This window comes from Sphaeramia orbicularis, chromosome 4, assembly GCF_902148855.1.
Source record: "Sphaeramia orbicularis chromosome 4, fSphaOr1.1, whole genome shotgun sequence".
Classification (NCBI taxonomy): Eukaryota; Metazoa; Chordata; class Actinopteri; order Kurtiformes; family Apogonidae; genus Sphaeramia; species Sphaeramia orbicularis.
In genome coordinates, this window is record NC_043960.1 from 36824804 (window position 1) to 37401519 (window position 576716).

At 40.0% G+C, this 576716-nt stretch overlaps 17 protein-coding genes and 1 long non-coding RNA gene across 42 annotated transcripts; 7 read left to right on the forward strand and 11 right to left on the reverse strand.

Annotated features, from left to right (window-relative positions):
- Positions 1 to 32243: 32243 nt before the first annotated feature.
- plpp3 (phospholipid phosphatase 3) lies at positions 32244 to 60373 on the reverse strand. Of its 2 annotated transcripts, none has more exons than XM_030132388.1 (7): positions 59723 to 60368; positions 44945 to 45102; positions 42491 to 42583; positions 42016 to 42203; positions 41860 to 41917; positions 38141 to 38317; positions 32244 to 33103 (listed from the first exon to the last, which is right to left on the reverse strand). In XM_030132388.1, the coding sequence occupies exons 1-7, from the start codon at positions 59859 to 59861 to the stop codon at positions 32975 to 32977; spliced, it is 942 nt and encodes a 313-aa protein (XP_029988248.1). In that variant the 5' UTR covers positions 59862 to 60368; the 3' UTR covers positions 32244 to 32974. The 2 variants fall into 2 exon arrangements, with proteins under 2 accessions (XP_029988248.1, XP_029988249.1); XM_030132389.1 differs by lacking the exon at positions 44945 to 45102 and adding an exon at positions 45581 to 45735 and having other exon boundaries at positions 32965 to 33103; positions 59723 to 60373.
- A 1835-nt stretch (positions 60374 to 62208) lies between these two features.
- prkaa2 (protein kinase, AMP-activated, alpha 2 catalytic subunit) lies at positions 62209 to 82544 on the forward strand. The gene is made up of 10 exons (XM_030132450.1): positions 62209 to 62308; positions 63764 to 63905; positions 65010 to 65103; positions 66720 to 66864; positions 69453 to 69540; positions 71935 to 72159; positions 72384 to 72546; positions 74374 to 74712; positions 74827 to 74953; positions 78885 to 82544. The coding sequence occupies exons 1-10, from the start codon at positions 62209 to 62211 to the stop codon at positions 79133 to 79135; spliced, it is 1674 nt and encodes a 557-aa protein (XP_029988310.1). The 3' UTR covers positions 79136 to 82544.
- LOC115418114 (fibrous sheath CABYR-binding protein) lies at positions 81580 to 94642 on the reverse strand. Of its 3 annotated transcripts, none has more exons than XM_030132449.1 (20): positions 94425 to 94642; positions 92899 to 94070; positions 92598 to 92758; positions 91173 to 91361; positions 90241 to 90556; positions 90011 to 90138; positions 89690 to 89715; positions 89536 to 89570; positions 89203 to 89371; positions 88526 to 88685; positions 86926 to 87058; positions 85602 to 85636; positions 85435 to 85510; positions 85248 to 85282; positions 84458 to 84527; positions 84304 to 84375; positions 84105 to 84124; positions 83881 to 83914; positions 83342 to 83453; positions 81580 to 83260 (listed from the first exon to the last, which is right to left on the reverse strand). In XM_030132449.1, the coding sequence occupies exons 1-19, from the start codon at positions 94431 to 94433 to the stop codon at positions 83357 to 83359; spliced, it is 2937 nt and encodes a 978-aa protein (XP_029988309.1). In that variant the 5' UTR covers positions 94434 to 94642; the 3' UTR covers positions 81580 to 83260; positions 83342 to 83356. The 3 variants fall into 3 exon arrangements, with proteins under 3 accessions (XP_029988309.1, XP_029988307.1, XP_029988306.1); XM_030132447.1 differs by having other exon boundaries at positions 81580 to 83257; positions 85435 to 85516; XM_030132446.1 differs by having other exon boundaries at positions 85435 to 85516.
- Positions 94643 to 100228: 5586 nt separating this feature from the next.
- On the reverse strand, positions 100229 to 310439 carry dab1a (DAB adaptor protein 1a). 7 transcript variants are annotated; one of them, XM_030132440.1, is made up of 19 exons: positions 310098 to 310439; positions 237725 to 237733; positions 201923 to 201979; positions 158910 to 159183; positions 138224 to 138363; positions 134010 to 134108; positions 126049 to 126180; positions 119756 to 119875; positions 119255 to 119293; positions 118718 to 118780; positions 117270 to 117323; positions 113217 to 113375; positions 111388 to 111450; positions 110042 to 110138; positions 108778 to 109184; positions 107489 to 107684; positions 107250 to 107398; positions 105740 to 105836; positions 100229 to 102405 (listed from the first exon to the last, which is right to left on the reverse strand). In XM_030132440.1, exons 4-18 carry the CDS (start codon positions 158977 to 158979, stop codon positions 105756 to 105758), a joined length of 1869 nt encoding a protein of 622 aa, XP_029988300.1. In that variant the 5' UTR covers positions 158980 to 159183; positions 201923 to 201979; positions 237725 to 237733; positions 310098 to 310439; the 3' UTR covers positions 100229 to 102405; positions 105740 to 105755. The 7 variants fall into 7 exon arrangements, with proteins under 7 accessions (XP_029988300.1, XP_029988301.1, XP_029988299.1 ...); XM_030132441.1 differs by having other exon boundaries at positions 310057 to 310439; XM_030132439.1 differs by lacking the exons at positions 201923 to 201979; positions 237725 to 237733; positions 310098 to 310439 and adding an exon at positions 183775 to 184035.
- Positions 310440 to 366896: 56457 nt separating this feature from the next.
- oma1 (OMA1 zinc metallopeptidase) lies at positions 366897 to 379766 on the reverse strand. The gene is made up of 8 exons (XM_030132140.1): positions 379073 to 379766; positions 378147 to 378375; positions 377347 to 377520; positions 377080 to 377187; positions 373552 to 373680; positions 372412 to 372486; positions 371706 to 371855; positions 366897 to 368989 (listed from the first exon to the last, which is right to left on the reverse strand). The coding sequence occupies exons 1-8, from the start codon at positions 379417 to 379419 to the stop codon at positions 368657 to 368659; spliced, it is 1545 nt and encodes a 514-aa protein (XP_029988000.1). The 5' UTR covers positions 379420 to 379766; the 3' UTR covers positions 366897 to 368656.
- Positions 379767 to 381694: 1928 nt separating this feature from the next.
- Positions 381695 to 395358, reverse strand: mysm1 (Myb-like, SWIRM and MPN domains 1). Its single transcript, XM_030132141.1, is given in 21 exon segments — positions 381695 to 382147; positions 383439 to 383496; positions 384827 to 384932; positions 385090 to 385222; positions 385319 to 385507; positions 388499 to 388573; positions 388666 to 388716; positions 389530 to 389584; positions 389667 to 389749; positions 389857 to 389934; positions 390765 to 390868; positions 390965 to 391095; positions 391179 to 391395; positions 392027 to 392453; positions 392456 to 392497; positions 393644 to 393742; positions 393823 to 393907; positions 393995 to 394069; positions 394776 to 394846; positions 394950 to 395022; positions 395234 to 395358. Coding segments are annotated over 21 exon segments (2508 nt in total). The 5' UTR covers positions 395290 to 395358; the 3' UTR covers positions 381695 to 381847.
- A 5574-nt stretch (positions 395359 to 400932) lies between these two features.
- suco (SUN domain containing ossification factor) lies at positions 400933 to 437698 on the reverse strand. Of its 5 annotated transcripts, XM_030132151.1 has the most exons (25): positions 437419 to 437698; positions 421804 to 421924; positions 419641 to 419742; positions 419049 to 419383; positions 418119 to 418259; positions 417591 to 417774; positions 416856 to 416858; positions 416089 to 416200; positions 415469 to 415596; positions 415204 to 415271; positions 414995 to 415102; positions 414095 to 414200; positions 412972 to 412992; positions 412608 to 412663; positions 411872 to 411963; positions 411394 to 411459; positions 410495 to 410578; positions 409159 to 409249; positions 407073 to 408443; positions 406856 to 406943; positions 406622 to 406726; positions 406168 to 406322; positions 405796 to 405887; positions 404920 to 404975; positions 400933 to 404035 (listed from the first exon to the last, which is right to left on the reverse strand). In XM_030132151.1, exons 1-25 carry the CDS (start codon positions 437469 to 437471, stop codon positions 403451 to 403453), a joined length of 4323 nt encoding a protein of 1440 aa, XP_029988011.1. In that variant the 5' UTR covers positions 437472 to 437698; the 3' UTR covers positions 400933 to 403450. The 5 variants fall into 5 exon arrangements, with proteins under 5 accessions (XP_029988011.1, XP_029988014.1, XP_029988012.1 ...); XM_030132154.1 differs by lacking the exon at positions 418119 to 418259 and having other exon boundaries at positions 403451 to 404035; XM_030132152.1 differs by lacking the exon at positions 416856 to 416858 and having other exon boundaries at positions 403451 to 404035.
- A 1160-nt stretch (positions 437699 to 438858) lies between these two features.
- tmed5 (transmembrane p24 trafficking protein 5) lies at positions 438859 to 463030 on the forward strand. 3 transcript variants are annotated; one of them, XM_030132163.1, is made up of 6 exons: positions 438859 to 439194; positions 440591 to 440688; positions 440773 to 440953; positions 442433 to 442677; positions 458383 to 458396; positions 463002 to 463018. In XM_030132163.1, the coding sequence occupies exons 1-4, from the start codon at positions 439006 to 439008 to the stop codon at positions 442649 to 442651; spliced, it is 687 nt and encodes a 228-aa protein (XP_029988023.1). In that variant the 5' UTR covers positions 438859 to 439005; the 3' UTR covers positions 442652 to 442677; positions 458383 to 458396; positions 463002 to 463018. The 3 variants fall into 3 exon arrangements, with proteins under 3 accessions (XP_029988023.1, XP_029988024.1, XP_029988022.1); XM_030132164.1 differs by lacking the exon at positions 458383 to 458396 and having other exon boundaries at positions 442433 to 442679; positions 463002 to 463030; XM_030132162.1 differs by lacking the exons at positions 458383 to 458396; positions 463002 to 463018 and having other exon boundaries at positions 442433 to 445215.
- Positions 446011 to 451074, forward strand: pigc (phosphatidylinositol glycan anchor biosynthesis, class C). Of its 2 annotated transcripts, none has more exons than XM_030132160.1 (3): positions 446011 to 446100; positions 448998 to 449229; positions 449345 to 451074. In XM_030132160.1, exons 2-3 carry the CDS (start codon positions 449002 to 449004, stop codon positions 449999 to 450001), a joined length of 885 nt encoding a protein of 294 aa, XP_029988020.1. In that variant the 5' UTR covers positions 446011 to 446100; positions 448998 to 449001; the 3' UTR covers positions 450002 to 451074. The 2 variants fall into 2 exon arrangements, with proteins under 2 accessions (XP_029988020.1, XP_029988021.1); XM_030132161.1 differs by having other exon boundaries at positions 446031 to 446104.
- On the reverse strand, positions 456564 to 480735 carry dnm3a (dynamin 3a). Of its 2 annotated transcripts, XM_030132157.1 has the most exons (22): positions 480646 to 480735; positions 476649 to 478103; positions 474873 to 474946; positions 474493 to 474642; positions 474187 to 474390; positions 473954 to 474052; positions 472655 to 472815; positions 472421 to 472563; positions 472197 to 472332; positions 472034 to 472101; positions 471795 to 471933; positions 471613 to 471699; positions 471445 to 471515; positions 471282 to 471342; positions 469781 to 469807; positions 469024 to 469137; positions 464318 to 464427; positions 460617 to 460728; positions 459847 to 460008; positions 458931 to 459154; positions 458691 to 458858; positions 456564 to 457734 (listed from the first exon to the last, which is right to left on the reverse strand). In XM_030132157.1, the coding sequence occupies exons 2-22, from the start codon at positions 476807 to 476809 to the stop codon at positions 457701 to 457703; spliced, it is 2505 nt and encodes an 834-aa protein (XP_029988017.1). In that variant the 5' UTR covers positions 476810 to 478103; positions 480646 to 480735; the 3' UTR covers positions 456564 to 457700. The 2 variants fall into 2 exon arrangements, with proteins under 2 accessions (XP_029988017.1, XP_029988018.1); XM_030132158.1 differs by lacking the exons at positions 474873 to 474946; positions 476649 to 478103; positions 480646 to 480735 and having other exon boundaries at positions 474482 to 474603.
- Positions 480736 to 480972: 237 nt separating this feature from the next.
- Positions 480973 to 487476, reverse strand: mettl13 (methyltransferase 13, eEF1A lysine and N-terminal methyltransferase). Its single transcript, XM_030132159.1, has 9 exons — positions 487324 to 487476; positions 486803 to 487075; positions 486260 to 486728; positions 485940 to 486139; positions 485655 to 485844; positions 485022 to 485186; positions 484716 to 484922; positions 484498 to 484629; positions 480973 to 481298 (listed from the first exon to the last, which is right to left on the reverse strand). Exons 1-9 carry the CDS (start codon positions 487474 to 487476, stop codon positions 481009 to 481011), a joined length of 2079 nt encoding a protein of 692 aa, XP_029988019.1. The 3' UTR covers positions 480973 to 481008.
- Positions 487477 to 487863: 387 nt separating this feature from the next.
- Positions 487864 to 490987, forward strand: itpa (inosine triphosphatase (nucleoside triphosphate pyrophosphatase)). The gene is made up of 8 exons (XM_030132165.1): positions 487864 to 487981; positions 488186 to 488243; positions 488327 to 488391; positions 489416 to 489489; positions 489597 to 489628; positions 489721 to 489833; positions 490340 to 490416; positions 490642 to 490987. The coding sequence occupies exons 1-8, from the start codon at positions 487919 to 487921 to the stop codon at positions 490772 to 490774; spliced, it is 615 nt and encodes a 204-aa protein (XP_029988025.1). The 5' UTR covers positions 487864 to 487918; the 3' UTR covers positions 490775 to 490987.
- A 6152-nt stretch (positions 490988 to 497139) lies between these two features.
- rangrf (RAN guanine nucleotide release factor) lies at positions 497140 to 500128 on the reverse strand. 5 transcript variants are annotated; one of them, XM_030132424.1, is made up of 3 exons: positions 499995 to 500128; positions 498107 to 498233; positions 497140 to 498001 (listed from the first exon to the last, which is right to left on the reverse strand). In XM_030132424.1, the coding sequence occupies exon 3, from the start codon at positions 497932 to 497934 to the stop codon at positions 497356 to 497358; it is 579 nt and encodes a 192-aa protein (XP_029988284.1). In that variant the 5' UTR covers positions 497935 to 498001; positions 498107 to 498233; positions 499995 to 500128; the 3' UTR covers positions 497140 to 497355. The 5 variants fall into 5 exon arrangements, with proteins under 5 accessions (XP_029988284.1, XP_029988286.1, XP_029988282.1 ...); XM_030132426.1 differs by having other exon boundaries at positions 498125 to 498273; positions 499995 to 500108; XM_030132422.1 differs by having other exon boundaries at positions 498107 to 498273; positions 499995 to 500108.
- Positions 499301 to 510885, forward strand: vamp4 (vesicle-associated membrane protein 4). Of its 2 annotated transcripts, none has more exons than XM_030132429.1 (8): positions 499301 to 499511; positions 501865 to 501966; positions 504497 to 504543; positions 505043 to 505093; positions 505853 to 505953; positions 507471 to 507550; positions 509426 to 509477; positions 509556 to 510885. In XM_030132429.1, the coding sequence occupies exons 2-8, from the start codon at positions 501901 to 501903 to the stop codon at positions 509579 to 509581; spliced, it is 423 nt and encodes a 140-aa protein (XP_029988289.1). In that variant the 5' UTR covers positions 499301 to 499511; positions 501865 to 501900; the 3' UTR covers positions 509582 to 510885. The 2 variants fall into 2 exon arrangements, with proteins under 2 accessions (XP_029988289.1, XP_029988288.1); XM_030132428.1 differs by lacking the exon at positions 499301 to 499511 and adding an exon at positions 500135 to 500251.
- A 7336-nt stretch (positions 510886 to 518221) lies between these two features.
- myoc (myocilin) lies at positions 518222 to 525919 on the forward strand. 2 transcript variants are annotated; one of them, XM_030132997.1, is made up of 6 exons: positions 518222 to 518899; positions 518933 to 518939; positions 522304 to 522369; positions 522448 to 522540; positions 524467 to 524678; positions 524769 to 525919. In XM_030132997.1, exons 1-6 carry the CDS (start codon positions 518450 to 518452, stop codon positions 525348 to 525350), a joined length of 1410 nt encoding a protein of 469 aa, XP_029988857.1. In that variant the 5' UTR covers positions 518222 to 518449; the 3' UTR covers positions 525351 to 525919. The 2 variants fall into 2 exon arrangements, with proteins under 2 accessions (XP_029988857.1, XP_029988856.1); XM_030132996.1 differs by having other exon boundaries at positions 518222 to 518939.
- A 3488-nt stretch (positions 525920 to 529407) lies between these two features.
- On the reverse strand, positions 529408 to 559753 carry prrc2c (proline-rich coiled-coil 2C). Of its 2 annotated transcripts, XM_030131373.1 has the most exons (34): positions 559375 to 559753; positions 551557 to 551726; positions 551037 to 551211; positions 550748 to 550857; positions 550315 to 550440; positions 549904 to 550202; positions 549721 to 549800; positions 549259 to 549395; positions 549081 to 549168; positions 547519 to 547702; positions 545501 to 546128; positions 545201 to 545373; positions 544752 to 545022; positions 544441 to 544651; positions 541826 to 544288; positions 541162 to 541325; positions 540879 to 541033; positions 540389 to 540779; positions 540191 to 540276; positions 539913 to 540107; positions 539556 to 539813; positions 538992 to 539084; positions 538788 to 538889; positions 538523 to 538694; positions 538120 to 538341; positions 537613 to 537734; positions 537363 to 537517; positions 536998 to 537229; positions 536782 to 536892; positions 536373 to 536567; positions 536182 to 536282; positions 531777 to 531903; positions 531444 to 531686; positions 531081 to 531341 (listed from the first exon to the last, which is right to left on the reverse strand). In XM_030131373.1, exons 2-34 carry the CDS (start codon positions 551669 to 551671, stop codon positions 531081 to 531083), a joined length of 8445 nt encoding a protein of 2814 aa, XP_029987233.1. In that variant the 5' UTR covers positions 551672 to 551726; positions 559375 to 559753. The 2 variants fall into 2 exon arrangements, with proteins under 2 accessions (XP_029987234.1, XP_029987233.1); XM_030131374.1 differs by lacking the exon at positions 559375 to 559753 and having other exon boundaries at positions 529408 to 531341; positions 551557 to 551671.
- Positions 559754 to 573451: 13698 nt separating this feature from the next.
- LOC115418640 (uncharacterized) lies at positions 573452 to 574227 on the forward strand. Its single transcript, XR_003935338.1, has 2 exons — positions 573452 to 573635; positions 573728 to 574227. It is a non-coding gene; the product is annotated as an uncharacterized LOC115418640 (long non-coding RNA).
- On the reverse strand, positions 574174 to 576489 carry LOC115418639 (putative nuclease HARBI1). The gene is made up of 4 exons (XM_030133171.1): positions 575359 to 576489; positions 575106 to 575218; positions 574914 to 575025; positions 574174 to 574830 (listed from the first exon to the last, which is right to left on the reverse strand). Exons 1-4 carry the CDS (start codon positions 575795 to 575797, stop codon positions 574454 to 574456), a joined length of 1041 nt encoding a protein of 346 aa, XP_029989031.1. The 5' UTR covers positions 575798 to 576489; the 3' UTR covers positions 574174 to 574453.
- Between the last annotated feature and the right edge of the window lie 227 nt (positions 576490 to 576716).

Sequence of the window (576716 nt, forward strand, 5' to 3'; positions counted from 1 at the left end):
CACTAGACAAAAGTCCTTCAAGGTGAATCTTGGAAGTCCTTTTTTATACTTTTTTAATACTTTTTCTGGTCAGCCTCTCCAAATCACCTCACATCATTTACAGATTTGTGCAAATCCATGTTTGGAGACCAGAAGTTGCAGACAGATACGACCATATCAGGTGTTGTCCAAATGGTCTTTGCTCTGGGGTGCAGAAATATTACCCAAACACATGAGGAGGCCTGGTTACACAGACACAGGAAGAAAACAACCTGCATGTGCACTGGGAACAAACCACAGCACAGAAAGTACAGAGAGTGATCAGGACATCTGTAAAGGACAGAGAAACTTACAACATCCCTTGAAAGGGGAGTGATTTGTGGTCGAACTGGAATCCTGTTGTACAATAGTAGTGTCAACAGCATTAAGATGTAGACATGCATCATATTAAAATGTATTCTGGAGTATACACTCACACACCCACATACGGACATTTGCATAAATACGCTGAAACAGTAACAGTAGATCAGCTGGGATGTGGTTTGAATAGTCTGAGTCAGTGTGGTTGGACTCAGATTGTGGTTTATCCACAGTGGAGTTATGTTCTTGATAGTAAACACAGCAAACACCCACACAGTGACCACCCAGCTCTGTGTCCTCTGTGAGGACAATGGACATCCTGGCAGGATATGAATGTATGTACCTGTGTTTCTTACCTTAGACCAAGCTGAAGCGGCTTCTGCTCATGCCCTCATGTTTCTAGGACAGACTCTAAACTACTGTCAGAAGGTGAGTGCTGAGTGAAATACAGCAGGTGACTGTTGGATAAGCCAGTGGACTTTCTTTCTCCTGGAGGCCCGTAGACAGAAATCATAAAACTCGCTCTCCAAAAAGTATTTAGTCCCAGTTCTGGCAGGCCATGAAGAAACCTGACACAGTGGTAATAAATATTATTTTCCAAGATTCACCATTTTGAAACTGCTAAGCCATTCTTACTAGTCTCAGAAGATGAATTCTATGCTGCCCTTGTGTGCTTCTTTACTTTTAAATGTTTTCATTGGGGCTCATTTACTTTTTTACTTTTTCTTTTTCTAATTAATGCAATGAATGAATTGTTTTTGTCTTTCTTTTATCCTTCCTGTTGTTATGCATATTAAGATAATAAGATTTCTATGGATGTTTATAATTCTAAAGCAGATCCAACAGCCTCTGTAGCACACTGTGAGTGGAAAAAGAGTGACAGTATCCAAGTATATTCTCAAGTAAAAACACATAATTAAAAATTTTTTGTAAAATGTCTGAAATATGACACAGTGGATTCTGGTCCTGTGGATGCCATTACCATGTGCTGCACTTAATCTGAATGCTCTGCTAGAAAGAATAACAGGAAATGACAGAGACCAGCTGAAAATATTCAGTACTGCAGCAAAAATGAAATCACTTAGAAATGGCTGCAGGCTGACCATCCTTTAATGGAAAACATGGCCAAAATGACTAAAGATGGCATGAAGACAATCTTTTCTTCTAAGATTAAACAAAGGATTTATATATTGCAAAATGGACAAAAAATATGGAAAATACATTTTCTTCATCTTTTCCCTCCTTTTAGCTCCATATTATGAATAAAGATTTACTCATGACTAAAAGAAAATTTGTAATACACTGGCAGCTCTTCTGTGATATTTGTTATTCTTTTTTTTTTTTTTTTTTTTTAAAGATTAAGAAAATCAAACCATTAAAAACCTCTGTCCTCCAGCTGATCCTTCTTGCTTCATGTGGATCACACTTAGGTCACACAAATGAATAAATTGACTTTGATTTGAGCTCAGCAGGACTTGGAAGACTTGAAACTTGACTTCCCAAACAATCACCTTCACTTGAAAAGCACCAGTAGATTCAATTCAGTAAACCCAGAACCATGACTTTCCAAAATATCATGTAACTTTTGAGAAATGTAGTTCAGTCTGCTTTAGTCAGTGCGATGGGGAATGTCAGGGGATAAGCAAAATCATTAGTGTTCATCAGTGTTTTTGGCAAATCCATTCAGTCGCTGCCAGGAAAAGAGTTTCCTAAAATGACCCACAGACTGTCAATGCCATGTAACCAATAAGAAAAACACAAAGGAACCCCTGCAAATTCAAAGCAGCTGTTAAAATTTTCTGACAGTGAATTGATTTGTCGTTTGCATAAAAAAAAAAAAAAATACTGCTTCATTTGTTCTGAGAGACGCTCCAGCCACTGAAAACAGGATTTCAGGAGAGACAAAGTATATCCCCACACACACAGTAAGCCAAAGAGATGTATCCTAGACAACAAAATGATTTATGTGGCAGCTACAGATGTCTCCGAACCGCAAATCATATGATTCAAACAGAACTTCAACAGGAAAAACTAAAGGAGACAGAAGAAGGAAACTGTCGCCTGTGAAGGAAGTGAGGAGGAAGAGGATGTTGCCAGCAGCCACTCATCTGGCACCGCCATCAAACCTGCTCCCGGTGCCAGGAACCTGTGATAGCCTTTATTGGTCATCTCATCGCCATATCCTCTTTCTCTATAAATAACCCTCTCTATGAGTCTGTTGTTCCTGGAAGGCCCTTCCCATGCCCCCCCACAATGACATGAAGGGAAGCCCACACTTTCACCTCATTGACTGTGTGTCTGTGCCACAGGTGGGAAACTGGAAGTGAGTTTGAGATGTGGCCAAGTTCATGTTATCTGTCTGTAGTGGGAGACAGGAGAGGGGACCATCATGTTGCTCTGTCTGCTTTACAGGATGCTTCCTGCAGACGTCAGGTGGATGATGTTACACTGTGCTGTGTCGAGTACAAGTGACTGCTGTCATAACAAAGCACTTCTCTGCCTCTTACAGCATCCAGCGCCCTCCTCTCTGTCTCTTTCTGTGTTTACGATTGTTAATGTACGCAGCCTCTGTGTGTGTGTGTATGTGTGTGTGTGCGTGTGTGTGTGCACATGTGTGTGTGCGCACGTGTGTGACTGAAATGTGCTGAATATACAGACTTTCTTTTTCCATTAGTTCTAATGGCAGCCTGGAATAACAGGCCTTCCATTAGGTTTGTTTAGAGTTCCGTAGTAAAGTAGATGAGAACATTGTAATGGCTGTATACTACATCTTATTGAACAACTGGGTTTCCCTCTGCGCTAATTAGTTTCCTTCATCCATAGAGAGCCAAATGTGGGCGAAAAGTACATGTTGTTTATTGCAGTTACAGAGATATCCACTAGATGGGGTGTTGTGGTACCTTAGTGTTCCTGCTTTGTGCCCAGTCCTTTAAAAAAGCCATGAAACTGCCATGTAGTGGTTTACCATAGACCTATTTTAAAGCTGTCACTGTGACACTCTATTAATGATTAATAGTGGTAAAGAGAACCTGCTTTTTCTGATTCTCACCAAGCAGATCATGATAATAAGTGACTTTTATAAAGAGCATTTTCTCTGAAGCTGGAAGTGTTTTGTGGTGGATCTGACAACATTATGAGGAATCTAAATTACTACCACATTTATTATAATTTCCCTAACCCACCCACCCACCCACTCCTCCTCCCTCTGCCCCTCTGTCTCTGTGTGAAACTCCGAGAACTGTGATTGAACCCTGTCTCATAAGCCAACACTGATTTGTTTAGATCCAGTGCTGTTTTTGTTGTTTTGTGAGGGGAAGAAGCTCCAGCCCCAAAAAGAGTCAGAGGTCTTGGAGGTTCTTAAACACTTTTAAGAGCTCCAGTCTGTCTCCTCTTGACTCCTCAGATGGACGCCGAGGATGAGGCTGGATCGGGCGGTGGAGTTTGTGGGAACCAGAGGCCTGCCAACAACTGTGAGATGTTATTCTGTCAAAAGATGCAGTGGAACATGTTTATCCAGCACATGTATGTGTGGGAGTGCAGGCCTGGACACTGAAGAGAGTGACAGATTGATTTCTCTTGATAGCATTTGAGTGCATGTAATGTTCTACAGTATATGTGTGTAATTTCAGTCCTGCATAGACACATGTGTGTGTGTGCATGTGTGTGTTAGCAGGATCTTGGTTTGGGGTTTGTTGTGTTTTTAACATATGGTTCCCCCTTCTCTATCAATCAGGGGTTGTTATACTGACAGTTTTGGAGTCATGATGCTATTAGCAGCTACAATCAGACTGTGGATCCTTACTCATCTTTAACACAGTGATTTGTAATGACTTTAATCTGGGTCCATCCCTCAAACCCTGCTGGGGCTTCAATTTGGGGTCTTAAAACATGGTGTACCCTAAATCTGTGATGATGTCATGGGAACAGTTACATCAAATAAGTCAAATGAAGCATGCGTCAGACATGTTTTACACTACTTTGACATGTTAAACTGACTGCTTATGTACATATGTTTTTGAGATTTAACACTGTTTTTATCAAACATACCTTAACTTGGACATTCTTACTTTATCAAAGTTGATACTAGTGACGTTTATTTATATATGTGAAGGAAACTCAAGGCTGGAATGAGAACGAGTGTTCATGGTTTAACAGCCTGTTATCAATTTGACCATGTCACGCTTCAGATTGAGAGCACTGTATGAAGGTGCAAGTCTGTGCTAGATCATCTATTCTGAATAAAACAATATTGGTATCAAAGTGAAAGCAGTGACTTATTAAAGAAATACTACCATTTGTCATATTGCACAGTCAAAACAGCAGCATGTTCAGTCTGGAGGAGTCATTGTCCAAGTACATTGCAATGACTTTTACTGATCAGTGAGTCAGTGGTGGATTCATATCCTGTCTGATGCCAGTTGATGAATGAATGCAGAGGCCTGTTCAGCTATTAGCCTGAAGGACGACACAGATCACAGTTTTATATTCAAACCATATTTAATTTGTACCAATAATAGTTTCTGATGGATAAATATAACGCATGTGGGTTTCATTTTGTAGAACACAGGAAACAGGAAGTTCCAGACAGAACGGGATGGTCTTCATTCTGCTTTGAACCCCTGATCCAAAAAGTAAAACTATTTGGTTGTTCTGATCAGACCCAAAAATAACCTTATTTTGCTTTTCTTTATCTGTTAATTTTTCAATATGTACGTGACTTGAAATTTTAAATCCACCGGGTTTTTTTCTTGTTCCTGCTGTAATCCAGTCACTCTGTTAACTATCCATTGTCTTTTCTTTTTTAACCAGAATCAGATTGAAAACTGAGTAAACAGGAAACATTAATATGGATGCCCCCTTCAGGATGAGATTATCATTCGTTTTGTGAATCCTTTGTCATTCCACCTCCATCCACCTACACATCCTTGTGATCCTGAACTCTATAACACATATGGCATATCTCCATCCTACTGTACGCAGATGTACAGCATGTAAATGACACTCTTATAATCTGCTTAAATCCCACTCATGTTCTTATTTAACCAAATTGAAATTCTCCTCTCCTCTCCTCTCCTCTCCTCTCCTCTCCTCTCCTCTCCTCTCCTCTCCTCTCCTCTCCTCTCCTCTCCTCTCCTCTCCTCTCTCCGTATTCCCTATTCCTTCCGTTTATCTATTATTTATCACCCATCTTGAAACAGACCACAGCTCTCAAATGTTTGGGTTTGAAGTTTTGTTAGTTCAGGTTTTGTTAGTCTACGCCCCATATTCCCCGCTTTCTGTCCGTCTTTCTTCCTGTGGAAATGGGATCATTTAGTAAGAGGGTAGATAAGCTGAGTGGACGGGGTGAGTGAAGGTTTTTTTTCTAAGGTCTGACGCACAGAACACTCCTTTCCTGACAGCGCCTTTTCACTCAGCTTAGACACAGGGTCACAGATCAAACTGAGCCATTCTTTTCATTTATCGTCCTGTCTGTGTGTGTTGTCTTTCTCCTTGCCTCTGATAACCAACAGTATCTCAAAACTCACGATGTAATTTCTCAATGATTGTTGGCCAACAGATAGGCAGCACTCGCACTATCTCCCCCAATGGTGCCCTTTTGATCTTTGTCACTTATTGAACTCATGGTTCCCTCCTCCTCATCCTCACTTCATCACTCATCTCACCTTTTTTCCCTCCCTTTGTCTATATCGTCTCTTTAATTTCCAGGAAACGCATTGAAAATTTCATAGGTAATTTTCCTCTATGACCAAAGAGCAATTTCTTCATAAATAATAATAACTGGATTGGAATTTTCCATCTCGCTCAGTGGTCACGGGTGTGTAACCAAAGGTGGGGGTTGCACACTAAACTTCCCCCAACTAATTAAAAAAGATAATAAGATGGAGTGTTGACAACATAATAGGATTTCATAAATTCATGAGATTTTGAAAGGTTGAAGGAGCCAAACCAACTTGACTATTCAAGTGATTTCTTGTGCACTTAGAGATCTTTTTTTCATTCATGTTTTTCAGCAGGATCCTAATTAAAGCTACGGAAGGCTCTGGCAAGGAAGAATATGATGAAACTGCACTGTGCACTTTAATCAATCTGCCTGCATGGTGAGCAGTATGAACATGACCTTATGTATGTGTTATGTTTCAGCTCATATATTTATCAGTGACCTTTGGGGAAATGGGGGTTACCAGGGCTCATTTCCCCAAAGTGGTGGGCCCACAGGGAACGCTGCAACTAAAATATACACACAGACCAAGATGCAAGTAGCACACACAAGTTGTGTTACATGTACAGCACTAAATATGGGCTCGGTAAGTATGTGCTGTAAGTAGTTATTCATACAGACTTGGACTAACGGATCGCATCGCTTGTTTATCAGTAATCATGTCAGTTAGGAGTGTGATTTGTAGTTCTTCTGGTTGAATTATGTGTGTGTGCTCAGCATGGCATGCCAACCCCATTCTTTCTCCACCACCGATGCCCACCCGTCTGTATCAAATCTCTGTCTCCTTCTTCTTGTCTTTGCTTCCCTTTTCCATCTCCCCTCTCTCTATGCACACAGGAATGTGTGATATGTGGACCAGCAGACAGGGTGTGTAATATTCCTGCTGAGCTCCAGACGCAGGAGAGGTGGTAAAAAACAACCCGCCTGCCACCTCCACTCACGCATCCTTCATCACCTCTCACTCCCCCTGACCCGGCAGTCATCCTCATCCTACCTCTATGTTCTCTTACCTCCCATTCCGGTGCTTATATGATACTATATATCTGTCAGGAAATGTAAAAATAAAAGTGACCACATTGTACTCAATGCTAAAAATCCCTCATTCAAATTATTTTGCCACAGATAAGCCTGTTGAGGCCATGTTGATCTCAGGAATGTGTTCATAATTTATCCCTGAAATCAGTTTAAAATTGAGAAATTATGTGTGTTTGATTTATAAGAAGATAACTAAAGACAGAGATTGGGGAAAAGAGGGATTTTGAGTCAGATAGAGAGTAGTGCAGAGGGTAGGAAGGAGGATAATGCTAAGGAGGGGTGTGTGTGTGTTGCATAATGGTCTGGCTCAGGGGTTACTTGTGGTAAGAATCCAAAAGAAACTGCATAGTTGATCCTTTTAGGATCTAACCCATGGACAGAGGGATGAGCTCTGAGAGAAGTCAGATGAGGAGCAGCCCCATGTACGCCTTGCAGTCCCACACTGTAAGAAGTGAAGTAAAAACAGGGAGTGACAGATGAGATTAAAAAAAAGAATAACTACAGTCTTGCAAATAAAAAAGCGGGAGGCCAAACGAGCAAAACAGGTCAAACAAATTTCATCCAAACATATATGCGTAAGAGTATTTAGTGTGGGATGGTGTTTGATATTTGTGCTGCACATGTGTGTACGTAAAAAAATGTGGTTGCAGTTTTTCTATGCTCTTCATTTGTTATATACAGACAGTTTGTTTTTAGAGGCGTGCCACAGTCTCTCCACTTCCCTTTTCACTTCAGCTGTCAGAGGTCCTGCTGAAAACACACAAAGACACTCCAACATAGTGATTACATGCACATTTAATTACACAACCATTTCTGTAGACACTCCTTTAAGTATAAATAAATTAAGCGAGAAAACAAGATGCTTGCATAATTCCTTTAACCCTTCAGCTGTGACCTTTGACCCAAAAGAGGTGAGAGGTCGCACAGATAAAGGATAAACAGAGTAGGAGGGTGTATTTGTATAGTAGATGACTGAGCTGACAAAACAAGCCTTGACAGTCAGCTGACCACAACATTTATCTCAATTCCAACCATATCTATGACCAAAAACCTCAAAAATGATTTAGAAATGATGCTTCGGGTGCACAAATCATGACTGAGGTTTACTCTGAATCAGATAAGAATTTAAACAAACTAAACTCAGAGACCCTGTTCATGAGTGACAGTAACATGTGCCCTGAATGATCTGACCATAAGTGGACACTGCATCACTTTACATAATTTTATTCTTTTAGAATATGTCTCACCTGTCAAAGTGACCTCTTGTGATCTAATCCCACTTTGTTACTCTGTATGCATGTACATCACCTTCATGCAAAGATCAATTGCATTTTTAGTTAGGAAAGCTATTATAGTAAATAACATCTCATTCTGGCATTTAATGCAGCTCAGGTAACAGGTTATTCCATTTTGTCTAATAAGAGCATGAAAAGTTAAAGTGACTTTTTTTTCTGTTGCTTTCTCAGCTCAAATAGTTTGTGATGTGCACAACCTAAAATATGGGTTGTGGATTGCATTTAAAGGTTTGTTTCACTTAGATTTCTTTTCAAAAAATATGTAAGAATGGGGAGTTCTTTGTCCATGGTCAGAATATTACCTGTTAGAGGTGATGTTTGGTGCATCCCTGGTTTGGAGAAGCAGACAGTAGGACTTGCTCTCAACAGGGGAAGCAGCAAAATATATTTCAGCCGCCAAAATAAAGGCCCAACAAAAAAGCGGTCTGAGGGCATGATATACATATGTAGAGTAGTTTCATGCTTTATTTTGCCGTCAGACTGCCCTTTGCAATGGAGCAGTGAAGCTGGTGCTTTCTTCAGAGCCTCCAGACTCCTTTGACAGTAACTTTAATTTCACCCTACAGAGCATGTGAACCGCTGATCTATCACCGCCTCGATAGTGTGATTACATAACCTCCTTCACAGAGGTACTGAATGATGAACTGTTACATTTAGTTCAACTACAGTTGAAGTCATACAGTTAAACTCACTTGGGTGAAGTTGTTGCCACAGATGCAAGAAACCTCAGGCATTAGCAGACTCTCAGCAAAGACAGGAAACATACAGGTGGAAATCCAAGATAGAGAAATAACTGAGCCCAAGCAAACTTAGCAGATGGTATTAACAGTCTGCATTTTAAAAATGTAACCACGAAATGATACAGTAGCTCTGTGCAAGTACTACAGGACTTAGATGACTATAGCACACCACCGCAAAGCAGTTGAGCAAATATGCATTTTAAATGATTCCACAGAGTTTTCCTGGTAGTGTGATACTGTTCACCAGTGACAAGGTCAAAAAAGGGCCAGTGCTCTTTCACCACAATACTTAAAACGTATAATACACAAGGGGGTGATTAAATATAATGTTGCTCAGGCTCTAAAACAGTACATGAAAAAAACATTTAGCTGAGGTAAAATTTATATGGAAGAGTGAATTCACGAAGTAGCCTTACTGTTGTCTTTACAAGACAGAGATGATTAAATGGATTTTGTGTGTGTCTGTGCGTGCGTGCATGTGCACATGCATGCTTGTGTGTGTGTGTTTGTGTGTGTGTGTGCGCATATGTGTGTGTGTGTGTGTGTGTGTGTATTTGGGGGAGACAGAATGAAATGTAATGACTTAATTGAAAGCTGATAAAGTGAGTTAAAAAAAAAAAAAAAGAAGTTTTTCTGCAAAGATTGACTTCACCCAAAATTTACGTGTCATGCAACAGGAATTCTACGAGCTCCTCTAATAAATGAATGTCTGCTCCTCTCCTCTTAGTATCTGCTTATTTTCTCAGCTCATACCCTGAGCTTGATTATGAATATTTCTTAGACTCCAAAGGTGACAGCTTCATGATGTTTTCCTGTAAAGCATGCTCTGTAAATAGACATGGCCAGTAGAGTAAATGCTAGATACTTACGTAACTGTTTCTGTTTCTTTTTCTCCTGTAGACCCCTATCTGGAAGGCTTCTAGGTCTAGACAGTGACTAAAACTGAATCTAACTTTTTGTGGATTTACACCTTTGCATGTTTATAGTGTTCAGAAGCGTACAGTCATAACCTACGCAGAGGCTCTTCCAATAACTGCAGAAAAAACAACAATTCCCAAGGGATGTCTGACCTTTATTCACCTCCCAGTTTAAACCCATGTTCATAAGACGACCGGGGACAGTACTGCTGTTGTTGCAGTTCTAAGTTCATTCCAGGGTATTCATTTGCCTGTCTGCTCTTCATTAGGATGCACCCGCTTTGGCCTCCACTTTTCATTTTATTGTTGTGTTCTCGTCAAATCTTGAGTGGCTTTAAGTAAATTAGGAATAGATGACATCTGTATGACTGTGTGTATGTTGGACTGCAACCAAAAACCCCTGACCCCCGTCATCTCTCTGAGGAACCCATCTTTTCTTCATCATTAATGACAGCAGACACTTCTCCGAAACTGGAGAACCGCATTTCTCTCCTTCCCGCTCCCTCTCCCATCTCATTTATTCTCCTTTTCACTTTAACTGTATGAGAGGGCGCCTGGGTTAGAGTGAGTTTAAGCCTTACATGTTCACATAAGGAGCAGTGGGAGGGGTGAGGGTACGTGAAAACTACAGGGAAAACTTCAAATAATGTAAAAAGACATACAGTAAGTAAGTGAAGCCCTTGAAAAACAGAGGGCTGAACATGAACATGATTTTCCCAGGCTCTGAATCTCAGAAGAAACATCAGACAAATGTTCTGGCCTCTGTCACACACAATGGCACGCATGCACACAAATACACTCTGCACAGTAGATACAACCAAGAATATGACATGAATTATAAATGTGTGTCCATATCTAAAATATCTTTTATATGCATTACATTCTGCAGAGGATAAGGGTGAAAATGCTTCCTTATATGGAGCAGCTTTGGTCGCTGAGGTGTTGAAGTCATGGGGTCTGGACACTGGGACTAGTTTGATCTAAATGACCTGAGTGATTTGGCGTCCTGTTGAGTGTAAGATAAGAAATGCTTGTGTGTGTCTTCTTGTTCTTTAGTGTGCTCATCAACAGACACCATTGAGCAACCTCTTGTTGGACTAATTACAAGAACATACTGATTAAGCATTTGGAAAGTTTGATAATAAACACATACACACAATGCAGCAGACTCAAGCACAATTGAGAGGAATGTGCACTCACAGCCCCTTCTCCCATAATAAGGCTATAAACAGAAGGATTACCAGACCCAATTAAAAGTAAACCTCAGTCTCTGTCCACACATTCTCCAGCTGCTCTGTGGCAACCCGCGATTCAGACAGGAAACACTTAGCGTTTGAATACTGAGTGGTTTCATGTGTCAGTTACAGATGGGCACACAAACGAGGAGTTCATTTTCCAAACACCATGTTCTGCATTAAAAACAGGCTTATTTTTCTCATACAAATGTATTGGATTGACTGGATCTATTGTGGTCTTTTTGGTCGATTTATTCACTTTTTTTTGGAACCATGATTTGATTATCAACATTATCAATCACGTCCTCAAACGCAACATGATGTTTCTTAATTCAGTTGTGTGAAACAGCACAGTGCATGTACCTTGGACCTTCAGGCATAGTAAACGCTAAATCCACTGTGTTAGAACACTAGTGTGAACATAATTTGAAGAGGAAAGAAGCTCTGCATTTAACCCATCACTAGAACATATAGGAACACACAACACACTAGGAGTGGGCTAGGAGTAGAGGGCTGCCTTGCCAGGTGCCCTGGGAGCAAATGGGGGGGTTGAATGCCATGCTCAAGGGCACATCAGCCAACAATTTCTCTGCTGGCCCAGGGAATTGAATCAGTCATATGCCATTTCTCCATAGTGCTGCATTTGCCATTTGCTGGGTGATCATCAAGATGTTGGCAAAAAAAAACAAAAAAATAACTTTTCATCTCCCACCATTAACTTTTATACATAAAGATCAGCTCTAGAAAATGTACATGCTGCAAACAACTTAAAGATGGAACCATGGAGTAAAACTCTTTCACCAATTTTGAGTAAAACAAAATAATCTGCACGTCAGCTTCTAAATGAGCAAGTGAGAAAAGGTGAATATTACTACTTTATATCACAACTGTCATCAATTTATATATACACTTGCCAACTCTGCTCTTGAATACTTCCACGAATCATTTTTTGTGTGGAACAAATGATTCATACTATGTATATGCCGGTGGCAGACCGTGCATTTCACACCTAGGCCTTCAGTAGTGCTCTGTCTGAATCACCCCTCAATAACTATTTTATGGTGATAAAAACCATCTTATTATGCAGAAATACAGCCACTGCATCGCAGTTAGATAACTCATGTAGCCACAATAAATGCCTTTACTGAATAAACAAACCTGGGGTGCACAAGTCTCCTTCTACTGCAGCTACAGCTGTGACACACATAAAAAAGCATCAATAATAACCTCGTAAACTTGCAATATCATTTAGGAAAATAGCAACATTTTACTCACGAAAAATTATGATTATTTGTGCACAAAATCCATCCTCCTTTCTTTCCTCAAAAGCAGTTCAACTACTCTGTTGTACAGATTATCCGTACGGGTACCAGGGGTACCGGTCGTAGTTAGTGGACTGAAAGTGACGGACAAATGCTTTTCCTGGTTGTGACTGGCTTGCTAGCTTCAGAATTGTCCGACCTCTCTTAACGATGTCCAGCTTTTCTTGAAAACTCAGTCTTGAAAATGGCTTTGACAATAAATCTGCTACCAAATCTATTTCGTCTCCTCCTTCAGCCATTGTGTTTTGACAAAACAGCTTTTAAACCAACACAACTATAATTCTGTTTGTGCAGCTTGCTACAGATGCAGTTTGCTAGCTTTGGCTAGTACGCTCTCTGACAATCCAATCAAAGGGTGTGAATACGCTGACGTTACCGTACGCCTGCTAGAGAGCCTTGGTGTCGCCAACTCAAAATCTGATTGGTTGAAGCAACAGTTTCATCGAGACTTACGTTTTGCTAGAGGGCCTGCAGAACTGATTGTGAAGGCCTCCAGTCTTTGACTTTGACCCTGCCTGGTAACAAATGATGGCTGAAATGTGATTGGTTAAATGCTTTAATATGAAAATACATGTCTGGAAGCAGCACAACCAGGGGAAAAGCTATGAAAGGAAGTGGACAGACCATTTGGGATTATTTAATATGTATTCATGGACAAAATATAACTAACATCAGTCTGTGATTCAGATTTTTTTTAAGCCAGCAGAAAAGGCCTTGCAGGCCCTGACGGCCCACCACTGCTAAAATATACATATACTATATGTATATTTTAGCACTTGGAGATATTATTGCAACTAGAAAAATATCCATAATTCAATTCATCTGGGCACCTGGACTTTTTCTTTAGAGAGGATGTATAAACATTAATAAAGGTATTGACAGTAATAGAGCTACTGTTGGAGGTCTAACAATAACAATATAACAACTGTTACAAATTTTTCTGGCACTGCAACAGTCTGTAATTTTATTAATACATTAGATCATTTGCACAGTTTGCAGCATATATAGCTACAACTACAAAGTTTACCTATAAAAATAAGTTCAAAAGTACCTTTACAACCACTGGAGACAGTAAAGAAAAGCTGACAGTTTTGTGTGGAAAATTCATGTGGACAGCAGCCCCGTTGCTTTACTGTAACCCATGTGTTGGCCTGAGTGTTCGGACGGAGCTAACAGGAACTCATAACACTAAAGAATGCAATTATAAAACACAATTTTAGGTGAAATCTTACAATTGCCTACACGCAGCCACACATAGTACTCTCAGGAATATGCACGCAGACAGATTTATACCATAATTTAAGCATTTACATAAGCTCGGTGGAACTGTCTGGGGAGGTATTTTGCTCTGACAGTCTGTTGCTATCTTGTTTTATGACAGCTCAGGCAAAAAGGCAGTGACACTGAGATGTGTGTAAATCACTCTGAGCCGTGCGACTCAACAGGCTTACTGCAGATCGCATACATATTTCACATCCCGTCACAGTCTTGCTGTGTAAATGGCGCTTCTGTAAATGTTAAATAAAAAAAATTTAAACTCACACACTCTCTCCTGGGAACTTGGCCTGTATTCTACCTAGGTTGAAGGCCTCTTCAACTCAGTGGCATATTTCCCAGCTCCAAGGTCCTGTGTCGGCCTCTCCAGTCTATCTCTCTGCTTATCCTCCTCCCACCAGGGGAGACATGGGAGCTCTGACGAAGTTCTGCATATAGAAACTGCATGTTTGTGTGTGAATGAAGGATTGTGGGTTTGTGACCACAGCTGCTGCCAGCGGGGAGAGAAACAGGACGTTACCCAGCTGGACCTGAGCCCTAACCTGGACACACACTCTGAAGTTGTCCTCTGTCAGCGTCAATATAAACCCTGGGACCTCTGGAAATGGATTCATGTCCTCTCGTGTCTTCTCTTACACAAATGCCAATTTGTACCAATGTCTCCTCAAATTATTCAGAACCTCATTTTTAATGCATCAGTGTATTCATAGACCAGGTGAGAAAGCCTCTAGTATTAACCCATAAAGACCCAGTGCTACTTTTGTGTCATATCCCAAATGAATTTTTCTCTGTATTTAACCTTCCTTGAGTGATTTATCACCATTTATTATAACATTTATCCTCTGTATTTTGCATTTTTCAGTCAAAATCAGGTATTTTCCTATATTTAATTTACTGATCATGTAAATGTTCACTAAAGCTCAGTTTAAAGTTAAGGGTTATTATATCAAAAACAGAGAAAAGTGAAGAAAAGTGACTTTTTCAGTAAATTATATTATTAATTGAACATAAACCTAGTGTGTCCATCCACTGTCATTGATCCAACTCCATGGGTTTAACTGACGAATCAATGTTGTAGAAGATGACGGTGTTTCCACGGTAACTATGGAGCCTCTGAACGTCCAAATAGGTCATATCTGATGATCATGAAAAGATGACAAACTGCATTTTAGGTGAATTATTTACATGTATTGATAGGATTAGTGGGTCAACAGGTATTAATCATTTAAGATCAGTGGATGGTTTTGGTCAACTTTGGCTCTTTGGGTCTTTATGGGTTAAACACTGACTGAAAGACAGTGGAGGAAGAAGTATACAGATGCTTTACTTAAAGCTGCCATGCTTAATAGTTTTTAGCATTGTTGGGAAAAAATTCCATAATTCCATTTCAGCATGCTGGATCTTGCATCTACTCTTTGTTTGTGTTTTCAGGATGCCAAAAATCTACCCTGTGATGCAGGATTCTGGCCAGTTACAGGTGTTTTCAAACAGATACAGAGGATGAGTCAGATGTAAACTGGATGTGACACTGGCTCATCTAGTTTTATTATACAGGGTGGGGAAGCAAAATTTACAATATTTTGAGGCAGGGATTGAAAGACAGTGTATGACCAATTAGTTTATTGAAAGTCATGAGAATTTATTTGCCACAAGAAAATTTACATAATAGAAAATATTTTTATTCTATGTGTCCTCCTTCTTTCTCAATAACTGCCTTCACACGCTTCCTGAAACTTGCGCAAGTGTTCCTCAAATATTCGGGTGACAACTTCTCCCATTCTTCTTTAATAGTATCTTCCAGACCTTCTTGAAATAGTTTTGCTCGTAGTCATTCTCTTCTTTACATTATAAACAGTCTTTATGGACACTCCAACTATTTTTGAAATCTCCTTTGATGTGACGAGTGCATTCAGCAAATCACACACTCTTTGATGTTTGCTTTCCTGATTACTCATATGGGCAAAAGTTTCTGAAAAGGTATGGATAATAGTGTTGGTATGATTATGACATCAATATATGTTTGGTTTCAAAACAACTGATGTAGTGCCTGCTGAGAAAAAACAACTAAATGTTCATTGTAAATTTTGCTTCCCCACCCTGTACACAGTTCTCTGATATATACTCCACTGCTAGTTCTACATTCAATACCTCATTTCAACAACAACAAAAAACAGCAAAATGTATATAGAATCAAAAATAAAAGCTGTCATTGTGCTGTTAAATGGTCCCAGTTGCATTCATGTTTATGCAGTATTTTACGGTTGTACTGACCTCATTTTAACTGTTTTATATGCAGTTGTCTGCTGTGGTTACTTTGATCCACAGCAAAGCATCATATTTTATGAAATCATCATATGTTTTTAGCATCATTTAAAAAAAGTCGAGTTTATTTCATTAAAGAACGACCAGGATTTTCACTTTATTCTTACTTACTTCATTTAATTCCTATTTAATTCTTTAGGGTCCTGGAAATGCCAGACCCTATTCTGGCTACCCAAGGAAAAACTCTAATGTGAAAAATTACTACAATGGGGTGATGAATGTAGAAGAGTAAAATGTGCAATGTTTGCCTCTGTGATGTAGTTAAAAAAGATGTACAAAACTATACTTGTGACCAGAAGTTTTGGGAATGACACAAATGGATCCTTTGCTTAAATGTGATTTATTTGCCATTAAATTTCTTTGAATCAGAATCAGTTTATTTGCCATTTGCAGAAAAACTGCATTGGAAAATGAGTTGCAAGAGCTCAGCATAAAAATACATAAAAGACAGTAGAAGGTAAAAAAAAAAAAAATAATGAAAAATTACATGAATAAGAATAATAAAAAAAGACAGGTGCCCCCCTAGATCAACCGACACTCACTCGGACAAAGTGCATGAATATGAAATGCATTATTTATACACAAATACAAAAATAAAACATACACCATACATTGTTATGTACGTGATATGGAGTTGTTAAAGCTACGCACAGCACTGGGAAAGAAACTGTTGGCAGCCCAAGAGGTAGAACATTTGATAGAATGATAACGTCAATATAATGCTTCTAATTGTTCTTAAAAGTACCTCAAAAATATGGGGAAAGTTTTTAAGGAAAACTTGGAAGCAAAATTTACAAAAACAAAACTTGTGTCATTCACAAATATTTCAACGTGGGATTACATGAAGTAGCTAAAAACAATCAAGTACAAGTACCTCACATTTGCTATCAAGTACAGATCATAAGTGAAAATATTTAGTGACACTCAAACACTGCTTTGAGGGATAAATGGACACACATTCAGAAAATCTGTCCTCAAAGCCATTCATAATGTCATGTGTATTTCTACACACAGGTATTGATGGATGTAGTTTCTAAAGATAGCTTTAACCTCCTAAGACCCAGGAAATGTCAGCAAAGCACAAGCTTTTTTTTTTTTTTTTTTTAATTTTTTATTAAATAAGTACCTATATTGGAAACATCATCATGCAACAGTTTTTTCAGATGCAGTTTTTAAAATTTTTATTGGATGTCCTTTGTGGTGGACAGTTTTCTTTTCTTTTTTTTGTATAAAGTTTTGAAACTCTTGTCCTCAAATGTGGACAGAAAACCCTTAGCAGGGTCTAAGGAGGTTAAAGACAGGATTTAGGCCTGTGTACTTTGTTGTGGTATATAAAGCCTGTGTGAAGTGAGCATGACTGACAGACTGTTGGTTTGTTGAAGTAGAAAATAATATCAACACAGTCCCATCATAGTTCTGGTGCCAGAAGCTCGTAGGATGAGAGGAGTTTAGATGTTCATCTTACTGACCTCATAATTCTTACTTTTCAGACCGAGCATGACAAAGAAGCCCGTTCCAGATCCCGGGCATAAATAAAATGAAGCTACAAACAGACAGACAAACTGACCGACAGCAGATATTAGACAGAGACCAGAGAGGAGTAACCAGGTCACAGCAGGAGGCCGAGACACACCATCATCCCTGAAAGAGAAGCACTGGCCTTTCTCTGTCCTCCTCTGCTGAAACCATAAACAACCCTTTACCTTTCATCCCCCAGCTCTCTGTGCTACCTGTTAACCCCTCGACCTCTACCACATAACCCTTTATATCCTGACCTCTGACCTTTCACCTCTGGAGGTCATGGTCAGTGCCCTGCTGTTTATTACCTACTATCTTTGCTCTATTCCAACACCTTGTTATACTTTGTTTTGTCTCTCAGTGGGGAAATCCACAAGAAAGTTTAAGTTTCTTGGTAACTGCACATCCCAAGTCCCCCGTGTTGCTAAACCAGACTACTCATCCGCAATTGCCTGGAAATGAACAACACAACGTCGTAACACAAACGCAGAGGGCAGGGAGAGGGGATTGTTGTCGATGCTGCGCTTACGTCTGTAATCTCAGCTGAGATTGAAACCAGATGTTGGAATGACGAGGAGTGGGGTGGTAGGAGGAAGAGGAGTTAAAGGAGCTGTGCTGAAGGTAGATGAAGGGGATATGGGGGAATTACAATGTTTAACCCCTGAGTGCCTGAAAGAGAGAGAGAGAGAGATCTGCAACACGTCGTAAAATCTGCACATTTTCCAAGCTTAATAATGTTGAAGTTTCATAAAGTGAAACTCTAAATCCTTTGAAGATTCTATTGTACACCTTTAGTACCAGTTTATTTCAGCCTCCTTTTTTCCTGTCTTTCCCTCTCAGGCATATAAGAGTCCTAATATCTTTGTAGCAGTGAGTCCTGCAGCTCAGTGTGATAGAACAGACAAACTGCAAATACGACGCCTGGTTTTATGAGCTGGAAGTGCCTTCATCTCTGGAGACATGCAAGAACTTTTCCATGGAATAAAAACAAGCAATGAGTGAGTTTTCCTGTTAATACATTGCATAGAATTGTTGGTTGATGCATGATTACCATTAAAAAACAATAAGGTATGAGCCATGGGATCATAGCGCAATTTATGAGGAAAAGCGTTTACTGATTTTCTGTAACACATTTTTCGGAGGCTTTTCTGGTCAGAGTCATTGAACTTCTTCTAGCTTCAAATGTCAATGGTGCAACACAAGCAGCTGACAACTACTGTCTGGATTATTACCATCCATACTGTGAAAAAGGGTTTTGGGGGTTGGTAACTACAACCTATGGAAATCAGTTACATTTTAATCAACAGTAATAGTTAGCCAGTGAAATCCGTTCTGACTGGTTAAAGTCTACCTATTTGTTAACAGTAACAATTGCTACTTAAAATAATATAATAAAATCTACTATTGTGACGTGAGGAGCAGCTGGGGGGAGTTTCCCAGCATGCATTGGGACAAACTAATTGGGACAGTTTTTATATGTTTTACAGTGTTCTGAGTTGATAAGAAGTGTTGTTTTTTTGCTTTTTATATGTAGCACAGTTACGGTGTGTTTGACTGTTTTTATTATTTTTTTGTTGAATGAATAGTTCTGTAGAGTTGCATATTCTTGCGCCATGAGCTAAATTGCGTCTTTGTTTCATTATTCTCTATATGTGGTATTCTGTGAGTGAGTGAGTGAGTGAGTGAGTGAGAGAGAGAGAGAGAGAGAGAGTGTGTCAGTCAGTCAGTACGATCAATGTTTAGATTAATACTTCCTGCCCTAAATTAAGTAGATGAACATATTCATATTAACAACTGAGAGTTAATATTACTCACTTTTTATGAGTAATTTGTTGTGTAATCTATTGGGATATGTTAGGTGGATTTTATCTCATTTCTTTTAGTGTGTTATAGCTGTTAAATTAAGTCACATTTTACTCAAGATATGGGGTAAGATCTACTCAACCAAAATGAGTGCAAATTGTTACCTCACTTTTATTGAATAGATTCTAAAGGTTTGTTTTTACAGTGCATCACTAAAACAAATCTATTTGTACTGAAGGATCTAATTTATTTATTTATTTAACTTCATTTATTTTAAGCCAAGTTCCCATCCCTGCTTGACTTGTGATCCCTCAGTTGATTTATTTTCTATTAAAATTTTATTTGACGATATACATGAATAATCTAGTAAATCTAGTCATTATTATCTAATAATAAATCAATAAAGTTCATCTATATCTGTATATCTAAGCACAATTACATTTCAAAATATGCACCAGATGCAATGTAAGTAGGACTTGTAGCCATAGATAATTTGTATACTGTGTCCCTTAGGTTTTTAAGAAACAACTCTAAAACTAAACAAAACAAAAGACTACAACAGAACAACATTAAAATCAACAAACCATAAGCATTTGACAAAATACTTGCATGTTGACAAAGAGCCAAAAATACCAGGTAGTAACCTAAATAATAGGTTAACAACTGAACAACAAGAGGTTTAACTCATAAAGACCCAAACATCCACCACTGAACAAAAGCATCTACTGATCCAAACTGTTTAATACCTGTGGATCAATTAATCCTATCAATACATGTCAATAACTGGTGTAAAATGCAGTTAGTCATCTTTTCATGGTCATCAGATATGACCCATTTGGATGTTCAGAGGCTCTGTAGTTACCGTGGAAACACAGTCATCTCCCACAACATTGATTCACCAGTAAAACCCATGGAGTTTAATAAATGACAGTGGATGGAAATGCTTGGTTTATGTTCAGATACTGACATATTTGACTGCAAAAGTCACTTTTTCTGCAGTTTTCTCTGCTTTTGATATAATAATCTTCAACTTTAATCTGACCTTTTATGAACGTCTTCATGGTCAATAAATTAAATATGGGAAAATACCTGAATTATACTGATAAAATACAAAATACAGAGGATAATATTGTAAATAAATGGTGATAAATCACTTAAGAAAGGTTAGATACAGAGAAAATTTCATTTGGGAATTGAAGTAGTGCTGGGTCTTTATGGGTTAAAGGTGCAGGAGACTTTCGTGACCAATTTTTCATCAAATCTGTAAAACCTCAGTCATAGCCTTATCACGAATCTGTAAGTCTTTCTGTGAATACTCACCTGAATCTCTTGCATTATGGTGAACAATTTCGAAGTGCCATCCACCATAAACAAAATGTGTGTTTACAAACAGAGCCGGGAGGTAACTCGGGCATCTTCGGAATTTTGTTGCGACGTGCATTGTGGGAAACAGAGGCTCACGCAGCCACCTGACAGTGGCAGCACGACCATATGGTATTATATGAATGAAACAAACATGCGGAAACGTCTGAAACGTGGAAATGGCTGGAGGAATATGCACAGAAGAAAGGGAGCTCCTGCCGTTTCCGTGTCATGTCTTTAGCAGCTGCTGCTGTCAGGCGGCTGCGTGAGCCTCCGTTTCCCACAATGCACGTTGCAACAAAATTCCGAAGATGCCTGAGTTACCTCCCGGCTCTGAATGTAAACACACGGTTTGTTTATGGTGGATGGCACTTCGAAACTGTTCACCGTAATGCAAGAGATTCAGATGAGTAATCACAGAGAGACTTACAGAGTCGTGATACTTAAAGGCTATGACTGAGGTTTTACAGATTTGATGAAAAATTGGTCACGAAAGTCTCCCGCATCTTTAAGGCAGCTCAGATCAATACTGGATATGATTCATTGTTCACAGATTTATTATTGTTTGAGCCACAGTTCAGTCTTACAGTTGAAAACTTCTAAATAAGTTGATATTTCTATTTCAGGTGGTAAAGTATTCCAGATGTGAGGACATTTAACCATGAAAGAGGACGGACCCAATGCTGCTGGTTACAGTCTCCCCTTGCTGTGGCTCCTTTACTGTTATATTTTAAGATCATTCAGAAAAGCAAATTGTAGTACAAGACCATTCACACACTTTCAATAAAAGTTTCCAAAATTCTTCTATTTTATTGGCTTTTAGTTCAACATTTTTATCGTTTGTTTGTATGAGGACATTCTCATTCATTGTGGTTTGGGTTGCCAGACCCCAAATGGTTACACAATGAGAAAGATATGATAGAATTATGGCACATATGCTGTATATAATTCAGCTACTTTCATAGGTTAACAAGATATTTGCAGTTGAAAGTAATTAAGGCTGGTTCTGATGTTTTTAGACACTATTCTAATATGTGCCTACATATTGGAACTCATCTACTTTTTCTATGTGTTTCTGATCGATATCAGTAAAGCACTCGCATAGATTACATCTCACATGCAGGACAGATATACTGATTATCTGGAAAATGGATGTCAGCTACTCTGTAAACCCTAATGGGAGCAGCTCTAAAGGTGAGCTAAGGTTATGGCCATCCCAGTGAAGATGATAAGTGGGCTTAAGAGGTATAAAAAGGATTGAAAAAGGATGCAACAGCCACAGAGGGAGAGAGGCTGTATCTGAGAGAAATGGAAACCTATTATTGTTCCAGGATAAACAAAGTAATTAACAACATCCTGTTTGTGACAAAGAGAAACAGGCCTGGTCTTATTTTTTGTAACAGTTAAACAAATTATGACATTGCAGCAAGTGTGGTTTCATTTGTTTACAGCAGTAGGCCATATAATAGGATGAATGGATTTTATGATGCTTAAAAGTAAACACAGCATCTTAAAAATGCAGTTTCTTTAATTAGCAGTTGACAAACTAGTAGTTTGTAAGAATGTTTCCACATAATTGTCTGTAGAAAATGGCAGCCTGTCAGCAGATGTGAGTAAGTCATTTAGTGAAGGCTCTTCAACATGAGAACACAATGAAGACATCAGTGTCATTGTTTTTCAGAGAGGCCATAAACATCCATTGACAGTTATTGTTCAAGTCCTCAAAGGAGACATTATCTTGTTGCTCTGCAGGCCTCAGAAAGACAACAAACATGCATCTAGCTGTGAGGAGCTCTGTGTTACCCCTCAGCATCTCTTAACTATGTTCAGTGAAAGTCCTCTGTGCCGTGTAAATACTGGTGATCAGGGTCTGAGCCTCTTCTCTCAGTAGTTGACTCACTTCCTTTACTCGATGCTTAACATGTGCAGGCAACAGGGGGGAATGAAAGTGTGAGGAGTCAGATTGTAAAGAGCAGTTGTGGGACCCTGGAGGAAGTTCCTGTAAGTCAAATGTGTGACTTGTGGTTAGATAGTTTTGTCACTGGGTCATAGATTGTAGAGGGAAACACACACACACACACACACACACATACTGAGGGTGGGAATTCACTCAGCTTTCCTGGGAGAACCAATAGGCAGAACATGGGGTTAACTATGGGCCAAACAGAGACAAGCGTGAAATCTACCATGAAGGCTTTCACTACCTCCATGTCACCCCATCCCCCGTCTGTGTCTGTCACTGCCCATCATCCCCTGCTCTCTTTGTCTACTCCTTTCTTTTATTTGCCCAAAAAAAGAATATTATGTCAATTTGGACGAACTGCAGTGTCACAGCAACCTCTTACATTCCATTAGTTTTTTTTTCAGTCCTTCTTATTGCATTGAGTGCATGCACATGTATATACATAAAATATTTGCAGCCAGAGAAATTTTTCTTTGGGGGGCTCCCCTTTGAGAATACTGTGGTGTAGATAAGACTGTTTGAGAAACATTCATCACAAAACTATTTCAATATCCTCCTGACAAAACTGAGGCCAACTTTTTAGTTAGTGGAAGCACACACATGCAAACACACACATACCTACATACAGTTCACATAATGCAAATACAGCACATAATACATTAAACTGGATCACACTGTTGCAAGTAATGTATGGCCTTTGGGAGTTTTTCTAAATGCTAAATCATATTTTTAGTTTTTCCTTTCCCTAGTCCTATGCCTTAACTTATCAATGTTTGCACAAAGCTTCTTCATTTCTCTCTATCTGCTACAGACTAAGACAAATTGACCTCTGTGCATTTCACAATCAATAATTCCTGTTTTACTGGATATGGTCAAATTACAGCTTTCAATCTGAAAATGCTTATATTCCAGTAAATTCCTCTGAGTGAACATCACAGCTTTACGAGTGTGAGTGATGAGCCAAGAGTCTGGAGCAGGTATTCAACTTGTTGTCATCGAGGCAGATGCATAGTCCCTGAGAGCTGAGCTCAATGTTGGCTCCCTGTAGGATGATATAACAGATACGCAAAAATTCCATATATACACACACACGCTCACATTGATAACCAGTAAATCAAGCAGCAGCTCATGGATCATGGCCAAATGGACTGAGCTGGATCCTGACTCCTAATAATCACCCTGTGGTTCTGGGCTGTTTCTGTGTGTGTATTTCTTAGTGTGTATGTGATAGCACTTGTTTATGGCTTTCAGGGCAGTGTTGCGTGAGCAGGTGAACCATGGGGGGGTTTAAGCAACTTGGCTGTGTGAGAGTGCCCCCCGACAACCCCAAAAAGAAAAAAAAAAAGATGGAGAGAAAAGAGAAAACAGGGAGATATACCTGCCGTCCTACATTTTGTACACACAGATGATCACAGAGGCCTTTCCCTTCACCATTTTCTGTGCTCTCTTCATCTCCTCTAACAGAAACAGGCAGGTGAAAGCTGATATCCCAGAAGGAGCCTCTCACTCTGCCTCTATTTAACCTGTCTAACTGCATCAGTGGTGAAGATGAGTGTGTTTGTACATGTTTGTTCTCCTCAACTTCACCATGTTATAAGAAATTCCTCCATTAACTCTGATGATTTGTACAATAATCTTTGCCTCAATGAAAAAAGAAGAAAATAACAGCTAAGAAAATGTACATGTTTAAATGAAATGTCAAGAAAAACAATCCCAGCAGTCTTTCTCTGACCTGCTCACCTCATCTTATTGGCCACAAAGGAACCGGTAAATGGTTAAACACGTCTTTTCCATTAAGAGTGTCACGCAAAGAGGTGCGATTCCTAAGTAATTCTGAGGAAAATGAATGAATGAAGCCAAATTCTCCAGTATGAACCCAAAGGAAGATTCAGAGTTTGTGAACGGAGAACTTGGGAAGTAGTGTTCGGTATGTTAGCGGAAATTTTGGATGGGAGAGAAAAAGAGAGTAAGAGAGTCTGTGGACACAGAGGCCATTTATGTGAAGATGACATAATCACCTGTTGCCCCCACGTAAAGCCAACATCTGTGAAATTTATTAACTTTCTGTCCTTCCTTCTTGCTTTCCCTGTTTTTCCATCCTGCTCACCAGCTCTGCACAGACACTATGTCACACAAGGATAATGCTGTTATGTGTGAAGTGGGCAATTAGTTTTTATATTCATGCAGTAGTTACTCTGCATGAATTTCAAGACCCTACAACATCAGATCCTAAATCTCTGCAGAATGTTGAATGACCTATGGATGTAAAGACATGCTATCTGACGTTATTGAATGTTTCTCTTGTTACGCTCGGAACTACATCCTACTGAACCCATAAAGACCCAGGGCTACTTCTGTGGCAGTTCCCAAACAAACTTTTCTCTCTATTTGATCTTTCAACTTTGCAATTTATCACCATTTATCATAATATTATCTTCTATATTTTGCATTTTTCACTGTAAATCATGTATTTTCCTATATTTAAATTCCCATATTTAATTTAGATGTTCATAAAAACTTAGACTAAATTCAAAAGTCCTTATATGAAAACTGAAGAAAAAAATATTTGTTTCTGCAAATATATCATTAACTAACATAAACCAAATATCTCCATCCACTGTCATTGATCCTACTCCATGGGTTTTACTGGTGAATCAATGTTGTAGAACAGGGGTGTCAAACTCATTTTCTTCCGGGGGCCACATTCAGCCGAATTTAATCTGAAGTGGGCTGGACCAGTAAAATAATAGCATGATAACCAATAAATAATGACAACTGCAAATTGTTTTAGTGCAAAAAATAACGTTCAATTACACCAATATTTACATTTACAAACTATCCAAACAAAAAGGATATGAATAAGCTGAAAAAAATGAAATTTGTCAAGAAATGTAAGTATAATTTTATCAGTAGTATGCCACGACTTATCATTTGTACATATGCACAAAACATTTAGTAACAGGCAGAAAATTGTTAAAATTGCACTTAATTTTCTTCATTTCTTCATTTTGTTCAAGTTATTCACGTTATTGTTAAAGGATAGTTTGTTAATGTAAACATTTTCACAATTTAATGTTTTTTGCGCTAAATCAAAGAGAAAAAAAATTGGTGTTGTCATTATTTATAGGTTATTATGATATTATTTTTCAGTTTGATCCCCTAACTTGCACTTTGCAAATTCCTGCACGGGCCGGATTGGAACCTTTGGAGGGCCAGGTTTGGTCCCCCGGGCCACATGTTTGACACCTGTGTTGTAGAAGATGACGGTGTTTTCACTTTCACTACATCTGAGCATCTGAACGTCCAAATGGGTCATATCTGATGACTATGAAAAGATGACAAACTGTATATTACACCAATTATTTATATTTATTGATAGGATTAGTGGATGAACGGGTATTAAATATTTTAGATCAGTGGATGGTTTAGGTTGCAAGTGGAGGTTTGTGTCTTTATGGGTTAAAGAGAACATGCACATTTAATTCATAAGTTCATGCATAAGACACATGTAAAACAAATAACAGCACTAGAAATGAAACCAAGCATTCAAAACTTGTCTCTGCGCTCACTATTATTACACCTACTGTATTTTCCACGGAAATATGAAACCTTTAAATTGGAACACGGAAATAGGTTAATCCATAAAATGTCTGTCACATTTTACATTTTACAGGATTGAGGTTTCATTCATATCAAAAGGAGCCAAAATATCTGAGCTGAGACAAAGCTTCACTGTTCCCATGCAGGATCATCATCATAAAAACATGCTAGTAATCCCACACATTAATCCTTCTGCTGTCTACGCAAACACTTATTGACACATTACATTCAGTTTCCAAAATCCCACCATGTCTGTGTTTTAATCACTTACACTGGTATAATGCAGTAGATTTAAAGGAACTGGGTTAATGCTTCACAAAACCTGCCTTGTAGACGTTCATTTGAAGGCTGCAAATTGATCTGTTTTAATTTCATCTAAGCTCAGAAGGATGATGCAGTTATTCTATGTTCCACAGTCAGTTCAGTTATTTTTTGCTGTTTCAGTCTCAACACAGTGGAAAAAACAGCATGCTCATATTTGAACATTAAAATCTCAGCCTGAAGAGACCCACAACTATTTTTGTCACAACTCCCAAATTACTTTTTTTTTTTGTCTTTCCCAAGTGATTTATCACCATTTATATAATATTATTCTCTGCATTTTGCATTTTTTTGTGAAAATGTAATATTTAATTTACTGATGTAGATGTTTCCTAAAAGCTCAGAATAAATTCAGTGGTTATTAGATCATATCAGACAAAAATGAGGGAAAAGTGACTCTCAAGAAAATACAGGGTGGGGAAGCAAAATTTACAATATTTTGAGGCAGGGGTTGAAAGACAGTGTATGACCAATTAGTTTATTGAAAGTCATGAGAATTTATTTGCCACATGAAAACTGACATAATAGAAAATGTTTTTATTCTATGTGTCCTCCTTCTTTCTCAATAACTGCCTTCACACGCTTCCTGAAACTTGCGCAAGTGTTCCTCAAATATTCGGGTGACAACTTCTCCCATTCTTCTTTAATAGTATCTTCCAGACTTTCTCGTAATAGTTTTGCTCATAGTCATTCTCTTCTTTCCATTATAAACAGTCTTTATGGACACTCCCAACTATTTTTGAAATCTCCTTTGGTGTGACGAGTGCTTTCAGCAAATCACACACTCTTTGACGTTTGCTTTCCTGATTACTCATATGGGCAAAAGTTTCTGAAACGGTATGGATAATAGTGTTAGGTATGATTATGACATCAATATATGTTTGGTTTCAAAACAATTGACGTAGTGCCTGCTGAGAAAAAACAACTAAATGTTCATTGTAAATTTTGTTTCCCCACCCTGTATATCATTAACTGAACTTTTTAAAAAAGTGTCTTCAACCCCTGTCATTTATCAAACTTAATGGGTTTTACTGGTGAATCAATGTTGTCGAAGTTGACGGTGTTTTCATGTTCACTACCGAGCCTCTGAATATCTAAATGGGTCATATCCACAGAGCTGAGAAACTGCATTTTACCTGAATTATTTACCTGCATTGATAGTTTTAGTGGATCAACAGATATTAAACATTTTAGATCAGTAGATGCTTTTGGTCAGCAGTGGATGTTTGGGTCTTTATGGGTTAAACAATCCAAAAATAATTCATATTTTTTCTGCACACTGGTGTTCCTTTCCAGTCGTGTCTGTGTCCGGTGGGTGGAGTTATATTATGTCTACACACCTAATGTGTGTTAAACCCCTGGACAACAGACACTGACATACTGTGAGTGGTCTCTGCTCGGGGTCCCTGCTCTCATTTCCCTAAAGGAAGTGCACAGCCCTGCCCAGGTCGTTCTCCTCTGACTCTCCTCTGGCCGGTCTGTGTGTTTCCCCAAACCCAGCAGCCCCTCTGTTCCCTGGGCTTTGCCTCAGAGAAAAGGCCCTCTCAGCCTCTGGCCACCAGACAGCTCTCCTGGAGGTGCCACCCTCACCACAGCACTGCTCCGTCTTCCTCTCTCTCTCTCTCTCTCTCTCTCTCTCTCTCTCTCTCTCTCTCTCTCTCTCTCTCTCTCTCTCTCTCTCTCTCTCTCTCTCACACACACACACATGTATGGGCAATGTTCAAGCCAAACCTAAGGCATCTACAGTAGCACTCTTGTTATGCAGCGATGCTTTTTATATCATATGTGCCTGTGGGACATTTCACTCCAGGCTTTTTGACTACAACCACTACATGGTGAGAGAAGTAGTCTGTTAGTGAGCCTTGTTTTGGATTGCCAGCTGAGAGCCACTGTAACCACATTTACACATGCTGACTCCGGGCTACTGTGTACAGTTAAATATGACTGTAATCCTGACTGCTGTGTTATATTTACTGTCTCTGCATTTTATATGTGACATAGTTTTGCAAAGGGATTCCTATAAGAATTTTACACTTTTGCCCAAATTTGCATAATACGTTTTTACCCCTACTCATGAAATTATTGAAACAATGTGATTTATTCTTCAAAAATAAGGTATACTTGGAAATCAGTATTTCATCATTGCGACAGGTCAAAGGTGATTATTATGTATTTAGGAATATGTAGCAGGAAGTAGGAAGTGACAGTGACATCACTGGTAAGGAGGGGGAATGTATCTGAAAACAGAATTATTACAGTGTATATCCACTCCTGCATTTGTTTAACCATTCAATACGTGACACAGGCTTGGAAGTAAAACTTTATGAATAAAATGCAGGTAGGTAGGTATGCATTAATAAATGAATGCATGTTACTTTTCTCAGTAACTAATTATTTAATATACAGCAGCTGATAAACTAATTCTATTTTTTTTTTTTTTTTTTTTTGAGAGAGAGAGAGAGAGAGAGAGAGAAGTATGTAGACATTGTAACTAATAACTATTTTTAGTATGATGGATATCCATATGTTATCAATTTGTCAGGCTCTTTTTCAGAAAGCATAGATTTCCACTGCAATTATACCGGAATTTCTAACAAAGTCCAGTGGAGCAGAACAGGGTTAACATGCTGCTGACACTCACCAGCTGTCTAATGAAACATTTTCAGTGCTCTAATTTTGGACTCCATAAATAAAACTAAACAGAAATGTATCAAAATCTTGTCTGATTTGCTGTATAATGTGATTATTTTACTTCGTCAGATTCTCACGTGTCTTTCTATCATTGCTGCATGATGAAAACTGTTTGCTCAAATGTGAACCTTTAAAAAAAACTAGGAAAAGCAGACTCATTTTAACATGGCCACCAAGCATTTTTGAGTTTATCCAAAGGGGTTTTGAAAAGCTTTTATAAGACCAAGGGTGGGGGAATTTCTCAGCCCACAGACGAGAACGTAATCCATCCAGTTTGTGTTAAAATGTCAACATCAAAAACATTAGCGTTACATATGCCAACTTTAAGACAGGAACTCACATCGGACATTTGACTTTTACACAAGTCTGGACACTAAAATGAATGACATCAGGGCAACATGTAAAATGAGTAATAATTGAGCGTAAACATCAGAGTGGATGCTGTGTGTATGACGGTGAGGGACACACAGCCAGCTCACTAAGAGAGGTAGAGTACTATGTAATGCCATGGCCTCCCTGTGACGGCCCAGTGCCAGCTTTACTCTGCTCTGCTTCTGCCAAACAAGACCACAACATGGGCCTCTCTCTGCCTCAGCGGCAGGCCCTCTATTACAGCCACGCATGGCTGACCCCAGGCCTACCAGCTGTTCACAGTCACCATAAATCTCAGTTTGGTGCTGTGTTTTTTCTACAACTGACCTCAGACCAGCTGTACTGTCACTGTCAATAAAAAAACTGCACTTTACAGGACACTAAGGGGAAACGTGCATGCCACTGTAATGATAACATCAGTTAAATGATCGCCTTTTACTCATTTCACTAACGTTGTAAGTGCCAGTCATTTACCGCTGGAGTCTGGTCAGGAATTTTCAGGGCCTGTCTTTCGTTCTTTTTCCTTCTTACTTTTTCATGTCCTCCCTCCATGCAGGATGACTACAACATGTAATGCATTGATCTTGGATAAGAAATGAAGCCTGTAAATAGCTGTGATGACAGACAGTGTCATTCAGGCTTTGCTCAGTCTGCCTGATGGAGCAAATGGCACTTCATGTTTAGGTCAGAAATGATGGCAGCTCTGGTCTGGTGTCTGCCAGAGTGTGAAATCACAGTTTTTCTGAGACCAAGTGTGTATAGTTACACCCAAATTACATGTTTTACATTAAAACGAACAAATTCATACTGACAGTGCAGCAAAAGAACAACTACAAACATTTTAAGACCCTTTTCTAGAGTTTTTTGCTGTTGTGTTATTTAGTCACTCATTGGTTAGTGTTCACTTATAAATGACCCATTCAGTGTTTAAAATAATCACCTTTAACACTTTCAGTCAAAATTAAATGAGGCAAACATAAACCAAATGTGTGTTCAAAATGAGCTTTTTATTTAAAAGCACATGAATTAGAGCTAAGTACATTTAGCAGAAAAAACAGCATTGCTACTATTTCTTTTGTACAAAAAAACAAGACAATACAAAAATACTAATATTGAATTTTAATACAATTGTGGGTGTATTTGTTTTTGAATGCATATTACAAACTAATACAATCTACAATAGTTTAGTTATCTAGATACAAAAATCTGTCAATCGATGCTTTTTAAGCAGCATTTTGTAAAGAACACAGGTCTGTAATCATAGTGGATATATCTAAACATGTTAAGAAACAATATCTTACAGAGTTAATTTTAGTGATCTATACATATTTATATATTTATAAAAAGAGTGAAACGGCTTCATGAAATAATAGGACGGACTATACGATGAGAAAAATGTGCAACATGGCGGAGTGTGTCATTGGATGAGAATATCTGAGTAGGCTGTAAACAAAAAGGGCTTGTGTATCTGGTACTGTACAACTGTTAGTGATTATACAGGACAGGCTATGAACATACAAGGTTAAAGATGCATCTGAGCAGAGAATAAAAATTATAGATCCACAGTTTTTATAACGTTCACCTGGCCTCTCGTTCCATGACACTCAGTGGCACACGCACATACACACTCAGACAAACAAATACACACATATACACACACATGGCACAGCTGACAGTGTGTGTGAGAGGCTTATATTTGAAACACACATAGTTTATCATTGGGGGATTTACTTCACAGGGAACGGCTCTCATACATATGTACACACACATTCACACAATGTACATGCACAAGCACAAATGTACCCACACAAGCACGAGTGACACACACACACACATATACACACACTGAGAGACAAACGTCCATTGCCAATGAGTGATTGGGTGGGTGAGGGCTCCGCCCTGCCAGCGGAAAGAGCCCAAATCATCCCAAAATAATGTGCCAGCTTAGCTGTAAAGCATCACCCTCTTTCCATGGCGACAGATCCCACCACTTCACTCTGCCCACCCGTCCTCTTCCTGCTTAGGAAGAGGAACAGACGGCTCCAACACCAGGAAGTGGCATGGCACAGCCACGCCCTCTTTTCAGGTGCTGGATGGCTGATTGATCTGTCTCCCTCCTTCCACAGAAAATATTTCCCCTTTACTAAAACTATCAAAAAAAAAGAAATGCAACGTCCCGGGTTTAGGCTGCACTGACAGTCCACTACAAAAAGCTTGATGTGCTAATCTGGTGACATTGTTCATGAAGTTCATGAGGTCGAAATGTTGTACTTAGTGAACACTAAAGACAATCTCCAGCTGAGAGCCCAGTGGGCTTTTACGTCTATGATCTGTTACAAAGGGTTAAAAAGAAAGGTTTAAGATCCTTACAGTGGCCTTTTGGGTAGGTACCATGTAGGCATGCTATTCTGCTATGAGTATGTCTTCTCACAAAAATCTCATACTAGACTCAGTCAGCTTCTGTCTAGTGCACATCAGCATCATCAGGTTTTGTCGTAGATGGACATCTCAGGCAGCAAGTGGTGATAATGGACAATGAACTTAAAAACAGTGCTATAAGTTATATGTTCTATACTGTTAATATTTCTATGCTGCTATTTATTGCAGTAAATCCTTCCCATAGGTAAGGAAGTTGTTGTCCTATGGCGTTCCAAGGCCACAGAAAGTTCAGAGAGGAAACATAAGTGGAAATCCTTCTCTCCTTAGGCAGGGGGTTTGTCTTTTTCTCTTTTTCTCTTTTTCTCTTTTTTCTTCATTTGTATTCCTTTACAAGTGTTTTCCCTTTGTGTGGTTTCACTTCCATTAAACCTCCAGACCAGCTCTGCCTGTCATGTCATTAATTACTTAATTCACTTTTGTTTTCTTTTCAGTGTCCAATTCTTGTGCTCAAAACAATGGGCTCAATTGTTGATTAGTAGTTAACATAATGATTATATAATAAGTCTGGATAGTGAGAGTGGACTCTGCTGTGCAAATCTCAAATCTGACACCCTTGTCCACAGAGTGCCTCGATGGGCCCTGCAAAAGGAAGGAGGATGCTATTTGAGAAGCAGCTACAGTCTCTCGTCGCTACATTCTACTGTCCGATGGGAGGTGAGCAGTGCTGTGATTGGCTCCTCAGTCACAGGAAGAAATGTGGCCTCTCTCACACCATGTTGTGGTGGTTGTTTCTCTCGATGATGTCGGCTGAAGGCAGCAGCTCCTTCTTGATGGGGGATGGAGGGGGTGTGGCTGGCTTCACCCTCGGCTTGAACAGGTCAGACACGTAGAACACCTGGCGGACACACAGACGAGTACGAGGTGAGAAAATGGGAAAAGATACAGGAATTTAATGGTATTTGAGCATCGAGTTGCAGTTTAAATGCAACTGTATCATGCTCCAGTAGAGACAAGTTACTCCTGTGACCTGAATTGAAGAAATTTAATCAATCACGATATATCTGCCTGCATCAAAAAATATGTTTTAAACACTATACGGTTCACTTTACCTATTTTAACTACAAATAATGACAAAGATACATTCACTCAGTCTGAATCCCCATGTTTTTCAGAGCTCAGACACCTTACACAATTTTTATGTATCTTAGTTTCTTAATTATGTCTAAGTATGTCCTAACAATTCACACATCCAAGATAATTTAGGGGCAGGATAAAACATGGCAGGTCTGAACAGGGCTAATGTGAATGTGCACTCACATGTTAATTTGTCTGCGGCAGAGCTGTCTGTTGGCAAGAAGTGTAAAAGCTGAATTACTTCACCATGCCATGCTGAGAAACTCCCTTTTACCTCCCTCTGACACACTTTATGCAACCCTAAACGAGCAACACTGAGTAATCTGGCTAAAGGAAGTGATCTTATTATAGCTCACTCTAAAACGACCATCATATTCAATGAACCACCTCTAATCCGCCAATAAATGATGCCATCCTTGGCGGTGACTGTAAATTCCCCTAAAAAAAAGGGAGTTCAGCCTCCCTGGCACTGTTTGTACATGACGGAGGAGGCTAAAAAGCACAGAAGAAATATCTTCCTGAGGTCTTGATGACATCATATGTCAAACAGGAAAATGGGCAGGGGTGGACAGGAAGTGGGACCATGGAAACTACTGTCCACTGTAAAACTGTATGGCCATTTCCTCATACAGGGGTCTGGGGTCAAAAGAAACAGTGGGTTCAGCTGTGAATAACACACAAAAACACACACACACTTGGTAGGCATATTAGCTTTTCCTTCAGTGCTGCCAGTAGTGGGTGAATTTAGGTTCTGTGCCAAAAGGTGAAATGACTGATGATGCTGACATGTCTGTTGAACAAGCTACAACACAGAAAGTTTTTAAGAAAATTAAAAATCCCCTGAGACTTAGCACTGGGCGGTAGTTTTCTATCAAGATTTGGTCTTAAGTCTGGTTTCAGGAACAAAGTTTAAAGGTCTAGTGCTGGTCTTGAGTAGATTTTCACTTTATCTTGTCTCAGTCTCAGAAAAAGATTAGTTAGGATTTTATTTTAAGACCAATTAAGACCAAAACCAAAGGGGTGTCACTAAATTTCTGGTGCTCCTTTAAATCTTTAAAACATTTTTTGCATAGGTGTAAAACATTTTGCAAGGGAATCATCAAACTCATCTTACAATACAGTATGTTATCCTATAATATTAGTTATGCAATGTCTTTCCTTTTCTATCTATCTAGTCTAGCCTTGGCCTTGACTCAGTCTCGCCCTGCTGTGATCTTGGTCTTGGTTTAGGTGGTCTTGACTACAAGAATAATGGGGAATTTCATTTAATTTTACTATAGTATTATTATTTTATTAGCATTATAACACTATACTATTATCTAGAGAGCAAGAGCCAATGCTAAGCCAATGACTGATATTTATCATATTATAAACAAAGTCTCATTCATGAGATTTACCACAAAGACGTTCTCTATTACAGCTTGACATTTCTTGACCATAAAATGACCTTTGCTGCTGACCTTTGGTGGGCAGATGACATCATATGTAGATATAGATACCTCTGAACACAACTGCTTTCACAGAGATAAAAGGCCTCTTTGTGTATATTGCTATTTATTTAAGCAGTGGATCACTATATGGTGTATGATACATAATGAAAATTGAGGGTTGGAGAAGGAGCTGATGTGTTACTGTATCTCCTGAGAATCACCCCGCATGTCATGGGAAACTTTCCAGCCGTATTTCTCATCAGTATCATTTGCATCCAGTCCCAGGAGGCCTTCCAGCTACATCAGCCAACCTCCAACCCATCACCCCTGAACCCGGCACAGTGGAAAGTTTATCTCAACCCCGATATTTCCTGTGCAACCTACACACTGGCACATACACGCAGTCTTTAAACCTATTGTGAGGAGTGTTGCAGACTCAGCAGTTGAAAAAAAACTTATACATAAATGTGTTTATGTGTTCAATTATGTTTCCTTAACCACTTCTGAAGTCATGCCTGACACATAAAGAAGCTGAGTCACACAGGAAGTGCACAAACTTGATGGAAGAATGAATTCTAAAACCGCCGCATGACTCAAAAGACCTCCATTATATGTCAAAGAATAAAACTGTGAATTTGTTTGCACACATTCACAATCAACTCTGAATATATTAGCAGACTAACCACATCCCCAAATGTGCTCACAGTTTAGAGAATGGTACTAACTATACACTTCCCAGAAGATACACACATTTTTTAACACTTACAGAGGCTAACATGTGAAAATATGGATGTATAACAGTATTTAAGTGTGAGTTTCACAGTATAGTGTTATTTATATGATGACACAGTACACATAAGTCCTAACTTTGACAGATTAAAGATGACTTTCTGCTGCTTACTGCTCCCACTGCTTCAAAAGTTGTGACAATGAGCATCCTGTCCTTGAGTGCTGAAATAGCATCGTTTAAGCCCGCCTACTTTTAATGCCAGATCCATCTCCTCTCCACTTTGACAATGAACTTTAAAAAAACAAATGTAGCTGAGGCTTTCTCCACAACAGCTGCTTCCTGTTGGTTTTGGCCCTTTTGACCTTTATTACGACGTTAGTTGAAAAGTAGGTCACTGTGTCTGATAGACAGAATCAGGTAGGACAGACAGACCACTTCCTGTTGTGGTTGATGATTCCTGCTGGCTCTTTGGATCACAAACCTCCAGCCGTAGTCTGGGGAGGTTTCAGTGCAGTTTCAAAGCAGACACTCATCTACATATTCTTCAAAAGTATCCAACTCAGACACTAACATCATTAAATGTGACGACAGAGTGTTTAAGACTGCAATTTACTTACAACAAAGCCCCAGTCTGATGCATCACTACAAATGAATGTGTCTATACTTGCTCCAGGTTTGTATTGTTAATTTACTGGCACTCAATAGGGGTTCACTGGGATTAAAGAGGTAACTGTAGCCTAGGGAAACCTGGAATCACAGAGACAATAAAGTCAAGGACCCACACAGTTCTCTACACGTAATTACTGAAATGTATTTGGAGGAGGCCATGTTTCCACAAGGCTATGATATTACTGTAAGAACAATTGTTCCATCACACACTTGGGACTGATGTGCAAATCTGCTAATTCACCCCATGTGTTCTTTGAATAATATTTTTTTAATTTGCACCAAGTGCAGTTTTTGAATAGTTTCCATATACTGGTCGTTCGTGTTTCCTTACATTTATAAGCTTATGCTTGATTGGTCATACATATAAAAGCAATCGCAGCAGATGTAAGGAGAGACATTTAACTCAGTGCTTTTGTGATCTGGACATCTCAGATTGGAGAAAATGAAATTCATAGGTTTTTTTTATTTGTATATTCTCACAATTCTAATTCACAGGACTTTTAAAATTCTGAAATCATTCACATTTTGATTTAATACTTTCTGATCGTTTTGGGGTTTGTGCATCACACAGCCTTTAAACCTCCTTTGTCCCATCTCCACTCAACCCCTGTCAGGTCTTTTCTGCTCCACTGCTTATTGAGAGGCTGAAACGGCCGAACTAAAGTAATCACAGATGTGCGTTTCTACCAAGACTGGGCAAATCAGAAGGGGCGTCAAGGATTGTAAAACTAAGCTCGCTGCCTCTATCGGCAGGGGTTTGACTGTGTGTCTGTGTATATACATGTGGTGTGTATGCATGTGACTGTGAATAGTGTGTCTGTGTGTGCATTAAACTGTCTCTCAGCGAGCAGGAGGGCTGTGGAATAGTTGAGTTGGATTGAACCCATGCTCTTCCTGAGCCAAGATGCAGACAAGGCTCCTCTCTCCTGTCACTTCCCTCCCTACACTCCCTCTGCCAGATCTGCCCATATAGAGGTCGACCTCATGAGCTGAGCATACTTTTGAAAATATTCTTTTTTTTTTACCTGTCAAAGCTGATGTCGTCCAGGAGCTACGCCCAGCTGCAGGAGCGTTGATGTTGCCAGAGCATTAAAGTCTATTGTTATGTGTTGATTTGTGCTCATGGTTCATTTTAGATCCTCCAATAACTCTGGCATTAAAGAAGTCGTCTGGGCTCTGTGAATGTGTGCGTACATTAGCTAGGTCTGTCTAGGCGCCACTACTAAGTTCTTGCAGAATTTTATGAATCTAATCCCTTCCACGTTCAGATTTGGACCATGTAAAAAGGTAAGGGCTGCTTGTGCGTGTGTGTGAGTGTGTCTTTCCATACTTTTCCCAGAGGCGGCAGAGTTTAGCTGCAGCCTGCTGTGCTGATAGAACCAGACCGGCCAAATAAAAAAACCCAAAATAATTAACAGCCTCATTCCTGTTTCAAAGGCTAATCCCCTCTCTTGCTCTCTCACTCTTACTCCCTCTCCTTTTACACTCCCTCTATTTTCCTCTCTACCCAAATTTAATTTTCCTTGGCTCCATCTAGCTCAGTGTAATGATGAGGGTTACGAAAATCATCTGGCAACTGCTGTTACGATATGTCACAAAAGTAGTCATGGAGGTTGCAGAATATGGATTTACACTAACACACAGGCGCACACAAAAACCCACAAACTCCTGAACTCAGGCCTTGCTCCAAGCAATGTGTTATTCATTAAAGGGAATAAGATTCTCCTCACTTCAGTGCCCACTCCAGTTCTTGTTTTCAACAGAAAGCAGAAAGGATTAAATGTGAAAAAGGGGAGCAATGAGTAAGGTCTCTGGTGGTCAGTAATAGAACAGGTTTATGTTGCAGAAAGGATTGATGGTTGGTTTGTGTGTCTTCATTCGAAATCACTCCTATTTTTATACCATTTGCATGTATGGATGTGCTTGGTAAAGTTACAGTGTGTGTTATGTATGACGTGTGAGTACTTACTATGCAGTAGGCCACCAGGGCTCCCTGCACAAAGCCTGCCAGGACATCAGTGGGGTGGTGCTTGTGGTCGGAGACACGTGATAAGCCAGTGTAAAAGGCCATCATCAACAGGGTGAACTGGAGCAATGGGCGGAGGAGACGAGCACCGCGCCATGTAAACCTGGACTGTAGATAAAACTGGAGACACACACAGGAGGACACAAATAAGTATGTTTTAATATACAAGGTACAACATGTTGAAAATAATATGCATATATGATATAATATATGATGTAAATATATGATGAAAAACATGTAATCCGCTCTAGTGTTGGCAGTATCACCGCCAAAGTCTGTTGCCAGCACTGACTTGTACCATCACACACACCTGGCTGGAAATTTTCATGAAAGTCATTAGGTTTACCATATGTTGTACTGCCTTTTTAACCCTGCACCTGCGCTGTGTGTGCATAATTTCAGTTTGAGAGGTCTAGACTGAATCAAAATGGGCAAGCTGGCCAGACCCACAGAGGAACTCTCTTCCACGACACACACACTCCACTGCCTGAGACCCGGACATGACTGATTCAATGTTCAACTTTCCAGCTGTAAAAACAGCACAACCACAGAGAGCCACTGGAATACACACACATACACACACTTATACATGCCCTGCCATGCACATTTCAACACTTTGTTGGGATGAACTCTCTACCCTCCATCAAAGTAAATCCATGACAAACAGATGCACCCCCTGCTCGCAGCCATAGACCATTTACTCGGTCATGATAAAGACTGAGAACCAAAACAGACATAACTATCTCTAAGACCGCTTTCATGCACGGCCTCCCCCTCATCTTTACCCACATACATGCACGGTGGTGAGGTCAGCCCAGGTTTCTCAGACATCCTGAGTTTCTGCACCACTCAGAGCCCTCACTTCCTGTCTCACACACCCAGATACACAGAGCCGACCTTCGCCAAGGCCTACCCAGCCCAAACCTCTGGACTTCTGTCTTATAATCAACTAGGCTAACAATACCTACAGACAGCCACAGCAGCGCCTCCCAACTACGCAACCTCATCCACTACGAGGCCCCATAGGTGTGGACGTAAAGCTCTTTTACATTTCCTTCATGACACTCTATCATTGTTCTTCCCTGTACGGAAGCAAGGAAGTGGAAGTGATCCCTCCCATCCCTTCCAGTCCCTCCTCCCTGGCAGGGATGTTTAGACTGCAGGCTTCCTCCACAGGTAGTGTGTAAGGACTGAGGATACATACTTTTGTCTGACGTCCCAGAGTCAAAAAAAGAAAAACCTTCACACAACATCCTAAACGTCACAGCAGACTGTCATGGTAGTGGTAGACTGAAAGGAAGCACTCCAGTTAAAGATTACAGTGACCTGCTAATCTGCTTAGTTCTATCTAACTAGAGGGCAGCATGTAAGCCCAAATATCCAATCCAGTACTGATTCAGCACTACAATATACACAAATAAACTCATGATAAGCAAGCAAGGTTAAAACCTTCTAAGCTGCGAAAAGTGTTCCCTCTTCCAACTATTTCTTGTTGAAGTCAGATACAGAAAACCACATCCAGCTGCACAATCTCAGGAACTTTGACCCTGCTTGTCCTCCCAGAAATTTGCTGTGTCCGAAATAGTTAGATCTGAGGAAAACAACAATAAAACACAACAACAAAAGGAGTCCCAGCAGATTCCCATGATGGAAAGAGACAAGAGCGACACAAAGTCTGGTGGTTTCTAAAGGAATCCAGCCCAGAGAAATCTTCTCACTCCATTCTCTCTCTGACTCAAAGTCATTGTTAAATGAAGGAAAACACTCACAAACAGAACAAAGTGAGAAAGAATGAGAATGAAGGCTTGTTTTACATGCCAGCCCCTTCTCCCTCCTCTCATGTTCACACCATTCACACCATGCTGTGAGACAGATGCATAACTGTGGTTAAAGCCAGATATAACACATACAAACACGGTGGTTTTCATTTAACCAACAACTGGCTTTCAGCCTCACTGATAGCAGGTTCCTTAGGAAGAAAAACTCTGACATAAATAACGACTTGAATCCTCAGCTGGTGGAGAGTATGTGCAAAGAGTACGTGCACATATTAGACAAAACAAAAGATAGCAGAGTAGGACACACGAATGCACACTGACGCTCAATGTCTGCGGCTGCAATGTAGCTGCACAACGTGTGGTTCGGTGCAGTGTGGTGCGTGCCAGTCATTTGGGTGCCATCTCTCAAGGCTTCAGTGCTGCAAATTCTCAACTCAAACCACATCAGTCGCTTATGCAGCACGCGAGGCACAATTAGCTGGAAATTAACTGTGTCGAAATCACAGAGTGCCAATTACCAGACGGCAGTGGCTGTGGGAGGGACAACCAGGTGTCAGCCGCAATATGGAAGTGACACTTTCATAGCAGACAACAAAAACACTTGACAGTTGGTTTGATCTGATTCTCCTTTCAAACTTGAGATGGCATTTCACTATTTTTCTGTCATTTAAAGAGTCCATTAAAGATCATCTTGATAAAAATGTAGAATTGACCACTAATGAATATCAGCATTCACCCTACATGTATTCACTTTCCGATTTTTTATACGTCCTCGGGTTAATCTGAATTCACAATGGGGTTGTCGGGAACATGTGCTCTTGTTGGAGACACACAAAAATACTTACACACACTTTAACATTGATGTGAGGTCACAAGACTGGCAAAAACAAAAGATGCCACAGATTTTTTCCACTAGGAATGCCTCTACTCTGAGCTGCCATATGCTGGTTTTATATTCCAAAACATCAACTACATCCTGTTCCTCCTCTCCACCACTCTTTTCGCTTTCTCTTTCTGTTTGCACCACTGTCCTCTGGCTGTAGTCCTGCACTTGCCGCAGCTGGAACACTGGTCTCTGACTAGTGTGTCACTCTGTGGTCTGGAAGCAACACTCCATCTCCTTTCTTTCTGTGTTTTTCCCAGCTTTTCATTCACTCTATCTCTGTTCTTTGGTATGACCAGAGCACAGCTGTAGGTTCAACCAGAGGCTGGGAAATACCCATAGCAGCTCCCTGTAACCAGTACACTACAGCTCCAAGGTCAGCGTGGGAACCAAGACCACCTTATAACGAAATCATTTACCCAAATTTTCCCTCTTTCCCTGAATGCATCATGCAAAGTGAGGTGGAAAATTGTGGTGCGTAAATAGAAGAAGAGGGGGAGGAGACCATTGTGAAGCTTTGAGCTGGCAATTGTCTGTGTGTGTGCAGTTAGACTGTTTGAAGCATGAAGTGCCTCTAGGGTGCTAAGCCTCAGCAGACACCCACAACAGGTGGAGTGAGAGGGAGGGATGTAGGGAAATGGGAGAGGACAGGAAGTGCACATGCAGCTGCTCTGAAGAAAACAGGTGGAGTGCATCCATTCTCTCCAAGGAATAAATAGGAGAATGAATCCTTTATAAACTCAATGAGTGGAGAGAGAAGAGGAGGAGAAGTGACTAAGAACAATGTTATCTTTTTTTGTGCAGCCAGATAATCCCCAGATAAGAGCCAAACCTCCTTTGCTTTACACCCTCATACAATGAGTAAACCTTTGTCTGTGATTCCCAGCATCCCTGTGTGTGTGTGTGTGTATGTGTGTATATGTGTGTGTGTGTGTGTGTGTGTGTGTGTGTGTGTGTGTGTGTGTGGGTGTGTATATGTGCAAAGTTTAATAACTACTTACAGCCAGGTAGAGCATGGTGAACATTGAAAAAGAGGCATGTCCTGAGAAGAAAGATTTTCTGTGGAGAGAAAGATTTTTCTCTGTAAAACAAATCAGTTCAAGGAGTATTTTTATACAGAATAAAATCATTATGAGTGTATTATTGTTCACACAAACCTGGCCTCCTGCACCTCGCTCTCTTTTCCAGTGCAGACGTACTGGGTGATGTATCCCAAGGAACAGTTGATGGTGGAGAAATCAGGTCTACACACATCTAAAAAGTGGGGTCTCATACGACCCACTGACACCTTGGCAATGTCTGTGAATGACTGGCTGATGGCACAGCCGAAAATAAACACACCCATCTGCAGAAAAATATGAAACAGTAATTAGTGACAGTAATAAATCAGGTGATGGTAAGTACTGTGTGTAAGTACTGACTGAAAAAGTATGAATGGAAAAGGTGCATAGGGGGCAGACAAACTTACTAATTTTACAGCTTTATCTACTTTCTTTTCATTATATACTTTGTTATGACTTACTGTCATGTACTGAAGAGCAACATGTATAACCCATTTTTTTTCTAATAAAAAGTTTAATAACAAAAAAAAAGAAAAAAAGAAAAAAAGAAAAAGTATAATGGAGAGTTAACCTGTTTGTAGAGGGCTGCGACGTAGGGATTCCCAACAAAGGATTTTGTTCCCTCGTGAAGCTGGTGAATCCTGTAACATTCTCCAATCACAATCTAAAAGAAAGGATTATTTTTAGATACAACAGACAAATATCATAACAAATGACATGCAAGGAAAAATATGTAACGCTAATGAATTCTTCACTATACAGTAGCTTTACATGTGGATAACCATGCATTACAATGGTTAGGTTTGAGTGTGTATCATGCAGGAGTGCTAATTTAAATCCAGGCACAAGTAGCAGATGAAGTAAAGAGAATATGTGAAGGACATACAGGAGAGACAGAGTTTAGATTTACACCAAGACAAACATAGAATGAGCATGGCCTGCCTTTCCCGAAGGCAGTTTTAATGTAATGTGAGTGAGGATGCTTTGATCCATGACATGATGGGGCGTTTAAAGGAAAAGAATGAAACACTGCAGGTGATGGAAAAAGGAAAACGTGAAAATTTAAAGAAAAAACTTCAGCCTCGTTTGATGTTTTGAATAAAACTGACCTGACCGTGAAACAAAGAGGATCTATGTCACAGTAATGGTCTGCTGTAAGGCTTAGGTCAGAGGCTAACTCTAACTTCTGTGGTATTTAAGACAGGTGGTTTTAAGTTGAGCTGGGCCCCATGGAAAGATCCTCATCCACACTGAGAGGGCTTACACGAATCTAACCCTCAAGGTATGGAGATGTCAATCATATCTGTACCACCTCGGGTATCCGACTGATGGACTGGCTGCTTTCCACCACTGACCACATCTCCCTTTCCTTCCTCTTTCTACACAAGGCTTCACTCTTCTACCTGCCTCCTCACAAAATGTCTCAGCAAAATATTTATGTGTCCATCTCTGAGCCAAAAGAACCACAATATTGTGATTTGACTGATATTACGACTCTAAATGCTCACATATATAAAGAGTCTTTCCCATCCATTCAACCAACTTAACTCCGAATCTTGCTGTTTTTATATTTACATGTATTGTGTGTATTGTTAGGCTTGATAAACACACCTATCCTGTCTATGGGGTGGTCAGCTGGCAGGCTCACAGCCAGGAGAAACAAACATAGTGCTGTATTAGTGTGTGTGTGTACTATTGTCAATGAGTATTTTTGATAGGAACTGGAGATTAGAGCCACAGGGGGCTGATATAGTGCTGAAAAGTTTATTTGGGTAGCCAACATTTGCATTTGGATCTCTCTTCTCCTTTTCTATCCATTGGTCTTGGGTGTCTGAGTGTAGACAGGACCTGCCATTGGTACAGCAGGCTTTTCAAGGCCGTTGGAGTTTATTTAGACCATCAGCGTGTATTAAAATCTATCTCACTATTAGTCATTCTGTCTGACAGTGGAAACATGTCTGTCAGACGTGGATATGTCTGAACCATCGGGAATTCCCTCACTGTGGAGATAAACAAGAGCCCCGACAAGAATCTGCTACCAGTGCATGTATGTGTGAGTGTGTGCAGGCTTGCGTGTGCATGTATGTGCATTAAAGGAATGGTTTCAGCATGGCAGTAGACGCCACTAATGGAACACAGCTGTGTCAGACACGCCAACGTTTGCCCACACGTGAACATGTGAGGGAACTATCTAACACATGCAGGGTCCTGGTTCTAATAAGCAGAAGAGCCGCAATGGTTCAGTGTGTGTGTTAATGTGTGTCTGTGCCCACCGAGGTGAAGGCTGTGAAGTGGCGTCTCAGTCTGAGAGCTTATGAGGGTGCTGCGAATATCATCTAGCCTGACCACGAGACACTAATTGACAAATACATACGCTCCACATGTCATTAGAACATGTTTCCACTACCCATGACCCCCCTCTAATCTCCTGGCACTACTCTAGGCCCGTTCTGTTTCTAAAGAAGGAGTCATGGGAACGAAGACTTAAGCTGCTGTTAACTGGTCAGACGCCTCAGGCCATCAGCGTGACACTGTCGGCATGGGAGAGTGCACTGACATTTTCACCTTAAGTAATGTGTGGGGCACAGGGGGCATCGAGTCAAGGTACAAGGGAAATGAGTGGGGGGCATGAGAATGGACCACTAGCTCATAAAATCTCTTTGGGCTTTGGCACGCTTGCGTCACTGCACACATTTCCTAGTGTCACTCCGGGGGTCTTTTATTACAACTGACTGAAGTAATAAAAATAGTGACTCAAAAATTACATGTAGGACAAAAGTATGACAAAAGAAACACTGTAAAATGGAGTTGGGAAGATATATAAAGCACATTTATAGCAAAAGACTGGAGTATTTTAGACAATACTGCATGATAGGAAATCACTCAAACATTTTGGTAAAGGAATGTGTGTAAAAAAAAAAAAGACGGGGATTGTTAGTGACACTAAGATACTGGACTATCCAATAGAGAGAGAACGATTTGGGAACAAAACAGCAAACAGAGGAATGTGTGGAGGTCGACTTACAGAGAAGATGGCAATTAGAATGCCAACAGCACAAAGCACGGCATCGCTTATGGTGTCTCCCTTTTTTTGAGGGTAGCGGATGGACTCGTCCGAACAGTAAAACCCGCGCCGGTACGGAGTTATGGTGCTAGTCTCAATGATCAGGAAAGGCAGGCTAGCTACAAAAGACAGACAGAGGGGTGCAGAGAGAGAGAGAGAGAGAGACAGAGAGAGAGAGAGAGAGAGGGAGGGAGGGAGGGAGGGAGAGGGACAGGAAGACAGAGGGAAGAAACAAAGCATAAAAGCACCAGGTCAGTGACACAGATATAAACAGGAGAGACCACAGCGAGCACAAGGAGCACATTGGCACTGAGGGGTCATGGGATATGGTAGAGGTGGGAGGGGCTTACGGATGGCATGCAAGGCCAGCTTAAAGCAAAGGAGTGAAATGTTTATAAAATCAGACGAAACCGACACCACAAATTATAAACAGCAACTCTGGACGAACACTGCACAAGCTTTTCTCTATTTGATGTATTAGTAGCAGTAATGTGGTGTTGTCATCACTCCTTCACAGCCACCGTGACCCCTTAAAACCTCCCCGTGTCTGGCTCAGGATTCCCCAAGGCCGAGTGCTCTTTGTTTAGAGGGACTTACAGACACCACGGGCAGTGTCAACCCAACAGAAGTAAGCACTGAGGAGGGGACGGTGCTCTTCTTGTAGGGGTAGTTCAAGCTGGAGTCACTGCAGTAGAAACCCCTCTGGTATGGATGAATAGTGCCATGGTGCAGAGCCAAGCTGGGCATCATAGCTACACACACACACACACACACACAAATGAATACATGAATCCACACACACATACTTACAAACATAACAGTGACTCACGCACGCCTTATTCTTTCTAATTTCACTTACCTGCGTGCTGAGAAAGAAAATCACATTAAAAATGCACATTAACACACAAAATCCTTCACAGGTGTGTGTCTGCTTATTCTCACATTAAACAGACTATTTACTCAGCAAACCCTCTCCTGCTGCTTGTGTTGACAGACTGACACCAAGCTATTGAGGAGGGAGGTTTATCCTTTGGCATTAGGAGATGCCCCCTCCTGACAGAGCAAAGATGCACTGACATTCAGAGGTAGGGGTCCATTATTACAGACAAAAGGAACACACCGACACTGGGACTATGTCAATACATTGTGAGTGTGGCGTTACGGATTACAGGGGAAGAGAGTGTCATTCCAGGTAGAGTGTTGATGGAAAGTATTCTCAAACAGGGCATTCTTAACAAACTTTTGACGACATCATCAACAACAAATGGATCGCAAATAGAGAACTAGCATAAAGCAGTAGGTTGGTCAAATTAATTCGGCAGTTTGTACCTTCAACCACACACGTCAGCACTCACATTCACAACCACATTCTGTTCTGATGAGGTTAATATAAATACACATCTCCAAATCAAAAGAATACAAATGCAGACGTGCAAACTCTGGCTAGGACTTCCAAGGTCTCCCTTGAGGGATTTTAAAATGTGTGACTACCAAGAAAAGCAAAAACTAAGCCCACCCAACTATGGAAAATTTTTGCATGACAGCATGTTTTGGTGTATGTGCATATAGTAGCTCATAAATAGAGGGAGCTCAAGACACGAAGGCGTCCCGAAGACCCACACGCAGACACACCAACATATACATTCAGTATCAGACTGCAAAGAAATTATTCCAACATGTGGTTCATGTGGTTCGCTAACATCACAGGGATTTTCTGACATTTGGGTCAACAGCAGAGATCTACTCATGAATGTTCCTAATTTGACTAAGAACCACAGCTGTCGTCTCACCAGCGATGAGAAAAGGAGACCATGTTATTGAAAAGTACAGCATTCACCAGTAACCACTAGTATGAACATGAACATTCCTCAAAACCTCCAAACTCACTTTGTTATGCATGTTTCTTAGACACAAACTCACAGCTCTCTGACTCTTTTAATCCCACTTGAAAGAAGAAAGTGTTGTCTCAGGTGTTGACCAAGATCACTGTAGCAATACTCACACTAAAATGGCTAGAGTGCAAAAATGATCTATTTATCTTCAATTTTACCTTCACTTTGCATTAAGGAGTAGGGGTGTGTATTGGCAAGAATCTGGTGACACGATGCAAATCACAATACTAGGATCATGATACGATATATTACGATATATCATGATACTGTTAAAAAGGCAATTTTTTTGTTTGTTTCTTTTTTTAAATGATTATTTCCTGGAAGGATTTAATTACACCAGAAATAAGCACAAATACTAAACACATTTTTATTTGATCAGAACAGGGTCTAATGCTACATCACAAAATGTTCCTGTGTTAAAACTTAAATTATGTTTTACATACATTACAGTTTAAGATCCTGCTCAAATGTTCATATTCTATTAGTTCATAACTAACATCATAACATTGTTTTTGTGCAATCCCAACAAAACACTACCATTATTTAATAAAAGGGTGTTAAATAATAATAAATAAAATATAAACAAAAAACAAAAATGAACCTCCACAATATATGGATTTGAATAAATACCTAAAAATATCGATACAGTACTTTTAAATATCGATACAGTATTGTGAACGAAATATCACGATATATTGCAGAACCAATATTTTCTTACACCCCTATTAAGGAGAGGCTGTTTTTTACATACAGAAGTTTTTGGAAATTGGAAAAATTTTGAGAATTTTAAAGTCCAGAGCAACCTTAATAACTGCTGGTGAAGTGTGTGTAAATGACAAAAGGCAGGTATTAGGTACAGAATGAAATAAATGAACTGAAACTGTTGATGAGACGCTCCTCATGCTTGTGCTGAATATGAAACAATAAATGCCACCAAAAAATCCTGCATAAATGAAAGTACTGTATTTCTCTACTATTTTGCTGTTTTAGTACAAACAAAGCAGACAGCCTTCGTCTCAGCTCTTTCTCCTTGTGTCTTTATCCAGTGGTTGCAGACGGCAGCAGATAGGAGGGTCACTGAGGCAGACACCTGCATAAACAAGGTGCAGTGCACAAGAGCCTGCTGGTGGGCCCACAAAGGGCCAGGTCGGGCTTTGGTGGTGACCGGGAACCACACTGTCCACACAACAGGAAAGGTTAGATTTGGCTGAGCCTGTTCGCACTGAATTATGTGGGATGTATTGTAGGTCAGTCAACATAGTTAAGCTGAGTTGATTGAACAAATTTGTTTTTCTTCAGCTTCAACAAATGTGTTGAATGAGTTCTGCTGGGTGGATTGTATGGAAAAAGGCTAGTTTTTCAGAAATTGGATAATGCTTTCTCACACGCCAATCTCATCTCTGCTTCTCCTTTCTTTCCACCTTCTCTTTCCCTCTCATTTTCCTTCTCTTCACTCTGCCCTACTTGTGGAGGGGGGATTCACATGCTAATGAGGAGACGTGAAAAGAGGTCATGGGCTTAACAGACATGGGAAACACACACACAGATAAACACACACATGCTAACTAGTGCTTAAAGGCTAAACCGATCAGAGAACACCATGGGAAACTTAGGAGTTGACTAGCTGAATGACTGAAAAAGGAAAGCGAGAGCGAGCAATTGAGGATCTCAACACTATCTATTGAGCATTTATGAAAGCCTCTCTGTCTGCACGCTGCCTTTCCCTCTCTGCTGCCCAGTCTGGTAGATGCCAAGCTGTTTTGTACAAACCCCCCCATGCCATCTCTCTGAAAACAACCTGGTATGTGGGCATACTCTTCATACCAGAGTTGGTCCATGAACCTCTTAGCGCAAACTAAAATACACTCCAACACTAACCCTTCAGCCCATCTGAGCCTCATCTGCAAACAGCGGTGAGAAGAAATATGACCTCTTTTATGTCAGTTGGATAAAGAGACAGTGACCTTCACAGGGCCCGCTGACCCACAGAGAGAGAAAGGGAGGTGGGGGAGTGGCAGCAGAGGGAGATAAAAACAGAAAGGGGAGAAAAAGAAAGAGGTGGGCTGGGCTGTTGGCAAAAGCCTGTGGTGCGTCAGTGAATTAAAAAACAACTATTTTACAAGTTCTGTCATGAGGTCAGTAACAGTCAATGATGCCAGAGATTCTCACATCCTCTCTAAAGACGAACAAAAGCAGTGTTATTGCTGCTTTACTTTCCAACACAGGAGCAAAATGTCATTTTCTCCATTTTTTTTTATATGCTTACGATAAGGAAGACGCTCTGTGTCAGTGTTTAAAGGGGAAATAAACCAAATGAGGACTCACTGAGCTGCTTTGAAAACTATAATGTAAAGCTAAATTAAAATATCTAAAAACAATTACGTACAATGTTATATGTTTTGTTGACTTGTGTACTTCTACAGATTGGTTCCACCCTACATTCAGAGACATTCATAGTTTTACTCAATGTAACGACCTGTTAGATTTGGTCACTCATCAGTGGCGTCATGCAAATATCTAACTTATGTCTATTTAATTAGTCTGAAATTACATGATGTGAAAATACGTAATGACTGAAAAGTCACAATCCATTAACTCAGCTGTAAACATGATTTCTGCCTGGGTCACATTAGATGGAGTTTCAGTGGTGATCACATGACATCATCTTTGTGTGTATTTTTTATTATTGCTGTTTTGGTTGAGACACTGAAATTATATACTATGCATTTAAACAGCACAGACAGACGTCAGAAAATAATAGTTGCCAAAAAAAAAAATCCTGGTCAGAGCAGGCCAAAAAGTATAACTAAAAGAAAAAACTCATTCTAAGTGGGTGGGTGGCTGGGGGAACAGTTCCATTAGCCTTATCAGATTGTCATGCATTTCTCTCTTACTGTTCTGCAGATCACTCACTCCAGGTTGGATAGAGAGACAGAGGCTGTGTAAAAGGAGGGAGGTGTTTCTTTGGCTGAATGGAGACATGTTTATATGTACAGGTCACGGCAGCGCCTGTGTTTATGTGTGCACTGTGGTTATTTTCCATTCTGTGCAATATCATGACTTAAATCAACTCACATGTTCATGCACCGCTGCCTGCTAGAAATCACAGCTCAACAATGGCGGTATGCCTGTGTATACTGTGTGTTTGTGAGCTGTAAGCTTATATATACAGCTTGGTGTGTTTTGTGTCAGAGAGATTATCCAGCCACGGTCAAGTTTGATTGGCTTTGGAGTTAAATTTGGTATAGACGATGAGTGGTTAGATTAAAAGGGCAATCTTAGCATATAAAGGCTCCTCTGGGTCTGACCTTCTAGTCCTACGCTATTACGATTTGTAGGATTTGCATTTCTGTCTATTTTAACAGTGTTTATTGCTATCACCTCTTTAGTACTGCAACAGTCTATTATTTTCTCATGTTAATCCCAACTGTACTTTCTCAAACAGGAAACAATACCTATTCTTATGGCCGCTAAAGTGCTTCACTGTTCCAAAGGTTAATTCCCCTTGACACTGCACTAATGTCCCAAAAGAGCGACACCTGTGCATCCGCTGAGAAGACGGAGGCGAGCCTCCCATCCTGTCGCTCTCATGACTTTCATCCTCCTAGCCCGCTATTGACATTTTAATGAGCTTTCATGGCTTTCAGGAGTAGAATTAGAATGATATCGTGATTATAGTGAGCGAGTTGGAGTGTCGGCGGATAGTGTGAGAGGTGAATGGGAGGCGGAGCAGGGCAGAGGAAGAAGTATTGTGGTGTGCTCTAATGGAGGATTTCCTCCTCCTGTCTCTCAAACGCACCATGTGACCCGTCCTGAGAAGGAACGGGACACACAGAAACGACAATTCATACAAAGGTTAAAGGGGTCTCGACAAGTCAGTCAATCAGAAAAACATTTAACATTTGTGAACTTTGTGCTCTTTTGTTTACGAATAAATAATGGCTCTTGTAGACAAATGTCTGTATTTCTAAAAGGTATCTAAAAATGTATAGGTAACAAAATACTGGTATTGATACAAGTAAAACCATTTTTGAATAACACTTAACACTAGGCTGACATGCAGGTATGTGTTATTTTAGAGACTCAATGATAAACAGTCATACATGCAAGGCTTTTAATCCCTTTACATAACCGTTCACCTCAAGAAACACACAGACCTTGAAACAGCCTGATGTGTAAACATGTGATAACATAACACAGAGACTGGGCTGATGCCTCTGGATCGATTACACTTTTTGTCTATTTAAGGCCAATCTCAATCTCTTGAGGAAACCTGTGACATACTTCTGTCATTTACGTCTCCGCCCTGCAACATATCCTATCTATAGATAGTCAAATAACATGTTAGAGTGGGCTACAAAGGATTATGTATGGCCATTGTGTTGCGGTTATTTAATATGTGTGTGACAGGATGACAGGTATTTTTCGTTTAAAAACAAAAATCAGCTGGACTTCTCTGGGCTTTTAAGTTATGACTAAATGTCTTCCTACAGTTACAGTTTTCTGTGCAGTTACAGTGTGTGTATGCAATCTTAAGCGGATGCAAGTGTACACTTGTGTGAGAGAGATTAGCTGGTGTCGTGTGTGGCAAACTATGAGAGTGTGTGTTTTGTTTGTGTGAATCTGATAAGAGCATGGGATCACACAGAATGAGTGGCTCAATGCCAAATCCACTTGTCGATGGTCATTGTTCTGTCAAAATGCAGACAGGTGAGCAGGAAGCTGCTTAGTGGCTATTTGGTTTCTGTGGGCATAATATATATATAGAATACAGTATATGTCTATGGCAATGTATGTCTTGTATGCATGTCTAGCTACTTCTAAACACCAGTACATGAATGTCAATGTAAAGGGCTGGGGATAAAATACTGATACAGGAGTGTATCACTGTATTATTCTAAACATATTTTCTATACACACAGATGCTACTTCATTAAAACACACAGAACATACAACACAGCACAAAGCTAAAACTTTATACATTGTTTTTGTATATTGCTTCATCTCAATTGGTGGTAAATTCATTATTCCTACTTCTGCCTTTCTTGGGATATACCTACTGACACTGGAATGTATCAGACGCCTTACAATGAATCATCTTTACAAACCACTGCTGTTGTGGTCATCATTGGTGACTCACTCCCCTGTTAATCAACTATATCAACAGTTATTTCTCCAAATTGGTTTGTGACTCTATCCTCAGCAAACCCTCTTGTATTAATAAACCTCTTAACATTTAGACAGGCCACACACACTCATTACCATTCAACTAAAAGACTGCTGCTACTTCTGGGGTTTTAAATACGGCCTGCCAAGCAAATGCCTTGGATGCTATGAAATTTGTCACACAGCCAACACTACAGAGTGCAGTATACCCACACAGTTAACTTTATCTTTAGGTCACTTAAGCCATGAGTATAAGTATGTGTGGCCTCTCAGACATTTGAGAATAGAGTGCAAAGGCTAGGTAAGGTTCATGACACACCCTGGATGCAGCTACAGGGCCAAGGGTCAGAGGTCAGAGATGCTATGTCAGGATCACACTGTACGAGATCAGGGCACAAATGTCACTGTGACTCTGCCTTTTACACGTGTGCTTTTGTGTGAGTGTGCCTGTGTCTATGCGGCTATGTGGGTGTTAAAGTGGATTACTGTGGTTCCACTGGCAACTTCAGCAAAGCCTTTCCCAAACATTTTTAAGTTGCCGACCACAAAGGGCTTTAAAAATGCTCTCGCAACCCAAATAAACAAGCTTGGCTCTGAAAAAACCACCCACACATAATCAGTGTTTGGGAAATATACATTCATAAACATATGCATCGACATGCACACATGTGCACTGATACAGATGTTTGGCTCTAGAAATCAGCTCTTTGTTCCCATAAGCTGCTGATGTGTCTCACACATGTACAAAGCTCACAAATACACACACATACACACAGACAGGAGCGGCTGAGGTCAGCAGAGTGGTGTACAGAGTGAATCCCTGTCCTTTTTCCCTCTCTGTGTGAAAGCAGCAGTGACCGGGGGGCCGCTGGCTGAAACATGTGCTTACTCAGAGAGATTTTATTCACAGGAATAAATGCCTTTTACACACAGGCACCTGTGGGGACACTTTCTAGGGTACTTTTACCAGCAGGCACCTGCAAGGGCAGCCCCTGAATGAAGTGCAGATTGCTACTGGGCCCGTGTTGCTGCTGGGCACAGGTGAAGAAATGCTGGATTTAATAATGTTTTTTGGGAAATCAGCTCTGGTCCACATTAGTAAGTGAGGCATGAGGATATTTATAATGTTTTAAAAAAGATCAGTTACAACTCATCAAGACATTCCTAATACTTGGCCGCACTGCCAGCTGAAACAGGAGGACGAACGCACAGCTGCTCGAATGAAGGGTAACTTGAGCAGTGCCCAGGGGCCGGATCAGGCTATTTGGCTGGTTGGTTGGATGGCTGACTGGGCGTTCCTCTGTTGTTGCCATAATGGCATTATTACCCCCTGGGACAAAAGCCTGGCTGAGGAGGAGAAGGTTGTATAGTCTTTGAAACCTGACGCCTCTGTCTGGATAATGCTCTCCTCAACATTCCTCACTTTCTTGCACTCCATCCTCTGAAATATTCCTCTAATTCCTGACCTGGATTGAGTTCATCTGGCAACAAAAGGTGTTTAATTGTAGCCACAGTGTGAATGTTGTTTCTAGTGATGCAGGGATCCTCTTCAGCCAGCCTCTTCTTTGTATGTAAACAGGATATGTCTCAATGGCTGCAATACAGATAAGGCCTCCTCCAATAAAGATGCTGAGGTGATTGTTGCACAGTGCTGGCCACAGCGGGGCAGATAAGAGCTGCAACCAACAATTCAGACAAAAATACAGCTAACAGTGCTAGTTAATACACCAACAGCCATAAAGCAGTGATAGATAATCAACTGGCCTTGAGAGCCCAGTGAGGAGGGTGCCTCACTCTCTCTATCGTCTCCAACTCATTCACTTTTTTCCTCCCTTCATTCTATCCTCCTTCTGTCTGCCGCTGCCTTATTGGTCCTCGTTAATGAAACAAAGAGTGCTGAGATGCATCAAAAGGGGTATTGTTCTCAGTGAAACAGTGAAATCTCCCTCAACCCCATCCCCCCATCTGTGGATGCAGGCAGCATGTGCACACACAAATACAGAGGATTGTAGTCGACAGTGTGTTGGGAAAGTGACAGAGAGGCCTGTGTAACAGCAGGGAGGAGGCCCAGGCGGGGACAGTGTGGTATAACAGAGAGATGCAATGAGGCCTGCAGCTCCTAGCCTGGTGGTGATGATGAAGAAATGCTGCCTCTGTGCTCATTTACATTAAAGCATTGGCAGCATTTACAAGATAAATGACATAGCCAGACCAGTGGGAATTCCAAAGTAAAACAACTGTACAAAAGTGAGAAAACCTTTCTTTTTTACATGTCTAATGGGTGATTAGATGTGTACGAAGGAGCTCATAGGCCACACACACAGTCTTTCCACTAAATATTCATTTACAACAGCTGGAATTCAGACACAAGCATACAACTAACAAAAGTTGATGGTAGGGACCTGCCCAGTAATCTTAGATTATCTAAATAAGCAGTAGGGGTGTTTAACTGAGAGGTATATAATCATAGATGAGAGAGTGGAAAGAGACGGGAAAGACAGAGGCCTGACTACACTATTGTTGTCAAAGTGTGAACTGTAAGTCATCTTTCACCTATTGTCAAAGTTTTGTCTTTGTTTCATTATGCAATTCAATGGTTTGCCAGGATGGAGACTGGAACAAAAGAACTACAACAGATGAATGTGTCTGGTTTGTACCGGCATAAAGGGACATAGTCACATCAGTTAACCGGATGCCTTTGGCTTGCCCACGGGACCCACATGGGACACATACACAAATTGAGCCACAGATGCCGCACACATGCTACCCACACACACTTTGCAGACATAAGCATAAGCATACTGTTTCACTGTTAGGCCTTAGAGTCTGTCTAATGACAGCTCTGGGTGCTCGCTATCCCTCATAAACCTCACGGGACACACATGCACACACGCTCACCCACACACCTCTAATCGCAGCCCTGTGCAGACACAAACCCCACGGGTTTGTCATTTAACTCCTGCACCAGCAGAAACTAACCACATGTCACAGTGATGTGCTGAATATGCTGCACACCACACACAAACACACACACAGGTCTGACCACACTGGCACTCTCCATCACGAAACACGCAAAAGTATATGTCTACAGTGAAATTACACACATTCTTTCGAGGCTTGCTGCCCCATGGCCATGGCTGTTGTCAGGAATATCTGCTGATCTTTATCTTATTACATAAAACAATGATGCTGTTCTGCCAGAGGACACTTCTTACCTTCTGAGGAGCACTGGCCTCGCCTTGTCCTGCAGTCATGAAATAAACACACACCATGGCATACTACAGGCAATTTTTTAGCTACAGATGACACAAGAACATGCATGTGGTGAGTGATGTAATCATATCATAAATACCATCCACATCATTATGCTCTACAGGCTCTGCTCAATCTTCAGTCTTGAAATTGATGGTACATATGTGTACATGTACTGAATGCCTCCATTCAGCCTGTGCCTTTGTGTGGGTGAAAGAAATGTTACACAAAGTGCATTACAAGCACTTGTACTATTAGAGTCTCTATTTTCTACCTGACCTTTGACCTTATCTGCTCACCAGAAAAATAGACTGACAAGGAGCATCAACAGTGGGATTGAAACACAGTAAATGCAAACAGCCTCAATTCTGTTCAATAGTGACACATCATCCCTCTGGGAATTTAAGAAGTACCACTTAATGGCTAGTACATGACAGGCATCATGAACATGTGAATGAACACAGTATCAAGTACAGAAGTGAGTGCATGTATATCTGATTGCATTCTTTGCATTTAGCCCGATATTTTTATTTTCTGTACATATCAGGCATGTAGACCACATCATTCCTCCTTTGGTCCTTTGATTTTTGCTTACATTTGAGGAAACGTAAGCAAAAATCCTGAGAATATTTTGCCTAAGATTTAGTTCAAGAACTTTGGATGGAGGCCTGTGTTTGGGTTTATGTGTAAGGACATCCCACTGGCTGCTTGATTATTGTTTTCCACAAGAGACATGGTAAACCCACTAATCTGTTATTTTCAGGAAAAGGCTGCTGAATGCTGCTGCTTTTAAACTATGGCTTTAAATGTGATTTTTTTTTTTTTTTCAGACATAATAGAGTAAAATTTCAGAATTTACGTAGGTAACCTTTCTTTAAGTGTGGCTTCTTTCAATGCATTTGTCTTCAGTTCTGCATTAGTGCAATATGAGCTAAAGAGGAGACTGGCTCAAGTAGAGAGGGAACCAGTAGGGAAGGAAGGGGGGGGTGGGGGTGGAAATGGGCTGTGAGGCAAAAAAATGGACAGGATTTCATTTCACAGCCACACCTACCTCCGACCAACACTACCTTTCCGTTTCCCACCCTTTCCTGAGCTCTACTATACACACACTCTGTGCCCCCTGGTTCACTCACTCACAAAATTGCACCAGATGTCACATCAAGAGTCTTTGGCCACAGCTCTGCAGCCAGATGAAGAATTTGAGAAATTCTGGAAAATATTTGTAGAGCGGCTCAGGATTGAAGTGGCTGAGGCTTGGAGAGGTAGAGGTTAAACCTCTCCAGCTTTAATGAGGGGCTGTGTGACTGACTGCTGTAATGGTATAGTGGCTAATAGGGAGGCAGGACTAGGCCAGGGCTATATAGGGTTAATGCTCCAGGACCGGTTATGAAGCTGATTCCCTCAGGCCAAAAGGTTACACTCCTCTCTGCTGCTAATGACAGTCTATCTATTGCTCGTGGAAAAATGTCATTATGGAACACCTGACCGTATCACAGATCAAAACAGATACCATGAAATAAGAGACACTGATGGAAAAAGGCTTTTGGTCAACTCAGATCACTTTGTAATCCTCTTGGTTTCTGAAGCAACACTTAAACAGGCCTTGCAGAGATTTCAAGTTAGTTTGTGGGACTGAAAACCATTCCAGAAAACCTCTATTTACATTCTTCAGGACAGGGCTATGCAGCAAAAACTCTGAAGTACTTCCAACCCTGGTCAATAAAGCCCATTCCTTGTGTCTTTATTTCATGCCAGTGTTGTGCCTTATCTCCTCTGTACTGTGTAAAACCCAATCAGAACATAGATTTATCTCCTTTTAGAGGTAGAGTTCAGCTGTGTCAATGAGGAAAAAGAGAAGAATGAAATGCCACAGTCTGTGGTGTAGTGTGTGTATTTATAGTGTATGGTGTTTGTGTGTGCTCCTTATAGAGTTGCTAAATCAACTCCGCTGCACAGTAACAGCAGAACCCGAGCCAAAGTGAAATCAGCAGATGATCCTTGTGCTCAGCTGCCAAAATCGTACTGTGGTTCCGCTCTGAACAGCTGACTGTATATTTTGTATTTCATCATTGTTCCAATAATGCTTTGTTTAGCCTTGAATATGGGAGGCAAAATACATTAACTGTGCTTTAGTTTGTATATGTGCTGTTGTGTGTGTGTGTCTCTGTGTGTGATTGTAGATGACCTGAGGTGTCTGACGTCTTCTATGCAAACAAGGACCATTAGTTTTGCCCGAGGGCGTGCGACTGTGAAGTGACACCCGTCTATAGGGTGTCAATCTGTCCAACAGATTGTGTGTGTGTGTAGCACCAGCTGGCAGACAGAAACTAATTAAAGTTAATGATATATGTATGCATTAACTAGCTCTATGATGTACATATCTCAACTCGGTCTGTCTGACACACACACACACACACACACACACGGGACAATGCCTCTTGAAGATGACGCATTCTCCTGAGTCCTCCACACGCCCGCATTCCTTTTTCCTTATTCAAGACCCCCTGATAACCCCCCTTTCTCCTTGTCTTTCTGTCTCCCTCTCTGCAACCCCCCCATCCCTCCACCCATTGAACCTCCCCCATGTGTACCTCCTCAACCCACTAAAGTGGGCCAACCAATCATCACAAGCAGACAGACTGTGTTTAGCATGACAAAGGCCAATCTGTGTGACCATTTGTGTTGGTGTGTGTCTGCATTCATGTGTGTGCTTACATGTATACTGTATGTGGTTGCCTGTGCGTTCCCCATACATGGTGACGACCTTCTGAGTGCTGAGCTTTAAACAGTTAAGGAAGTTGGTTTGTGCAGGAAATTCACTCCACATGTGCTTAAAGCTCATCTGCATTTATATGAGAGGAGATGAAACACTGTGTCTCTGACTGAGGTTCTTTAATAAGCAAACCAATATAAAACCACTGGAAAACTTAGTCTGTTGTGCAGATCTGCTTCCACTACACTGCACTTATGAAAATGTGGAGTTAATCTACACCATTTGTAACATCCTGAGCAATAAATTCTTGCTCCTGTGTGGCAGTATTACATATGTCGTTACGACTATTGATGCTTCATTTTCCCCTTTGAGCTGATGAAGTAGCCCCCACCTGCTCCTCTAAAGCCCGGTCAGCCGCAGGTCCCTCTTCCCCATCTCCCTCTGATAGATTTGAGAGGCATTCCCCTGCCACAACACATGCTTAAGCAATTATTCCACGCATTCCCCTGGACAGAGAGGGAGAAAGACGGCTAGATAGAGAGCTAGAAAGAAAAGGGGGAGAGAAAGCAGTATGAAGTGGAGGGATCAGGGGCAGCTGGCCAGGGATTTGCAAGGTTCTGGAGGAGAATGTGTAAAAGTTAAGCGCAACTCCCATAATCCTTTTCCAAAAGAGGGAGAGAAGAGAAAAGGAGGGACTGAAAACAAGAGAGAGGAGAAGAGAAAGGGGGGCCACTAGAGCTTTAAACTAAAGAACTGGGCTACAGTGACAACAGCCAAAAACAAACCAGCTATCAAAACAGCACAGACACACAAACACTGCACGCTGAATGTGGACAGGACGCCTACAGAATAACAAGTTAGGACCGAACACTACTGCAAACCAGACCAGTAAAGACCACCGGCACTGCATCTGTACTTATCAGTGACACATCAGCCAAACCCATTCACATTAAAGTTTTTTTGTCCTCTTTTTCATCATGTTTCTTTGCAGTATGAACAGCTCTAGCCAGAATGACACCTCTGGAGTCTTTGGGGTCAGATGAACAAGGTTAAGGGGGCACAGAAGAGTGTCCCTGACTATTTAAAGGGCAGTAAAAGGGCAGGTTTCAACACTTCAAAACATTTATGCCCCAGGCATGTTGGCAGGCACCAGAGGTTTCAGGGGACAGGTCCCAGGGGTATTCTGTGGACTTTGAGATGATCAGTATATTATGTGATGACATTTTCATCTTGCTATCCTTGCATGCATGTCAGTCAGGAGTGTGTGCCAATGTTTCCCTTGTACTGATTAGAAACTCTTTATAACAGACCTATAAAAGTGTCAAACCCACTGTCCTGTCGTTTCTTTGTTGTAAAGTTACATGCAACAGAAAACGTACATTTTAGAAATATATGCTGAAATATAATGTTTTCTTTTGTTTTCAGTGCGCTGTGTTGCGCGCTTCTCCTGCGTGGAGTGCAGTGTTGGGACTGGGAGATAAGGTGATGTTGCAGATTAAGTTGTCTTGTGGTAACAGATAACAGGCAATACTTTTAAAAAGATAAAGCTTTTATTGCGGGCTATTAGAAAGCGCGGGTCCAGTTAATGCATTTACTGTTTCTGCTTTTTTTTAGTGTGAATCCAATGATCACAGTATGTGTTTTGTATACAATTCAAATCAGCTGATATAAGACAAAAAGAAAACACAATTATACCACAGGTTTTTGTAAACTTACCAAGAAGCAGACAGAAGATGTCAAGTGCTATAAGCATTTTCTTCTTACTGTTGTCAACACCATTGTTGTTATTTAACGTAGAGGTTCCTCCGTTTCTTGTCTCTTGGGCCATTGCTTTCTCATACATGTACTTTTGCATTTGAAAACGTCCCCGTTTCGGCTCCAAATCCCACTCCACGCGGTAGGAGAGTGAAGTGTGACAGGATCTCAAGTCCTTAAAAGAAATGTCACACAAATCTAAGGGAAACAAACTTCCCACCTCGGAGCGCTCGTAGAAGTTTCTGATGCGTCTTGTTGTCTTGGTTCTCTTTTACGCAAAAAACAAAACAAAACAAACAAACAAAAAAAAAAAAAAAACAACTAATAATAATAAATGAATACTATGTGGTCAACGGACTACTCTGCAGCTGACCCGCGTCACGGACTCAAGAAAGAAAAGTTGCGTGTGAAATGAATGGAAAGCCCGCTCCCCTTTATCGGTCTTGGTTCAAAGACTTGGAGTGAGTGAGAATTGCGCTGCGCATCGACAGCGGCTCTTGTTATATCAATCCTTCTTCTCCTCCTCCCCCTGCTCTCTTCAAGTTCCCCCGGCAGCTTCAAGGCTCAGCCCTCTTCCCTCTGCTAGCGGTGGGTAATCACCTCCATCCCAGCATGGAAAACTTTCTCGGACTGGAAACAAGCACGGGGGGGGGGGGGGGCACAGCGCCCCCAGCGGATACGCACGGAATTGACAGGCACAGCGGAGCGGCTGTGGGTCGGCCGCGCGTTTCTGAGTGTCCACAGTGTCATTAGTGGTGGAGGAGACACTGGTCACACAAGTCATGTAAAAACTAAAGGAAAATGAAGCCAAATATGCTGATTGGGTGTAGTTTCCAAGAAGCAGTCTAGGGTCAAAACGTGAAATTTTGGAATTAATGAGAGAATGGGTTTGTCCCTCAGATGTAATGTATCGTAATGTCTCAAATTACAATGCATTTACTTTTCGGGTGCTTTGTACTGCTAAATGTATACATCCATTGCACAAATGTACATAAACCAGTATATGTGTGTAGCCTATATGTGCACTTTATCATATAGGCCTTACATTGAACACATCAGCTAACCAGCACATTAGTTTTCCAATTCCTTTTATTAAAACATATTGAGCATATTTCAGGTCTGAGGCAGATAGTTCCTTAAAAAAAAAAAAGAAAAAAGAAAAAAGTAAACCAGTGAGAGGTGTTTCAATGGCATGAATATTTAGTTGTTCATTTTTGAAACATGTGTGTCCATATAAATAAATATATATATATATATATATATATATATATATATATATATATATATATATATATATATATATATATATATATATAAGTTGAAGGGGAAAAAATATAGTTTATAATTTTGTGGAGAAATGCACAAATTTGTTTAGTACAATAAAGGTAGGCAGACATTTCATAAAGATAGGTTTTATTATTCAGTTACATTTTGTCTGAAAGTGTTTATTACCCTGAAAATTATAATGTGATTTTTTTTCTAGTACTCTATTCACATTATAACCATCAACATCCATTTCCATACTTCTCTCATTTCAACAGTTTGTCGTTTCTAAGAAGGCTCGAGAACAGAGCAGATAAAAAATAAACTGTACTCTTTCTGCCATCTAGTGTTCATATGTGAGAAGTTCACCTAACCTCTCATATCCACTTATTAATTTAACCTTTTACCCATTTAACTATAGCCCACGAAGTTCCACAAAGTCAAAGGAGGATTACATTAGAGGGTCTGCTCTTATACTAAAATATGACAGATTTATCAGAATTAAAAATTCAATTAAAGCTATTTCTCTGATGGCCTCAACTGTGTATGAAAAATCAAAGCAAGCATACAAAAATTCCATATTAATATTTAATATTCCATTTTAACAGTGTTAAAGCCTTACAACATATAATTTCACACATTTTGTTTTGTGATAAATCTTGTAGGCTATGGAATGGCACAAATATACAGGTGGTGTTTTGTGTTACAGTAAATCAAATAACTCGCGTTTTTTTTTCTTTTTTTCTTTTTTTTTTTTTTGGCGAATTAACATGAAGACACCACATATTTAATTAACACCGAAACAAAATAGGATCTGTCATGAGTGGGTGGGTGCACAGCCAGGGTGCAAAACTCGTCACAACACCTTGCCGGTGGCTGATGCCCGTGGGCTGTGGTGATGGGTGGATGACAGCAGCCGGGTTTCCTTCAGAGGGATCATCCGGGTACGGGACTCCTGCTGTGCTTTACGACAGATGATCAGTCTTGGAGAAAAGCTTTGGCGTTTTTCCCCTTCATCGTAAACCTGGCTGCGCACTGCGCGCATTTGCCGACATCACCTCGTCTGCGGTTCTCCTCTTCCCCAGGAGTGAGAGGAGTCTCCACCCCGCCCCTCCGTGCGCCCCACAGGCAGGCAGCACACCCACCACCAAACCCAGCGAACCCAGCCGTCGGTAACGGAGAAGATGGCAGAGAGGCAACAACAGAAACACGAAGGCAGGGTAAAGATCGGCCATTACATCCTCGGCGACACGCTCGGAGTGGGAACGTTCGGGAAAGTGAAGAGTTAAGTGATGTTTTTGAGTCATGCTGTGCAGAATGTGTGCGTTTGTTTGCGTCAGGTGGAGTAATATATGAAGTATTCACTGTGCCTCCCCCTTCTACGAACGGTGCTGAACTTACCGGTGGTCGGGGAGTATTGTACGTAGCGGTGCGCCTTAATGACGGCAGCACGACGGATTTAGTGCGTAAATGTGTTTCCAGAATCGGACTGCTTGAAAGTCAAATTCTTTCACCGAAGCCCCTGTCTGTATCTGCTGTCATCAGCCCTGGCAGGTGTATGTACCTGGAGGTCAAAGGCTAACATCACAGAGACTTGCACAGTCTCACCGACTTTATTATTTTCTACTCGTGTCTCTGTGTGCGTGGTTTATTTGACCTGTCTCGCGGCAGAGGACATCTGTGAAGCTTGTCCGAAACCCACTGTGGGAGCTTCCAGTCCACACAGGTTATGAACCGTGTAGATGAAGACAGTGTTTTTACTGCTGCTTTATTCCATATGTTAAGTCTGTGGTGACACCACCAGAGATTTTACAAATGTTAATTTTACCAAAAAAGGAGATGACAGATTTTTTTTCCTCCCAGTTTTCTCAGCTTGTTTTTAAGCACTCCGCGTGACCTTGTGAGGGCGTGAACTCCACACGCACCTGCGTAGTAGTGACACAGATGTTCTGTGGCTCATGTGGTGTCAGACCACCTGAAGATCAGACCAGAAACCTGTGCATCTGAGCAAATACATGGACCTGACTGTGGTTCAAATGCAGTATTTTAATGCCAAATTGAGGAATAAGGGTCATTTGTATTATTTTTTTATTTTTAAAATATTTTTATTATTTTAAACATATTCAACAGTAAACAAACATCAGCCAGATTATTACTACAATGGGAAATGAACCAAAGAAAAAACAAAGAAAAAAAAGTACAGAGAGATATAGAAAGGAAAGATGAGGTCAGAGATTAGGCTGTTTAATTATTCATCTAAAGAACTGACATTGAATACATCTTTGAAGTATTCTAAAAAAGGGCTGCCATATGTTGTGAAACTTTCTAGGCGAGTTATGGACTGAGCTTTGAATCTTTTCAAGCTGGAGATATGACACCGTGAATGTTTTTTTTGGGGGGGTCATTTGTATTAGAACAGGAAGTTTGCCCTTTATATTAATGCTGTATTTTCATAAGATTTGGATGTTGTAACTGTGAGTATAAGACTTTTGGTAGCAGTTAAAAGCCTCAGGCAAGAACACAGCTCCAACACCCTAAACAATGACACTGCCAGCAGCAAATAAGGGCCAACAGTTATTTTAAAAGCAAGTTCTGTTAAGCCTACCATGAAACAGGGCTTAGTAGTAGCCTATACTTTTCTCTGTATGCTATAGGTAGGCCTATCTTTATATCTTGTGTGCTCTTTTTTTGTAGTCTCTGTACCGTGTCTGCTTCATATCTATATTATTTTGCTTTCAGTCGGCGAGCATCAGCTGACGGGTCATAAAGTGGCTGTGAAGATCCTGAATAGACAGAAGATTCGCAGTCTAGATGTCGTGGGAAAAATCAAACGCGAGATTCAGAATCTCAAACTCTTCAGACACCCACACATCATCAAGCTGTAAGTGCACAGAGACAGCACATCTCGCTATCAGATCCTCACTGTTCGCAGCCTACGTGAACACATAGCTGAGCTCTGTTGAATTAAAAGCTGCTATAATGTGGGTCTGTACTACTTCTATGTTGTGTTCCCTGTGTGTTGTGGCATGCTTTGCTTGTTCCTGTTTGTTTACTACAGCTGAGCCACACTGGGCATGCCCACAGAGCTCCCTGGAGGTAGAGCACAAAACCAAAACACATGCACACACACGACAACTAGATAAACTAGATAAAGAAATCTCCACTGCTTTGTACAAAACCCCTGTAATAGTAGTTGCTGTAATTCCCATGTGACTAAATCCTTATCCAGGTGTTTCAGCTCAAGTTGTGTTTTTCCTTGACTTCCTTTGGCTCCCTTCTTTCTCTTTCCGTCTTTCTCCCTGGCGCCTTTTCTATGTCCTTTCATGACTATCTGTCTCTCTCAACAATCTCTGAGTTATTTTTAGGACAGGGTTAGGGTTAGTCCAGTCTCATATGTAAGCTATGGCAGATATGTGAGCTCTCAGGTCATGAACAGTTGCACGCACTGCTGTAGAAATATACATTCACTAACATATACACAGACGCATGTATTTTAGGCACGTGTTTGCATGCAGTGCGACAGACAGCTTCAGACTCCTACCCAGAAGTGAACATGGCAGCCTCTTTATTAGACTTTATAATATAAAGGCTGTGTGTATAATCCAGCACATACTGAGCTGAATTAAAATAAACACCTGCGCTCACAGTTTAGATTTCATATAAACTGTTGTCTGTAAAGCAGGAAAAGCTGGAGCTGGTGATATGTTCTGTCTTTATTGCTCCCTCAGGGCCAGCTGTGTTGTGCTGCACCCAAAGGAGTAAAGTAGTGATTTAGTTTAGAATCTCCCATGAGCATCCATTCATGAGATTGGACCCGCATTTCAATAAACCTGACCTTTATGAAAATGATACATGCACTCGCAGCCATATATCAAAGTCTTGCCTCATTTTTGCCTTTATAATCTGGGTTTGAAGCTGTAGGGATGATGTGTAACAGTAACCGTCCATGTACTCTGGGGTTAATAAATGCCTGTTTGTGTTTAAGGTACCAGGTGATCAGTACACCTACAGATTTCTTCATGGTTATGGAGTATGTGTCAGGAGGGGAACTGTTCGACTACATCTGCAAACATGGAAGGGTAAGAGGTCACATAACTATTAATTTAATGTTTTCATGTTGAGTGTCATGGTAAAGGAAATATCAGAATTTCTTTAAAATTTCCAGTGTCATGGTCAGTTCATATTAGAGCTGGAGTAAACTGAATAAACAGCACTGACAGGATGTTTTAAAGACTATTGTACTGGCTAAGGTGGTGCTGATTGTGGCCCATGGCTAATAATAATAATAATAATAATAAAAATAATAATAATAATGATAATAATGGATTAGATTTATATAGTACTTTTCTATGAACGCATACTCTTAGGTTTCAGAACTGAAATTATTGACTTTGAAGGAAAATAATAAATGAAAACATACAGTAAAATTACTTAGATCCAGATTTTTTTGGTTAATTTGTTCATGTCTACATTTATTGATCAGTTACTTACTCTTTGTCCCTTTAAGGCTGGGATCACTTTCACTACATTGTTATCTTATCTTATCTTATCTTATCTTATCTTATCTTATCTTATCTTATCTTATCTTATCTTATCTTATCCGGAGTTTGATGTTCAAGGACTCATTATTTATTCCCTTATGTGTACATTTCATTTCACCAGTCATCCAGTTATAGTGTCAACATTTTAGGGGAAGGGATGAAGGCGATCAATCAAATCTATCAACTATCACCTTTTTCCTGCTCCAACCTTTCATTATTACATTGGCTTTTAAATATCCACTACGGTCAACCTTGAGTTCACAGTTAAGCAAGTGTTTCCTTGTATATTTGCATAATAATGGTCTGTCATAAGTCATTCATAAGTCTTTAGTTAATGATGAATTGATCATTTATATTGTTAATGTACAGTTGTCATTACCAATGACCTACTGGTGAGACATAATATTTCAACTCTATCATTTAATTATAATTTATTTATGATAATTTCATCATTTAGCTTTTAGGGATGATTTACAACACATTTGTATTAACTTGTCATAGTGTTTATAAATCATATACAAATGTGTATCAAAGTATTGGGAAATATAACAGTACATACCATGTGACATTTAACACTGTTTCTACTCTGTTTCATGATAAATAGATGTTTCTTGAATTCATATCCTCTATATACAATACATACATATGTGCACACTGTTTTGTATTTTTCCTTTATGGTTCTAGTTTCCGTTTTGAAAGAATTATATTTTTACTGTTTTCAGTCAAATGTTGTCTCATGTGCGGATGTCATTAGTGTTTATTCCAAAGTCCTAAGCTCCAAAAAAAGAAGAAAAAATTCTGATACGATAATATGCATGATTCAATTTACAGAATAATTACGGTATCATTATACGTACCGTTACCAAGATAAAAGATGGCATATATCGTGATAGAATATTTTGGTCATTTCACCAACCCCCAATATAATGTTTTGTAAATAATCAGTTTGTCATTTAGTAAATGCTCATAAAAGAGCAACAACATTTTAACTTCAAGTCCATAACTATCAACCTTAGATGTGTAATTTTACAGACGAGCTCCATTCATTCACAGTAGTTTTGACACTTGCATACCTTTTTATGTTTAATTACATTCATGCAGTGATCAGAGAAACACCACAGAACAGTCATGTGTGCTTGTATTTTGTGTCTCAGGTGGAGGACACAGAAGCTCGCCGTCTTTTCCAGCAGATTATCTCCGCTGTCGACTACTGCCATCGGCACATGGTAGTCCACAGAGACCTCAAACCTGAGAATGTCCTGCTCGACGCCAGCAAGAATGCCAAGATAGCCGACTTTGGTGGGTTCTTCAAAGACTGCAGTTTTAACTAGATGTGGCCTGGCAAAGAAGGATCGCCTTGTCAGAGGAGTTGTTAGGGGAATAAAGAGACAAAGCATACAGTAACAGAATACGTTAAAGGGCACGAGAAGAAAGAAAAAGAGGTTGAGTATAATTGATGGTTTCACTGGTGGAATGGAATATTTTATATCAGGTTATATGGCACAGACTAATTTAATTATACACTAAATCATACACTTTTACAAACGCGTTAAATCGTAATGCTGCCGCTGTTAACCTCATTATTTAAGGAGAATACATTTCTCTCTGATTATGGTTTATTGGTGGTGAAATAATTATTCAATCTATTTGCTTTAGACACAGTGCCTGATGCAATATGACCTTGTTAGAGAGAAATATTTTGTAAAAACATGAAGGCCGTTGAGCTCAGCAGGGTGCGCTCAGAGGAGGGAGGTCCCTTAGCAACGGGCAGGTCTCATATCAACTCTGGCAGGAAGCCTTGAGGCCCAGTGTCATCTGATAGGGAAGGATCAACCGGGGGTGGGGGGGGCTGCAGTGGGGGCATACGGCGTGTTTTGGCTGAGAGCTGCAGACACTGGTGAGCAGTTAAAGGGAGTGTTAAGGGAACAGGGAGAATAGATAAAGGGAAGGTCAGCGCATTGAAGAGTGTCTGGTGTTTAGCGTTTGGCCGAGGCCATGACAGGCAGAGAGCGGCTCATCCAATTAGAAGAGCTTTGTGTTTAGGGCTTAGAGTCTTTACGGGTAAAGGAGGATGAAGATACCAGTGTGTCCACAGTGTATCAGTCTGAACCTCTCTGTACTCAGTGTACTCAGTATCTTTGGTAATGTATATACACTCCTGATCAAAATTTTAAGACCAGTTGAAAAATTGCAAGAATTTACATTTTGCCCTTTTGGATCTCAAAAGGATTCTAAGTGTTTCAAAATGCAAAAAGAAGAAATGGGAGTGAGACAAAAAAATTTGACTAAGCAATTTACTGAAAACAACAATTCAATTGAAATAGGCTGCCAAAGAGGTTATGTTTTCATTGGGATTTGTCTGTTTGTTTGCTTGTTTGTTTGTCTGTTAGCAAGATAGCTCAGAGAGTTAAGGACAGATTTTGATGAAATTTTCAGGAAATGTTGATACTGGCACAAGGAACAAATGGTTAAATTTTGGTGATGATCCGGGGGGGGGACGGGACTGATCTGCTTTGGCGGAGGTCTGCGCTCTCCGTGTGCTTTTCTAGTTATTATTATTATTATTATTATTATTATTATTATGGGAGTGTTTCCAGGAGGTTAGTGGGAGCGTTGCTCCAAGTGGTGACGATGGCTTCATGGAGGTCATCCACTGTCAGGAACTGATGTCCACTTTTGTTAACTTCCCTCGCCATCCATCCCCAAATATTCTCAATTGGATGTAGATCAGGGGAACACGCAGGAGGGTCCAACAGAGTGAGGTTCTTCCTCTGTTCTCAGTCCTTTGTCAGGTGGACATTGTGAACTGCAGCGTTGTCCTGTTTTTAAACCCAGTCATTACCGAGGGCCCTCAGTCATTAGGGGCGTCCCCTTAAACATTTCCACACAGCCATCCACCATTTGAGTGTTTGTTTCACTGAAGGAAAAATCACTCCAGATCATGGTGGTGCCCCCTCCACTGTGCCACTGCTTAGAAAACATCTCCAGTGGGATCTCTTTGGCATGCCAGTAATGTTGGAGGCAATCAGAACCACTAAGGTTACATTTGTTCTCATCAGAGAATAAAACTGTCTTCCACTTTTCACTGTCCCATGTTTGGTCCTCTCTGTCAAAGTCCAAACAGGCAATTTTATGGCATTAAAGGAGACAAGGCCTTTGAAGATGTTTTTTTGTTCTTAAAGTCCTTCTCTGGTAGATGCCGTCTGATAGTATTGGACTACACTGATAACAGCCTTAATTTGGGTCGAGGATCGTCCCGTGTCCTGATAGAGAGCGAATTGGATCCTCTGGCTCAGCACCAGTGAAATTTTTTTGGGTCTACCACTTGACTTTTTTGTTCCATAACGCTCAGGATCTTTTAAAGAATTCAAAATGACTGTCTTACTGCATCCAACCTCAGCAGCAATGGCGCGTTGCCAGAGGCCTTGCCTCTTATGCAGCTCAACAATCCAACCACGTTCAAACAGAGAAAGCTTTTTAACCTTTGCTATCAGGAGGTCATGGCAGTGTGAATACCTGACAGAAAATGACACTGAATCCACATTTTTGCGCAGATTTTGGTTTTTAGAGGCTGTGGTCTTAAACTCTGAGCGGCCGATGAACAGCCTGTTTCAGTTTAATTGTTGTTTTCAATAAATTGCTTACTCAGATTTTTTTTTTTTGTCTCACTCCCATTTTATGTTTTTGCATTTTGAAAGTCTACTTAGAACCTTCTTAAGATCCAACAGTGCAAAATGTAAATTCATGCAATTTTTCAACTAGTCTTCAAATTTTGATCAGGTGTGTATACTATAACAGCTGACTACAGTGTAATTGTATCATGTAAACTGTGTTGGTGTAAAAGTAAAGACAGAACGAAGCTAATACATGTTTTGATCGGCCAACAGGATTGTCAAACATGATGTCAGATGGAGAGTTCTTAAGGACGAGTTGTGGCTCACCCAACTACGCTGCTCCAGAGGTCATCTCAGGAAGGTGTGTGTCTTGGCTGCAGGAACAAGGCTTCAGTGATAATACCAGTTTTCCCCTGTTTTTAGACAACACTTCTTTTCTTAACATTGCAATAATAAGTTTTTCACAATAAAAAAATAACTGTACAGGTACTAATTGTAATGATATAATGCTATTTTTTTAATTGGATGAAATTAATTTTATTACATTAAAAGATTATTGAAAACCTATTAGGGTTGCAATGGATTTCAAAGTGAGACTGAAGCTGCACACAATAATATCCATGGTCTGAAGTCATGATCCTGCCTTTTAAAAGGTTTTCACTTGGTTAACCCTTTAGGCGCCAGAATTTTGTTTGTTTTTTAAATATTCAATTTTGATATCAAGATTTCAAAAAGCTGTCATTCAGTTATGTCGATTTTCACAATATTAGGACTTTGGTGCGTAAAGGGTTAGTGAGTAGATTGGTCCTCATCAAAGTTTGGTTTATGTATGTGGAGCTGATTTATGAAGACTGACCATGTTGTTCAGTGTTACATAGTGACGTTTAGGGCCACAGCCCTTCAGTCAGGTCTGAAACGTCACTACTTGTGGTGAATAAATATTTTTTGGAAGCTCATAGGTTGTGCAGACCTTATCTGACTCTTTCATCGACTGTTTTTTTGGGATCCTGCACACCTTTCAGTAACTGGATGTGCATGTCATTGCCTGTTTTCTGTGTTACAGGATGGGGAAGCAAAATTTACAATGAACATTTAGTTGTTTTTTCTCAGCAGGCACTACGTGAATTGTTTTGAAACCAAACATATATTGATGTCATAATCATACCTAACACTATTATCCATACCTTTTCAGAAACTTTTGCCCATATGAGTAATCAGGAAAGCAAACGTCAAAGAGTGTGTGATTTGCTGAATGCACTCGTCACACCAAAGGAGATTTCAAAAATAGTTGGAGTGTCCATAAAGACTGTTTATAATGGAAAGAAGAGAATGACTATGAGCAAAACTATTACGAGAAAGTCTGGAAGATACTATTAAAGTTGACTGGGAGAAGTTGTCACCCGAATATTTGAGGAACACTTGCGCAAGTTTCAGGAAGCGTGTGAAGGCAGTTATTGAGAAAGAAGGAGGACACATAGAATAAAAACATTTTCTATTATGTAAATTTTCTTGTGGCAAATAAATTCTCATGACTTTCAATAAACTAATTGGTCATACACTGTCTTTCAATCCCTGCCTCAAAATATTTTAAATTTTGCTTCCCCACCCTGTACATATTCAAAATAATCTGTTAATTGAATAAAACCCATAATTTTCCCCCCTTTTTTTCTTATTCACCCCACCCTTCTGCCCAAACTGAGCTCTAACCTGAGCAGAGCTGTGCATTTGAAGAAACAGTACACCTCTATTGTTTACCCATACATTGAAATTTGTGTGTGCATCTTGCTACTGGCGCCAACGGACAGGTGCAGTCGACGCCTTTACATGCACATAAACACACACACACTCAAACATGCATCCAGGCACACATTCACACTTGTCTGTTGTTACCTTTGGGCTATTCTGCCTTTGAGTAGTTTTGCTTTCAAATCACCAATGCTCTTCTGTTGCTGTTTTTTTTTTAACTTGTATGCTTCTGGTTATTCTGATTTTGGATCATTTTGGTTTTTAAATTACTAATGTTCTTCTGTTGTTGTTGTTGTTACTGTCCTGTTTTTGCTTATATGTGTTTCTGGTTCTGTGTCATTGTCTGTTTGTGTATATCCCCTGTCCTGTTCTCACACCAGGTAACCTACAGTCGCAGAAAAAATTATTAGACCATCAAAAGTCATCAAAAACAATGGTTATGCAATTAAGTACTAACTCCTGTGTGTATCATGTCACTAAAACAGACAGAAAACAAAACATGGAATGCCTAAAAGCACTGTTTTTGGCAGTACAATGCCATAGCTATTAATGTAAGAACTGAAGTGATTTTGGTTATTATCAAGAAAACATGGAAAATGGATAGATATCAGCTCTGAAATTAAACTCTTATGAGCTATTTTTGTTGTCATCATTATATTTGTTCAAACAAATGTACCTTTAGTTGTACCAGGCATTAAAATGAACAAGAAATTGAAAAAAACAAGGGTGGTCCAATAAATTTTTCCACAACTGTATATTCAGTAATAAATCCCACCCAAAAGGGGGGATTGTTCCAAGGTTCAAAACCCTCTTGCAGATTAAAATTGTCAAGCAACTCATGGCATCCAGTACACTCATACTGGAGGCCAAACTGGAGAACAGGACAGGTTAAAAGAAAAAAGACAGAAATTTGTGTGTGCGTGATCAGTACACACAATACTACGAGACAACTCAGATTTATTGTTACCAGACTTTGCACACTTAATCCTGTTTGTTATCCCTCCATCAGACTCTATGCAGGCCCAGAGGTGGACATCTGGAGCTGTGGGGTGATCCTCTACGCCCTGCTGTGTGGAACCCTGCCCTTTGACGACGAGCACGTCCCCACGCTGTTTAAGAAGATCAGAGGAGGTGTATTTTACATCCCCGAGTACCTGACCCGGTCTGTGGCCTCACTGCTGATGCTCATGCTGCAGGTGGACCCTCTGAAGAGAGCTACCATCAAAGACATCAGGTGCAGACCCCACTGTGTCAGGCCAAGTGGCACGAGCCCAAGTACACTTTATCTTTCATGGGTTTTAATATTTCATGTCTCTCATTCCCAGAACTCCCAAAATATTTTTTCTATTTTCGTCATCTACAGCTTTTTTCCCCTCTCATGTCATTGATATTTGCAGGAATGAAATAATAAAAGTGTTGATGTATTTTGCATTGACTGATTGCTCTGTGCTTTATCAGGGAACATGAGTGGTTTAAGCAGGACCTGCCAGGCTACCTGTTCCCTGAGGACCCCTCATATGATGCCACAGTCTTGGATGAGGAGGCCGTCCGAGAAGTGTGTGAGAAGTTTGAATGCACCGAGTCTGAGGTTGTGTCCAGTCTCTACAGCGGAGATCCCCAGGTACCAAAGGCACATTCCTTGTAATAATGGACATTTCAAGGCTCACTATGAAAGATTTGCACTTGCTTGTGTGCTTATATACACTTAATGTGTGTTTTGTGTGCGTTGGCATCAGTTAAATGCATTTCTAAACTACTGACCGTCTCAGCTGTGTTGTAATGGTTAGTATATCCACCTCACATATTTAAGGTTGTGGGTCCAAATTCTGAGTTTGTCAGAGTTTGATGTAGTTTGTACTGCTGAAGATCTGGAGCTCATTGATCACGTTAACTGCCAGCTCAATGCTCCTGATATGCCACATGCTAATGCTACATACTGTGTGTGTGTGTGTGTATTAGGATGAAAATAACAGAATGCAGAGAAATTTCCCTGTGGGGGTGATAAAATGAGTTATCCTTAACCACTTATTTCTGTATCAAGTCCTTGGGTTAGTTTATCTGTACAAATCATTCCCAGCCCTATTGATAAAACCACAATTTCACATTTATTGAAACCTAGCTTTGGAAGGTGTTTCCATGTGAAAACCATGTTACTTAATGTAATATCTTAGCCACGTTTCAAATGAGATCTCAGCTTGTACATCACAAGTGCCTTATACGGGGCTTCATAGCAATATAAATCACAAACATTTCAAAATCACACACAGGGTTCCTACACAAGTATGGAAAAGTATGGAATTTGATATTATAAATTTCCAGGTCTGGAAGAGTATGGAAAATGGAAACAAATGTATGGAAAAATATTCATGTTTCCCAGACTGTTACCACTGTTCTATTTTCTAAAACATAAAATTATGAATATCTAAAAAAAAGAAATGGATCAGCCTGTTTTTTAATTCGCTTGCTAGTGCAGCTAAAATGTTTGTGAGGGCACATACAGTAGGCTACACATCCTAGAAAACATTTGGGCAGATTGACAAGTTGAATGCCCAGCCTTCTGCTTTTATCCTCCTCCAACCCATTTTAAGGCCCAACCAGGTGTCGACAAGTTTCACTGCTGCTTCGACGGACACATGATGTCCACACACTGATCGTGAGCAAGTTATTCAATGTGCCTTGTATGATCGCTGCAGAACTCATAATGGGTAGATGTATATGCTCATAAATCCCAAATATAAAGACTGGTTGACTGGCTGGAATTATTTTACCAAGACATCTGGAAATTAGGGTCTGGAAAAAGTATGGGATTTTGAAATTTCAAATGTGTAGGAGCCCTGCACACAAATTCCCCCAAAATACATAGAAAACTTATTCATTGCCTCTCATCTGCTTCTCAACAGTGGAAACAGTGAGAAACAACAAGCAGTTGCACAGCTCCCAGTGCAACACAAACTCCAACACAAACTTCCCTAAATCAAAAATACTTCTGTTTAATAGCATTTAACAAAACTTATACCACTAAGCAATGTGCAGTAACCCTGAAAATACATATTGTCTCCTGTGAACCACAGATTTCCAATAAAATCATTCAGACCATCAAAGCGGCTGCAAGCATGAACAGAAATATAAACAAACCATTCGTGACAAAATTGAATGCACTAATTTTGAACAACACTAATTCCTAAAAACGTAAGGTACAGAATATCTAACAGTATGTACGTCAAAACAAGTTGATATATTTCTGTTTATTTAAGCAAACCACTCTTCCTGCTGCAGAAAAGTTAAACTGCATGACAGAGTTTATAATGGAAAAAGTCATTGTGTGTGGAATAGACTAATAGTTTTTGTAGGCTTCAATAACCTAAAGGTCTGTTCCAACCGTCAGTGAAATAGCTTTCCCATCTTCTTTGCCTTCTCTGTAGTTCTCCCCCTCTTTCTGTCCATCCAGGACCAGCTGGCCGTAGCCTACCACCTTATAATAGATAACCGGCGCATCATGACGCAGGCGAGTGAGTTCTACCTGGCCTCCAGTCCACCCCAGGGCTCCTTCATCGAGGAGGGGATGCCTCTGCCCCCGGGGGTTAAACCTCACCCAGAGAGGATGCCTCCACTTCTAGCCGACAGCCCCAAGTCTCGCTGTCCTCTGGATGCCCTTAACACCACCCGACCGAAACCCCTGGCGGTAAAGAAAGCCAAGTGGCACCTGGGTATTCGGAGCCAGAGCAGACCGTATGATATCATGGCTGAGGTGTACAGAGCCATGAAACAACTTAACTTTGACTGGAAGGTGAAAGACGATATCTTATCTATACACCTACTGTTTACCTGTTTGTACATAGGCCAAATACTGAGCTACATACAGTTCTGTATAAAGTAGACTGTGTGTTATTGTGTGTTGTAGGTAGTGAACCCATACCATCTGAGAGTGCGGAGGAAGAATCCAGTGACAGGTAACCTGGTGAAAATGAGTCTGCAGCTTTACCAGGTGGACAACAGATCCTACCTCCTCGACTTCAAGAGCATAGATGGTAAGTGACAGTCAAAACTGATTCAAGATGTCATCATAAAAGAACAATTGAAAATATGGAATGCGATTATTACAAAATATAATTTGGAAAATGATAGTAAGCTCCTGGTATGGCCTTCCCAGTCAGATAAATTCACCCCTGCCAAATCTGATAATAGATTTCTAGGTGGAGAGAAGAGGGAATAGTAGCCATTTGTACACTCATTGAGGGGAAAACCTTTTAATCATTTGAAAAAATAAAAAAACAATATAATTTGGAGGACAAGGATCAGTATGGATATTTACAGGTAAAACATTTTTTTGACAGGGAGATTAAGAGTAATTTATCAGAGGGCAGCAAACTGATTAAGGTCTTCACAGGAGTTTACAAACACCCACTAAGATTGTGTCTAAATTATATCAGGGTCTACAAAAATGCAATGGTGTGAATTCATTTTTCATTAAATCAAAATGGGAATTAGAATTGAACATTACTCTGTCTGAAAGTGAGTGGCTTTCTATGTGTAAAACGCAGCTAACATCCACCAGCTCTAAACGTTGGCGAGAATTTGGCTGGAAAAACCTCATTCGCTTTTTTATTACACCAAATATTAAAAGCAAACAACTGGGAAAATAGCAGCAATGCTGGAGAGGATGTGGTCACATGAATGCCAAGCACTCGAATCCCAAGCGCACATGCCCTTTTGGGCATGTGTAAAAATGCAAATGTTTTGGAACCATGTTGTTCAGACAATGGAGAACATTTTAAATTATGAAACTCCAATGGACCCCCAGACTATCTACCTTGGTCTAATACCTGACGACGTAATTAAAAGAGAAGACACTTACTTATATAAAATTATAATTCTTGCCTGCAAAAAGGTAGTCACAAGGAACTGGTTAAAAAGTGACCCTCTTCGACCACAGTGATGGCTGAACATTATAGAGGAAATATATACCATAGAAAAATTAACATTTCAACTGAGGATTAAGATAGGAACTTTTAAGTGAAGATGGGAGAAATGGATCATATTCAAAGACACTAATTCTTGATATCAGATCAAGTATGGAAAAGCAGTCGAATGCATAGGGAACACCATCCCCCCTTGTTTTTTTTTTTTGTTTTGTTTTGTGACTGCACTGTAAAAGTGATTTAAACATTCAAATAAAAAGTAAAAAAAAAAAAAAAACTGATTCAAGAACAGTTGTCCAGTTGTATGGAGTACATACTAGTGCTGCTGTCAAGACCACCTAAACTGAGACCGGGTCATGATCCGGACCAGAGTGTATCAAGACAGAGACTCGGAAGGGTTGAGAGTTTCAAACATTACAGATTGATATGGTATCAGGTGTGAGAGAAGTAGGCGGAGTTTTACACCATATTATAATACTGTACACAACATGGCCAAAAAAAGTCCCACATTCTGATATTTCACTGAATCATCTTTTATTCAGCTCTGATTACGTGTGGTCGGACACAACAAATGTTTATTACTGCCATTTTTTGGAGACATAAGCTGAATCCAGACCTGATCAACTGAATCAACCCCAGATCATAACAGTGTCCCTAAAGGTGTGCATTGGAGGCACTAGGCATGATGGGTAATCACCTCATGTGCCTCTCATCTCACTTCGGAGCAGTCAATAATCTGGACTCAGACTAATCTGAATGATGAGTCCCCAACAGAGAATCTACTCTGTTGAGGACTTCTTTTTGGTTGGGTAGTGTCTACAGAGTCATTGTATGACATTTTTATTCAGTTTCTCTCTAGTCTGAAAGTTTAAAATGTTAGTTTAAGAAGTCCAGAAGTAATTACATTTTTATTTTTAGTAAGGAGCCAACTAGCTCTAGTTTGGTTTTCTTTAGTTAAGGTATAGATTTAGATATAATGAGGAAAGTGATGGTATACAGAAGCTTTAAAGCAGTGTTTTTCAACCATGGGGTTGGGACCCCACATAGGGTCACCTGGAATTCAAATGGGGTCGCCTGAAATTTCTAGTAATTCATAAAGATAAAAAATAAAAACTTACTGATAAAAAATATATGGTGAGTTGAGAGAGACAATCACAATCCATAAAAGACATGGCAAACTGCGAAGCTGAAACTGAAGCTCTGTGGTACTGTTTATCTTTCAAATGTTCATTGTGGTCGGTTTCAGATGCTGCAGCTCTTTCATAATTCATAGTTTGAGTTCTTGTTTGTTCAGTATTAATTGTCAGCTTTGTAAATCCAAGCTGGACTGACTGTACATATCCTGACCAAGGAAAATAAAATTCTCACTATAGGTGCCATATGCTAAATTCGGTTCTGTTATTAATTACTGATTAGTAATTTTACAATTTCATTTCATTTAAAAAGGTGTTGAATGATTTTATTTTAAAATTTGCATCACTGTTATTTGTACAGTCATGGTGTTTTGGTTGTTGTGTGTCAATGGGCAGAGCTTGGGGTGTGCGACAGGCCTGGAGGGTAATACGGCATTAGGGCTGAGGGGAGCTGACGGTTTTTCTGACCGTGTTCGGACCGTGTTCTGATTGTTGTGGAAGTTTGTATGTATTTTTGCCGTGTTTTGGACAGAATAACGTATACAGTGGAATTTTGTATGTGTGTGATTTTTATTTTTTCGTATTTTTGTTCAATAAATCTAAGAAGACGAACTTTTGTGGAAGACACTTTTTTTTTAACACGAGTCAGCCATAAGCTCCGGTGGAAGGTTTTATTGGAAAACCTACACTCACTTTGTGCAGTAATCTACACCTGGCTTTTCTGCCTCCGCCCATAATAATATACATTATATAGACTAAAAGTCATCTAAAATTAACGTTTATTTGCAACATAGTATAGCAAACTATTACATGATCAAAAACTAATTAATTTTAACAAAAAAAAGAAGTCTCAGTTTGAATGTCTGGGGTCGCCAGAAATTTGGGATGTTAAAATGGGGTCACGAGCCAAAAAAGGTTGGGAACCACTGCTCTAAAGAGTAGAAGAATGCATAATGATGAATTAAACTTACATATCACTGACTATTAACCCTCAAAGCCATTAACAGCCACTGCTCACCAAAAGTATCTACTGATCTAAAATATTTAATAACTATTGAACCACTAATCCTATTAATACATGTAAATATTTCTGGTTAAATGCAGTTCCTCAGCTTTTCATGGTCATCAGATATGTCCCATTTGGACGTTCAGAGGCTCCGTAGTGAACACAGAAACACCATCATCTTCTGTAACATTGATAAACCAATAAAATCCATGTAGTTTGACAAATGACAGTTTATGATATATTTTGCTGAAAAACTCTTTTTCTGAAGTTGTCTCTGTTTTGATATAACCTTTTAATTTACTCTGAGGTTTTATGAACAGCTACATGATCAGTGAATTAAATACCAGAAAATACCCACTTCTCACTAAAATTTAAAATGCAGAGGATAGTGTTATAATAAATGATGATAAATCACTTTGGAAAGTCAGAAAAAAAATAGTTACTTGTCTTTAAGGGTTTAAAAGTAAACTTGTCTGTTATTGTCATCTTCATTATAGATCCTCTTTTTTAGGTATCAAGGTACAGAAACCAGAGTGCAAACTAAGTGGGAAAGTGAAAAATGATGACTCTGCAGTTCTGTTTTGGTTTGCTTTTGTTTTATTAAGGATTGTTTTTGCTTTTTTTCAGTCAGTGAATGGATGGATTCATTTATACTACTTTTACTTTAGTTTTCGGTTTCAGTTAACCTATTACATCAATAACCATAATAACACAGCTCCACAGACAATTACAAATAAACCCTATTAATCCCCAGGGAGAAACTCAATACTCAAATTGGAAGATATTTTATACTCATAACACAAAGTACATATTTTTCTTTGACTATTACTGATGAATTTAATTCAATGTCTTTTTTGAGGCTGTTTCTAGTGGTTAAATGGTGTGTTTATCTGACCCCCAGATGACATCATTGAGGCGGTGGGTTTTAAATCGGGTTCATCCACCCCTCAGAGGTCGGGCTCCACTGCCGGTCTCCACAGACCCCGGCTGAGCATCGACTCTTCCAGCCCCGCGGTGGATCTGCCCCAGCTCAGCTCCTCTCTTCCGGGGTCCCTGTCCGGTAGCTCCCCTCACCTCGCCCCTCGCCAGGGGTCTCACACCATGGATTTCTTTGAAATGTGTGCCAGTCTGATCACCACGCTGGCCCGTTGAGACTTGTCGACTCCTAACCTCACTGTAACCTGGATTTCAGTGGGGTTTTTAAGCCAGTTGCAAATCTGGGATGTTTGGAGTGACTTCCTCTGTCTGTCTCCTCATCATCTGTCATATCAGACTAGAAAAGGTGGAAAGCAATACCTGTCCAGTACTCAGAAAGACAGAGAGAGAGAGAGAGAGAGGAAGCCATTGCATAAAGGTGAATGAATAACTTTTTAATTTCTTGTTTTGACACAGTACTTGGGTCTCGGATCCTGTGGACTGGAATCTGTGAACTAGTTGAGGCCAGCAAGGTGAGAGGTCATAGCAGAGGTCAGGTTCACTGTCACTCCTCCTACAAATATCTTCAATCTGTATCAGCTGCTGAAATATCACCACCCACCGTTACACTGTATGGTGGGGAATCCTGCTGATTTGCCCCAGATACTTGACAGAGGTCAGTTTTGCATCTTGTCTTGTATTTTTATTAAGGCACTGTTTGTTAAAATTGACATTGTGTCTGAGGGAACACATGTAAAGTTTAATTTCAGGTTTTATATGGTTTGTAAAGAAAGAACTTTTGTTATCCATGTATATTATATTTATATTACTATCATTTTACTTAGCTGAGGTTGAAAAAGAAATACCAAATATCCAACTTTATACATCATAAAGATTATTATTTAGATATCAGATCCTTATTTATTTTCGAGAGATTGTTTTTTAGGCATTGTAGTTACATTATTTAAACACAGCATCAGAGTAGAGTTTTATCCTGATCTCAACTAGATTGTAGATGACTGATCTTATAGCAACGGTGGGATGGTGTGATTGTACTCAGCACGGTACTGACCGGGCTGTGTTTAGTGTTCAAGCACACATGCATTTTCACAACCAATATATTCTCAGCCATTATTTTATACATCCAATACCTTATATAAATATGCAACACTCACACAGACTCCTTTACACTTCAGTTGAGTCCTTAAAAAATGACAAGTTGAGCAACTGTTAATGCGCTGCTCATTGATGCATGTGCAGAATGTAATTAAAAGGAGCAAGCAGGCCTGTGACATCAAGAGGACAGACGTGTCATGTACGCAGCGAACTGAACAAAGACATAAGCCATGTGCAGTTTGTAGCAGGGAGGGCTGCAATTATCAGTTCTGCAGTTTTTTATTTTTTTTTGCTTAAGCTTTACAGAAATTAGGAAAAAGGACATGTCCACAAGAAAAGCCCAGCAAAATGATTAACTTGAGAATGGCTCCTTTAACATGTTTTTGCTAATTCTCATCATTATTCTATAGTAATTTACAGATAAATCTATGGAGTTACCTCAGCAGTACTGAACCTCACTAGCCCTCTGTAGAGAATGAGGTGATGATGGTGAGAGAGGAGGAAGAAGGTACTAAGGTACTAAGGTAATAAGCCACAGACACTTTTCTCCATTTGCCTTAAAAATGCAGCACATTAAGTCTGTGCATGTGTATGTGAAGAGTGTGTGCTTGAGGAAGACTCTGGCATATTAGGAGGCTCTGCAGTGGTTTACCGAAACACCTGCAGAGTTGGTGGAGAGAGAGAATCACAGTGTGACAGTGGTAAAAACATGATGCTTCGTATGTTGTAGCTGTTGGACCTGTTGTCTGTGTGCGTCTGTCGTTGTCTGTTCAGTCTGCAGAGTCGCTGTTTCATAACATCACACACATTGTGCGGACACAAATTTTAATGTATGTTTTTTAGTCTTTGAAGACTGCCACGGTGATAGTACTTCTATAGACGTTCTGCATATTCAGGTTGTGTATTGCTGTTGTTTTGCCATAATATGTTTTTCAGTCTATGTCTGAATGTGAAGTGAAAGTTGGAGAGTGTTAGACTGTTGCCTTTCTACTGTTTTCAGTAAAACATGGAGCAGAGAGGCATGCTCCATCTAATACTGCTGTCACAAAGAGAAATGAATGAAAATGTGTAAATAAGACTATGCTTGAAGCCTGAATATATATATATATATATATATATATAAATAGTACATTTACTGTATGAAATGAAGCATTTAGAAATGAGTGAACATCAGACTAGACTTGAACTCAGCATTATGGTGAAGGACACACTGACAGCATTATCATGACAGGTAATGAGGAAAAAATATTTCTTAGATCATTACTCATGATAGTGTTAGAATTATTAGTTAACATTTCATAATAAAAGTTAGAATTTTAATCTTTAGATGATTTCACTGGTTATATTTTATGAACATTTTTCATATTTGTCATAATGTCTCCAACTTTTCAACCAAACAACATAATGACCTGAGAACTCTGATGTACCTATAACAGTTAAATATGAACTGAGAGTCTAGTCTGTCTTTGTGCAGAGCTGTGACAATAATTTTTTGAGTGATTTTGCCTTATAAAAGCATTTAATGGGTTTTGGTTGAATCAGTGAAATCCACATTCTTTGTTTGTTCTCCTGAAACCCTTTATTACGTGTTCTGTTTTTATGTCCTGTGTCAGATTGGCTTTCTTCTGTTATGGTACATTGATCATTCAGTATACTCTGTCAGGGAGAAACTCCCTGCTGTAAGGCACATACAACTACATGCACACCTTTGTAAAAACAGTGTCCTTCTGTCAGTCTTCTGCTTTACACAACTATTACTGTGTCTTACACGACTTGTCCTTTGTGTAGTGAACTCCTTTGGTCAGATCAGGATCATATTTGGCTGATAATGCATTCATTTATTCCTGATACTGCTGCTTATAACTACAGAATAACATTGATCGAAGAAGTGCACTATACTGGAGAAGTCATGATTCACATTTAAAAACTCCTGTTTTAACCAGTATTTACTGTCACATGTAGTACTGTACAATTACAACTATATGCAACTACCAGTGGCATGTTAGTCATGTAAACTCTAATCTGTGTTTAGAGCTGGAAACACATGCCAGAGGGCCTAATCAGCTGCAGACTTTCCATGTTGTACCAAAGTGAATATTTTCCACAGCAAAGCTGTACTCTGTTTCTGTGTGGTGAGGTTCTTATGATTAGTGTAAATCTAAATTCACATGTGTACATGATGTGTGTATGTGCACACTGATTATTGTGAGGGTGTGTGTGTGTGTGTCTGAATGAGTGTGTTTGACATGTTTGTGTCTGATTGGGGTTTGGATTTCTCTTATTATGCACTGCATGATACTGTATTGCTGTTATGATTTGCACTTTAATGAGTATTTATTGAAAAACAATAAACAAAAATAAAAAAGGAACATGTCTTAATTCTTTGCAGAGTAGTCTGTACATACATGTGTACACACCCTGTGTTTTATAAAAACCAAAACTGCACCCATAGACGTCAACAACAGTATCTTACATGAACATGACCTCACTACTTTACTTCTTTTTGTTAATACTTAATCATCTGCTTGAGGAGGAATTCTTCTCAAGCCAGGAGACAAAAACAGTTTACACCTGCAAAAAAAAAAACAGTTAATGACATTTCCCTGGAAAATGTGCACCCACGACAAGACCAACTGGTAGGAGCAGAAAACATTTGTATATCTCAGATCACACTCCATGTTGATTAGTGGTGGGACACTTAAGATAATTATTATATATTATGTGTGAACCTAAAGTGTTTTAAATACTTTGACATGATTAATTACAACAAGCACTTCCATAATCCAGAATGAGTTGTAACTGCATATTGATGATACAGAAAAATACAAAGTACAAAAAATACAAAAAAAAAAAAAAAGCAAAACAATACAATCACAAACAAAAGTGGCTGATTTGGGGTTTCAATGTGTGAGGCGGTGTGGAAGTTTTCCTGCCTCAGTCACTGTAACTCTGCAGAGCCTCTGTGTTTGTCTACAATGTCTCCTTTCCCAGGTCCGAGGTTTAACGTCTCCAGTAAAAACTGTCCCCCACTGATTTCACACAAACAGTTCCAGTTGCTGAGATGGTGTACCGCTTGTCTCATTTCATTCTCCTCGTGTGAAACAAAATACTGGCTCCCAAATGGAGTCAGCAGGAAAAATAATGTCATAGTGAAGTGGGTAATGTCACTGTCACAGTATTAGGCGAGTGACATTGGTCACAGTGTGAGAAAAGCCAGTTTCTTCAGGTTCACCACTTTCTGTTCTGCTGTTACAGACAGAAAAAAACAAAACGTTAATGTCAGAAAATGATGCAAACAGCAATGACGAGCGAGTAGCTGAACTTTACCTCATTTAATAATGGTTACTCCACAGTCAAGTCAGCGTACAGGTCAGGAGGAGGTAATATGAGCAGATCAGGGTTTTCAAAGTCCATTTCCTGTGTTGAACTCGCCTCAGGCCTGTGGGAGAAAAAACAACCCTCAGACCTTACTGTACCTCTCTCTGTTCTTATGTTCCACACAAACCCATGTACTACACATTAGTGCTGCAGCGTGGATTAACGTCTCCATAGTGACAGAGAAGACTGAGCTTATTGTGGCCGTGAATATGAAACCATTGATAAAGCAACAACACATCATGGAGAAATGCCAGCTCATTCTCATGTCAGGACACTTCAGGAAACTTCACTTCCTGGTGGTTTGGGTGTTGATCCCTTCTCTGTCTGTCTTTCTTTGAGACTAAAAAATAAATTACTCATTCTTTTCAAGAGCACCTTAGTATTCAGGCAAAAAGGAAGACAACATTCACGCACAGTCTGTCCACATGTTGCTTAATATGTTCAACATGTTTCCTTGTGTCTTTGTGTATGTTGCAACTCGTACTTACAGGTGAATTTCTTCTTCCTTTTCAAGCACAGGACCTGACAGGAAGGCAGAGCAGGTTTTCACATTAAATCATTTGCTTAATAAATGAATAAATGGTGTTTGATTTCAGTTAGATCATATATGCATTCTTATATTTGTATTTTACTTATGTTGGATTATATTGGCAAATACTGTTGTGCATATATGGCATTTTTCTGCATGGAGGATTTTTCAGGCATTACTCACTTGTCTCTGGTTCACTGGTGCTGTAAGGAAGAACAAAAGGTAAAGAATTTAAGGCCATTTGGAGTAAGTGTGTATGTATGACGGTGTACTGTGTGTGTGTGTGTGTGTGTGTGTGTGTGTGTGTGTGTGCGTGCGTGCGTGCGTGCCTGTGTGTGTGTGTGTGTGTGTGTGTGTGTGTGTTTGTGCATGATGTGTCTACCTGGCTGTGGGTGCTGCAGGTTTGGGTACATGGAAGAATGTGGCCAACTTCTGGAGTGCTTCATGTCTTGCTCTGATGAAAAGACAAATGCGTGTTAATACCCAGCACACACTGTTATGTGTAATCTGAGTGACTGTGGGTAAAGGAAGCTCACTGGACGTGGGAGCTATCTGCACTGAGGTCACTGTGACTGTGCTGGTGGTTTATGGGAAGGTCTTTGGTACCTATAAAAGCAATAAAGACAACATACAGAAAAACCTTTCAGAAAGGTCAGAACACATCTTAGAGTATAAATTATTCCTGTGATCACATTGGCTAATTATTGCTAATACACCAACATTATAGACTGTCCATTTAGTACTTTAATAGTTACACCCTCCAGTTTACACAATTCTTAATAAAGAAGCTGGTGCAGTTTTGACATGGCAGAATATAAAAAGCAGAAATAGCTCAGGGTCACTAAGCTGAACAGCAGCAATAGAAAGTGACAGAAACTCCATTCTGTTCTCCAGCTAACATTGTACAGTGTATTGATGAGTTTTCACAGAAACAACATTTGGAAGGGTTAGCACATAGGGTTCATTTGTTAAACACATTAGAGGTAATAATTGTTCTTGTTGTGACAGATATCAGGATGTTCTGCACTAAAACAAGGCTCCTGATGTGGATTGCACTAAATGTTGCAACAGCTGCATGCTATTGTTTACCTGTGTGGTGATATTTTTCCACTTAAAAACCATGTCGATGCAAAATGAATATTGTGTTAACACTGAATTAAATAATCATCAATTCCTATTGGCTGTTCATTTTCTGTTTAGTTTACTAAAAGATTTTTGTAGTATCTTTTGTTTATTGTATCTGTATCTTTTTCCATCAAGATTACATACAGCACGGCAAGAGTTTTAACACTAGATTATTAACTGAAGGAAGTCGAGATTTCTTACCCATATCTGGCATGGAGAGTGTCCTGGTGTGGCTCCTGTAGAAGAACAGATAAAGTGTTGACATAGGAATTATACATAAAGACCGTCCATAGATAAAGGCAGGTGGTGCTGACAGGTCTGTGTGAACATGTAACAGATATGTGTAAAAGTAAAGCTGAAGGGTGTAAATGGACAGATCAAGACTCACAGTGGAGCCAGTGAATCTGTATTGTCAACAGGAGATATTGGTTCATCGTCATCACATGTCCATTCCTCGCTGTCATCTGTAACTGAACAGGTCAATATTAATATTATATTAAAGTTGAATGATTTGATTAACACTGGTATTGAATGTAAGAATGGGGACATACTTACAGCTCTCTGCTGATAGTGGGTAGTGATTTGAGGCTCTGGAAAAAAGAGACAAAAACAAATCCAAATCCTTCTTTTAGTGTAACTATGTATTTAACCCTTAAATACCCAGAACAGCTTTTGTGTCAACGTCCAAACAGATTTTTCTCTAAATCTAACCTTTCTTAAGTGATTTATCACTATTTATCATAATATCATCCTGTGTAAATTGTGTATTTTCCTTTTTCTTTTTTTTTTTTTTTTTAATTTTTTGATTATTGTCGATGTTCAAATGTATAACAAGAAATATACAACTTGAACATAAGACTGATATATCAAGTCCCTATTCAACTACCCCCCCCCCCCCCCCCCCCCCCCACACACACACACACACACACACACACTCCACCCATCCCAAGTACTGGACCTTTATTAAGTTTATATAACGCCAGACATAATATAATTACATACAAAAATATATAAACCCCCTTCAAATATATGTACAGACACTTACATAAATAAATAAATATATGTACACATACATACACACACGTGCATATTTGTAAGTCCACATAAATAAATAAATAAATAAATAAATAAGGAACCCAGACATTGGAGTTACATAGATATGTTGGTAGCTACTATGCCTTCTACAAAGCTAATATTTGGTTACCAAGTGGCATAGAACTTTTTGGAGGAACCTCCAATGGTATATCTAATTTTTTCTAGATGAATATGATACATAACCTCTCTGATCCACTGTGTATTTTCCTATATTTAATTTACTGATCATGTAGATGTTCATAAAAGATCAGAGTAAATTCAAAGGTTATTAGATCAAATCAGAAAAAAGGAAAAAAGTCACTTTTTCAACAAAATATATCATTAATTCAAACACAAAATGTGTCAAAACAAGTGTCATCCACTGTCGTTTATCAAACTCCACAGGTTTCACTGGTGAATCAGTGTCTTATGTTGTTTTGTTTCTGCAGCTTTCCTTCTTGCAAACAGGGTAGGCATAAATAAGCTGTTGCTTCAGCCTACGCCTTTTTGCCCATGTTTAATATAGAAATCCAAATTGTATGTATGTATATATCATGTTCTGTTAAATGGACGAATAAATTACTAAGTGACTACGTGTTGTTGAAAATGATGGTGTTTCCATGCTCACTAAGCTGAGAACCTGCATTTTATCTCAGTTATTTACATGTATTGATAGAATTAGTGGATCAACAGTTGCTAAACCTTTTATATAAGTAGATGTTTTTGGTCACCGGTGGATGTTTGGGTCTTTATGAGTTAATAATTTAAAGCTCCTATCTGTATACAGTACGCTTCCCTCACTCACCTGCTCCCAGTGCTCGTGACCTCTGGCTCAATAACATTGTTGCTGCTGCTCTTTCGGGAGACTGCAGCTTTCTTTCCCAGCTCCAACATCTCCTTAATATCCAGCTCCACGTGATCCACGGCAACATACCCATCTGAAACACACTCACGGAGTCAGTGATGGGATTCAGCCATCCAAAGGCCACAGTCCAATAACTTTTCCAACATTTTTTCTCATGGCTGAGTTTGTGTAAGATGACTGCGCCTCGGGGAGTTTCAAGATTCTGGCAGCGTCCACATGAGGCGTCTATGATTTCCATCAAGTTACAGTGCAGTGTGTACAAATGTCAACAATTCTCTTGTTAACAAGAGAGAGAGATGGTTGGTTATGAAAAAGCAACAGATCTTTTTCTTTGTATGACTTATTTTTCCAACCCTTTGTCCTTGAGCTGAACACTTCACTTCTCACAATATGAAGGTGTTTTTAAAGCTACATTCACACTGCCTTAGTTCTCTTGCTCAGATCTCATTTTTGAGTTGTAGTTATTTTCTAAATGTGTCCAGAATCCCATTTTAGTGTGAAATAGTCACAGTTCTGAACTGACTCACATGTACAATAACAGTGATGTTAAAAGTGTTGAGATTGTTTCCTTCAGTATAAATACATACATGTACTGTCAATATATTCCACTACAACAAGTAGAAGCTGTGTATTCCAAACATAAAACTAAGTATTCTAAAATAGTTTCTGTGCAGTGAAATGGTTCCTGTCAGTGTTTAACCCTTTATCAGGCAAGTGACTATTTTTGGTTATTTCCACATGCATTACAAGACAGTGACCGCAACAGTTACAGTGAGGACAGTGAGGTAATAATGTCAGGTCCAATGTGGTCTACAGGGTCTGTAAGGTCCACCTCTGCATGAACAGTGAGTGGACCTGCTTTGTTAGGTACCATGAAGTAATGGTACTAATGTAAGGAATGATGTTCAAAGGGATAATGTGGATGTGGACAGGCGTCTGAATCAGCACTTATGTTGGTCTACTGTTATAAAAGTGATGTTCTATTGTTCTAAAATACATGTTCCTTTCACCATACATGTGATTTTCTTGTATTTTTTTTAATATATATACCTCTTGTAAATATGGTAGCTTCATTGACCTTGATTTTCTACATTTTTTTTTTTTTTTAAAAACATCACAAAAATACCAAAGTTTGTTTTTATGTCCTCAAATAACATACTGAGGTTGAAATTTGGAATTTCAGTCTTTCAATGAGTGCCCTAGAAAGGGTTAACTATGTCAAGTGATGTGCATGTTGTATTTTCCTACTGTAGATGTGTAAGGTTGAACATGAACAGATAATAAATTCTGATCTGACATACAGAAAAATTATAATAAAATACACTAAATCTGTCTTTGCTTTACAATCACATACTCAGGTTAGTTGTACTTTGTGTAGGCAGTGGCCCGGATCAGAATCTTAAAAACCATATTCAATCTGATTTGATGCTGTTCACATGGTGATGAAAAACAGATATGAGTCACATATGAAGGAAAAGATCAGATGTGGGTCTCTTTCTCCTGTAGTGTGAACGTAGCCGGTGGTGTTTTTGTGACTCACAGTTGTTGCTGCCGTCCCTGGCCAGCCATTTCCCTTTGGGACAGTTGGTTGTTCGGATGATACTGATGACGTCTCCGCTCTTGACCGGCAGATCGTTCTTACGTCCCTTTGTTGTTACAGTTACTGTCGCCTGGTACATGGTGTCCTCCTGTCCTGTGATCTAATGAAGATATCACACTCTTATATATGTACATATGCAAACACATGATAACACATACTTGTGATATATGAGTGTGATTATGGTGAGAACTTCCACTTAACAGGCTCAGCAGTGTCTGGATTTCATTATATACATATATTTATACAGTAGATATGATTTGGCTGAACTAATGCACGTTATGCATGTATGGGGACTGAACTGGCCAGAGCAGATGGATAAAAAAACCCATACACAATCAGGACACTACTGATCTTGATCAATGTCATGCTCCTTTGTTGTAACAGGATTATCACAGAGTAAAACATAAGAATAAAGATCTTCTGTCAGGAATATCACAAACAATGAAAGTAATGTTTACACAGATTCTATTAGAGCCTGCATATGCTGCACCGCTTGACTCTTTAACTGGGAGGAATGAATCCAGACAGGTTTGTGAGCCAAAACATATACCCCACCCTCCCAATGCTGCGTGTTCACCTTCCTTACCTCCCACTCCTGTCAAAATAACATCACTCACTTTGAATTTCTTCTTCAGCTCATTTTCTTTCTTCTCCCTCTCTTTCTGCTCTTTCTTTTCCCTTTCCTGTTTCTCCTTCAGCTCCTTCTTCTCCTTTTCCAGACGTTGCTTCTCTTTCTTTTTCAGCTCCTTTTCATCTGGTCCTTCAGCAGCAGCTTTCTTGTCGCCCCTGCAACAAGAGAGATTCAATGATACCGTTTTGTTTGAAAAAGACTTTGCAGCATGTTTAAAAGAGATTATGAAGAAAACAAAGGAAAAACAAACTCTCTCGCTAACATTGTCTGGGGAATAAGCGAGATAAAAAGAGAAGTGGGTCAAAAAAGAAGGCCTTACCTGCTGAACCTGCCTGTCTTGGTTTTCTCTTCAGTCTATTAACACCAGCAAGAGATAAGAATTGATTCAATTTGCACAGATCATTAGTATCTCCAACATATTATGCAATACATTTAAGTGACAAATACATTTTATTCTTATGATCTAAACTTACCATCTCTGGTGCCTCAGCATATGGATCTGTTGTAAACACACAGCGGTACAAAAGAAAAGCAAGGTATTTTAGCAACTTGACATCTAAAGACATATAAAACACCTGTAATATCCAGCTTTTTTACTATTGTCAAAGCACGAGCATAAAAATATGACTTTCCTTCCAATATCAGATTTAAACAAGTATGAACTGAAGATGAGATGAAACAAGGATTAGAAGTGATTAGCATCAGTATGTACATATCTTATCAATATTCTTCTCGTAGTATCAGGTGTTTAGAAAGTGCCAGTGTGTTATGTGTTAACCAAACAGAGTCCTTACTCTTAGGCGGTCCTTTGCGTTTCTTGCCTCCATCATTCTTTCCTTTCTTTTTGGTTGCAGACATAGTTACATCCTCATATACATTTTCTGTACTCGCATAGGTGTTATTGATAGATACTACTTGGGCCCTAGAGGGGGTCGACAAACAGACATGAAAATAAAGTCAGTGTTTCAAATGTTAAAATAAATTCTGTAATGAAGAGTGTTAGGATTAAATTTGTGCATATTACCCTGCTGGTACTAAAGAGTCAGGAGAGGCAGGGACGGACGTGTCAGGGAGTGGATTATCTTGGTATTCCTCGTCAAAAACAGGGGCTGCTTGGACTTCTTCTACGGGGAGAGTTGTCCCATTACTATGAAGCTCTGGAAGGTTCTGTCCGTCTACAGTATCTGAACTGGCGTACTCCCCGTTGCCCCACTCCGACACCGGCAGCTCTGGAGAATGAGCATCTGAAGTCATATCGTCAAACTCAGGGACATCAGTTTGTCCCCCGACGTCAGTGTCTGTTTCTAAGAATTCAAGAGGAGGGGCTGGCATTTCTGCAGCTACGAGACAAAAAGGAAACTCATATTAACCCATAAATGCCCGGTGGTACTTCTGTACCAGTTCCCAAATTAATTTTTCCATATATTCAACTTTTCTTAAGTGATTTATCTCCATTTATAGTAATATTATCCTCTTTATTTGAAGGTCTTTCAGTGTAAATCATGCATTTTCCTATATTTAATTCACTGATCATGTAGATGCTCATTAAAGCTTAGAGTAAATTCAAAGGTTATTATATCAAAACAGAGGAAAATGAGGAAAAATGACTTTTTCAGCAAAAATATCATTAACTAAACAGAAAAATAAGTGTGTCCATCCACTGTCATCAACCAAACTCCATAGGTTTTACTGGTGAATCAATATTGTAGAAGATGACAGTGTTTCCATGGTAACTACAGAGCCTCTGAACGTCCAAATGGGTCATATCTGATGACCATGAAAAGACGGCAAACTGTATTTTACACCAATTATTTACATGTATTGATAAGATACGTGGATCAACAGGTATGTCAGTAGATGGTTTTGGTCACCAGTGGACGTTTGGGTCTTTAAGGGTTAAAGGGGCTGTTGATGGACTGGACACATGGGACACAGAGCATCCGATGAAGACCTCACCATTTTCTACTAGAGGAGGGGGGATGAAGGTACTCAGGTCGACTGACGGGGGTCTGGTAGCTTTTTCTGGAGCTGGACCCAGAGACTCGGGGTCAGGGAGGGGCTTCTTGGGTGGAGGAGGGGGAACAACCAGCAGCTCTGGGATGTCGTTGGACCCCTCCTCTGTGATGCCCTCCAACACTGGAGAGACTTGCCATGCAAAGAATGACATCACATTAATCCAGTGTCTGATTAACTCTTTATCTGTGTAATTACATGTAACAAATCACTAGTTACAATATGTTTATGCACTAAATTATTATGTTTTGAGGAGGAAAATATATCCTTATGAGACCCAGCAAGGCATTTTTGTATTTTAAGAGTTTCATAGCTTTACTTAAAAAAAAAAAAAAAAAAACTGTCCTCTGCAAAGGACATAAAGACAACAATAATAAATGTATCCGAAAAGGTTGTTGCATTATCCTGTGTCCAATCAAGAAAATTATTTAATGTAAAAAAGCCTAAACTTCTACTTTCTTGGGTCTCCAGAGGACATATATGAACACAGTGCTGTGAGTAAAGACATGGAGCCACAAAGGTCATCTAAAACGTCTGAAGGAAGTTTTAAAAAGAGAAAAGACACAAGACAAGAAGTGGAAGAATTTGATTTGTGAGGAAACCAAACCAGTCTAGCACACTGTGGAAGTTGTTATGTTATAACTCTGCAGAGTGGAGATAATGCAACAACTACACAAGTAAAACAACACAGCTTAACAGAGACGTGCAGCAGTCTGTTGAAGTCTGTACTCTTTCTATAATTATGTGTAGTTTTTATGTCAATTCTTTATCTCGTCATACTCAGTACTTGTAAAGCACTTTTCATTTAAAGAGGGGCAATATAATTAACATTTTGGCTTTAAAATGCAAATATGATTGAAGTTTCAATATGCAAATTAAATAGTTTAAGTGTGACGACAAGACAATACTTTGGACTCGTGTAGAAACATTCGAAATTATTTGACGTTCGAAGTAAAAACAACATATATCTGTGTAGAATCTGAGCAGTTATGTAAGAAGATAAGTGCACTACAACATGCACTCGCAGTGATAACACGATCGCTGATATGAGGTTGTTAAATACACAGATGTTCACATTCACACTACATAACCCGTGGTGATGGACATACTCCAATCGTTGCTCCTCCTCTTCGTCATTGCTGACATACCTGTGGAGCTCTGCCCTGCCTGCTGCTCAGTTGTTTCTGGCACAAAAGAGGAATGTCAAGACTGATCTCACAGTGTTTGTGTATGTGCGATCCCTACACCTATAAATGAGGCTGTCGCACCTGTCGCTCTAATGATGAGATATGTTCTTGGGTATTTCATGCTTAGGTTGTGTTAAATGTGTGTAAAATACACACATTTATGGGAGACACAGGAACTTACGAAGGTGGTCGAAGCCGTTGATTTGCTGTGGTTTTGGCGGGGGGGCGTTCCCAGCCCGATCCTCATAATCAATAGGTGGGAGTTCTGGGAGGGAGCGGGTCAGAGGAAGCTCTTCTGGAGGTGGGGTAACAGAGAAGGCTGTGCTGGTGTTTTTCGGTAGGCTGAGGACAAACAAGGCATTAAAAGATGTAAGTTGGTGTCAAAAATCCAATATTCTTCGCTTCACTTACTTTTTTAGAACTGAGAACATTAAAAAAAAGCTTCACGTGTTGTGGGATATGATGAGGTTTGTGTTGTTTACCTTGACTTCCTGCGTGCCTTCTCCAGAGCATTGAAGATCCTCTGGTCGCCTGGCGGGGTCCTCTTTCCTGGACTCATGTCTTCTGCTCTCTCCAGGGCGGACAGAGCCGAAATTGGGCGCTCAATTTTGGGAGATGGTGGAAGGGGCGGGGGGTCTATGACTAGAGGAGAGGGGATCTCCATTTCACCCATGTCTATTGCCGGTACATCTTCTACAGCTGGGATTTCAGGCTCAGGAGGCAGTGGAGATGGAGTGGAAGCCACTGGAGGGGTAGAAACAGCCTGGTCTGCACAAGGGGGAGGGGGCGTTGGGGTTAAAGTGGGTGGTGGGCCGGGAATGGTTTCATTCTGACTTGCTGGCCTGGAAACCTGTAAAGCAGGACTTTCACTCTCAGGGGTCAGGACTTGAGGAGATGGTATCTCAGGGATAACGACAGGAGGGGGGGTGAATTCAGGGGAGGCAGGGGTGGTGGAGGGTGGGGTCATCTCCTCTGCAGCACTGGAATCAGGCAAAGTGGGAATGTCCGGTGGGGGCACTTCTGGTACAGAGATTACCGGCTCTGGGGAGGTTTCACTAAACTCCGAAGGCACAGGGATGAGTGGGATGGGTCCAGACACCTCTGCGGTGGGGGTGTCCAGGATGGGCTCAGCTGGAATCTCCACTGACTCTCTCTTTGCTGACTTTTTGAAGCCCAGGAAGCCCTTCTTCTTTGATGTTGTGGCTTTAGGGGGAGGTGCGGCCGGCACCAGCTCTGCAGAGCTCTCCTTAGACGAATGCTTCTTTTCTTTACTCGTCTCTTTTTTCTGCTTCTGGTCCGATGACTCGTCATTTAGCTTTTCTTTGCTTGCTTTCGTCTTGTCTTTCCCAGCTTTTACCTTCCCATCACTCTTGTCTTTTGTCTTAGAGTTAGTCTGTGTCAGTGGCTTCTTGCTCTCCTTCTTCTCATCCTTAAAGATCACTCTGGGGGTGACCGGGGTCTTTCCTTCCAGTGTCTGGTTGATGGAGGTGAGTAAGGAGGGGCGTGCTCCTGCAGGAAGGTAATGAGGGGGGCTCTGTGGAGGGGGGACCACCTTGGGTTTCTCTGGGAGAGCGGGTTTGATTTTGGGCTGCTTCAGGAGAACTTCTTCATCCTGGAACTTGGCCCTCAGAGCTTTGAAATCTAATGTGTCGTCCTGGAGGAAGGATCACACAATGCAGTAGTCTAAAGTATAATTATCAGGTCAAGATGTGCATCATGTGGTCATCGAACTGGTTAAGAGTTACAAAAGTTTGACATCATATATATATATATATATATATATATATATATATATATATATATATATATATAATCTTTTATGCTTGGAAAAATCATCAGTGCTTTTCTAAAATGTGTTGTTTTGTTTCTGCAGTCTCAATCAGAGGTCTTGACAAGATAAAACAGTGTAATGTTTAAAAACTATATAAAACATCACTAAATCATTACTCTGATTCATGACATTTAGAGCAAACATAATATTTCCAGGATTTGAGGATGTCCAACATACCTGTTCCATTGTGTTTTGATATCCACCAAAACGACAAAAGCCTTTTAATTCCTTCACTCCGGTGTTTTGGTTTGTTTGTTTGTTGGTTTTTCTCAGCCTCTCATTCTGGAAGTGATGAAAATACACCACTAATAAATACTTGATCCTTTCGACCAACTAATCTAAGTCGACGCGTGTTTCCGACAGAGAGCAGGTTGTCCCACGCGCACCGGGGCTGGTTTCAGTGCAGGAATGAGGTTGTGCAGGAGGACGCACACTCATGCCGAAAAAACAACCAGTCTTGTCAAACGGGTCTGGCTCTGGTTGACTGTGAACACTGAAAACCACACAGGGACTCTCTCAACCGCTCTCGGATTTTTTTTTTTTTTTTTTAATGCGTCAGGAATGTCGCTCAGCTGGCACTGCGTGTACGCGCAAATGTGACTCAGTGTCATGGAGCGGCTCTGTACTGTTTAAAACTCTGTCTTCATCATTTATTTAACACGTGTTTAAGTAGGAAAGCAGGACATATTTTCCAGGAACATCTGAATATAGGTAGACTCATTCTTTCCGTGGAGGCCATTGTGTAACTATAATATAAATGGAATCACGGAGGTACACAGAGGAATGGGAAACACAAGAGGCTCGTCCACATTCCAGGATTGTTACTGAGGATACAAAAGAATTTAGGCAAGCATTCGTAATATGACACAAATACGTCACATGATCGATATACTGGCTTCCTAAGACCGTTTAAAAGCTGTTCATCTGTCATGGAGCAGACTACAGGTGTGTGTGGGCCTTACACACACTGTGATGTCTACTGCTTTCCACGGGTCTGTGTATGGTTCTGAGCTGCACGACAGGCTGGCACACTAAGAAAATTTGGCTTTATATGGATGATTAACCCTTTCATGCATGAATTATGAGAACCTTAATCAAATTTTTTTCCTGAGTGTTTTATTCCTCTTTAGGCATGAAAAAAACAATGCGACTGAAAATTTTCTTCTGAAAAATAAGTAAAAAATAATAAAAATAATAATAATGATAATAAAAATGAAAAAAAAATTCTTATGAGCATATTTTTCACGAAGTTGCAAAAATGTCCACCCAGCTGGACACCACACGTTTAATTTTTGACGCACAGAAACATGTATTTAATAATAATAATAATGGATTGGATTTATATAGCGCCTTTCTAGACACCCAAAGCGCTTTACATTATTGACCCATTATTCATTCACTCTCACATTCTCCCTCTGGTGGTGGTAAATTACATCTATAGCCACAGCTGCCCTGGGGCAGACTGACAGAAGCGTGGCTGCCATTTTGCGCCTGCGGCCCCTCTGACCACCACCAAACATTCATACACCAGTGTGGGTGGCACTGGAGGAAAAGAGGGTGAAGTGTCTTGCCCAAGGACACAACACACTATGACAGGGCGGGATTCAAACCGCCAACCCTTCGGTTATTGGACAACCCGCTCTACCAACTGAGCCACGACCGCCCGACTGATAAATTATGTGAAAACTATGGGGAGGGCTAGTGATTCTGGGGGTTTATGCTCAGGAGAGATCTACACAATGTTACCAATTCATGCCAGAAAAGATATGCAGTGTCTTAAAACTTTAATAAAGGTATGTGTAAAAAAATAAATAAATAAAAAACAAAACAAAACAAAGAAACAAAAAAGAACAACAAAATCCATGAATATATACGAGAGAACAGCTGTAGAATAGCTGTCCACTGGAGTGACCACTATGCATGAAAGGGTTAATCAAGATTTTTTTTCCTGAGTGTTTTTATTCATCTGTAGGCATGAAAAAAATAATGTGATTGAATTTTTTTTTTTTTTTATGAACCTATTTTTCATGGCACTACAAAAATGTCCACTCAGCTGAACACCATGCATTTAATTTTTGAAGCTCAGAAACATGTATTTACTGACATACTGCGTGAAAAGTATGAAATAAAAGCATTTTTAACCTCCTGAGACCCAGCAATGTATTTTTGTCCTTTGTAGGGGACAAAAGTTTAACACTTTTACTTAAAAAATGCTGTCCATTGCAACAGACTTTCCATTAAAAAAAAAAAAAAAAAAGATGAATAAAAATAATTTTTAAAAATGTACCTTAAAAAAAATTGTTGCATTATACAATTTCCAATCAAGACAATTTTTTAATGGAAAAAAGCTAAAAATGTCACTTTCCTGAGTCCGGAGGAGGTTAATGCTGCTAATCTGATGTTTTGTCACATTTGAACATACTATAATACTAGTTATTACTCTCTCAGATAATATGCAAAAAGAGAAAAAAAAAATGTGTTAAAAAAAACAAAAAAAACCCCAAAACTGTTAATTACAATCTAATAACAATTAACAATTGATTTAGATAAAAGAACAGGAAAGTTACAGTAATGGTATGAATGTCAATGTATTGGATGATGCATAAGTGTCCACTGTGTTGGCTGATATGGAACTAAAACAACAAAATCCATGAATATACAAGAGAACAGCTGTAGAATAATTGTCCACTGGAGTGACCACTATGCATGAAAGGGTTAATGAACATAGATTGGGGATGTCAAACATACGGCCCGCGGGCCAGAACAGAGCCGCCAAAATGTCCAATCGGGCCCATGAGATGAATCTGTCAAATACAAAAATGACACTGATAGACTGAAGAGTTTAACAGTCGAAGATGTCAAAATTGTTTAACCCTTTCATGCATGAATTATGAGAGCCTTAGTCAAGATATTTTTCCTGAGTGTTTTTATTCCTCTTCAGGCAAGAAAAAACAATGTGATCAAGTTTTTTTTTTTTTTTTTTTTTTAAGGAGTTACAAAAATGTCCACTCAGCCGGACACCATGCATTTAATTTTTGAAGCAAAGAAACATGTATTTAAAAGCTAATATCAGAAAGTGATCTGGAGTACTATGCAATAAAAAACATTTTTAATGCTGCTAATCAGATGTTTTCTCACATTTTAACATACTCTAATACTAGTTATTATTCACTTCATGGAGATAATATGCAAAAATAAACAAATAAATAAATAAAAAAAAACAAAAAAAAAAACCCTGTTAATTACAGTCTAATAACAATTAGCAATTGATTTACACTAAAACAGATCACTGCAGATCAGGTTTATCAAGAACAGCAAAGTTACAGTAATGCTATGAATTGCAGTGTATGATGCATAAGTGTCCACTGTGTTGGCTGATACGCAACAAAAACAACAAAACCCATGAATATACAAGAGAACAGCTGTAGAATGGCTGTCCACTGTAGTGACCACTATGCATGAAAGGGTTAAGTTCAGGAGCCACATACAGCCCAGTTAGATGTCAAGCAGGTCGGACCGGTGAAACCTATATTATAATAGCCAAGTGACCTCTGTGTGCGTGCGTGTATATGTCTGTTTTATAACTGAAAAACTGCACAGATCTAGCCTTTACCTCTTGCAGTACTTATGGATTTTGGGTCAAGGATCAGACTGGTGAAAACAGCTTATTGATACGACTAATACTTTTGGAGTTATTAGTTACCTCCGCCAAGGAGGTTATGTTTTTGCCAGGGTTTGTTTGTTTGTTTGTTTGTTTGTCCGTTAGCGTGCAACATAACTCAAAAAGTTATGGACAGATTTTGATGAAATTTTCAGGGTTTGTTGGAAATGGGATAAGGAAGAAATGATTAAATTTTGGTGGTGATCGGGGGTGGGGGGGCCCACGGGGGGGCCCATTTCCAACAAACCCTGAAAATTTCATCAAAATCTGTCCATAACTTTTTGAGTTATGTTGCACACTAACAGACAGACAAACAGACAGACAAACAAACAAACAAACAAACCCTGGCAAAAACATAACCTCCTTGGCGTGGGGGGGGCCCACAGGGGGGGCCACTGATCAGCCTTGGCGGAGGTCTGCGCTCTCCGAGTGCTTCTAGTTGTTTTTAAAATTACAATGGGCCTACAGGCGGCCAACAGACGAGTCCATTCACACCCACAAACGGGGGGAGCTGGATCCAGATCAACAGAACCACCGGGACGGGACATGAGAACCAGGTCTGGCTGTGATCACACGCTACAAGGTTGGCCTGGTTCTTACTGTGGCTCGGTTCCACTCCAACGGTCCCTGGTCAGACCCAGCCAGTTAACGTCCCCCTCTGGACTCCCCCCCCTCTGTAACACGGTGACAGATGGTTCTGTGCAGACTCAGATCAGGTGGACCAGAGTTCAGTGGATCCGGACACAGAATGACAGTGAGTTGCCGCAATAAACCGTCATGTTCAGTCCTGTGTAAATATCTATGGTCCAAATCGATGTCAATACAAAACACAATGAGGGCTATTCTATTTCTTCCTAATCTGTGTGTTACACCGGTAAACTTAGTCAACTCATCAAGTGATGTGACTGTGTTGAACTCATACAGTAATGATGTAAAGCCCTTTTTAGAGACATATATATATGTAAAGTAATTATGAATGCATTCTTTCCTCTTACTTTTGATGTCAATACAAAACACAGTGAGGACCATCTGTATTTTTCTTAATCTGTGTGTTACATCAGTAAACTTAGCTCTGCTCCCCATTTCATCAACTCTACTGCCTCTAGAACCCATGAATTCCCACAGGTCAACACGCTACTACTATCATATTCTAGAAATAACTCCAAAATGTTCTCTGTTTTAGAGTAAAAAAGTAATAAATGAAAATAGTTACATTTAGAAACAAACCTTTTACAAAAAATGCAAATGACCTGAACAAATATCAACAACCTGAAATGTCTTTAAAGAAAGAGGAATTTTTACTAAATGTTTAGTCCATTTGTAGATGTAAATATTTTCATAATGTAATTCTGTTTTCACTCTAAAGTATGATGAAGAGTTTGGAGTTGAAATTCTTAGTAGGTTATGATGTTATTATTTTACTGGTCTGGCCAGCTTCAGTTTAAATTGGGCTGTATGTGGCCTCTGATCTGGATGGTCTGAACACAAGAACGAAATAAAATAGTCTCAGTAACTCAGTTGTATCAGGCCATGCAAAGTGTTGTATCTGCTGAGATCTGGAGGTACATTTTACAGAAGAACATAGACGATGTGAAGGAAGTGAACTGAATATCACTGATGTTCACAGCTTTGAAAGAAAAAAAAAGCTGCATCTCATCTCTGCAGAGTCCCAGCTGTTCTGGACAATCCCTTACTTCAGCACTGACAGACTCCTGACAGGTTTCATAGTACCCAAAGAAAACTGCTGACAATGAGCAGTGAGGATTATACAGTAACTGGGACACGGATTTTGGAAAGTCACACTGCTGTCAAATACATTTTTTGAACAGTCGGAGCAGTACAAATAAACAGCTCCGTTTATCTTCATAATATGCTGGTTGCGTAAACCACACAGATCAAACCTGAGCATGTAAAACTGAAACTGCATATAAAGTATGTGTGAACTGACCCTACATGGTCACTAATTCTTCAGTTTGTCCAGTACAATATTGGATTTAACAACATGTGTTAACCTTGTTTTAAGGCATAGCCTATTGCTATGGAGGAGGGGTGGGGTGGGGTGGTAATACGAAGAAGGTTAAAGCCCCTTCTTTGTAGTTTGGTGCTAATAAAGCTTATGACAGCTTGCATTAGAGGCTGCCATTGTGACAGGCCATTAAAGTCATGTTAAATTACAACAAAATACTGTGGCACTCCTCGCCTTACACTAAAGACACACTGGGGGTCACCTCTGCAAGGCACACCCCATTACTCTCCAACAAACACGCACACGCACACACATACACGCAAGTTTACAACAAGACATGAAAAGACAAATTAGTCATTTGGGATGTGTTTATTTGTAACAGTAATACATGGTGGAATACTTAAATCAAGAGAACAAAAAAATCATCTAAAAACCCACTGTAGAATGTCATATTCATAAAGATAAAAATAATGTGTCAATTTACATTAAGAAACTGTTAGCTGAGGTAAAGTTAAAATAGGTCTAGAAATGTTATGTACTCAAACAGCAACTTTTCCCTTTTTATCCAGTTTCTTTGCTCATCTCCTGGTTGTCAATTTTTTTAGTTAATCAATGTCATAGTCCAAAAGAGCTCTCAAGGTGACATGGGGACTCTGGCCATAAAATAGGGAGTCATTGGCATCACAGTTGATGTAGTTGTAGCAGAGGATGCTGCAGTCCACACAGACACTGGGACTCAGCAGCAGTTTGGCACCGGACCAACAGACAGACAGATGGGCAGAGCATCACTGTATCTTAAAAACTATTTGGGGCTTATGGGATGGAGCTGAGGAGCAGACTGGGCTACAGTGACTGAAACCATGTTTACTGCCTGCAACGCATAGTTGTAAAACATGAATATAAATTTATGGCATAGAAAACAACAGCCTTCCAATAAACTGCAGAAGTTAATTTGGTTGGGACATAATAGAAAGTTTTAATGGCAGGACAAAAAAAGTGCAATGTTTGTAGCTGGAAGCAGAATTAGTCATGAGGCTAGAACAAAGATCTACAACATTTGAGCACAAAAAGAAAATATTCAGAGGAAAACAGGGCAAGAAAACAGTGTGAAATCTGGAAAAAGAAATCATATGTTGGTATTGCTTGGGTAACGTTAAGAGTTTGCATAACTGAAGCCTTCCTATTTTATGGCACAGAAGTCCAGTGGACAAAATGGTTGTTATTATTATTTACAAAATGAGTTTGGCAAACCAACTATCAGATGCCTTAAAGCCATGTAGACTCTATAACTCCTATAGAGCTGACCCCAGCGGCTTGATTGACTTATAAAATAAAAATTCAATTTTTCTTTTTTAATTGGTATTGTACAAAAGCTATAGAGAATGAACAGTTCAATCACAGAATCTGTTTGACTCGCAACACTTCCCTCTCAGAGTCCATTCCTCGGTATGTCTGGTCCTCTGGCCTCTGGATGAGTCTGTCTGCGAGGAGAGACATTTGGCAAATAACTCTGTGTGTGTGTGTGTGTGTGTTAGAGAAAGTGAGGGATGCCTGTTTTATGTTTGTGTGAGTGTGTGTCGGCTGACTGCTGTGTGTACAGTACGTGTGTATCGGGGTGTGTGTGCGTGTGTGTGTGTGTGTTTGTGTGTGAGTAGCTCCCAGAGAGTCTGTTTCTGCATAGTGATCCAGCAGACACTCACAAGAATGGGGAAAACACCCCAACCAACCAACCAACCAACCAACCAACTAACCAACCAACCAACTAACCCACCAATCAGAAGCAGTATTCTCGGTAACGGGCCATCCCTGATAGGCCCATTAGAGTCTGGCTCCTCGTGTGGGATCTCAATGCTACAGACGCAGATTCTGTCCATTGAAAACAAAAGATGATCGTTCTAATCCTGATAAGCGTGCATGTGTGTGGGCATGTTTGGAGACAGGGAGGCACTGCTTGATTCAGTCCCTCCTTGGCAGCACAGTCTCCGGCCAGAGGGACAAGTGGAGGCAGAGGGACGAGTGTGAGAGTGGACGGCAGAAGAAGTAGGGGAAGAGGGGCAGAGCAGGTTATATCTGTAAGGCTGGGTGTGATGAGTCGCCACAGGGAGAAGAGAGGAGAAGACAGCACAGTGCAGGGAGAACTGGATCTGTCTCAGTGATTGATATCCCTCCTGCCTGGAGTGAATGACCGAGAGGCCTCTGTCGTCTCAGGAGGAGAACAGACTGCAGAGAGGAGGTGGAGGAGCACAGGAGGAGGAGGACAGCAGAGGGAGTGTGGAGACTCCTCCTGGGAGGTTGTTAGCAGGAGGAGTGAAGGAGAAGGGCTTGGCCAGGCAGGAGCTGTGCCAGACAGAGGCACATGTAGACACACACACACACACACTCACGCACGTACGCACACACACTCACACATACACGCACATACAGAGGTGAAGGTTCTCTTCCTGTTCTCTCGGTGCTGGTCAGGTCTGTCTTCCTGTGGGTCTCTATTTCTTCCCTTTGTTGATCTGGGCGTAGAGAGGGTCCTTCCCCTTCTGTGTATGAAAGAGAAAAATATCAGCAATTTCACACAAGTCTCATCTGTTAAAAGCATGGGAATTCTCTTAAATGTCTGAGCTTGGCAGTTCTTCAGAGTAGTACACAAATAAAAGGGCGGACATTACGTTTTTGATCCTCTGTCCCAGCTGACAAACCTCTTTCACCATGTAACAAGCCCTGACACGTGAGATCAACTTGGCAGTTGAGCCAGTGTGATGTATCTGTGAACAGGACTGTGGGTAGAAATAGCCAGAGAGGCATTGTGACCTGTAAACTGCAAAATATAATCAGATACAGTAGGAGAATCCTGGGTGCTTATTATACTGTGTTTCACATACAATGCATTAGTATGTACTAAAAAGCAGGGGTTTATGGGTAGTAGAACACAGGACTACATCTGCACAGGCTTTCTCATTCCAATACCTCACATCAGCACCAGGTGGCAGTAGCACACAGCACTGACAGAGACAACCAATCATTTCTTCCCTCAACACATTCAGAGCTCTGACTGAAAAATTCAACCGTTGTACTTCTAATCTCTTTGTGTGTGTGTGTGAGTTATTGTGTGAGCGTGTCAATGTGCGTGCACAATGGGCACGGACTCTTCCACTCCAGGCTTCCTCCAGGACCAGTATGAATCAGAGGTATAAAGTAGCGCCTAGAAAGACCAGTTATGAGTCATCATGTCTGTATCTCTATCCATCGGAGCCAGGAGACAACAGTGGATGATGGAACACCCTGCAGTTAGAGCACCAAGCCTGCTGCAGTCACACACAATGGGCCTGTTATTATCGTACACATAATTAGAGCCAGCCACTCAATCTGCCATGCAGACAGCTTGATTGGAGCATACTGACTTGTCCTGTTATATTCGGGAAAACATCTCTTACTGGGTGTAGGAAGTGTGTTTTGAGTTTAAGGTCTATTAGCAGTTCCGACACTAGCTGCAGTACCTGATGCTCATTTCATCTGAAGGAACCTGACAGGAGTAAGTGAGCGGTGTTAAGTGACAAAAATGTTTGCTGACATGAGGAAAGGCATTGCATTATCCAAAGTCCAAAACTGAATATTTTGTGCTTTATTAAATTTTGTACATGAAGTTAAATTTAAAGGCAGTAAGAAACAATCCATGGTGATATACCCCAGAGTGGAGTGTAAACTTGATGGTTATCCTAGGATACTGTCTTACCGTGGTCTGTTTAGCTGCGTTCATCATCATATACATGGTACTGATGCATATTATTAAGAGTCAAACTGCACTCAGAATTACAATTCTTTACTCCCTCTCAGCACTGTTAATACGCCCTGCCTGAACTCATCTACACTAGCACTAACAGAGCAAAAACTGGGCTCATGTTTGAGAGGGGCCATTTAGCTGAGGTTTTGGGCTCTGGGATACAGAGCTGTAACTGTAGGGCCAGCCAAGGCCAGACAGTCAGCAGAAAGTAGCTGCCAGCAGCCCTGAGAGAGGTGACAAAGAGGCTGAGACAAGCAGTGACAGCAAGCACACACTGCTCAGACCCTGCACTGGAGCCACAGCCTGCTTGTGTCACCCTACATCATCCAACCAGTGCTGCCAAACGGGGGCATCAGCTCCATCAACCCCAGTGTGAACAAGGGAGGGACTGGGTGGAGGTATGAGCTGGTAAATCTCAAGTATTTGTGGACATTCATGTGCATGTGTGTGGTGAGCGGAGGGCCCTGGGCAGGGTGAGCAACGCGAGGTCGCTCAGTGAACCACGGAAGAGCATCACCGGGTACGAGGAGATTGCACCAGAATAAACAATTATGTTCCCACTAGCCTGAACACATGTCTGTCCACACCACACAGTGGGAGTGGGATGACGGGACAAGCAGACATGGTAGCAGCAAACACTCTGTCAAATACTCAGACACCCTTGGCTCTGGCATGAGCACAGGTGGCCACAGTATCGATCACAGGTGTGCTTGTCTAGGGAATAAATGGGCCTAATGAACAGTTGTTTGTGTGTGTGTGTGTGTGTGTGTGTGTGCGTGTGTGTGTGTGTGTGTGTGTGTGTGTGTGTGTGTGTATTTGGGAAGATGTCTAAAGTCGATGTGATTGAGCAAGTAAACACCATATGGGAGCAGCGCCACTGGACCGGGACCAAAGCAGTCCACCTACTACAGAGGAACAACTCTGAGCTTCTGGCCACAACACACAGTCAGTCTCCAGCCAGATTCAGCTCACAGTACTTTACAATCCGTCCTCCCACTCGAGGGCCGCATCCACCTGCTGCCCTGCAGCTTCAGACAGTCTGAATATGAGGACGCTGGCCAACAGGGGAGAGGGGCTGCTAAGCCAACCCTCCTCTTCTCCTGGAGTGGAGAAGGACTAGGAGGCTTCTTGGGTTTTAATTAATGCCAATTATGTAGGTGCACTCATTAATCTTGGCACCCCTGTATTAGCTGATGAAAACAAAACCATTCCATTTTTTCTGTGTGAGTGCCAGCAGCTATCATTAAGGAGCCACAGCCGGGAATTGTGTGGGTGAAGACACAGGGTAGTGAATGTGGGACCAAAATGGCTTTCTTTGTTGGTGTCTGTCTTCTTGTGAAGCCCATGGAGGTTGCATACATATTTTAATCATATTAATTAATATATATCAGAAGAGGAAAAACATACAGCATGCTATTATTCTGATGCTTGTCTTTATCGGGTTGATTCCTTACAATAATGCAAATGGTTATGATGCATGTTACATCACAAACATGCATAATGCATAAAATGACATGTTTATATTAAAAAAATCTGCATACTGCACACAACATTGGCCAATCCCTGAAGACATCCTGTTCACTGAAGTGCACAGTTTCTGATTGGCTGTCACACACAATTGGCTTCGGTAGTGAGATGTGGCTATTTAGGGAGCTGGGTGTGATTTAGGTAACACATCACAAAGACAGGACACAATGAGAGCACAGAGGACTATGACCAAAGTCAACATGCATGATGAAGATCATCACACACGGTGTCAAAAACTCACACATGTGATGGTATAGTAAGTAGATATTCGCAAAACCCCATTTCATGCTACAACAAGGAACAAAATAAAACACAAACTCACACTCATACATTACCACTCAAACAGGGTCAAAGACATGCCTTCCTTTGTGATAGAACACAAAGTAGAAATGAGGTACAGCCGTAAAAATGAGAGCACAGATGCAACAGAAAACCAGCAAAATACAGACACGATTAAAAAAGGATTCAGCACAGGCTGATGTAGGCGGAAGGTGAAACAGTCAACCAGAAGAACAGAGAGGAGGTGAGGGAGGAGGTGTAGTGGGTGGAGAGGAAATAATACCTACCCTGCCCTGCTGCTATCTAGCTCCCAGCCTCTGGACTGGCCTGGTCTGGGCTGGGCTCAGCTGTCTCACTGGGGCAGGGCGACCCAGAACCACACACCTAAAGATGGGGAAAAGGTGAAGAAAGGAGGAAAAGGTTCATGGAGGAGTGAAAGAGAAGGAAATAAGGGGGAGTGGAAAGTAGACAGTGAAGAATAAATCTGAAAGAAGTATTAGAGGATCAGTAAAGACTACAAGAGCAGACAAAACAGGAAGCAAAGAGAAAAAGTGTCAATATTCTGAAGGAGAAATAAGGACACCCTGAGCCCACACAGCCTGTCTTGTCTCACAAAAAACATTTGCAAAACCACACAAACATACTTAAACACACACACACATGCACGCACATACACACACACACACACACACACACACACACACACACGCACACACACAGACACACACAAGAGTACTCATTTACAGTGGTCTATTATGAAAGCCACAGTGGTGTTCGTTTTATCGATCGGCTGCTTTTTACCTAAAACACATTCGCTTTTTACACCTCACCCCACAGAGAGTAGGAGGCTTTTTTTTCCAGCTTTTGCCCCTTCTTTCTCTTTTTCTCTGTAACCTTTTCACCACACTCACTCACTCAGTGCCACCATCAGTGCGCATTTCTCTGGGTTGTGTAGAGCTTCTGTGTGTTATTCAGGCCTGGTGACATTTTCAGAAGTGTGAAAGTCCTCTATTTTTTTTCAATAATAGCTGGATTGGAGGCATAAAACTAATGTTTCACGCTTGGAGAGTGGAGGGCAAAAAGAAGAGGAGAAAGAGGCATGAAAAACACAAAAAACAAAGAGAAAAAGACAAATGATGGGGAAAGTACTAGAAAAGTCATGTTTCTTTGAAGGTCAGTCATTCTGCAAGGACTTTGGTCAAAGTCACAGGGAGTTTCTCCGTCCTTCCTAAGAAGCTCTCTTTGTCTTCACATCCTTCCTCAATTTCTGTCACTTTCTCTGTCAGACTGAGGTGCTGCATGTAAAATAAGTATTAATTGCCCCTGGAAGAAAAATTGGGGGACTATTTTCCCTTCATCTAACCACAGATGAGTCTGTCCATATAGAAGTAGTGATGTATGGAAGCTACCTTGCTGATATTAATAACAGCTTAATGATGACAATTCCACAAGCTAATTTAATGCTGTGTTGAGCACACACACACACACACACACACACACAAACACACACACACACAAAAAGAGCCACATACTTATGCAGGCGCACTCCAGCTCATGCTCACAAAGAAACACACACTGATGCACCGGCAAACACAAACTTGCACACCGAGGGACACAACAGCATCGGCCCCCTAATCAGCTAGAGTGATTACCTGGCCCGCCAACGCAGCTACAAAGGCTATTTATCAGCAGATCTCGACATGCTGCGCAGGTTATAGCAGCATAAGGAGTGAGTTATTAAAGACACACACTTGACTTCTTGCACATAGCTCTTCTACAATCACTACACACACTTACAGCATCCTCCTCTCCACTGCGACTAGGACTGCCCTCTGCTTCCCCAAACGAGTCGTCTGTGGGGGGATCTGTGGCGTCGGTGGGGGGGTCGCTGACATGGGAGGCTGATGACTTGGACGGAGAGCTCTGCCTGGGAGCTGGGGTGGGTGCTGCAGATAGAGGACATGTTGAGTCAAATGTTGCAACACACTGGAGGGTGATTTGAGAAAAATAAAGTCATGAACAGCATGAGGCCTTACGCGAGTTGGTGGATGGTGTTGTGGAGGTGACTGGTGTCAGATTCATTTGAGAAATGTCAAAGTCGTCACAGTCGTCCGTGTCCTGGGCAGTGCCCACACGGCTGAAGTAAGTGCTGAATGCCTCTGAGGTTCCTGCTAAGTTGGGCTGATCCACCTTCTTGGATGGCATGGCTGGAGGCTTTGCCAGCTGGAAATCCTAGAGAGACAGAGAAAATCTGGTCAGGTCGGTCCAGGTTAATACCAGAGACACCAACACATCGATACACTGAACTATATCTACATAAAAATGAAGATCATGTAACAGGTAAAAGGAAGAAAGTTTACTGAAAGATGTGCTGCACATGTCAGCTGAAGTTACCATTAGGGCTGTGACTACAGTGAAAGTTTAGTTGATGATTGTCATATAAATAGATAACTTTGTCTTTTCATGTCCGTTTCATGCCACTGTTACAGCATAAGTCTAACAACAGTTTCTTTAAACACCTAATGAATATCAAGGGCTATTTATTGGCTTTAAACAGTGGTACCCAAAGATGAAAATTCCTTTTAAGCTTTGTAAACAAAAATATCATAAGGCGCATTTGACATAAATATATCTCCATTTTCTCCATTCTCATATTCCTCGTATGGTTGCAGGGGTGGCAGAGCCTATCCCTAAGGGTACCTATGGGTGAAGACAGGGTAAACCCTGGAGATGTCACCAGTTCAACACAAGGATTTGATATAAATAACTTAAATATACAAAAAAATTACTGAGTAATGGCAGGCACGGATAAAAGTTAAGAGCCTTGAGATGAAGGGATGTCATTAAGTGACTGCAGTGGAAAATCATGTGGAAATAATGATGGATGTATGACATTTCTGTTTTATCCAGCCATTTTTATACAGTTGAATAGAGACAATTATCATGATTACACAAAATAACTGTAGTTAGTTCAAATAATTACAATTATATGAAAATGTAATGGGCCTTGCCACCCTGTTACATTCACCTCTGTCATGGAGGTATATAGACTTTGTTTTCAGTCCTGGACACCAGTCTAAAGGAAGTCCGCACCTGCTCCAGTTCTGCTATTTTGCTATAAACATGGATCTAGATTTAAATTAACTAGTAAAGATGCCAAGGTAAAGTTTTCCAAGAGAGAAAGTCTGTACCTCTGGCTGATATTTATCTTTCCACATTTTTTGTGCTACAGTCATCGTAGGATTTTTCTAAAAACAGCAGGGTTTTGAGGAACTCCCTGGAGATATCATAATTATGTACTGGTCAGAACTCATTAGCTCTCCACCTTGAACATCTCTTTGCCCATCTTCTTTGCTCGTTCCCCATGCTGCGGACTCGACGATGCCGAAGGGGAGGGAGCTGAGGCGCTGGCTCCTGCAGCTGAATGGCTTTCACCGGCTGGAGTCACAGTCGTGACAGGGGTGAGAGTCTGGAACATGGCAGCGGGCAGGGTGCCCACAGGTTGGGCAGGGAGGTAGGCTGTGGGTGGGAAAGCTCCGGCTGCCATGGCTGCCCACTGCTGCTGAGTGGCAGGGAAGATGTTGGCCTGGCCCCAGATGAGGGGCTGGCCACCTGGCAGCACCTGAGCCACCGGACCCAGAGGAGACTGGACACCAAAGGCCAGTGGTGTTTGGGCAGCAAACGCCTGCTGGGACCAGTGGCCTGGGGGTACTGCTCCCATCGTCACATAACCTGTGGTGAGACACAAAAGATGCTGATATTTCAAATAGGGCTGAAAACAACTCAACGAGTGATTAGAATATCCGCAGCATCACACAACAGTTTTTTCCGACACACATACACAATATAACCCATGAATCACCAGAGAGAGCTGCCCTACTTCTGCCTACAGTTAATGTGGTGTCTCTTAATGGTCATGGTGAACTATCATAATTACCTCCAGAATGAGGTAGAGTCATTATGTAAAGGCAGAGCTCGACAAACACTCATTAAAATCACTCAAATTCATCAGCACAAGCTTATTCTATTACACATTTGCAAGTCTCTGTTTTCCGGTCTCTAGTTGTTTTCAACAGCAGGGAAGACTGACATTTAACCTCTGCTGCCCTGCTACACTAACACATGCACACAGAGAGAGATGGAAACTACCTGATTATAGAGGAGGACGGGAAGGGGAAAGGAAAAGGTATACACAAATGTCTAATTCACGCAAGGCCTGTGCATACTAATGAGTCCTCACCATAATCTACACCTCAGTGTTTTATTACTTTGCTCTGACTCGGCCACAGGTAAATCAGCAACATCCAAGCTAACTATGCATTTCATATTCAACACACAACCAACACCACCTTTTCTCCTCCTTTCCCTCCCCTCATCTACATTTCAATTCTTTCCCGTCCCTCTATTTATTTCAGCTCCACCTTTTCTATTCCTCTCTTTCCACTCTTCTGGCTTCTCTGCCCTCTTGTTCTGTCTCTGAATCCTCTGACTCTCTCCTTCATCTCTTCTCTCGACTCTCTCCCCCGCTGTGTTTGTTTCCCTTCGCTTATAGCGGTGATGTATTTAAGCAGAAAATGAAAGGGTCCTACCTGAGGGCACAGACGCAGGATTGAAGGGAGCAAACAGTTCCGTGGGAGGCTGCAGGCCCTGTGTAGGGTCTAGGGTGTTGGCTGGAGAGGCGGGGGTCTACACAGGTTGTGAATGGAGGTTGAAACCAGAGGAGAGAATGATATGAGTGGAAATGCTGTCAGGTTTTAAAAATGGAAATCACAAACCATTTTTTAGGTGCAGTGTGTGATATTTAGAGGCATCAACCATCACCTCACTCTCTGGTGTAGTGGGTGATAACACTAAAGACCCTCCTTAGAACCAGTGTGTGGTTTGTTTGTTCTGTGCTTTTCGGTTAAGAGAAGAATTACTCGACTGATGTAGCTTCTTTCAGGGCTGATCATGTTTAGATGAGGCCAAAATTCAATATTTCATCAGTATTTATTACCAGTTTTCACACTGAGGTGAAGGGATTATAAATAGCATGTATTAATAAATTAATTAATGTACTTTTCTCATTTAAGTGTTGATATTACTTGATGTGGAAGTCGTCAGATAGTGCTGTGGACTTGAAACCACTGAGATGTGAATACAGACATCAGACATAAAATGTAAATTTTTAATGTATTAATCTTATCAGATATCAGGCAATACAGACAATCATAAAAATGTGAATTAATTGATCATCGTTGGAAATTAGTCAAACATGACAGACTACATGGAAGGAATCTGTTCATTCTACATTGTCCTTCCTCTTTTTAGAGATGTGTTAATGCTATCAAAATAAAATACAGTCGTGGAAAAAATTATTAGACCATCAAAGTCATCAAAAACATTGGTTACGCAATTTAGTACTAACTCCTGTGTGTATCATGTGACTAAAACAGACAGAAAACAAAACATGGAATGCCTAAAAGCACTGTTTTTGGCGGTACAATGCCATAGCTGTTGATGGAAGAACTAAAGTGATTTTGGTAATTATCAAGAAAACATGGAAAACGGATAGATATTAGCTCTGAAAATAAACTCTTATGAGCTATTTTTGTTGTTATCATTATATTTGTCCAAACAAATGTACCTTTAGTTGTACCAGGCATTAAAATGAACATGAAATTGAAGAAAACAAGGGTGGGCTAAACATTTTTTCAGTGACTGTATCTTTGTTTTCGTTTTTTTTCCTAAAATGGTTCATTTTCAATATTTTATTTTAACGATGAATAAAACATATGAATGAGATTTGCAAACCATTGAATTATGTTTCTATTTACATGCTACTTAACATCCCAACAGTTTTTGGTACTGGGGTTGTAGATCATCCCCTAAATCTTGCACACAGAAACTGTAACTGTATAAATATACTTACAAACATATGTATTCAGTTACTCACCGACGGAGAAGTGATGTCAGGAGGGGTGGACATGTCTCCAAAAATCTCTAACTGGTTGATATTCTGAGAATCATAGAGAGTACACACAAAGAGTCAGGTGCAGCTGAAACACCATTATACTGTATGCATGATCTAATTTGCTTCACATTCCAGTGCAACATGCATTTCACAGTGCATGCAACACAGCAGTAGTTTGGTATTTTCATGGTGCCTACCTGAGTACTGTGGCAGGAACACAGATGAGGAAACAGAGGGGTGAGGAGAGATGGGATAATGAGGTGAAATGATTGATTATGATGACATACCCACCAAGACTGATCACAATCTTTGTCATGTGTTCCATATAAAGATGCTTTTCACCAGCTGATCTAAAGACAGACTACCACACCCCCAGTATCATTATAGTACCAGTATCTTCCTCTGGACAAGTCATTAATGTTCCTCTCTTGTAGGAGATGTGCGATGTGCCTCAGAGGAAATAGCTATCAAAGACAGCAGCCCTTCTATTTGATCTGAATTTGTTCTGTATCATTCTGTTTCCTTTCAGACTCTCCCCATGATCCTTTTTCTCTTTAGTATCTCCCCTTTTTGCACATTAATACTATCTTAAAGCCAGTGGCAAGTGAAGGAAACTCTATTTTTAGTTGGTAAAGGAATTTAGGCCTTGAATACATGGTCAGAGATTTGCATAAATCATGGATGCAGATAATTTCTTTACAGATAATGAATGTTCTTAGAATATCTTCCCTCTCATAGGTCACCCGAAAGTTCTTTTTTTTCTCTATCAGAAAATGGATCTGTGCGCATGGTGTTTTACAGTAATAGGTCTGCATGGGTATGTGTAAGAGGGGATTGGAGACAGAAAGCTAAAATATGGACTATTGTTGCTGCAGAGTCTAGTGTTGCAGATAAAGATCAATATACCAGTGATAAGTTGGATATTCAAGATACGCAAAACGGTGCAGTTACCATCTACAAGGACTGATAGTGGGGTGTCTGTGGAATTAAATTCACATACTGAACAGAAAGAGCCACTTTTGTTAACTGAAAATACAATAAATTTTCTCAATGTGCTTACTGTGTTGTAGGGAGTACTTCGAGTCAATAATGCGGCGCTTTTGCAAATGCGCTTCAAACAGAAACCACCAGAAAAGGAAAATGCCACTGAAGCTTAAACAGTACAAGAAGTTGGACATTTATAGACTTTCTGTCCCCTTTCAGTTAAGTCACTCGACTCAATATTCTTTATGTGTTTAGTGGTCAGGTGCAGGTCAGGCTGCTGGGATTATCACAGTGTTATGAATGCTTTATTAATGTGCTGCGAGCACCTCATCTCTGCAGATGAGGTGACCGCTGCTGTCTGCTAACCTCGCCCCGTACCAGTTTTTTTGACAGACACCCTGACCTTTATGTCCACTACGTCCTTACAGGACCTCCGCTCAGTGCTACTGGAGTGTTTTTCTCTTGCCAAAACTACTCGTACTTTTTTTTCCTCATACACGTACACATGCAGGTGGAAACGCTGGGCTGGACTCACATTTATGGTGGTGGTACTTGGTTACTATGGCAACAGCAAGGTTGCATGTTTTATTCATAAATGATAGGGTCAGGAGTCTGGGTGACCCGCCGCTAAAGAAGTACAAAAATGGTGCAGTACAGATGAAGACAGGAGACAGGAAATCATCTGAGGATATGTCTAAAGAAGTAGTTTATAAGGGCTGATAGATAATCTTTAGGACAGCATGCTCCCTGTTCAGAAATAGTGAAAAATGTCTCAGCTATGAGTCAAAGAGTCCTGCGCTTTGCTGTATCCACATATATCACCTTACCTGAGTCACCATATCCAGGTCTAAGTCTATAAGATCTGCCACTGCCTGCTGTTGCTGTTGCTGCTGTTCAGTTTGTTCTTGTGGGAAGGCTTGTTCATGATAATGACGATGCTGATGTTGGTGGAGGTGGTGGTGATGGGGGGTGTTTGGATGTCCATTCTGCAATCATAACCCCAGTGTTAGATGGTAGATGGGATGAAAATGTACTCATGCAAACATATTAGTTTTTTCACAGTCAGAGAGGTTGTGAGGCGGTGAGACAGGAGGGAGCGAGGTGAAATGAAGCTTATTTAAGAGGGGTTTGTGATGATCTTCTTGGCGTATTACACACTCATACACACACACACACACATTCACAGAGCTATGCCCTTGTTGCCAGACTTGGAGACGAAGTGAAGCTTTTAAGAGGTTTAAAGTTCATCCCCACCTTTAGTCTAAACTTCAGCACTGAGCAGCGTTTAAACCTCCTTTGTGTTTCGGTAAAGCCTACCCCCTTATGACAGAACCCACAGTATAAGACAAACCATCAGGTATGCAGGAAGAGAAGCTGGATGTGGATTAACTAACATGCTGCATGTGAGAGCAACAGCATGGAGAACGGTAAATTACAACGAAACCTTGCTCATTGTCTGAGCTAGCTAGTTTTCAGCCCAAGTTACATTTGTGAATTACAATGAGGAACACGGTATAAATTCCCAGATAATACTGGCTATCAATAAATCCAATTATGCTGCTGAACTATGTAGTCCAGAAAACACATAAAAGAGTCATAACACTGTATTCTCTTGATATACTGTATGTTCCGCCAGCGCTTAACAAATCAGGCTGAACAAACAACATTGTTCAACACCAGCAGAATGATGATGATTTCTGCCAGACCTTTCTCCTGCACTGGCACTAAAACATTTAGTCACAACTGGACCTGCAAAGCAAGAGGAGTGTGTGCTTTACAACACGGCTGAGTGTATTCTTTTGTTTGGATGAAACAAATGAAATATGGTTATCATTAGCTAATATTGAAGAACTCTAATGTCTTGCCCGATATTATCAGATGTAGAAATATTCCTTGTTTTTCTACTGAGGCTTCTTTTCCCACAATTTTAGAAGAGGAATTCATTTGTCAGTATATATTTTACAAGCAACACACACTGAAATTGACCCTCTGCTTTTAACCCATCCCTAGCTGAACATACAGGAACACACCACACACTGCAGACTAGGAGTGTGTGGTGTTCAGCTAACAATTTCTTTGCCTGTCTGCGGAATTGAACCTGCAACCCTTCGATCACAAGCCACTTCTCCAGCCTCCTGAGCCACGGCCGCCCCCAGCTGATGGAACACACAGATCCGATCTGGATATTTTCTATATAGTTCAGAGAATATTATCTATATTCCTATACAGTTATACATATAATTACACTTCCATATTAAGTATAATTTTCCTGACAGTCAGATTAAGTATCAGAGGTTTCTTTCTAAATGTTGTGGTCTCCTGTTGCCCATTCCTGTCCTTTCTTCATTGTCTGTCCATCTTTTTCTCTTGCCCTGCCAATTATCCCTCTGTGCCCATTAGAGGCTCTCGCCCCTTCTTTGCCTGGTCCTTTATCTTTATCAGTGCAGCCGCCACCTATCTATTAGCCATCTCCAGGGAAACAGTAATTACCTGCGCACATGTGTTCTGCATACAATTAACGCGGCCCCTTTAATTAACACTACCTCACTGATCCCCTACCGTGTGACTGAGTCATTGGCACGCGACAAAATCAACACTGACATACAAACACACAAACACAGATATATAATTAAAATCAAAACTGCAAATGAACTTTTTCCTGTCATATTTTCTCATTCTTCCATATTTCTCACACATACTCAACACAACCCAAGCCATGGTACTAATCCAGTTTTTCAGCAGAGTTGGTGCGCTTGGTTGATCAGTGGTAATATGTTGACCTCTGCATGTGCACAAACAGGGGCGGCGAGGTGCCACTGTTGATTCAACAGACTTTTTCAGGCTTTACAGGGTCAAGGGCTTTTTAGATTGAAATGTGTGTGATGTTGTGTGTGCTTTATTGACCTACAGAGGTGACAGATAAGGTGACAGAGTAAACAAGAAGCGAGATTACTAGAGACGGGGGGTCACATTTCTGTCAGTCGTATCATTTCAGTTCAGGTGTAGTATGTACACACGGCAACGGTTTAGTCCAACGTTACTCTTCACTATCAATCCTTCTGATGAGAAATCAATGAACTTTGCTCGCCGGTGAAAGAAAAAGTAAATCCTCCACCGAATACAGTAACACTTGTCCAAGCTGTTGCTGCTTCTGTTCCCTCACAACAGGTGCTATTGCTTTAACAATATATCAAAATAAAGGAAAGTATGACAAAATATCCTAAATGACCTAATTTATTATATTTATTGCTTCGCATTTCTGTGCTAGTGTGTCACATTGTCTTTTAATTAGCTCTGCTAATTTGTCTTCATGTTACAATCTTGCCTTTGTAGCTATTAAAGGACTGGCTAATGCATGGTTCTTTTCATGAAATGCAAAATATTTTCTTGTTTGTGTAATTACAACTTAGAGGCTACGGTGAACCTCAGGAAGGTCCTTGAATTAACAGTGTTATCCATGGGTTGAATGAATCGTCCACTGGGTTAAAATACAGTCTTTAAAATGCAAGACATCTGTTGCATGAGAAAAATCTTACATGGTTACAATTCATTTATATGTCTGCGGTCCAGGGTTATTCATCTACTACTACTGACTAACTGGAAAGCAGACACGACTTGATCGCTGTTGTTAAACCAGAATGGACGACTATTCCAACTGGTTGCACAACAAGAGAGAAATATTGGATTTGTTCACATTGCGACACCTGCCAACACAAAGGCAATCCAAATAGCAGCATGTGTTGTGAGCTTGGTAAGGAGAGAACAGAAATACTACGGTGCCTGTAAGCTTCTTACCAAGCCAGGGATAATATGCAGTCAGAAAACTGCGAGACTGATTCCTAGCCAACCAAAATTCATAAAGTGGGAGTCAGACTGGCAGTAGTGACATGGAGGAGTCCAGTTTAGCCTTTTAAAGATTGAAAACCCTCTGCAGGGGAATACACACAGAGATGGAGGGTGGCGGATAGGCCTAGGGAATACTGGGTGTCCAAATAGTAACAAGAGATGCTGTAAATAGATGCACACACATATATACAGTATATTGGCTCATACAACAAACATCCACTCAAACAGAAATACACAGTGTAAAGATTTTAGCAGATTATATCAGGCAGCAATATAGCTAGCATCTTTATAGGCAGAAGAAGTACCCTGAATTATAGTGCTGCCTGACAGCGGTCAAGGTCATCTTTCATTATTAACACTGGCAGTGGGAGCAATAACAGCAGCTAAAAGATACACCACATACAAACATACATACATGCCAACTCACACACAGATTTTCACTGCAGATACTCATATATATGGATGAGAATGATGAAGAACATCCTCAGATACAGCCTCAAAAATAGGAGGCCATGCACATTAATAGTCAGACATCATTTATATATACTGAAAGACAAATACAACAATGACGCAATGTTTGCTCAACACAATCTGGCAGAGATCATGCAGGTTTACAGTAGATTCACCACTAGCAAGCCAGAGTCAGGCATGCTTCATCAAACAAAATAACACGACACACACAGTAACCATAAGGAGAAGGCACCACAGAACGCAAGGAAAAGGGCAACCAGCAACCACAGCCAGAGCGGATCGCAAGCAAAAAGTAGCACAGCACACTGCACAGAGCACTGGGTCTCAGCAACCTCTCAGGGAAAAAAAGAAAATCAGAAGCACACTGATCACTGTGTGGGAAAAAAGGGAGACAGAATCGCTGCAAAATTAGAGCTTCACAAGCTCTAAAAGGTGACGGTATTGAAGGAAAAAGCCTTTTACGACGGGGAGAATAGAAACTGGTTGATGATCTGAGAGGTTTGTCTGAGAGGGGGAGGCAGGCTGAGGGGTGGCAGGACATGGGCAAACACATGGTCACTCACTGGGTGTCTCTTTGGGACATCATAGACCCCCTCCTTCTGCTGACTGGTGGGAACCTACACAAACGGGCCAAGTATAGTCAGAGAACATCCAAGACAGCATGTTACCTCTGGATGGTTTCAACAGTCCAAACAGTCTTTACACGTCACTTCACAGCACTGCGACACACTGGATGCCAACACAAATCTTTGAAACCTGGCTCACGAGGAAGCAAATCAATCACTACGAGAGAGTGTGGGTGTGTGCAGAGTGATAATCAGAATTAAAATCTGGAGTGAGAACTCATCTACTAGGCTAATCAGTAGACTATCAGCTTGCGGTGATGCTCTTTCTCTCTGTCACTTTCTTTCTAATAAAGAATGGATAAGGCTGCTTATCACACCCACAGACGTGTAATAACTCAGACTGTCACACACATGAAGACATGTAATATCGCTATGTCACACAAGCTGATATATTTGACAGTGCAATGAGAAGAAACAATGGGCACTGATGGTAAAATGCTGTACGAATCCGAGAATTTCTATGGTTCCGTCCCTCCTACAGTTCCAAATAACAGTGTCACTATGTCTGAAATAAAGTTTTTTTTCTTCTCGTATAGCTGATGTGGCCTAATCAGACTGTGTGGTAAATGAAAAATAGCGCACTGATGAAGAATGTGGAAATCTATCTAGCACAGCCTGTCTCATTCTTTCTCCTCCTCTCTATGCCTTGTTTACTTCTTTCACATGTTTATTTCCAGAAGCTGCCATCTTTATTCATACATTAGTTCCTCTGTGGCTAGAGGCTGGCTGAGGCTCACGTTTCTAACGCCTGATGGGGATTTTTTTTTTTGTACGTGTATGTGTATGTGTATTTTTCTGTTTGTGTATGCCTGTGCACGAGCCAGCACCCCGTCTATTTTCAATCCATTTTATTTAAAGATCAAACGAGAGGCTGGTGATTAATCTTTTTTCCCCTCGCTTTCTTTCATCTCCTTGGGAAAAGAAGGAGGGGAGGAGGGAAAAAGAGGAGGGGTCTGCCTTCTACACAGGACAGGAATAACCTCCACATCCCCTCCATGTATACTGTACCCTCCCCCTCTTCATCCCTTGGAGGTCTACCCATTCCTCTGGGGAGTTCACCCATAGAAAAGACTTGCCTCCCTGGGGTAGCAAGCTTCACCAGTCACAGCTCGATTGGCTGGTTGTTTGCCTATGTTCTTACTGTCTGTAATTGCTTATGTCTACATTTTAGGAATGAAAAATATCAAAATTCTTGACCAGGACACAAAATATTATGCAACTCATGTGAAGACATGCATCTAGCACCTACTGATCAGTAAAGAGTTTCATTGTTTTCTGTTGAAATGCTTCTTGGAGCTCCTTGTTGGTAGCTAGTTACAATTTGCATTTGACAAGATGATGACAACAAACTGAAACCCAAGTGGAAAAGACAAGCTTGTAAGTACCTGATAAATGCTTTCTTCTGACTGGTCACGGATGGGCTCATGTCCCGCCTCAAACACAATGTACTACAACACCAGCAGTGGAGGGAGGAGAGGAAAACAAGAAGTAGGAGAGATATTCAAAGAGAAAGAAACCAAGAGAACAGCAGTGAAGTTGCAGAGGTGATTAGTAAGAACAGTTTTGTCATTAAAAAGCAGATGAAGAATAGATCCAACATCACAGGAGGGAGAGTAAAGCAGGGGAAATGTCCACAGCAGTGGAAAGAACTTCAGTCCTTTTACTAATCATGCACCCCAACCAACAGACATGCACAGACACAAACGGCTATAATCACATGATCACACAGATTCCAGCGTCTCCTTCGGTGCATGACTCTGCATTCACACCTGACCCCTAAAACTGCACATATTGTGCCATTACCCCACTGCCACACTGTGACCAAACAGGGGCTGTCTCCCCACAGTGCACACACAGATGATCAAGCTGACTGGCTAGAATGCAGCAGGTGACAGCAGCAGTGTGATTAGTCGGAAAGTTACCTGGTAAACCGGGTCCTCCAGATCCTCCTCCAGTATTGTCTGCGGATGAGCGGTGGCAGGCGAGAGAGGGAGAGATCAAGCGATGAGAAAAGGGGAGCAGGGGGGAGAAGACAGAGGAGAGGGGAGAGGTGGAGAGTTAAGCCGGTGGAGTAGAAAGAGTGGGCGGAAAGCAGAGCAAGACATAGCAGCTTCCCAGCATTCAGATAATCATTTGGCAATCATCAGAGAAATAGAGAGTGAGAGAGATAAAGAGAAATTAAACAGGAGATGTAGAGAAGACAGAACAAAGGAAGGAGAAATAAGCACAATGGGCAGATGGTGCCACTGATGAAACTTGAAAGTGGGTGCTCCGTATGTCATTCTCTACTTTGATGTTTTTTCGAGTCTTACTTGACTTTTCTGTCAACCGCCTCTCAGAAGAGGCTCATCAAACTTATGGCACATGATTAAGGTAAGGTTGAAAATGGGGAAAAATAAGTAACAGGGGGCTGGTAAGTGTACCTGGTAAACCGCCTGCTCACACTGCTTGTCTTTCTGGGCCTTCTTCTCCATCTCCTCTCTCTGCTTTATCTCATAGATGAGCTGGAACAAGTCCCGCAGGTCCAGAATGACAGGCTCAGCCTAAAACGACAAAGACGTGTCAATGACACAATAAACACACACACACACACAGCAGGGATTGGAACCTATGACTTGCAGCTTTGTCCCACCTAGAGATAGGTGATTTGTCAAGAGTGAAAGAATTAAATTTATCATATAATCAGCTTTTCAGAGGGATTGTAAAGCCAGTGAATAATGTCATCAACTTATTTATGTTAGTTTATTAAAACTGTTTACTATGTGTCTGCATTAAAGCTGCAGTATGTAGGATTGTGGCCAAAACTGGTACTGCAGTCACATTCAAAATACTGTAGAACATGGTATCCTCTCCTCCTCCCCCCAGGCTAGGGGTTGCCAGATCCCGCATGAGCATCTACTACTAGCGTTTCCTCTAATCCTTGCCACCACACCATAAATTTCATACAAAAAAATCATCACCAGACTTATTCTACATAAGTCTAATATATAACAGGCCAGGACAAACGTCCTGCACACTCAAATGAAAGTTTGCGAAGATTCAGGAGATAGGGAAAAGGGAAATGAGCATTAGGTTTCACTTTTACTACAAGCTGCACGATCGCTCTAAACCCCCCCACCACCGAACCACGGATGCCGAACTACCGCAAACCCCCCCCCCCCCACTGAACCACGGACACCGGACTACCTACAACCCCCAACCGAACCATGGACGCCGAGCTACCCACCACCACCACTGAACCACGGACAACCAACCCCCCCCCCCCCCCCCCAACCAAACCATGGACGCCGAACTACCAACCGAACCCCCCACCGAACCATGGACCGAACACCCCCCCCCCCCGGTTCAGATTACACACCGCTAAATGAACAGGTCACTTCCACAGAAAATACTGAACTACAAGGTGCTACCATGGCAAGAGACAAGTCCTACAGCGGTACCCGGTCTGTTCACCAGTCCCGGACCGGCAGTCTCTCCACCGGGGCCAGGAGAAGAGACTGCAGCCCGGGCCCGGAAGAAGGGACCAGGTGAAGAGGCCACGACCCCGGCTCTCAGTGGCTCTTACCGGTGGTCAGACTAAGGCGTGGGTCTTCAAATCCTTCTCCTCTTTCAGCCATCTCCATGTTTCTAAATCATCTCCTACATCTCCTTGTTTTATTTCTCATTTTGTCACGATGTATTTGGGAATAATAAGAGTCCTTTTAGGTTTAATAACATCAGACATTTGTGATCAGAAGTGTTCCAGCTGCAGCCCACTGGGAACTGGCAACCTGGATGCTGAAAGGCTTCTGACTCTGTGATTACCAGACAGGTGATGGGCGGGGCATCAGACCAAAACACACAATGTCAACATAAACATCATTTCGGGGCTGACACTGAGCTTTTCAACTGCACATATTCTGGCTGGACTACTACTGTCAGTGAGATCAGTATTTGAAATGAACATGATTCCTTAATGTCTGGTGACAGTCAAGGCAATTTTACAATTACTTAGAACATAATTCCTACATACTGCAGCTTTAAAGAAGTTTTCACACCTGCCTTGTTTGGTTTGGAATTTTGGACTTTCCAGCTTGATTTGAACCAGATTTGTATGTGTGAAGCCTTCTTCTGATTGCTGTGCAGACCAGATAACCAGTCTTGGCTTTGACTAAAAGAGGAGGCCTTGATCTGGATAAAACACTTTCTGGGTAGTTCAAACAATTAGACTAATTTTGGACTAAATATGAGGTGAATATGGAAAATGCCATCTGTACAGGGCGACAAAGAACACATAGAAGATTATGGTAGGACATATCAACCTTCTCCCAAAACTGTGGTGTGAAAGCAAAACTGTGTGGATAAAATCTATATGTTGGGACAACATTGTGAATCATGGTTCAACCTTTGAGATGTGAAAAAAAAAAATACTTAAGTATTAAGTTATTCCACTTTAGCATGTTGAGTTTGTGTAACAGGTCTTGCTGCTTCTGAAGAAATAATGACTGATGAAATGAGAACTTAAGACAGAAGCCAAAGATGTACATATAAGTACAAAAAGTGGAGTAGTGTTTATTTCATCAGTGAGTTGCATTGTTTCAGGTTTCTATTGTCAAAATATAGCTAAAACACTGGTCAAACATTGTGCAAAAAATAGATTTTTGGGATGAGAAGAACTGTGATTCAGATCACTGATCATAATATGATCATATGATCTTTTGGACAAATGGCCCAGCCCTAGATGCAACTATTTAATTCAGTAAGACCCCTGTACCCCCTCCTGTACTCTGACAAATCTTTAAAGTTAGACATGTACTAAATCCTGAATCATATTTTCCCCTCTTATGTGTGGCCCCATTTCCAAACAGAAGAGGTTCTTGTGCTTTGTTTAATTCAGAGGTATTCTCTTAACTTCTATTTAAGCAGGATGACTCAGAGACACCTGATTAGGTTGTTGACAACTGATAATGGATGATGCCATTAGGACGCGGCAGAACACAAAAGGAAACAAGAAAACAAAATGGCAGCACTGAAAGAATGGGTTTTGTCTAATGGCAAATATAATTTCCAAATACAGCAGGCTGTAACAGTTTTGACACACTGAAAATACACACTGTGATTAGTTTGTCTAATATCTTCCATTAAGGGCAAATGTTGGAATAAAATTTGACATGAACAAAAAAACCTGTCCATGATTAGGAACCAGGCTAAGGCACAGCTAGATAGGACATGAGGCTCTATATAGTAACCTGTACATGCAGTACATAGTCCATTCCCTCTCTAGCTCTGGTTCAGACAGTTGCGAAGCAGATACCGGCCTCTTGTCTTACCTTATACCATCTTTCTTGTCAGGAGAGCAAAACTACAGACAACGGACCAGTAAGATGACTCACCACTTGTAACTACTGTCACTACACAACAGCAAAGAGTCAAGAACAATGGTTTCTCCGACCTTATCAATTATTGACTGGTAAAATGCAAAGTGCACCCGGAGTTCACAGACTGAATGCTGCCTTGCATAAAGCAGTTCTATTTTAGTGTTGTCTTTCTGGAAGATGTTCTCGGCTGCATATTACTCATGACAGACACACTTCGGCAAACAGTGGCTCCTACTGAGCCAACATTGAAACATATTGTCACTCTGTCAGATTCAGAACCTCTTTGCATGTGACAATATATGCTCTAATCTCTAGTCTTTTCTAGCAGTCTCTCATATCTCACATCCGTATTCCCACCTTCTCTATCAAAACCTAGCTGTGTGAGCTGACACAACCTGTGAGTTTGAGACTTCTCCAGCAATAAGAATGACTTATGCAGACAAAAAAAGCAAGAATAAACCCCTTCACTGCACACACTGCCTTCCAATTAACCCTTAAAGACCTCCAACTATTTTTGTGGTGACTTCCAAATGATTTTTTTCTCTGTATTGAACCTTTCTTAAGGAAGGTGTTTATAGTATTATCTGCTGTATTTTTCATTTTTTGTGAAACTCAGATATTTTCCTATATTTAGACATGTAGATGTTCATAAAAGCTCAGAGTAAATTCAGAACAGGGAAAAACTGAAGCAAAAGTGACTTTTTCAATGAAATGTACCATTAACTGAATGCAAAAACAAGCTACAACCACTACATGGGTTTTATTGGTGAATCAGTGTTACAGAAAATGATGATGTTTCCACATTCACTTTGGAGCTTTTGAACGTCCAAATGGGTCATACCTGATGAAATGGAAAGCTGAGAAATTGCACTTTACCTGAATTATTTCAGTATATTAATAGGATTAGTGGCTCTAAACTTATTTAATTTTATAGATTAGTAGACGCTTTTGGTCACTGATAAGGATTTTTGAGTAAATGAACAGCCCTTGTTACTCCTCCTTGAATATAATGCCACAGATTCACACTTAAAAAGCAAAACAAAACAAAACATATTTTCAGGAATTTAACTGGCTTTTAGTACATTAAAGCATCATTAACATTCCTCATCTTAATCACATTGAGTTGATTATTTGTATATTTAAATATGCTAAACAGGTAAGAATTATTACAGTCAAGTCCAAAGTTTGACCACTACACTGTTCAGTTCTCTGTAGTCTTCATTCACACTAGTTGTCAAGCTGGCTCCATAAATAATAGACATATTCAGACTAGTTACAGAAGGAGCTTTACACACAGTTAGAACAAAACCCTGTGATGCACCAATATCAACTCATTTCTGTACAATTAGTGAACTTCCATCCCCACTAAAACTTACTAAATAAAACTTGACTCTCTTGTAATAAGACTTAGAGCTGAGTAGAAACCCAATTACTTTTGGATGTACCCCTAAATTGGCCTGGTCAGAGCCACCTTAAATCTTAGACTTCATGCCGACAGACATTTTGTTAATTCACATCAAAGTGGTTACGTTCCAATTACACCCTCAGCCTCTGCCATAAGCTCTACGAAGCTGTGCTGCCATCCTCCTCATTGTCTCGTCCACAGCTAATAGGCCGAGAGTCCTTGTGATTTGTGGTTCGAATCCTGAAAATGGGAGCGAAATATAATTGTGACCCTTCCTCAGGCACATGTCAGGTAAATGACAGCTTAGTCGACAGATGATTACTTAACCTCACGCTATGTTGTTTGCAGGAGTATCATTTGGTGAGCAACAATTTTTTGAGTGGCTGTTGTATGTGTTGAGCAGAGATTGTTGTGTGCGTACGTCTGTGACTGTGTGTATCTGTCTAAGTCAAAGAGCCACGGTTCATGGCCCTAGGAGGATGGATATGCCATTAGAGCTGGTGACACACACTCAAACCCTCATCGACTCACTATGGGAAATCAATATGGCTACAGCGTGAGCCAGCTGGATCCAGACTAAACAACAAAAGCTCATAAACACAACAACAAGAGTCCTAAGCGGTTCAAAAGGGCCATTCAGTATCATATAGAGAGTATGTTACCGCAGAGCTGAACATGAACCTTTAAAACAACACAGTCATGAGCAAAGAGACACACGGAAACCTAGAGCTCCACAGAGTAAACAGTCTATTTGATGAATAGCACAAAGGGACATGAGCTAGTGTTCAAGGGTCCTTATCTAAATGTCAAGAGGTTCGTGCTATTGAGAAAAGACCCTGATGAATCATACATTAACCTACACACAACAGGTGTAGGGCAAAGCCTGTACAAACAGTTACTAAGCACTCGTGCTCACAGACCCACACAGACTAGCACCAGGGTTTCCACTGAGGTTTTTCCATTACTGGTCCAGTGTCCAGAAAGTATTTATTTTACCAGGCAGATTCGTTTTTTTCAATAGTCTGTGTCACAAACGCTAATATTATTTACAACAGACAGAAAGACAACAAGCTCAAATGAGTTTGATTATTTAATGAGAAGAAACCATGAAGTATAAAGAACAACAATATGGTGTTTCAGTACAGCTCAATTCACTATGGAGCTGCTCTGTTTTCTATTTATATCATCAGAAAATTAGTAGAAAATAGTAATTTAATCACAGTGTATATAAAATGTGTTAACCAACAGCGCTTCTAAGCTATTTTCAAGGATCAGTAGCGATAACAGTCTTTATTTTATCATTTATGTTGTCTGACACTATAAACATACACAAACATTAAAGACAACGCCTGTGAAGGGATTTCACCTTCATGGAAATTACATAACTACAGTATATCTGCCATTCAGCCCTGACAGTGAACACCTTACAACAGCGGTAAAATAAATACTGTTGACAAAATCAAAGGGCACACAGAAAATAAGCAAACTGACACATCTAAAGTTTGGCTCAGCACAAGAATTTACAACTGAATGCAATTTTTTTTTTTTTTTTTACTTTCTAGGCACCATCTGCAAGGGTAAGACATGATGAAAAAGGTTAATAACAAGGAATGATTTATTTAAGACAGGACACTTAATTCTCTGATAAGAATAAAGAATCACCTCCTGATTTACTGAGGCAGCTGCCAAACAGTAGACTTACAAAAATATTTTATGTGCTGAAGGTAATACATGGTTTCAAACTATAACAACCGTCAGCCATTAGTCAACCTAGCACTTGGCATCTATGAGAAGTGCAGTTGACGTTGATTTAGTTATAATTCTATGCATAAATAGGCAGTGAGCATTATTAGGCAAGTGGACATCTGAATTCAGCAACTGGGTAACAAAAAATCCTGATACACACATCTGTACACACATCTGTACACACATGTGCCTGCACACAGATACTGACCGACTGCGCGGTCTTGATAGCCACAAAGCGGTGGTTCCCCTCCTTCCCACAGACATAGCCAAAGGCTCGGTGGTCCGTGATGTCCTTGGCAATGTAGGAGATTTCATGGACTGCATGGTGGTGCTGGAGGACCTGAAGAAGAAAGAAATGTTTTTCTTTACTTTAACGTGTAGAAATATACTACAGTTGCAAGTAGTCACCAATGTACTATTAATTAGACACTTTTTTTGTGAAATCTTTGTATAAGATTTTTTTTTATTAAGTATTTTTATTTCAATACTTAGTTCATAGCTTAAAACATAATAACTTCACTTGCTAAATCTTTGGTCTTTTTTTTGTTTGCTTTAACAAAAGTGGTACAGTACAGACAGCAAAACACAACACAATGTCCTTCTCAGCTTTGGTAATGATGGATATTTTCCTAGAACACTGAAACAGTACCTGTAACTGGTTTGTACCATTTAAAGTAATTACTGTCCATCCATCCATCCATCCATCCATCCATCCATCCATCTATCCATCCATCCATCCATCCATCCATTTATTTTCTACCACTTATCCAGGGCCGGGTCACAAAGGCAACAGTCTAAGCAGGGATGCTCAGACTTCCCTCTCCCCAGACACCACCTCCTTGTATCTGGGATCTTGTCCTTTCAGTCATGACCCAAAGCTCATGACCATAGGTGAGAGTAGGAATGTAAATTAAATGTATATTTCAGATGTGCAAAAACAAGCCTGAAACAAAAGTAAAGAAGATGAAAACATTCAACTGGACACACACAGACAGAACTCCACTGGTGTTTCTACACTTCTGCACACATACTGGCCTATGGAATGCTGAACACAATCACACGCCAACTTTCCCAAGTGTACACACAGAAACTGAGGCCTTGTATCCTGTATTAAACTGTTTCTTGCTCCCCTGCCCACTCTAGTTTAGCTTGGGTGGGGAGTGCCAAGCTGGCATTGCCCGTGGCAGATGGCACTGTTTTTCCCGAGGACGGGGGGGGGATCAGTGACAATCACAGCTCGGCAAGCTGTCGACTTGATCACTTCATCTGTGCCCTCACTCACAACAGACTCCAACAGTCGCACACAAACACAATTCACAACTTAATACGCAATGGCCCTCTGTAAAGTCACACTAAATGTCTGCTTTGTTGTTATTGTCTATGCCAGCTGCATGCTGGGAGCAGAGACACACAGTCAACATAATGACCCAGTAGCCCTTGAGTGCATGCTAGGGGTTGGAGCGCTATACATCAGAGGCTAAACACACACATCTGCTCTCTTTGAAGCTATTCCAGAAGTAAGCCCATGCAGAATAGTGTGACATCAATTTAACATGGGGGCACCGGCATAAACACACACTCCAACACACAGATTCAGACACACACACAAATGCATCACACCGAGAGCCCCAGCAGAAATAGATAATCATTGTATGAGTCATGTCTTCTAAATTTAATAATTAGAGTAATGATTACTATTATCACCTCTGATTGACCTGAAAACGACAGCTAAGACTGTGCATCTACACACACACACGCATGTACGCACATATACACAGATACACACACACACACACACATGCACGCACACACAGATACACACACACACACACACATGCACGCACACACAGATACACACACACACACACACACACAGATACACACACACACACACACACATGCACGCACACACAGATACACACACACACACACACACAGATACACACACACACACAGACACACACACAGCTCATTTGCAGAGGTTATTGAATTATCTCTGGGTGGGTGGTGAGGTGACAAAGAGGGACTCTGATTTGAAGAGAGCAGAGAATGAGAAGACTGCATAAATTCAATTCGTCTACCTCATCAAAAGTACTGCAGCTGGAGAAAAGGAATATTGTATGTAGACAGCCGTAACCTAGTTTGTAAGTGTTTGATGGAGGTTTAAGAAATTGCCAAAAATGTTCCACAGAGACCTTAGTTTAATTTGTTAACTCTTTGAAAGTCACAGCCTCACTGTAAGCCTGCCATGCCAATGAAAATGTTGTTCAGTTTAGTTGACATCTGGGAATACAGCCTGCCATAAGTCTGGAATGATTGTGTCACAACATACTTAGAAAGACAATATCGCACAATACAGTAGAAATCAGGTTGAAACGGGCAGACTTTTGCAAAGGAGAAATGCACATGCTATTAAAAATACTCTTGCACGCTGTCTGGAACAGTCAACTACAAGCCCTCCTACCAGCGGCTTACCCCAGTGTCTACTCAACTTAAAGGCTCTGCACACCCACACAGGTTCACACAAGTTTACTTACTGTGGAAAATGCCTGTGTTCCAGTAGGCTGATAACAAGGAGAGGTCACTAAACTTCAAACCAAATAAGAATGTGATACAGACGCCTGGGGGCATGCTGATGGACGAGTATATAAAATGAATGTCATTTTAGCATCTGTTGCTCCAGTTGTCCATCATACGCCTCTGTTTTTGACCCTTAAATCGAATGGCAAAACTAATTCTCTGATCTACTGTGGTTCTACTGTAGCTGTTGCTGCAGTGCTGAGGTTGTACATTAATAACTACAACACATTTCCTCAGATCTCTCATCTTTTTGCTTTCTCTCTGACTTGCTGTTCTTGTGTTAGGAAACAGTATAAACAATTTGGTAAAATTTGGATGGACTAGTGAGATTTAATCATTGAAGATTAGTTGTTACCAGAGCTGAAATGTCTGGCAGCATCAGCCGTCAGATGTTGCTCAAAGTTGCTTAAATAAAGGCATTCTGTGGAAAGTAGACGGTTTGCAAAACAGGTAGGTGTATCAAAAAAGTCAGTAGTGACTGTGTAGCTTCTGTTTTGCTCCAGTGTTGTTGATATGCACTGCTGGTCCCTCTTTCACCATCTCACACACACACAGCGTCAGTGTCTCAGAGGGACAGTGGGTTGCATGCCCTTCAGCAGTAGCTGGCCACTGAACCACGATATTCCCTGTTACATTAGGAGCTGGGAGGGAGAAGGAGAAGCAGCAGGATACTGTCCTGTTCTTGTTCAGATTTCCCTTGTATGGGGAGAGGGCCTGCAGAGGTTGTTCAGTCTCCAGCCACTAGGACACGACTGAGATTAACAGTGAGCTCTGAGTTTAGTTTGACTTTAGCGTCAACACTGTGGTTAGTCATGTAAACCTATACAAATGTTGGAATGTGCCAGTAAATTCTAATAAAAAATCAGCAATTTGACTTAGAGACAGCCTGTATATCAGACAGGCCTCCACGTTGCCTGTTTTTAAATCTCCTCTTAAAACCCACCTGTTCTCCTTGGCTTTTTAACACTCTTGCAATGTTGACATTTTGTTTCTGTTTTGCATTTTTATGTTGTTTTATTTATTTGATTTTATTATTTCTTAATGCTTTTATTACCGTACTTTCCAGACTATAAGCTGCACCCACCCCGTCTCCAACGTCTCACCATCGATTCATTGATGCCAAGCTTACGTGCAGCAGCTCTATTTCCTTCTTTGTCAGCCAGATTGATCGTTAGCCCAGAAAACATAAATTAGCCACATCATTTGAGAGCCTGCATGTGGAAAAAAGTAGCGGCTTATAAACCAGAATATACGGTAATTATCTTTATTGTGCTTTTAGTGTTCTGTACAGCACTTCGGTCCACCGTGGTTGTTTTAAAGTGTTTTATAAATAAAGTTGGATTGGATAGCAGTCAAGTTATCCAAATGGGTGAAAAAATTAAATGGACAATTGATCATTTCAATCATTTTTTTCTGTCTATATGAACTCAAAACATGAAAATAGTTTCTCTGGGGGCCTATTTAAGGTGGCTCACCTGGAAGACGATTTTCACATGGGCTGAGGTTTTGCTAACAGATGTGAATCTGGTCTCAGACTATTGGTTGTTTCCTGTCTATGTACCATATCTATATATATTTATTTATAGGCTCAAAATCCCTATTGTTTAATTTCAACAAGCAACACTTACAACAAAAAAATACAGCACTTGCAAGGGTGTCAATATCTATTATTTGTTTAAAAAATAAATCCTTTTTTTCATTACTTGGTTGTCTTCAAAGGCTGAGGCTACCATTATTTAAGCTTATGGCTTTGCTTCACTGACAAAGTTCACACAGAAACACCAACAGCATACATTATTGTTGCAACTACAGATAACTGCTGGCGCTGTTTTTTGAGAGCAGATGAAGCTCTAATCTTGATTTTGTGATTCAGGCATTTTTGTCCATTGATCAAAAACAAAAAAACTCAAATTAATTGAATTACTTCTAACCTTACATCGTCTGTGTTTGTAGTTAGCTTCAGGGTCTTGTCTAAATTTCCACCCTTTGTGCTTTTTGCATAGTCCTTTCTTTTGGATGAACTGGACTAATTTAATCTTTCTGATTTTATTCTCTGAGGGAGTTGGAGGCCAGTGAGTTCAGCCCTTCACTCTGGTGAGTTCTTGACCCGACGTGGTGAAGAAGCCCTGATGAGACTGACAAAAAGGCCGGAGGAGGGTTGCGTGCATGTGCTGCGTATAGGCTGTGTGTGTTGAGGCGCAGAGAAAGAAGCTGACAGAAAGAGAGAGACATGCTGGCCTGCACTCTGTTAGATTAATGTCTCCCCTCTTCTTCTCCTCCATCTCAAGCACCACCTCCCTCCATCCTGCACGACCTTCCCTCCTCCAAGAGAGAGGCCATCCATCCATTTGTTCACCCATACATCCATCCGCCCATCTGGCTGACTGATGCACAGGAGGGGAATGAGACTGTCAAGATCCCTGAACCTCAGCAGACTCATTCTCCCTCTCTCTCTCTCCCTCTCTCTCTCGCCCTCCCTAGCCATTAGAAGTAGTTGAAGGACTGATAGTAAGGACAGCATATCTCTATAGTTAATATTAATGTGTGGAGACAGAGGACAAGGTCTCCCTGTAGAGAGCTTTACTTTGACATATGCTCACTGATTTTCCACCTATCCTTCTAACTCTGTTTCAGTCTGTCTCTGTCCCTTCACTTCCCTCTCTATCTGTCTTTTTCACATCATTGTCTCTGAACCTTCTCGTTTTCTCTTGTCCTGTTTCTTTTCTTCTTCATCTCCCTCCCTCCACCTTTGACTCTCCATGCAGGACGGTACTGGTTACTTTGTCCTGTCTGCACTTTTAAATCATTGCTGGATTTACACTTACACACCTTGTCGGTTAGAGCCAGATCCTGTTGACGTGTAAATCTCAGGCTTTCCGTGTCAGACAGCAAAGCCAGGTGAATAGACCCAAGCTTTATGGTGTATCTACACCAGACTAATGGGCTGACAGTCAGACTAGCAGACTGAACCAGACCAGAAGTATTCATGTTAATACAGGATTACGTTTTAAAAATAAGGCTGCTTTTCTTCAGCTGCCAAAATAAACCAATGTGCACAGTGGTTTTCAGTATGTTTCAGACTATAAAATCAAACCAAATTTTATTCATATAGTGCCAAATCATAACAAAATTATCTCATGACACTTTACATTTAGAGGTAGTCAAGACCAGACTCTTGATAAGCCACGATAAACCATGTTAAGGATCTTCAAATTGATTTTTTTTGTACCATTTCCAGGTATTCAATGGGATTCTAAGTTTCCATTATTACCACTAAATGAAGCCTCAATGGCCTGTTAAGTGAGTTTGTCCTTCAACCAGAGCACCAAGTATCTTGGGATGGAGGCATCATATTTCTAGCTCAAGGATAATGTGACAGGTATGGCCAGTTGGGGATCGAACCTGGACAATACCTGTCAGAGGATCCTTGAGTAAGAAATTTAAAAGGAAATCACTACGCTCTACTGCCCACTGTCCCTCGAGATACAGGTAAACTGAAACTACAACAGCGGTTAATAACTGAACTCACAGAACTTCTATTGATACATTGTCTATGATAAATGTTTGCTCTAGATCTAAAGCTTATATTTTCAGTATCTTATGATAAAGTCAAAACCACCACCTGTACAGTTAATGGGTATTTGAGGAAACATAGAAGACTTTGACTCAGAAACCTCAGAGTCACAATGACAAAAAACTGGCGAAAAGGTAAATCGGTTAAACATTATAATCAGACCAGTGGCCTTGTCGACTGACATCACCAATAAGATGAAATTTCAGTGACGGCAGAGGCTGATGTTTCTATTAGGCCTGTAACGGTACACAAAATTTTCGGTTTGGTACGTTTTCGGTTTTGAAAGCCACGGTTCGTTTTTTTTTTGGTTCGGTACGGGAAGAAAGAAAACCCCTCAAAATGTCTTTAATACATTTATGAATTATTGAAAAATTTTCCCCCAATTTTTGGACACAATAGAATATAGAAAAACAGGAATGTAATTCTGCTGCTATAAATCAAATAGAAAATAAAATGAATTATTAATATTACTAAATGTATTTTAAACATTAGTATTGCACTTTTCTCTGACAGGTAGTTTTGAACAAACAACAAAAATCTAATCACAGTTCTGTTAGTTCACATTCTGCATAAAAATACCAAAAAAATTCCACATGAAGTACAACATTAACAAGAGGACAAACTGGTATTCTCTTTAAACAAACTGAAGAGCAACTTTGACAACAAAAAATTAACCAAATTATTTATTTTAGGACAGAGAACAAACTGTTTATGCCACTTTGTGTACGTGCACACACGCGTGCAGGGTGCAATTTGTCGGGGGGATTTTTTTTTTTTTTTTTGGTTGGAGCCGGGGGGTGTGGGGGTCCATAACTAATGTAACTAACACTGGCGTGAAACGAAAGTGAAACTTTATATTCTTTCAATGTCCAACTCCGGGTTCTATTCCTCTGTTATACAGCACGTATGTGTGTGTGTGTGTGTGTGTGTGTGTGTGTGTGTGTGTGTGAGAGAGAGAGAGAGAGAGAGAGACAGAGCTAGTGTAAGTGTTTTAGAACTACCGTAGTTCATAGGCGGCAAACAACGTCCGTCTTATTAACGTCTGTTTCCCCATTGTTGTCTTTCACCGGGACCTGAACTGATCCCAAACGGGACTGTAATGATGGTGGAGGGTCTCCAGTCTCTTCCTTCCAGGTTCACATCATATTTGTTGTTGTTGGGTTTTTTTTACCTTATATCAGCTGCTATTTGGTATTTCGGGTCAATGTGCGCGTCCTTCAATATGTCCGTGTGGAACTTGCGTGGATTAAAAGTTCCGCATCAAACGTCTTTCATTTCTTTTTCTTTTTCTCAACATACTGTGCCGTTTCGGTACAGCTGTGTACCGAACCGAAAAGGTGTGTACTGAAACGGTTCAGTTCGGTATGTGTACCATTACTGGCCTAGTTTCTATGTTATGTTATTTTAAAGGTTGTTTCATACATTTATATGAATTTATTTATCCATAGAACAGAATGACGGGCTGAATGTTTAAGCAGCTAATTTGTTTGAATGAAGATTTCTTCATTGCTTTGCCAGAAAAAGAGAAATAAATGACAATGAAAACAAATGAACAGAAAATAACATTGCACAATTATAAGGTATCGCACAAATTGTTACTGTTATCGGCCCAGAATTTGACAATAGTTTCATCCCCTATAAAAAAACTGAACACAGTGATAACAGACTGATAGCCAAGATGCATAGAGCCAGTTGTTCGACCAGGAAACCGGTCTTGCATGATGAAAAATGCCTAATCCAAAAGCATAATACTGAACTAGTGTTGTTTGTGTTTGCAAAGGTGCAGACAATAGGATGGCCATGTTCTCTCATCTACTGAGGCCTTGTTCTCAGGGTTTCAATTAGGGCCTCCTAATTTCCCCAGAGACCCCTCCCTCTCTTGGAGATGCCTCATTAACAGAGGAAACAGACACACAGATAGGCACACCTACACACACACACACACACACACACACACACACACACACACACTCACACATACACACACACACACACAAACACGTATATATACTTACCCCTGACTTCTCATCAAAGATTTTGATCCCTCCAAAGGAAACAGTCAGAAACACCTTCTGTTTGTGTTCTCCTTTAGACCGTGCTGCTGCAGCGATACCCTGTGGACAGACATAGACATGTACACATTATTGAAGACATTCTGCAATAGCATGAATTCAGAGTGCCTTTCACAAAATTTATTGCTATATCACCATATGTATATGGGTTAGTCAGCCTACACAGAGATAAGCTGTTGCAACACTCTGCACAGACAAAAAGACATTCAAGCAGAATTAAGCAAAAGCATTTACAAATTAGCCTCACCCACTTTAACACATCTATCACACACCGGCATTCAATCAGAATGCAGAAAACACAGTCACCCATGTCGAAGTACTGAAAACAAACAAAGAGTCTCTGTGAGGGAACTTCCTGAGAGCATATGCGAGTAAAGTAAGCACTCAAGTGAAATTCTATAATAACATGGATGGATTGATATACATAAATACTGTATATATCTTCCAGTAGATGACAAAGTAAAGGAAAAACCATAATCAAGTGCAAAGTCTTGGGCTTCCACAACAGCCACAGTCCTCCTTAGCACTGGTCCTCCAAGTCAGTGAACTGTAGTTAAGGAATGAACATATTTCTAACACGATTCCCTCATTTGGTGTTTTGATGATGGTGTTAGAGAGCACTGCCTAACACCTTGGTCAAACATGTCCCTTAGGTGTTCATTTAGTTGAGATCTGGTGACTGTGAAGGCCACAGGAGGTATCTTTGAATTTTCATACTCATCAAACCATTCAGGGAATCCTCATGCTCTGTGAATGGAGGCAATTTTCCCCTGGAAGAGACCACTGCCTTCAGTCTTTTCCTCAATTTTGACATTGCTCTTAACATTCAGGTCCTCTGACACTCCTTAAAGGTACAGTGTTCAACTCCCCTATCCTAAGTGGCAGCAAATACCTGAATCAACGCAAAGACAGTGCAATTTTTCTGTTCCGGTGTTGCGCTTACCTAACGGCTGGCACTTTGGCACAAAAAGCCTTGGCTGTATCTTTGGCGATTTTCGAATACTTCGTTTCCACAACCTGCCAAAATGGCAAGCACTCTTTCATCACTTCCATCAAGCAACGAGGCAAGTGTAGAAAAAAACATTCATGAACTGATCGTGAAAAGATTTAAGATATCATTTGTCATGTGGATGTCTTAAAAGAACAAAATTTTGGTTATTCTAGTTCTACCGTTTTTTGTGATAAGAGGATTCTAGTCATTTGCTTTGCTGTCATTAAACCGGTAGAAATAAAATCTCTAAAGTTACGTCCTTTTAGGGATTCAGTGTTTGTTCTTATGCCGAGTTTTTTTTTTTTAAAGAGTGAGTGGATTCGTACGACCAGAGGGAGAGGCAGAAGTAGGGGTAGGGGTAGAGGTAGGGGTCGAGGGAGAAGCAAGACTCACGACAGAGGAGGACAGAATCTCGGACTTTCAGAGACTTTGGCACGAAAGAGTGGCGGTTTGTAGAATAACGTCTTACTATTTCTGTTTGTATTTTTTCCACATGTGTATAGGTGATAGGCTATGCCAGTAGGCTTATGGACTACATCATTCATTGGTTTGTGCGACTAATTCATGTTGTCTATGTCTAAATTTATGTTATGTTGTGTATGTTTAAATGAAATTGTTACATATGATCTGCAATGCTGCTTAATTCCTGTAGCCTATATATGAAGTTACTGTCTCTACCACCAGCTGCCATTACAACCAGTGGAGAAGGCCGTCCCGTTCTGCAGGCGGCTACTTTGACTTTTGTCCTCTATATAGGGGAAAAAAATGGTGTCAATAATGGCAGTGCCCAGCAAGCAGTACCCACACTATGTATATTTAAACAGGCTTTTCTAGGTTAAATGTAATCAAACAAATTGGGTTTTTTTGACTGATTGCGCACTATTTTATTCGATTATAATCAATAATGAGATTGATTATTGGAAAGAGCACTATAAAAATCTTACACACTGTACCTTTAAAGTGCATTTTTCCTTATATGCTTTCTGTCAATTAAACAAAAGCAGTCAAACATAGGTTTAAATTTAAAAAAATATATAATATCTCTTTTCACAGTAATGCTTACTTCTGACTTTTTTACTTATGTGTGTATTTATGAATGAATGTTTAGAGATTTGCTTAATACTCTCCCAAGAATATTTGTGAAGTAAATAGCTCTCCTTCCTGCACAATCACACTGAAAATTTCCTGTTCTCTATGAAACCAAACACTGAATTTCCAGTATTTACACCTCTCTGTTTACATACAAGGTGTAATTTTACATCCTAAGTATGTTGTCAGTTTATAAAGTGACAACACACTTGCTTTGAAATGATTGGACGTGACATGTTTTATAACTTTATAAGAGAGTATCTAATTGTGGAATTTCCCTTCATATTCCCCCAAACACCATTTGCATAGGTGACTCACAAAAGGAGAAGAGAAAGGAGCAGTGAGATCAGAGAAAAAAGAGCGTTGGGATAGGAAAGGGTGAAACAGTATGAAAGAAGAGGTGGAGGAATCAGAGAAAAGGAGTTGATGGATTTCCTGTCTGAATAAATGAGGAGGAGGAAAGCTGTTTGATCAATGAGCTGTCTATCCTCTCCTCACCTTCTACGCCTCGGCTGGATAGAGTTTTCACTACCCATAAACAAAACATAAATGTAATTTCATCAATTTAAATGTCTCCGGCAGTATTTGCACCTTGTGTGTTTGAGGACAATTAATAATGAATATTAAAACAAGCATCCTAGTAACAACTCCTATTATCCGTGCTTGGATTTGTACTTATAAGCACCTTAGTGAATACTGTAATGTAATTAAACAATTCAATGTGTTTTTCATATTCCTGCTACCATAAAATACTTCACAAAACAAATAGTTAATTTACGGGACTACTTTTATGTGAATAAAAAACACATATTTCTATTCATCTGTATCTGCACTCACCTCTGTCACCTATCATCTAAATTATTTTCCTCCTACATGCCTTCTATCCTCTGGTAACTGCCCCATCTGTCTATCTCTTCCTCTAATTGTTCCTGTCCTCGCAAATGAGACATTCACCCCAATCCTCTTCTCATCCATATGGCTAAGCTCCTCACTTACTTTTACACTGATCATCTTCGTCCTTATAAATCATAACGTCCCCATTTTTTATCTTTTTTTTTCTTCCCTCCTTCTCTTCAGGCAATTAGTAACAAACTATATATGCATGCACATGTGCACAGGCGCAGATGTGCTGCGGTTTTACAAATCATGCATATTAAACAGTTGAATTTTTAGAATATGCATGAAGTTGAACTATTTGTGGTCTAACAACTGTGTTGACTATTGATGATTAATGATTTTTTGGGTCATAAAACTTGTGATGAGGATTTTCAGCTCATAAGAATTGTTGCTGAATGAAAAGAATGAAAAACGACAAAAAGGAAACAAAAAGAATAGACCAAGATAGTTATGATATAAGGCTGTTTTATGGCGACACTGAAAAGTGAAGCCAAAATATTGTTGTTCAGGGTTTCCTACAGGTCTCTACAAGATAAATTTAAGACTTTTTAAGACCTTTTTAAGACCATTTAGAACAGAATTGAATGCCTTTTTCCACAGCCATACTGGCTCCTAGACTCCTAGAATTTAGGAAAATGTATTTATTTACTCCAACAGTTGATTCCTACTGTTCTGAGTCATTTCTCATTGGGGGCTGCAAAGTTAGGGATAACTGGTTCCTGATTTTAAACATAAATTGTCAGGTTACAACGGGTGGAACTGCGAAGACTAACGTTACTTTCTTTGCAGCTTGGACATTTCCCAGACGCATTTAAACACAATACAGTGAACTAGTTTATGACAACATCATTTAAGACCTACAATATCAAATTTAAAACCTTTTAAAGACTTTTTTACGGTATTAAATGCAGATTTGTAAATTCAAGTCTTTTAAGAATTTTCAAGGCCCTGGTGGTTACTAAAGCTGCCATGTTGCTCCCGTGACAAAAATCTACCTATGATCTTCCGTCACAGGACAGATTTTTCCTTGAAGAAGTCTCATTTGTTCTCAGGTTGCTTCGATTACAATATGCTGAACAGTCATTAGCTGAAAATGTTAGCACAGTGATTCCACATTGAACATTTCACTTAAAACAGATTAACAGGGAGAAGATGGACAGCAGGTGGGGACTAGCCTTACCTTGAGCTTCATCATCGAGTCCTGGCAGAGTTTGTCTCCACGGGCGGCAGTGACCTCGTCCAGGCCGATGAGCTTGGCCTTGTAGCGGACGCCATCGCCCTTAAAACGCCTGATGAGAGTTGCCTCGCTGCGATCCTGCCCTGCAGACACACATACACACACTCACTGCAGGCCACAGTACATCTTTCAGCCAAGGACTTCCATCTACCTCAGACCAGTGCCATTACCTCGGGATCATCAATCAAAGAGACCACAAAAGTGTTCAACAATAATTTCAGAAAAAAAACATAGGTCAAAGCAACTGATGAGAGCAACATCTTGTTATGCGTCTGAATCGGGCATGTAAGCACTGAGCTGTGGCATCATATGAATGGCACGGTCAATATGCCCAGACAAGTGAATCAATGAAGTTTGTTGAGATTAGAGTTGAAACTGTGACTGCTCTCCTCTCTGGCCATTTCTCCTGAAAAATAATGCTGTGACATTTTGCTCTTATCTCCCCCGTCTCTCCAGTTCTCCCTCTCTACTCACCCTCCATTGTGTGTGAGATTGTCGGCATTGTGTGCATGCATTAGTGGATGTCAGCGATGGCGCCCGCATGTTGACCTTGCTCTCATCCAGGAAGTCTCTATGTTATCTTGTGGAGTGACTATAGTTCTCCCCTTCACACAACAATACTGAACACAGTGAGAGAATAGCCTCTCAAAAGGCTTTACTCACTTTCTCTTTGTGTCGTTGGCTTTCCATCTCTCTCCCCTTCTGTTTCTCTATCTCTGAACTGCAGTGCGCAAATGTTTCATCATCAAACCATGTATAGGGGGCACGCTCCTGCATCTGTGTGTGCCTCCAATTTGTGTTTGTGAGTGAGCATATGAGTGAAAGAGTACAAGAGCGATAGTGAGAGGGGGAAGCATAATGATAATGCAGCATATTCAGATAATATATTGAGGCATTAGTTCTGTACTCCATAACAGCGTGACTCTTGGAAGGTCATAGCCGGAGTGATGGAGAGGTCCCACTCCTCCTTTCCTCGTTCTTTCACATTCTCTCCATTCCGACAGAGCCCCTACAGTTGCAATATAGTAGAAACGAGTCCTGTAACCACAGGCGAGAGCATCATGTTATATGGCGCTACTGAATCATTCTGCCCAACACTAATCTCACACTTCCCTCCTTTCTGCCTGCTGGCCCACACACAAACATGTCCATTTTTAATCACTTCATGGGCATCAGCTACACCTGAATAAAATCATATTTACATGTGAGATAAAGGACATTTACAGCTACTAAAGGACAGATGGGTTGACACCTGCAGTCACAGCCCTCCAATATGAAAGCCTCAGACTCAAAAACTTTACAGGATACTGGACATTATGTCTGTTTCTGTCTGAATCTTTGCACCACGAGAAAGAAAAATAGGCCCTCTGTCTGAAAAAAAAGAACTTGTTCCCCATTGATAAAAAATAACACACCTACACACACACAAGTATGGTATGGATGAGCTCATTCCTCCGAACTGAGGCACTCAGTCACAGTCGTCCGTGGAGTAAATCGTAGCTGTCTGCTTCAAAGTCCTCTGAGACAAAAGAGCAGAAGAACATCTGTCCTTATTTTTGAAAGTAAGAGAACAGCGGTGCCGCTCTCTATTGTGTCATGTCTCAGTTGGGCTGAGATGAGACTAAATGATTAAACCACTGGAGGATTGGTTTATTCAATGGCAAAGATGTCTGAAGGCATTTAAATATTGCTTTCACTGAACTTGAAACAGTCCCGCGAAGAATGCATATTGACAAGAAGACACGTAAACAAGTGTGCTCGGAGAAACAATCACAACAATGACACCCCCCACACCCACCCCCACTATTCCCACAGTTTACAATCTCTCTCCATCTCACATCAATAACATGAAACATGCCACTGCTGCCATGTGAAGAGAAGTATTTCTTTCACACTTACACATGAGCAGACTGTCAGGAAACACAACAGCTGCCAATGATTTTATCTGATGGTGAAGAACAAACTAATGGGACTGAAATTTATCTTTTAGCTAAGCATGGTTACAATCGAAAACCAAGTGTCTTTATTGTTAATGTTTGGCACACTTTCAAAAGAAAATCTGCTTAGATGTTTGTATTTATCGGGATTTATGCACTCCTAAGAGATTCTGTTTCTTCATTTTTACAAATTTTACCCTTGACAAGACTTCATCTCCGCATCTATGTATTTATAGGTGGGTGTTAAGTAACACACTGCTTGTGTCCAGCTGCTCTGGTCTCACTGGAACAGCGGTTTTCATTTGAGTTTGACATTTAAGACCTACTCTCTCCATCTGCATCCATCACCATTACTGCTGCTATACTTAGCACGCTGAGAGAGAGAGAGACAAAAGAGAAACAGAAAGAGAGAGAGACAGAGGGAGAGAGATGAGAAAGGACAAGAAGGGAAGAACGAGAGAAAAAAGAAGCAGGGGTCCAGGGTTACTTCTCCCACTGAGTGGTTTATATTATTACCTTTTGGGAGCATGTTCCATGAAAGACCTCCCTGTGTGTGTGTGTGTATGTGTGTGTGTGTGTGTGTGTGTGTGTGTGTGTATGTCTGCGCATGCATGCGTATGTATGTGTGTGTGTGTGTGTGTGTGTGTGTGCGCAAGAGAGATGAAGTGCTTGTGCATTTTGTGTGTGTGTTTGTGTGTCTATGTGTCAGCAGGGGAAGCAAATTAAATGTCTGCTATTGGTGTGACCCTGCTGGGCTTCAAATGCAACTAATGAAAGAATCTTCTGTTTCATCTGTCATGACTGCGCCACACACACTAACACACACACAGTTCACCTCACTCTCTATCACACAGAAATGCCACCATGTACAAACATGTTCACATACATTGATTGTGCACTATTAAAACACTCATGAAAGCATCTTCCAGTCCATCTATCAATGACCACCCAGCAGGTGAGCGCGTGTAAACACATACACACTCTCTTTAGTGCTCTTTCATAAATACAAATATTTCTCAAATGTGTACTTCAAGGCACATTATGAAATATTTGACTTTTCATCTTTATAAACACACAATTCAATGTGTTGTTCAAGTAGACCAGGGGTCACCAACCCTGGTCCTCGAGATCTACTATCCTGCATGTTTTAGATGTATCCCTCTTCCAACACACCTGATTCAAATGATAAGCCTATCATCAAGCTCTGCAGAAGCCTGATAATGACCGTCAGGTGTAATGGGAGAGGGAAACATCTAAAACATGCAGGATAGTAGATCTCAAGGACCACGGTTGGTGACCCCTGAAGTAGACTGTACACAATTAATGAACAGAGGAAATGTGACGTCACCCATTGGTTTCTGAACTTCTGTTTTGTAGTCACCCATTTTGGGTTTTTGGAGCAGGAGGAAGTAATCATATTTGGACAAAATGGGCAGAGCTGTAGGAGCATGGGGGGCATAATAAACATGAAAAATATAAAAAATAGTAAACTTTGTGAAGTACTGTCCCATAAAGTCCTTTTATGGTCTTGTTAGCGTAACTTATCTAACTTAAATACCTCCAAAAGTCTGAGTCAGCAAGTTACCAAGCCGTCATATGGATCTGTCAATCAAAGTCCAACACAGCAGTCTGTTGTTTGTCCTGAGATCTTATTAATGGAGGAAAAATCTCATCTAAAATAGATGAGAATGAAATGAGTCCTGGGAAAAAAATATTGGCTCAGGATTTTGAGAGAAGTCAATGTTAGTCTATGGGACCCGAGGCATTTTTGGCGCCATCCCCAGTGGCAGTCGATGTATCACAACTTTGAGATACTTCTGCATTCATTTATTTTTTTGAGCCAAGGTCCTTGCCCCCTCATCCCTCTTCTAGAACTGAGGGAGACACTAATAGGATTTGAGCAACCTAGGGAAGGAAGTCATGGAACAGAGAAACAAAACAGTATTTTCTGATTTTCACAGCGGTTTCGTTCTAAACCGAACATTAACACACTCACACCTTCGCACACATTTGTCTACACTTTACAGCAAAAGAATGCTCCGTATTTCTTTTTGGCTCAGTCTCACACTTGGCCTTAGTGACACACAGACCTGCAGTGGATATAGAGCAGAATGGTGAGAGGAGAACCACATAGCTGGAGTTGCTAAACTTCTGTAGTATCCCACCCACACAACCTGCATGATAGTATTACTGGCTGTGGCTACACTCTCACTGCCTAAATGTTGATAAATGGGTAAGGCATGAACACAAGTAGAAGGTAAAGGGTGGAATCTGTAGGTAATTTCACAGCCACACACTTCTAGTGGGTCATAAGTGACGACTGAGAGGGACTTTTATTGTATGAGCCTATACATTGGGGTTTATTTTTAGGGAAAATCTTGCATATTATGTCTTTAAATGAATGACAAACATCATACAATACACTACAGTGCTACCCTCCTATTATAATATGTTAAATTCTATGCTTTCTCCGGCTACAGTAAAGCAGTTAATAGCATTCAGTATCTGTGTGTGCTTGTCTGTGTGTGAGTGAGTACTTGGCATGCAGAGCTGGTTAGTCTGCCTGTCTGAAGCAACAAGCAGAGAGGGAGGGAAGGACATAAAGCAGAGAGCAAAAGGATGGAAACGGGGAATAGAACGTGATGGATGGATGAATGAGCGAGGCCTCTATTGGATAAATGTCACTCAGGATTAGAGCATTATGACAGGCAGAACCCCGTGACTCATATACACACACACTTGCAGAAAACACACACACATACACACATCTACAGGTGATAGATGGCAGGTGACTGCTGGTACAGTATGTCTAGCCCTTCAGGGAAGCCCCCCAGCATCGCCCCTGGCAACAGTAACCTTCTGACTCCTCTGTGCCCCTCCATCATTCTCTCCCAACTGCCTCTAAATGTGCTTTTTTTTCTTTTTCCACCATTCTTTTCTCTTGCAAAATTGCCACACATTACATATAATGGAAAATGCCAGCTGATTGCAGCGTTAATCTTTCTGTCATAACTTTGGTTGTCACAATATCGGTAAAATGCAGTAAAATGCAGCGACGTGGGAACAAGGTGACATTGCTACAACAAGGAAAGATAAAGCAGGATGAAATAAAATGGACAGACTGACTAATTTGATTGTACATCTGGTCTTATGTGTTTTCTTTAAAGCTTGTACTGAATGATTGTCTTGTTGCTGAGTGGCCATGGTTCAGAAGGTAGAGCAGGTTGCTCAATAATCAAAGGGTTAGCAGCTCAAATCCTGCTCTGTCCTAGTCATGTGCTGTTGTGTCATTGGGCAAGACACTTCACCCACCTTGCCTCCAGTGTCACTTACACTGGTGTATGAATGCATGTGAATGTTTGGCAGTGGTCAGAGGGGCCGTTTGATGCGAACTGGCAGACACGCTTCCATCAGTCTGCCCCAGGGCAACTGTGGATACAAAGGTAGTTTACCACCACCAGAGTGTGAATGAGAGAGCTAATGAATGATGGATCACTAATGTAAAGCACTTTGGGTGCCTTGAAAGTGCGATAGAAATCTAATCCATAGCTAAAAGTGAAAATAATGCAAAACTTCCCATCCGCTCTCATGAACCTCCTGAGACCCAGGAGAATACAAATTTCAGATTTTTTTATGAAAAAATTGTCTAGCCTGAAAACAGCATCACACTGACACATTCTTTCAGATACATTTTCATATTTTTTTCTCTGAATATCCTTTGGAATGGCTTTTTTTTCCTGTTCTTTATTTTTTAAGATAAAACTGAGCTTGTCCACAAATGTGGACAAAAACAACAGCTGGGTCTTAAGAGGTATAATAGTTCCAGAAGAAAATGTCTCACTATGTAAGTTGCACTCCACTCATTCAGGTAAGTAAGGACCTGTAGTTTATAGTGTCTTAAAATATGATGCAAATGACCTGCAGGAGCTATATGAGGTGATGTTCAGTGGAATAGTATTGTCTGTTCAATGCATGCTTTCCATCTTAGGTGTAAGTCAAGGGTTTTAAGTTTATGGCCAACAGTGTATAACAGCCCGGTTCATTAATTTCATTAGACAGAAGAGACTTGGGTCATTAGTCTGAGGCCACTAGGTAAAACTGAAAGAGAAATGTTACAGCTGTATATGATAGGATGAGTTGTGGGTCTTGGCTTTGATTTTTTCTATGACACTGTGAAAAATCCTTAGAAATATTAGCTGATATTGATGGTTGTGTGTCTCTGATAGGGCTGTCAACAAGTATTATAAATTCAAATATATATTCAAATTGTAACTGAAAAAGGTCATCGGGTTATGAAAATTAATATTAGCTTGTACAGCACTGCTGCAGCTGTCGGCTTTGATCTTAAGCAGTGTTTCCCCTACAATCGTATTAGGGGGGTGCTCCACCCCCCCCAACAGCACCTCCTGCACCCCCAAGACCACAGACTGGCACTGCCCCTCGGACCTCAAATCCTGTTCCAAGTAAGGCTCCATCAGCTCCCAGTTACATGTCTGTATGTGTCTCTCTCTCTCATCTCTCTCTCCTCTCTCTCTCTCTCTCTCTCTCTCTCTCTCTCTCTCTCTCTCTCTCTCTCTCCTCTCTCTCTCTCTCTCTCTCTCTCTCTCTCTCTCTCTCTCTCTCTCTCTCTCTCTCTCTCTCTCTCTCTCTCTCTCTCTCTCTCTCTCTCTCTCTCTCTCTCTCTCTCTCTCTCTCTCTCTCTCTCTCTCTCTCTCTCTCTCTCTCTCTCTCTCTCTCTCTAATGTCACTCAGTACAGACGTACAGCTGCTGGTGCCAGTGACCTGGCGTGCATACCACATTGATATAAATAGTAAATTTCATACACTTTTTTGCTTCCATCTGCATGTAGATTTTCCCCCCAAAATGCATGTCTAAACATGGAATTAAAACTGAGCAGACGTCTGCGCATACTTGAGGCGGACTCGATGTGGACCCAAAAGGAGGTACATGCACAGTACACCTGACTCTGTGAGAGTTTTTACTGCCTAAACGTAGCCTCAGTCAAGTCACCACCGGATGACCGGTTTTGATCCAGCTTAGCTGACAGAGAGAATGTACTCTGGCTGTACAAGACTGATGAACAAATGAACAATGAACAATGTAACCCCCCCCCAGGCCACAACACACCATAACCAAGGAAATCCCTCCCAGACCCCCCACCCCCCCAAGGATGCAAGACTAGAGGGAACACTGTTAAGTGAGTCTGGACCTCTACACAGAAAGCAATGCATATGTCAGGAGTTACAAAACATTACTTACTGTAATTTAACACAAACTGTGATTCAGATTGAAGTGAGAGAATGAGTAAAAAACAGCTATGACCTAATGATGGAAAAGTGTTCACAGCACAGGTCAGAGAGGGACTGATCTACACTCTAAAAAGAAACCAAACACAACAAAAAAATGTGGAAATACTTCATACTTTGAACAATAGATTGGCAAAAATATGCAACAATGACATAAAGTTGTTTGCAGGCTGTATTAGGACAAACCATTGTTTCTGGCAGACTTTAAATTTCAAAAACCAGGGAATATTGGAGCGTAAGTGTATACTTTACATTATGCAGATTTTGCAACAACACTGTAAAACACAGCAATTGACTGCAGGAAGTAAACTGACTTATCCATCTACAGATACAATATACATGGTCCAACCAGTGAACACATCATCTATAGCTATCTGACCATATTTACGTGTAGATCTTACATATTTACAGTAAATAAACATACCTATTCCACTATTTATGACTGTTGTTGCCTTGGTTTGCAGTTCTGTGGACATAATGTGCAAAAATAAATATCAGAATAGTGTGAGTCTGTTTATTTACAAAGTATAGTTAAAAAGATATTTGCTCAGTTTGGATAGAACTAATCTAACCCTAGGCACTAACCCTCTGGGAAATATCAACACCACATCTTTTATTATTTATACTGTAGGTATCTGAGTAACTTGAACATTTTGGCTAATTATATTAACTACTGGGAGAATTTCACCCAATTTCCAAATAATACATAACAGTACTGTAGTATCTGTAGAAAATGATATCTGGTAGGCTAGTTTACACAGCGTACAGACATCAGTGCATAGTACAACTGTATTTTTGTTTGTCAGGTGATTTATGCCACCCCTGCAGCTTGGGTTTTTTTGATGGCTTGTGACCAATCCCTCTTCCTCTTCCTCTTCCTCTTCCTCACATTCCAGATGTTTCCAATGGGGTTCAGGTCTGGAAACCTAGAGTCGTCCCTTAGTTTTCCACACCATTTCTTTTCAGCAGGTTTGAATTGATTGCCTGGTAAAGTGTGTAGTTTGTTTTTTTATTTATTTATTTTTTACTCTTCTCTACAGGGGCTCTTAAGTACAGCTGGGATGGTTCCCAACAAATACTCAACAGCACATGAGGGAACCTACAGTAGCTGTTACTCTCCAATTAATCCTGCTTCTCCTGTCTCTAAATCTTGCTGCTGAACGTGAGTGCGAATGTGTTTTTTTTTTTTTTTTTTTGCCTTTCTTACATCAGAGACTTGTTCAGATGAAGCACTCAATCATACCAACTCTCACAGACTCTTTTAAACCCACAAACAGCGTGTGCCAAGAAAACAACAAGTTTCCCCTTCAGCGGCATGCTTAATTGTGGCAGATAGATTTGGCAAACAAAAGCTCACACTTGACTAAGTATACGCATAAGCACATGTTACAAAAACATAGCCGTGGTTGCTGAAGTGAAACGTCAGGTGTAAAATGAGATGATACTGCTGCCACTCATGAAATAAATGAATGCTGTGCCTGTGGTAGTATGACTGAGGTTGTATTTACTACAGGAGGCACCTTTTATGCTGCTATTTTGTTACTAGAATATATGAATTAAAATGTTTTTGCTCAGATGTGTGAATCTTAACATTACATATCTGTCAAACATTAAAAGTAACTCAGTATTTTTGCTATTAGAGTTGAACTAATTTTTCCAGCTAGCCCAGGGTTTTTCAACCTTGGGGTCGGGACCCAACATGGGGTCACCTGGAATTCAAATGGGGTTGCCTGAAATTTCTAGTAATTGATAAAAATAAAAACTTATTAATAAAAAATATATGGTGAGTTGAGAGAGACAATCACAATACACAAAACACATGACAAACTGTGAAGCTGAAACTGAAGCACTGTGGTACTGTTTATCTTTCAAATGTTCATTGTGGTCGGTTTCAGATGCTGCAGCTCTTTCATAATTCATAGTTTGAGTTGTTTGTTCAGTATTAATTGTCAGGCTTGTAAATCCAAGCTGGACTGACTGTAAATATCCTGACCAAGGAAAATCAAATTCTTACTTTGTGCAGTAATCTACACCTGGCTTTTCTATATAGACTAAATGTTGTCTAAAATTAACATTTGTTTGCAACATAGTATAGCAAACTATTACATGATGAAAAACAAATTAATTTTAGCAAAAAAAAAAGTCTCAGTTTTGAATGTCTGGGGTCGCCAGAAATTTGTGATGTTAAAATGGGATCACAAGCCAAAAAAGGTTGGGATCCACTGAGCTAGCCTATAGAGTTGTAATTTTCACTCTGCCCATTTTCTCATCTCTACATTCCTTCTCGTTCCATTTGTATTTCACCCAGCCTCCTTTTTGCAGTTCCTGCTCCCCATCATCCCCTGCTCTGACCTGGATGACAGGGGCACGACCACAAACCTGAGCTGTCTGTGCATAAAAGAGTGTGCACGCATGTGTAACCTGAGGCATTCAGCTATCCTCTCCGGAAGAAAACACAGAACAAATTAGAGCTGAAAAATACGTCAGGGACAAATGCCACACACTACCCATTAATGTTCTCCACAGACACACACACACCGACACACTTTCAAGGTCACTTTGACAAAGAAGGCAAAACTTTTGACTTGATTTGATCTAAAGGAGACACTAAGAAAAATAACTGAATAGATAAATAGGGATGCACCGATACCACTTTTTTCCAGATCAGGTACAAGTACAACTTACATTTGATTACTTGCTGATACCAAGTACCAATATGAGTACTTAATAATACCATTACAGTTCTTAGTTACTTGTGAAAATGTGCTTTATTGTCATTGTCATTAGTTTGACTACAACAAAGTGCTGCTACTGACATTTTATACATTGGAATGAGCATTTCTCAATCAATCCATCAGGGGGCGCTGCTCTCATTTAACCATAATTGCCAAATATCATGAAGAAGAGTAACATTTTTTTGAGACAAAGAAGAAGAAAGTCAATAATAATAAAAAACATGGCAACAACAGAGGAGGTAACACTTATGTAGATGCTAATGTTGATATTGATGAGGGTAGAGCTGTCATAAATATGTCAGTGGTTTTTCACTAACTCACACAGTCGCTCTTTGAAAAGATCCGCTACCTCCACAGTTCCCGGTGGTACTGCTCCAAATTCTCCATCTGGGTACACATCCATGAGCACCCAGAAAATGGGCAGATTTGTGTACAGAATGTAGGCAGAGGACGAACAGAACACTCCATCCGTATCCATCTGTGTGTTTAACGTAACTTTCAGTCACCGTTACTTTAGTCATCGCCATTTATTTAGAAAAATCTCCCCACTGCTGACATTATTCCTCCGTCACATACCTGCTGCACTTAACTGTGAACGTCACACTGCTGTGAAGTGGTATCGGTGCGTCTGTATCAGAGCACATTTATGAGTACGAGTAGAAGTACATGCGCTCAGTATCGGACCGATACCAATACTTGTATCGGCATAGGTGCATCCCTATTACTAAATTATTTTAAAGAAATTACAGTCTTATGGTACAGCATTATTTCCACAACCGACCTTCATTCATTTAGTTTCCGAACCTCTTCATCCTGGAGATACCTGTCCCAGCTACCAACGGGTAAAGAAAGGGTAAACCTCAGATGTGTCACCAGTTCATCGCAGCGCTGACATAAACGACAACCATTAACCACCAGAAAATGTCTGCTATTTCTACATATAGATGGAACAATAATGTGGTTTTCATCTATTTATCAATTTTATGTGATACCATCTGTAAAGCCACAAACCTTTCTGCCTTAAAATATCTAAAAACACCTAGGCTTACTTATATGTATTACGCTGGCTTTTGTCATACAAAGCCGTAACTGTATTAAAAGTTTTCAAAAAAAGGTTTTAAAGATTAACTCTTTAGTATCCCTATATTGAAATTTGATCACACACAGTACCTAGCATTAGCATTAGCGTTAGCACATAGCACACGTTAGGAGCAGTGAGCTGCCAATGAAAGCGCTCAGGGACCAACTCCAGATCTTCATCAGGACTGTGGTCAGGTTCGCCAACTGGAGAATTAACCTAATTAACCCATATGTACATGTTCGTTTGTTTTTTTATATATTACAAATATGTATATATCTGTATTAAATATTACTGCTAACTGGCTGCCTTGCAGTGGCATCTAAGAGCCTTTACAAACATTAATATTAAAATGTTACCTGCAGCTATTTCATTAAAATGAAATGACAATGTGAATAAACTTCATTAAACATAACGTGAACAAAACCTTATTACATTACCTTGTATTAACACCACTTCTGCCTGTGTCAAGTCAGATAGATTTTTATCTGTAATAGCTGTGAAAGCACTAAAACCAACACTGCATATTTCACTTTTGAGATCCCACAGCAGCAGAAATACTGAACGTTTTGACTTATTTTTTGGATTATCTTGTTGTGCATTTGAATATTGCTAATTTTTTACTTTTATTCCATAACCTCAGAGGGTTTGTAAACATGCAGTATCATCAACAGATCTTCAAATCTTTGAGACGCAGGAAAATAGAACAATGTTAATTCATTTTTATTCCTGACAACATATTACTGGTATAGAATGGATTTTGGAAAGTAGAAAATGACTTCAATACAGTACAAAAAGCAAACACCACATAACACCACAGCTCCATTCACATCTGCTTTTCACAGTTGCATTTCCAGTAGCAAATTTGTTTTCAAAGCATGTGTTTTTAAGGCTGTGGTTGTTATTTTCACCATACTGAGATGTACGATGACATCTGCACAAAGTACTGCAGACAATGAAACACAATTACCTGTAACTACAACACATTGTTGATTACAACAAAAGTCTAAATGGAAGTTTGATGAGGAGGTGGTCAGGGGTGGGCTGTTTCATGCGAGAATATGAGTTTACTTTAACCCAACTGCACTCTCACAATGCACATACAGCATGTTCTTTAGGGGAAGAAGCGATTTAATCATGTCCTTTACCCTTTCATTTCATTTCATTTCATCCTTTTCTATGGTCTCGCCACTTAATAAGATGCCAACAATAGCTCTGCTAGCATGAGGCCATTCAAAATCCTGTTGATGCTCTTTCTCTCTCTCTGTCCTGCCGCTTTCCCATGCAGCATCCCTTTCTCTCTAGGACTCTTGGTGGTAAAGCTTGTTTCTCGCCCTGGCTTTAATTACAAGGTAATTGGTCTCACTAACGAAGGGGAACATGGCCTGGGATTGTGCATGTATCTGTGTCTATGCGCATATGCACTGAGTGTGTGCATCTGTTTTGTTTGTGTGTACAGCTGTGCGTTTTCTGGGCTCTGACAGGGCATCAGAGAGCGGGCTGTGTAAACAAGCCGCTAGCATCCTGTCATGCAACGCTGAAGCAGTTCCCCCACGGACTGCACTGTCAGTCGCCCCTGAGCCGCCACTCACACACACATATGCACGCCCCACACAAGCTCAGTCCCACCTCTGCATAAATGTTCATACTGCAGCCGGAGAAGAACTAGTGTTAGTACTATGAGCTTCTGCCACATACTTCCTGCCAACAAAGGAAGTGGGAAAAAAAGAAACGCCTCACATTCTGTCCTTGTTATTCTTCTTTTCATCCCTGTTCTAAACACACACACATACACTATTTAGTCTGTTCAAACACTAGAGACAAACGAGTGAAAAGTGTCAAACTATTTGTTCTTCAGTAATGCCGTCTGTGTGAGCAGTAGGTGTGTATGTGTGTATGCCGGTGTGTGTGGCTGTCAAACACTAGGGGCCCATCTGTAAAAGCATTAGGAAACACAGGTAACTCCTCAAATCACACCGGTTGTCTTTTCATGCTAAGGCGAGTGTGTCAGAACAAAGCCTTTTCTCATCTCTGTCATCTTTGCCAAAATATGGAACCACCTGAAGTTGTCGTCCTCCGCTCACTCCATCTTTCTGTCTCATCTTGTGTAATGAACCTTTTTGCTTCATTCTCTCAGCCGGGGTCCTGGAAGTGAGGGATGGAGCTAAGGAGGACTGAAGAACATCATACAGCATGAAAAGGAAAAGGAAGCTCTGCCATCTGCCAGGTTGCCTCTGTCTACCTCCAACTCTCTCTCATCTCCTCTATGTCTATCATTTCTTCAGCATCTTTTATGTCCAGCTGAAATGAAACCCATCATCCTATAGCTCTGCTTTCTAAATATCTTGCAGTTTTAATTTACATTTTTGTCTCATCACAAGATCTCAGACTCCCACTGTTTCGCTATTCTCTATTTCTCTGTTTAATTTTAAGCAAAGCAGAAACTGTGCCACTGGCGAGACAAAATCCAGAGATCTACAATCTTTGAACTGTGGTACACATTAACTTTTCAGCTGATGTCTCTTTTTTTTATCAATGAGTATGAGGAGACTGTGCATCTTGAACTACATTTGCTGAATGAACTTCCAAAGAAACATCATCCAAAGGCTAAACAAATGCATCAATATACAGTTTCATATATTACCAAGACTGGTCAGTTTTGATGCTTAATAATGTTGTTCTATTAAGTCAGTAGGACTCTGACAACTGCAGTTTTCAACAGATTGATAAACAAACATATACACTGACCCACCCTCTCAGAGACTTGTGGATTTAGGAACGTTCCAGGTGAACTACTATAAACTATTTTCTCCTTTTTAGTGCATAAATATACAGTAAACATGCAAAATAATTACATTTGGTATGCTTTCTGAATGACATGTATTCATACTGAGTAGCTCTGTATAAAAAAACAACAGCATGATGGCATCTGTTGCCAAACCATTGATCTTGCTAAACTGAGTTTTGTGTCTTGGACAAGAATGTGCTATATTTACGTACAGTTTGTTGTGTTTGCTAGCAGAAAACTGAAATAGAAAACAGCAGCTTGTCAGCATCAATAAATAAGAAATGCCCTTTCAATGCTCAGTCCTTCAAGTAGCACAGCAGGGTGAGAGTATCGGCCTCTATTAGAGCTTGTGTGTGACATTGGGACATTTTCCTTTTGTGCAAATTATGAGCAGGGAGCAAACTGTTGCTATGGAGACTGTAGTTAGTGATGCGGTGGGCAAAGCCACATCAACTAGTGTGGAGGAGAGGACTAAGCTGAACATACTGAGAGGATCACAGAATACACAAGCAACCACAGCTGCGCGCGCACACGCACGCACGCACACACACACACACACACACACATTCCAAGACTCAGGAAAGCAAATAAAAGGCTTTCACTGATATATATTTTTCTCTCTGAGTCAGGCGTTTTGAATGCTAATTCACCATGGTCACATCTGAAAGCCTGGATGAAGCTTTCTGAACACTGAGGGAAAGGGGTAGAAGAGTGTGTCATTGGAGCTACTGCACAGAACGAGGAGGGGTGCTGAGTACAATGAGTTGCCTGGGAATAGCACTGATCACATCCCACTATGCTTAAAGGGGTCATATTTTGCTAAACCTACTTTTATTAATCTTTGGTACATTTATTTGTGTATTTGTAGACCCTAACAGTTCAAAAAGTTTTTGAAACCTCCAGGTGCTGCAAAGCTATCTTTATATTAATTTTGGCAAAAATCAAGTGGATTTCTACAACCTGTTTTAATTCCTGCTTAATGTGTTATGTCTATAAGTAGTTATGTCACAATATTTGCACATACAAGGTCAGGACTTCCCACGAACGTTTCTCAGAGTGTGCCATAATTGTTTGTCAGCAGCAGCGGTTATAGTATAAACTGGAAATATGTCCAAACTTTGAGCCGATTACCTAAAATGTTCAGTTGTTGGTTGAACGGGACAGAGCAGCACAGCCAACAACCTGAAGGGGGTGGAGTGTGAAGTGGCTCATGTGCATTTAAAGGGCCAGCACTCAAAACAACCTTTCTGGCGTCATTAGTCAGAAATAGGTGAAGATGGACCTGTGGAGTTGAATTAATGAAGAATTCAGACCCAAGCATAGCATTTACAGTTTATGTAGACCACAGGGAAATGTTTTAAAATGCATAATTCCATTCCATTTTTTTCCTTTAAAACCTCCTAACTTAGTATAGCACCAAAAAAAAAAAAAGCACATGGATAAATAGACGGGCCCTACAGAAGAACAGACCAGTGAAAGGGCAGACAGCAGGATGGACAGATCACTAATTTTCCAGAAATAAACTGATGGGTGAGAAGGGCAGCAGATAGCAAGAGAGGACAGAGGTGGCAGTTATCTCTAAATATAGTTTTAGTGCTGAAAAAGCCACGATTGGAAAGTGTGTCACTGTCTGTTAGTGAGGGTCGTTTTTGTCTTCTATCACCCCGTATCCACTATTGGCCTCCACCGACAACCACAACAGCAGACAGCCAATTCAATTCAATCTCTGTCTGATTGGAGGGAACAGATCTGATTACCTCTCATAGAAGGCGCACACACACACATACACACACACACACACACCCTACACACACATGCTCAAAAACCGTTGTTTGTGCTCTAAGAATCCCCAGGGAAAGATATCCGAGTAAATGGCTGCGGTGATTGTGCCAGATAGACTGGATGTGTGCATAATATCCACACGAAGAAGATAATGTGTTTGCTAATCGCACACCAGAGACAAGCAAACACACACCCACACAAATCCACACACACACACACGCACACACACACACACACACCCACACACACACACACACACACACACAAAGGCTAACAGCTGCACAGCTATAACCCTTAACCACTCTTTTCATGCCGCTGGCTGCCAGCTACACTGTAGCAACACCCTCCCACACATCCTCAGCCAAATCCCATTGTGGGAGAGTCGTGATTTTCAGAGCTGTGATGACAGTTGACTGCGTGTGTTGACGGCGGTGGAAGTTATTATAACTTGTAATCATATTCAAGGGTTCATCATAAAAGACAGACAGGCATCAGTGAATGTTTTATCTGAAGATTTAATGATGTTATGAATACATTACCATAAGAAACTTCCTCATCAGTTGAATGGAGCAGGCAATAAATCCAAAATTTACAAAGTTTTCAGACTTCAAGGTAGCGTTTTTAAAGTGTTTTAAAGATGGCTGCTTACCTTCCAAAATGGCTGGTTTGGTAGAAAAGGGTACTAGTCACATCCACAACTTAACAACATTGAGTAGAAGTCAACATCCATTCACAGCCCTGAAAATACCCAAACATGCTGTAAAAACAGAACAGACACTGTGCCAAATTGAGAGAACTGCCAAAATCACCACAGCTTATTCACAGAACTGCATCTATTCTGTCTTTTGTTTAGTTTTGTCAGGATGAATATGTTGTAAAAGAAAAAAAAAAACAGACTGCAGCTATTTTGAACAAATACTGCACAACAGATTTTTCCATTACACAACTGCACGAAATTAAAATTAAAGTAAAATACTACTGTCTCTCAGCCAGCTTGTTAACAGCCCCGTCTTTGTACCTTGTTTTGCTTGTTGAATATCAGATCTGGAAGGTGAAGCGAAGACGAGTGTATGTTCATTAAACATGCTGTAACAGCTTAAGTGTAGTCTGTAATCACATTAATTTCACTACATTTGTTTAAATAGGGTGTTGTTGAATTCCTGCGCTGTACTGCCAGAATGATTTGCTTCCAGGGTGAAAGTGAGAAAAGCCAGGGATTTCCAAAACTATGGTGTCCATGGTTCATCATTCCTCATTAGGAAGGTGGGCGCTGAGATGTAACAGTTTTAAGTGGAGACAAATACTGTCTACAGCTGTCAGGCTTTGCACAAATGTCAAGCAACTGCAGCCCAGTGTTTTAATTTAATATTCGAGGAAAAATGTTTGCACTGGCAGACTGCCAACATCATGTTTTTCATAATGATTAATATCCAAATGTGTCTCCCTCTACAAAATTAAGTTACACTAATTATTGAACATTTACTTCAGACATCAAATCTATGTGCGTTCATTAAGTCTAAAGAAGTGGTTGCCAATCTGAGGGTTGTAACCTCTTGAGATAGACTGACGGGGCTGCTGATTACAGAGAAAATATGACGTTATTTTTTTCTTATTTTTTCTTAAATCATTATTCCTCTCTTGTCAAATATTGGACAGTCTGCAATCTCTGCGGCCCTGAGGAAGAAACCACCAGTCTTTTTAACTTCTCAGAACTATGACATATGTAAGGAAGTAAAGAGCAAATAACTTGGCATTTAAATGTGTGAATTGTGATCATTATTATACTAATTGTTTCTTCATTAGTCTGTTTTCTATGGGTACCTCTGATTATCAGTAATTTCCTTCTATTTCTGTAACAGGCTTAGTATATTTTTTAAGTTATATATGTTGAATCGACAATGTGCAAATTCTGTTTACAGAGTCAAGAAAAACAGAAACCTTTTTTTTTTTAGTGTCCCAGTGTTCAATGTCAATAAATAGCTTTTCTTCTTCATTAGGTGTATTGTATGTGTATAAATAACCTTAGTTAGGCATATAGTGCCATAAAATGACAGCTTGTGACAGCTCTACATATAACTGGTCAAAACCCCAAAATATGTGGAGCTATTGGTCTAATTCACTGCCTGCATTAATGAGGGACGGTTATGACTCATGAGCACAGGCAGGGAAGAGAGGGGTAAGGCAGGTGGGGGTGGAGGAATAAAATTCCAGATATCAGGGGGGATAGAGAAGTGCCGAGATGTAATCTTCTGGATTTAATGTGGATTAATAAAGAGTATTATACCAATAAGACTGACTAACTCATTGGCAGAAAGCTGATGTTATTCAGTTCAAGTCATGTAAATGCAAAAGGTCAAAGGTTATCTCTACCTTGTCATGGTAATTCAATAAAAACCTTCTCTTACAGGAAAAAGGGGTCTTAGATGAATGACCCAGACACACAGATGAAACATAATTGTGTACAAAAAAAAAACACACACACACACACGAGCACGCAGACCTACACATGCATACTGACAAAGACTGACACACAGGCACACACCAACTGTGATTAATGTGTAACACATCACAGTGCCATAGTCTTTTTCATTATATTCTTCTCCACAGAGCTGTGAAACAAAGGCCTGAGATTAAACAGCTCTCCTTCACATTGACTCATTAGTCTTTTTCACTCTCTCTCTTCGTCATCAGTCTCTCGTCTGTGTCTCACTCATCCAGGGCAAGGTCATTTAGGAGTCAGAGCTTTGGGAGTAGCAGGAGGATGAGGAAGGATATTAGAAGAATGAGGGACTGTCCTGCAGGGAATCTTACAACACTGAGGCACCATTTACACTCTATGATCAGCTATTCATTTCAGCTATTTTCATTCAAATCGGGCAACTCAAAAGAGACAGAAAGTGTGTGTATGTACGTAGTGTGCATTGGGGTTTCAGGTCATACACACACACATACAGGAGGCAAAATAACAGGAACGTTATCAAAGTTTCCTGTTCCCAGAGCACACGAGTTGCTTGTGTGTGGTATATGATTGCATTTGACTTTCATCACCCTGCTGTGTATGTGTGTGTGTATATGTGTGTGTGTGTGTGTGTGTGTGTGTGTGTGTGTGTGTGTGTGTGAGTGTGTAATGGAAAAATGACCCAGATCAGAACAAAGATGAGTACTCAGTGTGAGCCATGTTCGATCAGCCTCATCTAAACAAATTCCACATCCCGTTTTAAGAAAGAGATGTAGCCAGAGACAAGGTTTAAGTGAAGAGGGAGCAAGACAGACAGGGGGGCAGACAGACAGACAGACAGACAGAGTCAGAGTGAGGAGACAGAGGCAAAGAGAGGAAAGCTTAAAACCCTCAAGTCTGAATGCTGAAGGCAAGCCATTCATCTTTCCTCTCATATGCTCTTCTGGGCTTCAATCCCAGTTCCAGTGTGTGTCTGCGTGCATGTGTGTGTGCACGTACATCCCCCCAAATATGGAGAGCAGTCTGAATGATGAACATGGTCTCCATTGCAGCAGAACAATGCTGTTTCTAAATAGGACATGAGAGGCATTCAGCCTTCCCCTCACATTCTGGGTATGGGGAACCAGTGCTTGTTTGGCGGGGCTGAAGCACACTGTGTGCAATGAGGCATCTGCTCCAGGTGATAGTGAGCGTGTGTGTGTTTCAGTTTGGTTGTGTACATCCATTAAGTGTCACTCCCAATGGTGTCCAGAGTTTTTGCTACATCAATCAGATGCTTATTCAGAGAATGCTAGGCGTCGCTCTCATAGTCGAGCAGGTGGCACCGAGCAGCTGCACGATGGCTGCCAGTCTGGCCCCTGGCATCACCTCTGCTCTGAGACCACCCGGGCCTGCTCTCATACACCTGCTAGGTACCTGCCTCTGGAGCTTTTCACACCTGGATCTGTGTGCTTCTCACTAACCACAATATCCCTGCACCTGTCTAGTGGCAACCTACTGTACCAAAGTACTCTGAACCAGTTAATTAGCTACAAACAACAGCAGCCCTGCATTCTGTCATCTAACCCAAATCAAACCAATAAATGTAAATCAAGACGCTGCTAATGACCGCAAAACAGTAGCTGACCAAATGGAGGCATGTTTGTGTGTAACAGCTGTCTCTAAGCAGCATTGAGGGCAGAGCTTTAAGCCATTTTCACATATGCCCTGTCACACATGTGGCACATAACAGGTCCTTGTCTGTGTCAGATGTGTTCTCACCTATTGGACATGCTAGACCCTGTAGGAGGAGGACTGAACGATCATGATAGCTGGTGTAGCGCTGTGAATTTGTATGTATCTGTAATCTCAAAGAAAGAATGGAAAGCAATATGCAAGCAGGTATAATAGAATAATAGAGGAGTAAAACTCTATGCAAAATCATGAACATGCCCACTCACTCCCTGTTTAGTATAGTTACACTTGGCGTCAATCAGACATTGCAGAGACTTTGCACCAGGAAGCTGATAAAATCTCTTGGTAATGCCCATACCAGCTGTCTCTGGCATTTGCATTCAAACATACAGCTCCTGCAGGGTGATGTCCAAAAAATTTCAGGGTATAACTTTATGTGTGAAAAGAGGATTTAGAAGGTAATGATTTTCTGTAATCTTGTTACTCCACCCACTGCATCATGAGGCATTTTACATTTAAAGATCAAGGACCTTATGGATGCAACATTACTGCATTACAAGCTCAGCAGATTTAAAGTATGGAGGATCAAAAACTGATTATCACTCAAGGCCAAGCCATAATGCATTGGCCGATTTCTCTAGAAGAAAGTAGAAGCTTTAATTTATTGAGTTACTGTCATTTGAAGAACATGTTAAAAGTAAAAGTATCCACATGTCTATTTTAGAGAATCTGATTGAGTAATATGATGATGCATTTGCATACTGACATGAGTTCTTTTCATCCGGAGTGATGAGTAACTTCATGACCTGATGCTGACGTCTTTTCTAAGTAACTTCCCAGACAGAACAACGGGTGTGATGCTATTCATACCTTTCCTTTTGGAGTCCCGTCTGACACTGCTGGGCCTGACCGCTGGCTGTAGCTCTGTCTCTGTTGACATCCTCAGGCTCCAACTGGGCTAGACTCCGCTCCGCTTGGCTCCGCTGGGCTCCGAGGGTCCAGTTCACAGCGTCAGTGCCGACAGTGTGTGTGTGGGCGCCGGGTGTGTGCGTGGAGGCGCCAGGTGTGTGCGTGGGCACACAGGCTCATGGGAGAGGGATGGGCTTTAGCCCTGACACAACATCCCACACACACCCACAGAGAGCTGGAAGAAAGAGAGGAAGAAAGGTGTTTGGTTCAGTTAGTCTGTATTTATGTTTGGCAGGCATACCTAGTACAAGTTTGAGCAGCTATGAAAATGAGCTTGTTTCTGATAGGAAGCCTTGAGTAGATGTTGCCCATGGTAACAGACTGAGAGACTTGTTCAACACTTTCTGTTTCTTATCACTACTGTGTCTCAGCAAGGACACTGCTTGTAGTACTGCATGCAGTACAGTACCACATTTCTGAGCTACTTTCTCCTTCAATACACTATTGAAACACCTTTCAAAACACTCTGCATCAAAAGCCATATGGTAACAGTTAATGAGAGACACCATTCAGACCCAGCAATGACATGCATCTCCTTCTAAGTTCTAAGTGCATCAGTTCACAGCTGGGATTTAAAAACATGTCTTCCTGGAAAACCAAGATGTTTAATGCAGCCATAAAGCATCTCTATGGTCTTTCTGGAAAAACTCAGATATAACTGACAAAAGCAAGGTACACATTAAGGTTGATTTATGAAGCTGTTGTCTGTTGATTGACTACGTAATTCCTCCAACATCGAGTAGGTCATTTGAAAGAAGGTCCTTCAATGTGGCCCAGGACACAGTAAATGGTAAAAGAATCTGACTGCCTTAGAACATCTACGGTCAGATTTCAGTGAATTGACATTAGGTCTGGATAACGTTGCCAACATAAATATTTTCATCATAAAAGGTATAGATCAATAATTATCACATCATATGTTAAAAAAAAAAAAAAAAGTTAATGGGCAGATTTTTGGTCCTTAGTGAAAACTGAAGAAACTTGATATTTATGTGTGGTTTTAAACATCTTTATGGACAGAACATGACAAACACATTAGAAAATTTCAGAAATCTAGAAAACTGGCAACAATTAGAATGATAAAATCTTTTGCAAGTTTCAGAATATGAAAAATAGAGAAAGGTAAAATTAAGCAAAGCAACAACACATTGAAACATTTTGTTTTACTTAACAATTACTAAAAAAAAAAGCAACCCAGATGCCACAGAAGAATATCACAAAAGTAGTATCACAAAAATAAAAGTCTATTATATCCCAGTACAGTCAATGATCTCCTTTTAAAATTATCATTGGAAAACTTAGTGATGTGACAGTATATTACAATAATTATCAATATCTTATTCGTGGCAATCCTAGTTCACAGCTGGCATTAGAGTCACTGTTGTTATTAAAAACTGTTACTAACAGAAAGATGAGAAACTTCAAAAATGAATCACAGCTGAATGAAGGAAAACTTTCATACTTGATATTGATAATTATATTGGAAAAAAAATGATTTTGTTCAACTTTAAAGACGGAATTTGTAAATCCTGAGGAAAAGTTGGAGATAAAGCATAAACAATTAACCCAATATTGCAATATAAAATATGCCCCCACAACGATAATGCTGGTTTATCATTCAGCCATCTGAAGTGTAAAATTAATTTCTTTTAAGACCACTACCACACTTGGGGTCCTGGGCCTTGTCCAGTGCCTGATGGGCCCCTCTGGCCACACACGCCGTCCCTTCTTTGCCCATCTGTTGCTACTTTATTCTGAAGTGTTGACTGGCAGAGACAACCATAACGTAGCAGCCAGAAACACTCAGGTCCACACTTGTATCCCGTTGCGTGAATGAAAACGCACACACATTTGCATGCACAAACAAATGCAGACAAGCTCCTTTCTTACACGAAGAGACTGAGGTACAAAGACAGCAGGAGACAGCTGCAAGTTGACATGCTGCATAATGAATCGGACTACCTTCAGAGTCGCTTTCACCTCTCTTTAGACTATTAGTCTTGACCTCTCTCCTTCTCTGGTTCCATCTAACACTGGCTGAGTGCAGACTTTAACAAAACGAAAAGACTAGTGCTTCTTGGGGTTGAAGGAAATCTCTCTTATTCTCTTCCTCCCCCTCTCCACGGTGTTTCTCTGTGAATAGGAGGCCCCTGTAAGCCTCGGGCGAGAACAGATGAATTGAGAGGCTTTTAATTTGCTGCAGACAGAACAGAACAGAGTCCATTTAATTCTGCCAGCAGAGGCCATGTCGGCAAAATGCTGACAATATTCTTTATCTGGTCCAAACACACTGGAAAAGTGTGAGTCACTCCAATTACAGGCATTATCAGCAGCACTGTTCCACCAAATGGATGGAGAGAGAGCGAGTATGAAGAGAGAGGGGTTAGAGGGAAAAGAAATGAACAGAGTGGAAAGAAAGTGAGGGGTGAGGAAACATAGAGTGAGCGAGTAAGATAATGAGCAAGGGGCAAAAGGGGAGAGAAAAAAGCCCAAGGAAGTAAAATCAGAAAAGAAAGGATGGAGTTTGAGCAGGCCTCAGCTCTAACCCTGAACATGTCCCCCTCTGTCCCTCTCTTCTGTCCTTTTTGTTCTCTGAATTACTTCTTCTCCTAGCTGTGAAGTCTTTCAAGCAGCATCTGGAGCTTGTGTTTAAGAAAAGCGGTCTTTTAATCCTCAACTTGGACCAGAAAAGAAGCAGCCTACAATCGCCCTCAAACGTCAGTTATTTATTCCACAACTACAAAAGCGTACGTGCTTCTTTGGTGTTACACTGAGTGGAGAATTACGAACAAACATAAAAATTCGTAAAATAAGATAAGTCGTCTGCTAAAGGGCTTCTGAGAAGAGTCACTACTCACCCTTCCCACCGCTGCACGAGAGCAAAAAAAATGAGCATGTGAGGCTGAAAATGAAAAATCTGCTGCAATACCTCTCTCCAGACAACTCAGAGGCTCCAGACATATGGTTGTTTCTCTGGAGACTCAGGGAAGAGTGCTACATCTAAGCTACAGTCCCTGGAGGGGAGAAAAAGCTAATTTCTCAAAAAAAAAATAGCCCATGTCTGACTTCAGCTGTACAAATTCCCCGCCTCGTACACACACAGATAACGCGAAGGAAGGAGCAGTAGCATCAAAAGCTGTCGTGAACACTGTAGTGGCGGTTTGACCTGGAATCAGCTCGCAAGCTAAAAGTAGCAGCAGAGGAGGATGTGAACATGGCTTAGTGTTTCTGGATTTAGACGGCAATCTGAAGCCATACCAGAGGAGACACGGACAGGAGGAAAGGAGGAGACGGGAGCGAGCAGTAAATTGGACGTCTGTAAATGGGGCGCTGCCAACAGGCGTGAGTGGGTGATGCGAGGATCTGCCTGTGTGTATGTATTTCCTTGTATGTGTGTGTGACTCAACATACAAGATGCTGCCAATAGGAGCTTAATGCCCAGAAATCATCTGCAGCTACAGTAAAGTCTGCCAGGCAGGTGGAAGGGAAAAAAGAAAGGCAGAGAGAAAAGGGGGGAAAGGGGAGGGCAGGCTGGCATTCTATCCCCTCCTTTCTCTCACCCACCTCCCACTCGCTCTGTGTAATTGTATTCTGTCCATCAGGCTCAGTGTTAGATTAGCAGCTCCACTCCTTCAGCTCTCCTGCCATCTAAATAATGACTAATCATAGAGACCACCTCTCCACTACATTTCTCACTACAGACACTCTGTCCATCACAGGCCTCCTCCCCTCCTCCTCCCTCACTGTAACACCTATCTGTTGCGTCAACTCCAGAGTCCTTAAAACTCTGCCTTCCAGGAATTACATTCATATATAACTTAACTGCAATACCAATTGCATGTTGTTAGAATCATAATCAGTGCCTCAATTTAGTTGCAATGAAATGTGATTCTGCGGAAAAAGAAATGTAATCGTGTTTATTTGTTGTAAGTGGACTTAGACAAGAGGCAGATGTACAAAATACAGGACTCTGACACCACAGGCTAGAGTTCACATAGTTAGCAGAAGATAATGGTTTGGTTTAAACGCTATCTTATCTTTAACTTTTTCTGTACTGAAACCAAACCCTGGTTTCTTTCTCTAACCTTAATCAGATGCTGCCAAAGTGTAATTGAAACAATAAGTTTAATAAAGCTGTTCATGTTCGATGTAAAACCAACAAAAAACTATTTGTATTCACATTCAGGAGCAACAATTTTACCACTTATAAATTAGGTCAATTAAAAACAAAAGGTAATGAAGGTATATCTAAAAACATGCAATTGGGAGTTTTATATGAATATACCTTCAGGGAGAGATAGTTGTACAAGTGACGTGTTTCTCCTCTGCACTCTACCTGTTGATGAATAACTAAACTACGTGTGCTAAAGGTTATCCCATGCCACACTTAACGTTTAAACAAAAATCTTTTACACCAAAAGCAAAAATCCGTGTCCCTAGTTTCAGATTCTCATGGTAACTGCACTTTGAAGTGACACCTGTTCACAACACACACAAGCAAACCAACGAGATAAATGTCAGTCGAGACTCAATTTATCTGGGAAAACAAACCTCACAAGCTGACAAGAGAGAGCTAAAGAGAGTGACAAATGTAAGATATTTAGACCTACCAGGTTTGATCTGTACAGCAGGAAAAAAAGATAATCGCCACTCACGTCCAACCTGACCAACTCAGGAAGAGACAAGCAAAGGTGAAGAAAAAGAACAGCAGGAAGTGTGACAGGTCATAAAAAGAGGTTAAAGATCAAGATGTACCAGTGCGTAAATGAAGTGTGTGCATGCTGTGAGTGTCCACGTATGTGTATGTGTACAAGAAAGATAAAAGAAAAAAAACTAAGAGCAAAGCTAAAGTTCACCTCAGACCTATATAATCTTCAGTGCCCTTTGTTCAACGTTCCATAATATATGAGGTATAATCACACAGTCACAGAGATAAGCATAGAAGTAAACAAAAAACACATCTAAATGAAAGATACTTCATACATGGCCACAATTAACTTCACAAATGAAAATTACACTGTCTTGGATGTTTTATAATACTCAACATGACTGTCTAACATTTTTAAATAATGTCTTTAATCAAATGATGGTTAGGTTATTGGTAATTGATGATGGATTAATTATTATAGCCTTGTCAAATAGAATCACACATCACTGGTACAAATTTAGCAACAGTCAATGGTATTAACACTTTTAAAATTCTCAAATTAGCTCAGCAGCAGCAGCAGCTTCTACTCTTGTGGCTCCTGTAATGAGGTTAAAAACAAGTATCTAATCACATTAGTTAAACAACAGGACTTGAGGGTGAAAGCTGTCAATGTTCTGGCACAACATCATGGTTCAATGTGGTTGACACCTGCTGAGCGACCACTGTCAAAAGTCATATATGTGTGTATATAAATATATATATATATATATATATATATATATATATATATATATATATATATATATATATATATATATATATATATATATACACACAGCTTAATGTTCCCAGGCACAGTGAAAGTATGAGGCATGGGTGTTCAGTAAAAAGGGCATTTCTGACACTGATCTAAATGGCCATTACACCTACACAGTGCATTAGCAGCGCTGGATTTCAGACAAGTGCTCTTGAGGTTGAAGATGGGAAAAAGCACAAAGGCGATAAAGACTGTGACTTCAACAGTAGTTACATCTATACCAGCAGCATACAACAGCTCAAAATTGTTGCTGCAGCTGTCTAGTGGATAAAGCACCAGCTATTGCAGCAGGCCTGGAGGCCTATAAGAACAGCAGTGCAGCTAGTTCAGCAGGCAGTCAGCCAGGCCACCAGCCAGCACAACATCAGACTGCAGGAGGGAAACATGGAAACAGGGCTCTGAGCTGCTCTAGGTACTCCACATGGCTCCCTGCCTGCGTGAATGACTAGAAGGAACATTCAGCAGAGGCCTCATCAGGAAAAAGGTAAACACACATGCACACACACTTTGCCACCCACATTCTCCTGCCAGAAATAGGATACCCCGCAAGATGACAGATTCACGTGCACGTGCAGATAGCAAATTACCACAAAACATACGCACCCACAGGCACCAACACAAAAACCTTACATCGTCTGCACCTAACCTATTTACAGACACAGGGCTGTAGATATCAAAGCGCTGCACTCTCTTTGGGGAATTCCTCCTTTCTCATGTTTTAAGGGGAAATAGATGAAAACGAATCTCGTTCTCCCTGCACCTCCCCTGTGTGCTCGTGTGTGCATCTCCGCTGCCTTGTTAATGTGCTAAAATGTAAATTGGTCCTGCTCAACATTGTGTGTAAGGCTGTCCTTTTCATGCAGAAAGGAAGCAGCGGATTTGCTGACAGACTGTGGATATGCCTTTATTAACAACCCTGTGGTCTGATTCCATCTATCTGTCTGCTCCTGTGTCTGTCAGTCTCATCCCCTCGCTGCTACTTCAGTCCCACTCTGCATTTCTCCTACAATAATTCACATCATTCTCATCTTCTCTGGCAACACCCGCGCTTTTGCCGGACTAAACCTATGCAGCCGATTGTTTAGCAATTTACGCTTTGATTCAGTTGTCCTGCAACCATATTACCTCTATTCCTCACTCAACACTCAGGAACATGTTGAAGTGGGAATGGAGCTCTAGTCTCACCAAGAATGACTCAGTGATTTATGGTTTCTTTGGGTGAACAGCAGAAATAAAATATCTGCAGCATGGCCATGGATTTTCAATACTGACCAAGTACAGAACAGACACACTATGCTGTCTAACCACCATCCCTCTGACACTCATGGTGCAATTTGTATTTATTCTTGTAGGTTCTTAGTCATTAATGACAGCGGTGGGTTAATTAATAAGTAAACTGGACTGGAAACGACAGCAGGTACAATAAAAAAGGATTTCACAACAGAAGTACAGAGATTACCAAGGCCAATACTCACAGCATCACAATGACATATTTTACGGTTTGGTGTGTTGCAAGTGAAGGCAGCAGCAGATGTAAAGCCAGGGGTCACTCTCTACTTTGGAAAATCATTATCACTGAGCCACAGACTGTTGTGTTGCTGGCCTGTTAAAAATGTCCACTCAACATGATATAGACCCCCCAACAACCCCTCTGGACCCCCATCAGCAGAGAGGCTTAAGTGAGTGATGGATTCGCTACATCTGTGGAGTGAAGGAGAGCAGAATTCTGGTGCATAAAAATAGAGCTGGAGCCTGCCAGAGCAGGAGACTGAGACTTAATGAGGGATGCAATCATCAATTATTCAAAACACTTAATCATGGTGTCGCACGATGCTGTTGCACAAACACACACGTGCACAGACACCCGCACAGAAACACACACACAGACTTCTTACAGGCTTCTCAAACAGGGCCTTTAAAGACAGAAACAGAGACAGATAGGTAGATGAAAAGAGAAATAAAGATTAAAAAGGGACTGGCGGTGCTTCAGTGTGCGTCTCTATTTAATAATCATACATACATACACAGCATAGTAGTAAATATTCATCTCGGATCAAGATACAGAAAAAAGTAACACATATGGACAGTGACATCTTCATCCATCCATCATGTATATGTGCTTTTCTCACAAAGACAGGGTACATCTTTGACAGGTCACCGGTCTGACAGACATAACATATATGGGCATATATAAAGACAGCCATTCGCACTCATGTTCACACCTACAGGCAGTTGAGTTTTCTATCTCTTCTAAGCTCTTGCTAACCTGAGGAGGACATGCAAACTCCTCACACAAAAACCCTACTTCAAGAAATGAAACTCTAAACACTTCTTTGTCTTGCAATTGTCTAACTATTACACATTTGCACATTATAATGTACTATGTCTCTACTGACATGTCAAAGTCATTGACATCAGATCAGGGAACTGTTAAAGGTTTTCTGGAGGTGAAACAGCACAGTTCTTTTTAGTCTTTCATGCAGGAAAAAAGCAAAAGAAGGAAGGACTGATAGGCAGCAAAGTGGAGTAGGTAACTAAGGATGCTTTAGGCTAAACTTTCAACAATAACAGCTCCAAACCTCTTCACTTCCAAGCCGCTGGCGAGCCCTGTCTGAGCAGCTCCCTCTCAGCAACTTGTACCAATACACACATCTAGGGAAGCCAAAGGGTGAGATTTATCGATGGCTTCCATGTGGCACTCAAACCCTGTCTGTCATGAGGGGGGGGGGGGGGGGTGATTCCTTACGCCTGTCCTCTCAGACGTGGATGCAAGTAAGAGCACAGAGGGAATGTCTAGGTTCAGTCTTCCCTTAAAACTCCTGGGAGCAATTCCCAAAGGGGTACAACATCTTCACCCTGGTCTTTCCTGTGCAGCCTGCTGCCACTAGCGGCCATCAGTCAGTCACAGTTCTTGCCTCCTGCTCGTGTGTCTAATCGCCCACGCACACTGTCACAGTCGCCTGCCCTTCCAGTTAAAAGACAGACAGCCAAACAAAATCAATCTTTACTGAGTGTCCGTGTTTAATAAGGCCCTGTTGTTTCTTATGGACTCTGACAACATGATCAGCCTCCACACCACTTCACATACACATATACGCACAGACGGGAGTAATGACATCACCGACGTGCAGCACAGTCAGCAGGATTATTTAACAATATCCAGCCTTGTTGTTGGACTACTTGTCATTCTTGCCCTCGAGCTGACACAAAAATGCACAAACCAAAACTGAGATCAAGACAGAATCATCGGATGTCATCAAGAGACTCGGAGTGAATCACCATGGGACTGTCAGACTCAGGACCAGATTTGCATAATTTCCATTTGTGAATTCCAAACTCTTTGAACTTTGCGCAAACATTTCCAGCAAAACACACACACTCACCATGGCAAAGTGCAAAAAAATCTTCTGCTGCATATGGAGTCTGTGAAAGTTCCTGGAGGTGAAACTTTCTGCCAGCTCTTGAAATAGACCCTTTTAGCACCCTATGGTCTATTGGACTGTCGGTCTGTCTGAACTCTCACAGAGAGTAGAGGGGCTATTGGCATTCACTTCCCTGTGGGGCTTCCAGTCGATACAAACCTCTTAGACTATGTGCGTTTCTGAGTGCAAGTGTGTGTATGTGAGAGAAAAAAGAAGAAAGAGGAGACACTGGGATTCTACAATCTAATACTCATTTTTCCACTTGAATACAAGCATCTGAATGACGTAGTTTGTATGCATAGTTGTACATACATAGTGTGGAATCCCAAGCACTAAGCTATGCTCTATGTAATGTGTGTGTGTTGGTATGTGTATGCGGAGTGTGTTGGTATGTATGTGTGCGTGGTGCAGGTAATGATGGTGTGCTAAAGCAGAGTCCCACCTCTCAGGGCCCAGCCTCTCAGTGTCATCCATCATAGTGCAGCTGCTAATGATACCAATACATACACCAGCAAAAGAGAGGGGGTGGAGGAGCTGGGGAGGGGAGCACAGAGACAAAAAAGGGACAGGAATAGAGAAAGAGGAAGGCAAAGAGAGCTGGAGAGGATATTTGGGCAAAAAGTGAAAAAGACAGAGGAGATTAAATGAGACAAAGAACAAGAACAACGCCACATTTAAGCGTCATTACTGTATTGTATGTTATGTTCTATAAAAATCCTTGTCATGCCAATAAAGCTGATCTGAATTTGCATTTGAGAGGATAGTGGGGGAAGCGGAGGGGGAAAGAGGGAGAAAGAGAGAGAGAGCGAGAGCTGGTGGGGAAGAGGCAGCCAGCATGAAGGGGGAAGGAAATGTGCTGTCACAGGCTGAGGAGTGAAAGACTATTTGTGTGACTGGAATAGGCAATCTGATGCTCTCATTCCTCCTCCTTTGCCACTGAAACACACAGACACAAAAACACACACACACACACACACACACAGAGTAGACGCAACACTGCCCACTGCCAAACACACACACACACACACACACAAGCTGAGACTGAGTGTGTGCGCTCTGCATGAACTCCATTGCATCTGTGTGGATTAATATTAAAAGCCATTGGATGCTGCTTGTTTGACATGACCTCTTTGCTTCTCATGAATAAGACACAAGCCTCACTTCTGAAAACTGAGTTTCACCTTTTATGATGGATTAACAGATTATTCTTAAATTCATCTTTGTCTCTGAATTAGATGGGATCAAATTTAGACAGAAACATCAGTAGAAAGTAGTCCTTGGAAACTCGTTTAACGGGGAAACACACAGGGGAAAAAAATTGGTTTATTAAACATCTCACAGATATAGCAAAGTGTTTAAACATGGAACAAGGTTGGTCTACACTCATAAATGTCTCATGAAATGTCATGTTCGCTTCATGTAGCAGCAGAGATACGAACCCAGACAGAAAATGTCTTTATGGTAGAAATGAAAGCTGGAGCACTATTTCAAAAAAAAGAAAGAAAGGTACAGCTGTTCAAGGTTGGGTGGATGAGTCTCACAAAAAATGGAGAATCTGAGAGAGAAAGCATGTGACTTAAATAATGAAGATTTTATATGCTTTATGAACATAATAAAAGAACTTTACAGTGACATTTGGACATTACTATAAAGGATACTTCTATATGTTCATTGTGCCCCAGGACAAGCTCAAAAATATTTGGGTATTACATCAAAAACTACCACTTCAGATTATAGTCAAATGAATGCCCAAAATATGAATTAGAATGAGACCAAGAAGAGCTTACAGAAGTTAGAGTTCACTTTTGCCAAATGCATATTCTGATGCAAACTTTGTATTTCCAGACTAACCAGTGGAAAATGGATTCAGAAGTTCAGTTGGCTCAGTTAAGGAAGTGACTGAGAGAGAAAAGGACCGGAGCACTTCTTTTCTTCTTCTCATCTTATTCCCAAGACACATCATCCTCTTCACTTCCCGAAGCAAGATGAAGGCCAGCGGGGCTGTGAAATTAGCCTATCAGATGCCTCCACTAGCTAAAGGAGAGCTCTGAATATGCTAATAGACCGGAGATTAAGATATGTAGCTGGGGGCACAACCACATGCACATACATTTACATTACGTGCACTCACACGTGCACACCTTTCAGTCTGATTGGGCACAGAATCATAATGGTAGATCTGAGGAGCAGAGGGAGCTTTGGAGAGTGTTATAGTGTCTTTGATGAGGATATAGGTAATGAAGAGGATTATTTCTAATGTGAGAATGAACAAGAAAATGAGATGAAACAGAATAAGAAAAAAAAGGTAAAGAGAGATGCAGACGAATGTGTGTGTGTGTGTGTGTGTGTGTGTGTGTGTGTGTGTGTGTGTGTGTGTGTGTGTGTGTGCATAATGATACAGTGAGAAGAACTCACTAAATTACACAGAACTCTACAGTATCTGCTCCAGGCTGAGGACACAGGTGAGGAAATCCCTCCCCCCTCCCTCCTCTCTCCTCCCTCCTCCTGTCTCTTCCCTCATCCCCACTCCCCTGTTACAATGGTGTTACACAAACAGGTGCAACCCCCTGACCCCACACACCAGCTCTCATATCTCTCCTTCCTCGATCTCCTCTAACAATCTACCATGAAAAATACCATTTCTCCCGCCTCTTTGTCTCTCCTCCTCTGTGTTTCTCTCTCTGTCTGATTGCTCATCTTTCTTCATTGCTCTGCCTGCCTCTCTCCCAGGGCTTGCCATCTGTACAGTAACAGGTGCGCTGTGTATGTGACTGATGTGTTTGTTACCTGTAGCGCTGCCTGCAGCCACAGCCCGCATGGAGAATAGCTGCCTCTACCTATCTTCCTTCTGACCCACTAGGTACAGTTCTGCTCCTGTTTTTCCACTCCTCTACTGTGTTTCCTTCAGGTTGCGACAGGGTGAGGAGAGGGGCAGTGTAATGGGTTGGGGAGGTGGCAGCAAGCTGTTGTATGTTTCAGCTTGCATTTAAATAAGCCTTTTAGCAGCCGTTCTGTGGAAGAGTTTGGGTAATTAGTCCCACCGGTTTTTTCGTCTGCAAGCATACATGGGTGTGTATGTGTGTGTGGGGTCTGCCGGCTCATCTCATTAGTCTCACAGGTGAGTGATTAAATGCACTGCAACACCTGGAAGTGTTCCCCCTACCCTCCATCCATTCCGTCTCTGCTAGTGTCTTAATTTACAGCTATACCCCTGAGAGCTCCCCTGGCCTAGTCTCAACATACTCCACAGGATGTCACACAGATACGCTAATCTCAGAACCCAAACTCAGAATCTGTAACATCCCCACCTTCTTCTTTTGGGCTTTTAGAAATGGTTTGTCTTAAAGCTGCAAGTAGACAAGTACAAATGAGCACAGGAAAATGAAAATACACATCCACCTCCTGCAGTTCTTTCCTCTTGGTCTTAAGCATAGACAGTACATAAAGACACACATCACAATGCCATTTCACGATGCTAGGGAAAATGAAGCTAAATTGTCACAAATAGGGGAGCTGCCATGTGCTTTTTTTCTGAGCCAAACAGTGCAGCAGACACACATTTAACAGATCACCTGACATCACCAATCCATTTTCAACACAAACTCTTTGAAAAGACCTGTAATTGGTCTTCTGTCATGGGTTAGACTTTCTAAAACCTGAAAATAAGAGGAGGTGCAGAAGTCTAATTTCCTCTCAGACCTCGGGTTACAGTGTCCTTAAATGTTACTGAGGAATTTTTGCTCATTGCGGACTAAAGCTACAGTTATGTAATTGCTCTGCGACAGCTTCGTACATACTTGAATAGAGTTGCATTTCTTGGTTAATGTTTTTGTTAAAGTGTAAGTTTTCACAATTCTCTATTTCTGTTTAGAACTTACTTTGCAACTGTAGCCTTAATCAATGACCATCACGCGCATGCATGAGGAAGGCTTACCCCTGACTGATGAATCTCCTAAAAATTCAATCATCAATGTCATCATCTGCTCTGCTGATCATCTGCTACATTACATATATAATTTATTCATTCAATTTAGATTTGAACTGTGTTTGAAATGTTATTAGAAGTCATCAAGGGGTTTATGTAGATATGAAATGAAGATGTAACATTAAACAGACTAATGATATTACAGATTAGTGTGGGGAATCATACACAATACCATCACGATACACTGCCCACGATAAAAATGGTATCATTAACCAACGGATCTGCAGAACCTAATATACTGCACAATGTCATCTACATCATCATATCTAGACAAGAAGATGAACGGCAGAAAGCTAGAATTATGTATTTATTCAATCTGTTTTGTCAGTTTCACAAAATTGACTGAGATACAATGTAAACAATGACTTTTAATATTCATAGTTTGCTCCAGTGCAAGAAAAAATAATAATACAAGACTAAGTAATATAATATATTGCCCTACTGATATGTTTCCCCCCCTCTACTATATAATCACATCTTCAAAGAGGAACAGATGAAGGCGAGAGATCAGTCCATTGGAGTGCTAAAGGGATTGAGTGACTGATAAATCCAAACACAGCCACAGCACCGGGACCTGATCATAAAAGGAATCATACACCCATAGTCGCAGTAGGAGGTAGAGGAAGCCACAGCAGCCAGTCATTTAATAAACCATACAGGCAGCCACAGCAGCAGGCATCCAGTCATATGGGACTGCTGCGATATTATTATTGCGTGTGAGTCCCTGAGGGCTGAGACATGATAGATGTCAGTGGTGTTGGTAATAAATTGTGGAGGTCAATCTACTTTGATGAAGAGGTCCACTCTCTGAGAAGGCCACCTGATAGACAATAGAGGCTTCAAATATTCCCCTCCGCACACATTTCCATTGACTTCTCCGGTGTCCGTTTATCAGACTAGGGATCATTAAGTTGTTCTCTCAAGAGAGCTCTGGTCATAGGCAGCGCAAGGGGATCATAGTAAGAACTCATTTGAGGGGCGATTTACAGCAGAGGCCAAGGTATGAGTCTGTTTTCTCCGGTCGAGCGGAAAGTCTCAAGAGAGGGGGAATAAGGGGAGAGAGAGAGGAAAAGGAGACAGTTTACTCATAGCCAGCTCTAAAACCCATTTGACACCCGAACAAATGCACACGGCCACATCCACACGCTGGGTGACGGAGTGCGAGGAAGGGCCGGGTGAGCTGATCTGAGGGGATCACAACAGCAGGTACTTTGACTAATAACACAGCAGAACTCAGCGAGGCACACCAGGCAATCAAAAGTATTTCTCACATCACTTCTCTCCGTCTCCCTCTTCCTGCTGCCCCTTCTTCATTTTCCTTCTGTCATTTACTTCTTTCCCTCCCTCCCTGCCTCCTCTCAAAACACCCCTTTTCTTCTTCCATCACTTTTCCTTATGTTTAACCACGCAGAATAATTTAATCGCTGCTGTAACATTTATGATGAACATATAGTCTTTACAGCACAAGAAAAAAACAACAAAAAACATGATGAGCCTACCTATTTACAAGTCCTGCAAGATCATAGGGGATTGTTCGGTATTGCAATGATGACATGATTTGCAACAAATAACCACATACTGTATTGTGCATATTAGCTACACATGCTATGTTTTTCTGGTTTAGAGATTCAGTGAACAATACTCTGTTTTGATTGGAAGAAAATTCAAAAATTACCTTTAGGGATATTATAATTCAGTTTTTTTGCACCTCCTCTTGACTCTGTTTGAAGGCTGAACATCTGATGCAAGATTTTGGCTAAATTCAGAGTTTGAGATTCCAACAAATGCAGCCCTACAATTCTACTCCATGGGTCATCACAGAAAACAGAGTAACATGGCAACTCTCATAACTAAGGCCCAGTTTACACAACAACACTCAGGTGAAAATACAAAATATTTTATCAGATGTGCCTTTCGGACAGATGGCGTTTTTGGGCGTTGAAAATGCAAAAAAGTGAAACCACCTTCCAGAGTGGAAATTTTAAAAACGCGTCACCGTCTAAAGGGTTGAAAACGCAAAACTGCATTTTCTTGTTGCGTAGAGTTTACATCACAAACACGGGCCAGTATAGGGAAAACAACAACATGTCGGACTATGTCCGTGCAACGGACCTTCAATTTGCCCTAGCCACTCTAATTTACATCCAAGAGTCGTTTCAGCCATTATCACAAATCTTTATAGAGAGTAGTGTTCTGTTTCCTGTTTTGTGATTGTATTTCGCACTAGGAGAGAACAGGAAGAGAAGTAGAAACGTTCTACGCAGGCGCTTGGTCTTGGTTGCCACCTGGTGTGCATGCTACATTGATAAATAGGAAATTTCACACACTTTTGCGTCTCTGTCTGCATGCAGATTTCACCCCCATAACATACATCTAAATGCGAGATTAAAAGCGAGAACACAAAGCCACTTTTGCGTTTTTGGTTCAGATCATTACCATCTAAACATAGCTTAAGATGTATCGGTTTCATTTTCCAGAGCAGCAAGAAATGGTTTCACATTGTCTATCCTTAGTGTTTCAATTTGGTACTTTCACCCCTGAGTTACCCTTCCTGCAAGTATGCTGCCAACAAAAACCCCAACTGAACAGCTAACTCACTAAATACAGAAAGGAAACAAATTATTTCCAAAATGCTTTTATTAGAAAAAAACTGCATTATGAAGACCCAGCCAACTAAACAGAAAAGTTAATAACTTAAAAATTAAAAGTTTCATTTCCCTTGATCCCTTTAAAATACTTTCCTCTCAACAGGATAAAAGTACCTATTAAATAATAAAGATATCTATAAAACAAGGAAGTTAAATGAATGTACACGACGATTAGTCATAAGTGTCACGTTTGTAAAACACATCTATTGGTGAACATTACATCCATGAACATGAAAAATATAACTGAAGAGCAGCCTAAAAGAACAATATTTAATACAAGACAGCTGCTGTTACACCACATAAGCCTGGATATAAAGTTACAGAATGTAGAAAAAGGGCATGTGTGCCATTTTAAATCACACTTCCACATACACACATGAGAACACAAAATATTGAGGTCCAGTCATCCACAACATATTATTAACTTCCAAGTAAGCCCCCGCCAAATACTTCTGTCAGCTCCAGCTATGGCTATAACTGGTGTGTGTGAGATTGAAACCATCAAATCAGTTCACAGTCATTTAATCTTGCAGCTCTTAGATCTTGCCTATTCCATTAATCCAGCTTTATGCCACATGCATGCGCGCGCACGCACACACATACACACACACACACACACACATACAGAGCAAGCGTGGCTGAATGGGTGGTCTTTTAACACTCTCGTTTCCAAAAACTACTTATCGTCCTCATCAGCCCTCAGCCTACTAGGGATAGAGTGGAGTCATTATCTAGAAGCTCAAGCAGCTAATTGAAGGCTGCATATCTTAATGCTCATATACAGAATGGGTGGGAGGTGTGTGTGTGTGTGTGTGTGTGTGTGTGTGTGTGTGTGTGTGTGTGTGTGTGAGAGAGACTGTATAAGAGTGATGAGAGGGAAGGGTCATGGCCTTCGGGTAAAGGGGATATCACAAGCACTAATGTACTGAAAACACACATTTACCCTTTAGTTATATGGCCTTTTTATCATTGGACTGTGAGCATACATGTATGTGGGCATGTGCATGAGTCCGGCAGTCTGGTATGATATGTTTTCGTGTTGGGACTCACACCCACAGTGCTCGATGTGCTGAGGGCTGCATTAGTATATTTATTTTAATACCTTTAAGTTAGACTTGGAATAGACTAAGACTGCTGCACAGTTTGTGCTTTACCCTCTATTAAGCAATACAGACTATGTTTTATGCTTGAAACTGGCACACTACACCAAGAAGAAAAACAAGTGAATGTACTGCAGGTCTTGTGTGACTGAGGCGCTAACAAGTCTGACCATAAATTGATAAGATCATACAGTGACACATTGTTTTCCTGCCTACTAGTGAAGTAAAATTGCTTAATGCACCTTTGAGCTACTTTCGGTCCATAAAATGAATAGTGCAGCTTTGTTTATTTCCTGTAAATGCTTGTCTAATAAATACATGCTTACTAGTGCTAATGCTCCACTTTTACAGCCCAGTGTGAAGCACAAAGCCGCACTAACTAGCTCTGGGCTGATTTGAGCTGAAAATTCCCAACAGTTAAGTGATTCATTTTATCTTTATTCCTAATGTGTATTTATGTGTCTGTGGGTCAAATCCTCTTACACGACTGCCAGTAAACAACATTTAGAGTGGAAAATTGAAAACACACCAGAGGGATATATGTTAGGCTATTAGAAAGGTGCTGATTGTGTGGATACAGTAAGAAGTTATAAACTACATTATCCATAAATATATTAGGAAATCTATGTCTCTTTTATCTCCTTTTTCTATGATATAATGTATAAAAAACCAAAACTCCCAAGAAGTCATTACATAGTACTACTAGAGAAAATACTATGAATAAGAGAGTCAATATTAAGACAGTGATACCTCCACGAAACACAGATGCACCTCAGTTAATGAAGAGCACATAGATGAAACCTTATTTTCATCCTGCTTAAAGATCAGATAATGTTGTAAACTGGAGAGAAAAAAAAGAGAGGAAAAAAACTAATTAATTACCACTACGTACCACCTAGTGTGTTCATAATTTATTTTCCAGTCATCATAAAATCATTCACATCAGCAAAACCTCTTTTTCTGATCCAGCCTGGAGATCCTTTCTACGCTTTAACCTGTTGAGCCCTGGGCTGTTAATTTCTAGTCTGAATCATTTCAATGTAACACAAAATAATGGATGAGCTGATAGCAGAGGCTTCATTCATTATAAAACAAAGTTATCATCAGAAAACAGCAGACAAAAGTTATAATCATCACATCATTATGATAATGTAACCTTCATTTTTGCTCTTCTTTGGCTCATTCAGTGAGTTTTACTGGTAGTGAAATAATACTTGTACTGTTGGATCTATTTAGTGTTAGTTTAGCACTGCAAAGTTTGTCACATTAGTCTTTTGCTTTATGAAATTATTCATGACATACACTGGTCTCAGACTGTTAGCTGGTTACATTTTCCATTTAAGTGCTTGCTCTTTGAGTTGTTTTCTGTTTGGTTGAGCTTTTAGTTGACGTTCTAGGGTAACACAAACAGAACTGTGGCTTCACAGGCTACATAATATTCTATACTCTACAAAACTTCACTAAATTTTGACAGCTGGAATGGCAATGGCAATGCCTTCTTAAATACTTAAGCAGACATTAATATAGACAGGTATTTCCCATTTCAAATTATGAAAACTAAATTATGTGACGTGTAATCAGCAAACAGTAATTAAAATTTGTCTCACATAAACACTGTTTTTTCACCATCATTACTGGCTTCATTTTACTGCAGTGTCACCAACTTTAAACACATTAGGTCTGTCCATTCATAATCAGGACCCCTCTCTTTTTCTCTGAGGTAGCTGTTGAGGTCAAAGTGAGTGACCTCAGCTCAGCAGGTCCAAAAACTGGCCTGCGGAGACACTGAGTGGGAAAATGACAGACTGCATTTAATATTCTCCTTTAACCTCGCTAAACGCATGGCACAGAGGGAAGGACAAACGTGTGAATGTGTTAAACAGAAAGAAGTGTGATCAGCAAACGCAGTGTGTCTGACTTTCTGTGAGTATACGACATGAGAGTGTTGATGTGTGATAACTTGAGGTGGAGGACACATGGCCAATGCTGAGCAATGACATTGAGAAGGTACAATTATTACTCAGCACAGCTTCAACCTCCTCTGAACTCCTTCTGTTTTTTGCTTTAGTTTATTTTCCTTTAATATGTTCAGACTTTCTTGTAAGTCTGGTTTTATAAGGCCTTTAGCAAAGGTACAAAAATAAATGAGAGCTTTATGTGTGGTGGAGTTTTCATGTTCTTTCTTTGCATACTCTAGGTTCCATAGACATGCACATTTGTAGGTTAACTGATGAGTCTGTTGCCGTTGGTGTGAATATCTGTCTCTATGTGGTAGTGTGTGATGAGCTGGCAGGTATAAATGAATGAATACATGAATAAATGTATAATTTGTTGCCGTGTTAGTATTTTTGGCAGTTTTACAAAATGTGTTCTATTGAAAAGCTTTGTAAGAGATTAGTCACAGGTAGAGAATAAGCAAAATATCAAATGTTCTCCGCTGCTGCTTCAATACTGCTTTGATTATTTTTATGTTCCACTTTAAGTGAAACTTAACTTGTTTTATGGGATGAGCAGGTTTCATGACCCATGAAACCATAAACTCTTGGGTGTGACAATGAAGTGCTGAATGCACACAAGTTTGTTAATGAGTGAAATTGAAATTGCATGTGGAGGTGTATGCGTGTCATGCGTGATGTGTGTATGTGTGACAGATATTACACATTTGAGAGTGTGAGTGCGCCCACTCATCTGAGTGGGTGAGTGCTGTTTGGGCTGAACACCAGATCCTCCAGGGAGGCGCTTTGTGATACGTTCATCTGCTCTGGACACAGATGCCAGACTTAGGTCCTTTTCATCTGCTTCAACAGATGTCTAGCACACAAGGCGGCTCCAAAACCACTTACAATGAGCTAAATTAGGTTACCAGTACGTCGTCTTTCAGAACTAGACTGGGTCAGACGCGCCAAGTCTGGAACACTGTAAGTTGTTACAGTACATTGTGAAATATCACTGGGAATTGCGTGCAGTGAGGAAAGCGGCTAATGATGGATAGTGAATTGTGGCTAATCTTTACCAACACAGAGTAAAGGAGAGACAAAGGACAGAATCAAGGGACTGTTAAAAATTCATTAGTGAGCAGCCACTGAAAAGCACAGAAAGAGAGAAAGCAAAAGAGAAACAAAGAGAGAAAGAAAGACAGGGAGAGAAATATAAAGAGAAAATTCTCTAAGGAAAACATCTTTCCATTCCCGTCTCCATCTATTTCTCTCTCTAACTCTGTTGCAGTCTCACAGCGAGTGTGGAAGTCAGTGGAGCCGTTCCACAGGGAAGTGTAGCTAACAAACCCCCCAGCAAAACTGCGAACCCACTGCCTGTTCTCTCTGTGCTGTACATGCATTCATTATATATTGTATTCCTCGAATAAAGGCTAAAAAAAAAAAAAAAAAGAGCAGAATCTTGGGTCTTTGTACATGACTGGATGAAAAGAAGAGAAAAAATCCACAAATTAAAATGTAATTTATGATGCTTTGTTTGCTGCTTTCTTCCAGCCACCTAAAATGTCACAAGGAGCTTGTAATGCGACTGGGGTCTGCTGAGCACAACACAAGGCTGCGTACATCAGCGTATGTCTGTGTGTGTGTGGTTTGAGGGGGTTGGTCAGGGATCTTGACTTCTGGGAAAATGAGAATGTAAAGCACTGAATTAATTGAAGTGTTAATGTGCTGTGACTCCAATGTGCGTGTGTGTCTTTACCTCCTGCAAAAGCCTACTCGAAAGTGCTTTTGTTTGTTGTAAAAACTCATTAACAAAGTGAACACCTTTGCGATTTCGAAGTGGAACTCACTGGAGAAAGAAAAGAGCAGCAAGACCAGACATGTACTGCAGGGCGGAAAAAAATGAAAGGAAATTCTGACAGTGATGTAAAATAATAATAGCTCTATGTGACAAGAAAAAATAAAGAAGTCGGGCATCTTAGTTCATAATAATCTCGTCTCATCTGAAACAAAAATCCACTCCAGACTTAAAGACAAAAACCTTGTGAAATGACCTCAGGTTTACATACCAGCCAGTATCAAGCAAACACCAAGAAGGTAGCTACAGTGAAAAGGTCCTCTGCAGATGTATTATGGACTGCACCCACAACATCAGACTGTTGTAGCTCATACCATTTCAGAGGTCCAGTCTTATCTAGAGCTGAAGTCAGGCAGCAAAAGCAGAACGCGCCAAACCCACACAGTCTTTTTGTGGTCAAAAGTAAATGTAGCGAAAAGTATGTGTGTATGCAATGTTGTGTCTGCAGATGTTAATCCCACTGCTGTGGACAGATTGTGAGTGTTTTAAGAAGATTAGAGATTACAGACCACAGAGGGAGATTAGCTGGCAGCTTGATCTACACCTCTGCATGGACTGGCTCGCTCGCTCGCTCTCTCGCCGCAGCTCTGTGAATGCATCCATGTGGTGTGCTTCAGTATCTTGCCTGGTTTTATTCACAAAGTAGTCATGGTTATTACTACTGGTATCACCAATGACTCGGGTTCATTTGTGGGTGGACAAGTGTGTTTGTGCGATAATTATTGATTTGCCAGGTACAAACGCTCCTTTCATTTCCCTTACAGTGAATAAAGGCCAAGGAATGGGGGGGACATACATACACATTCACTCCCAATGGGCTGTTGAGATATTCTCAGTGCCAATTATATCTAAAAGACTGTCACACACAAATGTACAGTCACTGAATGTGGATCAATGGGAAGGGCAGCCAGCCAAGAGCCAGTCAATTTTCCCTCTTTGGTTTCTCTGTAACAGTGGAACCCCCACTGAAAAAAGACCAATATTTAACATGTTACACCCTGTTACAAATACCTCAGCAGTGAGAGTATAAAACTCAGAGGAGTTTGTTTTCTTCTTGTCAGTCTTTCATTTTGTTAAGAACAATACTTCTAACACTGTTGTACATTTAAAAAAAAAAAAAAAAAATACATGTGAAGAAGCAGGGATGGTTTTTGCAGCATCTTCGGCTCATACTGAGGAGAAGTCAACCATGGTTCAATCATGAGTCAGAGCTGTGCTGACACAGGTGCACTGGGCATTACAGATAGAGGGGAGGGGAGAAATGGCAGAATTTCTGTTCTAAGACCCAAGGAGGAGAAGAAGCACACAGTTGTTGCATAATTCCTGATGAATCCATAAGAGTAACACGAAGACTGTATGTTTTCACACTCTGACACAAATTATTTTTCAGCTCTTGGAAAGAACACATTTGAAGATCTCTGTATGAAAGTGCATAATGCTGTGAATTCCAACTGAAACATATGATTTTAGTTTTCTCTGCATCCCAGTATTCACCCAACAGACCATCAATGTGCATTAAAAACCTGAACAGAATGGTACAAAATGGCCCAAACCGAACCTGACACTGAATGATTGTCATTTTCATGCACCAGTTTAATTCGACTGCAGCTGCCTGCTCATTGTTTTCACCACAGTTAATTTAAGAAACGCCAGTGAAACACAGGCACGTTGTAGCAGGTAACTTAAACAGGCTATCAATTTATTGTGGGGCTGAATTGTATCCATAGTAACAAGTGTCACTGGAGTGCCTCAGAAAAGTAGATGTTTATGCAAATGTTGAGGTTACATTCAACCCTATGGTGTAGAGATATTATAGGATAAATTGCTGTTTGGATGTTTTCCACATGTTGAGTGAGTGTTGAAACTGTAGCAACTGATTGTGTTACTCTTCATAAAAGCTTCGTGCATACACAGCTACACAACAGTTGAACACTTGAGACTACATCAGACACTTGTTGGTCCTACAGCTTTTTAGGTGATTGAGTTTTGCAAGATGCTAAACCTTAGTTTGCTCATTGAGTTTTATAGCAACAGCACTGTGATTCAAACTTCACACAGAACGGAGTTAAAGAGAAGATCTGTGCTTAATATAATCTTTGCAGGTTGTCATTTTTAAACAGACATTTACATGGTAAAGACGAATTTCTGTGCAGCATAAAAATGTTCCGTGTCTTTCCAGATCAGAGGTACACCATGTCTCCAGCTGAGATACAAATTCACTGTTACAGACCTACTTTTGCAAAGGATGTGAAAAGCTTTAGGAACTGGAAATGTAAGCTCCAGCTTACAATGATTTCTTGATGTCATGACTGCACAGCCTAAAAACAGTCTTTTCAGCTACAGACTTTACCCAATGTTCATGCAAAAAGCATTGTCCACTGTTAAACAGTACACAGATACAAACCCTGCTGTACTGCTTTGGAAAGACATAAATTGCAACAGACAGGCAGAGTTGTGAAAACTGAAAGAAAGTGGTCACAAATAAAAGGAATGTTGAGACTGTAGATGGAACAGACGGGGATGAGAACTGAAAGGAGTCCTCAACAGTGTTTTCTTTGAGAGTTTCCACACAATACTCTTTGGGTTTCTATGACGACCTGAAGTCGCCTGCTGGGCTAATACAGGCAGAAGTAAGAGGTCTTTTTGGCAGGAGCAGAGAAAGTATTCAAGTCTTTTACCTAGCAACAGGGTGACAGTATGGAGCAGTTAAAAGGGTCTCATTAAGATTTTTACTTTCATAAAAACAAAAAAAAACCCTAACTTTTATGGTCTAGCAAATATATAAACTCAATCATCAAACATCATAATAGAGCAGGTGACTAGAACCTTAGGAACAGTATCTGCACAGACTACTGAAGGAAATATTTCACTGTTACATATTAACACTAGACAGCACTTATAAACCTACAGCTGTCAAAACTTAATTCACAAAGTAGTAATAACAGCCAACAGGCAAATAAAACAGAGTGAGTAGTAGCCTACAGGGTTTCCACTGGCTTGCAGCACTTAAGAGCTGACAAAGTGGAAATACTCACATAAACTGTCTTTGAAATGCACAAACCAGACAGCTGGTTGGGATGCACACACTGCATGGAGGCTACATGAATGACTCCCTGTTGTTTTATGTTTGACGCCTTGTCACTACGTGGTGAATATTACTGCATATGAATCCCAGTAACCTATTCAGAAAGAAAGAGAGAGAGAAAGAGAGAGAGTGCAGGAGTGTGTCTGCAGAGAAGCAGCTCCATGATTAATGCGGCTTTTAGCTGCAGCGGAGCCTGGGCCCCCAAAGCAAACTGACCGGGTCGCCCATTCAGCTCTGTGTTTCTGTCCCTTTCTTTTCCTTTTCCTTTAGCTCAAACTCTGTGACTGAATCCCAGCTGTAGCAAAGACACTCCACTGATTAGATTACTACACTGACACTTCACTTAAGGATTCTCCTGCAGAGTGGACCATTTTAACCAGTGCATGAATAGAATAAAATAAATGTGTAAAAGTTACATTAAAATATAAAAGATAAGCTTAGAGGAGCAAAGAACTGCAGCAAGCCCCCCCTCCCCGAAAAAAAAAAAAAAAAACACTAGATCTACCACAGAAAAACCAGATTAGATTAAAATACCATTAAGCACAATTAAGATAAAGTCACCATCCAATAGAAGACCAGTGTCAAGTCCCAGGGTTTGTGCAGAGCACACAGCAGCAGGAAAACCCCAACTGGGAGAGGGACACCACCAAGGAGAGAGAGCACATTAACCAGCACAGATATTCATGAGCGGGAAAGGACTTAAAAACTTGCTGTGATTTCACACATTTGTAGAGAATGACTGAATAATGTGACGCGCAGTGACAGGGGCAGTCTCAGAGAACGGAAGTGTTCAAGCAGACGCAAAATGCAGCAAAAACCACTGTCATCTCTCCCGCCTAAGATCACACACACACACACACACACACACACACACACACACACACACACACACACACACACACAGGACACACATTCAAACATGCATCCGGACCCTGATCAGGACTGGGTTTTGGGCAGGGGGTCACTCCTCCACACCCGCCCAAAACCCACGATGCACCACCACTAACACCACCACCACCACCACTACCAGCAGCAGCAGCAGTAATAGATAATTCATTGCAGTGATAGAAGCAGAACACACTGAATCCACAGGCTCCTTAAAGCATCACTAACTGTACCACACCGATCTAAGAAAAAAAAAAAAAAAAAAAAAAAAAAAAAAAAAAAAGTAGGCTGCAGACTTTTTTGGGGCTGCATCCAAAGAAAGAGCCGGAATGATTCGCTACTTGTGGCGCATCCGTGCAGACTGTCCGCATTTGGGCCACTTACCTTTACACTACAGCGAAAATGTGCACAGTTAGTTCCCATTTTTGCAAAAAGCCTTTAGATCCATTCATTCCCGCGTATCCCCCTCCTGGTTTATTCAGGCATCCACAGTGTGTTTCAGCAGGAACAGTAATCCACTTTTCCATCCCGGGGAGAACGCTTGCAAGCTTCGTTACATCTTTTTCCACAATCCCCACAAAACTATGCCAGGCTTCTTTTCAGCGCGTTTTTTTCTTCCTCTCTCTTTTCCTCTGGCCCCTCTTCCCTCCTCCCTCTCTCTCTCTCTCTCGCTCTCTCTCTCTCTCTCTCTCTGAGGTTGCCTGGTTACCTCTTTCTGTAGGCTGGTTCAGACCGCCGGCCGGCAGCCAATCACAAAGCAGGGTTCATCTTAACCCCTCCACTGCTGAACTGTCCTGATTTCCAGCTTTCAAGGAGTGGGGGGGGTGGCAGGGGAGTGGATGGGGGTGAAGAGGAAGAAAAGCACTGGGTAATGGGGAAGGATTTAGAAACTGTATATTAACTGAATTATAATGAGGGGAAAAAAAGAAAGATGAAAGAAGTGCAGAGCTGATGTGGTTTTAGGTTCGAAATAAAAAGTTGCAGCACTAACGTCACCAGATTTAATAGTAATGGTGATGGTGGGTGTGCTTCGTCAAACAGTCAGAGAGATGAAGTTCTGTTAAAAGATGACTGTAGGGTCCAAAGTTCAGCATCATCACACTAACACACACACACAGTGAAGCCATGGGGTGAACTCAGTCATTGCTCATGATTGTCCGCCAGCATCCTTTACGCTGCAGCCTTCACCTCGTCATTCAGCGTAGGCTATTGATTGGAAAAACCACCCGCAGTTATGTCTCACACTCCAGATCGTGTGTGTGTGTGTGTGTGTGTGTGTGTGTGTGTGTGTGTGTGTGTGTGTGTGTGAGTCATGGACTTGGCAAACTCACCATGATGTCTAACTTTCCTGTTTTGAGTGTAGACACGCAAGTTTTTGGAAGTAACAAGAAATGAGGGCCGGGAGATGCAACTCTGACACTACAGAGAACTTTTCATTGAATAATTAGTGGGCGATTCACAAAGGAAACAGGACTATGAAAGGCTGATGCAATGCTGACTTAACTGAACCCAGTATTTTTGCAGATTCACGCCTTTCATGCTTTTGCTCCATCCTCCCTTAAGCCTCGACCTTGTTTAGCTTGACCCTTTTAATCCACACCTCCCTGTCTTCACTTTCCTTCACCTGGACCTTTACCTGTCCCATTTCTTCTCCACCTCCTCACACAGGAGCATCACCCTGAATGGATGTGGAGTGCTGCTGTCTGAGTTTAAATAGCGTCACAGTGAATGCTGCTTCTCTGGTTTAGACTCAAGGAAATTCTTCTGCTGATCAAATAACAGTATGATTTGTTTTCACTTGTCCTGTAAATTATTGTTTGTTGTAACTGTATGAGGTAACTGTATGTTGTAACTATATGTTGTGTTTCACGCTGTCTCTTGGCCAGGAAAAGAGGTTCTTAATCTCAATGGGATCTTTTTTCTGGTTAAATAAAGGTTAAATTTTATATATATATATATATATATATATATATATATATATATATATATATATATATATACATACATATACAGGGTGGGGAAGCAAAATTTACAATATTTTGAGGCAGGGATTGAAAGAGTGTATGACCAATTAGTTTATTGAAAGTCAAGAGAATTTATTTGCCACAAGAAAATTTACATAATAGAAAATGTTTTTATTTTATGTGTCCTCCTTCTTCCTCAATAACTGCCTTCACACGCTTCCTGAAACTTGCGCAAGTGTTCCTCAAATATTCGGGTGACAACTTCTCCCATTCTTCTTTAATAGTATCTTTAAGAAAGTCGACATTGCTGTGTGATGCTCTATTGGTAGCATGTTCTAAAATGCCCCAAATAACATAATCCAGAGGGTTTAGATCTGGGCTAGAAGGCGGCCATAAACATGATTCCCAAAAATTGCTAAAGTTGGTTTTGTTGCTGTTGTCAACAAGTGTTTTGGTGTTCTTGTGTAAGATTTTAACTTCAAATCATATTTTACTGCATTTCTAACAGTCTTGTTGTCTACCTCAAGTTCAATTGCCATTTTTCTTATGGATTTGGTTGGATCCTTTAGGATTTTGGATTTGAGAGCTTTAATAAAAGCTTTGGTACATTTTTTGTTGCTTCCTCCACTTCCAGACTTTCTCGTAATAGTTTTGCTCATAGTCATTCTCTTCTTTCCATTATAAACAGTCTTTATGGACACTCCAACTATTTTTGAAATCTCCTTTGGTGTGACGAGTGCATTCAGCAAATCACACACTCTTTGACGTTTGCTTTCCTGATTACTCATATGGGCAAAAGTTTCTGAAAAGGTATGGATAATAGTGTTAGGTATGACTGACATCAATATATGTTTGGTTTCAAAACAATTGACGTTGTGCCTGCTGAGAAAAAACAACTAAATGTTCATTGTAAATTTTGCTTCCCCACCCTATACATACATATATATATATATATATTAGGGCGGGGCAAGTTAACACGTTATTACCGCGTTAACGCATTCATTAAATAACGCCGACAGTTTTTTAAATCTCCCGTTAATGCCGTTCTGCCTTTCAAGCAAGTCTTAGTTCATTTATACATACGGACTCTTATTTTGAAACTCATACTTTTATTTTGGTGCTCCACACACACCAAGCGCCAGTGCCCTGTGTGAACTGCGTGTAGCTGAGAGGAGAAAGTGAACTTTCCAAGTAATGCTGAATCAAACTTTGTTTAACTCCTGCAGAAGCAACACCTGTATGTATCAATCATTCTATTGTTTGCTAAGTAATTTCACATGCAAACGTGCCGTTAGAAACATGTTTATTACAATGTGTTATTAACATGTTTAAGCTAATTTGTTTATGCTAGCAGTCGGAGATGGGTTGCTAATTCTTTATGCAGGCCCATGTTAAGTTTATGTAAATTCGTTGGTTGTGTTTAGATATAATATGCCAGCCTTTGAACTAACCTTTACTTATTTACGATGTAATAAGCTCGATGCTAACTTGAATGGGAAAATCCATAGACATGCTAACAATTAGCATTTACAGATTAATTTAAGATTTACAACGTCTTTTATCCAGCAGCAAAGGTTCACATCAGAGATATTTTATACTATTCATTCTAACAACAACTGAACATAAAATACTCACAGGCAAACGTTTTTGGGGTCAAACAAACAGAGTGAAAGAAACGTGTCTGTTAGTTCCTTCTTATGTCCTAACTGACTACGGCAACACCGCAAGGACAAAACATACGTTAGTGCAACTTATTCCCACCACTAGAGGGCCCCCTTTGTTTGCTTTTAACAACTGAACATCAGATATTATTGGGCTTATTAGTATTAGTACTCATTAGTGGGCTTGAGACTCCTGTCAATCACTCACAAGCGGAAATAAACTGGAGTGGACATAAACATGGAGAAAAGTACCCGTCTGTTACATGGACATTTTCATTTTAAATGTCTTCAGATGGTGGGGTTGAGAAGGACAAAGTTGTTTGGAAGCACTGCAATGTGGAATTAAAAATTTCCAGGCCCAAAAATTTTAATAGCTGCCCAGCAATAATATATATATATTTTAAGGCAGAGTGTGAGTTAGAATTTGTTAAGGAGTCGGGTAAATCAGAGGCTGGAAATTAAGGTTCCTGTTGTTTTGACTTTCCTGGTACCCATGGAACAGGGCCACTATGGCACTGGTTTAAAAGGGTTCACCACGTGCATCAGAAGCTGAATCTCAGTCAACATTAGTTAAGTTAACCCATAAAGACCCAGTGTTACTTTAATGGCACCTTCCAAATGAGTTTTTCCTCTATATTTAAGCTTTCTGAGTGATTTATCACCATTTATTACATCATTATCATCTGTATTTTGTATTTTTCAGTGTAAACCACATATTTTCCTATATGAAATTCACTGATCATGTAAATGTTTATAAAGCTCAGATTAAAGTTGAGGGTTTTTATATCAGAAACTGAGAAAACTAAAGAAAAAGTGTCTATTTCAGCAAAGGTATCATTAACTGAACATAAACCAAGTGTTTCCATCCACTGTCATTGCTCAAACTCCATGGGTTTTACTGGTGAATCAGTGTTGTAGAAGATGACAGTGTTTCCGAGTTCACAACAGAGCCTCTGAACGTCCAGATGGGTCATATCTGAGGACCATGAAAAGATGAATAACTGCATTTTACACCATGTATTGATAGGATTAGTGGATCAGAAGTTACTAAACATTTTAAATCAGTATATGATTTTAGTCGCCAGTGGCTGTTTGGGTCTTTAAGGATTAAAGTACAAGTGACAATGTTAAGTTAAACATCTACTACTATTTCTTCATCTAGTCAACCCCATATTTGCCTATTAACTTGATTCCAACATCAGACATTGAGTGTTGTGGAAGAGTCACAATGAAATCATTGTACATTTGTGCGATATTTGTTTTCTTTTTTTGTTGATTTATTTCCATATATTGGAGTGTTCTTTTGGATCTGGAATTTCTTTTGCCTACTTATGTTTGAAGTGAAGTCTATCTATATGTGTAATACAGTTATGAAATGGACAGAGTTTATTTTGGTATGTCAAACATTGTTATGAAATGCACTTATGAAATGCGCAGTTTATTTTTGATATGGATAATATTTTTGGTGTTTTGTGCAGGATTGTTTAAAATTTATTATGACATGTGTAAGATTCATAATAAATTTTAAACAATCCTGCACAAAACACCAAGATTGTAAGATTGGGCGACATGGTGGTGCAGTGGATAGCACTCGTCCCTCACAGCAAGAAGGTCCTGGGTTCGATTCCAACACCAGCTGACGGGGGGTGGGACCTTTCTGTGTGGAGTTTGCATGTTCTCCCCGTGTCTGCGTGGGTTCTCTCTGGGTACTCCAGCTTCCTCCCACCATCCAAAGACATGCACTGATAAGTTAATTGGTTTATCTAAATTGCCCATAGGTGTGAATGTGAGAGTGATTGTTTGTCTCTATATGTCAGCCCTGCGATGAACTGGCGACTTGTCCAGGGTGTATCCCGCCTTCGCCCCTATGTAGCTGGGATAGGCTCCAAGCGACCCCCGTGACCCTAGTGAGGATAAAGCGGGTTCAGAAAATGAATGAATGAATGAATGTGTAAGATTTGTTAAGGTACTTTGAGGAACTGACATGGGACTTTGTGATCACTTCATCCCGCTCCCTTTTGAATTTTTTTTTTTTTTTTACTTTTTTTTTCCTTGTTCTTTTTTTTTTTTTTTTTATAATATTCAAAATAAAATAAAATTGTGTCAAAAACACGGTATTCAAAATCTCTGATGGGACATTTTAGGGACAATTTGACAGATTAGTGTTGCTAAATGACCCACATTTTTACTTTTTAATTCATTTTTACTGTAGTTGGACCATAAGGGATTATCCAAAACAAGGAGCTACTTTATATTGAAATAAATGTTAGACCCTGAATGTATCACCAGTTCATTGCAGGGCTGACATATATAGAAACAAACAATAATTTAAGTAGACCCATTAGCCTATCAATGCTTGTCTTTGGATAGTAGGAGGAAGCCGTAGTACCCAGAGAGAACCCGTAAACTTCACATAGAAATGAATCCAACCCAGGCTAACCACTACACCACCGTGCAGCCCATATCTTTTCTCTTCCCCAACTCCACCACTTCCTATCACAAAGCCCCACCCATCACTGTTCCCATCCTCCCTTCAGTGTCCCACCCCTCTCACCCTTTGCTTCCCAACTGTGTTTTCTTACCTAAGTGTAGCTGTAGTTTACCATACCTATCTGTGCAGAGCCCCCTGTCTATCTCCCTCCCACAGTATCTCTGCCCTTTTTGCCATATCTCCCTCCCCCAGCATTTGCCTTGCTCACACTCTCCTCACTCACCTTCCTCCACTCTTTCGTAGCCTCTGTCTGTCTCAGCTTGGCTGAGCAGATAAACTCCTGGATGCTCATGTGGGCAAGCGAGCAGCTAGCCTTCTCTTTCCTGTCTATCCTATATGACACACAAATCAGTCACGTAGAAACACACGTCATTGGATGTACCTCCATACACACATAGGCACATGCCACTTCCTAGCTCTTCTATGATAATCCATGGGAATGTCCACATGGATATGATCTACAGTGAGAATGTGAAGGTCAGCTCCTTCATACTATTCACACAAAACACTCCTCACAGGATTAGGATTCCTCTAATTCACACATATGCAGGAAAGGAACAGAGTGAGATAGAGAAAGGGGGAAAAAAGACAAGACAGGAACAGACAGTAAGACAAGAAACAGAGAGAAAAAACAGGGAAGGATGAAAGAATGGAAATTTATGCGTATTATCAGCAAAACGGGTCAAACTCGTTAAAGGCAACAAAGGCAGTTCTCTAATTGTCTGGGCACATGTCTGCACTGCTGAACTACAGTATCAGAGGCACAGTACAGTGGTAGTGAGAGCTGGCGACTGTCAGAGCCTCGTCGGACATATTGCACTAAGCCTGATTAGAACCTTAAGCCATGCAAGATGTTGACTAATGCATGAGTTTTTAAACAGCACAGACACGAGGTTCAGAATGAAACACATTAAAACATGTTTCACTAATGGATGAGTGAATATTAAACTGGCATCTTTCGAGACAACAATTAGACAGGATGTAGAAGAAAAAGATGAGGTGAAAGGATTAAGGAGCAGCAGCTACTATTATCAAAACAAGATAAATTCCCCTCTCTTTTTTAGTCCACATTTAGTTCATTAGAAAACTAACTTTGATAAAGACATGATTTATGATTATGTGTTTATACACCACATTAAAAGCCTTAATTATAAATTGCTTCCTTTTCATTACAACAACTCTTTTAGTTGGCAGCTCAGACCTTATTTCCCCATGTAGTACAGTCACATGACATTGTAATCAAGCATCAGTTGACAGCTTTAAATGACAGTCTCCTCTGAGAAGGCGTCAATATGTCTGGAGGTGAATTTGAGAAACAGATCTGGCTCGGAATGAGATTAGCTTTGACCCAAATGCTCACACAAGCACACGATGACCTGTCTCACCTACTGTCTCTCTTGTTGCTAATTTAGCTGTGTACACCAGGGTGCTGCGTCTTGGCTGAATGTGTGAGTGAATTATCAGGAGTGAATGAAAGACACAGAGAGGGCAGGAACGGAGCTATGACGTCGGATGATCCCCACGATAAAGCAGGAATATCACAGTGAGAAACACTGCTCCTGCTACAACACCTCCAATGGATCAGAATATCAATTGCCTGACAGATGTGAAGAGGCATGTGGAGATATTTAAGGGATAGAGAGTGTAGATGGTTTGACAACATGACCAGATCTTATTCTATTTCTATATGAACATGAAATGAAAAAGAGACAGTCAGAAGGAGAGAGCCTGCTAAGGAACACTCAAAACTGAAATCTAGGTGACAGGTTGACTTGTGTGTAGTTGGTTCCGACAAAGAGGAGGAGGAACTTTTGTGTGTGCGTGTGTGTGTGTTAACTCACAGGAGGTTTTAGGTAAAAAGACATGCTAGGTTGATATATCACACATGTTTCTGCTTCTATCAGGATGTGTAAGTTTGGGGGCGTCTGCCTCTGGGAGAATCCGTCATGTTTCATCATATGTCATTAAGATGTTTCATGCATCTGTTGCCTGGGAGACACAAACAACACTGATTTCACACCAATTTCAGCTATGTGTGATCATCAGGTGCATTGTCAACCCTTCCACTCTAACACACTGATCTTCATTCCGTAACCTTTACAGACCTTTGGTGGTGACTTCCAGTTGATATTTTACAGTATCTTTTCTATGTGACTTATCACCATTTATTATGTTATCCTATGAATTTTTCATTTTTCATTGAAAAACAATTAACTACTGGCCTTGTGAAAGTTATTGTATCCGAACATAGACACCTAAAGAAAACAGCTCTGTGCAGAACTTTTAGACCAGCTTTGGCTTTGTTGCTTTCATAGGGTTGGAATGAACATACTAAACATATTTCTCAGTCTTCAATACTGTGCACATATTATCTCTGTAGTGGCTTTACCTTTAGCTACTACTATGGTGTGGAAGGGTTCAACCTGTTGTATTTTTTGACATGTGCATGAATGAATGTCCAGATGGTTTTCTTTGTCTTTGGATATGCCAATCCATTTATTGACAAATATCAAGTCCAAGTGTTCATTATAGGTCACAATCATTGTTCTATATAATCTCTATAAATAAACAAAATAGGCTGCTTAAAATAAAAAACACTGAAAACGCCGACCAATTTAATTTACTTTGTGTCTCATGGTCAGAAAATTGTTTGGGGCTGTCCTCACACACACCCATACCAACACCCATGATGAATTAAGGTCGAAACAAAAAAGAGGAATAAACAAACAAAACTGTACTTTGGCTCCAACGATCTCAGAAAATATAACGTGCAAAGTATTAGAAGCACACAAAAGGTAAGCACTAAGTGGCTTCTACAGGCTAAAGGTTGTATTTAGTGTCACCATGACGATGAACATTAAAGAACATTAGATGTGTTGAATGAATGTAAAACAGAAAATGAATGTAGTAAATCTCATATTGTCTGAACAAACACTGGCAAACCGTCCGGCGCCTCAGCAGAGGAAAGCAGTGCGCCACCAATACTGTTTACAGTGGAAGTGGGGAGCTGCTGACCACGACTGGGGATGTTGTCGGCCGGTGGAAGGAATACTTCGAGGATCTCCTCAATCCCACTGTCACGTCTCCCATGGAGGAAGCAGAGGCTGAGGTCTCAGAGGTGGACTCGTCCATCACCCAAGCTGAAGTCACCGAGGTGGTTGGCAAGCTCCTCGGTGGCAGAGCTCCGGGGGTGGATGAGATTCGCCCTGAATACCTTAAGTCTTTGGATGTGCAGGGATTGTCTTGGCTGACACATCTCTGTAACATCGTGTGGCAGTCGGGGACAGTACCTCTGGACTGGCAGACCAGGGTGGTGGTCCCCCTTTTTAAGAAGGGGGACCAGAGGATGTGCTCCAACTACAGGGGGATCACACTCCTCAGCCTCCCGGGGAAAGTCTATTCCAGGGTACTGGAGAGGAGGATCCGACTGATAGTCGAACCTCGGATCCAGGAGGAACAATGCGGTTTTCGTCCCGGTCGCGGAACACTGGACCAGCTCTATACTCTCCATCAGGTGCTCGAGGGTTAATGGGAGTTCGCCCAACCAGTCCACATGTGTTTTGTGGATCTGGAGAAGGCGTTTGACCATGTTCCTCGTGGTATCCTGTGGGGGGTGCTTCGGGAGTATGGGGTCCGGGGCCCTTTGCTAAGGGCAGTCCGGTCTTTGTATGACCGAAGCAGGTGTCTGGTTCGCATTGCCGGCAGTAAGTCAGACCTGTTCCAGGTGCATGTTGGACTCTGGCAGGGCTGCCCTTTGTCACCGGTTCTGTTCATAATTTTTATGGACAGAATTTCTAGGCGCAGCCAGGGGCCGGAGGGTGTCCGGTTTGGGGACCACAGGATTTCATCTCTGCTTTTTGCAGATGATGTTGTCCTGTTGGCCTCATCGAACCTGGACCTTCAGTGTGCCCTGGGGCGGTTTGCAGCCGAGTGTGAAGCGAGACAGATGAGTATTAGCACCTCCAAATCCTAGGCCATGGTTCTCGATCAGAAAAAGGTGGTTTGCCCTCTTCGGGTCGGTGGAGAGTCTTTGCCCCAAGTGGAGGAGTTCAAGTATCTTGGGGTCTTGTTCATGAGTAAGGGAAGGATGGAGCATGAGACTGACAGATGGATCGGTGCAGCGTCTGCAGTGATGCAGTTGCTGTACCGGTCGGTTGTGGTAAAGAAAGAGCTGAGCTGAAAGGCGAAGCTCTCGATTTACCGGTCAATCTACGTTCCTACCCTCACCTATGGTCATTAGCTTTGGGTCATGACCGAAAAGACAAGATCCCGGATACAAGCGGTCAAAATGAGTTTCCTCCGCAGGGTGGCTGGGCGCACCCTTAGGGTTAGGGTGAGGAGCTCAGGCACCAGGGAAGAGCTTGGAGTAGAGCCGCTGCTCCTCCGCATCGAGAGGAGCCAACTGAGGTGGTTCGGGCATCTGTTTTGGATGCCTTCTGGACGCCTCCCTGGGGAGGTGTTCCAGGCATGTCCCACTGGGAGGAGACCTCAGGGAAGACCCAGGACACGTTGGAGAGACTATGTCTCTCAGCTGGCCTGGGAACGCCTCGGGGTCCCCCGGAAGAGCTGGAGGAGGTGTCTGGGGAGAGGGAAGTCTGGGCGTCCCTGCTTAGACTGTTACCTCCACGACCCGGCCCCAGAAGAAGCAGAAGATAATGGATGGATGGATGGATGGAGGAGAACTAAATACCTTACTTTAAGCATTTTTTTCCTTGAAACTTTTATTTTAATACTGTACATATTTGCTATATATTCTGATTTTAACTTAATACAGAATCTGAGAATTGCATATGTATGGTCATTAAAACTTTGCTAAAACAACAAATATAATGGTAGCCTAAGAATTTTGCACATTTTGACGTATCACTAACTGAATGTAAAAACAGTCTTTTATCAAACTACATGGATTTTATTAGTCAATCGGTGTTGCAGAAGATGGTGGTGTTTTCATGTTCACTACAGAGCCTCTGATCGTCCAAATGGGTCATATCTGATACCTGTGAAAAGCTGAGGAACTGCATTTGACCCAAATTATTTAACTTCATTGATAGGATTGATGGTTCCAAAGTTATTCAACAAATTAGGTTAGCAGAGGCTTTTGGTCGCTGGAGGTTGTTTAGGTTTTTGAGGGTAAATAAACATTATTTTTGTGATTGCTTGATATGCCTTCTGTGATAAATGTCAGGTTTTACATTGGCAATATGGCATAACAGCCTGTTGTACCTGTACCAGGCTGTGTTTGTGGTTGTAAAAAAAAAATAACCTGAGACATGAAAATAGATTAATCTTGTTTTAAAACATTGTAAATATGTGTATGTATCAAAATAGGAACACAATTTGTGGCAGCACAGTAATTAAGGGAGGTTATTAGTAAGAAAGGATTAACATGGTCTTACTGGAGGTGACAGCATTAGCAGCAACATTAGGACTTAATTGATTTTTTTCTTGGAAAAAAATGCTGTCAATAAAGTATTAATGTTTCTCTAATTTTTGCCTGTCACAATTTGCAGCTTTGCTGTATCTATTGATTAATTTTTTAGTCCTGCAGTACTTTGTGCAGTTGTAGTGAAATAGAATAATATATAACATACATGCCTCTGTATACAATCTCAGGCAGTTTCATATTCCCCAGATAAAAAACTATAAAATAAGCATTATGTGAGCTCTGCTTTTGCTGCACTTCTTCTGATAAACACAATTTCTCTCTATGATTCAGCACCAAACCTTAAATCTATGAACACAAAGCAGATCCCTGTGGAGAACCACTATCCCATGCTGTCTTCATAAGAACACACACAGACCACATCTCTTCTGGTTGAGAAGGGCTGCCGCTTGATGCAGCTAGATCAATTAAGATAAGTTTTTCCCCAGCTGATTCAGAAACCTCCTATACTCTACACAATGGTTGTTTGGACAGCTTTGTTCTCTTGATGAATTTTGCAACATCCTCACAGGTCATAGATCTTTCCATCACTGTGCTTTGCATGTTTTTGTCATTTATGAAGATACTGGTTAAGTAAAATAAATTCACAACAATGGACTTACAGCTGTAAAACACCAATGGCAGGTCTTATCTTATTTTATGATGCTAATCCAGTGAACGCTCACTGAGAAAATGAATTACCTTTTTTTTAATAGCTTAATATTGAACCTCTACAATTAGAAATTTTATCCAACTGCTATGATCACAAAATCCTGTGCACCAGATCACCTCTAATGAAATAAAACCTTAATACAGGGGCTGCAAATTTTTACAGTTCAAGAGAGACCCAAAAGACATTAGGAATTTAACATCTGCAATTTTTACTGACTTTTGCTGCCAAATTCACCAAAGAAACGAGTCCAGGAGAAACATAACAATGTCAGTCACAGCTAAAACTGATGAGTAGCAATACATCACAAAATCCAAAGATTTATTTTTTTCTGTAGTTAAAACAAAACGTTTACCTGGCCGTTGTTTTTTGACTCTGACTATCCAATTTTTTGAGTGCCAAGCTCTTTACTGATTTCCTCTCCAAATAACACACATTTAGCTTTCATTTCATGCACATGATCACAGAAGTCACAAATATGAAGTGATCACATTTTTAGGTCAAGGTTTGCAAATGAGAGAAAGCCTTAAACACAGCATCTGAACTCAATTGAGCAGCAGAGCCAAAAAAAAAAAAAAAGAGTACACCTCCATTTTAACCCATAAAGACTCAGTGCTACTTTTGTTGCAGTTCCCAAATGAAATTTTCCCTCATGTCAACCTTTCTTAAGTGATTTATCACCATTTATTATAATATGATGCTCTGTATTTTGCATTTTTTATGTGAAAATCAGGTATTTTCCTATATCAAATTTACTGCTCATGTGCACGTCCATAAAAGCTCATATTAAAGTCGAGGGTTATTACCGTAAATTCTGGACTATAAGCCGCTACTTTTTTCCCACGCTTCAAACACTGCGGCTTATACTCCGACGCATCTTATACGACGATTTTCCCTTATTGCCTGCCACACCCCAGGGGAGAATCTGTCTATTGTTACCAGGTATGCAGGAATGGATAACATTAACAACTTAACCTTTATAAAGTTAATATTAACACACACAAAAGGGGAACTTTTAAGGAAAAATAGTAAACCTTCAAATGTTAATATTGTTTCACAAATATACAAAACAAAACTCTGAATGAAAACACCCAATAAAGCTCTCCAGAGACCGTCATAAATTTAAAGCATCTCAGAATTAATGCGCACGTCGTGCGTAATGTTAAATGAAAATGAAATTACAACAGACATAATTACTTGTTTTTAATCTTTATATTTTAAAAATAAATTAAAAGTCCTACTCTAACGAAAAACAAAAATTTGTTCACTTTCAAGTGTCTTTCAAGTCATTTTAAGTCCGTGAATCCACAGCCGGCGCAAAAGCAAGTCAATCCTGTATCGGCACGAATCCAAAGGAAACCCCGATAAGTCCATCGACAAAAAAAAAGAAAGAGAAAATGTGCTTTTATTACTATCCTTTTATTGCCTTGTTTTTTGTCTTTTGTTTTTTAATCATCATATTAACAACGAATCAACCTGTAGATATGACAGCAAGCTCACACATATCATACCCATTTACATACAGGGAATAATTTCATTTGAACTCAAAGAAAACCTTTATCCAATTACCGGCTTGAGGTGCCGAGCCGCGCGGCTCAAGGTGCCGTGGTACCAGAAGTGAGCCACTGGCGGTGTCGGTGCCTCAATATACACTCGCTGTCACTCCAGTTTTGGCGCAATGAAAAAAAAGGTTCCACTCGGTCTCATAGACTCCCATAGAAGCCAGGCTTCAACGGGGAAATGCATTGACCATAGATCGTATGAGGAAACAGCGCAACGGAAATGTATGAGAAGTGAACAACATGGAGTCAGATGATTTGTGATAAAGCTGATTCTGAACGAACTCGTCTGTGAGATGAACGTGTTTTAACATATGTGTAGTCAATGAAATGTCAACACAACCAAACATATTTAACCATTTAATTTTTGTAATGATAGGGGAAGCCGGGCTTCTCTTGCAGCCTATGAGAAATCACCACTGGTGGACACCCGCGGCTTATAAACCGGCGCGGCTTATACGTGTACAAAATTGATTTTCTTTCTAAAATTAGGTTCTGCGGCTTATATTCAGGTGCGGTCTATAGTCCGGAATTTACGGTATATCAGAAACAGAGAAAACTGAAGAAAAGGCGACTTTTTCAGTAAAATACATCATTAACTAAATATAAAACAAGTGTCTCCATCCACTGTCATTTATCAAACTCTGTAGGTTTTACTGGCGAATTAATGTTGCAGAAGATGACAGCACTTCCATGTTCACTACGGAGCCTCTGAACGTCCAAATGGGTCATATCTGATGATCATGAAAAGATGACAAACTACATTTTACACCAATTATTTACATGTTTTGATAGGATTAGTGGATCAACGGGTATGAAACATTTTAGATCAATAGATGGTTTTGGTAATGGGTGGATGTTTGGGTCTTTAAGGGTTAATTTACATTTTACAGCCCCAGTTATGGACCCAATAAAAACACATCCATGAACCATTTTGGGTCCTGACCCTAAGTTTAGTAAATACAGCTTTATTCTACACTCTAAGAAATGATTCATGGGGTTTGTAAGTTAAGCTTAAAATCAAGAGCTTTTTCTGCTTAAAAATTTTAGTTTGTTACACATTGTAATCAATTGATAAGTTATTTTATTAAGTTGGTCTGAAAGAAAAATAAGGAAAACAGTGTTAACTTAGTAACATATTGATTTTGAACAGACATTTCTACCTTAACATATTAGTATATTAAGTTAGTACAGATTAAAAATCTTGTTAGCTTCCTTTAAATGCTGTGTACAAAGCTGACATTTCTGGGCATGTCTTGCTGACAGATCATACCTGCCACAAGAAACAGAGGGAAACAGAAAGAAAAGGGAGAAACGCGATTTTGCACAGAACTTTACTAAACTTTAAGGCTTGATAAGCATAATTTTGCTTTGTTTTATTCACAACAGCTAATAACTATCAACACAAAGGACAAGAAATCATTTTTACACCACACTAAAGTCTTTTTCTCAGCTAGAGGTGGTAACGTTTAAGCTAGTAACGTAAGACTTTTAGTTAATTGATGTAGCAATTCGACCATAACATTAGCCTTGTTAGATTTTGTTTTACGGAAGATGAATGGTGTTATGGTTATTAAATGGCACTGAATTTCTGCAACAGTAGTTTTAACTATGCAAGGACTGGATACTACATGTTTTGCTCCTTTCTAATTTAAAATTGTAGCATATATCTTTTATTTTATATGCAGTCAGTTCTGGCAATTGGGATGCATGGTGTTATAATAAACAGTTTGATCATAAAACTGGAATTGCAATGTGTAATTTGTTCTGACATACAGAAATAAGTTAAGCCTACTCAAAAAAAATAAGGTTACAATTTGCATGGACATTTTTGAGTAGAATAAAAGTAAGAAGAAAACAAAAAATTAAGTTGATTTGACTTAATTAAGCTTGTAGAGCACAAAGTAAATCATGTTGTTTGTACTAAAGTAATAGTGTTTGCCTAACTAGAGAAGTCTTGTGGCATTTACGCAATTATGGCCAAGTTGAAATAACTTAAAAAGATCCATGCAAATTGTTAGCTCAATCTTTTTTACGTTGAGCCAGCATATCATTTCTTAGAATGTAGCCACCTTTCATATCCACATCCAAATGAAGTGTCTATTCACAGAGATTAGTACGGACACGTCACAACCGAAGACCAATCCTTATCAGAAATACCACGACAAAACACAAATAAATAAGATCGAATGAAAAATTCAGCATTAGCACAAACTGTAGATTCAACTGTATACCTGACAGCTCCACTGGTTTGAGGAGTTATGATAGTGACCTGTTCAACCTCTAATAAACACTGTGAATTACTCAACAAGAGGTTTGGAGAAGTGTGTGTCAGTGTGTGTATGTGTGTGTGTGAGTGTGTGTGGAGGGGAGAGTGATGGTAGCACTGGGAGGATGAGAGAGGGGAAAAGAGGGCAGAGGAGGTGGAACGAGTCAAGCTGACATAGATTCAGTGTATTCTCAATATTGTAAATAATGCATTATCCGTTGTTTCTCATGGATGTTGTCTTCATGCATTTTTAACTGGCTTTACTACTCCTACTCTCTTTGTCTTCTCTGTGTGCTGTATGTTGAGATGAGTGTATGTGCCCCAAGTGCAGGAATGTATTTAATGTGATAAACTCACCTTCTACTTCAGGTCATAGAAAACAAGAGGGTTAATGGCTGACTTAATTGTTTTCTCCTGCTATCATATACATCATATGTGCCTCACCTACACACTTTCCTTCTTGTACTCGTCCTCTGGCAGTAATTAGAGGAACAAGTTGATTTCATGGGCAAAACAAGTTAGAAATTAGGAAAAGAAAACATTAGTCTGCATTTTTGCAGACTGAACTCTACTTTATACTGTTATAAACCACATATCACTGAAGGTTTTCTGTCTATTGTTGAAACCACAAATGGGCATGTACGTGAAGAAAATCAGATTAAGATGAATTAATAATTAAAGTGGTATTTTTCTGCACAGGACACTCTGAGGGCACAAGGCCAAAGCCCACCAGTCCACTCATTCAGTCACACTCCATAAAAAATACTTTACGTTCTGTTTTTCCTGGTTCTGTCTGAAAATTTTATGGCTTATTTCTTGCACATGACACTCTTCCAGCAAAATGTATGAAAATTGGTGTAGAAGTTTAGGCTTCATTCTGCTGACTGACAAACTAGAAATACACCATATCTAAACCTGAACATCCTTAGAGGAAGTGATTACAGCCTTAGTAGAATGAATACTGTATATGGATTCATATTAAAGCTGGCATAATCTGCATATTCCCATGCCCATATGTGTATTCTAGGACTCTACTGGAATAACTTTGCATGATTTCCTTATTTATCTTGTACTGGTCCATAATACAAGCCAGATGCATAAACCTGAGAGCAAATGTTTCTTGTCCTGGTTAATGGTCGCATTTTATCAGCCCCGGAGTAATAAAAATATTCTATTCTACTCTTTATCTGCTTATAGTGTAAAATAATGGATTTAACCATTCAGTCATAAGCATACTGAATACTCTTGCCACTGTTAAAAGGAATACGTGTATCGTAAATATGGTGAATATCCTGTGACGCTGCTAAGCTCTGAGCAGTAAGACCCTGTGTTTTTAATGTATTCTATGAACAAGATGCGCATGCAACAGATAACCCTTTATGTCTTTGTGTCTCTGTCAAAATTAGCTTTTACCCCAGAGATGCATCGCACATAAAAATCTCTCTTCCAACTGAAAAGCTGTATTCGTAGACTCATAAAATTACCCCAAAATTTTTATGTTTGCAAACGTAGCATGTGGAATATCAATGGAAAATCGAATGACGTTAGTTTTATGGCATGAATTTTCCCTTTGATGTTGTGCAGCCAAACACAGGCTGAAAGCAAGGACACAGCAGGTACTCCTGTGCAAACTGAGGCCTGACAATGCAGCTAACCACGTTACATTAGTTCATATGGTCAGACACGCCGTTGATGAAATCCTGTAACCTCCACCTCAGCCCCAACTCACAGCGTGTGTGTGTGGGTGAGGGTGTGTGTGCGTGTGTGTTTGTGTGTGTGTGTATGTGTGTGGAGGAGAAGGTGTGTTTCTCTGCCGGTGTGTGTCTACGTGTGCTGGGGATGGTGAGTGAAGGCTGCCTGGGGCTCATTGCTCATCTCAGTGGGTATAAATAGAAAAATAGAAAACCAGGAATATAAGAGCATCATAGTGTGTCTGAGGGGTGGAGAGGCTGCTCAGAGCTACAAAACATCACAACTGATAGCAGGTGGATGGACTGCAGGATTGAAAGTTAAACAACTGTTGCATCTAGCAGCCTAAAGTTTGTTAAATTGAGATGACAGATACAGGATCGGATCATTTTGCAATCCAGAATGGGTTTTTAAAGGTGCAAACCTGGTCATAATGTTCACTATTCTTACAGACAGTGCATACATGAAGCTTAACATGCATCACTTGTTGCAGATTTAAACACACAGCCCTGGTTTATAGTGACATTGTGTGACAGTGCTCGGGTATTTGTATGATTAACATGCTGCATAGATATGACTGCTGTATTTCTGGATTATCCCCATTTTCACTTCATCCTATTGTATTCACTCTTTCAAAATTCGGTACGGGAACTTAGACAAATTTGCTTCGCAACAGCTCAACAGAAGATAGACCAACCATAACAAACAGCAGCCTATGATTTGATGAAAAGGCAGCATCATTCCTAAGATGGAAATATGGGATGCAGACAAGCATGAGAGACTTTACAGCGTAAAATAAAGACATACCTGGACTTTTTCACACCTCGTGTCCATATCACTGCTCCTCACGGAAGGAAAATGCACCTGGAGAAAGAGTGAGGGAGAAACAAGGAGGGGGAGGGGGGGGAGGGAGGGGGATGGTATAGCATTAAGAAAAAGCACTTGTCAGGTAGCCCATTAGAGTACCATTACAATACCAATCTCTGCTCCCCATCTTTCCCTCTTACTCTGTGTGTGTGTAATTTTCTTTGTGTGCCTCTAGTCACCAGCGGGGAGATGAGATCATTACCTGTGACTGCAAGGCTAATGTCACACACAGCCTCAAAACACACACATATATGCGCACACACACACAGGGCCACACGCATGCACACACACAGGCAGACTAAAGAGGCTAATGTGAGTCTGCCTCGGTAACAAAACTATGCTGACCGCAGGGCTCGTCTCCATTTGGGTAAGGCAGCCGGCTTTACAACCTGCTTCCAACATCAGCAGTGAGGGAAACAAGAGGATACAGAGAAAAGGCAGAGATGACAGAAGGATGATCTAATTGGAGACATGGTGGGAATGAATAGCCACATCTTTCGTACTGCTGGAAAAATATCTGCACAGTACAAAGACATAATGTACAGTTCAGAATAAGCTCATTAGCAGCGGAGGAACTGTGAAAGACAGAACAGGAGAAATGTCAAGAGGGCAAAGGGAGGGGTGGATAGGGGTCAGAAGGTGAGGGTGACTAACTGTGCTTCTAATTAACTTCTGACATCAGAGCTATACTCCAGCTCTTCATATTAGGCTACATTTACTGCAAAAACATGACACTCAGGGTCTTCCCTAAGTTTGTGCAGGGCTGAGGTGCTGTGATGGCGATGCATTTTGGACAGATACTATACAATATTTAGGAAATGGCTGACAGAACCACAGTGTGTCTGTTGATACTGTCAATGCACAATTCCAGTGTTGCAGAAAATAAAGAAAATAAACAATGTCTATTTTGTGTCCTCATCTCTGTAAAAACAGCTCAGTTCTATGGTACATATGCTTAACCCTTTAACCCCTGAGACAGTATTCCAATGGAACAGCCTGCTCAGACTTTGCGGCTACAGAGGCGTCATAGCAGGTGATTCAATTTAGGGTCAAAACAGGGTGGAATGACAGAAAAAGACAAAGAGAGGAATTGAAGTTTTACAGGTTTTTACTAAATAAGGCACTCAGAATGTACATCAAGAAGAGATTTAGGATGTTTAACATCAGTGGTTCTCAATCTTTTTCTGTTGGGCCCCCCTTTGGAGGACCAAAAATCTCCAGGCCCCCCTCAACCTCATCAACATTGTAACAGTGGTGGAGAAACATCAATACTGTAATAATACTTTTTGCTTTTCCTTGAATAAATTGTTGTTCAAATTAAAAATAACTTAGATTTTTGCTTGAACAATACAAATAAACCCAATAAGGCTGCTCCCTGAGACAACATTCCAAATCTAAATAGGAAATGCACAATTATCTCACAACTATGACAATAAATTTACTTTTTTTAAAACAACAAACAAATTTTGGTAACAAAGATGAACATTTTAACGCTATCAGTGGATGCAATGAGACCGTTTACATTGCACATCTCAGAACATTAAATAGCAAACTGTACAAACTGGGCAAAAACAGGAACATTGCACATTTTTTCTTTCCAGTCCAATCCTTGTCCATTCTCCAAACCTAAACTCTTTGTCTAGTCTAGTGACAGACCACCATGGCAGTAGACTTGTTTGTTGTACGTCCCTAAAATGAGTCCAGGGTGCTCCAATGCCAAAACATTAGTTCCACCCAGGAGTAATCCCATGCCCCCCCGGCAAGCCTTCGTGCCCCCCCTGGGGGGCCTGCCCCACAGTTTGAGAAACACTGGTTTAACATGAACTGTGAACTGGAACACACTGAACAACAACTATTTGAATTATGGCCCAGTAGTTTTTGCTTTGGGGCTCCTCAGTCCAGTTGCTTTTTGGCACGTCGTTAAACTCCAAAATGCAGTTATATGGTCAAAACTTGGTAAAAACACAATTAAAAAAAATAAAAAAGGAAAGTCATGACAACACTGCAAACATGACAAAAAATGACAAGGAAAATGATGTAAATAAATAAATAAATAAATAAAGCCCAAACCATCCATTTTTATAGCAAGTTGGTCTCACTCATTGCTCTGTGTTTTGCCTCCCATTACACAGGTGGTGGAGGGTATACTGAGCATGCTAAGATGTACATGGAAAGTGTAAGGTCTAGTCTCTCAGCGTGTTTTGAAACTTTTCTAATTGAGCAAATGGTTGAATTTTTATGAATATTCAAAATAAATCATACATTCAGAAAGCTCACGACAGACACATCAGGGGCTAAAGGGTTAAAGGAGTAAAACTACCAGGTATGTAAAACCACATACAACAGCTGTTTTGCTTTTTTTTTTTTTTTTTTTTTTAATCTCATCTCAATTAGATAACCCAAAAAAAGTGATTTCACCTAAAAAATGGATCTTTGTTAAAAACTCCTTCAGTCTGTTACATGTTTGAGTAAAAACTGGGCTTTTGTTGTGCTCACTATATTACTTTTAAAGACTGTGCATGCAGAAATATTGGTAATCACAGAACACATATTTAATGAGCCGACATTCAACTATTCTTAAAGTGTCTTAGTTTTGTTTGTTTCTAATTAGGTAAAAAAAAAACAGTGCGTAATCTTGCAGTTTGATTGAAATCTGCAGAAGCCTTGGCGTTTACTTACTGATTAACAGGTTTCTTTTACAACTGAGAATCAAAAGAAACTGAAAAAAACAACATGAAATACCCCAAACTACAGAGAAGGAAAATGTTATTTATCTGTTTTAATGTTGTTTGCTTTTCCAAATGGAGAGGATCTAGTTTTAGCGTAAAGGGACGTGATCTTTATCCTGTCTCTACTGCTTTGTGCATTTGGTCAATGATTGGAATAAACACAGATAATACACTTTGCTAAAACTCTCAACAGGCTTATTAAAGGAGCCAATTATAAACAACAGAAACACTTCGAGAGCTGTATAATAACACAATATAGAATCTGTATCTCTGCTCTCTCTCAATTAACTTTCCTCACTGATCGTGTTTCCAGATGGGAGAGTTTAACGTTAAGATATTATAGAAACACCACAAGTTCTCAGTGGTGTGCTTAAGAGAGACAAAAATTGAATTCTCTTTCCACAGAGCATGAAAATGAAGCCACTGTGTTTGCTCTTGTGCTGCACAGATGCACAACAACAAACTGTGTCAGGATGAATTCCATCCCCCATCCTGAACTACATATGGTAATGCTGAGACTCTCCTCCAGTCATTTCCTGTTACCTTCTCTTTAGTCGTCTCTTTCACTCTAATTCTGTTTTCATTTTCAATTACTTAAGTGTCACATTAGCATTACTGGTAAGCAAAAACAGTCTTAACAATGCAATTTACAAAATGTGTGATTTCACCCTTCTCTCTCTCTCGCACTTTGTGTCTTGCCCTCGCTTTCACCTCCCAAACACAGACACCCACAATGCGTCTCTCTCATAATCATGTTGCAATCATGTGAAAAAGCGTAGGAATATTAAATATTAACTACACATTCATTCTAGGCAAGCAGAATATGAAATGAATTAATCATGGCGTACTAGGCTGTCTAGATTCTTATCTTTTATCCTTATCTGGCTTTATGTGCTATGGGAATGCGTCGCAGGAAATTAACAGTGGCCAATGAGAGAGAGAGAAAAGTGTGTGTATGTATGCATATACAACACTAACATGCGTTTTCACGAGTGTAATGCCAAATCCAATTAAAATCTAAATTCTACAAGACCACTCATCCATTCCAAACTTGTGTCTTTGTACCCCAAAAACATTTATCTAAAGTAGCACTCCACCATTGACTTAATTTGTAAGCCATTATGATAGTACAACGCAACCGGGGGGGGGGGATACTCTAATATTTTGTTTACCACCTTTAGCTTTGATTACAGCATGTATTTGCTGTGGCATCATTATGATAAGCTTATGCAGTGTCATAACATTTATAGTCACATTCATTTTTGTCCAAGATCTTGTATACAGTAGATGATGGGAAAGTCAGATGATGGGTAATCACTTCTCCTCCTTCTCCTTTCTTATCACCCTGATGTACCTAACCACCACTCTGGACCCATCAGAACACATAACATTTTTCCATTCAAAAACAGTCCAATCTTCATGATTTCTATCAAACTGATGGTTGTTTAAGAAATGAGAAGCTTTAGGGTTACAGAGCTTGCTATAGCTAAAACATATAAATCACTGCAGTAATTATCCAATGGAAGGATCTTTGGACCTATTTCCTCAGTTAAATCCAAGCAGGGATTCTTTTATGGCCAAGATGTGTATATTTACCTGAGAAACATAGATATAGTGTAATGGTGTAATGCCCTCTGTGAGGTTCTTGGTTCAATCCCAGTGTCGGGTTCTCTCCAGATGTTCCCACTTCCTCACACCGTCCAAATACATGCACCTCAATAGGTGAATTGATCTAAATCCCCTGTAGGTGTGAACGTGAGAGTGAATGGCTGTTTATCCCTATATAGCACTATTCGGACTGGATTAATTTTACATAGGCATGTGGGCTAGTCTCACTTTACCATAGGATGTCAGTAATAGTAATAGCCAATTTGCATGGGATAAGAAATATCAGTAAAACTACCACAAGTGGGAGGGGTAAATGCATTCACGCACCGCCGTCCCTTCCTGTCGTCATGTGCGTATGACGTTGCTTCTTAATTAGAAAATGAATATTGTCCATCAACCGGATGATTAAGCTATGAACATTTTTTTTATTAGCCACATAGCCCTGTTATGTTGCTTAGCTTACCTGAAGTAATCAGAAGTGTTGTGCCTCTAACAAGTGCTTTCAACCTTCTTTTTTTTGTTTCTGAATTGTGTTTGTCGTACGCCAATTCCGACAGTACACGAGGTGTCACACACACTTGTCTGACTGCCTACTGGAAAACTGAGTGCTTCTTCAAGAGCCTCCATGCTTGAAAATCTGTGAAAAACCACTTGTAAACAGGATATGATGAAATATCTACACACATATTAACTCCTGGTGTATTCACGCAGAATTAGTATTACCTGGGGTCATTCTCCCGGACCCTTTTACAGAAGGTAAAAGTCGTGGTAATCTTTACTGACATTGTGTGATAATGATTACTGATGTAGCACATTCAGATGGGACTAAAATCTCTGGCAATTATTACTTTACCCCACATACCTATGTAAAACTAATTCCGTCTGAATAGGGCTTACGTCACCCCTGTGATGAAATGATAACTTGTCCAGGGCGTACCCCACCTACAGCTCCAATACCCCCGCAACCCTCTCGGGGACTAAGTGAATGAATGAGAGAACTGTTTATTCATGAATGGACAAACCTGGCAATATCATCAGATATCAGCTCATCTTTTAGTTGCAGGCTAGAAACATATACTGTAGGTAGTTACGGCAGTTGCAGAAATCATTTTACAGTCTCATTTACCCTCAGATACTGGCAATCCAAATAAGTGAACATTTGTTGTTCATTCAGTCTTCACATAACAGTGCTGAGTTCTGCCTCCTCATTACAACACTGCTGCCTGCGATCAGACACTGAACGCTCCCCACCTCCCCAGTCTCCTCCTGTAGTTGCCTTCGGTTGGATGTGAATTTTGAACACTTTTTAATGCTCGCTTGATAATATGTTGTGTATCGGGCTATGCCAGGAGGCTTCAGGTTTCGAGTCTGCTGGTTTGACGTTCACATGAATAGAGCTACACTCCCAAACAAACACGTATATTGATGCAATTAAGGGTTAAACGTCGATTGAGTGTTGTCACTAAAATAAGACAGAGGAGAAAATTGGAAAGGAGATGTTAGATTCGGTCTCTGTTGCAGCCACACACTTCAGGACCTGCACGACTTTGCTTTAGGACTGATTCTCTCTTAACCATCTCTCTACTCTCTCCATCTCTCTATCTCTCATGCTTGATGGCCCCCTGCATGCTCCTAATAACCCATGATGAGTCCTCCACACTTGAGCACCCTCCCATCAGACACCCGCTGAGACTCACACACACAAACACACACTCACATACACACACTACCCCTCTATGTTGGACATAGAGGGTGTGGATGATGACAGCCATCAGCAGGGCAATTAATGGGCCCGTCCCCTGGATACATTACAACAGAGAGAGGGAGCACAAAAACAACATTATCCAATATGGCTGGATCCTACCGGTATAATTAGCCTAGCATGCTGCTTCCCACTTGGACTTGATAACCCCAAAACACAGCCAGCACTAATGCAAGGACATGGTGAAGGAGGGAGGACCAGGGAGAGATGGAGTAGAGAGGGAGAGGGGAGTGGAGGAAAACAGACAAAATATGAATGTAAAGACACCGGCAATATCAAAGAGGGGAGAGGCCACAAGATATGAATACACATTGAGCTCTGGGTAATCATAAGCCAAAATCTGGCTGTTTCGCACTAAAAGAAGGTAGATCAGGAAGAACCACAGCCACTTAAGCTCAGTGAAAGTGATGGAGGTAAGACAGAGAGCTGAGAGGAAGGCATAAAGGAGAGGTGGACAAAGGGAGGGAGTGGAGAGCAGTGTAGACACAGTACCATGCCAGTAGCATACTGATGCTGCGGTGAGACATGCAGTCAGCGTGGCCTCAGGTAAGAAACCAAGCATGTGCTGCAGAGGGCTGGACCACATCATAAAACTGTGCGTTCACTTTCATTTATGCATGTATTTTTAAGAAAGCAATAACACAGAAAAAGTACAATGGGAATAGAAAAGAACAGGCTTGTCAATTGAACGCACGTGTTTCTGAGTTCATATGTGGATGTGCATACATGTGTAAAAGTGTGTGTGCGTGTGCTGCAGTGGGCGGTGGGCTGTTCATTATGCTGCATGTGTCTCTTCCTGCAAAGCCTCTGTTATCACAACACAGAGCCACAGCAACTCCTGCGCTAGCTCTGTTACCATACCTTAGTCCCTTGGGAGATTCCTATAGCAGCATATTCTGCTCCTCAAGGACAGCACACTGGTGTTCCCAACACAGAAATGCACACATGGCATGGACAAGCTTTATAAATGTTAAATACAAATGTACCAAATAACTTTACTGGAATATACTGTAAAATATGGTTCCTCTTGCAATACAGACCCCAATTATAAATGTGTGTTTAAGGCATTAAACTAAGATTATATACTTTTTATTTGTACATTGTTTCATCTAAGTTGACAAATTTTGTGAAACTGGCAGCATCATGCAGTGAACAAAATATTTACTTATTTTGTATTTAAATATTTACATTCAAGCTGTATCTTAGATGATTGTCTTGCATTGTATGTAGCATCACAGAATTGCTGCACTATGATACGGTCATTATGAGGACAACATATGATAATAACTCTGCCTGATCAACTGCATATACATTATTTCAGATTAATTGTAACATGGACTGTTAGTTCAATCAAATTTCTGCAGAACATTTGGGCCAAATTTTAAGAAATTCTGTTAAGGTGTTTCTGGGATATAGTTTATTTTTATATGTGATGGACAAACATTTTAGAGATTTGTAGAAGCATCCAAAGAAATAGAGAAAAAAATAGAACAATATAAATTAAGAAAACAAAAATCTATCACACATAGGCTATGGGTTCAGTTAAGCATCAACTTGATTTTTGAACATTTAACATTCTGAGCAAAACAGGAATTCATTTGGGTATTATTAGAGCTGCTTCCTACTGTAAAGTATAGCCAAAGGCTGTTGTATAATCTCTCTTTGTCTTTCGTCTCCATTTGACTCTGTCCAAGAGACAACAGGAGGCCCTGCTCTTCTTTTGTGTCTCGCTAAATCCCTCATCTTCACCCGTCTCTCACAAAATGATCCAGAAATGGATTTCATTCATTAGCAGAGATGAGAACAGCTTGCAGGGGGTACAAAAGTGTTTTTTTCAGGGTTTCTAAAAGTGTGCCACATTGGGAAAAATAGGAGAAAATAAAAAAAAAAAGAGATGTGAAAATGCTCAGCAATGTTCTCTTCCATGTTTAATGAAAGAGAATGAGAAGAGCTGTCTCTTTCTGTCTCCCACTGCTGCACCACAACCTGATTACTGTCTGATGATGATGGCACTACTTCCTGACATCTAATTGAAATAATTGTGTGTAATCACTTTAAAAGACTGGCAGGAGACATGCAAGCGATGAGAAGTAGTTAAGAAAGGCAACGGCATTTTAATTGAATCTTCCCAGATGCATCTGATTCCATCAAACACAGGCAGAGACACAGCGGTGGCACAGTTCAACTGAGAGATGAATAGTGGGGTAATGGGTTTAGGGGCTGTGAAAGAGAGCAGGGTTTAAGTGGATATGCTTCAGCCATTCTTCCATTCTCACACACTTTATCCCACATAATCTGTCAGAAATCTTCAGAGGACTATACAGTATCCAGGTTGACTTTCCCCTCTTTAATACAGTATTTCACATAAACAACCCAAGCAAAGATTTCTAGACATTGTTACAGATGCTGTAAAAATCCACGTCTTTGACTCTGCTGCCTGGTCGCAAGACAACTATACCTCACAGTTTTTTGGGATGAGCTTGGAATCTAAAATGCTCCGCTTGGACCTCATTGCTGTGTTTGTGGACTTGCGCATCACAGGGCCACTATGTGGGTTTCTGAAGACCCATATCACACAGAGAGTCCAGGCCGGGGAGAGCCTGTCCACAGCTATTTCCCTACTCTTTAATCTCAGCGGCCGACTGGAGAGAGCAGCGCTGCACATTCCATTAATGTAAAGTGGGGCTTGAAGGCCCGTAATTTATTGGCTCTGCAGACTCGCCTCCCCTCATCTCACTCATACTGGCTCCCGGCCACCAAATACTCCCCCTGATACCCGCCAACATGCAGCACCCTGTGCTCAGCGTTTTACGCTTTTTCACTTTCTGACGCTCTTTACCCCTCCCTCGCTCTAAACCCCTCTCATTTTACCTCTCTTTGCCTCTTCCACCATCTACCCTCTCTACTCCTCTTAATCTCTCCCCCTCCCTCAGTAGTTCTTTTGCTTTGCCTATCATGCACACATACAGAGATTCCCTCTGCAAAACCTTTCTCCAGTTACAATTATCATAACATTTCATCCCACTTTCTCCCAAAGCTTCTGCTGTAGAAAGAGCCAAGGATGAAGTGAAGAGCCAGCTTCCTTTGGCGCTTGCATCACTGAGTTAACAGATAGTTTAATTACTAACAAAATGACATACTCACAGAGCCACAGAGACAACTGCAGGGGAACAGAGGAATCCCCTGCTGAGAGAGATGAAGTGCAAGAGACAGATGCATGTACGATTCAGAAAAATAGAAAGGAAACAAAACTGGGCCTCTGTCTATTGATCCTCTTTGGAATCTGTCACTCCTCTTTCCCCTTCCTCACTCTGGATTAATTGCCATGATCTGTGCTATTGTACTGAGGACACTTGGCTGTATTGAAGAACAGACAGGCTTAACCCAGAGAGAGATACAGGCACAATCATGTCAGAGTTAACCTGCTCTCTGTCATATACAATAATCCTGTACAAAGATCAAACAGAGCTGAGACAATAACTCATCACATCAAAGGTAAAACTCTACAATGACCATACATTATTCCATCTGCTTTGCAATTTAGTCATTGTTATGTGTGTGCATGTAATAATGTCTCCTGGGTGTACTGCACTGCATTAGAATTTAATTTAGGAAGTGTACAATCTAATTGAACCGCCAACGTATGTATGATGAAAATCTATATATTGATACCAAGTTAGAGAACCTCTATATGCTACTCAGTGGATGTATTCTGGTATTGATACTAGCACAATTACAGGCGATTTGTCTAATTACTTTGATTATTTTATTCATTCCAGTGGCTCTAATATTACCTCATAATTAGGTTTACCTGCTTCATGTTTGGTATCATTATACTACTTTGGATTTGTCTGTATTTCATTGTCTATTCAAGTAATGTCTTTTGTCTGTTGTGTTGTCTATGTATTAGTTCAACTGGATTTGTAATTGGTTTGCTTGATCATATGTCATTCTAAATGATAAATATCTTTCTTTCTTAAAATGAATATTGGATATTAATCCTATAATATAAAAATACCTCTCTGATCTGCCACTGAGTTCCATCTCTGTTTGATTCTGCAATCTTTAAGAATCATTACATTGATAGATTGATCTCTCACAGTGAGTTATATTTTATAAATCCCATATTCCCCAACTAATCAGGTGAATATGAGCTACATCTCTAGAAAAGTGGAAATAAATGCCTTTCCTCTTTATACAAGAAAGAGTACGAGATTGAAATGAAGCTAAGAATGAGATTTTAGAAACTATTTTACAAACATACACACTCTCTTGTGGATATATGTGTCAGCCTGCATTGTGGTGTGGAATTGATTTATAGGAGAACAGGCAAACTGGGACTTTTTAGAGTTTCTTAAGACACAACAAGAGGAGCTAGTTAGAGAGGGAGCAAGCAGACAATAAGAGCAGGGGAATATTGTAGGTTAATATCTAATTACAGCAACAATGAATTAAGCATCTGCATTTCCTCACATTTCTACAGTACAAATGTATGTGAAAATGTAGCTCCATCTGTCTCTTAATTCCACATTTTGTAGACTCTAAGTGGTAGTTAAATGAAAACTAAATTGAATACAGAATTAGTGAGACTATCAAGTAAGCAAACAATACAATATTTATGAGCTGATTAAACTGTGTACACGGTCTGAGAAGAACTGTGCGAGTGGCGCAATTGGTCAGTGGGCTGCCTCTTACTTATTCATGCTAGGGGCGAGACGTCTCCCTCTAAAGTAAATTATTTAGACCTTTTTCTTTGTGTGTTTGTGAGTCTCAGTGTGTGTTGGAAGCCAAAGACCAGTGGGTGAATGAATCGAGGTTATGTATATATAGATAGTCACAGCAGGGATCCTCTTTAGAGAGGTCACTGGCCATGCTGTTGAAATAACATTACTATACTGCCACTTTGTGCTCTTTGTGTGAGTGTGTGTTTGTGTGTATCTGTCTGGAAAAGGGTATTCCATTTAGTGTATAGATCCTTGGGGACACATTGTGAACAAAAAGGCCAAACTGATATTGAGATAAAGACAACATGATGTTGAGATGGAGGGGTGGAGTAGGGGGGAACAAGAAAAAGAACAAAAAAAATAGGAAATGCAAGTCTTTCCCTTAAGAGGGTATGTGAATGTACGGTCAGGTCTCACTGTAGGGGTCCTGAGAGAGGTGCCTGTGCATTTGACGGGTTAACATGTGAAATAGCTAAGCTAATAGCTATGCTAATTGCATTTTTGAATGCATGTTAGCACACTTGTGAGCTATTTCACAGCACACAGCCTTGGCTTAAGCTGTGCATAATGGCCACACCAGCTTCTGCAAGCATGTGTAAGCAAAGGGCTGCTGGTTAGGGAGTGGTTTAGAAAGTGGGGAATGAAGAGTGATAAAGACAAGGGGTGGAGAAAGAAAAAGAAAGAAAGAAAGAAAGAAAGAAAGAAAGAAAGAAAGAAAGAAAGAAAGAAAGAAAGAAAGAAAGAAAGAAAGAATAAGAAATGGAAAAATGGTGAAGAAAGAAAGAAAGAAAGAAAGAAAGAAAGAAAGAAAGAAAGAAAGAAAGAAAGAAAGAAAGAAAGAAAGAGAAATATATGACAGCTTTGTTAATAATTACTTCCATCTGTCTTATCATTCACAATTCCTGACTAATATTCACCTGACTGAGACATAGGAACAGCCCTTACTCAGAATATGTGTGTTGTGGCTCTGTTACATCATGGATGACTGGGTCTATAGTCATGTGAATCTGTCTTTTCTACAACCGATTTCTCCCTGTTATTTTTTTTAACATTGGTACAAAGTATTGAGACTATAAAGAAACTCTTTGATTCTAAGGTACTCAAATATTCAGGAAAGCTGACATACAGTATAACAAAGATTCACAAGCTTTTCTTCCTAATAAACTTCACTTTAACTTTTTAATACAGCACTCACTTGCAAGAAACTTAGGTGACTGGGCAAAAAAAAAAAAAGATCCTCAATCAAATCTGTGGCATTAAAATCCTGTTCTGTACACATCAGGTTAGTACCTTGCTGTGTTCACTGCTGATGACAACTACAATGTCATGTTACCTTACCTGACATCACAGTGAACCGTCACTTCATATTAAGTTTTTTTGCCATTGTCACTGGAGACACGCAACACTGAACACAATTAATTACATATTAAACACATAGAGAAAACATAGCAGAGAGGGAAGAAAAAGTAATATTGCAGATGGCATAAATAAGAATAAATAAAAGAAGCTCGTTAGATGGTCATTATGATGAACCATGGAGGTATTTCAGACTTTAAAACTCACTGTGCAAAACTCAGGGGTTATGTTTTCATTTTTCATATTTTCATATTTTAGGAGTATGAGGTTAGGAGAGTTATATGGGTTACGATCTGTAAAATATTTCACACTAAAAATGTAAAGTTCAGAGTTCAGACAGAAATTTTTAATGACCCAAAAAGTTCCAAAATATAATGTCAACATATTGAAATTCAAGTGGTCTAAGAGTAAACAAGACTTCTAAAGCTCCTTTAGCTCTACTTCTACACTGTAATGTGACACGTTGGCCATTCCCAGAAATTTTCACAGATTCTTTTCAGAGAGAGGACTTCATATTGGAGCTTCATAGTGGTTCAAAAGATGTATATGCCAGTGCTTGCATTTTTTTCTTGCCTTTTCTTGATATCTGTCTACTGCAGCTGTAGTGACATATAGTGTACTATAAAATAAAAAATGCTAATTATTGGACAGCGGTAATCTATAATAAACATCATCTAAGTAAAATTAATCACCTCCCTGGTTACTGGACAGCATGCTTAATGGAACAAACAACATTTGATTCTGTATGCTAAACATTTTCTTATGTTTGAATGGACATGGATTGATGGCTCTGGTACATTTTCACCCCCATCTTGGTGCCTACATGGTCTCCATGGTGATCATGGTAGACTGATGATTGTTGGACGCTTCACTCCTTAGCACACGTTTTTTTGTCATATCCCAGTCTGCTTTACATATCCCCAGATTCACCCCAAGCCCTCAAGAGGACAGCCTCATTTTATAAGGAACACATATTGAAACCTCTAAAACAACCCCCTACACCTCCTTCCTCCTTTCTTGCAACACTCATCCATTTTTCATCCATTTCTGCCACCACCTCCCCCATGTCTCCCTCTGATCAGTAACCCTCCTCCTGGTGTTTTCCTCATTTGTTCCTATTTCCTCTGTTTCTCTTAGTATGCTAGCCAGGGAGTGATATTAAAGGCTGAACAGAGGATGCTACACCTGGAGGAAACGTGTCTGTGCAGATGCTGTCTTCATGTTAATAGACTAGCAAGAACTCCTTATAGGCACAGACAAGTGGATTCACCCAACGGGTAAAAGCCAGCCTAACATATTCTGCAGGAAAGATGATTTGTCTTGCACTATATTAAAAGCAGAATACCTAAAGCAAACACTTGATATACAGACCCACTGCCGAAGAGCTATGAGGTAAAGCTGTGTCACTGCACTTACAAACACTTAACCAAGCTAATGTTAATGAATGGAGGCAGACTGACTTCTTATGGTGACCGTTTAGCCTAGCATTTAGCCTAGCGCTGGGCTAACAGCCACTGTCATGGGAATGCTAATGAAGCTAAGGAAAACAAAGCCTGGTTAATGAGAGCTGTGAGATAAGAGAGCAGAGGCTAAGACACACGCACACACATACAAACACATTCACACACACACACACACACACACACACACACACACACACACACACACACACACACACTGTGAGAGGCTCCTCTCTTTCGACACTAATTAGACAGGAAAGACTATATGTGGAGGAAGAGCTAACTAACCATCCACATCAATACTGCATCGTGTGCGCCTGTCTTGGCCATTGGCCTCAAAGTCACAGAGGGAGGAAGGGAATGGAAAGGAGAAGTTGGACAGAAACAAATTAGTGTGAGGGCAAGACAGGGAGGGCAGAGACACATGAATCTATGGGAATGAAGAAAAATTCACGCCGTCTTGGTGTGATCCACACATGTGATATAATGCAGGATATGTATGGGTAGAGATCCAGTCTATATCCACAGCCACATGGAGTAAGCCACCCAATGGCCTCATCTACAAGCTGAAATCACAAGTGTTGAATGTTCACGCATCCTCATACAGCTACATTTGTATGCAGGTGCATGTGGTGCATGCACACACTGATCTGCATGACATCAATGTATATCTGCATAAGAAATAAAGAACCCTGATGAGTATAAGCAACCCCATTTCAGAAAAGCTAGCCAATATTTTCTAGGAGTCACTCTTCAGTGGATATACAAGCCCATATGAATTTCATCTGCAAAAATCAGTGTAGATTGTTTTTACCACAATATCTACTGCTGGCAACAAAATTATGATTAGTATTTTTATGGTTACGCCTGAGAAACAAGGAATAAAGGACTCATTTAGATACGATATAGGAAAGGGAAAGGTGACAGTTATGAAAGTATATATCTGAGTTTAGCCTGTGTCAGGTGTTTATGCACAAATTTTTAGTACATAAAACACTAACAATAAAAAAAAAAAGTATCGACATTGTGCAGGACAAAAATGGTCCCTGAAGATAAATCCCAGATGCATTAGAGATAAAGTACTATAAAATGTTGCTATTTAGAGACCTTTTGTGATGTTTGTATCATAAGAATAGTGTGTATGTTTTTAATAATGCAGGAAGTCCATTAGGTTTCAATGAATACTGACTGAGTCCAACAATAAAGACAATGAAAGTGAATGAGGAAATGTCCATGTACAAATGTAATCATGAATACAGTACAAGATCACAAAGAAAAAAGTTTGTATTATCTGAATAATGTTTTAGGTAAATTCAAAATATGAGAGGAAATGAGGACTCAAACTTCTGACCTCCTCTCTTTGACTTCAGTGACGTACAACACGGACGCATTTGCCCTGTTCTCTGAGACAGGACTGATGTTGGAAGACACTTAGAGCAACATCAGAACCAGTGTTTGGTTTGAGCTCAGTTAAAGCGTCATCCTCCAGACATGTGCTCCCTGCCCCCACCAGACACTCTCTCTCCTCCATCTACCTCCTGTCTCTCTGCCTCAGACGCACAGAGAATACTAACCACTGAGCTCTTCCACTCCCTGGGCTTGACCTGATATTACTGCCACTCCTCTTCCACAAGCCTGAGGCAATGGTCTGAACTTAAACTAGGTTAGAGGTGGGAACATACAGCAGTGTTAGCTTAATAACCATCCAGCAAAGGTTTGGGGAGCGACGACCACTCCATCTCTCTCTCTCGTCTGAATCTTTTTCTCAGGCTATCCATCTATCACATCTCTACGTTCCATTTTGTTCCCCTCGCTTCCAATCCCTCCCCCTTTTCTTGCAATCTATGGTCCTTTTTATCTGTCTCCTCCTCTCTATCTCCCCCTCTTTTGCACTCTATCTCCCTCATTCTCCATTTCTCACTCTCTCTTGTACAATCAATCAGTTCTGAATTACTCATTTACTCTGTCTCTCAGTGCTGCATATTCTCTATGCCACTGAGGACTCTGTTAATTTTCTCCCCTCCCTCGCTCTCTCCTTTCTCTATACTCTGCTTGATAGAATCAGATGCTATTTGTCTATTAAGGGGCCACAGGGATATTTAATAAAGGACCTGTAATAACTGTGTGTGCCCGCAGTGTGTGTGCAGGAGTGTGCATTTCCGACCAGGCGGGTGAATATCCTTCCATTCCCCACCTTGATGAGGAAATTAACATGTCCGATGTAGTGGCTGATGAAAAGTCATCTCGACGCCAATGGTGAATGTCGCAGTTAATTTTCTATTTAGCTACAGTAACCCTAACCAACTCTAATTGATTAGGTGATCAAAAGTAATTGGTATTAGGCCGCAGCTATGGATTCATTTGTCTTTTATGAATACTAATTGACCCCAGACTGCCCCTGTGCCCACTCCACCCCCGTTCTGCAGTACTCTTTCTTGCCTCTGCAACACTTTCTGGACCTGCAAGTCATTGTATATTCTTCCCGGCGCCTCACTCTTCTGCATGCGCGTGTATGGGTAGTTATAAATCCTGTGTGCCTACATGTTTTCCTCTGCTTGTGTATGTGTGATTAAGTGTTTCGTCTCTAAGCTGCCTTGGCCCCCAGCCTTAGGGAGAAAACTAAGCAATTCTTTTTGACATCCATTATGTGTATGGCTGTGCGTGTGTATATTTGTGTGTTGAACACACCACGTACGTACTCCAATATGTCTATTTGTGCGGTAAATTTGTGCCGGGAAACCACAGGTATTAGAAAATGAATATGGGATGAATCTAAATAATATAAAAATGCATCATTTTCTCAGCCTATGGTTGACATTTATGAGGTCCGGTAAAGAAAATAGATGAAAGAAAATATCAACTCCTCTGTGTCCAACATTAAGACTCTGCCAGTCGGCTACATAGCATTCAATTATACTCAGAGACAGGCATACAATCATATGCAGACGAAAACACTTGCACATGGAAATGTACTTAGACATCAACATAGCACTGTGCCTGCTCATACAAGCACACGCACACACACGCACACACACACACACACACACACACACACACACACACACACACTGCACACAGACATGAGAGTTCACTTCATTATATCTGTAAGCTTTAAACATTAATGAGTTCTACTGAGTAATATGTGGTTTACAAAGCCATATTCATCAAAGGTGATCAGGAGGAGATACTGGATGAGAATGATCGAATACTTTGTGGCTGCTTTTGCTGCTCTTTCCCCAATGAGCTATTGATCGGGGTGATGGGATTCTCCAAAGATTATCCCTTTATAACTTAGCTGTGTTACCCGACACACACCCAGATAACACACACATCAGCATGTCCGCTCAACTAAATAGATCCCTTATCACTCCTTACGCCCTTCCCCTGGAATTGTGTTTAAGGTGGGAACACAAAAATGCTATTTTGTACACACACAAACCTCGAGCAGCCCTACAGAGGCTGAGGCTACAAGGCTGTCATGGCAACCATTCTGGGAAGGTGTGATTGGTCAAAGGGACGACGTGCAGAGAAATATTTGCTGAGAGGAAGTATGTAAATTCAGTACACATAACAGAAACATGCAGTTAAAACACACAGGCGCCCTGGGACACCGTTTGTTAATCTTGGTTTTCTTCATATGGGAGAAAAGACACTTAAAATGGGTGTATGCTGAATAATGAGTAAACAGACAAATATACACTGACAAGTCAGGGCAAACACTAATTAGTTAATGCCACAATATAGGAAGTGACAAGTTGGTTTATATGATCTTCAAAAAATACAGTAAGACATTTAATTAAAAATATGCAAATGTGCTCAGAGTTTGGGGCCTATCAAATTCAACTTAACAGAGGAAAATCTTTTCTGACTACATTTCAATTACAGACTCACTGCACATTTTTCACCAGCTCCTCTAAAACAGAGGGGGGAGATTCCTTCCAGTGCTCTGAAATTACACATCTAACGCAAGGTTTGCCTTTGACTAAATGACTATTGTTCTGGTTTCAGCAGCACGCAGACGAGATTAAAAATCACCATTATCAATTGTGATTAAAAAGCTCCAACCTCTTATGGAGCTTGACGAAAGACCTAATGAGAAAATGATTACAGAGATAAATATTAAACTTATAACACTTGTCATAATCACAAATTTTGTATTCCTCTGCAACAGAAAAACAATTTATTTCAGCGCTTCTTACTTTTCATAAAGCCTGACTGTGCATGGGTGTATAGGGATGTGCTGCATGTTCTGTGATACAGTAAAAAGGGCAGTGTGATCATATCTCAGGCCCTTTCCCCCCATCACTGGTCCCTTGTGCCCAATTAGGGAGGAGAGAAAATCAAAGCAGTCACAGCTACCAAAATGATCGATCACGCTGACCCATGTGTGTAACATATATGTAACATGTCAGGCTATGAGCTGGGCTAATACATCAGCTTATACACATGTTGACCCCAACATTCCCCAACAATCCCACCGTGACTGAAACATTTGGGCTGGGGATGGTTATGTAAACTGCCAATGACAAAACTGTCACTGTAACATGTACGAGCAGTCAGCCTTGTATTGATATTTTGGTGTTAATTTTCCCTTTTTTGGCACTTATTTTAAATGACAATGAAAGACACTAAGTGGGTAAGTTTACACTAGTGGGATAAGGTTAAGATCTATGCAAATCACCTACAGTCACTTAATACCCACATGGAAGTGATATAGAACTATGAATCCCCCTACCTTAAACTAATTAATCATTCATACATCACATCTACATATTCAAATTACCTGAGCCGAAGTCACTGCAAGTGGGGGAGGTGATGATATGGATGGTGAGAGGCTAAGTTGTGTGAAGAGAAAAAAGAAAGCAAAGCAAAATGGAAAAAAAAAAAAGAGAGGTGGGGCTGCATTTATAGGCGTACTGTAAAAAACTGGTTTGTTCTAGTGTCTTGGGTTCATCTTGGGGTCCTTAACACGTTCCAAGTAATGTTGCAGCTTGCAGTTAGCCTGTGACCGAGCAGTGGCGTCTGCATTAGCACTTGGCTGCACCACTCACAAGAAGCCGTGTGCTGTCACAGCCATAGCACCAAAGTCTTTATGGCCACAGCTGACAGACTCCAACCTCTGCCCTATTAGTGAACATACTGGGAGCCTCTGTGCTCCTTTCTACTCAACTCTCTGTTCTTTCTGTCTCCGTGTGCCTCATCGGAGAGCCTTGATTAGGGCTTTGGGGAGCCAGAAGACAGAGAGCATGGTGACAGACAGAGGAGAAAAAAAATAAAAAAGACAAAAAGGAGAGGAAAGAGAAGCCAAAAAATGACAACCAAAAACAGACAAAAAGAAATCTTTTTTTTCCCTCTTAATATTGCAACACATCCCAAGTAAAAATATACATGGCTCTGCGATATGTATTTATAGCTATTGAGAAAACTACAAAAAAGAGAGGGAAAAGACAAAGCTGAAGAGAAAAAAGGCATTAGGAAGACAAACATGAGACTGAATGTAAAGTTGAGGAGGAATATGGAATTTAATAAGTATTTAATAAGTAAACTATATAACATGTTCATTCTGCCAATTTGTTCACAGGTCTTGTGAATGTGGCCAGTATCAGATTTTGGTGTGAACTGGTCACAGTCCTGAACTGTAAACAAGAACAATAATAAAGATGTCACACATAACATGCTGTTGTCTGGAAGTAAACATGGAGGCCACTGAAGCCAGTGTTTCACTTATAAGTTGGTGTGCAGTGGAAGCCAGAGAACTGGTGAGCAGGTTATAATGAGGACATGGAGACAGAGCCAAATTTTTCCTCTAAGTGTTTCCTGCTACTGCAGCATTGTGATGAATGTTGGTATGGGAGACTGGGTCTGACAAACAAGTTGCATAAATACTGATATGACTGTTCATGCTGAGATTACATTGCAAAAATATGATCTGGACTACATATAGCGTGGAAGTAGCCCGCATATGTGATTTGTGCTGCACACAGAGGTGGAAACACGATTTTAGCAAAAAAAAAAACAAAAAAAAAAATTTAAATGTAGATGACTTTTACTTACAGTCTGAATGTAGTCATGTAGTGAGAGGTAATGTTGCACATAGTGAGTACCGTGTTAACCTGCATGTTATTGATGTTTTGCTTCAACCCCCTGCCTGTTATCGCCTGCTGATACCCCCTGGGCTCAGCATATACAAGTTAATCTATGCATCCTGGAGGACTGTGGGGTCAAAAGGTCAAGGTGGGTGTGTAAATAGGGGGGTTTAAAGTTTATTGAGCCCAAGGCATGTTTTAATAGACAAGTCTCACCACATATGTTTGATGCACTGTTCATACTGCACCAATACGTGCATTTTCTCCTCAAAACACATACTGATTTAACATTTTATCTGCAAGAGTCACAACAATTCATCACAAGCTTTCTGATTTTGTTATAGCGTTTTATGGTTGTTCCAATTCAGAATATTACATTTAACAACATATAAAAACAACAGAAGCAGCAGAGAAAAGCAGTAAAGCCCTTTCATTCAGCTTCAGAGGGTGCATAAACAGTGTAGATGACCCATATACAAACAGAGCACATTTCACCCTTTAGATACAGTAGAAAGGTCGGCCAGCAGCGTGGTGGAAGCTCCTGAAGGCTATATATTGGAGGAAGGGGATCTTGGGTGGGAGTGGGGGTAGTAAAGTCAGACTTGGCTGATGACTGGGTGGGCTGGCTGCCTGGCTGATGAGCAGTGAGGCTGGCTGTCAGTGTGAGCCTGTAATTGAGGGTGGGTGTGAGCTTCCCCCATGGATTCCCTATATTCTGACAGCTGCAGCACAGAACAGGCTGTTCACACAGAGCCCAAGTAATCATCATCTGCTCCCACAGTCTGGACTCCTGTACACCTCTATCTCTATCAGCATGCTTACACAGATGAGAGCACGCACAGGTACGAGTGTGGGAACAAATTGGACTAAAGCAACAAATGTGTAATTGTGAACACTCAATTTATTTCATTCAAAATAACAGGCTACAACTTGGAACATGAACGCAAAGAGAATGTACAGTGAACCTAACAGCTCCATGAACATGAATGACTTCTCCTGAAGTAGCTGACCTATACGACTCACTCAAGAAGAGACACAAAGAGAAACATGTATTTCAAAAAGACATTTTGTTATGAAATGAAAAAAATCATTTTCTATTTTGATCCATAGCTGAATGTGGTTGGCAAAGTGTAGCTCTCCAGGGAGCCTGGGTCTGTGATCCGGCACTGCTGCAGGTTGAAAAGGAATTCACATTTGCTACTGCCTGAAATCTACAGCATCAATAAGCCAGACTTAAATGTATTTCAGTCTATCATTTTTAAAACTCTTAAGCTGTCTCTTTCTGTCCCTGTCTCTCTTACTTACTTCATCATGTCTTCTTGACAAGGATGGCGAGGCTTGTGGCATTTCTTAAACCTTACATTCTCACCGTTCTATTCACTCCCACTCTCTGGCCTTTTTAAAAGTGAAGGCATTGGAGACAAGCACTGTCATATTGTTCTTGTTGGTTTCTGAGTGATCAGTATACTTTCTCTGGCAGAAAAGCTGCATGGTGCCCCTAACCTGCACTTGCGTGGGCACACACAAGTAGTGCTATTCCATGTAACTCTCTTGGCGAGCTCAGATCAAATCTTCTGCATGGTAGGTCACCAGGGCCCTGAGGACCCCTCACACTTGACACAGTTGCCCACAGATGTGGCCTGCCTGTAAAGAACACAGCAGTCACACTGGATCCATAGTTTTCATCAGGAGGCAAGGGAGCAGCAGCAGGGTCAGGGTTTGGACAGAACCAGAGACATGCTCCATTGGACCACACAGACGAGCTACTGTCGCTCTAATTGGCTGCGGAGCAGAGTGAAAGCCCAATACACTGCACTCATATTAGCCTCGGCTTTAAGGACAATAGGAGCTGAAGGACCACAACAGCAAAGCAGACGAGAATTAATGATGGCCATTATGGCTGCCAGCAACCACAAACCGTTAATTTCAAACCAGGTTTTTTACAAGACAGGGATAATTAAGGGCCAAGTATGCCAGACTGCATCTTCTGGCATGTAATATTTCCGCTTTTAATGTAACACATCTGACAGTGTGTTTCCATTTTAGATCTCAACCCCCACTTCAAATCTGTCTTGACTATAGCTTTGGGCTATTTGGCAAAAACATTTATGTTCGTTTGGTTTAATACTTTAAATTAGCCCACGTCACACTGCTCTCAGTCTGACCTGTTTAATGCGTCTTGACACCAGCAATTCTCTAACAAGCGTCTGAATGCGTGTAGACATGGGCTGTTTGATTCCTCTGCACTTCTCCTCTCCAACAGGGGAGTTCAAAGACTCATATTTCGGTGAGGATATAAAAAGGAGTAGGAGAGCCCAGAGAGAGGGAGATTGAGAGAGGCAGGAGCGTTTTTATGCTTAGAGTGAAATGATTTTAAGTAGTCTGTTTAAAGGGGTGATGTTAATTGCCACCAATTCCTCTTCTTGTTACTCTCTCTCCCTCTCTGTTTTCCTTTATGTGTATTGCATCTGGCAAACCAATTTGCACAGGCAGCATCAAGGAATTTCTCTGCACAATCAGATAATACCGAGCATAGCCAGAAAGGCTGAGCTCTGAGTTAAGATAATAGCTGGATTTAAGGAAAATCTCATCACATGCTTTCTTCCTCACACCTGCAAGCGAATCAGAGACGCAACCAGCAGATGAACAATAAAGAGATTGGTGTCTGCTTGTGTGCACATTTATTTATGCATAACACACACACAAAAAAAAACATGAAAAGAGGAGACATTTGGTGGCAGATATGGAAGAGGAGTTTAAGTGTTTAGAAAGGAAGAGAAGCAAAGATATCCTGGAGATGTGATTTTGACAAGCGCACGACATTCACCCATTCTGACAGCCGACTTGGTGAGAATGACGTTAGTAGAAGAGCAGGAATGAATAAACTCCATCTGACATGGTGATGAGCCCTGACCTTTCAGGATGAGAGGAGGAGGATGTAGAGACAGGACTCACACTGCTGTGGGGGTGGCTGGGTGACACATACACAGGGTGCCCTCCTATCCTTTTCTTTCTGTGTGTGTGTGTGTGTGTGTGTGTAGTTGTGCGTCTCCATGCACAGACACATTCCCACGCACTGAGGTACAGTATATCTATGTTTGTCAGCCAAGAGCTACAATTCATTCAAAGATGTGACATGGGTCTAGTGTGTTCCAGACAAAGCAGGAGCAGAGGAATATTTAACCCAGCTTAGGGTTCATGACAGTCAGATGCTGCTCCCTTTGGCTCTTCGGCTTCAGAGGAACGATACTGAAAAAAAGTGCTTATATGTATGAAGGCAAAGAAGAGACAAAAATCGAGGTGAAAGCTGACGTTATTTGTTATGAAGAAATATTCCTGCTTCAGGTGAAATCTGCAAAGCTTTATGGCGAATTCTCTGCTTCCATTTCTGTCTCACACTTATGCCGTTCTCCTTCTCTGTCTTCTTCTCTGTCCCTCAGGCTGAGGGAGACATAACAGCTAGTGACAGAAGTTAAGTGATTCCCAAACCGCTGTTTGCACAAAAACCCAGCAGCAAAACACTGTCCTGCACATGGATACTCAAGCATTAACACACACACAAAACCGATTAGGGACTACTACACAGTCTGCACTGTTCAAGCCACACGTGCATGCTGTCTATCCTCATATATACTTATGCATATTTTTCATATTGTTTGCACATTCATCCACTTGAATGCATTTTGGCTCTTGGCAACATCGCTCAAGAAAAATCCTTTTATGTGATCCGAAGTGGGCTTTGTCTCTGTGTGCTGTCTTGGTCTTCCTCTGCCCTTCTCTCTGTCTGTCTGCCTATTTTAATGCAGATATCACATCAAAGTCTCCATCCCACTCCTTTTTCCATCCTGACGTGAGATGTAGGAATAAATGTCTAGACTAGCCAGTTAGAGTCTATAACATCTGAAGTTAAAACCACTTTGTCAGCAGCAGATGTCATACTTGGGCATTACTGCACACACACAGATACGGACATACACACAAGCACACACAGCACCCAAGTCTGGCTGACTGCAAGAGCTGGAAATATCACCAGTAGTGGAGATAGGCACATTGTTCCTTTAAAGATGCCGATTTTGTGTTGACTGAGCTGCTCTGCCACTGTGATCAAAGAGATGGGTGAAACTCTCTGAAAACTATTCATCTGCCCCGCGGAGGGAGAATCTGGTCAAAGGATTTAACTACTGACAGGAAGGGACTTGAAATGAGATGCTCTGCTAACAAAGCAACACATCTTTACAAGCTGTATATGAAATCAAAATATGCACATATATGCTATGAATGCCAGCCTGAGCAAACAAGAGAATACAGTGCAAAGTGTTGAGAAGAAAGTATTAAACAGTGTAAATTCTAATGTAGGTTTGCTGTGGTTTACATCTACTGTGGTAATGCAAGGACATTTGAGACCATTTATTGGGCATTTATGAGGCCAGTCCCACCATTAAAAAGGTTATTTGCCTGATAGATAAAGAGTCTGCTGAGGTCTCTAGCACCGGTAAGAGCTTTGGCTTCTCCTTCCTCTTGTTAAACTTCTGACCTTCTTGAGACTTGTACATACACACAAGTTGCAGTCACACACAGACTGATGACTGGGTGGGCTGGGTGACACTGTGGGTGCACAATTCAGTGACCCTTAATTATGCAGTAACACAGAATCCAGAGAATATTTTTCTCCTTTATTGTAATTAGATAGTGAATATTATGGTGAAAATTACACAATGTGCCAGTCAGGAAAATTAAGAAGATTTATTTAGTCATTTGAGTCATTTAGTGATATTGGACTGAAAAGTAGAAAGGATTTAGATGGATGTAGAAATACAGCCTTTTATAGTGGGTAGCACCAATTTCCCATTTGTTCATCTGGAAACTAAGTGAGAAAGAAACAAACACATTAGTGAAAAGAAGATTGGAAATATTACTCACTGTGTTTTATTAAAAAGCAGCTCTTAAAGGTTGGTGAATTTTAATGATTATTCACTGTGCTGCAGATAGCAATGTTATTGCATACACAGAAACAGGAAAAGGGCTGGATAGAAAAGGGTTGAAATGCACGAAATAAAAAAGGGTAAAAGGGAAGAAAAGCAGATAGAGAATGGAGAAGAAGATGGGAAGGCGTGATTCAAATGGATGACAAGGTTTAAAAAGACTAAGACTATAATGCTGGGATGGGGTGGAAAAAGGGGTAAGGAAAACGACGGGTTAAAAAGACCAGCCGTCTATTTGTCTGCCTACAGTATGTCTAGCCTCCATACCGCTCTCCGTCTGTCTGTCTGTCAGCAGACACACAGCCGCTGCTGTAAGCTGTCACTATGACATGTGTCACATTCTGATGCCACATCCCTGTTGTGATCTTATTGTCTGAATGACAGCTTGTTCTCTCTGACATCAGCAGGACACACACACACAAACATATATATCTATAAACACACATTCACATACAATGAGGCTTTCCTCTGCATTTGCCCTGAGGTTGAATACTTCACAGCCTTAAGCAGTCTGTGCCTGAATCCAGTTTCAGCCCCTGGAGTTTCTGAAGACAGGAAACAAAGTAAATGCTCAATAGCAATAGTGTGATCCCATGACAACTAAAAGAAATATTTAAAAATCTATCAATACTTTGAGCCTTTTAGTTATTTTTTGCTGTTTTCAGTGTCGACAGATTGACAGTAAACATAATGATGAATTTACTGCAGCATTGCCATCAACAACCTCTCACCAACACCAGCTGTACATCATTGTGGCAAAGTAATAATTAAAACAACAGATCCAGGGCTTAACAATAAGGACTGGCCAACTGCCTGCAGAAAGTAAAATACCACGTCAGTCTAGTAATTCTAGAAACTCACTGAGCTGATGATGGAAGTAGCTAAGGAGTGACCTATCTCACGTCTTCCTCATCACTGTTGAGAGCTGCATGTGTGCAGTGCTAATCGGCCACTTGTGAGAAAATGGCAGCAGGTAAAGACGATTATGAGCTGTAGCGCAAGCAAGCATTTCAATTATCCTGGAACAAGGAGTTTAGTTTGGCAGTATTAGAGGATGTGAGTCAAACTTCAACTACATACATATTGTACAGCTTGCTGCGGGTTTGAGAGCAAGCTGGATAAAATGTGACAGCATTTTAGGTAAGTGGAAAAAAAAAAAACGAAAAAATATTAATGTTGAACCCTGGAATGTGTTCAAAAAAGAAAAAAAAAAGACCTTAATCAGATGCAGCACAAGCACCGCTTTTCAGCTTTTCAGTTAAAAAAAACAGACTGAAAATGGGAAAAACAAATGGGCTTACAATTATTTTCACTGAAATGCACTTTTACAGCACCTTTCCTGGAACGAAAGACAGACAGCACACCCACGTACTGTATGCACACACACAAAGGAAAATACTCGCATAAATGACAAGTTGCAAACATTTGGCCTCTCAACTCACTGAATGGCAGTAATTGTGTGTTGGAGCCGAGTGACTGACAGGGTTTGAGAGGCAGAATAGAGTGCGGAGGAAAAGGTCGCTTCGCTCGTTATGACTAGCAGGTAGCGGCGGTTTGGATGCACCAGCTGTGATTGGCCATTGAGTTCCAGCCTTCTTGATTCTTGTATTGTTTCTGATGTAGAGCTGGGGATACACTGAGGCATACTGACAGCTTCATGCAGAGAACCACTTTGTGTGTGTGTGCTCCCAGTGGATGTCGTGAGTCAGTGTTTCAGAAGGCTCATTGCCGTTTGACGCCTACTTCTCCAGCTAAACGGGTTTGCTTTTCAAATGTCAGACCATGGTGGGAGAGTGAGGCGGCCCCCGATGAGACTGATTATTTTCCTAGAAAAATGGAGCAGAGGGGGGAAAAAAAGAGGAAAACGCAGAGAGCAAGAAGGAGATGATGACTGCTTTCCATTATTAACCTGGCTCATTCTACCAACTGAGGAAATAGTGAGGCTCTCTTGTTCTGTTGATCGATCCCTCTGTTCTGGGAAGATCGCCAGCACAATACACTCTCTATCTCTCCACCTATCTATTCCTTTCTGTCTATTTTAGCCCTCCTCTTTTTATCTGTCTGTCTGTCATTTGGTTTCTATTATGTTTTCTCAGATAATTGCTTTTCACTGCAGATAATTCTTGGAGTGAAATCCTTCGCCAATGAACAAATTGTCATAAAAAAAAGTTATAAGTTACTACATTACAGGCCCTGTGAAATGGAATCCAGAGCTCAATTCATGGCATGTGATAAAAGCAATATATGAGCAGGAGTTTTGCAAGTTGAAGGGTGAGGGTGTGTGTCGTCTCGATTGTGCTGCTCGCCAAGAGTCCAAAGGCAGCAGCTGATTATACATGCTTTAAGGTCACAGCAATAAAACCCAAAGAAGCACTGATGAAATATGATTTGAGTTACACACATTTATTACTCTACTTGCTGTAACTTACTGGGACCACTGGCATTTAATTGAAATTGCTAAGCATGTGGTTTTCAACAACAGTACATCTCGCTGTCTTTAATCTGCCTCTGCAGTGTAGACAAAGTGAGAAAAAAAACTTTGCGTGTATAGTGGATTGGGAAAAAAACCATGAGCTCTCACCAGTAAATTAAAACATTGTACTGCTGGGCTTGTAATGAGACAATAAAGTTCACAAGACATGAAAAGAAAGAAAAAAAAAATCTTTATAGCTGTAGGTTTCTGTTAAGGCACTTTGTTTCTAAAAAACTGTATGCTCATTAAAGTATTTTATAGAGTAAATAGATACATTATTTAAAAGGTGAAAAGAATCTGCTGTTTATTGTGTTAGTGCTAAAAGCAATAACAGCACACTATTTAAGTGACAAATTTACAGTAGTGATATCTTCAGTTCTCATTAAACAGCTGTAGTGACTGTAGACATCAAATATATGCCAAAGCTCTCCTTTGAACAGAAGACAGGACACAGTACTGGTAGAACTGAGCAAAGACAGAAAGACCTCAAAATGCCCACTTTCTGTCTCATCCAAGTTATGTTTCTGTGTTTGATGATTAAACCTCGGAGCTGTGGAAAAGCGAAAAATTACTCAAACCAAAACACACAGGAAGAGTATAGCTTGTTGCACCACTGTGTACGCATTTGTATCACAGCACGACTTAAGAATACATTATGTACTGCTGTGTTTGTGTCTAATGCTGAGGCGTTCTGTCTGCTGAAGAGTGTAAAGGATTCATGAGACAAAGCTCAGAGCAGAAGGGCCATCCCTCAGTGTCAGACATTCATCACCCAACACACAGTAAGTTACTTTGGTTTGATTCCAACTTCATAATGCAAAGTGACAAAGCCAAGTCAGTGCTAGAGAGAGTGGAAACTTGGAGAGTATCAGACACCCAGGAGAATCCTCCACAACACGACACCCATCACACACACAGTCTCCTCCTTCCACAAATCAGTGAGGAAGTGTGTGTAAATACTCCCCTCCCATGTGGTCAGCGCAACAGAGACAACATTGTCAGTGTCTGAGCGCCCTGTTATATGGAGGTGTTGACAGGTAGCACTCCTTCAGGACTTGTGTGACCACAACAAACTTGAACAGTGTGCACACACACACAGGCGTGTGCGCACGTACAGGACGTGACGTGACAGACTGAGAATCTCAACGACAATGTGGGATCCTCGGCACATCAATAATGCAGCGCCTTTGACAACTGGAGGAATCAAACTCCCCTCACAGTCTTACTCCATCATCTTTCTCTCTCTCTCTCTCTCTCTCCTCATGTCGCCATCTCTTGCTCTCAATCCCTCCATCCATCTCTTCTCACTTCGTTACCCTCTCCTCTGCTACAGCATGAAGACAGAGCGTGAATTAGAAAGCAGGTAACAGGAACAGAAAAACTGCTGTTGTTCATGCAACTTTGCTGGATGGTATCCAGAGTGACAGAGTAACACATTTGGCCTTATGGGATCCAAACAGATGAAATAGATATGAGAGCTTATAGAGTAGGTTACATGTATGCGTATGTATCTGCGTCTACAATAAATGCATATTTGTCTGAGCTGTTAGCTGCAGGCATATAGTTCAGTCATTTAGCGTCCTTGTCAGCAACATAAACAGCCATGAACATACACACACACACACACACACACACACACACACACACACACACACACACATGCACAGCAGAGTGTCTGTCATAACCAAAGAGCAGCATCTCATGATGGCACAGCAGCCGTCTGTAGCCATGACAGATGAGAGCTGCTGGAGACACTGGAGTGTGTACATACAGACACAGAGAACAGAGCCAGAGGCCTGCTGTGTTTGGTTGTCAGTGTTATGGCTGTCACCAACTGCCATGCCATTGCATAGCCACATAAATCTGTATTGTCTGGTGAGTGTGTGTGTCCGTGTGTGTCCATGTGTGTCCTTCCTTGTCCTCTGCACTTTGTTACGTTTGTCAGCAAAAGATGAAGATTAAACCCAGTTTATTACAATCTGGTTTTTGTCTAGAGCCTTTTTTATTGGCAGTTATGTTTCTCTACACAAGTCAAACACTAAGATCTTCAAACACAAAAAAATGCACTTTTTTTCCTTGTCAGTTTTTTAAATGTTAATTTATTGGGTGTATGTTTACGGTCTTTGTGGGTGTTTGTTTGTTTGTACTATATGGTAGGGTGTATTTTTAATGATGCTTTAATCTTACAGTTTTACCTGTCACTTTTGTGTGACTGTGTACTTCTATTTTGTGAAGCAGTGTGCAACCTGTGGCTTGAAAATCACCACACAAATAAACCTATTGTTTTAAAATGATAGTTCAGATAGAACAAGACACCATAGCTTAGGTGATCATATTCATCAAACTTATTTTCAAAATGAAATTGAGGTAAATGTTAAAATTACATAAGAAAGTAGTCAGACACCAGGTAGACTAAGGTTTTATGTTTGTTGTCCAGTTTGCAGGCCTCAAGAAGAAACTAAAGCATTATTATATCTAATGGTAGTGAAATGACAAAGTAGAGAGCCTCATATTGTTACTAACCATAATTCTCCTTTCATATTGATGATGTCTTGACAATCAATCATATTCCTGTCCACTCACTGTTCTCTGTGACTCCGACTTTAACTTTCTCTCTCACTCATTCCACAATTCCTTCCTAATGGCCAAAACACAGTCAACCATGTGACTGGTCACAAATGCTAATGGTGCGTGGCTAACGCAAGTCTCTCCTTTTTTCTCTGAACAGTTCATTCTAACTGCTAAACCTGCAATCTAAATGGGTTTGACAAGCGTGCACACACACAAACACACACATACCTCACAGACATCAACTCATCCATATAATGCTGACAGCCAGTATTGCTCTGCAGAGAGATATTACTTAGCTGTATTGCATTGCTTGCACTTGCAGCAGAGAAAAGCATATTACTCACAAATGTCATTTAGGTGAGAGACTTTGCCTGGCTGCTCCAGACAAGCTGTGCAGAAATAGTTTCCTTCTCAGTCTGCGTCCTGTGACCAACTGCTTGAGTGCACCGTGTGGCACTCACACAAGTCACCACAGTGCTATTTAGCACAATAGCATTTACTTAAAGTGAAACAAATTTTATTGAAGGTTTTTTCAGGCCACCATTTTTGAGCAATTGCTCTCTGCTTGATGTTATTACAAATGTGCAAAAAGCCATGCATGGCTAAGTTTCAAAAGAATTTCTTTCCTGCTGTGATGGCAGTGGTGTGTGTCATGGGGGTTGTGCAGGGAATTTGGAGTGGGTGGATGGGAGGTTTTATGAATTCCCTTACATTCAGACACACACACATGCTTTCCCTCGCCTTTGAAGGGAAGCGTCACGCGTGATGCCACAATCTCCTCACAAAACGGAAAACCACAAAAGAGGATTGGTGCATGGAGGAAGGAAAGAGACACTCTACCCCCCCACACCCCTCCCTCTGCTCTTTCTTATTCACCCCTAAATGCTGGCAGGACTGGCCCACAGACAAAAAGGGTTTGCCATCACCCCTCCTATTTGTGTCTCTCCCTTATTTTATTTTATTCTATTTCATTTTTATTTTTCACTTCTCTTTCTCCTTCACTACTTCTCTCTGCTCAGCCCATATGCTGCCACTGAAATCCCATCATTCTCTTCATCTTTTCTAGTTGTGTTTTTGCTACTTCCCTTCACTGTACTGTTAACCTTCCATTAGCAAGTCTAATGTCACACTTTCCTGACTGCCTTTTGCATAGCTCCCCGCTTTGCACTTTCCAGGCACTATGACAATGTTTTCCTCAAGCCCCATTAGTGTCTCCTCACACCACTAACAGCCATGCAGCTCACAGAGGGATGAGAGGGGGAGGAATGAAGAGGAGGATTACAGGGGGACAAGGGACAGTGGGTGCAAGAGAGGGGAGTGCACTGGGTGAGACTGGAGAGAGCAGGCCGGGCCGAGAGGCTTGCCAAAAGAGAGAGAGAGAGGAGAGGGATTTAAGGGAAAGGGAAGGGGGGCAAAAGGGGAAATGGTAAAATAGAGAAGGATAGGGTGATGCTGCCGGGGGAGGGGAAAAGGAGGGAGTTGGACTGGGAAGACTGGGGGTGGATGGGCCCTTCCAATATGGCTGTTTAGCAAACAACATTTGCATAGAACCGATGCAGATGGAGTTCTGTGTCACAGTTATTTGCATACATTTGCATAAAATTAATCCCTTTACCAATCTCTGCAGCGACTGTTTCTGATGCAGAAAATAAGTCAACAAAAATGAACTGATGCATCCAAACAAAGCAAACATACTGACACAGACGCAGAACAGGAGGAGTTTGGACTAGTGTACAGTATGTGTGTGTGTATGTTAGTGCATTTGTCTCTTTAATGTGTAAAGCCATCTGCAGACATTGGAGGTCATTTATGAATTGTTTGACAAATCAAAGGGCTTTCCTTTAGCAGATAAAGCTGTTTTTATTTCTTCACGATAACTTTCCCTGTATGCACTCATAGAATATGAATATAGGCCCCAGACAAGTTGTTAAAACTCTCTAAACATTTACATTCCTCTAGATTTTTGACCAGTGGATTATAGTAATTCAGTTTTGGTTCAAAGATACCACAAAAACACAGTGATGTTTATCTAATTTCTATGTCACTGTTCTGACCACAGGATCTAATTTGGAGATTCTTAAATGACTTTCATCAGTGTTAAACATTGTAATATGAACAAGTCAAAGTACCTGGACATTGCAGTAATTACAGGTCAAAACAAGAAAAAGTTGGAATAGTATGGACATTGTCTTGTCAGTTTAATTTCACTGGTAAATATTCATCCATTCCTGTAATTCAAGAGTGCAACACATTTCAGAAAAGTGTGTAAAAAAAAGTGTAACGCATTTCACACTTTGTGATGCTGCCATTTCTTTTCACAACACCAACTGTTTATGTTTCAGATGGAGTGAAGATGTGCAACAGTATAGAGTTTTTCTTTCCACATTTTGTGTTTAATGATGCAAACATCAAATAAATATACTTTTAACTTTCAATATTACTTGGAACATTAATTCAGTATTTTTATTTCATCCACAATTAAAATAGAATCTATAATCTATAATAAAATATAATCTATAATCTTGGTGGCTCCTTAAACTGGTACCTGTTATTTATTTTTCAAACCCAAGATCACACCAAGACACATCCAAGGAGATGTACTTTTTCTTCCAATTGAATTCCATGAGACTTGGCATGTGGAAAAAAAGAAAGAATAACGACATGAAAGATTCTTTCACTAATCATTTTATCCTGGAATCAATTAAAACTACAGAGCATGAAATAATGCAGATCCTGCTCTCAGGCCGAGTGGGCATTGATCAAATACATTTGGACGGGTTTGTAGTAGAGCTTGTGTATGACTGTGTGTGTGTGTGTTTGCAAGAAAGGCAAAGACACAAGCAAGAAACAGACAGGAAGTGTGCTTATGATTGTGTTTCTAAGATTGTGTGCCCATCAGGGTGTGTGGCCATTGATCAAAGACTGAGCCCCAGTTTGCCACTGAGGAGAGGAGCCAATTGATCAGAAATGGCTGTAATTGGAATCTAAATAAGACCTGCAGCATTGATCCAATCTCAGTTCTCAGCTCCTGGTTTCTGTATATGCAGGTTTTCTCAAGGTCAGACAGCCCATCTCTTCTAACACCTCCACCACCGCTTTTTGCTTCAATAATTACTAAAGTTCAACTCTCACATCTAAACTGTGAGTAACTTGGATGATTGACTGAGCAGCCTACATTTTATAATAAGCTGCGTGCAGTTTTTCTATTCACTGCTCCACCTACTCAGTGAAATGGAGTAATTAGCCAAAGTAGCAGAGACTGGTTGCAAATGCCAAACGTTTTTAAGACTCAAACAATAGAGCAAATCAAGGTGGTGGTAAAAGCAGTGTTGCAGAGTTACTGGTGCTTGGTCCACAGGCAAACACACAATCACTACACTTTCCCCTACAAACAACCTTTGCCGGCAAGATAAGAGCTAAAATATGGGATGTGTGAGTCGCCTGGTGAGAGCAGCGTCATGAAGACAGAATGCAGCAAGTAGCAAATGGCCTTTACACTGTGGGTGTTTATTATTGTGAGCACATGCATAGGTGTCTTTAAATGGTCATTCATGTGTATCCGCAGGCATAAAAGCAATGAGAAGGAATAACTTTACATTGGTGTCACACATTTAAAATGCATTATTGTGTCATCCCAGTCATTACCATATAGACAGATATACATTTAGACCTAATACATCTAAACATGTCCTTCAGAATACTCATGCATTCACACATATTTTCTATTACAACCAATCAAAATAACATTAGCATTGCAAATATCAACTCAGGGGTAACCTGCAACCTTTAGCTGTCCCTCTACATGAACACTGGCTTCTCTAATTACAGTTCTGTTACACTAAAATGTCTATAATTAAGAATTCATGTACTTAATCTGAATATGCATATTTAAGCGTCAGTATAGAGAACGGCAGAATGAGTCAGCACACAGTCTGTTCAAAGACTGAGAGGTAGATTGGGCAGAACAGAGTCTGCTTGGGTTTCCATGCTAATATTGTGTGGGAAATTAGACATATTGCATGCACTGCGTGTCACATTGACAGAAGTCATGGCTGAGCTGTAGAGCTCCATGTCACAGCTTCACCAAACATAAAGGATGACCCTGATTTGGAGATTAACAGAATATGGATATACAGGCTTTTTAATAATTCATTTGTTAGTGCCTGTGTATGTCTGCTTACATGTGTAGATTTGTGTGTGTGTATGTGTGTGTGTGTCAGCTGTTCCTCAGCCTCAGCGGGAGAGCTACTTGAGTCCTAATGAGGCTGTTAATTAGTGTACATCTCACAAGTGTGTCTTTTACAGTACACACACACACACAGACACAAACACATTGGTATACAAGTACAAAGAGGACAAAAAAGACAGATGGACAAAAGTGCGTATACACATCAGGCAAACATCTCTTTTCTTTTGAGAGGAGTGTATTCATATGAAATGTGTGTGTCTACTGTGTGTGTACTATATGCATGTGCCTGGTTGACTGTGTTGAAGAACGCTGACCAGCAGGAAAGATGTTGCTGGAGGCATTTCTCAGTGTGATGTAAGCTAACATTCCCATACACAGAGAGAGATGAGGTGGAAGTGAAGGCAGTTCTGAGCCTTCTGCCATCTCTGCACTCCACCACCTGTTTACACACAATCAGTACTCACACCTACTGCTGCTGTCAAAGTCAAGACCTGTACCGCTGAAATGTATGCTTTTCATTTTTATGTTATTTTTGTTAAGGAACCGAGTAACATCCAAATATTGAGTCAGATACTGCATTTGATGCCTGGGCATTTTGAAACTACTCAGTGGGTTTTGTAATCGGTTCCTACGGGCCCTTCGGTCATACAAAAAACAACAGAGCTCAGACAATCTAATTCAATTTCAGTCACAAATGATAAAATGTCAAAACTGGGGCTATGAGGCGTTGGTCTGAAAGGAATATCATGAGGTAAGTCTGTTATTCTGAGACTGAGCCAAATCAAATGAGATTTTCACATTTCTACATCCGGCATTAGATGAACTAGTACTATTCTCCTCGCAGATACCAGCTTGGATGTGCTGTCTTAAAGTATTCATAAAGGCTGAAGACGAAAAGTGCACTAATATTTATTTCATGCTGTCTCTGTGTTTGACAGACATTTCTGAAGTGTGAGCTCATGAGACAAACATCAGTGAACAGTGAAATCCTGTTGGACTAGAATCGATTGTTTTCAGATATTTGGATCTGGATAAAATTACACACTGGTAGCATCAAAAATAAAAAGAGAGAAATAAAATGCACATACTGGAAAAACACACAAGACAGAAAATAAAATGTACAGTGTGACAAAAACAACACAATGTGAGATAACACATTTTCATCTCTCCACTCCAGCATTCTCACTTGCCCACAATCTGTCAACAACAAAGCACAAGTGACTCCTAATAATATTTTAGATACAATCATGTGTCCCAAACAGCACATTTATTACCCCTCTGTGTTTGAGAAGGGAAAAAACAAAAAAAAAAGCAAACAGTAAATTCTAGCTGTTAAAGCGCCTGTGAGTTCAGCACCAAGGACAGATCTCCATTTTCCGAGCTGCATTTCACTAAGAATGTTTCCACTTTTGGGGGATTTGTAAAGGCCAGACAGGCTCATGTATAAACTTCAGAGGCTGGACAATATAGAAATTTTGTGAAATGAATTACATTTTGCAGCATGACCAGTTCCGGCTTAATGCCCATAAATGCAGCACACAGGTCTTTTCTAGTTCAGAAATGAGAAAGCTAGTATTACTGTGGGACTCTGTGGGTGCACTGAAAACACACTGGTACTGCTGTCACCACCATAAAATCATATAAGAAGAGCCAAGAGCCATTCTGCCTCTTAAAGCATTATATATGGGGAAAAAGATCAAGAGAGGCTGTGTAATAGCTCTCCCGGCTCAAATGATTATTATCCAAACTTTATACACAGAAATGAACGGTAAAAATGTGAGTATAGATGAGATGGTACTAACCTTTTCCAGCTGTTCCAAGAGAAAGCAGAAAAGAAAAAAGAGACAAACAGCTTATTACAAACAAATGCTTAAGCTCTTACCTTTAGTCTTAAATGTGTTGTAACAATGTTTTTTTTGCTTAAATATTAATGTATATTGTTTATACAGATCCCCATTAGCTTTCTCCATAGTGCTTGCTACTCTTCCTAGGGTTTGTTAAAATACAAATACAGTTACAAAATACATAGATAAACTAGAAAAGCACTGGGAGAGCACAGATCAGCACCCCCCCCCCATCACCACCAAAATTTAATCATTTGTTCCTTGTGCCACTATCAACATTTCCTGAAAATTTTATCAAAATCCGTCCATAACTTTTTGAGCTATCTTGCTAACAGACAGACAAACAACCCCTGACCCCCCGATCACCACCAAAATTTAATCATTTGTTCCTTGTGCCAGTATTGACATTTCCTGAAAATTTCATCAGAATCCACCCATAACTTTTTGAGTTATCTTGCTAAAAGACAAACAAACAAACAAACAACCCCGATGAAAACATAATCTCCTTGGCAGAGGTAATAAAAACAAGTTTATAATTTATTTTTATCACTAGCAAGCTGAAAATTTCATCTCAACACATAAACCTTAAAACATTTAAACTTTCATCTTTACAGCAACTTGGATTGTGAGAGTCAAAACAATCATTTGCATTACTGCATCACCTTGAGACTGTTTTTTTTTTTTTTTGAATGGATATAAGCTTTTAGTGTGTTTGATGAATGAAGGTAACTTATTCCATAGACCAGAGGCCCTGTAAAAGACAGAATTTTTCAATCAATTCATTTTTGGTTTGGGAAGTTTAGGTGACCCATGGTAACCTGTCTGGTGCCATGATTATGTTCTAGACCTCTATGCCTTATTCTGTCAGTGAGAAAGTCAGGTTTCCCATTCACAAAAGCCATCCTCATGGGTTTATTTAAGCAAAATATTGATAGGAAATAAAAAAAAAATAGTAATCCCAATATAACAAGTGCCCAAAGTATTGTGTTCTTTTTTGTGTGTGACAAATAGTGTGACACCCTAATCACTCACGGTGCAGGGATATGGAGGGATGTGTCACACTGCTGGCTTCATCAGTCTTGATCAATCAATGGTGTTCTGTTACATAAAAGGGGACTATTACTGGGGAATACAGATGTACAAGGACAGGGTGTGCTCAGTCTTAGACTTTATGCTAACCTGATGACATTCAATTCAGGTTTGGATTAAAATAATCTGTGCTGCTTAATGTACAACTGAGGCCACCATGCTTGTCATATGATTGTGACATGTAGCGTTTGTGTGTGTGTGTGTGTGTGTGTGTGTGTGTGTGGGGGGTTGTGACCCTTCCCCTGTACAGCCTTGCCCTCCATGACAACTTTTGTGTTCAAGCTCTGCATTAACTACAACTGTATTTTTGTAGATCTTTTGATTCCCATGTACTGTCCTCTTATGCCACCTTGAATAGTCCCCTCCCCTTTGCCACCGTGTGGAAAAATGTGGAATCTTTCAAAATTCATTCATTTCCCAAACTGTTTAGTCTTAGAGAGGGTCATGGGGGGGTCAGAGATTATCAACCAACAGGCAAAGGGTCATAAATGCTGAATGTGTCACCAATTCATCACAGGGCTGACATATTAAGACGAACAACCATTCACTTTCATACTCACACCTATGGGTGATTTAGACTGACACGTTAACCTATTAAGGTGCATGTCTTTGGACGGTGGGAGGAAGCCAGAGTACCTCGACAGAACATGCAGTCTCCAAACAGAGAGGCCCACGCTACGATCAAACCCAGTGCCACCACACCACGTAGCACGACCTTGATACATCAGTCAGACTTCAATACAAAATGAGCACAGAGTCATAACATTTAATAAGTTCTTCCCGATTAATGTTTGGTATGATTTTACTTAAATTTCTGTGCTAGGACTCATCATTTACTCCTTTTACTGTTCCCAAAATCCACATTCAAAACAATGAAACACACACTCACATGCAGCTACATATAGCAATTACCTGTCCACAGGCTTTAAAATTCGACTCTGTTTCAGATAGTCAAACATGGAGGTTAAATATGAAATTGAGAGGTTTAGTTACTGATCGCTGATTTTTTTTTGTCAGATGCATCTCTATTGCCCTTCTCTGTGGCTCGTCACAAAGATGTTTTGGCCTCTCTTTTCCATAATGACATGAAACAGCATGTAATCACCTATCAGCACAAGCATATTTGTATTTTTAAATTCTTTCACTTTAGCCCTAATTTCTGCCTCCTACAGTTTTAGAGTGAAACAAAATGCTAATGCACAGATATTAGTGGGGTCACTTCCAAAGGGGTCTGATAAAAATGTTCTCATAATATGGAGAAGCGCCAGAGCTGCAGCGGAGATACGTTATTCCCTGCGCACTTCTTTTCACATTTACTAAGATATACACTCACGGTCAGATACTGTATGTTCACATACTGAGGAACGCTCAAACACATACTCACAATCCCTCCCCCGCTCTTCCACTTCACTGAAACTGTAGTAGTCTGCCCTTTCCGCATGGCGCTCCGCCAGCCACGCACAGCACATTTACCAGTGTGTGACCCTGCACATGCTGAAAAAGGATGCATTTAACCTCATGCCCTTTTCTGGTGATGCTCTCTCATAGAACCTCATTCTATGTTGAATATGAACAATCACCACTCTGCAACATTTGGCTTGTAGAAATGCTGCAGGAATGTTGCAACAGATCTATGGAAATTACTCTGTGTGTGTGTGTGTGTGTGTGTGTGTGTGTGTGTGTGTGTGTGTGTGTGTGTGTGTGTGCTAGAGCTCACACACATACAAAAATTCAACATTTCTTTCAAGTGTGTCTTTCTATTCCCATCTGTAAGCTGCGATGGATTCTTTCCTGCTGTGGCGTTCTATCAGGGAGAACATCAATCTACGAGACTGACATTTAATCCCAAGCCTGGGCAGGTAGAGAAACACACATACAGTATATGCACACAAATCAGACACACACACAAACACAAATCAAACCTCAAGCATAAATGTGCGGACACAGGAGAGTGGCAAGGATGTGAACTGAACTACTACAGGAAGTACAGCGTGTGAAAAATAAAGCTATAATAAAGACAGAGGAAGAGGCTTGGAGGGAAAATGCTTCCTGCATCAATCTATTGGTTGCGACTTTGACAGAATGGCTCAGAGATACAGGTGGTCAAGGAGAACGAGGAGCTGATGTATAGATGTCAGCAGTGAGTTTCTCATTGCCAGGTATTTGGTTGACATTTGAGCCTGCAGCCCTCTCATCATACCGGGCATCTCCGTGGCTCTGTGGCCATGGTCACCGCTCTTCTCCAACCATGTGACCAAATCAATTCCGTCTGTTCTCCTTTAGTCTTTTTGTTCTTGAGATTTTTTTTCTTCCTTCCATCTTTTCACCGTCTCAATCACTAATGCTCATTGAGGAAGTCATTGCGGTGTCCTCATTAGCAGCGGTGTCATTTCCTCCACAAGTACTTAGCTTTTTCCTTCAATGATGATGACTTCTTTTAATAAGGTCACACTGAAATATCTTTGTGAATGTGTCCATCTAGTATTGTGTGTGCTTTAATTCTGAACATATCAGAGTAATAAATGACGATATTCCTGTCAGAATAATCAAATGTATTCAGAAATGCACTGCCACAAAGGGATCAGTAAAGTACCAAATTTATGGTAGTAAAAGATCAAGGTTAAAAAACCTGAGGAACTGAAGGACACAAAACCTGCAGGGTCCTGTAATCAATTTTAATTAGCACGGTGCATCACCTGGAGTCATATTTTAGACAGCATTAGAGCGCGGCCTGTCAGGGAGCATGGCCTTTCCTGCCATACACTGCCAGCCTTCTCGCTGTTGCAATCCCAGCAGCACCCTGGTAGATATCCAGTCACTGTCATTATCATGCCTTTGTCCTGTGACTGTCCTATTCATCACATCACATGACACTGTCGTTGTAAACATGTCACAGGTGACATGTCACTTCAAGCTGCTACGTAGAGAACAAACTTGCATCTCTGCAAAAAACCTTCATCCACCACATAAACCAAGTCTCAACAGTAGCTAAAGCTGATGATTAATAGATAATGAAAGTAGATCTGCACCACATGAGGAAAATCTGCAACCTGCAATAACTTCATTCACCATTGCAATAAACTAACTTCACAGTCGCCATCAAATTGACATCAATTAATCTGAGGGTGGTGTCCATCTAGCTGGGCTTTAATTGATTCACCATATGGTGTGACTGCATAGTGCATGTACTCAGGAATTCATCTGTTTCCATAGGGTGTGAGTGTATGATGTGTGTGAATTAAATTATTTGTCTTTGGATGTAAGGGAGTCTTTTTTAATAAGGTCCTCACATATGTTCATAATGATGGCAATGAAAATGCAATTTATTGGTCAGTAACAGAAAGGAATAAAAGCTATTTTTGATAATAGGACAAAAATCCTGCTGTGAGAACATTGGAGAGAAGAAGAACATATTCTTTAGCCAGCCAGTTTATGTACCTTTAAGATGATTGAATAATTAACTGCTTAGATAAAAACGCCTTCACATCTGATACTACAAAGTCAAATTGCTGCTCAGAATAAAATTTGCATGCAAGACTGTTGCAAAAATAAAGTGCTCAGTAATTTGGCTCTGGTAGATTGATTGATAAAGGATAAATTACAATTATGTACATGACTGAAAAAAACCAAGGTTAACGTTTTGTTGTAAACAAGTGCACCAAGACCTCATGTATCAAAAATCAACCCTATCTTTTAGGGTAGACTGCCTCTGCACATAAACAAACACCTAGTCAAACTGATTTCTCTTTTGGTTTGTGCAGAAAGACAGTCACATTTCCCTTTTCCACCACATATATTCATATGTTTTGTGAAATTTCATGAAATGTCTTCCATCCCACACATTCATTCCACATCAAGTAGTTCAATGTAAAGGGTTGTTCTTTCACACATGGTGGTTTTGTGTTGGACCAAAGTCAGCTTACTGGTATTTGAGAACTGCTGCTGTGACTCTTTGACACAGAAAGCTGCCAATCAGCTTTTTTTCCCTGAAAAGGACTCAAGAGGAAAGAAAATAAGAAGCCCTCAAAAATCCACTCAGTTACTGCAGCTAAAGCAGTAACCACAGCAGAATTTGAGTACTTTTGCACTGCATTTTTTAACATATCATGCACTTTTCTTTTTTCATTTTTATTTGTCAGATAGATAAACACCCCACCCCCAAATGAAATGTAGATATAATCCTGAATGTAGGTGTTAATAAGTGCTACTCCATAAGATACTGTACATATTAATGAGTAGATATGCAGCCTGTTGAGCTCATCCCCCAACCCACATGTGCTACCGCCCACTGCAGTGCAATTAAAACACTGATTGATTAAATAGAAAGATGTGATGTCTCACTGGTAGAGTGACAGCGACCGGGGATGAAATCTGTTTCACTGTGATGACTGACACGTTGGGTGATTAGACAGCATGCTTATGACAGCTGCACAGGTAGGCATGTGCATACAGGGACACGACCGCACATAGGCAGCTTGTGTGTGTGTGTGTGTGTGTGTGTGTGCGTGTGTGTGTGTGTGTGTGTGTGTGTGTGTGTTACAGTGCAGTTTAATCAAAAGAAGGCTGGCAGCTGCAGTCTAACACAGCTAACTCCCCCAGAACCTACAAAATGCTACAAAACTCCCCAGCAGCTAACATTTTTATGAAAACCCATGTGTTCGCAAGTGAGAGAAAGTGAGAGATTTTTGCCCTCAGGCTTTTCCTTTGATAAACAGTTGTATTAAAAGATTTTACCCCCATGGACACACATGAAGATTAAAACCCTCAGACACACCGATACACCACCACACACACACCACTGAAGGTTAACCCCATAAAACCTTTTCTAAGCTCATATCCCCACTGGAGAGAATCTGTTAGCAGCACAGCTTTGTGTTAACGTACCTGTACACACAGTGATGGTTGGAGAAAAGATATATAAACACCATCACTAGTTACTACCACTGACGCAGGCGACAAGTCAAGAGGAGACGATCATGCAAAATAGGCGAATACATACAAGAAATAATGACATTTATGATGAGGGGGGGGAAAAAACACACTCAAATGAACTCACATATAGAAGCAGAGACAATACTCTGACAATATTCAGTATTCATGCACTGTCTCTTTAGCGGTCATGTATATGTATGAAGAAGTGGCAATAAGGCTTTGGGACAGAGGGAGTCACTGAGGGGGACGTTAAGTCTCTTTATAGAGACTGTCACAAAGTCCCAATCCCCCATATTAGGAACAAAATTGTCTTTTTATTGCAGGCAATTCATTTCACATATCTATCTATGCAGTTCAACCTTACATGAATCACTGTCAATTTTAATCTACGCTGAATCTTTGGGATAAAAATACTGTAAGTAATAGAAGAATTTCTTCCTCTTCACATTTGTTATGGATTTCTGTAAGACACCGGCACATTTTTTCTTAATGATACGCAACTCATTTCTTTTTCACACATTTAGTTTTTTAAAACCCACATCATGCAAGACATGAAAAAAAAATTTCCCTAAAGGTTCCGTTAACACATAATCACATAATCACCCTCTTGCTGTTGTTCACACATTTCTAAAGACAAAGTGCAAATTGAAGCGGCGTTGCGTTTCCTCTCAAAAGTCTGGCACATTTCATGAAAACAGAGCCCAAACAGCTAACACATTAGTGATTATTAAACTGTGTGAGAGACAAAACAGAGTCAGCCTGAGATGTTTAGACTCACTCTTAAATATACTTCGAAATACACAGTCACCATGTGGAGGAAAAGAACTGACAATGAGCAGAAATAACACAACACAAATGTGTATAGTCATGAAAGTCTGTCTCCATCTCTATCAGACACACACAAAGTAGTTGTATATCCTCCACCCATTCAGTTTTTATTCCATTATGTGCTTCTGGAAGTGTCCTCTTTTTCCATAGTGGCCCATGTTACAATACAATTAGTCTATCAGCTTTTAAAACAATGCACCGTACGTTGTCCCTGGTGTTCATTTTGTGTGTTGAGTTTTGTACAACACACTTGAGATTAAATTATACTCTTTATTTCCATTTCCTCTATGAGGTCTGACCTTCAAATGTATCAGTGCAGATCAGAGCACAAAGCCTGATAACACTAATATATCCTTTTTGGCTATTTGTAGGGAAATTATGTGCAGCGTAATATAAGAGAGAGAAAATGAGATATATAATGAAGCAGTGATCCAAAGTCTATCACAAATTTGCCAGGGCTTGGACATCTATTTCAATCCCTTCAATTTACTTATACTGTAGAAAACAAATTAGACTTTAAGTTATATTGGCAAAAAATGAGATGCTCTATCCTAATGTATTTGCTAAGCTGCTAAAATTAAAAAATAGGCCTTGCCAACATTTAGAGGTTGGACTGTCCTTCACTAAAAAAATAACATCTTTTGTGGTGCTCAAACACTGTCTCACTGGGATGCTGTGCTGTACCCTTTCCGATTCTTTGAAACATACAGGTCACAGTTAAGACTACATTTCATTGCTCTTATACCCTTAAATCTCCAGCTTACAACAAATGCCTTCCACCTTTTACCCCCACAGCCCACCTCAATAAATCACCATTCTCTCCCTGATCACAAATCAGCTTGCCATCGCAACAAGCAAATTGCAACGCAGTCTAACAATTACTAATCTGACCCCAGAGCAGTGTTTAGATGAGACCTGCTGATGGAGGGCTGAGCGTGTGCTGCTGTCACAGCAGCCCTGGCCTCTGACCTCAGCCCTTTGACCTCACATCTGATTGGCTGTATCCTACACACATAAAAAAAGACCCTTCCACCGGAGGCTTACAGCTAAGGCATAAGAGTCTATAAAATGCATACAATACCAAATCAGAAGTAGCGATAATTGACATTAAAGCCAATATTTTGTGGTCACAGAATTGATTTGACTAACATCATAATGATCTCTCATAATGAGTTTTCATAAATACAAAATATAGCAGATTCAAAGCTTTTTTTAAAGTAGAAACAAAAGACAAATAAACCTCTTGTCTTGGAATATCATTATTAGATCGCAGCAGCACAGAGCCTGTTTGCAGATGTTTTTGCTCATTTCTCTAAAGCTAATGCCCTGAAATTAGTTTGATGGTGATATTGTGTAGTGATTGTTTTTTCATTCAGGATTATTCACTAAAATAACTATTCATTGAACAAGACTTATTTGAGTATTTTGTAAACACATATAGGGAAAAAGCAACTCACAACTTCAGGATAAAACACAAAAAGACGATGCTATATCTCAAAATTTAACTATACTGATATTTAACTAAATTTAACAAGACACATATTCTCCACAGTCAAGAGTGTCAAGGTCCTGAACACAAGACGGCTTCCTATACTCAACATAAGCAATTCAACAAAAGTATTTTCCTACATCAATGGAAAAAAAAACAAAACTAATGTATACCTATGGACATACAGAGGCAAATCCTCTCATCCTCTCACATGACAGAGGAAAGATACCTGTATAATAATAACTAAAGAAAAATATATAAATTACGACTGCATGCATACCTTGACAAACACACACCTGCATGCATTCCCTGGCAAAGACAATCAGACATGTGCAGAAATGACTGAAGACTTGGTTCAGGTGATGTGAAACTAGCCGGGATAATCCCTGTGCTTGTGTATTCTCAAGGGAACCACACGAGGTAGCAACAGACAACACAGCACAGCCTCTGAAAGTGTTCATGTAAGGTTATTATAAACACACACGTAGCAGTGTTGTGTAGTATCGTCCCTGGAGGGGATGGGATAGTACAGAATCAATAAACTCAGAGGAGGTTTGTCTGTCTGACCCTCCTCAAACAAACACGAAATACAAAACCATACACGGAAATACACACATGTGGCAACACTCATACTCACAGTCTGCTTCCCTCACCGTTTCTCTCTCTCTCTCCAAAGACATGTAGCTGAATCCACCCACTAGGAGGTTTCGATGTTATAAAACATGTAGCCTTGAAGCTCAGCATCGGATTCTAATAATGCACTAATCCAATCGGGTCAGGCTAAAAACAGACCAAGTTTCAGGATGAAACTTTGATGCTTTGTTTGGCTGCTTTAGACTCTCAGATCACACACTGCCTGGGAAGGATGGCTAATGAACAGCTACTCAAACCAAGATAAATTCTTCTGTTAAGATAATGCATACATTGTAATTTATACAATATTCTATAGCATTCAAGCACAGCAGAATCATTAACCGCACCATTACACCTAAAGATAGCATGGACAGTTTGTTTCATCCACCAGCCGTTTGCCATCTGTTTCATCAAACCGTGTGTGTGTGTCAGTGTATATGCACACATGAGAATGTGCATGTGTTGTGTATGTGAATGTGCATATGTACCGGGGCCTGTCTGTGTCACTGCTGATTAAATTACTAGTTATATCTTTGAGGCAAATGGAATTAGTTTTGCCTAAAACTAGACAGAATTTTAGAAAATCTTTTAAGATTCTCTGTGTAACAGTTCAAAGAGAAATGCTCTAAACCAAGTGCCTGTCTGTGAATCAATACAACATACCACTCTCTTTTTTGACATTCTAAGACATACTTCTCCCCACTCATCTTCCTCTTACCTCTCGTCACTGACAGACATGCCTGTTTCTGAACTACTCTATCAAGCTGTAAGTTGATGAGGCACCAGTGGCTATAACCAACCACAACAGAAGACACTATAAAACACCACACAATGTAGGACAGAAACAGCTTAGGTATTAGCTAGGGTGGAGACACACACACACACACACACACACACACACACATATGTACCAGGGCCACATACACACCCCCACACCCCCATATATATATATATATATATATATATATATATATATATATGTATACACACACACACACATACAAGTGTGCTCCAAAGCTATTCATAAGGATGCAAGGTCAATTAGATAGCTGTCAGTGTCGATGAGAGCGCCTTTCTAGAAGTACAATGTGCAGCACACGAGAGGAGATGAGATCTGTCTATAAAGCAGTCAGGAGAGAAAAGTAAGATGATGGAGGAGGAAAAGGAAGAGTAAATATGGACGATGGGGAGGGGAGGGAGAGGAGAAGAAAGGAGAGGAGACTAAAACCAGGTAAAACCAGGCTAAAATCAGACAAAAAACAGAAGTGTAAAAGGTCTTTGCACTTTTCAGACAGGTAAATTTGTCTCCTACACAGTCTTCACATACCAACTCAAAAGATCTGCTATTGACCTTTGTGGTTCCTATAGCAACACAGAGTACAGTCTGGCAATCTTATTTGAAGTATGTCATAAAAAACACTCAACAAAATCCAAGAGTCCGTTTGCAAACACATAAACCGAAGCCATACCCTTTTTTAATGTTAAGTTTAATGCTCAGAACACCTGACAAATGAGTAATACCATTAAAAATTATGTGAATATCTCCAGTTAACATAGCTTTGTATGTTGAAGTTGCTTCTGGCATCTTTTATTTGCAATGCTAAAAAACAAGTAAAACACTGGATGGTTGATAAAACTGGATTTGAATCAGTTAAAAAAAACAAAGCATTGACAGTTGGACACTACAAAAATAGGACCTTGGTAGGATTTGTTCGGTTCTACTGAAGCTGCAAAATCACACAAGACCCAAGACCACAGGATCAGCAAAAAGTAAGTTAGAGTAAGTAGTAAGTGTTAAAAAAAATATATCAAGATGTGTCTGATGACAAAAAGTTTCCTGGCAAAGTGTACAATAAGAATAAAGAGAAAAATGGAACAAAGAATGAAAATAAAAAAAACTCTCTGATTGTTGTAAATTATGTATAACTTCAGTAGTGAGTGTGAGTGTGATGCTTGAATATAAAGATAGTTCTTTGGGCATTTTAGCTAATTCTGTGTAGAAAGAAAAGTATAGTCTTTTGCCTATTTATCCTTGCTGACTGTATGTGTTTGAGTTTTTGAGCATGCAACCTTGAACACCAAGTATTAAAATTAAGATGTAAAGTTTAGGTCGGTCCCAAATTTAGGAAATTTCTAAATTTTGTTTCCCTCCAGATCAGGGGTCACCAACCTGGTGCCCGCAGCCGCCGAGTCGCCCGCAGGCCTGTTCTAAAAATAGAACTAGTCCAGATGTCTCCAACACATTGCTTGCGATCTACCAGTAGCTCGCCAAGAGTCAATAATATAAGAACACAAAGTTGATTCGTCACTTGGTTGAACAGGTCTAAATTTCCACCCAATCAAAATTACAAGTGTCCTGCCCCCCTCCCGAGATGAAACGGTCAGCTAGCTGTCAATCAAACTTCAGCACTGGTTTACTGTCTGTCATTCGAGAGGGGCGGGGCCAGGTTAGGGTTAGCCAGATACCAGGCAGGTAGTGGGGTTAGCCCCGCAACGATGTGGGCTGAGTATAGCCAGGGAGTTATTTTCACCAACAATGACACACAGACTTCTGTTTGACTAATGTGAAAGACAAGTGTGTGTGTGTCTGATCTGTTGCGTGAGCCTGGCAGTCGGTAAAAGATACAACGTGGAGCGGAATTTCACCAAAGTTCACAGCAACTGTTGTGGAGATTCTCCAGTGTGAATCAGCCTCCGTAAAGAGAAGGTTAAAGAGCTGAAAACTGAAGTCCAAAAACAACAGTCCATGTTCACTAAACTGACCAAGGCCAGCGCTTCAACAGAGGCATCATTAAAGTGGTTCACATCCTGGACGAGCACAAACATATGTGCAGTATGTGCGCATGTGCTCAGACAGCTGGAGTCGGACCTGAACAGGTGCCTCTGCGTTTGACTCCAGTGTGATGACTCTGTAGAAGTGACAGGGGGATGCTGGATTTATGTGCACAAAGTTCTTCTGTTTTTAATTGATATGTTTTGACAGCATATGTGAATTTAGAAAAGGTCAAATCCTTTCACAGTTTTGAAGTATCAAAAATGAACATACAGGTGTGTATTATTTGTTTTTAATAATTCTATTAAAATATGCAGGATTGTTCCATTTCATAATATTTGACGTAGTATGAAAATATTTAGGAATACAGCATGCAAATGCTTGTATTTGGTTTTTTCTACTTTTGATTTTCTTAATAAAAGTAAGATAATAGTTTCATATTAACACTTAAATAAAATCATAAAAGGACACAATGTTACAAATGTATTATGCAAAATACGCGTATGTATGAAAATTAGGTATGTAAAAAAAATGTTGCTAAATTAGAGTAGCCCTCCGGCAACTTCATTATGTAAAAGTAGCACACAGAAGAGAAAAGGTTGGTGACCCCTGCTGCAGATGAACATAGTGGCCAAATTTATCACTACCAAAGTAGACAGTTAATGCAACGCAATCCTGTTCCTTTTTTTTCCCTGTTTTGCACCTGATGCTAAGGCTAATCAAATGTCTTCTAAGTGGAAAGAAGGTGAAAAACTCAAAAATGTCCCAGAATGTTACATCTATGATGCATGTCTCAAGGGTTTAATTCAGATCACTTACCTCCTGGACCATTACAGGCTCTGTTGATTTACACATCAAATCTAGTTTCTGGTAGAACAGTGGTTTTTTGGTTAACTCTGTGTCTGGACCTCATTTCAATACCATGTTCTTCCTTAACAGCTGATTTGGACTTCAAACACTGTTTTGGTTGAGTTAATGAGATGCAATAAAGTAAAGCAGCTTAGTCCACAGTGTGACTCTCACTATCAAATGGAAGAGAAGAGGACGAAAAGACTTTACTATAATTGGTTCATTAGAATTGGCTGAGGCTGTTGGATCTCTTGCACACAGCAAATAATCCATTCAGTCTTGCATGTGCATGTACACACACAGGCACATGAATGAACACTACTCGCAATAGTGTGAATGTGCAAGCATGTACTGTACACTCAGTAATACTTCAAACAGGCTTGGATTATTCCAACCAGTCTCTTGTGATGAGGAAAGACATTTTTAGCTAATGCATAACATTAACTTTACTTCATAGAAACACACACAGGGGCAGACTGTCTCATATACATGTGCCTCCTTTCTCCTCTCAATTATCTTTGATGCATACGAGAGTTTAAGTCTTTGCTGCATGTGGAGTGAATATGCTTCTGATTTTTGTAAAAAGGGAGGAAGATTATAAAGACACATTTAAATAAGGTCTGCAGTGTGAGATGAGGCGAAGCTGCGTTTGTATCAGAGTCAAAAAGAAGCAAAGATACTGAGGATTCAGCTGTTCCCTCTCATATGCGCTCTAGGGGTTATTGTTGACATCCTCCTGTGAATTAATTCAATTTGGAAGACAGCGTTAGCATTGATGAAACTGGGTTAGCATCGACGTTAGCATTCAGCAGAGAACAAACGTCATGATTACCAAAGCACAAGCTGCAATTGCTAACCCCATTTAGATATACAAGGGCAGTGCTAACCTTATTCAACAGCTAACCTTATTCCAAGTGAAACCCACATCTCTGAAGACCCTTTTAGCAGCAATGTAGAGTTTGCTAATTATCCTCAGCACAGCTTTTTAGATGACAACTTTGTGACAAAGTAGCTTTTCAGTTCTACTACACCCAAGTATGATTTGTTTTCCATTCCTTAAGTATCAGAAAGAGCATTGAATACCATTTCCTGCATCTGGATATGTTGTGTGTGTCACAAAAAAAGAAGAAGGAAAAAAAACAGCAGACAAACAGGAAAATAGAGATGCAGTGAATCTGAAAAATTACATTCAAGTTTGATACAGAGCAAGTCATTTCCCTGTGTTCATTGGCAACCTCTTCTCATTTTGTCACCAATTTTGCATCCCTACTTTTTACCTCTTCCACCATGTGCCTCCCCACTCTTAGCTTGGTAATTTTCACATTCAAGATGGTCTGGCATTGTACCAAAATTATTGCTTTTCCAATTTTACGTAGGCAGCCTCTCTGTCTCTCTCATATTGCCCATCCCATCATTTTTCTCAGAAACCCACACATGCTATCCAGAGCCATTTATATAGTGTCACACTAGGACAGGCTGCGCCATAGTGACAAACAAGCGTACACAAAACCTTAATGTGACACCGTACATTTGCCTACACAGGGAAATGAATCAAATAGAAAACGGCTGCAGCTAAATGAGAGTAGCTTGCTGAATAACACTTCTCTCAACATGTTTTTGTCCTCTAATGACAGTTGCGTTACTCCCCTTTCATTTGTTTCCTGACTACTGTAAACTGGAGGCAATAAATCTGCATCATGTAGACACCAAGGACCTGATTTACTAAAGGTTTGCGCATGTACAACTGTGTGCAAACTTGACTGCGCACGCAAAAACACAGTGGCGCTTATCTACTAACAGGACGCACCAAGGGTTGCGTCTCTCAAATGAGCAAAACAGCTCGCACAACCCATTTAACATGTTGGCCTTGATGAATATGCAATATGGGCCAGAACATGCAAAGTTATTGGGAGGAGTAGATGCAGATATTTATTTAGCGTGCGGAATGTGATTTAGCAAACCTGAAACTGACTGCAGTGGCTGATTTTGCGTCTATATTCAGCACGTCTGAAAGGCAGGTTTTAACTGGCTCAACTTTGCGCAAAACTGGCTGCAGTTGTTGTGGCGAGGAGGCGGCATAGGCCCAACCAAAGGCAACACAGAGGACCATTCTGTTCTGCTCACATCAACATTTTTGGAATGATGGAGAAAAAAATAATTGAGAAGTATGGCCTACCCAGCAAAGCTATTTTAGACCTTCTAAATGAACTAGGGGATGATTTTGGGCCAGTCACAAGGGGGGGTCAAGCATTAACTTCTATGGCAAAACTCCTCGCAACGTTACATTTCCTTACGTCTGGATCATTCCAGCGTACTGTTGCCATTAGTGCTGGCGTATCCCAGAGCAGTTTTTCCAGTGTATTTTCTTCATGACGACAACCAGTAGCACATGCAAAATCCTCATTTAAATGGACTTTGCACCTGTTGTCATTTGCACAGGTAATCTTAGTTGATCATGTGACAAGCAAATCAATAGCACATGCATTTTTTCATCACAAGCAAGCAAATTTACACCTGTTATAAATCAGGCCCCAAGTATCATGGATTGCACTGTAACAAAGTATGGAAGATATCTTATTTTTTAAGAACTCAGATTCCAAAGTGTAAATAATAACAAAGCTGCTAATCACATCGAAACCTTCCACAGCCACTTAGTTACTGCACTAATTCATCCGCCATAAACATTAACTCCCAGTGTTAATCTCCCACATCACTTGATCAACATCCCTGCTTTTTTGGAAGGCTACTTGACAAGTCTTGGTAACAGTGTTTCTAGGCAAAGTGCCCAGCTCCATCTCTCTGCCAGCCACTGTATAGACACACCCATTTCTTAGCTGCTCTCCATAATTTGATTTACCGGCCCTGTGATTGGATTACAAGGCTGATATCCATGTCCAAGCTACGAGAGTCATGTCCATTCATTCGCTCTACACACACATAAACACACAAGAAATGATTACGCACAAAGATATACATGGACTCCACTCGTTACTTAAATTAACATTGAAAGCAGCCAATACTTAAAAAAAAACAAACAAAAACTACTAGATATCTGCTTACATAAAAACCTTCCTCTTGTTTGGTGAACACAAAGACCCACACATGCTGGAATTTACTCTCATACACAAAAACATACACAGTGTAGGCAGCAGCCTTGATGTGGATTTGATTACAGGCTGCTGTGTTTATTAGATGAGCAGATGAAAATCCCTGCTCCATCTGAATAATCCTCTGTTGCACTTGCACTCTGTACATTAACCTTATCCTTTTTCTCACATAAGGCGCTAGAAAAACACAAGTGCTGAACAACACCCACAGGTTCACACACAATATTTACAGAGACAAATATTGCATTTAGATGAAGTTAATTTCTGTGCATGTAAGGTGCCTGAATCCTCTGAAATGCAATCTTGTTTGGATTTATGACTTGAGGGACTTCTATAAAGCATCTTATTCTGTTCTCATTTCAGATTTGATGTTAAAATATTGTTGTTTTTTCTTGTAATGAATTAATATCTGTTAATAAATATGTATTATGTCAGCCAGGATATCTTCCAGTGACAGTTGATAAACAAGTAGTCATTTTCCCACCACTCATGATTCTGAACATTGCCACATAGTCAGAAAAAAACAAGAAGCAGGTGTTTAGTGTCTCTTTAGTGTGTAACTGGAGAAGTTCACAGACATCCATATGACATAGAATCACAAGATGCTTTTGCAGAACAATTTGAGTCTCTAAGAGGGTTAGTTGGAGCTTCTGTACTGGTTTGACAACCTAATACAGACCAAGCTAAACCTCTATATCCATTTACATGTACACTATATTTAGAACAGTTTTGCTGTCAAATAATCTGTTCCCATAAAAAACTGAAGCCCTAGAATGGTCTGAAACCAAAACCAAAAAACACTTCTGCAGCCTGTGTTGTTATGTAACTGTGTGTTATTTCAGATTCAAAATGACAATTAAAACTAATCAAAGCAGCAGTTATATGAGTCAAACTCAGTGCCTCCATGGGAGTCTGGTTTCAGTTCAACCCAATAGAAATTTAACAAGGTTGAGAGGTTTGGCATAATCTGAGTGAAGGACAACAGGATTGAACATCTCTGATTGGAGGTGGTAACTGACTTTTCTGAATGCAAATTTCAAGAATTACAGTTGTATTTCAAAGAGAAACAGGCAGGTTGATCTGTTCGTCTACAAAATGCTTATTTTTACATATCTGTCAGTTTCTATGCACATTATCAGTAACATTGACCTGCTTCTGAGTCATATGATTCTGTTCACAGCTCTAGAAAAACATGTTTTATAAGTATGTACCCTAACCTTCAATAATCTGCCTTCAAACTGAGAATCAACAGGAAAATGCTCTGATCAAATTTTATTTAATTTAAGAACAGGTCACAGATCAGAAAAGCTTGTAAAACAGTGGTCTCAGTGTAGCCCTGCTTATACAGCCTTTTTCATCTTTTATAACATGATGATTAGAGGCAGCTGTAAGTAAACAAGTGACTCAGTCACTTCTGCTCAACATCCACCTTAACACATAAACACAACAGTTTAGAGTACTGGAACAGTACATGCTAAACAAGACAAATGCCAGCTAGAAAAATGAAACAACTGCTTTTTGGAGACAGACAGTATATAGCAGTCACATTTTTCACAGCCACTCTTCTGTCGTTCTCCCTCTGTTTTCTCCTTTGATATACTGTTCTGGCAGTCTTCCTTCCTCTGTCCTCCCTCCCGCTGCTTTACTGGGGCAGACTGGCAGCCATTTGTATTGTTGTTGATATGCGTGAAGGCATGCATACTTGTGATGAGATATAGGCGTGTATGCGGTATGTGCACTTTAGTGTGTCTTGTGTTTGTGTGAAAGCGTGTACACAGCTATTAGTGAGCACTTCATTCAACCATTAAATCAGTCCCCAAGGCCATATAACTAGGAAGAAGAGCTGCACAGATCTAACATAGTGCACTGAATGAAAGATGCAGATGCAGAGAGCACCTGCCAATCAACTTGTGATCTAAGTTTGCTGTTGCATGAATGTGTGTGTGCATGTCTTTGTGTAGTTTTCCGGACAAGTATTCATGCACACCCATCATTATCAAGACATTTGTGTCCCAACAACTTTTAATTGCTTTCTGAGGGTTAAAACTTAAGGTTAGTGTTAGACAGGGGAGTCAAGAATACATTATGTCAATGACTGTCCTCTCAAAGATGAGAGGACAAACCACCTAGAATCCTACAACATTCACAGCTCCAGACAGATATGAGTCACCATTAAAACTCACTAAAGATTTCCTCGTCAATTTTTAGAGCCGCGGGGAGCTGCTCGCCAACCCACACACACAGACACACATGAAGACAATGAGGAAGGGGCTGAGTCACTGTACACCCACAGTCTGTCTGGTTTGCCTCTTAATAGCTCTGATCACAGGACCAGCTGATACATGTTCACATCTTACTGTACTGTACGTGAAGTTGTAAGAGGCCAGACACTGGACAAATGAACCTCAAGCTCCTGTCATTTTTTGTGATGTGTGTGTTAACATTAACACCTATTCTTACAATACAAAAATAAATAGAACAGTTGGCAAATGTTATATGGGCTGGTACAGTCTGATGAGTGATGCTATGAACAGTCCATTTTTTGTAAATCTTTCTGACTTACCCGTGAAGCATAGTGTACTGTCTTTAATCAGTTAGTAATGTATGTGTATTTAGTGGTGTATAAAAAGTCTTTTGTTTTCATCATATACAGGTCTCTCTAAAATACTGGCTAAAAAAATCTTGGCTATCTTGACTAAATCAGGCATAATGAGTTCAAATCTGAAATGAGAATTTCTCCAGTATGTGGTTTTGAGATAAGTATCCAAATAAAACACCTATTTTTCAATCTTGGAATGGTACCATGGTGCAGTGGTTAGTACTATTACCTCACAGCAAGAAGGTCCTGGGTTTGATTCCAGTGCCAGTCAGCGTGAGTCTTTTTGTGTTGATGTCTGCATGGGTTCACTCCGCCTTCCTCCCACAGTCCAAAGACATGCAGTAATGAATTCATTGGTCAATCTAAATCACCTGTAGGTGTGCATGTGAGAGTGAATGGTTGTTTGTAGATGTCAGACCTGTAATGAACTGGTGACACATCCCAGGTGTACCCCTGCTTTTGCGCATAGATGGCCAAAATTGACTCTGGCACCCCCACAACCCTCATAAGGACCTAAAATGAATGGGTGGGTGGAAAGCACCAATGCCTTTTATCATGTACTCTCAATCTGAAGATAATATCAGACACTTGCTGTTGTTTCCTGCTGTAGGACCCAACAGTAATCATCATGTTTAGGTTGAAGCCCCCCTGGTACCTGGTTTCCATTTCAGACATATCTTGAAATCATTCTCCAAGCTTATAACTTACATCAGCCAAACAGTGTGAAAAAATAAAGCTGAGTAGAGGCAATGAATTTAGAGCAACTTCCACAAACCCTTCTATTCATTTTCTCTCTAGCAACCAGTTGATCATAATTTAATTATTCTTAATTTTATCACCTACCTGGTGTATATACTGTGTAGACTTTTGTCCCAACTGTTATGCTTGATCCAAATCTTATTCCAACACTCACTGTGGCTTTAGCCTCCTCAAAACCCATTAAAATCACCACTTTCTCAAAAAAGTCACGCAAAATGAAGCTTTATTAATATTTGTGGTTATGGAAGAGTTGACAATCCAACAGTGACACTATAATTTATATTCTACTTCATAACTTGTGGCACTTGGAGAGTTTATACACATGTAAAGCATAAAATAAACATGAATCTACCACCCTCTGCATCCAGATACTGAAGCGTGAATTCTACGTCCACATACAAGGAGGAAGGTAGTCATTTGTAACTCTGAGGATAGAGGGTCTCGTGGGTTTTGGCATAATGAATAATTCAAATTCACACGCTACGCGGGCTCATCTCGGTCACGTCAGCTATACACACACAAACAGGCCTGCGAAACAAACAAAATAGCCACCAAGGACACACATGAGCGTAGACACACACAGTATGGAAGTGCATACAAAAGCAAACAAATTCACATGCAGATTTCCACCGTCACATCTGCAGCCTAACCAATATGTCTTCAGAAAAGTGAACAGGAGACAGCATCAAACTCCACATTTTGAGACTAGCCCAAGTTTATTCTGCTGCTGCTTTATTTGCTTTGAGTCCATTTTTCGTGGAAGGAAGGCTGCTCTGACCTTTCACCTAGGCCTTGGTGAGGTCAGCTGCTTTCACCACAGAAACCAAGTGACTCAGGAGTTTTCTGCTTGTTGCTTAGTAACAGAGAACAGAGGCCTAAAAACGGCAGACATAACTTGCTTATTCCTGCTCTCTGTGCCTCAATCACTCTGTTCCAAACAGCTTTTCTGTTGATAAAAATCTCTTCATCTACACTGTGATTAAGTGATAAGCAGAAGGAAACAAAGTAGAGTGTGGGTTCTACTCTAATTACTTCGAGCCATTAAAAGCCAAGTATACCTCAAACAGTTTCTTGCAAAAGGTGTGAGTAATTTGATCCCTCTCTTGCTTGGCTCCACCACCCTTTTTCCACATTTATGTTTTCTTCAAGCACGTCTCTACTAGATATCATCGCATTAGCTTTTTTATTCCTGCTGATAACAATGCTGACATAGAAAGAACAAACAAGAGATGCATGTCCCATCGGGAGAAGGTGAGAAAATAAAAAGCAAGAAAAAAAGATTGCAAAATGCAGTGAGCGATGCTGCAGAGAACAGATGACCCCCCTGCCCTTTTTCCTTTTTCTTTCACACTTCTGTGTGGCTGCTTTGCCGAGGCAGAACCAGCGAACTAGTGTGTAAAACAACACTATTATTCATCTTTCATCTCTGTCCTACTGCAGGACATACATATTCATTTTAAGATCCCAGTGAGTGTGTTTGTGTGCATGTTTGAGCCTGAGTGCATGTAAATGTACATGTGCAAATACTGCGGCAAGGAGCTGAGTACTAAGATGCATAATCTACATTCATCAACTCAGTTAAAAATCATAATGAGTTGATATCTCCATGCAAATTGGGCTTGTGACAACAAACAACAAACAGGAAAATAGAGGAGGATAAGACTTGGTTCTCCCCACAACGGGCTCACACACACAAAAAACAAAAGGTTGGCCTTAATAATAACAGGATCCGATATTCATTTCAACAATTCTAAGAAACGAGATGTTCTTGTGTGACATTAAAAAAAAGAGTTTCATTGTGCTTGTTTGTTCCTGTATGCATTCCTGTGTGTGGCTTATGTGAGAAAACATGTGCTCATATAAGAAGTGTGTCCCTGTGTGCAATGAGTAACTGTGACTCTCACTGCACCGTGGGACAGTGTGTGATAATAGGTGTAACATCACACTCGGCTCCAGTCCAAACTTCCTCCATGCTGGTAGTTCCTGTCTGCAAGGAACAGTGTTATTCCTGCCATCCCCAGTTCTAACACACACCGGTCCCTCATCATTTTCTTTTCTCCACCTTCTTTTCAACATCAGATAGCGCTGAATAAGTGGATGTTGTTTCCAAAATGAACAACCACAACGTGTCAAACCCTGACCGAGATGCCTTATAGAAAATAACAACAATAGAAAATGATGCATTGGACAAACAAATACACTATTAATCATGTTTTAATCATTAAAATTTTAATTACAGACGTAAAAACATAGAGAGAAATGTCTAACACAAGGAAATATAATGAAACAGAATGTTGTAAATATTACATGTGTAAACAGCAAGAAATGCTGTGCGCAACAACACAGGCATAGGCATAACACATACAAACACACATGCACACACAGGAAGCAGATCATTTGTTTGTGCGGGGTGAACTCAGCTGAGTGAAACTGCTCTTAGGGATATGTTGTTTTTCAAAAAAAACAGGGTTTGCATAAGCATGCAAATTACACCTCATACATACACATGCGGGTGCACAACTAACAAAATGAACAAGCATAAGGCCCAGCAGCCATGATTGGCTACATTACACAACGACCACAGCCGAACAGCCTCGAGCAGAACAACTTCAGTATCTCACTGGCACCAAGGAAAAGTTCATGTTGATTAGCATGTGCACACCAATACTGAATATAGAGACACTCTATCAGATTGACAGGTTCCATTGTGGGTGGGCTGTGGTGAATTTGCATGTCCTGTCACGGTGATTTCACACAACTTAACCTGTACTCCTCCCTCTGTGATGCTGCAAATCTGGGAGAGAGCGAGAGGGCTTGATGAGATGGAACACTTGTAAAGGTCTCCTGTTTGAAGAGGAACGCTCTCGAGGGAATCCGCTCTAATCATTCTCTGCAGGTGTGTGTGTTTGTGTGTGAGTATGATTATGTTGTGCTCTAAAAAACAGAAAGCTTGTCCAAGTACTTTTACTTATTCAGTTAGAAGATGGCAAGTATCATTTTATTGGCAATATTTTACCATTACGTGGTGTGTCCAATCTGAAGAAAATGGTCTTTTTAAAAGCAGAAGCCAGCCCCAGACTACTGATTAGCTTGTCTGTTAAGGGGGCACGAGCTCCAGTGGATGTTGCGAGGTAATGTATTGAGGTTACAGTGACACAAGAAGATGAACAGAAATATTATTCGCACTTCAGCATGTTCTGTGAAAATGCAGGAGGGATAAAAAAAAAAAAGAGAAGCACTTCCAAAAAATTAAAATAGATTGATGGAAGGAAATCCTCAGTGCATTTGAGTGCTATCCCGATTCCAACTTATTGAATCAGCTTCAGTGAAAGATTTTTGCCACTTTTTAAAGGAGTAAACTCAAATAACACAAAAAGCAGCACTTTAGCCTGACTCATGCCGCAGTATACAATGTTTTTCTTCATTATTCAAACCAATTGGAAGCCATCTTATTTGTATTTTCACAAAGAAAGAAAATATCAGCAATTATAATATGATAAGACAGAGAAAACTACCTCTAAAGGAAAGATAAAAGTACTGAGAGTGGTCTCTAGAGGCCAGGCCTTTCTTAGCTTCTGTTTTTTATCTGTCTGAGAAAAAAAAAGTAGAAAGAATGAAAAAAAAAAAAAACTTTTATAACGCAGTGCTGTGACCCCAGTATCAGACTCCTTTACTGTGCTTTCCATCCCTCACCATCACTGGATGATTCATGCACAAACATTCAGAATAAACGTCCTCCTACTCAGCCCTTTCCTTCATCCTTCCTATAACAACATGCATAAACAAACTCAAAGTGAACTCATGTCCCTCCCTGAGCACTGTCCACCATATGGCCCAAGGAAAAAAAGTTTTAACATTCAATTTCCATTCCAGAACATTCATTAGTATTCATGAATATGCAAATCCAACTGTCCCAGTTGCCATAACGATGCTGGCTCCCAGTGGGAGGTGTCAGGGTTGTCATGGGAGAAAAAAGACAACGCCCTTCCGGTTGCTAGGACAGTGCATATATATGTGTGTACTTATAAGTGTGTGTGTATGTGTGTGTGTATGAACCTCAACAGATGCTCGTGTATATTAATGACCCGCTTGACTGCTGTCGCAGGGCAGTGGGAATACAACCAGTCCCAGAGCATCTTACACACACACACACACACACACACACACACACACACGCACACACACCTACACACACACACACACACACACACACACACACACTTAGGTCCAGTATTTTACCTGCACCAACTGGGCATTGAAGGTCTTCTGAAGAACCTTAACAGGTCTGTAGAATATAAACTGCCCTTTATGAACACGAGTAATGAATGAAATCAAACGGAGTGGCTGTAGTATAGAGGGAACAGGAGAGAGATACAGGGACAGAAAGACAGACAGACACAGAGTCAATACATATGCAAAGATTCGCTGCAGAAAGTAGCTATGTCAGCAGTTCTAGTGGCTCACTGCAAAATGAAGGGTAATCTCTAGGTAGAGAGTGCTTAGGGTGCGGAAACACACACACACTCACACTCACCCACCCGCTGCACAGTGAGGGAGTGTGGGGTGAGAAAGAGAGCAGCTGCTAAATGCTTTTGCGGTGAAAGAAACTCACAGTGGACACAAAGTTGACAGCCTTTCTTGCAGAGTCAACACACTACGGAGACTATTCATGACTACACAGGATGCTGAAATGGAGAGGCTCTTATCCCCAATACTGACAGGGAATAAGGTGGAGGAGGAGGAGGAGGAGATGAATGGATTATGACAAAGCTTAGATCTGAATAGTGACAGTATACTCTGCAGAAAACTGAATTTGGGCTATTGACACAGGCTAAGGTTTCAGCTTTGCCACTGAAACGAAGTGGCACATTCAGTTTCCGCATTGTGTACACACAGGCCACTACAAGTGTTGGAGGCTTTTGCATATGCTGTCTTTAACACACCTGCATTTGGTTTACAAGGTCATGTGACTGCTGACGTGGAGTTCTGTGACCTCTGAGACTTTTATCCATATTTCTCCCGTTCTACTAGAACAGCATTAAATGAACACACAAGTTCACTGGTAACTTACTTTAGAGTGGATTAGAAGCTGTCTTATTCCATCTCTCCCCTCTCTTTCCTTTGCATCATTCCTACTTTGCATCATTTTCCCTCATGCAAACCCCTCAACTACTGACTTTACTGATTTGCCACATACTCATCTGTTTTGGGTAGTTTAATAAAGTCACATTCTGATGATTTGTGTTTTTCCTCCTTTGTTTTAAAATATATCTCCAGACACACAAGAACACAAATAAAGCTACAAACACTCAAAAAGATATATCACATCAGTAGGTGGCATCATGTACAATAAGGGTGAGTAAAATACCTCAGCAAAGAAGCTTTCAAGCATGCATGGTGAGATTATATTTCTGTAAGATATTTAAAGGAGTGATATTTTGCTTTCTTTTAAATGGAATTATGCATTTTAAAACATGTCCCTGTGATCTACATAAACTGTAAATGCTATGCTTGGGTCTGAATTCTTCATTAATTCAACTCCACAGGTCCATTTTCAACCCTATTTCTGTGTAATGACACCAGAAAGGTTGTTTTGAGTGCTGGCCCTTTAAATGCAAATGAGCCACTTCACATACCACCCCCTCCACATTGTTGACTGTGCTTCTGTTCAGACACTTTGGTTCATTAATACAACCAACAACTGAACATTTTAGGTAATTAGCTTGAAGTTTGGACATATTTTCAGTATGGACCACAACCGCTGCTGCTGATAAACAATTATGGCGTACTCAGAGAAATGTACATCGGAAGTCTTGACCTTATATGTGCAAATGTCGTGATGTAACTAGTTACAGACATAACAAATTAAGCAGGAATTAAAATGGGTTGTAGAAATCCACTCAATCTTTGCCAAAATGTATATAAAGATAGCTTTGCAGCACCTGGAGGGTTCAAATTCAAACTTTTGGAACTATTAGGGTCCCCAAATACACAAATAAATGTACCAAAGACTAATAAACATGGATTTAGCAAAATATAACCCCTTTAAATAGTAGAGGGTGAAGGCTAACGTTTTCATCACTGTTGTTTCCCCTTCAGAGTGAGAATGAATGAGGTCACTTGAAACCTTCCCTTCCGCTCTTCATCATTAACAACCCCATGATGGAAACTGTCCCACCAGGTGCTGGTTCAACCCAGTCTGATCAAAAACTGATGTTTCTGGTGGTTTTTAAATCATGAATGCTGTAGACCAAGTAATACTGGACACAGCTGGAGCACAGTGGTGTAGTAGTACCAAGTTAAAAAGGCCATTATTATTGCTGTTTGTTGTGGTTACAGATGCATTCGCCTTAAACAGCAGTGGGCATGTGTGAATCTGCCCCTGACACCACTGTTTTCCACCCAGGTACACAACAATCAGACTTCTTTTTTTTTTTTTTTTTTTTTTTTTTTTTTTTACAAATCTTTACTCTGGAAAAATCACAAAACTCTTAAAAATCTGTATTTTTCTGTTTTTCTTTCTTTTTTTAACCTAAAATGCCATTTACATCTGGGCAAAAAACATTGAGAGCAATACCTCTTTTGCAAAATATCTACATTAATGTGGCCTGGGCTTCACTTTTGAGGGCATTCATGACACCCCCCTGAGCCAAAATAATGCAAACTCAAAGTGGAGAACATCAACACACGCCAATAATATTTGATTTTTTTTAGATATATGGCAAAAACCATTACACTTCACAAATAATCTACCTCAAAACCACTCAACCAATGTAGAATATTTTGTTTTAAAAGTGAAGATCTTTTAAGATACAGTATGAGCTGTGGATGGATAGCACTCATGCCTCACAGCAAGAAGGTCCTGGGTTTGATTCCAACACCAGTCACTGAGGGTGGGACCTTTCTGTGTGGAGTTTGCATGTTCTCCCCGTGTCTCCCACCATCCAAAGACATGCACTGATAGGTTAATTGGTTAATCTAAATTGCTCATAGGTGTGAATGTGACAGTGATTGTTTGTCTCTATATGTCAGCCCTGTGATGAACTGGCGACTAGTACAGGGTGTACCCCACCTTCGCCCATAAGTAGCTGGGATAGGCTCCAGTGACCCCTGTGACCCTAGTGAAGCTAAAGCAGTTTCAGAAAATGAATGAATGAATGAGTTCAATAATGTAACATAACATGCTCGCACTTGAAAACCCTTGGCCTTCAGTCCAAGCCAAAGTTTTTGCACATACAGACGGTTGGAAGGACGGACGGATGGACAGATGGATGGATGGACAGACGGATGATAAACTCATGACAATACCCTGCAGTGAGGGCCAAGGGTAAAAGTACTGCAGTGTCCTACCACCCATCATTTTCACATATGTATTCCACACCTTACCAATTACAGAATATTATAAAATGACAAATCTGAAATTAGATAGAAATGCCCCCTCCTCCCTACCGTTTTATACTTTGACTGCTGAAGTTTGCATATTGCATTCTTCTCTCTGCAGAGTGTGTTTTTATTAGAGTGTCTCAGAGGCAGGCGATATGTCACTGGGGATATGACATGACTGTGGTTAGGTGCATCCCAACCAGATTACTGCTACAGTATATATAGACAGAGATGACAATGGCCTCTGTAATTTTATTTGCTGCTGTACGGCAAGGTCTTCATAGATGGCTTCTTGCACTGCTGAGTAAGTGTGGAGAAACATCAATCCAGATGCACACAGAGGATTTCAATGCAAACTGTTATTACACGGTAAGAATGACATGGTATCTGTGACTTTGTTCACAATAGCAGATAAAAGAGAACACAGCTTTATATAACAACAGTCTAGGAATGTGACAATGACAGGACTAACCAATATACTGTAAATATACACATACAGGGTGGGGAAGCAAAATTTACAATGAACATTTAGTTGTTTTTTCTCAGCAGGCACTACGTCAATTGTTTTGAAACCAAACATATATTGATGTCATAATCATACCTAACACTATTATCCATACCTTTTCAGAAACTTTTGCCCATATGAGTAATCAGGAAAGCAAACGTCAAAGAGTGTGTGATTTGCTGAATGCACTCGTCACACCAAAGGAGATTTCAAAAATAGTTGGAGTGTCCATAAAGACTGTTTATAATGTAAAGAAGAGAATGACTAGGAGCAAAACTATTACGAGAAAGTCTGGAAGATACTATTAAAGAAGAATGGGAGACGTTGTCACCTGAATATTTGAGGAACACTTGTGCAAGTTTCAGGAAGCGTGTGAAGGCAGTTATTGAGAAAGGAGGAGGACACAGAATAAAAACATTTTCTATTATGTCAATTTTCTTGTGGCAAATAAATTCTCATGACTTTCAATAAACTAATTGGTCATACACTGTCTTTCAATCCCTGCCTCAAAATATTGTAAATTTTGCTTCCCCACCCTGTACATTGAGCAATAATCTTTAATCTTTAATAAAGTTACAATTATAATGTCTACAAAGTGGCTTCAAATAATAGTATTGTTGTATTTTAACTATGAAATAAATCAATATTGCTCCACTCTCACAACACTCATCAGTACGTGGTTCAGTGAATATTCAAGTCGGCAAAAAACATATTTTTATAGTATGGCTGGCTTTTCTTTTACAGTATGGATTATCCTGCTGCTTAAGTCTATTCAGGCACAAAGGCGAGGGAAAATGTCTTTTGCCCGAGTCATTTGCTTTGCTGTATTAAAATGTTATGCATGTGTGTTGTGGAGGCTGGTTAAGATGGAGTGCATTGATCGCGGTGTAGAGTGTAAAGAAGAATGTTTTCCGCTGAGGAGGTTTGATTGAATATGGTGTGTGGTTATTGACCAGAAGAGGAGGAGATTGACTGAACACACACGCGCACATACACAAAAAACTACCAGTAGACTCACCTGAAATTGTCATAAATCTTTACTTGGCTGCTCTACAATCAATACCCAATTAACATGCTCTAAATATGACCCATGGAGCAGATACATGAGACACATGGCACACATGTGCAGCAGACTCACACACACATGCACATACACACACACGTTCACTTGTGAAGGCCTAATTCATGCCTCTGCAAAAATTTCTTGGGTGCAAGTCAGTAGGTGTTACACCATATACAGAAGTCTGGCATTCCTCAATAGAGAGCAGACGTAAAATAACACATCTCCTCTTTGTGAAAGCTTGACGGGTGTTACCAGCTAATTATTCCCCCAGCTCCTTCCTGCAGTGTCACGGCTATAGCTTCCCCCTCTCAAACAGCTGCTCTGCTAATTACCTCTGGTGGCACACACTGTAGTCTCTCTCCCTCTCTTTCTCGCTCTGTCTGTCTCAATTACCCATTCTCTTTCTCCCTCTCTCCCTCTCCATATTGTCACAGTTAAGACACAGAAACACCAAGCTGAGAATGAGGACTATCCAATAATGCTACCCCATAGAGAAGCCGTGTTATTCTGCCAGTATGTGACAGTAAAAGGAAAGCATGCAAGCAGCAGGATTCAGCAGTGTGACGAGGAAGCTTATAAAAAAAAAAACACTGTAACACATTTTAATGATTAATTATCCTGATTTAGATAAGAATGGACTTACTTTTTAAGGCATTTATCAGTTTGCGTCAAGGTTTGTGTGTCCCCTAAAATGAGGTGAAGAGATTAGCACACTTATGTCATTCACATAAACAAACACACCCTCATACTACACACTACAGAGATACACAAGGAAGGGAGTAGAGAAACATGCAGGTTAAGTGACTCCTTGTGAGCTATTCTGGAGTCAGCACATTCAGGGGGTGCAACAGTATGAGGATGCCTCCCTCCGTGTATCCCTCTCTGTCTCTCTGAGATGGGTTGAGTCAAAGGGATTATTAGACAGGACATGGCAACTACTGCTGTGGTGTGAATATGATAATGAAGTGAACAGCAGAGAGGATTACACTACCCTAACTCTCCCATTGGTCTAATCCAGGTTCACATATTTGCATAACAGACCTGAATACCGCATGCATCCCACAAGCACAACGCTGATATGGATACAACAAGCAGTAGGTGCAGGTTGTTTACACTAACATAAGAAAAGAGAATTGCCAGTAGGGGATTTACAGCGCCTGCCTTTGTAGCTGAAATAATGCTGAATCAGAATGTGCAGTTTACGCTGTGATACACTACCACTTGGGTGCTTGGGGAGTTTCAACGTTTTCAAATGAAAGTGTATAAACAGCATAGGGCTCACGTAATAAGCATAGATATTATTTCCATTGCATGCAGACTATAAGAAGATTACTGTATTTTCAACAATAAGAGGGGGCTATGCAGTTGTTGCAGTTATATAGCATCTGCGCCACACTGTGCTATCAATAGAGGTTATTATATTCTCTCGTCTTGGCATTTATACTCTAGTAGGAGGAAGAAAAGGGAGGGTTCATGACAGCATTGAAACAGGATCCCAAATAACCAAAGAGATGAAGTGAACCTTCTGTGACTAGAAGATTTGAACAGTAAGCTGGTAATTGCGCTCTATATACTGGTAGGTTTTAAACTCTAAGACCCGCCACACACCACATCCTGTAGCCTTCAGAGTTATAGAGGTTGTAAAAAAAAAAAAAATCCATACCTGGAGACTTATCATAAACAGTCCAGTGCTCATTAAGGCCTAAAACATGGCGCCGTATGCCAGACACCATCGTCACTGACAGTGATCCAGCAACCACATCTGCCTCATTCACCTCTATTCATTACCTTCATCCCATCCCCTCCATCCATCCATCTATCCATCCATCCTCACCTCATCTCCGCCCTGTCAAAGCAGCAGGGCTGTATGTCAGCCCAGCATGTGTGTGCACCTCTTCTTGTGTGCGTATTAGCGCATGAACTTGTAAGTCGGGGCAGCCAGCAGTTGTGTGTCAGAATCATGTTATTGATTGGATACGTGTCCCGGAGAACTATAGCTAGGTATGACTGATCACATGCTGCACAGTGTGTCATGGGCAGGACTGTCACAGCACCTGGTAAAGAAGAAAAAAAAGAAATAAAGGGGGAAAATAAAGGGAAGATGCTCTGCAAGATTGTGTGGCTGTTTTAGAGTAGAGTTTGAGCGCAACTGAAACCGAGACTACTGTTCTATTCAAACAAATGGAAAATATAATCAAGATGAAAGAAAATGTTTTTCCATTGTAACCTCAGACACACTGATCAAAAATATAGGATTTTAGTGATTAGGATATAGTAAAAATATGCTGTAAGAGAAGAAAACCAAGGAAATGAAAAGCAAAGTAAGAGTATGAGGGACTGGGAGTAGAAGAGGAGGTGGCATGCTGATATGAGGTGGTGCACTCAGACGGAGGCTGATAGGCTTGAAGGTGAAGCAATCAATTATTCTTCACCGTCAATAATTCAGAGTAGACCAGGGCTCTCTGTGAATGTGTGTATGGACCAACACACAAACATACACACACACACACACACACACACACACACGCACACACAGCGGCTGCCCAGCACCCTGATTTGATTTAAGATGACCAGTCAATGTGGATCCAAGGCTTCAGAGGGCTGAGGCTTTAAATTATTGTTCGGCTTAAAGACAGAGGGCCAGCAGTATTTTCTCCCTCCATTGCAAAGCCCCTCTTATTCCAGCATTCTCTCTCCTCAATCCCAGTCCTTCTCTCATCTTGTTCTTGGCCTCTTCCCTCTTGACAAGCCCCAGTTCCTGTGGTGGAAATACCGGCCCCCTTTTGGCTTGCACCTTTTCTATTTCATACAATGCTTTTGCTTTAAATCTCCCTCTTTTTTTACTCCTTGGCTCTCCCTCACTCTCTGCCTCACTGTGTCTTTGTCTTTTCATCTGTACTCACACAAAGACACATGCACGCACTCTCGCATGGACACTCACACACACTATCCATTTCTCTGTAATTGAAAAGATGCCCTGGCTGTTTGCCACACCACTAAAGTGGATCAGATGGCAGAATATCCCTGAGGTAGTACATCTCCAACAGAGAGAATTAAAGAGAAAAACCTCCCTCTCTCTCTCTCTCTCTCTCTCTCTCTCTCTCTCACACACACACACACACACACACACACACACACACACACGCAAAGTCAAACACAGTGAGTAAGGCTGACTGTGCCATTCCTAATGTCCCGGCTTTCTCCTTTCTTTGTTCCAGCCCTCTATTACAATATGAATTGGCCTGTTAAAGTAGAATTGGACCATTTGTCTTGTACGAGTTTCTTCTTCCCGACACAAGGACTAGAAAATGACTCTGCAGCTATTCAATAACAGGCAAGAGACTCAGGTCTCTGAGATGAAAGCAGAGTGGAGAAAATATGCTTTTTTCCTCTTTCACTGAGATGACAGACAGAACAGTTTCAAAACAACATCAGTCATCAAAAATCCACAACCTCCACAAACAACACCAAATACTCAATGATGATTCAACACAGTTAAAATCATCCCAGAACATCTCCTCAAAGTTTCCACCTCTACCAATGTTACTTGTGTGTGTGACAGCAGGGTGAGAACCGACTGTGTATATTTTTGTTGCTTGAAAATAAATACTGGGCTCATGACAGAGTGACAGAAGTGGGAAGGTAAAGCAAAGATGTGTGCATGCAGCAATGAATCACAATAAATAACAAATGACTCTGAAGAGATTAAAAGAAAGCATCCTAACACCATGTGGAAGATGAAAGCATAGGAGTAATAACTCTGCACCACATAACCACCACCTGGTAGCTTTGCATTGTTGATGTTGAAAAGCCAAAGTCAATTTAAGAACTGTGTGCAAGCATGCATGTCATCCCTGATCAGCTGCAGGATACCAGCTACTGTAAACAGGCATGAGTGATGGACGCATTCAAAAAATATATTAACAAAAACATTTATCTGACATTGATGTATGAAATCTAATGTTAAAGTTCAAGGCCAAATAATTTATCACAGCTATTATACTGCTCCATTGGACTTAAATAAAAAAACAAACAAGATTGTAAAAGATATATATGTGATATAGCAAATATATCCGAAATTACTTTTAAGCTAACTACATTAGCTAGCCAAATGTTTGGTCCGAGATCCAAACTATAGTAATGCAAAGCTGTTTTGTGTGCCTGTGCACATGTTTCACAATATCAGCGCAGTGGCCCCTTGTGTTTCGGTTCAGCAGACAACAGGTCTGATTGGATTAAGACACTATACAGTGGATTAGTCATGTCTGGTGTGATGCTGGACACAAGGAGAGAAAGGAAAAGCGCAGAGTGCCTGATACGTGTGTATTTTAATCTCATAACTGTATATCTGTGTGTCAGTTTAATCTCATAACTGTGACAAAGGGGGGTTTTATCACAGCCAGCGTACGTGAATGAAATCCCAGGATAAATATTGATGCAATGATGCCAATGGCAGCTCCTTTACTTTGTAAATGTACTGAACATTTGCCACTAAGTTAAGAACGCATCCTATTAGCTGTAATAAATAGCTGTGAGAGGTGCAGGCACAGAGCTGTCCTAATGTGTAAAATGACAGATATGTTCTTCACAACAATAACTGAGATCATTTAACACCATAAAAACATGAAAATGTCCCTCTGAGTTCATCAAATGCGGGTTTGTTGTCACAGTGAAAAATGCGTGTGTGAATCTGGTAGTAATAACTCATAAAACTGGATAATTGGCTCAGTTTTAGTTCATTCCAGGTTTGTGTTTTAGATCAGAGACAGAGCAGCGGATGAGCAACTGTCAGGTAGACAGTGAGTGAGGAGCACGTATTTATTTCATAAAGTGCTTAATGTAGACTGTATGACAGACACCACAAGAGATTAATGTGACAGCCTGAACAATCAGAGTATTTTTATATGTATTTCCTGGAAATAGCACTGACACTTCATCAAGTTAATAAAGACTGAATCCCATACTAATAATTGCTCATATATCTATACATAAGAATATTTTTGTAACTGCATTTTCTGGACAGCATATCATGTTCCTTTTCCAGCATATATTGAATGCAGCAATGTAAAAAGACATTATTGGACTGTGTCTTTGTCCATCAGTTAAGTGAGGTTGTGTTACTTGTCACAGGAAGTGTAATGAGTCACGTTTGAGTCATTTTCTATTAATTAGCACAGCATGCTGCTGCAGCTACTTAAGTTTATTAATTGTGACATAAAAAAACCCTGAAATAAATATTTTATGAGCCATGATTTATTAACTGTGATTTTGAAAGAAAATTAAGGTTTTGCTAATTGCAAATTAGTTATTGCAGGCTAATCTTTTACCACCGTTGCAGCAAATTCACACAGCCTTCTTCTGTACCAGTGAGATTCAAGATGCTTTCTAAGAATCAGTGTGTGTGCGGAGTGTGTGTGAGTACGTGCGTTGGCAGGGGTAGTGTGTGGCCAGTGTGCGGTGGTGAGTCTACCCTGCCCTTCCCTCCAGAACTCTCCTCCCTCCTGCCAACATGGAGCAGCCTGCCTTTTAATTACCTGCACCATGATAGAGAGGGAGAATGAGTGAGTGAGCATGTGAGGGAGTGGGAGGCAGGGAGGGAGCGAAGCGTGACGTTCCAATGTGCCTCATAAACTGTAAACTGATATTGTCTCTAAGTGCAAACCAAAGAGGAGAAGAGAGGTGGTAAGGCGCGATTTGGGGAGGTGGAATTACAGAGGTGTGTGTGTGGTAAATCAGAGCAAAGCGTGGCTCCCAGTGTGCAGCAGATTGCCTCAGCTCACACCACTGCCTCCACAAATTAATACCATTGATTTTCCTTTGCCTGGCGTCTAACACACACATACAAACACATACTCACAAACACCCAGCTGGTCAGAAGATAGGCAGAGGATAGTGAGTCTGTGGATCAAACCATCTCTTTTACACACACACCTGCAACCCTAATGATGGGACACAAAATAAAGGAAGGGAAAAAAAGAAGCTGCCAGTCGTGATGCAGTGCCTCCCCTAAATCTGGGACTGGTGAAAGCACACTGTAGCAAACACACACACACACACACACACACAAGTTCTGGAAGCCTGCCAGGTGAATAAACCAGAAACAGAGGGATTGTAAAAAAAAAAATTCTGCATTCTGAGAAATATCCAGACATATGATAAAATGCTTACTAATACTAAGCCAGAAAGCCGGCAGCTGGACCAGCAGCTAGTATCTGACATCCGAATGACGTACCAGTCTGAAAGATTAATGAGGAAAGAGGATCGAGAGATAGACAGAAGAGGAGACTGTTCCCAAGCCTATCCTTTGGTCTCTGTTGAAGAACTAATCGCAGTAATTGGAGAGCACTAGGAAATTATCATTAACAGTCCTTCGCCAACTCTTAACCATATGCTTACGTCCTCCTCTGCTCCATCACCAAGCTCATCTATTACTGTACGAGTCTCCAAATATGTGAGCGAGAACTTGGACAAATCAACAGCATCTTCTGATGAGGGTGGATGTTTAGCTGAAGTGAATTTAGAACCAAAACAAGCAGTGGTGCAAGTACACAATCTGTACTGCAGCCCAGGTACTGCACTGAAATAGCAAGTAAATGAAGATGCAGACCTGGTCCTCAAGATCTACTATCCTGCAAGTTTTAGATGTTTCCCTCTTATAGTACACATTATCAGGCCTCTGCAGAGCTTGAAGAAAGGCTTATCATTTGAATCAGGTGTGTTGGAAGAGGGATACATCTAAAACATGCAGGGTAGTAGATCTCGAGGACCAGGCTTGGTGACCCCTGATGTAGATGAATGAATGGAGTGAAGCTGCTGAAGTGTTGATGGGCAGTAACAGAAAACCATACAAATTCTTCTGCAGACATCACATTTTTACTGTGTGCCAGCAGACAATAGTCACTTTTCCATTGGACATCTGCGCCAAACTTTACCAATATTTACTAAATGTTGAAAAAACAGAAGCGCGTAATGTCGGTTTTTCCATTAAATCACAAATGCGATGATTTGTTTATTTATTATCACAAGATGTCACGAAAAGTCATTCCATAAATATGGTGACAAACGTAAATATGGTGTTGATTTACAGATATATTCATTATTATTATATATTACCCCTCTATTCCGTACTAAATAAAAACATTATTGGGTTTCCTGGTGTGTCCACACATATTGCAACATATTTCTTCTTCTTCCCTTGTTGCAACATCCGTCAACATCCGTTTTTTTAATTCACCTGACTCTACTTGTGAAAAAAGGTCTTTCCATTGCAGTTTTGCGTGATATACAATTTGTGCTACGCCCGAAAAACCACCTCTTGCCAGCGCAAAAACTTTTAATCGAAAAATCTGACTTTTGGTGAAATTGTCATTTTTCCATTAGGTAAATTTTTATGTGCAAGTTATATTTGCGCAATTTGAGGGTCAATGGAAAAGCAACTGATGATAGTGACTGAAAAATGACAACTGTGATCATCATAAAGTAAAAATGTGAGCTTTCTCCTAAAATAGAATCTCAAATATGAGAATTTGAGTTGAGTGTGGTTTATTGTATGTTGCTGTACATAGGCCATACAATGAAGTGACGCTGTGGATAATTTTCAAGACTTTCCCTGTAACAGACAGACAATATAAGCATATGTGTACAATGAAAGATGAGACAATTCATCTCTGATCCAACTGTTTTTAAACATAAATTATAATTAAAATGAGCACTTATAATTATTTAAGTACGTTACATTAGATATGGGCAGGTGGTTTGTTGATGGTTGCACACTGAAGGTTCCAAACACAAGGAGACCTTTGGGGAATACATTTCCTAATGTTTAGAGTTCACTTCCTCTCATCTTTCTTGTCCACAATGACTATAACATGTGATTATGTGAGTTTCTTTGAGTCATTAAAAGCACAAATGAACATGGTATCCCAGGCAGGTGTGTTGCCACAAGAAAATATATAACTAAATAAATAAATGAAAACTGGAAATAGTCACCACATGGAGTACCGATATGACCTAAACATGACCTAAACCATGTTTCTACATGTAGGCTTGAGGGAAGTGTGAACTGATGCAACTGTGCTGTCAGATGGAAAAACATCCGTTTTGCAGTGACCGTATGTTGTGTGTAAACCACCGGTCCACAGCTACTGGCCAGCAAACCTTGTGTGAGCCATTTTATGGAGGTGGAATAAACACTCTCACTGCAGAGTTTATCAACCGGTCTCTCATCACTGTGCAAGGTCACCTATCCTCAGATGCAGTGCTGTGTGTGTTTGTGTGTCGGCTGTGTGTTTTACAGCAGTTCCAGGTATCAGAAGCCTTGGAAACTGAGTGGACAGAGTATTGGAGCTGTAACAATAAGGCAGCCTGTTGAGCGTGGAAGCTACAGTTGCTGCAGTCTGTCTGAGTACACACACACATACACACACATACACACATATACATACGCTCACACACCTGCCATATCTAATGATGATTTATGCCCAGCCTGGAAGCCAGGCATGCATAACTGTGGCAGTCCCAAACACGTGCAGATCCACTAACATGCACTCGCAGCTAAATACACAGGGATACTGCATCTCTCTGTGCCTCTCACTCATACATCCATAAAGAGGAAAAAATGACAAGATGGATATGTTGGAACAGCACTGAGCATCAGGGAAAGTGCAGCAGTAAAAACGTATATTGAAAGATGGAATGAATGAGAGCTGAGAAAAATCTGAAAAAAAAACATAGAAGTGAGAGAGAGAAAGCGAGAGAGAGAAAGAGAGAGAGAGAGAGAGAGAGAGAGTGAAAGACATCCAGAGAGATAGTTATCTCCCTGTTGACTACCACAGTCTAAGCTCATTTACCATGTACTATCTGTGATACTGCTGTAGCTGTCCAATCTCTTTCCAGATATTTCCTTGGAGAAAAACTGCTCATTTTGCTCTCCTCTTTACGCAGAATACACTAAGCTCCTAGTCTTATTGAAAACACATTTCTCACACGGATCGTCTCTCTGCAATCTGTATGTGTGAGTGTGTATATGAGAAACCGAATATGCACAAAAACACAGCTTCGGAAGAGGTGAAGAACGAGAAGCAAAAATTATGATGTGAAAAATTCACAAACCATCATATGTTGCAAGGTGTAAATGTGAAACACATACACCCACAGTAAACACGCACAGATCTGGTCTGGTTTCAGAGGCTTCATTAATGCCAGTTGGTCGATGTTATCAAAGAACTTTGCTGTTTCACCAACAGTAAATTGGTTGTAGTAAAAGGAGGCATTTGTCTTGTTGATGTTCAGCTAAATTCATGACTTTGCAGCAATGCAAGTTCAGATCTTTTACAAGGTCATGCCATCCCTCTCAGAGCAGCTCCTCAGGAAAATAGACAAGCATACAACTCCCTGACTGTAGCTGTTCTCCTTAGAGCATTAAAAACACACAGTGTGAGCTGTTTATTTTCATTATCTGCTGGGATATTTTTGTCCAATATACAAAGTACTGTTTGCTGTTTGGCAGAATAAGCATTAGGATAGAATCAGAATTAAATTTTAATTCCAAGTTTCTTGTATTCTCGTGAGTCATTCCCGTATTTCTCAGGGGTTTCTTCACTAAACAGTTTTCGATTATTTCGGGTCACCTATAGCGAGGGGCAACCACTGCTAGAAACCATGAGACTTCAATAGCTATGGATTAGAATTGACAGCAACATAAACTGTCTAATGACAACAAAATCAACGTAAGGATGAGGGAACTATTATATTATGTTGTTTGTTGGTTTGTTTTTAATGAAATACAGGAACTTCAATCAACAATCCTGAAACTTGACATCAAAAAAGTCATAAAATATGTAAGTGGATTGGCTTTTTTGTTTTTTTTTATTATCTGTCAAAGTCAATAATTCCAGTGGAGAAACCTGTATCACCCATCAGCCACTATTAGAAACAAGTTCTGCAAACACCAGTGGTTTTTAAGATGAAGATATTACCACAGATGAATCTATCAGTGATATATGACAAATGAAAGGCAAAACTATTTCCTGCAGATGTTTGGATCAGTCCAGCTCCTTTCTATGAGACCACTTGTTGTTTATGACATGAAACCGAGTAACCGTCAGAGTATTCAGACCTCACTGCTGTGTTTCTGTGTTTCACCACAACATTCGCTGACAAATGCGATACACGCACAGGTGACAGCAATTGAAGACGACAGCGTCACTGCATATAATATCATGCGCCGTTGACAAGTTGGGGACAATATGTTTTATTAAAAATGGTTCTAAAATTGCTCTCTCCTGCTTTAAAAGTGATCTCATGTCTTTGTAGCACAGACGCCATAATATTCAAGCAACATGCGGGAAATGTGATTCGGGCTAAATGGGACTTGAGCACAGTCTCAGAGGCTTCAAAGAAAATATAAATTATCACCCTCTCACTGCTTCGCGTAAAGATACAGATGGTGAACTTTGAATGTATTCTTTCTTTCTACGATTACTGTGTCAGTGGGGAAATTAGAGAAAAGAAACTCACTGAAACTGCACCATCTGTATCTTCAGACTTGGTGTCAAGAGGGTTATTTAATTGAGGCAATTAAGCCCATTTGAAACTGGGTGAATACACTTACAAATTAGGTTTTGTTGCCATTTAAGTTTCACACCTGTGCACCACCTCGGTGAGTATAGATACATTATAGTTTGGAGAGAAAACACCATAACCAATACTGTGCAGCTTATCTATATTTATAACAGCCTGTGGCATTACAACTACAAAGTATGATTTCAAAATAGACAAACTACAACCTCAAATTTGTATAATTCCACACTAAAATTAGATTTTATACAGTTTAAGTAAATTGTGCATTGAAGTTATTATGCTTTGAATGGATTTAAACAGACATCTGATCAGTTAAACCTGAGGGTATCTCAGACACCAAACAAGAATTTTAATAAAACTTTAAAATTACGTCTTGAGTTATCACAGAAGTAGTCATTTTATTAAATGTTTTTGCAACTAACAGAAGATAAAAACACATCAGTCAAGTTCCAGAATATTTGACTATAAATGTGTACTTTCCTGACTGGTCAAAACAGTGTCTCGAAGTATAATAGAGTGAGTATAAAGCTGAGCAAGTTTTTTTTTTTTCTGCTCAGCGACTCAGTGTTGTTTTTCTGCATCCATTCACTTCAGGCTATAACTGCATAGTCAGTCGATATCCCTTCAAATGAATGAGAAGTTGTGCTTATTCATGCAGAGCTGGTGAATTTCTGCCTTTCACTTGGTGCACTTTAAAAAAAACAAAATACAGCACTGTTTTGAAAATTCTAATCACTTTACATAAATTTTCCTTGTAATTTGTGGCAATAGAAGGAATGTTATATCTAAGGAGTATTGTAATTAAATTGAAATATTCAATGATTCATTCCCTCTGTGTCACCCTCTTGTTTATGTTGTTTTTTGAAGTCTCACTCACCTATCAGTTACAGTGTCATTAAAGATGGCAGCTTTATCAGCCTGCACACTGAAATGGTGTTTGAAACATGCTTTCTTGTGGGTTGTACACCCTAAACATTAATTGCAGGCATACTAGAAAATGTATAAATCAAAAATAGACCAAAAAAGGGAAGTTCCTAGTGTTTAAAAAGGTGTACATGTGTATGTGAGATTTTTTGTAGGAGAGCAAAGAGCATGGGGAATATTTTGAGCAGTAATAACATCATGTCAGGCCCTTCGTCTCCCTGTTCTGCTCACTTTCTGCCCTTCCTATACATTTCCATCTGTTCTCTTCTTTCATTATCTTACCTCCCCTATCCTCTCGTCTACTCTTAGTCTCCTCCTTGCAGAGCAGTAGTGTCCTTGCAACCCCCTCAATCATCCCCACACAGGGAGAGTTGGAGGCAGTCCAAGCCCAGTCTCTTGAGTCCTGGCTGGGTGACTTCCAACCTCACTCCCCAGGCTTTACTCCAGGCCTGTGGGCCTGAGAGCTGGCAGCTCAGGGAGCCTATTGTCAGAGAGAGATTAACCACACATGGCAGCTTTTGTAAAACACACACACACATCCACACACAAACAGTGGAACAGATTCCTTCAACATAACAGCTATTGTTTAACGTTGATAAAGATGTAAAAAGGTACCAGGCAGATTATAACACCATACTTAGCCCTAGAATCTCCTAATATTATACAAGGTTAACAAATGTCATGTGTGTTCACCAATGGTACACACTTTGCTTGCACATGCTGTGTGCTCAGTAATTAATCCTGCTGAGGATATTGATTTTCTATTTGGGGGTATCCACAAGTGGATACATACAATAGGGCACCTGCACACACACAAGAACCACAGCTCACTATCTGTCCAGGTGTAATCCTAAGCGTATACGATTAAGATGATCTGCTGCACTGGGACTTCAGATTACTGTCCACCTCCAGGGTCCGGCAGATCTGTGTGTTGTGTGGAGCTTGATCAGCCTCCAAACCAGACACACACAACGTGATAGAGCTGTAAACACAGCACAAAACCGCTTGTGTTCGAGTCAACATGTATGTCTACATGCAAATATGCAAAAAAAGCTCATACATGCAGTTACTTGAGTGCAAAAGCTACTTACACACATAGAACATGGACATAAACAGAAATGCACACATACACACACACACATTCACAATGCTAATCCCCCAAATAAACCCAGCAGCCTGGGGACAGAGATGGGATGATTGTAGAAAAGATAAGAAAAAGAGGAAGAAAGCAGAGGAAAGGATGTGAGCTGCTGTGTCCCACATACATACCCCCCACACCCCCTCCCCCTCCTCTCTCCTACCTCCTCCCTGATTATCCACCCCCCTCCTTCTGCCTCTCTCCCCTTTTCTCACCAGTCTCTTCACCCCCTCCCCCCCACTACAGAATCCCAGCAGCAGATCACAGGAGAGGTGGCACACTTTGAGGATAAATTTAGAAATGAGGTGCAATCCCAAGGCCAGCAGAGAAAAGAAAAGACAACACACATGTCTGATCACATGCGCACACAGACTCATCAATCCCTGAACATACTTATGGCATACAAAGCGTATTGAGTTATAATTCAACATGAAGAGAAAGAGGGGGACAGAGGAAGAGGAGGAAGAGAGTCTAGTCTGGTCATAGTCTTCTGTTGCATGGGGTGGGAGTTATGCTGTGGTGTGAATCTTAATGCCAGCACTGACTGGACCCCCTGAAGAGACGGAGAGAGTGTGTCAAAGAGGAGGAGTGGAGGAGAGTGGGTGACTTTGGGCTGATGTGGAGATGGGTAGAAAAAGAAGAGAAAGAGGAGGGAAAGTGACTTTGAGCCAGCGAGGACGCTTGGCTCCTTGAGTTCTCGGGTTGAAAACTCATCATCTCATACAGACGCTTACTCACAAACACACACACTCACACAGCCCAGCCTTAGTGTGCAACAGCCTCTCTGCTTCACTGCTCAACCCTGAACAACCTCTTTCCTCCCTTATAACACCCATGCTGCCCTCCGTCTCTCCCCTCCCTTTTCTTATCCAATCTTATTATTACTATCTCACCTCTCTTCTCAACCGTTGCTCCTTCCCACTACTCCTCTCCCCTCCAGTCCTGTGGAATCCATTCGATTATCCAACCATTCATTATGAGGGCTCCGTTTGTACCCAGGGTGGTCAATGGGGAATAAAAATTCCCAGTACTAGCAGGTTGAGTTGCTTTTTCTTTCTACTGAACAACACAGGACTGTAACTGATAGGTGTCACTGATGCATACACAACAAAGCATGTTGGTACAACTGAAAATTTCATTCATTTACATCATATATTTACAACTTTGTCTTGAAATGCACAGCACATATCACAGTGAACAATCAATGAATAGGTAAATGGAGTGCAATTCTTTTATTAATTGGACACTAAACAGCTCACTTATTGTCTAAACTGATTTTAACAGCAGCTCAAAATATTCTTCTTTTCGATCTTTAAGGGATCATTATTGTAGATGTATGTGTTTATGAACTTTGTGATTGAGTCAGTGTTGTGCTGGGGGCTGGTTGTATGTGGACAATAGCAGACTCCATTTGTAATTGGCATACACTGTTACAGATGTATTAAAGAAATCAGGAAGAAACATAAGGATTTTCACAGAAAGTCTAACCTAAATCCTCTATAACAAAAACTGTGACGTGTATAGGATGTTGAATGGATGAATGAATGAATTTATTTTGGTTTGTACATCAATCATTGCACTTAGTACAATAATCATAATAAACATAAAAAAACAAAAAAAAGGAATAAGCTAGAAACAAAAGCTTATTTTTTTTTGCCTATCCTCTTCACCTGATACACTGCTTACATCAGCTTAAATGTGTACAGCATCGAGCATTCACACCATAAAAAAAAAATCAACAACAAAAACATATCTATCATCTCAATTCAATATTCCTAAATAATTTTAAACTGAAGGCCCACAACCCCAGTCCATCTAGACTTCACATTTGTCCTCACTTTAGTCAATTCACAAATATGAAGATCTCTGAAATTATAATTACTCTCTCTTAATTCCAAGAAATCACAAATGGTATTTGGGACAATACTATTTGTATCCCTCATCTTCCATATACCTATTTAGAAACAATTTTTTATACGTCTTTTTAAATATATTAATGTTTGTACTTTCCTTTATCTCCTGCTCTAGATTGTTCCACAAAGTCACTCCACAGCTTGTTATGCTTGTTATACTTTTCATGTTATCATCGATGTAAGTAACTGAGACAGTTAGCTTAGTAGCAGGGTTAGCTAAAGTAAAAAAAAAAAAAAAAAAAAAGGTTTCCAACACAACACTGACTATAAGCAACACAAACATGTAGAAATGTTCCTTAATGAAACACCTGGTGAAACTGACTCTGACTGAAGGCAAGAAAGATGGCAACAGCTTCAGCACCTTACTGTACAGACATTTATTTATTTATTAAAAGTGGCGGCAACCTGCCACTTCAACTACATAATACATTTGGTTCCCCAACTGTTTCTGAACATAACTCTCTCACACCAGCATGAGCAGTGACAGCCATATTCATAAAAGAGCATCAGCAAAACTAAGATCAGTCCTGTGTGATGCACAATGCAATGTTTTTTTAAACGCACAAATGTAAGCTGCTGTTTCATGTAAGCGACATTAAACAATAAAGCCAGTGTTGTCAAGGCACTGGCTGCGATGTGGGTGGCTATTAGGCAGTGTTCAAAACTGTGTGTACGTGCATGCATGTGTCTTTGTGGTTTCATCTGTCACATAGCAACTCTGACAAACAATTAATGTAATACAGTTTGGATTCAGAGCCTGCCTTGTCAGGGTAATGTGTTTGAAAAGCTGGAAGTCAAAAGCAATTAGAGTGATAGACTGAGCCCCGTAGCTTCAAACGCCAACTACACACACGCAGAATATGTCTCTACTCAGTGGCTACAACAACATTCGCATTTATCGGTGAAATTTAGTCACAGAGCAGCAACGGTAATTTGATGCTACAGTATGTGAATGTTCGACAAAATCAGAAGCCTCCTCGTTGCACAGTATGTAACAACAGATATCCAACAAACAAAAACTATTCTACAAAATACTGTAATTAGCTCCATATCCACAGGTATGGTTTGCTTTTAACAAGGGAAACAACAGAATGAAGTAAAAGAAAAAAATGATGATTGACAGTATTTAAATAAAAGCAAAGGTGAGGATGAAGCAAACTTGCAAACAGTCATTTATACGAATGTCTGAATCTGACTAAATGAGACAAACTGTACAAGAGGGAGAAAGAAAGAAATGGGGAAGATGGGAAGAGGGATTACTTACACTTGGCTTTTGACAGACTTGCTGTAGGAATAAACACTATTGGGAGTGGTGGAGATCAATACTCTCACTGCTACAAACACACAGGCACACATACACAGAGTCTGGCTCAGATCAATACTCAGGGTGCAACAGCGTTCCAGTAAACAACATTAATGAACACACATTTGTATCCAGCAAATATCTCACCCAACAAATCACTACATACAGTAAGGACTCACGCAAAGAGAAATGTGCAGCAAACATGTAACAAACCCATTAGACATACCTGCTCATACACCTGCGCTGACACAAATAAAAAACACTAAGTAAAAAAGAAGAGGTACACAGTGAGAGGCTGTGGGTGAATCAAGCTGCTATGAATGACTAACAGACATAGATGCTAATACATTTAAACATCACAGGGAGTGACATAAATCACAGACAAGCAGGATGTACAGTAAAGGTGAGTCAGTCATACAGGACACCGTGTGAAGCAACACTTAACACATTCAACCAGCCATCCACAGCAACCAGCATGCTGTAGACCCATCAAGAAACACAGCTTGATGGAGGCTGGAGGCTGGTGGAGGGAGGAGAAATATTGGTGCATCATGCAGGGATCTGGGGGGGGGTGTGTTGGGAGATCTGCTGAGTGGGAGGGCAAGTACGGCTTAAATCCATTTACAACGCATTGAGGAAAAACACAGTTTACAGAGCAGATGGGCAAGGACATTCTGACTGATGCTACATCTGTGTTTCACTACGCTGAATCACTTACAGAATTTCAAATGTCTATTTTAATACACACAACACTATGTCTGATTGTGTGTGTAAAATCATACTGTGTGCACGGAAAACAAAAATCTAAAATAAGAGAGGAGAGAAAGAGTGTTTTCACTCACTCACGTCTTAAATTGCATTATGTTTGGGCCTGGCACAGGGGAAATTTTAATCTTGTGAGTTTAATAAGATATTTATTGACTAAAATATTTTATCTCTCACCAAAAACAGAAGATCAGACATCAGATTAATCTCTCATGATTTACTGTCAATTAAAATTCAATTTAACCACACATAAGCCTATTTTCTATTTGGATGTCTCACCCACACACCTTTCACTGCAAACAGACACACACATGCATACAGGTGTAACTGTGTAAGCTTGTTTGTTAGGCATAATATATATGTATTCATCTGTCTGTAACTTGATAGTATCTGGAGAGCAGTTATTTTCCCTAAAATTATGCTGTCTTTAGCTCCTCTGCTTCCACTAAGAGGATGTGAATATTAATGGGTATTGCAGTTGGCAAGCTGACAAGAGGAGACTAATGTATATTGCTAATGATACAGAGTTGCTTTCACACTGACTGCAAAGGTGGAACATCAGGGAGAATTAAATGTTTGTTGGCTGGTGTTCAAATTAACTCATCTCAATGTATACACACTCTCTTGCTCTCTCCTTCACACATGCACATCAGTGAACACAGATGTGCAGCAGCATCAGGACAAAAACGGTGCCAACACAGGTGTCCGTACATCCCCGAAAAATACCTGATGACAGAAGCACAAGTCAGAGCATAACAGATGTAAGGAAGTGATTATCCACTCAACAAGCTCAAAAACAAGTGGGACAGACTGCAGACACAAATATGTGTTTAAAAAAAACTGCCCCTCTTTTTAACAACAATGCAGTCAGCAATAACTGAAAAAGCTGCTGTTGAGAAAGATGTCGCTGTTTTTTAATAATACAGCCTTTTTAGAAGAAAAGAAAAAAGGGGTAAGAGGTGAATGTTTAACCTGATTTCCACCAGGATGACTGCATTGCATTATGGCAACGTCATGTCTGGAGCTGATTGCGACCACTCTGTACTATGGTCATGTTTCCACCAGAAGTACTGTGACACATGTTAGACTTGTACCAGACCTGGTTTGGCACTTCTCCTGAAATACACACAGTATTTTTGACAGAGTTGCTTCATGGCCATGTCAAGCAGCACAGAGAAGATGACACAGGAGGAAGTCAGATGCACATGAGGCATAGAAGATCCAGTCAGTATTAACACATCCTGTGTAGACACACTATCATATAAATCACAATATCAACATTAATTATGTTGAATGACACTGAAATATATATATAGTAGCGCGTTGACCCGTGGAGAACCATAGGTCATATTAATACCAATATCTAGGGACTGAAGTTAGTAAATGCGTCCTTCCTGTTTTTAACTTCATTTCCCACTATGCAGCGTGGTACTGTGCTTCCTGTCAACCGAGCAACATGATTGTAAGGCTATTGTATTCCAAAATGACTAATATCTTCCAAAATATTGGTCCTATCAACTTGCCGAGATATTTAATGTGGAGATGGGACAATTCCTCAACTGTAGGTACCAAATTGGCCAGTTAAAAACGTCTACATTTCTCAGAACTGCGCAGGTGCAGATACACACACACACACACGCACACACACACACACACACACACACACACACACACACACACACACACACACACAGATCTTCCAGTATTATGATATAGATAATATAATTATGAGGATGAATATATTTTTACATCTTAAACATGGTCACAAATATATAATACAAATATAGCTCCACTTAACTTTATTAACTTTCTATGTTTCAGCAGGACAGTAAAAGCATCAGATAAGAAACTACTGAACACTACAGGGCCTATTTTCATTGGTTAAAGCACAAAAATGAAGTAAAACTAAACTAGAAGCACTCGGAGAGCGCAGACCTCCGCCAAGGCTGATCAGTGGCCCCCCCCGTGGGCCCCCCCACCCCCGATCACCACCAAAATTTAATCATTTCTTCCTTATCCCATTTCCAACAAACCCTGAAAATTTCATCCAAATCTGTCCATAACTTTTTGAGTTATGTTGCACACTAACGGACAGACAAACAAACAAACAAACAAACAAACAAACAGACAAACAAACAAACCCTGGCAAAAACATAACCTCCTTGGTGGAGAGACAGAAGCATTGTCAGAAAGACAATGCTTCTGAAACCCTCTCACTGTGGACTGTTTCCCTACAGACGATGGACCTAAACCACGCTGGAGTCCACTTGTTTCTGGTTGAAATCAGGCTATACAGAGTGAAACAGATGGCCAAGAGGTAGGTGTGAAAAAATAAAAATGTATGACCTTTAATCATCTGCATTTAAAAAGAACTATCGAACTACAGCGCTGTGCTTATATCAGTGTTTCCACAGCACATTATTGTAGTTCATTCAATCTCTATATGTGGCATTTAAGTGTAGCATAACAAGGAGTTGTGTTAATGCACTAATGTTAAAGGTGAAGTAAAAGTTGATGGTGTTTGAATTCAACAGCTCCTGGAACAAAGTGTATACACCTCGCTATTGTTGTGCCAGCATTGGAGATAGTCAGGGCTCAACCCATTCTGGAACAGGGTGACCAAACATCTGTGGGTTAAATGGCTTGTTTATCATTTGTTCATAATTTCTTAAACAAATTAAATGTCTTGACTTGCATGGTTCAATGACATAAGGTGTTGAGGAATAAGTTGCTTTGGTTGAACATATACACATAAGCAAGTGAACCATGGTATTACAATGACCACCACACGGCAAAACAAAAAAAAAACGTCACAGGCGAAATGTCCAGGGTGTACCCCGCCTTCACCAGTAAGTAGCTGGGATAGGCTCCAAGTGACCCCTGTGACCCTAGTGAGGATAAAGCGGGTTCAGATAATGAATGAATGGATAAAAATATAAACTGTTAACTGTATAAATGTATATATTGTGTTGTTGCAGCTCAGGCCGTTGTTCTTGCATGTAGCAAGTGGAACTTTGAAACTGGCTGCTGAGTTAGAGGACGGGAGGAGAATGCAAACTGAAATCATCTTCCAAAGGCAGGATTTCTCCAACAGACTACATCCTATGAGCCAAACTACTCAAGCGATTCAACTCAACAAACACACCCCTCCCTTCAATATTCCTGTAGAAGCTCTGTCTCTGTCCCTTCACTTTCCCTAACCTGCACAACAACATGAACACACCCTGTTGCTGCCTGTCTGGAACAGTATTGTGTGAATCAGTCTGAACCACTGCTTTTTCCCCATTTACAGAGCCTCGATCAAACACTTGATTTTTTTTTCCTGTACACACACAACTCACAGTTAGTGGACCATGGGGAGACAATTTCTGAATTTGACAAGAATAGCTTATGCCACCTTTAACTAAATCACACTCAACTATCATGAGAGTGAAAATCATTGCACACATTAAAATTTCTCAGACAAAATGCTCACACATTTCACAAATAGTACTGTGTAAAGGCTTTACTGAAACTCTTTTTGTACAAAACATTCTTTCTGCACCATTTTCAATGCTGTTCAGAAAGGTATGAGTGGAATAATGTGTCTGGGTGAGAGGATCATGAATGATTACCAGACTGGCCAATAAAGTACACCACACCTGCAGTATATAAAATAGAACTGCAGGTGCCTTGAAATACCACTGTACTGTCAATGACTAAATTAATTTGTAATCTATGTGATTTGCCCCCACAAAAAACCTATATATGCGGAAAAGTCAAACCTGTAATTCTTCAAAAGGATTGTTTTCCTTTTGATTTAATGGAAGGAGACACAAACTTCATTTAATGACAAATGGCAGCCACAAGGCAAGGATGTCATATTCTTTTTTGTCTGTCCTTGTGTTCATGGTGTCACTCCTAATGACAGAAATTTTACCCCACAAAATAAATAGCTTCTGTCTGCACACAGCAAACAGCACATCACACTGTCTGAAGGAGGAGAGTCCTAGATTTAATGAGAAAAGCAGACAGTGGGATGAGGGAATCTCCTGCCTCCCCTTTTCATGCTTGCTCACATATTGAGACAGGCAGCTGGTTAAAGCTACCAGCTTCTCCTTGCTTTCACACTTATCAAGCAGGATTTAATCAAACTAAACATTATACTGTATGTGCACAGATTAAATATAACTTTCTGGCAAATTAGAGATGCTAGTCTGTGTGAACTGTCAGTGAAAACTGCCTGAGGGTATACTGCATGTGCATTCAAATGTGGTTGTGCCTGATTAGGTTGTATCGGAGTTGTCTATATAATCTACATCTGTGTGTGTAACTAATAGTTTTTTCAGCTTGTGCTTGTCTCCAGAGCAATAAATAAACGGTCAAAGAGAAGCACATCTCAAATAACCAGTGTAACCTATATGCATGCTGATTTCCTACCCAGTTAAAATACAATAAACAGAACAGTGGTAAAAAGTACTGCAGAGAGTGGCGAGGGAGGAGTACGCAGAGGACAAGGAATAAAATCAGGGAACTGCAGAGTGAAATGAGTGTGAAAGAAAGAGGTGGAAGATGAAGGGATGGTGAGATAAGTGGAAGGAAGGATGCAAAAGAGGATCTTTACCATTCCACTGGGCCTCATTAATTCAGCCTAATCAGATAATATATTGCTGAGGAAACACTTGTACGATATCCTGCACAACACATTGGTGTGTTCATTTATGCATATGTGTCTGTGTGGATGAACTTCCTGTGAGTAATCCACAACCCTGGCAGTGGTGCTTTTACTGTTTCCTTTGCACTCAGGTGAAGGATGGAAGCGGTTCGGTTATTCTCAAGAGGATTATACTTGCATAACAAAGCAAGTCGTGGTTGTTCCGTTTGTGTTTAGCCCGTGGATAAAACAAGGCAGTCGCGATGACCCATTGTGCAAACATGGCCCTCTCACAGCCTTCATAATCTGTCTGAAAACATTATGCCCAATCCTGACCCTAGAGGCTAGGCACACAACTCCATCCATCTGAGAAATACAGAAACAGAGAGGGAGGAAAAGACAGACAGACACCAAGGTAAGTGATAGACAGACTCACAAGAGGAACTCTGCCTCTTTGGTCTCACACTGACACTGATGCTCCTTTCAACACAAACTGTTTCAACCTCCTGTCTCTGGGTTTTCTCTGTCTCTCTGTTCACACATACATGCAGGGCATTCCTGAGGTGGTCACGCTCGGCCACAGAAAACAAGGATGCACAGCAACCGCAAATGCCAAGCTTCCGACACGCTAAACACACACTGCCACTGTCTTCTCACAAAACAAGCCCACTGAGATACAAGCAAGAAGACACAGGCAGAGACACGCACAAACTGAACTTACGCACATGCATACACATATGGAGGCATGCACTGATACACACAACACTCTTTGTTCTTCTGAGACTGTACCCTTTCATGTCAGAATGGTTGGCCTTATTTGTGGGGAGTCAGTTCCCTGCTGAGGCTGACATGGACTGAACCAATCCAAACCAGTATGGGGGGTATGGATGAAGATTCTTTATGACAGATAAAAGATGATGTTGAGAAGAAAAAGACTTGGTAGATGGAAAAGCTGTGGGTTAATGAGCTGGAGCAGAGAGAAGGAGGAAAGGAAGGAAAGGGAGATATGGAGCAGACTGTTTGTAGTGAATCTGCACCAGACTGCATCAGTGAACACACTAGGGAATGACCCTTTAATTCTAAGCCAACATTTAGCCTCATACACACACAACCACACTATCATCCAGGGACAAGTACTGTATAGAAGAGGAATGATTGATATTCTGCCTGTGTCTGCAAAAATTCTGATAAATGTACAACACAGAAAGAAAGAAATACTCATAATAATGCAGAATTAATATGAATGTGAAAAGGTTAAAATTCACAACATGAAATTAATTTCATTTCTAACAACAGTCCTCAGGACTTGCATTAAAACACTGTGAAATGCCTTTAAGGCTATGACCAAAGAATCATAGCCTACAAACCCACATCCATATACTGTAGGTTTAGAGGGCATAAAAATGGTTGAGAGATGACCTAATTATTAAAAGTGTGTGTGCGCGTACACACACACACACACACACGCACACACACACACACACACACACACACTCACATGCACACAGATGTATATGTTTAGCAGGCATGTAAGTGTTCAGAGCAGACCCTATTAATTCAGCTCATTTAGCCCCAGTTCAGCCATTAAATATAAGCCTGCCCCAAAGCTCACAATGCAACGCCAAGGCTCTACCCCCACAGCATTGTCTTTGTTTTCTTCTCTCTCTCGCTCTCTCTCTCTCTTTTTCTTTTTTTTTTTTTTTTACACATGCACTTTTATTTCTACATTTATTTAGTGACAGCAGCACAAACCCTTTTTCTGAGCTTTTATAAATGGGTAACATTCCTGTGTGAGGTCGGTAAACAAGGGCAGAGATGGTATCAGCTTTAAGACTAGCATTGGGCAGAAATCAATCTGAACATGCCCTGAGGCTTTACAGAAATGTCGGAGTCTAATGTCACCAAATATTGTTTAATACTCTGGCCATAATATCAAGGCACACAGCCAGAATTGTAGCTTACATTTGTCATTTAACAGGAAAAAATGTGTGAAGAGCAGACACTTAATAGTTCCAAACCAGCAGCCTGCTTTTAATTAAAAATGAGGATTCTTACATGAATATTACTCATGTGCGTTTGATAGATGACCAACTCTGAGAGGAACAGTAGACAGGAAGAGACTGCAAGGCTGAGAGGGGGTAGCACTGGGGGGCAGCGGTGGGGGGCAGCACCAGTAGACGCAAATTAGGATTAGACGAGTGTTCATCCCTCCTTTTCCCATCTTTCATTAAAGCACCTCTGAGGTGTTTTTAGAGGCTGTTGGAAATAAGCCGATTTCCCCGCTCAGAAGGGCTCACCCACTACACATTAACAGGAACCAGTGTGTCTCGCTCTGATACACACACACATAAATTACTCTCATTGTCAATCATGGTGTACTAAGCAGTAGTATCTGGATACAGAGCCAATGGCTGAATGGCATTTGGGGGGAAAAAACAAACCAGACCAAATGTCACTGGGGTTGAGTCTGATTTTGATGCAAAACAACTGATGTCAATTCAATTAGTGTGAAGGGAGACAAGAGCATGTCAGTCTTATCTCTGGCCTTTAGACTATCTGAGTGTTATTCAGATCAAGCTGGTGAACAGGGAGCAGATGGATTAATATGTGAAAGGGTGATAGAGAAAAGCAGTAGAGCTATGAAACCCAGATAGTCATGGAGATAAACTAATAACTGAGATAAGACGCACACATACAATAAGTCATATGCTTGCACAGCTCACACAGACTGCTACTGGAACACTGCAGCCAGGACATTGCATTCATCTGTCTCAATTCACAAAGGCAGAGAGAGGAAAAAAAACAGTCAAAATTGAAGCAAAGGGTCAGGGGATCACCTAATGCCACTGTCTTTGTTTTGGTTAAAGTGGTGCCAGTAATGAAATTTCCCATCAGAGAAGCTTATACTAGAGCAAAGAGAGGTAAAGGAGGCAGACAAAGAGGAGAGATTGGTTGTGTGTGTGTGTGTGTGTGTGTGTGTGTGTGTGGGGGGGGGGGGGGGGGGGGGGGTAGAGACCACAGGGGAAGAAGGGTATTTTAAGTGTGAGGGTGAAGACAAAAGTATGGATAGAAAACTGTTAAACTGTAGGAGTTTAGTAGAAATTCAGCACCATGGACAGCTCCAACCCAGCGACGTGAGGTCAGTGTCCTCTGAGTTTCTCCATCTGTTCTTAAGTTTTTCGTCCACTTTTAGTAAGGCTTAAGCTTATTGGCTGGCTGAGTAGAACAAACAGATCTGATCTACCTGAACAGGCCAAGATGGACAACTTTGTCCAAGGGAGGAAAAACATTTTGCACAATCACCCATCCCTCTGTCACTCTCCATGCATGTCATTATCTTTGTGTTTTTGTCCTACTGCAGTTTGTGTCTTTTCATCTCTGCTGTCTCTATCCCTGTGCCTTTCTACAGAAACATCTTGCTCCAGATGTTTCTGAAGTGTGATTACTGCCCCCACAAACCTGTCCGGTGTTTGCGTTTTTCTTTATGAATTTCTTTCCATGCTCCACTGGTTTTGAAGCAGGTTTCTTTCTATTAAAATTCACTTTTTCCTCACGGTCATGAAGTATTTGTTAAAGGGGTATTTAGATTTTCCACTTGATCTTAGTGTGTAAAGTTCTTTGAGATTCTACATTAAGGTTTGAATGAGACAACCTATAATGTTACAAGTGAAGTGTGTGTAATGGGCTGGAGTAGGTGTGTTAGTGTAGGGCTGCTCAACAGACACTCACTCCATTTCAGATCAGTAATCTCACAGCTAATGGGAATCAAACTGCAAGCCTTTGCTCAAACATGTACCCAACAATTACAAGAAACTGAAAGCGAGACATTCGATTTTACAGAGGATCCGACTGATTACTAATGTTTTACTCTTTTTGTCATTGCTTATCTCAAATCTCATCAATTTGCTTGTTTTTTTTCCCACTGCACACATTTTTCAGGACCTGATTTTATAATTTGCATTTCAGTACAATGTTTTTTTATTAGCTTAAGCTTAGTTAAGAGGAGTGCTTTCATTGGGTCAGACTAAGGAACACTTTAAACTATAAATCATGTATTTATTCTTAACCAAGCTCAACTAAACAGCCCCGCAGTAGAGTGGGAAAGCCTTGGACACTGGCAGTATCCTCTTTCAATCAGACACCACTTCAGATTTTGTATTTAATATGCAGAACTTCCTGTTCAACATTTTCAATAGAAAAAAGAAGATGATGGGGCGATCAGAAAAACACACAGAGCGACAACAGCTCACCATCAAGGCTTAGGAAAATACCAAAGGAGCGCAGTAGATGATAATGCAAACCCTCACTGGGGTCTTTAGTAATCAAACATAATTATCCTTGTCACTGTGTTCACAAACACACTGATAATCACATTTCCATGCACACACACACACATATATGGACATGCTAATCCTGGCAGCCTACATAGGGATTTTTTTCTATTGATTCTGTTGCTCTCCTTTATTAAAATTCTGGCCTCTTGGAGCTGCTTGATATTAGAGTAAATGCTCCACTCCTGAGATGTACAGTTTTGTGCACCCTTTTCCAGTTAGCTCCTCCTCACACTTTGTTTTCTACTATCCCTAACCTTGAGGCATCAATTTATCAGTTACTGACCTGACACAATGGTGACCAGCCAGTCAGTCTTAGATGCATCCGATGTGTTGTTACTGAGATTTATACACCAGCTGCACAATGGTTCAGCTATATAGACTGTCATGTCACAGCCATACACACAAACACACTAACATGCTATTCCATGGAAGTGAAATGAACATCACACATCTCCACAGTAGTGATGTCTGGCTGCTAGATCCGTAAGTAACAGCACATCTTCAAGAAGGCATATGCATCAGCCAAATCTGCTAATTCTACCAAACCCCATTTAACAGAATTTGAGTTTCTGCTTCTTTTAATGGAACTATTTCAAAAAGTATCCTTGGCTCATACCCTACCCTTCCAAAAAAAGTTAACATCACAAAAATTGCAGTAGGAGTTTTGGCATGATCCTACTGAGAGTGGCAAACAAATGAGAATAATCTCTGCCCTACTTGGATAAGGTAATAATGCTATTATGGCATACAGTGCAGCTCATTTTCAGTTGATTTTTCCAATGAAAGATGGTTCTCTATCCTGGTGCAGTTCTGGAGAAATTGTCAGTTCTTTAACACCAAGTGTTTTCTGACAAATAGGCTATATCATTTTAGTTAAATAAAAGTTAAAAGTTATGTCTTTATATGCCTTAAATTATAGTTCTTAAATAGACAGCATCAGACAGTCAGAATCAGAAGGTCAAACAGTATCAGTCAAGAAATTGTCTCAGATGATAAACCTTTCTTCACTATTCCCAACCTTTATATCTGTCTCCTCTTTTCTTTCCCTATCTTATAGTGGGAAAGTCCCATTTTCCAATTTTCCTGCTTCTGCCGCCTCCTCCCTCTCTCCATGTGCTTAGCATCTCATCCAGTCTGTAAGTCGGTCAGTCAGTCACTGGTGAGAGGAACAGTAAAGTACCTGCTCAAATGTCATCAGCATCAACTGTGAATCTCAATCATCTCAAACAGGATGAAAGTAGGGGCTTGTAGAGGAGGGGGTTGTGGGGTGGGTGCACTGAGATAAAGCTGACAGCACACTTCATTGGAGGAGGGGGCGGTGAATTAGATTACATTTTCCCCATGTCATTTCATTTTCTTACCCCTCCTCCTCCCCCACTCTCAGCAATCCTATTGTAGATATTAACTAAAAAGCACCTGGGTGTCTCGCCTGGAGCACAACCCCGTCCAGGTGACATTTTGACAGAGAAGGCCTCAGGCTTGTTGTGCTAAGTTTTGCCGGAGCTCTGTGACTACACAGATGGGATCTATAATTGTGGTGAACTAGCCAGTTAGCTCTTGCTTGAGCCTGTCAGGAAGCAAGAAAGACACTTCTGAAGATGAGTGTCTGCTCAAAGAGCCATTGTCTGGTATTATAGCTGGAGGTGACGGGGCTATTAAAATGCAGAGTCTGAACACCAGCATGTGCATGCGTGTGTGTGTGTCTCGCAGTGATGGGTGGAGAGAGGTGTCTTTGGTATAATCCACTCTGTGACACAAACCTGAGTGCTCTCTCTTCCCCCTCCCATTCCCTGCAGGCCCTCCCTTCTTCTGTCTCACCAGAATAAATCTTTAATGGAGGTTTTTATTGTCCCTGATCAGCATTCAGCATTGTGCATGTTTATGCAGGCTCATCACACACACATATGCCTCACCTGTCCCTCCCTCTGAGTTGATTGTACCAATTTCACTTCTGCTCTCCACATGTTTCTCAACCATTCCTCCTCCATTTTACCATATTCACAAATCAACTTTACCAAAAAAAAAAAAAAAAATCATATCCATTTCCTTCTTTCACCACTTCCTTTTTGCTGTGTGAGCGAAACAATGTCCTCTACGCTTTTCCCGAAAAGGCTTGTATTTTTTCCTCCCCTGTGAGAGTAAGTGTGTTGGGGAGCAAAAGGGTGCTATGCTGTAAATGTAAATTCTGATTGGGGTCTTTACTCGGTGGACCAGGAGAGGGATGTTTGTATAAGTGACAACAAAGACAATGACAGGTGAGGCTGGTGCTATGATTGATGTGCATCCAACTGAGCAGTGTGTGTTTGTGAGTGTGATATGTATTGTGTGGTATGTGTGTTAGTATGTGAGGAAATACTGCATGTGTGTATTAAACACTCAAAAGGTAATGCACATTCCCTGTTCACAGTGGGAGAGCAAGGGAATTATGATATCACTATCCTGCAGTGCACACAATACATACACACAAACAAGGACCGCCTACTAAAAACTACTATCTTGGGTGTACTTCAAAGCATTAAAAGGACAACACATCCCTGTGCGCAAGAGCTAGTAAAAATGAATTATGTTTTGTATGTTTATATTCTCCTGTGCACAGTATGCAACAAAAGGAGCACAGAGAATGATTCTGCAGATTCTAAATGTATACAATTGTGTGCTTGAGTGATGTACTAGAGGGGCCTTGGTTTGTCTTCTAGCAAAAGTCCTTGTATCTATACATTTTAATCAGTGTTGATACCCAGCATCTCCACATAAAGTTCCCGTTGGAGTTTAGCAGCATCATCATGACGGACACAATACTTTGTATTTTAACGTTGCAGGCAATGGGTTCACCAGAGCTTTCAAAAAATGCATTTGTGTAGTGCATGGTATTTGCCTGGGAGTGTGTGTGTGTGTGTGTGCGTGTGTGTGTGTGTGTGTGTGTGTGTGTGAGAGAGAGAGAGAGAGGAAAAAAGGAACATGAAAACACCATTGCACTGGTACAGATGTGGACAAAGATATACTGAGAAAAAAGAAGCGAGGAATGAAGAGCGAGAGGGAGAGAGTTAAGGAGCGACCTTGCTGCAGGAAAAACTTCTCCACAAAGGCTCTCTGTAGGGTCTCTGTCCAGCACACATCAACACCCCAAGGCTAAAAGCACACACACACTAATATATATGCATTTGTGGTAGCACACATACAGTACAGACATACAAATACAGATTTCAGAACAAAGTGGTGTAGTGAGGAAAAAAGGGACCCCAAGGGCACACTGTCCGTTTCTCTCTACATACAGTTAACACTATTAAAAAGATATTTATTCAGCAATTTTGCTCACTCTGTGCTGTTTATTTTTTCACTCCTCAGTGAACTGCACACTTTTAAACATCTAAACTGCCAGCGAACACAGGAGTAGAGCTCATTTCCTATTCACTTATAGGTGTTAACTGGAATGACCTCAAAAGTTGCAGTTGGAAGTTTGACACCAACACCAACTCACTGTGCAATAATCAGCCTTGTGTGAGTGTAGTGTGTACTGGACCTGTGTTTTATGTCACAGTGTCAGATCACACTTTAATGATGAAACTCTGAGACTTGATTTTACAGAAATTATGTGGACACTGAGGCTACGTTCAAACAGCAGGTCTTAATGCACAATTTGAATTTTTTGATGAATTCCGATTTTTTTGTGTGCTCGTTCATATTACACATTAAATGCGACTTCATTCAGTTTTGAGTATGAACTGAATGCGACCTTGAAGTGACCCGCATGCGCAAAAGAGGTCCTGATTTAATACGTGACTACGCAGCCACGCACAGTGTTTATGGGAGTAAATGTGTTTTTCCCACCGCTGCTCCTCATTGGACGCAGAATTGTGACATTTGCATTTCAAGGACGTAAAGGTCAGATAAATGTGACCTGCCCGTTCAGACTGAAGTTGCAAAATATCAGATATGTATCGGAGTTAGGACCACATATGAAAATAGCCTGGGTTGGATTTGAAAAAATCTGATTTTATGCTTTTCAAACTGTCTTTAACAGATCAGATACAGGTCACATATGAGCTAAAAAATCGGATTTGGGCCACGTTTGCCTGCAGTCTGAACGTAGCCTAAGACCCAAATGTTTAAGACAAACATCCAGCTTTCAGTTTCATCACTGAACATTTACATTTTCAATTAACCTTCCTCAATAATGCCAATATGCATGTCACCACTGGATAATATATGTCACAGTGGCACAAACAAACCCCGTCACAACAACTTTTCTTGTTAAGACAGGAGGATCATCTCTAGCACTTTTTACTCATAGTGTCTGCACTTTGCATTACTGAGGCTAGGTTACTTTCAAAACTTTAAAACATGTTGCAATCTGTTTCTAGTGATTCTTTAGATTTTGTCAGCACTAAAAGTGATCAGATTTGGTGTTTGTTGCTGACCTTGGGGTGAGCCTTGTTCTGAGTGGATGTGTTAGAGATATCCCCGTTTATTTATTAACAACTTCGTTACACTTTTTATGCTCATTTTACATTGTTCACGTTTTGTTTATCATCTTTACTGCTCAGTAAATGAGTGTCCTGTGGTGTCAAGATGAATATAGGCCTATGTATCATCAAAGATATGTGTGAGGAAATTGTCAACGAGATACTCTACTCCCTATTTGTGATATCACTGTTAAAAGTAACTTATTTTCTGCTGCATACGACTGCAAAGCTTCGAGAATTTCATTTCAACCACAGGCAATATATTGGACTCCTGATGAATGCATTCTCCCCAGCCCTATGTTACATGGCATTTTTGTTTTTGCTGGCAAGTTAACATGGAGCTGTATAAAATGTCAAGAAAATATTGAGATAGTGAAAGTCCTCATTTGCATTGTAGTTGTGCCCATGTAGTCTGACCTTTCAGATCTTATCTGTGCTGCAGAACCAGTGTGAAATCCAATCAGCGCTTATGCAGAGATCCCTTCATTGTGTTATCATGTAAGGAGTTTGCCTTAACTCCAAAATCTGTCTTGTATTTCTGTGTTCACATTTCTATAATTACTTTTTGGGCAAAATATAGGTCAATTCAATATTTATCTGTTATACAATATCAGCAGAGGGATTCAGTTTAACTCTTATTATAAATTATTAACTTTCAGCAGTTAAAAAAATTACTTCTTATTAGTTAAGAAAACTATCACAGCAGCACCAACAGGACCAACACACTTTAAAATTCATGCGTGTGTGTATGAAAGCACATGTGCGCACTTGTGAAAACCACACTTGAAAGCATGCACACCTTGGCACATATAGACTTGCCAGTACAATACCCATTCTCACCCTAAGTGGGTCAATCCACCATCTATTCTGCTGGGGGAGGGGAGAAGACATGAGGTTTTGCTGAAATGGAGGAAGCAAACACCAGAAAAAGCAGCCTCACTGGGAACAATTCTACCACTGGTGAATCTAGGACAGCTGCATGAAGGATGGAGGATGGAAGGGAGCGAAGGAAGGGAACAAACTGAGAATGGGTAGCAAGGTGCCACAAGAAAGTGAAATGATGGACTAGCAGTAAACTGATAAAAGCGCAAGGAGAGCAAATGATGAGAGGGTCGAGGGCAGGATGAGAGAACGGAGAGAAGGTATAGAAGAGAGGGGGAAAGAAGAGCCTGTGGAGAGGACAGTGGTTTCATTAGTGAGATTGATTAGGTGAACGGAGAAGCTAACAGCCTCTCTGCTCTTTAGCTAAATGCCATCTCTGGGCCTATCAGCACCAGCTCCAACAACAACACATAAATTAGAAAGACTGAGAGAGAAAGACAGAGAGTGAGCCGGAGAGAGGAAGAAAGAAAAGAATAAACAGAAAGAAAGCACAATAATCACAGAAACACGGTCCCTCAGACAATAGCATTTGGTCGCGGAACTGTAAGCATCTGCATGGTGAGGTCTGTTTTTTGTGTCTGTCTGTCTGTGTAAAAAAAAGTTGAACCTTGTCCTCATTTCATATTATTAATCTGTGTAATAAACATACAGTAAAATACACACTCACACGCAATCACTAATGACATTCACCCATCCCGAGGGCTTCTTTCTAAAATGCTGCCTTTTACATGGAAACTTAACAAGTGTGAAATTAGAAAGGTTACCAAATAATTCACACACACATGCACACACACACAATTACAAAGTGTGTGGCAGGGAGTGGAGCTTAGATGGGGGAGAGGTCCTAATTGAAAAAGACTCTTCCCTCCATTCCTTCCAGGAGTTTGCTGCTGAGCAGAGACAGCACAATAAGGTAATTAAAAAGGGCTGTGTGATACGCCAGGGTTTATCTCAGGATTGTCACACACTGACTGATATGAATTTACATAAACAAATCATATTTTCTGCCTTATTAACTGTATGTGAAAGTATTTTTTTTGTTTGAGTGTCTGTGCAGTTTGAAAAGAGAAATGTCAGAATTAAATGCCAGGAACTATTACTACAGCCCGTTGTGTTTTGGCGACAACAGAAGGACTCACAACTTCAAAAATAGACATGTGGTTCATCTTTTAAGTCAGAAAAACAGCTGTTCTGCCTAAATGCTTTAGCACGACACTGATCAGGACAGGGCCTCTCTGCTAGATCAACAGAAGATCAAGCCCCATCTAGACAGCTGCTGTTCCCACTGCAGTCTCTTTTTGAGATATCTACTCTGTCTGACAAAAAGAAAATCTATTCCTGGGGTTTTCTGTCCATATTTAAAGATTAAAGACGTACCATTACAGCATTCATTGTTCATTATCTGTCTGCTTACATCCTCATATTTCACACTGTTAAGCTCTTATATCTGCTGTCTGACAAACATTTACACTTTCTTCTCGTTTGGCTTTTTCACATCATAAGATATTTAGACATGACACAGTATGAAAAGAATTTTCATAGCTGGCTGCTCCTTTGTAAATTAATGAATAACTACCAACAAACAAGACATCGGAAATAGTGTTCAAGAAACATAGCTGAAAACCAATATTAAAGGGGTCATATTTTGCTAAACTCACTTTTATTTGTCACTTTTATTGGTACATTTATTTGTGTATTTGAGGACTCTAACAGTTCATAAAGTTTGAATTTGAACCCTCCAGGTGCTGCAAAGCTATCTTTATATTCATTTTGGCAAAAATTGAGTGGATTTCTGTAACTTGTTTTAATTCCTGTTTAATTTCTTATGTCTATAACTAGTTACGTCACAATATTTGCAAATATAAGGTCAAGACTTCAGACGAACATTTCTCTAAATACGCTATAATTGTTTATCAGCATCAGCGGTTGTAGTCCATACTGAAAATATGTCCACACTTTGAGCCAATTACCTAAAATGTTAGGTTGTTGGTTGAACGGGAGCAGCACAGTCAACAACCTGGAGGGGGTGGGGCATGCAGTGGCTCATTTGCATTTAAAGGGCCAGTGCTCAAAACAAGCTTTCTGGTGTCATTACTTAGAAATAAGGTTGAAGACGGACCTGTGAAGTTGAATTAATGAATAATTCAGACCCAAGCATAGCATTTACAGTTTATGTAGACCACAGGGAAATGTTTTAAAATGCACAGTTCCATTTAAAAAATAAAGCAAAATATCACCCCTTTAAATAAACTTATTATTTACTATAATTAAATTATCTCTATCTGTATAAGTGCACACAACCTCCATGACATCACTCACTGGTATATGCCTGGAGTTTGCATTAAGGCACCAGTGTCTCGTTTTTTATGAAACCAGAAGTGATTATATTTGCACAAGAGTGGGAAAGTGGGAAAGTCCCAGGAATGATGGGATCAAAAAAACTATATAGCAAACATACACTCACACATAATCAGTAATAACAAAAGCAAAGAGAAATCCTGTGTAAGGAAACAACATGCTTTAGTAAACAATGGTAAGATCAACTATCAATAGGTAAACAAGCCAGCAATGAATCAACATTCAACCTTTAACCCCCAAAAAAGTATTAACGGAGCAATAATGTACATAAGAAAAGCAGTACTTATTAGATGATTCAGTTAAAGTGAATGATATTACTGTACTATTATTACAGTTCTATGGAGAGGTTGAGGGTTTGTTTTTGTGGGGGTGGGGTTGTTGTTGTTTTTTTAGCATACATCAACTGGACTTAGGCTTTTTTGCAACCTGTATCCAGTAGCCATCACACTTTGGAAATGGCTTTTGGAACTTTAATACCACTGATGCCACTAGACACAAGCTCCAAAAAGCCTGTGTCTTTTGGCCATTAGTGGTATTACACTACTGAACCGGCTTAAATTTCAAACTACAGTTGTTGTCATTTGGTGTGAGTGAATAAAATCTATCAGAAAAAACACTTTTTCATTAAGGCTATGTCGTAGGTTCAAGTATATGACTTGTTTTCTTTTAATTTCTGCATCTGTACTTCACTCCATGTTTTCTGCAAAATCTGGTTAATTACAGCTGGGTGTGAAACAAGGGATGTAACAGCTGCTTGGAGGCAGACACTGTCAAGAGTAGACCTCACCTTTCCTCTCTCCTGTAGTCATTTTCACTCAGGAAGAGCACAGTTTGCTCTATTAAATCTGTAATGAGATGCAAATGAGATGCAAATCCCTCCCAGAAGAGTGGACTGCTGGAGGGAGGCTATCTGATGTCAGCGTTCAAGAGAAAACCATAGCCTCAAGAAGACACAGAAGAAAAAGGGTGAATGTGTGTGAGCATTTGTGTGTCTGTGTAAGAGTATGTGCATGTGCGCCTATGTGTAAGAGAGAGAGAGGAAAGAGGCAGAGCTGTTGAAAAAGGGCTGGGCATTGATTGCAGCTGTAGAAAAATGTTTTTGATTTATCTTGGACACAGGAGCAGAATGGGACCTTCAGTATCACTGCATGGCAGAAAAACTCAGTGGAAGAAAAATAATACCCTCAATCTGTCCTCTGTACAGCTCTAGATAGGAGGCAGGGAGAGGAAAAGAGAGAGAGGGAGGCAAAGATAGAAAGGAGCAGGAGAAATGTAAGGAAAAAGATGGAGACTGGGAGGGGGGAGTCAAGGAGAGGCTGATGCAGCCATGCCTGTTGACAAGAGAAAAATACACCTTTCACATAGAAATAAAGCTTCACCTCCCTCACTGCTGCATTCCCTCTGACATAGCAACTCATCTGGCCTCGCCTCGCTCACACTGCAGAGAGAGGCACCGACTAACCAAAAGGAGAGGGAAATCCATGTTCCTGACATCAACTGAGGAACTATGTAGTTTAATGCAATTCACTGTTCTCTCTCTCTCTCTCTCTTTCCTTTGAGACATAACTTGTTCCCCCACTGCTTCATTTCATATGGACCTACTGTATCTGTGTGTGTCTAAGTTACAAACTGGCATGGCTTGTATGTATGCCCTCTCACCTACCTCCATGTCCATTTTTTTGGCCCAGTTTAAGCTCAGCTGTGGCTTAGAGAAAAATATTTTTACTTTATACTTGACATACAACCAAAGAGACCAAGTGATTGTGTTAAATCTACATTATTTTTTAGCTACATCTGGAAACAAAGATGAAGGGCTCAACCTCACCAAGTCTACCGAGACTGCAACACTGTGGAATGAAAGATCCACAGACCCAGTGTATATGCATCACTCTTTTTTTTGGCTCCCATCCATTAGTATCTACCCACTTACCAAAAAATATTCCCACCAGTCTACTGAATTAAATTTGGCAAAAGAAATTCAGAAAAGCCTTGGGCTCAGTATAGACTGCCTCATGTTTTGATTTGTCATTTGCTTCCCACATTTACTACCTAAACATGCCTTTATATATTCCAGTAATGTCGTAGTAGCCAGATGATGTACTATTATGTATTTAATGTGCTGTATTTCTAATGTACTGCACTACGCAGACAAATGTTGATGTGCTTTGTATGTACAGCCAGTCCTCTGCTGTTCACTGGAGCATGGCTGAGGTTAAATGACTTTCTCAAGGGTACATCATTGGGTTTTGAGGGTGAGGACACTAATAACTAGTTCACCAACCTCTTAACCCGATCCCCCCTCTACACACACAAATCTTTCTTTTCATTTTACTGTATTTCCACATTGTCTATCAATTGTTTATTGAATAATGACAAATCAATGCTCACAGGGTTCATGGTCAATGTATACACATGGAATATTATATAAAGAGCTGGAAAAGTGAGACTCACCAAACACTTGATGTCATTAACATAATGCTGTGACTGAGCACAAATAGAGGTCAACTACCAATGAAGTAGTGTTAGAATTGTCAACAGGACATGTTCAATTGTTACACCCATACTAGGGCTGGGTGATAAAACAATAACAATATATATCGCAGAATAACTTTTCCTCAATAGAAGTGTGAGACATGCTCGATACAATTTTGATAGAATTCATTCATCTGTTTTGACAGACATGAGCCAATCATAATTAAGTAGTGCGGCAAACAATCACGAACTCGGGCGACCGGGTTATTGAAAAGTAGGGTACGAACCATTTGGGTTCCGGTCCTTCAATACAATATGGAGGTGTACCAAACGAATACATGTAGCCCGTGTGAAGAACGCAAACACTTGCCTTTCCTTAAGTTTCACTTTCAGTTTTATGCCAGTTATGGCAGTTAAGGAACGCACCCCCACATATATACCCCCAGTATTGTTCTGTGAAGATGGTCTGTTTTGTTTGTGTTCTCTTTGAAAACTTGAAAGCTTTTGCCTGCTGGTCAGACTTTTAGTTTAGTTTTAAATATATGTACCTGTTTTATTTATCTGAAACAGTTGTATAATGTTCTTCAGCTCATCTGACATATTCAACCTCTAACAGAAAATAAGTCATATTTTTAAAAAAAAAACAAAAACAAAAACCTTTTGATGTCTTCACAACTAACTTATGAGTAACGGAAAATTTAAGCTTGAGAAAAGTAGTGATTTGATTTATATTGTGATACATATCGACATTGTCTGATATGAAAAAAATGATTGTGATATGATTTTTTTCCATATCACCCAGCCCTAACCCATACCTGTTTTCTATGAGTATTAGTATGTTTACAACACTATCCTGTATCACCAGCAATCACCCCTTGCTTATCTTAAACACATCATTCTCTCTTTCTCTGCATATCAGAATTTCTGATGCAAGAGACTGTGTTTAGGTACAGACAGACAGACATTCAACACGCATGCTTGCATCCATGGCAGGGCTTGCTAGATCCACAGCACCTGCAAGATCAATATCTGTACCTATTTTGCAGCATTACACATTTACTCTGTGACTGCTGTGACTCTGAAAATAGTTTCAGAAATATTTAAGGTCATTTTTCATGATTTATGCTTCCCACTTTAAGAAGCAAATTAAGGTAGTTTAATTGTAAATATGGGTGAAAGATGTTTACATGCAAATGATAAAACTAACAATCTCTCTATTGTAGTTTAAACATTAATGTAGAAACAGAGCAAAGATTATGAAGGTGCACAATTATATTCAAACCTGTTTTGTTTTTCTGCCTATAAAATCCACATACAGCGGGTTTAGTTGTGTATTCAGAACACATAAAAGGCTGCAGTGCATTGCATTGCAATGGACAACTCATGCAGAGCAGAACAGCGCTGTCAAGACATAGAATCATGGCAGACACTAAATGTAAAATACAGATCCAAAAGTATAAGCACACACATCCATATGTATTGACTGTTAGGGTGTGAATTTGTATTGTAACTTTAACTATGGGGAACATGGCCAGAAAAATGAAATATTTTTCAGTATCATTGAAGATTCATGATTTTGCTCAATTTACTTAACTGATTAATACTGCTGCTTAATGGAGTTTCTTGCATTTCTTGCTAAATGCAGGTCAAGGAAGTCCTACTTTCTGTATCAGACATTAGTTAAACTGTAAGGACATTTTATCATTTTGTTGTTAATACAAACATTTTTATCTTCATGTTAAATTCCAGAAGCTGTAACACCATAAGTTCTGTATATCCAGGCCTGTATGAGTGTAATGGGTCAAAGATAGTCAAGTGTCACCACAATATTTTGTTTGTGATTAACTCAGCATGCGCCTCGGTTCTCTCAGCACCACACTGTCTGAGGGCAGCCACTGCCCACTTGAGAGTCAGCATATGCCACTACACTCAGGAACAGCTGACAATTAGCCACTTTTGATCTCAGTGCTCCTGCGATGTCATGAGCCACCACAGTTTATGGAACCAATGTACATTTAGGTATTTTTTCACATTATTAAAAAAAAAATTCACCAAACTCTCGAATTTAAGTGCAGTGTTTGACTTGTTATTCGTATCCCCTTCTTCAACAGAACGTACACCATAATGAGTCTTACTCTCACAGTTCAGCCACTGACAAGACAATGCACCAGCTGAAAAAAGTATCACATTATCTTTAATGATACATCCACTGTTGGCCTCTCCTTTTTATCTCTGCTAGGCATTATCAGCAGTAATGAAAAACCATTAAAATGCTTTAAGAAGGTGGACTACACACTCCCCTGTTCCACTGGGTAGATAAAGCAGCTACTCTACTGTGAGCGAGTCCCTTGGTCCCAGCCTTGGTCGAGTGAACTGCACTCAGACACCTGCTGCTCATTAACCACAACAGGGAAAGGTGACCACTTCAATCAGGATATTAAGACAGGAAATGAAATGGACAGGGGGGCATCTACAGTACAGGGGAAGACAGAAGGGGAAATGGAGGCTTACAGAGTGCCCTGAGGTTAGGAGAGAAAGAAAGGAGGAGAGGAGGAAGAGGAGAGGACTGGAAGAGGCAGAGGATTGAGGGTAATTTTTTGGCTTTGTGCCCAGATGCGGTGTTGTCCCTCACCTTGGCTTAACTGAAAATCCTCCAGCACTCCAAAGTGTGTGTCTGCCCTCTCTACCTGACATCTCTTAACAGTAATAATGTATTCCCTCCTATTAATATGTTATGGATCAGAGAGTATATTATTGATCTACCAGCTAAGCCATATTGTTACCCCTGGCCCAGTCCCTTCTCTGCGTTCTCCTTCTCTTCTCACTGCTGTATCAGTGAACACTCTCCCATTTTCCCTGCGATGTCACAGCTTTCACTATACAAAGCCTGTCTTGTTCTCTTGCATTTATTTGTGTTTACCAAATTTATTCTGTACACACTTGCAAGGCATGGAAGTATATTTAAACATAACCCAAGCTTTACCCATATACACCTAGGATTAACAAAATTAGCAATATTATCAACTAAACAAGTGCTGCACACTGACTTGGACTCATGTACCTATGTATAAACAAGGTCCACTGCTACAGTATTATATATTATATTGTGCTATCTGACTATTAATGTTACTTTCTAATACACATAGTTTCCCAATTCTATCTTCTTATACCTCACATTTTCATTTTAAGCCAACTCAGTATTATGACTTCTGTTTGCACAGAGCTTGTGTATGTTTAAGATGAGCTCCATGAAAAACTAAGGTGTTTTAAGAACTCACTGCAGCAATAATAATGTGCCTGCTACTCACACCTACCTTAGATGCAAGAAGCAGTTTTCAGCTGCCATTTGTGGTATAAGTGACTTACTAAATAAGTTTATTAACGTTAGGAAGCTAAATGCCTGGCTCTGACTCACAGAGAGAAACATGGCTTAAGCTGAGTTTAAGGAGCTGCAGAGAGATGACAGAATGGTGGAAAGTAAGTAGATTTACGAGTACATTTATTAAACACTGCCCTTCAGTTCCAGTTCAAGGCACTTGTCCCAAATTTTACCTCTCAGCTACTTTATGTTCTTGCGTTATACTGTATATGTTTATGGAGCAAAACTATATATTTTACATTTTACAGCCAAACTGTCACACCAAAAGCTACTAAAGACAACAGAATGTAGCCTAAAGGACAGCACGATATAATAACTACAAATATAAATGTAAATATATAAATAAGTACATATGTGCATGTATGTTATGTGGGTGTACGTAAATGGAACGTATCGCAGGAATTAAAACTTGTCCTTCTTTTGCAGTATTTTCTCAGTTTTAGTATATGTACAACCATATTTATACCGTTTAGTGTTGATATAGAGGAAAATGCCTTTAGAGTTAATATGTTAAGTAGAGAGAGTTCGCACACAGGTTAGTGTTGAGGAGAGTTAAATATTAATTACATAAAGAGTATAACTTTCCAAAAAAGTACCAACACTCTGTCGACCCATATAGGAGCTTTTAAAATGAAAAATTAATCCTGATGGGGTGAATTTGTGTCTAATCGTTAAAAACCTGTCTTGTTCTCTTGCACTTGTTTTTACCAATTTTATGCTATATTCACCTTGCAAATTATAACCCAAGGTTTACACATATACACCCAGGATGACTAATATTAGCCATTGTTTACCAGCTAAAAATTGCTGTTCTGGCAAGTACAACATTCACTACTTCTGTGTAAACAAGATCCACTGCTACCGGATATTACTCCAATTATATGAAAAAGAATGTATATGAGAACATGACAAGGACAGTGTTTATTCACTGAGAATAAATCTATTACAAAACCCACTGCAGCTTCCACAAAGACATCCGACATAGCGTGATGACTAATTATACTTGCTGATAGATCTCCAACTCCGTGGACTCATGACAATGGTTATCCTTTGGTGCTTTTGTTTAACATCAGCACTGAATTGATCACATGCAGTTGGAAAGAGATCAAAACACTTGCTCATCCACTAAAAAGGTATGCCTAAAGTGTAGCTACTGCCTCTCCTCAAAACGAGATGTCCTCATCGACACAACCAACGCTGCCATATCCATCACCATAATTGATGTTTAAGTTTCTGCTGCATTGCATTTCACTTACAACAGCCTCTAGGATCAGCCTGGAAAAAACAGTGACTATGCACTTTGTTGTAGCACCCACATTATTTTCTAAACTTCTCTCTAGGAGGGAGGTCAAACTTTTCCATTGCAAAAACAGACCTGTTAATAATATGCTTTACAGTGCCTTAGATTTTTCTCTAAGAAATGACAACTTTTTGGGGCAGCAATCCGTATTCTAAAATTAATAGCAGGTCTCACATGTATTCAAGACATCTACATACTGTAATACAGGGTGTATACCCACCAAGATACAGTGCATTAAGAAACTGTCATGATTTATGACTTTTTTTTTTTTTCAAAAGAGACTGAATGTTATACTTCATTGGAAGTATTGGATTATAAATACTACTTTCCAATACAAATAGCAGCACCTCTTTTGAATCTAATAGATATCACTATGCCTTGACACAGTTATACCTCAAGACTATTTCTACAGCATCTTTGATATGTGCAAATTGTGTATTACTATGGGTGTTACAGAGGCTAAAAAATACAAAAAGCAGTCTGCACTCATAACCGAGCTGCAAGACACATCAACAACACACACAAACAACACTTCATACATAGCAGAGCTCGTGACATTCATAAGAGGAAATGAAAAAGAGTATGGTCCTGTCCCAGGCTCTGGCATACGAGACAGTGATTGTGTTGAGTAAATGTGATTACCTGGGAGTCACTCTCTGGAGGCAAACGCCACCAAGTTATTACACTCCTATTATTCTCAAACTAATATCTTAGCCTGCCAATCACTTACAATGCATTCCTTAACAACACGCTGACAAGTGTGTCCGTTCCACACAAAATGAAAAACACATACACATACAGAGTGTGTGTGTCAGGAATAACAACAGAATGAATCCAGACACGAACACTCATCTGACCAGGCTGCCAGCCAGCACATATTCACACAAACACACACTTCCTCAGAGAGCCCCAGGGCGAAGGGAATCGTCCTCTTCATCTGAAGTGGAGAGGAAGCCCATTGGCCAAATTAGATTCCGCTGTTTCCTGACGGAGTTAAGCATCAATCTGCAGCGCTGTGCCATGATTCGCCGTGACCTTGGCCTATCACAGTGCAGCGTCTGGGAGTGCTCAGAGAGGCTCTTAATCAGACCTGGAGGACATGGGGCCTATGATGACATTACTCAGCCTTTATCTGTCTACACACATCCCTCTGTTTCTCAGTGTGTCCATTTCCTCATCTGCCCTGTTCTTCTTCCCTCACTCCTTCTCAGCTTCAGGGTGAGGAGGTGCCATCACTGCTCAAATAGATGCTTACTTAACCTGACCTCTAAATGTAATCCATGTTCATTGATCCAATTCTGTACTGAGAGTTGTCCCTTCAAATGCTGACCAAACACAATAAAACACGATGCTTTTATACCAAATGTGACCCATGTCCAGGCGTTCTGCTGAACTCAAAAGTACATCAACAGGTTGGTTTAACAGTCACTGTTTGCATCCAGACATCCATTCTTATGTTGAACATCCCCTCAACAGTACATACCTTCTCCTCATTCCAGACCTACTACCACTGATGAGATTGTGCAGAGATGGAGATAAATGAGCCTTCATTATGGCCATGATAGCACCAAGCAGCACCAGAGTGGAAGAAGAGGAGACACTCTCCTACTTCCATGCCCTCTGTCCCTCATTTATGGTGTCCAAGGGTTCTTAATGCATAAAACACACAATAGGACAAGGTACATTCTGTGGATATACAATAAATATGTGCATTTATATGACCTGCACTTACACATAATACACACACACACACACCTACACACACACACACACACACACACACACACACACACACACACTATGTAAAAGAAATATGTGCATTTATATTGCTCATTCACACACACATACCTATGCAGCACTTCAAACCAAACTCAATCCATAGAGGCAGCACACAAAACACCTTCATAGATGATGGAATTCTCTGTCAGGATCCATCTAGGAAAGGCCTTTAGCCTTATATGGATAACACACTTATCTTTTGTGGAAAACACATACACAACTTCCTCAAACCCACAGCTGTACAGAATGCCAAATGAATGTAGTAAAAGCATGTCATTTTACGTACATTTGGCCTATTAGATGATAAAAAGTGATTTGTAAAATCATAGATACAAAAAGCCTGGCTCATTGTTGGCAGACAGTAAGAGGAGAATGTAATTGGATTTTTCCCCTCTTGGTTTAACAGATGATGTACGGTGGGTAGAAAGTTATGAGTGCGGCACAGCACCGTATACACATTCAGACACACTTGTACACAGAAAATGCAGTACAGCAAACAGTGTGATATTACAACTGCCAGTGCAATACAGTAGACCCATGTTATTTTCAAACAACGTAATATTACCACTCCTATCCACTCCATATCAGTGCCAATACTCAGTCAATATTCTGTCCTGTAGCCATGCTGAAACAGGACCAGAATTTTAAAAACCTCAAGACTGCCAATAGCGAGTGAGTTAGAGTGTGTGTGTATGGATGTGTGTCTGCTGCTGAGTCACGAAGTGTCCAGAATGGATTAGCCTGAGTCAAGCTTAATTCTCAGTAGGTCAATGTGTAGTTGTTACTTCTGGAAAATGTGACGTGATGGGAAGAAGCAAGTCAAGAACAGAGAGGCTGAAACAGAGATACCGTCCTCAAGACCTATGCATCAAACCCTGGCTTCACACGCACACGCACACACACACACACACACACACACACACACACACACACACACACACACACACACACACACACACACACTCTATATCCCCCTCTATCCTTCTCTCACTGGCTGTTGTACAAACCAATGTACGAACACACACAGATCCTGATTTGGTTAAGAGCCAATGTAATGACTTGCAGATTTCATCCCACACACTTTTGTCTTTCCTTCTCCTTGTCCATTCATCCTCCCACATCCTCTTGCTCTATCTATTCATTAGGAGAAAGCTGTAACTAGCCTCGAGGTGAATTGCCCCCACTCAAGGCTACTCCAGCAGGACAAATTCAGCTTGTAACGTAAGAACAAACCAAGGCCCTCCTGCTGAACTGCATTAACTCCTACAACCACCAGCTGATTTCAATGAGGCACTAAAAATGGTCAATGAGCAGCCCCTTTATATGGTCATCATCAAGTAGAGGAACAGGAGTTCAGTTGTGTCCGTCATCCTGTGAAACATACAGGTGTATAAAGGATCACAGCTGAAACTGACCTGCAGATATGGATTCCTCTTACACAAACACTTTCTCCCGTCTCCTCTAGCGGTGAGAAGAAATTACAATATCCTGTTGATTATAATGTGATAAGGTCGAAATAAGAAAGATGCATGTGACCACAAATGCTGGTACAGATGTTCTCAGAGGTCTGGGAGAGCGTGGCTCTCTTGCCTGCAGCCTTGAGGCAGCGCCCAGCCCACAGTGATTGATACTCCGATACAGACGTTTTTCTCAATAGCCAAGTCCAAGCCAGTAAGAAAACACACAAACACGTCTGTCATCCTTGCTGAGCTTGAGCTGGCACAACATACATCTCCCTCTCCCCAGCTTAATCCATCTCCTGTATTCTCCATTTATATTTTAACTCTCTTCATATCAGCATCTCTATATCTGGCTTCTGTGAGGACGTATCCATCTACAACATGTCAAAGTGGAATATCTCTCTTAATGCTTATCTACTTCTTTTACAACTCTTTTTCCTCAGCTGTTAGTTCTTACTCAATTGGAACACTTTTGACTTTCAGTGAGAAAATATGTTATGTTGTAACATATTCAAGTGTTAAGAGTATAACTCCATTTGTTAAGCATCCAATCCACTTTATCATGCACATCCTGTTATTAGCCCAGAGAAAACTCACATTCTTCCTCCGCCCTTCCTCCTTTAAGTGCTGACACACACCTGCTGGATCTTACGCCTGTTCCCAGCTCCTCTTCCTCTGCTTTGCCACCGCACCACGAAGGTCACTGCTGGCCCGCTGTTGCTCTTCCTCCTCCCGTCTTCCTCTTCTTCTCCTTATGCTCTGTCCCTCTCTGTCTCTGCTTTTGCCAGAAAGAGAGAGAATCCTTGCAGGGACAGGAAATCCTCAGCTACTGACAGAGACACTTAAAGAGCCTAAGTGCATCTGAAGCACCCCAGAACTGCCGGCTGACTGAGCTGTGGGAGTGGAGGAGGGAGGCTGATGTGGCTAGGCTAGGGTCTGCACCACAGCAGCCTTCAGGCTCACACAACTAGAAAGCTCAGAGAGAGACGCTAGCTCAAAGCTCACCGCAGCAGAGCTCCGAGTCAGCAACCTAGCACCCCCCCCCCACCCGCCTCTGTCTTGCTCTCGCTCTGCCTCTACCCCCTCCTCTCTACTCACAGAGTTACCACATTCCACCTAATAGCAGAATCCACTCTTACTCCCTCATATAAGTCTACATCATTCCCATCCTCAACTGCCACTGTTTCTCTCCAGCTCTGAGGGTAGTGTTGGAGCTGAGGTGTCTCTTTTTATACACATTCATTTTCTCTAAGGTGTGTTTGTGCACCTAGAATTCGAAGGAAGGAAAGTAATGTTGCAGTAGGCTCTCTCCAGAGTTTAACTGCACATTTTCTTTCTACAAAATAAATGTTACATTCAATTTCTACATTATATTTCATGTGATAAACTACAAACATAGTCAAAGGAGTCTGCAGGTTTTTATGACATATAATAACCTAACTTGGCCATTTTAATGCTGTTACTGTAGTTCATCCTGTTTTCTTGAAGAAGTTCTATTCAATGTTTGGTTTGACTCATCATTCATTGGTTCTACACAAAAACTTTAGGAGCATTAGCACAAAACTAAGGAGAACCACTTATTTCCAATGGATCTAATTTCTGCATTAACTGATTTCCTGGTAAATGACTTGGTAATAAAGAGTGAAAATGTGATGTTTGAAAAGTGAAGGACTGCTTCAATAGTTAAATAGTACTTCTAAAAATATAGACACCAAATAAGATACTTATAAATGCAAATATATAAAGATATGTGGGTAGTACATTACATACTGTTGTTCAATTTCTCCAGTGCATATGCCCCAGCCAAGCCTATGCCTCACGCTGTTCTTCTTCAGATCGGTTTACCATCACATCTGCCCAAAACAAGTGAGCCAACAGTTTGCAAGGCAGGGAAGAGATGTACAGCCAAAACAAAAGCCCACGTTTCTGGTCTGAAAGAGAAAAACACCAGCTTTGAATCATTTTGAAAGAGCCTTCAGTTGTGTCACTTTTCAATATTTGATGTCACAAATGTCTGCAGGTAAATGGGGATATTAGCAGAATAATACTTTTCATTAAATATGTAAACAGTTTAACAGGAATACTGTCTTGCTCAGCATAAGGGCTTCTTTCATGTTTGAAGTTTGCAGATGACTCACTGATCTTTTTCCTTTAAATTTTGGTTATTAATCTCACACGTAGAAGCCACGTAGTCTCCTTTACAGTGCAAAATCACCTGTTGATTTCTCGTCTGAACTGTCAGAAATTTGGGACTATAGTCTCAAAAGACATCCTAAATGATTGTGAATCATTCATGGTTTCATACGATTTAAAAAAAAAAAAAAAGTATTCTGATTCTCCTAGTCCAAATGTGACTAAATAGATGCATCCTAAAGTGACGTATCTATTTCTATTTCTGTTAGCTGCCAGCATATAGGGGGTAGAGGGGATTTTGTTTGTGGTAATTCAAGCATTAAAACTCCATAAGCAACCTGTGCCCAATTACCACCCCAGGTATAATCCCTATAAACCTGGTTACAGGAAAACCCTGGCATGTTAAACCGATTTTCATTTCAATGTACAGACCACCTTTACACATGCTTTGCTATATAATTGCACACACTCCTCAACAACAAGACTCAGTAACAGTAGGGTAGTGGCACCATTCAGATGAATCCCAAGCCACACGTCGCCACCTTAACCCATCACCATTTATCATTTAATGTATTCATCCTCTCCAAAGCTAATGCCCTGACAAAGACAGGCTTATTCAACCCTCCCTAACACACAGATTAGCCACAGACAGAGTACACATACAGACACCTGCAAAGGAGAGGGAAGAGATGAACACATACAGTAAACAGTGGGAGGGGAAGTCAAGTGGAGCGCCACCCATTGAGAGAAAAGAGCAACAAAGGAAATACAGGAAACTGCAGATAATGTAGACAGGCTTATGCTGAAGTGTTGAAAAAATTACTTTAAAGCCAAATACATATTTTGTTCCTAACATCTTAGTGCATTAAATGTGACATGTTTGTAACACAGATTCATTCCAATAGAATACATATTGGGATGTGTAATCTAAACTGAATGTTCAATGTCAGCACTACTACACTATTCTGCTGTTGTTGCACTGATTGAATATTGAATGTCATGTCCCTGTTTGAAACACAAGCCATGGGTAAAACTTCAAGAGAATTAAAAAGTGACAAACTCATAAAAAGTCTGCCACCGAGCTCTGTCAGCTTGTAAAACAAACAGCTAAAAGGATATGAAAGAAAGCCTCTGCTCAGTCTTTTTTAACATTTCTCCCATCCCTCAGCACCCCTCCCTCCTCTCTCCATCCCTCACTCTGACTGCATTTCCAGCCCTGGCTCTCCTTCTCTCTCATCTGAACAAGGACATTCAGTGCATCACAACTGAAAAAAAATGTCATCTCCATCTCCACTCATGGCTGTTGCTATGGCCACAGCAATAAACCTGACTGTGCTGCTACACTCCACACTAAATGAGTGGCTGTATAGGTGTACTTACGCCCTTACATGCCCACTTTTTCACATCTATGGAAAAGCACAGAGGTACACGTACCTTAAATGCTGAAGCGTGCACACATCAGTCAGGCTTCATTACAGGTTAGATTTAACATGGCATCCCATCCCACATCTGTATAACCCTGATATCCCTGAGTGTTGAAGCATTATGACGTCCAGGAAATTAGTTTAGTCATGAATATGGTTTCAGTCTACTTCCTGGAGACGAACCTGTTATAAAGAGCCACTCGAACAGCCTATTGACAGCTGTTGAGAGCGGCCAAGGGGCCAGATTGATAAGCGAGTGTGTTAACTGGCATTTGGGATATAGATTGCATTTAAGTAATGATTGGCTTTTGATGTGGTACACTGTTCCACCTTCCTGCCACTGTCACATGCTCATTAAGAGCACCAGAGCATGTCATTAACATACACACATACGCTCACTAAACCATATCATTAAATATATTTAATTATCCAAGTTTCTGATTCTCTGAATAACCACAACAAGTGCACAGTGCATTCAACTTCCAAACAAATGACTCTCATCAGTACATTTCTAATTAGTGCAGAGAAGAGGAAAAAGATTGGTATTAACCTGGGCTTAGTCAGTCTATGTGCACGTGAGCGTGCATGTGTGTGTATTCATTCTCAAGTAATTATATTTCCAGGCAGTGCTGAGCAGAGAGGGGCAGGCCTGTGTGTATATTCCATTCGGCTTATCAGACGTGTCCAATCCTGAGGCAGATCAGATCGAACTGTAAAAGCTCATTAATTACGGATGGTTGCTGAGCGACAGAGAAAATTGGGGAAGGGAGGCTGGTAGGGGTGAGGTAAGGGGACAGATGGGTGAGGAAACGATGGGGTGCAGTTCTGGAATGCTGATGCTAAGAAATAAAGAATGGAGCAGAGAGAAAGAGGAAGTCTGGAGATCAAGAGGAACAATTTGGTGATCATGTTTGCTCATTCACTCACAAAAACAGCAAACATAGTGAATGTTGTTAAGCATCATTGAAAAAAATCTCGATAAGATGCATCTCAACTTGAGTTTCACTGATGTGATTTTCTTTCTAGCATAAAACAACCTCGCAAGAATTTGTAAAAGAATAATACAGTTTGTGAGTTTTGCTTTGATTCTAGTCATTAACTGAAAGAAAAAAGAGATGGAAAAATAAGAAAAAATGAAAGAATGTCACCTGTATCTGAATAGTAAAATTACAATAATGTATACTTTGGAAGTGGCGAATCATCATTTCCAACTCATTGGTTGTCACAGTGCATGTACACAAGTCTTTTGGATACTACTTGGTACCAAACAACTACATTTTATGCTTCTATACTTTTGTTTAGCCTAATGGGATGGAATCCTGAGTGGGATGGGTACTGGGACTGGGACTGTGTGGGGTGGAGAACAGGTAAGTGAGGGCTTTGATGGTAGAAAACTCTGGTGGGGGGGGAGAAAAAACTGCAGCAAAGCAAAAAGCGAATGGGGAAAACTAAAACCCAGGCACAGAAGATTTAAAGAGGAGGAAGAGTCCTGACAGATGCGCACCCACCCATATATATGTACAAATGCATCTCCTTTCTCCATTAGTTGGTGACACACTTCCAGATGAATAAAACATAAGAGATTATCATTCTGCGATCTGCAGATTAGTGAGCACACACCTGTACATATATGCAAACACTCACATATATTAGACACACGCAATTATTAAAGGACATGAGAAACCAATTCTCCTCTGTCGCATCCACCTACAGGTCAGATATAATCATAAAAAGTAATTGGTACACACTCTTGAATATATTACTGTTTGATATTGGCTCTTTCATATTCTCACATATTTGATCTCTGGTTGCAATACTTCATGAGGGAGAAAAAATGTAGAGAACATTAAACGTTAGGTATTTTCCTCTAAAATCTTGTTGGAAAGTACTGTGATAAACAGGACAGTGAAATTCCAGATTAGTTCCAAAGTCAATTAGGGATTAATTTCTCAAATACTTTATTTGACCTAAGGCAGTTAAGTCAATATGCCAAAGAAACAGATATAATATTTATAAAATATCCTGCTGCTTCCAACCCTCATTCTAGCTGCTACAGAGCTTTGTCAGATAAGAGCATATACATGTTATTTTGAGGGATTTACTGAAATACTGATATAGTTTAGTATGCATTCACATTTGCATTGCACTTACCCTACACAACAAACATAAACATGCCAACAAATACTACACACTGAAAAAAATGCAATTAGGCCCCATCTTCCTGAAACACTTTAAGTCAGCAGCCAGTAACAACAACCAGCAACAACGGTGAAGGAGTCAAAAAACAAAAACACAGAAAAAGAAGCTGCTCTGACAATATCTGTGATATCAAACAATATCTGAACCTCTGCCTGTGGTCCCTGTTTTAATTTTGTTTACATGTAAACTCTGAATATAAGGGTGAATTTAACAGACATTCAACACAGACCTTCCACATAGATACATTTCTATGAAAAACTGTACCATCTACATGCATTTTACACCAATAAGAGTTAACAACAGGGGAGAAAAGTGTAATGAACAGGGTGCTTTTTTTCCCCTTTCACTAATTGTTGTGCGTGTGCAGACAGACACACACTGCAGAAACTTTCACAACTACGCAAACTCAGATCCCGTGGTTAACACTGAAAAATGCTCATGAACTGATTCATTTTCTAGATAGGCGATAATTATCCAAGCGCTGTGTGTTCAAATTGGCCATGCCATGAAAATACCGCAACCAAAGGAAGCAGCACATCTACGTCAGATTCATTTTACCATGTCACCCTCCACACAGTGCAGTTTGCCATTAGTGAAATAGTGCAAACAGGAACTGACACCTCTGATATTTCCAGCTCCAACACTGGTTTTGTGATTGTTTGCGTTATCCAGTCTCCCTGGGCTTTTTGTGTTACATTCATATTTCTTAGACCTTAAACAAAGCAAGTAAGTACCAGTAAAATGTTACAGATGACAATGTTAATGTAATGTATGTAGAACATAATGATGTATTCCAACTGTAAAGTGTGCAATATTGTTTACTGTGCAGTTATAGTTAGGATACATTATCATTTTCTACACTAACACACACCCTGCTGTTTATTTGGTGTTTCATATTTGCTGTTGTGTTGATACAATTAAGAACTTGAACACTGTGCTTAACATTTTCATTATATTGTATTATATATTCTCTTTCTCTTAAAGAAATATAAGCCTTTTAGTTGTATCACCTAGCCTTATTGTACATACAGGGTTCCTACAGGTTTCTACAAGTTAAATTTAAGACTTGTTAAGACCTTTTTAAGACTACTTAGAACAGAATTTAATGCCCATTTCACAGCCTATTTCACGGCCATACTGGCAAAAATTTGTGACTCATTGAAATTAGGAAAATGTATTTATTTACTCCAATGCCTTGAGTCATTTCTGACCGGGGGGTGCAAAGTTAGCAATAATTGGTTCCTAATTTCAATATAAATGGTCGGGTTGGAACAGGTGGAACACGGTAGACTATTATTACTTTCTTTGCAGCTTTCCCAGACACACACAATACAGCCGACAAGTTTATGGCAATGTAAATTAAGACCTACCATATCAAATTTAATACCTTTTTAAGACTTTTTTAAGGTATTGAACACAGATTTGTAAATTCAAGACTTTGAAGACTTTTTAAGACCCCACGTGAACCCTGATAAATCACTATTCACTAGTCCTGATGAATAAAATGTATTTTCATTGTAACTGTCTGCAATAGAACAAGCTGTGATAACCAGACATGCACACATGTCCTGAGGGAAATGTAGTCCTGTGTACTTTGTTCTTGTCGGATTTGTGGACTTCTTTGTGGGGTGTGCCGCACCATGCCATGCCGCACATACTCACAATGAGTATGCGCAGAAGTGAAAATGAAACTTAACAGGTGTTACCAGGGCCAGATTAACACTTCATTGTACCCTGGGCAACAATATTCAAGGGCCCTATCATCACAACCCCAGGATCCCTATAATCTGGCAAAATACAGAATAAGTTCCAGGAATATATGTAAATATACCCCATACTTCAATATCTAACTATCATCAAATGCATTTTGATGTACAAATGTGTAAATGCTCGTAGAACTACAAGTGCACCACTATAGCCTCTTGTCAAGGCCACTCACTTGCATATGATGATATGAAAACAAAACACATTAGCATCAGTATAATCTAAAATTGATCCACTACATTAGAAAGAGAGGGAAGTGTCCTCCATTTTCACAAAAAATAAATAAGAAACCATTTCCAAAGTATCCAGTATATATTTAAGAACACTTTTTGCCAACACAAATGTATTGAATCGTCAGAAAAAGCCCACAGACAAAACACAAACATAATCTGATAGACTCAGATATGAATTTTAACTCTTTCCCCACCAGAGCATTTTCCAGTGAGTTGGTAGCCAGCGCCAGCCTTTTTGGTCATTTTCACTAATCTTTGGAGGCTCACTGAAAATGTTGTGTTAGGAGTATGTGAACACTGAATACATCAAAAGAAAGAACAGAACTTCAACTTTTAAACACAAACGATTTTATTCTATCTTCATTCGTTCGTGAGATATGAATATTTGAATATTGGTCATTTTCAGGAAAAAAATGAATTTAGAGCAAAAAACTGAGAAAATTGAATTTTTTCAAAGACATTGATTTTCAAGATAAAACTGATTTCCTATTTACATTTTTGACTCTTTCTTCTTTACCAACCGTAACACTGTATTCAAAATCACAAAATAAAATAATTATAACAACAATAATAATAACAAACAGCTCTAAGATATTCCATCATTCCGCAAAATGTTAGTGGAATCCACACCAAACTTTAGACCAAACATCTTCTAAAGCACCAGGTTCCTTCTAAACTTTACACTTTGACATACATCAGTTATAAGTAACAACATATTAGTTTAGCTTTTTGATATAAACACTTCAATATTCCTCATTTTCAAGAAAAAAAGAAACAAATTCACTAAATACTGCAGATTTCTGGCCTTTCTTTGGCTGCACCACATCCTCCTGTTGGACCACCTGCTGTGTTTGATCTGTAAATAATTATATGGACATGTAGTTATTTATCTTTGGATGAATATATGTATTTATTTATTTATTTCATACAAAAGCTTAATCCAACAGTGTCTTACCTCTGTCCCTGCTGACATTCTACAGCTGAATCTGTTCTGTGTCCTCAGTCTGAATCTGAACTCACTCTAACAGATGAACACTAGCTGTCCTTTGTCTTGTCCCACGTCTGGTTGTCTGTCTTCTCCTTGAATGTCCCCTAGAAATGTCTCTTTTCTCTTCCTCCTGTCTGTCATTTTCTCCGTGTCGCTCCGTGCCCCCCCCCCCCTCCCATCTCCGTGTCGGACCTGAGCCGCTCCGTGTTTCCCGTGTTCCGTGTCCGTCTCCCTCACCTTCTATTTCTCCGTTCCTGTCTCTAAATGGTTCTTCTGTAGCTCCATCACATATTGAACTGTCAGACTCTGTCTCCATAATCATCTTTAAGGCTTTTGAAACTGCGCGCGGTCCCTGCACAGTCTGCACTTCCTCATTCAGTGACTGCCGCTGGATGCGTTGCCATGGGATACGGAGACTCCAGTGCAAAAGCGTTTAACCCGGTCCTTCATTTTTCCGAAAAAAAACTGCTTAACTGTTTGTTTTTGGACTAAGGAAAGTATTTCACATGATCCGCAACACCTCCAACTATAGCATAACAGTGAAAACACGCAGTGACGGAAAATCTCGTCATTGGCGAAGAAAGAGTTAAACAGAAATCCACTTGTCACCTCAGAATTCAACAAGAGAGTTAAAGTAAGTGCAATGTAAACATCGTTTTGATTCGCGTACGTATGTCGCATAGTTCTTGACGTCTCACATCCCGCTCAGTGCACGCACGTTGATTTGCGTCACAGCTGATTTGCTTTTTGGACTGACCAATGAGGAGAGGGTCTCAGCTCACGGTCACAGACAGCAGGAGCAGGGTTTCTGTGCAGTGCAATAGCTCCGGACAGCGGACAGTTTCATTTATAAGCAAAAGATAACCAGATATTTTCGTTATGCCTGAGCTACCCAGGGCCCTTCAGACATCGCGGGCCCCTGGGCAACTGCCCAGTTGCCCATATGGTTAATCCGGGCTTGGGTGTTACTAATTCCTCTATGTCTCCCGCTGTTGTGAAACTCATTTGCCTTTTCCCTACCTCCTGAAACTTCACAAACTTTGTTCTGAGGGGGTAGGACATTTGTTTAAGGGGGCAGTGTCCCCTCTTGCCCTCTCCAGAGCTGGCTCCGATACCGATATGTTGGGACTGTGGCTTGTAAATGTGGTGTTCCTGTTTTTAAACATCATTTCCCATCATGCAGTGTCCTACTGCGCTTCCATGATTGTAAGGCAATTGTATTCCAAAATGACTAATATCTCCGAAAATATTGGTCTTATCAACTTGCCGAGATGGAACTATTCCTCAACTGTAGGTACCAAATTGGCCAGTTAAAAACGTCCACATTGGTCAGAATCATGCTGACACACAAACACACACACACACACAGAAGCTCTGAGCCCTTCCAGTATTATGATATAGATAACATTAATCAAATTAATGGGAATAGACAAAATTAATGCATTTGTAGTTTGTTTTTTTAACAATCACAAAGATAATTTCACTTGGTGATACACATCAGGTTAACAGAAATTAATTAGGGATGCACCGATCCGATACCAGTATCAGGCATCGGCTCCGATACTCAGTGTGTGTACTTGTACTCGTACTTGTAAAAGTAATCCGATACAACTGCACCGATACCACTTGTGGCATGTGACATTCACAGTTCAGTGCAGCGAACTGGAATAATGTGTGGGGAGTGTGAAGAGTGGAGATTTTTCAAAATAAATGATGGTGATAAAAGTAACGCTGACTGCAAGTAACGTTAAACACACAGATGGATACGGGCGGATACGGATGCAGCGTTCTGTCCACCTCTGCATACTCTGCATCTGTTTTCCAGGTGCTCACGGATGCGTACCCAGACGGAGAATACCAGTGGGAACCGTGGAGGTAGAGGATCTGTTCAAAGAGCAACTGTGTGAGTTAGAGAAAAACTACTGACAGATTTATGACAACTACCCAGGGCTGGGCCGGTTTCCATCCTACTTAAAATACCATAGGTGTACAGAGCAGTGCAGACCGCCACCAGCGGAAGTGAAAACGAAACTTATCGCTCATTTATCTTTTCTCTACCTGCTGAAGTTTCGCATTTAAACCTTACCAGTGAAAATGCTGCAATATTAGTATCACATTAGTGTTACCTCTGTTGTCTCCATGTTTGTTATGACTGACTTTCTTCTTCTTCTTCTCAAAAAACTTTACTCTTCTTCGTGATATTTGTCCAGTCTGGTTAATTAAGAGTGGTGCCCTCTGGTGGATTAATTGAGAAGCGCTCATTCCAACACATTAAATGTCAGTAGCAGCACTTCGTTCCAGACAGACTAATGACAACAACAATACAGCTCATTTACAAAAGGAACCAAGAACTGGAATGGGATTATTAAGTACTCGTATCGGTACTCGGTATCAGCAAGTACTCAAATGTAAGTGCTTGTACTCAGTCTGGAAAAAAGTGGTATCGGTGCATCCCTAATTCTGTCCATTGTGACTTTACTGTTCTCCTCCGTGCCCTGACGCAGAAGTTTAGAAAAGTGACCACACTTTTTCATGTAATAGCACTAGGTTTTTTCTTTTTTTTATTTAGTCTTTTGATTTGGGCTGAAAGGAGAGAGCTGCAAAAAGATGTGTTTTCAAAGTATGGCATTTGTTTTTTCAGCTCTTACATCTTTGAGAAAGACTCCCACTATCAAGTAGACCATCAATTTCTAATTTCTAATTACTTTAGGGTTTACTTTGTAAAATGTGAACATTAAATGCTCTGTGACATCACATCAAATTTTTTGAATTTACATATCTGCACCACAATGTATCCAACAACAAAAGAAGGTGAAGATTTAATGGACATTTGTTGTTCTTTAGAGAAAAACAAGCTTTTACAATAGGAAGCATTTATTTAAGTCAATTTTACCTACGTATCATAACACATTTGCCAATGATATATTGATATTTTAAAATGCTATGTGCAGCATATTTAAGTACCTCTCAGCAATAACTCCCTAAAAGAGCATCTCTCTGTTTCCCTCTATTTAATCTCTGCCTTCCATCCCCTCCACCCCCTCCACCTCCTCCACCTCCTCCTCCCAGTGCCTTCTGCGTTGTCTGGGTGTCATTAATCTGATGGTGGTGGAGTGGTACCCATTATAGTTGCACACCCTAAATCAATGACTGATATATGGGGGTGTATGTGTGTCTGCATAAGTGAATATTGCAGTGAAGAATACAATGATATCCCTTCTCCTCCTCTTTACACACCCTTTTGATACCTCTCCACACACTGCTGATGATCTTACTCTACAGGAGGGCCTAATGAGCTGACGTGCCTCCATGAATAAAGAGAGACAACCCGCATACACATATGTGCATGCGCATACATCCGCACAAATGACTCAGACTGTTTGCTTTAAAGAGTGAACAGTATGATAAATCACAAATGCTAGTTAGAAGTAAATATTTGCATGTGCTAATTGGACTCATTAATGGCAGAGATATGAGCGGGGGGGTGGGGAGGAAAAAGAGATGAGTGACTACTTAAATATACACCACTGATCAACTATCTCATTGGAGCTTTGTAATGCACATGCACACACATGCTCAGCACTGACTGTGTATTGGTGTGTTAGGCTGTGGGAGAGGAATGATAAATACCTTTCTTAGACACACATCCATGCGCACGCACACACACACACACACACACACACACACACACACACACATACAAAGGCTCTTCACTGAACCCCCGTCTCCAAAGAGGCTTTCAAGTAAATTGAGTTTGGGTTTAGGGTCCTGTTTATATTAATGAGTCCACTGCCGGTTGAGTTAGACCCAGTGCTCTGTGTTATTACCTGCTTGATAATGAATGCCAGTTTGACTAGCAGCAGTCAATGCAGGCTGCCACACACAGCAGATAATGCTGCAACTTGCCACTGGCTTGCAAGAACAGATGAGCTGTGATACAAAATGATGGCAAATGGGAAATGCAGAAAGAAGCTGTGGCGAGCCTGATGGCTGGGAGGACTTTGACAATTACTATATACAAGGCCTTGATCAAATAGCATTAGCAAATAATTGAAAGCATTTGTTTTAACCTTTCTGGGACAGCAGATTGGTCGCATTTGTCTCACAAGGCAATACAATGGGACCCTCGAGGTTAAAACTATTTTAGAGGTAATTTGGTAAACATTTCTGTGATTAAATTACCCCCACTTTGGAGATCCTAAGTTCAGTTTAACAATTCAGTTGAACAGTAATACTAATGCTATCATCGCTACAGTTTTATACTGGTTTGCTTCATTAATATTCACTCTACTCTCCTGACAGGAGCAGAACAGCAGGAGTAAAGCAATCACAGTACTGTTATTAAAATATGTATGTAGACATGGAAGTTGATATACATTGGGGTGATAATAGATGTGGGATTAAATCATCTGACATTAAACAAAGTACAAACGAAGATAACTATGATAACTGTGAAAAGTGATGGCATACAAGCCTAAGAGACAGTATGTCCATAAAAATACACAACTTTTTTAAAAATGCTGAGTCTGCAAGCAAAACAATATGTCAGTGCCTCAAACTGAAAACACCAAGATTGAATATTTTTGTTTACTGTATTTTTGGGTTTGCTTAAAATCTTAAAATCTAACCTGTGTCATGAAATTTCTTCATACTCTGAAGGGCCTGGGTGTTTTTGTGAGTTATTGTGGCAGAAAAAAAAAGAAAGGAAAATGGTATGATGTTAAACATGTCAACACAATACAGATGGCCAACAAAACCATAACAAAATATATAATATAATTTTTATGCTGCTGCTGCTATAAAGAGAAAGGCCAGCAGATGTCTGTGAGGGCCATCATTAGACATACATACAGGTACTGACTAGAACTGCATTTTGGAGAAAAAGCCATATTGGAACTTTTGTGGACAGGACCGCAAATAAAAGTGAGATACCTTACGATGAGTCTACTTGTTTGGAAATGAAGGCCATTGTCAATGTATCCAAACTACAGTCATAATGAAAGAGGCTGTGTTTATTTTTATGGCTAGTTGACATTAATTTCACCCTGTCTACACACCTCAATCATGTGACCATATTCTGCACAAGTGTCACTACCTAAACTGATTAGTTAGAGACTGGTGTGTTATTTCATTGTGATAGGTGTGCATAATACCCAGACTGCATACAGAGAATTGTTACACACATGTTCATTTTTTTTAAATTTAATTAAACTGCACTCTTTTGCGACTGGATAAATGTACAGACACCACAACTGTGATTTGATTAAATGTGCACTTCTAGTATTAAGCAATAGAGGCTCAGACAACATCATGTAATTTTTAGGAAGCTGGAGGTTTGCTTTATTCAGACATTGCTGCAAAGAGTTTATTGGGAAAAGTTATCTTTTAAACTGCTATGAACTGCATCATTTAACATTTAAATTAAAAACAGTCAACACTGGTGTGGAACTGTCCAAACTACTACAGAAAGGTTACAACCCAGTACTCTTGTCTTTTATTTTTCCATTTTTATTGCATTATCTAATACAACAGAAATGCCATCTGAATGAATCTTTAAAAGGTTAGAGAGTGCAAGGCAGCAGAAGCTCTTCATAAATCTTGTCTGACTCTGGAGTTCAGACTACAAGCTGCAAATGATGTGAGTCAGGTGGATGATATTTTTCCTGCCGTAGTGAGCTGTAGTAATAGCAGCCTATAGCTGGATGTTTGGAAGGCTACAGCAGTCCATCTGCAGTTGTAAACAGTGAAATCCACTGGCTTTGCTCAGCATGAGCAGTCAACATTCTTCATGTGTAGCGATTGTGAGTATTGTACCCTGTGGGTATTACATTGGACTGACCTCTCAATGCATGTGTGCGTGCACTGTGCTGTCTCAGTGGTCTGCTGGTTGTCTATGAGTGAAGCTTCAGCAAGCTTTAATAATTCACCAGTCTCTTTTAGCTCCCAGACAAACTGAGTTTTCACCAACAGGGGATTCAGGGAGCAAGCACAGAAACAGCTTTGATTTAACTGGACTCCACTCATTCTCACACACACACTAAAAATGCATAGAGGTTTGTGATAGTTTTCTGATTTGTTGCCACACATACTTCCCCCAGCAGTCGTAAGTCTATGTAACCCCATCTCAGAAAGCCTGACTCAGAGACTTCCCTCCAAATGACAGTGTAAAAAAATCTGTATTGTGAGGCTGAATGGATCAAAACAGGCTGCAGCGGTCTATGTCACTTGAAGATTTTGTCAATATACCCTGAATACAGATGGCACAACTGCTGTACCATTTCCATCCAAGTTTATGCCAAAATTCAATATGGGCCAGTCAGTTATTAAACAGTCCAGTTATGATGCCATATCCTCATCTATGGTTTCAGAATACTTCAGTCTTGTAGTTGTAAAGTAATGCTTACACCTACAGTTTCAGTGCACAATAGTTTTTTGGCATCACTATGCGAAATCTCCATATTTACCTTTACTGCAAATCATAATTCAAGTGGTCTGCCAAGGACAGACAGACTTTCAAACCAAACTCCTGTCTCTGTCGTCAGGCTCTTGAAAGTCTGCCCCATGACAGGGGGTTTCAGTTGTTCATGGGTGCCATCAGGGCCGTTTCAAGATATCTGGGTGCCCTAGGCAAGAAAGTAAAGTGATGCCCCTAATACGCGAAGATGTGGTGGTCGAATCACCGAAGAAGAAAAATAAAATCAAGATGCGATTTCCTGTTTTCTGGTGCATTTAGTACTAGTACTACTGATGATAAAAGGATAAACAATTTTTTTTTTTTTTTTTTTAAGGCCTATTTATTATATAATAATATGCAATCAGTACTGATTGTGATAGATTTAATAATGATAAGATTTTTTTCCTAGACTGTGATGTTACTAATTCCATGTAGCCTGATAAATACCTTCAGCTTGTGAGGAGGTGGCATTGTCACTATCAAATGGCACTGACAGAAATTTAAGCAAAGCACCTAAAAAAGAAAAAAAAAAAAAAGGCATTTGGTGAGTAGGCTTACTTTTGTCCTTATTCTAGAAGTATATGATTAAAGTGCGGAGGATTTGATAGTAACTTTGCAGGAGAAGAACTTCACTCCCCATAATGCACCACAATGTAACGTCAGACCTCATCACAAAACTACCTGAGCACATGGTGCAAAGTGTTGTGATGTGTTGATGGGCAAGTGTGGGAAATATAGATAATTACAGAGTTTAAAATGTAGGATTGTGATTACATGGTTCACAGACACTGCCATTCTCTCTTTTTTTTTTTTTTTTTTTGATGTTGTATTTGAATATTCTGAATATGTGACGATTTTGAAAAGTGTTGTAATTTCCTAATTATTCTTATTGTTCCTGAACGCCTCATGTATTGTTTACGTGTGCCTCCTTGAACGTGAACAGAACTCAGTTCTGCAGTGAGGGCACAGAGCTGATGTGAGGGACTCGAACAAATGTTGGCTTGAAAATACAAACTTTTGCTGCAGTCCTACTCTAGTCCTCTTCTGTGCCTAAACCAGCTGACACACAAGGAACATACGTATGGATGAGACGGACAAACGCAATGGAAAAGGGACATTTTTCTCCTAATGGGATGGACAGATCACCAACGGAAATTGCTAGCTAACCAAAAATGTCCATTGAACTGGATGGATTATTTGTCCAAACTGGATGGGATTCATAGGACCAGACGATTTTGTTTGGAATACAGTTGTGTGGGTGACCGCAGCAGGAGCAGACAACCGTCCAGAGTAAGTGAAAACACTTCAGTAGGCTTAGCTTTGGCTTTTCAGGACTAAATACTGTTAATGCTGTCGTACTTCGGTCCTCCACATCCAAATTATTTAGCTCCAAAGAAGTTTTGGAACGCTGTACAACAGCAGAAAAGGGCGATGGAGAAGTTGTGTTTATTCTTCCAACAGAACACAGTTGTGTTGTGTGTATATGATTAGTTGTTGAACTGAATCCTCTCCCTCTCATGCTAACATCTATCTGTGTGTTTGGTCACTGATGTGAGGGCTTTTGTTCGCACACTTTCAAACATATCACACAGTTGTAGCCTATTTGGAGAAAACAATGGTTTACTTAATACTTACCGCTGTGTCGTTGGCGTTTTTCCTCTTCTTTCTTTTTTGTCTTTTTGCAAACCCTGAAGGGTACGACGCTTCATCATTGCTGTTCTTTTAAAATGGCCGCCGCCGTGCTCAGTGTGGACAGACTGTTTGTTCCACTGACAGCAAGTGGGGGATGTGACGGGGGGTGCGCGAGGGCGGAGGTCACTTCTACATGACCCTCATAGTGTTTGTCATTGCATAGGGGGAATCCCTCTAGTTTAGGGGGCCCCAGTCACAAAACAGTACAGGAGAGGGTTAGCACTGCCTCACTGTGATGGTTTGTTTACAATGGATGGTTTTTAATAAGTTGAACAGATAAATGACCATGCGGCCATCGGGGGCCCTCTTCAGAGGGGGCCCTAGGCAGCTGCCTACCTTGCCTACATCATCCCGACTGCTCTGGGTGCCATCAGTCAACACAGAAGCTTGGAAAAGCAACTTCACTTCTGTGTTTGTTTTTTAAAGCTTTCTCAGTTGTGTCATTTAGAACAATTTAATTTGTTCACATACAGTCAGTTCATAGAATCTTCACGTCTTATGACCATGTTGCAGTTGCAGTTAGAGGTGCGTGATTTGACCGGAAGGTCATATGGCCTTCTTTTAAAGTAGTCTCATAATCCACAATCCAAATCACTATTTTCTCACTTAAAATAAAATGTAGGTAAGTCGCAAGGAAAACTGTTGTGTTTCCCCCCAATTCTCTTGGGTTTCTAGAGGCTCTGCCAATGTATGATAGCTTTTTGTTGTTTTCTGACTAGAAACTCTGTCTTTTGGCATCATTTTGGCCCCACGCATTCCCAGTATTTTGACAATATCTAGATTAAGTATATAGTCCACATTTTACTAAGTGAACATGTGTGACAAGTACAGTGTTTCCATTGATTATAGTGAACCTTTTTTGAACAAATGCCCCCTGACGTCATCATGAGCCTTCTACTGCCCCCCCATCTGAAAAAAAAAAATTGTGACAGGGGAGTTTATTTAGCTCACTAGGTAACGACCCCTCCTGACCTCATCAGGAGCCTCCTGCTGTCCCCACTCATCCATCCCCACTCCAATACTTATACATTGCAATGAATAACAGTGACTAACGCCCCCCATTTCTGTCTGAGCACCCCCCTCTCAGCTTTCTCGTTTAAAACGCCTCCTGACATTGCCCCAATGCCCCCTGGAAGGCGGTACTGCCCTTGTTGGGAAACACTGATAGAGACTGTAGTTTTATAATGAATACATATGTTTTATATGCTAATGTAACTCTAACATACACGTGTACATCAGACTCACTGCACATTTCATTTCAGAAGTTGGTAGAATTATCTACAGTATCAAACAAAAGTGAGGACACCCCTCACATTTTAGCAACTACTTTATTATGTTTTCTAAAGAGACAATACCACAGAAATGAAACAAGAATCTAACTTATCATCAGTGCATAGCTTGTATAGCAGTATAGCTTTACTAGACTAAAAATTACTCAACACACAGCCATTATTGTCTATATAGCTGCCAACACAAGTGAGTACACCTCACAGTGAACATGTCTAAATTGTGCCCAAAGTGTCAATATTTTGTGGGAGCACCAATGTTATCTAGCACTCAAGCATCTGTTTTTTGAATCCAACTTCTGGATATGATGCAGAGCGCGGGGATTCAGCGTCTTTGGTTGACCCTGCCAAGGCCTGTTCTGAGAGGAACCCATCTTGGAAAACCTCTATATGACCTTGGCCACAGTGCTGGAGCTCAGTTTCAGGATGTTACCAGTCATCTTATAGCCTTGGCCATCTTTGAGGAAAGCAACAATTCGATTTGTCAAATCCTCAGAGAGTTCTTTGCAATTGTGGTGCCATGTTGAACATCCAGTGGCCAGTATGAGAAAATTATACCCAAAGCACCACATTTAACAGCTCTAATTCATGATAAACAAATTTATATGGTCCAGTAAAGCAGGCAAAAGCATGACCATGATGAATAAGACAGGTAGCTTTGGATGTTAGAACGACCGTGAATAGTAAATCTGTACTGCTATACAAGCTATACACTGACTACTATAGATTATATCCACATTTCATCTCTGTAGTTTTGTCCCTTGGTAGGATATAATAAAATTGTTGCTGAAATGTAAGGGGTGTACTCACTTTTATGAGATACCGCATACTGGGAAAAGCCTTTTTCTGAGGAGAATAGTGTTATATGAGGCTAATTCAGTCTAATATACAGGAACCTTACAAAGGACTGAGTAAATATTGATGACAAAAACAAAACATCAAAACCAGTGGTGAGTTGTGTTAGTTAGTTAGAGCTGTGACGTGCAGTCAGAGGAGGCAGGGGAGGCAGAGCCTCCCTTGTCAATCTTGAAAAGAAAAAAAAAGTTAACTATAAAATATAATAAATGTTGATAGTTGTCAGCTGGTATGTTCTATAAACTCATTTTCCTTTCGAATCCAATATTGTTTTTTTTTTTTTTCTTTTGTCAATTAGAATAGCAGAATTTCCGCATGCTCTGTTCAAATACAGGGAGGAGATGCGTTGTGAGGCAGCGCTGTGCTGTGCCTCCAGGAGAACTGTCTACTCCCCTCATGAACTCTGCTGGTACCTGATGAAAATACTGTGTCGCTGTCCCTCTGTATATCGCAGCTAAAATGCTTTCAAACACTCTGATTATATGCTCTATCCTTCCATAATCTGCATAACGTATGGAATGTATTTCTGTAATGTGTTTAGGCTCGCAGATTAATCATAAAACCGCAGTGAAAAAGTCACTAGGGGAGGCAAACAGTACCCCTGCCTCATGATAGATGGCGCCAGTGAGTCCACAGATTCATGCGCTTATAATCTTCTTCGTTCTTTTTTATACACTTTAATTCACCTCATCAAAAATGGAGGATTACATTTCTGAGCTGAGAATGGATGGATTTCATGTACAAATAAAGGTGAGACCATAAACTTTTTTTATTTTTAGTTTGAAATGGCTCTTTTTGAAGGTTTCCTGTTGAGTTCCTGCCAGTCTACCTATGCTGACGTTGCAGAGCCCATACACCCAGGCCATTCCTTTTGCTCACTCTCTCTATTCCAGTTTCTCAGGCCACCATATATTTGTAGATCTGGCTCTGAAAGAGTCAGTGCCTCCCCAGCCATGAACCCCACTGCACGTCACTGAGTTAGAGTATATTAGAGAGAAAAAAGCAATAATTATATGTGATCAAACTTAAGTGTTAATGATATGAAAACTGATTTTAGGGGAGGTGAATGACATCAGTCTTTGTTCTTTGTTTTGACTGTAATTTAATAAAGGGTTGCAGTTCTGTCACAAATTTCTCTGTAATTACAGCTGATACTGTACTGGAGACAGGAAAACTAGCTGCTTACAAAAACAAGAAACACTTGTACATAATCAAGAAACAAACAGACATCCAGCTTAAATGTTTGGTGAGATTTCAAGTGTTCCAAATCGAGCATTGACAGTTTGTAAAGTGCATGCTTCTGTGTGTGAAATATTTCACAGAGGATATACATTTTTTTGTATTCTGCAAAATATACCGCCTGACTACAAAAAAAGTCATGCACACAATATTTCTTTGGACTGCCATCAGCTTTGATTATGATACGCAATTGCTGTGGTATTGTCTATTACACACAATGCTTATGCAACGTCACAATAAATTCCATCCAGAATTAAATTGATTTTCAGCCAAGATCTTGTATTGTGATTGTGTCAAACTGCAGTGTAAAGTCTTCTCCAGAACATACCAAAGATCCTCAGTAGCAGGGGTCACCAACCTTTTCTCTTCTGTGTGCTACTTTTACATAATGAAGTTGCCAGAGGGCTACTCTAATTTAGCAACATTTTTTACATACCTAATTTTCATACATACGCGTATTTTATATAATACGTTTGTGACATTGTGTTCTTTTATTATTTTATTTATTTAAGTGTTAATATGAAACTATTATTTTACTTTTATTAAGAAAATCAAAAGTAGAAAAAAACAAATACAAGCATTTGCATGCTGTATTCCTAAATATTTTCATACTACGTCAAATGTTATGAAATGGAACAATACTGCATATTTTTATAGAATTATTAAAAAATAATACACACCTGTATGTGCATTTTTAATACTTCAAAACTGTGAAAGGATTTGACCTTTTCTAAATTCACATATGCTGTCAAAACATATCAATTAAAAACAGAAGAACTTTGTGCACATAAATCCAGCATCCCCCTGTCACTTCCACAGAGTCATCACACTGGAGTCAAACGCAGAGGCACCTGTTCAGGTCCGACTCCAGCTGTCTGAGCACATGCGCACATACTGCACATATGTTTGCGCTCGTCCAGGATGTGAACCACTTTAATGATGCCTCTGTTGAAGCGCTGGCCTTGGTCAGTTTAGTGAACATGGACTGTTGTTTTTGGACTTTAGTTTTCAGCTCTTTAACCTTCTCTTTACGGAGGCTGATTCCCACTGGAGAATCTCCAGAACAGTTGCTGTGAACTTTGGTGAAATTCCGCTCCACGTTGTATCTTTTACCGACTGCCAGGCTCGCACAACAGATCAGACACACACACACTTGTCTTTCACATTAGTCAAACAGAAGTCTGTGTGTCATTGTTGGTGAAAATAACTCCCTGACGATACTCAGCCCACATCGTCGTGGGACTAACCCCACTACCTGCCTGGCATTTGGCTAACCCTAATCTGGCCCCACCCCTCTCCAATGACAGACAGCAAACCAGTGCTGAAGTTTGATTGACAGCTAGCTGACCGTTTCATCTCAGGAGGGGGGCAGGACCAAGGGAGGAGGTTTGATTCTGACATTGGTGGGGACACAAAAGTGCTCCAAGTAGGGCTGCTCGATTATAGGAAAAAAAAAAAAAATCACGATTATTTTAGCAATAATTGAAATCACGATTATTAAAAACGATTATTTTTTAACCTTAAAGTTGTTTATTTTTTTCTTGCAAAGCAATGTAAAATATACTCTTTAAACATAAATGAAGCTTTTAACCACTAAAACAAAGTATGTTCACTTTTGTATGAAACAAAAAAATCTTTGAATGCAAATAAGTATACTGTAAATTCAAGTATGTTTCCTTTTGTAAATAAATAGTGCACTGGAATTAAACTGCTATAGACTTGCCATAGAACTGTAGCAATAAAAAAAAAAAAAAACTCACGTAAAGTGCAAATTATAAATTCAAGTATATTCAATGTAGTATGAAACATAATAAATTCAGTGGCGTGCCGTGAGATTTCAGTTCAGGCCTTCTGTTTACATCAGCCATCAAGAATACGTACGTTAAGGTTATACGGGTTAGGTTAGGTTAATACGGGAGTTACAGCATAAAGAGATTCGGAGACTGAAGACTGCATTGCGGACGAAGTTGTTTTTATGTGTTTTAGTTTTTCATAAGATTATGATAAAGGTGGCGGTGGTTAAACTTTAGATGGTTTAAAAGGTTTGTTGTGTTACCGGTCGGTGCGGACACAACTATGAAACACTTTTTGCACGTGATGTGTTTTTGCTCTTCGTCTTCTTCATCAGACCCAAAGTGATTCCATACAATTGAATTGGACTTGCCTTTTTTGTTTACCAAGCACTTCTGCTGGGATTCTCCTGCCATTTGTCCAGACCGCTAGGTACAACTTTCCTCTTGGGGTGGACCTGCCGGCTAGCAGGCAGCAGTATCTTAGAGGGGGGCGGGGCAGAGCAGCTCATGGTAGCTTGCGTGCGCGTGAATTAAAACAACTCAAAATTAATAATCGTTTTTTCTCGATTACATAATTTTTGTAATCGTTGCGTGTAATAATCGAAATCGTAATTGAATTTCGATTAATTGCACAGCCCTAGCTCCAAGGCAGCACTCCTGAAAGTTGATGTTTTTTTGCATTTGCGATCATAATTTCACGTCATGTAGAGCTGATCAAACAAGCAAACAATCATAGTCAGTCGGTTCTAGCCATTTTGGCACCCTAGGCGAGATATGAATTTGATGACCCCCCCCCCCCAAAAAAAAAAAAAAAACAAAAAAACACATACATGCACACAAACACACACATACATATGAGGGGGCACGGAGAGGAGATACATGAAGCATGAGAGGAGATGCACAAAGCAGCCAGCAGTAAACCACATAGAAACAAAAAATAAATCAGATAGAAACATATAAGCCACATAGAAACATATATGAAACAGCCAACTAGCAGTAAACCATATAGAAACATAAATGAATTAGAAACATTTATAAACCAGCCAACTAGCAGTAAACCATATAGAAACATATATAAACCACATAGAAACAATTATAAACCACATAGAAACATATATAAACCACACAGAAACATTTATAATCCACATAGAAACATATATAAACCACATAGAAACATGTATAACCCAGTTCATCAGCAGTAAACCACACACCTTAGCAGATATCTCATATCGTAATCATCTACAGTTCCATTATTAGTCAACTTTGCTTTGTTTCAATTCAGCTAGCTGTAGCTAGTAACATAAAACATTTTGTGACATTATAAAAGGTTACATCCCTCTATAATTGGATTATTTTTCTGCCTCCTCTTTTCTCTGCTTCTAAACTGTGCAGCTAAGGTCTTGGAAGGCCTTTTCATGGTGATAAACTCTCCAACCTTTACCTGGATGCTTAGTTCAACACCTGTCTGACTGTCATTCAGCTCCACTCTGTCTCTGTCACTCTCACACACACAGTCGTATCGTGATCCCAGTATTGTGATTTGTATTGTATCGCCAGATTCTTGCCAATACACACCCCTATACATTATACATGTTAACCCCACAAATGTAATAAACCACAAACGCAATAAAAATTTGCAGGTTTGAACGTAATAATCCCACAAATGTAATAACTTTCCCACAAACGCAATAACAGTTGCCTACCACAAACGTAATACCTCATTTCCCACAAACGTAATAATTATTACTTTTGTGGGGATTTATTACGTTTGTGGGACAGCAAAAATCTTCAGTTTCTAAAATTATAATAACTTCCCACAAATGTAATAAATTAGTACATCACATACATTTAACTAATGCATGCATGAATATTCATTCATCTTTCTTTTTCTTCCCACTTATTCTTGTCCTTTGGATACTTGCTTTTTTAGAATGATCAAATGTTGCAGTTACACCGCATGGTACCAGTTCCAGATTAATAGGTGTTTAATTACAAATACAAGTGGAGGAAAAAAACAAAATGGGCAAAAATCTTGTAAAGGTTTTATTATAAAAGCTTCAGTATGAACTAGATAGTATTTATTCTCAGTAAGTATAATAGAAGCCTGAACCATGTAAATACTAGAAAAGCACTCAGAGAGCACAGACCTCCGTCAAGGCAGATCATTCCCCCCCGATCACCACCAAAATGTAACTATTTGTTCCTTGTGCCAGTATCAACATTTCCTGAAAATGTCATCATAATCCTTCTGTAACTTTTTGAGTTATCTTGGTAACAGACACACAAACAAAGACCCCCCCCCCCCCCCGATCACCACCAAAATGTAATCATGTGTTCCTTGTGCCAGTATTAACATTTCTTGAAAATTAGTCAAAATCCATCCCTAATTTTTTGAGTTGTCTTACTAACAATTAAAACAAACAAACAGACAAACCCAGATGAAACAAGAAAAGCACTCGGAGAGCGCAGACCTCTGCTAAGACAGATCTGCCCCCCCCCCCCCCGATCACCACCAAAATTTAATCATTTCTCCCTTGTGCTGTATCCACATTTCCAGACAATTTCATGAAAATCTGTCCATAACTTTTTGAGTTATCTTGCTAACAAACAAACACGCATGCACGCAAACACACAAAGCAAAGTGATCACAATACCTCCTGGCGGAGGTAAACATAACCACCGCCTCCTTGGCGGAGGTAAAAATGTCTGGATATGATTATGATAACAATGGAGAGAGTAGGAGCACACTGTGGGAAAATGATGTATTATGTTTGTGGTAGGCGACTGTTATTACATTTGTGGGATTATTAGGTTAAAAGCTGCAAATTTTTATTATGTTTGCGATTTATTGTGTTTGTGGGGTTAACAATATATTCAGTGTAGCCAAGGTGTTACTGGCTTTATGTAGGAAAATGATCATCTGTAGTGATCCAAGCAGCAGGAATTTTGAGGTAAATGACTTTTCAGTTATTTCTGTTAGTCAATTGCCTTCCCATATCCTGTATAATTAAAACCTTAAGTGACTGGTGTTTGCAAAACAGAGAGATTAGACAGCCTGTAGACAGTTATAAGCCTTTCCTTATAATACTGAACAAGAATCACTGGAGTTTGCTGCATCTTAACAGAAGACTAACACAAAAGACCTTTAACTGACTTCAGAATAAGTGCACAGATACATGCACACACACTCAGCACAGACTTGTATGACAGTGATCAGTATTGAAAAGGCTACACTGTAAACCCATGTCTAATTTCACAGAGGCTGAACAAATTGTCCCCTAACCTAAAGAAGACCATGTTTGTACGAGTGGTATAATTTGTGTAGCTGTGTGTGTGTTTGTGAGTATGTATTCATCTTGGGTTCAGACAATGAGAGAAAGTCAGGGAGGCGTGACGAGAGCACAAGATGCAGGGGGAATATCTATGTGATTGTGTCTGTTCATACATCTCGATTGTGTATTCGACTGCACAAGGGTAAGGGTGACCGATACAGTAGACAAGTACAACTGTGCACAGGGCTGCAGTGCAGAACAGCTGACAAAATTCAACTGCATCTCTTCAGTATTCAGAGGACTTCATGTATGTGCCTGATGTAAATTGAGTTTTACTTCTAAACAGATTTACAGAGAAACGTCACTTACACAGCCTCGCTCACTGCTGCAGTGCCAGTAAAAAGCCAGTCATAATTTCTCCGTAAACATCATCAAATTAGAAATGTGTGTATATGATCAGCATCTCTCTAATACTGTGTGTCATTCTTTAATTTTCTACTTAAACCCTTTGAAGTGTAGCATATAAACTCCACCAGACATTCACAGGTCAAAATATATTAAAAATTATCACATAAATGCAGTTTTTTGTTTTTTTTTTTGGTTTTTTTTACATATAAAGGCTGTGTGCTTCTGAGATACAGTTGAGGAAACCCAATGGCCAATTGTGGTTTTAGATTATTTTTTATTGCCAGAATATAACTAGTGAATATTTCACTATGCTTTTCAACAAAACACCCTCCTCATCCTTGTCCTCCTCCTTCTTCTTCTTTGTGGATTGGGCAGACTAGATGCTACACTGGTGTAAGTATACCTAAGCACTGAAATTACACTGAACACTTATTGAGTAATTTATTTATTGAGAACTAAATTACAATAATTATCATTGTTTTATCACCCAGCCGTAATTCATAGCATATCCAGAAATCCATGGTCATATAGATAATTGCTAAAATCATCATTGTGGTTGGATGACGAAAATCCTGTAAGATGTACAAACATATGAGTTAATATCAAAGATCAGTGAGTTACTTTGGTGTTTTTTTTCCCACCAGAGCAAAATTCTATTTAGCCCCAATAAGAAAATATAACTGCTTTGGTGTGTACCTCAGTGACCATCCAGGGCACAGTTTAACCTTATTTCAAACAACAGCTCCCTGATGGATATCTGGCTGGATGGGATGTTCCTCTGTGCTTGTGTATGAATGTGTGTGTTTCCTTTTTACAGTGAGAAGCTTACGCCTACATCTCACACACATCAATCTATCTTCCCATGTATAAACTGTCAGAAAAAAGTCATTTGTGTTCAAAGAGAGGCTTGATAGAAAACAGGAAGGAGCTGGACATAAAGACTATAGAGGAGACAGAGTGACAAAGAAGCTGAGACTGAAAGGAAAGTGGGGGTGTACAAAAAAAGAGGAAGGGGTTTGATTTTGTCAAAAGATCACTCTTGTTTGAACCAAGTCTACAGAAGAAATGTTTCCTATTGCTCTTTGACAGAAAATAAATTTGGAAATATGCTTTTAAGACAAACAACATTTTAATTATCTTATATTAATTGCATGGAAATGAAACTGTCATGACAGACATGTTTTAATTAAAACTGCCCACAGATTAGACTAATTTATGTCTCTCCTATTCCACAGACCACTGTGTGTTCAACTCACTCTTCTTCTCCATGGACGATGACAACACATTGTGACAGGCTGATCTTTCCTGGCCTGTATCCATCCTACCCACACAGCCCATCTGTAAAGAGCACACAGACAGCCCATGAACGTTACAGTCAGATGACATTTATGCCATGACAAGACACTTTCAACACTTTCACCACCGTATGCATTTGTGCTTAAGTGATGTGCATGTGTTTATGCGTGCATGTACAGTATGTGTGTGGGACAGGGATGTGTTGCTGTCTTGTTAAATGTGACATTTTCATGGTTAGGGCTTGTGAGGCCAGAGCCCCATTAAAGGTCATCTGTTAATTACAAGGACAACTGTGGGTCATCATTGAGGTGACAAAGCTGCAAACACACACACACACACACACACACACACACACACACACACACACTGTTAAAAGCATATTCACAGAGAGGAAATGAGGATAGAAAGTGAAAAATGAGAAATGACATACAACAAAGGTCTCCAGAGTTGAACAAGTGATATTGTTACTTCTAAGCACAGGGGCATATAACACATACACACAGTGTTATGGTTATTACAGCTACCAAAAACAAATACTAAATGTATAACCAAAAAAACATATTTTGTTTAAAAAAAGTTTTCAAAAACACAAAACTTAAAAAAAAAAAGGTTCATTGTGTACAAAGATAAAATGGTTTTAAACAATAAGGAACCTTTAATAGACAAAGGTTTTGTCTATTAAAGGTCATATCTGATGTCATGCATTCTTTCATCAGCCTGTTTATGGCTTCTAGAAATCCAGACTTTCCTTATAATACTTGAACAAGGCCAACATTGAAGGCTGTAATAACCCCTCGGTCCCTTTTGTCACAGAACTTTTACCCCTGTTGCTCCCTGCTCCCCTACCAGTATCAATATCCCCTCACTTCATTTGTACTAGCTTTTCCTATCTGGCTCTATGACCAAGAAAGACCTGAGACCCCCAAAAGACCTGAAAAATGTAGGTCAACATTGCTGTACTAATTTGACACATCTACCTAATTTGACCTTAAAAATGAAGGTCAAGGTTGATGCCTAACAAATTTGTTGAAGAGCTTCCAAAGTTGCACCTAACATTTGGTGAAGACCAATCACGTTGACACTGATGGACAGACACCACAGGGTACAACAATCCCCCTGCAGCTGATGGCTGAAGGGTAAAAACACTGAAAATTAAAACAACATTCCTCAAAATAAAACTAAAACTAACTGCACTTAGAAAATGAACCACCAGATGGACAGACTGTAATGACCCTGACCCTGTTTTTGCAGTGAGAAAAAAGAACAAAAAGGAATCTCCAGTCCATATTAAATCCCTATTGTCTTAACACAAAAAGTTGAGTTTATTCTGGAGTTGAGTCTTTTGGTTTGAAAGTCTGCACTAGGGCTGCACGATTAATTGGTTTTAAATCAAATTTGGATTATTTAATTAGGATGATATTTAAAAAAGGGTAATCATCAAATCGAATTTAATTTCTCTTGTGTCTCCAGGCCACACGACTCTGGGCTACAGTAGGCTCCTCCTCCTAACTGTGAGTCACAGTCTTTGGTCTCCACACACCAGTACACAAATGGCATTTGCTAAGGAGAGTGAGAAGTTCGTGGCTAAAAATAGCAAAAGCAAGCCAGTTGTGTGAATTTAGTACAGCTTCAAAGTTTCCAATGAAGACCAAACCATTCCTCGCTGCAAACTCAGCCAGAAGGTGGTATTAGTCAAAGACAACAGCACAACTAGCTTAATTCAGCACCTCACAGATCATCCCAGAGTGGAAGCAGTGCATTGCATAGCGGGCTGCACACGAAAACGGCATGCCACCTTCTGTTCTCTTTTGTAGTTTCACCCAGAAATCGAAATCAAAAATTGAGGTTTTAAAAGAAAAAATCTGGATTTTATTTTTGTCCAAAATCATGCAGCCCTCATCTGCACTGGTCCTTGCAGTATTAAGATGTACTGTAAACTTGCTAATCTGCTATCTGTCATTGAGATCGGCTGCAGTACCGACCCGGCTCTCAGACAGGCACGATAGGAGGCCCATAGCATCAAAGCACACACACTGGTAGAGCTGAAGGCAAATGTCTCTGAGACATCCCAGGAAGGAACTTCACTACTTCTATCATGCTGAGAGCACCTCTAAAACAAAAACAATCACAAGTCTGATACGGAGGCTTCCGTGTGAACTTCAACCTTCAAGAGCCATTTCAAACCATCTTGGCTCGTTTGCTCGAAACATTTGTTCCTGTCAACAAAATAACAAAATGTACTTTTAGCGAAACTCTCAAGAACGCTGATAAGTCTGACAGATGAAAAACAACAACTACCCACTAAAAGTAATTTCTCTGCCATTAAACATTAATGATCCGTTTGGGTAAAGCGGGTCACTGTGCATCAACCATTATTAAGAATCAGCAATGTTGATACTATAATGTGGTAAAACTAGAATTAACACCTTGTAGATGTATGTCTTCAGCAAATAATTAGATTATAATTCAGTCCAGACCCATATTTAATACAAATGTACTTTCTGAAATGGAAATTTTGGTTATAATTTATTTAGAAACATTCTGTCTTCACTTGGACACTGTTTCATATGAGTATATGCCAGGGTTAAATATAAGTCGGAGAGTGATTTTGCAGAAAATGAGGACAAGTTAGCTAAGTTGACTCTTGATCTTCTGGATATACTATGTAATCACTTCAGCATTTTATCATAGTACAGATTAGTGTAAAATTTTGTCATAATTAAAAAATTCCTGAATTCATCTTCTTGGGCATTGGACATTAATTTCCAACCAAATTCATCCTTGAGTCCAAGTGAATGTTTGGGTAAAATTTGAGGACATTTCCTTGAGGTGTTTCTGAGATGGAAGAATGTATGGATAGACAACCAAAATATGATGCGTTCAATGACAGCTGTCAGCCACATGGAGTCAGAAAAAGCCAACAGGCCAATGGGACAAAACATTAATCACATGTCCATATAAAAATGGAAACAGGTTTTGTACACTGTCTTTACTGTTCTAAAAAGATTCCAAGCTGCTTTTTAAATTTAATTTTTACTGTAGTGTCCAATGACAGGAGACCTATATCATTCTGATTTCATCTGAGTCCATAATCCACTAAAAACTTCTCTTTATTTTCATTCTTTATGACTGAATGGCAAAACGTGCACACATTATATATATGTAAGTACAAAAGTAATTTTAAAAATGACCCAAAAAAAACATTGCTTTGCATCAGGACTGACTATAGTGTCTGTTCATCATCATAATAAGTCTGGATCTTTTGAGGAATGAAGTTGTAGACTGTTTTTAAAACCTCTATTCATGAAAACACACTGAATATCAAATAGAGGGAAAAAACAGTTTTAAGTATATGCAAAATAAAAAGCTTTATCACTGCACTATTTACCCTCTAATTGCTGATATGGACAATGACAGATGCAAACAGTGGTAAATCATTTAGAACAGTGATGATTATTCTTACCTTTGTTGTCATGTAAGAGAGAAAGGAGCTGCTGCTTCCACCTCATTTGGACCAGAACTGACCTGAGAACATGAAGAGAGGCAGAAACACAGATACAAAGAAACGCTGTAAACAGATACCAAAAGTCAAAGGAAAAAAATCTACTTAGCACTTGTTCGGCACTGGAAAATGTTGGTTTGTGTTAGAGTTATTGTTAAATGCGGTGGAAAGGCTATTGAGAGTGAAGCTTGTTTGATTTTAGTTTTCTTGGAGCAACTATCTCCATTGCCCCATGTTAATGTAATCATATTACCACACAGGGAAGCTATTGTCATGTGCTTCTGTCAAAAGAGAAATGGAAATGCTAGCAGGCTTTATACAAGCAAGAAGGAGAATGAAGTCTTGCATAAGAGCAGAGAAATGTAAAAAGCCCATATGGAGGACCTAATTTCACGCAATCAACAAAGCCACTTTGTGTCAAACCTTTGCTCCTTTTAAATCCTTCTTTAAAAGGAGCTGCAGGCCTCCGAATCAAGCCTTGGACGAGCCTCACAGAAGCTCACAATTTCATTTCACACTGAATGGAATTAGCCAGTGGACCAACCTTACAAAGTGGCTTTAAAAGATTTTAGTTCCGCCCCAAAACACTCAGCATGTCGCTGCTGTGAAATGTGTAAGAGGTTGTGAGCAGGCACGTTTCTAGTGGATGCGCGCGTCAGAATGAAATATATAAAGAAATAAATTCATAAAGGTCACGGCTAAAATGTCCTTTTACTTTAGAAAATTACCCAGCAACGCTCCACTGCAAGACAGGCTTTTAATATCAATATGTCCATTTCATCTGAAGCCAAGCGTTCACCACTGAGAGAGTGCATCAGCAACAAGCAAGACAAGCAGGACCAAGACAGAACAAGGCAACAGATGAATATGTCACCTGCCTCGCTGTCCTGTTACTTAACTTTTACAGCTTACTTTTTCTTACTTTATTAAACCAGAGTAAAGGTACCTTGTAAAAGCAAATTGTGACTCTATCTTTCACCTCCTGAATTTTTCATATCATGGTTAGTGTTGGGGCAGTGTAGCATTTCAAGGTATACTATAGTATAAAACTGACACTTACATTGTTTATATTTCTTTGTAAAAGATAGAGTATCAAAAACACAACTACACAAGAATCTCACTTTTTCTCAGGTTTCTGTCTCCTGGTTAGGTTGCTTAAAATGAGTGAAACATTTTTTTTTATATTTCTTAAGAGGGATTGCTTTGTTGAAGGTACTGTTCCATTTCATCACCAAATTACTTCTGTTGAAAAGGAGAAGCACAGGTTTTGTATTTATTTATTTATATATTTTCAAAAGTGAAACTTTTTGCACACACTTCAAGATTCTATTGAGGACTTGTTCAGCCAAAAATAATCTTTGGTTTTCATTGCTTTAAGACTCATTGTAACTGATATTGTTATTCAGAAGAAGAAGGAATATCATTATTATTATGATTTTGCAAGTTTATTTTATTTATTATTAAGCTGTTGTTAAAAGTTGTGCATACATCCTTCAGCTTCTCTTTCATCCATCTCTTTTATCCACAGCATACACAATGAAGCTGAGAGATTAAGAAAGGAGGACATTGGGAAAGGCCAGGGAAGCCTGAAGCTACAGAACAACAGAGAGAGAAGGGAATTGAGCCTCTGTTTGCTGCTGTGTGGTTCTGGCTCTGGTCCAGCAGGGCCTGAGGACCCAATGTTGCAGCTCTGATGAAGAGCGCTCTGCAGCCCTGTGTTTCTCTCTCTGCTTTGCCTCTTTCGAACACTCCACTACACCAACTGTGTCTCCAGTGCCCACAGTTTCTGCCTGCATCCTCTCTTATTCGCCTATACTTGTTAGCTGTCTCCACACCCTCTCTCCTTCCCTGCCTGTACCCTGCCAATGTGATCCATGTGTTGTGCTCCAGCAGAGACTTGCTGAGGCAGCAGAAAGAGGGAATATTTACAGATCAGTCAGATGGGGTTGAGCTCTGCTCCTACTGCACACTCACAGTTCCTCGTCAATCACTGCTACAACAGCTGCAACACACAGGCAGGAACATTGCTTCACACAGAAATCTCAACCACTCTAAATGCAAGGACACTCATACAAACATAAATATGCACATATATTCATACGCTCAGACAGGAAACATGCACACTCTGCGACATAACTTGATCATACGCTCTATACTACTGACTAACTGCTTAGCAACTGTAATCACAATCACCTTTATTGGCCCTGATGGTGGATACAGAACTGGTTCAGTGGCTCTCGGTGCTCTTACATAAACCACAGGGTAAACACACACATAACAACAAACTGTGCAGGGTCAAGGACAGTAACACAACTAAATATGTACATTCGAGTAACTAAAACAGCAAAATCACCAGAGAGCACACTACTGAGGCAGTCACCTGTAACGCCATCTGTAATACCATACTGCTCTAATAAGACACGACAGGTGGGTCAAGCTAAAGGCAGCATTTTTAACCAGTTCATGAGCTACTATTACCTAATTCACTAGAGTGCAAGCTAGTTTAAAATGTGAAATAATATTTAAAATTGCATTTCTGCCATTGATTTCTTGTGAAACTACGGGGTGGGGCTTAGTGGAACCAATTAGGACCACATTTTAATTAGTCAAATTGAGGTTTAATATTCACCTGCACTGTCCATGCTCTAAAAATATGTATGCCTAACTAAAGGCTATCCAGTATGTCTGTCTGTTTGGATGGATGAGTTTCTCTTTATCCTTACTCAAGAACAAACATGCATCAGGTTGTCTTCGTTTGACAAATGTGTAACCAACACCTGCATGTACATAACGTCTTTTATCTTCACCATCTCAAACACTGGCTAAAGCTGGTCTGGATTTCTGCACCACTCTGAGCACTTTTTAACATAAAAGGTCCAAGGCAGACAAACTAAAACTCAACGCTGATTTTTTTTATTTTTGATTTCTTCTTCTCATTCTGTTTTTCTTGCACTCATCCCTCAATCTACAGATACATTGGAGTTTCACTAAAACTACACAAGCACCGTAAATACACACAAGCACTTGGTAGCACACTGCAGTGCTCTACACAAACAGATGACGCTGCCAGAGAAAGGTGTTGGTCCTGATAGCTCTGTCAGACCAACAAGGTCAACATTTAAATCACCAGCCCTGAGTGACTATGTGTGTGTGTGTGTGTGTGTGTGTGTGTAACTGCGTTGATGTGTTTGTGTGGAGTGAGTAAACAGTATGGGAGACATTGCCACCCACTTTGTGAGTCCCTTTTATGAGATCTCCCCTGTCCCTCGAACCCTTTTGCAGTGTCGACATCCTGCCAACACCCTGCCTATCTCAGTGACCCAGCCCACCACCACATTCAAACACACCAATTTGCTCACCTTCCTCCAGCGTCCCTACCCCCCTCACCTGCCGTTAAGGTCAGCAGGAGGCGTAATATCTGCAACCTGGACAGCGTCATAATAATAGCTTGCCCAGTGATGATGTTACTCAAGGATAAACCGTCACACTGAATAAAGCCATCCTGGATATTCAAAACTTTATTTCATGCATGAATTTCATTTAAGGTTATCAGCTCTCACATATCTGATGCGACATTCACACTCGCAGGCTTAATGTCACGCTTTAATGCTTTTAAATAATACTTAACACTAATTGGAAATGACACAAGTTATCACTTACTCTAATGGTTAGCCTCCAAACATTTTCTAAAATGTATGTGTGGTCCACAAATCCAACCAGGAACACACTGGACTAACCTTACTGGGTCATTCCGCCTACAAACACAAGCGCATACTGATGTTATTTTAAGCATGTCATGATTTTGAATAACCACTTATGCAGTCTGACCTGCGGAATCACAGAAATTCCAGAACCCAAAAACTGTAAATTCTGTCAATATTATTTATTACTGTGTAAAGGTAGTAAATATTTATAAAAATTAATAACTATAGTTGTTGAGAAAGAAATGGAAGATTCACATCTCTAGAACCATAAAGAAACGAGATGCTTAAGCACTTTTAGGGCCACCAGCTGAGCAAAACTATACAGTTCTGAAAGAAATGGGTATATTTATGAAGACATTTCAAAACAAATAGATGAGAAGGTTGGTGGCAGACATGGACGCAATGAAAACAAAACATCTACAATCCCAATTTCAAAAAGTTGGGATTTTGCATAAAATGTAATGAAAAACAGAATGTAGTGGTTTGAAAATCTCATCAACCCCTTTTTTTTTTCACAAGAACACAGAAAGTTTATCACATGTTTGAAAAAAAGAGGTAATTTAAGTTGGATGGCAGCATCATGTCTCCAAATAGTTGGGAGGGGACAGTAAAAGACTGGGAAACTAAGTAGTTTGAAAAAAAAAAAGTGGAGAAACATTTTCCAACAGGTTAGGTTCATTGGTAACAGGTCAATCACATGACTGAGTATAAAGTGTCTCACAGAAGTAAGTTTGAGCAGAGGTTTATCAGTCTGAGAAAACTGCATCTACAAATGGTAGGAAAAAAATCAGAATAATGTTCCTCTACATAAAATTGAGAGTTTAAATATCTCATCATCTACAAGACATATTATACCTAAACAATCCTGAGAATCTGAAGAAGCCAAATTAAACTAAAATGGACTGAGGCAAAGTGGAATACTACTTTGTTGTCAGACCAATCAAAATTGGAAATTCATGGAAATTAAGGACACCGTGTCATCCAGACTACAAAGAAAAAAGACCATCACTACTCAATTCAAAAGCATCTCTGATGGTATGGGTTTGCATTAGAGCCTATGGAATGAGCAGCATGCACATCTGGAAAGGCACCATCAGTGCAGGTGTTAGAGTAACATAAGCTGCCATCCAGACAATGTCTTTTCTGGGATGGCCTTGTATATTACAACAGTATGGTTTTATAGTAGAAGAGTCTGTGCTGAAGTGGCCTGGCTGCAGTCAACACTTTCCACTAACTGAAAGTATTTTATATATTATGACACTAAAAACACAACAAAGATGACCCAGGACTGTTGACCAGCTACCAGTGGTGTAGTGGTCCCTGGAGAAGTGGGTATACTCTCATTTTTTGCCTTTTTTTTTTAAGTAGTCCAGATAAATGCTTTTTTAGAAACAGTGACATATAAGACTACTCTATTTAGTTTACCCAAAAATCCATCAATAGTATTTGCTCACTATTACAAAATTATAATGACTTGATCAGGAGCAGTTTGTAGGTTTTATTGGTCACACAAGCAGGTGCATGAATGTAAATGTATTCAACATAAGGCAAACAGGATAATGTTAGCTTTTCATAACGTTAGCCCTTCATAACGTTAGTGTACTTAAATACGTTTACGCTGCCTTTCTTGTTTGCATTTCCAATAGAGGGTCTGCACATGACGTCACCGCTAGTGGAAGTCACCACGGTTCTGCCCACTGAGTGGCAGAAAGAGGGAGATGAGTGACAGCGTTGGCTTCAATACTGTCTAAACTGAAGAACAAAATTCAATTAAAAAAAAAAAATGAAGAAGAGCTGTTGTGAGATTGATTGTATGAACAGGTTTGAAAAGCAGTCAGAGCTATCGTTTTACAGACACCGAAAGACAAAGAAAAGAGAAGTAGATGGATCCACAAATCCAAGAAACCAAACCTAGATTTATGGATCCCATTTTGTGTCAGGTAACATTAGTTTATGCTGTGTTTTTGGGTCAAATCAGACCTTAAATGATGCATTGTTTTGGCTAACGTTACTTCTTAGTAAAGCTCTTGGTTTCATGATCAGATCTTTCATGGTTTTTGTCTTCATTTTGTGATTATGAACCTTGTGCTCCCACATGATTAATAAATTATCTGAAACTGAGGCTAACCCAGTTTTTCAAATACAGGGGTACTGGAGAATAAAGCTACAACAAAGTATTAGGGCGACATAAGAAAATAAAAACACTTGTCACTACGAGTATAAAGTCATAAAATATCGATATAAAACCCGTAATTTTATGAGAATCAAGTCGAATACAAAAAGAATCACAATGTTATGAGAATAAAGTCGTAGTTGTAAAAAAAATATGTATAAAATAATTTAACACAAATGTCATTCGTTTATGAGATTAAAGTCATCATATTCCAACAATAAAGCCATAATATTACAAGAATAATGTCATAATTTAAAAACAGGTGGGATAAATATCATCATTTACCAGAATACAGTTGTACCCTGCTGGTCCACAGCAGTAGTATCTGTGTTGTATAAAGTACTTGAAATGAACTAGGCGTAAATCTCCTCAGTACCAGTAGATCATGCATATATTCACTGGGGTCAGTACACGGTCTACTGTAAATGCACTTTGGATCAGTTGGTTCTCTGCCTAGTTTTAACCCCTGGTCATCAGTGATGACGAAACCATTTATATTTGTTTCAGGTAAAAATAGTGCTGTTCCCCTACACCCTGGATGTCAGGATACACGATTTCGGGCCACATGTCAATGTTCGTGGACCACTTGTGCTTTGGTAGCTCATACGGATCCATGTTGAGTCCATTTGTCCTTAATTTAATTTCATATTTCACATTTTCCCGGTCTCGCTGTGTTTACTGCTATACTCTGTCATGTTGAGCAGGTTGGTTTTTCCCACTCAGACTAATTTACAGGGGAGTGGCCTAGGGGGGAAGTGCTGTATGTGCATACCCTCTATAATCGCAATGAGATGTGCAGTGATCTGTCAATCAACTGGAGTGGAACTGGCACCTCAGGTGTCCAATCAGGTTCCAGAGGTGGTCAGCTCTAAGCAGAGCCCTGGCTCTGGCACTAAGTTAGCAATATTTTCCTCGGCATGGTCCGCCCTACTCTGCCTCTGATTGGCTCATCAGTCCTCATGCCTAAAGTTAACCAAATTAATCAGTGAAGGTACCAAGTACTAGCCAATTAGAGGCAGAGTAGGGCAGGTCATGGCTTCACCATCCAAGGGGAAAAAATGGGCAATTTGGCCCAGATACTACTGAATGGTGCACATCAGGGGGATTTAGAAGTGGGTATACCCAATGCTGACTGAAAAATAAGTAGGCATACCGCTGTATACCCTGGACTACACCACTGTCAGCTACCATTCTATATCAGCAGAGAATGGAATAAAAAATCTTCTCCCAAAATTCCAGTAGCTTGGGATACAGAGGGATAGGATGCATTCTTAATATAATTTTTAATGTCAGGTGTAATTGGGGTCCAACTGGCACATGTTTCAAATTCATTAGCCTTTTACAGTTTCTGAAATGCCCAGTTAACATCCTGCAAACTGAAGCTGACAGCTAGTTTAGCAGTGTGTATTTACAGCCTCTGATTTTTCTTTGAAGTTGTCACAGGGGAAAAAAAAGAACAAGTGCTTGATAAGAAAACAAGACTTTGAGATAAGAAAATGAACACTGTCACATTTTATCCCTAAATATTTAAAACCAAAAGAATAGTAGACAGCACAAAGTTCTGTCTCCCAAAGGCCCAAAAGAAACCTTTGCAATTACTTCTAACTGATGTTCAGAAGGACTATCTGTCAAAAACTTTAATCCCGTGGTTTAAAGTGAAGTTAATACCCTCACAGTGGCAGGCGCTGTAGTTTCTTTCACACCTTTCAAAAGAGTTTAATATTAACACTTAACTTAATGTGAGGTATTAACAGGCATCTTGATATAACACATATTGCCTCAAACTACATTGACCTAATATTATCTTTAACCAGGGCTATGAGAGGTTGGCTGACCCCTCTAATCTCTATAAATAAAGCTCAACTTTGCTAAAGCCATTGTGTGGAAGGCAATTGTTTTCATTTTAAAATCCCCTTTTAAATATATTAGTGTTGCCTAAAGATTAAACAGATAAAAACTGATAGTTTTGTTAGAACATTGACTGAGGAATGATTTTATTTTATGCTTTGGATAACAGTTATGCCAAAAAAAGCCTCTTGAATTGAGCTGAAGTCAAAGTGTTCTGGGTCTCAGGATTGCAGGATTCTACTCACAGCAGTCAGTTCAAACCCACTCTCACAGCATGCAGACACAACATTCTACTCTCCACATGTCAACAACAGAAAGACACCTGAAAATACAAGTCACAAAAAAATACTAAAAATAAAAGATGGCCAAAATAACACCCACTAACCAGCTGCAGAGACGTGTAAGTGAATCCACATGACAGAAACAGTAGCAGATACTTAATATTAAAAGTTTATGATGAATTTGAACAATTGAAGATTACATTTTATTTTGGGAAATGTGTGTGAAAGAGCATGGGAGACTTTTTTTGGCCTTAGATAAGGTAAGATACATAAACACTCAGGTCAATTACACCACTTGGATGGGTATAAGTCAAAGGTTTCCAAACCCCCTTCTTCCTCTCCTGTACCCACTTCCCATGAAGACTCCCCCATCCCCCACTCCTCATTCTTCCAGTAGTCTGTTTTACACTTGTTCAAATAAAATATTCAACCCTATTAAATTGATGTCTATATATATTTTTCTTTTTTCTTTTTTTTTTTTTTTTTTTTTACTATTTTTGATGATCTATATAAACTAGAAGGGCACTCAGAGAGCGCTGACTTCCACCAAGTCCAATAGTCTTCTCTTTTTTAAATACCACAATATTATCGAACCTCACATAAACCACATATTAATTGTTTTCCACTTTTTTGTCAGTTTGTGAACCATGGTAAATAGAACCAACTGAGGATGGCATATCCCCTGAAGAGGTGGTTGATAATGTGAGCTTACTTTGTTCGGCTTGCCGGGTGTCAGTAGATTATTCAATCAGTTTCTGGAGTTGTTTAAGAGTTGTTTATTGTGAAAATATCCCATAGTTTTGTAGTTCTACTACAGAAAGGTATGACAGTCAGCATGAGAGATTCCACAGACAGATGGTAACACAGCAAAAGGCTGGGATGGTTTTCTAGTTTTGCGACAGAAACTCAAAACATGTTTATTCATTGTAGCGCCCCTTTGTGGTCACAGCTAAATATGGTAACTGTTCCAATACATAATGATAAACTGTAGTAGGTCTGATGAAAAAATATCAAATGGTTTTCAAAAATGATGATGGCAGTATGTGCATCTGGGCCTGGCCAAGCAAAAGTGAACATCAGGGTCTGTTTTTTTTTTTTCTCTAAAACAATATTTTTGATTACTCAGCATGAAATGCATATATCTCTAGTTTCTAAAACTATGTTTATTTAATTTGTACCTAAATTACAACTGGATATATAAGAAAATAAATGAGAATACAGTGTAAATTAAGAACAGTAAAGGTTGTAATCGGATGTAAACAGCATAAATTCAGAATGTAAATAAATATGTTCAAAATATATGCCTGTGTCTAATCTTGTATTTCATAACAATCAAGTACTATAATAATTTTGAACGTTATTTATTATAAAACAGCAGAAAGATGTGTATTAAATATAGTAATGAAACATATGTCACCAAAGACTGATAATTTTATCAGTATCTTAATAAAATCTTTGATTATTATTCTGGTGCATCACACTGAACAAACACCTCACTCCATTACTTTTTAGATTTTCACTCTGTTACTATGAATAAATGTCTTTTAACACTAAGATAAAAATGATATCAGTTTCATTTTTGGATATAATGTTCTCACATATATTAACAAGTGCGGTATGCTACATATTTACACTTTCTTTGAGGAACAGCACTTATACAACTGCTGTAAATTTGTCCTCACTCCGTTACTTTGTCAATGAGGATAAATTCTTGTTTTTTTATTAAATATTTGGTTATTATTCCTTAATGACATATTAAAGTACTTGCTTAGACCTACAATTTGAGCTATTATGGTTGCTGTTAAATTAAGTTTTAAAAACAGATATGGAATGATTAGTATTGCTGCACAGTGCTTTCTCACTCGTTACTCACATGACCAGGCCCATCTACATATAGTAAATAAGTCAAACTTTCAATCTGTAATACAGTCAGGTCTATGACAACCAACAGGCCTTCTCTTTGTGTTGGACTGTTTCGCCATAAAAACATAATAGAAAGAATTTTTCTTAGAGAAATAGCCCATTGTGCCTCTGACATGTGCATCTCACCTGTGCCTGTATGTCTGTCACATTCTTTTTTCGATTGTTTTATGTCTGTTGGTCCATCTGTCTGTGTTACTCCTTTGTTTTCAGTAGTAGTGGAAAGAAAGGCCTCAAGTAAAAGTTGAGCCAACTCTGAGCCAGACATTAATAATTGAGGAGGGCAGGAGGGGAGAGAATGGCTCCTGCAATATTCATATGTCATATTGACTTGACTGCCAGCCACTCGCCCATGCACCCAGTACTTATGAAGTCTCACAGATGACTGGGGATGCAATGCTGCGTCCTCCCTCAGCCACCGCCTCCTCCCCCTACATCTCCGCTTCCTTTCTTCTGTACATTTTCTCATATTCCACCCATATGCCACCTCATCTCTTCCTTCACTCCCTTGTGCACTCTGCCATCTCTCCTCTTGTCCCTATCTTTCCTTTCTACTGCTTTTCATCCCGTTCTCATCCGCTGCCATCTCTCAGAAGAATATGGTATGTCCACGGGCCAAATTCAATTATAGACCAAATTAAAGAGATGCTTCTCAACTCCCTCTTCAGACAAAAGGACACACGCATGTACCAGACACATGGACGGGTTACACCCACACACACCACCACATCCTACCAACCCACATCATATTGTGCACAACACAATGCCTGACACAACCTCGCAGTCAGCAAAAGAAATTGAAACAAGCCATTGACAAGAAAGTGGTCACACTCATTTCAGAGCACATCCTCCAGTTCAGTCCCTTTCCCCAGTGCCACATTACTGAGTGAGCTTTACCACTTTTGCTCACTAAAACCTGCCTTTTCTGCTTTACCATCCCTCCAGGCCCCAGATGCAGTCTTTAATTAGCCACAGCAATGGTAACATAGTTGTGAATAACTAGCAAGCCGTCTGACTGGTCCAAATCTGGGAGGACATTCAGATGAATTAGACTGTAAAGCAGGGAGTACCATCGTTAGTACCAGCCGTCTGTATTTTAGCATCAGCTGTAAAATATCAAATCCTCAGAAAGAGTTGGAGTGTTTCTGAGGTCAACCAATTATCGTGCGCTGCAGGCTACACTGGCTGCCTTTCAACATGATTAGATCTGAACCCACCAGAGGACATCCGGTCCACTTGTTCTCTTGTACAGAAAGCTCAGATTAAAAAACTCAGGATTAAATAAAAAAATACTTTTTGTATGCTCTATATTCAACGTCTGTTGTTCTTACATGTGTGAGAGAGTTGGAGAAGGGAGAAAGAATTGAGGAGAGTCCCCTGCATCTTTGAAAACAGCCTCAGGCCAAAAACGAGAAGGGTAAGATATGTAAAAAAACATTATTGCTGTTGTTAAAACTGCAACATCAATTTTGGTGATTTGCATGTTTCTTCATTTAAAGGGCTTTCATAAGCAGAGCAATTGTCACGACCCTTGGGCCAATAAAATATACTCAAAACTCATAAAAGCATTTGTTAAAATGCAGAAATTGAAAATGAGCTGACAAAACACCCCTGACTTTTTAATATGGCATTTTTTTTCCTTTGTGTGCAATAATGGAAAGGGGAAACACATTGATCAACACACTTCTTTGCCTGTATGTTAACATGACATTCCTTTATCATGTGGGGAAACACAGACAAGATACACATACTTGATTCAATTCAAATAACTCCTAGGGGGATGTGCCATGACCTTGGTGTTAAGGCATGTGTTGGGGAACATGTCGCAGTCTGCATGGAAATGTATGCGTATGTTTGTGTATGCACATCCACTGTGGGACGTGCCTGCATAGTGGTGCACAGGGGGTATTGCAGTATGTCACCTTTGCTCTCCCTTAGGATAAAGTAATAATAATTCTCCACCAACCTGAATAGCCCAAGGTCTTAGACAACACATGAAAACACCAAACAACACACATACACACTAACACAAACTTGAAAGAGCTATAAAGCACCAGCCGCCCACACTGTTCTCACTAAGCCCGGCCCGTAACATTACTCTGCACCCAGTTAATCAAACATACACACAATTTGTGGAGCACAAGAACAGTACTGTAATAAATATGTAAATAATCCAACAGTTTGTCCCTCTGTGTGTGTGTGTGTGTGTGTGTGTGTGTGTGTGTGTGTGTGCGTGTGTGTGTGTGTGTGTGTGTGCGCGCACATGTGTGTTGGGGGGAAACAAATGATTTCCATGAAGGGGGTAGGTGTAAGCTTTTATGTTGTGTTAAGACACAGCCTATAAAGCACAACTTCAAACACACACAAGAATGACCTACCCATGGTAGAACTGTGTACATATGAATCAACAACTACAAATAGATCAATTGGAAAAGCAGCGCATCCCACTTTCCACTCACTACAACAAACACACACTATCCATGACTATGACAGTGGGATGGGAAAGAGGGTTTCTGTCATTGTCCTGTAAGGGGATATCGGAGCTGATGTTAGTGACTTATCCACACTCTTCATAATCCATTGTGTGTGCATGTGTGTGTGTAGCCGACCAAGCCTGGTGTTGTTGATAAGAGCTGGGGGCTTAGTCCTCAGTCACAGGGACACACTCAGCGCATTAATGAGCCCACAGCACAGAGGAGAGCCTCTGCCAAAAAGGTCTTTATCAGCCACTAGGAGCCTGTGTATGTGTGTGTGTTTGTATGTCAGACAGTGACAGGAAAAGTGAACAGGAGGACAGTATGTGTGTTTTCGTATGTCCCTCACCCCCAAAGTATTTTGAGGAAAAGTATTCACGAACAAACACACTTCCTCTGCCCACATACACACACAGTGTGTTTCCCCATCTTTGGGAGGACATCTCTTTGACATTTAACTTGGCCTAACCTATACCAACCCTCAGTTTAACCCAGTTCTACCCCTAAAACCAAGAATTAGCCTAACCCTCTAAAAATCTGAGGACTGGGGTCAAAGCTAACAGTTTATTAGTGCCTGGATATTTACCACGTGAAGCAATTTTTATTTACTCTAGATGACATAATTTTTTTGCTACAGAGAGGACATGGAAGTGGTATCGGTTACCATAAGATAGTTTTCCCAGCTGAGTTCCATTCAGTTGGTTTATTTCAGTTTCTATTTACTTCTTTTTCAGAATTAATACATATAGTAACCAGCAACAAGAAACTATGAGATTCAACCTTATTCATACAGGACTAGCATAACTTGTGGACCTCCAGTGATCTGGAAATTAAATGTCCATATTCATGTTTAATGCAGCACATTTGCATGACTATTTAATCAGTATCCTTCCCCTCTTCTGGAGTCAGGTCTTACGCTTACAGGTAAATGTAACAACGGGCTCAGACCAAAATGACCGTGAATCCAACAATCTGAGCAACAGTCATGGTCAAAGCCAATGTTGAACAGGCAGCAGTCACAGGTGGAAGTCTGTCTGTATCAAATCACATCTGACCTGCCCCTTATCAGACAAGCAGTTTGAGTGGGTCTATCTAATCTAGGCTTAGTCGAAATCACTTTGAGTGGGAGCAGTGTCAGACTGATCTGGTTCCCAGGCTAGAGATGGGTCACTACTTTACTTCTTCCATCAGATCCAGAAAAAAATATGTTTTTTTTTACCATGTGAGTTTCTTGACTTACTCGTCTGACACGGCATTTTACTTGCCGTAGGCAATGTTTATTGTAAAAACCTCACAGTACCAAAATGTCCTCTCAAATAAAGACAAATACAAGAAAGTGGTCCACACAACAATAGAAAGACACTCACACACACAGACATGCACACTCTAGTGGTTATAGCCTGAAGGTGAGGCTGGAGGTTGAGATGCAACACAGCAGTTCTGTCTGAGAGGGCACATCCATCACACAGACAGCTTTAACTCAGTGTGTGAGTATGTTTGAGAGGCAGAGAGCGTACGATTTCAGAAGTTAGTTAACTCGATAACAGAGGGGTTTTGTAACAGGGCTTCCAAAGACAAGCCAAAAGGTGATTGAATGACAGACCTATATTTGTTGTCAACGTGACGCAGTGGATAAGCATCAGAAATACGAGGCGGTATTGACAAGCAGAGAGAGAGGGGTCATGCAGGTTGCCAACAGGAAATGTCTGTCTACACCAGACTGTTGCATGTAACACAAGGACATCAGTAATACTTGTCCCTGAGTTCCCATATATAAACAGAAAACAAGAACAAATGACGTGCACTTCAAAGCATACACAAAAACAGCAGAAAGACACACTCACACTGAGTGTGACACTGCAGAGAAACACAGTTGTCAACTTCAACTTTGTGATAAATGGCTTTTCTCATATTCTTCCTCTGATTTGTCATGTTTAGGTAACCAGGAGGCATTGCTTTCATCTGCAAAATGTACAAAGCTGAAGGAGGAAGGATGGTGGTATCAATAGATGTGATATAATACAGTGTCTAGTGTGCACCTAAATTCAGCTTTTTCATTTACTTTTGTATTATAAAATAAAATGAACAAAATCAATCAACTAAGCAGCCAGTCAATCTGTCATCTAAAGTTAGAGATGAATGGAGACTAGACAGAGGGAGACTGAGGAGTTGGTTTTAAGCATTTCAGGTTTAGGACTGCGCATCAAGAATTTATGGGATCTAAATGCTAGTTTGAGATTTCAGCGGGGAAGGGTTCACCCAGCTGCAGAGTGTTTCTGGTACTTGGCAGGGGAGCAGTTGCTGAGTAGTGTGTACTATCTGACAGTGGGGGGTGCATCTCAAATACACACACAGAAGGAGGAGGAAGTGGAATGGCAGGGGGTAGACTAAATATTGTTTATAGAAAACAGCTTTAAAGTAGCAAAGTCAATATTCCAAACACAAATGTAAAGCTGTGTCATATTATGCTGCATGTTAAGTTGCACTATTTATCAAATCCATGCAATGTGGACACAGGTGATCGATTTGATTGTCCAACAAAACTAAAAGTAATTAGCACCCCATGGTTGTATGTCTCTGCCAACACTCCTACTAAAGATTTTGGGAATTTAACAAAAAATGCATCGAGTATTTCATGCAGAAATGATCAAGCTGTTGTATTCATGAGAATTCATCATGTAGCATACAGTGACAAGTAGTAGTTAAGGTTGTTGACAATGAATTGCAATATTCCCCATTTGATCTTGGATCCAGGTAACCTTTGTTTCATTTTGTTACTCTTACAGAATTTCCTGTTTCCTCCATCAAAAAAGGCACAAAGATGCCCGGAACAATTCTTAAAAGCTTTGCATATGAAAAGAATAACTGAAAGATTAAACTGATTCCACCAGGATCAAGACAACACCATATCTACATCAACATCAAAGACCAAGATTACAGAACAGATTGGGTCTGCATCCTCGTAGCCTGGTCAGAGACACAACACAAAAACACACACGCTCACATAAAATGTCAGGCTCCTTAAACACCGTGTGTCTACTTCCCCAGGCTTGGAGTAATAGCGATCATTACCGTGCTGGAGCAGTGTGAGGACACACACACACACGTTGTCCAGCAGGTTATTACAGCGGCAGTGTAGCTTATTACCCTGCTTCAGCACCACTCAATTATTCAGCCTGAGTCCACGGGGAAAGGAGAAGCAGCTCAGTGTGCTACTTACAACATGCCTAAGTAGGCCAAAGAGACTGAAACTAAAATATGACACACAGATTCACCATAGCATCACCATGCAGACACTGAAAACTGAAAGCTTCGATAGAACAAATTAGGAGCCAGGTTCACAATTTAACATGTGTATGGATAATGCTGGAGTCACTTTCGTATAAATTTTAGTGACTGCAGGGACAACAACAGACTGCCAATCTTGACACAGCCTGATTTTGACCGCCTAACTTTCACTGTGACTGACAGGAGATGCATTATTATTTACACAAAGACATCTTTTTCGCACATCGCTGCTGTAAAAACAAAATAATTTCCTCTTCAAATGATTCCTTTGGTCCTCCTTAATAGTGATAAAAAGTGATACATCTGTAGTCTGTATCATTTGTCGATACACACAACATACGCACAAACCACAGAGGACGACACAACCTTGCCTGATCCCCTCTAGTTTATTAAATACTTTGTAGAGAAATACAGAGAGAGGGGTAGAGGGGCTGTGAGGAAGAGAGGGGAAGGAGCAGATCTATTTTCGAGTGAGATTAAGCAGAGCTGTGTTGAAATAGAAGCCCTGACCAACCAAGCCATGATCTGGGGACTTATTAAAGACTCTTATTAAAAGTTAAGGAAGCCCCTAAGAGTCTTACAAATAAGAGAGAGGGTGAAGACGAGAGAAAATCACAGAATGGAGGGGGTGATGCGTGTGGCATAGAAAGGATTGAGTTTAAGCTCTTTCTCTCCGTCCCTCTCTCCCTTGACTCCTTCTTTTCTGTTTTCACACGCACACACATGCCACGACCAACTCCCTCCCTACTTATCTCCACTGACTCCACCTCACTCTCCAACCAGGTCAGCTAAATAAAGTCTACAGTTTTAGCCTAATTTCTGACAGCCTGAAGACTTCACACACAAAAACATGGCATGAACATGCACTCACACACAATCACCCAACCGCATGCTCTTTCAGTCATCAAGTGCCTATTATAGATTGCAGAGCAGATCTTTTTTCCTGTATTGCGAGGCGGTGTGCAGCATGGCCGTTGAGCATATCACAGCCTGATGCAGACTGATTTGGTTCAGTGCAGTCCTGTAACTGCAGCCTATCCTGTGGAGAGTAGAGGGAGTGCTGTTGCTCCTGTTTATCGATCAGTTAAAAGATAGGACTTGTGAGAGCTAAACATGTGAGGCTAAGGGGAATGTTGGCGTGCGGTTGCCTATATACCTCTCCTGGAGCCTGAGGATGCAGGTTGAAGACCACTTTGTGTGTACATACAGTATGTGTTTATTTAAAAGGTGATATTACATTAATTAAATCAATAAATGACATAGGGGACAAGTATACACACATATACTTTTCTGTTTACTCTTGTGCCTATGTTTCTCCTCTTTCTCTTAAATAATAACCATTATCAGCACTCTGCCCTTCAAACCACAGCAGGAACAAGGAAGCATAATGGAAACCATAGCAACGAGACAGCAAACAGACAGCACTGCAGAAACTAAGCAAGAACAGATGTATGTATGGAAAGACAGTGGTTTCACTCAAAGGATAAGTGAAGGGAAAGAACAGAGAAGGTACATGAAAGAGTAAATACAAGAATCAACAACTTGTCACCTTGTTTTTACCTTTCATGCATGCTCAAATGAAGCAATTAAGTGCACTGCAGAACATGTCCTTGGTGTATCACTCGTACTTAATGTGAGATAATGCGTTGGTTGTTCCAAATGAAACATATACAGACCTCCAAGAACCAACAGAAAGCATGTTATTCTGAGTAGCTACAGTTTGGCACCAGGTTTATTTTGTGAACCTTAACTAACAACATGTAGTGGATAGCATTAAGGTTTCCTCAGATATTATGCTGGTTTCCCCTGGCAGTAAGCTGGAATTATAATGTCATATTTTAAACAAATGTCACAGAAACAAACGTACAAGGATTAACTTCAAATTATTCTAATTTATTCCAGGCTTAATCTCTTATAATATCCCTGGTAAGTAGCTGTAAGCAGGCAGACGCACTCTCACAATCGGCCTCCTGTACACACACAGAAACACACCAAGTAATGCCTTGAGTAGGTCCTTTTCCCCTTTACTGAGGCACAGTGTAACAGTTGGAATAATCAAACTACTCTTTTCAGGATCAAAGAGAGAGAGAAAACCACACTGAGAGCGAGACTGGATGGAAAACCAACTCAAACTAACCTATGCTATAATGCAGCGTTTGAGTATGCAGCATGTCTTAGAAAATTCTAAATATGATTTAGTGTTTGAATCGATTACATTATGGAAGGAAACAGCCATAGCAATGCCAATTAAACTGCATAAGCTAAATAAAGTATTCATGGTTTAACCTTGATAAATTCACAAGTGAAAACGTTTATATGTTATCTTAATTAACTTTGCTTTACTTGGTGCAGTGTTTGAAGGAGTCTCCTATACATATTCTTGTTTGTTTTCTCACTTTGTCACGACGTATTTGGGAATAATAAGAGGCCTTTTAAGTTTAGTAATGTCAGACATTTGTGATCAGAAATGTTCCAAGCTGCAGCTCAGTGGGAACTGGCAACCTGGATGCTGAAACACTACAGACTTTGTGATTGGGAGATAAGCGATGGGCAGAGCATCAGACCAAAACACAAAATGACAAAAGAAACATTACTTGTAGGTTGACACTTTGCTGTTCAAATGTGAATATTCTGGCTTGACTACCTACTGTCAGTGATATCAGTATTTGAAATGAACATGATTCCTTAATATCTGGTGACATTCAGGGCCATTTTATGATTACTTGGAACATAATTCTTACATACAGCTCCTTTAAGTTTAGTTAGGTAGCAGCCTGCCTTAGGGGAACTGTCCTGACTCAGTTAACTTATCGCACATCTACAGGGTGGGGAAGCAAAATTTACAATGAACATTTAGTTGTTTTTTCTCAGCAGGCACTACGTCAATTGTTTTGAAACCAAACATATACTGATGTAATAATCATACCTAACACTATTATCCATACCTTTGCAGAAACTTTTGCCCATATGAGTAATCAGGAAAGCAAACGTCAAAGAGTGTGTGATTTGCTGAATGCACTCGTCACATCAAAGGAGATTTCAAAAATAGTTGGAGTGTCCATAAAGACTGTTTATAATGTAAAGAAGAGAATGACTATGAGCAAAACTATTACGAGAAAGTCTGGAAGTGGAGGAAGCAACAAAAAACGTACCAAAGCTTTTATTAAAGCTCTCCAATCCAAAATCCTAAAGGATCCAACCAAATCCATGAGAAAAATGGCAATTGAACTTGAGGTAGACAACAAGACTGTTAGAAATGCAGTAAAATATGATTTGAAGTTAAAATCTTACACAAGAACACCAAAAGACTTGTTGACAACAGCAACAAATCCAACTTTAGCATTTTTTGGGAATCATGTTTATGGCCGCCTTCTAGCCTAGATCTAAACCCTCTGAATTCTGCTATTTGGGGCGTTTTAGAACATGCTACCAATAGTAATAATCACACAGCAATGTCAACTTTCTTAAAGATACTATTAAAGAAGAATGGGAGAAGTTGTCACCCGAATATTTGAGGAACACTTGCGCAAGTTTCAGGAAGCATGTGAAGGCAGTTACTGAGAAAGAAGGAGGACACATAGAATAAAAACATTTTCTATTATGTAAATTTTCTTGTGGCAAATAAATTCTCCTGACTTTCAATAAACTACACTGAACAAAAATATAAACGCACCACTTTTGTTTTTGCTCCCATTTTTCATGAGCTGAACTCAAAGATCTAAAACTTTTTCTGTGTACACACAAGTTTTATTTCTCTCAAATATTGTTCACAAATCTGTCTAAATTTGTGTTAGTGAACACTTCTTCTTTGCTGAGATAATCCATCCACCTCACAGGTGTGGCATATCAAGATGCTGATTAGACAGCATGATTTTTGCACAGGTGTGCCTTAGGCTGGCCACAATAAAAGGCCACTCCAAAATGTGCAGTTTTATCACACAGCACAATACCACAGATGTCACAAGTTTTGAGGGAATATGCAATTGGCATGCTGACTTCAGGAATCTCCACCAGAGCTTTTGCCTGTAAATTGAATGTTCATTTCTCTACCATAACCCATCTCCAAAGGTGTTTCAGAGAATTCATGAAGAAGACTGTGCGAGGAAAATGGTGGTCACACCAAATACTGACTGGTTTTCTGACCCCCCTGGACCACCCAATACAGTAAAAGTGCACATTTTAGAGTGGCCTTTTATTGTGGCCAGCCTAAGTCACACCTGTGCAATAATCCTGCTGTCTAATCAGTATCTTGATATGCCACACCTGTGAGGTGGATGGATTATCTCAGCAAAGGACAAAGGAGAAGTGCTCACTAACACAGATTTAGACAAATTTATGAACAATATTTGAGAGAAATACGCCTTTTGTGTACATAGAAAAAGTTTTAGATCTTTGAGTTCAGCTCATGAAAAATGGGAGCAAAAACAAAAGTGGTGCGTTTATATTTTTGTTCAGTGTAATTGGTCATACATTGTCTTTCAATCCCTGCCTCAAAATACTGTAAATTTTGCTTCCCCACCCTGTATATGTACACATTTTTAAAATAAGCAGATAAACAACTCATCTTTCATCAATTTTTGAGAACCCTTTGTGGTCTGAAAGTACTGCAAAGCTATGACGATGTTAACAGCTAAACTAAGTAACTACATTTTTGTTACCTTGTTCTTTTGTTGGAGGTTCCAAGAAAAAGTTCGGATACGTCTCGATCTCATTTTTATAAATTTAATTTGACTTGATCTTATCACAAACAAAGCATTACTTAGTACTAAGGATCCACACCAAGGAGGAAATAGATCTAGATATTCCAATGCACATCACTTTTATAATCCTTATAAACTGATCCCCAAATTATGGGCTACCCCTTGTGGGCTAGGTGGGATGGGTCACCAAAAAAGGGCTGGTGTCATTTGACTCTTAAGTCAACCAGATGTGACACCTCAACTCTATTGAACCCTATTCTGACAGTGTGTTTACATCTTATCTTCTGTGATTTACAATCCTATACGGCAATATGTATTTAAAAGTGTGTCTAAGGGAAAACCTAAGTCTTGTGTTCATAAATCTGTCAGTTTGGTATGCTGACCAAGATGTTACAACCAACCCATACTATCCTAAAAACTTACTAAGTGAAACAAAGGAATCCTATCTTAAAACATTAACTACTGACTAATATGTGATTAAACTTAAGACTTCAGCTATCTAAATTAAAATAATATTTCAGCTTGTATGTTTTTTTTTTTTGTTTTGTTTTCATTTATTTGAGTCATGAAGATGATTTTGAGGGCCAAATTTGAGGGAAGTGAGGAGTATGTTTAATTAGAGCAAATGCCCTTGTGAATTATTATTGAGTTGACTCTGTTTTCAACTTGTGTTGCATTCATGTGAAAATAAACGATTTGAAGTTGGAAGACGAGTTGAGTGTTGAAGCCTGCCTCCTAAAATGGGAGCCATCAAAATATGCACACACTACGTGACAGTTGTTCGGTACAATAGGCTTAAATTCTCCACCAAGGCAGTCACAGTTTGATGAATTTGGCTGACATTGACTGACAGTGTTGTGGTCTGATTTTGTCTCTCCCCTGTTGTGCTGATGGATTCAGGGATCACAGGAGGTGAGGGAAAGAATATAATGTACTCCTGTTCTGTCAGGTATGGAAAGCACAACAGGGTCTGTTTGGTCTATGCCAGTAGACCACAACTTCCTTTATGGAGTGATGGCGTAAACAATTTTATAAAGACAGGTTTATGTGAGAATAGTGGTCTTAGATCCATATACATATGAAGAATGTATTTTCAGCTAATATTCCCTTCAAATTTGAAGCTTTGGACGTGGGTAATATACCTCCGGGCCCTTGGAACAATAATGACAAGACTGTTTAATATCCAGCAAGTAAACAGCCATTACAAGACAATGGTTCACAAAAGAACCACCCACAACTAACAACTGGATTGATATCACACAAGCTATATCCATCCATCCATCTTCTGAACCACTTTATCCTTAAGAGAGTCGCAGAGGTGCTGGACCCTATCCCAGCCTCCTATGGGTGAAGGCGGGGTGAACCCTGGATATATTAAGGACAAATATTCTGTTTTTCATTTAATGTACGACCTGACAACTTTTATAAGATCTGGTCTAAATGATCTGAATATGAGATCTGACTATAATGTTGTTTTACAAGACATCAAAATATAACAATGTCCAGATCTGTCAGATTTAGATAGTATATGATATATTTGTAGGCTCCCCTGCTAGTTAGTTTTCTGTTTCTTTGTTGTGAATGATTCCAGGATTTGAAAAGCAGTTGTAGCATGGTTGCTTTTTCAATGATTACAAAAATTTTACAAGAAGATACACATGACAATGACACACACTTTTAGAATCTTGCTTAACCCTGTAAAGCCTGAACCATTAAATCACTGACAGAAAATTCCAGTTCTGTGAAACTGGAGCCTTTATTGGTCCTTCTGAAATACCATAACATTTTTTTTTTTTTTTAATATCAATTTCCATGTATGAGTTTCAATTTTGCATCATATTTGATACAAAGGGTCTCAATACTCAAATATTATTACTTTTGAACAAACAAAAACATAATATAACACAAACATGTCTAACAAATTGGTAATTCCTTTTCAAAACTGGCAAAGTTCTGCCTCATGACAATGTTGTAGTGTCACTGGAAAGGCCTCTAGAGAACCAGTTCCTCCCCCCTGGTGGATTATCTGTCTATTGCATGTATCTAATTGTATACATCAGGTTTTTCAAGGCAAAAAATATCACACTGATCATGTAGAGGGCTTCAGAACTCATGTATTAAATATGATACATTTGGCATTATAGGATTAATGTTAGCTTTTATTGGTAATGATCGGCTACTGTAGAATGCTGAACTCACACTGTCAGATACCTTTAGTGCCACTCTCTAATCTTTTAATTTTTAATGGTAACACATTTCCCCCTTTCCATTTCCACATGTAACTTTCCACATTTATTCTCCTCATAATCCTGTAACCAGTATCTTGATACACGTACCATGACTTTTGACTTGATGTATGTGCTCAAACACTGACGGCTACCAGTGTCGAAGCAGCTGAGGAAGACTGATTTAAACCATTTCATCTGATCTCATTTCCACACCCTCTAGTCCCCCTCTGCTTCTGCAATCTTCTCTCCTCGTTCCCTTCATTAGATCACACCCTCTCCTTGTTGAAAGACGGGGGAAGAAAGCTGGTTATTCAAATTTAAATCAACACTGACAGAGAAGCAGATGTAAAAAGAGAGAGAGGGGTAAAGAGAGCTACAAAGCTTGTACCTGACGTTGTTAGTATTAATGTGATTCCACTGCGAGGGTTGGATCGATGCAGTCAGATGAGGGACTGTGTTAACATCCTAATCTCTAATAGCATCAGAGCAGCCAGACTATAAAACCTCTACCAGTTCAACCATGAACACACACACACACACACAAGCACAGATCAAGTTGATAAGACAGAGAGGACACGAGGAACCATTAGAGGAAGACCTGTACTGTGTGTTGAAAGAGAACACCCAGATAGCCTCGATGACCCCGCGACAAACTAAACCCTCACATCAGCACATTCAGCCAAATGCTATGTTAAAATGCACCATATCAACTCCATTCACTGTTTCTGTCTGTTTTTTGTTTTTTATCAGTTTACACCTTCATGAAAATTTCACTTTGCTTTATTGCCAAGAACATTTATACATACTATTTTGCCAAAGCATTTACAAATATACAGTCTAACATCTACAATTTTTACAAGTACAAAGAATTCTAAAAAGGAAAAAATACATACGGGTATGTACAGTATATTGATAAAGCTATATAAATGTACTATGTGGGGAAAAAAAAAAAAACTATTGAATCCTGTTTTGCTGCTAATGAGGCAGGGCAAAACAAAACTAATTTTAATTCCAGCAGACCCTTAATTTTATTTTCACATCATATATGCTCACAAAATGCCTCAGAATGTTTAGATTTAAATTTGTACAGTTTTTATCATTAGAATTGTTTTAAATTCTATTTCTATCTCTAGATTTTTAAAATATCTGTCATGTTCTGATGATATATTGAATATAATTTTTAGCCACAAGTAACCGTCTGGTTTCTTTAACCCTCACTCAGGAAGAAAAATCAGGCTTTAAATTAAATTAAATATTGATTTGGCATTTATCTTTTTAATTATAGATGACAAAAGACATGATCATTTTTATCATGCTGTGCTGCCAGCTGTGGGTGTGATGTGTTCCAATATTATTTTCCATATATTATATGGAAGTGTGTAGTGTATATAGTGTATAGCATTGTTATAAAAATGGTTTTACTGTAGTGCAAAGCTTAGATTGAATGGCTGAAGGAAAAACAATTAAAAGAAGGAAATAGTTTTTTAAAAAAATGTAGGAGAAAAACATTGTGTTTTATGTATGTTCTTCACTTTGTGACATGCAGTCTCATATTTTGCAGTAATAAGCTGCTTGTTGCCCTGCGATGAACTGGCGACTTGTCCAGGGTGTACCCCGCCTTTGCCCCTATGTAGCTGGGATAGGCTCCAAGCGACCCCCGTGACCCTGGTGAGGATAAAGCGGGTTCAGAAAATGAATGAATGAATGAAAGCTGCTTGTCCCTAATGAAACCTTTTGTTTTCCAGTTTCATCTAATTCTGTGAATTGTGAGATGAAAGAAATTGAGTTTCTTAAAATACTGTGCTCTTATAGTGTCATGACCTGGACAAAAGATGCTTTGAATGAGGTGTAACTAAGATCAGTAGAGTCACATTTCTTTGAAAAACCACTAACCAGATTCTGTGTCAGAAAGGTACAATAGAATGTCTTTTATTACTTTTCTGATTTTGCTTAGAGCTTTGTAAAGACTAATGGATTCATTATCTGTACAAACAATGTTTTCAATGAGGTGTGACACTATACCATCAACTTTTGTTCTCATTAAAGCTGTGTTTTTATGTTATCAACCTACTTAAATTACACTGAGAAGAACCCCATCCTTCCTGAGCACAATCGTTTTGCCCTGTTTGCTAAAAATAAAATTCTGGTGTCAGGTTTGTTCAGTGGGAACAAAGGTGTACAGAAATTTAAACTAAAGAGCTACAAAACAGGCTGGTAGACAGCAGAAATAAATCACTACATCCAGTAGTGGCCGCACCTCATCTCCACTCCCATTAAGACTGTGGTATTTGAAGGGTTTTTGTTTTTAGCTATCATACTTAAACAAATGGAGGAAATAATAAGCAGTCTTAATTTTTCCATGGGCTCCATTTCTTTAAAACATTCCAAATCTAATTTTGACTCATTAGTAAGCCTCTGGAGTGCTTCTGTCTCATACCGCAGACATAACCTCTGAGACTTGCATGTGTGCGTGTGTGAAACAGCATCTTTAATTACCCAGGTAACACAGCCAGATGCTCCATCACTCTGGCAATGGCAGTGATTAAAAGCAGTAAAATATTCATTTCAATCAGACACCCACATGCCACATGTATAATTAATGCACAGCGGAAGGACACAGCAACTTCTACCACCACCACACAACCGCCTTTCCATCACCGTATTCCCTCTATACGCCGCAGCCAGCTGCTGTTTGTGTATATTAGAGTGTCTGTGTGTCGGGGAGGATCCAAGAAATGGAACAACACTCCACAGGGAGGTCAGAGGCCAGCCAGACTGCATTCTGGGACGACATTCAGCCTCCTACACACCAGATGTGCTGGGTTGCTCTCTCACTGCCCCGATTCTCTCTGGGAGTGTTTTTGTTTGGGGAAACAGCGTCTCGAGTTTGCCACGTAGCATTCATTCTACTTTCTTTGTTGTGGGTGTGCTGCCTTTTACTGCACCTTCTTCTACTTTTCAGCACTGCTGTGCTTGTCAATACCTTGAAATACCTACAAGCGGTTTGTCAGAGGTCTCAGAAGCAGTCTGATGTCTCTAGTGGGTGGGAGACTAAGCAAACACAAAACAGTCTCAGACTTGAGGTGAATTTGCAGACATGAAGTAGACATCTGATTTCTAACTCACTTTGTGGAACGGATCTTATTAGCCTTAGGCTGGGTATGCAAACTGAACATTCACACTGAGTAGGACTTCCCATTCTACATTTATACTAAAACCATGTCTTTGGTTTGAATGGGGAACACACCAAAAGGATGGACATAAAATAATCTTTTCTTTCCTCCTGTCAGGCCCCTTGGTTCCACTTTGTCTACTTTCTATTTCTGTCCTTTCAATCCAACTGACTGCTGCCTCTTTGTTTTCCTTGATTAAGCCCTCTGTCGCTGTATTGTTTAGACTCCAGCAGTAGGCTACAATTACTCAGCACAGCGCGTGTATTGTATCACACTCATTACAATTACCTCTGGGTGTGAGTGTGTCATCTGTTGCCTGCTCATGTTCCAATTTCTCTCAGAGTGTTGAGGGAGCTGCATCCAGATGCTTCAGCGTACCCACAATAATGTGACCAGGAAATGGGAAGTCTCCATCAGAATGAACTGGGACTATGTATCTAAATATCCTGTAAAGGTCACGTTTGAATCTTCAGCTTTAAAAGGAACTTGAAAGTCTTTAAGTAAACCAAGACATCACAGGCCCGAAGAGTGATCAAGCATTCGACAAGCAAGAACTTGTAACAGTTGGCAGGAATTACAAAAGCAGTGCAATGAGGCAGGCTGATGGGAATTCTAGTAGCTTTCATTTGATTACAACTGGCTCTGTATAATCTGGTCTATGAGATTTCCTGGCTTTACATCTGTCTGATCAAGGGATTTCCTAAGGAGCCTGCCATCACTGAGTAACTGTTAATACTGTTGCTACCACATATAAACTCAAAAACATGTGAACACTTCAAAAGAATGTGCCTAGTGACTCTTCTATATCTCTGCTTTTTCTCCCACTGTTTAACGGGTTAGTGTGAGCATTTTGATGTTCTTATACAATGCATAACAGGCTGATTGCCTCCTTTTGCTCCCTCATATATGTGTGTGCTCAACAGTCTCCATCCATTTAAATATATATCCATAATCCAACACTTTTTAATCCCCATTTAGCATTAGTGGAAGAAACATTCAGGTCCTTTAAGTACCAATCCAGCAATGTAAAAATTCTCCACAATATACCCCATAACATACATATATATATATATATATATATATATATATATATATATATATATATATATATATATAGCATTAGATTATCAATTGAGATGCTTCACTTTTGTTGCTAGTTTCAACTACTTTATATTCGGTTTTATAAAACAGGGAGGCCAGATTAATCTAAGTGCTCATCACATGATTAATGACAAAGGAGAAAACCAAAACAAAGTTCTGAGATACTGAATGATTTGTCCATTTATTTAAATGAAACTGCGTGAGAAGTTCAGAGAGAAAAAAAAAATTCCCTGTTTGATGGAGCTGTTAACAACTGATAAATATCAGAACAGTAACCTTAAAAACGTACTGCTTTTTGTGAAACATCAGAGGCCCAAAAGGTTATAAACCACTGTTGCATTTTAAAAGCTTGTTATGTCATTCATCTGTCATACGACTGTAGCCCATTAAAAATTACAGTTTCATCTCTGAAATGTAATGGAGTGTTTAGAAACAAAAAGGACATAAGCGCCTCCAATTTGTGCTTAAAATAAGTGAATGCACTTGCTACATTCTATGTCTGCTGCAGTTGATTGAGTACAGATAAAACCCCCACTTAAACTGGATTCTTTTTCTTCCAGGGTTCTTCATCTTTTTTCCTCCCACTTGCAAACAGAGCACATTTATGCTGAGTTACTGATATGCAAAAAAAAAAAAAAAAAAACAATATTCCCCTGGCTTTTCATTGCACAGCTTTACCCACCTATCACAGGCTACTTATAAAGAAACAAACTGTAATATCGACTGGTCTTGTATGCATTAAAATCAGCAGGTCTGAGACTGTCTACTAATGTACTACAAGCGGATACAGGCTCTGCACCTACAGCACACACCGTAAATAAAATAGGCAGTTCTGTTCATTTCAAGGCATAACCAAGTGTGCTATTTGTTTCAGCACAAACACAAAAAGATTACAAAGATATGAACCATAACTGCACACCCTAGTCATTGTTTGACTGCTCCCCCAGGCTGCTGCTGTAAATAAGAATGTTTTCTCAGTCAACTTCCCTTGTTAAATAAGATTTTACAAAAATCCCATGAAAGATTTCTCACTGCTTGATGGTGGATATTGGCATTCCTGTGCAGACGACTGTGTTTTAAAAACTGCAAACAACCCAGCATAAATTTACACCATTAAGTACCTCAGGCTAGAGTATGCAGAAGTGCTGTGTGTGTGGCATGAGAATGCAGTAATCATAATGAGAATGTAGATGTCCTCTGTCTGCCGTGGACGAACATGCACACACAGTGCTTATTCTCCACTGCTGCCAGGTGTCAATGAATAATGTACACATTAATTGTGCAATGTATGGAGGCTTTACTAATTAATTCAGCATTTTTCCATCCTAGGTTATCTAATTAATGTGGCATCTTGGTAGTCACTAGGCAGGGATAGCATTCTCTGTGTTGCAGCAGAGGGAAAGGTTACTCATGGCCTTGATTTTTTTGCTGACTATTCCCACCGCTTTCTCCACATTTGAATACCTCTGTTTTTTCTCACCTCACTGCCATGGATTTATGAAGAATGTGTAATGTGTAGAAGGTTTACTTTTGTGTTTTTCATTCAGAAATGCCTCTAAACCTTTGGTCTCTGCATTGGTGGACTGGAAACCTTTTACTCCCTTCATCACCTGTGAACTCAAGGGCTCTGAAAATTAATGCACCAAGATGAAAAGAATTTTAGCAGCAAAACAGTAGTCAATGGTTCTGCAAATAAAGCAGCTGACAAGTGTAACCACCAGTGGATCGCTCACATTCACATTGCTCACATATAGATTCTAAGTCCTCCCTCAGGCGATGCACTGCACTTGGTGCTGGGATCTGTCCTCCTCAGCAGGTGCTGGGGCTGGGCCTGCTGCAGCAGTCTCTGAAGCTGCATCTGTGACTTGAACTTTGCTTTCTTGCTCCACATTTAAGGAACAAGGCTGGACAGTCTGGGCGAGCAGAGCTGCAGTGGGGAGGGTTCCGGGGCTGTGCGGCAGGGGTTTGTTTGTCCCATCTGACACTCCTTTCACCTGATTCTTGGCATTTTCCAACAATACATGGACACTTTTGGAGAAGACGGCACGTGGGTCTGAAGCAGGGAGGGGGGGGCATACACAGTTATCCCTCAACTCAAGAGCCTGAGAGAGAGAGAGAGAGCGAGAGAGAGAGAGAGAGATGCAATCCATAAATACATCAAGACAAAAACACAAAACATTTTTCTTTACTCTAGACCTATCTTGAAAGTTTATTTTAGCACTGGGCCAGTACTTCAGAAACAGGGTTCCTACAGGTTTCTACAGGTTAAATTTAAGACTTTTTAAGACCTTTTTAAGACTACTTAAAGCTAAATTTAATGCCCATTTCACAGTCTATTTCACAGCCATACTGGCAAAAATTTGTGACTTCTAGAATTTAGGAAAATGTATTTATTTACTCCAATGCCTTGATTCCCACCATTCTGAGTCATTTCTCACTGGGGGCTGCAAAGTTTCCGATAATTTGTTCCTAATTTCAATTTTAAAAATTGTTCAATTGGAACGGGTGTAACTGAGTAGACTAATATTACTTTCTTTGCAGCTTGGACATTTCCCAGACACATTTAAACACAGTACAGCCAAGAAGTTTATGGCAACATAACTTAAGACCTACCATATCAAATTTAATACCTTTTAAAGACTTTTTTTAAGTTATTAAATACAGATTTGTAAATTCAAGACTTTTAAGACCCCGTGGGAACCCTGAGAAAGGTCTATTGAAATAGCAAGAACTTTCCAGTCATTTGCAATAGTCTTGGGTAGTGCTGATGCAAGGGATGCAGCCACGGTGCCTTTACAAACACTGCAAAACAACATAGAAAACACTTCTAACGTGGGAAGTATTAAAATATGTAAATCCCTGCAAAGTAAAACACCACAAAGAACCAAACATGTCAGTCTTAGTGCATGTCTTAGTCCAAAACTTAATCAAAACTTGACACTGACTGCATGTAGTTGCTACTTTGGGAGTTGTTGCATTACGTAGCAACTTAGAAACCGGCAACACACAGGTAGTTGAAGAGGAGAAACAGCAACTGACATAGTCTGCCAATGTCAGGCTTATTCCAAACAGACTCGCTCCTGTGAATCACACTACAAAACACTGAGCTGCACACATACTCTACTACGCACTAAGCTCTTAAAACAAGATGCAGTAAGCAGTATGAAAAAAATGCAGTAGGAATTGGATATGACAAACATTTTTTTAATGCAACTTTTGGCTTAGTGGTGAGTCATTTGCTGTTTATTATTCTTCATAAACAGAGCTGTGATGTGAAAATGAGACAGGAAGAATGAAAGACACAAACAAATAGACCAACAAATAACAAAGACAAAGATACAGAGATAAACTGGCTCATACAGCTTAAGACGGAGACACAAAGTAGGACCGCAGACAGAGACGGGATCAAAAACATCCATGGAGCTGACTCCTATTTACGAAATCAGTTGCAAACAGCTTGGGTAGACACAGGTGGTGACAACTACTTTCAAACACCAGCCAGCAATTAGAGATGCAATTTCTGTCTGTCTTACACACACATACACAGCATCCAACCTATTAATCTCTCACCGATCAAATCATCTACAAGACTCGGAACACATAGATGCACTTTACTTCCCACTCAACACGCTCTCCCTCTCATGCTACAAGTGGCGTTAATGTGCTTTTTCTTAAGGATGATGAGCGAAATAGTGGAGATGGAGTGCCCTCAGAAGAGTCAGGTTAAGTAGCGTGATGCTGTCACCCTTCACAAGGTTAAAAACATCACATTATGCATCCCTCTCACCCGCTGGGGCTCTACTGTTAACTGGTTCATACTTTACGTGCTGCTTTGCTGGGTTGAATGGTTTGGTATGAGGAAGGTATTAGAGGAAAAACAAAAGCCAGCACATACAGCGAAGGCCGGCGAATCCCCAAATAACAGTCTTCATCACTCCGCTGCCTGTGGCTACAACCTGGTCCCAACAACGACTGCTGCCAGAGGTCAATACACACCACAGGGATTCACTGCAACCCACAGGCACATACCTACATGTAGTACACAACGTGCACACACTCAACGGCACAAGCACCTGATGGACAATTAGAGGTTTACCCATCTGTTCGTCTTTGTGATCAGAGCGTCTGACAGCGTAACAGCATTCCAAGTCACGCTGAAGGTTAAAATTCATTGCAAACTAACACTTTGTTAATCTCTCTCCCTCTTTCTCCTTCTTTACCTCAGACACAAAGACCCAGACGAACACTCACATAACACAGCATTATTGTGGATGCTGACGTTTTCCGTAGTTGCTGTCTTAACTGCTTGTTGATTTCCTTCTAGCCCTAAGATACCATTGATTGTCTCTCCACAGAAGCAGCACAGTGTGTGAGCCTGTGAGATTGAGCTGCTACTGTGGGGGCTGCTTTCTTTTCTTTTTTTCTTTCTTTCTTTCTTTTTTTTTTTTTTTTCAGGTCCTAAACTCAAAGCCTTCAGGTAATTTCGTTAATGCAGACATCTAGGCCCCTGTGTGGCTGAATATGTTTTCCTTCCTGGCATCTTTTCCTCTCCCACCCATGTGTCTCCTTCCTTTCTGCCCTCATGGCCATGTCTGCAGGTGGATGTAGATCTCTCCAGATGCTTCATTAGTTCCATTAAGACAGGTGTGAGGCTTTCTCCTCACAGTAAGATTGAGGATTGTTTTATTTAACACCAACGGAGATGCTGCAGGAGAGTATTTACTTACATAGGAGGGGGTAAAATAAAGGAAAATCAAAGACCTATTTTTACCCCCTGCTGTTATTTGTCCATGAAACCTGGATTGTATGTGGCTGTACCTGAGGTATGAGGCGGTCCAACTGACTGTATCTGTTTCTGTGCGATGGGTGTGTGGACAGCCACTCAGGAACAGCGGGCTCTCCTTTCAGCTGGTCTCTGATTTCCATTTGCTGCCAGAATACAGGGCCTGCTCGTACATCTGCACATGCCTGGGAAGGATAACACAACCCACGGACTCAGAAACACACACTAAAACACTGTGGTAACCCTCTGCCCTGTACTGACAAAACCCTGTCAGAGCACTAGCTGAAGTTAGTTTACTTTGACAACAGTGCCACCTAGTGTCGCACAGGCAGAATACAGGAGGGAACAGTTCCACCTTATCATCCATAACAGGCACAATATGATTAATTAATATGACTTGTGATAAATAAGCTAATTTTGCAGTGTGTGTATTAGTATTACAGGTCCAACACCTTTTCCTTTAGTGTGAATACTGTAAACATAGGCCCCTAAATACTCTGTAGACAATGCCTGCTGTAAAACTGATTTTCTTTATCATTTTGAACAAATTGCATAAGAATACCTAACTAATAAAAATGAACTCAACATTAATTTAAGAGAACAAAAATAAGACATTAAGTGTCTCTTACCAATCTTGTTTCAGAAAATCTTTTATGTTGTGTTCATTGTGCAATGATGAAAATACAATTTAATCAGTAACCCCTCAATAATGAACAAAGATGTGATCACTGTATATGATACCTTAGCAGCCAACTGCAGTCCCACTTCATCAGCTTCTGCCTCCAGTTTTCTACTGAAGGGACGATTGAACATCAGCTAAAAGGAAGACATTGATTGATTTTATTACAGTCGTGTTTGTGCAAGCCCAAAACAGGCTAGGAAAACCACCATAATTTAGGAAAAAAAAAAAAAAAACAAAGCTAAGAAAAAAGCCTGCAAGACCAATTACTATACTAATGAAGTCGAGGTTTAGAGACAAAAACATTCCATTATTAAGCATTAAAATCAAACAACTAATTCCATTCTTTCTTTACAAGAACATAGAACCACAACCTTTCTAATTTTTACACATTTTCACACATTTCATTTAACATAAATATTTTTAACTCAGTGCTGTTGTTGCTCATGTCATGGCGTATCCTTCCCACAACCCTTTGCTGTATGTATTCCCGTCTCCTTGTACTGTCCCTATCTAAAATAAGGCAATAATATAAAACAAATCATCTTTAAGAATCTTCATTTATCATAATAAGGACAATACAAAAGAAAAGTTGACTATCAATGCATTCAAATTCACATGATTCACACCAGCTCTTGCCGTCATGGATGTTTTTTTACTTCTTCTAGGATGCCATTTTGACACGTCTTTGCATCATTTTTCTTCAAATTAAGCTTCTTATTCATGCTGCATAATAAATTATTATATATACATATACTCAGCATCAATGAAAACTTTACACTTATTTTGTTGTTGTTTTTTCTAAATACTTATTTGAGCTGTGATTTCTGGCTGAGTTAATTGTAACAGCTCAATGCATGTTGATGACCAATGAATTGTGACCATTTGCTGTGCAATAAATACACAGCTTTCATTAAAAATATGTTAAGAATTGTACAGCCAATAAATCAACACAGAGCTTATTTGAAAAAATATATTAAGCTCCCACAATAAAAAAAATCAAGTATAAAGCTTTCATTGATGCCGACTATACATTGTATGATGTAATCCAAAGAAACACCTTGTCCTTGACCCTATTTTCTGACAAATTAACCACAGTCTCATTTTTTGTCTGTTTTTGTTTTTTTACTGTGGCCACCGTCTGTGCTTTCATAGCGGCTACACACATATGTTTTCAAATGATGCATTGTAATGTGTCGTACCTGTGTGAGCTTGCCCTGTGCCCACTGTCCCAGCATTGCCAGGCTGTCTCGTGGACACACAGCCCAGATGGCTGTCAGCAGAATAAGAGACAGGAGGTCCACGACATGTGACAGACTGGCCTGTTCTGCCTGCGGGTGGAGAGCAGAGGGATGTGAGATGACAAGGAAGCGGTGACAGAGGAGAAGAGGAAGCCAAAGAGGGGAAAAAAAGGGTTACGGTGAAACAAAACAGAGTAAGATAGAGAGAGAAAAACTGAGGTAAAAGTTTTGGGAGCTGAATAAAGCAGCTGTAGCATATTGATTGTTCCCATCTATTTTAGTGGAACTTATATGCTGTAACAGATTTAGAGGTTTTAAAAGCCAATCCAATAGAGCACACCTACTGGGTAATACCGAGCCCATCGATGCTCATTCCCTTCATCTAATTAAAATCTCCTTCAAGCATTTCCTCCGAGGACGTTTAAAGTCTTGAAATACCCACAACTTCATTAAACACTTTTTCAGACTAAGAAGAATGGGTTTTTATTGCCGGGGCAAAAACAACCATCTGTGGAGAATTAATAAAGCAAGACAGAGCCCTAGGTCAACAGGACTTTGGTCATCATAGCACAGACAGGATTAGAGAGTGTTTGGAGCTGATTGTCACTGGGACTTTACCAATGGCTGATGCAAGGAGACTGCAACAAATGCCACTTCATCCATTACTTCACCTTTTAGACAGCGTAGGGGGCACATGATGAATAATCATCACATCTCAGAGTATAATGCAGGTACCTTTACATATTGGTTCTTGGTGCATACTGTATTTCATAGCCTTGTGTGGGAGAGACTTGGCAGACTTCCAGCTGTAACTTCTACTGTGTGTGTGTGTGTGTGTGTGTGTGTGTGTGTGTGTGTGTGTGTGTGTGTGTGTGTGTCAGGGACTTCAAAATGACTAAACTATGTTCTTGAACACTGTTAACTGTTTTCAATGACTCGTCCTCAAGCAAGGTCTGCTTCTATCAAATGAACTTCACCTCAACAAACCTCCCACACCACATGGGTGTCTGCACATGGCCTCAAAATAGGCCAAACTACTGCTCCTTTTCAACAGGTCTACATGCTTTCTTCTCTTAGCTTTGCCGTACTGCACAACTGAGTACATTTGAGATCAGACACTGACACACACCTTGGCCAAACGCATTTAAACTAAAATCTTCACAATTCCTAACATTTCATTTTGATACAATGTATGAACAAAAGTATTGGGACACGTTGACTGCAGGCATTTGATTGCTCACAGAGGGCTGGACTTGAAAATGATAATGGCAAATGTCATATTATAATTTTACTAGTGAGTTAAATGTTCTAGATGTGGTAGTTTTTATGCTAGGGAGGGCTGACTTTTGGGAAAAGATGCTAGTCTATATTTTATACTGACATAATAATTGTTTGGTAAATCCTTCTTTGAAATTTAAACCACAATTAATATATTAATGCCGATATCGAGGGACTGAGGTTAGTAAATGCGTTGTTACTGTTTTTAACTTCATTTCCCATCATGCAGCGTGGTACTGCGCTTCCCGTCAATTGTCTCCTGACATGCAAGGCTGCTTCCTGTCCCTTCCCTTGGCAACTGCTTAGCAATGTGAATTAATCAGTCCCTCCTGGCTTTAAAAAAGGGAATGTTAAAGAAAAAAGATATTTAATGTAGAAATGGGACCATTCCTCAACTGTGGGTACCAAATTGGCCAGTTAAAAACGTCTCAATTTCTCGGAACCGTGCAGATACTCACACAGACAGACACTCTGAGACCTTCCAGTAATAAAATATAGATACTATTTTGAGTATCATTGCTCCAAACTCTATTGAATGTTTTGGGTTAGTTTTGTTTTCTTTGTCATATAAAAGGATTATAAAATATTACAGAATTAGTTTTTACTTAATTTTAGTAAACACTATTTTTTTCTACATCATATGTTCAACCTATAGATTTTTAGAACAACCATCTTTTTTTGTCAGTATTTTATCCATGCAGCACACACCAAAACGGATCCTCTGCTTGTAACCCATCACTCTATGAACATGCAGGAACACACCACTCATTGCAAAGTGGGAGCAGTGGGCTCCCATTTCAGACACCTGGGGAGCAAGTGCTTTGCACAAAGGCACATCAGACATCAATTTCTCTGCCAGTCTGGGAAATTGAACCAACAACCCTTTGGTCACAAGCTGGTTCTCCAACCTTCTAGGCCACAGATGACCACTAGTTTGAGTTTATTCTGTTTACTCTGAAACATATGTCATGTTCTAACCATTAATAATTATTTTAGTGCACAAATACCTGTTTGGTTCCTTCATCTCTCAATGACGAAGAAAAATCAGCCTTTAAATGCACATTATTAAATAATCTATATTATAAAAGCCAAGAGGCCTTTGTGTGCCTGTGTGTCTTGGGAATCACACAAAATGAGGAAAAAGATGACTGCTGCAGTTTGGCATACTTATGTATTATTGGTCAAGGAAGACAGTAGCGAAAATGGCAAGTTGATAAGACCAATATTTTGGGAGATATTAGAAATTTTGGAATACAATAGCCATACAATCATGTTGCTATGGCTAGAATGTTTTGGCGGTGACTGCTGGACAAATGCGGTACAGCATGTGTAAATACACAAAAGCATAAAAACTACCATGTCTAGAACCCTAGGATCCCCACAGGTCGACACACTAGTATAAATAATGACATAAATATAAAATCGTGATAATCATCAACAACAACTGACATGAACATTTTTATCGTGATATCAGTGGGAATGGGGAGTCCTACCACGTTAGTCCAACTACTTTACTTTCATCATGATAAATGTCAGAGAAATAATAGAGAATTTCAGCTACTTTTTCTTTTTAATCACATTCTCATCATTGTTGGGAAATCTAAAGAAAACGGCAAAGACTGTAGAGAAAATTTTAGACTTTGACAGTACTGGTTCTCCCTGTGAGAAATGTGTCAGTGTTTGAAGGAAACATACATGTCTGTTCAAACCATAGTTCAAAGTTCAAACCATACAGCACCACATAAACATCAGATGACTCAGGAAGAAGACGGGTACTGACTGAACAATGCAACTTAATACTGTGACAAAGATCTTATTTCTTGGAGAAAATTTCTGTAGGCACATGTGATTAAAATAGAGACATAATGATCAGTTCACATATAAGGAAAGAGCAGCCGATGCTTTTATACTGCAGAAAAAATATCTTTTTAGCATAAGACAAGTATAACCTCTTGCCTGCTTTATTTATTCATTACTTCTCTTTTCAGAGTTATATGGGGCTTGAACTTACAAAAGGTCACCCTGAATATATTACAAGTCTAACACTGGTCAGGCATTCTGACATGAGATAGTTAAGCACAAACACTAACATTCACACTGCTCTAGAAGTACCAGTTTTACCCTATTTTGCATTGAAAAATGAATTAGTAAAGTACTGTCTGTACTGTATCTGTAATTCTCTCAATGCAGCCCATGTAGTGATGTACTCACAGCATGTCCCAGTAATGCATGAGCCATCTCGTGTCCCAGAACAACGGTGAGCTGATGAACATCCGTCACAGCATCCAGCATCCCCGTAAACATGAACACTTTCCCATTCTGCACAAAGCAAAACATAATCCAAACCTGAGCCACATGCTGTTTGCATATGTTCTTTATAATCTGTGCAGAGAAGTAAAGCCTCTGTAAACCACCACCATGCACATAGAAGGCAATGTATGAGACACATGCTGTTTCATCTATTTTTCTGTTACTCACTGGTAGGACAAAAGCATTGATGTTGGGAGTTTCCACTACATGGACACTCCATGCGACATCAGACACTTCAGGGATGTCCTTGTTCCTTTGAACCAGGTGCTGCACTACCCGCTCCACCACCTGGTGACGGGCGTCAGTCACCGGAAGCAATACTTCTGCAAACTGCTCTACATACTGGCAAATAAACACATGAAGCATTCTCTGAATTTTATGTAGCTCAATGGTCTTATATTTTAAATTAATTCAATGGCAGAAGATATAGCATTCCTTATCTAAATTATAAAATGGTAAATGGACTGAACTGATATAGCGCATTTTATACACCTTTATGGTGCCTTTACAAGGCCTCACATTCACCCATTCACACACAAACTCATACACCAGTAAGCGCTGCTGCCATGCAAGGCACTGCCAGACCCTACTGGGAGCAATTAAGGGTTCAGTGTCTTGCCCAAGGACCAACCACCAACTCTTTGGTCATTGGACGACCCACTCTACCAACTGAGCCACAGATGTATCTTACTTGTCATCACTTTTAAACTTATTTTAGAATTGAACTGAAATGCCAACTCAATGAACAATCCTTTTTCACAAACCTCAGACAGAAGTGACATCAATTTCCAGGATATATTCTCACATTGTGTAAATAAAAGAGACAATTTATGACATTCTTCTCATTTTGTATTCATCTATTCATCCATTCATCCATTAAGCAGCCCTTGCCACCATACATGCTGTACTTTACACACATCTTTTCAATCCTCACTCCCTCTCTTCCTCCTACTTCCTCTTCCTCTCACCGCTTCCGAAGTCAGAGCTGTCAGTTCCATGTACTTCTCTCTGCTGAACACCAGGAGGCGGGTCCGTCCTGTCACTGGAGACTCATCCAGGTGGGTGAGGAGAAGCAGGGCTATCATCACCATGGTAACACCTGCCCCAGCTGCCAATCTCCACCGCTGCTGCCAGGCCCATTCACGCATGAGATCCCTGCGGTTGTCTGGTAGTGCCACCCACCACTTCCTTATACTCCTGGAAAAAGAAATTCATGACAGAAAGATGCCACACGGTCTGATATATGTCTTTAAGTACTGAGCTCAAACAAAAAATATTTAATATCAGTATTATTATGTTATATAACAAAACTTGTAAGCAGATTACATAAACTGCTAAGTATTTATGGCTATGGAAGTATCAGCAAGACAGAACATTTAACATTGAATAATTTCTCATGGACAAAATGAATCAAGGATTACAGACAGAAAAGAAACATGAAATAAAAAATATAATAAAAACAATAAAATAAAATGGTAAGTGTTTATGAGACAGTGGCTAAACAATACAATCTCTGTAATAAATGAGGAAATATATTTTAAAAATCCAGACAATAAAATGACATTTTGCAAAACATCAGTCCATTTGTAATGATAATTAGTAAGAGCTAAATAACATGAAGTAGCCTATTATTATTATTATTATTATTATTATTATTATTATTATTATTATTTGACAGACTTAAATAATACAATGACACATTATACAAAACAGTGGGTAAACAGTAATGGATGTATTAATGACGTTTTGAACAAAGTTGTATTTGTCTGCTCCAAAGCACTTAATCATTTGACATATTTAAAGTTATCTGCTCTTATACTTCAACATGAAAAAATTGTATAAGCAGAGGGTAATTAGACATAATTCATGGAGTGTCTGTCATCGTATCTCCTACCTTCCCAGTATAATAGCCATGACTTTTTGTAGAGGTTTGAGGACCATCCATATGAGAGGAGCAGGCAGGGCTCTCCGTGGGGCCGAGGTGTGGATCAGGTGAGAACAGACCCGACCACAGGGCAGGGGACAGGGGCTTTGGGGACTGAACCGGAAATACATTTTTCTTCCATTTCCCAACAACAAGACGGGCTGTTTAGCCGGAGAAGTTCGGAATCGTACAGTATTAGTTATTCTTTGAAGGTTGACCTGAGATGAGTTTACGTGGACCTGGAAGTTCCGACTCACATGCGCAGAAAGCCCACAGAAGTGACTGCGCCTTACGAGATGAACACAAAGTAGAGCCATTGTCTCTGCTGCTAATGTCACAAATTAACAGTTTGTAATCTAAACGTGTTTAAATTCGTCATTTTCTTGTAGAAATAATCGTCGGATTACATAAATCATACTTCAAAATATATTCGATAACCATGTTCTGCTCTCAACTGTCAATGTCATCGCTAAATACTAGCTTCGTGTAACTTTGGTTTCCACTACACGACAACCGTGGACTCACGTGTTTTCCCCTCTTCCAAACATCTGTTTTATAACTCCAATTCATAAGAAGTGATAACTCTTTAATCTCTTTGATACCCGAGATCTTCCTACATTCACTGAAGTTTCGTTTTTTGGGGGGGTAGTTTTTAGGTCCTGCTTCTAAATGATTCCCCCCGGAAACAACTCCGTGTAGAAGGTTCCGGCCTTAGTTGTGGGCCATTGGAGAAATACTTGGACCCTTTAGATCAGGGGTGTCAAACTCATTTTCTTTCAGGGGCCACATTCAGCCCGATTTGATCTCCAGTGGGCCACACCAGTAAAATAATAACATAATAACCTATAAATAATGACAACTCCAAATTTTTGTCTTTGTTTTAGTGAAAAAAAAAAAACTCATTAAATTATGAAAATACTTACTTTTATTAACTATCCAAACAAAAAAGAAGTGAATAACCTGAAAAAACTGAAATTTCTTCAGAAAAATAAGTACAATTTTAACAATAATATGCCTCAACTTATCATTTCTGCATGTGCATTATGGATCAGATCTACAAAGACACTAAACACTGAGGAACAGGCAGAAAATTGTTAAAATTGTGTTTAATTTTCTTTAGACATTTCAGGTTGTTCATATTTGTTCGGGTTATTCACATTTTATTGTTACAGGATAGTTTGTAAATGTAAATATTTTCATAATTTAATGTTATTTTTTGCACTAAAACAAAGACAAAAATTTGAAGTTGTCATTATTTACAGGCATAATGTAATATTTTTTTCAAATCAAACCAAGAAGAAAATATGGAGGCATTCTTTTTTGCTGGTAATTCTGCTGTTATTATTTGACTGTAGATCATATTGGTCTGTATGTGGAACCTGAACTAAAATGAGTCTGACAGCCTTGACTGAGGAATTTCTGTACTTTGCAAACTCATCCCACGGGCCACATTGGAACCTTTGGCGGGCCTTATTTGACCCCTGGGCCGAACGTTTGAGACCCCTGCTTTAGATAAATAACAAGTAACAATAAGTGTCTAATAAAAGTAACGGGGGAAAAAACTACAATATCGTTCCAACCGATATCCATCTGGTCATTACTGAAAATAAGAATCAGTTCTCATCTTACTCACCTGGCTAAATAAACATTAAATCCTTTTTTTTTTTTTTTTTTAAATCTACTTGTCAAATAATAATAACTATAATAAATTTATTTATATAGCATTTTCAGTGTTTTACAACACAACAACATAAATGTAGTTTAAGTACAAAATAGCAAAAAGTGTGACATAAAGTATGTCCATATTTGCTTAATTCATTTAGTTACATGCCACCACTGCTAAATATTGGGTATGAATCTCTTTTATAACTGAACTAAATTGAACTCAGACATCTTTTTCATGACAAGTTGCAACTACTTTTGACATTTTCTTGAGATGTCCATTTTAGATGGAACAATTACAGAGTTAAACGAGACCAACATTGAATGTTGCAATGACCTCTCGGCCACCCTTTTTAACAATGAGGGCTATCCAGCACCTGTACACCTGTTGCTCCCAGTTTCCCCAATGGTATTATGATCCCCTCACCTCATCTGTGCTGGCTTCTCCCATCAGACCCCATGACCATGCACTGAGCCCAACAGACCTGAACAATGCAGGTCAACATTAACATCCAAATTTGGTGTGTGAACCCTGATTTGACAAGGTTGATGCCCAAAGAGCTTGTGTAAGACCTTCCCAAGTTGCAGCTAAATATCAAATATGAAGAAAATCGGATGATTTGGTGAAGAGTAATCACGTGGACACTGATGGATAGATGGACACTGCAGGGTACAACCCCCACAACAAATAAGGCTAATGATGTTCATTTTGTCTTCTGATAATGTAATTATACTTTTTTTCTTTTGTTCAGACAAGGTATAGTTTTTAGATGTTGTCAAGCAGGTAACATCTAAAAACTATACCTTGTCTGAACAAAAGAAAAAAAGAAAAGTATAATTACCCCTCAACCAATGGTCGATGTATATATATATATATAAAAAAAAAAAAAAAATCAACAGAATATATCAAAAATAAGACCAAATAACTAGTATGAAAATAGATTTTTATTACTGTGTTCAAACACTGTCTGGTACTAAAACAATGAGATGGGGCTAAACTAAAGGTCTAATACAAAATGTTATACATAGCCTTTATACTTAAATATGGAACTAAAATACAAGTACAGTTGGAAGAGTGATCCATCACAGTAAATAGTCATGTTCAGTAGACAGCACAGAGCCCATGTGTAACACTGTGCTGCCATTAGTTTCTGAGGCCGTGGTCTGTGTGCTGTAGTCTGAAGACCTGCCAGAGTCCTGATCAGAGTCTGCTGCCTGAGGTCTCTGATCAAATGCAGAGTCATCCATTTCCCCCTCTTCTTGGTCAGACGACTGTTCTTTGGAAATAAAGTCTGACTGGAAAAGAGCCTGGATCTGGGTGAGGAAGGGGTCTCCCTCGTCATCTGGGAGGGGCTCCAGGTACTTGGCCAGAGATGACAGCATCTGGAGCAGAAACAGCTCAGCAGTGAGTACATCTGGACCATTCTACCTTTTTTAATGACTTATTTATGCCATATTTCCTGTATTTCTCAGTCTTTTTTTTTTGTTTTCACACATTTTATAAGACAAGCCAAGAAACAAAAGAAAAAGAAACAGCTCAAAACAAAACATGACATTCCACACATTGAACAACTCCACATATACATTATGACGAAGCAGGTGGCTGTGTACCCAATTGCTTAATGAATTTTAGTAAAGGTTTCCAGATTCCTTCAAATTTCTCTCCCCTCCCTCTAATAACATAAGTGAGTTTTTCCAGTATGACAGAGACTGTCATTTCCTTTATCCATATATTTATTGATGGTAGAGCCATTTTTTTCCAGAATAGGTATCTCTCAGTCTTAGCACTTTTATAAATAAATACCTTTCTTACAAACTGTCTATATAAGATGGTTCCAGCTAAAATGTTTTCCTTTGTTTTGTGTAACACTGAGGCTTAATATGAATACTTGGTGTTTCCTTATGTCATTACCTTTTTCTATTTTGTCCTTTCTCTTTCTTGTCTTGAAAAACCCTAAAGCCAAATTCTACTGCAGTGTATTACTGTATGTGTTAATAAAAAAATGAAAAACCAGAATGAGGAAGCAGAGCTAATAAAACAATATAAGGCTGTCCACAGTCCTAGAACAATAATAATACTAGTTCAAACAAAAACCACTGTGGTGAACAACATCACTGCAATCACTTTCAAAGCTATTTGTGGATTGATACAAACGCTGACAGCCAATCAAAATAAACCTAACGGGATATCCCATTAGCACTGCATGTCATGAGAATTATCTCTTAATTATCTTATTCATATTAATAAGAATATAAATAAGAAACAAAACAGCTGCTGAGCTGTTAAGTTAATGTGCAGCTTAGTCTAATTTATAATCTAATTGTTGTGGAATAATTTTTGGACTTAATGAGATAAAGACAGAAATATTATGTGTAATATGTTTCTTTTTTAAAAGGAATAGTCGATTAGTAAGTGCCTTTTCTGGCCACTTCTAACACACATGTTTTGTGTATTTAAAGTAGAAACATGTCAACTTAAAGTTTGCATCACCTCCCAGTTTGTGTCAAACTAAAGGTGATGAGTATTCACTTTGGGGCTTTGGAGAGCACAGCAGGTGCACCAGTGTTTGCAGAGTTATCATTGCAGATGTGTGAGTAGTATGGATGCCAAAATGTTTTCAGTAAAGTTATAATTCTTGGTGTGATGTGGACCTGAAGCAGCATTTGGACTGACCTTCTCCAGACAGGTGAGGTGGGAGTCTCTCCGGAAAAATCGGTTCATCTGTACACTCCTGGCCAGAGCAGACAGAGATTACATAAGACATTTTATCAAGAGATTTCTAATATTGTATTTATACTCGGCATCAATGAAAACTTTACACTTACAACTCTGCTTTGATTTATTGGCTGTACAATTCTAAACATGAAATTTATTGAATGTTGTGTATTTATTGCATGATCAAGGCCAATAAATTTGTTGAAAAGAGAACAATACAAAATTGAAAATCACACCAGACATCTGATATTGTCCTGGAGGATGTTCTGCCACTCCTGCTGCAAGGCCGTCACCAACTCCTGGCCATTTGTTGGGAGTGTGTCTGGATACATGTCATCCCAACTGATCCCAGAGATGCTCAGTGGGTGACAGATCAGGCCAAAAGGCAGAACATCAATGATGTTTTACTCCAGGGAGACTGTAGTGACCTGAGCAGTCTGGGGATGTGCATTATCCTGTTGCAGGATCCAGATTTCTGGGTGGTCATTGTGGACCTGAGGCACATTGACGTTGATTCTTGCATAATCTTGGCACAGCGTCGTTCCTGAGGCCCGGTTATTCTCCACTTTTGGGGGCATTTTATAGACGATATCAGTCCCAGGGTTATAAGTACAGAATTGGCACTAACCACTTATCCATTTTTCAGCCAATCACACAGCAGCATACTGAAGAGGTCAAAAATAGTCATAGTTCAGTTGTTGTCAACATGTCTTGAGCTGTTACAATTAACTCAGCCAGAAATCATAGCTCAAATAAGTATCTTTAAAATACAGCAACAAAAAAATTAGTGTAAAGTTTTCATTAACGCCGAGTATATGTATATATAAAAATTTATTATGCAGCATGAATAAGAAGAAAGTGATTTGCCTAATTTGATGAAAAATGATACAAAGACAATGTGTTAAAATCTATATTGTGAACATATCTTCAGCTTCATGCACACTTCTGGCCCTGAACCTTTATTAACAGCAAAACGTCTCAAAGGTCTTTAGCTGCAAAACAATACTAAAGAAAATCTTGTACTGGTCAAGTGTAAAGTTTTAATTGATGCCAAATACCATAATTTTAATTCTAATTCTATATTCATATCAATATTTATATAAATACCAAATTTCTTACTTTTCTCTCTCTATTTCATTTTTCACTGGTTTGTAGTTTTTTCTCTACCTTTATTTTTCTTTGCACTTGCTTGTTGTATGTTGCTGCTGTTAACTGTGAAATTTCCTGATGATGGGATCAATACAGTCATATCTTATCTTATATTTTTGAATATCAAAAAGTCAGACTCAGCATTAGACCAAAGAGTGTTTGTTAAAAGTGTCACTACAGTACTCTCCACCCCTCACCCAGGTGACTGAGCGTATTTGTGGATGATCCACTGCGCTCTCCTTAATGTTTGCTCCCAGTCTGGAATGTCTTGTGATGCCAGGAAGTCAAATCTGTAGGGCAGCTCTGGGAAACAAACGGAAAGAGAGAATGAGCTGGAGGAGAGTCTGTGGTGCTGACCTCCACTGTCAGCTCCAATTCACAGCCTCTTGATCTCCACTGTTTTGAAGTCTCACTCTATGAGTGTGTGTGTGTGTGTGTGTGTGTGTGTGTGTTGACATACTCTGTGGGCCTGTTTGTTCCTGGCTCTCTCTCACCAGCAGACAGGTGGTTTGGGAATGTGGGGAAGGATTGGCTGGGTCGTATGGACTCACTATCATCCCGATGAAAGGAGCTCCGCCCCGTGAGAAATAACTCTACAAAGATCAGAACACAGGAAGTCAAACCAGATCACGGAACACGTGGGCTGAGACTTCACTCCGGTGCGACTGCTCTCATTTAAGTGACTTCACCTGGAACTGGTCCTGTGTGTTTATGTCCCGTACAGAGGGGTTGGGATGGAAGGAGGGGTGTGAGTGGTACCAGCCCACCACGCTGAAGCCCAGAGACGACAGCACGTCACAGGCCTGAGTCTGAGACACCGGGTCCATCTCACACTGCAAACCTGTACTCACACTGTTACATGGCTCTGCAGCACAGATCTACACCACAACACACACACACACACACACCAGTGGAAACTACATTTAGAATGTCACCTAAACAATGTAAGAACATCTGGGATAAAAGTTGCACTTGAATAAAGTCTACCGATGTAATTAAATATCCTGACTGATACTGATAATGCAGTACCGTATTACGTAAGTGGATTAATCACGGTTTTGCTCTCTGAAAATATATAAAATAAAAACAAAATGCAATATTAATTGTGAATGTGTTTCTCTATTCTTTGGCTTGTGGTTTTAGAAAAGTTTGGGTTTCAGTCCAGTAAACAGTAAATTATTAACATAGTAAATCGATCATAACTCTCAATTTTATTTATAATTTAATTGATTATTTGCTATAATATTGTCTCGCTCTATTTGGAAGTTATCAAATTTTAACGATATTACTACCCATTACTAACTGAACCAAAACTGATAATGCAATGTTAAGTTCATTTTCAGTATAAGATTTAACTTTTTTTTTGTTGTAAGAATTCAAGAATTTCAGTAAAATAGATTTGAAATGAAAGTCTATTGGGTTGAAAATAATGCAAATGACATTACTGGGTTTTATTAGTTTTTCTGATCACGTTCAGTGCCAACTCAAGAAAACTGCGAGGCAGGAAATTCAGTAACACGTATGGTTTAGAAGAAATGTATCCTAGGTGTCTTAAGTAGAGAGGAGGTGTCAAAATGTGAACTCCCTTCCAGTTTGCAACTAAGCAAACTAAGTCATGTTCCACCAATTTCTAGTTTCATTACAGATTTAATACTGACTTTTATTTTAATGTTTATCATATCCTGATGTAGAGCAACACGTGAAATGTAATAGGCAATAGACCTTTTATTTGACTGTAACTAAAATGATCTCTTTGTAAGTTCAGGTCACAGAGACATTGTGCAGCAGGGGTTTGGAGAAGGTAGTGTAGTGTAGTGTAGTGTGTGTGTGTGTGTGTGTGTGTGCATGCGTGCGTGTGTGTGGTGGTGGTGGTGGTGGTGGTGGGGGGGGGGGTAGGATTGGTCAAGAGGTGGTTTGAATAGGACCAAGTTAGCAATATGTATTTATTGAAATGACAGTCAGACTTGCGATGCTCACTAAAGTAGGAATATGCATGTTTTTTGTATGCCTTATAATCCGTGTCTGTTGGTCTTTATCACCAAATGACTGTTACGACTCTGAGGTTGTATATATGTGTTTGCATTTGTCCTGTTACCCCACCCTGGCCTGTAGAGGGCCAGTGGTGTATTTTTCTGTTATGTATGTGTGTTGAAGTCCAGGTGGCTTTATTGGATTGGTAGGACGCGTATCCTGTGGGTTGGCCAGCCTGGAGCGCACAAACCGCTAATTGGTGGAGGAGGCGGAGCCCGCCTTTAAAACCGCTTGTGGACAGCCCAGCCCCGCTCCTCGTCCTCGTCCTGCTCCCAACTAACGCCGCCAGTTCGTCATATTAGAGAGAGAGATTTTCGACATTTTTGAATTCAGTATTTTATGCACATTGTAAATAGTTTATTGGACACCGCAGCACTTGTTTAGGGTGAGAAGTGAATTTTATTTTCATCACGTTTTCTCCTGTTTTGAGTTAGGAGGCCAGGTTAGTCCTGTGTATTTTTGTTCTTTTATTTCTACTAGGGAAGTACAGAGTGTTTGAGTTGGTTTTGTTTGTTGTTTTTATCACTGCTCATCCTACATTAAATAAACTGCTGCTCGGATTTAATTTAACCTTATCTGTCACAGTCTTCCTTGGGAGTGGGAATCGAGTGGGGAGTCATTTTATGTTATGCCTTATTTTACCCCTAGACTAGGGCGTAACAATGACAAACACTGTAATCATAAAACATCTTTCAGAAAAACTGGAAATAGTAAATGTGTTGCTTTCTGTTCCATACACCCATACAGACCTGGGTCAAAGGGCTTTTGTTTACTCTGCACATTATGCATGGAGTCAGCTACAGACAGACTGGAAACTGAGTTAATTTCATTGAGCACTTTTAAATCCAAACTGAGAGCTCTTGAGGCCGACTCCATTACTTGCACTTGTTCTTTTTAATCTGCTTGTAAATGTTATTATTACTACTTATTTCTTGTTAAATGTGCCTGTTATTTGTGTTTTAACCGTGTAATTTTGAAACTGTGTTTTGTATTTGCTGCTGCCTATCTTGGCCAATAATTCCTTGTAAAAGCCGTTTTTAATCTCAATGGGATTTTCCTGGTTAAATAAAAGTTAAATAAATAGATACATGTATTACTCGGCCTGCACAGTCTCAAAATGAAGGGAGGTTCACATTATTCCTCCTTCTGTATAAAAGAGGCAGAAAGATTTTTTAATAGGAAACACCTGAGATGCAGACCTTTCCTCACAATGCATTTTGCTGTATTTCTTACTCTGCAGGTTTCTTTTTTCATATTTTTTTTAAAATAACCTGTTTATTAATGTATTTTGTTTTTCTCTGCATTTGTTTCTGTTTTTATCTGAATATTTTTACTGTTGCAGTTTGGATGTTTAAAACATTGAAAAATAAATTAATAAATATTGAGAAATCTAAAATAGCTCAGTGAACTGCAAAAAAGGGGTGTCTAAAAACAAGATAAAAACACAAAATCTGAGGAAAAAGTACTCAGAACAAATGAAATTATCTGTCCATGCAGCAAGCTAATTTCACTTTACAAGATTCTTGAATTAAGATTGTTAAATCTAGACATAAGCATGTCTACAGATGTATGAACACTTAAAATTAGAAATTAACTCTTAAAACAACATAAATTGTCTAACACGTAACAATTGTTTAACACGCTAAATCTAAGTTGTTGGATTTTTTTATCTTGGTAAGAACCAAATAATTCGCAGTGTACTAGTGACTCTCCTTCAAATCAGCTGCAAAAAAGGTGCAAATTTGCAAACATTTCCAGGCATCGTTACCTTTTCAGGAAATTCTGACATAATTAGGCGCTACATGTACAGTCCATATTTTTCAGTCTAGTCTTCATACCTTTAATACTTTGTCTTCCTCATTGAAGGTTCCACCCAGCAGACCAATGACCTCTCCCCGTGATACATGGGCATGCTGAAAACAACACGATAAATTCATTTAATGGAACATTAGAATAAATGACACACATTCTTGTACTGTAGCAGTTTGGACTGTATAAAGCGTACCATGTCCATGATGAGAAGAGTCTCTGCACAGACAACAACCTGGAATGGTTCCTGTAAAAAAACAACATTTTTAACTTAAAGGGGTCATATTTTGCTAAACCCACTTTTATTAGTCTTTGGTACACTTATTTGTGTATTTGGGGACCCTAATAGTTCATAAAGTTTGAATTTGAACCCTCCAGGTGCTGCAAAGCTATCTTTATATTCATTTTGGCAAAAATCAGGTGGATTTCTACAACCTGTTTGAATTCCTGCTTAATTTGTAACATCTATAACTAGTTACGTCACAACATTTGCACATATAAGGTCAAGACTTCCGACAAACTAAAATATGTCCAAACTTCGAGCCGATTACCTAAAATGTTCAGTTGTTGGTTAAATGGGACAAAGCAGCACAGCCAACAACTTGGGGGGGGGGGGGGGGGGGGCGTGATGTAACTCGTGCATTTAAAGGGCCAGCGCTCAAAACGACCTTTCTGGTGTCATTACTCAGAAATAGGGTTAAAGATGGATCTGTGGAGTTGAATTAATGAAGAATTCAGACCCAAGCATAGCATTTACAGTTTATGTAGACCACAGGGAAATGTTTTAAAATGCATCATTCCATTTAAAAAAAAAAAGCAAAAATATCACTCCTTTAAAACAAACTACATCTACAGACGAAAACAATAAATGCGTCTATGTGGGAGTAAGATATGTTTCTTCAATGGGTTACGCTGATGAAATGTTTTTCTTAAGTCTGATTGATCTCCACTTTAATCTTTTACAGAGCCATAATAACAAAGTAAATGGGTTGGGGAGCTCTGTCATTGAACATCTGCCTGTGTTACTGCCAACTGAACAGCTGAATAGACGGTCACTGACCTGTACATCTTCTCCAAACGACCTGCAAGGAATCAACTGGAATGGATCAAAAGACCTGAAACAGAGGGAGCAATAGTAAATATCTCAACACATATAAATAAACCGTTCAGTATTTGTCATCCATCCAACAAGCTCACCCTCTGTATCTGGACATCTTGCAGGGTTTCGGCTGCCTCTTCATCTCCTCTCTCCTGCGGGCGAGCTCCTCTGCGCTGAGATGCTAATTTACACAGTAAAATCACCAACACAGTAACAGAAAACACACTGATGGAAAACATCCACAGATTGATCATTTGCAACACAATTACAGTGCACATGTGTTCAAACCTCATATGTCTGCCCCTCCAGGTCCTTAGCATCACACCAGTTTCCCCATACGTCCCTCACACGACGCTTCCTGGTCCGCTACAACCAATCAGTCATTAGGAAACATTAAGAAAATATTTTAGCCAAAACCAAATAAAAATGAGTCTGTGTTAAAAAAAACCATCAAATTAAACTACATTATGTGTTTCCAAGAAAACGACAAAAAGGGTCTTTAGATGTTCATTTATTTCATACATCAGTGAAGTATGTTGTTCAGAAATCTGACTTCTTTTGGAAATGTATTTCCAGTTGTCTTTTGTGGGTGATCTCTGTCACAGCGCTAGTCTGTGTCATTATCTACTGAGTGGTGCACAATCATCCACACTAATGATTTTCATTCTAAGAACATAACATTACAAAACAGAAAAGAGCCTTTAATGAATTCCAAAGCTAACATTAACAAAAAAACAGCATAGCAATCCTTAAATAATAACAATAAAGATCAATATAACGGATATTAAATTAATTTTTAGATTTTTTTTTCCTTTTTTGCTTTTCTTCGGGAAAAAGAGCCTTTAAAATGTCCTTTTGAATTTGTTGTGGCAAACTGTGCTGATATTTATGTTGTACCATTTTGTATGGGTTTTTCTATGTAATATTTCTATCCTTTCGTCACTTTGTTTTCATGATCCACATATTAAAAAAAAAAAAGACTAAAAATAATATAGAAACTAATACGCTCTCAAATAAAAGCCTTTAAAAAAACAATCACACTGAATTAAAAATGCAAACTGATGAATGATGTCAACCTGTAGTACAGCCAGTATACAGTATGTACTGTACAATATAAGCTTGTAATTAGCTCAGCGAGATCATTGTTTGTAGGCTTACAGTGAGATGTAAGGCTCTATGGGTTTATGGGAGCTTACCATGCTCTGCAGCCTCTGGGCTAATTGATAGGCCTCAAGCACATCCTTGCCCTCCTTCTGCTTGGAGCGGTCTGCCACTCTTGGACGATTATACACTGCTTGTTCTTTAAGAAAAAAAACAAACAAAGCTCAAAATAAATACTGACCTAACATTTAAAAAGGTGCAGAGATTAATGCTGCCAGAGGGATGGTTACGTTACCGCAGTTGAAGTTAATGGCTCCTATGAGTTCCAGGTATGTGTGTATTCTCCCGATGCAGTTGACATCACCACAGTTCTTCAGGCCGGGTCGTACTGACGTCTTGTTCAGGTACTTTGGTTTGCTCTTGGACCTGTTAATCAATGACCATAATACCCTGATTCCTCTACAAAGATATGATCAAACTACGAAGTGAAAAAAACAAACATGAACTACCATTGTTCCAGAATATAGTTTCTGATCTTCAAATATCTTTCTGGGGTCTTGGAAGGCCGTCCCTCGAAGAACTCTGGGATAGCTTGTTTCTCATCTTCTGTGATGGTCTCCATGTCCATCTCTATTTCCTGCTCTGGGGGATTAAGCTCTTCCTCCTCCTCCTCCTCTTCCTGTTCATCTTCTAGTCCCTTGTTTTGCTCTGTTTTATCAGCAGTATCTGGACGACAAACAGTCATTTTAGTAAGAACAGGGTTCATACACATTTTTCAAGGTCAAATTCAAGCACTTTTAAGGGTCATTTTCAAAATTTTCCAGCACAGCATCTTATCGCTGCGGTAAAATCCATATCTACAGGAATACATACTTTTTTTTTTTTTTACTTTTTATCACAATTATGCACATTGTATTATGCTGTAAACATCTAAAATTATGTTTCATAATAGCACACCAAAAAAAGGGAAGCCGGTGGGAGTGTGTTCTTCACACAGACACACCAAGCCAAAGATTATGATAAAAATGTACCTGGAGTCGACCTGAGAGCACCCTCTAATTTCCATTTTTGACATAAAGTTTTATTTTTCAAAATGTATCACCTCTCTGTAAGTAGCTTTGGCTTGGCATCTAACCTGGCAGTTAATACTAAAAACACATAAATAAATCACATCACAGAGTTAGAATTTCAAGCATTTACAAACACATAAACTAAAATTCAAGCACTTGTCAGACCTTGAAAGCACAACATTAAATTTCAAGCATTTTCAAAGATTTCAAGCACCTGTGCAAACCCTGTAAAAACCACATTTTTTCTTAAGATGACAGAAATTTACACGGAGAAGAGTGAGTCTTACCTGTGCCTTCACTGCAGGCCTCTTCCAGTTGTCCATTCGTTGTTGAGCTTTGGCCCTCATCATCTGCTCCTGCCTGAGAGGTTTTTAAAAGAGGTGATTCTGACTCTGCATTTTGCTCACTAACTCCACGCTCCTCTGAGAACAGAGGGGAAGTTGAGGGTTGAGGACTATCCAGACATGGTGAGCTGCAGCCACGTTGGTCCTCCTCTTCCTGCTCCAGTTTGGTGTCATCTGTGCCCACTGGGTGATCTGTCTGACTGAGGTCACTATGAAGTACTTCCTGTGGTTTAACATCTGCCTCTCCTTCATTGCTCAGGTCATCAGTGATGTCTACGTCCTCATCTTCATCATCAGAAAGCTTCTCTATACGGACAGTGTTATCCAGAGTGGATGGATGACTGGATGTGGGCTGTGGTTGTAGCTCCAGTAGAGGGTCTGTAGGGGGAGCTGGAGCTTTGGCTTTGATTTATCCTGCAAAAAAAAAAAAAAAAAACAAACCTATCTTGTTAAAAAAAAAAAGTTTGAGCAATCAATAAATCAAACTTTATTAAAGAGCAAAGGGTGAGATAAAAAAACAACACAAGACACAAAAACAATGACTTAAAAACATAAAAATAATAAAATCATTATCTAACAAAAAGAGAACTGCACCAATATCTCTACAAGTCAGTAGCATGATACACTAAACCTTATGTTTGACAAACAAAGGATGATTTCAGAGGACAGACTGGTGGGCACTCAGTTTCCAGACATTTTCAGATAAACACTTTTAAAGGAATTCATAGAAGTGTAGAAAATAACTGTAAAAAAAAAAAAAAAAAAAAGGAGATTCTAACTTTTTACATTCTATAATTATTAGATATTTCTGTATTCACTTAAAATACTCTAGTCATATTGGCATTTATTACATAAATAACTTAAAAACAGCTGAGGAGAAGAACTGGTTTCTACAGGTTACAGTGAGATTTAAGACTTTTTAAGACCATTGTCAATCTGATTGGAGACTATTTTATCATACTGGGAAGTACAAATGTCACAGGAGTTACATAATTACTTCAGAGGATTATTTTAGTTGCATTTATTTGCAATATCGTGCAGTTTCATAATTTAAGCATTTCACATGCTTTTTAGAAACTTGTATTATTGGCATTGCACAGTTAGTGCTTATTGGCTCCATGTTATTTTTAGTTTTGTAGCTTTTTACAATGTCATAAAACTTTACAACCGCTCCCAAAAATCATTTTAAAACAGACTAAGGTGAATTTTACTTTATAACTTTGATTTTATAAAGTAACTTCATAATTCAATGAGATCATAAAGTCTACATTTTAAGGTTAAGAAAATTTTTGATTACTGAATTCTAGCCTTTTCACAGACTCACTTTGAAGAATAATGGGAAACTGAAATGTCTTAAAATTGTATCATCAATTCATAAAAGGGGCTTAAATACTCCACATCCTTGGGAGGGAGTGTGGGAACCATGTGTATGAGTACAATGTGCTTTGAATAGAGATACTCCCTCTGTGCACACACTGGAACTGTATAAATAAGTGAAGCATAATGAAGGTTAACATTTACTTCAGCTATAAAATATACGGCAGTAAAATAGAGCCTCACCTGGTGCTTAAAGTACTGTTTCGCATAACTCTTGACTTGAAGAACAGTACGGCTGCCCACCAGCTTGGCGATCTTAGTCCACCTTCGGCCAAACTGAGCCTGTGAAAAAATCCAGAATTATAAGACTTCACTGGGAATTTTGGGAGGAAGTTATAGGTGTGGAGAAAGAAGAAACATACCAGCCCTTCCTCAAACAAATCTTTTTCTTGTTTGGACCAGCGGGAGGACGAACTTGAAGCAGAGGTTGAGGTCTTGGCTGGAGATCTGAACATGCAACAAAAGGAACATGAATGCCAACAACATGAGGACTTACTGTGCTGTGGTTATATACAACTGGAAAAGGTGACTCACTTTTTCATTTTGGGCTTGTTGTTAGTGTCACTGCTCCAGATGTGATTTGGGATGTCCTGACCTGTCAAATAGTATCTACAAGTGTGGTTTAGGACCAAAAATGGGAGAGGATATTACTAAGTAAGGCAAGGCAAGTTTATTTGTATAGCACATTTCAGCAACAAGGCAATTCAAGGTGCTTCACACAGGACACTGAAATACAATGACAGGGAAAAAGAAACACATTTAAACATTATAAAAGAAACATGTAAAAGGTGATTAAAAACATCAAGAAAACAAGACATTAAATCAAAATAAAGAAGAAAGAAAGAAAATAAAATGAAATAAAATAAAAACACACATTGAGGTAAGAATTGCAGTGCAGAGTTTCGAAAGAGAATATAAAATTTAAAAAGTCAAATTCCTTTTGGTCAAAGGCAGCAGTGAACAGGTGAGTCTTTAACCTTGATTTCAAAGAACTCAGACTCTCAGCAGACCTGATATTTTCTGGTAGTTTGTTCCAGATATACGGAGCATAGAAGCTGAACGCTGATTCTCCATGTTTAGTTCTGACTTTGGGAACACAGAGCAGACCTGCACCAGATGAAGTAATAAAATAAATAAAAGTAATGAAGTAATAGCAGTAGTAATAGCAGCAACCATCAAATGTTTGCAATATTTACTTGATACTTTCCCACTACTTTGGATTGCACTTATGCTCAGTTTGCAGTACTGCTCATCAGTTTGTGTTGCGTGCAGTCTGCGTACATTCATGATGCGTTTAAGGTCAGTAAAAGGATACTGTTCCTCCAGCAGCATCTTCTCTATCACCTCTCTGTTCTCTGCGCTGATTGAGCTGTCTAACTCCCACGGCTGTACAAAGGAAAGGGAGAAAAAAAAAAAAAAAAAGAAAGTTATCAACACCATTCACACTCACACTGATGTCAAAGAGCATCTCAGTCTCATGTTTTCATACCAGTATCCCTGCGCTGCTCTTCCAAGCAGACTGCAAAAACTGCTCCTGAACTAAACCTCCTCCATCCATCTGACTGAAACAAAGACAGAAAAGCAGCTGTCATGAAGGCAGCATGTGAACATTAGAGCAGAGATCATCCCTCTGAGACACAAGACAGCTAAGAGCTAGCATGACTCTGGGACAGAAAACAGCAAATAAACCACATTTAAAGGGCGTGGAGCCGCGGAGCCACGTCTAACTGACAGCAGAGACAAAAATGTACAAGAAGAAGGGAACAACTGTACCCAATACTGCTCTCAAATTCATCCCCTTCGATATCTACATCCACCTCGTCCTCCATGTTGTTGGATAAACGTAAACAAGGAAAGAAGAGAGATTACTGTTTCCGAAACAACGGTTGGATCTGCTCACAGCGGCACCCTCTGGTCGGATGTATGAACTACTAAACCTGAATGAAGAGGATCCTGTTTTTCAACCTTGGGGTGTCTTTCAGGCCTGAAATTCAAATGCGGTCGCCTGAAATTTTTAGTAATTGATTAAAAAAAAAACAAAAAAAAAACTTACTAATAAAAAATATATGGTGAGTTGAGAGAGACAATCACAATATATAAAAGACATGACAAACTGTGAAGCTGAAACTGAAGCACTGTGGTACTGTTTATCTTTCAAATGTTCATTGTGGTCGGTTTCAGATGCTGCAGCTCTTTCATAATTCATAGTTTGAGTTATTGTTTGTTCAGTATTAATTGTCAGCCTTGTAAATCCAAGCTGGACTGACTGTACATATTCTGACCAAGGAAAATCAAATTCTCACTTTATGCAGTAATCTACACCTGGCTTTTCTGCCTCCGTCCATAATAATATACATAATATAGACTAAATTTCATCTAAAAATAACATTTATTTACAATATAGTATAGCAAACTATTACATGATCAGAAACAAATTAATTGTAGCAAAAAAAAAAAAAGTCTCCATTTTGAATGTCTGGGGTCGCCAGAAATTTGTGATGTTAAAATGGGGTCACGAGCCAAAAAAAGTCAGGAACCACTGACCTAGACTCATCTGTAGCCTGACTGGTCTTTGGACTGGGCCGATTATGTATGATCAGTGGTGGGAGAAGTATTTATACTGGGATAAAATTATCTAACTAAAAGTAAAAGAAGCCATTGTGCAGTAAAAATGGCCCATGTGAGTATCGTACTATTATGACTCGTGTGCTAAAAAAAAAAAAAAAAAAATGGATGCTGTCTAAAATGTGAATGAAAACAGACTGCAGTGTTTTACAAATGTGCTAAAGAACACAAAAAACATAATGTTTAACCCATAAAGACCTAGTGTGACTTTTGTGGCTGTTCCCAAATAATATTTTCTCTTTATTTGACCTTCCGTAAGTGATTTATCACTGTTTATGATAATATTATCCTCTGTATTTTACTTTTTTCTAGGAAAATCAGGTATTTTCCAATGTTTAATTCACTGATCATGTAGATGGCCATAAAAGCTCAAATTAAAAACAGAGAAAACTGAAGAAAAAGCATCTTTTTTAGTCAAATATATTGTTAAGTGAACATAAACTGTCTCCATTTACTGTTATTTATCAAACTCCATGGGTTTTACTGGTGAATCAATGTTGTAGAAGGTGACAGTGTTTCCACATTCACTACAGAACCTCTGAACGTCCAAACGGGTGACCATGAAAAGATGACAAATTGCTTTTACACCAATTATTACATGTATTGATAGGATTAGTGGATTGACGGGTATTAAACAGTTCAGATCAGTAGATAATTTTGGTCAGATAGCTGGGTGGTGGATGTTTGGGTCTTTATGGGTTAAAATGAGAAAACATACCAAAAAATAAAATAAAATACAATAAAATAAAATAAAATAAAATAAAATAAAATAAAATAAAATAAAATAAAATAAAATAAAATAAAATAAAATAAAATAATTTCGTATGTGATGGCAGAAAAATATCTCCAAAAAAGTGTAGACAGGGGAGGCAACAGGCTGGAAATATATTATGCTAAAGGAAACAACTGGAGGAACATTTTTAGGTTCTGGGTATAAATAGCGCAACTCAGAGAGGTGGAGTCCCTCTGAAGTAAAAAGGTTCACCACTCTGCAAAAAACTGTTTCTACAACTTGTGGGCCAATTTCAGAATAACGCTCCTGAAAGAACAGTTGTAATATTGTGTCATATCATGTGTACACTGTTTGCACGATTATTGGGCAAGGTGTATTTATGAGGATTAACTTTATTATTGAACAACTACAATGCTCTTGGTCAATCCAAAATGTTAATAAACCTGAAAAATTAAGAAAGTAAAAGTGAGGTTTTGGCTTTCTGAGGAGAATATCTATGTCTGTATGATTACTGGATGACTATTAGTGCAGAATTATTATGCAACTAAATGAATAATGAAAATGTTCCTGTCTCACTTGTGTATTCTCATCTGTTAAAGTGATAATAAGGGTTTAAGTCAGGTGAGGAAGGAGGCCATGTCATTATTCTTCCATCTTTAAGATCTTTACTGGCTAGCCATGCAGCAGAGTGCTTAGATGCATGTAATGGAACACTTGGGCATAAAAATCATGGTCTTCGTGAAAGATGTAGATTTTTTCTTGTACCACTGCTTGATGAAAGTGTCTTCTACAAACTGGCAACGGGTTTGGGTGTTGATTTTGAGTCCACCTCCATCTCAGAAAGGGTCTAACTAGTTCATGTTTAATAACACACGCCCATACTACTACACCACCTCCACCTGGTGTCTGAGTTGAAGTGGAGTTCTGTGCCTGTTACTGATCCACTATGGGTCCATCTATCTCAAGGGGCCAAAACCAGCCCCCTAAAGGGTTCAATCCGGCCCGTGGGATGATTTCATGAAATACAGAAATTTACATTTAGTTATTAACAATCATTTTAGTTCAGGGGCCACATTCAACCAAATTTGATCTCAAGTGAGTCATACCAATAAAATATTATCATAATAACCTATAAATACTGACAACTCCAAATTGTTCTATTTGTTTTAGTGTAAAAAAAAAAAAAAAAAAAGTAAAATTACACTCACTACATACTATAATATTTACAAACTATCCTGTCACAAAAAATATAAATAACCTGAACAAATATGAACACTTTGAAATGTCTTAAGAGATGTAAGTACAATTTTAACAATATTAACCCTTTCATGCACGAATTATGAGAACCTTAATCAAAATTTTTTCCGGAGTATTTTTATTCCTCTTTAGGCATGAAAAAAACAATGCGATTGAAGATTTTCTTCTGAAAAGTAAACATAAAAAAAATAAATAAAAATAATAATTTTAAAAAAATTAAAAATACATTCAAAAAAAAAAAAATAATAATGAAAAAAAAAAAAAAAATCTTATGAACCTATTTTTCATGAAGTCGCAAAAATGTCCACTCAGCTGAACACCACACGTTTAATTTTTGACACACAGAAACATGTATTTACAAATAAATTGTGTGAAAACTATGGGGAGGGCTTGTGATTCTGGGGGTTTTTGCTCAGGAGAGGTCTACATAATGTTACCAATTCATGTCAGAAAAGATATGTAGTGTCTTAAAACTTTAATAAAAATATGTGTAAAAAAAAAAAAAAACCAACAACAATGAAAAGAACAACAAAATCCATGAATATACAAGAGAACAGCTGTAGAAATAGCTGTCCACTGTAGTGACCAGTATGCATGAAAGAGTTAAACCTGTTACTAAATGTTTTGTGTATTTGTAGATCCACTGTGATCTGTAAGTTGTAATGCACATGTGTAAACGAGAAGCTGAGACATAACATTCTTAAAACTGCACTTATTTTTCTTAATACATTTCAGTTTGTTCATGGTTGTTCGTGTTATTCACATTTTTTAAAGGATAGTATGTAGATTTGTTTACATGATGTGATTCTACTTCATTTTTTTCCCTCTAAAACTTTGAGAACAGTTTGGAGTTGTCATTATTTATATATTATGTTATTTTACATGTCCGGCCCACCTCAGATCATACTGGGCTGAACGTGGCCCCTAAACTAAAATGAGTTTGACACTCCTGATCTACCTGGTCCAACAACAGTCCCTCTCATCTCATCAGTCCATAAAACCTTTGAACAATCTGTCTTTAGATCTTTCTAGGCCTGATCTTGACATTTCAACTTGTGAACCTTATTCAGTGGTGTTCATGTTTCAGCCTTTTTCACCTTGGCTATGTTTCTGAGTACTTTACATCTTGTACATCTGGAAACTCCCGTTAGGTTTCAGTTCCTAAAGATAATGATACTTGAGGCCAGTGGTTTCCTGGTAACTTCCCTCTGGATTCTTCTAAAACCTTTTACAGTTAATTTGCATTTTCTTTTCTTTCCATTTTTTGCAACCTTGTTGACTATTTGCAACACAGTGTGTGATAATCTGGTGGTCATGCTTCAATGGTTTAACTATTTCAAGAAGGTTTCATCCATCTGAAAGGTATTTTACCACTTCTGACTTGAAATTTTTACTCACTTTTCGGACCTATTTTATTTATTTATTTATTTATTAGGATCCCCATTAGCTGATGCAGTACATCAACTACTCTTCCTGGGGTCCTCTCATTCCAAACAGACATACAGTGTCCACTTTCAAGCATAAAAACAATGTGATTCACCCTTAGATTTCCTTCTTAAGAAAACTCAACAGTCAAACAAAACAACATAAACAATAATAATACCACAAGATCAAATTAAAACCAACACAAATAAACAAACAAAAACTAAGTAATTATATTAAATAAATAAATAAACCTAATTCTAATTGTGTGTGTGTGTGTGTGTGTGTGTGTGTGTGTGTACATGCATTTGCTAATATCATATATTTATGTCTACATGTCTTCTGAATTGTTTACAGACGTTGGGTTATTTGATGTTGCTTCAGTTGTCTTTTAAATCTCGCTTTTGTTTGTTCTTTAGTGATCTGTTCTGGAAGAGAGTTCCATTCCACCATGGCTCGATATAGAACTGTTCTTTGCATTGATTGTGTTCTTGCTATAGGAATTGTATAGCAGCCTCTGGTGGCATGCCTCGTGTGGTATGTATGTATGTCAGAGCTATGTGTCAGTTGGTTATATAAGCAGTTGGGGCTTTTTAACACATTAATATTTCTAACAAAAACAACCAATGATGCTGTCAGCCTCTCCATGACTTTCATCCAGGAGAGCTTGACATGCATTTCATTTATATTAGACCTTAGTGTGCATCATAGGGCCAGCCGAGCTGCTCTATTCTGAGCCATCTGCAGCTTTCCTATCTTCTTCTTACTCGCACCTGACCACACCACTGAGAGATAGTCTAAATTTGACAACACTAGAGTCTGAAGAACTTTTACTTGACACTAAGAATGCTGCACATCTGTCTATAGGGTGTTAATCAATTTGGTCCACACTCTCCAATTACTGCACAAATATATTTCACCTAAGAATGATTAAAACCAATAAACACTTGAATTTATGTAGTGTGGAGCTGGAGAATATCCAGACATAACAAGGTCAGAATACTCAGTTGCCTAATACTTATGCACACAGTGTATACCTATAAAGTGAATTTTTCATTAACTTTTTTCAGTTAAACCAAGTGAGCTTTTACGCATTAAAGACAGTTTTCAACCCATAAAGGGACACTTCATCCTTTTTCTTACAAAGACAAAAAATACAAACATAAAAAAAATCAACACATATGGAGAAGTGTGATTTTCAATGGAAAGTAAGACAATAAAAAGACAAAGTAAATACTCCAGTAAAATATATCCAGTAAAATCACAATGCCCTAGGGTCAGCGCTGTTGCTACAGGTGTAGATGCTTAATCAAATGCATACTTAATAAACTACTGCCTCCGATTGTCTCATCTTCCATCACTGAATCCTTTATGCTGACTGTGTGACATATATTTAATATTTTTTCAGCCAACCCAATGAAAGCCAAAGACAATGTGAAAGACAACAAAAAAAAGTTTTATTTAGAAATTCACAGTTTCTAATGGCACTACAGTTTTTGTAGTAACTCACTCCTGCTCAAAAATACTGTGCAGCTCTTCAGAATAGACAGAAACATGTGTTGGAGAGACAGAAATCACAGAGATAAGGAAATTATAGCACTTGACAAATAAGGTAGTTAAAGAAAAAGGCATGAGGAGTCATACAAAGTGCACACTGAGCTCTTAGAAGTTCTCTCCAAGGGTGATCTCTGTATTCACTGTGTTACAGGATAAGTAGATTTAAAGTAGACCTTCTCATAACACAGAGACACACATGTACATAAGGTCAACAACACTTCTCACATGCATACAGGTTTATACACACACGCACACAAACATAAGATCATACACATTCCAAACGGGTAAAAAAAACTCATGATTTGCTCGGTTTGTGGAACATAAAAATCACATGTAGTGTTCCAAATCATCAATCTTTCTTGCATTCCCTTTATTTAAGAACATCTCCTATTCTCCTGGCTTTTGAGGTGGGGCAAACATACACGAGTCAAAAAGTGGTGAGGGGTGAATAAAAAGTCTATGACGAATGTGAGGATGCACGGGGAAAAAAAATCAGCCGGTTAGGAAAAGCAGCCGTGTAGACTGTTGAAGCATTTCAAGCTCCTAACGGGAACTAGAGTGAGTAATAAAAGCAGGCATATTTAAAAATTTCTCTTCACAGTCACAGAGTCATGCAATGGGAGTTGGACTGGATGAAGATGTGCAAAGAAGAAAGAGGAAGCTGGTCAAAGGAGGTCATAATGTTCATGAAAGAGAAGATATAGAAGATTTAGACAGCAGAAGAGTCAGTCTCTGCCAAAATGTACACTTATCCAATTCCAACCAAACAGAGCCAATCAGAAATTTGCATAATTAACATACAGAGACATTTAATTATATTATTATTTTTTTTAAATTATACCCTTTCTCACATCTGAACTCCCTACATTTTATTAAATTAATGTCATTGTAGGTCAGGCATGAACGGGTGATATAAAACTGAAACAAGCACAAAAAAGACACATCAATGACAAACAGAACACTAACCTTAGCCCTTTCCATCTCCAATAAACAACCAGCAGCTCTCAACAGATACAAAAGCAGCTGCGATGATCCGAATAAACATCTTGTCTTCAAAATAAATACTTTACTCTGTTGTGTATATATATATATATAAGCTGCAGGGTATGAGGCTGCAAAGACACTGAGGGGCTGTAATAATGTCAGGGGGCAATCTTTAAAAAAAACACAAGTGTGTACCGTTGTATTTTGTTAGTTGAATATTCACACAGATAAACTACTGTGACACTGCAGGTTTGGGAGACTGGCAAGCCAGTGCCTACGTTAGAGGAATCTATTTTTTTTTTTTTTTTTTTTTTTAAATAAATACTTAAATAAATAAATGTGGTTTCTCACACTTGTCTGCAGGGTCCCAGTAGGTTCTGTGTGTGTTGCAGAAGTGTAAACATTTTGCTCTTCAGCAAGTGCAGCTACAGTGTGCCCTCATTAGGAAACGTCACCTCCTCACAGGTTAAACCATCCAAACCGAGTGATGATACAAGAGGAGAAAGTCTCCGTAACAGAAAAGAAAAAAAAAAAACACACCAAGACTAGCCTCTGACTGAATCTCATGTCCATCACAGTCAAAGCATCTCATAACAGCATATTTTTTCTTCATAAGATGAGCTGGAAAAGTGGGATCTCGCCGCTGCTGCTAATGATCATATGAGGTTAAGTGAGAAGGACTAACATATTCAGACAAAAGGAACGACATTTTCTTCATTCAGCTCTGACGATTGGTTCAGGAAAAGACTGACAGAGATAAGAAGAGAAACAAAGGCTCTGTCTGTGCTCAGGAAAGTTTTAACGCTCTGGTCCCATACTAACACCTACAGTTGAGTCAGGATGCAACACTAGACAGAATGGATAAAATGATGATGGACAGAAGAAAAAAAAAGGATAGAAGTAATAGTTTTTCATGCTCCCCGTATAACACACAACACATTTCATCCAAATACTTCTTGGTGCTCCCGTATGTGAATAAACGGCAGCATGAAGCGAGAACTTCTCCTCACTGGTCTTCAGCTGTCATGTGATAAATGTGCTTATCCAGTAGAAAAACATCCTGAACATATCTCTTATGGATCTGATTTGTGTGAATGTTTTAACACCCCACCACAGTTTCTCTCAAATTCACCACATTTTCATGGTTTTAGCATTAAAAGGTCTAGGAGAACTATAAAGGCACATAACCGTAAACAGGTCTTTGACAGGAGTGGATAAGGACTAGATGATGCTGAGCTACTGCTGCCATAGCCATTTCAGTTCCACGGTTCGCCTGGGTGCTCATGGGAAATGTGGTTCTTTGGGATGCAGTAAGACCTCATTTCCTCACAAATGTAGTCTGCTACTGTATAGTGTGTATGGTTTTGGAAAGGAAGTTGTGTAAAAGGGAACACACGGATATGTGTGAGTGTTCAGACATGTCCAGTGACAGCTGTCACCCCAATGGTCCCAACACTGATCTCCTTGTTTCCTTTAATAAGATGCTGTAGACTGGGTAGAGAACTAACGCCGCCCCCTGGCATCGGAGGGAACTGCAGCTCCGTCTGCCGCGACTTCCGCCGCTTCACTGAGCGCTTCTCCTGACGGGACTTAGCTGGAGGTTGGCTAAGTGGGAAATTCAGGCTGTGGCCATTGCACAGGCCAATAGAGGGGAGGATAGGTGAGGGAGGGGAGAGACGGCTTGTGTAGGATTCCTCCGAGTGGGTGGATGAGCTGCTGCTGCTGGTCTCTGCCGGGGTCTCCTTGGTGGTACAGATGGACTTTAATGACAACACCTCTGTGGAGGAAGGGGGAGGTGGCAATGGAGGGGGAAGGGGTGGAGGGGGAGGTGGAGGAGGAGGAGGAGGGGGTGGGGGTGAGGCTGAGGGGGAGGGTGGAGCAGGTGGGCATGGGTGGAAGCCATTACACTTGATGCCCCCGTTAGTGAGGGGAGCAGAGGGATCAGACGCCTTCAGTGTTTCAACTTTGTCCAATGACTTTGTCTTGCAACGCTTTTTCTGTAAGGAAAAACAGATGAGGAGGAGGGAGTGATTAAAACAACTTTTAGAAAAGACAAGATCACATTAACCAACTTTTGTGCTAGACACTGTATTGTCATTAACAGTTTTAAGAAAACATGCTCTTCAGTTAACAGTAAAGGATGAACCACATCTACTTCATGTGTGATTTGGTTATTTGAATGAAGTCACACAATAGGGTAAAAAAATGAGGGGAAATTTCAAGTGGGAAAGATGTCAATTTAGAGACATTAACTATATGTAGCACTAGGCAATAAAATGATAATTACTTGAAAAAAAAAAAAAAACAACCTAATTTCACTTAAACCTTTTTCGGATAATAATTGCTGTGAACGCTCTCTGTGTGCACTTCTTACGTGTTTTGGTCAGTGTCGATCTGACCTTAAAACCAGGAATACCTGTCTGGTCACTTCAATTTTCAAAATGAAAAATTTGCCTTTTAACTTAATGATTTGACATTTAGTCATTATGATTACTAACATCAAGTAATAGGACCATGTTTAGCATGGTGTCATTTTCAGGCATATCGCCAAGCCCTACTTAGATGCTTTTATGAACAACATCCTTAATCCCTGCCTCCTCTGTGCTGCTGTGATCAAAGCTCCAGTGTGTCAGCAAAGAAGTTGTTAACATGTCAGGAATTTGGACTGACACCGGGGTTGAAGGTTAGCATTTTTCAGATGCTCCCTTATCTTTTCTACTCCACTAAGATCAGAAATGAGTGATTCAGGGGAAAAACAGCATCCAGACACGACCCTTCTTTAGCACACTCATAAGCTGACTGACTGGCACAAGAAAACACAACAGCACTTAAACAAGATGGTTGTCACAGCCAACAGCAGCAGTTGGAACAAACACTGTACCTTTTTCTCTGGAGAAAACCTTAGAGGTTCTACAATGTACAAGTCATCTGGACCTACTGGGGAGGGGAGAGAGGGGCCAGGTTAATGATGGAATGGGAAACAGGAATACATACATGTAACAAGCATGATGTGACCTTGCAAGTAGTATTCTCAAAGATACATGGGCGAAAAAAGTATTGACATTATAACCACAAATACAAATAATATTACAAGTCAAAAGGTTAAACTAAAAATCACTGGAATAGTCCTTTTTGTTAAATTGGTTACTACTTGCAAATGTCTATGAGCCAGCAAAGCATCGTGCTCTATTATTACACTCCTTAAGCCTGCATGTGGTCACAAGCTGGCAATGACAGCCTCTCAGCCTCAAGGGCAAACTCATACGTACACACACACACACACACACTATAATGAACAGCAGGGAGAGTTTCAGGTTTCATGACTCAAAGACGTTATTCTTTTACTGCTTGCTCAAGCCACTCCTCTGTATACTTGTATTGCATGAAGCACTGACAACATCAGGGACATGAGCCTCTAAGCATCATGTGTAACAGAAAGCAGCGAATAAACAGAGTGAGAAAGTCAAAGAAAGAATGAAGAAAAGAAAGAGACTCAAGAAGACTCAAATGTAGGCAGTTTTGCAGAAAAAGCTGCAGCAGTTTGATGCAGATAGACTGGAAGGGCCATAGTTGCGGCAATAATCTTTATATTGAGCTAAGACCATAGGATCAAGTCTCAATTTTGCTTATGTTTCAATGACAAAGGCAAATGGAGAAACACAATACATGGAAAAAATGAGAAGGTACAGTAGGTGGGAGGAGAGATTTATAGGTGTAGGGTGTGTGCATATTTGTATTTGGGAGTGGAAGCTCTTACCTTCTGTAGAAGATAGGTGGAACGACTTGGAGCGAATAAGCGGACAGGTCACCCTGCGCTTCAGGCTCATGTCATCGTAAGAAGAAAAACATCTGACGAGAAATAACGTGTTGTTGACATTGACTTAATAAGTCCAACTTCTTTTTGTTACAAGAGATAAAGAATAAAAAAAGCAGATAATGAAGGATGTATTTCTATTCAAAGCAGCCAAACAATAACGCATACTGTTACACATTTGAAAATACTACACGCAATAAGCAGGGTGTCCAAAAAAAAAAAAAAAAAAAACAGGCCCCATGGGAAATAAATGTTCTATTCTTATGTGAAAGGCATGTGTGGGAGCATGTGTTAGTGCATGTGTTTGAGACAAACCTCTTGGGGCTGGGGTAGTGGTTGCTCTTGGGGAGGACAGCAGTGCTGGTGCTGGGGTTAGGAGACGAGCTGCGGCAGCACTGCAGACACAGCAGGACGCCCAGAGACAGACACAGAACCAAAGAGACTACCAGGTAGCTCTGACGGTCTGATACCTGCACAGAAACACAGACAAAATGAAATCCAGTGGCCTGTACCGCTCATCACACGTCATGAGAAAGAAAAGACATTTTTGGGATAGTTGAACCTTGTGTTCTAACATGACCCTTTCAAAACAAACTTGGTACTTTTCCACTTGCCACACCTCAGATCCAATTATGAAAATATAAATACTATATCTAGTGAGCGTAAGAGGAATGCATTCCTAGTAAAATTAAACTATTAATGATGAACATAAAATCAATATGTAAGAAGCCTGCAAAATAACACCAATCAACAGTAGCATGTATGTTACCTCTCTCTGCAACTGGCTGACTGTAGCAGTGAGATTGAGCATCAGTTTAGTGATGTTCTCCAGCTGGCTCTGCAGAACCTGAATAGAATCTGTCTGCCTCTGGTCCTAAAGTTAGTCACAGGAGAAGTAATGCTCAACAATCACTCATCTGTCATTTAAAGCTGTCAAACCTTCACATGACAGTTAGCTGTTCACAGCCCTTGCTCTAATTATTGGCTTCAAAAGGAAACTGACCTGTTCCTCTGCAATGCGGGAGGTGTTCTGCAGTTTGATGATGGTTTTGTTGAATGCTCGCTGCATTTCCTCCATCTGTTTACGGTATCTGAATAACATACAGAAAAATAATCTCAAACAAGGTTCTAGTAAAACACATTTTACAGATCTTCATGGTATGCAATTTGCTGTAGAATCATTATGGTGCTTGTATGTTTATTTAGTCCAGTGGTTTTACCTTTGGCTGAGTTCCTCCAGGTATCTGCTGGACAGACTCATGTTCATCTCCAGTGCTTTAATCCTGTTATTCAGCCTCATGAACACGCTCTCCTTCTGACTGGAGCCGTGCACTGCTCCTCCATTCACCAAAACACCATTGCCATTTATTGCACCGCCATTATAATCACCCCCATTTTGCAGCTCTGCATAGAAGTCTGTAGCCGCCCGGTGGCCGTTCCCATTACCACTGTTGCTTAAAAGCTCATCATCCACTGCGTCCTCACCTCGATGAGGCTCCCCAGTCAGAGCAAGGGGGTCTGTCTGCTCCCCGTGGGTCTGAGAAGCAGGGGCACTGTGTTTCTGAGAGTCCACAGTGTCTGAGCCTGATTTAACTGTGTCTGTGTGACTGTCAGAGGTCGAGACAGCTGTTGGCAGTTCAGTGGGAGGAGGAATAAGGTTTTCCAGCCTTGAAGCAGTGGGAAGAGGCTGAACAGGTTGTTCTTTGACAGAAGGAACGACAATAGCAGAGGAGGCTGTTTCAGATGCCAGGGGCTGTGAGAGGGAACTGACAGTGGGAGTGGAGGTGGCACTGATGGCCTGCTGTGTCTCTGGGATAGAGACTGCTTGGAGAGGAGGAGTGGGGACAGGGTCCAGGGCTGCATCTTTAACAGGAGGTAGGACCTTCTCCTCATGAGTGGGGGTGGGCCGTGTCAGGTAGCTGTGCGTGTCTGAGAAACTCTGAGGAGGGAGGGTGGAGGTTCTACTTGGTTCTAGGAGGATGTTGAACTCTGGAGTGTGTGGATCGTGAATGTGAGCAACATGTTCCTCCCCCAAAGGTTTGGCCTCGTTTTGTCCTTTAAGAGGCACCTCGGGCTCTGAAACCTTTTCTGTGAGTGGAAGGGCTTCTTGGACCGGTGGTGTAGGGGCAGGGGCGGGGATCAGTGGAGGTGTATGTGTGGGGGGAGGGGTGTGTGTTTGTGGCTGAGTCTGTGTTTGAGTGCCGAGATTTCTCCGCCTGATGCTGCGGAGTCTCTCCTTGGCTAGTCTGGCAGAGCACCAGCGATGGAGCAGTTCCGGCAGGGTGGCCATGCAGGACAGAGACAGAGAAGAGAAGGACAAGAAAGGACAGTAGGCCTGGCTCTCCCACTGGTTCCTGTCTGCCTCCTTCCTTGTCTGTTCCTCTTCCTTCTCTTCTTCCTCCTCCTCCACTTCTTCCTCCATCAGTGTGACGGTTGACTGTCTGGGCTCTTCATCCTCCTCTTCCTCCTCCTCTACCAGGGTGACAATCTGTCTGTCCTCCTGGGATTCAGTTGATGACAATGGAGGAGTGGAGGACTGACTGGAGGAATTAGAGTCCTCCTGGGTGTGCCCCATCTCTGTAGGCTCCAGTCTAGAAGTAAAGAAACCGATACTTGAGACAATGTAATTGTTGTGTGCAGTGTTTTATTCAACATGCATTATTTTGAGCGTGTGAAAAAAAAGTACAATACAACACTCCTTTTACTAACTCTTATGTATGAAGATTCAGGAGAAGCCATGTTATGAAGTCTCTTACCTTGACTCAAGTCTAACTACTCTAAACTGTTCTAGAAGCAACTGTGAGAAATCCTTGACATGTTTATTTTTCGATGTGTCCACCTATCGGTATAAGAAGGTCTGTTTGTCTGTGCGTCAATTCATATTACGTCTAACAAACAATTTTCTTGGGAATTTCAAGTCAGACTGATTTGGAACTGGACAGATAGGTTGGTAAAGTTAAGATATTACTGATACAAGGATAGGATAATTTTTTTTAATGTTTCTGCCATTGCAGCAATGCTAGAAATGCAACTGTAGCGAGTAACTCAAGTAAACTCGAGGCAATTAGAAAACAAGTGGAGTGAGATATTGTATTGTCTAAAAATACAGGTTGTTTAGTGTCACAGACCAGCATGCTGGCACTATGTGCACGATTCAATTCATCTTGTTGTGAATCTTTTGTCCAGAATCACTGATACCCTATGGATGGAAGCACTGCCATCCTGAAGACCCCAAGCCGTTCAGGATTTTCCCTTCATTTGTCATCTATGTCTACGTATTTGTATATTTGTATGTGATGGTCTTACACTGTAGAGCTATGAAGGATTTCAGCTGGCTTAGTTGTCACATCTGAGCTTCCCTCCTCCCTGTCCTTCTGGACCTCCGCAGATGTGTTACCTAGAATTTGAACAAATAAGTAAAGTTTACCAAAGTGACTGATCACAGTGTACCACTGCACAGATCCACATAAATCAGCAGTGGCGTCTCTCTTAATAATCTAATGTAGGAGGTACAAAGTGGAACAGAGACCGTTTTCCCTGCTCAGTGTGGTTGGCAAGGCCATGCTTGAGAAAGTAAAAAAAACAAAAACAAAACTGAGAACTGGTCTGGTCCAGTTAGAACTGATTTCTCTACTATGCTCCCCCTTTCTAATTCTACAGGCACAAATGGGAATCAGTGCTGCAACTGTAGAGAGCTACCATGAGCAAAAAAGCGTGATACAGCTCCCTGTGAGGGAAAACAGGGTAAGGAACAGTCTTTACGTCACAGCCCCCTTCAGTCTTAATACGTCCCAGCTCCTCGGCTAAGTAAAACACAGAACACTGAAATGCTGCTGGAGACCTCCCGCCAGCAGCCAAATAAACATCTGGCTCCCTCAGTACATATGCACGTTCACACTTGTGCTATGCATATGCTCACGTTTTGGAGAAGGAAAAAAAAGTGACCCAGTTTTAGAACCAGTTAATCTAAACAATATGTGTGAGCATGGGCAGCCCAGTGGTTACAGACAAAGGAGAGACGAAAACAGCAATAGAACGAGAAGAAATCAAGCAAAGGGAAGCAGGGCAAGATACAACATGTTAAAGACTCTGAAAAAGGTCTCACAAAAATTATCATCTTAGCATTACAACTATCCAGCAAACATTTTCAGAGTTATTATCTATAGCCATAACGATGACTCATTTCAGAGACACAATAGTAGATGGCACCAGTGTTTTGTCACCAAAAGTAGGAGAAGCAGTTCATAGTTTGACAAGATTTGTTATCTGCCCTATAATGCATTTTCTCTTTAGCAATGTATAATTCTCTTCTTTATTATGTGGACCTGGGAACAATCAGTAGTTTATATGGATGAAACAGTTGTATTTTGTCAAAGAGAACAAAACAATTGCATCTTATGTGGAGTTACTATGTATTATTAAACAGTATTTTTTGAAACAAACTGTTTCCAAAGGTGAAAAAGTCAAGAAAAATGGAAAAGTAACAGAGCTTCAAGTTCTTACAATGACCCAAAGTGGTAAAGCAAAAAACATACATGGAAGTAAAAGTGCAAATTTACTAGATCAAGTATTAGCCATAAAAGGTGAAGTGAGATGATAAAAAACAAACAGGATACATTGCAGAGAATATAAAAAAATATACCTCCTGTTTCTGCTCCTCCCTCCAGCTCTGGCTTGCCACCCAGTACATTAGCAGCAATGTTGTTTACCATGTTTAGGATGGCATCTGAAGGAAGAGAAACAGTTATTTTGGAAGGTTTGTGGTAAATAAGTTGAAAGGTAACTGCTTGAGACAAAACACACATTAGCATAACTAAAAATAAAAACCACAAGCTTTGGCAATAACTTGTCATTTCCCCCCTATTCTGACCTGCTGCCACGTATTTCCTCTACTGTAGATAATTTTCAGTGTTATACTCCAGAAGTCACTACTCTTATTTTTTTTAGTCTTCTGAGCCCATCGACCTAAAGAAAAACTCACGGTTTACCTGGTATTACCAGTTTTACAGTCTTCAGGATTTATGTGTAGAGTGTGTGTAGTGCACATGCCCTCCCTTTACCAAACTGAGAGACATAGGGGCACCAGTATGTGAGGATGTCTGTGTGTGGTTAGAAAAAAACGTGAAGTATACGCAGCAAAATTTCTGCAAACCTAACCTCAGACTATGTCTCTGCGCGTGTAAAATGCCAAGTAGGTTAAAGATACGAGGAAAGCATTCCACAGTGCTTCTTCGAATATAAATCTATATCTAACTGAGGCAGTCAAAATATTGGTTTGAGGCTGTTGAGTGTCACCACATGCTGCTGCAGAATGAGGAAGCATTCACAGCCTGGTCTCGTAAAAATTTTTGTTTCAGCCTTCAAAATCTTTGGCAATGTCATAATTATGCCCCTGTTGTGTAAACATCATTATGAAAAGTCCTATCAGATAAAAGATTAGAGTATTTGTACTGGTTATATCATCAGTACTTGATGTCAGCTGTATTGATGTGGTTCATATGCTGCCATCTGTTAATGTAGCTGGATCCTGTGTGTACATACTAGTAGCTGAGCCCAGGAGGTTTTTTGAGGCCTTGTCTTCTGATGGTTGGTAGCCAGGAGGGTAGTCTAAAAAAAAAGAGGAAATTTACAAACCCTGATTAAAATATTTAGGCATCCACAGTGATATGATAAATGTTACACTTTTACCAAATTTTACAATGAAATTAAAAACACAGTGGGCACATAATTGAGAAATCAATAAAGAAACTCTACAGAAAAAGGCTCTGCTGATATTTACAGTCAACCCTGGCCTCAGGGATGTGGATACAGCATTTGAGGACAAGACTGTAACTGGATACTGGGTAATTCAGTATAGAAGTTTGCAGCACATACATTGTCTTGCTAGGGAAGGCACAATATTACATATGCATACATTCATCTTTGTTAAGTGTGTTCGTTTTTTTTTTTTTTAAATAGGGAATTTGCTTGTTATGTTGAAAAGATCATGTCTCTAAAAGCCCAAAACACATAATATTACCATAGTCTTCATCCAAGTACTCCAGTCTCTCTGAAGGGTACTGAGAGTCAGCTATCTCCTCGTACTCTTCCACCATGCTGGTACCAAACACCCTACACACACACAAAACACACTGTGTTACAAGAGTTATCACCACACAGCTGAGGTGGCAGATTTATTTTTTCTGGGAAAGGACTGCTCTTGGATTACACTTTAAGAACACTGTTGAGAAAATGGTGACTTCTAGTAATTATTAACTGTGTAGGTTACAGCATTTTCACCACTTTGACAAAGGTGACACACACACACATCTCTCTTTATCTTAGGGTTAAGGTAAAGGCCTGTCTGTACAGAGAGAATGTAGAAAATCTACTCCAACCCTTTCTGTTAAAACAGTGAGCAGGATTTTACAGCTACTACGTTCAGGTCCTTTATAAGTGTTTTGATATCTTCCGCATGCACATCCATAATAGGTATGCGTTTTGTATTTCTGTAAGTCAGCCTGATAAACCCCAGTATTGTGTGTTACAGTATAAATGTAAAAAGTAGAACAAGAAAATGCAGCAGAGTTACTATTCTTGTGAAAGATAAATCACTGTCCTTTTCCCAAAACACTTTCCTTTCAATAATGATTTTAACAGGTCAAGTGTTTTTAGGGTGAAATATGTGTGTTAAGAGGCCACTTCAGATTCTCAAAATAAAAAAAAGTAGGTCTGAGAAGAGAAACAGAGATGAGAAGAGCTATTTAATCTGCTACCTGATAAGGCTGAGGGGACAGAAGTGCTCTGATCCAAAATGGGAGAGGAGTTCAACCTGTAGGTAAAACAGACAAAGGATTCACATGAAAATATTATCAGCACAACTCCAAAAAGGTGCCACTCCCAAAACAGAATGTATGCCCAATCAGTACACCCACAATCCACCACACATGTCAACATTGGTATTAAAGGTGCCAAGCACTCATAGTAGGATTCATGTGCAAGTTCTACTTGGTTAACTTTAACATGCATTAAAGTTGTCAGCTGTGCTCTGCAAAGCTTACCCATTACAGGTGTGTGATTATTACAGGAGCGCATTTTAGAGCTCATCATAACCTCTGACAGAGAGAGAAGAGTGCTAACCTTTATGTACTTGATGAACATCTGATGCGAGACAGGAGAAGGACAGGAGGAGAGAGAAACAAGATAAAGAAATCAGTAAAGACTGATGAGGCTACAAGCAGGTCAAGAATGTGCTTACAGTTTGGTGCTCTCAAAACTCAAAAACACTGCTGATAAATGCAGAGTCATAGTTCCAGAACAGTTTACAGGCAAATTACCGGAAAGATATTTCTAAAGAGAAGTCAGAAATAAATGCAGACAATACAACAGTAAGGACAGGCAGACAGGACAGACGTATATACTTCAGAACAGGAGAAAACTGCTTAGGTCATAGTGAAAAAAACAATTAACAATCCTTAAATATTCAAGGCAGAATCAGTTTATGTAACAATACAATTATCTGGTAACAGAGCTCATGAATTCAGTAAGCACCCACACATAACACCCACACTCATCACATAAAAATGATAATCATCAGAGTATTAATCAACTGTTTAACAGATTTACACTGGGAATATTTAGAAAGTGACACTGAATGTGTGAAGGAAGAAAAGCACTAGCACTTTGTATTCACTACATCAGCACATCTTCAAATAAACCTTTATTAAATTCTATAGTGACACACTTCTTAAGAAGACCTAAAACTACACAAGAGCAGACGCAAATGTTATAATCTGAATGGACAATTATTTACGCACAGATGTCAGTGATTTAATCCAGTGTAACCTCCATTTACTGATTTCATTTCCTCTAAAAAACAGCCTTGCCCACATGAAGACAGAGTTGGACAAACATGACCCTCTGCACTGTCACACCCGACTCTTAAATGTACTCGATCCTGTAGTTACGTGTATCCTTTTTGTACTATGTATAAGTGGAACACATTCATTAAACACACCCTGACTGTCATTCAGTCAGTCACATAAGGTCAAAGAAGTAGTTCGAGGCAGCTCTAATGGCACTAGTAACTTACCATGAAGTCATGAGAGTGTCCCCTGACCTTAAATGCAATCTCAGCCCATATGTATGAATGTGTCCGAGTATGTATTTATGTACTATGAAGTGTGAAAGATTAGAAGAATGAATGAAATATTTGTCTATTCATTCTTTCCTTCCGGCAGTGACAAACAGAAATAGACTGTACCTTCACATATTTAGCATAAAGCTGCTCATCCAGTGGGAAACTCTGAACTATGCGCTCATCACGCGCATGGAAAGTACCCAGCTTCACCCATTTGTTGGTAGGATATCTGCAAGAGTAAAAGAAAACACATTTGTACCTTAAGGTCGTAATAGATGTTAAATTCAATGTTCTCAAAGGCCACCTAATTCAGTACCAAATCCTAACACAGTGGAATTTACACGGTGTGGTTGATAGCAGCACTAGAAATGAATTGTAATCGCAACATCCATATTAAAAGATACCAACTCTGGTTGCACTAAAGTTAGAGCTGATATTACAGAAAGATGTGAACCAGGTCAGGGACTGACACACGAGTATCAGCCCATTTTTATAGTTTCACAAAATGAGTGACTCCTTTTAGAGACGAATCCTTTGCAGTCCATACAAAATAAAAATCAACAAGCATTAAATAATAAATGAAAGGGTGACACTTGGTTACACACTAAGGTTTTGACTGTTTTCGAAGTGTGTTCATGTGAAGCCAATATTTAGGAAAAACTGTTGGTTTCTCCACATGTTAAAGTTAATTACAGATTTTACAGAATTACAGATATTAACTACAGCTGAAAGAGCCAAAATGCATTAAGAATTATCCCATCTTCCTAATTTCTCACAGAATAAAGGATGGGCTTTTATGGTACACTGTGATCCCAACTGCATGCACAAAAGCATATTGATCTAATGCCTCTTTTAATGATTTATATGGCTGAAAATAGTATTGGTAAAGAGGATTCTGTGTATAAACCCCATACTGCACTTCATTGAAAACACTCCTTAAATATAATAATATGCCCTTAGTTTTTGCTACCACCTTCACAGGGCCGGTTTACATATGTGTGAAAATTACTGAGTACACAGTACCTGTCACTGATGGAAACTAAAAAATCTTTAGGGGTAGATGAAAAGAGCTCGAAGTTAGCAATATCCAGCTGCTTGACTTGAATAGGCTCACACAGTTCGATGACAAACCTGAAAAAAAGGTACACAAAAAATATAAAAATACTTCAAACATTCATTTCTTCCAATCAGAATTTGTCACGTACAAAATGCAGCACTGACACTGTACTCACCATATTTTGTTGCTGCAAGGATTTAACATGTAAAGGTCCATATTCTCCATGAGAATAGCTGAAGTGCTCTGAAATACAAAAAATGAGAAAGAAGTAAGGATCAACCTTCATTATCATCATAACTTATCTTTTAACTTTGTAAAGTTTATGTAACTGAAAAGATAGTTCTTGTCTGTCAAAAATGTGTGACATTATTGACGCACATGCCCTAAGCTGAGTGAGTTTGTGTGTTGACAACATGAGATGGGGCTGGTGTGTGTTTAACCTTGGCCTCATTGTTGGCAGAGAGTATCTTGGCACCACACTCCACAGAGGCGTAGTTATTCTTGAAGTTTTTCTGAACCTTTTTCACTGAATGCAGGCTGCCGCTGGCTGAGGTATGGAGAGACTGACCTGTAGAGACAGTGTAACAGAGGTCCATTAGAGATGCTGGAAAAAGAGAGAGTTGCCCAAGAGGAACAGAGGCAATGTTATGCAACACACAAACACATGCTCTGCTGATCACTGCACATAGTGTGCAAAGGAAGAGAAGAGAGGGGGTAATGGGTAGAAAGATAGGCACAAACAGAACATTAGGAAGGAAGCAAAAAAGGAAAGAGGAAGACAAAAATGCTAGTGACAACTACTAAACAAAGCCCAGAGAAGAAACTAAACCAGATGAGATGTGAAGGACTGTTGCTTTTAGAGGCAATGCCAGAAACGACAGCAGGGTCTGTCCATGAATTGTGATAAATGGGGTTAATGTATTCTTTAATTAATGCAGATTTGTGAAGCCTTGAAGCCAGGAACTGAATTTAAAAGCAGAGGTTCCCGGAACAACACTTCGGTTGTGATCCCCCCCCCCATTTGTGCAGGAGTTTTAATGCGTGTTTTGAGTGCACTCACTTTTCTCCTTCTCAACTTCCATGACTTGTTTCTTCCACTCGTCAAAGGTTGGGATGTCTTCTTTGCTGGGTACCGAGGGATCTGTCTCCCTGGTGACACTGGCATCTCCTGCCTGAAACACACCAACAGTCAGACATACGAATAATACTGTACAGGATGCTAATACATACAATGTTAAGAATATGTTTAATACTATATTAAATTTATGCTCCTTACTATGACAATACTGATGCATACTGCATGGATGTTATTAGCTTAATGAACAGTGTGAACTACAATAATAAAAAGACTCCCATCCACAGTTCGTCGTAGTCAGCTAGCCACTGGCGACTAAAGCATTGAGATGCATTGGGCTGTGAATAATATTTTGATGGATTACATAAGCACGCTCTTTTGGACCTCACAAGAGAGTCTGATCCTAAAAATCCACCAACTCAGACAGCCTCTTATGTAAACAACCCAACAGGCCCAGCAGCAGTGATTACCAGCCACATACAGATTAGCCACTAGATGTGAGCTCCAAAACAACAGAATACTGGATAAACACACACACACAGTCTCCCTGAAATCAGGTCATCATTTATTGTCCTTCAACCCATCAAACACATTTTTACCAACTAATCTACAAGACTTTTCAATGCCTAAAAACCCATACACTGGAGCCTGGTGTCTAGCTCTTTTAGCATGATAAGCTAGTGATGTTTGAATGGTCCGAGTTTCAACCATTTTACTATATAGTCCACATTTTGTACATTTCAAGTGCTGACCTTCTTCAAGGGATAGTTTACTTTGAAGAGAACTCACACATAAAAATCTGTATTTTACTGGCATTGCACAAATGTAGAATGACTCAGGTTGGAGTCCTGCATTACCAAACAGAAGAAAAATGATAATATCCATGCAACTCATATAGCAGAGCATGGTTTAGCCAAAAAAGATTTTTCTTCTTCTTTCACATATACAGTCGCGGAAAAAATTATTAGACCACCCTTGTTTTCTTCAATTTCCTGTTCATTTTAATGCCTGGTACAACTGAAGGAATATTTGTTTGGACAAATATAATGATAACAAAAATAGCTCATAAGGGTTTAATTTAAGAGCTGATATCAAACAATTTTCCACGGTTTTCTTGATAAAAACCAAAATCACTGAAGTTCTTACAGTTCTTCAACAGCTATGGCATTGTACTGCCAAAGCAGTGCGTTTAGGCATTCCGTATTTTCTTTTCTGTCTGTTTTAGTCACATGACACACACAGGAGTTAGTACTTGATTGCATAACCATTGTTTTTGATGACTTTTGATGGTCTAATAATTTTTTTCCATGACTGTAATCTAGTACACTATTATATAGTTATCTGTCAAGCAAATTTCCATGAGTATTCCAAAACTTTCAGGGTTTACCTAAATCAGCACTGTCTTTTTAGTCGAAAGGACTGGATTGAAATTACTGAAGGAGCCTTTTCTTTTTTTTTTTTTTAACTGATGCATATCAGATGCTGACCTTCTGATCTTGGTGGTGGGAGGCATTGGCCTCCCGGTCCAAATCAGCCAGCCCCTTCTTTGGCTCCTGCAGTTGCTGCTGCTGTTCCTGGTCCACATGGCCTGGAGTGGATTGGATGTCTATTTTGGTACCAGAGGTCTGGCTCTGGTCTGACCACTGGTCCTCTATGCCAGCTTCATCCACACTATATCACAGACACAAGGCCAAGAGGATAGAGAGGGAGGAGAAGTTGGAAATGGAGAGGGAAGGAACAGGGATAAAAGAAGCATGAAGAGTATAATTGAGATTGCTGTAATGTGTGGCAAATATATAAACAGAGAAAAATATTAAATTCATTTGTCAGTACTGAAACTCCTTGTTTGTGAGCAGGCAAAACACTTGAAAAAGGAAATTAAAAATAAAAAACAAGGAGAGGTAAGTGAAGAGCAAGGCCAGCGGTCGATGGTTGCGCACAGCAGAGAGGTGTAGCTTGTACCTTGGTTTACCTGTCTCTGTGCTTTGATTGGCTTCTTGGGGTTAGAAACTCACCTGAAGACAGGGCTGCCAAAAGGGGAGTTTTCACAGGTTGCCAGTTCGGGGGGAACGACCCCGCACTGTGAGTCAGAGTGCTCAGCAAAGACAAAGCTGTCTACTGGGAGTTCATCTCCTTCACTGGCAACCCACACTGCACTGAGGGAAAGAAAGGACATGGCGTTTACCACACCTCCTCACACTGGGGAGGGTAGAGAGAAAGATGGGACAGGGCAGAGGGGACATAGAGGGTAGGAAGAGCAGTAGAGAAAGAAGGAAGAGAATAGAGGGGGAGAAAGAGAGGGACAACAGAGGGAAAGTTTTCCAGCTGGTAGGGCAGTTAATGTGAAGGTCCTAAAAATGTCCCAAAGTTGCAAAAAGTCTGGAGAAAGAAGCTGAAAAAGTGGCTGTGGATTGATCTTCTTGAGAGTTCCAAGCAGAAATATCTGGAATTGTCTTGGTCAAAGTCCAACGTCCACACAGGTGATTTTCCACAAGTTCCAGGCCCATTTGGAAACAGTTTCACTGTACATGTGCAGTACTGCCTTGATAACCTCCAGTTCCATGAAAAGTGTTTGGAAATATCCATTTCAGAACAGGTCTCCTTGAGGTTCAGCTATGCTTTGCGATCAGTCATTTAGAGTGGTGAATATTAAAAAAAAAAAGTCACAAAAATAAAATCAAACAAAAAAAAACTGAAGAAAACAAAAGTTAAACAACAAAATAATGCATGTGACAAAAGACAGTGTGCAATGTTTGACATGGAAAACTAATATTTACACTTTACACATTTACTGCATTAAAAGGAACTGAAGTTGGCTTTAATCATCATAAAACTATTTCTTATTTAGGATTATTGTAGTTACCAATGTGATTTTCTGAGGTTAAAGCCAACTTCTACTATCAGAGACACAGGTCCCTGTAGCGAGGAAGTGAATCTGAGCTTACCTTGGTTGAGCCGGGCTGCCAGTCTGTGAGGTAGGTGCGTTTTCAGCTTCATGTGGAGTTATAGCTTGGTTTGAGTCCAGGCTGGGATTCGCAGCAGGGGCATCACTGGAGATCTCTGCTGGGGTTGCAGCATCTGCAGACAACTGGTCCTGTGCTAGAACTGGTTCTGGAGTGGAGGACCTTGGAGCCTCCTGGTTCTGGTCCTGGGTGTCAGTCTGTGCATCCACATCCTCCTGGAAGTCTGGGTGGAATTCTGGCTCAGGAGGAACAGGTACAGTATCTGACTCTTGGTCAGGTTTTGTTTCCTCCACCTCAGCTTCCTGTGGATTCACAGTCTGGAGAAAGAAAACACAAAACCTAGCCTTTCAAACTCTTGAGCCGAGTGAAACAAAACCAATTTAGTCAATACATCCATATTTTTTATTATTTTTTATTTTATTATTATTATATTACAGATTAGTCTTGCACATTAACTTTGTCAACCAAAGAAAAATGTGTCCTTATTTTCACTTGTGTTGAACATTCAGGCTTCACAATTCAATAGATATATTGCTTCTTACTCTTGTCATAATTTATATTTATCTGTTCCTACCTGTTCTTGGTGTACATTGCGTGTTGCCAGGTTCTCTAGTGCTGCTCTCTCTGTCTCCAGTCCCACATCGTAGGATGTGTGTGTTGTCCATTCATCCTCCACCTATAAAATAAAAGAATGTCACAGTGGTACATCATTATACAGCCAAAAACCTTAAATGATAACAGAAAATACAGACAATGATGACACTATTTCTTTTGTTTAGATTTTTTTTTTTTTTTTTTTTTTTTTAAATCAAAATGTCACAAGATAAAGGACTTTCCACCTGAAGTTGTGAAAAAGTCTTTTGTTGACAGACAAAGACGGTGTTATAAGGCCAGTGACAGACTGCCAGGCCTGTTGAACTGCCCTGGCATGCCTGTTTGTTGCTGGACCACAGACAATGATTTCCCTTCTTCTGTGTTTACACATGCATACCACTACTCACACAGCCCTGAATTATCACTCATTCTGATTCACATACACACGCTTTGTAAGGACCATTCATAATTTCCCTAGAGCCACTTCTGAGCCTCTATCAGCTTCTAAAAGTCTATCGTTTGTTAAAAGAACCTCTCCTCTCTGCATTCTGAAAGGACAGACATCCACAGCTTGATGCAACACAGACTACATTCTAAGATTATTCAATCACTGAAACCTTATTCCTGCTGAAAAAGACTAGGACAGATTTATGACCATTGAACTCTGACCCCGTACGACATGTCCTAACATATATCAGCACCACCTCAATGACTCATCAGGCAGGTACCCTATAGTCTCTGTCTGTGATGTGTAACTGGACTCGTACAATGATTGCTCGGCTAGAGGTAACCTTAATGTTCAAGTACTTGTGACTGCTTCACCTCTTTGTGAGTGTTCTTTACACAGGGCCAACCATGACAGCACAGACGTCTGCTGTAAAGGCCATGAGGTAAAAGGCAAAAACAACTGATAGGCCTTTTATTTCAATAACTCATATCTTTGTAGGTTCACCGTTCGACCCCCCACAGGCTGTGACCCCTGTGGTCAACATCTCCCATGATCATTCACACTGAATCTCTACAGCTACACTATATGCCTCCTACTATTCCACAAGGGTTAGTGTGTCACCAGAGTGCATGACCTGACTCCCACCACTACCACACTGGTGTCCTGCTAACTCATACATTTCACTGTATGCACTGAGTCTAATAATATTCATGTTGTTGATTTATCCAATAAAATTAATTATACAAGCCCAACATTTCTTTTACGCATCTACTGAACAAGTTAAAATTGTTTATATGATGAGGGTTATAGGGTTCCTACAGGTTTCTACAAGTTAAATTTAAGACTTTTTAAGACCTTCTTGAGGCTACTTACAACAGAATTTAACGCCTATTTCACAGTCATACTGGTAAAAAGTATTTTGCATGTAGGAAAATGTATTTATTTACTCCAGCGCCTTGATTCCCACCGTTCCCAGTCATTTTCTAATTTCAAAATAAATGGTGGACAGGTGGAAATGAGTAGACTAATGTTACTTTTCTGCAGCTTGGACATTTCCAAGACACATTTATTTATTTAACCAGGCAAGCTAGTTGAGAACTGATTCTCATTTCCAGTAACAACCTGGCCATATTTAAAGACAATACAGCAAACAAGTTTATGGCAACATAAACTAAGACATATATCAAATTTAATACCTTTTAAAGACTTAAAGGTATTAAATGCAGATTTGAAAATTCAAGACTTTTAAGACTTTTTAAGACCCCGCGGGAACCATGTGTTAAAGTGTGTTTATGTACAAGGATTGGAAATTAAGAACCAGTTCCTGCTGAGAGCCAGTTCCAAATCATCTATTTCATGATAATCATGTGCCTTTGAGTTTATCAATTTCTTCTGATGCCTGCATGTTTCTCTGATATTTGAGCATTGCAAAACAAAAACAATGACGTCCCACTCAAGGCTTTTAAGACTGTCTTAAACAATAGGGGCTTAAATTCTAGGAGGCCCATGTACTTTCAGTAAAAACACAGGAGCCTCAGTAGAATCAGAAAGATAGAATCAGACTGAAGAGCAGAAGTGGTAATGACATTGGTATCAATAATACCCTATCCAATCCCACCACCATGTGTTCATAAAAAGCTGTTGTTATTATATAATTGATCTGTAAATATATAAAAGGTATAAGCTTTGACAAACCTTAGGTTGTGTGGAGTCCTGCTCCTGTTCCTGCTTGTGGCCATCAGGGTTTCTGTCCCCAGCAGACTGACCTGGGCCAGACAAGCTCTGCTCTGAACAATACACATATTGACTGGGGTACCTGAAACACAAAGCACATTACCACATTACAATTAGAAGTCTACATGTTAAAAAAGACACATAAATGAAACTCCGGTAAGTGACTATAAGACATCAAGGATGCAGTATTAATATAAAAGACTGTAAGCAGCAGGTGCATTTAACTGAAAGACAAGCAGTACATCAGCCCTGGAGTGAGGTCATTTCCTTGACTCATAGGAAAATCTACTGACACAAGCTCTTAGGATACAAGTAATGCTGAGTATTCAGAGTAAAGATGGAAGTAGGAACATGAATAAATGCACACAAAATGAGGGAAAAGGGGATACTTGATCCTTAAGGAGATAAGAGAAAGTGGTTCATTCTAGTCTTCATTTGGCTGATCATGTGGCTTCCTGTATGCTAAATTATGTATAAGTCTAAAGAATAACCTTAATGCACATTTGAAAATGGTAGGAATCACTTCTGCTTCCAACTGCTTACACTTTACTCCAGTCCAGCCAAATTAACATGAAGAGGAGAGGGCAGAAGCACAGAACAAACCAGTTGAAATGCATTTTAATAATGAATGTCCCTCAAAATTCACTTTATCATATAAATATCAGGACTCTGCAGTGACAGAGACTAAATAATAGATGACAGAGAATCTAAAATAGTTAAGGATGGAAAGATAAGATGAAATAATGCAACAGCATGAGAAAGTGATAAGAAAGTGGAACAAAGATAGAGACATGGGACAGCAAGACATAGCTTGTTCTGAGCCAGGTCCATTATCAGAATGGTTAAAATGATAAATGGAGCAACTGGAGAGTGAAGTTGAACGGTAGCTGCGTTTCAACAGGTTCCCTCTGCTATGATAATCATCGTCATTTCATTTCTCTGAGTCAGTTTGCTTTAGGGCTGTAGGATAAGTCGTCATAACAAAAAGTCAAACAAACCTCGCCACATCAAACAGCATTCTAACAGGTCAATGTTGTTTCCTTGCCGAAAACTCCAAGTGCTGGCATGTGTATTTGTTTAAACACAAGGGTGGGAATAAATTTTAGAAATAACTCATGCAAAATCAGACAAAGTCTGGCGTCAGTGAGTGTCATCTTGACAGCAAAGCCACATAGCTGTGATACAAACACCGTGTGATTCTGAAACTGGAGTTGTTCTCTTCTACCAGGACACATGGACATTCACGTTAGTGCCCTGTCAGCCGGGCTGTCAGGAGGAAGATGAGCAGTGAGCACACATACTCACCATCACACAGAGACAACCATCTGTGCAAGTCAGTGGCCTGTCACTCAAAAGAAAGGAACCATCTGTATTCTATTCATTAAGACCTGACATGAAGGAATGACATGGACAGCAAGAAATTCCTGCCAATATTTGTTTTCACTGACACTTGTGCTGCATGTAAGATCAGATACACGAGTAGATGACATGTACATAAGATAAGGATCAATCCAAATACTACAGCCATATGTACCCACTTCAACATTTACCTTTTTCTCCAGCCAAGAGATGGGACCCTTACAGGAACCCTTACTACATTTTCTGGAGATGCTGCTTTGAAGATGAAAGTGAAAGAGACAGAGAAGTCACTGTTTTTGCCTTTTTAATGATGCTATGTCTAAGGGTATGTTCACACTTGAAATCTAGCCCAGACCAAGGACTCCGAGGTTGAGGTTTCCTTACAATATACATTTGATCTGGTAGGTTTTGGTGTCAAGTTGCACTTTTGTTAGCACAGTGAACAATATTTCATGCCACACCTATGCCCTGTCAGTATTAAATGTACCTTCAGTGGCAGGTCACTGCTTCTGATGTGCTATTTTCTAATGCTCATTGCTAATTCTTATGCTAGGTGCTGTATATGTATTAGGATGGATAAACTGGAAGGAAAGTGAGTTAACAAAAACCTTGAACCTGTACATGACATTTGATTGGTTTATAGTTGTTCACACTGCCACATTGCTAATTTAGCTTCTTTCATCTTCTGTTTTTCTTCTAGTTTTTTGTTCATCTCGTATAACTTCCCAAAATTGGTCTAAATGATCGAAAGTGTCTTTTTACACAGTAACGAAGCAGACATCTTTTGGTCTGTGGTTTGAGGGAGGTTTTCCACCTTCATTATTTGGAATATACTGGTAAGTCCATGAACCCCAGCCAAACATCAAAGTCCTACAATGAAGTCCTTGTCCCGCAATTCTGACATTAACTCAGACACGCTGGCGTTTGAGACCCCTGCTGATATTGACATGTGCACATGTTCCTGAATGTGTTAACACCTCATAACATACACTTTCCCTTAAAGAGAAATAAAGGGCAACAAAGCCAGTGAGCGAAACCTAAGAACCATGCAATGTGCAGCAAACAGGAACCATGGGCTAATACATACCCAGGGCTAAACTTAGATCCATAGCTTAAAACTATGTTGTGTTGCGTTTTAAATTTCACGTGTATGGTCGTCAGCCTCCTTGATAGTGTTCATGGAGGACACTGTTCACATTCATCACTGAAGATGACAGGATGGACACATTTCATAAGACCCCCACAGAAACGAAAGGTCAGCAAACAAGGAGAACAACATGCACTCTACAGAAAATGATTAATTAATTTCTTCAGGTGCGTCATTTAGTTGTCTAATTGAAAATTAGTCAATGCATAGAGGCTCCATTTGTACTTGTTTTGATACTTGTGTCCTAGTCTAAACAAAAATCACAGCATCATTCTATTTATGAAGATGTCTGTAGGGTAAAACTTTGCCTATTATTACTTAAAAAAAACAGCAAAAAAACCCTTTCATTTACTGACAGAGAACACAGTAAATGTTCATGGGTGACAAACAGATACTAGACAATGTTTAGATGAGCTCGACACAGTTTAAACAACCCTCAATAAACATCCGTGATGAAAAATGCAAATCTAATTGACTTCCGCAATGTGACTCATCAAACCAGCCAAGCCTAAGATCGCTATTCAAACACTAAATATTCAAATAGAGTGATAAATATATCTAGCGATCCAAGACCACAAGAACACTATCATAACTCATCCATCTGCAAACCCAAACCTAAATAGAAATGGGTGTGATGGCCCTCATTGACACCAACCTCTCAACATCATCTACCACAAGTGAATGAAAAGACCTGAGTGTTCACATTCCTTCTAAAGAAAAGGGTAAAAGAAAAAAAGTTCCAGGAGGCAATCTAAGAGGGCCTGCTATGGGGGTTGTACTTTGACCTACTTTTTCAATCAAATGCTTATGCAACATTGGGAAAGACAAGCTATGACCTACAAATGTTCAGGAAAAACATAGAAAGAGCAAGTGCCATCATGTACACTCCATAAGAAGTCCAGGTCAATGCTAAACTAATGTAAAAAGAGCCTGAGGAAACATTAATGAGTCAGCAGCCTGCAAATATACTCTCATCATCATTTTCTGTCCCACTTCACAAGCACCAAGGGATTTTAACGAAGCCTTTTCTGTTTCATCTCCCACTAATGGCTACAAAAGGCTCAATCTTTTTGTGATATTCCTCTGGCTGGTCACTGACAATTAAAACTTCTTTTTCCACATATGTGAGTACACACATGGCCAGCCTCCAGGATCTCACAGTTTGAGTAGGGACCCACGTCATAATTTTTGATGAAATCTTTTCACCAAAGTCATCACATGGCCTTTCATAGATTAAGCTGGGAGAAAAATACACAGGGATACAATTAAAAGCAACACAGTAATGCGCAGACACACTGTCTGCAAGCCCTGATAAACTGTCCTTACTTCAGCAAAGCAGCCAAATCCCCTGATATGTCCTGTTGGCTTTAGGACCATTCAGAATCGGCAGACATTATACAGCTCGACCAAATCCACAGTACTGTATTCAGACCAACAGGCTGGAAGGACACACATAAAAATGCAAAAATATTCATCTGCCAACAGCAGGTCAATACTGTAACCAGCTGCATACAAAAAGGGGCCTGATCTGATCTCAGGAAGGATGTTTGCTTGGTAACTGAAAGTTTTCAGACACATGACACATCACATATGTAGCTCAGATCCCTGTATGTGTGTCATTTGATTTTTCTGTCTCACAACCTCATATTGGCCTCATTCTTGTTCTTAGCATGACAGTGCAACATTCACCTGTCCTACATCGGAGAACAGCTTGTTACTGTTCATTATGTAAACTCTCTATCGCATACACCGTGCTAAATAAGCTAGATAACAGAAGGTGATGTACACTTAAGCCCTTATCCTCCTTAATGGTCTTAACAAGACAGATGTAAACGGTGTCACTGTGTCAAGAAACATACCAAAGTCCCTGGATATATGTATACAGATCTTGATCTGAAATTTGATGTGACAGGGAGAGTTCATCTTTCTGGGTCTGTAACTCTCTACGCTGAGGCCGAGGAGTCTCGTGATGCTTTGCATTTAAGATCACATTAGTCTAGATATGCACCGTGTGATGCAGTGAGTGCAGTCAACAGTTTCAGAAAGGCAGATGAAGAACAGTGTTCTGACATAGGAAGATAATTCAAGTTTCCCTTTAAACTGGACAGCCGCCTCACCAAAGCTTCAATCATGTGCTTGGAGAGAGAAAATAAACGTCCGATAAAAAGCTAGACAAATCCAGATGTTTTTTTTCCCAGAGCCACATCTCTGAGAATAAATCATTTAGGCGGGCAGAGGAATGACAGTCAACCAACAAACAGTGCTACACCTTCAGACAAATGACAAAGCAAACAACAGCCACACAGTGAGATAAAGAAAAAGAGCTGAGGAGAGGGAATCCAGGGTCCACGTGGGCAGCAGTGGATTGTGGGGCAGGGAGATGTGCCAGGGCTCGCCAGTAAAAGTAGGGCAGTGCATCTGCCAGACAGACAAAATATGTCACTGTTTGTAGGAGAAGGGAAGGCAGGGCCAAAAAAGGCCAGCCTCAGTGGTCCGAATGTGTTTGTGTGTGTAAGTTTGCATGTGCAATTTCATTTTCCTCTCTGTGGAATATAATGTAGACCAGTATTTTGTTCCAAGGCCTGCTGATCCTCCACAATCCCCTCCTCTGGTCCATCCTCAGGGTATAGTGTCTAAACTGGCAAATAACACTACCTCACAGAAAAACAACACACATGCAGAAACTTGCACACTATCCTACACTGAACCCGATTTAAAACCACCCCACCTATGGGTGTTTTGCAAACTAACGACACACAGACTTTTGATCAGGTGCCTAAAGGCTACAATACTGACTGGTTGGTAGTTGTAACGACAAGTTCCTGAACTGTGTTTGTCTCCCATCCCCCTAAGGAAGATTGTATCTAGAATTCTTGCGAATTGAGGATTAGTGCATTCTCCTTCCATGTAAACTATACTTACAGAAATGTCAAGTCAGAAAGACATAGGTTTGAAGTGATGACATCACCAGTGAAGGTAGTTAACCATTTTCAACAGTTGGATAATGAATAACAGCACAACTGAAACTGAAATCTACTCCAAAGTGTAAATAGTAGAACATCAAATACAAAGTAGTTAAGAAATGTAGGTCTGTGACACATAAAATACTTCAAAATATACACAGGCACTTTTCTCTTGGATGTAGTGTGAATGAACAGACACACCTCTTTTTGGACAATTGCCTGTAGCACTGAAGAAAACGACTGTCACGAAGTCTAATTTTGTCAACTATTGAAATCTGCTGATACCATCTCTACTGACTACATAATGTATATAGTCAGTATATCTTTTCTGCACTTTTACCATTTTGCACCAAAAATGATCAAGTGAATCTGTAAAACAAAAAAAAAAAAGGCTAAACCTACTCTTTTCACATTGCATTGGATGTCTGCTTTCTATTTCAGCGTATCAAACTCAAGAATTCTAAAAACTCTGAGGCGCAGGGAACCCGACAAATCAGGATAAGCTCAACGCACCGTCTTGCACAACACAAAGCCAAAAAAAAAATTCCTGCCAGGCTATTTATGCACCTGGTATTAAGAGTGAAAAATTGGGGATCACAAAAAACACATGCTCATAGGTTTTAGTCCTGCGTGATAGGGAGTGAATTTTCATTAAGCCCACACCTTAGCTTTGCAGCTCTGTTTGCTACTCTACTTCTTCATGAGGTCAGTCAAGGTGTCTATAGTGGTATGCTGTAAGACTGAGTGCTGACTGCTGCTGTACTGCAGAGTAAGTCCATACTGTTTTCCTCCAAGAGACTCCTGACCTAGACCTCTGCTTGGCAACAGGATCTGCACTTACCATGCATCAATTAGGACATCTGTTCTGTACCAAACGAGTGAAGCATCTTGTATTTAAGAGAACCAGCCTCTGTTTGTCCAAAGTGACGTGACACAACAGTTCAAACAGAAACTGGTGATTTGTTATTCTTGTTAAAATTCCATGTTAATGAACACATTGGCACTGGGCAACCAACTCCTGGAAAAAACCACATCCTGCTTCTTCTCAAAGCCACATGATTGAAACGTAAGCTTATCATTTTAGTAAGTCATACACATGCAAACCTTGATAGCATGACAGGATAAAGAGCAAACTATTTTGTCTACACTGGTTTTACTGGCTATTTGTAAAGCTTGTTTGTTTTCCGATTTACAGGGATCTGTCTCTGGCTACACCAGGTCTGTGACTCACAGAAAATCCTTCAAAATGTACACAGGAGTCTTTCTCTAGGATGTGGCGTGAATGAACAGACACACCTCTATTTAGAGGCTTGCCTGTAGCAAGAAACAGAGTCACCAAATGGAAGAAATACTGCTGTTCCTGATACAAAGTATTACACCAGGGTATCTGCAGGTTTGAGGGAGCCTAAATGTATTACTTAAGACATTTTTCATTTATTGTTGACATCTTTAAGACTTTAAATTCTTAAAAATAGCAGAACAATAAGCTTAACAAGTTAAAGGCAATAACTATTGCCTTGAACCAGTCTTAACCATGTTTCAATCCAGATACAATTTCTCTGTGACTAGTGTTTCTGTTACTGAACCCCTCCACCCATATATGATTGTTGGTGGTTCCATACTGTTATGCTAAATTGCTAAAAAAAAAAATAGGGGTGTGACGAGATCTCGTGCCATGAGATCTCGCGAGATTAAATCGTGACAATATTTCTCGTTTAAGTAAAATGCTGTCTCACAGGCACAGGGCAGAAACCTAACAGGTTGTGAGCTATCCAAACTTCTGGGTAGGACATAGGTGAGGAACGTCGCAGTACTTACGGAGAATGCTTATTTTAGTTTTCTTAAAAGTAATGTGAAATATCGTCTCGTTCTCATGAACCCATGTCTCTTCGTGAGCTGAGTGTATGGTCACACCACTACTAAACAATAATTGCAAATTTGATAAATCTTTTACAAAGATTTCCAAAGCAAATATAGCAATATCATTTATTGCATATGTGTAATTTTTAAGACCGTCAAGTGCCAGTTTTACAGGTTATTTATCAATTTTAATTTTCATTTGGATAATAAAATGAAAGCCTTTTTAAGAAACTGTGGACATCTTGTATATATGACTAGAATTTGCATCTGCTTATGTGAAGTTTATGTTACTTATAAGTTCTTTTGTGCCTCTCTCTTGATTTTCTACATCTGCAACGATATGGAATGTTGGATACAATTAGCTCAGAAATTCAGCCTGCTAATACCAACAGACAACACTAATGTCATGTAAGCACACACAAATTTGACAAAGTGAACCTTTATCATCCAGACATCAGAGGGTCTAAGAGTTTTATATCACTCCAACCTCAATAATACAACCACAGAGGCACAGAAATAAGAATTAGTATTTGCGTTTCCCTATATTTACTGTGTATTTATTTAATTTATTCAATCATGGATGTTAGCAAGAACAATTATCACATAACTTGACAGAAGAAACCGTAAAAGAAGTGGAATTAACATGTTTAACTATCTATTCATGCTACATTCATTTGCAGTGGAATTAAACCATATAATCCCTTTGTAATATCACAACAAAAGATTGACAGTCTGTCGTATTATGGTGGCTACAGTAAAGCCAGGACATTAAGCAGTCGTCCCAGTCAGACAGTGATCAAACAGGCTTGGGAATGTGACATCAGGAACACTGACTCGGGACAATGGCGTAGACAAAGGGGCTGAAGGACGCAGCCATGTGACATAATGCAATTTGATAGGAAAAGCCATTTTGCCAGTGTGAGTTAGTATGGGTGGGAGTGGATACAACAATGCACGTGCATTCTTGGTTGGATGTATGCGTCAGCAGGCGCAGCGGGAGAAAACAAGCTCATCAAACATTCAGCTTGGTACACAGTGTACCCATGTGCTCTGACGTGGTGAAACATTTACATTAACCATACTCCCTCCAGTGTAAACAGTGGCCTCCTAACAAGCATGGAAGCACCATTTTTAAAAGGAAACTGGCAGTAAACCTGTGATATTCTGTTACAGCCCACTGATAGCACCTATGCCATCAGCAAAAACAATGAGCCCGTATTGTCCATGTGAGTCTGATGTCAACTACAAATATAATGGTTCTACACTGAGAAATAATGCAAAGAAACCTTCCATTTTAGCAGGAGGATGAAATATGGATAAATACATTTAACAGCAGTGGTGTGACTGTATATGAAGGGTCTACAGAACGTGTCCAATTAGCCTTAGTACACAATGTTCTTTAGGAGCAACATGTGTCAGCTATCAACAAGGGCTGTACATTTTCTGTACATTGCCCTTACTCATATGTACAAAGACATACATAATCATTTGCTGATAACAAATAAATTACAGATAAAGAGGAATGACAGAAATAGACCCCCGGCCCCGACACATGTAGTACAAGCCGAGCAAGTCTGTAGCTGCAAAAGGTAAACAGTTCAAGAGCAGTAAGTGAGAGAGGGGGAGGGGAAGTGAAGGAGATGGAGCATTTTCAGGACGGGGAAAAATGGTGTCTTTCTCTGACAGCAGGAGAGGCAAAGCTACCCCTGGTTTTAGTCAAATAGGAAAACTACAATAACTGGCAAGTCTGTGTCTTCAGATACCTGGAGATATTAACATGGTACGCATGAACGAAAAACCTGGCCCGACATTTTAACTTTCCAAACTTAAAAGGAGCTTTGAGTATAACTAATAACCTTTTCTTGTAATCTTGTTTAATCAATCAGCTTTTCCTTCTTTGACATGCCTTCTTCTAACACATGCAGCAAGACATTACTGATGCAAGTCGCCACCTATAAGGCTTAACAATCTCCACCCTCAGAGCACTATTCACCAGCTCAGTAAACAGTGTCATTCTGTTTCTACCCACTGACATATCCTCAAGCTACTGGCTTGCATTCAACTCTCAATGCAGACCTACTTCTTCCCAGAAATGCATTATGCGAGCAACAGGATCCTGCAAAGAAGTTCCTGATGCCTGAAAAGGGAATAACTGAGTCTGTATAAAATTAAATGAGAGCACGCTTTGAATGCAGTGCCCTATTGAGTGTGTTTAATGACAAACCCACAGTGAGGAATTTTAATAATGCTTGCAAATACAGCTGCAGGGAGAGATGCTAACAAGATCAGTTTGAAATATTGTGCCAACTGAACTCAAGCTGAGGAAGGAAGATGCACTAACACTCAACAAAACTCAACATTTTTTCATCTGGTTAGGTTATTTACCTACAAAATAACAGACAGACTATGCCTAACAAAGAAAGGCTATTGCCACTTTTACACAGAGATCCCAGAAATAAGGTGAGATGGTGATCCCACCTTTTTTCCACCATTGACCGATTTACACAGTCAAGCCATAGGAGTTACAGAGGTGAGACAGGCTGGACTTCTACACAGTGGACCTGCGTTCCAGAATCAAAGGGGTGGGGACGCATCGTATAGTGTGTCATAACTTGTGTGTCAGAAATACCCCAAGCCCCGAGTATAGCATAGCATAGCTAACCTCTCCAGAGTCTTTCACCGTTCCACAAATGTTAGCATGGATAGAATTCTCCACCCAAAGTGAAAATGGCTCACTGATCTCGACATCTCCCCAGTTCGACATCTTTCTGGTCGCACTGATATGTTTATTTACTGCACATGGTCCGTACTCATATTTAAATCCCAACGGCGCAGGGATCGCACACGTAATACGTAATCAAAACGTCACATCTTGGTTGCAGAATTAGGTTCTCCTAGGTTTTCCTTTTATATAGTGTTCTGGAATCATGATTCCACCTTTATCACGGTTCTGTTACTACCTCTAAAGGCATTACAAAGCCGCGATAAAGGTAGGACCAAATGATCCCACCATTTCATTTACACAGACGTCGTTCTGGAATAAAGGTGGCATATTCCTGTAACAGAAGTGCTGTGTAAAAGGGGCTTCTTTTTCCTTCTTTTTTGTAAGATGGTTTTAAGATACCATTGGAAACTCAGACAGGGTCGTTTACACTAATCTTCAATGTTCGGGTGTTACTTTAGTCTGACAATTTTACAAAACTCATGCTGTACAAAGAGTCTGTGTACAACATTTATGGACAGGCAGAAATGCATCAGAAAGACAGGAAGGCTAGCAAGTAGGAGACCACAGTATGGCCAGTGGGCAGGAACAATAGTGTGGTCAGAGTGATAGTCCAGCTCTGTCGCCTCATATAAATCTGCCACTCTGTAATGCTAAACCCTGTCCTGCCACAGAAACACAAAAAATAACCAAAAAAAACAAAACAAAACAGACTTTTTACTTTCACTAAACATTTAGCGACATAGACCAAAGGGAAAATACTATTAAACTTCAAGTCAGTTTAGTGTAATACACTCACTGACCATTGATTAGACCAAGTCTCTCTTATAGTAGCAGTCTGCAACAGCCATGTGTGCATCTAGTTACTGGTCAACTTACTAGGAGTTAATGGACTAACTTGTAACCCAAGTAACCCTTTCGCTGCCAATCAGAGAACAACATAAATAATGAGCTAAAAAAGATCAAGGCCATTTTGGCTGTGTCAGAATAGAGACATTATAAGGAGCCATAGACGGAAAGGCATTATCTGGTTAGTTTTTATTAGAGACAGTCATTCATGAATCAGGATAAGCCTGCTCAACTTGCTGACGAGTAAGACAGAATAGTAACTAACATGTCTAACATAGGGAAAATGTCATGTTTGCTGTGACAGAACACCAAGGCTCTTTGTATTTGGCTTAAAATACCTTCCTAAATTTTGAATTCCTATGTTTATGGTATAGTAACATATTAGAGAACAAAAATAAGCAAAATCTTAGAGATGGGTCAAAAAAGACTGGAAATAAACCACAAACTTTTACTCTTCAACCTTTTTGATGTACTGTATTTATGTGTAGAATTTTATTTTCTCCAGAAGATACATTTGTGCATTGCTTGCACTGCAACATAAAACCATTGTATGTAAAAGACAGCAGATCTAAAAAAACAAACAAACAAACAAACAGACAAAAAACTTACACTGTTATGACGTGATATGGATTATCTGTATATCTATGATTCAGATTCAGATTACTTTATTAATTCCTGATGGCCTTCAAAGTATGACAGTATGAGATAAATAAAACCCATCGGACTGCATTAAAGATACTAAAGGAGCATTCATGACTGGGCAGTTGAAGATGCATTACAAATCAAATACTTGTCATAAACCTTGAAGAATCAAGCAACATGCTGTTAAGGTGGTAATATGCTACACATAAAGTAAATATCCTAACTTCTTTCACTCTTTTAGCTTTCATCCTCAAATTAGATGATCAATGGATAAAATACATGAACAACAGCAGGAGCGAGGGCCTTGTCAAATGAAGCAGAGCAAAGAAGACATGAGACGAAAAGTGTGTGTTTGCATAGAAATTCTGTAAATCACTGAGTCCAGAAGGTATTTTAGAATGTAAGAAGTTACAACAATGGATGAAATGAAGACCTTAAAAGGACCTGAGATGCAGTAAAGTGCTAAAGTTGGCAACACTGTGTCATCCTAAAGCAGGCTTTGTTGCCTTCCATTTAACCTTCATGTTTCAACCTTTGTGAGTCCTCTGTCATGACAGGAACTGCCAAACACTCACAGAGCCTTCTCTGTGCCTCTGTCATTTACACCAAGTGCCCAGTACAGGTGCCAATGAGTGCATACTGAAGAGAAAAACAAGCACTACTATCAGTGACAACAGGCCTCTGGACACCAATGCACGTGGGAAGACAAGGAGGATCTACTTATGTAACAACTGCCCTGAAAAGAGAAGTTTTACAATGTGGGCAGAACACAGTTATTTTAACAAGGCAAAACTCTCTTGCTCTCTAGCTACATGCCATTCCTTTGGTGTACAGTGCTCAAATAACCTATTAGCAACAAAGGACATTATTCAGACACAGGTATACACAGTTAATGTTCTGGAGTCTGTGATCAGTGTGATTGATCACCTCAAATTGAGCAGGAGAGGAAAGCAAATTAAGAAAACAAAGTGCGATAAAGTTTGTGAATGTGGTAGTTTGTTACCTTTATCTTCAAACTCTTTCAGATGTCTATCTCTGAGCTTCCCTTCAGGTAAGCTTATTAAAAAATATACCAGAAGTGGCTGCAATGTAAAACCACCCTTCACAGGCAGGATTACTGCATTTTAAAAGGGAGAGATCACTTTAACCTAGAGATGATAAGGGAAAGAGATGTGGCCAAGCAAAACCTTGGGATGTTCTCTTACTGGATTTTTGTCAGAACAAACAACACAACACCCACTGCTGCATGATTTGCAAGAACATAAACAACACACACACCACAAAAAGCCTAAAGAAATTTAAATTGCCTCACAGGTACATAATTCCATAAAAGCTGAACCTACAGGGTAAAATATATGTGTAAAAAAAAAAAAAAAAACACAAAAAAAAAAACAGGGGTGTCAGCAGATGTAAATTCACAGCACGCTTTAGTTTATCCATACATGTAATGGTCTAGTTATTGTGGTACATTATGACTGTCTGGAAAGTGTCTGCAGTCGAATGGAATACAATATAAAATCCCCAGCTGGTCCACTTGCTGCAGAGTTATCTATAAGTGCTAATCTTGTTACACAATAACAATAATCTTGAAGTGGCTGTGAAACTAATAAGCCTCTGACACAAAGACATGAGATGATGACAAAGCATGGAGCTTCTACTCTTCTGCAGTGGCCATTAGAAATACAATAGGCATTTATTTTTTTCCTATTTTGTAAATTGCTAGTAATTACAAAAACAGAATGGTGTCATGAGATAGAGGGAAAGACCAAATCTAAGAATTAAGGGAGGAGTCTAAATAGGTAGACAACAAACATTTGTGAAGCTGGACATGAAAATGCAGCTTTGTACAAAAGTCTCTGTTCACATGCATGCCTTCTCTTGCGATGACACACTCAACAGCCTAAGCTAGGATACTGTACACGCAGCAGATTCCCATAAAGTGATTGAGTGAAGAGGCAGGAAGACACACAGAGTGTATGTGCTGTTTCTCTGTACTCACTGCAGCATGAACATCTCTAGCTGACAGCAAAAGCTACAGCAGTCTCATGGTAAAACTGAGAGCACGCAACCACGCATGGTCATTTAACTAAAAAGATATAACCTAACTCTGAAACATCAAGATCCAACTAAATTCATTTAAAGCACCTTATGTTATTAAAAGCAGAAGCAGGTAATTAATAATGACAGAATGATGACATTCCACCACAGAGCGCCTTTCAAGGACTTAACAAAGAAAAAAAAAAAAAAAAAAAAAACAGGGGTGCCTTGGCAACTTTTGGATTCCTGCAAGAATTGCAATCCCCCATATCTTTTCCCACTGGGACGTGCGAGAGTTGGCACAGAGGAGTGAGAAGCCGACAGGAGCACGCTAAAAAGGGCTTGCATTAGTAATGAACTCTGTACGTGTTCTTGCATGGTCATTAGTTCGTTTGTGGGAAAGTGAAAAAGTACACCAAGGTTTTAAACAATTAAACCCTGGACACGCAGTGCTGTAATCCTTACTACAATTGTTACCATGGACTGAACACTGTTTCATCACTGGATTTGTTTTCAAGTTGAAACACTATGATGTTGCTACATGTGATTCTGTACTGGACATTTTTACTTATTGATGAGTACATTATGTAACACTAATCCTTGTTATCATTGATAAAACATGAACACTTAAATCTTTTTTCCAATGCTATGAGTAAAAATGGAGGAGTAAAAGCAGTGCTAGTTCTTACAAATAGTAATAAGGAGGCAGATGATTAAAAAGGATGCAATATTTACACTATAATTAAAACTACAGAACCACTGCTGGCTCCATACTGGTAACATGAGTAATAGATCAGATCATTTCCTGGAACCATTATGACGGAAGGTGTTACAGAACATGTAAAGTAAGAGTATAATGTTACACAGAAGAGCTTGCTTTTTAGTTTTAATTGTGGCTCTCTACATTATACAATGCATTAATGCTGCTGTATAATAAATTTATTTTGTTAGTAAATTACAGTAACTTTATTAATTCCAAAAGAACAAGGTCTCCAGCCTCTTTATATAAAATTTTGTAAATACTGTCATCCCAAATGAATGTCAGGACAGCAGAGAAATACAGAACTTCCTGTTCAGCAGGTCACATAGTGCGTATTTAGCTGCACTTGATCCACCAATCTGGATAAAGGTAGCATGTTAACTGGATTGTTAATCCAATTTCCCAACCCCTGCATATTGTTACCTGCTTCATGTCTCTGAGATTTAACGAATTTATGACTTGTTTGTCAACCAGATATCACGTCTGTGTGCATGTACTTCAAAAAGAAAATACTAGTGCAGCCACCTTCAATTGAAGATGCAACACATATTAATACTGTTCAACAGGTCTCTGCAACATCAAGTATAATATCATCAGCATCTTCACACTATTCTTCCACACAAGGCTTCCTTTAAACTCCTACCTCCCAATGGTGAATCTTATCTATCCCGCGTTTTCTAAGCACAATTATAATTATTACCCAAGTTTAACATTAACCAAATAACCCATTTGAGCTGAGACAGAAGTAATAGAAAAATACAACTCTAACATTATAAATATCCCCAAAACATTACAAAACTGGTCATGATGATGGACATTATTGGTGCTAAACAGTAATGTTTGCTAGCAGAGTTGAAAATTTGTTTGACGTTAGCTAGCTATCCTGCTATTCAACAGCTGGAAAACTAAGCTACTAGCAAACCTAAAGGTATTTAAAAAGTCAGCTACACTTACATATTTTTTCAAGTTCGGACAAAACCAAGTCAAGACTCTCCCTCCATGAAATACGTCGATTAATCATCACATCACACATTGCAACTAGCTGATAACGTTAGCAGGGATGATTCATGCTGATGGAAACCGATGACTGACCGATATTATGCGGCAAAAACATCACTAATAAGTGTATGGCGGACAGTATGGTAAGTATAAAGCGTGGGTATCAATTATTATCACTGTCATTGGTCTAGCATACCGTTAAAATCGTAAACAGACAAAGATGACGGACTAAGCTTACCAGCACAGGAGAGCTACAATGAGGCACACCAACAAAACACGCAGCCTCTTCATTATCTTCCCGCGGGGACCAACATCCTCGCTCTTTGGGTGTTTTTTCTAATTTGTCAAAGCTAGACAATACACCAAAGACAAACTTTTGTTGGCTTAGAGCCTGTGTCGACTCTTAATTAATAAACGTGTGTTTCCTGTGGCTAAAATCTACACTAAATCGTGCTGATATTCATTGTGCGGACCAGTTGCCCGGTTCTCTCTCAGCTTCAGTTGCTACTGCTGTTGACGGGGAGCTAGCTCCGGGTAAATTCAACCCCTGCTGATATCCAGCCAATGAAATCACGGCTTGGGTATTTATCAGCCAATCAGAGGAGACGTAACGAAAGCTCCCGCCCACAGTACTGTGGATGAGTTGGAGGTGGCGGAAAAGGACGCGTCACCTATTTTGATAAGCAACTCATTTACAAATGCAACATTTCAAGATATTGCACAACAATCTAGCGCCAAAGGAGTGATGTAAATGACTGAGTAACCATTATAGAGTAACTAATAGTTTTGAGCACGAGCTTTTATGAATAAGTTTCTAACAACTAATGAGGACTGAGTTCTTCTCGAGGGAAAATGAACACGGTGTACTTTTTGACCCCCAGCAAAGCATCTTCAAACTGTGCGAAACCTGGTACTTAAAACCCTCAAAAGGATTTTACCTCTTCTTCAATGAATTTTCTTATTGTTGAATTTTGTTATTGTTGAACGTATATCGTTCTTTTTTCTGTTATGACATGGTGTTTGTGCTCAATACCATGTATTTGGTGATGAGGAAAATAAAATGAAATGAATAAAATAAAATAAAATAAATATGAATAAAACATTTCAAAGACAGCTAAAAGTAATAAAATAAATTAATGATCCCCTCATCTTCATGTAATAAATGTATCTTCGTATCCTAATTTTGGACCTTTTCACTTTAATTTAAAGGGCCAGAAACTCTTGTGGTAGAATATGCATTTATGTACTTTTATTCCCATTTCGAAACTGCTAAATTATAAAAGAGTAAATTAAAATACAAAACAAAAGCAAATGTCCTTACTTAGGACTATATTTAACAACTTGGGGGAATTTACTTTTGTATAAAAATTTGTTGTATGATTAATTAATTGTGTTTTTTACTTATCTTTGATCTGTAACCTATTTCTTGTCCTGTCTGTTTACACCGCATGGAACAAAAAAAAACTACGTTTCCCAAGGTGCAGTTCGAAAAGAGCTCCAAAATTCGCCTGTACTTTTAACTGTATCCTGTGCATAGTGAATAATATATACGCTTTTAAAATATCTTACATAAAACTATTTTAAGGATAACACTTAATATATAGAACAGTTTGTGTATTAATAATTAAAACTATGTTGTATTTTAATCCGGCGGGGTCCTTAGATTATAGCAGCCTACATTACTGTGTGAGAACATTTCAACAGAGTGAAGTTTGGACGAACATACTTAGCGCCTTCGCCGTTTTCTATTAAATATTCTGACTGGCAAGTGGCAGCTGTAGTATCGTTGGGACTTTTTTGGACTTTTAGGCCCGTAGGTGTGACTATGGAGGTAGTCCGTGTGTTTTTGTGTGTGCTGTCCGTGTTTGTTGCCTTACTCTCGGAGAGGTTTGTGGTGTTGGCTGCCTTCTCTCAGTCTCTAGACAGCGACTTCACATTCAGTCTACCCGCCGGTAGAAAGGAGTGTTTCTACCAGACTATGAAGAAAGATGCCTCGTTGGAGATTGAATATCAGGTCATTAAAACTCCTACTTCCATCATAACATTCTGTATGATCTGATACGTTAGCTGAGCAGACTAAAACTATGTCTATTTGTAGTCTTCCGAACCCTTAAACCAGACTAATCATTCCTGACTTAATACATTTATCAAAACTATTAAGGCCTCTTTTGACACTAATCTTAGTTTCCTGTATGATAAGTTATTTTTCCAAGTAACGATCTTACAAACGACATTGTTTTACTTCAATGTTAATAGGTTATGGAAGAGATCCAGGAGGTTATATGGCTTACATCCCTGTTTTTATGTTGTTCAGAACCTGTTTGTCCGATCATTGTGCAGGTTGCAGCTCTGAACGAATTTCTGACTTGACTTCTTGTGAGTCTAGAGATCAAGCTAACTCAAAGAGACACCTCATTCATTCATTCTCTCTATCTATTGTAGTGTCTACAATGCAGGGCAGCTTAACCATGCTTATCCAGTATAGAGTGAAGGTCAAGTTGACAGGGACACTTACAAACTAGATTTTAATGTATGAAATATAAATTTAACCCATAAAGACCCAAACATCCACCATCGACCAAAAAGCATCTACTGATCTAAACTCTTCATCCATTCATCCTATCAGTACATGTAAATAACTGTTGTAAAATGCAGTTTGTCATCTTTTCATGGTCATCAGATATGGAGGTTCAGAGGCTCCATAGTGAACGTGGAAACATTGTCATCTTCTACAACATTGATTCACCAGCAAAACCCATGGAGTTTGATCAATAACAGTGGATGGAGACACTTGGTTTATGTTCAGTTAATGATATATTTTACTGGAAAAGTCACTTTTTCTTCAGTTTTGCCTGTTTTGATACAATAACCTTTGACTTGACTCTGAGCTTTTATGAACATCTACATGATCAGTCAATTAAACATAGGAAAATAGATGATTTTCACTAGAAAAAATGCTGAATTCGGAAGATAATATTATGATAAATGCCGATAAATCACGTAGGAAGGGTTAAATAGGGAGAAAAATTAATTTGGAAACTGCCACAGAAATCACACTGGGTCCTTATGGGTTAAATGTATGAGGGGGCTTCAAAAAGTTTGTGGAGGAAGAACATACTTTTGATATGGTTTATATTGCATGGGCCTATGTCAAACACAGATGGACTTAAAGGCTAGTATAAATGTTTGCAGAAGTGTATTGACCTAGATGGAGCATATGTTGAAAAATAAGCTTCATAACTTAAACAGTTTTTTCCAACTGTCCTTTTCCACAATTTTTTTGAAGCCCCATTGTATTGCTGCTAAAACACTCATTATAAAGCAGCAGCACAGTAGAAGTTTTGCAGAGTTTTCATGTTTTGTCAGTTGTCTAATGAGCCCCACTTTCTTATCTGTGTTACCGTTCTCAGGTATTAGATGGTGCAGGTCTTGACGTAGATTTCTACATCTCTTCTCCCTCTGGTCAAGTTCTTTTCAGTGACTACCGCAAGTCAGATGGAGTGCACACGTGAGTAACATTGTACATCTGAGAGAAATACTGTGTACCATACTATTTATTGTGGCGTACCCATAAAATATGTTTTTTTTCTAGGGTTGAAACCGAGGATGGAGACTACATGTTCTGCTTTGACAACACGTTCAGTGCCGTCTCTGAAAAGATCATCTTCTTTGAGCTGATCCTGGACAACATGGAAACAGATGAAGACCCAGATGACTGGAAAGAGTATGTCCATGGAACAGACATACTGGACATGAAGCTGGAGGACATCATGGTGAGGATGCACCGGGTCTGTAAAAGACAGTCATTCAAATATAAGTTGTATGCTTGGGAGTTATTGAAGGTTAAAGACATTAGGGAGACATTCAACATTTGATTTATGTGCTTGCTTCTTTCTTTTTGATGTTTTAATCCCTCTGCGATTCAGATATTTGTCACTGTGCCACATATTGTGCATTCACAGGGTGAAACAAGGGGTGCAACGTGACTGAGCAAACAGCCTCCCAACAAAATAGCAAACATGCCACCACATACACATACATTGTCCCGAGGTGAATGTCACAAGAATAGACAAGACTTGAACCCTTACCTATTAAATGGGATCATTCAATTGTTGGTACATTTGCTACAGTAGCCTGCACTACCCCTTCACCAGAAACCGCTTTAATTTGTGTTAAAGGTCACTTAGACACCACCCAGTAAAAGACAGGAAATCTAAGCTCCAGCTGTGGCGCATATTGTTTTCTCATGGAAGTAGTAACATAACTGTTTGATACACTTTGTTAATGACCTCAAAGCTCCCTCTAGAAATAATTTATCTTAATAAGACCTCATGCATTAGGTAGTTGAAAGTCCAGCATGTAAGCGTTAGGATCTAACTGCAAAAGTGGTAATGTAATAGTCAGAATTATGTTTTCATTAGTGTATAATCATATAGAAATGAGAATTGTCATGTCTTCAATACTTTACCTCCACAGAGGGAGTGGATCACCTTCAACTGAGTCTGCCACATTTCCTCTTCTTTCTGCTGTATTGCAGCATTCAGCTACTAGATTTGAGTTAATATCCCCTTAGCTTAAAAAATCCAAAACAGAAAGAGCAAACACCAACTGTAACAAAGGATTAAAAAATCATGGGAAGGAATGCCTCTAGGACCCCAAAAAAGAGTTTGTTTGAGGTGCTCTTTGGAAAAGGGATTCATAAAGTAGATAAAAAACAAGAAGAAAACTCCAAGGCATTCTCTTTCAGCATTAAAATGCAGAATATGAGTATAAAGGCATTTTAATGCTTAAAGAGAATGCCTTGGAGTTTTCTTTCTGTTTGTAGCAAAGGATTTCTGTGTTTTTTGAAGGAACTGTGGGTGAGGGATGAGATGTGGATTTTCAGTTGAAATCTTTGACTTCACTGAAAGTTGTTCCAAATACCACAGAGTGAGCCATGAAATGATCAGGCACTAAAGAGAAAATCTAGAGGGAATGATGTTCAGACAGTGTAAAGGCAAAGACAAGAAATGCTGATTTCACAACAGATCTCAGTTCAACACGGTACCATAGCAGGGTTGATGCAACTATGAAACAAACACTTAGGCTGTTTGACAGTAGAGAGTCCCTCAAACATACAAGTAGCTCTGTTGTAGTGAAAATATATATTAGCCTTTAGTTCTTCTTACATTCTCTACTCTATACATTCTCTTTCTGACTATATGTCAAACATTGGGTTTTTTCTGATAAATTGTCTGTGTCTACCTTTTCAGGACACCATCAACAGTGTGAAGGCTCGACTAGGCAAAAGTCTGCAAGTCCAAACAGTGCTCCGAGCGTTTGAGGCTCGTGACCGAAACCTTCAGGAGAGTAACTTTGACAGAGTGAACTTTTGGTCCATAGTCAATCTCATTGTTATGGTGTGTGTATCTGGGGTTCAGGTGTACTTGGTCCGCTCCCTGTTCGAGGATAAACGGAAAGTTCGTACATAACACCAACCTATGTGGGAAGACAGAGAGAGGAAAGCACTTGTCCCCAGATACCTTTAGAATCTTCTCAGCATCTGTCTTGGCTCTGGACTGAAACTCAAGATGTTATAATTACATACAAATACACACATATTTTTCCCAACATGCTTAATAACAATCTTGCCACAGTTACCGCTCTGATTTTCAGTCCACTGCAGTATGAGGGAGTTTGGAACAGGGTCTTCTTGCATCTGTCAACCCCTGTACTTTTTTTAACCCTCTGTCTTTTTCAGACTCTGCTCTCTTAAAATAATGTATGTTGTTTGGTAGAGCTCCCTAGTTGCTGTAATTCCTTAACTAACATGGAAGTTTATAATAGAATAATTTTTTAACAGAACTCAAAGTTATGACTTGGCAGTGGTCAATTGTAAACTATGTTTTTCTTCAGTTGTTAAGATTAAAGGTTCAGTGTGTAAGATCTAGGGAGATTTAGAAGGGTCTGATTACAGAAGTAGAATACAACATCAGTGTATAGTCTGAAGAAAAGAAAATAAGAATGGTGCTTTCATCATGGTGGAATGAACTGTTTATTTACAGAAAGACCAAGTTCCCTCCATGGACTTCATTCTGATTTGCCATTTTTCTACAGAAGCTTTTTTTTTAAATTTATTTATTTTTTTAATAGTGAATGAAATCCACTGTAAAAGTACATTAGCTTTGATGTTGTGAGTGTGGACCAGTGTTAATATCCATGTAACCCAAACAGTTACTGGCTTTTTAAAATATTTTTAGTAGCTACTGTAGAAGAAGGTGAGATGAGGGGTATTCACTTGGTTGTAATCTACAGCTTCACCACTGGATTTCACTACATCTGACATATTGAACCTTTAGATGAAGAAGTGCCACGGTGTTTAAAAAGTAGAATTTATTTCTTCAGGAATACAAGAAAGGGATTCTGCCATCATGTCTTCCAATACAATAATTCATTTCATAAAAGTTTACACTTTCGTGCTCCTAAGATGCCTTAGTGGTTTGCATTTATAGAAGCTCCCAGTTTGTAAGACCCTAAAAATCCCCCTCCATGAACTGCCATTAGAAATATAGTCTCACTTTTCTTTTAATTCCAATATTTAAAAAAAAAAAAAAAAAGTTCTGTTAGGGTCACGCTGTCAATGCTGCTACTGTTTGGCTCCCAAAGGGACTGTGGGCTAACTAGAAGAAAAGGAAATGGATCATCTCCAGATCTCGGAAGAACTACTGCTCTACTTCCCTTTGCCGTCAGTGGTGGCCTTCTGCTCTGCTGTGAAGCCTCATGGCTGCTGCCAGGTGTCTGCTTACAGCCACCTACTGTGTGAAGATGTCGAGTCTGCCTATGTCTCTGGTGACAGCAATCTATTTCTGTCTTACTGACACCTGGAAGGTCATTGCCACTACTACATGGGTGCACTGCTCAGTCTGATATGCATGAGCCATTCATTGCCTTTGCAATGTCTATTTAAAAATGTGTTAAGTTTTGATATTCACTTTGTAAAGCCAACATTACCAGCTGGTGTTTGATCATTGCACTGACTCTAATGCCACAGAATAACATATTTCTTCATATTTTCTATCATGATATAAAATGACACTGTGCATAAGAATGAACAAAAATTCATTTTGTTTATTCTTAAGCTAGATGCACCAAAATCTACTTTTCTAGATGTTCATAGTCAGTATGTACATAAGATTGATGCATCCATTTATGCATTATACTGGTCTCACAGACAGACATGAACAAAAACATTACCCTGCTTCGCTGGCGCACAGGGTATTTATGTGTCCTGAAGTGTTTTGTAGAATTACCAGGGTAAATCCATTAGATCTGTAAATGGGTTCACCACTTTCCCTGACGTAGGTTAGGGTGCAGTGTTAGCCTCAAGTTTTCTCAGTCTTATTTCAGGTATATGGAAAAGTATGAAATGACCTTATGGTTTGAGGTTATGGTTACTGAGAGTATTTTTTTTTTTTTATTGATGTTTGCTGAGCTTCTTAGTCAAACCATGGGAACACTTTGTCTTGGCTGAGAGCTTCATGGTGCCATCCTCTAATTTTCCAGCTGCTTTAAGACAAAGATGCAATGAGTTCATGCCTTTATAAATCAGCCCTAATATGAAATGAGTTAAACCAAAATTAATGAAATGTAAATGATTAAGAAAAGCAAACTGCCCTGCATCATGTGTATCACATTGACTTGTGGGTTTCTATGAATGGTCACTGCCTCATTTTTACCATCTGTTATTCCTCTGTCCAGCTGATCTCATGGTTGACAACTTCATTTTGAGATTTTGTAAGTCTTATGAATGTTGGAATAGTAATATGAAGTTACAATTTAAGCATGTTTCTGATTTGAAGCAATTTAACAATATATAAAAAATAAATACGTTACTGAGTAGGAGTTGAAGGTTCTGAGTTGACAGCCTCACAGTCTCCAAAAAACCTTTTTTAATACCCTGATGCTAGTGGGGTAAGGGAGAATGTGACCTTATGTATTTATTCAACTCATGCTCTGTAGTTGTAAATGTGTAAATTAAACAATTGTGTTTTCTGAATGCTATGTCTTCCATTGTTTTAAATGAATAAACATGAATCATTTTCACTGTGATACCATAAAACCATTAATTTAATAGTTCTACCAGTACCCATTGGTTGTAGTGGTTTGACCATGAGATACTCCTGGAATTTAGAAACAGGCCAGACATGGTGATGGAATTGTAAAAAAAAGAAAATACACAGTATTTGACTAGTTCATTTTCATTACCATCATTACAAAATTAGACTTTGATTTCAGATGCTTTACAGGCAAGTTATTTGTTGTGCAGATGAACCCTTTGTCTTCATACCACCAAATAATGATCTAACAGACATTAGATGCATTGCATATTTTAGAAACTTAAGTATAATTTCCAAAAGATAGTCCCATAAAGAGTAACAATAATGCTGGACATTTATTCTCATTCTATGTTTGTTCATGCTGAGTAACACACTGTACACACTGCTTTGTTTACTGTTGGTGCTGTTCAGGATCTGGAGGTTCCAGTGTCCACCTGAGCCTTCACCTGAGAGGCAGGAGGCTGGGATGTCTGCACATGGAAGCTGCTAAATGTCAGATGAGATGAAACAACTGATGAATATCACTATCAACAAACATAACATGATCTCATGAGAAATAACTGTTTTAAAAGGTTATTTTACCACTTGGTCTGAAATCTGGTCTGTGGGATATGCTGCCACGTAATGTCAGTAGAGAAGGGTCATGTATGTTCAGTACAAACAAATAGACAAAGAAAATAAAGGCGTATCCAAGGTGCGTTTGTTGAGTTCACCAGCAGGGGGCGGTGTGCGCGGGGGGGCTGTGATACTCATACACAGCTCTACTTCCGGGATAATGATATGATGAGGTTGGAGCATCGGAGCTGACTTAAATCCCATCCTAGGTAGGTAAAATAAAACTCTTTCACACGAATCTAACATTGGAATGACTGTAGTAATGCTAATGTTTATATACGGGGAACATATAACGTGTTGGGGTTTTCTGACAGCTGGATGTTTCTGTAAATAAACAGCTCACAGTGAACAACCGTCAACCCTCACAAGATGACACAAAACATCCTCTAAATCTCTATTTAGAAAACTGGTGGTGAAATCATTTAAGTCACATTTTCACAATAAATCTGTCTTACCTCCGAGTTAGCTGACATACAGCTGAAGCTAACAGATTATGGTAACTCTGTGTATTGAAGGTTTTGTCGCGATTAAAACAGACATTTTAGTAAAACACTGAAACATTGATGTTATTAGTCTGTTTATCTCATCCTAAGCCCCTCGGTCTTTTAAATAGTTTTCAATGTCGAAATAATACTTGGCCACAGGCTTGCACACAGCCTGACCAATAACTAACCCTGATGTAATCAATCAAATAGCTCAGATTCCTAAGTTCTTTAACCCTTTAACCCTCCGGTATCCTGTCCAGCAAGGCCCTTACTAAGCACCAAGTGTGCCTTTTTGGCACACTTGTAGAATAATGTCAAAACATTTTCATACAGTTTGTTTCTAACTCTTTTACACTTTTTTCTATTTCATCAACTTGAGCCGTAAATAAAAATACCAAATACTCAATAATTGTCACATTTTTTAACCCTTTAAATGTCATGTTTGTAATGTAAACAAACCATTTTTGTGGATGCAAAAAACACAAAAAATATGTATTTTTTCAATATACTACATAAAAAGTGGATCACATATTATGTGATTTTTGCAGCCTGGCATATGTCAATGATTAACTCCAACACTGGTTAATTTGCATGATTATTTTTGGCGCTAGGTCAAATGTTCAAAAATACTAACATCTGTCACCAAGTGTGTCAAAAAAGCACACCTATAAATCAAGCTATTAAATATTATATATTGATTTATTTTTCTACTCTAATTTGATTTTTTTTTGTAAATTAAGGTCAGCCCTAATCGTACATATCAAATGGAAGGAATAGTGCGTTTTAGGCACACTTGGGAGACAGATGCTAGTCTTGTAATTTTCTTTTGTTTACAATGTGCAAATTTTAGTTGGTGGCCAGAATTTTAAAGATCATGCAAAAATGAACAACTTTTGAATTCTAACCTTATTAAAATTGTGAAAAATAATATGAAATTTTTTAACACAAAGTGCAAAGTGTGCCTAAAAGGTGCACCCGGATACCGGAGGGTTAACTGATACAATGAGAAGCTTCTCATTTCTTTAACAACCATCACTTTGATTGAGAGCATCAAAATTGGACTGTGTTTCAATGGAAAAAGGTCATGTGGTCTGATGAGTCCAATGTGACCCTGTTCTAGAATCATGGGACATCAGGGTGAGAAGACAGAAGGATGAAATGATTACCCATCATGCCTAGGGCCTACTGTACAACCATGTGGGTGCAGTGTTATGATATGGGGTCTAGGTTCAGGTTAAGTGTCTAAAAATGAGGTTAGCTGACTATCGGAATAACAGGGTTTTTCCACCAGTGGATGTCTTTCTTCTCTGATGGCATTGTAGCTTGTATTCCAAGATGACAGTACTAGGATTCATCAGGCTCAGATTGTGAAGAATGATTCAGGGAGCATGAGATGTACTTTTCACACACGGATTAACCACCACAGAATCCAGGCCTGAGCCCCCAGTGAGAATCTTTGGGATATGATGAAGACTTTACTCGACTCTCCCATCATCAGTACAAGATTTTTGACAAAAATCAATGTACCTCTGAACAGAAATAAAGGTTGTGACATTGCATAAGCTCATTGAAATAACGTAACAGCAAATAAATTCTGTAATCAAAGTGAATCACATGTGATGATCAGTGAAATATTGGACGTTTGAATTCTTTTGGCTAGGCAGCATATGGTTAAATGTGTTCAAGCCTGTAAACAAAAACCTAATGAAAGTCTTGAAAGTAGCTCTTCAACAGCTGACACTTATCAAACATATTCATTGCAACTGTAATGTACTGTGACTTAATTTATTAATAGTGGTTGTATATTATTTATTTTATATGTGTCGAGTACACGTGGCATTTTATTGTCATTTCTATAAAAATTACACTATGTAAGAACCCAACCCTGTCTAAACCTTGTCCATGGTGCTGCTGCCTGTCTTGTCCAGGATGGAGAGTTTCTTAATATCAGTAAATCTTTCATAGTTAAAGGTGTGGGAGACTTTCGTGAGCAATTTTTCATCAAATCTGCAAAACCTCAGCCATAGCCTAAGTATCACAAATCTGTAAGTCTTTCTGTGATTACTCACCTGAATCTCTTGCATTACGGTGAACAATTCCGAAGTGCCATCCACCATGAACAAATACCATATGTTTACATTCAGAACCCGGAGGTAACTCGGGCATCTTCAGAATTTTTTGTCTCAACGTGCATTGTGGGAAACAGAGGCTCGCGCTGCCACTGTGGGGAGGTTCGCAGCACGAGCCTCCGCTTCCCACAATGCACGTCGTGACAAAAAATTTGTTTATGGTGGATGGCACTTGGAAATTGTTCACCGTAATGCAAGAGATTCAGGTGAGTAATCAGATTCGTAATACTTAGGCTATGACTGAGGTTTTACAGATTGGATGAAAAATTGCTCACGAAAGTCTCCTGCACCTTTTAAAGGTTAAGTAAAAAGACATATATTGGATATAAAACACACTCAACAGTGACACAAATACCTAATAAAGCAGTACCCAACATGCATTCATCATCACTTCCTCAGTTGATGATATATGTGATCGTTGGATTTCAGAAGTAGACCCTGTACCCCTATAAATGTCTCCTCCTTCATATGACTGTGTGTTTGCGTGCTCAGGGTGATGGGGCCAGACAGTGTCCCGGGTCCAGCTGTGTCCTGGCGTAAAGTACTGTGGGAACGCCAACCATTTCCTGACAACTATGTGGACCAGCGGTTTCTGGAGGAATTAAGAAGGAACGAGGGCATCCGTCAGTACCGCTACTGGGCTGTGGTGAAAGAGGCGGGCTTTGTTGGACAGCAGCTGTCCTGTGTGGCCATTTTCATCACCCTGTGGCTCTACATGGAGCAGGTAAACGTTTATAAAATATTCACCATGTTCAGAAAAGAGTTCTGTGTTATTATAAGTGTATAGACTGATGTTCATGAAGTGCCTCATTAATCCAGCCTGTTTCCTTGGTTTGCAGGGCCTCCTGTCCCCTGAGATGCTTTTGTGGACGAGCCTTATCAGTGGTTTGCTAGGCTATGGACTTCACCAAGTTTTGATCTCTCAGGAAGAATCCAGCTGTGAGCCGCGGACCCGTCTGGCAGACTTGCAGAGTGCCACTATTTTCCTGTCCTTCACCTTTGGTTTTTCGCCGGTTCTGAAGACACTAACAGAGTCTGTGAGCACAGACACAGTGTACGCCATGTCAGCTGTGATGCTGCTGGCCCATCTGGTGTCGTTCCCGTACGCTCAGCCCTCGCCCAGGGGCAGCCTCTCCATTAACGCCGCCCTCTTTGCCTCTGTGTGTTTGGCGTCCAGGTTGCCGGGGGCTCTACACACCTTTGCCATGCTCAGCTGTGCCCTGCTGGTCTTCGCCCTGTGGCCCTGCTTGTTACAGAAGATAAGGGAGAAGGCTCCGAGCCACTTTACTGGGGTGTGTGTGGGAGTGTGTATCATAGGGGTAGGTGGTCTGGGGTCCCAGTCCCCAGGCGGAGCTATCCTTTTGGCCCTGGCCCTAGGTAGTGTTACACTGCTCTGTCCTTTACTACTTGTCAGACTGCAGAGACACAAGGACAACATCCACGGACCCTGGGATGAAGCAGAGATTCACGAAGACCTCAGCCGCTTTATTCATTAACAGCCATAGTGACGAGGACCACAGACTGCTCCAAACTCAACTGAGATTTAAAGTACAAGCCAAGAGAGAGTTTTATATGAACCAGTTATTCATCACACTGCTGTGTCATGTTGGTGCTGATCCATACTGTTTATCATTGTCTACATGTGCATGGACAGCCATGGTGTTCACTTACAGAGAATCTGAAGAGAATCTGTAAACATATGTAAAGTTCATGCTGCTGCTCTCTCTTGTGTTGGTATCAGCTAAAATACAATGCTGTCTTACTTTACTGGACACATTTTGGCGCTATGCATTAGTGTGATTTTCTTCTTTTTTTTTGATGTGGGAAATGATATATGATTTTGTACTGTATGCTGTAAATGTTGTGTATGCTCGTATGTATACATGATGCTGACGACAGCAGCTTGTTAACAAACAAGGGCTCCAAATCTATTGCACAATATTCTATTACATTGGAATTTTTAAATTTTAAGGGGTTTTACAATGAAATATATTTCTTCAGTGTAACTTATTGTTATTAAACACTAATGAGATGACTCTATATTCTAGGACTAAGTGTATTATTTTGTAGCTTGACTTCAAAAAAAGTTTTTTGCTGCTATGACGGTGTCATGTGTGTTAGATGTGGAGTGTTAATATCTATAAACAGAACAGAGCTGCTAAACTGATTTTCATTGTTCCTGTAACAGTACCAATAAAGATTTAGTCTATTCTATTATTATAAAAACATCAGAGATAAACATTATTATAGGACTTTTACTTGATCATATTTTATGTATTATGGCATGTGGACAAAAAAACAAACAAATTAGAGCAAACATTCCGATTTTGAGTTTTCCTAGGTAAATGCACATGTATCATCCAAGAGTATTTAGCAGTTCATTAAACCAAAACGATAAAATTTCTACATGTTTACTCCAAATCTTCACAAAACATGCTCAAAGGCAGGGGCCAAACCTTTTCAGCTAAAAGCCCAAATGGAAAATCTGGTGTTTTTTCAGTACATGAATTTAACAAAAAAAAAAAAATACAATAAAAAAATAAACTACTGTCTGTTTTTTTCAATCCTTCTACTGTCAAAGTATTGTCTCAAAAATCTTTTCTATGTCTCTATTTTTTTTAAATGATCATTTAGTTATTATTATTATTATTATTATTATTATTATTATTTTATTGCATCTTTCTTTGGTTGTACTTTAAAAATAGATGTGTTGTTGCATCTTTTACATCTTGTTTGTGTTGGTGCTTCCTTTACATCATTTGTGTAGTTGTATCCATTACATTGGTTTTGTTTTACTCTGTCTTTCACAAGGTTATTTTCCTCTTGCTACATCCTTTACAACTGACACCTCTCCTGAATTTCACATGATTTAACTGAGGTTGACACTTATGAAAACGTTTTTATCTATCTAATCTATTTTTAGATGAGATTTTAATTAAAAAAACATGAAATCACATGTCAGATTATTGCTACATATTTCCTCTGTTGTTGGGAACCTAATAAAAGCAGCTCTGCAACCCATTCCATGTCCATTAAGTTTGAGAAACAGCTTCAGACCATGTGTTTGAAGTAGGATTTTTATATCAAATCTCTTTCATTTTATTTAATGCAGCTTTTGTAAGATTTGTCCAGCCTTTTTTTTTTTTTTTTATCTCCAATTTTACCATAAATGTCTGGGGAGGCAGTATCAGACAATGAGAAACAGAACGTCCGAATAAAAAGGTGAAAAAAATGTGTTTTTGGAGAGAAGCTGGACACACTGGGGAATGTGGTGGAGAGACACTAACTGAGGATGGTTGAGAACATCTGGAAAATCAAGATAATCCTCTTCATCTTATTCTGATAAACCAGAAAAGCAGCTACAGACTGACTAACCCCAGGACTGAGAGACATAGAAAAGCATTCATACCCACTGCCACCTCAGTCTTTCTTTCTTTTTACTTTATATTTAATTTTTCCACACTATTTTATTTTAACACCTCAGTCTAATTAGTCATTCTTTATTTTTATTTTATTGAGCTGCTTAAGAAAGTGAATTTCTCCTTTGATCAGTTGTGGGTGCTGTAGAGCTGAGTGGAAGTGGAAAAGGGACAAACTGCAGGTGTCATTTCAAATTTTAAGGAACTGCTGGTGTCATTATCAGAAAACTGTGAGAGATGCTAAAAGGAAATATTTTTCTGATATTATTCTGTCCAACTGTCATAAGCCTCGCGTTTTGTTTAAGACCACTGACACTGTTCTTAATGCCCCACAGACTGTCTCTATGGAGTCCTCCCCTGCTGTGTGTGAACAGTTTCTTAATTTCTTCATTGATAAAGTTGCCTCCACCAGGGCTTTAATCTCACCCTTTGCAGATGACACTTCAGTGTCTGTGCCCTGCTCTGCTGTCTTTGACAGGTTTGAACCTGTGACTCTGTCTTTGTTACAGAAGACTGTTGGCCAGCTGAAGCACTCAGGTTCTCCAAATGATGTGGTCCCTCCTCAACTATTTAAAGAGGTTCTCCCCACCACAGGGTTCTCCGTTCTGAGTCTTATCATTTGCAGTTTGTCCTCAGGTGTAGTCCCTAAAAACTTCAAACGTGCAGCAGTGCAACCTTTAATTAAAAAACCAGGACTAGATACTGCAGTTCCTGCCAATTACAGGCCTATTTCTAGATTGCCTTTTATTTCAAAAATCCTCGAGAAAATAGTTTGCACACAATGATTTTTTTTTGGAAAAGCACAAAATTCTTGAGGTCTTCCAATCTGGTTTTAAACCCCTGCACAGTACTGAATCAGCTCTCTTAAGAGTTTTTAATGACATCTTTTTAGCCACTGACTGGTGACTGTGGTTTTCTTGTGCTTTTAGATCTAACTGCTGCTTTTGACACAGTGGACCATGAACTTTTAATCTCTCATTTAAAACAGTGGGTGGGTATCAAGGGTGTGGCACTGGAGTGGTTTAGGTCATACTTGGCTGACTGAACCTTCTGTGTCAAACTTGGTGACTCATTGTCCTCTTCTGCCCAACTCTCATTCTCATGTGGGGTCCCACAGGGCTCAGTCTTAGGCCCTCTTCTTTTCTCTCTTTATTTGCTTCCACTTGGGTCTATAATTAGGAAGCATGGCATTGTCTTCCACTGCTATGCAGATGACAGTCAGATATATGTCCCTCTCAAAAAGAATAATGAATCTACTGTCAAACCTCTGCTCAGGTGTCTTGATGACATAAAGACCTGGATGACTACAAATTTTTTAAAATTCAATGAGAAAAAGACAGAGGTGATAGTTTTTGGTGGCACCACCAGGTCCCCCCATGTAAATCTGGGTCCCTTGGCCCAGTATATTAGGCCAACCGTCACAAACCTTGGTGTTAAAGTGGATGCTGAACTCAAGTTCAACTGTCAGATCCGTTCAGTTATTAAATCAATTTTTTTCCAGTTTAGGCACCTGGCCAAAATTAAACCAACTCTTTCTAGGCAGGACTTTGAAACAGTAATTCATGCTTTTGTGACCACCAGGCTCGATTACTGTAATGGACTTTATGTGGGGGCTAGTGGTTCCTCTGTCGCCCATCTTCAGATGGTGCAAAATGCCGCTGCACGTGTTTTAACCAGCACACGTAAACACCAGCACATTTCCCCCATTTTAGCCTCACTCCACTGGCTGCCCATGCATTTTAGGATCTGTTTTAAAATTCTTTTATTTACTTTTAAATCCCTAAATGGCTTCGCCCCTACCTCTCTGAACTGCTGCAGCTTTATATACCCCCCCCACTCTCTCAGGTCAGCTGACCAACTGCTCCTGAGTATACCAAAAACTACGCACAAGTTCAGGGGTGAGTGTGCCTTTGCTGCAGCAGCTCCTAAACTATGGAACGATCTGCCTCTCCATATCAGCCAGGCCTCCTCTCTGTCTGTTTTTAAATCCCTTCTTAAAACCCATCTTTTCTCCTTGGCTTTTGAAACCATGTGAGATGTTCGAAGGTACTATCTTTATTCTATTGTCTTTATTTGGTAGTGGTTTATTGTTCGTATTTATCTATTTTATTTATTTATTTATTTTGTGGTTTTTAATTATATGGCTTTTTAATCTATTCTTGTATTTTATTATTTTTATTTGGGTTTTATTTATTCTTCTGTATTGCACTTTTTTCTTTTTTGTACAGTTTCCATGTCTTTAAATCTAATCTGAATTTTATTCTTCTATTTTGGTTTTAATTATTTTTCTGTACAGCACTTTGGTCCACTGCAGTTGTTTTAAAGTGCTTTACAAACAAAGTTGGATTGGATGTGATCAACTTTGATAAAAACAAAACAAAACAAAACAAAAACTTAATCTGTATCTGTATTTATGTTTTCTAGTGTTACCTACAACATTTTCCATTTATTTACAAGCTTTTGTATTAAGCCTGTGAGTGGTAAAATGTTGAAACTTGTGATTATAAAGAGGTTAAACAGTTTGTTGGCTGAAAAAGGTCTATTGCTGTCCAATGTGATTGACATCTGATAAGACAAATCCATAGGCACTGCTGGCTGCAGTGGTATCACGTGGTGTCCCCTGTGGTTGCCTGAAGCCACAACCCTTTTCAGTGACCTCACTGACCTCTATCGTACATGATTGAAAACACCTGTAGAAGTTGTCAGATTGCGTAAAAAGTTTCTATCAGAAGGGAGCAGCAATTACCTGTCGTATCAGGTTGGATATTAACCCTTTCATGCATGAATTATGAGAACCTTAAACAAGATATTTTTCCTGAGTGTTTTTATTCCTCTTTAGGCATGAAAAAAAAGACAAAACAAAACAAAACAAAAAAACAAAACAAAACAAAAAAAACAATGCGATTTAAGTTTTTTATTAACCTATTTTTTATGGAGTTACAAAAATGTCCACTCAGCTGGACACCATTCGCTTCATTTTAGAAGCGAAGAAACATGTATTTACTGATCTATTGAGTGAAAACTATGAAACAAAAACATTTTTAATGCAGCTAATCTGATGTAAATAAGAAATTAAAGTTTATTTATAAAGCGCTCTTCACAGTTAAAAATCCCAAAGTGCTGTTCATAAAATGGGTGCAATAAAACAACATACTCTAATACTAGTTACTACTCACTTCATGGAGATAATGTGAAAAAAAAAAAAAAAGACCTTTTGACTCTTTGTTAAAAAACAAACTGTTGATTACAGTCTAATAACAATTAGCAATTTTCTTTTACACTCAAACATGTTACTAGAGATCAGGTTTATCAAAAACACCACAGTTACAGTAATGGTATGAATGGCAGTGTGTGGGATGGTGCATAAGAGTCCACTGTGTTGGCTGATATGGAACTAAAAACAACAAAACCCATGAATATATAAGAGAACAGCTGTAGAAGAACTGTCCACTGTAGTGACCACTATGCATGAAAGGGTTAAAATGCCACATAGGACAGTGTTTTTTTCATTCAATCAGCAACGTCCTAACAGGGAGAAAAGTGTAATAATTCTAAGTGCCCTAGAAAATAGTGGTTTAATTTTTTGTTTTTATTTCCGTACATAAATTCCAACAAATGTAGCTCCTTAATTTAAGTTTCGATGATAAAAAAAAAACGAGAGAAAAAAGGGGGAAAAAATTAAATATATACGTCGCTTTGTCAGTTGCTTTTCTACGCGTTTATATCTAAATGCAGTTCAGGGCTTCGGCCGCTAGGTGTCGTACCTTCATCTCTATGTGTTTCTCAGTTGAGGCAGGTATCATTTCCGGTCCGGCGTCGCGTGGTGGCGCTATAGTGTTTTAGAAGAAGAACAGGAGGTGACGCCCGACACTGACACCCAGGTCACAGGAACAGCGGCTCCTCTTCCCACAGACTCACGCGCAGATAAAACAGGAGAGCGTCACGTTGGAACTGTGCGTCACGGCGACTTGTGGGGCTGTGATAGTAGAGTCTAACACATGGACTGTAATACTATGAAGCTGGACTAAATCACCAATCCACAGACCTCAGACCAGTTACTGATTCACATGTTCATTTCTCAAAGTAAAATAATAAAAATGTCATGTCCTAGTAGAAATACAAATGTGCCTGTTCTGTAATGTAGATCTAGTGTGTGTTTAGTCAGATACACTGATGAATTTGTTTTCATAATTTACAAGGATTGAAACATGTTCCACAGCATGTTTTTTTTTTTTTTTTATCTTACTGTTACATTTCTGTGTCTTTTACAACTGACACCTCGTCTCTGAATTTCACATGATTTGATGAACATTTATAATATCTTGCTATTTATGTCTAAAAGTTTCAAGTACTGACCTCAAGTTTGAGAAACACAGCTTTAGATCATGTGTTTTATTTAAACTTTTACATCAAACCTCCCTCATTGGTTTGTGATGCAACTTTTGTAAGATCTGTCCAGGCTTTTTTTTTTTTTTTTTTATCTTCAGTTTTGTTTACTATAACACTCTGGAGAGGCAGTATGAGACAAAAAGGCACAAAATGGCCATAGAAAAAAATATTACTATATTTTAAGCTCTGGTGATTGTTAATTCAGATACATTGCTGTTTGTTTTCTTTATTTTAAAGGGTTAAAAAGCTCTTGTAGAGGTGCTCCTCAGTATCTAACACTTCACAGGCTTCACATCATGAACTACTTGGACATTAAAGCTGTCAGTACGAGTAATAGATCAAACTTTAATCATATATAAAACTATGAAAATAAATGGCACATGCAGTAAAATATATGTTAGGGAAACAGGGCACTTATGGAAAGATAATTTACCAGAAAATATGAGTTCTTTAAAACACCCAGTAGCCAGTCATTTTCTCTTTTATTAGTACAGGACATCGTCGGAGCCAAAGGGGGTGACTTTAACGTTCTTAAGAAAAGTGGCTTTCTGGATTTACAGTTCTAAAGGGTTATACCCAAAGGGGAATTAAAGAAGATATTATTCAAATTGATAGTTTTATTGTCATTGTGGCTGTTTGACACTGTGTTAAACGTTTTAACTGTATTAACACTTTTGAATTTTCACCCGTTTCATAATTTATAGTCTGTTGGTACTTATGCTCACATTATGTGATGGGGAGAGGTTTTATTTAGTTTTATTATGTCGTGTACTTTGACATTTCAGGGGAACATCCTTTGGCAGCAGAGTTCTCACTGGACAAGATAATAATTCAGCCTTCTTGCAGAGTGTAATTATGCAGACTGAATTTTTCACACATTCTGTAAATTATTTTGATAAAGAGCATGTGCCAAAACATGTTGGTGAAATAAATCAGATTTTTTTCCACTAAGCCCAACCCGCCAAGTATTTTTTTTTTCCCCGTTTCTGGTCTAATGCTACTCGAAGACCAAGTTGGGTGGTGGAGTGGTGACAGTACAGTCCTGCTACAAATATTCACAAACAGTAAAAATAATGCATGTATTATCTTTTACGGCAGAATAAATGACATTTTTATTTACACAATCTTAAGGCACTTGAGACAAGTCAGCAGCAGACAGCCGAGCACATTCCAGCATTTATGGCCATTGATATTATATACAAAACAGACCCAAGACTGAGTGAATTTTGCAGACAGCAGTTCCCATAGGAGATAAAGAGAAGCCCAGCGTAGTGCTTCAGCTGGATTACACATCACACAGGTCACGGGTCTCTCTGGGTTGTAGTTATCTGCAGCTTGAAGAATCACTGGGATGGACAGATGATGACATTCTGAACAGAGAAAACCCTCACTTCACATTGGGGATAGATGGTGGAACCCTCCTAGAGAGAAAATAAGATCAGTAAATTACTATTACAAAGCTACACTACAAATAAACTGCAGGTCAGAGTGAACAGTCAAATGACAATGACGACTACAATGGGTGAGCGTGAAATAGTGGAGAGAGTTATAGAGGACTCTGGTTTTGTGTGAGCACACCAGTTTCTAAGAATATTCTATGTGTATGTTTAGCTGTATATTTTTTCAGATTTGATTATAAAATGTCTCTGGTGTCAAAGGATTTTACAATGATGAACAAAAAAGCCCCAAGTCCTGACTTACAGAGCTACCCTAACGCTCCATGTGCTGTAGATCTATAGGGGAGTGAGAGTAAGTAAGAAAACGTAGCATACATTTGGTTGGAAATGGTCAGGAAAGGAAAGAGCGAGACTGTATGCGGGAAAGAACCTAAAGAACCATTGGAGAGCACAGAGGAAATGAGGCAGAGAGAAAAAGGAGAGACAGGCCAAAAGCAGGGGAGGAACCAGTGAAAGAAGAGAAGTGAAGAAATGTGCAAGAAAAAGAAGTGGAGGGAAGAGGAAAAATAACGGTTATTGCATGAGGGAAACTGGGGAAGGCAATAAAACAAATGCATGCTAGGAGAAAAAGAAAAAAGAGAGGGGTGGGGGTAGGGGGGTGGGGGGCTAAAGGACAGAGAGAGAGAGATGAAAACTTGACAAAGCGCTCAGCCTGTTGTCTCTGGCTCCAGTAGAAAGTTGCACAGAGAGAAGTCCTGTCTACCAAGGCTGATGGGAAAGAGAATATGAGAAACACATTTTCCAGTAGACCCCCACCCATCTCAAATAACAGCTCATTCTACCCCTGTGCCTCTGTGGTGCAACTTTTGAATGTGTACGTGTGACTGTCTGTATGCATAAATACCAGTACATATTTGAGAACAGACTGGAAGACATAACAGGTCAGACTTAAAGAGCAGAAAGTCTGATTTCAGACTCACTTTGGCACACTTGGAGGGGCGCGATGGGGTTGGCTGCGGTGCTGCTTAAGGCCATCGGTGGTTACAGAGGCGGTAGGTGCAATGTGAGTGGTCATCTGAGGAACAGGTGGGGCGTGGCCGCGGACCACTAGCCTGCCACCGGGCGCTGATTTTCTAGGTAGACTGGGGCTGAGAAGAGAAGACGCCCATTAGTGATTTAGTTTACTATATTTATTGACTGGAGCTGGAGTGTGAATGTACCTGGTGGGCTGTATCCATGAGGAATCGACAGGTGGGGGCAGAGGGGTGGAGCAGGTGGAGGTGGAGATCTCTCCGATGACAGAGAGTGCTTCCTTCAGGGCAGCATGTTTGCGGAGCACTTCCTCGCGGTGTTGCTGCTGCTCTGGTGATTCATCCATCAGTGCTGAGCATTCTCCCAGAGCGTAGAGCTGGGCCAGGAGCTCAGAGCTAATGAACTCCTTCACCTACAGAGAGGGATTATAAACAGCTGTGACAAGTCAAAATGTTAGACCCTGTAAAGTGATATTCTGCTCTGATTTGGGATTATGACTGCATTCTTAAAACGGTGATGAAAATCATCAATCTCTCCTTTCTATCTTTTTTTAAGTCACTGGAAAATTAATCAAATACCGTTTCAAATCATTTAGACAAAGGAATATACAGACGGTGATAAATTACGAGGAAAACCAAACTAGTGTTTTCATAAGGTGTTGTGCTACCATGTGCTGCCAGAAGACCGTCAGTGCTCCTTGGCATGGAACTCTACACATGGGATGAACACCATTATTCCAGAAGATATTCTCACATGTAATGTTTTGCTTACGGTGATGGAGAGTGATGCATAACATGTTGGTCCAAAATCTGAGACAGCAGATGATTTGAGCTGAGATCTCACATAATTTTCATACAAATCAAACCATTAAGTGAGCGCTTGCACTCTAAGGACACGGGCACTGTCATCCTGAAAGAGACCACTACCATTAGGTTTTCCTTTATTCTTTAATCTGTCACCCATCTATAGATTCTACAAGGTAATTTTGGATTATGATTTAAACCAAACCAGTATTTCCATTAAGAAACCATAAGAGATAATGATTAAGAAAGAAAGAAAGAAAGAAAGAAAGAAGTGCTGTTTGGGACTGAGTTTGCAGCTTACACTGTTAATGATGAGGTGCATAATGGTCTTTGGCATTAGGTCCCTGATGGTCTTATAGATGATGCTCATATAGGAGTCAACCAGGTTACGGATGGTTTCCACCTGACGCTCCAGCTGGGGGTCAGTAAAGTTTTCAGGCGCCCCATTTCCCTGTCCGTCCACCTAGATGACACACAAGCTGGAGTAAGAAGGAACTGCAACATCCAGAATTCAGACTATGCTTTTGGTTTCATTTGCTACAAGTCGGTGGGGTGAAGTGTGAAACGATACAGATTGGGTTTATGCTTATTTCCGTTATCTCGTCTCGTCATCTGTTCTTTGCTGGTGACAAAGAGAAACGCAGAGCCACTGTGGTAGGAGCACAGAGAGCAGAACAGAGGGAACACAAGGGAGGTAAGGAGGAGTGGGCAGAAGAAAGAAAGGGGGGAGTGGGTGAGGGACGAGGAACTGCTGATTAGAAACAGACTACAACACACACACACACATACACACACACACACATATACACATATTGTAGTGACATCATGGGCCAAGAATGCTGTGCTGAAGAGCCAACGACAGAGCGAGATGGAAGGGGTGGGGGACTTGCTTTTTCACTTTGGAAGGGGAAGAAGAAGGGGGAACATGCAAAAAGGGGTTATGGCCTGAGTGAAGGTTAGCAAAAACCTGTGAGTGTACTACACAAAGGTAAAATGCAGGCAGGTGCAGCTCCCCACCGCTGAGGTCAGGGTTGGGTTTAATTGGGTTAAATTAGAGGTCAAAGGACTCACAGTGACTTTCTCAGGGTACACTCCAGCCCGCAACAGCGAAGCCTTCCAGCTGTCCAACTCCTCCTGAGAGTTACACGCCAGCTCGAGGTATTTGTAGTCCTTATACACATTCCTGCAATGAATTTTAATACTGTCAGACCACTATGAAATAAATAACAGCATTAACATCCTAAAGGTGCCTTGACCTACACAACAACAGGGTTATGAAAATAACACCAACCGACATGGACCGGTGTCCCAGGGTAACACGGGTGTGCAGCATAACAGACTGACCTTTTAGTCGTTTCTGGTTTCCTGGGACAATCTGAGCTGAACAACAAGGTTTTCAGTCATTTATTTCAGTGTGCTTTTTTTTTTTCTCTTTTTTTTCCAAATTCATCTCATTCAGAAGCAAAACAATTTTTTCTCCTTCTCTAAAGGGAGGGCAAAAAAGTAGTAAATCCCTAGTACTAAAAAGATGTCTCTTGCAAAACATTGTGAGGCCAAGTCACAGACCACATCGCTTGAATTATAGTTTAGCTTGAGAACACCTATCATTGCACAGAATGGCTGTATTCAACGGAAGGAAGATAAGAGATATTTGGAATTTATCCAGACCACACAGAGGATTTTTATACTTATGTTCTAATTTTGTAATACCTTTTTCTAATAATAGTAATCTGAACTCATGTCGAGGGTTTTTGGAACATGTATCTAGAAAAACTGTGGTCCACATTAAACTTAAGAGTTGGGCCTTTGTGTTCAGTACTGAGCAAAAGTCCTGGGCCAACATTAGGCTTGTTGGTTTAGTAAAGTTATAATGACCGCACGTATGCATTTCTAAGTTTCTGTATTATGAAACAATCTGGATATATGAGAAGTATAGAAGCATGTTTACAGCAGCAAAAACTAAAGTTTAAAAACAACTTCTATAAAAGTGGTAGTTTTTAGTTTGACCTCCTCTTGCACTTAACATATCTTTAACCCTTTTATTCAGAAAATATGAGATCTACTACATTAATTTTCTGATGTTTTATATCAAGTTTAATTCAACACGTTAGATGTTTCTGTTTGTGTTGTTTCTTGTCATGGGGTCAGGAGTCATGCTAAATAGTCCCTTTAACCTTTACAACCCATTTACTTCCTTTTTTGTGTGTCTTTTAAGGCTGTGCACATAATTCTTATATTTTCTTGTTGTATCTGAAGAAAAGAGAATGACAAATAAATATGGATGCTCATTTCAACCCTGCAAAAAACAACAAAGATAAAGGTGGCAGACGGCTTTTGCATTGTACTGTACATCTCAGTTAATCATGTCAAAATGAAATCTAACAGTAGATTTATCAAACCTCACCTATTTTTTTTCAGTAGAAATGGAACATGAATATGGGTGTTATTCATATATTTACAATTAATTTTCTTTTATATTCACCGTTTTCAGTTTTATAAAAATGGATTAGAGTTCTACAGCGCTTTTTAAGGCACCCAAAGTAAACTACATTTGTAGCCACAGCTACCCTGGGGCAGGCTGATGGAAACATGGCTGCCAATACGTGCCAAACAGCCCCTTCGACCACCACCCAACATTCATACACCCGTGTGAGTGACACTGGAGGCAAGGTAGGTGAAGTGTCTTGCCCAAGGACACAACGATACATGACTAGGACAGAGTGGGATTCGAACTGCCAACCCTTCGGTTATTGTTGAGCCATGGCCACTCCACTGTAGCTTCCATGCTTGCTTGTGTCTTATTTCTGCATCTTGTGTAAATTACTTGATACTGAGTTAACAGGTCATTAGGTTTTGATAAAGCGGCCTTGCAAGTCAGCACCAGGTTGAAAATCATCAGATGCTTGATGGAAGATACTTCATGACATGTTGTGCCCATCTCCCTAAAATTTTGTGTGTTACTTAAAAGCTAAATGGTATTGACATATTGATGCTTTATCAATGTCGTTTCCTGTAACACTCATGCCAGTAAAGCTAACTTTGAACTGAACTAAAAGAATAAACTCCATGAAGAGGAGAGCGACTCACATGTGCAGATACACATAGACACACAAACTAAAACTTTTTTAAAATTGTTCTTCAACCATTGTGAAGCTGTTGTGACTTCCCTCACAACAGCTTATCCCCTAATCATCATATATTCCCTCCGTGTTCTTCATTCCTTCTTCCCCTCTGTCTCTCCTCTCACTTCCTTCTTCACACCACCATACCATCTTTGTGCACAGCCAACCTAAAAACAGGCAAAGGCTCTGGAGCAGGCTGGGGCCCATCTGTTAAACATTTTTTGTTAATCACTCAGTTGTTTCATTCCTCCTTTTGTTGTACCCTTCTCACATTCATAACACATAGCAATTAACCTCAAATATGCGAAACCGTTTTGTGTGTGTGTGTGTGTGTGAGAGAGAGAGAAAGAGAGACAATAGGAACAAAAAGAAAAAATGACAGACTGTTACACGATGACTGAAACAGCAGAGAACAACGGAGAAAGATCAAGAAACAGTCCGTCAGTTTGTGAGCTTATGGCTAGGCTAGGATGGGTGAGGCTAATAAGTCAGGGTGTGGTGGCTAACAGACAGGGAGCAAAGCCAACGATGACAATACTACAGTGCTATTACACAAAACAGGACACTATCGTATGCATACACTCAAGTGTGACTATTAAAATTTTACTCTGCTCATTTATCATTCATATCAACAGTGTTTTTTCTAATCCAGTTCTGTCTTATACTTTACTTATGGCCAGTGTGAGTTTTTCAACTCGTCTTGGGGAATTTCTGTGCTGAACCCCAACTGCTTTAGATTTGAAGAGTTTCCTGAGGTTTTTGATTACTGTCAGACAGGGACAAAACCACCGCAATGTCTGCCACACACACACACACACACACACACAAATACAGAAAGAGAAACAGAGAGAGTGAGGGTGCAGGAAAAAAGTGGGGAAGGGGAGGAAGGGGGGGCGCCATAGGACAGACTTTGACACATTCCTGGCCAATGGCTCTGATACTCTCTCTCCCCCCTTTCTTTCTCCTCTTAGCCCTTCCAATTCTTCTCTCTCCCTCCTTTTTGTGGTGAGTCGAGCAATTCTTTCCAAACAAGAGCAGCCTCATCTCTGATCCAAACTCTCTGGCTTTGATTAGCTGCTTAATGAGCCTGCCGTCGGTATGCTGTGGTCTATACAAACACACACTCACACACATTTGCAAAGGCGCATACACACATGTGCACACACAAATCCAGTTGGTGTGTCCGAATGCAGAATAGCACACAGAATTATAAACAAAGCCCACATGCTTTGGTACAATCAGCCAGGATTTTGGGTAAACTCCAACTCCAAAGTATTCACTCTCTCTCACTTTCTTTTTCTCTTATGCTCTCTTTTGGTCTCTCTGTCTCTCTCAATCTGTTTCACACACATAAACCCAACAAATCCAAAGCCAGCGCTGCCCTCAACAGCCTGGCGTACAGTCAGACACAAAAAAAATTTACTCCAGCTCCAGTACCCGCTGGATATCCTTTCACTTCCGGTGGCAAAGTTGAATAGCAGAGGTTAAAGCAAGGGCAAAATACCAATCTGACATCTCCTCCCTTTCTTCTGCAACATGTGCAACTGTCAAAAATATCACTCCAACTTCAGCAAGCAGGTGACATAAACAGAACTCCCTTTTCTGACTCTCTAAACATGCACACACACAGGCCTGCAGCTACGCACAAACCTTAGCTCTGTGTTGAAGATTGCAAAAGCGAATTTGCTGGACATAAAACCTTTCTCCGTGTCTCTCAGTTTTAAGTTGTCCAGAGGAAGCATGTACTTCTTCTCCTTCTCCTGGAAAAGACAGAATACAGAGAGATAAAGGTTGACAGCGGTATGCAGAGTAAAATATGACATCATAGAGAGGTAACACAGGTGTTGTTGGCAAAAAAAAACACACACTTCGGTTGTAACTGTTGTACATCTAGTGCTACGGGTTTGCGTCTAGAAAAGGGAGCTGCTCTGCTAGAGGGGCCTTGTGTCGGTGAACCTGTGGAAAGCAAAGTGTCGCACAGAATCTGGAGCGCTGTTGTATCAGAGTTCATATAAAATGATGTGTCTGTCTGTCTGACTCATTAACAAATCGCTAACGAGTGAAAGAGAGATGGTGGAAAAGGGGGAGAGAGAAGGCAAAATAGATGCCATAAGTCTATAGTCTGTCGTCACCATAGGGACTTATGAATGACAGAGAACAGTTGGAGGAGCAGAGAGGACAGGGTGAGGAGAACCAGACAGTATGGAGGCAGGGTTCAGAGAAGCAAAGCTGGGAGGGAGGGAATGAGAGAAGGACTATGAAAAAAAAAAAAAAAAAAATGGAGAGAGGCCGGGCCCACATGTGAAAGTCATTACTCAGACTCGAGCTCTAACACAACATTTCTCCTAAAGTAAAGCCCATCCCCCTCTTCGCTCTTCCCTGGCCTGCTCCCTCTTTTTACCCTTTGAGACAGGGGGCTTTCAGAGAGCTGCTTTGGTTTTTAGTTCCAGCTGTGCTTAAGGTAGAGATGGAGATGAGACAGGAAAGATGAAACAGGAAGGTGACCTCCTTAAAAAGATGAACTAAAGCATCCCTGTAAGAAAATCACAGCGTATGTGTGTACGCATGGGTGTGTGTTTAAGCAAGTGCGCATGAGGTAGTACATTTTGGTCTTCCCTCTCTGAGTACTCCCCTGAACCCTACGACTCTCTTCCTTCGTTCCTCTTTCCTTTTTTCCAGAGGGGCCCACTTCCTGTAACAGAGGCTGAAAAAAATGACAGAACGGGATTGGCGCTCATACAGCAACATCTGGGATCGCTTTAGACGGAGGGGGAGGAGACTAGAGAGAGTATAGGGTGCTCTGATGAGGTAGAAATAGAAAGTAGAGATGGAGAAGAGAGGAAGAGGAGGGATAGAGGGATAGAAGAGGTGAATTTTGCTAGTGTGGAAGAGGAAGGATTGAGGAACATTGAGAGCCGGAGAGAGTGTGCAGGAGAAGTGAGGAGAAATTGCAGACCACTCCAAAGTTGATTCCCCAAGGGTCACATCAACCCATATATGGCTGCTAAGTTCCTCCCTAACTCTCTCTCCTTCTCTCACTCCCCTTATTTCCTTATGCCTTCCCTGAGTGAACGGGCAGATCCCTAGCTGAACGCTTGAATGTGCCACGTCAAGACTGGATACTACGCTGGGACACGGCCCTGCGGACGACCAACTCAAGATACACTGACATCTCCGGATGAGGGACAGCTGCAGAAATGGATGTCTGATGTGTGTGAGACCCCTTCGCCCTGTGACACAACGGATAGGAAAGAAGACAACAACAGAGGGAAACTGTTGCTGACTTCCCTCCGCCACCATCAGGACAGCTAGCAAACATCCAGTGGGCAAAGGCGATGCCTGATGAGGAGAAAAAGTGAGAAGGGGTCCTGCTCCGTCATCCCAGTGTTCAGACTACCTGTTCAGGATCTTACTGGTGTACAGTAGTCTGCACATTGGTTAGACTGTGCAAGGAAGTGCTTCAGCTGCCTACACTCACTATAACATACACACAAGACTCAGGACATCACAAAAACCTGCATGTACTCTATGCCATGGCAAATTTAGGCTCTATTACTGTCTGATTGTTCTTGCTTGAATGTGTGCAAATGCCTTTAAATGTGCATACCCTAATTTTAATCCTTTCAAACTGCAATCAATCTACAAGCAAAATGACATTATTTTGTAGTTTGACGTCTTAAATTAAGAGTATACGTGGAGAGAGTGGAGGTTTACATGCAAGACCTGCTTTCAGCATGAAAATGTACAACTTGAGCCAGAAAGTTACAAAAAATAACTCATAGGTTTCTTTAAACACAGCATTAACAGAGGAGTTCTCCACCAACTGATTTTTTCACACAGTAGTTCTCCCAAATTGTGTATTGTGAAATTCCGCTTGTGCATTTGTGTTGGAATATGACTGGATAACTGCTTTGTGTGAATGTGTGTTTGTGTGCGTCATATTCCCAGTGGTGCTAGGGTGGTCGAGAGGTATAATACATCAGAGCTGCTGTGTCTGAAGCTGTGTCTTCTCTTCCTATAGGCTAATGGATTTAAGATACGGAACAGGCCTCACGCATACCTACACACAGAGGGGAGCATGTAGATTAAGTGCATAAGCATGGGTCGTCTGTTTTTCTTCAGACCTTGCTGGTGGAGCCCTGGCAGTCGAGGGGTGAAGGAATGCATGTCTGTTCAGTGTGCTATGGAGATTAAACTCTGAAGTATTATGATACACCCTTAACACAAGTTCAGTGCTGTAGGACACAGCAAGAAGGTGTGTCAAAGAATATTACAGATTTTTTTTTTATATTTGCAGTGTATAGAAGCAGTTGACACAGGGATGGAGAAGGAAAGCTGAAAGTAAAGTCAGTGGGGGTGTAAGTGGGGGAGAGACTATGGAGGAGAAGAGGAGGAGGGGGGAGTCAAAGGGGGAGGTCTGCAGTGTAGAAACAGCCATGTGGGATTTCTCTGGGCAGATCTTGGAAGCTGGTGTTTGGACAAAGCTTCAGATTTTCCAGCCAGGAATGTGCACAGTCCCAGGGAGACTGCCAACCGCAGAAAGGGGGAGAGGGAGAGAGAAAAAGGGGGGAGACAGACAGAGGGAATGGGAGAGAAAGGAGAAGGAAAAGGCAGCAGAGGTAAAATAAAAAGGGGGGGTGTGGGGGGGCAAAGTCAAAGAAAAAAGAAATGTCTGTGAATGTAGTTTGGGCGGGGAAATTGAGAGCGGGAACTGCAAGAGAGCAGAAGCAGAAGTTTGGCTTGTACGACTGTGTGCATTTGTGTGTGTGGAGTAGTAGATGTGATCTTCTGTGATAATACGGGTGATTGACGATGAGCTCAGGCCTTCAAAACACATAAACATTCCAGCATAGTGGGGTGTAAAGATTACATTTTGACTAGTCTAACTAAACCAAAATTAACTGGAAAGCTTAACACGTTTTTAACCTTTGTAGTGAAACATACGTGGCTCATCCTGATCCGCAGACAGCCAAATCTTGTTTCTCTGATGTGGTCACAAGATATTTGCTTGCCTGTCTTTGTCTGTTATTTGTCACAGATGTGCTAAGTCTGTGTGTATATGTGTGAGCTGATTGGCAAATGCTTAGTAAGGGGGAAGACAGTGAGAGGAAACCTATAACAGTGTGTGTGTGTGTACAATATGCATGCCTGGGGCTGTGTCTGAGAACACTGTGTTCAAGCAATCCAGTGTTTATCTGAAAAGTGACCATGTGTCTGTCTGAGTGAGTGTATATTTTTCTCCTCTATTTGCATGCCAGTTTGTTTACATCAGACTCTGCATGTGTACTGTATACTGTATATACAAGTCTGTCCACTGTGTGTTTGTGCAAGCATGTGTGTGTGTGTAAGTGTGTGTCTGAGTTTGGCTTGGGGCAGCTCCAGCTGTGTCAGAGTGAGCTGCTCCAAATGCCTGAACTCCCAGAAGAGGAAGAAAAGGGGGAGTCAAGGGAAGAGCGAACAGAGAGCGGGACAAATGGAAAGGGGGGTAGGAGAGGAATGAATGGGGGATATGGAGGGGCTCAATTGCAGGTCCAGGTGGTAGGAGAGAAAATAGTTAGCTGGACAGAGACACAGGGTTGAAGATGCTTTTCAACTTGTGTATAGAATACTTTCTAATGTCACAATTGAACCATAAAGATAGGGACCATCTATGTTATTCTCCCCACACTGCAGCCTTCAAGCTATTTTAGTGTGGTTACCAAGAACAATGACTTATTTGTAAAAGCACTCTATGCATTGTTTCAAAAAACCACACAACTGTTTCTGTCAAACAGCGTAACTCGATTTCATCTACAACAGCTTTCTCACAAATGCAGCTTTCAGTCTACACTGATGTCATGTATAGATTTACAGGTAATGATTTTGTTGATATACAAATGTAGGCATGTGCTCCAGTTCTGTGATCTCACTTCCTGTATTCCTCTCTTCCCATGACATCAACTGTGACAGGATGACTGTTGTGGTGTGTCTGCCTGTCTACACTTGCTGTGCAGACCTTCTGCTCCTGTACAGCAGGCACAGACAGGCAGACAGATGGCAGCCCCACTGACATCAGAGTGGAGGACAACTCTCACATCTACTTCAGTAAAACTTCAGAGGTTTACTAGATGTGCTGCAACATCATGAACAGATCTATGTAGTGATCTCTCACTTTCCAAATTGATATGTTTCATGCTGAGACATATGTTAATAAACTTACAAATACTCACTTATACTGATGTGTAATGATTCCACTATTTTGTTGTGTGTTTGTTTTTTAGAAATTAAATGTCAGTCTAAATAGGAAAATGTATCTGTGTCATTAACATTTTAAGTAAGATGAGAAAATGTAATTTAAATGAAGGTGAATCCCCTACCTCATCATCCTTGAACCAGGACAGACTCTCTGCTGTGAGGATGAACCAGTACTCCTTGGCTCCACCTTTCATGATGCTGATGTTGCTGATGGTCAGCCAACCCTTGCGTATAATCTGCACAACAGCCAAGGGTAAGGAGTTCAGATGGCAAGTTTTACAGGATCAGCATCATAATGTTGACAAGACAGGTTTATGGACATTGATGATGAACATAAAACTAAGAAGACACTGAGGAAAAAAAAGATTACACAACATACAATCACCAAAACATTCAACCAGGTAATGAAGACCAGCTGTCAAGTTAAAGAACGAGTAAGAAGCACAGACATTTTGAATAAGAAAGACTGGGAAGGGAAGAGGTACTGCAAAAGAAAGATATTTAATGATTAAATAAGCATGACATGGCACAAAAATACAAAGAAATGACATATGCCTCCTGCAAACTAAGTATGTATCAACATCTTTACTTATTCATGAAGCAGCTGAGTTGCAGCAGGTAGGAAGGTAAAGAATATTAAGCAGCAGTGGGAAAAGAGTTCTACAGACAACATAAACGGCGAAGAGAGGAAAAGAATCTGTGATGTAACAGTGGCAAAGGATGAAAAATATGACCAACAAGCCATTCTGCAGAGTGCCAGTGTATATGTTTGCAATCAGTAGCATGCCAACCCACAGCCCTTTAGCTTGAGTCCTGCACACACATATCTCCAGAAGAGGTAGAAGAAAGTCAGTAGACTTAAAGTGAATGGTCTCCTACTATTAGACTGGAGAGAGGGGTCACAGCCTAGAGAAAAGCAGGAGATGAAGGGGCAAAATTACAATAGACAAATATATACAATGATATGTACAAAGTGTATATATGGAGAGAGTATATTAATGTAGTATTACAGGAATATTCACCATTACTATTCAGTACTATTTATAATGCATAAATCACTGACAGTTTTATATTTGAACTTATTGTTAACGTGTAACAGGTGTGTTATCCACAAGTACAAACTAAACCAAACTAAACTAGGATTCATGTCTTTAATTATGCCTAATTTCAAAACTTATGTGCCATAAATATAACATCACACATTAGTCTTTGGAGAGTGAGTGCATCTGTGAAAAGGTAATGTCAATTCCAGACCTATGATCGGTACCTAAATGCTCTTCGGTAAAAGCTGAATACCATAAAAATCACAAAATTATCTGATAAACAGTTTACACATGATACGCTGACATCATCATAAAATTAAAAACACACTTCAATTATGCAAAGTGCAAAGGCACTTTGAAAAAAAAAAGTATCATTGAATACCAGGATTTTTTTTTGTTTGTTTTTGCAAAGAGAAAATAAATATACACATCAATAAAGATAAATAATAATAATGTGATTGGCACATCAGTGAAAAACATTAGACTGATGGAGTTGGTAGATGAGCAAACATGGTATGGAGTCATCACTAATATACTGTTAAAATGTAGTTTAACCTTTGGGTGGAAATGTGCAAAAATAAGACCAGGATTTGACAAAATGTTCTCATAATAATCAACAGAAGGGCTACGCCCCTGTTGCCTATTCTTAAGTTACTGACTGCTGGAACAGCTGAAATTTTTAGAGCGGTAAAAGATACTAGCGCGTTGACCCATGGGGATCCATGGGTTCTAGATGTGGTAGTTTTTATGCTGTTGTGTATTCATGTATGTTGTACCGCATTTGTCCAGCAGTCAACACCAAAGAATTCTGGCTTTAGCAACATGAGTGTAAGGCTATTGTATTCCAAAATTACTAATATCTCCCAAAATATTGGTCCTATCAACTTGTCGTTTTCGCTAGTCTCTTCCTTGGCCAAAAATTCATCGGTATGCCAAACTGCAGCAGTCAGCTCTTTCCAGATTTTGTGTGAATCCTCAGACACACACAAGCATGCATGCACAGAGGCCACTTGGCTCATATAATATAGATAATCCTGATGAAAGCTTAATCTTCAAACATGATTATTACCTCCGCCATGGAGGTAATGTTTTTGCCGGCGTTGGTTTGTCTGTTTGTCTGTCCGTGTGCAAAATAACTCAAAAAGTTATGAACAGATTTGGATGAAAATTTCAGGAAATGTTAATACTGGCACAAGGAACAAATGATTAAATTTTGGTGGTGATCTGGGGTGGGGGGGTGGGGAGGGCCACAGGGGCCGACTGATCTGCCTTGGTGGAGGTCTGCGCTCTCTGAGTGCTTTTCTAGTTATTAAATATAGTGCTCCAAGTAGTCTCACCTGGTTTCCTACCATTCCTGCTGCAATCTTCTTAGTGCTTTGATTGTGCGTCTGCTGGGCACTAAGAGTGAGCAAAAACATACACAATACAACAATTTTAGTACATCAGCATTAACATGCCGTGTTAAGTGACAATGTTTAAAGCTGATAAGAGAACACTCACTTAGTGAAACCAACAAAATCTTCATGTTTGGTATTTATGTATGCAAGTTGCACATCAATAAGCAGCAAAACCTGAGAAGAGCACACACATACTGAGAAGAGGAAGAGAATACCCAACCACAATAAGTCTGTAATGATCTCAGCCATATAAAGAGGAAAGGTGGATGACCTGATCTCTGCATTTACTCTCTTGTTCTCGTATTTCAGTAGTTACAATTTTCTCCGTTTCATCTCGCAGTTTAGGAAAGGAATTTAACTACAGAGAAAACAGACCAGAAGTAAGTTATAACATATTTGACAGTAGAAAATTGCACAGTAACATATGTACATCACACATTCACATAATTGTACCTTGTTGATGCACTGATGCACAGTGGTGAGGAGTTCCTGACTGACCATGTCAATCAATTTCATACACGGCCCATTTAGCCTTGAGATCTGTTTCTTCACTATGGCTTCAAAGGCCAGATCAGGAGTAAACAGGCCTGTCCTGAGGCAAAATGGATCAGATGGAGGATATAACATTGTTGTTAATGCAGTAAAAATTTGAATGATGTAAAACATTTGTCACTCAGAACATTGCTCTCCACCTGACACCATGGATGTTTCTGATAGCATAAGTGATCTCCCGACGTAGCTTTTGCTCATCTAACTCGAGCTGTAGACAAGCACAGACCATAGGTGCTGAGTAACATTAGAACTATGAATGTACTGTTATACCAAACATAAGTAGGTATATGGAAGTACACACACCTTGATCAGTTCATAAGGGAAGCATTCATGAAAGATTCTGTTGATCCTAGCACCTCCTGAAAGATTATTAGTGTCTACTTTGTCACCTGAGCCCTCGATTAGCTTCTCAAAGTCAACAGCCAAGTGTTGAATTGACCTGGAGGACAAACACAAAAACAAGGAGAAAATCTTACATATAAATATACAAATGGAACATTCATGGGAACCTTGACTGACTGACTGACTTTAGCAGTATCTTGGTCCTACGTCCTGCGTCATCTGGACCATATTGTCTGTACTCTTCTGCCTCTTTGTTCAAGGTCAGAAGCTGATTCTGCAGATGACACCGGAAGGCTGGCAGAGTGTCCCGGATGTGGTTTGTCAGTTGCTGTAAACAAACGTCATGAACAAAGACACACAAACACATAAACATAAAAATAATCTACTAACTTTGTGTTCAGGTATGTGCATGTGTTAACCTGGTTGAGCATTTTTTGTAAATATGGGGTGCCCATTCTTGCAGCCATGTGTCTATAGGCCGGATGAGACTGGAAAAACTGCTCCTCTGCAAGCAAAGCTGCCTTAATATCCTTTTTCCCATCAATGTCCTTCTGACTGCGATTCACAACCCCAATGTAACCTGGGAAGGAAAGAGATGAAAAGGGAAAGGAAGACCATGTGCTCAGTGTAAAAAAGACAATGTGCAACAAAGGAAAAGAACAATCAAGGACTCAGTTGTAAGACAGGTTCAACTTATGTTTTCTGACGTATCCTTGGGAACTCTTCCCAGATGATCATTTGTTCCATTAAGACTGTGACATACAAGCAGGAAATGGGTGTGTTTGTGCAAAAGCAGAGCATTTGGTATAAAGTAGGCATAATCCTCTATTTAACACAGTAATAGATGTAATAGCAACAGGCTCCATATCTAATGTTTCAGCTCTATTCTGCTACTAAGGCAGTTATTTCAGTGGGCTTCCGTAGCTAATGCATTAGCACTGTGAAGGAGCCAGCACCTGGTAGTGCTTTACCCAGTGTGGACGTTGCCCTAAGACTTTACTTTTTCCTTGCTCTCTATGTCTCTCCCTCTTTCTCTCTGTACCTCTCCCTCCCTCTCGCTCTCTCTCTCAGACACACATACACAGTTTGGAAGACAGACAAAAAATTTGGTTAATTTTAAGTTACACAAAGCCAACAGCCAACAGTGTTATCAGTGTCATCTCTTTCACACATATGCAGTATACATGCACAAGATTATCTGCAGAACAAGGGAAGTCACACAAAGTGCATGGTCATTTTTCTACACTGGATCCGTTAGGAAGGATAGAAAGAGAGAAAAATAGCGACAGGGTGTTTCTGGCTAATGGTGAGGGCTGGGAATCAAGAACGTGTTCCAAATTGTCTGATTCATCAGAGCTAAGTAATTCTTTTTAATGGATGCTGGCAGAAAACTTGTCAGTCTATGCTGCTGGAAACTTGCAGTTTGTAGTCTGTTTTTACTATGTGTTCAGACTCTGACTGTTAGTTGACACACAAAACTTGTACTAGTGTACTTTTTCCCAAATAAAATATTTACCATGAGAAATAAAGAAATTGATAAAAGAAAATTGGAATAAAAAAACAGCATCAAGAATGTCATAGTTTAAATCAAATCAAATCAACTTCCATCCTTATTAGTGGTACAACAATAATGGAAATCCTTTAACTCAGTAGATGTAGAATGACTTCATTGCTGTACGATGGCTCAACATACAAACGCATGAATGCACACTGCACACCTCTGCGTAGGGGAAGCAGCCTGTTCTCCAGTATTTCCAGCGCATCTGTTCCTTTATCCATGAGGTCGAGTTTAGTGATTACACCTATTGTGCGCTGGCCTTAACAGGAGCCAAACAACAAAGAGTTTTAGTTTTACAGGATAAATTTTTAAAGTAGGAATTACATATGAAAACCTAAATTTTATATATTTTCACAAGATGAATTTATAAACCCACCACATACAAATGCTTACCTTGTGGGTCAACATCTTTGGCCAGTTTGAGTGCATCAGAAGTAGCAAGGTCAGTATTAGCTGGGGTGACAGCCAGGATGAGACAGTTTTCCTTACAGATATACTGCATGATCATGTCTCTTATCTGGTACTCTATGTCTGCAGGCTGGTCACCAACAGGCACCTTGGTGATGCCTGGCAGATCAACAAGGGTCAAATTGAGCACTGCAAACATGACAGAAGAGTTAGCTGTTATATGTTGTAGGCATGTCAAAAAAATAAAAAACAATTATATTTGGAACACATAAATACACACTGGGTTTATACCATGTGGTGAGTAAATCCGTAGATTAATAGGGATAGGAGAGATGCCTTTGTTGATTCCTGTAAGTCTTTGTGTCTCTGTTTCAATCTCTCCACAAATGTCATCAAAATCTGTGAATTTCTTTCCTTTACAATGGAGAAATTCACCATACTCTGAAAACACAATTAGCAGGAAAAAAATAATGCATTGCATTTATACTGTGAATATACATTCTTCTGATGCAAATACTGTTCTCTACATAGAAGGTTTTAGGACCAGCTTGCTCTGGATGTTAGATGAAAGCTGGCACCTCATTCCTGATCAGGCTTTGCCATTGGCAAATATCATACTGCCACCTGGTGGCCTATTTATGTATATGTTAAAAAAAGCATGCTACGCCTACCTGTGTTGGAGGTGAGAAGCTGGAGGATTAAAGGTCTGCGAGTGACAATTCCTGAACCCCTTGGAAGGAAGTCTCTGTTGGAAAAGCAAGACTGATGTGTAGATATGAACACACAAACGCAAACTGCCAGTGGAATTTGATGCTGCGGCATACTTTCAGCTCAAACAAAACTATGAAACAATCAGAACATGAAACAATCTGATTCATTATTTATTTATTGTAGTTTATTGTCAAGCTATGATCGACCCAAATACATATATTAAGACTAATAATGGAATACAGTGTTGCTAGTGAGGAAAACAAATACGCAAAATAAAAAAAATACAACAAGAAAACATCCCCTTTCCTATTACAAAAAATTCAGGAAGTTTGTTCAACTGCATCCTGCTCAGGATATAAAAGCTGGCACACTCTCCTGCAGTGGAGTGCCTTAAACTAGACACTGCAGAGACAAAGAACTGGAGTGTGAGAAACAATATATCAATATATAGTCTGAAAGCAAGCACAGAGAGCCCAGGACCAAGCTTTACATTTCAAACCAGACTGCATCCTGCGATGGACAATACATAAGGCTCCTTCAGTCAACAGAGCTCCACTGTCTCAGCTTGAAAACTGACTTACTCACCAGCATTCCTCTCTTGACAGGATGGAAGTACTTTAGCCCTCAACACATTTAGCAGCATTGTCTTACTTAGATTTACACTTCACCCACACAACAATAGGTGGGCTGCATTGCTTTTTTGGAAATGAGACCTCCTAAAGGTTACAATAAGACATGATACAAGAGAGCTCAAATTTGTAGATACAATGACTCACTAGTTAGTTAAAAGAAAGATACTTCAACTTTCCATGAGCTGTGCCAACCCTCAGTTTGTTACAAAGACCCACAGAGTGTGTCAGATAAGCTGCTGTGCTGGTTATTGTCATACATACTCTGACACATCTAGCAGCCACTACTTGAGGATGTCAAATATATCCATATCAGTAGTGCTGGGTGGGAACCATGAAGTATGTCACAGGATTTCCATAGGACATCCTTATTGGTTACAGGAGCTGCCTGAAGGTATGGTTTTAATTTAGTGGAATACAGCATATTTGTCATGCCCCAGCCCTAAACAGCACCAAAATATATAATGCAATGACATACTTCTCCACATTTTTTTTTTTTTTAAATCACTTTCAAATAAGTCTCAATTTATAAAATACTTTAAATTTACTATGTTTTTTTTTTTTTTTTTTAAAGTTGAGCATCACTTTGAGTTGCAAGATTGTGAAGCATACTTTTTAGTGCTGGACAGGTGTACATTCTTTTTATTCATTCTTTACAATTTATTTTATTATAGAAAACTGATCCTTACATATTTGTCATACCTCAGCCCTAAAAGGCAATATAATGCAGTGATATACTTCTAAATGAATACAAATACTTTTGGTGTTACTTTCAAGTAAGTCTACATTTATAAAGGGCTTAAAACTGACTGTGTTTTTATTAAGTATTAGCTTGATTTTGGGTTGCAAGGTTGTGAAACATACTTTTTAATGCCAGCCAGATGTATATTCCTTTTATTTGGTGGCAAACTTATGTGCTCTGAAAGTGAAAGTGTTAAGTTTTTCACAACAAAATGTTTTATTAAGTGTGAAACTTGCCATACAGTTTAAGAGGTGTTTATACAGGACTGACCTGTAATGTACCCATGTAAAGGCTGATCCTTTTTATGTCTAAACCTAGCCAAGTATTCAGTCTATGTGCTGTTCACTTCAATGTATGTTTCTCACCTGCCCACGAAGTTTTCCAAGACGGAGCTTTTGCCGGCGCTTTGACCGCCGACGACAGCTATCTGTGGCAGGTGAAGGCTGCAGGTCTGTCCCACGCCGCCCAGGGCATCTTGGAGGCGGTTGACCAGCGGGATCAGCTCCTCCATCCCGCGGTTGCCCATCGCAACCGAGTAACCTGTCCGTCCTCTATTGTACTAGGCTACACCAGGAGACTAGGTAACGTTAGCTACCATAGTTAGAGAGAACTTTCTTTGTGTCTTCCTTGTTGTATAAAACGTAGAAAAAGTGAAAAAAGCTGTGTAGTCCTCTTGAATGTGAGTTCGGTGTTGACTTTTTAGTCAGAAACTTTAAATGTCGTCGCTTTTTAACGCAGTCCGGTAACGTTAACGTAAGTGTCCAAGTTTGAACTCGCAGATACCAAGTCCCAGATTCCAGCTCGCTCCAGGCATTTTTAGAAGCTCTAAAAACCTCGCGGCTTGAAGTTCGCTAAAGTCGACATAAATTTAACACGCTAGTCGATGTCCACTTTCATTTTGGTCCACGGTTAAAGAAGAAAACAGACTACTTTGACAGCTAACGGAATTATGTTTTCTGCGCATGCGCGACAATCAACAACACGAACTGGGTGGGTACCCCTCCTCCCCACTTTCAAGAAGGCAGACGAAGTTTGTAGCATTTATCATATAGTAAGTTGTATCAAACACCAAGAAAGACAGCCCTCGTCTGAAAGCTATTTAAAATTCAGCTGTGGGTAGGGCTCCACTGCAACCTATAAACATCGCAACTGGACCCAGTGTGTACGATTCATCTACTGTAAATAACACTGCAGCATTCTTTGGCAGTGAGGGAGTGAAGCACCATGCAGCCCACTGAAACTCAAAGCAAGTGAAAGGGAAACTGAATGCTAAATTTAATGATGAAATAATGTAAACCTCTTATGTTATTGCACCGAGCATGCATTTGGGTGTCAATTTGTAATACAAAATATCCATGGGTGGAGTTCATTTCTGTAAACAGCACACTTAGTGATGAAGATAAAATGGTCTTTAATCATGTGTTCAAAAATAATTGAATACCAATATATTTATACTGGAAAAAAAACAAGATTTTCCTACGTACTTTTAGTTTGAATACATTACACTGGTCTACAAGTAAAATGCCTCCAGAATAAAAGATGTGAAACTTAACCAAGTTTAAGTCACTAATAAGGAAAAACTAAGTCAAAAATGCTGATTGGCTGTAGTTTCCAAGATACAGTCTTGGGTCAAAATGTGAAATTCTGAGAATTGATAAGAATAGGTTTTACTCAAAAGGAATGTCGTCTCAGAGCTACCATATCAACTTCAAAACACTGTCTGCACATTACAATACATTCACTTTTCAGGTTCTTTCTTGTGGAGGATTTAGAAATCTACTGTATAAATGTACATAAACCAATATATATGTATAATAACACTTTATCACAGGGCCGTGCAGAGAGCTATAAAGGGGCAGGGGCTCAAACTTCCCAAAGGGCACATGAAAACAAATAACCACCAATTAAAAAGTTCACATTTAGCAACAAGCAACATTATTAATCCACAGCAAGTCAAAGATTGACCAAATGGTCCAGATCCATGTCCTCAGTCCTGGTTCTGTCCTCCCTGAGCCCTAACACAGGCTGTGCACCTTCTGCACACACTCTGGATTCACCTCCTGATCCTATCTGGGGGGATGTTGTCCCACTCTTCCTGAAGGGCCTGTATAAACATCTGGCGGTTGCCAGGTGCTGGACGCCGAGCATACACAGATCTACCAAGAATATCCCACAGATGTTCAATGGGATTGAGATCTTTGACATGCTGTGGATTAATAATGTTGTTTGTTTCTAAATGTGAACTTTGTTGAACTCCCCTTTGTCATATTTTACATTCTCCTCTGGATACTCATCCACTGTTTTGTCATTTGTTGTATTTAGTTTGCTAATTAAATGTTTTTTTAAGAACAAGAAAGAATTTGTTTTCATATTTAATAAAATGGTGTGAAATGGCATCACATAGAACATGTGATAAGCTTCTTTTGGTGTTCAGTTTCTATAGAAGTGGAAATACAGATGTAATGTGTAGAAGTTTTTGTGTGTTAATACCCTGCACAAATGTAAATCTTACCAGGTGTATTTTTCTCATTCCTAGTTCAAATATCTCATCACACTTAAAATAAGACAAAATCACCTAAAGAGTAACTTTTCACTGAGATATAAGAACTTGGTTTTAGACAATAGATCTGGAAAATCTTATTTCAAGAAATCTTAGTAAGATAATTTTCACTTGCTCCATTGGCAGATTTTTTATTTTGCTTAATTCAAGATTTTTTTTTTTTCTCAATTCACCAAAAAAATCTGCCAATGGAACAAGTGAAAATTATCTCGGTAAGATTTCTTGAAATCAGATTTTCTAGATCTATTGTCTAAAAATAAGTTCTTTTTTCTCCCTTACAAGTTACTCTGTAGGCGATTATGTCTTATTTTAAGTGTGATGAGATATTTTGACTAGTAAATGAGAATAATACACTTGGTAAGATTTGGATTTTTGCAGCGTAAGTCTAAGACAAATTCTTAAAAACAGATGTTACATTATGTATAAAAGCATGACAGTGAATGTTAATAACTAGAAATACCTTCATTTTACATCTAGTTTTACACCTACTTTTACAGTGAAACATTGAATATTTAGTTTCTTTTCATTATAGGACATATTTATGATGATATTTAGGTTTTCCACAGTTAAGAAAAAACCATGTAGAGGAAGTGTTAACCCAAGCCAAACCATTTAACATTACATGATAATAATAAAGTTTATATTGTAGTATTTATAGTTATATCATTTAATATTGAGCAGGTTGATGGGAATATTTGTGGAGGTTTGTGGTTATTTCAAATAAGATTCACTCAAGATGTTTGAGGCGAACACGGATATTACGATAATCGATCCAGCAGTTTCTGAAACAAAAGCAGAAATGTCAAAGTGTTGGCACTGATGAAAGAGTCGGGGGATTTTACATGAGTTTTATGACTCTTGTACACCAAAAGGGCCGGCTTTAGGTATTGGATGAGAAGACGACTTGGATGTGTTTTCTTTTTACGCAAGTTTATATCAGTTTAACAGAATTTAATTACTTCAGCACATTTTAACTTATTAAGACCCAGTGGTACTTTTATGGCAGCTTCTAAATGATTTTTTTCTCTCTTTTTAATGTTTCTCATGTGATTTATCACCATTTATTATAATAAAAACCTCTGTGTTTTGCATTTTTCAGTGTAAATCACTTCCTTTACCCTATATTTAATTTACTGATCACGCAGATGTTCATTAAAGCTCAGAGTAAACTTAAAGGTATTATGCAAAAAACAGAGAAAACTGAAGAACAAATGACTGTTTCAGCAAGTGAGGACTATTACCATGTGTTACAATTTTGCGGCTAAAACTCAACAGTTTATGGAAATAAAACAGAAGCAGATCTGTGGGAGTGCTTCAGCAGGACTCAGACTCAGGTGGGCACCCAGCTGTTAGAGTGGGCTGGTCTGGGAGCTCATTCCATGACGTAACGATGATATTGAATTATTCACTCACTTACGATTGGTTTTTGGCCCCAAAACTATAGTTGTTGAAGAATAGGACCAGGACCAAAAGCGACCAGTGAATGTTTTGGGCAGATAGCAGGATGGACTCTCACGTGCCTTATCACGGCGCTTCCCTCCTCGTTGATTCTCCAGACCGCATGACGTGTGTGTGTGGTGTGACACAGATGAAAGGACACCATGAGCAGGTCCAGTGACTGCCAAATTAAACCACTCTTAACATTTGTTATCATTGATCAAAATTTTAGTCACGAAAATTGTAGTCATGCAGTTTTTTGCGAAAAAAACAAAAAAAACAAATAAAAAGGGCACTTGCAGGCAGAGGATCAAAGCGGCAGGGGCTCAAGCCCCCCCGGCCCCCTGCTTTGCACGTGCCAGAACTTTATCATATGCATTGAAAACATCAGCTGACCAGCACTTTTGTTATTAGTTTCCCAATTCATCTTATTAAAGTATAAAAGATTTAGCACATTTAATCACTGAGGCAGATCATTTCTAAAAAAAAAAAAAAAAACATAAATAAAAACTTGTAGACCAGTCATTGTAATTACCCAAGTTCTAAATCAAAATCAATCAGAACTTCAAGTTTCAATTTTTAGTTTTTAGATGATCAAACATCTTAAAATTACCAATACCAGCAAAAGCAGATCATTTATGTAAGATTTTAGTATCTTTTCAACCTAGCCTCAAACTGTATTTTTTGACACAATCATCACATTTCATCCCCTTTGGTCACAGGTACACTCATACTATTTTCATGTCTTTTATCAAGTCTGCAATATCTATATGTGGACTGTGGATGGCTCCAGTCCTATTACAGCTGAGTGTGCTCTGAAGATATTTGCCTGCTTGGCTCAAAGACTGGAGGGTGGTGGTATCAGATATCTCATTTTCTCCCCGAGAACACAGCAATACTTGATTGACTTCCCCTTCGATATCTCCAGAGATGATGGTGGGAAACACTCCCTTCAAGCGCTCCAGCAGGTTTTTCTTCAAGACTGAATCCCGACACACAAGGTTCAGGATGAATACACCTGGGTGAGTGGAAACAGAGGCAGAAAACACAGTTATTGTTAAAGTTATGTATCATTTATCTTGCTTAATATTAAAATATATCAATTTTGTGCCCATTTTACATTTGTAAATGACTGGGTTTAGCGTAAAACTTCAATCTGAATGGATACTGAGACAGCATTGTCACAGTGCAGACTAAGTGACTTATTATTTTTAAATAATTTTAAGGAAATTAAAGCTCGTACAAATCCTGTAACAATTAACACTCTAAAACCATAGCGGCTTGTACGCTGTCTTGAGGGAAGATCAAATATAACATCCATGTTCACCCCAATAATAAATAATCCTACTTTTCCCCCAGGCTCTTCAGACCCTGGTTTTCAATAATGGTTTAATAAGAATGTTGAATCTCTCAGTGACCTTTTCTCAGATGATAAGCTTATGTCATTTGAACAGTTTACTACTGATCAAACAAGATTTCTTTCACTTTTTGCAAATAAGGCATCATATCACTCCTAGCACAACCCTTACTGACCAACCTGAAATATCTGCTGTTGAGAAAATGCTGTTTCAACACCAATTGAATGCATCTCTGAGCTTATTTTACCGTGTACTTAATGGTTTATCTATTACTGATATGCAGGGGGTCAGAGGTGTGTGGGAGAAGGATCCGTCTGTGACCATAGATGAAGAAACATGGGATACCATCTGGTCTTTTCAAAAAAGATTTCAATTTGCACTCGGACAAGAGCAATACAACTTAAAATTTTACACAGATTAAATATATCCCCTCACCGCAGGCATTTCTTCAACCAGTCTCTTTCCCTTCTGTGTCTCAAGTGTAAAACTGATGTGAGAACCTTAACTCATTGTTTCTGGTCTTGTCATAAATTTCAAAGATATTGGGTTGAAATTGTATGTGAAATGGAGAGAATATATATCTCTACCATTTCTTGGTTGGTTGACATGCCTGTTTTTTATTCTGTATATATATTTACACTTTTCTTTTAAACTGTTTTGCACTATTCACCACAAGAGAGTTGTCTCCTTTAATTTTGTTGTACGTATGTATAATGACAACAAATCCATTCTGTTCTATTCTATTCTGTTCTATAGAAACGGACCCCATGTCCCTGATCCTGGGTCTTCCATGTAAATATGTAAAAACACCAGCCAGCAAAAGACTCTATAATATTCTAACATTTGCAGCTAGGAACTAGAAGCACTCGGAGAGCGCAGACCTCAGCCAAGGCTGATCAGTGGCCCCCCCCGTGGGCCCCCCCACCCCCGATCACCACCAAAATTTAATCATTTCTTCCTTATCCCATTTCCAACAAACCCTGAAAATTTCATCCAAATCTGTCCATAACTTTTTGAGTTATGTTGCACACTAACGATCAGTGGCCCCCCCTGTGGGCCCCCCCACCCCTGATCACCACCAAAATTTAATCATTTCTTCCTTATCCCATTTCCAACAAACCCTGAAAATTTCATCCAAATCTGTCCATAACTTTTTGAGTTATGTTGCACACTAACGGACAGACAATCAAACAAACAAACAAACAGACAAACAAACAAACAAACCCTGGCAAAAACATAACCTCCTTGGCGGAGGTAAAAATATTCTTTTGCAGTGGGTCACTGACTAGATTCCTTCTGTCTGTGGTTGGCGCAAAATAATTTTTGAACTGATCCCCCTAGAATATCACACCAATATTATACATGATCAGTGTAGATCAGTTCTACAGTGTGACACCCATTTTTGGACTATATCGGACCGGACCTCTCCTCCACCCTATTAAAAGGACTGTTGTGCACTTAAATGATATTCATAAATGTGACTCCTGTTCACTGTAAGTCTGACCTGTCACCTCCTGTATTATGCTATGTTTTCATTTCTCATGTAATGTATGTTGTGTATGTTTTGCTGTGTGTCTAGTTTTTGAAGATGCTATTAGTTCTGTTGAATGAAAAACAAAAATGGCTATACAAACAATGAAAAAAAAGTTATTTATCAATTATTAATAGAAATTTGGGGATTAAAACTTTATGAGGTGATTGATGATTCATTGTTCAGTGTGTGAAATTTAGTGACATGTAGCACTGAAGTTGCAAACTGAAACCAACTGAATCTGCCCCCATTCTCTCTTTTGATGGCCAGTCCTCACTTTTTAGTTAGACAGACAATAACACACCTTAATGCAAGATGTTTCCTGCCATAATGTGACAAAACAGAGGAGGAATATTTTGGTCAACTGCAACATGTGACATAGTTGACTCCATGGACAAAAACTTGCTCCCTCTCCTACTAATGTAATGAAAACACAGTGATTCTTATTTTGAGTTCATTGTGTTTATCCAATAATGAAAACTTAAAATTACATAAACCCATTTCTGCAACTAGAAGCACTCGGAGAGCGCAGACCTCCGCCAAGGCTGATCAGTGGCCCCCCCCCGTGGGCCCCCCCCCCCCGTGGGCCCCCCCCACCCCCGATCACCACCAAAATTTAGTCATTTCTTCCTTATCCCATTTCCAACAAACCCTGAAAATTTCATCCAAATCCGTCCATAACTTTTTGAGTTATGTTGCACACTAACGGACAGACAAACAAACAAACAAACAAACCCTGGCAAAAACATAACCTCCTTGGCGGAGGTAATTAGAACCTCCTAAATCTCCTAAAATCACATACACTGGATCTTTAAGTGTTTAATTTACTAAAAAGCTATTTTTTAGCTTTGGGTTCTCAGTATTTTTTTTATTTTAAATGGTGCATTTTCAGATGTGTTGGCTCTGACTCTGTCCCTCAGTCACTTGATCATCAGCTGACCTGCAAATGATCAGCATGTAGGCCACGCTGGTGCCAGTGGGGCATTTCCACTTACTCTGTCGTGAATGGAGAGTGTTTTTTTATGTTTAAGTGTTTCTAGTTTGTTTCCAGTATGTCTTAAGTTTCTAGCATATCTTTTAATTTAGTTTTATTATTTGAATGGTTTGTAGAAACCTGTCTCCTTCATTTGATCACTTAGAGTAATGCAGTAAGAAAATATAATATTTTCTTTTTGTCTTTCTGTTTCTTTTTGTGAGTTTTCTCTGGGGTACATTTCAGTTGCTACTTCCCTTATTCCCTGGACTGGTCCCCATGCATATATTTTCATTATTTCAAAGTAAATGAAACATATTGGAACAGTTGGAGTTCAATAAATTACTACAGGTACCTTTTGGACTTAGCAGCTTGTAGACTTTCTCCAGGACTGAGACTTCTACAAATGAAGCAGGAGGACAGCTCATGCCCACTGTGCTGTCCTTATTATCCACATCAAACATGATGGCATCAAACAAGCGATCACCTGTAGGAAAAAAAACAACCACAGTAAAACAGTGGTATGGTTAATACAACCACTGACACAACTTTACCCAAAACTTCCTCAGTGACCTTCTTTCTCCAGAGCAGAGATGCGTTCAAGGCCATCTCCGAGTGTCACCGCCAAGTGATCATCTGGTCGGAATCCAAACCACTCCTTTGCCACTTCCAGCACAACAGGATCAAGTTCTACAACCTCAACATTAGCTCCTGGAACAAAGTCCCGCAGAAACTGAGGCAGGCCTCCTCCACCAAGTCCCACCAGGAGCACAGACACATCTAAGAAACAAAACCAAGTTAAAGAGAGTTCACATAAATGTATATAAAACAATACCTTATATTATTATGAACTGATGTGAAAGCCATATAATGAGACACCTTTGTTCTGCAGTGCCCCAACCCCAACCATGGAAAGACCAGCAACCATAAGTTTATGATGAGCACAGCAGAGGAAGCCACTATCCACAGACAGAGATGTGGAGGGGGTTGTTGGAGGAGCTGTTGGTTTGACTTTTTTCTTGTTCTTTTTCTTGTGACTTGATGCTGCAAGGACAACATACATTTCCTTTTAGTAACAATTACTAATTAGTCATTTACTGTACTTAGTTTGTTTCATCTCCATTACACCATTTTGCATATATAATAAAATAAAATTTACTTCTGCCAAGGACCTGTGGTTATTTGATGGTTTGTTTGTTTATCGACAGAATTACACAAAACTTGCATTGATTTTCCTAAAGCTTGCTTAAATGGAAGGGGACAGGATGAACTCATTAAATTATGGAGTGGATCCAGAAGAAGGGGAGGATACTAGAACTTTTTTCACTACTTCCAATATTGTGAAATAGGGTGTTTTCTGACATTAGAGAAGTGTGGCGCCTTAGCAGAGATACAGTGCATACAGAGAATGAGTCACAGCAAAAATACATGACGGTGACAAACACTTTTTAATTATAGACTAAAAAAAAGACAGTATTACAAATGTATAGTTGAACATGAAAATGGACTGACCAGTATTTGATGAGAGAAGGCGGCTCTCTGATTGGATAAGGGCTGTATTTGACAAAAACACCAGTCTGCGATACAGTTCACCATCTTCTCCTCTGACATTCTCCACACAGTACTCCCCACTGAGCTCACTGACACCACTGCTGACCACCTCTCGCCAACCTAAGTCGCCTGTAGCTGACAGGAACGGCACCTGAGTAGGGACAGAGATGAAATTAATGGGATATGGTCTTATACTGGCATTTAAAAGCTTAATATCCTGTTTGAAGTACATAGGAATATTTATACCTGCAGGTTAGGTGGCATACCAGGGGGAGCCAGGTCCATCACCATGGGAGAGAGCTCAGCCTGGACAGCCGGCATGTCTGTGTAATTTTGGTTTCGGTGCATTGCCACTATAACCAGGCGCCGAAAATTTGCACTGGCTGCCAGCTGTCGTTGTCCTTCATTGGAACTATACAGCCAAGCCGTCTCACTACCCTGAGGTACTGAGAGGATAAGCAGAGAGAGTCAAACACCAAAAAACTACAGATAAGATACACATAGTATAATACAGCAAAAATCACATCAAGACAAAGACAGAAATATGCCAAGACAACAAAACTTACCAATAAATATTGCAAACTGGTTTGCTTTGGGCACCTTGGCACCTGGGGCACAGTCTTGAATTGTGAGAGTATATCTGGGAAGGCCCGTCTTAACGTGACAAAGAGTGAGTGAGACGTTTGAGGTGGCATCTGTACCAGTGCGTAGTCTCTTCCTCAACACTGAGTAAGCCTGATGCTCCCTGACAGCTGACAACAACTCAGCAACCTGCGTGAGTCGAGCAGGGGCTCCATCCTCCCCGAGACACATCTCCAGAACAGGCATGGGCATCGGCTGACGGAACTTGGTGCAGACCAGAACAAATACAGGCAAAGCAAAAGAGTCCTCCTCATTCCCACTTTCTTCCTGTAGGCAGTGGAGTCTGACTGCCCACCCCAGCTGAACAAAATGCTCCACAGCCAACTTTATCACACTTTCTTGAGCAAGGGTCACGCAGACATACCGCCCCCCTATGCTTAGCACACGGCTCATCTGAAGACACAGAGAATTATTGTGAGGAGAAACCAAATAGGAAGTGTCCACCAAGTTAAACACAAACATATTACCTCAGTGAGCATGCTCCTAGCCAGCGCTCCCTCCTCTTCAGATGCCATGGCATCCAGGGTGCCCTTATCCAGGACAGCCTGGTAGCTGGCATCTTCATATGGTGTTTTGGTTGCATCCACCTGTTGGAAGGTGAGGCCTGGCCGACGCTCAGCATTCCGCTGGCTCATGTGAGTTATTACTGTCTCACTGATGTCGATGTTGATCAGATGTTTATAACCAACATCATACAGCTGTTCACTCAGCTCAGAATTACCACAGCCAACCACCAGCACCTGAGGACAAAGACTCAGTTAAAGAAATTAAAATTCCTGAAATTCGCAATCTTGGAAAGTATGTTCTGAGGTTTGGTGCCTATACTATATATTTGTTGTTCAATATATTTAAATGTCCGGAGTCCAGACATCATTGAGTTGATAGAGGAAGAAATAAATGAAAAGATGGGTCCATGCCAACTTATCCATAGTTAAGAACATGTCCAAATGTCATAGACTACCCCCTCATTTGAACCTGTTATATTTACCTTATCTTGTACTTTCATGTATTTATGCAGCATGCCGCAGAGTTTGTTGTAGTCTCCATACCACTCGAACGCCTTGTCTCCGCGTTTCTTAAAAAACTTCTCCCAGTACTCTGCAGAGCTGAACTCATCTGCCGTCCGAGGTAACAGACTCATTGTCAAAACTCTGATATTTTAACACTGCACAGTTATTAGCCTTTAACGTTACTGTTTACAGCCACTGCTCCACATGTCACTTCTCCCAAGCTGCGCTACCCGGACGTCATTAGAGGATGCACCCTTCGCTGATTGGAGGGTTTCCAATGGGCGGGGCTCCAGCTGTCAGAGGACTCTGTGATTTGTTGATACCCTTGGATAATTTCGTTTCCCGCTCTTCAGCTCTTTAACCGGAGGTATTTGGTAATTACTAGACAAAATTACCTATATATGAATGTGATATATTTTTATTTTACTGTCTGTATTACTAGCTAAATTATTTAGAGTAACACTTGACTTTATACAAACAGACGAGGGCGATAAAGCCCAGCGCTGCTTCCATTAAGGAGAAGAAGAAGAAATTCCAGGTCCGTCATTCTCAATCCTCCGGGTGTCTTCCATCATGGCCGTACCTGCAGGAAGATCTGTGGTTTTCGTAACTGGAAATGCTAAAAAACTCGAAGAGGTAAAATTCATACATTTCTCAGAAGTACTGTATTTTTCTGCCCAGCACACTCATTTATTCATTGTCACTTTGCTGCCTTTAACAGTGCATGTTAAATATAGTCCATGAGCACACTGTAATGCAGTCAGAACCTCTCTTGGTTTCTTTGGCACAAATCAGTACAAATATATTTATGCTTGTCTCTTTTTGGGTTGTCATTTTCAGGTTATTCAGATTCTGGGAGACAAGTTTCCTTATAAACTAATCTCAAAAAAGATTGACTGTAAGTAAGAGAAAAGTACACTGATGAAGAGAAACATGTATGTGTTTCAGTTAATATGTTCATGTCATTATTTCCACATCCAGTACCTGAATACCAGGGAGAGCCTGATGAGATCTCCATACAAAAGTGCAAGGAAGCAGCATGGCAGGTACAGTAACTACACAGTCATCACAGATATATGTAAGTGTATTAGCTGTAAAACAAACTGAAAGGAAAACATTGTTATTATAATGACTGTATAGAAACATATAAGGCACAAGGGCTCACTGAGTAGTTTGATGATTATGACAGTTAGGTCACTATATGCAGGTGTTTTTTTGTTAATTGCTTTTGTAGTAATCAAAACAGTTTTTAATTGCACTAAAATAATGTTGATTAAATGCCTCATAATTTACCCTTTCAAAGTGTAAAGTGCTCAAAGATATGAAATTAGGAGGAAAATACTACACCCCTTTTCAAATTTTAGTACAATGTAAATAAACTATTTGGAATATTTTCTATTTGTTAACTGATTGATTAATTTACTGTTATCTCATAGGTTGGATGTGAATGAAACCTTGTAAGGTGGTTTTAGTGGTATTTACAAGAGACTCTTTCTGATTAGATCTTTCCTTAATAGAAATATCACTTTAGAGGTGTAGAAAATCATTTTAAGGTTGTCAAACCTACATACTTATTTTTCTTGCAAAACCTCCAAAAATATTTCTACCTGTGTGTAGTGTATGGTGGATCATAACAAGATAATTTGTAAATATCTGAATGTTAACTTTGTTTGACAGATTATTGTGATTGGCATTTTCTTCAATCATATAATTACAACTTGTTTTAGATTATGGTGCTTTAAAAAAAAAGTGAGATGCATGTGTACAAGTGATCAAGAAGGTACAGCCTCAGCCTCTTTTTGAGCTGTGAAAATAGAGCTAGCAGTTGAATAAAACACATTTGGGAGAAATTAGAGCAAAGTGTACAAAGTGTACTTTCCAAAACCACAAAGCACCAAATTAGGGATCTGTCCTCACAGAAGTGTTCAGAGGCATTCAGAATCAGTACCAGGGAACACTGCAGCTGTTCTGGTGGCCCAACATACTCCATATATTTCTATCTTTCCCTTTAATGATAACTCATCTGTAAGACTATGCCTACATTATGTATTCTTGTTGTTTGTTCTCCAGATTGATGGACCAGTTATAGTGGAGGATACGTGTCTGTGTTTCAGGGCTTTGGGAGGCCTGCCTGGTCCATACATGTTAGTAAATCAGATTTCTGTTTTTCTATTTGCCTGCTTTGTCCTAAATATTAATAGTAACTAGTCATTAAAAATACTAAAAAACACTAAATAATTGTTTTTTCTAGAAAATGGTTCCTGGATAAACTCAAACCAGAAGGTAAGCATATCAATAAACAAAGCAGAGGTGTGTAGAGCTGCATTTAAAACAGGATCTGTTGTTGCTAAACTGGATGAATGTTTTCTTCGTAGGCCTGTACAAACTTCTTGCAGGGTTTGAAGATAAATCAGCTTGGGCTCTCTGCACGTTTGCATTCTGTGCTGGAAAAGATGAGAAAGTGCAGCTTTTCAGAGGAATCACAGAGGTCAGCTTCTGTCACTCTGTGTTTGTGTTGTTGTATTTTGCAGGGTTCCTGCGGGTTCTTAAAAAGTCTTAAAAGTCTTGAATTTACAAATCTGCATTTAATACCTTAATAAAGTCTTTAAAAAGTATTATATTTGATATGGTAGGTCTTGAGATACTGTATGTTGCCCTAAACTTGTTTGCTGTACTGTTTAAATGTGTCTGTCAAATGTCCAAGCTGCAAAAAAAGTAGTCTACTCAGTTCTACCCGTTCCAACCCGAGAATTTATATTGAAATTAAGAACCAATTACTGCTAACTTTGCAGCCCCCAGGTAGAATCAAGGCATTGGAGTAAATAATTACATTTTCTTAAATTTTAGAAGTCATGGATTTTTGCCAGTATGGCCGTGAAAGGGGCATTAAATTCTGTTCTAAGTAGTCTTCAAAAGGTCTTAAAAAGTCTTAAATGTAACTTGTAGAAACCTGTAGGAACCCTGATTTTCACTAATTTGTCTTTGTGTTCTCAGGGGCAAATCGTTGAACCCAGAGGCCCCCGAGATTTTGGATGGGATCCTTGTTTCCAGCCTAACGGATATGACAAAACGTAAGCAGGGATATTTATTGTGATTTCCTAGTTGATCCACAAGGGGGCTCCAGAGTTTAGCACATAGCTCTCTAATGAATTGCATTGCAGCTCTGTTCAGAAAACTAAAGCAAATAGTTGAAATGTTTCCTTTCATTTTCTGGGTATCAGAGATTATTTATCACTATTTTTCTTTAGAATCAAAACTTATTTACATACTTTTCATTGCTCTCTCCTCAACCACAGATATGCTGAACTGCCCAAAGATGTGAAAAATTCAATCTCTCATCGCTACCGGGCTCTGGCCTCCATGTCTGAGCACTTTGTTCAACTAAACAATACCTCACCAGAGAGTAAGAAGAAGAAACAGGATGACTAAGCTGTCGTTTTAGGGCAATTTATGTTTCTGGATTGTATTAAACTTGAATTACGGACAGTGCTCCTCATCAATGAAGCATTTTTCATTGATTGTTTAACAGAAGTGTAACAGAAACCAGACTTCTGATCACAGTATCGACTTGCATAATAAGAATTATGCTGTATAATATGTGCTTCCTCTTGTTTTAATACAGTTCTTTTATCAATTTTTAAACTTTGTCTCCAACTTATATTCTGACTGGAAAATTTCAAGTATTGGGTCAGGAAATAAGGATGTTAAAAATAGATATTTCTAATTCTATACATCTCTGAACTTTGTCAATAATAGATATTTTTAACATGCTATGTATTCCAGATATTGTAGAAAAATAGCGGAAATCATTGCAAAAGGTTTTTCCTCATTGTTCCACTGTGGATACTTGATCGCTACCTTTTGAAATTTAGCTCTGACCAAGATGGACTGGAAGAAGAGCATAAATTTAAAAAAAAAAAAAAAAAAAAAAGAAAGAAAGAAAAGAAAAAGCTCCAAGGTCCTGATGAGGGCAGCAGATGATCTGTTGCTCAGACTGGCTTCTGGAGCTTGAAGGGGAAATAAGGCTGGAGTCCAGAGAGACTGGGGGAGGCACAGGAGAACCGGGTCTCTGAAGGGGAGGGGGATGTTTAGTACAACACAACAGCGATAACAGGGGAGTGTGGGTAATAAATGACCGTGGAGCTGGAAGTCTCTTTGCAGGAAATATGCATACACCTGTGACTGATGCCTCCCAGATGTGCTGAAAAAGTTGCACATGCACATACTCTTCACACACATCCTCTGAGTGACAACAGAGGAGACACGAAACTGACTTAAACTACTTCTGGCATGTTTGCAAACCACTATTTTACCCCACATTCTACTTCATTCAACACAGATTTACAAGCACATTTGCTTTAACTGCACATCTTGCAGTTCTTTAAAACAATAATTTTCAAGGAGACATTTGCATTTAGTTATAAACACAGCTAGATAAAATGTCACTTTAACCCATAAAGACCCGAACATCTGCTGTCGACCAAAACCATCTACTGATCTAAACTGTTTAATACCTGTTGATCCACTAATCCTATCAATACATGTAAATAATTGAGGTAAAATTCAGTTTGTCATCTTTTCATGGTCATCGGATATGACCCATTAGGACGTTCGGAATCTCCGTAGTGGATGCGGAAACACTGTCAGCTTGAACAACATTGATTCACCAGTAAAACCTATGGAATTTGATAAATGACCATGGATGGAGACACTTAGTTTATGTTCAGTTAATGATAGATTTTGCTTTAAAAGTCACTTTTTCTTCAGTTTTCTCTGTTTTTGATTTCATAACCCTCAACTTTAATCTGAGCTTTTATGAACATCTACATGATCAAGGAATTAAATATAGGAAAATACCAGTTTTTCCCAAAAAAAAAAAAGCAAAACACAGAAGTTAATATTACAATAAATAGTTATAAATCACTTCAGAAGGGTTAAATATAGAGAAAAAGATCTTTTGGGAGCTGTCACAAAAGTAGCACTGGGTCTGTATGGGTAAAAATAATGTCCTGTAGATGATCATTTCAGATTATTGTATTGCTCTTCCATATAAAGCTTATGTAGGAAAGTTTTGAGGTAGAACAGGAAAGCTGCGTTTGTCTTCATCAGCAGCATTTTTCTCCACCTGAGAGCCAAGTTTTCAGGATGTAGAAGATGTGTGCCAGACTTCAGGTCACTAGAGGTCAGAACAATCACCTTGGAGGCATCCCTCCCTTTCCATTTTCTCCCTCTGTGACTTAAAGTCAACACAGTTACTGTCAGTACATTCAATGGGGCCCTGAAGCTACTTCCTCTATGAATTACAGGCCATTTTAAAAGGTTTAAGACGTTAAATGTCAGTCAGCAATGAATGGAAATGGTCTAAAAAGATATATGTTGTTATTTATATGGCTGATTACTCTGATGACAGCATTTTACTCTTTCCAGGAATATTCTTCCGCTGTATGACATTTGAAGGCAAGAACGGTCTGTAAAATGACCAGCTCTTAAACATGATACATATACTACCTCTTTATATTTCTGGAAGAAAAGTTATTTTTATGTTTATTTGATATGTTATCTAATTTACCTCTTTTTCTCCCCTATGAAATATATTTAACCTTTTAGGATAATTTTGAAGTGAAGCCACCTCCAAACAGACATTTCTTTGCAAAACCTTTCACCACAAATGTAATTGCAAATGGCAAACACCCAAGCCACAACTTTATAAGACCAGCTCACTATATATAACCCAGGAGCCACTTTACAACATACGGCCTGAATGTCTTGTAAACTGTCCCCTGACATGACCTGTAAGTCAGAAGCTTTATCCTGAACCTCCAAAAGACAGGATGGCCTGCAGACTTTATTGCAAATAAACCAATAAAACCATGTTTATCTAAGGTAGTCAGAGGGAGGGTCTGCTGCTGTTACAGTGTGGATGTTGTGGTTAATGAAGGAATTTGCTACACTGGGATCACTGACAGGAAAGGATGCCTAGCTTTATGAGATCTTAATCCGTCATGATTGCATAGGAGGATGAGGAGGGTTTGATGTGGCTTCAAGGAGACAGACTGTTCTTCCTCTCATTTGTTATGCAAGATGTACCTGAATCCCCCCGCTGTGATGAGTCCTATTTACGGACTGAAGCTAAAATCAAACAGATGTTTTTTTTTTCCCCTTAGAAGCAGAATATTTAACCGAGGAAAAATGTTGTCTATTACATTCTACAAAACTTAAAACTCCAAGTCCAAAAAGCTTGGTTTTAACTTCAAACACAACAATGAATGATGGTCATTTTCTATTCCATAAATTTTGTTTTTCAGCAAAACTCACCCTTGAATAGAAACCAAGATCATCCAAAGTTTAGGCTAATGAATTACTCCACCATGAGTCCACTCCTGTGAATAATGGAAACAGTAGACCTAATACATATTCCTGCTGGGACTGGTCCTCTCAAATTCCAATTTATTACCACACTGCAGACCCTCTGAAGACTCTCAGTTTCACCTATTTCAGCTACTCTAGAGGGCAAAAACAGGGAATCATTCCTCTGTAGTTTCCTTTGTTAGTTTCCTTAGTTACTATGCTGTCCATCCACCCATTTTCTGTAATTGTTTATTCATCTGGAGGATCATGGAGGGGATGGCACCTACCCCAACTTACATCAAACAAAGGCAGGGTACATCCTACAGGTTGCCAGTTCATTGCAGGGTTGACATAGAGATGATCTGTTACATTCACTGTAAGTTATGCTAATTGTGTTGCTTTTCTAAGATTTGTTGGGTTGTTGGAAATGCACCTACAAATAAGTTACTTCTTCCTACTCCCTTTCAGACATGTAATGTTATGGACATGGATATTTGTTTGTTAGTGTCTTCAGAGATTGTAGTGTATGCTCCAGTTGACAACTGTTTTTTGTTGATTTAGTTATTGTCTGTTGTTTGTCTCTATATGTCAGCCCAGTGATGAACTGGTGACATGTTCAGGGTTTGCCCCCGCCTTTGCCCATAAGTAGCTGAGATAGGCTCCAAGCGACCCCCGTGACCCTAGTGAGGGTAAACCCAGTTCAGAAAATGAATGAATGAATAGTTATTGTCTGTTCGAAATAAACTTACCTTCAAACAAAAATGATTAAGTATTTTCTTTTTGAGGATTTTTGTTGATAACATAAGATACAAGTACAGACACTACACAATAGGCACAGTCCAAACATAAACCAAAACAAGACAACAAAATAACCACAAAGACTGCCAGTCCATGAAAGATTTCAGGAAGTCAGTTCATCAGGTAGTGAATGTGTTCATTAGGTGTCAGGAACTTTCCATGAAGTGAAGACTGCAAGTGGACAGAGTGTGTCCGAAGGATGGTCCCAAAATGTCATCTATATCCAGAGGACATAGCAGGAAAACAGACAGCCATACAGAGTAGTACAGTACAGAATACTTAGATGTGCCTATAGCTTGACACTGTATCTTTGTCTGTGTTGATATAATCTATAAAAGGACGCCAGATTTTAAGAAATTTGGTGTGGTTGTCTTATATTGTGTATCTTAATTATTCAAGGTACAGACAAGACACCATATCATTCAGCCATTTCTTAACCTATAAAGACAAACAGCTACTAGAGACCAAAATCATCTACTGATCTAAAGTGCTTAATAACTTCTGAACCACTAAACCTATCAATGTTGAAATATTTCCAGTAAAATGCAGTTTGTCATCTTTTCATGGTCATCAGATATGACCCATTTGGATGTTCAGTGGCTCTGTAGTGAACATGGAAACACCGTCATCTTCTGCAACATTGATTCACCAGTAAAACCCATGCAGTTGGATCAATGACATTGGATGGAGACGCTTAGTTTATGTTCAGTTATTATTATTTTTGCTGAAAAAAGTCACTTTTTCCAACAGTTTTCTCTGTTTTGATATAACCTTTGAATTTACTCTGTGCTTTAATGAACATGTACATGGTCAGTGAATTACATATAGAAAAATACCTGATTTTCACTGTAAAAAATGCAAAATTACAGAGGATAATAATATAATAAATGGGGATAAATCACTTAAGAAAGGTTAAATAGAGAGAGAAATTAATTTAGGAGCTGCAACCAAAGCAGCACTGGGTCTTTATGGGTTAAAACAGGGTGGAGAGCTTGATTTCTGTCAAAATTACCCTTTTTGCTCTAACCAAACCAAACATGAGAGCTTCTTGTAGCGCTATCAGGAGAGTAATAAAGGAAGTGGAGCAATGTAGTGTTGTAAATGTACCATCTAGCTGCAGTGGCTTATCATATATAAGACCACATAAATGAAAAATGTCGTCCCAGAAACTTTGAGCTTGGGACAGGCCCAAAAAAGGTGAGCCAGGGTCCGTCACTTGATTTTCATTTGTCACAGGTATTTAAGACAGAGGGGAAGATCTTATTAAGTTTAGCTTTGGAGTCATCTAAGTGGTGTATGATTTTATAGTGGATGAGCTGAAGTCTAGCACCAATGGAACATGCTTTAACCCTTTCTAACCCCATTGCCCACAGCTCATCTGAGATCTCCTCACCAGTGTCCTTAATCCATGCATCTCTAATGTGATGAGAAGATGTTGTCAATGGGAAAAGTACACAAACTGCAAAATCAGGCCTTCAGATATTGGGCTTCTAGTCATAAGAATGTAGAAGTCATGCTGGTCTGGCATCTGCTCAAGGGGTAGAGATTGCCTTAAAAAATTTCCAATTTGTAGATAGTGGAAAAAATGTCAAGTGGGAATTTGGTATTTCTCCTGAAGTTGGGTGAAAGATGCAAAACAATTGTTTATATAGAAATCCCTCACTGCAGACAGGCCCCTCCCTGCCCAGTGTGTAAAAGCAGAATCCATGAAACCTGGTTTGAAAGAAGGATTCTGACATATAGGGACGAACCAGTACAATTTAGAAAGATTCAGCACACACTTGATTTGCTTGAAAATTCCAAATGAATTAGATAAGATAAAGTCTTCTTTAAGTTGTTTAGTGGGCAGGTTTGACTCAGAGAACAGAATTGCAGTTAAAGTTGCTACAATCAGTGATGCTGCTGTATGGTACTCCATCACTGGCCAGATGGGGTGGACATTATGCTCTTGACCATCAACAATTGCAGCATGGTTCCAAAAAACCCAAGTTCTGGGGTTGCAGGCCCAGTCATAATGACAGAAATTGGTGAATTGTTAAACTGATATCCAACACATCTTGAAATAGAACAAACAAATGTTACATGCAACACATGATCAGTTTTTCTTCGTATCAACTAACCAACTCTTCTGGTATTTAAATATTAGTAGTAAACAACGTCCATCATTTTAATTGAATATGTGATGGTAATTTTAGATGTACTTTTCCATACAACTGAATCTTAGTCTAGGTGACACAGTGGTGCAGTGAATAGCACTCGTGCCTCACAGCAAGAAGGTCCTGGGTTCAATTCCAACCCCAGGTGGGACCTTTCTGTGTGGAGTTTGCATGTTCTCCCCCTGTCTGTGTGGGTTCTCTCCGGGTACTCCGCCTTCCTCCCACCATCCAAAGACATGCACGGATAGGTTAATTGGTTAATCTAAATTGCTCATAGGTGTAAATGTGAGAGTGATTGTTTGTCTCTATATGTCAGCCCTGTGATGAACTGGAGACTTGTTCAGGGTCTACCCCGCCTTCACCCCCATGTAGCTGGGATAGGCTCCAAGCGACCCCCGTGACCCTAGTGAGGATTAAGCGGGTTCAGAGAATGAATGAATGAATGAATCTTAGTCCATCTTAATAAAAATAATGAAATGGTCTAAAGTTTTAATCCAAAATGTTTATTATGACAAAGTAAAGCTTTACATAAGATATTTGTCCTTATATTTCCGTGCCATTAAAGCCAAACCAAATCTGTTCATTTTGTCAGATCAGACCTTGCTGGCTCCAGACACACACAAATCCAGATGTGTTTAAATGTGTTGGTCATAGACTGAGACTAAGAGTAGTCATGTAAAGTCCCACTTTGACCAGTTTGTGGTTGTTTCATCCAAACAGCCCTGGGGCGTGTAGAGTCAGGGACTGTAACATACGCTGGAAATCCAGCAGCGTCCATGGCTCTGTGTGTGTTTCTTCTGCTGTGGCGCTGCTGCTCTCGGGGTTGATAGCCTGTGGGTCATTGAAGGTAACCAGGATATCTGTGGAAACCTGTGGCAGACGGAACAGGCCGAGGTGGAGGGTCACTGTGTTCTTTGCTTCTTCGTTGAATTTGGACACACACTGGGTCCCGGTCAGCATCCAGGCAGAGCTGCTCTCTGACAGGGACAGCTCAGCTTTGGGGAGGGCTACAACGCTGGCCACCTCATAAGCTCCAGGCTCCAAAGCTTTGTTACTACCTGCAATGTCCTCAAAGTGATACCTGGGCGCGTCATGGTCGGCCACTTGAGCCTGGTACTCCACCAGCTCCACTATGAGGCTCTGGTCGGTGTGTGCGTGGGCGAACACCTCCTGGTTGTCCGGGATCTCCCTCAGTTCGCTGATGTCTGTGGCGCTGGGGGGGATGACAGCTGACAGAGCCCCCCCAAACAGAGGACGAGGCTCAGAGCTGCCTCCAGGACTCTGCATCCCTCTGAGGAGTATCTGAACTGATGGACCAGAATGAGAGAGCTGCACACACACCGATTGAGCGGATCTATAAAAAAAAAAACACACACAATATCGAAACAAGAGGTCAATTATTGTATCCAAGTGCTTCTTAATCTATCAGCAAAACATTTATGATTGAAAAGTGACTTACCAGGCTTCAGAAACTTAACCGCTGACTGCACGTTTCCGGAAGGAGTTTCTTCTTCCTTTAAATACCTGGTACTTGAAGAACTAATCAGACCCACTGCTGCCACCTACAGGTAGGGCGGAGGTTCACACTGAAACAGCAGAGGAAGACTGTTATCGGCTGGTGTACAGCTACAAACTAGAAGCACTCGGAGAGCGCAGACCTCCGCCAAGGCTGATCAGTGGCGACCCCCGTGCCCCCCCCCCACCCCCGATCACCACCAAAATTTAATCATTTCTTCCTTATCCCATTTCCAACAAACCCTGAAAATTTCATCCAAATCTGTCCATAACTTTTTGAGTTATGTTGCACACTAACGGACAAACAAACAAACAAACAAACAAACAAACAAACAAACAAACAAACCCTGGCAAAAACATAACCTCCTTGGCGGAGGTAAAAATATTTCACTGTGAGTACAAATCCTACCGTCAATAATCTTGCGTTATAAATATTTTATTAATACAAGAAGCATAGAAACAAGAGGGGTACAGTCATTAACAGCAATGAAGAGGAATAAGAATTAAAGAAAACTGGCACACGCATCAAAAATGTAATAGAGGTCTTTAAGATAATGTACAGTAGGTATCCATAGTCCTAGTCTAGTTATCAGTCTTAGTAGATTTGGAAAAAGTTTTATTTCATTCTTAAATTGGCGAATAATGTGGTTCCTGTGTGACATATGTTGACATGGAAATTGTTTGTAAAATGAGAAGAAGATTTCCGCATGACTCTTGCTTATTTAATATCTCCATATGTTCATGTGCTATGGATATATCAAATACACGTCAACAAAAATAATTTATTGAAAGATAATTGTATTTTAGACGTAAAATTCATATAAATTAGGAAAATCATTTTGCTATATTCTTAGAAAAATGGTTGTTGATGTTGTTCTTGGATAAACTGGATTACTGGAAAGAAAAGAAAAAAGAAGAAGGAAAAGTAAACGAGAACAGAATAAAACAGAAAACTACAGGAAATTTGCATTCCACAATTAACCATTACCCTGACAGAATATTAGGCTTGGCGATGTAAATATATACAGTATATTTATATATATTTTTTTTACTTATCAAAATAAAATAAAATAAAATAAAATATAAAATAAAGCATCGCTGTCGAACATCTGCAGTGTCTCTCCTCCTCCAGATGTTTGTGTTCATTTCCTGGTCAGCTGATGCCGACGGAGGAAAGACCAGCACACTGCTAACATCCATGATGATAAGCCAGTCTCATCGTCCGGACAGCTGTTCACATGCACTGACAAAACCGTAAAGCTACTTAAAACCGTGAAACCCTGGATTTATAACAGCGTCTGTGTGTTTGTGTCCGCCAGCACCGAGAGTCGGACCGAGGGAGACAGCAGGTAGTTAGCCACGTTAGCATCGTTAGCTGTTTAGCTGGGTAGCATTTGTGAATGAACCGAGCGGCCCGTTTTTGCTACATTAGGCAGCTAGACGGCGTTTGAATTGGTCTTTTTTGCGATTTAGTGACGACTGTACTGTAGGAGCAGTGGTACTGTGATAGAAACTGCTTTATTTGTTTCATTTATATTAGCAAACCTACTTAGCCGGCTAAAGCTATCCACAGCGAGATGTAGTTAAGCTAACTGCTGACAACAGCTGTACCTCAGTGTGATGCTCAATTTAATATTCAGTATTGAGTCACGGAAGAAGAACTAGAAGAACATTTATCAAATAAAAGAACTGTAATTACATCCCTCAATTAGCTAGTAGAAGACATCTGCGGTGCTAATTATTTTTCATGCCTGTCTTTTAAGATGTAGTGTCTTAAATTAATCTATCACGTCCTATTTCTACATTACACCCTCTCTATAGTAATCCATTACCTTCTCTGCTTGAGTAGTCGTGATGTTTGGCTTCCCTTTTGCCTCTCTAACATGCTAGACTTAGCTTGTCCTCTGTCTTTCTATCTCCTGTGGCTGTCCGCTGCCTCAGACAGAGCCCTGTCCCCTGCTTCTCTTCTGCTCCTCTGTTCACTGGAAACTTCCTGTCCTCTCCTGGCCACTGAAAGGCCTTTTTCCGACAGCAGTGCCAGAAAAGGACGCTGAAAAAGCGCCTGGGTCGGACTGAACTGGATTCAATGGTATAAAGTGTATTGTTTGGTTGAGAAACTTGGCATATGAGTGAGACTGTGATAGCTTTTGTACGTTTTGATTACAGTAGAGTTTGATTGTCACATGTTCAGTTCTCAGAACCATATGTTGAAGCACTGGTTTGTTTTGTTGCTCTCTAACTTGTGCTGATTGGAACATTTAGCACACAAACACAGACCCAAGGGGGGTATAATTGGAAGAACAGTGTGTTTTCCACATTGGACATGGTTGTATTTTGGTCCACAGGCACACAGAGCAGTGATGATATTTCCTTGCGTAGCTAGAGCAAGTCACTGCCTGCTCACGCCTGAAATGTTAAGAGTAAACAAAGCAATGGCTGTGTTCTGTTAGCAAAATCTCACACCCTGTAATTTCATATCCAGATAACAATAGAAGTCACGTGTCAAAAGTAACTTCATATTTGATAATTTCTGTGTTTTTAACCCATAAAGACTCAGTGCAACTTTGGTGGCAGTTCCCAAATTAATTTTTCTCTCTATTTAACTTTTCCTAAGTGACTTAGCACCACTCATAATAACATTATTCTCTGTATTTTTCAGTGAAAATTAGGTATTTTCCTGTATTTAATTTACTGATCATGTAAATGTTTCTAAAAGCTCAGATTGAAATTGAGGATTATTGTATCAGAAACAGAGAAAACTGAAGAAAAAGGGACTTTTTCAGTTAAATCTATCATTAACTGATCATAAACCAAGTGTCTCAATCCACTGTTATTTATAAAACTCTATGGTTCTCACCGGTGAATTAATGTACAGGATGACAGTGTTTCCATGTTCACTATAGAGCCTCTGAATGTCCATGTGGATCATATCTGATGATGATTTAAAGCTGAGGAACTGCATTTTACACCAATTATTTACACGTATGGATAGGATTGGTGGATCAACAGGTATCTTCTATCATCTTAGATCAATTGATGCTTTTGGTCGCTGGTGGCTGTTTGAGTCTCTATGGGTTAAGCATGTATATAAGTATAAAAGCATAAAAAGTACACTTTTTAATAAAATGTTTGGGTACTACTATCTTCAGTGTGATTTGTGGTTACTTAGGCAGTAGCAGATTTTTCATGATCAGCAACAATACTCACATGACTGTTGCACTCTTGGGTACAAATCTGTCATTTTGTGTTTGCGTCTTAACTCATCTCAGAGGTAATGCTGAGGAAATGAAAGAACTCAGCTCTGACTAATAAAGTCAGACTGTTTAACAGGAAGTGTTTGGGCTAAAGGTCTATTGAGGTCAACTGACCGCAGTCAGCTTCTTTTATCATCACTGTGCCAGTCAATAGTATTGTCAAGAGTCATGTTCAGATTTAGAGTCTCCCTCTGTTAATACACTTTGTTCATTGTACTTGATGTTCTTCTCCCAGGCAGGACCTGGCTGTTGTTACGCCTGCAGTTCAAATTATCCACTACCACTGAGTAATATTATTGTAATCTCATGTAGCAGACGGCCATGTGAGATATTTAATAGTAAAACAACCACTGTGGCTGATGCAGGTGTACAGAACACTGTGGATGTTTTCAAAAAGTTCTCCCAGAGTGGCCTGGATCCTAACTGAGCTTTTTCCCCTGTCCTACAGAGGGAGCCAGATCGGGAGGAGCAGCTTGAAGACAACATGCCCCCCAAGTTTAAACGACACCTCAATGATGACGAGGTCACAGGATCCATACGCAGTGAGAGGGTGAGATACAGATATTGACATGTCTGTGAACTGAAATGCTGTTCAGACCTTGCATTGACATCCATCCTTAGATATTAAACCCTCTATTGAACAGCTACAAGTCAGTAAAATGAACCCTCAAAGGTGGCTTCAGTGATCACTTGTGTTCACTGACTTTGCCTCTCAGTATGCAAGTAGAAAAGCTCTTGTATAGCGTAAAACATAGCAGAAGATTTAGTCACAAGCTGGATTTAAAATGCTACTGTTATTCAGCTTGTCTCACAGCATGGTTTGACACTGTAAATTAGTCAAATGTTACGTAAACTCTGAACATTCTGTTTGTCTTATTGGCTCCAGTTATGACATAAATGATGATTGAATCTTTAGTCTCCAAGTCTCTTAAAACATATTTATATGAACTCCATCAATTTTACTCATGGAAGAAAAAATATTGTCCCACTTCTCTCAGGCAGTACACACATGTGAAACACCACTAAAATACATATTTGTGGGTTTTTAAAAAAAAATTCAGACATTTTCAAAACACTTTAATATGGCGCCGTTGGTGTGCTGAGTTTCATTAAAAGTACATTACATAGTCAGCTGAATAGGCAGTCCTTAAATCCATCTCAGGAAACTTTGCTGTTCATTCTAATTGCAAAGGAAATGTGGACAGACAGTATGTGACTCAGACCACTTCCTTATGCCTCCTGAGACCTGATTTTAATGCATCCTCAACGCACCCTGATTGTGTTCACACCTGGCAGTAGAGTTGTAAACATGTGTTCAGATCTCTCAGCATGGATGTTAATCCCAGGTCTGAACATGGTCTAAGGAAGCAAAAAGAGAGTCTGAACTCAATGAACAATCAGAAAGGCTGTGTGAAAAAAAAAAAAAACACCATAAAAATTATTCTGCATTGTTATGGGTTTTCTGTGAAGCAGTAAAAATAGAGGTTTACATGGAAAATATGTACCTTTTGTTCATCAAACTGAAAAAAGGTGTAGAGAGAGAAAGAAAGGCACAAAAATGCACAAAAGACAGTAGACCTTTGAATGAGACAGCAGGCTTAAGGAGGAGAAGGAGAGGAAACTCATCTAGCCAAATGTCTGGTCCTCATCAGCATGATCATCCCCTTCTACTGACCGACCTCCACCTTCCTTGTCTTCCCACTAATTCTGTACTTCATTCTCTCTGTTTCCACTGTGTGATCCTGATTGCTATTTTGTTGAACTAGGATCAAAGCTTAGCTTACGGGGAGACTTTCATAACAGAATGTACCTTCCCTGCCTCCCCTTTAGTGCCCTCTCCCCTGTTTTCTGATAATAGCTAACAGCCTCTCTCATGTCCTCAACAGTGGAAAGAAAGAAAGAAAGAAACAAAGAAACAAAGAGACTCAGCAGAGGGAGTATGTTACTGCCTCGACTTATAAAGGGCTTTATGATCATATGGCTGCCATTCCCTCAGCATTGTTGCAGATGACAGTGCATTTATGGCAAAACAATGTCAGGGCAAAGCTTTAGCTACCAGCTGTCTACTATAACAGAACATCTAATACTGTTCTGATCCATTTTGGGCTCGCAGCAAACTCATTGAGCAGCAAGTTGTTATTTCATGAAGGCATTTCACTAAAGTGCATTTTAACAAATCTTTATTCTGAAGAGTCTGAGATAGTGAATACATCAGCTTTCTGATGTCAGGTAGAGTCAATAGTGAGTGGTTAACGATTTATGAGTGGTGAAAATGTAAATTTGGTTTTTAATGTGCATTATCATAGTATAGAAGCTCAATTGTGAGCAAAATATAGACAGTAGTCTTCCACGATAGGAGGGAAAATATGTGTGCAGCACTGTTCTAATGACAATATCATTAACTATCCACAAACTTTGTAATGACCACCAAAGTGGCACAAATTAATATGAGGGTAACTGGGGACAAGATGGGGTTATGTCTAATTGGTTATTAGTTATTTAAAAAATGGTGAGAAGGCATGGCTGATGTGTCCCAGGCTGGTCACCATGTTGAATATGGATGTGTAACACGTGGAAAGAAATTTCTTTTTCATTTATTGTATTTCAGGCAGTCTTTGGAAATGGACTGTATTTACTGTGCATGTTAATGTTGCAGGGACAATCAAAATGCAAATGGTTGTCAGCACTACTGTATGCTTTTCAAGTGCTACATTTCTATGCTCAGCTGTTGTTACAGGAATCAAGAAAATGACAGCACCACCTAAACTGAACATTTATACTAGTCAGCCTGAAATATCACAGACATCCCGCATTTGTTGGGCTCATAAATGAGAAAAGGCGAGAACCAGTCATGTATACAGTGATTTAGTCCCAATCCTTGTCCCAGTATTTGTACTGGCTACACTAAAGTGTCAGCTCTTGAACAGCAGAAATGCTTGATGTCTGTAGTGAAGACGGCGTCCCATTTTTCGTCCCATCCACAGCCTCAGTGAACCCAGCTCCTCCGATTGTCTCCTTAGGGAAGACTATCCTGTCAAGACAGAGAGGTTGCCCTAATTTGACCTTTTCCTGTTTTACAGAGGAACCTGCTTGAGGAGGACTCAGATGAGGAGGAAGACTTCTTTTTGTGAGTCCTTGTGCAAATATATTGGATTTAGGGATACACGATTTGGTTAAAAAAGTCATAATGTGATTACTATGGATTGCAATTTCAGTCTAGTTGTGTGACTATTTGTTTGTTATTTTATTAAAAATACATAGATTACTGATCATTTTAATCACATGTAGTTTTTTTCAAAGTAAAACATACAAATTGAAGCTGAAAAAAAAAATACAAAGACTTAAAAAATGACTTATAATTTAAGGATATTTTCCAATTTACCTCTGCTCAGTTACTGAATCTAAAATATCACAACACGCACATTAGACATTTAAATTGCAGCATTTTGTTATAATAATTATATTCCTGTACTAGCTGACATTGTGATTGTAGTTCTGTTAACTGTGCAGCTCTAATTGCATTCATGCACTGCTATTATCTCAGTCCATGTCAAATCTAAACTGACAAAAACAACAGCAGTTTGTTAGAGTTGGGAATTCATGGCTTTGTTAACGCTGTTTTCCAGGAGAGGGCCGAGCGGTCCCAGATTTGGACCTCAGAATGACAAACTCAAGCAGTAAGTACTAACACATTCCTTATTACAACTAAAAGCCAGAGGTCAAAACAAGTATTGGCAGCACTCTGCGTTTTGGTGTAAGTGTTACATAATAGTGGTTTGTCATGTTTACCAGAAGGTGTAGGTTGTTAGTAGGTTGTGTAAGGGAGGTTGCTATGTGCAGGTTATTGTGTAACCTCCCCAGGACACACTAGTCCCTCTGCAGTCACTAACAGCCACAGAACAGAGCAGGTCATTGTTAAGACCATCTGGCACCTGTAGTTGTTTCTCCACGCTGTTCATATTCATACATCACAGTTTGTTATTATTGTGAGCACATGAAACTAGATGCCATTATTACAGATTCCAAGAATGTCATGTGCAAAGAGCTCAAGTTCACCCCTCCATCTGTGGGTGAACCCCTGCATTTGTAATCGTAGCATCTTAACATGCAGTCATGTTGAAGTCCAAGACTGTTAGTTTTCAGCAGTCTCTTTTCTGGAATTCTTTCATAGCGCTGGAAAATGTGACCAAAAAATTGTTGGATAGAAGAATTTCCTTTCCTTTGTAAGACCTCTCATCCCCAAAGAGTCCTGTTTACAATATTTTGCCAGAGCCTGTAAAAAATATCTTAAAAAAGACAGATTTGAGTTCAATATGGACTAGTCTTGCTATACAGAGGTATGACAGGAATCAAGCATAACTCTTCACATACTGGACAGGTGAAGGCAGGTGATTGTTTTTTCGTGTTTGATGATGATGATGGTTGTCTGTCGTCAGGGTGCAGTCACAGGTTGACGAAGTAATCGATGTGATGCAGGAGAACATCTCCAAGGTGATAGAGAGGGGTGAGCGTCTCGACGACCTGCAGGACAAGTCAGGTGAGCCACACTTTTGTTTATGATCCACATGGGCAGCACATGTTTATTCTGTAGATTCACTAAATAAAATGAAGTCGGCACAAACTCTGCAACGAGCATCTACCATGTCTTGTTTGTACAGATGGTTTGCACATGGCTCTGAGGACAGCCGGTCTCACTGTATAGGGGATTTGGGGGTATTTAGTAATGCTAATGACAGAGTTCGTTAATCAGGCATAGTGATCTCAGCAAACTTTAAATTGACCATCAATTACTACTGATGTGAATCTACAGTTACACATTCTAGTGTAAGAGATAAACCCACAGCCTTGGGTTAATTTACTTTTATATGCATTTAATCATCAACAGCAACACATGTTTTTTCTAGGTGTAGGAAAACCTTAAAATATCTTAGTACTACTGTTTTCTCCGGCAGTACCCAACAGTGAAGGGTACTTGCATGTAAATATTCCCAGGGTCCTTCAAAGGCGTTAATGATATGTCCAGGTTTAGTGTTTTACCAGGTGTGTCTGAAGGCTTTTGACAGCTCAGACTGGAGTTCACACAGCCCCAATTCCTTTCACTCACAGTTTAACACATTTCACACACCTGCTCAATACACTGTAACTTCACACACATTCAGTGCTTTCATCAGGACACACACGGCGTCTCATGTTTTAATTGTGTCCTGTATCAATGAAGGCATAACGCTGAAAAGCTTGTGTGTGTCTGGTCTATTCCACCTCATCCGCACAAATGTTACATAACTGATTCTATCTGTCCTGTCGACCTGCCAATCAAGACAATGACGTACATCTGGAAGGCGTGTGTATGTTTGCATGTTAGTTAATGTATGCACGAGTGTGTGATTCCGTGTCTCTATGTGCATGTTCTTAATATATCCACTTTATGTGAGCAGTATAATGTGCTGTGATTGACACAAGCAGTTGAGCAGGTAACCTGTTAAATTCCTCAAGATTAACAAGCATCTTCTCAGAAGCCCGGTCTGAGCGTTTGTCTTTGTAGCGGCGGCTGGTTGTTAACAGGCACATGGACATGGAAACACCAGACACATGACAGACAAAGAGTCTAGTGAGGGACAGAGGCTTGGACGAGTACCGAGCAGCACGCTAGGGAGCTATAACCTGTTAGCGCACGTAAACACAACGTTAACAACAGTATCCATGGAGCAGCGAGACAGACAACAGTGTGGGTGGGGGATAGCATGACAAGGATGGAAGGGAAGAAGTGAAAAGAAATGTTTTATTCTGTTGTCTATTAATTTGGCAACTAGTTGTTCATTTTCTGCCAACTGTAGACTTTGTTCATTGCTTATTCTTTGCCAGTGACAGTGATCTCACCAGTAGAGCACTTACATAACTCCAGTACAATACAAAGCCAGGCAGTTTGAGTCCATCGATCCAACATCAAAGTGAAAACAATAGAGTCTAATGTTTATGTCGCTAAAAACAAATGTTTCTTTCATTTTTTCCCCCCTTGCACGTCTTCTCCTGTGTGGCCGCCATGTGATGTTCCAGAGAGCCTATCCGACAACGCATCTGCCTTCAGTAGCCGAGCCAAACAGCTGCACAGGAGGATGTGGTGGAGAGACATGAAGGTGGGCTGTGTTTGTGTAATACCTTAAATCCTTGGTGGGCAGTATTTTTTGGCAGCTTTGGTCCATTTCATAATAACCTTTCAGCATATTAAACTTGACTCTTTTTTCAGGATTTAGAAAATCTAGTCCACATTTGCAGATTTTTTTTTAGAGAGGATGATACAAAAATGGGTGACAGGCAGAAAATGACCAGTTGTCTGTTCTTTGCAGACTCTGTGGTTCATCACAGAAGCAACACAGCAACTTCCCTGAACATGATATTTTAGTTTCTCCTTTCTTTTATGACCTGAGATGCCATCACTGTCATTTTCTAAACTTTTGCAACAGTTGCTTTAGGTGCTTTTGGCCTTTTTTGAATCAGAGTTAAAGCGCATAATGGGTTACAGAAACACTTTTTGGAATAGCAACAATTTACTTCATGTAACTAATTCCTAGCAGCTTCCCGAATATTCTCATGAAGCAAAGTAATGAGAACATAGTTGTGTGAAGACAGTACAAGCTGAAACACCATTTTATTTGGGAAGTGGCAGCAGTATGCTCTGTTCATTACAGCCAAGTGGAATGTAGTCCACATGTCCACCCTCTTCCACACCAAGCAGCCAACTTTGCCGACTCTAAACATGTTTATTATTTTTTTTCCCTTTTTGCTTTAGATGTATTTAACATTTTGTGTATGGATGTAAAATGTTTGGCCTGTCTTGATATTTAAAATAAGTTGGCCACCATTTTAGCTTTCTCTAATATTGTATGTGTTTAAGTTTGTTTTCATTGTTATCTATTTCCCATTTTGTACAAAGGGAAAGAAATAAATAATCATTATTTCCTTTAAAAATAGCTTAATTTTACCTGTTTAACCTTCCTCTCATGTTGGGGATGGCACCAACCCATTTTAGGTTTTAAATGCATAAAAGAACCACATCAAATTTGTGTATTGCATTAAGGTTTTTTGACTTTGTCAGTAACCTCTATTTCAACAGAATAATACAAAAACATTTTTTTCCTCTAAATTATGAAATGCCCTGGTTGAAATTATGACCTTTGTGTTGTTAGGGTTGGTTTTGACCCAGTTATAAAAATAAGATGATAAAGCAATAATTAGAGCCAAAACTGAAATCATCATCCAACACACTGACAGCCAGCTCCTCTCCCAATCATGTGAGCTTTAGGGGATTCTCATTTTGCCTTGTTATCCAGTTTACCTGCACAAAAACAAAACAAGCAAAGACGGGCATGTCCACACATGTGAGGTCAATTCAGTGTAGAGTTGGTGACTTGCAGAGTGCACATTGAGGGGCATACTGACAAAAAAAAAGGCCCAGAGGCTCACACCAATAATATTAAAGCCAATATTTTCATGGATGAGGAAGCCTAACAAAGTAAACAGGAGATGAGAAACAAACTGGATAATAGATAATTGTTTTTAGTGTATTTTACAGCTGATTTAAAACATGGTTCAAAACCGACCCATTAACATAAGAGATGGTAACAGAAAGCTAAGACAAAAGGAAGGTTAAAGTCCCACAGCCCTTAAATGATTGATTTCATACCGAATCAATCAAACAAATTCATGAATTAAACCTTTAATATAACACTACAGGATACAGGATATCACTGTTGCCATCAGTGAAGTGACAACTTATGCGCCAGTACTGATGTTTAGACAATATATCAGCTCATCCTTAATTTTCTGAAACTATTTCTATTGTCTATCCTTTTATTATTTCTCAAAGAGGGAGACTGCAGTAGGATTATGTGTATTTTCAATTCTGGTTCTTTTTTTTTTTGTTTTTTGCTTCGTGGGGCTTTAACAGATGATGTTTTCTTTTGTTGTGATCTGAAATAAGTTGAGGAAACTGACTGTTATTCTCTCCACAGATGAAGATGATTATTGCCTTGGTAGTGGTTGCTCTCCTGTTGATTATCATCAGTGAGTATAAATACAGATACACAACTTCAATCCACACAGTGACAAGGTAATCAGTGTTGTTTTTATTCTCTTTTTCAGTTCCAGTGATTCTGCGATATCGCTAGTGACTAAAATGGAGGATGAGGGAGAAACGTCCTCTTCATCTTCTTTTCTCTCTCCCCGTCCCTCTCCCCGTACACTGTCCTCCATTCATGCTAGGGGGCACCATCTGGCCTCCCAGCTCCTCCTCAGTATCAGCCTGTGTACTCTCAAGGATCCGCCCTGAACTTCCCTTAGTACAGATCTTATTGTTACCATTTTCAGAGATCGGTACTAAGGCTCTGTTCAATCCTTTTTTCTAAGTAAAGGGGACACAGGACAAACATTCGGGGAAAATTTTCTTAACCCTCCAGTTAATGTGAAGGAGTGCTTTATTCCATGATACATATCACACACGTAGGTCCCTGACTTTTGCCTTTGGGCCTGCATTTTCCATCATATAGGTAGATACTTTAATGGCAGGGACTTGGTGCCAACTGTGTCCCTTTAGTTTAGCTGGTCTGAATCTGCTGCTGTTATACTCTGCGGATGCACTTCAAATGTCGGCCCATGACTCCCGGAGCACTCTCTTCTCACCCCCTTAGATGATGTGAATGTTTAAAGCAAATATTTCTCAAGGTGAAGGGAAATCAGATAGTGTGTAGGTGGTGGCTTCAGTTAATCATCAAAGAGACTTCTTCAGTCATAAGGTATGTACCGACTGGAAAAACTGGAAATAAAGAAGAATGGCATCTGTTCAGGCAGCATACCGCTTTCTAACATCATTTCACTTCATAAATCAGCGGTTTCTATTTCTGTCTGCCTTCTTGATAGATTATTCGACTTCTTGTACAGCAGGACCGTGTCGCCCCAAACTCTAGGTAATGAATGTTTCCGCTGGTCTCTTCACTCTTAACTCCTCAACTTCCTCCTAAGTTGTGTTGAACTCTGGGCCAGTTTGGTCACGGCTGTCCTACTTTTCCTGCAGGTGACGTTAAACTGTCTCTCACCCATATGGTTCTGTTTGGTTTTTAAAATTTTTTTTTTAAATTTTTAAGTTCCTGTTTCTAAGTGAAAGTGATGCTTTGTATGAATGCTTCTTTTTCGTTGCCACTGAGGATGTAAAAGAGGGACAGTGTATGTATGTGACGTATGTGCATTTAGGAAGAGATGATATAAACGATGCAAGATTTAAGTGAGCTGTAGGTGTCGTGTCTGGAATAACTGTATAATACATTCAAATTCTACACTGTCATTTTGTTGTTTTTAATATAATTTATTTTAGCTGTAAATATTGATACTGTAATGATGTACAATACTCCGGCATTGCATTGAAAGACTGTGATATATTGATCCTTTTTGCTCTGAATTAAAGTGATTTCAAAGGGCAGCGTTGTGGTTTGATGTTGTTTTTACTGGTCGTGCTGAAGGAAAAGTAAAGAGATGTAGGGATGGAGAAAGTGGCCATTAGGAACAGAAAATGAAGAGTGAAACGATTGATGGAAAGAAAATTTAAGGAAAAAACACCATGCCATCCTTCTGCTTTATATATCCTTGTGCTGAGAGCCAGTGCGGTCCTGTGATTTCTTTAATCTCCTCTTATTACGGGGACATTTTAATGGTCTGTGCCTTTAGTGGCACCGTAGAGTCCCAAGATGGCACTAAAGTCAGAGGAACTGGAGTCCAGGAGCTGTTACTGCTCTGACAGGCCACTGCCCTCGTCCACACAAACCCTGGGTGACAGCTTTGCCCTTTTGCTCAGCCGACACTGCCCAAACTCAGAGAGGGAGCAGGGACTAAATTGGCCCACAGGGGTCTTAGAATTCATTGATCTTCAACAGATGGCCTGGTGCACACAGCAGGGGTGATGGCTTTATTTTAGCTTTGAAGATGAATAGGAGGGAGTCGGGTCTGTTGCGAGCATCTATTTCAGAGTATACAGTCTACAAATCAAAGGTAGTGAAGTCTGGGTTGGACAAGTGGCTGTAAAATGTTACAGCTCTTTTCAGGTCTCACCGACAACACCCAAGTCTCCACCGGTCAAGATGTTGTCCATCGACAGCAGGAAAAACCATTATGTGTCACAATATGCTGTAGATTTTTGCGTTTTTAGCCGTTTTTCTTTTTCTAATACACTCCCACGCTGGCAGCAGAGGATGTTTTGATTCTGGTTGGGGCTCATACTGGATGACTTAAGATTCCGGGCATAGCAGCTGTTATGTGAGTCACATTAAAGTGAATTAAACTCAGAAGAGAGAAGAGTGGACGATGTGCCAACCAGCATTAGTCAGTCACACAGTCACTCTGTCCACTGGAGAGACGGATCAGGGGGTGATGGATGTGTCAGTAGCTACAGGGGAAAGTGTATTTCCAGAAAAAGAATAATTCTGATCCATCGGATTTAAGTCAATAAAAAACTACCAGTGTAACTCTCCAAACACTTCCAGTACTGTTAAAAAATATGGCAATAAAATGACAAATCATGTTACTGAATAGATTTAAAGTTATAATATTTATTAAAATGTACTTAGAATATAAATTAATCTGGGTCACTTCATCACTAAATTAGTTTTAATTTGTTTATTTATTTTGAACTTGTAGGAAGATGGAGAACTCCAGAACTTAATCACTAAACAAAGTAGAACTGAACTAGAAGCACTCGGAGAGCGCAGACCTCCGCCAAGGCTGATCAGTGCCCCCCCCCGTGGGTCCCCCCACACCAAGGAGGTTATGTTTTTGCCAGGGTTTGTTTGTCTGTCTGTCTGTCTGTTTGTCTGTCCGTTAGTGTGCAACATAACTCAAAAAGTTATGGACAGATTTTGATGAAATTTTCTGGTCTGCGCCCCCCCCATGGGCCCCCCCACCCCCGATCACCACCAAAATTTAATCATTTCTTCCTTATCCCATTTCCAACAAACCCTGAAAATTTCATCCAAATCTGTCCATAACTTTTTGAGTTATGTTGCACACTAACGGACAGACAGACAGACAGACAGACAGACAGACAAACCCTGGCAAAAACATAACCTCCTTGGCGGAGGTAATAATATTAAGAGTACTTTTTTATGGACAATAAAAATGTGAGCTACATAATTTTCACAGCAACATCATCGCCATCATCAAAGTACCAGAAATTATCAAAACTGAAGTGAAATTATTAAATAGCTAGATTTTTTTCCCTGCTAAAATTGGTAAAAAATGTAATAACATGAGTTTATTTAACTTAACCCAGTGCTACTTCTGTGGCAGTTCCCAAATGAATTCTTCTCTATTTTTAACTTTCTTAAGGGATTTATCATCATTTATTATAATATTATGCGCAGGGATTTTCCTATATTTAATTTACTGTTCATGTACATGTCCATAAAAGTTCAGATTAAAGTCAAAGGTTATTATAACAGAAACCGAGAAAACTGACTTTCTCAGTAAAATACATCATTAACTGAACATAAATCGAGTGTGTCCATCCACTGTTATTGATCCAACTCCATGGGTTTTACTAGTGAATCAATGTTGTAGAAGATGACAGTGTTTCCACGTTCACTACGGAGCCTCTGAACATCCAAATGGGTCATATCTGATGACCATGAAACGATGACAAACTGCATTTTACACCAATTATTTACATGTATTTAAAGGATTAGTGGATCAACAGATAATAAATATTTTAGATGTCAGTGGATGTTTAGGTCTTCATGGGTTAATATTACTCTGGGTTATTTATGGAATCAGTGCTGTGTTTATTAATATCCTTAAATATCTCTATAATGTTAGTCTCAATGTGTATTTCCTTTCATTTTCCCAGCAGCTCTTCCCCATGTTTATTTACCTCTAGCTCCTGAGTGTCTGATTCAGTCCTTCATTTCACGTGTCCTCCCACCTTCCTTTTAGTTTCTCATCTGTAACATATTTCCTGTGAGAGGACGTGTCCAAACTGTGAACGCCGCAGTTGACTCCTGCAAATCAAACACATATTGTACGGTTCATCATCCAGGACGCCCAGTCTGAGGTTCAATCAGCTGTTTGACGGAGGCAGGAGGTTCTGTACACTTGTTCAGCTTCTGAGAGCTGTCGATGCCCTCCGCGCTCTTTGACCTCTGACCTCCTCCGGGTTAAAGATATGGGTCAGGTGATCGAGGCCTGCGGAGATGAAGGCATGCGGAGTCAGCCAGGAGAGACTGTAAGGAACCCAAACAAATCTACAGGATAAGTTGTAAGCAGTAAACTGAGGATTGTGGGTCTGCGTGCGTCTTTTGAGAAAGTGTCTTACTTTGAAATCTTTCTTCCTGCCTCTGCAAATAAAAAAGAAATCATCTCCACATCATGTGACGGTGGAAGTGAGCCTCCCAGGCAGCGCTTCAAAGTGTCTGTGATACTGTGTTAAAGCAAACAGACGAGAGGGAAGACGAGAGGCGGGCTACACCAAATCCACCCAGACGGCAAGTCAACACGGAGATGAATGACTTCACACAGTATGTTCAGACTGTATTACACTTATTTACAATAGTTTTCACACTACGTCTCAATCTCACAGCCATTTCTGCAAAACACTCGACATATTCACCTCATCAGTCGACTGTGGGAACTAAACTTGTGCTTTGAACCAAGCGCACTCAATGATCACAGTTCACCTTTTTGGACAATTAGGATGAAGTAAGTTTTAGTCGACAGCCTAACAAATATACACTGTTACCCATAGAGTTGGAATAAAATGTTTTTACCTCTTTTGATGAAATGATTGCAACAATGTGCTTTATTTTTGATAGATTACACTGGGTTACAAAAAAATGTTTTTTGCAAGTTGTCTAGGTTTTTTCAACTGAATTAGGACCATTTTGCACCGCTAAATCCAAAAATGACATCTGTTTTTCTCAATCAGGTCAGGTTTATTTTTGCTAATTTGATTTTGAAAAATTTGATCTTCTCACAAAATTGATTACATTTTTGTGACTTTATCTGTTGATTTTTTATATACAGGGTGTCCCATAAGTCTCCATACATAGGAGACATAATACATATGGTTCTAACATGTATTTCTTTATAGTTCTTCAGCAGTGGAGGACACGCATTGAAATGTGTTCCCGACAAAATGGCAGTCATATAGAGCATATTATATACATAAAAATGGTTTATGTCAAGAAACGTTTATTTTTCCTATGTATGGAGACTTATGGGACACCCTGTAGTTCTCACCCAAAATAGGTTTTAAGAGAAAAAAAATCATTTCACAGCAGATGTAGCAGAATACGTCAGGCTTATTTTTGCAAGATCTTCTAGTCGAAGCCATTTCATTCACCTGTAATATTAAAAAAAACTCAATCATAAATTGGCAAAAGTAAAATCTTCAGAACTCATTTATTGCAAGAAATATGAAAGAATTTTGTATCATATGATGTGAAAATGCCCATAAATGTAAGCAAAAATGTTAAAAAGCCAATACATAGCATAGTTCAGAAAGTTGACCTGATTGAGCAAAACTAATGTGATTTTTGGATTCAGCACACCAAAATTATCCTAAATCAGCTCAAAAAACTTAAACAATAAATTTGTTTTTGACCAGTGTTATGTGTAACTGGGACTGGGAAATCATTGCTCCAGATGAACCCATAAAGACCCAAACAGCCACCTGTGACCAAAAATACTGATCTAAACTGTTTAATACCTGTTGATCCACTAATCCTACAAATACATGTAAATAACTGGTGGAAAATACAAGTTGTCATCTTTTCACGGTCATCAGACATGACCCATTTGGACGTTCAGAGGCTCCGTAGTGAATGTGAAAACACTGTCATCTTCTACAGCATTGATTCACCAATAAAACCCATGGAGATTGATCAATGACAGTGGATGGATATGCTTATTTTTATGTTCAGTTAATGATATATTTTGCTGAAAAAGTAACGTTTTCTTCAGTTTTCTCTGTTTCTGAAGTAATAACTCTCAACTTTTATCTGAGCTTTAACCGTTTCATGCATGAATTATGAGAACCTTAGTCAATTTTTTTTTTTCTTGAGTGTTTTTATTACTCTTTAGGCACTTTTTGTTTTTTTTATGAACCTATTTTTTGTGGAATTACAAAAATGTCCACTCAGCTGGACACCATGCATTTAATTTTTGAAGCAAAGAAATGTGCATTTAAAACTCATCATCAGAAAGTGATATACTGTGTGAAAACTATGACATAAAAACATTTTTAATGAGCGCTAATCATATGTTTTCTCACATTTTTTTCATACTCTAATACTAGTTATTACTCATTTCATGGAAATAATGTCCTCCTGAGACCCAGGAAATTGACAATTTTAGCTTTTTTACCTTAAAAAAATTGTCTTGATTGGAAACTACATAATGCAACAGTTTTTTCAGATACATTTTAAAAATTATTTTTATTTATTGATTGATTTTTTTTTTTAATGCAATGTCCTTTGTAATGGACAATATTTTTTAAGTTAAACTGTCAAACTTTTATCCCCTGCAGAGGACAAAATGCATTGCTGGGTCTCAGGAGGATATGCAATAAGAAAAAAAGAAAAAAAAGAAACTTTTTGTTTCAGAAAACTGTTAATTACAGTCTAATAACAATTAGCAATTGATTTACACTAAAACATGTTACTGCAGATCAGGTTTATCAAGAGTGGCAAAGTTACAATAATGGTATGAATTGCAGTGTATGGGATAATGATGCATAAGCTCCACTGTGTTGGCTGATATGGAGCTAAAACAACAAAAGCCATGAATATACAAGAGAACAGCTGTAGAATAACTGTCCATTGTAGTGACCACTGTGCATGAAAGGGTTAATGAACATCTATATGATCAGTGAATTAAATATAGAAAAATATCTGATTTTCAATGAAAAAAGGCAAAATGCAAAGGATAAGATTCATTTGGGAACTACCACAAAAGTCGCACTGGGTCCTTATGGGTTAAAGGTGATTACTGATGTGTATAAATAGGAATAAAAAGCAGAATCTGTTTGAAAAGAAAATGATTTCAACTTTATAGGCAACATAGAAACGACATTATACAGCAATGATTGTATTAGGAAGGTTATTATGACTGTGCATATGCATTTCTGAGTCTCTGTAAGAAGATAAAACTACAATATACCGGAAATATGTAAACAGTCTTTTTTAAAACTCAGAAAAAACACAGATAGAAGGTGGCAGGTGTTCACTCTAAATCTGACTTGGACTCTTTTGCGCAGACAATGTGAGATTTACTGCACTGGTCTTCTGGCTTTATTCAACACGTGTCAAATGTTTCTTATTGTCTGGACTACTTTTAAGTACAGGAGAGGAGAGCCCATTAAATACAGACTTTTTGACTGTATAAACCATTTAGCTCTGACTTTTATGTGTTTTAATACTTTGCATGTATTTCTTTGGTATTTTAGAAAGAGAGACAAAAATGTATACTCATTGGAACACTACAAAACCAACAAAGCTCAAGGTAGACAAAGGTTTTCTATAATTCACGTTGGAGTTCTTTCTTTTTTTTTTGCGCATTAATATCCGCACAAGTGTTTCTATTTGCTTTGGAATATGCATGTTTATAGACATATCTGTTGATATTTTATCCTCTTTGGTTTATATAATCCTATGAGTGCAACAAAAAGACATTTAAGAGGTGTTTTTTTTTTTTATAATTCAAGTTTCTACTGGAGTTTTCACTTGGTACATGACAATCGTACAATGCTGCTTAGTGTTAACAAACAGGGCTTTTATACATAAATGAAAAGTATCAAGAATGCTACAAAGCGTGGAAGTTCTTAAAAAGAAAAAATATATAAATAAATAAATAGAAGCTAGAGGGAAGTAATTCAGCTATCATCCCGCTGACTGGCAGTCATAGTTATGTAAGACCGGAATAGCTCCCGAACTGGTGCTGTGGTCTCATCCTTATTGTTAAGAGTTTGTTTTTGGTGTCATGATACCTAAAGTCTGCAAAACTTTTATGTGCTTCCAAGATTTCCATTGACGCTCTAGAGCCCCTGCTTTAGTTTGACAGTTTTCATTCTAAGGGAATTTTGCATCAAACATTAACTAATGAACTCACCTTTTAAAGCAAAACTGTTTAAAGCGAAGAGTTTTGTGAAAAATGTGAAAATAAAAACTAGAAAAACCCATTTTCAATCGGGGGTTCACAATGTTCATTGACACATAATCTGTTCACAACAAACCCGGTCTCAGCTGAGGTGACTGACTCCATACATGCCGGGGTCAGCATCAGGTATCTAGACTTCCATGACCTCGACCCCTCGTAATGACCGTCCTTATCAGCTTCTTGCGTCATGTCTTGGCCCCCTGCCAATACGAAAGGGGACACCGGGCTCTCAGGAGGTAATCGAATCCAACAGGGACCTGCTTTCCCTGCTGCTGAGGCCAAACGTCAGCCTCAGGAGTTGTATCAGAGGGAGTTTCTGCACATTAGACGTCCACAGTGAAGATATTGTTTTAACTGATACTGAACATATGATAGTGAGTGATTCTGCTGCGTCCCCGGAGACACAGAAACAATAGAAAATGTGATGTTTTTAACCTCAAAACATGCATCATTCCATCACTTTCTGTTTTTTTTTCTCTTACTCTGCCCCCCCCTTCCACTTTTCTCCCTTTCTCCCCTCCCTCCCTCCCTTTCACCTCTCCTCTCTTCCTCTTTCCCTCCTTCCGTCCCTTCCAGATTGTATAAATATCTGTGAGCTGTTGAGGAGAGCTCAGAGTTACAGACCTGTCCAGAGGAGAGACAGAGGAGAGAAGAACAAGAGAGGGGAGGAGAAAAAAGAAGCACCAACAAGAGCTGGAAAACAAGAGACACCTGAGAGACGAGTGGGACAAAAGACATTTGGGAGATTGTAGATGTTACAGGACAGAGGTGAAGAGTAAATTACCAGACAGTAAAGAAGACAAAGAATCATCCAAGGAGAGTTTTTAAAGTAAACCATCTGCAGCATGTTCCTTCTTCTCTTGTTGTGCATGTGGGGTCTTCTGCTGCAAGGGGACGCTCAGGACCGAGCGTCTCTGTGGAGAGGCAACGACAGAAGTGGGCGATGCCAGTACACCTTCTCTGTGCCCAGCCCCGTGGAGGCCAGCTGCCCACAGAGCGGAGGTCCAGAGGTGGAGGCTCTGAAGGCTAGACTCAGCCTCCTGGAGGTGCTGGTGTCCAGGCTGACCGGAGGGGACGCCACCACAGGCCCCCAGGGGTCCAGACCCAGAGCCCAGCCTGACCTCCAGGAGGCTCTGAACAGGGCAGTGGGGGAGAGGAACCTGCTGCAGGGGGAGAAACAGCGTCTGGAGAGGGAGCTGGAGGGGCTTCAACACAGGATGGAGGAGATGAGAAGGGAGACGGAGAGGCTGAGGAACAGACCCTGTCCTCCGCAGACCCCCATGGTGCCACCCAGCCCCCCTCTGCAGGACGGTGGCCTGATGAGACCTTCTGGTGGTAAGAGATACACCAAAACTATTGCACAAATGTACAGCCATCAGACAACAGTGCACCGCTTAGTGACATTTATAGAGAAAAACATTTACTCATCTATCAGCACTCATTTCCATCTTTTAGCCACATGTGAGAACTCGGCGTGTTTTGTTCTATTTAAGTCCCTCCTGTTCATCCTGCAATTAAGACGCCCCTCTAGATGAGCTCATTGCCCACAGACAGGTCGCCTTTCAGCTCAAATGTGTATTTGGTGACTCAGACCGAAGGATAACGGGTTAATAGAAGCAGAGAAGTGATGACACCCTAATGTCATATATGGAATACCATGCACATATAGAGCTAAATTCCACCACGGTGTCTCACCATGGGGATCCAATGGGGGTAAATGAATGTTTCTAGCAGGGTTATTTTAGTTAACAACAACTAAAATTAAAACTAGGGGACAAAAAATAGTTTTGTTTGAAGAAATAAATAAAAAATGTCTGAATAAGTCAATAAAATTAGTAAATAATGTAACAAGAAGTAGAACTAAATAGAATTGCTGGTTCATTAGACTTCAGTGTTCTCCAATGTTAATGTTTTGTTATGTAAAATGATCAAATGGCTTTGTGCAATTTTTAGTTAAATCAGTTGTTTTATAAATCATATTTGCTGTCATACATTCTTTGTCTATGTGTGAGTGAATGAATAATGGATCACTAATGTAAAGCACTTTGGGTACCTTGAAAAGAGCTATAGAAACCGAATCTGTTATTATTATTATTATCATTATTACTATAATTACCATCTTGACCTTCTATAAATCATTTCCCTATAAAATCTGACACACTGAAACTAAATAGATTAAATCTAAGTGGAATGACTGAATAAAAATAAAAGCACATGTAATTATCATTATAACTTTGAGTTCTGCTGGAAGAAGTATTAGTGAATCTGTTTAAAGAGTATGTATGTAATACAGAATACATATGTGGTATTAATGCCTGTTTGTGTATATTGTGTGTGTATTCATGTGTTGATGCGCATGTTTTGAGTCTGCAAAGACATTTGGTTCAGGTTTCTGCTCCCTGCTTCCTGCCTGCATTTAGGAGAGATGGTGTTGGGCCAAAGAGGGTTGGCTTTTATATTTATGTTCAGATCCTGCTCTCTTTATGACTGGTGTTTCCCTCCGCATGGCGAGCAGGGCGCGAATAGCCCAGAGGGGAGGGGAAGAGGGGGAGAGGGGGAGAGGGGAAGGGAGGCTGAAATGTGATGCATGCTGTGGAAGTGGAGGTTCCGTGTCCAGGTCTCATCTTAGAGCTTTTGATGACGCCAGACACAGAAACCCTGGTGTCTGAGGGGTTTGGTTAGGATGGTAGGGGCTTGGAGCCAAGAACATTATACTTCCAGGGGTGAGAGGACTTCATAGAGCTTCAGAGTTATCTTGGAGTCAGTAAGGATAAGCTCTGGAATTCTGTTTGTTTGTAGTAGCCAAACATCCATCTAATTACCCCTGGTGCTCCTCCATTCACCCCCCCAACTCTCTTTCTTTTTGCTTTTACTCTGTGAATCTCTTGCTTGTAAAGCTCAGAGTGCCAGCGGCAGTAAATCCTTCTGTACGAACCCCCCCCCTGCCAGACATCCACCAGATTATGTTCTTTTTTTCCTGCATTCTCCAGTTTATCTGCTCAGCTCCTCATGCTTGCACCTGCAAAATGAAATGCGGGGGGTGGGAGTGGGGGGCTCGTCGAGGCAGAATACTGCCACATAATTTGCCATAAAAAGTTGTTGTAGCACCTTACATCAGGGTGCATATTCACTATTGAGTGGTTACATATTAACAAACATACTAGTAGCATATTGGTTCATTATAAAACACCTGTTACTGTTTTATTCTCTGTAACCATATTCTACAACTACTATGCAATTTTTCCCCTCTGTAGCATTAAAGTGACTGCTTATTGTAAGTAAGTAATAAGTAATACAGGACTTTATTGTACTTGAATTAATGTCAAGGATACACAGACATTATAAGACCTATGCTGAGCAAAAAATATTATGATATTTAACCTTCTATACTTACTGTCAATAGGCAGCAATTACAAGGTTATTGAAGGAAATCCGTTGGTGTTAAAGAACTAGTAGTTGTAGAATATGGCTTTTGCATTAAAGATCTAATATGCTATTAATATAATGTCAATAACAACTATTTAACAATGAATATGCACCTTAATATAAAGTATCAAAATGATAGACTAGAAACCATGTGTGACCCAGGTGCAAAATGCTTCATGTTAAAGGTGCCCATGGACCCAAATAAGATGTAACGGCTCTGAGCAGAGGTCGATTGGTTTGCTGCCTCTTTTATTACCTCAGGAACCTCTGACCTGTCCGGTCAATGAGGCCCACGGTACACTGCCATCCCAAACAAAGATGCAGGAAATGAAGACGCATATGGCGCACACACACACCCACACATACAAGCAAAGGGACGTTAGAAGAATGTGTCTGTTTACCTGTAATGATGATAAATGGCAGTGTCTCATGGGAACTGCAGTTAAGAGTAAGCCCTTAAACGTGCTTGTAACCCTCAGAAACACTCCTGACACTTTGTTTGTTGTTATTTGTCACCGTAACCTTTACACACAGACTCAACCTTTGCCTTTAGCCTTTCTAAACAGCGCTGCTTTTTGTCATCTGCTCCATTACCGCTAACATGCTCCACCAGCTTCATCAACCCTCAGAATCAACATCAGCTTCCAGATGCTAGTGTTTAATGTGTTCTCCATCATTAGGAATCATTATGCTGCTGAATTCACAGGACGCTGCACGTGCAAAAGCACAGGGGGGCACGTGCTCACACTAACACACTATCTACATCTACTGTATTTTCATATGAAACCCATTTTAAGAGCTCATGCTTCTTCTTTTGTTTGATCCTTGAAGGAGTTTACAAGATCCAGACATTGTTTGACAGTGTTTACGTCTTAGAGTAATGGTTTTAAGAAGGAGCCAAATGAGGAAATAAGGGGAAGGTTTGGAGGGTAAATGCGAGGGCTGACAGGGGGAATTATGAAAGTGAAGGCTGATATATGGCAGTGAGATGAGGGAATGCGGTCCAAAAGGCTGGTTTGAAGATCTGAAGCTCTTCCTGTGGTTGGATGGGGTGTCAAGCGTGTCATGTGTGTTATGGTCGGCCAATCTACCGACTGTCTGACTCCAGGGCAGCTGGGAATTCATTCAGGGGTGTTTGTTTCCTGCTGTCACATTCTCTGCTGTCAGTAGTGCCACAGCCACGTTTGGGTACACAAACAAACTCCCCAAACTATTGTAAAGTAGTTGATATAAAGCATGAAAGAAAAGACTAAACTGTTATGTGTGTCTTCAGGATCTGGTTCACTGTCTCACCTGATGAACAGGCCCAACAGACAGGGCGACAGCAGCAGCTTGAGAGGTGAGACAAAACCCACCTTTACACAGTCTCCTCCACCTTGATGTTCGCTTTACATCTCACTCCATCTCTTGTGGTCAGACTCGGCGTGGCAGTACGGACCTCCAGGTTTCCAGGAGCTGAAGGCTGAGGTGACAGAAGTACCTGCACCTGATGGCTCTGAGGACAACACAGGTCTGTCGACTCTAATTTATGCATTTCAGCATTAGACGTTTACAATTTGTCCCTTTAAGTCTTAATATAAATCTCGTGTGCTGCAGCAAGGGGTTGTTTTGTGATTGATGCTGTAACTCAAGCAGTTTTATAGTCGTCCATAAATGGTCAGTGATGTTAACACATCATTTGTCGTTAAGGAGATAAACCCTTCAAAACAGTGGTATGGTCCTTTAAATCCAAGTGGCAACTAATACTCCTGTCACTCCACCCTCCTCCCACTGTGTCCATCTGACCTAGCAAACATGACACTCAGCCCCCTCCCCTGCTGACAGCCTCAAAGCAAATACTGCTATTAATACTGCAGCATTTGGGGCGAGAATACCTCAGTCATGCCAATGCATAGGTATGAGAGCCTGAGTTTCATTTTGGACTCCTGGATGTAAAAGGAAAGCACCCCTAACAAGGATGTCACAATAAGTGTAAAAATGCCGCCCCCCCCCCCCCCCCCCCCCTCTCTCCTCCAACCACATCACAGGCTGCACCGCTGAGCAGGTTTTCATTGTTTGGGTGATCTTTATAGAACACATGCAGTCGACACGTGAAGTCATTTAATCTCCGATGATGAGAGGGATCATGGAAATGGGTGTATTTTTAAGACATCCTCCTATCTGTCGCCTAAATCCGGTGTTACGTCCTGGACCTGAGAGCGGGCGTGTATTTTAGGATGTGGTAAATATACAGCCTGGCTTATCGTTTTCACAGTAAGAGAAGCGGAGAGAGGGGAACTTCTGCCCAGGATGAGTTGTAGCACAGCTGCTCTGCTCATGGTGACTCAGATGAGTTGAGGTTAACACAGACGTCAGGCAGCATCTTCAGATCCACGAGGAGAAACCATGATCTCCTCACACTCCTCAGCAGCTCTCAGATCACCTTTATCCTCCTGAAACCACACACTTGTCTCATGATTTCACCTAAACAGCACAATCACCATAAGGAAAGGTTATCATGACTAGACCAGGATTACTGCTTTATGTTTAACTCTAACATCAGTCATCTGTGACGTCGGATCACATCACAGTGCTGCGGCGAACCTCAAATCTTAACCCATAAAGACCCAAACATCCACCGTAGACCAAAAGCATCTAAACTGATCTAAACTGTTTAATACCTGTTGATCCACTAATCCTATCAATACATGTAATAATTGGTAGAAAATGCAGTTTGTCATCATTTCATGGTCATCAGATATGACCCATTTGGACGTTCAGAGGCTCCGTAGTTAACGTGGAAGCACCGTCATTTTCTACAACATTGATTCACCAGTAAAACCCATGGAGTTGGATCAATGACAGTGGATGGATAAACTTGTTTTTATGTTCAGTTAATGATATATTTGTTGAAAAAGTCAGTTTTTCTTCAGTTTTCTTTGTTTCTTATATAATAACCCTCAACTTTAATCTGAGCTTTTATGAACATCTACATGATCAATGAATTAAATATAAGAAAATACTTGATTTTCACTGAAAATTTGCAAAATACAGAGGATTATAATATAATAAATGCTGATAAATCACTTAAGAAAGGTTAAACAGAGAGAAAAATTCATTTGGGAGCAAAATTCACAAAAATCACACTGTCTTTATGGGTTAAATAGAGTTTTGGATTTGTAGCTCTTGCTTAGACTTCAGTGAATTGAACTGAACTGCAAAAAATCCAAAGAAATTCAGTTTTACAACCTATTTGGCCTAAAAAAAAGTCAGTAAATGATTGTGTGTGCTGATGCCGGAGCAGATATAAGATCTCTAAGCCCCTGGATGAAGAGATCTTGTATTTCAATGGGACTTTCTAGGCTAAAAGAAGGATAACTAAGTCTTAAAAGTCCCACTCTAGTATGCTCTCTGTGTCAGGTAGTCTTCAATCATTCCCTTTTCCTCTTGCTGTCAGGTTGTGGAGATCTGGTTTCAGTGGCCGAGCCGGTCACTCACAGGAAGGCTGACAACATCGCGGGCAAATATGGTGTTTGGATGCAGGACCCTGAAGGTGTGTCCCCGTATGGATCCAGTATGGTGTGGCGCATTGACACCGTTGGCTCTGAAGTCAGGCAGCTGTTTGGATACGACGACATGGAACAACTCTCCAAAGGTTTCCCATCTAAAGTAGGTGCCACATGCCGAATATGGATTGACTGGAATATGGGATTTATCTGAGGGTATTAAAAGGTATCGGCTCATGTTTTCCTGTAACAGGTTCTTCTGTTGCCGGACCCGGTGGAGGGGACTGGAGCCACCATGTACCGAGGCTCCTTGTACTACCAGAGGCGTCGTAGCCGGACCCTCATCCGCTATGACCTGTCTTCTGAGAGCATCGCAGCCCGCCGTGAACTTCCCCACGCTGGATTCCATGGCCAGTTCCCCTACTCGTGGGGAGGCTACACGGACATTGACCTGTCTGTGGATGAGCAGGGGCTGTGGGCCGTCTACTCCACCAGCAAGGCCAAGGGCGCCATCGTGATCTCCCAGCTGGATCCGCACAGTCTGGAGGTGAAGAAGAGCTGGGAGACGAACATCAGGAAGAACTCTGTGGCCAACTCCTTCATCATCTGTGGCAGGTTGTACACCGTGGCCAGCTACACAGCGACCGACACCACCATCAACTACATGTACGACACCACCACCAGCCAGGGGAAAGCCGTGGCCATCCCCTTCAAGAACAAGTACCGCTACAACAGCATGATCGACTACAGCCCGGTACAGAGGAAGCTGCTCGCCTGGGACAACTTCCACATAGTCTCCTACGACCTGAGGCTGGGTCGCCAACAGGCCAACTGAGGCAAACGTGGCGTGACTGGTGAAAAGTGACATTTGCTCACCTGCTCCTGCTTCAGAGACTCAAAGTTTTAGAGCGTAACGCGGGTGGTAGCCGTAACTATAACCGAGACACCGAGTTTAGAAAAGCCCGCCAAAGTCCACCCGCCAAAGTCCACAGACAAATCAGTACGTATGAGGAACAGTATCCCCTGCAGGTCTGATTTTAGTTCTTCAGTGGGAGGGTTTCTGATGTGGCACGGTCCACAAACATGTTTTTAGAGGAAATATTTTTGTACTGCCTTTAAACCCGATGTATGATGTTGTTCTTTTATGTGATATTCCATATATATATATATAAAAATATATTTGAGGTCTAAAAAATAGTGCATTTCTTCAGCTAAGTGGGATGAAAAATGCATAAAATATCCACAACACCAAGACGACTGTGGTACTACCCTCCCCAGTGTTTCAACAGTCAACATAAACTGCTCTCACTCAGCATGTATTGAAATATTGCATGTACATGTACATTGTAGTCCTCATTGATACTGTTGCAATTTAACAAGAAATAAACTACTCGCTAAATTATACCAGGATGTGTTTAATACTTCATTTTGCACCTCAGAGAGTGGTGTCAATGTTTTATTATTTTATTTGACGTGTTTGGGTTCATTGTTGTCAGTGCATCACTGGTCTACAACTAAAACACCTCCAGAATAAAAGTAGAGTAGGTTAGTAGAGTCACTAATAAAGAAGAATTAAGTCAAAAATGCTGGTTGTCTGTAGTTTCCATATCACTGTCTTGGGTCAAAATGTGAAAATTTGAGATTCAATGAAAGAATGTGTTTTATTATAAAGGGATCTTTGTCTCAAAGCCACCTGATTAACTTCCAAACAGTCTGCACATCACAATATATTCACTTTACAGGTTCTTTGATGTGGAATATCTACTATATAAATGTACACAAACCACTAAACAGGGTGTCCCATAAGTCTCCATACATAGGAGACATAATACATTCCATACATATATGGTTCTAACATGTATTTCTTTATATTTCTTCTTTATAGTTCTTTAGCAGACACGCATTGAAATGTGTTCCCGACAAAATGGCAGTCATATAGAGCATATTATATAAATAAAAATGGTTTATGTCAAGAAACGTTTATTTTTCCTATGTATGGAGACTTATGGGACACCCTGTATATGTGAAACTAGGGCGTAGACCCGTGGGGATCCACAGGTTCTAGATGTGGTAGTGTTTATGCTGTTGTTATTCGTGCATGCTGTACCGCATTTGTCCCCCTGTCACCGCCAAAGCGTTCTGGTCATAGCAACGTGATTGTAAAGCTATTGTATTCCAAAATTACTAATATCTCCCAAAATATTGGTCCTATCAACTTGCTGTTTTTGCTAGTTTCTTCCGTGACCAAAAACACGTTAATGTGCCAAACTGCAGCAATCAGCTCTATCTGGGTTTTATGCGAATCATTGGACACACACATACATATGCACACAGACACCACTTGGCTTTTATAATATCGATAGCACTCGCATCTGGTAACCACCCCTTTTGTCATTTGTTTTCCAATTCAAATGATTAAAGTATGTAAGATTTAGCACATTTAATCTCTGTGGCAGATAATTAAAAAAAAAAAAAAAAAAGTAGACAAGTGTTATGTAAGCTCTTTAATTTGTAACTAAATAAAATGCAAGTACAATGTTTGAGATATATTGGAGTAGAAGTAGAGTGAAGCTGGATGCATTGGAAATACCACCACATCCTAATATTCTAATGGACGCACTGACCACGGCATCATTTCGATGAGTGAATGCCACGTCACAACATGTTGATGATGGGGTGTCGGGCCGCTGCGTGAAGTCTTCTCCAGCACATCCCAAAGACTCTCAAGGTGGTTCAGGTCTGGACTCTGTGGTGGCCACCCTGATGCACCTGTCACTCTGGAACAGGGTCATCAGACCACATGACCTTTTTCTACTGAAACACAGTCCAGCCTTCATGCTCTGTAACTGATGGTTGTTAAAATGAGAATCTACTCACTGCATCAGTGAGGGTTAAAGAACTTGCTGCAGCTGAAGCTTATTCATCCCTGCAATGATCATCCTCTATTAGGCGCTCAACTACTTGCTTAGTTAAATCCTGATGTGGACTTTTGTTTTGCCAGGCAACTCCAAAACGACGAGTTTGGGCAGTATGAAAAATGCAGATTAAAAAAATGCCACAATATAAAAATTTACTTTTACTTTACTGTACTATTAACTTTACTGTTAATATAAATACCAAATTTCTTATTTTTTCATTTTTCACTTGTTTGTGGTTTTTCTACCTGTCGTTTCCTCTGCACTTGCTTGTTGTGTTGCTGCTGTGAAATTTCCCCACGGTGGGATAAATAAAGACATGTCTTTTCTTAATTTGTAATTATAGATCCATATCTGACATTTCATCCTGCAACACATTCAAGAAAAAGTTAGAAAAGTAAAGAATTTACCACCTACCGTTTCTTTTCACAACATTAAATCAAGGTTCCTACAGGTTTCTACAAATTAAATGCAAGATTTTTTAAGACCTTTCAAAAACTACTTAGAACAGAATTTAATGCCTATTTCATGGTCATACTGACAAAAAAATCATGACTCCTAGAATTGAGGAAAATGTATTTATTTACTCCAACACCTTGATGCGCACTGTTCCGAGTCATTTGTCACTGGGGACTGCAAAGTTGGCGACAGTTGGTTCCTAATTTCAATATAAATTGTCAGGTTGGAACAGGTGGAACTGAGTCGAATAACTTTACTTTCTTTACAGCTTGGACATTTTATAAACACATTTAAACACAATACAGCCAACAAATTTAAGGCAACATAACTTAAGACCTACCATATCAAATTTAATAACTTTTAAAGACTTTTAAAAGGTATTAAATGTAGATTTGTAAATTCAAGACTGAGGCTTTTTAAGCGGGAACCCTGTAAATAAACATTTGGGGACTGATGGCACCAAGCAATGAAGTGTTACAGGAGTAATTTCATCATTTCTGCAAATGCATTAAGCTCTGGACCAATACAGGGTGTTTGTGGTCATATTTCAGTCCAAAAATGCCCCATGTGTTCTCTTTAGGAGATAACTTGACCCTCTTTTTTTCTCAGCTGTGCCTGTGTGATGTTTACAATATGTGGCTTTCTATTGTTTTGTTGTAATATGCATGAGCGTCCCTGGAAAACATGTCATGTTGAAGGCCGCAAGTGTTGATCCGAAGTCTCACTCCATTTTTCAGAATTAATGGTGCATTAAAGAAGTGGAGATGACCTTTGCTCAGGACAGCCTGAGACCTTAATGGACTGGATGTGGTTGTGGACTCTTTGTTGGCAACAGTCTGGAAGGTCCTTCTTGTCTTCGGTTCACATACGGCATCTGGAGTCCATTTCTTTCAAAAGAAGTCCAGACTGGTTTGACTACAGTCCACATTTCCACTGACTGATGGTCTGTCCCAGATGCCCAGTTCTGCATCCTGGCCTTTTTTGCACTGAAATAGATTCCTTAAATCTTATCATTCTGTTCAGCATCATAGAGGGTGAAATATCCAGGGCCATTTCTGTCTGTCTTTAAAGAATACTGTTTAAACATTTCAATAATTTTCTCACATTTACTGACGAACTGGCAGAACCACCTGTGCTTGTGAAAGACTAGACCTTTCCTGGATGGTACTTTTGTACAAAGTCATGATTACAATCAGCTCCAAATCACATTATTATTTTAAGACATCAGTTCTAAATTCTGTCTTGAATGTGTTGCAGACTGAATGTAAATACACTTCCATTCCTCCCAGTTGAAAAGCTGATCAGAAAAAATATGAAATGTCTTGTATTCCTACTGTCAAAAATGAAACACACATCAAGGTCAGTCCCTTAAAGTGTGCATTAGAATGTAGGGTATTGATTATTGTATTGTAGTGACACCCAGTGGTCATGTCTAGTCTCTGCTGGATGGTGTCACATCCACTCGTCTACTAATGGGGTTTAAAAACAAAAAAACAAAGAGGCACCACTGAAAACATCTCAACCGTATATTATTTTTATTAGTTTCTGTAACCAAACCAAGAGAATGTAAATAAGACCGTACATATTTTAATACAGCGATGAAACCCCTGTACAACAAAAAAAAAAAAAAAATCATTACCCCTCCCTCCCTCATCCATCCATCCATCCTCCTAACAAAGACTCCTCCCCCAGCTAGGGTTGAGGTGAAGAGGACACTCCCCACCTCAGGGTGCATACTACTGTACATTTCTGAAGGACCACAACCCTGAAATGAGAGCATTGTGGGTGGGACAGCCAGCGGAGGTGAGGCAGAGACAGAAAACAGCACTGATTGGTCTCATCAGTAAAGACAACAAAACAATGAGTGTCCTTCTGCTCGAACGCTTCAAAACGTGAGGCTTCTCATTTCATCTTTTTTTTCCTCTCCTCGTTCTGTTCTGTTCCCCTCGATGTGAGGGCTGACGTACACACTCGAGTTTTCTACTTTTTCAACAATCAACTTCTCACGGTTTCTATTCCTCTAAACAGCCCTATCCCGCTATTCTCTAGCTAAGGGCACTGAAATCAGTCAATAGCAGCAGGTCTGGGTGCTTTACAGTTAAGTGTGTGTTTGTGTGTGTGTGTGAGACAGACAGCAAAATGAGTGTGAAAGCAGTGAAGGGGTGTGGGGCAGTAGCCCCGAAACTGAACCGCTGTAAGTAGTGATGATTTCCATCCTTTTGAGTCTGCTCAAAACTCTGCTGCTAAAGCAACAGCAATCCTAAAGGCCGTGACATCATCTCTGCACTGCTTTAACCTTTGGCTAAATTTACAGGAGAGTCCAGCGACACGCTTTCCCCTGTTCATACCACAAACACACACTACCAACACATCAGTAATTCTCAGGCAAGGAGATAAGAGCAGAAGGCAGGAGCATAGGCTCACAGGCAGACTAATCAATAAATCAATCAGATTCAATCAAATGCTGCAATTTCACATTTCCATTATGATAAAACAACAAACATAAAACAAAAAAAGAGACAACAGAATTTCTGATTTAATGTCTCCATTCGAAAACCATGAATGAAACCGTTGAGTGAGACTGTGCATGTGGTAAACAGGTGCATTCATATGTGCACAAGCACAAACCTCTGAATTAGTTGTAATGGGAGAACTGGGCAACATAAAGTGTGCTTCACTAATGACAACTCCTTAAAACTTTGTTCTGACTACAAAAACAAAATCAATTCTTTCTTTTGTTAACAAAACAAGTTTCTCCTATAATATTTGTGATCCTATTTTGGAAAAACAAAATAATGGAACAGAAATCAAGAGCTATAAAAATGGCAAACTCAGCAGCAAATCTCTTTTCAATTTTCTCCCCAACTCGTCCCATCTACTGTCCCAGTAGATCTCTATGGAACAACTTGTGCAGCTGTTGTATCAGCATCTAAATATGATGGAAGAATCCAACTCAAATGCCCCCTTCTGCAGTGGGACAAGACAGGGGAAGAAAGAAGAGGAAGAGAACTATGTATATGCAGGACAAAGCCTACTCTCAAGAACCACCATCTGTATCTATCCAATCCCTCGTCCTCCCCCACACTGTCCCCCAGGGCTGATATGAGGTGGTGACTGAGCGAATGGGGCTAGATTCTCTCTTCCTCTCTTCCATCCATTCATATTGTCATCTGAAGAGGGGGTGTGGCTCTTTACTTGCCCTCTTCTGGTTTGATGGCCTGTGGTTTTATGGGGCCAGTCCGTATGGGCTTGGCTGTGGAGATTGGGGCTTTGTCAGAATCTGGGCGGTCGCTCCCTGTCTGGTGGTTTGGGGCCGGGGTATCAAGAGGGGGCTTTCCCCCCTGGTCAAGTCGAGATGCTTTGCTGACTTGTGGGGCCTTGAGTTGCTGCTGCTGCTGCTGCTCTGAGAAGAACTTATGAGTGGACTGGAGCACCTCAGCCCGCTGCTTTGCCTAAGTGCAGACAAAAAAAAGAAATCAGACATCTTACATTCAGTAATAGTTTGACTAAACAACAATAAGATGCAGAGTAGAGACATGAACATGGCGTCTGACCTTCAGGTCCTGCTCAGCCTTCAGAGCTGCCTGGGTGCCTCTTGGTGCTAGGGAGGGCCCAGAAGGTCCTCGGGGAGGGTGCTGACTGTGCTGTGGGTGCTGAGGTCGGGGATGAGGCATGAGACCACCACCAACATTGGGTGACATAGGAGGGCCCATGGGAGAGCGCTGGACACCTCCACCAAATGAGTTAGCATGCGGAGGTCGAACCAGAGGAGAGACGATGTTGGGCTGAGACAGAATCTGAGCACAGGAAAAGAGAAGTAAACCCAGTGTTCTTAGTACTACGCTGAACCCTACAGAGGCCATTTAAAACCAGGTCTGTGGTCTAACCTGTGGGTTGAACTGGCCAGGGAAATGCTGTGTCATTCTCATGCCGGTGGAGCTGGGCTGAAACTGCTTCTGGTAGAGCATGCTGTTCATTTTACTGGACTGGCTACTGGGGGAGGTGGAGCTGGCCCTGCAACAAAACAGAAGGCAAAACCATACAACTCAATCAAATGTGAAGTATTGTGAATGGAGTGTGGACAAAGTAAGTGTAACAGAAAGCAGCCAATAGCTAGCAAAACTGTCCACTGGGGATGTAATGATACAAAAATTTCATGACGGTTATTGTGACCAGAATTATCACGGTAGTTACTATTATTGCGGAATTGCTAAAATGTGCTCAAAATGTTCAGAAAGTACTTACACACACACTGAAATAATTTAACCAAGTTGTATTATGAAAAAAACAAAATAACATGCACAGTGTACTTTCTGTTGGCAGAAATATTAAAATATTAACATACAAAAATCAAAAATACAAATGTACATTAACTCTTTAAGTGCCAGACAGTTAAGGGGCTAATAAGCCTTAAAAGTGCCACAGAATTTGGCCGTGTTTCAGTATTTCGCGTCGTGTTTATAATATTTGAAGAATCCTGCAGGAAACCGCTCGGTAACATCCGACCGATTGCTGATTAGATCCAAAACGCACCGGACGCAGCCGATTCATTATTGATCGTAATTTGCATAATTTATAATAATAATAATAATAATAATAATAATAATAATAATAATAATCTTTATTTATATAGCACTTTTCATACATTAAAAACTGTAGCACAAAGTGCTTTACATATCAGTTTAAAAATCAGTACCGCCCCCCACCCACACCTACCCACTCACCCGCACACACACATATACATGCAAACCCACAAGCTCACACATACTTAAGATGACTGACTGAGCACGGGTAGACCAGAACAAAAATGTACAAGTAAAAGTAAAACATCAATTTAGGAGGCGCTGTCTCAGGGAGCCATCCGCACCAGGAGGCAGCCGCCGACCCCGGCGACCAGGCACCAGCAACACAGCCCCGCATCCCAACTAGTGGGAGAGGGCCAACTGGGACCCCCACCCACCAGAAAGGAGCGAACCCCAGTGAGAGAAGGCGCCACAGCCCCCGGAGTCCACAGCAGCCCCCCGGCATGGAGGGCTCCCTCTGATGAAACACCGGAGAATAAGAAACATTAAAAAGATATTATTCGGTCGCGTGACCTCAAATTCCCATCTGTTTGGTCTCAAAAGGGGGACACAGAAAGAACGTCATCGAAATGTGAGAAAGAAATGGGGGTGGATGGTTTGTTTGTACACAAATATGGCGTGTTCTCCAAAGCCGATCTGATCGGCCCGTGGCACTTTACAGGTTCATTCATTCTTTCTTTCATTCTTTTCTGAACCCGCTTTATCCTCACTAGGGTCACGGGGGTCGCTTGGAGCCTATCCCAGCTACATAGGGGCGAAGGCGGGGTACACCCTGGACAAGTCGCCAGTTCATCGCAGGGCTGACATATAGAGACAAACAATCACTCTCACATTCACACCTATGGGCAATTTAGATTAACCAATTAACCTATTAGTGCATGTTTTTGGATTGTGGGAGGAAGCCGGAGTACCCGGAGAGAACCCACGCAGACACAGGGAGAACATGCAAACTCCACACAGAAAGGTCCCACCCCGTCGACTGGTGTTGGAATCGAACCCAGGACCTTCTTGCTGTGAGGCAGTGCTAACCACTGCACCACCGTGTCGCCCAACTTTACAGGTTGTTTTCGTAAAGCCGATTTAATCGGCCCATGGCACTGAAAGTGTTAAAGATGGCACCTTATGGCCATAAGAGGTAACTGCACTAGGGGTGGGAATTGATAGGATTTCATCAATATCAATGCCACTGTCGATTCTGTTTACCAATCCAATTCCTTATCAATTCTCCTATCGATTCCTGAGTGGTTTTTTGAGTGGGAAAAAAAGTAGTTGGACAGGTCATAGTGGAGCTTGTTTGACCATTTTCCATATCAAATCATTCACAATGTCACACATACACACCATTGTACACACAGATAATCATATTTTCCTGAACTGTTTAATAAACAAATGTAAATATTCTGAAAGAATGACGATTTTAAAACATGTTAGGGTGATCTGATCCATATGCCAACAGTGGCAAATGGTCACATCACTCACTGGATTTACTGATGAATTTCTTTCAGTTCATAAAACCTCCTCTCCTTTGGTTTTTCCACATATCATGTGCCTTTGTAAAGTTGAAGCTCACTCATTTGGGCCCCATTTGAACTGGCATGAGTATCTATATTGAGACTGTTTCTCTGCCAGGTGAGGATCTGAAGCAGCAGGGGATGGGGAGGGGTTAACACCAGTGCGGATTAGGTCCCATACATATCTCTCTCTCTGTGCAATCGACCTGGTCCCATACATATCTCTCTCTCTCTGTGCGCTCGGACCGGGTCTGTATGGGAGCCTGGTATGTCCAAATCTCCAGAGTGCTGTCGTGTAGGTGCCTTCAGCCATGTTTTCGGGGGCCAAACATTGCAAACTGCGCATGCATGCCTGGGGCCTCATGTATTAAGACTTGCATGGATTTCATACTGAAACCTGGTGTACGTCCAAATCCAGAAAAGTCCGAACACACAAAAAAATCCAGATGTATAAAACTGAGCGTACGCCCGAATCCATGTACATTTCCTTTATACATCTCAATCAGCGTGGAATTGAGCACATATGTTGGAGTACCTGACTCCTCCCTCTCCACGCCCACATTTAAATATGCAAATTAGTATAAACGGGGCCTGCAGGTGGGATTCCCTCTGGAATTCCCCTGTCTGTAGGATCAGATAATGACGTCAAGGTGGACGCGAAGCGGAGGCAAAACAGGCGGAAGGAGAAAAGAGACGAACTGAGACTGTTTGAGCAGAAAGTTGACGATATTTTGGGTGAAATTTTCTCACAGGGCTGACGCGGATCACCCCCAAGGTAAATATATATTTAGTATTTGTGTAAGTCACACATTAGTTCATTCTACGGGTCATACAACAGTCTGATCACAGCCAAACTAGATAAAGGTTCATGTGTAATCATGTCAGGAAATCAAAGAGGAAATCAAACACTTTGACTCATGTTTAATCACTCAAATTATTATTGTCCAACAATGAGACAGAAGACGGTCAGACGCAGTATCATCCTCCTGTCACAGAGGCTTCTGTTGACTCCCCGGCGTTAGCCGGTCCTCCGGTCCACCACAGCCCACTGCTGATGCCCGTCCAACCGGTGTCCAGAACACCGGCATGGGTCCGTGCTGACCCGAGTCACATTAGGACATCGAGAGGACAATCGGCGGAGTCAACGGGCGACTGGACCAACTAATAAATGTTCTCACAGACATGAACACTACATAAAATGCATTTATCAACAGTGAATTTTGTGTCCTTGTCTCTTTATATGGTTGTTGCTTAATGTCCTCCCGGGCAGGATTGGCATTGATGGGTCCAGGGTTGGTCTAGGTCTGGCTGGTTCTGGTTCTGGTGGGTGGATGTGCTGCTCTAGCAGTAGGATGACGTGCCGGTGTGTTCATTGTTCTTCTGTGTATCTCTGATGTGCACATCACTCGGAGGAATGACCTTTTTCATATTATTAACAGTTTCTCAGTGTCACCACTAAGTGTCGCCAAAGGTTCCAAAGCACTAGAAACGTGCGTACGCCAGCTATGGAGTTGGCGTGAAGGACCGCACATTTCCACGGTCATTTCACTCTTTATACATCTGAACGTGAGCGTGGAAAAGGGCATACGCCAGGTTTTTGTGCATACGCACGCTTTATACATGAGGCCCCTGGTGTGCTGCTGCTTCTCCAGGATTTGAACAGCACTGTGAGTTTTCAAAGTGCTGTAATCATGATAATCAGAATTTAAACGGTAATACTTACTGTCTGGAATTTTACCACAGTTTATTGTTTTACTGGTAATCGTTACATCTCTACTGTCCACAAATTTTGAACATCACTGAATTTTTTTTTTTTTTTCAAATAATGAACAAAAAATTATATTATTGATTAGTGCAAAAACATGTGACAAACTCTGGATCAGTGCTTTTCCTTTTGCTACTCAGAAATGAGAAATAATATACCGTCTATGGAAGGACACAAACAGCTGTATATTTGTTTCCACAACAGCCTGAATTACATGCCTTCCCTTCTTCCACTTTATGAAAAACATTAGTAACCAGCTTGAGCTGTACAACTACATCACTGATGCACAAATATCAAGATCTGTAGATCAATAAGGGAACAGTTATTCCTGGTGTTTTTTATGGTTCTCTTTGTATTTTGATGCAATTTTAGATTTAAAAATGGTGTGGTTTTAAAGACTGTGCAACAGTTTACATAAGGTTGTGGGGCGTACCGGTATGGACTGGAGGTGGGTGTGGTACTCCTGGCACTGACTGGAGGAGTCCCAGGCTTCACATCCATCCCACTGCCAAACAATTTCAGATCCATGTCCATCTGCAGTGTCAACATGAAAACAGTTGTTACAGCTGCACCCTGAAAAAAACAAACGTGAACTTTCTCAGTCATAAATGAACACGACAGTACCTTGCTGGTGGGAGGCTGCATCATGCTGTGGTTGGGGCCCATGATGCTTCGGTACTGCTGGGAGACTGGAGGCTGTCGGTTAATATTGGGAGGCTGGGCCTGGGGAGGTGTGGGAGGCAACGCCAACAGGGGCTGACCACCCCCTGAGCCAAAGTTGGGCAAGGACAACTGGGAACCAGGCAACGGAACTGTCACCTGAGAAAAATCACAACAATTAATAAACTAGACAAATACAACTGTAATGATGTAACATTTTGGCCAGCCTGAAAATATCAAATATTAAATAAATATGCATCAGTGGACAGATTGGATGTCTGCTTTATAATCCTGAAAGACATTAACTCAGTAGGTCCAAACTGTGGTTAAACACAATTGTTCATTTCCCGTACAGCATTAATGCATGCATTACCTGTTGCATTGCTGAACTGGGAGACTGGGTGTTGCTGTAGTAGCTACTCTGACCATGCTGTTGTACCTGCCCTGAATACATGTTTGAGTGCTGATTCATCCCCTGTCGAGCCTGAACCAAAAACACCGACGATGCAAAAAAAAAAAAAAGTTAAATGACAAGTCCCAGATGACATAAGAAGTTGTTATATTCATTTCCTGTGAGCAGGTCGCTTACTTGCAACAGATGTGTGTCAATGAGCTGAGAGCCACCCATGCCAGACGGCTGGTTGAGCTGGGGCTCAAACAGAATTGGAATGTGCTGGGTGGAAGAGGGCTGCTGATAAGCCAGATTGGACTGAGGCTTGCCTAGCTCAGGTGCCTGAACGCCAGGGTAACTGTGCAACGATGGTCCTGACAGCATCATGGAGGGCTGTGATAGACTGCTCTGCATGAACGCTTGCTGTGACCTGAGGGAAAAAGCAGAATAAGAATGTATTATAGGATGACTGGGACAATGGGGACTAAAAGTGAGCTTGTGCTTAAATCAGTGCAGTATAATTCAGCTGTGAAGAGAATTAGACATGCAGTTAAGTGTGTTACCTGTAAGGTTGCAGTGAGGAGCTGAAGAGGTCCTGTGGCTGGGACACTGGGGGGCCTGTGTTCAGTCCGAGCTGTGCCTGGTGTGTGTGTTGGTGCTGGGGCTGACCTTGTAGTGGAGCGTAGATAGGAATAGGAATCTGCTGCACTGCTGTTGGCTATGGAGCAGAGCAACAAACACAAGGAGGTTTACTTTTAACATTCAGACTTGCACAAGAAACATTTAGACCAGCCTGAAAATATCAGATATTACCTGCGATAGGCCTGGCTGGAAGCCTTGTTGCTGTGCCAAGGAGGGAGGAGCCAAGCGAGGGTGGGGGGTGCTAAATAGGTGGCTAGTGTCCATGTAAAAGGCTGGAATCTGAGCTGCAGAACCTAACGTAGACGAGAAAAGATCAAACATAAGCAGGTCTTCGAAGATAAAACAGTAGGACAGAAGCAAAAAAACATCATGCACCATTGATTTAACAATAACTACAGTAAAACTTATGCAAAAGCTTGTTAAATTATTAGTTGTGTAAAATCATCATCTTAAAAATAATTGGCACCTAAAGCTGTTCGACAAATACAATACAAAATACAATGCCAAACCCTTAAATGTGTTGGTATAAAAAAATTAAATTGTATACAATGGAAAAGCTCCAATAAAGTACAGCTATGTCAAAACACTACAGCCACATTTTAAGCTTTAACATAAAAACATTTGCCAAAGTTTTGAGAAACAGCTCCCTCTCACCAGTTTGCTAATAGGTTTCCTCACCTGCTGCAGACTGAGAAACGTACACCTGTGGTGTCTGTTGCTGCTGGGGCAGAAGGGGAGGCACACAACCCAGCTGAGAGAAGCTGCTGCTGCTGCTGCTACTGCTGGAGGATGACAGGCTTCCACCCTGCAGCTGCTGAGGCTTCACCTTACAGATGTTGGGAGGGTCGGAAGCGGTGGTGGTCTTAGTGCTGAGTGACGATGTTGTGTATGTACTAGAACCTGGACGGTGGTGATAAAAATGATGAGTACAGGTTACAGATACCTTCACAAAACTGAAGAACAAGAAAAAACACCCTAAAACAAACTGATAAGTCAGTATACTGTAAAACGTCAAAGCAGGGTTCAGGTGTGCATGGTTCTGATGAACAATATTATAAGAGTTAGGTGGGTATATTTTTACCTGACAGTGAGGTGCTGGGGGTAACAGAAGCCACAGGAATCTGTGGCATGGAGGCCGAGGAAAATGAGGAATAAGAGGACGCACAAGAAGTAATAGGGGAGGAAGAGGAAGTGACAGGAGAATTCTTCTCCAGACTTGGTGAGTTCTCCCACGCTTTACGAGCCGATTCCATCTGAAGAGGAAACTGGTGTTCAGGCAAACATCGACTAAAACCAGAAGGGATAGTGGATCGACTTTGCCTGATGTGTATTGTCTGTCTGTGTACCTTCAGTGTAAGATCAACAGTAGCAGGAGACACAGTGCTGAGGCTGGAGCTCTGCTGCAGGGTCTCTCGCCGAGGAAGAGGCAAAGAGTGGGGAAGGGCAACCTTTACAAACAGAAAAACGAGATGACAAACCACAGTTTAACAACACACTGTATATATTTATCAACTGTCAACATTTTGTGACAGTTAAAAATATGTACTCACATTTGCCACTAAACTCTCTTCGATTTTGTTCCCTCCCGTTGGAACACTATCCGCCAAAGAGGAAGATGGAGTTGTGTAGTCAGTTACAGACTCCTGTGAGAGAGAACTCAACATAAATCCAGTGTACACACAAGTATCGTACACATCAGCACTTGTATGTTAGCACTACTAACATACAATTATAGTTTTTCTTGTCATTTCTGTAATCTACACGTCCATAAATGATCAAAATTATGGCATCATTGACATCCACATACATTGGCATACAACAAGTTGAATTATATTCAGGTAGCTGAGCAAACCGTCTACTTTCTTCCTACTTCTGTAAACTTCAGGGTGAGCACTGTGAGCAACCACTCTCTTCCATCATCTTTCTGAGATAGCAAAACTAATTTGTCTCACAATAGCCACAGCTTCTTGAACCAGAACTATTTGCCTGCATAAGCAAGCAGTGGTGACAAAAGAATGGCTGACACATTGTGTATGGACTGCAATGAAATACAGGTTCAATAAGTTATTTATCCTTGGATTTTCAGGTTTGTGATGTCATGAGAAAGTACCTACCTTGGAGTTACTGGTGTAGTCTGCTGATGGGACTGTGATCATGCCCTCAATGTCTCCTCCCAGCTCTGGTACTGTGGTGTCACTGGTGGGAGGACTGGAGTCTGTGGCTCTGCTCACACCTCCTCCTGGGACTCCTGCCTCCATCCCCTCACCTTCTCCTCCACGTGCATCTTTGGCCTTGCGGTTCTTTAGTGAGCGCTCTTTACCAATAGGACCTGGCTTATACTCCTTGGTTTCCACAGGTTCCATTTCAGGAAGCTAGAGGGGAGATTAAACAATTTACATTATGAAGGGGTGAGAGTCAAATCAGTATCCTTCGATGCTGCATATAAATAAGTATGTTCACTGTAGATTTACCTTCTGTGTCTTGATTGGACCAGCACGAGGTTGTTTCTGTCTTTGTTCTTTGGGAGCAGGTAGTTTGTTGTCAGAGCCAGTTTCTAACAATGGTGGGACTCCATCACTGTCAGTGCTGCCAGCAGATGATGGCGCTCCAAACTGAATACTGTCGATTGCTAATTCTACATTGCCCTCTGTACCAGGTTTCACACCCTAAAAAACAAACCCAGATTTTCAGTGGTTTATCACAGGTTAATCAAGTAACATAAAGGAAGAAGCAGGCCTACTTAATATACCTCAGAGGAGACTGTGCCAGTGAAAGAGGTAAGAGGTTTGTTCCAGGCACTCACAGACGGTGGCTGGGGAGGGCTGATTGGACCAACTGAAACACACACCACAATATTAGGACAGAAGTACACTGAAATGTAAGAATTACAAGAAAATTGTGACAATATTGTAACTTATTGCTGAACTGATTAAACTAATCCACTCACGCTTCTTGACATCAGGAAGGACAGTAGAGCCTGCTACCTTGTTCTCCCACAGTTCTGTACCCAGGGTGCTGTGTGTCTGTGCAGGTGCGGGTGGTAGGGTCTTTGAGGTAAAGTCCACAGTGGCAGGGGGTATGGGGGGCAAAGGGGCCACCGCTCCTTCCAAAGTCTGAGGGGATGCAGCAGGTTGGGATGGGGCAAGGTGAGGATGCGGAGGGGCCGAAATTGGAGGCTGTGTTTGGGATTGTGTGGTAGAGGCTACAGGAGGCTGAGGAGGTTGTGACGCCTGTTGTTGTTGCTGCTGCTGTTGCGATGATTGTTTTTTAGCAAATCTCGGTGGCAGTTTCCCTCCGCCGCCTCTGCTCTTTTCACCAGAGCCTTTTTTACCCCAGTTCTGCAGGAAGAGCAATGACATTAGTGCTGTAACAATGAAGTATAGCACTGAAAGTACTGAAAGGGCGCATTACATTACAAAAGTTCTTTCTGCTCCTACCTGAGTGGTCAACTCTTCCTTTTTCCGTTTCTCTTCATCTTGTAAGCGTTTCTGTTGCTTGCGCGAGACAACTTCTGTAAAGCCATCGTCATTGGTGCTGGACTGAGGGTCATCTGTGGTGGTGACCTCGGGGTGGTCATCAATAATGACAACACCTACAGCGAAGAACAAATGGGATTTCAGACAGTTACATTCAGTTTAGTCTACAAGCACCTGGAACCAAGTGGGCCATCAAGGTGTATTGGTAAAATCCAAGTGACAGATTATAAATGTGTCCACTTACTGGCATAATTGTTTAGATCAAACTGGGACAGTGCATTCTCCTTAGGCTTCTTCGCAGCCTGTTTGGAGTCATCTTTACGGCGGGAAGTCTGTTCTTTTGCAGGCCTCTGGGCTGATCCTCCAGCTGCTGGTGCTGATGCGTCAGAGTTCTGCTGTGCAGCAGGGCTGCAATTGAGGTGCACGTTGGACATAGGAAAAAAAGAAAAAAATCAATAAATAATTAGGACCAAGTTAACATGTGACATAGCAACAATGTCGATAAGGCTTACACTGTGGGACAATGGGACAAAATAATCTGTTAACATTCTGGATCTCATTCAGAAAAAAATTAAGTGCCTTTCTAAACTTTTCTCCCACAAAACCCCCACAATACCAAGGCACTGTTCTAGTTCAAAAGTGTAAAGAAATAACATATTTAGGAGAGAAACCTGTGGAAATGGTACAACGATAACAACAGTGTACAGGAAAGGTGGAATTTTGCCAAATGCACAACTGCATTAAACAACACCAGTGCAAAATCAAACAAAGGCCTTATTTTGTGTGAATAAATGTGTGTTATTCTAGGAGTTGTCACCCACTGAGTAGACTTCATTGTGCAAGTGTTAATTTAAGCAGACAAAGTAAATGCCTCAAAACAGACAAAAGCCTACTTGTTTTAAACTCACCCTTTGCGACCTGCTTTTGCCCCTCCCCTCCTGTCCCCCTTTCCTCCTGTGTAGCTGCGACCTGGTTTGGCTCCGCTGTTCCCTCTACGATTCTGTCTTTCTGTAGGCCTTTGACTCGAGAAGCTCCTTTTGGCTGGAGGCACACCCTCACGTTTTGGGGTCACACCTCCATCAGGGGGACTTTTACTTGGGGTCAAAGACCCCTGTGGGGGAGGGGGTGCAGGGGCAGAAGCAGTGGCTGCTTCATTATTAGTCTCTAGTGCTCCTTTTCGTTCTTCTCGCTCTCTTCTTTCATTGAAGTCACTACTCTCAGAAGCAGTCTCCCATTCTTCATTGGCTTGATCTGATGAATTCTGGTTGGACAAGTCAGGGGACTTTGTGCCAACTGCAGTGACAGCTGGGCTGCAAGTGTCGGGCAAAGATGCTTCTATGGGAGAGGGTAGGTCAGGTGTAGGCATTGTTGCAGCTACTTCTGCAGGCACAGTTACAGGAGTTCCTGGAGCTCTTGAAAGCGTTGGGGAGAGGGAGGTTGAGGCAGGGGCACTACTTGGGACAGCAGCTGCAGCAGCAGCAGCAGCAGCAGCAGGCACTGGGGGTAAAGGTACTGGAGGACTGGGAGCCGTTTCTCCACTAGCCAACACAGCAGCCTCTCGCTCTTTCAGCCGTCGGAAGCGTGGGGGCTTGTCTTGCCTGGGGGGACGTGCAGGTCTGGATCGACGAGGTCTTTCTCTACTACTCTGAGGGACTCCATCACCAAATTTCTTGCTGTCAGACTTAGGGGGTCGTCGGTCAGATGGAGGATTGTCATATCTTGGTGTGGACTCTGCATCTTCAGGTCTAAATGTCTCCATGGGTTTTGAGGGCCACTGAGACGATGACTCTCTAGCAGCTGGTCGTCGTAGTGGTGCTGAGCGAGGGCCTCCACGTTCTCTCGTTCCACCTCTTCTACTATATAATCCCCCCCTTCCTCGTCGAGAGGGCTCTCCTTTAGGGAGGAATCCTGGCTTGGGCCTGCTTTCATCGTCTCCTCTGGATCCTGTTTTGTCTCCAATGTAAGGAGGTCCAAAGCCTGGCTTATGAGAGCCAGACCGGGCCTCCCCAGGCAGTTCTCTCCTCAGCGGACGGCTAGGTTTGGTGCTAGGTTCACGATCAGATGGTCCAGTGTCACTGGCAGACTCCCGTCCACCTTCACTTTCAGAGTCAGTGTCTGAACCCCTGCGGCGTCTGCGTTTTGGTATGACCTCAAAGTCTGAGCTCTCGCTACGTGTCTCACTTTCCTCCCTATTTCGAAAGGCAGCAGCACCACCAGCAGAAGGTAGATCAGAACGTGACCGTGGCTCTCGGTAAGGATACTCTGCCCGGCTTCGACCACGGCTCCCTCTGCCTCTGCCACTGTAAGTCCCTCTGTAGCTCCGGCCTCTAGAGTAATATTCGCCTCTACCGCGTCCTTTAAAGCTTGAATCAGCTGGCCATTCTCTTTCTCTGTCTTTCTCCATTTCCTTCTCCCTCTCTCTTTCCCTCTCTCTCTCCTCTCGTCGGTATGAACGTGGAGGAAGATTGGACTCTTTCCTGGAGGGTAGTTTTGGTTCTGGATGTTTGTCGTGACTGGGTGGTTTATCTGCTTTCTCCTCCTGAGAAGAAGAAGTTGGCACTCCTGATGAAGGCTGAGAGTCTCTGCTTCTCTGGAGGCCAGTGGTAGTTTCCTCAATGTCTGCAGGTTCTCTCTTCCCTTCCCCCTGGGGTCTAGACCCCTCAGACACAGCAGCAGCTACAGAAGGAGCTTTGGATGACTGATCCTTTTTAGATCTATCTCCTCTCTCCCCTCTTTCATGGCGCTTCTCCCTCTCTTCTCTCTGCTCTCTCTCTTCTTTCATGTCCCTAAGCACTGGTTTCTTTATTGGCCCAGACCTGCGGAGAGGTCTTTCACCCCCTGGTCCTTCTCTGCGCCCAGGACCAGATCTTCCACCCCAGCGTAGCTCAGCTTTCTGCTTGCTAGGGGCTGGAAGAGGCAGCTTCTCTTGTTTGTGCAGTCCATCAGCAGGAGGTGTGGCTCTATTGCTTGTCACTGCAGGTTGGGGGTAGAGATCATTCTGGGGCTTTTCATCAGCCCTTTCCCCTGACTCCTGAAGCTCTAATGATTTTGTTCCAAGGGGTAGCCCATCAAACCTAGGCTCATCCAGCTTAAGAGAATGACTGGAGCCCTGCGAGACACTCCTTTGGAGCATAGCTTGACCTAAAGCTTCTACTTCTTCTCCAGTTGGTAGACCTGGCTCTTCATGATCAAAGCCAGAGCCTACAGGGACCCTGTCTAAAGGTCCAGGTCCATCCTCTGGCCCTGGAGTAAATGCAGACAAGGACTCAGTGGGGTCCCGGAAGAAATTATTTTTGCGCGAGTCCAATGAACCATGGTCTTGGGGGTACATAGCTGGCAGACCCCTGTCCAGATCCAATCCAGCATCAATCCTGTTGAAAAATAAATTCCGTAATATAATGATGAATGTGAAATAACAAAAAGAAGATTACTACAAGATTTCCTTGTGATATTTCATCCATCTATTTATATATTTATTCAGCATTTAATTCATGGACTGTATCATTTTATTCATTGTTTTTACCGTGGCTCCTTGTTCTCATCCCGTCCTTTTGGAGGAGTTACCGATGGCAAGGGCTCCGATTGTGGATAAGCGTCTGAACCCCACACAATCCGTGAGTCTGAGGGCAAGCCATGGTCACGAATTGGTCGGGTCAAGTGGTCAAAGGAGTCAGAGCTAGAACTGGAGTTGTCACCAGGTTCTCTGCGCACTATCTGTTTAGGAGGCATTCTCCCTAAAGAGGAAAAACCATTTTGATCAGATTGTCCTGCATATCCACATCTCAGCCACATTACTCTATGAAAAACATTTTTTAATCCAATGCATCTCCCTACCAGGGTGAATGTTAGCTGGCATATCCATGGGAGGACGTCCTGATATCATGCGAGGGTCCATGTAGGACTGCATCATCAGCCACCGGGGGTCAAAGCCCATAGAGGCCAGGTGCTGGTGATGAGGGCCTATTGGTTGATACATGGAGCGGTGCTGCTGCTGTTGTTGTTGCTGCTGCTGCTGGGTACCTGGAACTCCACCACCACCCGATGGGGACACTGAGCCACCACTCTGCTGCTGCTGTTGTTGCCATTGCTGCTGCTTCATCTGCTCCTACAAACACCATCAAGAGAGAATAATAGTATAACACTTGGGCTCAATTTATTAACTGCATACATGTTTTAAAACATTGCTTTTTTTTTTACTGTGTGAATGATCTAAATATATTAGGGGTATCTAATCACAATAATAGGTATGTGTAATTAGCACAAATAGATGGTGATAACCTTACCTGCTGTCTGAGGAAACGAGGGGGCAAAGACTTCTGGAACTGCTTGGAATAGCCTGAGGTTAAAGATGGACGCAGAGCAGCTGCTGCTTCTCCCTCCAGTTGTGGTGAAGCCACAGGTACTTCGTCGCTACTGGGTGTGTCCATGTGAGGCAGGGACAGGTGGGGCTCATCCACTACAGACCAAAAACAAAGGTATTTGATGTATGACATGAAATGACCACTGGACTGCACAAACCAATCAACATTCAGTTACATACAACTATAGGGGAAAAAAAAAAAAAAAAAAATCAGCTGGTTCACCTCTGTTGTCCTCCATGTTAAAATAGTCTCGGATAGGCACTGCTGTCCTGTCAGCTTGCTTGTCTTCCACTACTGGGCCCACCTCAGTCAAGGTGCTCTCTCCCTCATTCTGAGGTTCAATGGCTGCAGATCTTTGGACTGGGGAGCTGGTTGGACGAACCAGGTGAACTTCATCTATATTCTGTTCAGTCCCATCTCGTTCTTGCTCGATCCTATCCCTTTCTCGGTCCGCTCTCTCGGGAAGAGCAGGCTGCATGACTGGGGCTTGTGATTGTGAAGGTGGGATTGAAGGCGCGGGACTGGACACAGGAGCTGATGAGGAATTTTCCTCACAGGAAGCTCCAGCTTCATCATTGGTGGTCGGAGTGGAGGGGGGTTTTGCTTCAGCTGCCTGGCGATGTTTTTCATTAAGACGCTTAAGTTTTTCAGCACAAGCAGCAAGTCGCTGTTCTTCCATCCGCCGTTCCTCTTCCTCTCTCCTCCGTCGTGCTCGTTCTACAGCTTCAGAAACTTCAGAGGGCTTCTTGCGCTTTTGACGCCAGGCCTCAGAGTCCTCATCAGCACCTGGTGCTGCTGTAGCCAATGGTTTGCCACCACGTGAAGCTCCACCTACTGACCGGCCACCACCCTAGACAGTAAAAAACCAGATGCACAGATTACCTAAATGAAACAGTCCATGCGTTTACATGACAATTTTTATTCCTGGTTTAATCTGATTAAACGTTAGATCCTGTTTAAGATGCCCATGTAAACACCTTAGTCCAGTTGAAAAAGAATAGTTCAGATTAAATTTAAACCCGAATAAAGTCACTGGTTTAATCCACTTTTTATTCCGAACTAAATTATTCCTCAGACATGTAAACCTTTTATTCCGTTTGGACTTTATTCCTGCCATTCTGCGCATGCTCATTGTCTTGTCCTGTCGCGATGACGCACACATTCTGTGCTGGCGGAAGAATATGCAATGCAGTCTAGTCAACCCAAACCGTTCCAGTGGGCTATTCTGATGGTATCTACCAGCCTCTAAAACCCTGAAGGAATAGTTCACCATTTGTTTTTTATTAATTCACTTGTCATGCACTAATGAGTTCGATAAGTGGGCAAATCAGTTTGCACTGCAGTGTACCGATTGCCTTATTCTCACAGCCCTTCTGTTAGCTTAGCCTAGTTTAGCATAATTGCTTCATTTCTATGGTCAGACGTAGCCAGGCTTTTATAGGTGATTTCGAGTATTTTATGAGTGATTTTGTGAAATTCAATTCTCCCCAATCATTACTTTAGTCCGATGGGGTCAATATGATCACCAATTGAGGCTCAAATCATGGCGATGTAACTTATTGCAGTAATAAAATCTTGGGAAATAAAAACTAATGCAAAGCTCAAATGGTAAAGCAAAGCTAATTTAGCGCACACATTCCTTCCAACAAAAACATTTTCCAGCTTCCGTCAACACAACAGTCCCAAGACTGTGTGAGTGCAGTAAGTCACGGATCTAAAGAAATAATTAGGGAGACTCGGATTTCAGAAAATCACTTACAAAAGACAACAAATCACCTTTAAAAAACTGTCTACATGTGACCATAGAAATGCAGAGACTATGCTAAGCTAACTGAAGGGCTGCAAGAACCAAATAAACGTTTCTCATGTAAACCTTTATTCGGGTTTAACATTTCCATGTAAACAGAAGAGAAAATATTCTAGTTCCGAATTAATTTCTTCTGGAAAAATAAATCAGATTTAAAAAATATCATGTAACCATACCAGTGGTGGAGAATCCCAGCTCCATAAAGTAAAAGTCCTGCCATGTATTTGTTCCAACCATTCACTGAACCAGCCCATTTTGATGGGCACAACTCCTCATCCAGGTACATGGGATACTTAATGGTATCACCTGTGTTAGGTCAACAGGTAGAACCAATACATGGCAGGACTTTTAGTTTATGGATCAGGGATTCTCCACCACTGAACCATACCCAGTGTAGCATAACATGATTTTTCGTATCGCCCATCAGGTTTACCTGGTAGTCCTGTGCAGCAGCTGATTTAGTGTACTGCCCCATGCTCCCAGGTGATGGTGCTCTGGGATCAACATTGTCAGCACACAAGCTTTTACTGCCACCACGGCTGTCAGATCCCTCCTTCCATCCCTCTTGACTGTCTGTTGGTCGAGACCTTATACGGTCCACTTTACCCATCCATTCCCTGAAAATAATATCAAAATGGTTACATTACAAATATACAGAAAAAAAAAACTTTAAATATGAAGGAGAAAATTTTTTTAAAAAAATCTGAATTTCTATTTAGCTCTAAAGCCAACAAGATACATTAAGCCTATCAAATGAACTTTCCTGTTTACTAAAAACACAAAAATTAGTAAGTCATTCATGAGGTTGCACCCAATCATCTATTGCTTCTGAAGATTTTCACTCTGTGTTAATTCTTTGATGCTCATTTTCTTCAAGTTTCCATTAATTACATCAGTTTGTTACACCCTCCATTTTGATTTGCTTGTATTGGTACCCATCATGGTCAGTAATTTCTTCCAATATTTAAGTAATAGGCATTGTATTCTTTATAGTTTATATGTTGTATTCAAAGTATTCATGTCAAATCTGCTCTCTAAAATTTTGCTTAGAAAGCATAAAATACAAATAGAAAATAAATGCTATCTTTATTCCAGAGTTCAATACCAATAAATAGCTTTTCAAGTGACATAATTTTACCTTTTCTAGGCTAAATTCTGTTCATTCCTCTATATTCAACATGTTACAGTACTGTACCCGAATGCTCATAAAACACATCCAGATGTCATTTAACGACGTTGCATGTAATTATAAAGAGCAGCAGGGGACGAACTTGATAAACAAAGGTACAATTCTTAAATATAAGTAGAAAGAAAAAATGTTTGGCCCTCGCAATAATGCATTACCCAACTAATATTACTTAATGCTGCACCTGCCTAACTGAATCTGCATGAACTGCCCTGGTACAGAGTAAGCTTTTATGTGTTTTACGTCTTTCACATCTTCACACTTTGTTTTTTGTTTGTCAGGCATTTATGTGTTCCATCTCAAGGGAAGATAAATAAAGAAACCATTTACTGTATGTCAACAAACAGCTGAGCATTAAAAAAAAGTGATGCACTGCTGTATACGTACCAGCAACTTAAACAGTATTCCAGAAACGATGAAAGAACAAAAATCTTGATCTACTGCAGGTGAAACACTGACTACAGAAATGGGTGCCTCATTAAAGAATATGGTTAAAGTAAACAAGTGTATAGGCTGCACTGTTATTGACTGACTTGACTCAAAATGAAGTGAAAGAAATTACATTGTTAATCGCATTGATCCATCTCACATTTGTCATCTAAAGTTTCATCATCGTGGTAGCCCTAAATGCAATTCCCATTACAAGTCATTGACTTCTCAATACCTATGCACCAAGACAATAAAATACCATCCTGAATCTTGATTATAAGAACCCACAAGCAAACAACTAGATATGCTCGAAATGGAAAGCCATTCATTCAGTTAACATTATTTCTTTTTTTGTCAACAGTTATTTTATCATGAAATACCAGTTTTCTCCTTTGTCTTTAGCAGCTTGGTTCTCTTCGTCATCGCTGAAGTTTAGTTTCTCTGTGTAGTCCACCTCCATCTGAGCTCCTAGAATGCAGACGGGAAAAGGCAGTTGAAGCTTGAACAACTATGAAGTGCCCTTTCACTACATTTCACTGTTTCTTTTAAACCACACACCTGCCCAACCCTCATCAGCATCAGTGTCTAAGTTGTCCAGCTCCTTCAGTTCTGTGGCACTGATGATAGAAGGTCTGTCTGGGTCCTGGAGCCAAGACTGAGGTGGTGGCTGCTGAGATCGTGCTGTTCGAGGGCCCCTTAATCATTCAGACAGAAAAGTTCAGGATGCGATCTCATCAACAATGAAAGAATTATCACTACTAAATTATATGCAAGACTACTGAGGCTCATAAGATGAGTCTGACCATCTAAATTTTGAATATTTGCATATGTAGCTGGAAAAGAAAAGACTTTTTATACCAATGTAGCCCTGCTGTTTGCTAAATGTGGGATGACTTGCTTAAGCTATAAAATTAAGAAAAAAACTGAGAATGCATTTGTAAAGTGTTAAACTTAAGTATATAAAATTGTTTTCATTCATGCTGGGCTCTCTCAGGTTCATCCTTTAGGTTGTGAACTCACTTTGCTCCATCTTGTGGTACGGGATATCTGAAGTTTCCTTGTCCAGGGCCAAAAGTCATTTGAGGATATGCGTGGAACATCTACAATACAGAGACACAACTCATCACCTGAGGGTAATGAAGAGGAACAAGGCATTGTAATTGTGATATCCTCATTCTCCAAGTCCACAACCTGGTGACTTACATAGGGTGGCATCATGCTCCTAAAAGCAGGGTCAAAGTGAGTTGGCACCCCAGCAGGAGGTTGCTGCCCCCCATTGAGTTTAGGCTGAGGAGGACCAGAGGGGGGCAACCTATCTCTGCTATCCCTTTTCTCCCTTTGACCGTCTGCAGTCACATTTCGGGCAGTTTCATCAGCTTCCCCAGGTGGTGAAGACGAAACAAGGCCTGCACTACCCTCTTCCGCAGCCCTGTTGTCCATCTCTGGGGGGCTGGGTGCAGTGTTCAAATTCCTGCCTCCACCCTCACGCCAACTGCCAACATCTAAAAACAAAATAACGAAAGCAGATTTTGAGTGTATGCCTCATCTAGCTCCTCATTGTTAGGCTTACAGACATAGAAGTAGATGCTGTTGAGGTGCATAGTATGCCCATACTTTGAGGTCTGAGACTGGGGCCTGGTCCATAAGGCTCCTCCTCTGGACTGTCTCCTTTCTCCACTTCACCAGCTGCCTGCAAGCTGGGAAACTCCTGGTGAAAATGGCTGCTTACACGAGGAGCTCCTGCGCAACACCAAAATATTATGAACACACACAAATCACAAGATTGAAATAATACAATTGTGGCTTGCTGAAAAGAATTTAAAAGGTCTAATCCTCAGTTGGTGTAAAGCACCCCTTCAGCCCCAAACATCATATCTAGTTGATTAAATAGGTTGGATTCCATATAGACTTTAATGGCTAAACCATGTTTGTTTGGACTCAAGTGAGGGATGTAGTCAAGTGTTAAATCCAGGATTACTGCAAAGAAGGCAATTACATCTACTACAAAAATAATGCACACGTCACAAAGAAATGGAGAGCTTTTTACCGTCTAGCTGTGTCTGCTTGCTGTTAGCCCAAGAGCGACTGCCCCCAATGGAAAGCTCTTGTGACTGGATCACTGGTGGTTTGTTCTGGGGTGGAGGAGTCTCCTGTTGCCTGTAGCACATAAAAAAGGATTAGTTGCTCATTAGTAAGAAAACAACAGATCTCTATGCCTGCTGGGGTGATAATTCCAAGTAACATACACCTTCATTAAGACCTCTGATAAAAACAGCAGTACTTACTTTCAGTAAGTGACAACATTATCAAGTGTGTATGCCTTGTATTTAATTTACCTCTCGTCCCCTGCCTCACTACGTGATGCCCAGCCACTGCCGTCCTTGGGAACAATGTTGACGTTGGGGTCGTTTCCCTTATTCTCCGCCTTCAAGCTGGGCAGGTTGGCCGGAGGGGGCATGCGGCGGCTGACAGCAACTTTGCCCAAACTTTGGAGCCCATGTCTGGCAGCCACTGAAAAGAAGAAACATTTCATTTAGAGAACAGCTAGGTTTGTGTGGAGCAGCCTTAAAGGTTTACTTTTTCATATTCTTTAGACAGTATTTTATTTATTTTCAAAATAATATCATATTCCCACCAGGAAATGCAGAATATTTAGACCATGGTATGGCCTGATGGTGAATTCAGAACACAGACAATTTAACTGTCTAGATCAGCTGAAGTTTAAAAAAAAAAAAAAAAAGTCAAAACAAACGCATATACCTTCTAACAGCCCTTTAGATCTTGCTGTCAAGTCTACTTCTCTGTAGTGTACATTGGGTTGGCAATTTGTTTGAGGTTAGAGTAGTCAAAACTTACCTGCAGTTTTCTGGGTTTCCAGAGATTTGCCCTTATAGGTATTGAAGAGGCTAAGGGTTGCATACTTTGTTTTGCCATCCTTTGCCTTGGTGCTCTGCCCTGACTTCTCGGACATTTCGCTGGAAACTCATTGAGTCTGGTCCTTTGGCCTCGCCCCCAGAACCAGCCTCCTATAGGACAAAAAAAACACACAAGATGAAGAATCAGTGGAAATTGACTTTAATGAAAAACTGGATCAACTTTTGATGCTTACAAACACTTCACAACTTTCATGTTAAGTATTCTTGAACATTTTGCCAAAGCAAACAAACTGAGTGTTAATCACAATGCAATAATTCAAGCTGGAAAAAAAAACATCACCTGTCAATGTGCACAAAGTCCAAAAAAATCCACACAAATTGCATGACATCCATCAAGCAGATCAAGTAATCATTTAGATAAGTGAACAACTTATGACTAGTAGCCTGCAGATTGATGAAAACTAAAATGCAGGAATAATGCAAAGCCTCCAAAGTCATTTCATCTTCGACCACAAATAAATAAAAACCTATCTAAACAATTCCAGCTTATTAAAGGTTTGTGTTCTTCCTGTGAACAGACCGACAGGAATGTCTGAGTTTTGATAAAAATAAAAACAAATGAACTGCATAGCACAGGTATCAAGTATCTTCAGTTAATGATATGTGTCAGAAACTCATGTGGGAGGAGATAAAATGTTCTTCTAAATAACAGTTAGTTTATTTATATTTTATTTTCAACAAAATTAATGACATGATCAGCAGACAGTTAATTTTCAAGGAATTGAAATCTGGAGAAAAAAAATTACTGAGCTCGGTTTAGAATGAAAGTTTGAGTGGTTGAAAGTCTTGCAGAGCCAGACCTGCCTGGACACTGAGCAAGCACAGGAAATAGGTCTAGCGAAATCCATTACCAGTCTGAAACAGGGCTGTTTTGGTACTATGCAATTCCTCCGATGAACCACACTCATCCTTGGGGGCACTAAGTACAGGATGCAGCATCAGCGTCTGACTAAATTTCTGTTGGGGATAACTTGTGGAACATCAGTACATTGATAGGTGAGCTGTGGCTTTAAAATAACTAAATCCAAGAAACACAAAACAGCACCTAAAAAGACACGTATCCTAATCAAAATTCACCCCACTCTGCAAGTAACAGATTGTGAAAATAGTTCCGCATAGACAGCAAGAGATGTGAGAATGCCAACTGAAATAGTCACCAAAAGACTAGATTATTATATCCTCTGAGCCAGACTATTTAAGACCAGAATTACAAAGGAGCAGAGTTCCAAGAATATCAAGGACAGAAAGACAAGGCATGTTTGGGGCTGTGGTAGCTATCCTAAGTCACAAAGAGGTCATTTATTATTAACAGAGCAATGGTGGAACAGTGTCTCTGCATTTTGGGTGGCTGACATCTCAAATGCAGCTGAGAACTTAATAACAAACGTCCAGTTACAGACAGACACCAAACATCAAGCCTGTGTTTTACTCAGTAACAAGTTTACAAATGTAACAACTTCCCATCAATTACAATTACCCTGGCTGCAAAAACAAGATTCTTTATTAGCTGTGCAAAGATGTATAAAGCCAGAATTAAAATATCTATCCCCTTCACTTTAAGGAAAACTACTTTATTAAAGGGAAAACAATCATAGATGAACATGAAAAGCTGTAACAGATGGCGCCCCTTGTCTTCATTTTATGTCATTTTTATAGTATTAGTCTCATTATAGTATTACAATATTTACTATTACTAATAATAACAATATGCATACACTAATCTTAAAGACCTATAACTAATGATTATTTTCATTTTCCAATTAACAGAAAATGTAAACAAACTATAACTACCAAGAGATTTTCACCCAAGTTTCTGGTGGTTTAGGCAGTGGTGTGATGGGTCAATTGTACCAATATTACTTAAGTATTTTGACAATACCTAGAAAAAACCCTGAAACTAATCACTAATCAAATTCACACTAATCCACGTCTTCCAAACTGTACATATGTTGTGTGACAGCTACAGTGTTTCTCATTAATTACATAAACAGTGCAGTGGCTAAATTTGTCCTGCTGGACTGTTATAATTAACCAACAATGTTTATACATTCCAACACTGTGTTTTGCATTGTTGCTTTGGAAAAGTGCTTGTATTTCTTAGTCTACTTAAAGACTATGTGAACATGTCCGATAAGCACAGACACTAAATAATAACTTTAAACTGACTTAACCATAGCAACATTAATGCCAATTAGAACTGATAGTACACTAATATTCTGGCATGAATAATGAATGTTAGCCAAGAAGGACAGTTTTTGACAATTATGTTATTAATTTATTAACAGGATCTTCATGATCCATCTGACAAGCAACTCCGACAACAAATTTATCTAGTATGTGGAAGGTCTATCAGTACCACACACTGTGCAGCGCACGAGTCTCCATTCCAAAATGCACTGTCAGATGATGCTGAACACAGCCCAGGCCCTTCAGAGGTGTAGTAAGACCCTGGCTTTAATGGAAAGGTACAATCTATGCATTAGGTCCCAGTCTGTGTTTAACATAGAACACAAGAGAAAATTTAAGGATATAAGAAACTTATTCAACTTTAATGACACCAGACACTAGTTTGTTGATTATCTACTGTTCCCTTATTTCAGAACAACATAAAGCAGTGTACACTACTGAGCAACCTTGGTCCTAGAACATATTTTACAGCAAAAAAAAAAAAAAAAAAAATCAATAAGGACAGAGTCAAGCTACAAAAATGAGTTGAGTGTGACTTTAACATTTTGCAGAGGAGACTGGATGTGACCGAGTAGTGATCAGCTACAACCAAGTACACAAACAAGTGACAGTGCTTTAAAATTAACCATAACATATTAATATGTTCTAGCACAATTATTCCCTAACTGTAACAGATGAACAGGAATTAGTGGTGTGATGGTACATGTATTATCAGATGTCTTTATGTGCTCATATTCATGCACCTGGAACAAATCTTTCCATCTTGAATGCTTTGCAGTGTACTGCAGTATAGCATGCCAACAGGATTAGCATTAAAAGGTGTGCAGACACTGTGCTAATATTAGTAATCATGTATGATTAACTTACATTACACACTAGGGCTGGGTATCATGGCCAATTTCCTTAATTGATTCAATTTCGATTCATAAGGTTCTGAATCGATTAATCAGGATTTGATTCGATTCAGTATTAACTGATTGATTCAGATTCATTTAGTGATACCAAAGTACAATTTTGAGCTGTAACCTGATTTGACTACCGCGGCCATGCAACATGGAGTCAATATTAATATTAGAAAGGAAATAAATACAACATTTCAGCAGTAAATAGCTGAATCTGCTCTAAAATAATGAACAGAACAGAAACATTGCCATGTTTCTACAGTGGCTCAGAACGGACTACTTCGTCATCTTTATCCTGTTTTATGGCTGGTGGCTTCTAGCCTTAAGGCGCATTACTATCACCCTGGGGCACTGCTACCAATGTTGGTCCACCTGAAACAGAATCATGTTGGGCCCTTGGTACAAGAAACTCACTGGAGGGGGAGGGTGGGCGGTGCTTTGTGATTGCCGCCTTACTATTCTTCTAACTCCGCACTCAGCCATAGGTGATCAAAGTTAATATTTCTAGAATGACCAGCTTCCGCGACCTGCCTCTGCCAGCCAGTTCCTCCGTGTTGCGGGTTTGAGTTTGAGGCTGGGAGGACCTCCTGCAGAGGGGTTTTCCCCACCTTTCCTCCACGCCCCTCCTGTGAAAAAACCATCGCGACTGAGACCAAGAAGCTCTGTCTCCCCAAGGGGCTCACAAGCCGGAGTCCGTCACCCCTCCATGTCGGCGGTACCTGGGTCAGGTACTTGGGGTCCTGCTCTGAAAAATCGATCTCATCCACCTTTAATCAATTATGCAAAATTAAATTGACCCAAAATCGATCAAATCAATTTTTTTTACCAAGCCCTTTTACACACACAAGCAAGGTTCATGTTACAAACCTATTAGTGCAACACTAAAATTCTGGAACTGTACTAATAAACAGGTCATTTAAAACCAATGTTAGTGAAGGAGAAAAGGTTTTGACAGTGTTTGATCTGTGTGACCTCTCTAAAGAAATGAGATCATAAGCTAAATTAAAATTGATCACAATCTTAGAGACATCACAACAGATATTATTGAGTGGGACATAACATATACCTACTCAGATGTAGTTCTGAGTGGGTCCACACAAATAGCCAAATTGCAAAATCAGCCAGTGAAATTATAGAATGGCAAAAGGCTGCCATTTATAATTCTGCTTTGAGGGTGACCTAATTGCAGAAATTTAAAAAATACTTCAAAATTAGTAATCCACATGATTTCCTCGATAAACAAGTGAGTTGACAATTTGCTACATTTTTTACCATAATCACAATATGACAATTTTGCCAAACTGTTCAGCCCTGGTCTAGAGTAGAAAGATGCCAAGATAGCCAGTGTTGTTGGTGTTGACAAAAAGAGAGTAAAGCAGTGTCAAGCTGTACAAGTGAAATCTGTACAACCAGAAATCTTGCAGCTGGTTATTATTTGTAGGTATATTATCATCTGCTATGATGTAAACATACTGAACCATACTATAAAATACAGAACCAAACAATGAATTTTGTGTTCCATCACAATAGGCACAATTTATGGAAACCTGAAAAATTACATCCAAGTGTTTTGTTGTCATCTAAATTAATTTGCTGATGTTTTGCTAGTTGAGAGTGAACAATGAAGGTTTTCTGTATGGTCTCAACTCAAACTATGTGGTAAACCTGAATAATTACAACAATACCCACACCAGAGTGAAATCAGGAGGATGGTCAGATATTGATCAGGGAATGGTACTCTGAAAATTGAGACAAAGACAGATCATTAAACAGATGGTGCACTAGAGTCATTTCCCGTTTCTGTGTCACGTGGGTTTCATCACTGTCCGATCCTTTAGTAGCCTAGTGGCAGATCAGGAGCCATTCATTCCAATAGATAAGTGAACGTGATCACCAGTGAGCATTTTTGGTTATGTATTGGGCCGGTTTTTCACGAGCTATATGTCTTGTCATTCTGTCATGATATGGTTTTTTCATATATTTTTTCAACCAAATCAGGGGAAAGGAGACATTGTTTGACACCTGTCTGTGTCTCTATATAAATATATATTTTTTAATTGGCAGGGATTGGAAGTAGTCAGAGCTAAACTGAAGTATGTGTAAAAAGGAGAGCCAACATGGCAAGAGGTGGATGTACTGCAAGTGATCTGCCACCAGGAGAATTAAAATCTATACAAAAAACAAAAACAAAAAAAACAAAAAACTATTTATAGCGAACCTAAAGGACATTAGATGCAACTGTCAACTAGAGCCACTAGGGTCAGGGAAATCCTTACTCTCCATGTTTACAGTACTATGCACTGCATGCTTACAGTTCCAAATGTTGTGTTGTACACTGCACTAGACACCAGCATTGTTGTTTCATGCCCCTTTCTCTGGAACACTGGCATCTTATGTGAAACATGTGTTGCAGCATCATCAGCTTTGTTTACTTCAGTATAAACTAGGGAAATGGTATTGTGGGGCTTCTTAAAACTAATGCTTCAGTTGAAACTAGACAGCAGTAAAAGACAAATATCAGTAAAAATTCTACATTTTGTGATCAGGACATAGAACACATACAAATGTGTTTGAGGAAAGGGGAACATCCAGAAAAAAAAAGAACAATGATACAGACAGATCACCCAAAGCAACACAGTACACAGTCCACAAATTCATTTACCTGTCCAAATGAGACCACAGGAGAGCCCAAAGGGCCAAGTTACCTTGGGACAAACAGTATAAGGGAGGTCAAATTGTACAATATCAAGTCAACCTTCTAAGACCATTTAAACCATCTACATCACTCCAGGAAAAGGGGATGAAGGTTGGAGACAATCCTGTGTTTCTGATTGTACACCAGTGACTACAACAAAAGGAAGATACTTCTCAAAGATTGTAACATTGCAATCCCTGATCACCATAACCTGGCCTCCAGTGCAACCCTGCACCCCTGCAACATCTTCTGGTTGATAATCCATTCATTACAGTATGCCCATTTGCATTACTCATTAAATACATATTGTGTGTCATTTTTTTTTTACTCAGGTGAGCGCTTTATATTACAACAAAACTGGGCCAGGTTGGAACCTAAACTATGGATATCTTTAAATCTTTTTCCAGGTTCAACCTGCAATTTTAATCAGATGCCTTCACCCTGCAGTGTGCACTCATTTGTTTACAATGGATCACATGACAGAGGTTATGAAAATGTCTACTGTATATGAAATATGGGGATGTTTTTTTTGCCATCACTGTTGACAGATTTAACACAAAATTACTTAAACTTGTAGGGATACTAAATGATATAATCAATCTACTACACAACATGAACACACACTGACCTGCCAAATTATCATTACTTTGATGAGAGTTACTGCAAAGGACTTCCTCCAAAACCTACACCACTGCTTCTAAATTGTGTTTTGAACAGAAAATATTTATGAAGTACTAACGATTGGAGGGAATCTTAGATTATTGTGATCGTCCAACTCCACCTCAAATCTACACCTTAGATGGTCTCCCTAAAGACTTCTGGTTTAATTAAAAACTCAATTAACTGGACAGTGATTGTAGTTTCAAATCATCTAGCAATAACCTGGAAATTCACTGCGATTAACCTGGAGATTCACTGCACAAATCAAACATTTGTTGGTGCAAATGCCAGGCTGATATACAGATGAAAATGTTTTTAAAAAATATGGAAAAATTAGTTGACAGAAAGCAAATTTAGATTTTTGACTGTGTAACATTTATAGTATCACAATAACAGTATCCCTTTCTGAATTAATGCTTGGGTCTAATGTAAAAGACTCTTCCATCTTCAGCAGCAGATGTTTGATGGGGCATTATTCACTGACAGGCTGATCACTAAGTCAATTAAAAACCTGAATGGTGTACCTCAAGTTTCGAAGATGTGCAGACTCTCCTTACTATACAAGGATTCATAAAGCAATGCTATGCTGCTTGTGAACACCCTCCTGTCAGTGTCTACTTCTGAGAATAAAGTTTACTAATCACTGCAGTCCTTCACACAGGACTCCTGCCAGACCCCTGAAAGTGCATACTAATACAATAAAAATGTCGCCCATTAAGTGTGATTCATTTACAAGAGATAAAGACCAGTGAGTGTAACAGTGGACACAAGCATGCAATACTTAACATTGGGAAAGACGTGACTGAAGCGTCTTATAAACCAAAGTAAACGTCACGTTGATATCTAAACGATGACAATCAAAACTATATGCCGTATTGTCTCAGTAAATCAGTGCCAGTGATGAGTATGCAGGCTACCCTGTTCCATGAATCAAACAACTGGTGGGCTGGGTGGTTCATACCGGCAGGGAGCACAGGCCCTCTTTCGTCCGGAACTCAACCAGACACGGCACATATACTTTACCAGAGCAACATTTAATAGCAAAGACGTCACCTTACACACTTGTCAATCACACAGATTTTGACTTATCCAGATTATAGTCCTGTTTTAGAGCAGGCCACCAGCTTCCATCACTACCTAGCATAGTTTCGTTTCTCACTAGTCGCCATCACATCCACTCTCAGCCCGTCAGTGGTCAAAGCATGCTAACCAGCTAGCGTTGCAGGGGCACTAACACACCTGCTACTGGAAAAAAAAACTTGTAATTTTTAACTTTAATGACATGCACACCCACCTGCCACCGCCGGTGCCTTCTTTGTCCAATAGCTTGTTGTGCGGCCTGACAAAAATCCGGTTTCGGCCTGGTTTAGGTGGACGAATATGTCTGGCCGGCGGATTACAAAAGCTGGCTAGCCTGCTAACCCAGTTCGGCTAACGGTGGTTAGCTACTTTACTCGTTGGCTGCCAACAAACCGCTCTTCACATGCACGGGTTGTGTGTTCTATTTTCTGCGCCGTTTCAAGCCAATACTCTTTCCTTGTGTATTGGGCCGTTACTGCGGGAACCGGTGCGCGGTCCTCCCGTGTTTCTGTGTCTCTCCCCACCCGTTATCTCGTGCCAGACCGTTTTTCTAGTTGAGTGAGGCCCCGCTCGCGCCGCGGCCTGTCGCACAATCAAAGATGGCAGACTGTAGTTGCCAGATATATCCTGTCCTATCCCCCTCTCACAGCCATGCAAACAGAGGTCTAAACACATTCCCAGATGTTTAGTTCAGTCTTTTGATGAATTAACGCTGTCAGTGAACAATGGTTCCCATAAAGCTTTGTGTTCTAGGCAAAATATCCCTTATAAAGAACACATTAGCTCAGTCTTCTTCACCTGCAGTGAAGAAATAACATCCATTACCTGCTGATATAGTTCAATTCAAATTCTAATACCACTAATGACTAAGCCCATTTTTTCAGCATTGCCCATTAAGTCCATGTTACCAAAACATTGTGCATTTAATAATAGTAGTTTGAATGAACATTTTATTGTATTTGCTGTCATAAAGGTATAACTACAAGAAATGAAGTGGTGTTTGTCAGCGTCAAGTGATGAAGGACTAATCTGTCAACAGTATTCCAGGGAGATGGTAACTACACGATCCACACAACAAAATTTAATACTGGACAGTAATACTCAGTTATCATTACGCATATAATTCCTATTCAGTTGTAACTGTAATATGCTGTTTTTGGATACAAGTTTTTACTGAAATTTGTGAAGCCTTTATAGCTTAAATATTGGCATAAAATATTGATAAGCCCAACTGAAAATCAGACAAAGTGCTATAAAAAAAAAAAAAAGCCGATTATAAAATGTGTGATTTCCTGATTTTCACCCCAAATGCACCCTATGATTTTAATGAATGTTGAAACATGAATTCAAAAATGAAAAATGACTGATTAGTGTCCAGCCTAATTTTATTGTTTTGAAATAGTTGGCTATGAATCCACAGAGCAACTAACTACAAATAAAAACTGATTTACTATAAGCCAACTTTTATAGCCGACATATATTCATAGACAATTTGTGAATGAATCAAGGAGCTCTGATTATGCTGTATTATGAGCTTTTATTTGCCTATTATCATATTACAGGTTATTATAATGTCGTTGTTGAATTATTATTAGAGCCTCTAAACTACTCCATAAGCGGCCTCAGCAAAATTGTTTCTCAGACAATGTTAATATACTGCTTCAAGCCTCCCACATCCCTCGATTGTCTATAAAGGGAAGGTTATTTCTAGATCTGGCAACCCAAATGTGAACAAGTCACGCGTGAATGATTCTTGTTCCGGGGTCTCTCCGGTGATTCACGTGCGGCGGTTAGTTTGAATTGTGTGTGTTAAAGTTCAATGGATTGTAAGGTAAATTTGTCCGTGATTCCTTCGGTATCTACTACTTTTAATATATATTTGATCTAAACCAAGCCAGAGCTGAACTCTGATACACGTGACATGGTCGGATCAGGACATCCTGTTTTTGTTTACCTCCTCTTATTCATTCAATAGGCTGCACAACAGTATGTAAGCAAACAAATACATAACATTGTTTCTTCATACAGTGATGCTTTCATGACATGATTCTCCAGATTTATTGGCAGTCACACCACAGCCTGTATGTTATATTCAACAAGAGGAGATTCTACTGACAGTGACACAAGTAAATCACAGAAGTAGATCATATGATGCCAGTATGATGCCCTGAGGTACACAGGACTATATAACAGGTTTTAATGTAGCACCATGTGCCCTTGAAAAGGCACATTTAGTGAGAAACAGCAGGTACATATTGAGGCACTGGCACCACCTATGGCTCACTTCCGGTGCCTGTTGTTTACTTCTGCCTGTTGCTGGAGTATGATGTTTTTGTTAACAAATTTAATCTAAAGTGTTGTAAAAAAAACAAAACAAAACATTACTTAGTGGTGATCGAAGCGATTCCACAAGGCATGACCAACATGGTCAAAGGAATGTTGTTTTATGACAACAGAATACCCAGGATCTCGTCACTCTTTATAGATGATGTTAATTTTATGGGAGAAAAATGTACAAACAAATTCTTGCGTGGTGCCCTTACATGTAATCTTTTTCCCTTACCATTGAAATGGAAAAATGTATTAAAAGATTTTCCTAAAGAAATTATAATCAAGATTAGAACCAAATACCTGACTCTACCCATACCCCCAAAAGCGAAAGAAACTCTTTTTAAAATACTAAATGATATTTACCCTTGCAATGATTTTATGAGACAAAGATTTAATATGGAGAAAAATAATTGTGTTTTTTGTAAATTTGAAATTGAATCATTAGAACATTTATTTTTTGACTGCCCATACACCAGGACATTTTGGACAACATTTCAAGACTGGACATCTGAAAAGGACACTCAATCACCTAAATTGGAATACAAAGACATTAAATTTGGAATTATAATGGAAAACAGAAAAAGAGAACACTGATTATTATGGCCAAACAATTTGTACATAAATGTAGATTTGTAAAGACCCCCCCACTGTTCTTAATTTACAAAAATGAAATGACAAATTTTAAAAAGACATTAAGACATGTAAAAACCAAACAAGCTTTGATTGTATATGAAAATTTAAGTTTGTTGATTCCTGATTAGACCTCTGACTTTATTTTGATAATTATTTTATTTTATTTTATGATGTTCTTTATTAATATTGTTCTCTTAAGTTTGAAAATGTTGCTCAGTCTGGAGAAAATAAGAATTTTTGTATGAAAATGGTGGAAATGTTTAACCAGATTTTGATTAATAAAGTTGGAAAAAAAAAAAAAAAAAAAACTTCTGCCTGTTGCTCACTTCCAGTGCCTGTCACTCACTTCCGGTACCTGTTGTTCACTTCCAGTGCCTGTTCACTTTCGGTGCCTGTGGCTCATTTTTGGTACCTGTGACTTACTTCCAGTGGCTGTGGCACCGCTGCCAGAGAGACAGCGCATGGTGCTGTGGCTTGGTGCAGTGGGTACCAGGTACCACAGCACAGTGCCACAGCATTTACCTGAGTTATGGCTGCCAGTCTGGCCAGATTTGCTGCGCTTAAAATGGATGCATATGTGTGATAAATTTGAGAATGTGGTGGACAAGGACATGAAATAAACATATCAATTCACTAGAATCCCGTTTCAAGCCTGTTGACATTTCATACAATGGTTAGTACCAACACTGTTGGATTTTGACCGCTGACATTCAAGGGATTGAATATATTAGTTTTATTTATCAGAAATACATATGCTGTACAACAGGGGTGTCCAATCCTGGTCCTCGAAAGCCACTATCCTGCATATTTTAGATATATCCCTCTTCCAACACACCTGATTCAAATGATAAGCCTATCATTAAGCTCTGCAGAAGCCTGATAACGACCGTCAGGTGTGCTGGAAGAGGGAAACATCTAAAACATGCAGGATAGTGGCTCTCGAGGACCAGGATTGGGCACCCCTGCAGTACAAAGTTAGACAGTGTACTGCACCTTCACCAGTAGATGGCGATGATGTACCCATTAACGTGTAGACTACATTAGTGGTTCTCCAACTTTTTACAGTGGAGTACCCACTGAAATTCATATTTTTACCCAAGTACCCCCAACTCTTGCTTCAGCATTTTTGACTGAAAAAAACTGGAAAAATGTGTTAATGTGCCAAAAGTGTCTGTTTTTATTTTCAAAACTTTGTAAACAAACATATATTTAAATTGAATATATTAAAAATAAATCTTTATAAGCAAATTTTGTGCAAAATATAAATTGAGAAGCGCCCTCTTTCATAATAAATTAAATGGCCATGAATGAAAAAGTGAACCTTTCATCAACAAAGAATAATTATTAAATACTCAAATAATATAATAATAATAATATAAAGTAGAAATGTTAAAATGTTACCAAAGCTTAAACAATTTGGTTGACAACAACAACAACAACAACAATAACAATAATAATAATAATAATAATAATAATAATAATAATAATAATAATAATAATAATAATAATATAAAAGATAAAAATATTGAAATGAAGTAAGGTCAGGCATGCCAATTTTATTATATGAATGTATTTACTGGTTTATATTTCAGCATTAATTCAATTTATTTTGTATTCAGTACCCGATGACATATTTAATGTATTTTTCCAAAAAAAATTTCAAGTACCCCCTGAGCTTCTTCCACGTACCCGTGGGGGTACGCAGAGGTGGGACCAAGTCAGTGTTTTGAAAGTCACAAGTAAGTCTCAAGTCTTTGTACTTAAGTCCCAAGTCAAGACTGTCAAGTTCCAAGTCGAGTCCTAAGTCCTAAACTTTGATTTTCAAGCCTTTCGAGTCTTTTTAAAAGCAATAATAAGTTACATTTAGATGACAGATCATATACATTTTTTAATCAGCATTTATTTATCAAAACATGTTTGATAAGGTTTCTGGTTTTCCATGGTCTTGCAGTCCATGGTGAGTTCGGACCCGGTCACGACGCGAAGTAGGGAAAGCCAGAAAAACATTGTGCTGGGAAATGATAATCATTAAGAAGAACTGGTAAGGCTGGAGGTGTACAGTTCCGATAGAACTGATCAACTGGAAACGGTTCTAAGTCGGAACTGGTTTTCGATTCCCATCCCTACTGCTGACAGGTCACACAAGCACACCAATGCTGGATTAATATGCAAGAACTCCTCTATGTACCACTGACATATGGTCCAAAATGCCGAGCCATGGTACCTGGTACCCATGGCACCAAGCCACGGCACCGTCCACTATCTCTGGCAGCGGTGCCACAGGCACCGGAAGTAAGCCACAGGCTACAGTGAGATTTTGTCCCTACTGCACTGAGCTGGTTTTCAAGTCGCCATTGGGAACAGATACCCCAAAAAGGAAAAAAAACAAACATTTCTTTACAATTAATTTATTTCTCTTACTTGCTAAATTTTGCATTCACATATGTAAGTTCTGTAACACAATACGAAATATTATTTATTTTTTGAAAGATGTTGAACTTTATTTAAAGCTGATAGATCAATCGGGAAACAAAAAGGCTTTAAAAACCATCAGTATTTGCTCTGATTTGGACATTGTATTGTAGTGTCCCCCTATCAAACTTGTTATTTTCTTGTTATATACATTGTCTGTACACTCTACCTCAGGGGTGTCCAACCCTGGTCCTCGAGATCTACTATCCTGCATGTTTTAGATGTTTCCCTCTTCCAGCACACCTGACGGTCATTATCAGGCTTCTGCAGAGCTTGATGGTAGGCTTATCATTTGAATCAGGTGTGTTGGAAGAGGGATACATCAAAAACATGCAGGATAGTAGCTCTCGAGGACCAGGGTTGGACACTCCTGCTCTACCTCGTTCAAGAAACATTTAATGAAAAAAAAGTCGCCATTAGGTGGCATCATTAACCAAAACAAGCTACTTCTACTCATTGTATTTTTTGCATTGTTTTGTTTTGATAGGTTCTGTAGTTCTGCACTGTAGTTTTATCATGATAGAAGTTGTCTTGACATGACATTGTGCTTTTACACTATTATTTTCATGCTTACATTATACGTTTTACATACACAAGTGAAATGTAAATTCTAGTTCTAACAGTAACTAGAAGCACTCGGAGAGCGCAGACCTCCGCCAAGGCTGATCAGTGCCCCCCCCCCCGTGGGCCCCCCCACCCCCGATCACCACCAAAATTTAATCATTTCTTCCTTATCCCATTTCCAACAAACCCTGAAAATTTCATCAAAATCTGTCCATAACTTTTTGAGTTATGTTGCACACTAACGGACAGACAAACAGACAGACAAACAAACAAACAAACCCTGGCAAAAACATAACCTCCTTGGCGGAGGTAATAATAATCAGAACCACTAGGACCAGAGGTTGGTACAAATCTACTTCCTGTCTCCTCAGGACCCACATTTACAAAACCACATCATGAAATGACTTCTACATACACACTGTGTTTAATGATTGTGTCTTGATGTTTCTAGCTGTGGATGTAGACGACAACTGAGGAGACATCAGCAATGGACCTGTGAGGGGGAGCAGAGACCCCTGAACCCAGACCCCAGACTCTTCATTAAACTCTTAAAGTTGATGAATCACTCACACTCTGAAGCATCCCTGAAACTTCTCCAAACATAACGTAGCACGCTGCACAGTCCAGCCAATCAGCGACAGAGAAGGGCGGGTCCTAACGTGACCAGAGTAGGATTCATAATTCCACCAGCAGGTCACCCTAAATCAATTTTTCTTTTTTTCTTCCTCTTTTGCTGTGGCGTAAAAAAATCAGAGGTATTGGTGTGACTGTGTGTGAAGGCAGTCAAATGCCAGAGTCTGAAGCTGAATGCGTTAGAGTTGGCAACCGTGATTTATGGAGAATCTGGAGACACCTTTGCAGAGCTGGTTAGTCCAATCTAAGATCAAATAAGCAACACCCTCAAAAAAAAAAAAAAAAAAAAAAAAAAATAGCAACAAGAATTGGTTTATTTTCCAGCCATATTCTATTTTTTTTTTTTCGTACATTTCAGTTTGTCATTAGATACAGGGTCCATACAGGTGCTTGAAATCCTTGAAAGTGCTTGAATTTCAGTGTTGTGTTTTCAAGGTCTGAAAAGTGCTTGAACTTTAGTTTAAACGCTTGAAAGTGCTTGCAATTATAGCCAAAGGTACATAAACAGAAATGATACATTTGAAAAATAAAACTTCATGTCAAAAAAGAAAATTAGCGGGTGTTCTCAGGTCGACTCCAGGTACATTTTTATCTTAATCTTTGTCTTGGTGCAAGTGTGTCTGAAGAACGACAAATGGCTTCCCTTTTTTGGATAAAACTTTGTGTTCTACTTTAATTTCTAAACTTTTTACTATTACGAAACATAATTTTAGATGTTTATAGTATAATACAACGCACATCATTGTGATAAAAAGTGAAAAAAATTATCATGAGTATATGTTTTCCTGTAGATATGTGTTTGACCCCAGTGATAAGGTACTGTGCTGGAAAAAAATTAAATGACCCTTGAAAGAGCTTGAAAAGTGCTTGAATTTGATCTTGAAAAATGTGTATGAACCCTGTAGATAGCTAGAGCAGAGGAAGAGAGACTGTCCACAATTACCCAGCGGGCTCAGGGGCAGTGACACGTTTATTGTCTGTACAGCTCAGAGGGATGAAGAGAAAAAGTGAAATGAAGTTCTAGTTTTACCCGTGGAACCTTTGAGAACCAGGGGCATGTTGAAGGGCAGGAAATCACAACAGTTGCTTACGAGATACATGCTTCTGAACACACTGATGATGACACGTTGGCCTTGTTGTCTAGGTCTACTCCGTTTTGGATCAACAGGACTGTTTCCTTCCATGTCAGTAAATGCATAAATGTGCATGACACACAGTGTTACACAAACACTTGGTAAGAATGATATAAGAATATTGTTAAAATTTTAAAGTTTGGAACTAAAATAAGAACATTTTGTACAATATTTCATATTCACTCATTAACACAATTTACAGATCACAGTGGATCTACAGATACGATAAACATTTAGGAACAAGTATAACTTATACTTGAATATCCAAATACTAAATGCATATCTGCATTGTTAGGCTTCTTCACCTTTTTTTTAATTGTATTATGATTATTAATACTGCTATGTGTATACATATATATGTATTTATATATAATTTTCTTTGTCTTATTTCCCACAAAAAGGGGTTGGCTATATGTACAAGCTTGAGTGTTTGACATCCCTGGTTTAGAGTTTACAGACTTAAGTCAGTTCATTTTCTCTCTTAACTTACCTGACAAAGCTGAACGGCCAATAAAAAAATGATAAATGAAGTCATTCTTGTGTAAATCGCTCAACACTGCTGATATCATGGGGGTAGACTTTGGCCTGTTACACTGGTTGGCTGTTTTAGGTACATAGCATGCATCACCTTATAGTTCATATATCAGATTACCAAAACTAAGTTCAGTACTATGGGGATTTATCAGGGCGGCCCACTTCTCAAATACCCTTGGAGTGAGATCTGGTGGGTGTAACCAAAATTCTGCTGCACACACAGCCACACAAGACGGAGGCTTGGATATAATTAATTGGTGTCATGTTTCCCCCTACATGTTTGTGGTGGTGAGGCGGCGCACTGAAGATAGACAATACCCAAGCTACATTCAGTAAGACACAAACATGGCTAAGGTTTGGATTCAGATTTCCTGCATTCTGGTTGATTTTCAGGTGACCTCTGCACAATAGCTAAATCCATTCAGATTCATAGCCTACTTCCTGACTTCACAAGTAAACATGGGCTGAACATTCATCTCAGACTGACCAACAAAGCACCAAATTTGGGCTCAGCTCCACAATAGAAAACCACTGCCGAACCTACTGTAAATGACTGCTGATATACCATCAAAGCACAATTTATAGACCCATGGAGCAGATTTAAAGGTAGATTCATGGCTATGAATCTACCTTTAAATTTATCTGGAAATATTTAGATAAAAAGATACCTTTATATGTTTTCATAATAAAAATAGCATTTTTTCCCAAATTGAATTCTATTATTTTTGTGTATTTTTTAGGTCCAATAGGTTAATACAGTTAGATAAAGTGTAAAAGGATTATCAGATAATGTAGGTGAAATAGTACTAACAAAATTATACTAAACAGGTATGGTTAACATTTGTAATGGGTTATATAAAGGCAAAATCTGAAGTATTGAAAAACAGTCAAAATAGGCTCAGACCCCTAAGGGTTCAACACCTTCCACTAAAAACCACTAGATAAGTGGGTCCAATCCACTCATGAAATACATTGTTCTATAAAATCAGCTGAACCTCCATCTTTGTTCTTTTACAAAAAGAAAAAAAAAAGATGAAGTTCATGCAGTTTATTAGTTATAGTCTCCGGTTTGTGGGGTCAATTTGGCTTTTTGTGGGAGGGTCTGTCTGGGGTCTCTGCTCCCCCTCACAGGTCCACTGCTGACATCTACACCCGCATCTAGAAACATCAAGACACAATCATTAAACACTGGGTGTAGAAGAGTTGATTTTATAGTGTGTTTTTGCAAATGTGGGTCCTGAGGAGACAGGAAGTGGATTTATACCTACCTCTGGATCTGACTGAGAATGACCACCGATGGATGAACAGCTCCATCAGACAGGCCTCCTCCTTCACAGAGGATCTGCATTGCTGTTGTCTTTCCTGAGAGTCAAAATAAGACCCAGGTTATCCACTGTGACACCCACAGACACACAAGACAAATGTACAACTGTGGTGGACATTTCTGATCAGACACAGAAATGATGACTTACATTTAGAGACAACTGAATTTCCTTGTCTTCCATCCATTTTCTTCCGCTTTATCAGGGTCCGGGTCGCAGGTGCTGAAAAGAAACCAAACAAGAAAATTGTAGATAAAATCCCCTTGTACATGAGCTTTGACAATAAATAAAAAACACCCTAAAATCCAAATGAATACATGACCTGGACTCGTTGTGGGTCCTGAGCCCTATTGTCAGGTCCTGGCTGGACTTGACACCAGGTCTGCATCTGAACCTGTCTTGTTCCTGTGGTGTCTCTCCCCTGGTCTGTGACAAAAAAAAAAAAAAAAAAAAAAAAAAAACACACACACACACACACACAACAATAAATGAGCCAAAATAGAGAAAATTACCAACAAAAATACACAAAAATGACAAAGATACACAATAAAATGAACAGCAATTTCCAAATGAATCAGTTAAATGTGTCACCTGTCTGACTGCAGGGGTTCCACAGCTGCAGACCTGGTCTGTCCTGAGTGGGCTGGTGGTCTGTCCTGAGCAGGTCGGTGGTCTATCCTGGGTGGGCTGGGTAAAGAGGGTCTTCACTGGTGACTTCTGAAACATAAAAATCTGCACAATATAGAGTTAAGGGGGAACAGAGCCAAATATTCTCAACACTTCCTACAACAAAAGAGGGAAAAGAAAGAGGAAGTGAGACGCAGTCATCTGTAATGGGACTAGTACAAAGGCTGAACCCAAATGCAAGACCAGAACGCAGATGACCAATTGAGTGTGTTTATTAAACACAGTCACAGTAAGAAAAACACAGCACAGTAGTTAACACGACAGTAAAGGCGTGTGATTCAGGACTCTTCGTCCGGGCTGTGAGCGGGGAATACGGATGGTCAGCACGGCCGAGCCGGAGGATTCCCGACAGCACCCAGACTAGGGTAAAACAGAGGATAGTCAAAAAACAAGCCAGGTCATACACAGGAGGGCAGTTCAGGAGGCAACGGGACATGAGGGATAGGCTACTCACGGTCAGAGTCCAGGCGAGGGTCATAACACAAGGTAACACGTTGGAGGCTGAGGTAATCAGGGAACAGGCAGAATCAGAAGTCGGATGATCGAACCAGGTCAGAACCAAGCGAGCAGGCAGACGAGGAACAGGCAGAATCGGTGGTCGGAAGGCAAAACGGGTCGAAACGGGCAGACAGACTGACAGGGATCCAAAAACGCTGGTAAGTGAGCACACAAAGGTAGAACACAAACTGGCAAAGAAACAGGGGAACACACAGGGTTTAAATACACAAGAGGGCGGGAAGACAATTGGACACAGGTGGAGATAATCAGGGAGGACTCAGGTAATCAGTACAAGTGGAGACAATCAGGGAAGGGAAGTAAAGACACCAGACATGACACATGAGGGAATCTGCTCCTCCAGGTCAGACGGGCACAGGGACAGTGGGGTTGGTGGGCCACTGGACAGTCGAAGGCAGGCAGGGGATCTCCTCTATCTCCTCTTCCTCCAGCCTCTCCTCCTCCTCCTCCTCCATCTCCTCCTCCGCTATCTCCTCCCCACCACCTCCTTCTCCTCCTCAATAGACCTAGTACAACATATTATCAATAAATTAATATTATTAATTAATATGTTGTATTAGGTCTATTGAATAGATCTGATACAACATATTATCAATAAATTATTAATATTCATTCATTCATTATCTGAACCTGCTTTATCCTCACTAGAGTCACGGGGTCACTTGGAGCCTATCCCAGCTGTTTATGGGCGAAGGCGGGGTACACCCTGGACATTTTGTTAGTTCATCTTAGGGCTGACCTATAGAAACAAACAATCACTCTCACATTCACACCTATGGGCACTTTAGATTAACCAATTAACCTATCAGTGCATGTCTTTGGATTGTGGGAGGAAGCCGGAGTACCCGGAGAGAACCCACACAGACACGGGGAGAACATGCAAACTCCACACAGAAGGGTCCCACCCCCCCCTTCGACTAGTGTTGGAATTGAACCCAGGACCTTCTTGCTGTGAGGCACGAGTGGTATCCACTGCACCACCGTGTCGCCCCATTCTTAATATTATTAATCAGCAATATGTTCAATTATGTCTATTGAATAGACCTAATGGACACATATCCAGATAACTGACAAACTTGTTAGATATATTAGATTTTATGCCCAGTGGTGCCTGTAAAATGGTCAGTATTGACTATTACACTATTATATTGAATGTTTTGGATTCATTTTACTACTGAAGTGAAGTACTTTAGATACTAATAGGTTTCGTAGTTACCTTCCTCCATTAGACCACACCAACATGCTTCAGAAACAGCTCACTAAACTGTCGCTACATTTTATTGTTTAATCACCACTGACCATGTATGCTGTCATCAGATATGTAATGCATTGATTAAAACAAAAAACACAGATCTGATTCATTCAAGAGAAACAAAATCTATCAAATCTGTCTTTTCATTCACAATATACAAATGGATAATGTCATTTAAACACCAAAGAAGAACTTGACCCTTTCTCTGTGAGAATTGAAAGTCCAAATTAATCCACATATAAAGGATTTCTTTACGTGTGACCAATAAAAGGTAACATGACAGGTTCAGTTCTTCATTTATATCAAGAGGCTTCATTGTGTTATGTGTATAAAATGCATATAAGTGTAACTCCACCTGCAGAAGGGAATAAAACTTTTCAATACAACAGAGCCATGGGTAGCCTGGACATAGTGTTCAGTCATAACATATTCCATGTTTATAGCACATGTTACAGTCTGATGTTCAGAGATGTGAGTCTGGAGAGATCTATTGGTTTAACAAGTCACAAGAGATTTCATCATATACACAACATTTGTGCTACACATCTTAAGTGTTCTTAAGTGTCTTTTTAATCTAATTTTGTCATAACATCATCACAATTTATGCATTTATAAACAATATATAAACTATATAGTTTGTACTATAATATTTGTACTATAATTTTATAGATGGATGTTATTTTTTGGAAAGTGTGTGGCAAACATCAAGTCTACAATATATGTAAATGTATAGTAAACACACACACACACACACACACACACATACACACCCTCACACACACACACACACACACACACACACACACACACGCACACACACACACACACACACACACACACACACACACACACACACACACACACACACACACCTTGTAGATAACTGCTAATAAATCCAAGTAATAATGAATAAATTAAGTTCATAGGTAATATTATAAATACCATTATTATGTATTTTTGTTGATGATTGTCTATATTTTTGGGTCATTTGTTCATTTTGTTCCTAATTTTTTTTTTTTACCAGATCAGAGGAGAGAGACCCCAGGAACAGGACCAGTCTAGATACAGACCAGACACAGATCAGGACCTGATGACATGAACCATGTGTTCAGTTGGATTTAATATTTTTTAATATTGTCAAAGCTCAAGTACAATGTGATTTGATCTTTAGCTTTCCTGCTGACTCAGGACAGACCAGATCAAAGCTGTGGAACCCCTGCAGTCAGACAGGTGACACATTTAATTGATTAATTTGGAAATTGCTGTTCATTTTATTTAGTATCTTTTTCTTTTTGTATTTTTGTTGATAATTTTCTCTATATTTTGTCTCATTTGTTCATAATTTTTGTAGCAGACCAGAGGAGAGAAACCACATGAACAGGACCAGTCCAGACGCAGACCTGATGTCATAGATGTCATGTCCAGTCAGGACCTGATGACAGGGCTGGGGACCCACTATGGGTCCAGGTCATGTGGTCAGTTGGATTTCATATTTTTTTAATGTTGTCAAAGCTCAAGAAAATTGTGATCTCATCTACAACTTTCTTGTTATTTTTCTTTTCGGCGCCTGCAACCCGGATAAAGCAGAGGAAGATGGATGAAGGACAAGGAAATGCAGGTGTCTCTAAATGTAAGTCAATGTGTTGGTCTTTGAAGATGCATTTTTCTGTGTGTCTGATCAGAAATGTCCACCACAGTTGTACATTTTGAACAAACGGTAAAGAGGAATGCTTGATGGACCTCCAGGCAGTAATGAAAAATAGTAAAAGAGGGGCTCTTTGGTGAGGGGACTGTCAATGCACAAAAAACACAAAAACGAAGGCATTCTCTTATAATTTAAAATGCCTTTATTAATTATGGCATGTATTAATCACTGAGCCCCATCACGTTTAAGCCTGTTGGCCTTTATCAGGGGGACAAACAAGATTCAAATGTACCATGTGAGCATATACAAGTATTCCACCAAAAGGGCTTCTCCATCTGTCAAAGGAAGTGTGGTAACAGGGTTTCTGCGGGGCATTAAAAAGCATTAAATAGATTATGTGAAAATTAAGGCCTTCATTGGCATTAAATTGCATTAAATTCTAGTCCAGAGGCATCAAAACATTAAATACACTTGATGGTAAAAAAAAAAAAAAAAGGATTGTTATTCACGACTTATTTTGATTATATAAACATTTAATAATTTTGCCTGGAAGTATAGTGTGATGATTGACAGGTGGAACCCTTTAATTGGCTATTGTTTATGGCCAATACACAAAGTCACAATGCCGGATGCTTGGAATGCAACGTGCTGTGAGCGTGCTCCAGAATTTAGGAAGGCCAGTGGATGAGGGAATCCCTGGAGGGAGTTCATCCTCTAAGCCCACCCCCCAAGACACAAGTGCCTTTATAAAATGTAGTATGCCTTAGCCTATATTGCTTTTTTAAAGCCTATTCATAAAAATATTTTTTTCCCTTTCATATCATTTTTTTCTTTTGTCCCAACAGATTCTGACGGTGCTATCTGCCTGGTAGAGCCCCCTCACGCCACAACAGACCTTATAACTGTAAGTAGGCAATACTCCAAAGACTTTGCCAAATGGTAGTTTAAGTATACTGAAACATATCACTCATCTATAAAGAGCACGAGGAAACTGTCTGCTGCCTTTACAGAGGGGGATCCAGAAAGGCCTATAGAGGTAACATCTTGGTATGTTACTGATAGTTCTCTTCCCACTGACATTACTTAACATTCTGCTGGAATATAGAGTGTGACATTTGGCCTACACTGAAGTATTAACACTTTCTTATCCTTTTGAACAGGGCATGGCTGGGCAGCAGCAGGAGGAGGATCCCTCAACTTCCACTGCACACAGTGAGATTGATGTTTAGTAGACACCAGAGGTTCAATCTGTGGAATTCATGTGCAACTGTATAATTTAATGTCCTCCTTATGTATTCCCAGTTACCAGTAAAATAGATTTACAGAATTCATCTCCTGAAAAAAATCCAAAAAACCAACAAAGAAATACAATACTTGGACTGCCAGATTAGGAGGGCAGATTTAGAAATTGAAATACTGGAGCACAAATTAGAGGTGGGTGCATTGTCACAGGTGAATGATGTTAACTATTGGAACATTAACTAAACTAGCTCTTGTATTTGTAGAAAATAAAGAAGACCAAATGAAATGTGTATCATATCTTTAACTGCTGTGATGGTGATGATGGAGACTTAATCTCTGAAGTGATTATGGCATATAGTGTCTCTGACTGCTCTGCCGTCCTCCACAGCTGGCAGGTGGATGGGGTCATCATCAGAGTCTTCAGTTTGCAGGGCAGGCTGTTGCTCTCCTCTAATAGTGGCAATATTATGAAGAATAACACATGCCACAATAATATCACAGGCCCTCTCAGGAGTCACCCTGAGGTGACGTAGGCACTGGAAACGGGCTTTCAGCAGGCCTATGGTCGTCTCCACCCGGGCTCTGGTCTTGCAGTGAGCCCGGTTGAAGTTCTGTTGGGGGCCTGGTTCAGGGTCAGGGTAAGGGGTCAGTAGCCTAGGTTGGCATGGGTAACCCCTGTCACCCAGCAGAAGGCCATCAAACTCTCCTGTAATGTATAGTGGATACATTAGAGTATATTAAAGGAGGGAGACAAGTGAACTATATTGTGCCAATCTTTAGGCTTCTTACCACGTTGCAGTCTGTCGCTCAGGTTAGACTCACGATAAATCCTTGAGTCATGAACAGACCCAGGCCACTTGGCCTCCACATTGGAAATGATGTATGCAGCATCACATATTATCTGGACAGTGCAGACAATGACAGATGTTGAACTATGATACAGTCTTTAACAGTTTGAAACAGTAGTCAATCTACATGTACCTGCACATTTATGCTGTGAATGGACTTCCTATTCACATAATCTGCTTCATTATGTGAGGGAGCAGTGATGGGGATGTGTGTGCCATCTATGCAGCCAATCACACAGGGAAATCCTAAAAGAAATTAAATTTACTAATCCTTGTCAGAGGTTGCAGCACAATGTCATTTAAAGAATATATATATATATATATATATATATATATATATATATATATATATATTCTTTTAACGGATCGATCGCTACATCATTCACCCGCTATCCTGTGGAACTCCTCCTTGATGGCTCTGACAGGTTTATGTCCAGGGAAAACCACGAAGATGGGCAAGAGCCGTTTCAGGGCCAGGCACACTTTTCTGATCGTCCTGCTTACAGTTGCCTTACTTAAGTGCTCTGCATCTCCGACATTATACAAAAAACTCCCGTTTGCAAAGAAACGCAGCGCAACACACAATATCTGCTGGGATGTAAGAGCATGACTACGGTTGGTGATGTTGCAAATGTAAGGACGGATTAGGTTGTGTATGTAGATGATGGACTGGGACGTGAAACGGTACCGCTCTAAAAGATAACTGTCTGGAAATGCTAGAACATCTATGCGCGGTCTGATAACCATCTCCCGACGAACATTTAATTCTCTGCGCAGTAATGCTGCACCTTCATCCACGGGATCGTCGTCAAAAGGACATGCCATGTTAATGAAAAAACTGTCCACCTACTGTGTCTAATGGACTTCTAATATAGACCTACTGACGGATTTATTTAAATAACAGACGGCAGAACTATGTTACGCCAAAACTCGCCTCCTGACTGAAGGAATGAGGAAATTAAATACGGTGTGTGGCTGAAAGTGAGTGGAGACAGAGAGAAACTCAGGGTTCATTGAGAAAACCCTGGTCCCGACCAGGTTAGGTTCATAGAGTCTGTTGTTATGGTAACTGACCGAGAACTGAAGTTACCTCTGTCTGTGAAACAGGCTAAAGTTAGCCCTCTGTCTGTGAAACAGGCTAAAGTTAGCCCTCTGTGGTTTGAGTTACCTCCCTTTGTGAAATGGAAAACTCAGAGTTTCCCTCATTTCAGGGTTACAGACTCAGAGTTCTCACTAAACCTGGTTTGTGAAACGGACCCCAGGAGACAGGCGATGTGTGGAACAGGTCTGAGCACAGGCAGTGCTAACAGGAGAAGGCAGGGAGTCTGGGTCCAAGTTAACATACAGGCAGATAATCCAGAAAACAGGCAGGCAGAACAGGTCAAGGACGGTCGGGGTTGTAGCAGAGAAACAGGCAGGAATGTAACACTGGAGACTCTTGCATAAAGTAGAAGAACAGAGCAGGAGTGTCTAGCAGGTATTGAGGAACAATCTAGCAGAGAAACCGTTCTTCCTCTTCTTTGGTTTTGATTGGCGGCCGGCACTCAACTTAATATGCGCATTACCGCCACCTACCGGTCTGGAGTGTGGCACAGTAGTTTAGCAGGAAAAAAAAGTAATATAAAAATACTTGTACTTATAAAATAACAAATATAAATAAATAATAAATAAATAAAGTTATCTCCTTATTGTTTATACTGTTGTATCTACCTCTCCCATCATTCATACATATTAAACTCCTTTC

Excerpts from the sequence above, each read along its gene's own strand:
- plpp3 (XM_030132388.1), bottom strand. The coding sequence starts at position 59,861 with ATGCAAAAGTACATGTATGAGAAAGCAATGGCCCAAGAGACAAGAAAC. Across the intron at positions 45,103-59,722 it reads CATCTTCTGTCTGCTTCTTG|CTAGCCTGCCTTTCCTGATC; the intron begins GTAAGTTTACAA and ends TGTCTTTTGTAG. Across the intron at positions 42,584-44,944 it reads TTCTAATTGCCATCTTCTCT|ATTGTGATTGGAGAATGTTA; the intron begins GTAAGTCGACCT and ends CCTTTCTTTTAG.
- suco (XM_030132151.1), bottom strand. The coding sequence starts at position 437,471 with ATGAAGAGGCTGCGTGTTTTGTTGGTGTGCCTCATTGTAGCTCTCCTG. Across the intron at positions 415,103-415,203 it reads CCTTGCAGCAACAAAATATG|GTTTGTCATCGAACTGTGTG; the intron begins GTGAGTACAGTG and ends CCTTTTTTTCAG. Across the intron at positions 411,460-411,871 it reads GTACTTGGATGAAGACTATG|ACTACCCTCCTGGCTACCAA; the intron begins GTAATATTATGT and ends CTTTTTTTTTAG.
- itpa (XM_030132165.1), top strand. The coding sequence starts at position 487,919 with ATGGCCGTACCTGCAGGAAGATCTGTGGTTTTCGTAACTGGAAATGCT. Across the intron at positions 487,982-488,185 it reads ATGCTAAAAAACTCGAAGAG|GTTATTCAGATTCTGGGAGA; the intron begins GTAAAATTCATA and ends TGTCATTTTCAG. Across the intron at positions 489,629-489,720 it reads GGATAAACTCAAACCAGAAG|GCCTGTACAAACTTCTTGCA; the intron begins GTAAGCATATCA and ends TTTTCTTCGTAG.
- dnm3a (XM_030132157.1), bottom strand. The coding sequence starts at position 476,809 with ATGGGCAACCGCGGGATGGAGGAGCTGATCCCGCTGGTCAACCGCCTC. Across the intron at positions 472,816-473,953 it reads GCTGCTTCCCCTACGCAGAG|GTTACATTGGGGTTGTGAAT; the intron begins GTGTGCAGTGTG and ends TTTCCTTCCCAG. Across the intron at positions 471,343-471,444 it reads GATTTTGTTGGTTTCACTAA|TGCCCAGCAGACGCACAATC; the intron begins GTGAGTGTTCTC and ends GCTCACTCTTAG.
- LOC115418639 (XM_030133171.1), bottom strand. The coding sequence starts at position 575,797 with ATGGCATGTCCTTTTGACGACGATCCCGTGGATGAAGGTGCAGCATTA. Across the intron at positions 575,026-575,105 it reads TTCACAGCATAAATGTGCAG|ATAATATGTGATGCTGCATA; the intron begins GTACATGTAGAT and ends TGCACTGTCCAG. Across the intron at positions 574,831-574,913 it reads GAGCGACAGACTGCAACGTG|GAGAGTTTGATGGCCTTCTG; the intron begins GTAAGAAGCCTA and ends TATACATTACAG.
- rangrf (XM_030132424.1), bottom strand. The coding sequence starts at position 497,934 with ATGCAGAGTCCTGGAGGCAGCTCTGAGCCTCGTCCTCTGTTTGGGGGG.
- LOC115418114 (XM_030132447.1), bottom strand. Across the intron at positions 89,372-89,535 it reads AAGACAGGCAGGTTCAGCAG|GGGCGACAAGAAAGCTGCTG; the intron begins GTAAGGCCTTCT and ends CTCTTGTTGCAG. Across the intron at positions 84,528-85,247 it reads ACTCTCCATGCCAGATATGG|GTACCAAAGACCTTCCCATA; the intron begins GTAAGAAATCTC and ends TTGCTTTTATAG.
- mettl13 (XM_030132159.1), bottom strand. The coding sequence starts at position 487,476 with ATGAGTCTGTTACCTCGGACGGCAGATGAGTTCAGCTCTGCAGAGTAC. Across the intron at positions 487,076-487,323 it reads ACATGAAAGTACAAGATAAG|GTGCTGGTGGTTGGCTGTGG; the intron begins GTAAATATAACA and ends CTTTGTCCTCAG. Across the intron at positions 484,923-485,021 it reads TGGGGCACTGCAGAACAAAG|ATGTGTCTGTGCTCCTGGTG; the intron begins GTGTCTCATTAT and ends TTTGTTTCTTAG.
- tmed5 (XM_030132164.1), top strand. The coding sequence starts at position 439,006 with ATGGAGGTAGTCCGTGTGTTTTTGTGTGTGCTGTCCGTGTTTGTTGCC. Across the intron at positions 439,195-440,590 it reads CGTTGGAGATTGAATATCAG|GTATTAGATGGTGCAGGTCT; the intron begins GTCATTAAAACT and ends TACCGTTCTCAG. Across the intron at positions 440,689-440,772 it reads AAGTCAGATGGAGTGCACAC|GGTTGAAACCGAGGATGGAG; the intron begins GTGAGTAACATT and ends TTTTTTTTCTAG.
- vamp4 (XM_030132428.1), top strand. Across the intron at positions 501,967-504,496 it reads GATCCATACGCAGTGAGAGG|AGGAACCTGCTTGAGGAGGA; the intron begins GTGAGATACAGA and ends CCTGTTTTACAG. Across the intron at positions 507,551-509,425 it reads TGTGGTGGAGAGACATGAAG|ATGAAGATGATTATTGCCTT; the intron begins GTGGGCTGTGTT and ends TTCTCTCCACAG.
- dab1a (XM_030132440.1), bottom strand. The coding sequence starts at position 158,979 with ATGTCAACAGAGACAGAGCTACAGCCAGCGGTCAGGCCCAGCAGTGTC. Across the intron at positions 138,364-158,909 it reads ACGGGACTCCAAAAGGAAAG|GGCAGGATCGCAGCGAGGCA; the intron begins GTATGAATAGCA and ends GTGTGTCTGCAG. Across the intron at positions 134,109-138,223 it reads ACTCGATGATGAAGCTCAAG|GGTATCGCTGCAGCAGCACG; the intron begins GTAAGGCTAGTC and ends GTCTGTCCACAG.
- oma1 (XM_030132140.1), bottom strand. The coding sequence starts at position 379,419 with ATGGCTCTACTTTGTGTTCATCTCGTAAGGCGCAGTCACTTCTGTGGG. Across the intron at positions 372,487-373,551 it reads CACAGGGCAAGCTCACACAG|CTGATGTTCAATCGTCCCTT; the intron begins GTACGACACATT and ends TCTTCCTTTTAG. Across the intron at positions 371,856-372,411 it reads GACTGCAGTTGGCTGCTAAG|GCATGTGCAGATGTACGAGC; the intron begins GTATCATATACA and ends TATCCTTCCCAG.
- prrc2c (XM_030131374.1), bottom strand. The coding sequence starts at position 551,671 with ATGTCCGAGAAGTCAGGGCAGAGCACCAAGGCAAAGGATGGCAAAACA. Across the intron at positions 546,129-547,518 it reads CTGCTGCACAGGACTACCAG|GGTGGTGGCCGGTCAGTAGG; the intron begins GTAAACCTGATG and ends TTTACTGTCTAG. Across the intron at positions 544,652-544,751 it reads GCCAGCTAACATTCACCCTG|GGAGAATGCCTCCTAAACAG; the intron begins GTAGGGAGATGC and ends TTTCCTCTTTAG.
- pigc (XM_030132160.1), top strand. The coding sequence starts at position 449,002 with ATGGGGCCAGACAGTGTCCCGGGTCCAGCTGTGTCCTGGCGTAAAGTA. Across the intron at positions 449,230-449,344 it reads TGTGGCTCTACATGGAGCAG|GGCCTCCTGTCCCCTGAGAT; the intron begins GTAAACGTTTAT and ends CTTGGTTTGCAG.
- myoc (XM_030132996.1), top strand. The coding sequence starts at position 518,450 with ATGTTCCTTCTTCTCTTGTTGTGCATGTGGGGTCTTCTGCTGCAAGGG. Across the intron at positions 522,370-522,447 it reads CGACAGCAGCAGCTTGAGAG|ACTCGGCGTGGCAGTACGGA; the intron begins GTGAGACAAAAC and ends TCTTGTGGTCAG. Across the intron at positions 524,679-524,768 it reads CCAAAGGTTTCCCATCTAAA|GTTCTTCTGTTGCCGGACCC; the intron begins GTAGGTGCCACA and ends TTCCTGTAACAG.
- prkaa2 (XM_030132450.1), top strand. The coding sequence starts at position 62,209 with ATGGCAGAGAGGCAACAACAGAAACACGAAGGCAGGGTAAAGATCGGC. Across the intron at positions 62,309-63,763 it reads AACGTTCGGGAAAGTGAAGA|TCGGCGAGCATCAGCTGACG; the intron begins GTTAAGTGATGT and ends TTTTGCTTTCAG. Across the intron at positions 72,160-72,383 it reads GCTACCATCAAAGACATCAG|GGAACATGAGTGGTTTAAGC; the intron begins GTGCAGACCCCA and ends GTGCTTTATCAG.